Source organism: Bufo bufo, chromosome 2, assembly GCF_905171765.1.
Source record: "Bufo bufo chromosome 2, aBufBuf1.1, whole genome shotgun sequence".
In the NCBI taxonomy this organism is placed as follows: Eukaryota; Metazoa; Chordata; class Amphibia; order Anura; family Bufonidae; genus Bufo; species Bufo bufo.
Genome location: NC_053390.1, coordinates 329,467,998 through 330,044,713, shown reverse-complemented (window position 1 = coordinate 330,044,713; position 576,716 = coordinate 329,467,998). Strand labels below are relative to the sequence as shown.

Here is a 576,716-nt window from a genome sequence, read left to right as displayed (position 1 = left end):
CACCACTCATATCGGGTGGCACAGTACTTTGCAGATAAAAAAGTAATTTAATTTTTTTCTCTGTAATATAATTGCAGTTGCCTGCCAGTGAGTGTCAGGCCTACAGACTGTATTCTGCCCACTGCCCACCACTCATATCGGGTGGCATAGTAACTTGCAGATAAAGTCATTTAATTTTTACCCTTTAATATAATTGCAGTTGCCTGCCAGTGTGTGTCAGGCCCACAGACTGTACTGTGCCCACTGCCAGTGCCCACCACTTATATCGGGTGGCACAGTACCTTGCAGATAAAAAAGTAATTTCATTTTTTCTCTGTAATATAATTGCAGTTGCCTGCCAGTGAGTGTCAGGCCCACAGACTGTACTGTGCCCACTGCCCACCACTCATATTGGGTGGCACAGTACCTTGCAGATAAAAAAGTAATTTCATTTTTTTCTCTGTAATATAATTGCAGTTGCCTGCCAGTGAGTGTCAGACCCACTGACTGTACTGTGCCCACTGCCCACCACTCATATCGGGTGTCACAGTACCTTGCAGATAAAAAAGTAATTAAATTTTTTCTCTGTAATATAATTTCAGTTGCCTGCCAGTGAGTGTCAGGCCCACAGACTGTACTGTGCCCACTGCCCACCACTCATATTGGGTGGCACAGTACTTTGCAGATAGAAAATCATTAAATTTTTACCCTTTAATATAATTGCAGTTACCTGCCAGTGTGTGTCAGGCCCACAGACTGTACTGTGCCCACTGCCAGTGCCCACCACTCATATCGGGTGGTACAGAACCTTGCAGATAAAAAAGTAATTAAATTTTTTCTCTGTAATATAATTGCAGTTGCCTGCCAGTGTGTGTCAGGCCCACTGACTGTACTGTGCCCACTGCCCACCACTTATATTGGGTGGCACAGTACCTTGCAGATAAAAAAGTAATTCAAATTTTACCCTTTAATATAATTGCAGTTGCCTGCCAGTGTGTGTCAGGCCCACAGACTGTACTGTGCCCACTGCCAGTGCCCACCACTCATATCGGGTGTCACAGTACCTTGCAGATAAAAAAGTAATTAAATTTTTTCTCTGTAATATAATTGCAGTTGTTTGCCAGTGAGTGTCAGGCCCACAGACTGTACTGTGCCCACTGACCACCACTTATATCGGGTGGCACAGTACCTTGCAGATAAAAAAGTCATTTCATTTTTCCTCTGTAATATAATTGCAGTTGCCTGCCATTGAGTGTCAGGCCCACTGACTGTACTGTGCCCACTGCCCACCACTTATATTGGGTGGCACAGTACCTTGCAGATAAAAAAGTAATTCAATTTTTACCCTTTAATATAATTGCAGTTGCCTGCCAGTGTGTGTCAGGCCCACAGACTGTACTGTGCCCACTGCCAGTGCCCACCACTCATATCGGGTGTCACAGTACCTTGCAGATAAAAAAGTAATTTAATTTTTCCTCTGTAATATAATTGCAGTTGCCTGCCAGTGAGTGTCAGGCCCACAGACTGTACTGTGCCCACTGGCCACCACTCATATCGGGTGGCACAGAACCTTGCAGATAAAAAAGTAATTTAATTTTTCCTCTGTAATATAATTGCAGTTGCCTGCCAGTGAGTGTCAGGCCCACAGACTGTACTGTGCCCACTGACCACCACTCATATCGGGTGGCACAGTACCTTGCAGATAAAAAAGTAATTAAATTGTTTCTCTGTAATATAATTGCAGTTGCCTGCTAGTGAGTGTCAGGCCCACAGACTGTACTGTGCCCACTGCCCACCACTCATATCGGGTGGCACAGTACCTTGCAGATAAAAAAGACATTACATTTTTACCCTTTAATATAATTGCAGTTGCCTGCCAGTTTGTGTCAGGTCCACAGACTGTACTGTGCCCACTGCCAGTGCCCACCACTCATATCGGGTGGCACAGTACCTTGCAGATAAAAAAGTAATACATTTTTTTCTCTGTAATATAATTGCAGTTGCCTGCCAGTGAGTGTCAGGCCCACAGACTGTACTGTGCCCACTGCCCACCACTCATATCGGGTGGCACAGTACCTTGCAGATAAAAAAAATTATTTAATTTTTTCTCTGTAATATAATTGCAGTTGCCTGCCAGTGAGTGTCAGGCCCACAGACTGTACTGTGCCCACTGCCCACCACTCATATCGGGTGGCACACTACTTTGCAGATAAAAAAGTAATTAATTTTTTCTCTGTAATATAATTGCAGTTGCCTGCCAGTGAGTGTCAGGCCTACAGACTGTATTCTGCCCACTGCCCACCACTCATATCGGGTGGCACAGTAACTTGCAGATAAAGTCATTTAATTTTTACCCTTTAATATAATTGAAGTTGCCTGCCAGTGTGTGTCAGGCCCACAGACTGTACTGTGCCCACTGCCAGTGCCCACCATTTATATCGGGTGGCACAGTACCTTGCAGATAAAAAAGTAATTTCATTTTTTCTCTGTAATATAATTGCAGTTGCCTGTTAGTGAGTGTCAGGCCCACAGACTGTACTGTGCCCACTGCCCACCACTCATATTGGGTGGCACAGTACCTTGAAGATAAAAAAGTAATTTCATTTTTTCTCTGTAAAATAATTGCAGTTGCCTGCCAGTGAGTGTCAGGCCCACAGACTGTACTGTGCCCACTGCCCACCACTCATATCGGGTGGCACAGTACCTTGCAGATAAAAAAGTAATTTCATTTTTTCTCTGTAAAATAATTGCAGTTGCCTGCCAGTGAGTGTCAGACCCACTGACTGTACTGTGCCCACTGCCCACCACTCATATCGGGTGGCACAGTACCTTGCAGATAAAAAAGTAATTACATTTTTTTCTCTGTAATATAATTTCAGTTGCCTGCGAGTGAGTGTCAGGCCCACAGACTGTACTGTGCCCACTGCCCACCACTCATATCGAGTGGCACAGTACCTTGCAGATAAAAAAGTAATTCAATTGTTTCTCTGTAATATAATTGCAGTTGCCTGCCAGTGTGTGTCAGGCCCACTGACTGTACTGTGCCCACTGCCCACCACTTATATTGGGTGGCACAGTACCTTGCAGATAAAAAAATCATTAAATTTTTACCCTTTAATATAATTGCAGTTGCCTGCCAGTGTGTGTGTCCACTGCCCACCACTCATATCGGGTGGCACAGTACCATCCAGAAAAAAAAGTTATTCAATTTTTCCTCTGTAATATAATTGCAGTTGCCTGCCAGTGAGTGTCAGGCCCACTGACTGTACTGTGCCCACTGCCCACCACTCATATCGGGTGGCACAGTACCTTGCAGATAAAAAAGTAATTTAATTTTTTCTCTGTAATATAATTTCAGTTGCCTGCCAGTGAGTGTCAGGCCCACAGACTGTACTGTGCCCACTGCCCACCACTCATATCGGGTGGCACAGTACTTTGCAGATAAAAAAATCATTTAATTTTTACCCTTTAATATAATTGCAGTTTCCTGCCAGTGTGTGTCAGGCCCACAGACTGTACTGTGCCCACTGCCAGTGCCCACCACTCATATCGGGTGGTACAGAACCTTGCAGATAAAAAAGTAATACATTTTTTCTCTGTAATATAATTGCAGTTACCTGCCAGTGTGTGTTAGGCCCACTGACTGTACTGTGCCCACTGCCCACCACTTATATCGGGTGGCACAGTACCTTGCAGATAAAAAAGTAATTCAATTTTTACCCTTTAATATAATTGCAGTTGACTGCCAGTGTGTGTCAGGCCCACAGACTGTACTGTGCCCACTGCCAGTGCCCACCACTCATATCGGGTGTCGCAGTACCTTGCAGATAAAAAAGTAATTACATTTTTTCTCTGTAATATAATTGCAGTTGCTTGCCAGTGAGTGTCAGGCCCACAGACTGTACTGTGCCCACTGCCCACCACTCATATCGGGTGGCACAGTACCTTGCAGATAAAAAAGTAATTTAATTGTTTCTCTGTAATATAATTCCAGTTGCCTGCCAGTGAGTGTCAGGCCCACAGACTGTACTGTGCCCACTGCCCACCTCTCATATTGGGTGGCACAGTACCTTGCACGCATATTACCACTAATCTAAAAAAAAATGACAGGCAGAGGCAGGCCACCCCGCAGGGGCCGTCGTGGTTATGGTGCTGTGATTTGGCCCTAGAATAATACCCAGTGTTCAGAGGCCACGTACCCTGAACTCGAAAGGTTCTGAGGACATAGTTGACTGGCTTACACAGGACACCCAATCTTCTTCAGCTTCCGCTCGGAACCTTGACGCACCATCCTCCTCCAGCTCAGCTTCGGGCGCTTCTCAAGTTACCACTCGCCCGCCCGCCGCCACCACCAACATTAGCACCACAGCCGCTTCACTTGATCTGTCAGAGGAGTTATTTACACATCAGATGGAAGAAATGAGTGATGTGCAACCATTATTGCCAGAGGATGTAGATAACAGGGATATGTCTCAGTCAGGCAGCATTACACACATGGACGTACGGTGTGATGATGATGATGTTGTACCCGCTGCTGCTTCCTTTGTTGAGTTGTCAGATACAAGTGAAGCAGTTGATGATGACGATGTGTCCGTGGCTGTCACGTGGGTGCCCGCTCGAAGAGAAGAAGAACAGGGGGAAAGTTTAGATGGGGAGACAGAGAGGAGGTGGAGACGAATTGGAAGCAGGGGAGGTCGTCGCAAGGAGCTAGTGGCACAGTCAGACAGCATGTATCAGCACCCAGGGTCACCCAGACAGCACGCCAATCAACGCATGCGGTTGCCACCACCAGAATGCCATCATTGCAAAGCTCAGCAGTGTGGCATTTTTTTTGTGTGTCTGCCTCTGATAACAGCGATGCCATTTGCAACCTGTGCCAAAAGAAACGGAGTCGTAGGAAGTCCAACACCCACCTAGGTACAACTGCTTTGCGAAGGCACATGATCTCACATCACAAGCGCCTATGGGATCAACACATGATGAGTACAAGCAGCACACAAACTCAAAGCCACGATCCTCCTCCTGGTCCAGCATCTTCAGCCATGTCAACCACTGCTGTCCTCCTTACCCCCTCTCAACCACCCGCCACTCCGCCTCTCACCTTCAGCAGTTCCTGCTCATCTGCCCACAGTCAGGTGTCTGTCAAGGAAATGTTTGAGCGTAAGAAGCCAATGTCACAGAGTCACCCCCTTGCCCGGGGTCTGACAGCTGGCTTGTCGGAACTCTTAGCCCGCCAGCTTTTAATATACAAGCTGGTTGAGTCTGAGGCCTTAAAATAATTTGTAGCTATTGGGACACCGCAGTGGAAGGTACCCGGCCGAATTTTTTTTTCACAAAAGGCAATCCCCAACCTTGTACTCTATTGTGGAAAAGGAAGTCATGGCATGTCTGGCACCCAGTGTTGGGGCAAGGGTCCATCTGATCACTGATACCTGGTCTGCAAAGCACGGTCAGGGCAGGTATATCACGTACACTGCGCATTGGGTAAACCTGCTGATGGCTGCCAAGCATGGAATGCGTGGCTCTGCAGAGGAGTTGGTGACACCGGCAACGCAGACAGAGGAGTCTGAAGAAGAGGAGTCAGAGGAGGAAGGTGGCTTTGAGGAGGTGGATGACCAACCACAGCAGGCGTCCCAGGGGGCTTGTTGTCACCTTTCGGGGACCCTTGGTGTTGTACGTGGCTGGGTGGAGGAAGAGACCTTCAATGACGTCAGTGAGGACAAGGAACGGGACATGGCTAGCTTGGTATCCAACCTTGTGCAAATAGGGAGTTTGTGGTTGTGCAAATGGACTGTTTGCGGTTGTTTGCGGTGCGTTAAACGGGGAGTTTGGTCTGTCACTGTGAAGCGGGCGCAACCCTTACACTACCTGATCGATACAACATCATACCTGATGTTTTTAAAGCACGTTATTCCAAACAATTTAGGAATGTTAGGTGATTTATGCCCTTTATGGATTAAAACTCGACTCTGCGTCAACTACGTAATTTTCCATTGGAGTTTTGCCATGGATCCCCCTCCGGCATGCCACAGTCCAGGTGTTAGTCCCCTTGAAACAACTTTTCCATCACTATTGATTGCCAGAAAGAGTCCCTGTGAGTTTTAAAATTCGCCTGCCTATTGAAGTCTATGGCGGTTCACCCGTTTTGCCCGTTCGCGAACATTTGCGGAAAATTCGCGTTCTCCGTTCGCGAACGGAAATGATTATGTTCGCGACATCTCGAGCTGTGACATCACAGGGCTGGCTGGCTGCTGATTGGCTGCATGCAGACATGTCAATCTGGGTGATCCCGCCTTCCCAGAGTTCCTTGCCCCATGTCCTTAGTCCTCACACGTGTAGCCTCCATTTTATGAAAAATTGCGTTTTGTTACCACGAAGTGTGAGGAAATTCGCATTCGTTGCGAATCAAATTTTTTCCTGAAATTTGGATCGAATTCCACTTCATCTAATTTGATTTGCTCATCTCTAATTATTATGCGTTTTTGTTTTAATGTCTCTATGACATTGAAAAGGTGCAGACTCAGAATATTAGCTAAAAGGACTTGCACCTAGATGTGTCGAAAAGGGCTTGACTGCATATTACTAATGCTGATCAGCCACTTCCAAGACTGCAATCAGAGAAGACCCCAAGAGACCCAACCAAGAAATAATCATCACTTGCATCAGCTTTTTTTATGTTATTGTCCCACAAATGGCAAGAGCTGCTGTTAAGTAGTTAAACAACATGAATGGAGTAAGGTAACAGGAGGAAGGAGAAAGCTACCACAGCTGCGATTTCTCTACCTCCATTCTTTATTCTATGTTAGTTCATGCAAATCACATAAGATCCACTGTCATTCTTGTAAAAAGGGGAAATTACACTTTTTAGACCAATAGGTATGTGGATATTAGAAATGAGACCCTGCAATTATTGTTGCTTGTCAGTCATTGTACTGATAAGAATGAGTAAATCAATTTATTCCTTCCCTCTCGAAAGATGAGTGGGTGGGCATATCCATTCCTTTCTATCTATCTATCTATCTATCTATCTATCTATCTATCTATCTATCTATCTATCTATCTATCTATCTATTTGTCTATCTATCTTTCTATTTTTCCACCTACCTATTGGTCTCTCTCACCTCTATTTATCTCTTAGATCTATCTCTCTCAAATCTGTCAAGTAAAGATGCATGTTGTTGCATCAAAATCTGGTAACCATGCTGCATATGGTTAGGAGCTGGATATTCGGGTACCTTTAACCCTTGATATTTGTGTCTCCTTTCTTCTTTTACTATCAGCAACTAAAGCAGTGTTCACTGCACAGATAAATATTAACAAAACATAGAACAGTGTAAAACATAAAGCAGTGTAAAACATAAAGCAGTGTAAAACATAAAGCAGTGTAAAACATAAAGCAGTCTTAAGTGCAAAGTCAGCTGCACCCCAAATGCCTAGTAACTATTTAAGGCCCATTTCCTGCCCACCAAGGTCACTTCTGAGATGCTTTTAGGCTTATTGTAGACTCATTTCCAAATGGTTTGCATCTTTCATCTATCAGAGTTATTTCTACTGTACGTCTCCTTGAAACGCCATAATAAATTAAAAATTTATGCTGAACAAAGTAAGTCTCCGAGGAATGAGGGAGTGGTGAACTGATGCAGCCTGCTGTGCGTGCTGAATTTACCCAACTCATTCTATTAATATAACAAACAACACATAGCAGTGGGGTGATTTGTCTCCGTTCCATCGAAAGAATGACCATAATAGAAACAATCTCAATGATTTTCCGTAAGTTAGTCAGAAACTTTTAGGGGATATTTACTGAATATCTAAGTTTTATTGATGTCAAATATTTTGCTCAAGTTACCAGAATTTGCATAAATTTAAACAAATGGTTGTTGTAGGAACCTAGAAAATCTTTGGGAAATGCTTAAAGGGGTATTCTGATTGTAGCTATGTATCATTTTCAAATATACTTTCCGTATCAATCTTCCTATGGTGCTCAAGATCATAGGAAGTTTCACTGTACAGTATACTTGAAACAGATAGAAATCCGCCCTGATCATGTCATGATAACAGGGCGCGCGGTACTTTACATTTACAGTTTATTTGTTAAACCTGAAATACGATTTTACAAACATAGCCATAATCTGATATACAGTTTTTTTTTTTTTAAATGTACTCCCTATTGAGAACGTGTCCTCTTCTACTTCCCTCAGAGTTGAATTCCAGCTATTCCATAACACTTTATGCACACAATCACTGACTTTAATCTACTAAATAATTGAATTGCCAATGACTGGGATTTGGAAATTATTTATAGCATGGTATTATCAAATCTGTTCCATTGTAAAAGTTTAGTATCAGCTCAAAATCCAAGACAGATTTATCAAAGGCAAATCCAATCCTTGTTATCCTTACAGTGCAGCCATTCATATGAATGGCTATGAATGTACATGAATGGACTGGCCCGCCAGATTGGGAGGTGGTCTTACATAGTGGATGTCTGTTCTGGCTTATAGACCCTACGTTATGGCATCTAATAGTGTTTTACCTTGGACCTGTGTATCTGTTTTAATTGAAAAATCTAGGCACTTCTGAAAATAATACAGTATTTTTCTAAATAGAAGTCATTATAAAAAAATAAAAATTTCTGTGCACACATACCAGGTACACAAATGACCTGAATGCCCACAGGAGCTGAGTCTGATCTTCAACGTGGGATTATATATTGCCCCACCACCACCATAACCACCGCTGCCTATTGGGAGTTCTTGAGGCCCTGACTAAAAGAGTGTTTTCCATAGTTTGATAAGTGTTTAGCAATCATGAGCATTTTTGAGCTGTCAGGAGTTCAAAGATAAGAGCTGGAGGTCCAGCCATCAGAACAGCTCCCTGACGAATCCAGTGTAAATATACAAAAACTAAATGCGCTCATGGCTAGTAAATCTATTGGTTGATAGTAAAAACAGTAGAAGAGTACGAATACTCTAAAATATTAAATTAAAATTAGATTAAAATGAGGAGATGTAGAGAATGGAATAAAGTGATAAAATAAAAATTAATTTAGCCTTTTACTCAATTTACCTGAGTGGGAGATAAACAGGATAAACTCAAGACACCTGGTACTTTACCCCCTTGCGCCGAGTCCTCTGTGAATATAATCTCTCTCCGGTTGGACTTTCGTTCAGGAGGATAAGATGCTTTGTTAACACTCAACGCGATTCAGGGTTATGTCATTACCGAATATATCTTCTTATCCGTGTGAACGAGAGTCCTGATTCCAACTGGGGATCGGGGAAAGATTATATTCACAGGGGACTCGGCGCGAGGTACCAGGTGTCTTGAGTTTATCCTGTTTAACTCTCCCTCGGGTGTATTTTACCATATACCATATATTTTATTTCACTTTATTCCATTCTTTCCATCTCCTAATTTTAATCTAATTTTGAAGGGGTTCTCTCATCTCTCCGTTACTAAGGCAAGATGAGACACAGATCACCTCCTGGTTGGGAAACAGTAGAGTGCTCTGGCGCTCTGCTGTTTCAGTAGCTCTCATTGCGGTGCATGAGAGCTACGGAAACAGTGCAGCACAGCAAGTTATGCTGTCTCCCTAACTCACAAACAGCATAGCTTGCTGTACTGTGCTATTTCAGTAGCTCTCGTGCACGGTGTTTCCCAGCCGGGAGGTAGTCGGGACTGTGTATAATCTCACCTTAGTAATGGTGAGATGAGACAACCCCTTTAATGTATTATAGAGGTATGGGTCAGTGTGTCACCCGTGGGTGGCACTGGACATCAGCGCTGGAAATACACTCTAAACGGCTAAAGCCGTTTAGAGTGTATTTCCAGCGCTGATGTCCAGTGCCACCCACGGGTGACACACTGACCCATACCTCTACTTTACCTTAAGGAGAACAACAGTGTCACGGCCATGGCTATGACCGTGACTCCTGAACCGCATGCGGTTGTCAGCGGTTTACTTTGGTTGTCAATCACAGGTGAGGGCTGTGGTATTTGCCTCACCTGTGGTTGCCGCTGGCAACAGTATGTATGTGGCAGCGTAGCAGTCTGAGCTGTGCCATTGCAGCTTGCTATGTTGTGCATGCGGTTTCGTGTGATGTGTGTATGTGTGCACTTGGTTTTATGTTATTGTGTGCACGTCCCCTTTAAGTGGTGTTTTCCCTTCCCTGGTGTTGGAAGGGTTAACCTCCTTCCTAGTGTGTGTGTGCACTGGGTGTGTCTGACTGTGGGTGTGGCTACTTGGCCCTATAAAGCCTCAGTGGAAGGCAGTAGTCAGAGGGTGCTTCAGCCATGCTGCTGGAGACATCCTCCTGCTGGTTACCATCCTTCCAGTAAGGGCCACCCTTCCGGTCATAAAATCCTTATCCCTGATGTTTAGTTTATGTCCTATGCTTTTGGTTGTTATTGCAGCTATGAATGTCCTGGTTCCTCTGTGTGCTTATGTGTGTGCTGTTTGTCTATGTTTGTGTGGACAGCGTTCCTGAGCACAAGTTCCAGTCAGCAAGGCTGTGGCAGGTTAGTGTGGAACAGTTAGGTTCACCTGTCATATTCATAGGCTGTTCTTGTTCCCCTTCTCCCTGCTGCTTGGCCAGTGAGACCCCTGTTCCTCCGTGCCTAGGAGGAATAGGTAGTCTTACCCTCCTCCTAGTTCAGGGCCGTCCTGAGGGCTTCCAGGGACTATTAGGTTCCAGTGTATGAGTCCGCCCACCATCAGGGTCGGCTCATGCGGACAGGAGACAGGGTCAGTGCTAGGGACGCAATAGGAGGTGACCTGCTCCCTAATGCTGTTGCCCTGGCCGAGTAGCGACCGGACATTTCTGAGCATCGCACGGCTGAGGGTTTTCCCCATCCTCAGCCGTGACAAACAGCTCCTTCCTAGGACATTTCAGCTGCGGTGTCATCCCATCTGGGCTGATTTCCACTCATCTAAACTAAGGGAGCGCAGGGAGGTCCACTTCCTTTAATGAATTATGTTTTGAGTATTTACATTCTGCTACTGTTATTACCAACAATCCCCAGGTTTACTAGCGATGGCTGCATTTATTTTTTGCATGTTTACATTATATACAGTTGGCTGAACCCACACCGAACACCCTCTTTTTTACAAATAGCGCAGCCGTGGTGTAACAACTGAAAAAAAATATATTTTTAACCCCAAATGAGTAAAATGCAATAGTAAAAATACTGTTTAATGACCTTGTATTGAGTGGCAGGCACGTACACAAATCTCTCAGGGTCCCATAATAAAATTTTGTATGGGCCCTCAGTAAATCCCAGGCAATGCAGAACACAAAGCACAACACGCCAGATTTTCTTTCAAGCTGAATTTTTTTAAATAAAAAATGTAATAAAAAGTCACCATTGGCTTCACCCACATTATCTGTCACATCAAACTAATTTAATCAGTTTCTATGAGGAGGTAAGTCTTGACCGCGGCGAATCAATGGATGTGGTATATCTATACTTCTCCAAAGCATTGATTCTGTACTACCTAAAAGGTTAGTATATAAAATGAGAATGTTCGGACTGGGAGAAAATGTCTGTATGTGGGTAAGTAACTGGCTCAGTGATAGAAAACAGAGGGTTGTTATTAACGGTCCACACTCAGATTGTGTCGCTGTCACTAGTGAGGTACCACCAGTTTGTAACTCGTCTTGTTTATGATTAGTGCAATTGTCTGCATTATGTATGTGCACCGCTTATCATATGTACAGCGCTATGGAATGAATGGCGCTTTAATAATAAATAATAATAATATATTACAAAGCTGGAAGCATGAAGCCACCACTAGGGGTGCTCAGTGCATAAGAATTTATACTGTTACTGTAATAATCTCATAGTGGCAGCTGCATAAAAATGCAGTGCTTTCATGTCTGGAAGCGCTGAGCCCCTCCTTTCCCCAGGCTCTGTAGAAGTCGAGGGATGTGCCTCAATTGAAAGTAGTGGGATGCAGCAATCTTTAACTTAGGCTACTTTCACACTCGCGTTTTGTGCGGATCCGTTCAGATAATACAACCGTCTGCATCCGTTCAGAATGGATCCGTTTGTATTATCTTTAACATAGCCAAGACGGATCCGTCTTGAACACCATTGAAAGTCAATGGAGGACGGATCCGTTTTCTATTGTGCCAGATTGTGTTTGGCTCAGTTTCATGAGACGGACCCTAAAACGCTAAAAGCAGCGTTTTGGTGTCCGTCTCCAAAGTGGAATGGAAACTGAACTGATGCAAACTGATGCATTCTGAGCGGATACTTTTCCATTCAGAAAGCCAAAACGCGAGTGTGAAAGTAGACTTAATGCGCTGAATACAGTTGCATCTATTATCAGTAAAGTTAACGTTTGCTATAACTGTGCATTTACTGCACTAAAAGTGTCATATTAAAGACTGCGACATTTGTATGTTCAGCCTAACATTAAATGCTCTCTATAGACCAAAATGTATATATTTTCTAATCAAATAAACAGCCTGAGCTTTACTTAACGCGTTGATATGTTTCTTTGGACAACAAACTACATAGAGCATGTTTTTTCTGTCAAGTTGAAAATCAATGTGTGAGTGATAGGTTACAGAGGCTAAAAGTTGTTTGCCAGTGTATTATATTGCATTGCTATGAATTCCAGGAGGAGAAGATTCTCTCCTGATATTTAAATCATTTGCAAAAATATTATGTAGTAATTGGTAAATCCGTTTTTACACTACTACTGCCAAAAGAGTTCAGAAACCATTGCGTTTAAATTCCAGCATTCCTTCAAGGCCTCAGTAATGCGTCCAAATTTCATCTTCCTTTTAAGTTGATATTCAACATTCTTCTCAATAAACATTGTGTTTGCCTTGATTCTGTAGTTTTAATCACCGCTCCGATGTCTAATCACTTTACTAAATTCTATTTCTCGCGATCCAAGATTTCATTCTAGGTCCAGATGTCTCTTTTTAGTATGCCAATAATTGGCAATAATTTCTAGAAAAAAACAAAAAACGTATATGTGTCCAGTTCATATAGAGGACATCAACCCCTGTAGGCCAGAAGTCAGAAAGTATGGTGCATGCCGTGCATGCAAAAAGTTTGCAGCTTTTGTGATGTTTAGAGCCCTGTCTGTGACTTTTACAAAAAGTGGGTGGAGCGGTTACGGGAGGATGCTTCATAGCTGGGCCGGCATATTTATTATACTCTATCAGAACACTAGCTCCCCTGCTGGCGTAGACTTCCATTTTGGTGTACGGACCTGCACAGATTTAATACAATTTATTAGGAGGCATAATAATTGTGGCAGTGATGGATAGATTAAACAGTTTGTCAGTTTTTTTCCTTCAACTGCCTCTCGAGCTGTCAGCAGAAAGGACACGCTCTTTGAGCTACCAGCTTGATATAAATTTAGCAGAGCAATTGGAGCAATTAATATGGATATCTCTGGATGGTTCTACCTTTATACTATAGCCATGTATGATATAATGTCTGATTTACATTAATCATGGGATAACCCAGATATGTAAAACGCCAGTCATATTAAATGTCCTCAAGGATAAAAAAAATTTGGGCTAACAGTACTCTAGAATTTGAGGTCAAATAAGTAAACTGAAAAAATATATGATTTAGGACAATAGTAGCATGACACCAACTGTGAGAATGAGCAAAGGACAGAACTACAGTATATTTACTGCATTTTATTTCTTCTTTTTCTCCTCATTATATTATGCTTTAAAGGGATTTCCAACACTTTTTTTTTTTTACTGATGAACTATCCTCTGGATAGGCCATCAGTATCTAATCAGTAGGGGTCTGACACCTGGGACCCCTGTCGATCAGATATTTGAGAAGGCAGTGGTGCTCACAGTAGTGCTGCAGCCTTCTGCAGTTTTCTTAGGCCATGTGACATCACTTTCATCAGTCAGATGACCTCGGAGCAGCTCAGCCTCATAGAAGTGAATGAGGTTAAGCTGTGATACCAAGATGATTGGTGGGGGTCCCGGGTGTTGGATCCCAACCGATCAGATACTGATACAGAGGATAGGTCATCAGTTAAAAAAAACAGTCAGAAAACCCCTTTAACTGCTACTACTACCAGAGCATATCCAGAAAATACAGTCCTGATGAAAAGTTTAAGACCACTTGAAAAATGGCAAAAAAATCATATTTAGCATGGCTGGATCTTAACAAGGTTCCAAGTAGAGCTTCAACATGCAACAAGAAGAAATGGGAGTGAGACAAAACATTTTTTGAGCATTCAATTTATTGAAAACAACGAATAAACTGAAACAGGCTGTTTTTCAGCTGATCAAAAGTTTAGGACCACACCTCCAAAAAAAACTAAACCCCCCCCCAAAACAGAAATCCAACTTCCAAACATGAACTCAGTAATGAGTAGCTCCGCCGTTATTGTTTATCACTTCAAAAATTTGTTTCGGTATGCTTGATGCAAGCGTTTCCATGAGGTGAGTGGGAACATTTCTCCAAGTGGTGAAGAGGGCCGCACGAAGGCCATCTACTGTCTGGAACTGCTGTCTATTTTTGTAAACTTCCCTTGCCATCCATCCCCAAAGGTTCTCAATTGGATTTAGATCAGGGCAACACGCAGGATGGGCCAAAAGAGTGATGTTATTCTCCTGGAAGAAGTCCCTTGTCCTGCGGGCATTGTTTACTGTAGCGTTGTCCTGTTGAAAAACCCAGTCGTTACCACACAGACGAGGGCCCTCAGTCATGAGGAATGCTCTCTGCAACATCTGGACATAGCCAGCGGCCGTTTGACGCCCCTGCACTTCCTGAACCTCCATTGTTCCACTGAAGAAAAAAGCACCCCAGACCATTATGGCGCCTCCTCCACTGTGGCGTGTAGAAAACATCTCAGGTGGGATCTGCTTGTCATGCCAGTAACGTTGGAAACCATCAGGACCATCAAGGTTACATTTTTTCTCATCAGAGAATAAAACTTTCTTTCACCTTTGAATATCCCATGTTTGGTGCTCTCTTGCAAAGTCCAAACGAGCAATTCTGTTGCGTTCAAGGAGATGAGGTCTTTGAAGAGGTTTTTTGTTTTTGAAGCCCTTCAGTCTCAGATGCTGTCTGATGGTTATGGGGCTGCAGTCAGCACCAGTAAGGGGCCTTAATTTGGGTCGAGGATCGTCCAGTGTCTTGACGGACAGCCAATTGGATCCTCCGGCTCAGTGCTGGTGAAATTTTTTTGGGTCTTCCACTTGACTTTTTTTGTTCCATAACCCTCAGGATCATTTAAGAAATTCCAAATGACTGTCTTACTGCGTCCCACCTCAGCAGCGATGGCGCACTGTGAGAGACCCTGCTTATGCATTTCAACAACCCGACCACGTTCAAAAAGGGAGAGTTTTTTTGCCTTTGCCATCACAACGTGTGACTACCTGACATAAAATGACAATGAATCCACATCTTTGCACAGATTTGGCCTTTTAACCACCTCTGGACCGCCTAACGCAGGATCGCGTTCCGGAGGTGGCAGCCCTGCGCACAGTCACGCATATACGCGTCATCTCGCGAGACGCGAGACTTCTGTGAACGCGCGCACACAGGCGCGCGCGCTCACAGGAACGGAAGGTAAGAGAGTTGATCTCCAGCCTGCCAGCGGCGATCGTTCGCTGGCAGGCTGGAGATGTGTTTTTTTTAACCCCTAACAGGTATATTAGACGCTGTTTTGATAACAGCGTCTAATATACCTGCTACCTGGTCCTCTGGTGGTCCCCTTTGTTTGGATCGACCACCAGAGGACACAGGTAGCTCAGTAAAGTAGCACCAAGCACCACTACACTACACTACACCCCCCCCCCCGTCACTTATTAACCCCTTATTAGCCCCTGATCACCCCTAATCACCCCTGATCACCCCATATAGACTCCCTGATCACCCCCCTGTCATTGATTACCCCCCTGTCATTGATCAACCCCCTGTAAAGCTCCATTCAGACGTCCGCATGATTTTTACGGATCCACTGATAGATGGATCGGATCCGCAAAACGCATCCGGACGTCTGAATGAAGCCTTACAGGGGCGTGATCAATGACTGTGGTGATCACCCCATATAGACTCCCTGATCACCCCCCTGTCATTGATTACCCCCCTGTCATTGATTACCCCCCTGTAAAGCTCCATTCAGACGTCCGCATGATTTTTACGGATCCACTGATAGATGGATCGGATCCGCAAAACGCATCCGGACGTCTGAATGAAGCCTTACAGGGGCGTGATCAATGACTGTGGTGATCACCCCATATAGACTCCCTGATCACCCCCCTGTAAAGCTCCATTCAGATGTCCGCATGATTTTTACGGATGCACTGATACATGGATCGGATCCGCAAAACGCATCCGGTCGTCTGAATGAAGCCTTACAGGGGCATGATCAATGACTGTGGTGATCACCCCATATAGACTCCCTGATCAGCCCCCTGTCATTGATTACCCCCCTGTAAAGCTCCATTCAGACGTCCGCATGATTTTTACGGATGCACTGATAGATGGATCGGATCCGCAAAACGCATCCGGACGTCTGAATGAAGCCTTACAGGGGCGTGATCAATGACTGTGGTGATCACCCCATATAGACTCCCTGATCACCCCCCTGTCATTGATTACCCCCCTGTAAAGCTCCATTCAGACGTCCGCATGATTTTTACGGATGCACTGATAGATGGATCAGATCCGCAAAACGCATCCGGACGTCTGAATGAAGCCTTACAGGGGCATGATCAATGACTGTGGTGATCACCCCATATAGACTCCCTGATCACCCCCCTGTCATTGATTACCCCCCTGTCATTGATTACCCCCCTGTCATTGATTACCCCCCTGTAAAGCTCCATTCAGATGTCCGCATGATTTTTACGGATGCACTGATAGATGGATCGGATCCGCAAAACGCATCCGGACGTCTGAATGAAGCCTTACACGGGCGTGATCAATGACTGTGGTTATCACCCCATATAGACTCCCTGATCACCCCCCTGTCATTGATCACCCCCCTGTCATTGATCAACCCCCCTGTCATTGATCAACCCCCCTGTCATTGATCAACCCCCCTGTCATTGATCACCCCTCTGTAAGGCTCCATTCAGATATTTTTTTGGCCCAAGTTAGCGGAATTTTTTTTTTTTTTTCTTACAAAGTCTCATATTCCACTAACTTGTGTCAAAAAATAAAATCTCACATGAACTCACCATACCCCTCACGGAATCCAAATGCGTAAAATTTTTTAGACATTTATATTCCAGACTTCTTCTCACGCTTTAGGGCCCCTAGAATGCCAGGGCAGTATAAATACCCCACATGTGACCCCATTTCGGAAAGAAGACACCCCCAGGTATTCCGTGAGGGGCATATTGAGTCCATGAAAGATTGAAATTTTTGTCCCAAGTTAGCGGAACGGGAGACTTTGTGAGAAAAAAATTAAAAATATCAATTTCCGCTAACTTGTGCCAAAAAAAAAAAATTTCTATGAACTCGCCATGCCCCTCATTGAATACCTTGGGGTGTCTTCTTTCCAAAATGGGGTCACATGTGGGGTATTTATACTGCCCTGGCATTCTAGGGGCCCCAAAGCGTGAGAAGAAGTCTGGTATCCAAATGTCTAAAAATGCCCTCCTAAAAGGAATTTGGGCACCTTTGCGCATCTAGGCTGCAAAAAAGTGTCACACATCTGGTATCGCCGTACTCAGGAGAAGTTGGGGAATGTGTTTTGGGGTGTCATTTTACATATACCCATGCTGGGTGAGAGAAATATCTTGGTCAAATGCCAACTTTGTATAAAAAAATGGGAAAAGTTGTCTTTTGCCAAGATATTTCTCTCACCCAGCATGGGTATATGTAAAATGACACCCCAAAACACATTCCCCAACTTCTCCTGAATACGGCGATACCACATGTGTGACACTTTTTTGCAGCCTAGGTGGGCAAAGGGGCCCATATTCCAAAGAGCACCTTTAGGATTTCACAGGTCATTTACCTACTTACCACACATTAGGGCCCCTGGAAAATGCCAGGGCAGTATAACTACCCCACAAGTGACCCCATTTTGGAAAGAAGACACCCCAAGGTATTCCGTGAGGGGCATGGCGAGTTCCTAGAATTTTTTATTTTTTGTCACAAGTTAGTGGAAAATGCTTATTTTTTTTTTTTTTTTTTTTTTCATACAAAGTCTCATATTCCACTAACTTGTGACAAAAAATAAAAAGTTCCATGAACTCACTATGCCCATCAGCGAATACCTTGGGGTCTCTTCTTTCCAAAATGGGGTCACTTGTGGGGTAGTTATACTGCCCTGGCATTCTAGGGGCCCAAATGTGTGGTAAGGAGTTTGAAATCAAATTCAGGAAAAAATGAGGAGTGAAATCCGAAAGGTGCTCTTTGGAATATGGGCCCCTTTGCCCACCTAGGCTGCAAAAAAGTGTCACACATCTGGTATCCCCGTACTCAGGAGAAGTTGAGGAATGTGTTTTGGGGTGTCTTTTTACATATACCCATGCTGGGTGAGATAAATATCTTGGTCAAATGACAACTTTGTATAAAAAAATGGGAAAAGTTGTCTTTTGCCAAGATATTTCTCTCACCCAGCATGGGTATATATAAAATGACACCCCAAAACACATTCCCCACCTTCTCCTGAGTACGGAGATACCAGATGTGTGACACTTTTTTGCAGCCTAGGTGGGCAAAGGGGCCCATATTCCAAAGAGCACCTTTCGGATTTCACAGGTCATTTTTTACAGAATTTTATTTCAAACTCCTTACCACACATTTGGGCCCCTAGAATGCCAGGGCAGTATAACTACCCCACAAGTGACCACATTTTGGAAAGAAGTGACCCCAAGGTATTCGCTGATGGGCATAGTGAGTTCATAGAACTTTTTATTTTTTGTCACAAGTTAGTGGAATATGAGACTTTGTAAGAAAAAAAAAAATAAAAAATCATCATTTTCCGCTAACTTGTGACAAAAAATAAAAAGTTCTATGAACTCACTATGCCCATCAGCGAATACCTTAGGGTGTGTTCTTTCAGAAATGGGGTCATTTGTGGGGTGTTTGTACTGTCTGGGCATTGTAGAACCTCAGGAAACATGACAGGTGCTCAGAAAGTCAGAGCTGCTTCAAAAAGCGGAAATTCACATTTTTGTACCATAGTTTGTAAACGCTATAACTTTTACCCAAACCATTTTTTTTTTACCCAAACATTTTTTTTTTATCAAAGACATGTAGAACTATAAATTTAGAGCAAAATTTCTATATGGATGTCGTTTTTTTTGCAAAATTTTACAACTGAAAGTGAAAAATGTCATTTTTTTGCAAAAAAATCGTTAAATTTCGATTAATAACAAAAAAAGTAAAAATGTCAGCAGCAATGAAATACCACCAAATGAAAGCTCTATTAGTGAGAAGAAAAGGAGGTAAAATTCATTTGGGTGGTAAGTTGCATGACCGAGCAATAAACGGTGAAAGTAGTGTAGGTCAGAAGTGTAAAAAGTGGCCTGGTCTTTCAGGGTGTTTAAGCACTGGGGGCTGAGGTGGTTAAAGGCATGTGGTCCTAAAATTTGGATCAGCTGAAAAACAGCCTGTTTCAGTTTAATCGTTATTTTCAATTAATTGAATGCTCAAAAAATGTTTTGTCTCATTTCTTCTTGTTGCATGTTGAAGCTCTACTTGGAACCTTGTTAAGATCCAACAATGTAAAATATGTTTTTTTTTTGCCATTTTTCAAGTGGTCTTAAACTTTTGTTCAGGACTGTATGTACTGTTATTAAATCATATTAGACCGTTAAGTTTAATAGCTGCTGTGTTTTCCGGTTATATTTAGCATTGCAATCGCCTGTGTGTAAAGCAGTCTAGTGGCTTGGCTGCAGAATACCTGAATGCAGTGGAGTGGGTGGCAATATTTCAATCATAGGTAGGAGTCCCAGCAGGTAAGGGTGGGATCTCATAGAATAGAGTAGTGGATATGGCTTAAGCAATATTTAAAAAAAACACCATGTTTCAGTTTAATCGTTATTTTCAATTAATTGAATGCTCAAAAAATGTTTTGTCTCACTCTCATTTCTTCTTGTTGCATGTTGAAGCTCTACTTGGAACCTTGTTAAGATCAATGTAAAATAAGATTTTTTTGGCCATTTTTCAAGTGGTCTTAAACTTTTGATCAGGACTGTACCAATCTCCCCTGTGTGAATGATATCATATTTTATATATAGTTATTAATAATAGTGATGGGCAAGTCTGGAATTTTAGAGTAGCATTTGCACACTGTATGTACAAGAATGTAACTACTATAATACTGCCTCCTACAGTAGCTGTGAGGACGTGTGTTGGTGGTTCTCCTCATGTCTGGAGCAAGCCCAGGGAGGGGATGTTCCCCAAGCAAGGCCCAGGCTTCCAGGACTCCACTGGGAGGAAACTCTCAAGCTCCTTCCAGTATGGATACAGGTCCAAAAGTGAATCCTGTGACAAGAAATGACCAGAATGGAAGAAACACCAGTGCATTAAGTGCAAGTAAGAAAGATGGAGTAACGGTTGTGGTTCCAGCAGAAAAGAAGGATTCACCAGCAGTGAGTACACCTAAGAAAGGTGCAGAGAAGCAGACTTCTAGCCCAGGCATGCAGCGTCCAGTACAGCATAGTGACTCCCAAAACGTATCTTCTATGAAAAGTGGCAATCCAAACCTGCAGGGTGCACAGGAGGTGAGACAGGGTGCAGCACATGCATCAGGTGTGCAGATCACCCCTCCAGCACACAGGCAGCGGAAGACATCTCTAGAGAGCCTGACATTACATCAGAACCTGCAGCAGTGTGAGGTGAGCAGCGTGGCACGCTTAGGCCACACCAGGTCTCAGTCCGGAAGTGGCAGCAGCAAAAATGCTGAAAGATCTGTGGCTATGGCACAAGAGAGATCTGCAGGTCTGCTGAGTTCAAACAGCCTGAGAAGCTGCCTAAGACTGGACAACAAACGAGAGAGACCCGTGCATCTGAGCTTCAGCTAGCAGAGGAGATCCCTGCCCTGGTGAGGAAAATGGAGGAGCTGAAGGAACACAAACAAATGCTGCAAATGGAGATTGACTCTGTATACAAGCTGAAGATTGCAAACCCAAACTATGCAGCCATATACGACCGTAAGCTACACTCACTCAGCTTGGAACTTGGTGACCTGGTAAAACAGATGGACACTGTCCTGGACAGGATGGGACCACTTGCTGAATCTTACAGAAAGCAGGAGCGTTTTGCCAGCCATGGATTGAGCTTTGAATCTGGATTTTCCAGCGTTAGAATCTGCAGTTGTTCCTGAGGAGACGCATGGACCTCAGACACCAGCACTACAAGTCCCAGGAGGCACAGTGCAGCAGCAGCAAGACAATGGACATTTATCCATCAATCCAGGTGATGGGGTGGCAGAGCAGATCTCTACTGCTGGGGAAGAGACTGGGGGTGATGGTGGACATTTACCTGAGGAGTCAGTGTCTGGGGGGAATGTACAGTCTGTATGGGAGATATCTGAGGATGGCATAGAGGTGGACGGGCTGGAGGAATCTCCGCAGAGTAATGAGGGTGATTTTCCACCTTTACCCTCAAGCACAGAAGGTGTGAGTGGCCCCTATAGTGCAGACACCCCCCCCCCCCCCCCCGCAATAAGCCAGGGCCCTGAACCCTGCCAGGTTCCCTCCAGTAATGCCTGGAGCCGTAGTGCTCCATCTTTTTCCTCCGGCACTCACTATACAGGTCAGGTCTTTAAAAGGAGGAATGTAGTAAGATTTAAACATCGAGGCACCAAGGAAGACCTCCCAGATCGGAGGCTTGTGGCCTGGGAACTCCTGTGTCTCCAGATGGGGTTTGTGCCAGCTGACATCTTGGCAGTCATTAATCTACCAGATAGACAAGGCTATGATGTCAGCTTCAAGCTCATGTCTAATATGGATAGATTTTGGGCTAATTTCCATAGTCCAAGTGACATTGAAATCTCCAGCCAACACCACTGGGACAGAGGTAAAAAGATACTGCTTAACCTGATTAAATAACTGGATCCTTTCCGCCACTGACTGTGGGCAATAGATATTAATGAGCCGGAGTCTTCTACCATGGATTGTGACCTCCAGTACCAGACACCGATAATAATCACTTCTGTCAGTCTATGCACAGTCACATCAGTTTGGCACAGTAAAAGGCAGAACATCTCTGGAACAGTCATCTCGATAAGGGAGATGTTTGAGAGATGTAAAGCTCTGAGGTGTGGGAGATATGTTGTTGGTCTTGACCAGGCTAAAGCATTTGACAGAGTAGACCATGAGTATCTATGGGCCACTTTGTCAAAGTACGGTATTCCGGGACAATTTATTGATTGGCTGAAAACCTTGTATAGAGAGGCAGAGAGCTTTCCTCTGGTCAATGGTTGGCAGGGTGACATGTTCAGGGTTGTGGCAGGGGTGAGACAGGGTTGCCCTTTGAGTACACTGCTATATGTGTTTGCCTTAGACCCGTTCCTGAGGTCGCTGCAGGAGTGTGATTTTCAGGGGGTGCCGGTCCCCCATTGCTTGCCTCTGAGTGTTGTTGCCTATGTGGATGATGTGACGGTGGTAATATCTGAACCTCGTGATGTGCAAATGTTGTCTGCAGCCATCAGAAGCTACTCAGAGGCCTCAGGGTCTCTGATCAACCTTGAGAAGAGTCAACCTTTCTGGACACTGAATTCCGTTCCAGAATTTGATCTGCCACAATTCGCGAAAGCCTCCACCTATATTAAGATCTTAGGGGTTAAATTTGGGAGGGATGATAATGCCAGGATAAATTGGGAGGAGAAGTTGGAAGCCGGAAATGCAAAGGTTCAGCGATGGAAGAACTGGAGGCTGACCTATAGAGAAAGGGTTACTATGTTAAAGACTTAGGCTACTTTCACACTTGCGTTAGGAGCGGATCCGTCTGGTGTCTGCACAGACGGATCCGCTCCTACAATGCAAACGCTTGCATCCGTTCAGAACGGATCCGTTTGCATAACCATGAACAAAAAAAAAAAAAAAAAAATGTTTTTTTTTTTTTTTTTCATGATAATGCAAACGGATCCGTTCAGACTTTACATTGAAAGTCAATGGGGGACGGATCCGTTTGAAAATTGAGCCATACTGTGTCATCTTCAAACGGATCCGTCCCCGTTGACTTCCATTATAAGTCTGGACGGATCCGCTCGCCTCCGCACGTTCAGGTGTCCGCTCACTGAGCGGAGCGGAGGCTGAGCGCTGGCAGGCGGATGCATTCTCAGTGGATCCGCCTCCATTGAGAATGCATCAGGGCTGGACGGCTGCGTTCGGGACCGCTCGTGAGCTCCTTCAAACGGAGCTCACGAGCGGACACCTGAACGCAGGTGTGAAAGTAGCCTTACCTGGTTCCTGTCTTCTTATATGGGTCTGTCATTTTTCCTTTGCCAGAATCTTTCTTGGCTAGGCTCTTTAGCCTGTTCTTCCAGCTTCTTTGGGGGAACAGGTTGAACCCAGTAAAAAGAGGGATCACCTACCTACAGAGGAGAGAGGGTGGGCTGGATATGATAAATCCAATGGTGTTCTTTGACTCCTTTTTCCTAAAAGTTTATTCTGGTTGCCTGAACTCGGAGAACAGCTCCCTATGGGGTGAACAGTGTCAGGGACTGGATATTGCCTTTTGCAGAGTCTTGGGTGCGAGGCGGCAGTCTCAAGAAGGGTCGGTTGACTCGTGGCTTCCTCCCCCAGTACCTGGAATATGGTCTTAGGTGCTTGAGGAACTGGATGATTGATAAAGTGTGTATTGAGAGTAAGACCAGGAAAGACCTGTACCTGATCATATGTAGGACTGTCTTTTATATACAGCCAGCATTAAAAGACTGTACAACAGTAACCTTAAAAGAAAGTCTGAGGTTTCTTAATGGAGTGAGGCTCCCCGCTAAATTTTTTCATATAGCCTGGCTGTCCTTGCATGGAAAGCTTTATGTTAAGGGGAATCTAAAACATCTGAGTGTGTCAGAACGTAAGTGTCCCTTAGGATGTCAACAGGAGGAGACAATGGCACATTTTGTATCTGAGTGCGAGGAAGGTCAGAAAAGATGGCAGGAAGTATCCTCCAGGTTAAAGATCCCCAGACTAGAGAGTCTTACATACCCATATATCATCTATGGGGTACCAGCTAGTATACCTGACATTGACAGGGGGACAATGTACCTGATTTTAACATTCATTAAATACTACCAGTGTCATACCAGAACAAAAGTGTCCATACATAACGAGCCGTTCCATCACAGGCAAGCGGTGAACCTGATCCTGTCAGAGCTGAGGTGGATAAAGAATGTAGAGTGTAGGAAAAAGGAGAGAAACAGGATGTTATGGAGGAATGTACATATGGTGGATGTGGACTTATCTTCATAATGCAATTGTGTTTATTGCTGATTTATTTACTTTTTTTCCCTTTAACAGCGATGGACTATTGTTAAGTTAAAGTTATTATCATTATTATTTATACTGTTGGATTTGTATTATTTCTGGTAAATGACCATTGTTTCTGTTCATTCCGATTGAATGTATTGTTATGTTTGTTTATACTAATAAAAATTGCCTCCTATATAAAAGATTATAACTACTATAATACTGCTCCCTATATACTAATACCGAGAGAGAGAGAGAGAGAGAGAGAGAGAGAGAGAGAGAGAGAGACTATAATACTGCTCCTATGTATAAGAATATGACTACTATGATCCTGCCTTCTACAGTATGTACAAGAAGATGACACCATATAATACTGCCTCCTATGTACTGTAAAATAATATGACTACTATAAAATTGCAATCTATGTACAAGAATATAGCTACTATTATATTTATGCCTACTAAGGGAGAGTAACTCAATAATATTGCCTGTTTTTAATAACTATATCAATGCTATACTATTGCCTTCTACATGCAAGAAGATAACTGCTATAATACTCCTCAAAATGTGGTAAAAGCCAACAAGGGAGAGAGAGATAATACTACCACCTCCTTTGTAAAACAATATGACTACCGTAGTATTGCCTTCTATATACAGTATAAGAAAATAACTACTATAATAGTACTGCCCCCAATGTACTTATACTCACCAATGAAGAGACTATTATACTGCTCCTATGTGTAAGAATATTATATTATTAATATAGAGTACTATGATACTGCCTCCTATGTACAAAAATATATCTACTATAATACTGCTCCCAATATACTAATATCCATCAAGGGAGGAAGGAAGGGAGACATGGGGAGAGAGCAATATAAATACTGGGGGCCACCATTACTAATGAGGGCACTTTGTGAGAAGATTAGATACACAGTTCAGCAGACAGTACCACATATGATAGGATTAGATACAGCAGCTCAGCAGACAGTATCACACATGATGGGATTAGATACACAGCACACCTGCTTGGCAATTTTTGGAAGTTTCAAACCAGTGAATAGAGAGGACATGGTGCATGTGCAGGGTGCTCTCCGTTCACTTCAGGACCTGTCCCACCTAGATGACATTTATGGCATATCTTAGGCTACTTTCACACTAGCGTTAATATTTGTCATAGGGTCTCAATACCGGAAAAAAAAACACTTCCGTTTTGTCACCGTTCATTGTCAATGGGGACAAAACGTAACTGAACAGAACGGAGTGCTAGAAAATGCATTCCGTTCCGTTTGGTTGCGTTCCCATACCGGAGAGCAAACCGCAGCATGCTGTAGTTTGCTTTCCATCCTGGGATGCGGAGCAAGACGGATCCGTCATGATCCACAATGCAAATCAATCGGGACGGATCCGTTTTCTCTGCCACAATCTGGCACAATAGAAAACAGATCCGTCCCCCATTGACTTTCAATGGAGTTCATGACAGATCCGTCTTGGCTACGTTAAAGATAATACAACCAGATCCGTTCATAATGGATGCAGGCGGTGTATTATCATTAACGGAAGCGTTTTTGCTGGACCCTGCCGGATCCAGCAAAATTGCTAGTGTGAAAGTAGCCTTAGCGGTATACTATAAATGTCCCAGATGGGAATATTCCTTTAATAAATTTCCTCTTGAGTTCATTGGTTACATATCCTTCAAGGGTTCCACCCTGTACCCTTTCAATACACCCCTAAGATACGATGATAGAAAACAGGGGGTTAAAGGGGGTTGTCTCATCTCAGACAATGGGGGCATATCGCTAAGATATGCCCCCATTGTCTGATAGGTGCTGGTCCCACCACTGGGACCCGCACCTATATCGAGAACAGAGTCCGAAAGTGGTGGTTTGGGGGCGCATTGCGCATGCGGGAGCTGCCCTCTATTAATTTTCTATGGGGCAGCCGAAAATAGCTGAGCGCTGGCTCGGCTATTTCCGTCAGGCCCATAGAAGTGAATGTGAGCGGTGGCCGGTCATGCGCTGTGCAGTCCCATTCATTTCTATGGAGAGAGAGTGCTTGGTGGTGGCCGGATTGGAGTCCTCCAGACACCACTTTGTGGGGCTCCATTCCTGATATAGGTGCAGTCTCCAGTGGCGATATGCCCCTATTGTCTGAAATGAGAGAACCCCTTTAATATTAGAAAAAAATACACACCAATGTTTTTCTTTAAAGAAACACACACAAAAAAACTTTATTTATTATAATATGGTCTTGGATTTCTGTGGCTCTGGCCCTTTAAGGGAGATGGCGACTCCTTCTTCACTTTCTCCAGGGATTCTTCCATTGAAGGAGGTTGAGTGTTGCACCTCAGGCAGATGTTCGGAGGCCGCAGAGGATCACACACAGCTCTCACATTGTATGAAAAAGAAAGAAAATAAAGATCAGCAAACCAATTCCCAAACAGAATCGAAAAGCTGCCAAACCTACCCGATCTGGTCCTGTGCTGCTCGTCAGAGGCCCCTAATGGTGAGAGCCAGCCCTGAAGTCTGAGGCTGGGGTCAGTGCGTCACCTCCATTTATACTCGCTACTGATTGTGACGTCATATGTAAATGAGCCATGGCCCACATTATAATGCCACAAATAAGTGAGTCATCTGCCAGGATTCTAACTATGACATCACAAGCAGGGTCGCAACATGGCAGCGGCCATTATGAATGTAATGAAGTACAGACTACAGATAATGGGTTAACACTTTGTCCTTGCAATACCCCAGAGCAAGGGGCATCTGCTAATGGTTTGTTCTTTAATCTAATATTTTTTAATGTTATGGTAAGTATTATTTTGCCATGTAGTGGACCCAGCATAGCCATGTATGGATGGCACAGCCAAGGGTTAAAAATCCTGGCTCAGTCCATTGCAGGAGGTTGGGTAACCAGGATCTGCTCCCTGCTCAGTAAGGGGGTGATTAGTGAGAGTTCAGAGAGGAAGACATTTTTGCCTTATGCTCCCTCCTCTTAGGCCCAAGAAAGCTACTGAGACTTATAGATTTCTGCAAGATCCAAAGAAAAGAAAGAAATCTAGAGAGAAGGAGAGAAAAGGAGAACGTAGAGTCTGCATGGCCAAGCATAGGAGTCAGCAAGGTAATGTGTGACTAAAGCCATTCAGACTTTGCTGCACTGAGGGACACTGTTAAGACGCCCTTCACACCTGGACACACACTGGCCAGATGTGCCTTCAAAACCCCGGTTTCCTGCAATGGACATTACAGCCATTACTGCCAAGGTACTGTTGCCAACCATAAATTCCACTGAGGGAGACTTTAGCAAGAAAGTGTACGAAGAGGACCATAACTCCTATCCTTGCCTAAATGCATACACTGCTATCTGGGAAAGAATTGCACTGTGTACAGTTGGAACTGTGTTTTACTATAGTTAGATGTACTACAATTCCCATTTTGCTGTACAATAAAGAGAGATGTTTATTTTCCTACCTCTAGGCTATTTTTCTGACACCTACACCATACACTGACCATTTCACTCTACACACCCTGTCTTTAACCATACAGACACCTGACATCACAGACATAGGTTTGCCAGATACTTATACAGTGTCTTTTAGAGCCCCTCAGTATTTATAATGCCCCCTTTAGTGCACCCAGTATAAATACTGGGAGCACTACAAGAGACAGTAAAACTTTTGGTGCACTAAGAGGGCATTATAAAAATTGGGGGTTATAACAAAAGACAGTGTAACTATTGGGGGCACTACAGGGAGTATTATAAATATTTGGGGCATTACAGGGAACATTATAAATACTGAGGGTACCATTACTAATGACTGAGTGCACTCTGGGAGAAGATTAAATACACAGTTCAGCAGACAGTATTACATATGATAAGATTAGATACAGCAGCTCAGCAGACAGTATCACATATGATGGGATTAGATACACAGCACACCTGCTTGTCAAATTTTGGAAGTCTCATACCAATGAACGGAGAGGACATTGTGCTTGTGCAGGGTGCTTTCCATTCATTTCAGGACCTGCCCCACAGGTGGTACCCACACCTATATGACATTTATGGTATATTCTAGCGGTATGCCATAAATGTCCCAGATGGGAATATCCCTTTAATTCATTTCCTCTATGGAGTTCATTGGTTAACCATCCTTTAGGGACTCAGCCCTGTACCCATTCAATACACCCCTAGGATACTTATAGAAAACAGGGGTGCAAGAGAAATGGTACAATTTAATATTTAAGAAAAAAAAACATAATCTTTTTTTAAAGAAACACACACAAAAAAAACCTTTATTTATTATAAAATGGTCTTGGATTTCTGAGGCTCTGGCCCTTCAAGGTAGACAGAGGCTTCATCTTCACTTTCTCCTGGGATTCTTTATTGGAGCAGGTTGGGTGTCGCACCTGAAGCAGATTTTTGGGGGCCGCAGAGGGTCACACGCAGCCCTCATATTGTATAGAAAAGAAAGAAAATAAAGATCAGCAAACTAATTCCCAAAGATAAGAGAAAAGTGGCCAAACTTACCCAAACTGGTCCTGTGCTGCTTGTCAGAGGCCCCTAATGGTGAGAGCCAGCCCTGGAGAATGACGCTTGGGTGAGTGCGTCACCTCCATTTATACCCGCAGCTGATTATGATGTCATATGTAAATGAGCCATGACCCCCATTATGATGCCACAAGTAATTGATTTATCTACCAGGATTCTAATGATGACATCACAAGCAGGTTCTCAACATGACAGCGGCCATTTTGAATATAATGAGGTACAGACTACAGATAATGGATTAGCACTTTGTCCTTGCAGTACCCCAGACCAAGGGATATCTGCTAATTGTTTGTTCTTTAATTTAATGTTATTTATTGTTATGGTAAGTATTGTTTTGCCATGTAGTGGACCCAGCATAGCCATGTATGGATGGCACAGCCAAGGGTTAATAATCCTGGCTCAGTCCTTTGCAGGAGGTTGGGTAACCAGGATCGGCCCTCAGCTCAATTAGGGGGGTGATTAGTGAGAGTTCAGAGAGGAAGAAATTTGTGCCTGATGCTCTTTCCTCTCAGGCCAAAGAAACCTTCTGAGTATAACAGATTTCTTTAGGATATATGGAAAAAGAGAAAGACCGAGAGAGAAAAGGAGAGAAAAGGAGAACGTAGAGTCTGCATGGCCAAGCATAGGAGTCAGCAAGGTAATCTGTGACTACAGCCATTCAGACTTTGCTGCACTGAGGGACACTGTTAAGACACCCTTCACACCTGGACACACCCTGGCCAGACGTGCCTTCAAAACCCCTGTTTCCTGCAATGGACATTACAGCCATTACTGCCAAGGTACTGTTGCCAACCATAGATTCCACTGAGGGAGAATTTAGCAAGAAAGTTTACGAAGAGGACCATAACTCCTATCCTTGCCTAAATGCATACACTGCTATCTGGGAAAGAATTGCACTGTGTACAGTTGGAACTGTGTTTTACTATAGTTAAATGTACTACAATTCCCATTTTGCTGTACAATAAAGAGAGATGTTTATTTTCCTACCTCTAGGCTATTTTTCTGACACCTACACCATACACTGACCATTTCACTCTACACACCCTGTCTTTAACCATACAGACACCTGACATCACAGACATAGGTTTGCCAGATACTTATACAGTGTCTTTTAGAGCCCCTCAGTATTTATAATGCCCCCTTTAGTGCACCCAGTATAAATACTGGGAGCACTACAAGAGACAGTAAAACTATTGGTGCACTAAGAGGGCATTATAAAAATTGGGGGTAAAAATAACAAGAGACAGTGTAACTATTGGGGGCACTACAGGGAGTATTATAAATATTTGGGGCATTACAGGGAACATTATAAATACTTAGGGTACCATTACTAATGACTGAGTGCACTCTGGGAGAAGATTAAATACACAGTTCAGCAGACAGTATTACATATGATAAGATTAGATACAGCAGCTCAGCAGACAGTATCACATATGATGGGATTAGATACACAGCACACCTGCTTGGCAAATTTTGGAAGTCTCATACCAATGAACGGAGAGGACATTGTGCTTGTGCAGGGTGCTTTCCATTCATTTCAGGACCTGCCCCACAGGTGGTACCCACACCTATATGACATTTATGGTATATTCTAGCGGTATGCCATAAATGTCCCAGATGGGAATATCCCTTTAATTCATTTCCTCTATGGAGTTCATTGGTTAACCATCCTTTAGGGACTCAGCCCTGTACCCATTCAATACACCCCTAGGATACTTATAGAAAACAGGGGTGCAAGAAAAATGGTACAATTTAACCACTTACCGTCACGCTAACGCCGAAAGGCGTCATTTCTGCGGCGCTCCCAGGTCACACTAACACCAATAGGCGTCATCTCGCGTGAGCCGAGATTTCCTGTGAACGCGCGCACACAGGCGCGCGCGCTCACAGGAACGGAAGGTAAGAGAGTTGATCTCCAGCCTGCCAGCGGCGATCGTTCGCTGGCAGGCTGGAGATGTGTTTTTTTAACCCCTAACAGGTATATTAGACGCTGTTTTGATAGCAGCGTCTAATATACCTGCTACCTGGTCCTCTGGTGGTCCCCTTTGTTTGGATCGACCACCAGAGGATACAGGTAGCTCAGTAAAGTAGCACCAAGCACCACTACACTACACTACACCCCCCCCCCCCCCCCCGTCACTTATTAACCACCTCAGCCCCCAGTGCTTAAACACCCTGAAAGACCAGGCCACTTTTTACACTTCTGACCTACACTACTTTCACCGTTTATTGCTCGGTCATGCAACTTACCACCCAAATGAATTTTACCTCCTTTTCTTCTCACTAATAGAGCTTTCATTTGGTGGTATTTCATTGCTGCTGACATTTTTACTTTTTTTGTTATTAATCGAAATTTAACGATTTTTTTGCAAAAAAATGACATTTTTCACTTTCAGTTGTAAAATTTTGCAAAAAAAACGAGATCCATATAGAAATTTTGCTCTAAATTTATAGTTCTACATGTCTTTGATAAAAAAAAAATGTTTGGGTAAAAAAAAAATGGTTTGGGTAAAAGTTATAGCGTTATGTGAATTTCCGCTTTTTGAAGCAGCTCTGACTTTCTGAGCACCTGTCATGTTTCCTGAGGTTCTACAATGCCCAGACAGTACAAACACCCCACAAATGACCCCATTTCTGAAAGAACACACCCTAAGGTATTCGCTGATGGGCATAGTGAGTTCATAGAACTTTTTATTTTTTGTCACAAGTTAGCGGAAAATGATGATTTTTTTTATTTTATTTTTTTTTCTTACAAAGTCTCATATTCCACTAACTTGTGACAAAAAATAAAAAGTTCTATGAACTCACTATGCCCATCAGCGAATACCTTGGGGTCTCTTCTTTCCAAAATGGGGTCACTTGTGGGGTAGTTATACTGCCCTGGCATTCTAGGGGCCCAAATGTGTGGTAAGGAGTTTGAAATCAAATTCTGTAAAAAATGACCTGTGAAATCCGAAAGGTGCTCTTTGGAATGTGGGCCCCTTTGCCCACCTAGGCTGCAAAAAAGTGTCACACATCTGGTATCTCTGTATTCAGGAGAAGTTGAGGAATGTGTTTTGGGGTGTCTTTTTACATATACCCATGCTGGGTGAGATAAATATCTTGGTCAAATGCCAACTTTGTATAAAAAAATGGGAAAAGTTGTCTTTTGCCAAGATATTTCTCTCACCCAGCATGGGTATATGTAAAATGACACCCCAAAACACATTCCCCAACTTCTCCCGATTACGGAGATACCAGATGTGTGACACTTTTTTGCAGCCGAGGTGGGCAAAGGGGCCCATATTCAAAAGAGCACCTTTCGGATTTCACAGGTCATTTTTTACAGAATTTGATTTCAAACTCCTTACCACACATTTGGGCCCCTAGAATGCCAGGGCAGTATAACTACCCCACAAGTGACCCCATTTTCGAAAGAAGAGACCCCAAGGTATTCGCTGATGGGCATAGTGAGTTCATGGAAGTTTTTATTTTTTGTCACAAGTTAGTGGAATATGAGACTTTGTATGAAAAAAAAATAAAAAAAAAAATAAAGCATTTTCCACTAACTTGTGACAAAAAAAAAAAATTCTAGGAACTCGCCATGCCCCTCACGGAATACCTTGGGGTGTCTTCTTTCCAAAATGGGGTCACTTGTGGGGTAGTTATACTGCCCTGGCATTTTCCAGGGGCCCTAATGTGTGGTAAGTAGGTAAATGACCTGTGAAATCCTAAAGGTGCTCTTTGGAATATGGGCCCCTTTGCCCACCTAGGCTGCAAAAAAGTGTCACACATGTGGTATCGCCGTATTCAGGAGAAGTTGGGGAATGTGTTTTGGGGTGTCATTTTACATATACCCATGCTGGGTGAGAGAAATATCTTGGCAAAAGACAACTTTTCCCATTTTTTTATACAAAGTTGGCATTTGACCAAGATATTTCTCTCACCCAGCATGGGTATATGTAAAATGACACCCCAAAACACATTCCCCAACTTCTCCTGAGTACGGCGATACCAGATGTGTGACACTTTTTTGCAGCCTAGATGCGCAAAGGTGCCCAAATTCCTTTTAGGAGGGCATTTTTAGACATTTGGATACCAGACTTCTTCTCACGCTTTGGGGCCCCTAGAATGCCAGGGCAGTATAAATACCCCACATGTGACCCCATTTTGGAAAGAAGACACCCCAAGGTATTCAATGAGGGGCATGGCGAGTTCATAGAAATTTTTTTTTTTTGGCACAAGTTAGCGGAAATTGATATTTTTAATTTTTTTCTCACAAAGTCTCCCGTTCCGCTAACTTGGGACAAAAATTTCAATCTTTCATGGACTCAATATGCCCCTCACGGAATACCTGGGGGTGTCTTCTTTCCGAAATGGGGTCACATGTGGGGTATTTATACTGCCCTGGCATTCTAGGGGCCCTAAAGCGTGAGAAGAAGTCTGGAATATAAATGTCTAAAAAATTTTACGCATTTGGATTCCGTGAGGGGTATGGTGAGTTCATGTGAGATTTTATTTTTTGACACAAGTTAGTGGAATATGAGACTTTGTAAGAAAAAAAAAAAAAAATTCCGCTAACTTGGGCCAAAAAAATATCTGAATGGAGCCTTACAGAGGGTGATCAATGACAGGGGGGGTGATCAATGACAGGGGGGTTGATCAATGACAGGGGGGTTGATCAATGACAGGGGGGTGATCAATGACAGGGGGGTGATCAATGACAGGGGGGGTGATCAATGACAGGGGGGGTGATCAATGACAGGGGGGTGATCAATGACAGGGGGGTGATCAGGGAGTCTATATGGGGTGATAACCACAGTCATTGATCACGCCCGTGTAAGGCTTTATTCAGACGTCCGGATGCGTTTTGCGGATCCGATCCATCTATCAGTGCATCCGTAAAAATCATGCGGACGTCTGAATGGAGCTTTACAGGGGGGTAATCAATGACAGGGGGGTGATCAGGGAGTCTATATGGGGTGATCACCACAGTCATTGATCATGCCCCTGTAAGGCTTCATTCAGACGTCCGGATGCGTTTTGCGGATCCGATCCATCTATCAGTGCATCCGTAAAAATCATGCGGACATCTGAATGGAGCTTTACAGGGGGGTAATCAATGACAGGGGGGTGATCACCACAGTCATTGATCATGCCCCTGTAAGGCTTCATTCAGACGACCGGATGCGTTTTGCGGATCCGATCCATGTATCAGTGCATCCGTAAAAATCATGCGGACATCTGAATGGAGCTTTACAGGGGGGTAATCAATGACAGGGGGGTAATCAATGACAGGGGGGTGATCAGGGAGTCTATATGGGGTGATCACCACAGTCATTGATCACGCCCCTGTAAGGCTTCATTCAGACGTCCGGATGCGTTTTGCGGATCCGATCCATCTATCAGTGGATCCGTAAAAATCATGCGGACGTCTGAATGGAGCTTTACAGGGGGTTGATCAATGACAGGGGGGTAATCAATGACAGGGGGGTGATCAGGGAGTCTATATGGGGTGATCAGGGGTGATCAGGGGTGATTAGGGGTGATCAGGGGCTAATAAGGGGTTAATAAGTGACGGGGGGGGGGGGGGTAGTGTAGTGTAGTGGTGCTTGGTGCTACTTTACTGAGCTACCTGTGTCCTCTGGTGGTCGATCCAAGCAAAGGGGACCACCAGAGGACCAGGTAGCAGGTATATTAGACGCTGTTATCAAAACAGCGTCTAATATACCTGTTAGGGGTTAAAAAAAACACATCTCCAGCCTGCCAGCGAACGATCGCCGCTGGCAGGCTGGAGATCAACTCTCTTACCTTCCGTTCCTGTGAGCGCGCGCGCCTGTGTGCGCGCGTTCACAGGAAGTCTCGCGTCTCGCGAGATGACGCGTATATGCGTGACTGTGCGCAGCGCTGCCACCTCCGGAACGCGATCCTGCGTTAGGCGGTCCGGAGGTGGTTAACCCCTTATTAGCCCCTGATCACCCCTGATCACCCCATATAGACTCCCTGATCACTCCCCTGTCATTGAATACCCCCCTGTCATTGATCACACCCCTGTAAAGCTCCATTCAGATGTCCGCATGAGTTTTACGGATCCACTGATAGATGGATCGGATCCGCAAAACGCATACGGACGTCTGAATGGAGCCTTACAGGGGCGTGATCAATGACTGTGGTGATCACCCCATATAGACTCCTTGATCACCCCCCTGTCATTGATTACCCCCCTGTCATTGATCAACCCCCTGTAAAGCTCCATTCAGATGTCCGCATGATTTTTACGGATCCACTGATAGATGGATCGGATCCGCAAAACACATACAGGCGTCTCCCTGGAGCCTTCCGGGGGGGTGATCACCCCATATAGACTCCCTGATCACCCCCCTGTCATTGATCACCCCCCCTGTCAGGCTGCATTCAGATGTCCGTATGATTTTTACGGATCCACTGATAGATGGATCGGATCCGCAAAACGCACACGGACGTCTGAATGGAGCCTTACAGGGGCGTGATCAATGACTGTGGTGATCACCCCATATAGACTCCCTGATCACCCCCTGTCATTGATTACACCCCTGTCATTGATCACACCCCTGTAAAGCTCCATTCAGACGTCCGCATGATTTTTACGGATCCACTGATAGATGGATCGGATCCGCAAAACACATACAGGCGTCTCCCTGGAGCCTTTCAGGGGGGGTGATCACCCCATATAGACTCCCTGATCACCCCCCTGTCATTGATCACCCCCCCTGTCAGGCTGCATTCAGATGTCCGTATGATTTTTACAGATCCACGGATACATGGATCAGATCCGCAAAACACATACGGACATCTGAATGGAGCCTTACAGGGGCATGATCAATGACTGTGGTGATCACCCCATATAGACTCCCTGATCACCCCCCTGTCATTGATTACCCCCCTGTCATTGATCACCCCCCTGTAAAGCTCCATTCAGACGTCCGCATGATTTTTACGGATCCACTGATAGATGGATCGGATCCGCAAAACACATACAGGCGTCTCCCTGGAGCCTTCCAGGGGGGGGGTGATCACCCCATATAGACTCCCTGATCACCCCCCTGTCATTGATCACCCCCCCTGTCAGGCTGCATTCAGATGTCTGTATGATTTTTACGGATCCACGGATACTTGGATCGGATCCGCAAAACACATACGGACATCTGAATGGAGCCTTATAGGGGGGTGATCAATGACAGGGGGGTGATCACCCTATATAGACTCCCTGATCACCCCCCTGTCATTGATCACCCCCCTGTCATTGATCACCCCTCTGTAAGGCTCCATTCAGACATTTTTTTGGCCCAAGTTAGCGGAATATTTTTTTTTTTTTTCTTACAAAGTCTCATATTCCACTAACTTGTGTCAAAAAATAAAATCTCACATGAACTCACCATACCCCTCACGGAATCCAAATGCGTAAAATTTTTTAGACATTTATATTCCAGACTTCTTCTCACGCTTTAGGGCCCCTAGAATGCCAGGGCAGTATAAATACCCCACATGTGACCCCATTTCGGAAAGAAGACACCCCCAGGTATTCCGTGAGGGGCATATTGAGTCCATGAAAGATTGAAATTTTTGTCCCAAGTTAGCGGAAAGGGAGACTTTGTGAGAAAAAAATAAAAAATATCAATTTCCGCTAACTTGTGCCAAAAAACAAAATTTCTATGAACTCGCCATGCCCCTCATTGAATACCTTGGGGTGTCTTCTTTCCAAAATGGGGTCACATGTGGGGTATTTATACTGCCCTGGCATTCTAGGGGCCCCAAAGCATGAGAAGAAGTCTAGTATCCAAATGTCTAAAAATGCCCTCCTAAAAGGAATTTGGGCACCTTTGCGCATCTAGGCTGCAAAAAAGTGTCACACATCTGGTATCGCCGTACTCAGGAGAAGTTGGGGAATGTGTTTTGGGGTGTCATTTTACATATACCCATGCTGGGTGAGAGAAATATCTTGGTCAAATGCCAACTTTGTATAAAAAAATGGGAAAAGTTGTCTTTTGCCAAGATATTTCTCTCACCCAGCATGGGTATATGTAAAATGACACCCCAAAACACATTCCCCAACTTCTCCCGAGTACGGAGATACCACATGTGTGACACTTTTTTGCAGCCTAGGTGGGCAAAGGGGCCCATATTCCAAAGAGCACCTTTCGGATTTCACAGGTCATTTACCTACTTACCACACATTAGGGCCCCTGGAAAATGCCAGGGCAGTATAACTACCCCACAAGTGACCCCATTTTGGAAAGAAGACACCCCAAGGTATTCCGTGAGGGGCATGGCAAGTTCCTAGAATTTTTTATTTTTTGTCACAAGTTAGTGGAAAATGATGATTTTTTTTATTTATTTTTTTTCATACAAAGTCTCATATTCCACTAACTTGTGACAAAAAATAAAAACTTCCATGAACTCACTATGCCCATCAGCGAATACCTTGGGGTCTCTTCTTTCCAAAATGGGGTCACTTGTGGGGTAGTTCTACTGCCCTGGCATTCTAGGGGCCCAAATGTGTGGTAAGGAGTTTGAAATCAAATTCTGTAAAAAATAACCAGTGAAAACCGAAAGGTGCTCTTTGGAATGTGGGCCCCTTTGCCCACCTAGGCTGCAAAAAAGTGTCACACATCTGGTATCTCCGTACTCAGGAGAAGTTGGGGAATGTGTTTTGGGGTGTCTTTTTACATATACCCATGCTGGGTGAGAGAAATATCTTGGCAAATGACAACTTTTCCCATTTTTTTTATACAAAGTTGGCATTTGACCAAGATATTTATCTCACCCAGCATGGGTATATGTAAAAAGACACCCCAAAACACATTCCTCAACTTCTCCTGAATACAGAGATACCAGATGTGTGACACTTTTTTGCAGCCTAGGTGGGCAAAGGGGCCCATATTCCAAAGAGCACCTTTCGGATTTCACTGGTCATTTTTTACAGAATTTGATTTCAAACTCCTTACCACACATTTGGGCCCCTAGAATGCCAGGGCAGTAGAACTACCCCACAAGTGACCCCATTTTGGAAAGAAGAGACCCCAAGGTATTTCGTGATGGGCATAGTGAGTTCATAGAACTTTAAATTTTTTGTCACAAGTTAGTGGAATATGAGACTTTGTAAGAAAAAAAAAAAAAAAATCATCATTTTCCGCTAACTTGTGACAAAAAATAAAAAGTTCTATGAACTCACTATGCCCATCAGCGAATACCTTAGGGTGTCTACTTTCCGAAATGGGGTCATTTGTGGGGTGTTTGTACTGTCTGGGCATTGTAGAACCTCAGGAAACATGACAGGTGCTCAGAAAGTCAGAGCTGCTTCAAAAAGCGGAAATTCACATTTTTGTACCATAGTTTGTAAACGCTATAACTTTTACCCAAACCATTTTTTTTTACCCAAACATTTTTTTTTTATCAAAGACATGTAGAACAATAAATTTAGAGCAAAATTTATATATGGATCTCGTTTTTTTTGCAAAATTTTACAACTGAAAGTGAAAAATTTCATTTTTTTGCAAAAAAATCGTTAAATTTCGATTAATAACAAAAAAAGTAAAAATGTCAGCAGCAATGAAATACCACCAAATGAAAGCTCTATTAGTGAGAAGAAAATGAGGTAAAATTCATTTGGGTGGTAAGTTGCATGACCGAGCAATAAACCGCTAAATTTGTGGAGTGCCGATTTGTAAAAAAGGGCCTGGTCTTTAGGGGGGTATAAACCTGTGGTCCTTAAGTGGTTAATATTTAAGAAAAAAAAACATAATCTTTTTTTAAAGAAACACACACAAAAAAAACTTTATTTATTATAAAATGGTCTTGGATTTCTGAGGCTCTGGCCCTTCAAGGTAGACGGAGGCTCCATCTTCACTTTCTCCTGGGATTCTTTATTGGAGCAGGTTGAGTGTCGCACCTGAAGCAGATTTTTGGGGGCCGCAGAGGGTCACACGCAGCCCTCATATTGTATAGAAAATAAAGAAAATAAAGATCAGCAAACTAATTCCCAAAGATGAGAGAAAAGTGGCCAAACTTACCCAAACTGGTCCTGTGCTGCTTGTCAGAGACCCCTAATGGTGAGAGCCAGCCCTGGAGAATGAGGCTTGGGTGAGTGCGTCACCTCCATTTATAGCTGATTATGATGTCATATGTAAATGAGCCATGACCCCCATTATGATGCCACAAGTAATTGATTTATCTACCAGGATTCTAATGATGACATCACAAGCAGGTTCTCAACATGACAGCGGCCATTTTCCTCTCAGGCCGAAGAAACCTTCTGAGAATAACAGATTTCTTTAGGATATATGGAAAAAGAGAAAGACCGAGAGAGAGAAGGAGAGAAAAGGAGAACGTAGAGTCTGCATGGCCAAGCATAGGAGTCAGCAAGGTAATCTGTGACTACAGCCATTCAGACTTTGCTGCACTGAGGGACACTGTTAAGACACCCTTCACACCTGGACACACCCTGGCCAGACGTGCTATCAACCCCTGTTTCCTGCAATGGACATTACAGCCATTACTGCCAAGGTACTGTTGCCAACCATAGATTCCACTGAGGGAGAATTTAGCAAGAAAGTGTACGAAGAGGACCATAACTCCTATCCTTGCCTAAATGCATACACTGCTATCTGGGAAAGAATTGCACTGTGTACAGTTGGAACTGTGTTTTACTATAGTTAGATGTACTACAATTCCCATTTTGCTGTACAATAAAGAGAGATGTTTATTTTCCTACCTCTAGGCTATTTTTCTGACACCTACACCATACACTGACCATTTCACTCTACACACCCTGTCTACACCACCCTGACATAGGTTTGCCAGATACTTATACAGTGTCTTTTAGAGCCCCTCAGTATTTATAATGCCCCCTTTAGTGCACCCAGTATAAATACTGGGAGCACTACAAGAGACAGTAAAACTATTGGTGCACTAAGAGGGCATTATAAAAATTGGGGGTAAAAATAACAAGAGACAGTGTAACTATTGGGGGCACTACAGGGAGTATTATAAATATTTGGGGCATTACAGGGAACATTATAAATACTTAGGGTACCATTACTAATGACTGAGTGCACTCTGGGAGAAGATTAAATACACAGTTCAGCAGACAGTATTACATATGATAAGATTAGATACAGCAGCTCAGCAGACAGTATCACATATGATGGGATTAGATACACAGCACACCTGCTTGGCAAATTTTGGAAGTCTCATACCAATGAACGGAGAGGACATTGTGCTTGTGCAGGGTGCTTTCCATTCATTTCAGGACCTGCCCCACAGGTGGTACCCACACCTATATGACATTTATGGTATATTCTAGCGGTATGCCATAAATGTCCCAGATGGGAACATCCCTTTAATTCATTTCCTCTATGGAGTTCATTGGTTAACCATCTTTTAAGGACTCAGCCCTGTACCCATTCAATACACCCCTAGGATACTTATAGAAAACAGGGGTGCAAGAGAAATGGTACAATTTAATATTTAAGAAAAAAAAACATAATCTTTTTTGTAAAGAAACACACACAAAAAAACCTTTATTTATTATAAAATGGTCTTGGATTTCTGAGGCTCTGGCCCTTCAAGGTAGATGGAGGCTCCTTCTTCACTTTCTCCTGGGATTCTTCATTGGAGCAGGTTGAGTGTCGCACCTGAAGCAGATTTTTGGGGGCCGCAGAGGGTCACACGCAGCCCTCATATTGTATAGAAAAGAAAGAAAAGAAAGATCAGCAAACTAATTCCCAAAGATGAGAGAAAAGTGGCCAAACTTACCCAAACTGGTCCTGTGCTGCTTGTCAGAGGCCCCTAATGGTGAGAGCCAGCCCTGGAGAATGAGGCTTGGGTGAGTGCGTCACCTCCATTTATACCCGCAGCTGATTATGATGTCATATGTAAATGAGCCATGACCCCCATTATGATGCCACAAGTAATTGATTTATCTACCAGGATTCTAATGATGACATCACAAGCAGGTTCTCAACATGACAGCGGCCATTTTGAATATAATGAGGTACAGACTACAGATAATGGGTTTGCACTTTGTCCTTGCAGTACCCCAGACCAAGGGATATCTGCTAATTGTTTGTTCTTTAATTTAATGTTATTTATTGTTATGGTAAGTATTGTTTTGCCATGTAGTGGACCCAGCATAGCCATGTATGGATGGCACAGCCAAGGGTTAATAATCCTGGCTCAGTCCTTTGCAGGAGGTTGGGTAACCAGGATCTGCCCTCAGCTCAATTAGGGGGGTGATTAGTGAGAGTTCAGAGAGGAAGAAATTTGTGCCTGATGCTCTTTCCTCTCAGGCCGAAGAAACCTTCTGAGTATAACAGATTTCTTTAGGATATATGGAAAAAGAGAAAGACCGAGAGAGAAAAGGAGAGAAAAGGAGAACGTAGAGTCTGCATGGCCAAGCATAGGAGTCAGCAAGGTAATCTGTGACTACAGCCATTCAGACTTTGCTGCACTGAGGGACACTGTTAAGACGCCCTTCACACCTGGACACACACTGGCCAGATGTGCCTTCAAAACCATGTTTCCTGCAATGGACATTACAGCCATTACTGCCAAGGTACTGTTGCCAACCATAGATTCCACTGAGGGAGAATTTAGCAAGAAAGTGTACGAAGAGGACCATAACTCCTATCCTTGCCTAAATGCATACACTGCTATCTGGGAAAGAATTGCACTGTGTACAGTTGGAACTGTGTTTTACTATAGTTAAATGTACTACAATTCCCCTTTTGCTGTACAATAAAGAGAGATGTTTATTTTCCTACCTCTAGGCTATTTTTCTAACTCCTACACCATACACTGACCATTTTACTCTACACACCCTGTCTACACCACCCTGACATAGGTTTGCCAGATACTTATACAGTGTCTTTTAGAGCCCCTCAGTATTTATAATGCCCCCTTTAGTGCACCCAGTATAAATACTGGGAGCACTACAAGAGACAGTAAAACTATTGGTGCACTAAGAGGGCATTATAAAAATTGGGGGTAATAACAAAAGACAGTGTAACTATTGGGGGTACTACAGGGAGTATTATAAATATTTGGGGCTTTACAGGGAACATTTTAAATACTGAGGGTACTATTACTAATGACTGAGTGCACTCTGGGAGAAGATTAAATACACAGTTCAGCAGACAGTATTACATATGATAAGATTAGATACAGCAGCTCAGCAGACAGTATCACATATGATGGGATTAGATACACAGCACACCTGCTTGGCAAATTTTGGAAGTCTCATACCAATGAACGGAGAGGACATTGTGCTTGTGCAGGGTGCTTTCCATTCATTTCAGGACCTGCCCCACAGGTGGTACCCACACCTATATGACATTTATGGTATATTCTAGCGGTATGCCATAAATGTCCCAGATGGGAATATCCCTTTAATTAATTTCCTCTATGGAGTTCATTGGTTAACCATCCTTTAGGGACTCAGCCCTGTACCCATTCAATACACCCCTAGGATTCTTATAGAAAACAGGGGTGCAAGAGAAATGGTACAATTTAATATTTAAGAAAAAAAAAACATAATCTTTTTTTAAAGAAACACACACAAGAAAACCTTTATTTATTATAAAATGGTCTTGGATTTCTGAGGCTCTGGCCCTTCAAGGTAGATGGAGGCTCCTTTTTCACTTTCTCCTGGGATTCTTCATTGGAGCAGGTTGAGTGTCGCACCTGAAGCAGATTTTTGGGGGCCGCAGAGGGTCACACGCAGCCCTCATATTGTATAGAAAAGAAAGAAAATAAAGATCAGCAAACTAATTCCCAAAGATGAGAGAAAAGTGGCCAAACTTACCCAAACTGGTCCTGTGCTGCTTGTCAGAGACCCCTAATGGTGAGAGCCAGCCTTGGAGAATGAGGCTTGGGTGAGTGCGTCACCTCCATTTATACCCGCAGCTGATTATGATGTCATATGTAAATGAGCCATGACCCCCATTATGATGCCACAAGTAATTGATTTATCTACCAGGATTCTAATAATGACATCACAAGCAGGTTCTCAACATGATAGCGTCCATTTTGAATATAATGAGGTACAGACTACAGATAATGGCTTAGCACTTTGTCCTTGCAGTACCCCAGACCAAGGGGTATCTGCTAATGGTTTGTTCTTTAATTTAATGTTATTTATTGTTATGGTAAGTATTGTTTTGCCATGTAGTGGACCCAGCATAGCCTTGTATGGATGGCACAGCCAAGGGTTAATAATCCTGGCTCAGTCCTTTGCAGGAGGTTGGGTAACCAGGATCTGCCCTCAGCTCAATTAGGGGGGTGATTAGTGAGAGTTCAGAGAGGAAAAAATTTGTGCCTGATGGTCTTTCCTCTAAGGCCGAAGAAACCTTCTGAGAATAACAGATTTCTTTAGGATATATGGAAAAAGAGAAAGACCGAGAGAGAGAAGGAGAGAAAAGGAGAACGTAGAGTCTGCATGGCCAAGCATAGGAGTCAGCAAGGTAATCTGTGACTACAGCCATTCAGACTTTGCTACACTGAGGGACACTGTTAAGACGCCCTTCACACCTGGACACACCCTGGCCAGATGTGCCTTCAAAACCCCTGTTTCCTGCAATGGACATTACATCCATTACAGCCAAGGTACTGTTGCCAACCATAGATTCCACTGAGGGAGACTTTAGCAAGAAAGTTTACGAAGAGGACCATAACTCCTATCCTTGCCTAAATGCATACACTGCTATCTGGGAAAGAATTGCACTGTGTACAGTTGGAACTGTGTTTTACTATAGTTAGATGTACTACAATTCCCATTTTGCTGTACAATAAAGAGAGATGTTTATTTTCCTACCTCTAGGCTATTTTTCTGACACCTACACCATACACTGACCATTTCACTCTACACACCCTGTCTTTAACCATACAGACACCTGACATCACAGACATAGGTTTGCCAGATACTTATACAGTGTCTTTTAGAGCCCCTCAGTATTTATAATGCCCCCTTTAGTGCACCCAGTATAAATACTGGGAGCACTACAAGAGACAGTAAAACTTTTGGTGCACTAAGAGGGCATTATAAAAATTGGGGGTAAAAATAACAAGAGACAGTGTAACTATTGGGGGCACTACAGGGAGTATTATAAATATTTGGGGCATTACAGGGAACATTATAAATACTTAGGGTACCATTACTAATGACTGAGTGCACTCTGGGAGAAGATTAAATACACAGTTCAGCAGACAGTATTACATATGATAAGATTAGATACAGCAGCTCAGCAGACAGTATCACATATGATGGGATTAGATACACAGCACACCTGCTTGGCAAATTTTGGAAGTCTCATACCAATGAACGGAGAGGACATCTTGCTTGTGCAGGGTGCTTTCCATTCATTTCAGGACCTGCCCCACAGGTGGTACCCACACCTATATGACATTTATGGTATATTCTAGCGGTATGCCATAAATGTCCCAGATGGGAACATCCCTTTAATTCATTTCCTCTATGGAGTTCATTGGTTAACCATCTTTTAAGGACTCAGCCCTGTACCCATTCAATACACCCCTAGGATACTTATAGAAAACAGGGGTGCAAGAGAAATGGTACAATTTAATATTTAAGAAAAAAAAACATAATCTTTTTTGTAAAGAAACACACACAAAAAAACCTTTATTTATTATAAAATGGTCTTGGATTTCTGAGGCTCTGGCCCTTCAAGGTAGACGGAGGCTCCTTTTTCACTTTCTCCTGGGATTCTTCATTGGAGCAGGTTGAGTGTCGCACCTGAAGCAGATTTTTGGGGGCCGCAGAGGGTCACACGCAGCCCTCATATTGTATAGAAATGAAAGAAAAGAAAGATCAGCAAACTAATTCCCAAAGATGAGAGAAAAGTGGCCAAACTTACCCAAACTGGTCCTGTGCTGCTTGTCAGAGGCCCCTAATGGTGAGAGCCAGCCCTGGAGAATGAGGCTTGGGTGAGTGCGTCACCTCCATTTATACCCGCAGCTGATTATGATGTCATATGTAAATGAGCGATGACCCCCATTATGATGCCACAAGTAATTGATTTATCTACCAGGATTCTAATGATGACATCACAAGCAGGTTCTCAACATGACAGCGGCCATTTTAAATATAATGAGGTACAGACTACAGATAATGGGTTAGCACTTTGTCCTTGCAGTACCCCAGACCAAGGGATATCTGCTAATTGTTTGTTCTTTAATTTAATGTTATTTATTGTTATGGTAAGTATTGTTTTGCCATGTAGTGGACCCAGCATAGCCATGTATGGATGGCACAGCCAAGGGTTAATAATCCTGGCTCAGTCCTTTGCAGGAGGTTGGGTAACCAGGATCTGCCCTCAGCTCAATTAGGGGGGTGATTAGTGAGAGTTCAGAGAGGAAGAAATTTGTGCCTGATGCTCTTTCCTCTCAGGCCGAAGAAACCTTCTGAGTATAACAGATTTCTTTAGGATATATGGAAAAAGAGAAAGACCGAGAGAGAAAAGGAGAGAAAAGGAGAACGTAGAGTCTGCATGGCCAAGCATAGGAGTCAGCAAGGTAATCTGTGACTACAGCCATTCAGACTTTGCTGCACTGAGGGACACTGTTAAGACACCCTTCACACCTGGACACACACTGGCCAGATGTGCCTTCAAAACCCTGTTTCCTGCAATGGACATTACAGCCATTACTGCCAAGGTACTGTTGCCAACCATAGATTCCACTGAGGGAGAATTTAGCAAGAAAGTGTACGAAGAGGACCATAACTCCTATCCTTGCCTAAATGCATACACTGCTATCTGGAAAGAATTGCACTGTGTACAGTTGGAACTGTGTTTTACTATAGTTAGATGTACTACAATTCCCCTTTTGCTGTACAATAAAGAGAGATGTTTATTTTCCTACCTCTAGGCTATTTTTCTAACTCCTACACCATACACTGACCATTTTACTCTACACACCCTGTCTACACCACCCTGACATAGGTTTGCCAGATACTTATACAGTGTCTTTTAGAGCCCCTCAGTATTTATAATGCCCCCTTTAGTGCACCCAGTATAAATACTGGGAGCACTACAAGAGACAGTAAAACTATTGGTGCACTAAGAGGGCATTATAAAAATTAGGGGTAATAATAACAAGAGACTGTGTAACTATTGGGGGCACTACAGGGAGTATTATAAATATTTGGGGCATTACAGGGAACATTATATATACTGAGGGTACCATTACTAATGACTGATTGCACTCTGGGAGAAGATTAAATACACAGTTCAGCAGACAGTATTACATATGATAAGATTAGATACAGCAGCTCAGCAGACAGTATCACATATGATGGGATTAGATACACAGCACACCTGCTTGGCAAATTTTGGAAGTCTCATACCAATGAACGGAGAGGACATTGTGCTTGTGCAGGGTGCTTTCCATTCATTTCAGGACCTGTCCCACAGGTGGTACCCACACCTATATGACATTTATGGTATATTCTAGCGGTATGCCATAAATGTCCCAGATGGGAATATCCCTTTAATTCATTTCCTCTATGGAGTTCATTGGTTAACCATCCTTTAACCCCTTAAGGACACAGCCTTTTTACACCTTAGAACCAGGCCATTTTTTGCAAATCTGACCAGAGTCCCTTTAAGTGCTGATAACTTTAAAACGCTTTGACTTATCCAGGCCATTCTGAGATTGTTTTTTCGTCACATATTGTACTATATGACACTGGTAAAATGAAGTCAAAAAATAAATTTTTTTTGCACCAAAAAATACCTAATTTAACAAAAATTTGGAAAAATTTAGCAAATTTCAAAGTTTTAGTTTCTCTACTTCTGTAATACATAGTAATACCCCCAAAAATTGTGATGACTTTACATTCCCCATATGTCTACTTCATGTTTGAATTGTTTTGGGAATGATATTTTATTTTTTGGGGATGTTATAAGGCTTAGAAGTTTAGAAGCAAATCTTGAAATTTTTCAGAAATTTACAAAAACTAAATTTTTAGGGACCAGTTCAGGTCTGAAGTCACTTTGCGAGGCTTACATAATAGAAACCACCCAAAAATGACCCCATCTAAGAAACTACACCCCTCAAGGTATTCAAAACTGATTTTACATACATCGTTAACCCTTTAGGTGTTGCACAAGAGTTATTGGCAAATGGGGATGAAATTTGAGAATTTCATTTTTTTGTCAAATTTTCCATTTTAACCCATTTTTTCCACTAACAAAGCAAGGGTTAACAGCCAAACAAGACTGTATCTTTATTGCCCTGACTCTGCCGTTTACAGAAACACCCAATATGTGGCCGTAAACTACTGTATGGCCACACAGCGGGGCGTAGAGGGAAAGGTGCGCCGTTTGGTTTTTGGAGGGCTGATTTTTATGGACTGGTTTATTTACACCATGTCCCATTTGAAGCCCCCTGATGCACCCCTAGAGTAGAAACTCCCTAAAAGTGACCCCATCTAAGAAACTACACCCCTCAAGGTATTCAAAACTGATTTTACATACGTCGTTAACCCTTTAGGTGTTGCACAAGAGTTATTGGCAAATGGGGATGAAATTTGAGAATTTCATTTTTTTGTCAAATTTTCCATTTTAACCCATTTTTTCCACTAACAAAGCAAGGGTTAACAGCCAAACAAGACTGTATCTTTATTGTCCTGACTCTGCCGTTTACAGAAACACCCAATATGTGGCCGTAAACTACTGTACGGCCACACAGCGGGGCGTAGAGGGAAAGGTGTGCCGTTTGGTTTTTGGAGGGCTGATTTTTATGGACTGGTTTATTTACACCATGTCCCATTTGAAGCCCCCTGATGCACCCCTAGAGTAGAAACTCCCTAAAAGTGACCCCATCTAAGAAACTACACCCCTCAAGGTATTCAAAACTGATTTTACATATGTCGTTAACCCTTTAGGTGTTGCACAAGAGTTATTGGCAAATGGGGATGAAATTTGAAAATTTCATTTTTTTGCCTTATTTTCCATTTTAACCCATTTTTTCCACTAACAAAGCAAGGGTTAACAGCCAAACAAGACTGTATCTTTATTGCCCTGACTCTGCCGTTTACAGAAACACCCAATATGTGGCCGTAAACTAATGTACGGCCACACAGCGGGGCGTAGAGTGAAAGGTGCGCCGTTTGGTTTTTGGAGGGCTGATTTTTATGGACCGGTTTATTTACACCGTGTCCTGTTTCAACCCCTCTGATGCACCCCTGGAGTAGAAACTCCCTAAAAGTGACCCCATTTTGGAAACTACGGGATAAGGTGGCATTTTTTTGGGGACTATTTTTAGGGTAAATATGATTTTTGGTTGCTCTATATTACATTTTTGTGAGGCAAGGGTACCAAAAATTTTAATTCTGAAATTTCATCTCCATTTGCCATTAACTGTTGAGGAACACCTAAAGGGTTAATAAAGTTTGTATAATCAGTTTTGAATACCTTGAGGGGTGTAGTTTCTTAGATGGGGTCAGTTTTGGGGAGTTTTTACTCTAGAGTGCATCAGGGGGGCTTCAAAAGGGACATGGTGTCAATAAAAAAGGCCATCAAAATCGGCCTTCCAGAAACCATATCAGTCCTTTCCTTTTGCGGCCTCCCTTTTACTGATACAGCAGTTTACGACCACAAATGTGGTGTTTCTGTAAACTGCAGTATCAGGGTAATAAATATTAAGTTTTGTTTGGTTGTTAACCCTTGTTTTGTTACCGGAAAAAACGGATTGAAATGGAAAAGTGCCAAAAATAGCGGTTTTGGCACCGTTTTTTTTTTTTTTTTAACTGTGTTAATCTGGGGGGTTAGGTAATGGGATATTTTTATAGAGGAGATTCTTACGGACGCGGCAATACCTAATAAGTCTACTTTTTTTTTAGAATTATTTAGGTTTTTGACTATATTATCTTTTTTGATACAAATCTTTTTTTTGGGTATCTCTAAAGTCTAAGGGTCATTTTTTAATTTTTTTTTTATCCAATTATCTCATGTGGGGGCTCATTTTTTGCGGGATGGGCGGACGGTTTTATTGGCACTATTTTGGGGGCTATATGACTTTTTTTTCGCTTGCTATTAAACTTTTTGTTATGTAAGGTGACAAAAAAAATCTTTTTTTGCACCTATTTAATTTTTATTTTTTGACCATGTTAATCTGGGGGGTTGGGTAATGGGGTATTTTTATAGAGGAGATTCTTACGGACGCGGCAATACCTATTAAGTCTACTTTTTTTACAATTATTTCGGTTTTAGACTATATTATCTTTTTTGATACAAATTATTTTTTGGGTATCTCTAAGGCTACTTTCACACTAGCGTTCGGAGCGGATCCGTCTGATGTTTCATCAGACGGATCCGCTCTGATAATGCAGACGTTCGCATCCGTTCAGAACGGATGCGTCTGCATTAAAACTTAGCAAATTTTCTAAGTGTGAAAGTTGTCTGAGCGGATCCGTTCAGACTTTACATTGTAAGTCAATGGGGAACGGATCCGCTTGAAGATTGAGCCATATGGTGTCATCTTCAAGCGGATCCGCCCCCATTGACTTACATTGTAAGTCTGGACGGATCCGCTCGCCTCCGCACGGCCAGGCGGACACCCGAACGCTGCAAGCAGCGTTCAGGTGTCCGCTCACTGAGCGGAGCAGAGGCTGAACGCTGGCAGGCGGATGCATTCTCAGTGGATCCGTCTCCACTGAGAATGCATTGGGGCCAGACGGATGCGTTCGGGACTGCTCGTGAGCCCCTTCAAACGGAGCGCACGAGCGGACACCCGAACGCTAGTGTGAAAGTAGCCTTAAGTCTAAGGGTCATTTTTTGAAAAAATTTTTTATCCAATTATCTCATGTGGGGGCTCATTTTTTGCGGGATGAGCGGACGGTTTTATTGGCACTATTTTGGGGGCTATATGACTTTTTGATCGCTTGCTATTAAACTTTTTATTATGTAAGGTGACAAAAAAAAACTTTTTTTGCACCTTTTTATTTTTTTTTTTCTTGACCGTGTTAATCTGGGGGGGTTGGTCATGGGGTAGTTTTATAGAGGAGATTATTACCGACGCGGCGATACCTAATATGTCTACTTTTAATAAATTATTTTTTTGGTGTCTCTGTCTGAGAACCATTTTTTTTTATCCGATGTCAGTGCTAAATTGGGATATAAATTTAGTACTCCATGGAAGTGTGATACTCCCTGAAGCAACCGTCAATGCAGAGGCCCGGATGATCGGGGCACGTGTCGCACTGAGTAGTCGTGTCCTTCCGTATCCCCCTCCTGCGACACACTCTGCACTTTTTTTGGGTTCGTCCCTTCTTTCCAGTATAGGGGACCACACCTGGAAAGTGTTGGCCAGGGACGATCCGGGCACCTATAGTTCCCGAGGTACTCCGGCCTGCTCTTTCCCGGTCCGAAAAGATCAGGGCCTTGAGGACTGCCTCATAGAACTGGAGGAATGTCCCTGTGCTGCCAGCGCTTCGGGATAGTACAAAAGAGTTGTACATGGCAACCTGCACCAAGTAGACCGCAACTTTTTTGTACCATGCCCGGGTTTTGCGCATGGCATTATATGGCTTGAGGACTTGATCAGAGAGATCAACTCCTCCCATATACCGATTGTAGGCGATGATACAATCGGGCTTGAGGACCGACCTTCCAGGTACATAGGCCTCCATGAATTTGGCCCCAAAGTGATCGATGACCGGCCGTATCTTATACAGACGGTCATGGGCAGGATCACCTCGGGGGGGGACATGCTGCATTATCGGAATAATGCAGACATTTCCGGATGGCCTCAAACCGGGAGCGTGTCATGGCTGTACTGTAAAGTGGGGCCTGGTATAGGACGTCCCCACTCCAGTACAGCCTGACACTGGGTTTTTTGACCAGGCCCATTTGCAGCACGAGGCCCCAAAATGTCCTCATTTCGGCTTCACTGACCGGCGTCCAGCCACCGGGCCTGGCCAAAAAGGAGCCCGGGTGTTGAGCGACGAACTGTTGGGCGTACAGATTCGTCTGCTCCACCATCAGATTTACCAGTGGGTCACTGAAAAAATGACAAAAAAAGTCATATTCCTGACAAAATCAGGAATAACGGGCTCGTATCGCTCTGGGCTACACCAGACAAGTTCACCGGCAAGGGGCTCCGGTGGATTTAACTGGTGGGCCGGGAAACCAGTACGAGCCCCAGAGCTGCTCGTACTAGTGTGGGCCACAGGGTCCCTAACATGGCGGTCCCCTTGCTTGTCTCCGCCGCCTTGGGGGCTCATCATCATCGCTAGATGATGAGGAGGATGCGGATGACAACAGGAATGTGGGGTCATCCTCATCCTCACTGGGACTCTCGGAGTCGGAGGCAAGCTGGGCGTATGCCTCCTCGGCTGAGAACGTCCGGCGGGCCATAGGGGAGTGTGTGTCTGCGTGTATATGTGCGTGTGTGTAACTCTTTATTTTGTGTGCGTGTGTGTGGGGGCACGGGTGTTCACGAACTCACCCTAAAACGAACAGAAAAAAAATTAAATAAACTAACAAAAAAAAATGCTAAAAATGTGGGGAAAAAAAATCAAAACCGCTGATCAACCGTCCGAAGTTGATCAGCGGTGGGGTGTGCGATGCGCTAACAGTGGTCGGACACTAAGTGCCGGCCACAATCAGCGTACACAAAAAAATAAATAAAAAATGCACCCCAAAAAAGGTGGGGGGGGGGGCAGGGGGTGGGGGGGTTTAAGTGGCAGCACCCCTGGGGGGTCTAGGGTCACACAGCTGTGCTGTGGACCCCAGACACCCTAACTTAGGGTGATGCAATCAAAGTTAGAAAAGTTCAGAAACTAACTTTCCCTTTTTTTTCCCTGCCTAAACCAAACTTTCCCTATGCTGTCCCTATGTACCTGATGGGGGGTGCTGGGGCACAGATCGGGTCCTGGGTGCACAGATCGGGTCCTGGGGGTGCTGGCAGACACACGTGCAGGCAGCTCCTCTCTCCTCCGGCTCCGGAACACAAAAGGAGGAGGAGAGGAGCGCCTGCCTCTTTTGAATTTGCCGCCGGACCGCCCACAGACCAATCAGAAAGCGATCCTGAGTGGTGATGTCACCATCATCACTCAGGATCGCTGGATGGTGATTGGTGGGGTGAAATCACACCACCATCACCATCCTGTTCCGGGTTATCGGGTCTTCAGAGACCCGAACAACCCGGAAATGCAGAAAACCGCAGGTCTGAATTGACCTGCGGTTTTCTGCGATCGCATACATGGGGGGGTCACCGGACCCCCCGGCGCATTTGCCCCAAGTGCCTGCTCAATGATTTGAGCAGGCACGGGGTTCCGATCACCGCCCGCCGCGCGGCGGTGATCGAAAATACACAGGGCGTACATGTACGCCCTGTGTCCTTAAGTACCAGGGCACAAGGGCGTACCTGTACGCCCTATGTCCCTAAGAGGTTAAGGACTCAGCCCTGTACCCATTCAATACACCCCTAGGATACTTATAGAAAACAGGGGTGCAAGAGAAATGGTACAATTTAATATTTAAGAAAAAAAAACATAATCTTTTTTTAAAGAAACACACACAAAAAAAACTTTATTTATTATAAAATGGTCTTGGATTTCTGAGGCTCTGGCCCTTGAAGGTAGATGGAGGCTCCTTCTTCACTTTCTCCTGGGATTCTTCATTGGAGCAGGTTGAGTGTCGCACCTGAAGCAGATTTTTGGGGGCCGCAGAGGGTCACACGCAGCCCTCATATTGTATAGAAAAGAAAGAAAAGAAAGATCAGCAAACTAATTCCCAAAGATGAGAGAAAAGTGGCCAAACTTACCCAAACTGGTCCTGTGCTGCTTGTCAGAGGCCCCTAATGGTGAGAGCCAGCCCTGGAGAATGAGGCTTGGGTGAGTGCGTCACCTCCATTTATACCCGCAGCTGATTATGATGTCATATGTAAATGAGCGATGACCCCCATTATGATGCCACAAGTAATTGATTTATCTACCAGGATTCTAATGATGACATCACAAGCAGGTTCTCAACATGACAGCGGCCATTTTGAATATAATGAGGTACAGACTACAGATAATGGCTTAGCACTTTGTCCTTGCAGTACCCCAGACCAAGGGGTATCTGCTAATGGTTTGTTCTTTAATTTAATGTTATTTATTGTTATGGTAAGTATTGTTTTGCCATGTAGTGGACCCAGCATAGCCATGTATGGATGGTACAGCCAAGGGTTAATAATCCTGGCTCAGTCCTTTGCAGGAGGTTGGGTAACCAGGATCTGCCCTCAGCTCAATTAGGGGGGTGATTAGTGAAAGTTCAGAGAGGAAGAAATTTGTGCCTGATGCTCTTTCCTCTAAGGCCGAAGAAACCTTCTGAGTATAACAGATTTCTTTAGGATATATGGAAAAAGAGAAAGACCGAGAGAGAGAAGGAGAGAAAAGGAGAATTTAGAGTTTGCATGGCCAAGCATAGGAGTCAGCAAGGTAATCTGTGACTACAGCCATTCAGACTTTGCGGCACTGAGGGACACTGTTAAGACACCCTTCACACCTGGCCACACCCTAGCCAGACGTGCTATCAAACCCCTGTTTCCTGCAATGGACATTACAGCCATTACTGCCAAGGTACTGTTGCCAACCATAGATTCCGCTTAGAGAGTCTTTAGAAAGCAAGTGTACGAAGAGGACCATAACTCCTATCCTTGAATAAATATATACACTGCTATCTGGGAGAGATTTCCACTGTGTACAGTTGTGTTTTGCTATGGTTAGATGTAGTACTATTCCTATTCTTCTGTACAATAAAGAGAGATTTTTATTTTCTACCTCTGACCTATTTTTCTTACTCCTACACCATTCACTGGCCATTTCACTCTAAACGCCCTGCCTTTAACCATACAGACACCTGACATCATAGGCATTGGTTCACTAGATAGTTATACTGTGTCTTGTAGTGCCCCTCAGTATTTATGATGTCCCCTGTAGTGTCCCCAGCAGTGTCGGACTGGGTTGCCTAGGGCCCACCAGTAAAATTTATTTTGGGGGCCCTACATTGGGATAAATTTAGCCCAAGCCTTCTCCTATGTACAAGAATATGACTACTATAAAAAGTGCCTTCTATATACAAGAATATAATTACTATAATATTGCTTTCAATGTACTAATACCCACAAAGGGAGAGAGAGATGGAGAGAGAGAGACATGGTTATATGGATAGAGAGAGCGAGAGAGATGGAGGGAGAGAGAGAGAGAGAGAGAGAGACTATAACATTGCTGGTATATATAGGAATATAACTACTATGATACATCAGTAAAAAAAAAACTCTCAGAAAACTCCTTTAACTGCTACTATTACCAAAGTATGTTCTGAAAATACCTCTCTCCCCTGTGTGAGTGATGTTTCCATATTTTATATACACTTATGTATAGTTATTAATAATAGTGGTGTGCCAGTCTGGATTTTTAGAGTAACGTTTGCACACCGTATGTACAAAAATATAACCACTATAATACTGCCTCCTATATATATATATATTGTAACTACTATAATACTGCTTCAAATATACTAATACCAACCAAGAGATAGAGAGAGAGAGAGAGAGAGAGAGAGAGAGAGAAGGAGGCTATAATACTGCTCCTATGTATAAGAATATGACTTCTTTGATACTGCCACTTATGTATAAGAATATGACTACAATAATACTGCCTTCTATGTACAGGAATATGACTACTATAATACTGCCTCCTATGTAAAAGAATATGACTACTATGAAACCTCTCCCTAAAATACTAACACCCACCAACGGAGAGAAAGAGATAGATGGATATATACAGTATATATATATAGACAGAGAGAGAGAGAGACTATAATACTGCTCCTACGTATAAGAATATGACTTCTATGATACTGTAGTCACTAAGGCTAGTTTCACACTAGTGTTAAGATCTCCAGCAGGATGTTCAGACAAAGCACAGTCTACTGGAACTCTCTGGATCTGGCATAGTCAGATGTTACTGCAATGCCCGCTGGCCGCATTGACTACATTGGGTTCTGGCCCGAGATAGACTGGGACCTTAAAGTGGCCCTAGAAAATAACCTAAAAGAGGCTCCATGCTGTAGGTGGGCCCAAAATGACAGACAGTGGGACAGCAGCAGGCAGGGCCTGCAATTCCGTAGCAGACCTCCCAAGTGCCCCTCTTTTAGAGGGACAGTCCCTCTTTTTGACCCTCTGTCCCTTTTTGCTCCTTAAATGTCCCTCTTTTTGATCTGAAGTATAGATTTACATTATTACATTCACAATATTGACCCAGAAAGTGTTTGCCTGGTTCCTCTCTGTATATGTTATCCGATCTTGTAGATTATTTCATTATTTGACGCAGTTGTTTTTTTTAGAAATTTCTATATTCAGATTATTTTTGCACTATATCGTAAGAGAAAACTGTTGAAGTGAACAGACATGCAGGAAAAATGGATCTTTCATACAATGAACTATAAGTGACCCTCTTTGACTGTCCAAAAAGTTGGGAGGTATACTGTAGTGCAGAACAAAATAACCCCTCGGCAAAACCAGACACCACCGTTCAGCACAACATACTGCTACCGGCACCACAGTTTAATTCAGGAGGGCACCTGTGGCCGCTGGTTTAGGCCAGACAAAAACCTCTGTACGCAACAGTGAATCCCGGTATATTTGCCGTTTAGCGCCCAGATCCCATTTAAGTCAATTTGGCCGGCGAGCGTAGCAGTATGCCGGATCCAGAGAGGTTCGGCAAGCTATTCTATCCCAGCTGCTTACTTACGGAACATTATACGTGAATTTGCACTGTAATGCTATAGTCCTAGGACTAGTATTGGCTGATTTCTGTTACCATTGAGGTTTAGCCGGAAGCACACGCTTACAGATTAGGAGATGGTTAATGTACTATGCTAAGTCTGTCTGAATTAGTGTAACATCATTATACTGCTTATTAAATATTTAGCTGATGGGTTATATTTGCTGCCAAATGATTCCATGGGCCTAATAAATGCGCTAACAATCTTAAGCTGGCCAGCTTTAAAAACTTCCTATCATTTCTGTCCTGTATAACATTAATTAACCCTGCTTATGCCTTAGAGTTTGCCAGGACACTGCAATTTTACAGCCCTCCCCTGGACTACTGAGATTAATGTACTCGACAGAAGTTGCAAGCAAGACATTTTTTATTGGACTGTGCATGCAAATACCTACATATTTCACATTTATGGACCCTTTTTGAATACATGACTTAATAGTTGCCTAACTCCTTGCAATTCAATTGCTTTAATGTGTTACATTTGTTTCTGTTTCACCCAAATGTATATTTGCATCTGACAACTGATATTTCTGCCTTAGCACAGTCTAAATCAATATGCTATTTCCTTCATGTCTTAATTCTGTGTAAGGTGCTGAAATAAGAAGATGCATTATATCTATATGAGGAAACAAAACGTGCTGGAAGCTTTATGTAGACACCTTGTTATTGGCATACTGGTAAACTGAGACTGTAAATTAAATAAGATGAGGTAAGGTGTAATGCGGAGAGTATGAGGTCCTCGTATCAAATTATTACTCTCTGACTTAAAGGGAACCTGTCACCGGGATTTTACTTACTGAGCTAAAAACATCACCACATTAGTCTCCACGATTTACATTAAAATATACTAGTATTACTGCACTGTGTATTTTATTTGGTCTATAAAATCGGTTTGATTAATATGTAAACACCTCAACAAGGAGCCCAAAGGGCTGTCCCTCCGGCAGTTGGAGCCCAGCCGCCCCATTATTTCGGAGCCCAGCACCCCCCTACTGCTAATTTATTCACTGCTCACTCAGCGCCGACGTAATCTTTGTGGAGCGCCCGTTTGTGCAGCTGGCGCATGCGCAATGAGTTCTGTGAAGCCATAGCATACATTACATGGCAGCTATGCTTGATAGGGCAGCTTAATCCCACCGATAAGATATTGATAACCTATCCAGACAATAGTTAATACATTTCTAAGGAAAATCCCTTTTAAGCTCCAAAATTTGTTGTAGCTTTGGAAGTGCTTTGTCTTACAGTGCAGTCGGAAAGTCTTCATTCAGACTCTTTCACTTTTTTCACATGTTGTTATGTTGCGGCCTTGTGCTAAAATAAAATAAAAAATCTAAATTGTCCCTGTTAGGCTACTTTCACACTGGCGTTTTGGCTTTCCGTTTGTGAGATCCGTTTCAGGGCTCTCACAAGCGGTCCAAAACAGATCAGTTTTGCTCTAATGCATTCTGAATGGAAAAGGATCCGCTCAGAATGCATCCGTTTGCCTCCGATCAGTCACCATTCCGCTCTGGAGGCGGACACCAAACGCTGCCTGCAGCGTTTTGCTGTCCGCCTGACGAAGCGGAGACAAACGGATCCGTCCTGGCACACAATGTAAGTCAATGGGGACGGATCAGTTTTCTCTGACACAATAGAAAACAGATCCGTCCCCCATTGACTTTCAGTGGTGTTTAAGACGGATCCGTCATGGCTATAGAAGACATAATACAACCGGATTCGTTCGTGACGGATGCATGGGTTTGTATTATTGTAACGTAAGCGTTTTTGCAGATTCATGACGGATCTGAAAAAAACGCTAATGTGAAATTCGCCTTATTCTGCACTCAATACCCCATAATGAGAAATTGAAAACAGAATGTTAAAAATCTTTGATACTTTATTCAAAAGAAAAAGCTAAAATATTGCACTGACATACAGTAAGTATTCAGACCTTTTACTCAGAGTCAGTACTTAGTTGGAGCTGCTTTGGCAACGAGTACAGTCTCCAGTATACTTGGGTATGATGCCACAAGGTTTGCACACATGGATTTGGGATTTTCTGCCATTCTTCCCTGCAGATCCTCTCAGGCTATGTCAGGTTGGAGTGAGACCAGTAGTGGACAGTCATTTTCAGGTCTCTCCAGAGATATTTGATTAGGGATCTGGCTGGGCCACTCCTGTGTTGTCTTGACTTTGTGCTTAGGGTCATTGGGTTGTTGGAAAGTGAACCTTAGGCCCAGTCTGAGTTCCAGCACATTCTGGATCAGGTTGTCATTAAGAATATCCCTGTACTTTGCTTTATTCAGCTTTCCCTCAACTCTGACCAGTTTACCTGTCCCAGCTGTTGAAAACACCCCCACAGCATGATGCTGCCACCACCATGCTTCTTTGTAGGGATGGTGTTGGGCAGTGTTTTGTTTCCTCTAAACATGTTAGGCTACTTTCACACATGCGTTCGGTGCGGATCCGTCTGGTATCTGCACAGACGGATCCGCACCTATAATGCAAACGCTTGCATCCGTTCAGAACGGATCCGTCTGCATAACAGCTTTTTCAGTGATGTGAAAACTCAGATCCGACAGTATATTCTAACACAGAGGCGTTCCCATAGTGATGGGGACGCTTCAAGTTAGAATATACTAAGAACTGTGTACATAACTGCCCCTTGCTGCCTGGCAGCACCCGATCTCTTACAGGGGTCTGTGATCCACACAATTAACCCCTCAGGTGCCGTATCATAGCCCCCTGTAAGAGATCAGGTGCTGCCAGGCAGCAGGGGCCAGACGCCCCTCCCTCCCCAGTTTTAAATTCATTGGTGGCCAGTGAGGCCCCCCTCCCTCCCCAGTATTGTATTCATTGGTGGCTAGTGCGGCCCCCCCTCCCTCCCTCCCCAGTATTAAATTCATTGGTGGCCAGTGCGGCCCCCTTCCCTCCCCAGTATTAAATTCATTGGTTGCCAGTGCGGCCCCCCCTCCCTCCCTCCCCAGTATTAAATTCATTGGTGGCCAGTGCGGCCCCCCTCCCTCCCCAGTATTAAATTCATTGGTGGCCAGTGCGGCCCCCCTCCCTCCCCAGTATTAAATTCATTGGTGGCCAGTGCGGCCCCCCTCCCTCCCTCCCCAGTATTAAATTCATTGGTGGCCAGTACAGCATCCCCTCTCCCCCCCTAATTAAAATCCCCCCCTATCATTGGTGGCAGCGGAGAGTTCCGATCGGAGTCCCAGTTTAATCGCTGGGGCTCCGATTGGTTACCATGGCAGCCAGGACGCTACTGCAGTCCTGGCTGCCATGGTTACTTAGCTGCGTTTTGGTGTCCGCCTCCAGAGCGGAATGGAGGCGGAACGGAGCCAAACTGATGCATTCTGAATGGATCCTTATCCATTCAGAATGCATTGGGGGGTGAACGGATCAGTTCGGGCCGCTTGTGAGAGCCCTCAAACGGATCTCACAAGCGGAACCCCAAACGCAAGTGTGAAAGTAGCCTTACTTAGATATGAGGCCAAAAAGTTCAATCTTGGTTTCATTATACCAGAGAATCTTGTTTGTCACAGTCTGTAAATCCTTTAGGTGCTTTATTTTGGCAAATTTTCCAGAGTCTTTTTTATTAAGGAGACACTTTTTGCTGGCCACTCTGCCTTAAAGCCCAGATTGGAGGAATGCTACAATTAAGGTGAAAGGGTCTGAAGTCTTTCCAAACACACTGCACTGGACGTTGAAGTGATCTTACATTGCAGCATATGTTATGGTGCAGAGCTCAGTTCACTGTTCTGCGGATCTTAGAAGTGAAATCTGAAATTTATGATGGAAACTGTACAGAAATTTGAGATAGGGCCAATATAAGATACTGTACATAAAATATATTCTAAGTTTCCTAGCATTTCTTTTGTATTGCTCCTATACAGACCTAATTGTCTTCATGGTACAAGACTACTATGAAACCCTGTGTGTAGTCTGAACATGTAGTTTTTAACAACCCCCTCTCTACCTCCATCAAGCTTATCCATAGAAGAGTATCTCCAGAAGGGTAGAACAAGTGTTCCCATTTATTATTTCCCCTATATGCATGCATACTTAGCTTGGGAATAAGAGGGGAGGGGGATAAGCAGCTGCAAGACACCACTGACAGCAGCTTATCTCTTGCGAGTACAACGGATTTGGCATTTTAAAATCCAGCACGACCAATCATTCCTTCTCCACAACATCTGCCATCGGCAGAGAGTCAGGAAACCATCATATACATGAACCAGTCCCACAGAAATTGGCGGGTTACTTTGACTTTCATCTTTTATATGGGCACCTTTAAGAAACTGATTTTCTGATTTAAACACAGTATTTTTATGCCGTCATTAAACCATCATAAAATCACTCGCATGACTTTTCAAGGAAGAATGCATCTTTAGTTCCAGAACCCACAAAGCATTTACTCAAGCCATGTTCTTGCTTGGTACTGTGGTGAGGTAAACACAAGCAAGCATTAGGTTACATGATCTAAATCTTTTTAAAAAGCATAGAGGCCTTTTCCTCTCTTCTTTTACTTGTGTATCATATTATTCACATATTAGATTACACTAAAAAATTCCAATTCCAATAACCCCCCTCGATTATAAAGTTTAGTAACTACGACAGGCAAACAGAACTACAGTTTTTAAAAGAAGCCATGAAAGTGAAGATGTTCAACTGTCAAAAACTATAGTTTTATGATCACACTTGTGGGAAAGAGGCATGCACAAGAAGATATTACCATAAATAATGTAAAATAGAGAAAAACCTGAAGGCATGTGGACTGTGTCAGAATGGGTCGACCTCTGAAGGTAAACTAGAATGGTACAATTCACTGATTGAAAAAATACATCGAAAGTTGCACAATATCTCATCCCTAAGGCTCTATTCACAGGTCTGCAACGTGTTTTGCGGATCCACGGATCCGCAAAACACGTACAGCGGCAATGTGCGTTCTGCATTTTGCGGACCGCACATTGCCGGCACTAATATAATATGCCTGTTCTTGTCCACAAGAATAGGACATGTTCTATTTTTTTGCGGAACGGAAGTGCAGACCCGGAAGTGCGGATGCGCAATTCCGTGTCCAGGCAGCATATCGTGCTGCCCCATAGGAATGAATGGGTCCGCAATTCCGAAATTGCGAACATGTGAATGGACCCTAAGACAGGTCATCAATATCAGATTGAGTCCCGACACCCTGCACCCCAACCGTTTGGGAGTAGCTCAGGTACAAGAACTATAAAGCTTTCACTTCAATGGGAGCAGCATTGCAGTAACCAGCTCCATCCACTACACTAAGGATGGAGATGAGTAGTTCCAAAAATGGATTTAGTCTCACACAGATGATCAGCGGCAGTGACCTGACATTGATGATCTATCCTGGGGATAGGTCATTAATTGTTAAATCCTGGAGAACTCTTTTATTATACTTAAGACTAAATATCCCCCTTTGAATTCCGACTGAATGTACTGGTTGGGAGCTTCTTAAAATTTTTACAAATATAAGAGACCCTTTTGCACTTTAATATCTTTGCTGTTGACATCGCCGGCCAGGATGTCCTGTTGCCATAAAAACAGGATGATATTTAATTCAGGCAACATATAGATGTAACACTCTTCAACTTCACTCTCATACCCTAAATAAACAGCTGCAGCAAACTTTAACTTGACTTTCAATGTTTTTCGCTATCTTTGACCATAACTCACTGAAAAAAGTGGCCTAAACGGGTGAAAATGCTCCAAACCCATACACTGTGGGGTGTCTATAACCGAGGGAGCAATTCCTCCGCATGCGGTCCGCAGACAACGGCAATCCCCAGCAAAAAATGCGTACAATGGAGGATGCCGGCGCGGACCGCATGCACCACAAGGACATCTTACACAAAATGATGCATTGTGCAGATGAAAAAATATACATACACAATTCACTGCAAAAAATGCACCAAAATGATAAGCAACTGACAATACTAGCTAATTCCTCAGGCCGATGTTAAAAGCTGAGAACTTTGCCAATATCTTCCAGTCAGGAACATATCGGAGGCCCTCATGCACTACGTCACGGTGTCTCAGCACGTATCATTTTGGTGCATTTTTTGCAGTGAATTCTATCTTTGACCATGCAGCAAGACAACAGTCCTAAACACACAAGTCGTTCTGACAAAGAATGGTGAAACAAAAATAAAGCTAAAGTTTTGAAATGGCCAAGTCAAAGTCCTGAACCTAATCCAATGGAGATGTTGTGGAAGGACCTGAAATGAGCAGTTCATGGGAGAAAAACACCTCAACATAATATTGCTGAAGCTGTTTTGTACGGAGGAAAGGACTTAAAGGGGTTTTCTCATCTCAGACAATGGGGGCATATCGCTAGGATATGTCCCCATTGTCTTATAGGTGCAGGTCCCACCGCTGGGACTCGCACCTATATCGAGAACGGAGCCCCGAAAGTGAAGGAGAGCGCAGCCGCCCTCCATTCATTTCTATGGGGCTGCCAAAAATAGCCCGCTATGGCCGTCTGCCCCATAGAAATTAATAGGAGCATGGGCCACGCATGCACGGCATGCTCCCATTCACTTCTATGGGAGAGGCGGGGATTAGCGCTTGGTAGTGGACGGACCCTGGGAAATCTGGGGTCCTCCAGCCTCAGCGCTCCCCGCTCCGTTCTCGATATAGGTGCGGTTCCCAGCGGTGGGACCCGCACCTATAAGACAATGGGGGCATATCCTAGCAATATGCCTCCATTGTCTAAGATGGGAATACCCCTTTAAATTCTTCAAAGCCGATGTGCAGGATTAATCAACAGTTACCAGAAATGTTTGGTTGCAGTTATTACTGCACAAGAGGGTCACACCAGATACTGGAAGGAAAGGATCACAATATACTATTTCCACTCACATGTGTAATATTTTTGATTTGGTTATCTTTATCTATGTATAGATCAAATTTATGCAGAAAAATAGAACACTTTGAAAGGTTCACAAACTTTGAAGCACCACTGTAGGTACAATCAAGGACACTGAAAGAGACACCTGGATTATATGATAACCACAGCACATTTCATTGGAGTGTGAAACTACTCCATTACTGTTCCCCTAACCAGACTAATAATGGGTTGACTGCTGAGCGGCACTTACAGTGTGTGGCTTTAGGCCTTGTTCACATTTCTGTGTCCGTTTGAGATACATGGAAAATCTGTCCATGTTTCATCTGTGAAGTTGTCTGTGAAGGATCTGTGTTTGGTCTGTTTTTGGTCCTCCGTGTGTCATGCATATTCCATTGACACTGCTCAGCTGAAAACTAATTTCCAGAACATCTCCTACCAGTGGACAGTGAAAAATGTACCAAACTTGGATGTCATCTGTATTCTGCCAGTGGGCATGTTTGGTCCACATCGTGGAGCAAAGTAATGCATGCTCCCGTGATTTTTCACTGATCCACAGTCAAACTCATTAAAAGTCAAGGTATGTGTGCTGAATGATAGTGATGAGCGGCAGGGGCAACATTCGAATTTGCGATATTTTGCAAATATTTGGGCGAATATTCGTCATATATTCGTGAATTGGAGAATTCGTAACCTCTAGTCATTATTTTTTTATTTGCGAAAATCGGCAATAGGAGAATTTGCGACACAAATTTTTTTGATCAACACTACTCCTACAGTCAAAAATATTGCAGCCTTCTCATTGGCCCACAAGCAAGAATCAGTGAGGGATCATGGGTACTGATGAAAAAAAAATCAAGAATATTCGCGTTTACAAAGATATAGCACTATATTCTAGAAATTTGCAAATTCTCGAAGTGCCAATATTAAAATAATAAAAATTAGCGTTTAGAATATTCGCAATCAACACTATTGAATGATTAAGTCTAATATTTTTGGCTCATTTGTTTGATTAGGGTATCTGTGTCTGCTTTTAGGACTTGTAGTTTTAGGTGAAATGTATGCAGAAATATAGAAAGTTCTGAAGGGTTGACAAACTTTCAAGCACCACTGTACTTATCACTCATTCTTGGAGATAGTGTCAGTGATCACACCAGTAAATTTAACACATCAATAATGCAGGTTCTGTAAGATCTGTAACTCCTGTGCCCCAATGCAAAATCAGTAAAATAGCCCCCTACTTACCATGTATTATTCTTGTGTCTTCTAATGCGTCAAAGGGACCTTTGGAGGCGTTCGGGCTCCAAGTCCCAGGTGCAACTGCCACCACTGCATCCCCTGTAGCAACCCAGAATCTTGGCCTGTCACCTTTCCTGATGTCTGTTTAAGTAGTTACTTGCATTCCCAATGTAATAGCAATTCTGAAGCATCTTTTCAAATAACTCTGTATTGTGTCATTTGTCTATTATTCTTACTAGAATTTTATGAATTAATTGCCAGCAGTTTGCAATAAAGGGCCAGATGGGTGTTACCAGTTGGGGATGTGTCCCTGCTAGGGTTGCCACCTTTCCCAACAAAAAATAATGGACAATTTAAGCCACATAAAAAGAAAAGAGGCTCCAGCACCAGTGGCAATCGCTTTAGTAGTCCCGATCTTTATTCACCAAAATTATTCAAAGTAAATACAGCATACAGTGGCACTGATTCCCACTTGCTCCCAGTAGTTTTACGCGTTTCGAACAGTAGCGTTCTTAGTCATAATCCAAGATGTTTGACCTGCTCTGATCTAAAGTAGAGTCCATCCCGGTCTCCCCAACCCACAAAGGGAGGGGTTTGGGAGAGACAGGGTGGACACCAAGTCGATCAGTAGCATGTGAGACACCTGTTTGAGCAAACACACTCGTAACATATATCATCCATTATATACAGTACAGACCAAAAGTTTGGACACACCTTCTCATTCAAAGAGTTTTCTTTATTTTCATGACTATGAAGGCATCAAAACTATGAATTAACACATGTGGAATTATATACATAACAAACAAGTGTGAAACAACTGAAAATATGTCATATTCTAGGTTCTTCAAAGTAGCCACCTTTTGCTTTGATTACTGCTTTGCACACTCTTGGCATTCTCTTGATGAGCTTCAAGAGGTAGTCCCCTGAAATGGTCTTCCAACAGTCTTGAAGTCTAGAGATTCTTAGCACTTGTTGGCCCTTTTGCCTTCACTCTGCGGTCCAGCTCACCCCAAACCATCTCGATTGGGTTCAGGTCCGGTGACTGTGGTGGCCAGGTCATCTGGCGCAGCACCCCATCACTCTCCTTCATGGTCAAATAGCCCTTACTTTCAAAGTTTTCCCAATTTTTTGGCTGACTGACTGACCTTCATTTCTTAAAGTAATGATAGCCACTCGTTTTTCTTTACTTAGCTGCTTTTTCTTTCCATAATACAAATTTTAACAGTCTATTCAGTAGGACTATCAGCTGTGTATCCACCTGACTTCTCCTCAATGCAACTGATGGTCCCAACCTCATTTATAAGGCAAGAAATCCCACTTATTAAACCTGACAGGGCACACCTGTGAAGTGAAAACCATTTCAGGGGACTACCTCTTGAAGCTCATCAAGAGAATGCCAAGAGTGTGCAAAGCAGTAATCAAAGCAAAAGGTGGCTACTTTGAAGAACCTAGAATATGACATATTTTCAGTTGTTTCACACTTGTTTGTTATGAATATAATTTCACATGTGTTAATTCATAGTTTTGATGCCTTCAGTGTGAATCTACAATTTTCATAGTCATGAAAATAAAGAAAACTTTTTTAATGAGAAGGTGTGTCCAAACCTTTGGTCTGTACTGTATGTCACGGGTGTGTTTGCTCAAACAGGTGTCTCACGTGCTACTGATCGACTTGGTGTCCACCCTGTCTCTCCCAAACCCCTCCCTTTGTGGGTTGGGGAGACCGGGATGGACTCTACTTTAGATCAGAGCAGGTCAAACATCTTGGATTATGACTAAGAACGCTACTGTTCGAAACACGTAAATCTACTGGGAGCAAGTGGGAATCAGTGCCACTGTATGCTGTATTTACTTTGAACAATTTTGGTGAATAAAGATCGGGACTACTAAAGCGATTGCCACTGGTGCTGGAGCCTCTTCTTTTTATGTGGACTTACATCGGGACTGGCTTGGGTCCGCTCCGTGCACTGCAACACAGGATTGTCACGGAACCATGAACCAGACGTACAACAAGAGATAAGTGAAAATAAGGCTTTATTGAAAATAAAGCTGTAAAGCAAAAGTCCAAACGGATGGTGAAACCGAGCAGAGTCTTTGCGAAGCCAGAGGTCAGGAACCAGAAGGGTAGTCAGACGAAGCCAGGATCAGGAACCAGCAGGGTAGTCAGACGAAGCCAGGATCAGGAACCAGCAGGGTAGTCAGACGAAGCCAGGATCAGGAACCAGCAGGGTAGTCAGACGAAGCCAGGATCAGGAACCAGAAGCAGCAGCAGTCTTAGAAGCATGTGAACACAAGAGGACCAAGCAAGGAACTGAAGCCACAGACCTCCTATATATATGAGCTAGGCATCCAGCTCCTCCCAGGGGAAGGAGGAGCCGCAGGGTGGAAGGCTACAAGAAACCCAGAAACCAAGATGGCCGCCAGCACATGTCAAACGAAGGAGAGCAGCAAGCAGGTAAGACCATGACAGTACCTCCCCCTCAAGGGCCCCTCCTCCGCGGAGCACAAAACGGTTTCTGAGGGAAGCGTGCGTGGAAGGCTCGGAGCAAGGCAGGAGCATGGACATCTGCGGAGGGAACCCAGGAACGCTCCTCTGGACCATAACCACGCCAATGGACCAAAAACTGCAACCGACCGCGGACCAGGCGTGAGTCCAGGATATTGCTCACCTCATATTCCTCACGATTGCCCACTTGGACCGGACGAGGCCGAGGAACCGAGGAAGTGAAACGATTACACACCAGTGGCTTCAACAGGGAGACATGAAACACGTTGGAGATCCGCATGCCAGGAGGAAGCGCAAGGGCATAGGCTACCGGGTTTACCCTGCGAAGCACTCGGAAGGGACCAACAAAGCGAGGCGCCAGCTTGGGAGTGGGCACTCGAAGGTTGAGGTTGCGGGTGGACAACCATACACGGTCTCCGACCTGGTAGGAAGGAGCAGGCGCTCGTCTGCGATCAGCCTGGAGTCTCTGGCGCTGCGCAGAGACCTCAAGGGACTTCTGGATCTGTACCCAAGAAGCACGTAGGACGGAAAGGTGATCCTCCACAGCCGGAATATCCTGGGGAGAGAATACCTCCGGTAACACGGCAGGTTGGAACCCATAATTGGCCATGAAGGGAGACGTCCCAGAGGAAGAGTTCACCGCTGTGTTCCTGGCAAACTCAGCCCAAGGCAGGAGGTCAACCCAATTGTCTTGGTGATCGGAGACATAGCAACGAAGGAATTGCTCCAAGGCCTGATTGGATCGTTCTGCGGCCCCATTGGACTGAGGGTGGTAGGCCGAGGAGAAGGAGAGATGAATCCCCAACTGGGAGCAAAAGGCGCGCCAGAACCTGGACACAAACTGACTCCCCCGATCCGACACAATCTCCTTAGGCAAACCGTGCAACCGGAAGACCTCCCTGGCAAAAATCGTGGCCAACTCTTGTGCAGAGGGTAACTTCTTGAGAGGAACACAGTGGCACATTTTGGAAAACCGATCCACAATCATGAGAATGACCGTATGGCCTCGGGATGCAGGGAGGTCCACAATGAAATCCATCCCCAGGTGTGACCATGGGCGCTCCCCGGTGGCTATGGGTTGCAGAAGGCCCAACGGAAGGTGCCGAGGGGACTTACTCTGGGCACAAACGGAGCATGCCGCTACATATGCGGCGATGTCGGAACGTAGGGAAGGCCACCAGAACAGACGTGAAACAGCCCAGGACAGCTGATTCTTTCCAGGATGCCCCGCGGTCTTGGAGTTATGGTAGGTTCGCAACAACCGAGTGCGCAACTCCTCAGGCACAAAACATCTGCCGTTGGGTCTCCCAGAGGGAGCACCAGATTGAGCCGCCAAAATCTGCTCACCCAGGGGAGAGGTCAGGCTGGTGCGAATGGCGGCCAGGATCTGATTCGGAGGTATGACCGAAGTCGGAATCGACTCCTCCCTGGACAGCTCGGAGTACTGCCGTGATAAGGCATCCGCCCTGATGTTCTTAGAACCGGGTAGGTAGGAGACCACGTAATTAAAACGTGACAAGAACAGAGCCCATCTGGCCTGACGTGGTGTCAATCTCTTGGCCTCAGAAAGGTAGGTCAGATTCTTGTGGTCCGTCAGGATGAGAACCGGAACCACCGAACCCTCGAGCAAGTGCCTCCATTCTTTAAGGGCCTGCACGATGGCCAATAACTCCCTGTCACCAATCTGATAGTTGCACTCCGCGGAAGACAGTTTCCGGGAGTAAAACCCACAAGGAAGCAGAGGACCCTCTGGTGTTCTACGCTGAGACAGAAGGGCGCCTACTCCCGTCTCAGACGCGTCCACCTCGAGGACAAAGGGCAACCCAGGGTTGGGATGCGACAGAATCGGAGCCGACACAAAGGCGGACTTTAGGGCCTCAAAAGCTCGGATGGCCTCGAGCGGCCAGACCTGGGAATTACTGCCCTTCCTGGTCAGATCCGTGAGAGGCTTGGCCAGCATGGAAAAGTCCCTGATGAACTTCCGATAATAATTGGCGAAGCCCAAAAGCGCTGCAGGGAACGAAGACCACTGGGCTGGGGCCACTGTAAGACAGCCGAAACCTTCTCAGGATCCATGGAGAACCCCTCAGCGGAAATGATGTAACCTAAGAAGGTTACCTGGGATCGGTGAAATTCGCATTTCTCAAGCTTACCGAACAGCTTGTTCTCTCGTAACCGTTGCAACACTCGTCTGACATCCAGAATGTGGGCCTCCATGGATTCAGAATATACCAAGATGTCATCCAAATAGACTACCACACACTGCTGCAACAGGTCACGGAAAACATCGTTGATGAATTCCTGAAAGACTGCGGGCGCATTGCACAACCCAAAGGGCATAACCAAGGATTCGTAATGACCGGTCCTGGTGTTAAACGCGGTCTTCCACTCATCGCCCGCCTTGATCCTTACCAGGTTATATGCCGCCCTCAGGTCGAGTTTGGTAAAGACCGTGGCCCCTTTAAGGCGATCGAACAGCTCGGAAATCAAGGGTATCGGGTAAGCATTCTTGATCGTGATGCGATTGAGACCCCTGTAATCGATGCAAGGCCTCAACTCACCGCCCTTCTTTTTCACAAAGAAAAATCCAGCCCCTGCCGGGGACGAAGATTTGCGAATGTGTCCGCGTGAAAGCGCCTCCCTCACGTACTCCTCCATGGCCTCATTCTCCGCTACCGACAGTGGATAGACTTTGCCACGAGGAGGAACGGCACCAGATTGTAACTCTATGGCACAATCGTATGGGCGGTGCGGAGGTAGGGCAACCGCGCGCACCTTATCGAATACATCCCGGTACTCCTCGTATTCAGGAGGCAACAGAGAGTCCGAGGAAGTACACAGCAACTTGACAGACCCATGGATGCAACTAGCCCCACACTGCGGTGACCACGAGAGGATCTCGACCGATCTCCAATCGAAAGTCGGATTATGCTTCTGGAGCCAGGGGTACCCCAAGACCACCGAGTAGTGTGGAGACGAAATAACCTGGAGGCAGACCGACTCTCTGTGAACGGCACCAATGGCTATCCCCACTGGAAGGGTCTCATGAGTCACGTGTGGCGGCAGAAGGGGTCTGCCGTCTATCTCCTCAAGAGCCAGTGGGGAACCTCGAGCCTGCAGAGGAATGGAATTGGCGGCAGCGAACACACTATCAATGAACAAACCACCAGCACCAGAGTCCACCAACGCCTGGGTCGTCACCGAGCCCCCGACCCAGGAGAGGACAACAGTGATCAGTGGTTTGTCAACATGGGAAACCGGGGACGAGGAGACTCCACCCAAGATCTGCCCCCGACAGGATCTCAGGGTACGAGCGTTTCCCGGACGGTTCGGACATGCCAACCGAAAATGCCCACCGAGACCACAGTACATGCATCGGCCCTCGCGTCTCCGGAGTGCCCTCTCCCCCTCGGACAGGCGAGCAAACCCCAGCTGCATGGGTTCACCCCCAGACAAGTCATCCCCAGGAGGCGTGGGAGGAGAGGGAGGCACGGGTGGGACAGCAAACGTAGGCACCAATCTGTTAGAAGACCTCCGCAGGTTCTCCTTAAAGGAAGGTCTCTCCCTGAGTCTGGTGTCAATCAAAATCAGGAAAGAAATAAGAGACTCGAGCTCAACTGGTAGGTCCTTAGCTGCAACCTCATCCTTCAAGGCATCCGAGAGACCATGAGAGAAAGCAGCGACCAGAGCCTCATTATTCCAGCCCACCTCTGCTGCCAGGGTACGAAACTCAATGGCGTATTCAGCTACGGATCGTGAACCCTGTCTGATGGACATAAGGAGCTTCGCAGCAGAGGCAGCACGAGCCGGCACATCGAATACCTTCCGAAGAGAAGCAACAAAACCGGAAAACTCGGCAACCACCGGATTGTTGTTCTCCCATAAAGGGCTGGCCCAGGCCAAGGCCTTGTCCGAGAGCAGCGAGATCAAGAAGCCCACCTTTGATCTCTCAGTAGGAAAGGCATGTGGCAGCAACTCGAAATAAATGCCCACCTGGTTAAGGAAACCTCGGCACTGAGTTGGCTCTCCCCCAAAGCGCTGTGGAAGAGGGGCAGAACCGGTCATACCCCGAAACACCGCAGGCGCAACAACAGGTGTCGGGGTAGACTCTGGCGCAACAACCGGAGCGGCAGTAGGAGCGAGCCCAGGAGCGACAACTGACCCATCGGCAACGGGAGCGAAATGAGCCGTGCGTTCAAGCAGGGTTTGCAACGCCACAGCGAACCGACCCAACAGGTGATCCTGCTGATCAAGTCTGGCAACCAGCGTGGGTAGCGAGGATGGCCCTGTACCGTCAGAATTCATGGCTTGGTCCTAATGTCACGGAACCATGAACCAGACGTACAACAAGAGATAAGTGAAAATAAGAAGGCTTTATTGAAAATAAAGCTGTAAAGCAAAAGTCCAAACGGATGGTGAAACCGAGCAGAGTCTTTGCGAAGCCAGAGGTCAGGAACCAGAAGGGTAGTCAGACGAAGCCAGGATCAGGAACCAGCAGGGTAGTCAGACGAAGCCAGGATCAGGAACCAGCAGGGTAGTCAGACGAAGCCAGGATCAGGAACCAGAAGCAGCGGCTGTCTTAGAAGCATGTGAACACAAGAGGACCAAGCAAGGAACTGAAGCCACAGACCTCCTATATATATGATCTAGGCATCCAGCTCCTCCCAGGGGAAGGAGGAGCCGCAGGGTGGAAGGCTACAAGAAACCCAGAAACCAAGATGGCCGCCAGCACATGTCAAACGAAGGAGAGCAGCAAGCAGGTAAGACCATGACAAGGATAATATAGGTGAGCTGACTGCAACCCTCTCTTCCATTTACAATTTAAGCCACACCCCAAAGGGGGTGTGGTTGTGGGGGCATGACTTAAAACGGGGTGTTAAATCGCTCTTATACTGTGGCTTCCAGTAATATTAATGCCTCCATTAGTGCCCCCCAGTAATATTAATGCCCCCATTAGCACCCCAAGAATTAATAGTTGCCCCATTAGTACCCCCAGTAATAGTAATCCCCCCATAAGTGCTCCCCTCAGAATTAATAATGCCCCAATAGTGCCCATCAATAATATTATTGCCCCCATTAGCGCCCCCAGAATTAATACTGCCCACATTAGTGCCCCCAGTAATAGTAGTGCCCCCATTAATGCACCCCAGAGTTGTTACCCCCATTAGTGTGCTTCAGTAAGAGTAATGGCCCCATTAGTGCCCCTGAGAATGAATAATACCACCCATCAGTGCCCCCCAGAATTAATAATGCCCCCCATTAGTGCCCCCCAGTCAGAATGCCCCCATTAGTGCCTCCAGTAAGAATAATAATGCCCTTATTAGTGCCCCCCAGTCAGAATAATGCCCCCATTAGTGCCCCCAGTAAGATGAAATGCCCCATTAGTGCCCCCAGTAAAAATAATACCCCTATTGGTGCCCCCATTAATAGTAATGCCCCCATTAGTGCCCCCCAGTAAGAATAATGTCCCTATTAGTGCCCCTAGTAAGAATAATTCTCACATTAGTGCCCCCCAGAATTAATAATGCCCCCATTAGTGCCCACAGTAAGAGTAATGCCCCCATTAGTGCCACCTTCTCTAAAAAAATAAATAAACACTCACTGCTGACTGGAATCTCAGGACAGGACCTGCGCTCCAGCTTGATGTCGTCTATCAGGTCCTGAAAAAGATTACCGGCACCAGCAGTGCCTCTAAAATACTGGTGAGATACTGGCAGGATGGCAGCCCTAGTCCCTAAACAGTTTTGCATTATCCAATCTGTGCTGAAAATTGCAGGCTGTGCAGGGGAACAACCAGGCACGTCGCTAACCGACAGGCAAAAAAAGCAATTGCTTGGGGTCCCGAGCTGGCCCGGGGCCCAGTGGCGGATTACAATAGGGACGTTCGGGTCGGCAGCGGCCGCTGGGGGGCCCAACGCTGACCCGAACGCCCACATACTGCGGCGGGGCACGGGAGCGCATAGCTTCCTGTCCCGTTGCCGATCATCACCATAGGCTTCAAGCCTTGTAGGCCTGAGGCCTATGCGGTAGTGAAATCCCGGCGCAGGCGTGCGTGATGACGTCATCGCGCGCCTGTGCCGGGACGCAGCACTGTGACGCGCCTGACTCATCCCGCCTTCCTCTGCGAGCAAGCGCCTGGCCCTGGACATAGGTGAGTATTTATCTTTTCATTTTTTGTTCATTTTTTATTTTTTTATTTCATGTGCCTACTTTGGGGGGGGGGGGGGACACACAGGAGGACATATTAGGGAAGATAAATCAAGTACATGGGGGGGAGAATGTGGGGGCTGTATGGGGCCAAATTATTATGGGAGGGAATACTATGTGGGGGAAAATTACTAGATGTGGCAGTGTGGGGGCAAATTGCTGTGTGGGGGCAAATTATTATGAGAGGGACTACACTATGTGGGGGCAAATTGCTATGTGGGGGCAAATTATTATGAGAGGGACTACTATGTGGGGGCAAATTACTAGATGGGGCAGTGTGGGGGCAAATTTCTATGTGGGGGCAGTGTGGGGGCAAATTATTATGAGAGGGACTACTATGTGGGGGCAAATTACTAGATGGGGCAGTGTGGGGGCAAATTGCAATTTGGGGCAGTGTGGGGGCAAATTATTATGAGAGGGACTACTATGTGGGGCCAAATTACTAGATGGGGCAGTGTGGGGGCAAATTGCTATGTGGGGGCAGTGTGGGGGAAAATTATTATGAGAGGGACTACTATGTGGGGGCAAATTACTAGATGGGGCAGTGTGGGGGCAAATTGCTATGTGGGGGCAAATTGCTATGTGGGGGCAGTGTGGGGAAAACTATTGTGTGGGGAAATTGCTATGTGGGAACAGTGTGGGGAAATTGCTATGTGGGGGCAAATTACTATGTGGGGGAAAATTACTATGTAGGGGCAGTGTGGTGGAAATTACTATGTGGGGGCAGTGTGGGGCAAATTACTGTGTGGGGGCAAGCTACTATATGGGGGCAGTTTGGGGGAAATTACTGTGTGGGGGCAAATTACTATGGGGGGATTACTATGTGGGGGCAGTGTGGTGGAAATTACTATATGGGGTGTTGCTATTGGGGAGGCACTGTAGGGGCAATTCTATTATTTCTGGGGACACTATACAGGATGACACTGTGGGGACACCAGGATGAGGAGGTTGATGGAAAAATTGAGAAATCTAACGTGTCTGTGTTACAAACTGTAGAGACGAGATGCGGCTGAAAGAATTTGCCATGGTGGTCTGGGTCAAATGGAGGAGAAGAGGAAAGAGAAGGTCTACATGACAGGATATGTCACTGGATGTAAGAGGTATGTGGTGCTGTATTCTCCTCCATGTCTTTTTTATAAAAAAATAAAAATAAAACAGGGAGGGGGAGCGTAAGTAGGACACAGGGAGGGGGAGGGGGAAGTAAGAAGGACAGGGGGAGGGGGGACTAATGTATATTGGATTGTATGGTACAGTGGTGTTTTTTGCAAATGTTCATTTGTTGAAAATGTTCAAATTTCATGCACATTAAATGCAACAGCAGTATTTGCACTGTAAACCTCCTTTTTTATTTATATAAAGTGTGGGTGAACTTAAACTGTATGGCTATACTGTGGTTCCTGTAGGCTTTGCGTGCGTAAGGTGGGGAGGGCGTGGAGGGGGGGGCTCCATGTCTATTTTGCTTGGGGCCCCCAAATTCCTTCAAACGGCCCTGGGAACACCCCCAACTGTAACACCCAGTTGGATCTTTATTGCAGACTGCTGGCAATTCAGTCATAAACATATAGTAGGAATAACATAATTATAGAGGAATAACAGAGTCATAAAGATAGATGTTTAAGAATCATTACATGGGAAATGTAAGTAACTGCTAAATAGACAAGTTAGGAGAGGTAAAAGGTCCTCTTTGGAATGTAGACAGGAGATCAAATTCTTGCATTCTGTCTATGGCACAGCAGGCAAATACTGCCCTATTATATCATCATTTTGATGCTACTTAATTTAGTGCATGGTCACAAAGGGTCAAAGTCAGTTTCCATTCAGCAAAATCTTGGGCTTAGAGGGCACATAATATGTTTCCACAATCATGGAGTCTCAACATGTGTTATTTGACTTTGAGAACTGGTAGTCTAGACACAGCAGCGTTTTCCCTGGTTCCGCTTTCATGCTTGAAAGTGGTTTTACAACCACAATCTTTAATTTAGGCCTTGTGGTTCTAAATGAAAAGAATAGATTTTCTCAATGGATGCATGAAATGGAATCATTAACTATTTAAGTGACGCTCAGGACATTTCCTGTGGTTAGGGTCATGAACAATTCATTATAATAACAACAGTAGAAACCACTGCTGGAATTAAGGTTTATCTCAACTATTTAACTAGCATAAAAAAAAAAGTGAAAAAAACTTAGCTCAGAAAATAGTGAACTGCTTGGGTGTTTCTGTCACAGAGGGGGTGCTGAAGGAAATTAATTTACAGATACTGGATTTATGGAGTGACAAGAAAAGTGCCTGGTCATATAGAGGGCAGCTAAAAACCTCAAAGTGTGAGAAGGAAAAATACTCCTGCCAGGAGTGTTCATTAGTCCTGTGAGAAAATGTTAAGTACAGGATGGAAAAATAGTCTTCGACAAAAATAACATTGGATGGGTCTCATAATGTTCCTAGCACAGTTGTGATTGGCATAAACCACCAGTATTACGTTGCTTGGTGAAGCTATAAATAGGATAAAATATGCAAGTATTTAAACTAAATGAACAATTATAACTAAATCCAGTGTCCATGAATAAATACATTGGGGGGTATTTGGCGTTTTGGTAATATCCCCAAAAATATAGACCATGGTACCTTGTGGCAGTAATCTCAACTATAGTTGAGTGGACACCTGGATGTTCGGGTTAGACGGGTTCGGCCAAACTTTACAAAAAAGTTTGAGTTCGGGACCCAAACTTGTGCCGAACTTGACCACGAACCCAAACCCCATTGAAGTCAATGCGGACCTGAACTTTGGAGCTCTAAAATGGCTCTAAAAAAGTCATGGAAAGGCCTAGAGGGCTGCAAATGGCAGCAAAATGTGATTAAGAGCATGGCAAGTGCTCTGCAAACAAATGTTGATAGGGAAATGACTTCAAATAACATAAAATACATAAAATTAAAAAATAATATTACGAGGTTGAGGAGGCGGTGGATGTGGCGGTGGAGGTGGAGGCGGCGGTGGAGGAGGTAGCCAACACTGGTTTTTTGTTTTGTTTATTTTTATTTTTTGTTTAAATTTGGGTAGACCCCAAAACATTGGGAAATATAAAATCTAAAACAAAGAGAAAGTGTGCTGGAGTATAACAATGGCTGGGTGAGGCCAGTATACATGTCTATTCTGCGCAAGGTACGAACAAGTCCTGTAGGATCCCTGCCTGGCTCATTTTAATGAACGTGAGCTTGTCCACATTGGCTGTGGACAGACGGCTGCGCTTCTCTTTGATAACCCCCTCCTGCCATGCTAAACAAACGTTAAGACAATACACTGGCTGCAGGGCAGGCCAGCACCTCCAAGGCGTAAAGGGCAAGCTCAGGCCATGTGCCCAATTTGGAGACCCAGAAGTTGAAGGGGGCAGACCCATCAGTCAGTACATGTAGGCGTGTGCACATATACTGCTCCACCATGTCGCAAGTCCCTGTGATGTCCGCGATCCAATTGGATATTTTCTCTATCAACTTTCGATGTTCTTTTCTGCGCCTACCATGGTGATCACGGTTAACGGGGAATCAGGGTTCAATGCCAGAGAGGGAGCGTGAGAAAGGGATACCACATCCAAGGGAGGTCAATGGATGAAATTAAATGTGATCGAGCGGAAATGTGGGACAAGTTATTAAAGCGGAAGGATCGAATGAAAGAAGGAGGCGCACGTCAATTAAAGAAGAATTTTAGAAATTTAAGTCCCTGTCATCCAATGCAGAGCAGGGTTTTTTCATCTGCAAAAAAGGGGTTAATGTCACCCACCAATGGAACAGATGATTTTTGAAAATTTCGGGCCCTGTCAACTATGCAGAGCAGGGGTTTATTCACGGCAAAACTGGTAAAATGTTACCCACCAAATGAACAGACGATTTTACAAAAATTAGGTCCCTGTCACCTATGCAGAGCAGGGGTTTGTATACGGCAAAAAATGGTAAAATGTCACCTGAGAATGTAACAGATGATTTTTTTTAATTTAGGTCCCTGTCACCTATGCAGAGCAGGGGTTTATTCACTGCAAAAATTGTAAAATGTCACCCAAGTAGGTAACAGACGCTTTTGCACCCTGCTCCCTCTTTTGCTGTGCTGGTGCCTCTGTGCGACCACCGCCTCTTCCTCCAAACTAGACAATTCACTCGCATGACCTTGATTCCATGTGGGGTCTAGTACCCCATCATCCTCCACATCATCTTCCACCCACTCTTTACCACTGCCCTCCTTGTCGGTCTGCAGACTGCAGAAAGCCGCAGCAGTTGGCACCTGTGTTTTGTCATCATCAGAGACGTGCTGCAGTGGTCTTCCCATGTCCTCATCCTGAAACATAAGTGGTTGGGCATCAGTGCACTCAATCTCTTCCACTTCTGGTGCAGGGCTATGTGGATGGCCCACGGAAACCCTGCTAGCAGAGTCATTAAAGAGCAGAGGAGACTGCTGCATGACTTGGGGCTAAAACTGCTTGCCTGATTTGCAAGGGGTGAGTTGAAAGACTAATGGCCATGGGCTGTAGGTGCCAACTCTGATCTTTCAGCAGGGGACTGGGTGGTAGACAATGTGAAGGAATAGCAGGTAATATCACAGCCAAAAATTGGTGAATTTCACCCGGCAATGTAACAGACAAATTAGTGAAATGTATTTCTCTGTCCATTAGGTAGAGCAGCGGTATATCACAGCCAAAAATTGATAAATGTCACCCGACAATGTAACAGACAAATTAGTGAAATGTATTTCCCTGTCCACTAGGTAGAGCAGGGGTATATCACAGCCAAAAATTGGTGAATGTCACCCGACAATGTAACAGACAAATTAGTGAAATGTATTTCCCTGTCCACTAGGTAGAGCAGGGGTATATCACAGCCAAAAATTGGTGAATGTCACCCGACAATGTAACGGACAAATTAGTGAAATGTATTTCCCTGTCCACTAGGTAGAGCAGGGGTATGTCACAGACAAAAATTGGTGAATGTCACCCAACAATGGTACAGACAAATTAGTGAAATTTATTTCCCTGTCCACTAGGTAGAGCAGGGGTATATCACAGCTAGGGATGAGCGAACCCGAACTGTATAGTTCGGGTTCGTACCGAATTTTGGGGTGTCCGTGACACGGACCCGAACCCGAACATTTTCGTAAAAGTCTGTGTTCGGGTTCGGTGTTCGGTGCTTTCTTGGCGCTTTTTGAAAGGCTGCAAAGCAGCCAATCAACAAGCGTCATACTACTTGCCCCAAGAGGCCATCACAGCCTTGCCTACTATTGGCATGGCTGTGATTGGCCAGTGCAGCATGTGGCCCAGCCTCTATATAAGCTTGGGTCACGTTGCGCTGCACGTCACTCTGCTGATTCAAGCATAGGGAGAGGATGCAGCTGCGACGTTAGGGCGAAATTAGGCAGTGATTAACTCCTCCAAAAGACTTCATTCTGTGATCGATCTGCAGCTGTGGATCATTGAAGTGCTAATATTGACTTGCTCACTTTTTTGAGGCTGCCCAGAGCGTTTTTAGATCACTTTTTTTCTGGGGTGATCGGCGGCCATTTTGTGACTAGTGGTGCTCCAGCACAAGCTATCACCAAGTGTATTTAACCATCAATAGTGTGGTTATTTTGTGCTATATCCTACATCAGCTGCAGGCTGAGCCTGTGTCACCGAAGTGCATTTAACCATCAACAGTCTGGTTATTTTTTGGCCATATACTACATCAGCTGCAGGCTGAGCCTGTGTCACCCAAGTGCATTTAACCATCAACAGTGTGGTTATTTTTTGGCCATATACTACATCAGGGGCAAGTTGAGCCTGTCACCCAGCGCCGAAAAAATAGACCTGACATTTCTATTCAAGCAAATCTGTACTGTTTTAGCTGGTCAAGTTATTTGTAGTGACCGTAAAAGCACACTTTTTTTTTCTGGGTTGAAAAACTATTCCCAAATTTGACATTCTCAAAATAACTAGTTTCTGGTATCTGAGGCCTACTTGAAATCTATCCCAAAAAGGATATCTTACATTGAAGGTATTGATAGTGTCATTCAGAAAAACCTAAGACACACGCTACCGTGCAGATAGAAGTCTGATTCTGAGATTAAACCTTAACCTGTCACACAGTGCAAAAAAAAACAGGTCTCACATTTCTATTCAAGCAAATCTGTACTGTTTTAGCTGGTCAAGTTATTTGTAGCGACCGTAAAAGCCCTTTTTTTTTTCTGGGTTGAAAAACTAATCCCAAATTTGCCATTCTCCAAATAACTAGTTTCTGGTATTTGAGGCCTACTTGAAATCTATCCCAAAAAGGATATCTTACATTGAAGGTATTGATAGTGTCATTTAGAAAAACCTAAGACACACGCTACCGTGCAGATAGAAGTCTGATTCTGAGATTAAACCTTAACCTGTCACACAGTGCAAAAAAAAACAGGTCTCACATTTCTATTCAAGCAAATCTGTACTGTTTTAGCTGCTCAAGTTATTTGTAGTGACCGTAAAAGCACACTTTTTTTTCTGGGTTGAAAAACTATTCCCAAATTTGCCATTCTCAAAATAACTAGTTTCTGGTATTTGAGGCCTACTTGAAATCTATCCCAAAAAGGATATCTTACATTGAAGGTATTGATAGTGTCATTCAGAAAAACCTAAGACACACGCTACCGTGCAGATAGAAGTCTGATTCTGAGATTAAACCTTAACCTGTCACACAGTGCAAAAAAAAACAGGTCTCACATTTCTATTCAATGGTCTGCCGGGTTTTCACTCCAAGGTCATGGAAGTCACGCCTGCGGCCAGGGGCGGATTAAGTGCATGATAGGCCCGGGGCTGTCTAACCAACTTGGCCCCCCCCCCCATTTTAGTTTAGTGTTTTTTTTTGTATGAAGAGGCTGCGGTGCTTCATGAGCGCCACAGTCTCTTCTTAGGCCATATGACATCTTCAGACAAAAAAAAAATACCCCAAATTGGGTCCTAAACTGAAAAATTTGGTCGCCAAATTTAAAATACATATAATTATAATAAAAAAGACATGGAGGAGAATACAGCACCACATACCTCTTACATCCAGTGACATCTCCTGTCATGTAGACCTTCTCTTTCCTCTTCTCCTCCATTTGACCCAGACCGCCATGGCAAATTCTTTCAGCCGCATCTCGTCTCTACAGTTTGTAACACAGACACGTTAGATTTCTCAATTCCTCCTCATCCTGGTGTCCCCACAGTGTCATCCTGCTGCCACTCCCAATACTGTGCCCGTTGTGCCCCCCAATGTCCAAGGTACTATACTGCTGAAAAAATAGTGACCCTAATAGACATAATTGGAGTCATTTATCAAACTGGTGTAAAGTAGAACTGGATTTCCAAAAGAGCTGTCAAATATGAAAGGTGGAATCTGATTGGTTGCTATGGGCAACTAAGCCAGTTCTGCTTTACACCAGTTTGATAGATTACCCCAAATGTTCCTATAGTGTCCACAGCAATTATAATGTCCCCTAGAGACCCCCAGTAATAATAACACCCTATATTGTGCTCCAGGTAATAATCCCTGTATAGTGTCCCCAGAAATAATAGAATTGTCCCTACAGTGCCTCCCCAATAGCAACACCCCCATATAGTAATTTCCACCACACTGCCCCCACATAGTAATTACCCCATTGTAATTTGCCCCCACACAGTAATTTCCCCCAAACTGCCCCCACACAGTAATTTGCCCCACACTGCCCCTACATAGTAATTTCCCCCACATAGTAATTTGCCCCCACATAGTAATTTGCACCCACACTGCCCCCACATAGTAATTTCCACCACACTGCCCCCACATAGAAATTACCCCCACACAATAGTTTCCCCCCACACTGCCCCCACATAGTAATTTGCACCTACATAGTAATTTGCCCCCACATAGTAATTTCCACTACACTGCCCCCACAAAGAAATTACCCCACACTGCCCCCACACAATAGTTTCCCCTACATAGTAATTTGTCCCCACATAGCAATTTCCCCACACTGCCCCCCACATAGCAATTTCCCCCACACTGTCCCCACACAATAGTTTCCCCCACATAGTAGTCCCTCCCATAATAATTTGGCCCCACACTGCCCCCACATAGTAATTACCCCACACAATAGTTTCCACCACACTGCCCCATATAGTAATTTGCCCCCACATAGTAGTCCCTCCCATAATAATTTGCCCCCACACTGCCCCCACATAGTAATTTGCCCCCACACTGCCCCCACATAGTAATTTGCCCCCACACTGCCCCATATAGTAATTTGCCCCCACATAGTAGTCCGGCTCCCATAATAATTTGCCCCCACATAGTAGTCCCTCCCATAAAAATGTAGCCCCACACAGCCCCACATTCCCCCTCCCATGTACTTGAGGTCCCTTCCCTAATATGTTCTCCTCTGTGTCTCGTCCCCCACATGTCTCCCAAAGTAGGCACATGAAATAAAAAAATTAAAATTGGAAAACAAAATGAAAAGCTAAATACTTACCGTCCAGGGCCAGGCACTTGATCGCAGACGAAGGCGGGATGAGGCAGGCACATGTCAATGTGCTGTGTCCCGGCACAGGCGCGTGATGATGCCATCACGCACGCCTGCGCCGGGATTTCACTACCGCATAGGCCTCAGGCCTACTAGGCCTGAAGCCTATGGCGGTGATAGGCGACGGGACAGGGAGCTATGCGCAGGGCCGGACTGGGGATAAAAACCAGCCCTGGAAAAAGTTGCATACCAGCTCCACAGCATTGCGTCGTTATTTACTTGTTTATAAAAGGCGAAAGCATTCATTTTAAAACACGTGTGTAAACACGAATATGAATTTTGCCCCACAATAGCTCTTTTGTAGAACCCCCATTGTTTATATTATCACAGCAGACCAGCTTTTCCCAAACAGGATGCGATAACGATATGCGATGCGATATTTTAAGGGAATTGTGGTAGAGGTCTATTTGCAGTGTTATGGGGGATCTGTGGATGGCGCTGTTATGGGGAATCTGTGGATGACACTGTTATCGAGGGGATCTGTGGATGACACTGTTATGGAGGGGATCTGTGGATGACACTGTTATGGAGGGGATCTGTGGATGGCACTGTTATTGGGGATCTGTGGGTGGCACTGTTATGGAGGGGATCTGTGGATGGCACTGTTATGGAGGGGATCTGTGGATGACACTGTTATGGGGGATCTGTGGATGGCACTGTTATGGGGGATCTGTGGATGGCACTGTTATGGGGGATCTGTGGATGGCACTGTTATGGGGGACCTATGGATGATGCACTGTTATAGAGGATGTGTGCTATGACACATAGGGCCATGAGGGGGGCCTGCATAAGATGCTATATGTGTGAATGACACACATATAGCATGTTTTGCTGGCCCCTCTCATGGCCCTATGTGTCACAGACTCACAGCATTACTTTATTAATGTCCCCTCATGTGTCCTAAACCACGAACATAACTGTCTTTGTATGCAAAGTCTTTCTTTACTGCTGAAACAATCCCTCTCCTATTGATATTGAAAATCACCAGCCTCTCTGTATTCAGCCTCCTACCTGACACACAGCCCTGGCCCCTGAACAGCCGGATGACAGCTCTGCACAAGCAGGCTTAAGGACCTTCCGTGATGTCATGATCATGTGATCAGTCACATGTGTGGGAGGAGTCAGGCTCCGGGCAATGTCTGTGCTGGAGCCTGCTGTTGGGGGCGGGGCCGGGCTCCTCTCTCTGTCAGTCACTCTGTGTAAAATACTACACCAGCCAAGGAGCCTCCTCGCTGTCGGCACGGCCGGCAGTATGTGGGCGTTCGGGTCGGCGCTGGGCCCCCCAGCGGTGCTGGGCCCGGGGCTGCCGACCCGAACGTCCCTATTGTAATCCGCCACTGCCTGCGGCCACCCCGTTCTCCGAGGGATATGTCCTGAAATCCAGCTGAAAGCTGCAGAACATCAGTCGGAGGTCTCTCCACTACTGGCGGGCCTCTCTGGCGCCCTCTTCCCACAAGCAAAGGCTCGGCTGGTGGCTGCTGGGGTCTTTCAATGCGTCTAGGTTCTTGAGCCTCTTGCTCCTGTCCAGGCTGTCCTTGGCTGGGCTGCCCCCTGGCACGTGCTCTTCCGCAGGCTCTGGCTCGTCCACTCATCTTCTATTCCTGAGAGGATATAAACCGCTAATAAGGTCAATCTGCCGCCTAGCAGCTCCGCCGTGGCACAATCACCTCAGAACTCGCACACTGGTGACTTTAGGTATCTTCATTGGTCACTTTGAGCAGAATGATGACATCCGAGTCACGGCACCAAATGTAACCCTCTTTTCCTTGCACCATCTGTGACACCTCCAGCTTTCACACTCACTCGGTCACCAGCTCCTCCAGGCAAAAACTCTAAGTGGACTCTAAGGGACTACACTCAGGTCTTCTGTGGTTTAAAGCTTTATTGAGGTGGAGTGCACTTGGCTGGAGCCTGTAATACAACAGGGAAACACTGCCACTATGTGGTATACAGCCAGGTCACCAGCCCACCTATATCATAACAGGCAGTCATTACAGGGAGTGCAGAATTATTAGGCAAATGAGTATTTTGACCACATCATCCTCTTTATGCATGTTGTCTTACTCCAAGCTGTATAGGCTCGAAAGCCTACTACCAATTAAGCATATTAGGTGATGTGCATCTCTGTAATGAGAAGGGGTGTGGTCTAATGACATCAACACCCTATATTAGGTGTGCATAATTATTATTTTTCCTTTGGCAAAATGGGTCAAAAGAAGGACTTGACAGGCTCAGAAAAGTCAAAAATAGTGAGATATCTTGCAGAGGGATGCAGCACTCTTAAAATTGCAAAGCTTCTGAAGCGTGATCATCGAACAATCAAGCGTTTCATTCAAAATAGTCAACAGGGTCGCAAGAAGCGTGTGGAAAAACCAAGGCGCAAAATAACTGCCCATGAACTGAGAAAAGTCAAGCGTGCAGCTGCCAAGATGCCACTTGCCACCAGTTTGGCCATATTTCAGAGCTGCAACATCACTGGAGTGCCCAAAAGCACAAGGTGTGCAATACTCAGAGACATGGCCAAGGTAAGAAAGGCTGAAAGACGACCACCACTGAACAAGACACACAAGCTGAAACGTCAAGACTGGGCCAAGAAATATCTCAAGACTGATTTTTCTAAGGTTTTATGGACTGATGAAATGAGAGTGAGTCTTGATGGGCCAGATGGATGGGCCCGTGGCTGGATTGGTAAAGGGCAGAGAGCTCCAGTCCGACTCAGACGCCAGCAAGGTGGAGGTGGAGTACTGGTTTGGGCTGGTATCATCAAAGATGAGCTTGTGGGGCCTTTTCGGGTTGAGGATGGAGTCAAGCTCAACTCCCAGTCCTACTGCCAGTTTCTGGAAGACACCTTCTTCAAGCAGTGGTACAGGAAGAAGTCTGCATCCTTCAAGAAAAACATGATTTTCATGCAGGACAATGCTCCATCACACGCGTCCAAGTACTCCACAGCGTGGCTGGCGAGAAAGGGTATAAAAGAAGAAAATCTAATGACATGGCCTCCTTGTTCACCTGATCTGAACCCCATTGAGAACCTGTGGTCCATCATCAAATGTGAGATTTACAAGGAGGGAAAACAGTACACTTCTCTGAACAGTGTCTGGGAGGCTGTGGTTGCTGCTGCACGCAATGTTGATGGTGAACAGATCAAAACACTGACAGAATCCATGGATGGCAGGCTTTTGAGTGTCCTTGCAAAGAAAGGTGGCTATATTGGTCACTGATTTGTTTTTGTTTTGTTTTTGAATGTCAGAAATGTATATTTGTGAATGTTGAGATGTTATATTGGTTTCACTGGTAAAAATAAATAATTGAAATGGGTATATATTTGTTTTTTGTTAAGTTGCCTAATAATTATGCACAGTAATAGTCACCTGCACACACAGATTTCCCCCTAAAATAGCTAAAATTAAAAACAAACTAAAAACTACTTCCAAAAATATTCAGCTTTGATATTAATGAGTTTTTTGTGTTCATTGAGAACATGGTTGTTGTTCAATAATAAAATTAATCCTCAAAAATACAACTTGCCTAATAATTCTGCACTCCCTGTATATTACATTCCCACATACATGTTACAGGCTATAACAAAGCATACAGAAAAATGAACAAGAGAAAATCATTTACAAAGATATTGCAGCAGGGTGACCTGGAATACAGCATGTCTTGCAGCCATTTTAGGAAGAACACATGGCTCTCTAACTGTACATCATCTACTCAGCCTAGCATGTGCTGCAGGGTTTAAAGCAGGGGTGCACAACGTTTCCTGGTTGGGGGCCACATTGCCAGACTGAACCAATGACGAGGGCCGAAATTAAAATTTAAAGGTGTATTAACAACTGAAATATTGTACTTATGGCATATTGAACACACATTATATACCATTAATGTCTAGTTACACTTCCAGGACTCCCATCTAATGGGAGAAATACATGAAAAATATATGTGAGCAGCCACAAGACATAGGCATACATGTCTGTTACCAGATGGTTGGGGGCCGCACAGAATGGTATCAAGGGCCGCATGTGGCCCCCGGGCCGCAGGTTGTGCACCCCTGGTTTAAAGGCTGCTAAAAAACATACAGTCACCTCTTTACATTCTACAGAACTATTATGGGTATATATTATAACTTTTTACAATAGATAAATTAACTTTAGCTTTAGAGAACTTAGACAGAGATCCTACCTCCTTCACAGTAAATGTCTGCACTGAGGAGACCAAACCAAGTAGCAGAATACACAGGGGGCTTTCTGGAAGAGTCCACTGTAAAGACTCTGTTAAAACTTTCCTCAGTTATCTAATAGCACATTTGAAGAGGTTTATTTAGCATGTCCTGACTCTCTGCTAACAGCTTATGAATATATGGAACTATATTTAACAAGTGATCATTGCTGCAGCTCCTGTATATTGGTATGACCCTATTGCAAACCTGCAGACTGGATATTTGGTGAAACTTCATGTGGTTCATATCGACTGTACTACACCACTGACTTGGTGCCTGGGCCTAAATATGTGACAGTGGCCTGTTCCAGTGGTGGGTGACGTGATGCCTGATTCTCTGCTATGACATGAAGACAGATTCTGTGCTGACATAAGGCCAGATTCTCTGTTACGGGACCTCTCTCCTCTGCCTGGGTGCCTGGGCCTAAATGTGTGACAGTGGCCTGTTCCAGTGGTGGGTGACGTGAAGCCTGATTCTCTGCTATGACATGAAGACTGATTCTGCGCTGACATAAGGCCAGATTCTCTGTTACGGGACCTCTCTCCTATGCCTGGGCCTAAATGTGTGACAGTGGCCTGTTCCAGTGGTGGGTGACGTGAAGCCTGATTCTCTGCTATGACATGAAGACTGATTCTGCGCTGACATAAGGCCAGATTCTCTGTTACGGGACCTCTCTCCTCTGCCTGGGTGCCTGGGCCTAAATGTGTGACAGTGGCCTGTTCCAGTGGTGGGTGACGTGATGCATGATTCTGTGCTATGACATGAAGACAGATTCTGTGCTGACATAAGGCCAGATTCTCTGTTACGGGACCTCTCTCCTCTGCCTGGGTGCCTGGGCCTAAATGTGTGACAGTGGCCTGTTCCAGTGGTGGGTGACGTAAAGCCTGATTCTCTGCTATGACATGAAGACAGATTCTGTGCTGACATAAGGCCAGATTCTCTGTTACGGGACCTCTCTCCTCTGCCTGGGCCTAAATGTGTGACAGTGGCCTGTTCGAGTGGTGGGTGACGTGAAGCCTGATTCTCTGCTATGACATGAAGACTGATTCTGCGCTGACATAAGGCCAGATTCTCTGTTATGGGAACTCTCTCCTCTGCCTGGGTGCCTGGGCCTAAATGTGTGACAGTGGCCTGTTCCAGTGGTGGGTGACGTGAAGCCTGATTCTCTGCTATGACATGAAGACAGATTCTGTGCTGACATAAGGCCAGATTCTCTGTTACGGGACCTCTCTCCTCTGCCTGGGTGCCTGGGCCTAAATGTGTGACAGTGGCCTGTTCCAGTGGTGGGTGACGTGAAGCCTGATTCTCTGCTATGACATGAAGACTGATTCTGCGCTGACATAAGGCCAGATTCTCTGTTACGGGACCTCTCTCCTCTGCCTGGGTCTAAATGTGTGACAGTGGCCTGTTCCAGTGGTGGGTGACGTGATGCCTGATTCTCTGCTATGACATGAAGACAGATTCTGTGCTGACATAAGGCCAGATTCTCTGTTACGGGACCTCTCTCCTCTGCCTGGGCCTAAATGTGTGACAGTGGCCTGTTCCAGTGGTGGGTGACGTGAAGCCTGATTCTCTGCTATGACATGAAGACTGATTCTGCGCTGACATAAGGCCAGATTCTCTGTTACGGGACCTCTCTCCTCTGCCTGGGTGCCTGGGCCTAAATGTGTGACAGTGGCCTGTTCCAGTGGTGGGTGACGTGAAGCCTGATTCTCTGCTATGACATGAAGACAGATTCTGTGCTGACATAAGGCCAGATTCTCTGTTACGGGACCTCTCTCCTCTGCCTGGGCCTAAATGTGTGACAGTGGCCTGTTCCAGTGGTGGGTGACGTGAAGCCTGATTCTCTGCTATGACATGAAGACTGATTCTGCGCTGACATAAGGCCAGATTCTCTGTTACGGGACCTCTCTCCTCTGCCTGGGTGCCTGGGCCTAAATGTGTGACAGTGGCCTGTTCCAGTGGTGGGTGACGTGAAGCCTGATTCTCTGCTATGACATGAAGACTGATTCTGTGCTGACATGAAGCCAGATTCTCTGCTATGGCATGAAGAGACTGATTCTCTGCTGACATGAAGCCAGATTCTTTGCTATGGCATGAAGAGACTGATTCTCTGCTGACGTGAAGCCAGATTCTCTGCTATGGGACCTCTGTCCAATTGATATTGGGTCATTTTTTTTTTAATTTTTTTTTTATTCATTTCCCTATCCACATTTGTTTGCAGGGGATTTGCCTACATGTTGCTGCCTTTTGCAGCCCTCTAGCTCTTTCCTGGGCTGTTTTACAGCCTTTTTAGTGCCCAAAAGTTCGGGTCCCCATTGACTTCAATGGGGTTCGGGTTCGGGACGAAGTTCGGATCCCGAACCCGAACATTTCCGGGAAGTTCGGCCGAACTTCTCGAACCCGAACATCCAGGTGTTCGCTCAACTCTAATCACAGCCAAAAATTGCTGAATGTCACCCAACAATGTAACAGATGAATTTGTGAAAGGTATTTCCCTGTCCACAATGTAGAGCAGGGGCATATCACAGCCAAAAATGTGGGATATGTCACCCAATAATGTATCAGACAAATTAGTGAAATGACTTAAAATAAAATACGTAAAAATTAAAAATAATAATTTTTATCTAGGAGGTGGAGGTCCATATGGAGTAGTAGGTTGAGGAGGCAGTGGACGTAGCGGTATAGGTGGAAGCGGTGGTGGAGGAGGAGGAGGTAGCCAACACTGGTTTTTGTTTTTAATTTAATTGCATTTTTTTGTTTTGTTTTTTGCTTAAATTAGGCACTGGCCATGTTGGTGGAGTACTCGAAACAGCGCAACAAGGCACACAGGTCTCGCATGGAAGCCCAGTCATTGGTGGTGAAGTGGTGCTGTTCCGCAGAGCGACTCACCCATGCGTGCTGCAGCTGAAACTCCACTATCGCCTGCTGCTGCTCGCACAGTCTGGCCAGCATATGCAAGGGGGAGTTCCACCTTGTGGGCACGTCGCATATGAGGTGGTGAGCGGGAAGGCGCTAACAGGCGAGCAGTAGCAGGGTGAGAAAACGCGCACAGACAGCCTGCACTTTCTGCAGCAGCTCTGACATATTGGGGTAATTTTTCAGGAACCTCTGCACCACCAAATTCAGCATATGCACCAGGCAAGGGATGTGCGTAAACCGGCTAGTCCCAGAGCTGCTACGAGATTTTGCCCATTATAGCACACCACCAGGCCGGGCTTGAGGCTCACTGGCACCAACCACTCATCGGTCTGTTGTTCTATGCCCGTCCACAGCTCCTGCACGATGTGGGGTTTGTCCCCCAAATAGATAAGTTTTAAAACTGCCTGCTGTCGTTTACCCCTGGCTGTGCTGAAGTTGGTGGTGAAGGTGTTACGCTGACCGGATGAGGAGGCGGTAGAGGACGAGAAAATGGAGTAGGAGGAAGAAGCAACAGGAGGCAAAGAGAAGTGCCCTGCAATCCTCGCTGGTGGAAGGACATGCGCCAAATTGCTATCCGCCTCAGGCCTAGCCGCCACTGCATTAACCCAGTGTGCTGTTCTGGAGATATAACGGCCCTGACCGTGCTTACTGGTCCACGTATCCGTAGTTAGGTGGACCTTGCCACAGATGGCGTTGCGCAGTGCACACCTGATTTTGTCCCCCACTTGGTTGTGCAGGGAAGAGATGTCTCACCTGGAAAACTAGTGGCGGCTGGGCACGACGTACTGTGGGACAGCCACCACCATAAGGCTTTTATAACTCTCCGTCTCCACCAGATGGAATGACAGCATTTCAAAGGCCAGTAATTTTTAAATGCTGGCATTCAGGGCCAGGGATCGTGGGTGGGTAGGGGGGTACTCCCTCTTTCTCTCCAGTGTTTGGGAGATAGACAGCTGAACGCTTCCATGGGACATTGTGGAGATGCTTGTTGACCCAGGTGGTGGCGTTGCTGGCACATCCTCTGTTTGCGGGGTGGCAGGTGCCACTGTCACTCCTGAGGGGGATGAAGAGGCCAAGACTGCAGCAGAAGAGGAAGCAGGTGGAGCCAGAGACCTTTCTTGGTTTTTTAGAGGTGTCTACTCAACTGCAGCTTGTGCTTTGCACTTAGATGCCTGGTCATGCAGGTTGTGCTCAAGTTGAGAACATTTATGCCTCGCTTCAGGCTTTGATTGCACAGCATTCAAACCACTCCTGTCTTGTCGTCAGCACATTGTCTGAAGAACTGTCACGCCAGGGAACTCCTTGGAGCTGGCTTTGGTGTGCTCGGTCCCTTGGTGCGGTGAGCAGTAGCAGGCGTACTGTCTAGGGGACGGCCGCTCTGCTTTTGCACTCTGCTCCCTCTTCTGCTGTGCTGGTGGGTCTGTGCGACCACCGCCTCTTCCTCTGAACTACATAGGTCACTCGCATGGCCTTGATTCCATGTGGGGTCGAGGACCTCATCGTCCTCCACATCATCTTCCACCCAGTCTTCACCCCTGCCCTGCTTGTCGGTCTGCACACTTTCGAAAGCCCTAGCAGTTGGCACCTGTGTTTCTTCATCATCCGAGACGTGCAGCCGTGGCCCTCCCATGTACTCATCCTGAAACATAAGTGGTTGGGCATCGGTGCACTCAATCTCTTCCACTTCTGGGGCAGGGCTATGTGGATGGCCCTGGGAAACCCTGCTAGCAGAGTCATCAAAAAGCAGAAGAGACTGCTGCATGACTTGGGGCTCAGACTGCTTGGCTGATTTGTAAGGGGGTGAAGTGAAAGACTGATGGACATCGGCTGCAGGTGCCAACTCTGATCTTTCAGCAGGAGACTGGGTGGGAGACAATGTGAAGGAACTGGAGGCACTGTCAGCCACCCAATCTACTATTGCCTGTACTTGTTCTGGCCTCACCATTCGTAGAGCCACATTCGGCCCTACCAAATTATGCTGAAGGTTCCGACCGGGGCCACGTCCCTTATTTGACACTCTCCTCATTCTTTGCGTTCACCCACCAAACTAACAGATGGTTTATGTCAGTCGACAATGTAACCGCCAATAGTCAACAATTAAGTAGAGATGTCGCGAACATAAAATTTTCAGTTTGCGAACGGCGAATGCGAATCTCCTCAAATGTTCGCAAACGGGCGAACCGGGCGAACCGCCATAGACTTCAATAGGCAGGCGAATTTTAAAACCCACAGGGACTCTTTCTAGCCACAGTAGTGATGGAAAAGTTGTTTCAAGGGGACTAACACCTGGACTGTGGCATGCCGGAGGGGGGTCCCATGGAAAATTACATAGTTGACGCAGAGTTGGGTTTTAATCCATAAAGGGCATAAATCACCTAACAATCCAAAAATTTTTTGAACAACGTGGTTTAAAACATCCAGTGTGTGTATACGATCAGGTATGATGTTGTATCGATCAGGTAGTGTAAGGGTTACGCCCGCTTCACAGACATTGACAGACCAAACTCCCCTTTTAATGCACCGCAAACAACCGCAAACAGTCCATTTGCCCAACCGCAAACGCCCCATTTGCACACGGTTGGATACCAGGCTAGCCCTGTCCCGTTGATGTCATTGAAGGTTTCTTCCTCCACCCAGCCACGTACAACACCAAGGGTCCCCAAAAGGTGAATTGCATTGATTTTTCGAACGGGGAGATGGTTAAAAAAACGCTGGCTCCCTCCCTTTTGTTTGAATCCACGGTCACTGCGTCTGCGCCATGCAATTTACTCTCACACCCGATATGAGTGTTATTTTCTGTTGTTCTCTTCTCATCAGTTTAATCCCTGTTACGTCCCCAATCTGGGGTCCATTTATTGAATTGATTTTTCGAACGGGGAGATGGTTAAAAAAACGCTGGCTCCCTCCCCTTTGTTTGAATCCACGGTCACTGCGTCTGCGCAGTGCAATTTACTCTCAACCCGATATGAGTGTTATTTTCTGTAGTTCTCTTCTCATCAGTTTAATCCCTGTTACGTCCCCAATCTGGGGTCCATTTATTGAATTGATTTTTCAAACGGGGAGATGGTTAAAAAAACGCTGGCTCCCTCCCCTTTGTTTGAATCCACGTCACTGCGTCTGCGCCGTGCAATTTACTCTCACACCCGATATGAGTGTTATTTTCTGTAGTTCTCTTCTCATCTGTTTAATCCCTGTTACGTCCCCAATCTGGGGTCCACATTTATTGAATAGATTTTTCGAACGGGGAGATGGTTAAAAAAACGCTGGCTCCCTCCCTTTTGTTTTAATCCACGGTCACTGCGTCTGCACCGTGCAATTTACTGTCACACCCGATATGAGTGGTATTTTCTGTAGTACTATTCTCATCAGTTTAATCCCTGTTACGTCCCCTATCAGGACGTGTATTGAATGGATTTTAGACAACCGCAAACAGTTGTCAAAAGTTGACAAACTCCTTGCAGAAATGTGATTTATCTGTGTGCGTCCTTCTTGTTACTTCCAATTTGGGGCACTGCGCGTGTGCCATGCAATGTACTCTGCCACACGGTATAAGTCGTACTAGTACTATTCTTATCAGTTTAATCCCTGTTACGTCCCCTATCTGGGGACTTGTGTTGAATTGATTTTAGGAACCGGGAGATGGAAAAAGCAGCTTGGTCGGACCTCTTACTACCAAGTTGGGGCACTGCGCATGCACAGAGCAATGTGCTGTGACACCCTATATGAGTGGTGTCTTAACTAATACTATTCCTATCAGTTTAATCCCTGTTACGTCCCATATCAGGGATTGCCTTTTGTGAAAAAAAATGTAGGCCGGGTACCTTCGACTGCCTTCACAGTGACAGACCAAACTCTGATACACCAGAGTGTGTCGAATTGATTAACCATTGTCAAATTAACAAACCATTACGACATCCTGAAATAATTTAGTTCTGAGCTCTGTACTTGCTTTGTATTGGAATTGATGGGGATTTTTTTAATTGTCTGCATTATTTCTAATAAACTTAAATTAAAAATGCAAAATACAAATGCAATAGCACTCTGCAACCAGCATTCTGCCCTGCCTCTATGCTGGATGAGGCATTGGTGTACATTTTGGCCAAAGCGTAATAAGCAGCTCACCACGTCAAGGTCGCCTCTATGGAGTGGTCCCTAACACTAGTTCCTACCTGTCCATGGGCCATGACAGCCACACAAAGTCCAGGGAATGCAGGTGCAGCATGCACTTTAAAACCAGCCTCCAGCATGCACTTTAAAACCAGCCTCCAGGACATATTGACTGGTCAGGTGTGCATAACTGCATGGAGATCGCCACGCCTCCAATATATACTACAAAGAGAAAATGTGGGTGATTTCTTTGTAGTATATATTGGAGGCGTGGCGATCTCCATGCAGTCATGCACACCTGACCAGTCAATCTGTCCTGGAGGCTGGTTTTAAAGTCAGTATAAAACTGAGTCTGCTTATATAGCACCTACCAGTAGCCATTTGGCTCCAGGAGAAATATATAGTGGGCTCAGCATGCATGTTGGTACTTGCATCCCTGGATCCGATGAAAGCTGTAATGGCACCGGACGGGGTTAAAAGCAGAGTGTGCTTGGCGTGCATGCTGCATCTGCATTCCCTGGACTTTGTGTGGCTGTCATGGCCCATAAACAGGTAGGAACTAGTGTTAGGGACCACTCCTGTAGCACGCCAGACCTGCAGGGTACAGCGACAGTGAGGTCACGGTATGGGCAATCGAGGGTTACTCACTTTTCTGAGGAGAACCCTAGGCAGGCATGCAACAGTGAAAGGAGAGGCAGACACTAGTTCCTCTGGGGCACACTCTGTAGATAGGGACCAGGCCTGATGGTGTGTGAGGTGCCCTGGATGTTGTAGGTGTTTTGTGTGCCTTAGGTAAGGTTCCTTTAAGAATCGTGACGCCAGTGCCTGTAACGGTGGCACACCGATTTGTAGGAGGATTAATAGAGTACGCAGTTGGTAAACCAAACGTTGCTTTACTTCAGGAAACAGTCCAACTTTATACATACAGTTGCAGTAGATGATAATGCAGTCCTTTACAATAATAAATGCACAGCAGATTTACTTCACAGCAGGTTTCAATCTTGCAAGATACTTGGAGGGCAAACAGTTAATGCTTTGCAGTGCAATGCTGCTCTATCCCCACAGCTATTCTAGCTGGCTGGATCCCAAGGCCCGGATGCCTAATTGCTGGCTTAAATCCTTGGTATAAAATCCTTCCTCCAGTATTGGCACTTGCTTAAGGTTACAATACCTTATTTTCCTAGCTGTCTTTATTGCTGCATTTGAAAGGTGGCTGCAGGTTTCTCCCAGGAGGTGCTGTCCTACTACTGGGGTATCTCATCTGTGTTGGCTGGATGACTGGTCTCCAGGCAGGCTGTACTCTTTCTAGCCTCCTAGTGCAACTAGAAACCAGGACTATCTAGCTGCATGTCAGGTGGAGGCTCTCAGCATATCTCGGGCTGGTGCCTTCTCACTTCTGTCTCCACAGACTCCTGACTATGACCTAACTCCTCCCTGTGTGGGCCTGGACATTTATACTAGGGGCTCCCTATCTCCCTCTAGTGTCTAGGATGCCTAACTACACCCTAATAGGCCTGCTATGCATAACACAGGGGAAACATTGCATGTAAAATCACATAGAAAAATACATTAAAGTACACAGTTAAATGTAATATTACTGTCCCTTGGGAGCAGGAGTAACACGTCACCCAATTGACCCTTGTGTAGTGCCCATGCCTACCTAGTGGGACACTACATACCCCCACGCTATGACGTTGCCCGTCCTCGGCGCAACATGGAGGGGCCCTGCCCAGCTGGATACTGCACCTGAAAAAGAGAAATAAGGCAAAGCAGGAAAATACATCTACATTTGCAAAATACATTATATGTATACATCAGGCAGTTCCACCGGCTTAGGAGCAAGTACGGTGAAAAGGGGCGTCGTTCTCTTCTCTCCTCTCAGGATAATGTAAGGGAACAGGGGCGCTGACCTGGTGCAGCGTATCAATAATACCAGGATAGTCCATATAATATTTTAAGTACAAATTGTCCATAATAGAACAGTAGTAGTCCATAGAAAAATATAAAACAATTAGATAACAATTCTTGGAGGCTCAAAGAACAAACATGAGTCCATACCCAGGTTCCTTTCTTATTCATAGCAAGTGTTTCAATCCAGCAGTGGCGAAGGTATATGATCACAGAGGCTCGCATACAGTGGAGTCCATCTCTGGGCACATTTCTTTAAAGTAGCAATATCTCAGAGGCTCGTGTGCATTTGAGTCTATCCCTGGGCGCATTTCCTTGGAACTAAAGTTGCATAATAAAAGTTATAGCACAATAAAAATAATCCACATTATTCACAATGGCGTATAAAATAAGTGCTGCAAGATCCCTCTAATCAACCTGAAAAGGGGGTTAAAAAGGGTTAAAGGTGCAAACAAAAATAGGCACAACTTGGCTTGCAGAATACTTGAAGCAGGCAGGAGGTCCTGTAAACAATATGGCCTTGATGCAATTTGTATTTCAGCGGACGACCATTACCACTGAGCCGTGGGTAACTGGCAGCAGCAACAGAGGACCAAAACAAAGGACTCCTGTCCTGGAAGGGTTAAATTCTCAGCAATAAGGTCCCTTGGCAAAAGAAAACAAATCAATGGCCTAGCAGGCCAATTCACAGGGGCATGTCACTTGGCATCACAGTGGTGCTCCCTGACTCATTTGTAGATTGGGCCTGTAGTGAGAGTCAACAGGCGGATGTGCCCACAACACAGTATTGGGGGGCAACTGCAGCATGGAAGGACCCCAAATTGGTATTGGCCCCATAGGCCTAGGGGTGATCACAGTTGCTGACCGCACCGGTGCAGGCATGACAATTGTGGGCTGCTGCACTGGCCTAGATACCGCTGCTGCAAGCGGTCCGGTGGGTTTCGGGACAACTGGCTCTGCACAGCGGGATACAGTGTAAGAGGGCCTCACCGCAGGTGCTGATACTAAAGGTGGCCGGCTGGCAGGGACAGGTACTCTCACCTCAGACCCGGAGACGTCCGAGTCCTTAAGTCCACTTTCCTTCTGGTTAGGTGGAGTCTGGATCCTGGCGGAGGCAATCTGGCGCAGCTCACGTAACTGCTTCTCCAGCCGCACAATCTGGTCGTCCAGGCTTTCGGATTCGGGATCGCTGTCCTCCGATGTCGCCGCCGGCACTTGTGAAGTAGAGGGCACATCCTGCACAGCCGCTGCAGGTTCAGGTGAGGCGTCCGCTCTCTATCCTTTTCGGATGTTGTCCAGGGCAGCATGGAATCTTTCCACATCTTCTAATTCTCGGATGGTCTTTTCTCTGCGAGGCAGCTCAGGTGAGGGCCACGGACTCGCCCATTTTTCCAACACGCTCGATCCTTCTCTGGAGAGCGACAGGGCGGCACACATTAATTCAGTCAAGACCTGCCACTGCTCCGGGAGGCCGCCCCCCGGGTACTCCAACATGGGGGAGGCGGAGTCTATTTCAGCAGACATGTAAATTTCCAGACAGGGCGGTGGCGTGGATATATAGCCTTTCCCGCACTTTTCAGCAGAAGGCGCCAATTTTTACCGCCAAACAAAGTATGAAGATGACGCAGCAATAAATCCAAGCAAGCTAAGCGGCCATCTTGAGCAAAACGCTGTCTATTCACTGACAGCAAGCGGTGGCTTACGCAAACGGCAAACAGTCCATACAATATAATCTTCACACCGCAAATTATTACAGTTCTCTTTGGCCCAGCAATTTTTAATAAAGCAATTAGGGCTTGGTCACTTTAAGGTAAATAACGGCACACAGTTTTTGTATCCGCAATGGCGCAGGATTGATCGTATCCTGTTTGTGACGCCAATTTATGCAGCACGCCAGACCTGCAGGGTACAGCGACAGTGAGGTCACGGTATGGGCAATCGAGGGTTACTCACTTTTCTGAGGAGAACCCTGGGCAGGCATGCAACAGTGAAAGGAGAGGCAGACACTAGTTCCTCTGGGGCACACTCTGTAGATAGGGACCAGGCCTGATGGTGTGTGAGGTGCCCTGGATGTTGTAGGTGTTTTGAGTGCCTTAGGTAAGGTCCCTTTAAGAATCGTGACGCCAGTGCCTGTAACGGTGGTACACCGATTTGTAGGAGAATTAATAGAGTACGCAGTTGGTAAACCAAACGTTGCTTTACTTCAGGAAACAGTCCAACTTTATACATACAGTTGCAGTAGATGATAATGCAGTCCTTTACAATACTAAATGCACAGCAGATTTACTTCACAGCAGGTTTCAATCTTGCAAGATACTTGGAGGGCAAACAGTTAATGCTTTGCAGTGCAATGCTGCTCTATCCCCACAGCTATTCTAGCTGGCTGGATCCCAAGGCCCGGATGCCTAATTGCTGGCTTAAATCCTTGGTATAAAATCCTTCCTCCAGTATTGGCACTTGCTTAAGGTTACAATACCTTCTTTTCCTAGCTGTCTTTATTGCTGCATTTGAAAGGTGGCTGCAGGTTTCTCCCAGGAGGTGCTGTCCTACTACTGGGGTATCTCATCTGTGTTGGCTGGATGACTGGTCTCCAGGCAGGCTGTACTCTTCCTAGCCTCCTAGTGCAACTAGAAACCAGGACTATCTAGCTGCATGTCAGGTGGAGGCTCTCAGCATATCTTGGGCTGGTGCCTTCTCACTTCTGTCTCCACAGACTCCTGACTATGACCTAACTCCTCCCTGTGTGGGCCTGGACATTTATACTAGGGGCTCCCTATCTCCCTCTAGTGTCTAGGATGCCTAACTACACCCTAATAGGCCTGCTATGCATAACACAGGGGAAACATTGCATGTAAAAACACTTAGAAAAATACATTAAAGTACACAGTTAAATGTAATATTACTGTCCCTTGGGAGCAGGAGTAACACGTCACCCAATTGACCCTTGTGTAGTGCCCACGCCTACCTAGTGGGACACTACACTCCATAGAGGCGACCTTGACATGGTGAGTGGCTTATTACGCTTTGGCCAAAATGTACACCAATGCCTCATCCAGCATAGAGGCAGGGCAGATTGCTGGTTGCAGAGTGCTATTGCATTTGTATTTTGCGTTTGTATATGTATTTCGTCATAGCGATGTGCACCTGCATACAGGGTTGTGCTGACTGAATCACCCACATATTAAGAGACTTTATTATGATTTTTTTATTTTATGTATTAAAAACCCATACAATTAAAAAAATAAAATAAAATGATGATCGCTTTATTGTGATACGCAAGCCCTTTCACCATAACAAGTTAACAATCACGAAGGGGAATTGACACTTGTATGTGCCTTTTTTTGTTTTGTTTTTGCAGCCACAGTGCAGCACCAGAGGACAGAAAAATTAGGCATGTACAAATGCCTGAAAAATAATGGTATTGTTGCAGCCGCTGTTGTAGCAGGGGCCGGAAAAATTGATGTTTTCCAGGCAGAAAGGTGACTAAAACATTGCGGCTTGAACCCTAGTTGGTGGCGGAGAATTCACGAAAGTCATCCGGTATGCAGACATTAAATACAGCAGTGTGGGGACCATTTTGAGGCCAAGGCATGTCATCAGGCCTTTTGTTAGTCAAACGTATCCCCCACTGTCAGTCCCTTCGGGATCCATGCCTCATTCATCTTAATGAAGGTGAGGTAATCAACACTTTTTTGACCGAGGCGACTTCTCTTGTCAGTGACAATGCCTCCTGCTGCACTGAAGGTCCTTTCTGACAGGACACTTGAAGCGGGGCAGGCCAGAAGTTCTATCGCAAACTGGGATAGCTCAGGCCACAGGTCAAGCCTGCACACCCAGTAGTCAAGGGGTTCATCGCTCCTCAGAGTGTCGATATCTGCAGTTAAGGCGAGGTAGTCTGCTACCAGTCGGTCCAGTCGTTCTCTAAGGCTGGATCCCAAAGGGCTGTGGCGATGTGTAGGACTCCATCAACAACACATCTGTAAAGCGTCCTGTCCTTGACGCCGTGGTCGTGTTAGGAGGAGGATTACTTTCACCTTTTCCCCAGTTAGATTCCCGTTGTGCTGTGACATAAGCTGTGTAAAGCATATTTTTTAGTTTGGTTTTGAACTACTGCATCCTTTCCGACTTTCGGTAATTTGGTAACATTTCTGCCACTTTCTGCTTATACCGGGAGTCTAGTACAGTGGCGTCTCTAGCTTTCAAATTTTGGGGGGGCACACTGGGGGCCAGGACAAAAGTAGGGGGGGGCAGCTATAACAACGATACATTTACACAAGTATGCTTAGAAATGCTGAAATACTTTACCCAATACCTAAAACCGCAACAGGGAAGAAAAGTCCAGCTGTCTGTGGATGACACTTTTATAGAGAGGGGGATCTGTGGATGATATTGCTATGGGGGGGATCTGTGGATGCCACATACCGTATATAGCATCTTATGCTATATGTGTCATCCACAGATCCACCCCATGACAGTGTCATCCCCATTTCCCCCTCCATAACAGCGTCATCCACAGATCTCCCTCCCAATAACAGTGTCATCCACAGATCTCCCTCCCCGCCTCTCACAGGAGTGTACATATATAAAATAAACATATTTCACATGAACACTTACAGTTACTTGGCTTGGCCCTTGGGGATCTCGGACGCCACTTCCACACTTTGGCCGGGGGCTCGGCAAAGCTGATGTTGTGTTTTATCCTAATGAGAAAGATTTCATAATAAGGATTTGGAGAAGGGGCAGAGGGATAGCAGAGCAGGGAGAGGCTGGTGCTGCTACTAGGGGGTCATAAATATCTGATTGAGACTATTGGTGACAACAGTCCCACTGATATTTCAAGATTTCAAAGCTGTGAGTGGCCCACAGTGAGAGAGTGTGGGGAAATATCCTTATAAAATATAACCTTTATATAATATACATTAAAATATACACCTGAAGATGCATCACAATACAAAACATATAGTCAAGGGGTTTCTAGGGTGGATACCCCACTGCTGGTAGTGAAAAAAGACAAAACTTAGCACTGATGCGCCTGTGTGAACGCTAACAGTGTTACCCAGCCAACACAAATATACAACAATATGTGCACAATGGTAAAGCCTCCTTGAAGTTCCTGGGTTTTGATTTGGTCAAACCGCCTGTGAGAGGGGGTAATTGGGACAAATGTCTGCTTCAACAAGAATCCCGATGGATTTTCCATCTCAAAACATCTGCACCCCTGGGCCTTAATGAAAGGCTGGACTATGGGTGCTTTATATAGTTTGTGGTGAAGCTCTCTCTTCAACAGGAGTAATGCTCATATTAACGGTGGCATCCTATTCTTCTGGAAGGGACGCACATATATGAGACATATTACTAATTCAAAATATTTTCAATTTTACTTGGTACTATGTCCAGTTCTCCCTGATTAGTTCCTGTCGCTGCGAACCTGCAAGAAATGTCAGTTCTATTCTGCTACGATTTTGTTTTGTAGCGTTGTCACGGACGCCTCTACTATGGGACGCACTGTGAGGTTACCTTCTGTTGACATATTCTCCTAGGTAACCGCTATCTCCCTCCGCCTCCTGATCCGATTGGTCGCCGCAATCATGTGGCATCGGCGGTGTCTGGTGCGTCGCGGCGCATGCGCGTGACTTCACACGCCGACGCTGATGCTGACAGGGCGGTCTCCCTGGAAGAGGCGCGCTGGGGCTTTATTTAAACTCCATGAAGGTATGTGTCAGTGTGGCTGGTATAGGTTGAGGAACCCCCTTAACATTAGGGATATTACCTTTTGCGAGGACCACCAGATCCTCACACACCAAGGAGCAGAGAAGCATCTATTCCTCTGTAGCATGGCAATCCTGCACCATGGATGCCTGCCCCTAGACTTTGACTTTGATTTTTGGGTCTAGTCTTTAATGCAACCGTCCAACTGCAGCATATGTTTAACTGCTACCTGCGGTCATACACTGTATTTTTTGTGTTTTGTTTCTACATGTACTGAATCCCCCTGAGGAGTCGACACGACAGAAACGTGCCACGTCGGGAGGCCTGTAGTCACTTTATTTTTTGTTTATTACACTAGGGTTCAGGTCCATAACTAGGGACAGGTATCCGGACGGGGTCGCTCTTTTCAGGGCGAGTGCTCTGTGTAGACAGGCAGCATGGGAGTAGGCCCCAATCCTACCAAGTATATAGGGTGATATAGGGCACAGCATCTATACTCTCATGACTGGATTCCTTGTCTACACTCCCTTCCATCAGGCCTGATTCCCCTGCCACGCTGATCCTAGTCACCTGGTCGGTCAGGTAAGACTGCTCGCGTCCACACAGGCGCAGCAGTTACATTACTTATCCTTGCTCCACCAGAAGTGGGGTATCCGTCATAGAACCCCAATACATGTTGTATATTTGTGTTGGCTGGGTAACACTGTTAGTGTTCACACAGGCGCATCAGTGCTAAGTTTTGTCTTTTTTCTCTACCAGCAGTGGGGTATCCACCCTAGAAACCCCTTGACTATATGTTTTGTATTGTGATGCATCTTCAGGTGTATATTTTAATGTATATTATATAAAGGTTATATTTTATAAGGATATTTCCCCACACTCTCTCACTGTGGGCCACTCACAGCTTTGAAATCTTGAAATATCAGTGGGACTGTTGTCACCAATAGTCTCAATCAGATATTAATCATTCCTACTGATATGGCAGGATTCCTGGCGACGGGATTTGATGCAGAGAACTGGTTACATGAGGCCAAGGATATATTCTCTGATAAACAGTTTAATCAGAAAAAGTATTTACCATCTTTCCAAACCGCCTTTGTAGATCTTACCCAGGTCTATAAAGAACAGATTACGTCCTGGTGGGAGGTGCAAAGTCTGGACAACTACATTAAAAACAATATTGTCCCAAGGGGGCTGCGTATCTCTCTCCTCCCAGCGGCTCGTCTACGACAACATCCCGGCTTTCTAACTAAGTGGGAGCAGGAAGCCACCAGTAGTTCCCTCAGGCTTATGAGGCTTCTGCTGGATGAGGAGAGAGCTAATCTTGCCACCCTTAGTCAGAAATTGACAGAGTACACGGAGGTTGTGCAGACTTTTTCACAGGAAGCGGAATTCCAGAACAAAGAAAAGCAGCTCCAACTTACCTTAGAAAAATATCAATACCACCTCAAAGAAAGGAAACACCGGCAGTTTATTAGAGATCTCTCAGATTTTAAAGAAAACCGTATATACTCCTCTCTTGGTAACACAAGAAGAGATACCGTACCAAGCAACTCTGAGAGATCTTCTACTGAAACTGACCTATCCGACTCGGAGAGAGAAACTGTCCCTAAAGTGAGTCAACACCCCAACAGGGGCAGGTACAGGAAGGGTAAAGGTCGGGGCTCATACAGAGGCCAGGATAACCGTTTTTTAGGCCAGTTCAATCAAACTATGGAATATCCGCTACGCAGTCGCACACAGAAACCTCCGAACTAGTTTTAGGACCACAAGTCATAAATCTTTCTTCACGTGTCCTCAGCATTGATGAGACTAAAGCCCTAGAACTAGGCCTGACTTTTGTACCCACCCCAAAATTTGACAGATTTTTATCTGTCAAAGACATCAATCTATTTATTCGCAAATTAAGGTGGCATAAGCACTTTAGACTTATGGACCGTCGCCAATGCCTCGAACTGGGGATTCCAACTGATTTATTAAAGGATGTACAACTCCTACAGTCCTTAAACTCTAATGAGGACAGTACTCAGGGTAACGGTCCTTTTACCAATCTAAAAGTGAAAAGTACCAAGATGCCACCCACTGCGAATGAAGTATCATGTATAGATGTATTCCTAAATATGGTCACCAGGGATCTGGAGGACCTTAGAGTATCCACGCATCATTCCAACTGCGCCGAGTCCGTGACCACTGCTATTTCATCATTAGCTGATGACCACCAAATAGTCATCAAACCCGCTGACAAGGGGGGGAACATCGTGGTCATGGACTCGGCGCAATATGAGAATATGTGTAGGAATATACTATCAGACACAGGGACGTATGAAATATTGTACAATGACCCCACTGAGGGGTATAGGCGGGAACTTAAAAATATTTTGGATGAAGCGAAAGCTACCAATATCATCAACGCTGAGGAATTTGCTTTTCTCTTTCCCTTGCATCCCCGCAAATCTACATTCTATAGTCTCCCCAAGGTGCATAAGGGGGTCAGTCCTCTGAAGGGGAGACCTATTGTTTCGGGGGTGGACAATCTCAACCAGAATTTGGGTATTTACATTGACCGGATATTGGCACCGTTTGTTACGGCTCTCCCCTCCCATGTCAGAGACACCACTGACCTCCTTAAGCGTTTGGAGGGTCTGACATTGGAGGAGACATGTCTCCTTTCCAGTATTGACGTGGAGGCTCTATATTCATCGATACCACACAATTTGGGCCTCACTGCAGTAGAACATTTCCTTCGATCACGGGGATGTCAGTATCGCGCCCACAGCCAATTTGTCCTGCGTCTTTTAGAGTTTACGCTAACACGTAATTTCTTCACCTTTGACGGGAGGACCTACCACCAGCTCAGGGGTACTGCGATGGGGAGTCCCTGCGCCCCATCGTACGCTAATCTATTCCTGGGCTGGTGGGAGGAGACCATCGTTTTTAAGGAAGACGAAGCTCTGGACACTTATGAAATTGGCTTGTGGGCGCGATACATCGACGACATCTTCATACTCTGGAATGGAGATCAGGGGACCTTTGAAGCCTTCGTCCAGCATCTCAACCAGAACAAAATTGGTATGCGCTTCACTTGTGAGTCGCACCCTACGACCTTGCCATTCCTGGATATTAAAATCTCCAGGAACGCGAAGGGGGAACTGGACACGTCAATTTACAGGAAGGCTACCTCTACGAATTCCCTCCTGAGGTGGGAGAGTAACCACCCTCTCCCACTTAGGAGAGGAATTCCTAGAGGCCAATATTTGCGACTCAGACGCAATTGCTAAGACAAGCATGATTTTATCCACCAAGCAGCTGATCTGAGGATGAGATTTTTGTCCAGGGGATACCCCGACTTTGTTTTGAGATCAGCGTATCAGACAGCCCTGTCCCGACCAAGATGTTCATTGCTCACTTCTAATCAACCATCCACTCCGCAAACTAAGGTCATGAGAATCATCACCAATTTCGATAGGGGTCCAAACAAGTCAGGCAGATTATAGGGCGCCATTGGCAAGTCCTTAAAATGGACCCTGACTTAAAAGACGTTTTGGGTGACCAACCACAAATAACCTATCGTAGGGGGCCGAACATACGCGATAAGTTAGTGCATAGTCACTATGCACCCGATCGCACCAAGACCACCTGGTTGCGATGCAGGACTGTGGGATGTTATAGATGTGGTAATTGTATAGCGTGTAAACGCATACAGGTTGCCAAGTCATTTGTGAGCAATGTAACAGGCAAAGCATATTCAATCCCACATTTCATTAATTGTAAATCCAGAGGGGTCATTTATCGGATCCAATGTGAATGTGGGATTGAATATGTTGGCAAAACGATACGGGAATTCAGGAGGCGGATAGGGGAGCACATGGGGGACATCTCACACAAACGAGATACCCCAATCTCAAAACATGTCCACACTGTGCACAATGGTAAAGCCTCCTTGAAGTTCCTGGGTTTTGATTTGGTCAAACCGCCTGTGAGAGGGGGTAATTGGGACAAATGTCTGCTTCAACAAGAATCCCGATGGATTTTCCATCTCAAAACATCTGCACCCCTGGGCCTTAATGAAAGGCTGGACTATGGGTGCTTTATATAGTTTGTGGTGAAGCTCTCTCTTCAACAGGAGTAATGCTCATATTAACGGTGGCATCCTATTCTTCTGGAAGGGACGCACATATATGAGACATATTACTAATTCAAAATATTTTAAATTTTACTTGGTACTATGTCCAGTTCTCCCTGATTAGTTCCTGTCGCTGCGAACCTGCAAGAAATGTCAGTTCTATTCTGCTACGATTTTGTTTTGTAGCGTTGTCACGGACGCCTCTACTATGGGACGCACTGTGAGGTTACCTTCTGTTGACATATTCTCCTAGGTAACCGCTATCTCCCTCCGCCTCCTGATCCGATTGGTCGCCGCAATCATGTGGCATCGGCGGCGGCGTCTGGTGCGTCGCGGCGCATGCGGTGGCGTCACACGCCGACGCTGATGCTGACAGGGCGGTCTCCCTGGAAGAGGCGCGCTGGGGCTTTATTTAAACTCCATGAAGGTATGTGTCAGTGTGGCTGGTATAGGTTGAGGAACTACCTTAACAATAGGGATATTACCTTTAGCGAGGACCACCAGATCCTCACACACCAAGGAGCAGAGAAGCATCTATTCCTCTGTAGCATGGCAATCCTGCACCATGGATGCCTGCCCCTAGACTTTGACTTTGATTTTTGGGTCTAGTCTTTAATGCAACCGTCCAACTGCAGCATATGTTTAACTGCTACCTGCGGTCATACACGGTATTTTTTGTGTTTTGTTTCTACATGTACTGAATCCCCCTGAGGAGTCGACACGACAGAAACGTGCCACGTCGGGAGGCCTGTAGTCACTTTATTTTTTGTTTAATACACTAGGGTTCAGGTCCATAACTAGGGACAGGTATCCGGACGGGGTCGCTCTTTTCAGGGCGAGTGCTCTGTGTAGACAGGCAGCATGGGAGTAGGCCCCAATCCTACCAAGTATATAGGGTGATATAGGGCACAGCATCTATACTCTCATGACTGGATTCCTTGTCTACACTCCCTTCCATCAGGCCTGATTCCCCTGCCACGCTGATCCTAGTCACCTGGTCGGTCAGGTAAGACTGCTCGCGTCCACACAGGCGCAGCAGTTACATTACTTATCCTTGCTCCACCAGAAGTGGGGTATCCGTCATAGAACCCCAATACATGTTGTATATTTGTGTTGGCTGGGTAACACTGTTAGCGTTCACACAGGCGCATCAGTGCTAAGTTTTGTCTTTTTTCTCTACCAGCAGTGGGGTATCCACCTTAGAAACCCCTTGACTATATGTTTTGTATTGTGATGCATCTTCAGGTGTATATTTTAATGTATATTATATAAAGGTTATATTTTATAAGGATATTTCCCCACACTCTCTCACTGTGGGCCACTCACAGCTACTAGGGGGTCATACCATGGGGGAGTAATAAAACCCACCATAATGCCCCCCAGTAGAAATAATTCTCCTTATAATGTGCAAAACATACCCCCTTATGCCCCCAGTTGAGCTAATGTCCCCCATAATGTGCCAGTATAAAAAAAAAACTATATAGTGCCCCAGTAAATGCTTCCATAGTGCTCCTCTCCCCCCTTCCTGCTAGTGCCCCCCATAATGTACCAGTATAAAATGCCCCATATATCGTGCCCCAGTAGATGCCCTCAGTGTCCCCCATAATTTGCAAGTATAAAATACCCTTTCTTACTGCCCCCCGTAGATGACTCCAGAGTACTCCTGTCTCCCCTTCTCCATAGTACCCACCATAATGTGTCCCAGTATAAAATGCTACTGTACAGAGCCCCCCATATAAAACACCCCTTCTTTGTGGCCTCAATAGATGCCGCTATAGTGCCCACCAATAATGTGCCAGTAATAAGTGCCCTCAATAATGTGCCACTGCCAGTAACAGGAGCCCCCCAATGTGCCAATAATAAGCCCCCATCACGTGCCAGTAATAAGCCCCCCATCACGTGCCAGTAATAAGCCCCCCCATCACGTGCCAGTAATAAGCCCCCCAATGTGCCAGTAATAAGCCCCCATTACGTGCTAGTAATAAGCCCCCCATTACGTGCCAGTATTAAGCCCCCCATCATGTGCCAGTATTAAGTCCCCCCATCATCATGTGCCAGTATTAAGTCCCCCCCATCATCGTGTGCCAGTATTAAGTCCCCCCCATCATCATGTGCCAGTATTAAGTCCCCCCCATCATCATGTGCCAGTATTAAGTCCCCCCCATCATCATGTGCCAGTATTAAGTCCCCCCCATCATCATGTGCCAGTATTAAGTCCCCCCCATCATGTGCCAGTATTAAGTCCCCCCATCATCATGTGCCAGTATTAAGTCCCCCCCATCATGTGCCAGTATTAAGTCCCCCCCATCATGTGCCAGTATTAAGTCCCCCCATCATCATGTGCCAGTATTAAGTCCCCCCCATCATCATGTGCTGTGCCAGTATTAAGTCCCCCCATCATGTGCCAGTATTAAGTCCCCCCCATTGTAATAAGCCCCCATAATGTGCCAGTAACACTATTGTAAAAAAAAACAACAAAAAAAAAACACTTATACTTACCTCAGTGTCAGCGATGCGATGCAGACTCTTTCTGTGTCCCGCGCTGTAAGGCTCAGGCGGCACGATGACGTCATCGCGCCGCCTGCGCCGGCCTCTGATAGGCTGCAGGCACTAGGCCGGCAGCCTATCAGAGGAAGGGGAAGGGACACGCCTCTCCCTCCCCCAGTGGCGTAGCATGGGTTGCCAGCACCCGGGGCAAGCCAAAAATTGCACCCCCCCCCCTACCCCAGGCACGCCCCTTTTAACAGATACTGTAGTAGATCACCTGCAGTCCTATGTAACACCACAGATATAGTGATAACTCTGAGTACAGATAATGTAGTAGATGGGTGTAAGCCCCCAGAATTCAGAACACACACAGTGTGACCTGAAGTCTGGGGCCGAATGCGGCAGGATGGGCCATATTCTCAATCTCCTCCCCCAACCCTACTGTGAAACAGATATGTGGATGGACATTATTATTACAGTATAATACCGCCCCATACCTGTTACATCCAGTGACGTCTCCTGTGATGTAGACTCTCCTTGACGTCTTCATTCAGAGATAAGACCGCCATGATACTTTCTTTCAGCCGCTTCTCGTCTCTGCAGAGTTTCACAGAATTTTTTTTAGGTTCCTCACTTTACTCTCATCCTCTCCTTCCTGGTGTCTCAACACTGTCATCCTGCTGCCCCCCAATACTGTGCTAGAGCCAGACAGATAGTCCCCCATTCCCCATAATATTATTCCCCCTGTATATTATAATGTCCCCCTCTTTGTTAATAATACAATAGCCCCCTCTTTGTTATTAATATAATGTCCCCCTCTTTATTATTAATATAATGTCCCCCTCTTTGTTATTAATATAATGTCCCCCACTTTGTTATTAATATAATGGCCCCTCTTTGTTATTAATATAATGGCCCCCTCTTTGTTATTAATATAATGTCCCCCACTTTGTTATTAATATAATGGCCCCTCTTTGTTATTAATATAATGGCCCCTCTTTATTATTAATATAATGGCCCCTCTTTATTATTAATATAATGGCCCCCTCTTTATTATTAATATAATAGCCCCCTCTTTATTATTAATATAATGGCCCCCTCGTTGTTATTAAAAAGGGGGCCATTACATTAATAATAAATAGGGGGTCATTACATTAATAATAAAGAGGGGGCCATTATATTAATAATAAATAGGGGGCCATTACATTAATAATAAAGAGGGGGCCATTACATTAATAATAAAAAGGGGGCCATTATATTAATAATAATGAGGGGGCCATTATATTAATAATAAAGAGGGGGCCATTACATTAATAATAAAGAGGGGGCCATTATATTAATAATAAAGAGGGGGTCATTACATTAATACTAATGCATTGGCCCCCTATTTATTATTAATATAATGTCCCCCTCTTTGTTATTAATATAATGGCCGCCTCTCCCCTCCTCTCACCTAATTACACAGGGTGGGACTCTGCACTCAGGGACAGTCACTGACTCAGACTGTCACTCACTCTGGGTCGCTTGAATCACTCTCTGCCTGGAGTCTGGACTTCAGTTCTGCATCTTCAGTTCATTCTTGCTCCGGCTACTGGTTCTGCACTGCCTTTCCAGCCTGGGAGGTGGGCGGACCCTATGGGGAACTGCCGTGCATGCCCCGCCCCCTCTCCCCTCCTCACTCTGCTCTGCAGCCGGACGCTGTGTGAAGACGCTGGCGGCTCACTTAGGGGGGCATTTTAGTTGGGGGGGCACATGGGGGGGGCACAGCATGATGTAGGGGGGGGCCGTGGCCCCCTCTGGCCCCCCCCCTGGCGACGCCACTGGTCTAGTAGCGTGGCCACCCAGTACAGGTCGTTCTCCTTCATCCTTTTTATACGAGGGTCCCTCAACAGACATGACAGCATGAAAGACCCCATTTGCACAAGGTTGGATGCCGAGCTACTCATGTCCCGTTCCTCGTCCTCACTGATGTCTTTGACGGTCTGTTCTTCCCCCCAGCCACGTACAACACCACGGGTCCCAGATAGGTGACAACAACGAGCACCCTGGGATGCCTGCTGTCGTTGGTCTTCCTCCTCCTCAAAGCCACATTCCTCCTCTGACTCCTCTTCCTCATACTCCTCTTCCAGCGTTGCCGCAGGTCCGGCAAGCGATGATGACAAGGCTGTTTCTGGTGGTGATGGTGACCACAACTCTTCCTCTTCACACTCATCTACAGCCTGATCCAGCACTCTTCGCAGGGCACGCTCCAGGAAGAAAACAAATGGGATGAGGTCGCTGATGGTGCCTTCGGTGCGACTGACTGACTGACTCAAAAGGACGCATGAGCCTACAGGCATTGCGCATGAGCGTCCAGTAACGTGGCAAAAAAATTCCCAGCTCCGCAGAGGCTGTCCTAGCACCCCGGTCATACAAATACTCGTTGACGGCTTTTTCTTGTTGGAGCAGGCGGCCGAACATTAGGAGTGTTGATTTCCAACGTGTCGGGCTGTCGCAAATCAAGCGCCTCACTGGCATGTTGTTTCGCCGCTGAATATCGGAAAAGTGCGCCATGGCCGTGTAGGAACGCCTTAAATGGCCACGCACCTTCCTGGCCTGCTTGAGGATGTCCTGTAAGCCTGGGTACTTAGACACAAAGCGTTGTACGATGAGATTCAACACATGTGCCATGTCGGCACATGTGACAACTTGCCCAAATTCAATGCCGCCAACAAATTGCTTCCATTGTCACACACCACTTTGCCGATCTCCAGTTGGTGCGGGTCAGCCACTGATCCACCTGTGCGTTCAGGGCGGACAGGAGTGCTGGTCCGGTGTGGCTCTCTGCTTTCAGGCAAGTCAACCCCAAGACAGCGTGACACTGTCGTATCTGGGATGTGGAATAGCCCCTGGGGAGCTGGGGGGATTCAGTTGATGTGCAGCCAGACGCCGCAGCAGAAGAGGACTCAGCCGAGGAGGTTATCAAAGAGGATGGAGTAGGAGGAGTAGAGGAGGTGGCAGTAGGCCTGCCTGCAAGTCGTGGCGGTGTCACCAACTCCGCTGCAGAGCCACGCATTCCATGCTTGTCAGCCGTCAGCAGGTTGACCCAATGCGCAGTGTAGGTGATATACCTGCCCTGACCATGCTTTGCAGACCAGGTATCAGTGGTCAGATGGACCCTTGCCCCAACACTGTATCCCAGAGATGCCATGACTTCCTTTTCAATAATAAGAGTAGAGGTTTGGGATTGCCTTTTTTGAAAAAAAAAATCGTCCGGGTACCTTCCACTGTGGTGTCCCAATAGTGACAAATTTTTTGAAGGCCTCAGACTCCACCAGCTGGTATGGTAAAAGCTGGCGGGCTAAGAGTTCCGTCAAGCCAGCTGTCAGACGCCGGGCAACGGGGTGACTCTGTGACATTGGATTCTTACACTCAAACATTTCCTTGACAGACACCTGACTGTGGGCAGATGAGATGGAACTGCTGAAGGTGAGAGGCGGAGTGGCGGGTGGTTGAGAGGGGGCAAGGAGGACAGCAGTGGTTGACGTGGCTGAAGATGCTGGACCAGGAGGAGGATGGTGGCTTTGAGTTTGTGTGCTGCTTGTACTTATGTGTTGATCCCATTGGCGTTTGTGATGTGAGATCATGTGCCTTCGCAAAGCAGTTGTACCTAGGTGGGTGTTGGACTTCCCACGACTCAGTTTCTTTTGGCACAGGTTGCAAATGGCATTGCTGTTATCAGAGGCAGACACACACAAAAAATATGCCACACTGTTGAGCTTGAAATGACGGCAACAGCATGCATTGATTGGCGTGCTGTCTGGCTAATCCTGGGTGCCGATACATGCTGTCTGACTGCGCCACTAGCTCCTTGCGACGACGTTCCCCTGCTTCCAACTCGTCTCCTCCTTCTCTCTGTCTCCCCTATTGAACTTTCCCCCTCTTCTTCTTCTCTTCGAGCAGGCACCAACGTGGCATCCACGGACACATCATCATCATCAACCACTTCACTTGTATCTGACACCTCAGCAAAGGAAGCAGCAGCGGGTACAACATCATCATCATCATCATCATCACACTGTACGTCCATGTGTGTAATCTGCCTGACTGAGACATATCCCTGTTATCTACATCCTCTGGCAATAATGGTTGCGCATCACTAATTTCATCCAACTGATGTGTAAATAACTCCTCTGAAGGATCAAGTGAAGCGGCTGTGGTGGTAGTGGTGGTGGTGACGGCGGGCGGAAGAGTGGTAACTTGAGAGCAGGTGATCGAAGCTGAGCTGGAGGATGATGGTGCATCAAGGTTCTTAGCGGAAGCTGTTGAAGATTGGGTGTCCTGTGTAAGCCAGTCAACTATGTCCTTAGAATTTTTTGGGTTCAGGGTACGTGGCCTCTGAACACTGGGCATTATTCCAGGGCCAGTGGAAATCACAGCACCACGACCACGATGGCCCCTGCGGGGTGGCTTGCCTCTGCCTGTCTTTTTTTAGATAAGTAGTAATATGCGTGCAAGGTACTGTGCCACCCTATATAAGTGGTGGGCAGTGGGCACAGTACAGTCTGCGTGGGCCTGACACACACTGGCTTGCAACTGCGATTATATAACAGAGAAAAAATAAATTGACTTTAGTTTTATCTGAAAGGTATTGTGACACCCTGTAACGGTATGAGTGGTGGCCTGGCCAGTGGCCACAGTACAGTCTGTGGGCCAGACACTCACTGGCTTGCAACTGCGATTATATTTATTACAGAGAAAAAAATAAATTGACTTTAGTTTTATCTGTAAGGTATTGTGACACCCTGTAACGGTATGAGTGGTGGCCTGGCCAGTGGCCACAGTACAGTCTGTGGGCCAGACACTCACTGGCTTGCAACTGCGATTATATCACAGAGAAAAAAAAAATTACTTTCGTTTTATCTGCAAGGTATTGTGACACCCTGTAACGGTATGAGTGGTGGCCTGGCCAGTGGCCACAGTACAGTCTGTGTGGGCCAGACACTCACTTGCTTGCAACTGCGATTATATTTATTACAGAGAAAAAAATTAATTGACTTTAGTTTTATCTGCAAGGTATTGTTACACCCTGTAACGGTATGAGTGGTGTCCTGGCCAGTGGCCACAGTACAGTCTGTGGGCCAGACACTCACTGGCTTGCAACTGCGATTATATTTATTACAGAGAAATAATAAATTGACTTTAGTTTTATCTGCAAGGTATTGTGACACCCTGTAACGGTATGAGTGGTGGCCTGGCCAGTGGCCACAGTACAGTCTGTGGGCCAGACACTCACTGGCTTGCAACTGCGATTATATTTATTACAGAGAAAAAAATAAATTGACTTTAGTCTTATCTGCAAGGTACTGTGACACCCTATATGAGTGGTGTGCACACAGTACAGTCTGTGGGCCTGCAGCCTCTCACACACGGGCAGGCAACTGCAATATATATATATATATATATATATATATATAATAAAAATCAAAAGCAGACTGATGTACCAGCCCTAATAAGGGCTTTTTGGGGTGCTGTCAGGACGCTGTCCTTACAGCAGATGAGTCTGTGGACACAGAACACTGCCCTAGCTAACGCTTTCCCTATTAAATCAGCAGCAGCAGCACTGTCCCTCCTCTCACTAAGACTGCAGCTTCCGAATGAATCTAAAATGGATGCTGTCCAGGAGGTGGGAGGGTCTGGGAGGGAGGGTCTGCTGCTGATTGGCTGCAATATGTCTGCTGACTGTGAGGTAAAGGGTCAAAGTTTGCTCAATGATGATGTATAGGGGGCGGACCGAACATCGCAAATGTTCGCCCGCCACGGCGAACGCGAACAAGCCATGTTCGCCGTGAACTGTTCGCCGGCGAATAGTTCGGGACATCACTACAATTAAGTTTACTGACAGTAAGGCAGTGCCGGTGTCATAAAGAGGAAACATTTCTTGAGGTCACACAACAGTGTGACAGGCAAATTTTATACAATTACTTCACGGTCACAACATTTTTTAATTTGTCAACCAACAATGTAACAGCAGTATTAACTGATTGTTTTGGATTGTCAGAAATGCAGCAAAGGCCGCAAATGTATTGTCTTGCCCAAAATGGGTATTTAATACCAGAATATAACAGCAGTGTCTAACGCTTGCATTTTACTGTCAGAAATGCAGCAAAGGCCGCAAATGTATTGTCTTGCCCAAAATGGGTGTTTTTTTTTATACCAGAATATAACAGCAGTATCTAACGCTTGAATTGGACTGTCAGAAATGCAGCAAAGGCCCCAAATGTAGTGTCTTGCACAAAATGGGTGTTTTTTTTTAAACTCAGAATATAACTGCAGTATTTAAAGCTTGTACAGTATTTGACTGTGACAAATGCAGCAAAGGCCCCAGATGTAGGGTTTTGCACAAAATGGGTGTTTTTTTAAACCCAGAATAAAAACTGCAGTATCTAACGCTTGTATTGGACTGTCAGAAATGCAGCAAAGGCCCCAAATGTAGTGTCTTGCACAAAATGGGTGTTTTTTTAAACTCAGAATATAACTGCAGTATTTAAAGTTTTTACTTGACTGTGACAAATGCAGCAAAGGCCCCAGATGTAGGGTCTTGCACAAAATGGGTGTTTTTTTAAACCCAGAATATAACTGCAGTATCTAACGCTTGTATTGGACTGTCAGAAATGCAGCAAAGGCCCCAAATGTAGTGTCTTGCACAAAATGGGTGTTTTTTTAAACTCAGAATATAACTGCAGTATTTAAAGTTTGTACTTGACTGTGACAAATGCAGCAAAGGCCCCAGATGTAGGGTCTTGCACAAAATGGGTGTTTTTTTAAACCCAGAATATAACTGCAGTATTTAAAGCTTGTATTTGACTGTGACAAATGCAGCAAAGGCCCCAAATGTAGGGTCTTGCACAAAATGGGTATTTTTTTAAACCCAGAATATAATTGCAGAATTTAAAGCTTGTATTTGACTGTGACAAATTCAGCAAAGTCCCCAAATGTAGATTCTTGACCAGAATGGGTGTTTTTTTTAACCCAAAATATAACTCCAGTATTTAAAGCTTATATTTGACTGTGCCAAAAGCACTAAAGGCCCCAAATGTAGTGTCTTGCACAAAATGGGTGTTTTTTTAAAACCAGAATATAACAGCAGTATCTAACGCTTGTATTTGACTGTCAGAAGTGCAGCAAAGGCCCCAGATGTAGGGTCTTGCACAAAATGGGTGTTTTTTTTAAACCCAGAATATAACAGCAGTATCTAACGCTTGTATTTGACTGTGCCAAATGCAGCAAAGGCCCTAGATGTAGGGTCTTGCACAAAATGGGTGTTTTTTTAAACCCAAAATATAACTCCAGTATTTAAAGCTTGTATTTGACAGTGACAAATGTAGCAAAGACCCCAAATAGTGTCTTGCACAAAATGGGTGTTTTTTTAAAACCAGAATATAACAGCAGTATCTAACTCTTGTATTTGACTGTGACAAATGCAGCAAAGGCCCCAGATGTAGGGTCTTGCACAAAATGGGTGTTTTTTTAAACCCAGAATATAATTGCAGTATTTAAAGCTTATATTTGACTGTGCCAAAAGCAGTAAAGGCCTCAAATGTAGTTTCTTGCACAAAATGGGTGTTTTTTTAAAACCAGAATATAACAGCAGTATCTAACGCTTTTATTTGACTGTGACAAATGCAGCAAAGGCCCCAGATGTAGGGTCTTGCACAAAATGGGTGTTTTTTTTAAACCCAGAATATAACAGCAGTATCTAACGCTTGTATTTGACTGTGACAAATGCAGCAAAGGCCCCAGATGTAGGGTCCTGCACAAAATGGGTGTTTTTTTAAACCCAAAATATAACTCCAGTATTTAAAGCTGGTATTTGACTGTGACAAATGTAGCAAAGACCCCAAATAGTGTCTTGCACAAAATGGGTGTTTTTTTAAAACCAGAATATAACAGCAGTATCTAACTCTTGTATTTGACTGTGACAAATGCAGCAAAGGTCCTAAATGTAGGGTCTTGCACAAAATGGGTGTTTTTTTAAACCCAGAATATAATTGCAGTATTTAAAGCTTATATTTGACTGTGCCAAAAGCAGCAAAGGCCGCAAATGTATTGTCTTGCCCAAAATGGGTGTTTTTTTTTATACCAGAATATAACAGCAGTATCTAACGCTTGAATTGGACTGTCAGAAATGCAGCAAAGGCCCCAGATGTAGGGTCTTGCACAAAATGGGTGTTTTTTTTTAAACCCAGAATATAACAGCAGTATCTAACGCTTGTATTTGACTGTGACAAATGCAGCCAAGGCCCCAGATGTAGGGTCTTGAACAAAATGGGTGTTTTTTTAAACCCAAAATATAACTCCAGTATTTAAAGCTTGTATTTGACTGTGACAAATGTAGCAAAGACCCCAAATAGTGTCTTGCACAAAATGGGTGTTTTTTTAAAACCAGAATATAACAGCAGTATCTAACGCTTTTATTTGACTGTGACAAATGCAGCAAAGGCCCCAGATGTAGGGTCTTGCACAAAATGGGTGTTTTTTTTAAACCCAGAATATAACAGCAGTATCTAACGCTTGTATTTGACTGTGACAAATGCAGCAAAGGCCCCAGATGTAGGGTCTTGCACAAAATGGGTGTTTTTTTAAACCTAAAATATAACTCCAGTATTTAAAGCTTGTATTTGACTGTGACAAATGGAGCAAAGACCCCAAATAGTGTCTTGCACAAAATGGGTGTTTTTTTAAAACCAGAATATAACAGCAGTATCTAACTCTTGTATTTGACTGTGACAAATGCAGCAAAGGTCCCAAATGTAGGGTCTTGCACAAAATGGGTGTTTTTTTAAACCCAGAATATAATTGCAGTATTTAAATCTTGTATTTGACTGTCACAAATGCAGCAAAGGCCCCAAATGTAGGGTCTTGTACAAAATTGGTGTTTTTTTAAAACCAGAATATAACAGCGGTATTTAACACTTGTATTGGAAGTCACAAATGCAGTACAAGGCGCAAATGTACTTTTTAGCAAAACAATAAAAATTTGTCCCCACAGAATCTAACAGATGGATTTACTTGCATTGTACTTTACAGAAAAAAATGTGAATATGTAACCCCCTGGGTCCCTGAATTCACAGAACGATTCCCTATATTATTTTGCCTTCCCCTGGAACATATGCAGTGCAGGTGCACTTAAAAAATGGGTATATGTTGCCCACTGAACTAAAAGAACAGGGTTAAATTATTGTCCCTGGCACATACAGTATGCTGTGCTGGTGCACTGAACTTGCACAAAATGGTCGCCGACCCCCACAAAACTAACAGACGGATCAAAGTTCTTTTTCTGTGTCACTGGGCTCAGGGCAGGGTAAAAAAATGTTGCACTGCACCCACAAAACAAAATCGCTGTAGATTGCAGAGTTAACAAGTTCTGATAACAGATAGATTCTTCTTTCCTATTCTCTCCCTCAAAGCAGCAGCATCCTATCCCTACACTAGTAAGAGCAGAGTGACGTACAGCGCTACTTGACTCCAGCTTATATAGAGGCTGGGTCACATGCTGCACTGGCAAATCACAGCCATGCCATTAGTAGGCATGGCTGTGATGGATTCTAAGGGCACAAGAGTTAAACGCTTGTTGATTGGCTGCTCTGGAGCCTTTCAAAAAGCGCCATTAAATCGCCGAACACGAACTCGAACCCAAACGTTTACTGAAAAGTTTGGGTTCGGGTCCGGGGTCCAAAAATTCTAAAGTTCGGTACGAACCCGAACTTTACAGTTCGGGTTCGCTCAACCCTAATCTCGACATGATTATTGCAATGTAAATTTAGTCCAGATGAAGATGTGATTCATAAAAAATTGTCTTCTACAGTTATGGTATTGCCCTGAACATCTTTCTGTGATGTTTATTGTTTAAGGGCTCTTTCACACTTGCGTTATTGTCTTCCGGCCTAGAGTTCCGTCGTCGGGGCTCTATGCCGGAAGAATCCTGATCAGGATTATCCTAATGCATTCTGAATGGAGAGTAATCCGTTCAGGATGCATCAGGATGTCTTCAGTTCCGGTACGGAACGTTTGTTGGCCGGAGAAAATACCGCAGCATGTTGCGCTTTTTGCTCCGGCCAAAAATCCGGAACACTTGCCGCAAGGCCGGATCCGGAATTAATGCCCATTGGAAGGCATTGATCCGGATCCGGCCTTAAGCTAAACGTCGTTTCGGCGCATTGCCGGAGCCGACATTTAGCTTTTTCTGAATGGTTACCATGGCTGCCGGGACGCTAAAGTCCTGGCAGCCATGGTAAAGTGTAGCGGGGAGCGGGGGAGCAGCATACTTACCGTCCGTGCGACTCCCCGGGCGCTCCAGAGTGACGTCAGGGCGCCCCAAGCGCATGGATCACGTGATCGCATGGATCACGTCATACATGCGCATGGGGCGCTCTGACGTCATTCTGGAGCGCCCGGGGAGCCGCACGGACTGTAAGTATACCGCTCCCCCGCTCCCCGCTCCTACTATGGCAACCAGGACTTTAATAGCGTCCTGGGTGCCATAGTAACACTTTCAGTACACTTGCGTTTTTCCGGATCCGGCAGGCACCTCCGGCAAGTGCATGCCGGATCCCAACAACGCAAGTGTGAAAGAGGCCTAACTCCTTTTACTTCCAACTATAGGTTTTGATATTATGGCAATAAGTGTGCACTAAAAATGACATGACATCCTTATTCAGCAGATCAATACGAATACTGCAATACCAAATTTGTATATTTTTTTTATTTTGCTAGATTTAAAAAATTTAAAATTACAATTTTTTTTGCTTTGCCATTTTCTGACAGCCATAACTTTTTTTTTATATTTCTGTCCACACTGCTGTATTAGGGCTTTTTTTTTGCAGGACGAACTGTAGTTTTTATTGGTACCATTTATGTGGTATATATGACTTTTTGATCATTGTATTTTTGGGGGGGACAAGGTGACAAAAAAATGGCGAATTGTGTGTTTTCAATTTTTTTTCCATTATGGCTAGAGATGAGCGTATCGAATCAGACGAAGAGGAATTCGATCCGAATTTCAGGAAAAATTTGATTTGCAACTAATACGAATTTCCTCGCGCTTTGTGGTAACAAATCACAATTTTTCCTAAAATGGCGGCTACACGTGTCAGGACTGAGGACATGGGGCAAGGAACTCTGGGAAGGCGGGATCACCCAGATTGACATGCATGCATGCAGCCAATCAGCAGCCAGCCAGCCCTGTGATGTCACAGCCCTATAAATACGGTGACTATCTTAGAGTCAGCCATTTTCCAGCATTCTGAGTGCAGGGACAGACTTGAAAAGGCACAGCAATAGGTAAAACTTTATTGTGAAAAAAAAATAAATGAAAAAATGATTTATAAGTGCAGGGAAAGGATAGGGAGGAATCATTTCACAGCATCTTATTGCAGGGAGAGACATCAAAAGGCGCTTGGGACAGTGCTAGAAAAACATCATTGTGAAAAAAAAAAGCGATTTACAAGCGGGAAACTTTTTGGGGGGATCCAAATAGCCATTATACAGCTCTGGCATTCCAGCAATTTGTTCTTGTTATTGGAGTGCAAGTGCTACAGTTGCAAGAAAAAGTATACTTTTTCTTGCAACTGTATGTTGAAAAGCCTTTAGTGGCTTATATCTGTGGAAAAATAAAAATATATACACATTTCACTTCTGCAGTTATTTGTGTAGAAAGAGTTTAGTGGCGTATTTCAGTACAAAAAGGAAAAAGTTATACGCATTTCACTTCTGCAGTTATATATGGTGAAAACGTTCAGTGTCCTATTTCAGTACAAAGAGGAAAAAAATATACACACTTTACTGTTGCATTTATTTGTGAAACTGTTTAATGGCCTATTTCAGTACAAAAAAGAAAAAAATATACGCACTTCACTGTTGCATTTATTTGTGGTGAAAGTTTAGTGGCCTATTTTGAGTATAAAAAGGAAAAAATATATACGCATTTCACTTCTGCAGTTATATGTGGTGAAAGCGTTCAGTGTCCTATTTCAGTACAAAAAGGAAAAAATATAGGCACTTCACTGTTGCATTTATTTGTGAAAGAGTTTAGTGGCCTATTTCAGTACAAAAAGGAAAAATATATGCGCATTTCACTTCTGCAGTTATATGTGGTGAAAGCGTTCAGTGTCCTATTTCAGTACAATAAGGAAAAAAATATACGCACTTCACTGTTGCATTTATTTGTTGTGAAAGACTATAGTGGCCTATTTCAGTACAAAAAGAAAAATATATTCTCTGTTCACTTCTGCAGTTATATGTGTTGAAAGCATTTATTGACCTATTTCAGTACAGAAAGTAAAATATATACGCAGTTCACTGGTGCACTTATTTCTGCTAAAAGCGTTTACTGGCCGATTTCAGAACAAAAATAAAAATATATTCTCAGTTCACTTCTGCAGTTATATGTGTTGAAATTGTACAGAAAGAAAAACACATACACACTTCACATGTGCACTTATTTGTGGCAAAAGCGTTTAGTGGCCTATTTCAGTACAGAAAGAAAACTATATACGCACTTTACTGGCGCATTTATTTGTGGTGAAATCGTTTTGTGGCCTACTTTAGTACAAAAAAATATATATTTTTGTCGTTTTTAGGGGTGTTTTAATTTGCTTTTAATTTATTTAGTTCAGCTAAAAGTATGTCAGACAGAGATGTGCCAGGCCATACACAGAGTAGTGGCAGAGGCATAAATGTTTTCTGGTGCAGGCACAGGTCACAGCCGAGTAAGGGGGCGTGGCAGCAGGAGTCGCAGCGAGAGGCCTGTGCTCCCGGAATCATCTAGTGGTTGTGTCTTGACCAGCAACCAAGAAGTTCTTGATTGGTTAACTTGGTCATCCACTTTATTGCAAGTGACATCAGACACCCCCAGCCAACAGTCGGTGGGTTCGTGAGACACAACCCTTAGTTGGCATGGCCTGGGAGCATGCCCTGTGCCCTCACCTGTCCTCAACCTGCCTCTGTCCTTTTCTGTTCCCTCACCGCTAGGCGGGCAAGTAGTGGGAGGTCGCGTGGAAGTGTCCGGAAGTCAGCAGGGGGGCAGCAGTGGGAGGTCGGGAGACAAACGTGCCCTGGGTAGACCACCTGCTTCGCAGCAGCCTACCTGCCAGGGAAGTAGTGGTGCAGGGGTTCACGGAGGCAGCAGTGGTAGCAGTCAGTCAGTGCGGATTGTTGGGGGGAAAATCACCTACTCGGCGGTGTGGAAGTTTTTTGTTAAGCCGCCGGAAGAGGTTAACGTGGCCATATGTAGAATATGTGAGCAGAAGGTAAAGCGTGGCCAGGGTGCCAATGTTGAATGTGTTCCTGTCCAAGTTGCTGGTGCTGCAGTCCCTCCCTTTCCAAGTGGTGGACTCTACATCTTTCACAAAACTGATGGCTTGTGCCGAGCCGAGGTAGAGAGTCCCAAGCCGTCATTTCTTTGCGAAAAATGCAGTACCAGCACTGCACAAATCTGTAGAACAGAAGGTGGGCCAGTCCTTGAGCTTGTCAGTGTCTGCCAAAGTGCATGTGCAGGGCACGGCGGTGTCACGCTGTTCTGCACCTCGTTTGCCTGGGCGAACAGAGTCACACAGGGGAGGAACTGCTCCACGTCCGTTGTCAAGAAATCGAATCCTGGCTTTCTCCCCGACAAGTCAAAATCGGAACTATGGTGACCGACAATGGGAAGAACATTGTGTCGGCGCTGCATCAAGGAAGGCTGAGCCATGTGCCCTGCATGGCACACGTGTACAATCTGGTTGTTCCTGAAATCTTTCATCCATGTGCAAGACATCCTTAAAATGGCCAGGAAACTTTGCATGCACTTCAGCCACTCGTACACCGCAAAGCACACCCTCCTTGAGCTGCAGCGGAAGAACAGCATCCCTCAACATAGGCTAATATGCAAAGTTTCCACCTGTTGGAATTTCACCCTGCATATGTTGGACTGACTATACAAACAGAGAAAGGCCATCAACGATTTCTTGATAATGCAAGCGGATAGGAGTGCTCCCCTGTGCAACTTCGATGTCAGCCAGTGGCAGCTCATGCGTGACACCTGCCGTTTGCTCAGGCCCTTTGAGGACGCCACGTTATTTGTCAGTCGCCAGGACTACGGGATGAACAACGTCATTCCACTGCTTCATGTCCTGGAACAGATGGTGGTAACAATAGCTGGTCAGGGGACTGGAGACATGGCGCCTAGATCTCAAGGGCACATGAGCCCTGTGGGAGCTGAACTGGAAGAGGAGGAGGAGGAGGGGGAGGAGGACATTGGCGCACAGGCAATGTGTAGCAAAAAGGTTGGTTTTTCTACTCAGGTGACAGGAGAGGAGGAGCAGGAGCAGCCAGAGAAGCTACAAGGCGATGAGGAAGATGAGACAGAGGACCCAGACACACCGTGGCAGTATGCAGTGGAGCTGGAGGCAGGGAGTCCCTTCGAGTCACTTGCACAAATGGCCCGATGCATGCTCACTTTCTTGCGTAGTGACAGCCGAATTGTCACCATTCGGCAGAGGGATGACTTCTAGCTCTCCACCTTGTTAGACCCTCGCTACCGGTCAAGAATGGGGGCCTTTTTTACACCCACTGAGAGGGAGGATAAACTTAACTACTACAGAGACATCCTATTTAGTCAGTTGGCCGCTGCCTATCTGCGCCATCGTCCATCCTCTCGCAGGTCTGACCCTCTGCGCTCACGTTCCATTGCCAAGGCTTCTGAGGAAGGGTGGGTTGGCAGGAGCAGTACCAGCTCCATCAGCAGCAACCTGAGTCTACAGTCGCTGATGAGTAGCTTTCTTCCCCCCCATAGTGAAGAAACTACTCACCAGCAGCAGCAGGACCTGAACCAGCAGGTGGTGGCATACTTGGACAGCACCCTGCCAACCCACATTGAAGATCCACTGGACTACTGGGCAGCCAAACTGGATTTGTGGCCGCAACTAGAAGAGTTTGCCCTGGAAAAGCTGTCCTGCCCGGCCAGTAGTGTGGCATCAGAGCGGGTGTTTAGTGTGGTGGGGGCCATAGTTACCCCAAGGAGAACTCGCCTTTCCACCCAAAATGTGGAGAGACTGACCTTTGTCAAAATGAATCAAGCGTGGATCAGTGAGGATTTCCAACCACCAATTCCTGATGCATCAGACTAGATCATCCATGATGCCACACTAACACTTTGATAAAAGAGACCGGTTTCTTCTGACTACCTGCCTCAGCTACTACTCTGATGCTGCAACCCGCCTGATGCCACACATCTGATGCTAAGAGCTCCTTGTTTCACCCAACTTCGTCAGTGTGTACTGGTATTAGCACCCACCACCCCACTCTGTCACCGGGTCACTGTGTGGTCTCCAGATGCAGCTGCTTCTGCCATCTCCACACTATGTCACCTTGCCACTCTGTGGTATCCTGATGCTGCTGCTACTGCCATCTCCACACTATGTCACCTTGCCACTCTGTGGTATCCTGATGCTGCTGCTGCTACTGCCATCTCCTGCCCGGCCAGTAGTGTGGCATCAGAGCGGGTGTTTAGTGCAGTGGGGGCCATAGTTACCCCAAGGAGAACTCGCCTATCCACCCAAAATGTGGAGAGACTGACCTTTGTCAAAATGAATCAGGTGTGGATCAGCGAGGATTTCCAACCACCAATTCCTGATGCATCAGACTAGATCATCCATGATGCCACACTAACACTTTGATAAAAGAGACCGGTTTCTTCTGACTACCTGCCTCAGCTACTACTCTGATGCTACAACCCACCTGATGCCACACATCTGATGCCAAGAGCTCCATCTTTCACCCAACTTCGTCAGCGGGTACTGGTATTGCCACCCACCGCCCCACTCTGTCACTTTGTGGTCTCCAGATGCTGCTGCTACTGCCATCGCCACACTTTGATGCTTCAATAATCCGCAGCACTCGCCAGTAGTTAGTGTAAAATGGTGATTTCTTCACTCAGACAGCTAGATTACAGCGACGTTTCGACCTTGGTTGGTCTTTATCAAGGTCATTGCTTGATAAAGACCCACCAAGGTCGAAACGTCGCTGTAATCTAGCTGTCTGAGTGAAGAAATCCCCATTTTACACCAACTACTGGCGAGTGCTGCGGATTATTGAAGCATCTGGATGAGTCGGGACCCCCAGCCAGGATCCCTATCTGCGTGCACCACCCGTGCACCATCCGGCTTGAAGTCTGTCTACTGGTCCGTACCCAAGTATGTGGGATAAGTAGTGCTGCTAATCCCTGAGGTTTTCTGCATCTCCACACATCACCTTGCCACTCTGTGGTATCCTCCTTCTGCTGCCATCTCCACACTATGTCACCTTGCCACTCTGTGGTATACTGATGCTGCTACTGCCATTTCCAGACTGTCACCTTGCCTCTCTGTGGTCTCCTGATGCTGCTGCTGCTGCCATCTCCACACTATGTCACCTTGCCACTCTGTGTTCTCCTGATGCTGCTGCTGCTATCTCCGCACTATGTCACCTTGCCACTCTGTAGTCTCCTGTTGCTGCTGCTATCTCCACACTATGTCACCTTGCCACTCTGTGGTATCCTGATGCTGCTGCTACTGCCATCTCCACACTATGTTACCTTGCCACTCTGTGGTCTCCTGATGCTGCTGCTGCTGCTACTGCCATCTCCACACTATGTCACCTTGCCACTCTGTGGTATCCTGCTGGTGCTGCCATCTTCACACTATGTCACCTTGCCACTCTGTGGTATCCTGATGCTGCTGCTGCTACTGCCATCTCCACACTATGTCACCTTGCCACTCTTTGGTCTTCTGATGCTGCTGATGGTTCTAAGGGTTTTGGTTTCCCCCCTGAGCAAGGCCATTCTATTGGGGCTACTCCTGCCCCATGGGTATCGGTGACTCTCGCCTCAGGCCATAGTGACGGGAAATCGGAGAAGTCTCTCCGAATTATTAGTTCATAATTTAACTTTGTGGCGACGGCCACCTTATGAGTCCACCTGCCGGCCACCGTGGATAGAGACATCAGATCGGTGGGATAGTCCTTTAAGTCTCCATAGTTGCACACGATGCCTACTTTTCGGCCAGTATACTCAGTGGGCCGCACCAGGGTAGCTCTTACCTGGGACACCAGGCTCCCTGAGTCCAGCAGTGCCACAGCCAGGGTATCTCCCACTTGCACCTGGCACAGGTGACTACTGTCTATTGTCTCTGGAGTACCGGTTGCACACAGCCTCCTGGCATACATTGAGGGGCGATAGCCATAGTTAGTGTCCATGGGTTCCCCCCGATGGGGACAGTCGGCCCTTATGTGACCAGGCTCTTGACACCGCCAACAGACCATCGGAGCTGGGTCTGTAGGGAGTATATCCCGATTGGGTTTTGCTGGCACTGGCCGCCTGGTTGAGGGTGGAGATTTCCAGGGTTTAACTGGCCCCCTCCCAAAAGAACCTGCCTGTAGATTTCTGCTGGCCTCATAGCGCTCTACCAGGTCGACAATCTCTAGGGCATTACCAGGGGACACCTGGACAATCCAGAAAAGCAAAGCCCTCCAGAACACATCAGCCAACAGATGGCCCAGCATAGCAATGGGACTCAGTACGTCAGGCTGCAGACATTTTTGCAACCGGTGTAGCAGATCATAATACTGCGGTCTGGCGAGTTCAACCAGGTTAAATTCCCACTTATGCACCCGCTGGGCCCGGACCAATACATTCACGCCCAGTCTTGCCAGAATCTCACCCTTTATGGACGGGTAGTTGGCTGCTTGATCATCTGGTAGGTCGAAAAACACCTGCTGGGGTCCAGATGCCAGGAACGGAGCGACGACCTCAGCCCATTGGTCTTGGGGTAACTTCTCCCTCACGGCAACCTTTTCGAATACCGCCAGATAGGTCTCGACGTCGTCCGAGGTGGTCAACTTAGGGATCACCGCATGGACAGTTCTCCGGGCATCGTGGACGTTCTAAGATGCTACTGCTGCTTGTAATACCATCACATGCTGTAATAGCAGCTGGTTGGTTTCCTGCTGCTGCTTGTTAGCCTCCCGCTGCTGCAAGTTAGCCTTCATGAGGGCTTTCACGACCGCCTCCATTTTGTCAGGAGACACAGGTCGTAATATTGCCGGCTTGATATAGGACATACACCCGTGCCCGGGGAAAAAACCCAAAACTTTTCTGCCTTCAGGCCAGCCTCACTCCGTAGACCCGCATCCTCCACCAAATGTGGGGATTCACTCTGGTAGGCAGGTTAGCGGACGCAGTATAGAGGCAACGGACCAGGTTTTAAATCAATCTTTAGTGTTTATTCACACTCATAACATAACACAACAGTCCCTTTTCAGGCTTGGTGCTTGTTCACACACAGAAAAAACAAAATAACGTTCACCTGGTATCCTGGCTGTCAGTTCACACCCGGGTGAATGCTCAGTCTCAGAAAGTCCACTTGCAGGCTGTAAGGCAGCCTGCTCGCCTGACACACTGTCTTCAGACCTCAGCGCAGAGATCTCCAAAGCTTCACTGTCAGAGGGAGATAATCCACACCACCTAACAGTGCTGACTGCTTTTAACCTCTTACGGACACAGGGCGTCCTTCTATGCCACAGTCCGCGCTGATCGCGACATAGAAGTTGTTTGTGCTTGAGTGAGCATATCGAGTCCCCACGCTGCTGTGGCGGGGACCCGATGCGTGACAAGGCAGCCAGATGCGGTGCAGAGGCTGCCCAATGCCTTGCACAGCATCGGGACCTGCCTTCTACGGGAGCCGAGGAGATCCAGCCTCAGGCTGGGTCTCCTAGGCAACCTGTTAGTGTATGGCTCAGTGTCGTACACTAACAGGCAATGCATTACAATACAGATGTACTGTAATGCATTGCAGAGGGGATCAGGCCCCCAAAAGTTGAATTCCGAGAGTGGGACAGAAATAAAGTAAAAAAAAAAAAAAGTGTTTTCAATAAATAAAAGAAAGTTTCAAGTTAAAAAAAAGAAAAAACGCCCCTTCCCCCTAATCTTATAATAAAAGATAGAATAAAATTGAAAAAACACACATATTAGATATTGCCTCGTCCGTAACGACCGGCTCTATAAATATATCACATGATCCACCCCGTCCGATAGACACCATAAAAAAAATAAAAATAAAAACCTGTGTAGAAAAAGCAATTTTTGTCACCTTACATCACTAAAAGTGCAACACTAAGCGATCAAAAAGGCATATGCCCCCCAAAATAGTACCAATCTAATCATCACCTCATCACGCAAAAAATGAGCCCCTACATAGGACAAAAAAAGTATCATTAATGGAAATAGAGGAATTGATCGGCAATAGTAGTCTAATCAATATAATGTATGAAGGCCGATATCTAAATAAGTTAATCATACACTCTATTAATATATCAAAACTGTGAGTGTAGTATTGTTGAATCGCCACCAGTATGTGATCGTAGAATGGCGTCAATGGTTGCCAACCTATAATGACAAATAAAATAAGAACAAACAATAAGTGCCAACTGTCTAACAGAAAGTGTGAAACATTAATGATAAATTACAACAAAAATAAAAATTAAAAATCTGTATGAATATCATCTACATGGCCAAAAGTAAAACAAGTCAATGATTGGCCCATGAGGCTTTTCAGAAGCAATATTATCATTTGGTTAGTGCATAATGAAGAAGCATATGAATGATGAAGCAATCAAAATGATACTAGTTATATAAAGTATCCAATATATGGGATAGTTCGTGAGTGAGGCAGATTAAGTCCCAAGACATGCGGAACAGCACGGGCAGCAGTGCAGTAGACTAAGTTTGCAGATGACACGCACGAACTGTAACCAATAGAAGAAGATGGGACAGGTAAGTGATGACAGTGGAGGGGAAGGACCCCACCGCCACCAATTTGAATTGAAATCCACTGACGAAACACATCTTCATTGGATAGGTAGTGAACATGCTTCCGTGATGACACGTTGACAGAGATTACAAATTGCCGAACAAGGAGTGCGCACACACACTGCCCTAACCCCTGAAGACGCCGATACTCGGCGAAACATGTCGGGGGGCAGCGTTGATCATATGTTTTAATTCAGCAAAGCACTCAGTAAAGCGCCAGTACTATCACATAGAATAGCAAGTTAAAGATACATTGTACCCATATGTGTAACTGGCAGCGCGCAGCCAGTAGGGAAACAATGTTATTAATCCTAGCTAAGAAGGAATAGCAGGAAATTACAAGAAATATATAGGAGCGTTAGCTGAGAGGTCAGCTGGAAATTTTAGCAATCACCTATTTTTTTTTTAAATAATATATTAAGTTAGATATCATTAAAAGTTAAGTCTTAGTGAGAAAGTAGGTGTAGGAACAAGAGGTGTAATTTAGTCCTAAGGACACTAGTGGTATTAGTATATTAAGTATAATACACCGTATCCTTACACTGTAGGGGACAAAGTAGTGAGTTGTTGATATACATATGACAATCGCCCCAAAAAATAAATAAACTATGGCTCTCAGACTATTGAGACACTAAAACATGATTTATTTTTGTTTCAATGATTTATTTTTGTTTCAAAAATGATATTAGTGTAAATAAAAAAAAGTTGACATATTAGATATCGCCGCGTCCATAAAAACCTTCTCTATAAAAATATTACATGACCTAACCCCTCAGGTGAACACCGTAAAAAAATAATAATAAAACGGTGTTGAAAAAGCTTTTTTTTGTCACCTTACATCACAAAAAGTGTAATAGCAAGCAATCAAAAAGTCATATGCACCCTAAAATAGTACCAATCAAACCATCATCTCATACCGAAAAAAATAAGCCCCTACATAAGACAGTCACCCAAAAAATTAAAAAAAATTGGCTTTCAGAATATGGAGACACTAAAAATTTTTTTTTTTCATAAATGCTTTATTATATAAAACTGAAACAAACAACAACAAAAAAGTAGTCATATTTGGTATTGTCGCGTCCATAACAACCTGCTCTATAAAAATACAACACAATCTAACCTGTCAAATGAATGTTGTAAATAACAAAAAATAAAAACAGTGCCAAAACAGCTATTTTTTTGTTACCTTGCCTCACAAAAAGTTTAATATAGAGCAACCAAAAATCATCTGTACCCTAATATAGTACCAACAGAACTGCAACCTTATCCCATAGTTTCCAAAATGGGGTCACTTTTTTGGAGTTTCTACTCTAGGGGTGCATCAGGGGGTCTTTAAATGTGACATGGCAAGTTAAAATTATCCCAGTGAAATCTGCCCTCCAAAAACCATATGGTGTTCCTTTCCTTTTGCGCCGTGCCATGTGTCCGTACAGCAGTTTATGACCAGATATGGGGTGTTTCCGTAAACTACAGAATCAGGGCAATAAATATTGAGTTTAGTTTGGCTGTTAATCCTTGATTTGTTAGTGGAAAAAAATGCTTAAAATGGAAAATCTGCCCAAAAAGTAAAATTCGGAAATTTCTTTGACCAAAAAAAACACTTAAAGGGTTAACAACGTTTGTAAAATCAGTACCGACCATCAATGATAGACTCTTGTTCCTTCCTACAATGGCCACTAGTGACAAACAAGCAGACAACTAGTGCAGATAAAGTCAGAACTAGCTACTGGAAGCAGTAAATCGCTCTCTAAGAAAAGGACAGGAGCCTCTTAAGGGTCCTTTACAGTTCAAACAGTGTACCAGAAAAATGAAAGTCACCCTCACATGGTCTTCTAATGAGCAGCTGATAATAATACCTGTAAAGAGCAGTACAGTACACATAGCACAGGTAGAAAGCAGTACAGTATACATAGAACAGGTATACAGCAGTACAGCAAACATAGCACAGGTAGAAAGCAGTACAGTACACATAGCACAGGTAGAAAGCAGTACAGCAAACATAGCACAGGTAGAAAGCAGTACAGTACACATAGCACAGATAGAAACAGTACAGTACACATAGCACAGATAGAAAACAGTACAGTACACATAGCACAGATAGAAAGCAGTACAGTACACATAGCACAGGTATACAGCAGTACAGCAAACATAGCACAGGTAGAAAGCAGTACAGTACACATAGCACAGGTAGAAAGCAGTACAGTACACATAGCACAGGTAGAAAGCAGTACAGTACACATAGCACAGATAGAAAACAGTACAGTACACATAGCACAGATAGAAAACAGTACAGTACACATAGCACAGATAGAAAGCAGTACAGTACACATAGCACAGGTATACAGCAGTACAGCAAACATAGCACAGGTAGAAAGCAGTACAGTACACATAGCATAGGTAGAAAGCAGTTCAGTACACATAGCACAGGTAGAAAGCAGTACAGTACACATAGCACAGGTAGAAAGCAGTACAGTACACATAGCACAGATAGAAAACAGTACAGTACACATAGCACAGATAGAAAGCAGTACAGTACACATAGCACAGGTAGAATGCAGTACAGTACTTATACTACAGAGGAGCACTCCATTACAGTAATCAGCACATGCACTTCAGTAATGCATTTCTCACTGATTCGCTCAGATTTTCTCCAGTGTGAACTAATCATGGGCATCATCGCATCCAAAAATGCCCATACTATTAAAATATAAAAATATTTTTCCAATAAGGTGAATGGCGTAACAGAAAAAAGTATCAAAATGGCCAATTCAGCATTTTTTCATCGCTGCTCTTACCCCAAAGTTTTTTATAAAATGTGATCAAAAAGTCACACACACTCCAAAATGGTATCGCTAAAAACTGTGTGTCCTAGCACAGCTCTGTAGACATAACTATAAAAAAGTTATGGGGGTCAGAATATGGTGATTTAAAAAATATAAAACCTATACATATGTGATATCGTTGTATTCGTAGTGAAGGGCACAGGTCAGTTTTGCCGCAAAGAGAATGCCGTAGGGACAAAACCTGTAAAACTGTGGAGGAAATGGAATTTCTTTCCCGCTCCCCACTACATTGTATGCCATATTAAATGGTGGCATTAGAAAGTAAAACTTGTCCTCGAAAAAACAAGCCCTTATTTTGATATGTGAATGGAAAAATATAAAAATTATGGTTTTAGGAAGACTGGCAAGAAAAATGAAAAGGCAAAAGTGAAAAAAAAAAATCCTCCAGTATCCTAAGGGTTAATCATGTTTTGACATGTCACCGAAACTGAGTGAATGGGGAAACTATAACTACAGAGTCAAAGATCCAAAGTCAGAAAATGATGGGTATGGGGCTTGAAAGAGTGTTACGGCCCCTTTGTTCTAAGTTGATGGTCTTTTCCTGTTGCTTAGCCTTTGAGTTGAAGTGTACAATATATCCAACATCAGTATTGTAAAATCCTTTGGATCATTTGTTAGATACTGAATGACTTATATAGCCTTCACTCAAAAGAATGTCAAAAACAGAAGGGTAGTACTCATTAAGTTGATGAGTCTGCTGGTAATAGAGAACTGGGTCATATTCCTACCAACCTCAGAATGACTCATATTTCTTTCCCTACTAAACAAGATATTCCCATAGCAAATATTAGCACATTACTAAGCACGTTTTCCTTCCCTGAAATCAATGCAGTCAGTTTCTGGACTTCTACGAGTCTTCTCTTAACACGCTGCTGTCAGCAGTGCTTTGCTTTGTGACTGGATGGGGAACTCAATGCTTAGTTTTGTGATGTGGTCTAAAACATGGTTTATATTATTGTGATATTTTTAATGTAGTCCTGTGTCTTTTTCCGTAAAATATTCCAATTACTGTATTATTAAAGGATAGATTTACTAATTAAGGTAAAGGGGTTGTCTCACCTTGTACATTGCTATATAGGTTAACGCTATATATATATATATATATATATATATATATATATTGTGAGACGGGACCACTCAGTCTCTTTTCAGGGTTTATTAGGCACACAGTACCGTATAGGCTTGCTTTCTTCAAATAACAGAACAGTCCAAATGAAATAACAAAACACAGTGATACAGGCTTCTCACCAGCTGCAGTTTTCTCCCAGCAAATCCTCACTGCCAAGAGGTTTGGTTCAGTAGTCTTCCTCTCAGACCACCATCCACACACACTGCTCTCTGGCAGAGTGTCTTTTTAAAAATCACCCTCGCACCTGTGTGTGTGGCGGTAACACCCGAGATGGAGTATGGGAGTGACCTTTCCACCCAAGCTCTTCAGTCACTCCTAAATCCCGGACCCAAATTCCAGCTACCCAGGGGTCAAGTCCTGGGGAAAAAAGTGTGGGAACTCACCCAAGATCCACTGCAACCCCTTTCCCCCACCCCCCAAAAATTTTTTTTTTTTTATTTCGCTGAAAATTCAGTGCAAAATTTATTGTAGTGCCAGTTTACACAAACAACTGCAAAATTAACATGAAATAAACATGGAGATCCCAGTGCCAGCTGCCTTGCTGGTGGACGATTGGCATATACTTCTGCTGTGGCCCACAGCATAAGTATTTGCCAATCGTCCACCAGCAAGGCAGCTGGCACTGGGATCTCCATGTTATTAGTCAGTTAATACATCAGGGACCCCCTGGCATGGGGCCTGGGCATAGCTAAGTGCAAACTGGGTGATCCATAGGCAGGACCGGGTGGCTGCCCTCATCCACCAGCCCGTCCCTAATGCCAGTCAATACCCCCTTAGGAAATCTCTCATCAGATGTGAGAGCAGCAGCGATCGATCAGCCAGGATTAATGTGCACAGTGGGAGGCCTCGCTTAGGCAAGTGACAAACTGCAAGTGACAAACTCAGCTATGCTACATCTACAATGAGCAACTACAACAAATGTAATGCCAAACTGCAGTTCCTCTATGTGATGCCTTGGATAGCTTCCACTGGACCCACAGGCTGTGGGTCCAGTGGAAGCTATCTGAGGCATCACAATTGCATAGAGGAACTGCAGTTTGGCATTACATTTGTTGTAGTTGCTCGTTGTAGATGTAGCAGAGCTGGGTTTGTCACTTGCCTAAGATTGAGGAGGGGGGGCAGTTTGTCACTTGCCTAAGGCCAGGGTAAGGGGGGCCTCCCACCCAGGCTGTGCACATTAATCCTGGCTGATCGATCTCTTCTGGCCTGCTGCTGTGCTGCCTGCAGTCACATCTGATGAGAGTACTGACTGAGATAAAAGAGGGGGTATTTACTGGTCTGGTCTGGGGCTGCTGGCCACCGGCACTCCCACCAGACCACTCAGGGACAGTCACAGACACTTAGACTGGCCTGGACCGGACCACCAGGACCCCGGTCCGGTTGGATGGTCCAGCCACGCTCACCTCAGCAGACAGTCAGGCAGGGGCGTACACAGAAATCATTGGGCCCCATAGCTTTTATGCCTTGCAGGATAGCAGGAAATCTGAGTGACATTACATGATGTAATAGCACCCAGCTTTTCTGCTCTCCTGCATGGCACATGTGGAGAGACATGAGAAAGCTGAGTAACACAACCCTCATATCTTCTCATGCCTCTGCACTTGTGCCATGCAGGACATCAGGAAAGCTGAGTCACATTACATAATGTAGTGACACCCAGCTTCCCTCCTGTTCTGAATGGCATATGTGCAGAGGAATAGCCTGGGAAAGCTAAGTGACCTTGCCCCCTTCCACACACATACACCTCTGCACTGTCCTCACCTACAAGTCATCACTTACTTCATTACTGGTTGTGGCAATCCAGAGGAATCAGTCAGGGGCGGAGCTAACAGGCAGGAGGCGGGGCTAGGAGGCGGGGCTAGCAGACGGGAGACAGTTAGGAAGATAGACAGGGGCGGGGACTCTCCTCCACTGCAGGGCCCCCCCTTCCTCACGGGCCCCATAGCAGCTACGTGGTCTGCCTATATGGTAGGTCGCAGGCTCAAGATAGGAGGAGGGGAGCTCTCAGCCAGGAGGAGGGGGGGAGTCAGTCAGTGAGTCTTCCGTCCTCAACTGAAGCCGCTCCCCTTCCCTCCTCACTTAGCCTCAGCCTGCCCTGCAAGGTGCGAGTCACGCAGGGCCTCGCCTACGCTCCGCCCCCTGTGAATCTGATTTCACCGCTTCCCCTCCTGGTCCTTTTGCCCTGAAAGGGAACGGCGTTCCTGCCATGAAAAAAGTGCAGGAACGCCGTTCCCACGCGTTCCCCCTCGACTCGACCCCTGCAGCTACCACCAACTCAGTGATCTACCACCACTGGTCACTACTTACCTCCGGGATTTACATCACTGAGTGTAGCAGCCTCAGTGACACATACCTACCATCTATGATGTCACCCACTGCATGCTTACATATCCCCCCCCTCTCTGCCTAAAGCGGGGGGCTTGGCACCTTCCATAACCAAACAATGGACTCTTGACAGGGCATCTGCATTGATGTGCAATTTACCTGGCCTGTGTTCCACCACATAGTCAAAATCCTGTAATGCCAGGAACCACCTTGTTACCCTAGCATTATTTCCCTTGTTTTGACTCATCCACTTCAGTGGGGCATGGTCTGAGACGAGTCTGAACTTTCTGCCTAGCAGGTAATACCTTAGGGACTCTAGGGCCCATTTTATTGCCAGACATTCCCGTTCCACAATCGAGTAATTCCTCTCACAGGGGTTCCGTTTCCTACTTAGATACATGACAGGATGCTCTTCTCTGTTAACCTCCTGGGACATAACAGCCCCTAGTCCCACCTCTGATGCATCTGTCTGTACTATAAATTCCTTGGAGAAATCTGGCGCTATTAGCACTGGTTGCCTACAAAGAACGGACTTTACCTGGGGTCTGTGTACCCCGCTAACTGATTATGAACACGAATATATCTATTATGTTACATGTTTGTAATATGTGGGGCGTATTGCCCAATGTTATGTTGTCCTTTATACTAAGAAAAATGAATAAAGAAATTTATATAAAAAAGAACGGACTTTAGTTCTACAAATGCCTTTTCTGCCTCCGGGGACCACTGAACCATAACTGACTTTTTCCCTTTCGTGAGGTCAGACAAAGGAGCAGCAATACTGGCAAAGTTGGGGACAAACCGCCGGTAATACCGACTATCCCTAAGCAAGCCTGAACTTGTTTTTTTTTAAGAGGCCGGGGCCAACTCTGTATGGCTTCTACCTTGTTGGCCTGGGGTTTAATCATGCCTCTTCCCACAACATAACCCAAGTATTTGGCCTGCTCCATACCTATGGCACACTTCTCTGGGTTGGCTGTAAACCCTGCTTCTCTGAGTGAGTCTAGAACGGCCTGGACTTTACTTAAATGGCGTTTCCAATCCAGGCTGTAGATAACAATGTCATCTAAGTAGGCTGCTGCATATTCCCTGTGGGGAAGCAAAATGTCATCCATTGCCCTTTGAAATGTAGCAGGGGCCCCTTTCAACCCAAATGGCATCCTCACATAGTGGAAACATCCCTTTGACGTAGAAAAGGCTGTTTTCTCTCGGGCCTCTTTTGCTAATGGTATTTGCCAATACCCTTTGGTGAGGTCTAATGTGGTTATATACCTGGCGGGACCCAACCTTTCAACCAGTTCATCCACCCTAGGCATAGGGTAAGCATCCATCTTGGAAACCTCATTAAGTTTCCGAAAGTCATTACAAAAGCGCCAGCTTCCATTTGGTTTTGGGACCAACACAATTGGGCTGGACCATTCACTTTTGGACCTTTCAATTACCCCTAATTGTAACATCCTCTGAACCTCTTCTGAGACTGCTTGTCTACGGGCTTCTGGGATGCGATATGGTTTTACTTTAACCCTTATGTGGGGTTCAGTGATGACATCATGTTCCACCACATTAATGCAACCTGGTAAGCTAGAGAATATGTCCGTATTACGTTGCAACAACTCTTTAGTTTCCTGTCTTTGGGGACGTGATAAGGAACTAGCAATTGTCACCTTTCCAAACTCAGGACCGGAAACAGTGGGAGATAAGAGCGTAGCTGACAAGGACTCCCGTTCTCTCCAAGGTTTCATTAAGTTTACATGATAGACCTGCACTGGTTTCCTTTTCCCTGGCTGATGGACTCTATAATTTACTTCCCCAACTTTTTCCATCACCTCAAAAGGTCCCTGCCATTTAGCCAATAACTTGCTCTCAACCGTAGGTACCAGAATTAATACCCGATCCCCTGGCTTGAACTCTCTGATTCTGGCAGAACGGTTGTACACACTTCTCTGAGCTTCTTGGGCCCTCTGGAGATGTTCCTTCACTATGGGCATCACCTTGGCAATTCTCTCTTGCATTTGTACCACATGATCAATGACACTTCTGTATGGAGTAACTTCAGTCTCCCATGTCTCCTTAGCTATATCAAGCAAACCCAGAGGGTGTCTACCATAAAGCAACTCAAAAGGCGAGAACCCTGTAGAAACTTGAGGAACTTCCCGGATTGAAAACAACAGATATGGCAACAAACAATCCCAATCCTTGCCATATTTCTCAATGGCCTTTTTCAACATGGCTTTCAAGGTTTTATTGAACCTTTCTACAAGGCCATCAGTTTGGGGATGGTACACTGAAGTTTTTAACTATTTAATTTTCAGTGGTTTACACAGCTCGACCATGACCCTGGACATAAATGGGGTCCCTTGGTCAGTCAAGATTTCTTTGGGGAGTCCCACTCTCGTGCATATATGAAACAACTCCCGAGCAATAGTTTTAGCGGAGGAGTTTCGTAACGGCACGGCCTCTGGATACCGGGTAGCATAATCCAGCACTACTAGAATATACTGGTGTCCCCTAGCTGATTTGTCTAATGGTCCCACTAAGTCCATGGCGATCCTTTCAAATGGTATCTCAATAATAGGAAGTGGCACCAACGGACTTTTAAAATGAGACAGTGGGGCCTTTAATTGGCATGTAGGGCAGGATTTGCAGTATTCGTCTATTTCTTTATAACACCCCGGCCAATAGAACCTCTGAAATATTCGTTCGCGGGTTTTATCTGTACCTAGGTGACCCCCTAACACATGAGTATGGGCCATTTCTAGGACCATTTTTCTATAGGGCCCGGGAACCACTAACTGTTCTATCACCTCATTGTGAGCTTTGGTAACCCGATATAAGAGGTCATTGTGCATTTCAAAATACGGATACCTGTGGTCAGCACCCGGCTCTTGGGGAACACCATTTAGAACAGTCACATTTGCTAAAGCCCCTTTTAGAGTAGGGTCTTGCGCCTGGGCCGTCCCAAAATTCCCTTGCGGGATATCCAGAACGGGTATGGTCTGCTCAGATTCTACGGACTCACTCTCGTCTCCCACCAAGACAGATAGCGGAAATCCCTCAACTATCTCAGCTGGTTCACTAGGCATAGCCTGGTTTGTGATTTCCTCAAAATTTTACTTGTTTGGGTGACATTTTACCCCACAGTTCCCAAAACAACGGAAGATCCCGCCCTATTATCATGGCATGCAATAAGTTCTTCACCATGCCCACCGTATGCAATACAGTCCCACATTCAGTGGCTATGGTGACCTGAGCAACTGGATAGTTCTTAACATCCCCATGCACACACATCACCCCCATGCCCTGACCAGGTGCCGGCAATACGGGAACAAGATTTTCTCTAACAAGTGTAACCAGGCTTCCTGAGTCTAGTAGTGCAGTCACAGGGCTAGCATTGACAGTCACCTGGCACATATGAGGCCCGGTTGCCTGGTACTGGATGGCACTGCAGGCGGGATGGGCAAACAGGGAGCACCGTCGTGCCATATCACAATCCATATGTTCATTTGTCATGGGACAGTGAGCTGCAATGTGCCCCAGGTTATGACACCTCCAACAAACAAGACGGCGGGGTGGAGGTCTAGAACCAGTTTCTGGTGATTTTTTTTTCGTTTCCACGGGCACTTGTCCCCGCTCTCCCCTGGGTTTAAACCCCCTCTTACTGGGTTCCGCATAAACCTTGGGATTACCGGGAGTTTTTTTTATTTTCTCAGCTCCTGCAAGGAGGTTCTCCGCTGCAGTGTACCTCTCAACCAGGTTTATCAGCTGGTCAGCATTCTGGGGATCTCCCTGGGCAACCCAGCGTTGTACTGGCCCGGGAAGAGAGTGCAGGTAACGATCCATTACCACTTTTTCTACCATCTGCTCTGGGGACGACGACTCTGGTTGCAACCACTTCCGTACCAAGTGGAACAGATCAAACATCTGTGACCTCGGTGGTTTGTCTTGGCAAAAGATCCACTGTTGTACCCGCTGGGCCTGGAGTGCAGGACTGACTCCCATGCGAGCCAGTATTTCCAGTTTTAATTTGCGGTAGTCTCTCGAATCCTGCAAGGTCAGGTCATAGTATGCTTTCTGCGGCTCCTCAGTCAAATATGGAGCCAGCACCTCAGCCCACTGCTCTACAGGCAGTTTCTCTCTGTCTGCAATACGTTCAAAGACAGTTAAATAAGCCTCCAAGTCGTCCTCATTTGTCATTCTCTGTAAAGCAGACTGCACAGCAGTGGCGTACCTACCATATAGGCAGACCACGCAGCTGCTATGGGGCCCGTGAGGAAGGGGGGGCCCTGCAGTGGAGGAGAGTCCCCGCCCCTGTCTATCTTCCTAACTGTCTCCCGTCTGCTAGCCCCGCCTCCTAGCTCCGCCTCCTGCCTGTTAGCTCCACCCCCGCCTGATTCCGCTGGATTGCCACAACCAGTAATGAAGTAAGTGATGACTTGTAGGTGAGGACAGTGCAGAGGTGTATGTGTGTGGAAGGGGGCAAGGTCACTCAGCTTTCCCAGGCTATTCCTCTGCACATATGCCATTCAGAACAGGAGGGAAGCTGGGTGTCACTACATTATGTAATGTGACTCAGCTTTCCTGATGTCCTGCATGGCACAAGTGCAGAGGCATGAGAAGATATGAGGGTTGTGTTACTCAGCTTTCTCATGTCTCTCCACATGTGCCATGCAGGAGAGCAGAAAAGCTGGGTGCTATTACATCATGTAATGTCACTCAGATTTTCTGCTATCCTGCAAGGCATAAAAGCAGATAAGAACATGGAAAGGCAGAGGGGAGGGGTCACTCAGCTTTCCCAAAGACTCATGTCTCTGCACATGTGTTATGCAGGATAGCAAGTAATGTCACTGTATGCCAGCTGTCCTGCAAGACACAGAGGATGGGGAAAGGGGGACACTCACTTCATCAAACTTTTCTCATGTCTTTTCTCATGTGCATGTGCCATGCTGGACAGCAGGAAAGTTGGGTGGTATTACATCATGTAATGCCCCAGATTTTTGTCAATATATGCTGAACACTGCTGGAACCTACCGGATCCCATTCACTATAATGGGTCTGTTGGGTTCCAACGTGAGTACTGCTGCACGAGATGGGGCAGGGGAGAAGTTAGGGAGGGTAGTGAGAGGAGCCAGGGCGCATAGTGGGAGGGACTAGGAACAGGCATGGGGGCCCAATCTAAATTCTTGCTATGGGGCCCAATGATTTCTGTGTACGCCCCTGCTGTACAGTTTTCCAAACACCACCTGAAGCTTGCCCAGCCATATGCACCACTTGTGGTGCTGTCACAGCATCTCTGAGGGCCGCAATTTGCTCAGTCAATAGACGGTTAGTCTCGTGTTGCTGCGCATTAGCCTGCCGTTGAGCCTGTAAAGCCTCTGTATGGGCTCTTTGCTGCTGCTCCAGTGCCTGCCGCTGCTGCAGATTGCTCTGCACCATCTGCTTGAGGAGCTCCTCCATTTCAACAGATTCTTGTTGCAATCCTGCTGCTGCCTTAACCCACGACATTCACCACTGACAGGTTTTCATGTCGTTGCTCCTAGCAATCAATTGCCCGCATCCTCCACCATATGTGAGACGGGACCACTCAAACAGTCTCTTTTCAGGGTTTATTAGGCACACAGTACCCTACAGGCTTGCTTTCTTCAAATAACAGAACAGTTCAAATGAAATAACAAAACACAGTGATACAGGCTTCTCACCAGCTGCAGTTTTCTCCCAGCAAATCCTCACTGCCAAGAGGTTTGGTTCAGTAGTCTTCCTCTCAGACCACCATCCACACACACTGCTCTCTGGCAGAGTGTCTTTTTAAAAATCACCCTCGCACCTGTGTGTGTGGCGGTAACACCCGAGATGGAGTATGGGAGTGACCTTCCCACCCAAGCTCTTCAGTCACTCCTAAATCCCGGACCCAAATTCCAGCTACCACCAACTCAGTGATCTACCACCACTGGTCACTACTTACCTCCGGGATTTACATCACTGAGCGTAGCAGCCTCAGTGACACATACCTACCATCTATGATGTCACCCACTGCATGCTTACAATATATATATATATAGTTCCATATTGTGTGTCATTTTCTATTCCTTTATAGACTGCTCGTTTTCAGGGGTTAAGGCCACCACTGCAATTCAGCAGAGGTGGCCGCGTCTGCTCACTACACACAAAGAGCAAGACCTTTGGTGGCCAGGATCAGGGAGCGCACCTAGCAGTACATGTGCAGTAGCTCCCCTCCCGGCCACCTTGTAGATGCTGTGGTGAGCAGCTCCCGGCAATGACAGAAGCCTCAGAGCTGTTCAACATAGGAAAAAACAGGTCAAAGCATGTAGGGGGGAAGATGTCCAGGGCGAAAGGCTGTCATCTAGTAATATATGACAGCCTGGGTTAGTCGTAGCTGTCATCTGCTGACAGGGGCATAGCTAAAGGCTCATAGGCGCTGGTGCAAGAGTTCAGCTTGGTCCCTCCATGCCTCAGTGCTTTGAGGCCAGGGGCAGGGGAGCACATAGCCTTACTGCTGCCTGAGGCAAAATTTGAAAAGGCACCCCCCCATGCCAAATTCTTGACCTAACCCCTTCCCTCCAGCCAGAGGTATAACTTCACCAGTATGCATATTCTATAATTCTGGTGTCTACTTATGCAGCACAAGGGTCTTTGGGCCCCCTCAGTCTCCTGGGCCTGGTAGCGACTGCCTGCTGATACATGACAGCTCTTCAGGTATGTTGGTCTTTCTTTATTTTTTGTAGTAGGAGTGTTGCGCTCTACACTGTGCTGCTATGTTCCAACACACTGTTATCTATATATTCAAATATATAGATAACACTGTGGTATTTGGAGAGGACACACTCCTGAAACTTGAGCCAGCCCCAGGAGTGTGCACTGCAGAGGCAAGGGGAGGGATTACATTATCCCAGCACCACTTGCCTCTGCCATCAATAAAGGCAGGAGTAAACGCCCCCCGCAACTCTGCTTAGTGGGCCTTGGGAACAGCATGAGAGAGCAGAAACAAGGAGGTGAGACAACCCCTTTAATGCAGAATTCTGGTGCACATGCCTCATGCCACATTTATAAACCCCTTTTAGCTCACTGCCATTCTGCTATTACATTGCTGTAAGTAGCGGGTTAACGCTTAGAGCCATTTGTGGCGAAACCGACCTCGCCACTGGGTTTTGGAGAGGACTGGCTGCTGGCCTCTTGCCCCAGGATTATGGGCCATATACTAACTTTTAAACCCCTGAACCGATTCAAGTGAATTTTGGATAGGTTTGTCCCCAAGTTATACTGTTTAAATTGATGTAAGTTATATGTATGGCCAATGTAAACTCACAAAGTTGTAACAATTTATAATAAGTGTAACTTGTCAGCTTGGGAGGAAAATGCTGGGTGTGTTTCTATTGTGCCATTGTCCCATTGTCTGTTTAAATGGTGATGTCTGTTCTGTTGTCCTCACATGTGTATTGGCGATCTCCCTTTGTCCTCGGAGATAATTGGATTGCTCCTCAGGTTGTCTCCGGGACAGAGAGGAGGGGACCATGATGCATTGTGGGGATATGTTGTATTTGTCCTATGTCACAGTCTTCATTCTGGTCCTCTGGGGGTGTGAACGATTGGTTGCTGTAAGTACATTGTATGTGTTGTAAATTACTGATTGGTTGTATTTCAAACCCCTGTGGGCAGTACTATGTTTGTGGTTTATGAATAAAAGAGGCTGTACGTGAAGTACAGTCAGACCACTGCTTGACCCTCAACACGGAGCCTTGTCTCGTTATTGGGGGGATTCACTGTATGCTATTAGAAGACCGATTGCCAAAAGTGTAAGCTGATTCCTGTTCGTCTGCTAGCAGCTATTCGTGAGGTTCCAGTTTGGAGTGCTATTTTGTATCCAGTTCGGTCGTTTGGTGTTCTGCAAGTAGCTGTGCCTGTCTCTCAGAAAGGGGCTTATCGACTAAACGGATTTTAACCCCCTTGTCTGCTGAAACGGTCCGTTACATTGGTGGCAAGCAGCGGGATCGTTCCCACAGTCCAGAAGGACAGCTACAAAGAAACATCATTCCCTGGAATTACAATTTGAGGGCAACGCATGTCCCAGTACAGCGACCCTGACAGCACCAGAATGGAAACAGCAGTGGAGTACGATGAGGGTGTCATGGATGACCGAGATGCAGTCCGCAAAGGCATCTGGTACCAGGTACTGGGTATTGTGGAGTATATGCAGGACGAGAGACTCCCCACGGAAGACCAGCGGTTGCAGAAGCGAGTAGCCCTGCGGATGCCCTTCCTGGGAGAGCAGCCCCGGGAGGAATGGGTAAAGGAATTGGAACTCCTAGCATGGCGGGAGCTGTGGCTGGAAGATGCCTACCAGGCGCTCTGGTGGTATGGGGTACAGTACCTACCCAGGACAGCTGAGCATGACAAGCCGGAGGGAGAGGAGTTTGATGGTCCTGGCTTGTTATGGGAGACTTTTTCAGAGCTGGAGTTTGGGAGCCCTACACAAGCCCGGTTCCATGATCTCTTGGAATGGAGGGAGAGCAGGTATGACTGGGACGACACTCTTGAGATTGAGCAGGACCTGGTCCACCTGGTGACCCGGGAGATGGAGCTGGAACAGGGCTACCAGAAGCTGTTCCATGCCAGTGAGAAGGCTCAGCAGGACAGTAAGGTGACAAACCCAGTCTCCATTCCCCAGCGGCAGTGTGAAGTGCAGGGAGAGGAGAGCAGCGTCCTCCCTCCCCAGCGGCAGGCTGAGTTACAGGGGGCAGAGGTAGTTGTTCCTGCCCCCCAGCAGCAGAGTGATATGCCGGGAAGGCAGTGTGAAATGCAGGGAGAGGAGAGCAGCGTCCTCCCTCCTCAGCGGCAGGCTGAGTTACACTGGGCAGAGGTAGTTGTTCCTGCCCGCCAGCAGCAGCATGATTTTTTGGGAATTGGGAGCCCAGTCTCCATTCCCCAGCGGCCGTATGAATTATTGGGGATTGGGAGCCCAGTCTCCTTTCCCCAGCGGCAGGCGGAGTTACAGGGGGCAGAGACAGTCGGTCCTGTTCCCAGCGGCAGAGTGTCCAGCAGGGAATAGAGAGCCCAGTCTCCTTTCCCCAGCAACAGGACACTGTATTGGGAGCGGAGACGGTCGGTCGCCCTCCCCAGCGGCTGGAAGTATGTATGGGAGAGGAGCTTGTTACCCCCTCTCCCCAGCGGCAACTTAACGCACCAGGGGGAGACAGTAAGCCCCACAACAGTGCAGATGGGACCGTGGTCTCTGCACTTACAGCACAGGGGGTAGAGACAGTCAGTCTCCCCCTCCAACAACCAGGCTCCAACCAGGCTTCTTCTGTGGTAGCGCTGGCACCAGGGCAGAGTACCGCTGATCCCTGTCCACAAAGCAACCTCCACTCCAAGCCAGGGAGCAACACAGAGACCGAGAGTACCAGATTCCAACATAACCTTGGTGGACTCACTGGACAGAGACAGGCTACTAAAGTCAACAGGTCCAGTATTTGGTTGTGGGTGGGCTGCCAGACTAACTCAGGTACCGACCGGCGTGAGGTCAGGTATCTGGTTAGTCTTCCCTGGGGGGGGGGAGATGTGTGGCGAAACCGACCTCGCCACTGGGTTTTGGAGAGGACTGGCTGCTGGCCTCTTGCCCCAGGATTATGGGCCATATACTAACTTTTAAACCCCTGAACCGATTCAAGTGAATTTTGGATAGGTTTGTCCCCAAGTTATACTGTTTAAATTGATGTAAGTTATATGTATGGCCAATGTAAACTCACAAAGTTGTAACAATTTATCATAAGTGTAAATTGTCAGCTTGGGAGGAAAATGCTGGGTGTGTTTCTATTGTGCCATTGTCCCATTGTCTGTTTAAATGGTGATGTCTGTTCTGTTGTCCTCACATGTGTATTGGCGATCTCCCTTTGTCCTCGGAGATAATTGGATTGCTCCTCAGGTTGTCTCCGGGACAGAGAGGAGGGGACCATGATGCATTGTGGGGATATGTTGTATTTGTCCTATGTCACAGTCTTCATTCTGGTCCTCTGGGGGTGTGAACGATTGGTTGCTGTAAGTACATTGTATGTGTTGTAAATTACTGATTGGTTGTATTTCAAACATATTGCTATTCAAAGAAAGTGACTTTTAAAAATACCTTTAATAGTGATACAGTGGGTATAGGTATGTATATACCAACAGTGAATACTACAGTTTCAAAAGGGTTATATATAAATTTCTTTTGACAGGGGAGTAGTAACCCCTAACTAAAATCATATGCTAGTGATACAGAAACTATCAATAGACTTTCGGTGGTTCGAGGATCGAATCAAAATATATATATATATATATATATATATACATACACGATAGGGTCTGAGGGAAAGAGGGCAGGGCAGACCGAGTGCTTACCCTAAATGCCCTAAATGCTGCTCAGCCCAGGGTAACCCCCTGATGGTGGAGGTTCCCTGTCCCCGAACCTAAACCTGTCAACTCCCTAGTTTGACCCTAGCCAGGGAATAGTGATAGATACACAATAATAATATCAAGATATTACGGGGGGAACAGGTGGCTCAGGTGATTAGGGTCACCACCCGTCCTCTCCGAAATTCAAATCAACATATAAGAGATACTGAAAAAAAAAAAAAAAAAAGGGGGGGGGGAGTGGGGATGGGTCCAGATACTCAGGAAATCACCAATCCTTACAGATAAATAATACGCACGTTTTAAAATATGCACATCTTATTTACACAGACCACCGAGGGAGCCACTGGCCAGTCTCTACACCAGAGCGTCTATCTTCCGGCGCCGGCATCGGGCCCTATGCGGCTCACGATGCGTTCCACGGTGCCGGAAGTGACGTAGGCCGGAAGCCCTGTGCGTTCCACCCTGCGCTCCACAGGACCGGAAGTGTTTTCCGGCGTCCGGATGTATTCCTTAGACCGTATAAATAGGTCTTATTTCTACTGGTACTCCACCTGGGCCCTAAGCAGGCTACTGGGGGAGTAAATGGCCAGCATCAACACCATGTAAGTTTTTATTACACTACTCGAATCCGTGAGAGTCAATTATAGAGCTGTGAGTAACGTTATTATTATATACTGAAATGTCCCTCTGTATATACACTCTTTTCAGGTATCACGTATTGATGTAGCTATCCTGCCATCTGGTAACATTATATCTACGCCTCCTCTTGTTGAACATCTATAGCTAAGTATCGTTCCATCTATATTAACGCCATCATTGGTCACATCTGTATCTTTACTGGATTTTGTCCATTTTTCTACCTACCTCCTGATGAGCCTGATTTTATACAGGTGAAACGCGTTGAGGTCTGTGTAAATAAGATGTGCATATTTTAAAACGTGCGTATTATTTATCTGTAAGGATTGGTGATTTCCTGAGTATCTGGACCCATCCCCACTCCCCCCCCCCCCCCCCTTTTTTTTTTTTTTTTTTTTTTTTTTTTTTTCAGTATCTCTTATATGTTGATTTGAATTTCGGAGAGGATGGGTGGTGACCCTAATCACCTGAGCCACCTGTTCCCCCCGTAATATCTTGATATTATTATTGTGTATCTATCACTATTCCCTGGCTAGGGTCAAACTAGGGAGTTGACAGGTTTTGGTTCGGGGACAGGGAACCTCCACCATCAGGGGGTTACCCTGGGCTGAGCAGCATTTAGGGCATTTAGGGTAAGCACTCGGTCTGCCCTGCCCTCTTTCCCTCAGACCCTATCGTGTATGTATATATATATATATATATATTTTGATTCGATCCTCGAACCACCGAAAGTCTATTGATAGTTTCTGTATCACTAGCATATGATTTTAGTTAGGGGTTACTACTCCCCTGTCAAAAGAAATTTATATATAACCCTTTTGAAACTGTAGTATTCACTGTTGGTATATACATACCTATACCCACTGTATCACTATTAAAGGTATTTTTAAAAGTCACTTTCTTTGAATAGCAATATACTTAAAAACCCACGTGATAATACAATCTAAAGAATAATTAAACACTAGGCCAATATATTGTTTGAAATTAAGTATGGCCAGTTTCCTGACGGGTACCATTTTTACTGAGGATCTTATTAATGAAGTCAAAGATATTTTCTCAGACAGGGAGGTTGCTGGACTGACGTCTGCAGCTAGTTGCAAAATTGTTTTCAAGGATCTCTATCAGGGATACAAGGATAATATAAAATCGTGGTGGGAAATCAAATCGTTAGAAAATTATTTGGAAAATAAAATTGTGCCGAGAGGACTACGTATTCCCCTTAGACCAGCGGAACGCGTTCAGTCTCCAGAATTTGTGTCCAAGTGGGAAGAAGAGATCACAAGTAGTTCCCTAAGACTGATGTCACTTCTCCTTGGTGAGGAAAAATTAATTTTTGAGAATACATCATCCAAACTGAAGGGACTCATTGAGTCAGCGTTAAAACTTAAATCGGATCCCGATTTTGATAAACGGGAATCCTCATTACAATCAGCTGTTGAAAGGTTCCAGAACCTCATCAAGGAGAGGAAACATCGACAGTTTATCAAAGATTTGGGCGAATTTAGAGACAATAGAGCATACACCTCTCTAAGCACTAAAAACTCGGTGACTGAGTCAGAGATATCATCCTCTGATCAGGAATTTTCAGACTCAGAGATTACCGGTGTGTCCTATACACGAGGAACCATTAGAGGAGGTCGCTATTCTAAAGGGAGAGGGTCAGGACAAAGATGGAGAGGTGCAAGGGGGCAGAGGGGCAACTTTTGGGGGGGACGGGGATCCGGAAACAAAGGATCTGGACCACCAGGACAACAATACCGTACACAAACGGACAACCCCTCCCAGTATATCCCCTATCAAGGCCTGCCCGTAAACAACATCGCTGCTGCCACCTCGTCAGTAGATCCCAACCCTCCACCTTCCTCCTCATCTTCCTCTTCTTCTTCTTTTTTAGCCAAGGGCCAGGCCGCTTACCAATTAAGGGACCGCAGTCGCAACAATTGACTGACCAACTGCAGGTAATTAACCTGTCAGAATACAATCTGACCCCCGCTGAGACTATCTTACTCCAGAAGGGCCTGTCCTTTGTGCCGACAACCAAACATGATACCTTTACCTGGGTAAAGGATTTGAATTTATTTACCAGAAAATTAAAATGGCATAAATTCTTTAAAAATCATAATATAAAAACATGTTTGGACCTGGGAATCAACCCTGATGATTTCCAAGACCTCCAAAATCTAATAGAACTTTGTGATGAGGGAACCAGGGTCCCAGGAAAAGGCCCTTTTACTGAATTGCGGCCACGAAGCTCCAGATTGCCACCACCGGTCAGTACTGAGCACATCGATATCTTTTTACGTCTTGTTATTTCCGACATTGAGAGGATACAGGGTATGCCCTTCCACTCAAATTTGTCCACATTAGAGTTCCAGGCCCTTAGGAACTTAGAAAATAACAAGGACCTGATCATCAAACAATCTGACAAAGGTGGCAACCTGGTGCTCTTGGACCATCACAAGTATCAATCAATGTGTCTGTCCTTACTTAATGACAAAAATAACTACAAAAAAATCCCTGCAGACCCGACCGAGGTATTCCGTACTGATCTCACTGGAATTCTCAGTCAGGGCCTTCAACAGGGTGTCATAAGTAAAACTGAATTTGATTTTCTTTTTCCAAAAACCCCCCAAACGGCCACCTTTTATTGTCTTCCAAAAATCCACAAGGGGTTACACCCCTTGAAAGGACGCCCCATTGTCTCGGGTATTAATTCTTTGACGCATCACGGTGGAATCTACCTTGACAAGGTACTCCGTGATTTTGTCTTTAGTCTACCATCCTTTACCCGGGATACTATGGATTTTCTCCGTAAAATTGAAACCCTCACGATAAATCCAAAAAGCATTTTGGCGAGCATCGATGTGGAATCGTTGTATACCTCGATTCCACACGACAAAGGAATCTCAGCTGTGAACTACTTTTTAAATATGAGAGGAACCCAGTTTATTGCACATAATGGTTTTATTTTGCAATTACTGGAATACATTCTTACTCATAATTTTTTTCTGTTTAACGGCTCCTTTTACCACCAGCTCAGGGGGACCGCTATGGGGAATTCCTGTGCCCCCACCTATGCGAATCTCCTCCTGGGCTGGTGGGAGGATACCGTTGTCTTCCCAGATCAGTATTCATGGTGGAGTGAGAACATCTCCTTTTGGACACGTTATATCGACGATGTCTTCCTGATCTGGGAGGGCAGTATTCCAGCTTTCCACAGATTTATCGATACCCTTAACCATAATGATCTCAGCCTGAGTTTTACCTACGAAACCCAACTAGAGCAGATCACCTTTTTGGATGTGGTGGTGACTAAAGTAGAGGGTACCTTAAATACCTCAGTCTTTCGGAAACCCACGGCAACCAACAGTATCCTCCATTGGGAGAGCCACCACCCTACCGCAGTCAAAAGAGGGATCCCAAGGGGACAATACCTGCGAGTCCGTAGGAATTGTTCCTCGGGAGTCAACTTTTATCAAGAGTCAGGAAAACTCAGGAAGAGACTGAGAGAAAGGGGCTATCCCTCTAGGATTCTTAGGGAGTCCTTTCAGTTCGCAGAGTCTAAGAAAAGAGATGAACTTTTAATACCAAGAGTGAGAGACACTGGTGACCACCTGATACGTCTGGTCTCCACCTTCGACTCTGGGAACAGCGAAGTGGTATCTATACTCAAAAGGCACTGGGCAATTCTGACTATGGACCCTGACCTCACACAGGCAATTGGGAATTACCCGCAAATAACCTACCGTAAAGGGAGAAGCCTATGAGATCGGCTAGTCCATAGTCATTATGAGGGCCCAAAAAGAGAAGGCACATGGCTAGATCGTAGGCCCCTCGGTGTCTTTAAATGTGGTTCCTGCAAAGCGTGCAATTTTATTAATTCATCTAAAACAATAATTTGCTCGGTGACCCAACGACCGTTTGTGATTCGTGACTTCGCCAATTGCAAAACCAAAGGCGTAGTTTATATTTGCCAATGTAGCTGCCCACTTGACTACATTGGCAAAACAAAGAGGGAATTACGGAGAAGAATCTGCGAACACCTGAACGACATTAAAAAATTAAAAGACACCCCAGTGGCCCACCATTTTAATAATTGCCATAAAGGGGATGTAAGCTCGGCCCGTTTCTCGGTGTTGGAGGTGGTCCCCTTCCCTGAGAGGAGAGGTGACTGGGACAGAAGGATTCTTCAAAAAGAGTCCTCCTGGATTTATCGCTTTCAATCCCAGTCCCCCCTCGGTCTTAATGAAAGATTAAACTTTGCATGCTTTATCTAAATATTTTCCCTGTCATGGTGTTAACTTTGACATCTCTCATTAATTTTTCCATACATCACCGGTATGCGACCCAGGGTCTCTGGGCTTATCAGTGCGAAAAGCACCACCATAATTAGGGGTATCTAAGACTGAATCCCTATATCTACAAATAACAATACCTGGTACCTCCCAATTTTATTAATACCAATGTAGAGGCAGGTTTGTGGATGTATCATGACTAATATCCTTTATTAATATCACACTTTGTTTCTGCTATGTGATTCGTTTCTGTCCAAGGGGGCTGTCCCTGAGGGTTCCCCAAAATGATTGCGCCCCCAGGATATATGTGTGTATATATATTTATTCATCTATCTGTTGGCACATTGATACTTCGGGCATATCATTCACAGCCGTTCGTTTTCCGCTCTTACTTACTGGCCTTTTTACCAAACCCTCTGCGATCCCTTCTGTTTTGATAGCAAGGCCTGTGTTATCTTCCGGCGCCGGCATCGGGCCCTATGCAGCTCACGATGCGTTCCACGGTACCGGAAGTGACGCAGGCCGGAAGCCTTATGCGTTCCACCATGCGCTCCTTGGGACCGGAAGTGGCCTTCGGCAACCGGACGCATTCTGGACAGGTTTTATTATTTTTTGGCATTCCACCTGGGCCCTAAGCAGGCCACCGAGGGAGCCACTGGCCAGTCTCTACACCAGAGCGTCTATCTTCCGGCGCCGGCATCGGGCCCTATGCGGCTCACGATGCGTTCCACGGTGCCGGAAGTGACGTAGGCCGGAAGCCCTGTGCGTTCCACCCTGCGCTCCACAGGACCGGAAGTGTTTTCCGGCGTCCGGATGTATTCCTTAGACCGTATAAATAGGTCTTATTTCTACTGGTACTCCACCTGGGCCCTAAGCAGGCTACTGGGGGAGTAAATGGCCAGCATCAACACCATGTAAGTTTTTATTACACTACTCGAATCCGTGAGAGTCAATTATAGAGCTGTGAGTAACGTTATTATTATATACTGAAATGTCCCTCTGTATATACACTCTTTTCAGGTATCACGTATTGATGTAGCTATCCTGCCATCTGGTAACATTATATCTACGCCTCCTCTTGTTGAACATCTATAGCTAAGTATCGTTCCATCTATATTAACGCCATCATTGGTCACATCTGTATCTTTACTGGATTTTGTCCATTTTTCTACCTACCTCCTGATGAGCCTGATTTTATACAGGTGAAACGCGTTGAGGTCTGTGTAAATAAGATGTGCATATTTTAAAACGTGCGTATTATTTATCTGTAAGGATTGGTGATTTCCTAAGTATCTGGACCCATCCCCACTCCCCCCCCTTTTTTTTTTTTTTCAGTATCTCTTATATGTTGATTTGAATTTCGGAGAGGACGGGTGGTGACCCTAATCACCTGAGCCACCTGTTCCCCCCGTAATATCTTGATATTATTATTGTGTATCTATCACTATTCCCTGGCTAGGGTCAAACTAGGGAGTTGACAGGTTTAGGTTCAGGGACAGGGATCCTCCACCATCAGGGGGTTACCCTGGGCTGAGCAGCATTTAGGGCATTTAGGGTAAGCACTCGGTCTGCCCTGCCCTCTTTCCCTCAGACCCTATCGTGTATGTATATATATATATATATATATATATTGATTCGATCCTCGAACCGCCGAAAGTCTATTGATAGTTTCTGTATCACTAGCATATGATTTTAGTTAGGGGTTACTACTCCCCTGTCAAAATAAATTTATATATAACCCTTTTGAAACTGTAGTATTCACTGTTGGTATATACATACCTATACCCACTGTATCACTATTAAAGGTATTTTTAAAAGTCACTTTCTTTGAATAGCAATATACTTAAAAACCCACGTGATAATACAATCTAAAGAATAATTAAACACTAGGCCAATATGTTGTATTTCAAACCCCTGTGGGCAGTACTATGTTTGTGGTTTATGAATAAAAGAGGCTGTACGTGAAGTACAGTCAGACCACTGCTTGACCCTCAACACGGAGCCTTGTCTCGTTATTGGGGGGATTCACTGTATGCTGTTAGAAGACCGATTGCCAGAAGTGTAAGCTGATTCCTGTTCGTCTGCTAGCAGCGATTCGTGAGGTTCCAGTTTGGAGTGCTATCTTGTATCCAGTTCGGTCGTTTGGTGTTCTGCAAGTAGCTGTGCCTGTCTCTCAGAAAGGGGCTTATCGCCTAAACGGATTTTAACCCCCTTGTCTGCTGAAACGGTCCGTTACACCATTGCAGTACAACACTGTGATAGCATGGGCTTAGGAGCTGAGCAAACACCATTGCTTTTGAACGCCAACTGTATTATACGGCTGACACCCGGTGTTGACTGCAGGAAACGAAGATAACTGATCCTAGCAGTTTAACCCCTCAGACGCCGTGGTCAATAGCGACCGCGGCATCTGAGCTATTAGACTAGGAAGCTCCATCTGTTCTACTGTCCCTGCAAATGCAATAATCAGTTGCACAGTAGTTTTCACGGCCTTCCAAGGGTCCCCAGGCCTGTCGTGTTATGGCACCTCTTATACCATGCCTCTGGCAGGATGAATTAGAATGTTGGTAAATATCCCTATATACTGTAATACAGAAGTATTACAGTGCATAGTACAAGTGATTGAACTATTGCAGGTTAAGGTCCCCAAGAGGGACTAAAATATGTTTGACAAACATGAAATTTTTGTGTTTTCTTATATTCATGCTCAGTATTAGAGATAATGGCTGAATTGCAGTGTGCTGGCCAGTTAATGACGTCCTGCAGGTTTATGGTCTCACATTTTTTCTCTGACTCTGGGCAAGGTCAGTGGATGTTTATGGGATTGTTGGGCTCCATATTGCCTTTGTTTTAGGCTCCTTTTATTCCCTATCGCCAAATTGATTGACTAGAGGGCAGAACACATTTGATAACATTATCTGTTAACCATATGATCAGGCAAAGGAAATATAGGGTGTGCTTGCCTAGGAAAAGTTAAAACACCCCATCTGGATATGTGTGGGGGAGAGTCTGTGTATGTGGCGCTATTCTATAACAACAATCCACAGCATCCTGGGTAAAGGACGTCTTTTAGGTTACTTTCACATCAGCATTTTTACTGGATCCGTCAGGGATCAGCAAAAACGCTTCATTATGATAATACAACCGTTTGCATCCTTTATGAACGGATCCAGTTGTATTATCTCTAAAATGACCAAGACCTTTTCTTTTGTATCTGAGAAAATGGATCCGGCACCAATGTCTTGCATTGTGTTCCATGCAAGACGCTTGCAGCGTTTTTGTGTGCGACATGGGAACGCAACGAAATGGAACGATGCATCCCATTCTGTTCAGTTCAGTTTTGTCCCCATTGACAATGAATGGGGACAAAACTGAAGCGCTTTCCTCCGGTTTTGAGATCCTATGATAGATCTCAATACCGGAAAGTAAAAACACAGATGGGACATAACTTTAGTTTTTATGTAATCCCCCTTTTTTTTTTACCCCTTTGTATTGTTTCTTTCAGTAATCGTAACTTGTACAAGTCCTGATCAAAAGTTTAAGACCACTTGAAAAATGGCAAAAAAATCTGATTTAGCATGGCTGGATCTTAACAAGGTTCCAAGTAGAGTTTTAACATGCAACAAGAAGAAATGGGAGTGAGACAAAACATTTTTTGAGCATTCAATTTAATGAAAACAACGAATAAACTGAAACAGGCTGTTTTTCAGCTGATCAAAAGTTTAGGACCACACCTCCAAAAAAAAACTAAACCCCCCCCAAAACAGAAATCCAACTTCCAAACATGAACTCAGTAATGAGTAGCTCCGCCATTATTGTTGATCACTTCAAAAATTTGTTTCGGCATGCTTGATGCAAGCGTTTCCATGAGGTGAGTGGGAACATTTCTCCAAGTGGTGAAGACGGCCACACGAAGGCCATCTACTGTCTGGAACTGTTGTCCATTTTTGTAAACTTCCCTTGCCATCCATCCCCAAAGGTTCTCAATTGGATTTAGATCAGGGGAACACGCAGGATGGGCCAAAAGAGTGATGTTATTCTCCTGGAAGAAGTCCCTTATCCTGCGGGCATTGTGTACTGTAGCGTTGTCCTGTTGAAAAACCCAGTCGTTACCACACAGACGAGGGCCCTCAGTCATGAGGAATGCTCTCTGCAACATCTGGACATAGCCAGTGTCCATTTGACGCCCCTGCACTTCCTGAAGCTCCATTGTTCCACTGGAGGAAAAAGCACCCCAGACCATTATGGCGCCCCCTCCACTGTGGCGTGTAAAAAACATCTCAGGTGGGATCTGCTTGTCATGCCAGTAACGTTGGAAACCATCAGGACCATCAAGGTTAAATTTTTTCTCATCAGAGAAAAAAACTTTCTTCCACCTTAGAATGTCCCATGTTTGGTGCTCTCTTGCAAAGTCCAAACGAGCAGTTCTGTGGCGTTCAAGGAGACAAGGTCTTTGAAGAGGTTTTTTGTTTTTGAAGCCCTTCAGTCTCAGATGCCGTCTTATGGTTATGGGGCTGCAGTCAGCACCAGTAAGGGCCTTAATTTGGGTCGAGGATCGTCCAGTGTCTTGACGGACAGCCAATTGGATCCTCCGGCTCAGTGCTGGTGAATTTTTTTTGTTCCATAACCCTCAGGATCATTTAAGAAATTCCAAATGACTGTCTTACTGCGTCCCACCTCAGCAGCGATGGTGCGCTGTGAGAGACCCTGCTTATGCAGCTCAACAACCCGACCATGTTCAAAAAGGGAGAGTTTTTTTTGCCTTTGCCATCACAACGTGTGACTACCTGACAGAAAATGACAATAAATCCACATCTTTGCACATATTTTGCCTTTTAAAGGCATGTGGTCTTAAACTTTTGATCAGCTAAAAAACAGCCTGTTTCAGTTTATTCGTTGTTTTCATTAAATTGAATGCCCAAAAAATGTTTAGTCTCATTCCCATTTCTTCTTGTTGCGTGTTGAAGCTCTACTTGGAACCTTGTTAAGATCCAACAATGTAAAATATGATTTTTTGCCATTTTTCAAGTGGTCTTAAACTTTTGATCAGGACTGTATGTACTGTTATTAAATCATATTAGACCGTTAAGTTTAATAGCTGCTGTGTTTTCCGGTTATATTTAGCATTGCAATCGACTGTGTGTAAAGCAGTCTAGTGGCTTGGCTGCAGAATACCTGAATGCAGTGGAGTGGGTGGCAATATTTTAATCATAGGTAGGAGTCCCAGCAGGTAAGGGTGGGATCTCATAGAATAGAGTACTGAATATGGCTTTGTACAAAGCAATATTTTAAAAAAATGTGTACATGCACATCACTGTTGCCAACCAATCAATGGCCTCAGTGGTGACATGTGCAGGAAAGGCACATGACTACTGAGAATTAATGGTAACATGCTGTTACCGACACATCATTGCTGAAGTCATTGACCAGTAGCAGTGATGTGAATGTAGATGGCAAGCATCACTTCCAGTCTGGTGGGAATTGGAAGCGGCAGGGACAGGAGGCACAGCACTAACGCCTTTAAGGAGATGTCCTATTCCCACTTAGTTTCTCAAGGGAAATAGTTACTGATCATTCACAAGATTTCACTCCTAAAAGCTGCTATCAGGGATCAGACACCCATCACTGGACCACCACTAAGTGGCCAATCATAATGAACTGGACCGAAATGAATCAATATGGAGGAAGCTCCTACCATACTTCTTGGTATCCTAATGAACACTGGCGTAACTATAGGGGTCGCAGCGGTAGTGGTTGCGACTAGGCCCCTAAGCCAGGGGGGCCCTTGCCAGTCGTACTGTACTTTCCATAATGGAAGCGCTCACTAGTTTGCAGGAGGAGGGGGAGAGAAGCGCTGTGAGCACTGTCCAGTACTTACCCCTCCTCCTGCTTGCTCTTCTCAGGGCTGGCGCTGCTGTGTCCTGGCTGCCTGCAGCGTCAAGACGTACAGAGCGCACTCTGACCTGAAGGTGCAGGAGGTCAAGTGACTGCAGAGCGGGCCCTGAGAAGAGAAGACAGCCAGGACGAGGAGAGTGGTGGCAGGAGAGGTAAGTTACTTTATTTTTTTACAGTCTGATTTGAGGTCTGATATGGAGGTCTAATGGGGGGTCTGGAGAGGTCTCACTGGGGGTCTGGAGAGGTCTAATGGGGGTCTGGAGTGGTCTATGGGGAGTCTGAAGGTCTGACTGGGGGGGTCTGGAGGTCTGACTGGGGGTCTGGAGGTCTGACTGGGGGTCTGAAGTGGTCTAATGGGGGGTCTGGAGGTCTGACTGGGGGTCTGGAGGTCTGACAGGGGGATCTGGAGGTCTGACTGGGGGGTCTGGAGAGGTCTGACTGGGGGTTCTGGAGAGGTCTGACTGAGGGGTCTCGAGAGGTCTGACTAGGGATCTGGAGGTCTAATGGGGATCTGATTGGGGGTCTATAGGTCTAATGGGGGTCAGATATGGGAGTCTGGAGGTCTAGTGGGAGTCTGGAGATCTAATGGTTGTCTAGAGATCTAATGGGGGTCTTATATGGGGGTCTGGAGGTCTGATATAGGGGTCTGGAGGTCTAATAAGGGTCTGGAGGTCTAATAGGGGTCTTGTATGGGGGTCTGGAGGTCTAATGGGGGTCTTATCTGAGGCCTGATATTGGGTCGGGGTCTTACATGGAGCTCTAATGGGGGTCTGATCTGAGATCTAAAACTGGGGTCTTATATGGGGTCTGACATAGAGGTCTAAAGGGGGTTTGGTCTGAGATGGGGGGGATCTCATTTAGGGTTTTATATGGGGGTTTGATCTGAAAGGAAGGGGGGATTTTTTTGTACTAGCGCACAATATGAAGGGGTGTGTGTACCAGTATTTTCAGGGGGACTGTTTCCGCAGGAAAGTATTGGGGAGCACAGTGGACACAGTATTGGGGGTGGCAGGATGGGGTGTTGAGAAGGTGAGGAGAAGTATGGAAAAGTAGGAAAGTAAGATGTCTGTTTGTTAAACTCTGCAGAGACGAGGCGCGGCTGAAAGAAGTCACAATGGCGGTCTGGTCTGACAGGAGAAAAAGAGGAAAGAGAATATCTACATCAGAGAAGAGAAGTCACTGGATGTAAGAGGTACATATATGGCGCTGTATTATCCTGTATGTTCTGTAGCGTTGTATGTAATGTTTTCCAAGTATGTCTTTAAAGGGGTTGTCCGTTTTTTTATTTGTATGAGCGCTGCCTTCTCTGCTCTGTTTACCTGCTCATCACTGCAAATGCTACGGCGAGCAGGTGAACAGAACAGAGAAAGCAGCTCTCATATAAGCGCTGCCCTCTCTTTAAATAGCTGATCGTCGGGGGTGCCAGAGGACTGATCTGATATTGATGACCTAGGTCATCAGTAGTAAAAAGAGGACAACCCCTTTAACAGTAGGACTGGAGGGAAGGGGGGATTTCAATATTTGCCTTGGGCAGCAGAAAAGCTAGGTGTACCAGTGCTGAGTGAATGGGGGGGGGGGCCAAGCTGAAGTTTTGCACCAGGGCCCATGAGCCTTTAGCTACACCCCTGCTAATGAACATTCAATAGCAGGAAGCAGGAGACAGATAGAATAGAGTAGAGGTCCCCATACACATTGCCTGCCATTTTGGCAGGACGGGCCAACAATCTAACGTGTATAGGGAGCTCCTAACTCTCTAACTCTCTACCAAGATATGAATTGTAGTAGCCAATCCTTTTGTTCTCCTGTGAGATACATTGCCAGCAGATGTTTCTGGCAGCAGCCTTCTCCTCTTTACTCACTGAAAACAAGTTGAGCATGTATATGTATGGGAGAATAGGAAGAGATAGCTGTCAGCCAAACGAGCCAACAAGTATATGGGTACCTTAAAACTGCAGTATCAATTCCATGGAGAGCTGTAGATTTTAAGACCAGCAGGGAAAGAGATAAGACATAAAAGCCTTTTTGTAGACTGTAGCACTGCTATATTTGATCATTAAACTATTTAACCGACTTGCACTTTAAAATAGAAATGTCAAAAAACTATGATGACAGTAATGTAATCCATATCATGAAACTGCATCTGAGCAGGACAAAGGGGATGGGGGGGAAAGCATAATAAAACTGATAGATATGACAGGGCCTCAATGATACATTAATACGTAACATTTCTTTAATATTGATGCAAGTTAATTTATGATTCACTTTCGTTGTTCTCCAGTAATTCTCACATTCAAGCAGAGTTGATCTGGTGCCCATTTTATATCATAGTCAGATGTTTCAGACCCTGTCTAGTGTTTCTTTATTGAACATATTTTCTAAAGTACAAGCTACAAAGACACTTTATAATCGAATTATCCTGTATCTCCTAAATGCAATGTCTGCCATTGTTCTCAAGTGTAGTGTCACAGCTGTAACTGATCATTTTTGCCCTAACGTGTTTGTGCCTGTGAAGCCATCCATGACAAAATGGCCAGTGTTTCATCTGTGACAGTGTCCGTGAAGGATCCATTGCTGGTCCGTGTCTATTTTTGCCCTCTGAGTGTCATCCGTTTTCAACATGAACTGATAGGTTGAAAAAGGGCTTTCCAGAGCATCTGCTACCAATGGTTAGTGAAAGCCACTGATAGAACACAGGTGCCATGCATGTTCTATCAGTGTTTTCATGGACCCATAGACTTCAGTGGCCATGTTTGGTCCTCCACATGAATCAAAGTATTGCAATAGCTTTGCCATTGAAGAGCAAAGTGTGAATATACAAATAAGACATTATTTTATTGGATATTTCAACAATAAAACAGATTAGAAAATGAAAATTTCATCACATCTGGAAACAATACAAAGTAAGGCCAAATGCACACGGCTGTGGAACACGGACGTGAGTGGTCTGTGGTATCCCGGCCTGGCATCCTGCTGACAGCAGGAGCGCACGGCGTCATTGGTTGCTATGACGCCGTGCGCTTCATGCTGCCACTGCACTACAGTAATACACTCGTATAGATCATGCCAGTGTATTACTGTAGTGCAGCGGCGGCATGAAGCGCACGGCGTCATAGTAACCAATGACGCCGTGCGCTCATGCTGTCAGCAGGATGCCAGGCCGGGATACCACGGACGTGTGCATTCGGCCTAATGTGCACAATAATAGATCAAATTGACATAAAAAGATGTGTCTCAGGATATAGCCATTAATGTATTAACAAAGTGCACTACAAATATCATATAACATGAACATCAAAAAGTAAATGTAATAAACCCCCCCACACACACACACACACACACACACACCAGTACAAACCCATCTCTCATTTTCAAAACCTCATCCATATCCAAAGTTTTTCACATCACCCAGATGGCATCTTTAGTTGTGATCAAGCATGCTCGGCACATGGCGGTACTTGGCCGAGTACCGCATGTGCTCGAGTGCCTTGCTCGAGTCTCCTCCCCGTACCAGACAATAAACGTGCAGGTAAGTACTGCCCTCACTGTAATGCCAGTAGCCATGTTGGCTACTGGCATCACAGTGATTGGCTGGCCGGAACGCGTCATCGGGTGCTATATAGCACCCGATGACGCATGTTCGGCTAATTCGTAGTCAGGGAGAGCTGAGCATAGGAAGGGACAAAGAGTGTAGGGAGTTTAATTAAATATTTTTTTTGTACAAAAACGTTTCATAGACCCAAAAGTCCTTGTAAGGACTATTGTGTGTGACAGCAGCAATATATGTTTGTAGCGCAACCTGCACTAAATTACTCAGTGTTAGGGAGAGCTGTGCATAGGAAGGGACAGACAGTGTAGGGAGTGTAATAGGAAGATTTTTATGCAAAAAACTTTTCAGGGACCCAAAAGTCCTTTTAAGGACTATTTTAAGGACTATTGTGTGTGACAGCAGCAATATATATTTTTATCCTGCTCTAAATACCGTGTAATAGGCTGCTGGGGGCAGTTAAATAATTCGCGCCACATCTCCTGTGTAAAGTGTGCGCATCACTAAAATTTCAGTGACATCCAGTGTACTTTTTCCGTAGACGGTGACCGCTGCGGACAGTTAAATTATCCGTGCCACATCTCCTGTGTAAGGTGTGTGCAAAAAATATCTGTGACATCCAGTGTACTATTTCAATAGACGGTGTCCGCTGCGGACAGGGAGATTAGCTGCGCCACATCTCCAGTGTAAAGTGTGAGCATCCAAAAAATATCTGTGAAATCCAGAGTAGTTTTTCAATAGATGGTGTCCGCTGCAGACAGTGAGATTAGCTGAGCCCCGTCTCCTGTGTAAAGTGTGCGCATCCCTAAAATATCAGTGACATCCAGTGTACTTTTTCGGTAGACGGTGTCTGCTTCTGACAGTGACCTTACCAGGGCCACATCTGCAGTGTAACGTGTGCGCTTCAAAAATGTATCTGTCACATACAATGTAATTTTTCCATAGACGGTGTCCGCTTCTGACAGATTCTAACAACGCTAGTGTGAAAGTACCCTTACACCATCGGCAGCTGATTCCATATATATTTCTACAAAACCTGTTCTATTAAATGATTATACAAGTAGAGCCCCCCGACAAAGTGGAGTGTTTGTCAGCAGTAAGTTTGCGTTGATGTCACTCATTATTTTGCCCTTCCTCTGATCCGTCAGAACAATAACCCCAAAAAAACGGATCCTGTGTGTGGAGCAACCGCCCTCACTCGGTCAGCATTTGGTCAGTAATCCATCAGTATTGCTAAAGCCCAAAAAAACAGGAGTGGATCCAAAACAGAGATTACATGTGAATGGAATATTTGCATGTCTTTTGTGTTTCGTACCCACTCCTGCTTTTGGCTACCAAATCATAAGCCAATTCTGATGCAAAATGGGACCATGTCATGCAGGCCTTACAGCTGTTACATAGATAGGATCCGTTGTGCGTCTCATTTTTCCTTCCTTCTGACAGATCAGAAGAAGGGACAAATAAATTATGATGTCAGTCAGGCTGAAAGGCAAAATAGTGGCCCAGTCATGAAGTAGGGAGGGTGGGAACAGCATGAGAAGTCCACAGAGTGGCCCTATGACATACTAGTTAGGTGGAAGCAGCATGAGGAGACCACAGTGTGGCCCAATAACAGTGTGGAGGTGGCAGCAACAGCATCAGGAGGCCACAGAGTGGCACAATGACAGAGAGTGGAGGTGCTGACAGCAGCAGCATCACAAGCAGGCTACAGAGAGGTACAATGACAGTGTGGAGGTGGCAGCAGCAGCATCAGGAGATCTGAGTGGTGAAGTAGCAGCAGCATCAGAAGACCACAGAGTGACCAGTTGACTGAGTGGGTAGGTGGGTGGCAATACCAGTACCAGCTGAAGATGGTGGGTGAAAGAAAGAGTGTTCTGTCCCCACATGAAGGCGATTGAAGGTGTAACTGATAATGACTTTGTGACTGTCCTACCTTCGTATCCAAGCAGTGGAGCAGACCGGACCGGCAGATGCTCAGGTTAGATGGATCCAGACGTAGACATGAGGATGCAATCAAACGTGGGTTTATTTGATCCAGAGCAGTGTCATACAGTGATACAATACAGGAATGCAGTAGATGCTGTGATGTGGATGTCTTTTCTGAGGCTAACTGCTGAGGCAACTGCTGGTCAAAAACTGATGCCTTCACAAGCCGAGGTGTGTGTCTCCAGTCACAAAGGAATGCAGCACTGAAAAAGGCTACAGGAAGTGACCAGGCCCAAGGCTGCTAAAACCACGCCCAGACATAAAACTTTATAGACAACGAACGAAGCGTGCAGCATACAAATTCCGGCCAGCAGATGGCAGCAGAGAACAATAGATTTAAACAACATAGGTAAAAACAAGAAATAATACAGTGCAGAAATTCAATATGAAAGGAACAGCACACTCCCCGTCTGAAATTCACTTAGGGGATTTCACTATGACGAATGTCCATAAAATATAAACAACCTGTAAAAGAAAAACATGTTAGAATGCAAACACAGATTAGTCCTGTTCACCCTGCAGGGACGTTCTCGACGGGTAATATTAAAATGAGTTCGTTGATTGGTCTTGAGAACGTTTTAAGCTCGCCTTTCCTGAAGATCTTCAACTCCACCTTCCGGACCTTGCCATCCTTGCTAGGGAAAACCTTTGAAATTAGTCCGATAGGCCAGTCAATCCTTTCGGTTTGTTGCTCTTTCATCAATACAAGGTCCCCTTCCTTCAAGTTTGGTTTGTTGTGTTGCCATTTTCTTCTTCCTTGAAGAATACTGAGGTACTCCTTTCGCCACCTGTTCCAGAAGTAATCTGCTAGATATTGTACACGTTTCCAGTGTTTTTGGTAGATGTTAGCATGAGTAAATTCTCCACTAGGTGTTAGCGTACTCTCAGTCTTTTGGGTAAGTAGAATAGCCGGAGTCAGTATGGCAGGTGTTTCAGGATCCATAGACACTGGCACAAGGGGTCTTGAGTTGATAATAGCCGAAACTTCGGCAAGAAGGGTGACTAGAGTCTCATGTGTGAGTCTTGACGAGTTTACATCCATCAGCATAGAATTTAAGATGTTGCGCGAGACGCCGATCATTCTCTCCCAGGAGCCCCCCATGTGGGAACTATGAGGAGGATTGAAAATCCAGGTGCAACCTTTTTCCGCCAACTGATCTTGAATGGACTTGGTGTCGATGTTAAGTTCTCTACAAGCTCCGATGAAGTTGCTTCCCTGGTCAGACCTCAATTGTTTTACTGGTCCTCTGATTGCGAAGAACCGTCTTAAGGCATTGATAAGGCTGGATGTGTCCATAGATTCTATCACCTCTATGTGAACTGCTCGCACACTCATGCAAGTAAATAGTACAGCCCAACGCTTACTGTTTGCGTGACCGCCGCGAGTCCTGCGTGCGGATACCATCCATGGCCCAAAGACATCTAGGCCAACATAGGTGAAAGGCGGCTCTGTACATAGTCTGTCCGCAGGCAAGTCGGCCATTTGTTGATGTAGTTGTTTTCCTCTTGCTTTACGACAGTGCACACATTCATGCAATACTTGGGCCACGCGTTTTTTCATACCTATAATCCAAAGGCCAGCAGACCGTATTTTGCCCTCAGTAATTTGCCTGCCTTGGTGTTCGGCCCTTTCGTGGTAGTGTCGGATTAGCAAGACGGTGATATGATGTTTGCTGGGAATGATGAGAGGATTTTGTGCTGCAATTCCCAGGTGGGCTTGATTCAAACGACCACCAACTCTTAGCAAGCCAAAACTGTCGATAACTGGATTTAAGTTGGCAAGAGGGCTTTTTAAAGGAATCTGCTGTTTGTTGTACAAGCACTTCCATTCTATGTTGAAATTTTCCTGCTGGACGTGACGTAATATGAGGTACTCACTATGAGAGATGTCCTCAGCAGAGAAGGGTTTATGACAGGCATGCCAACCATGACAATCTTTATCTTGGTGAGTATTATGATAACATCTTGCAATGTGCACTAACCTTGCAATAGTTCTGACGAGTCTCATCCAGCTGGAGAAACGTTCAAAGCGCTGACAACCGAAGCTGGCGGTTTGCTTTGTTCCAGTGACTAATGCACTAACTTCAGCGCGGATTTCTGGATCATTATCCGGATCCTGGATGCTGAAAACTTCCTGTACACATTCGTCCGCCTCTTCAAGCAGAAACTCTGGACCTGTAAGCCAAGTAGAGTTAATAAAGGAACCTATAGACATAGGCCTAGTGGCGTGATCTGCTGGATTAAGTTCGGATGGTACGTAGTGCCATTGTTCAGGTTTGGAGGACCTCCTGATTCTCTCTATGCGGTTACTAACGTACACATAGAATCGCTTGGTCCGATTGTGGATGTAACCTAAAACGACCTTACTGTCGGTGTAATACTGGACTTCAGCTATGTCGACAGCCAGTTCTTGTTGTATGAAATCCGCAATCTCAACTGCCAACACAGTCCCACAAAGTTCCAGTCTGGGAATGGTATGATCGGGCTTGGGGGCTAACTTAGCCTTACCAAAGACGAATCCAACGTGGTTTTGGTTGTTAGGTTCTGTCACTTTCAGATAGGCAACCGCTGCGATGGCCTCCGTGGAGGCGTCCGAGAACACGTGGAGTTCTTTCTTTATGCTAGAGGAAAGTGAAGTTTTAATATAGCATCTCGGGATGTGGATCTCATCCAAGGCACACAAGGATCGCTTCCAGGCTTCCCATTTTTGCTCTTTCTCGGAGGGAAGTGGGGTATCCCAATCCTTGACTGTTTCAGAAAACTGTCTCAGTAGAGATTTACCTTGTATGGTGATGGGCGCTACAAATCCCAGCGGATCAAATAGGCTGTTTACCACTGATAGGACGCCTCGTTTTGTGAATGGCTTGTCTGCACAACTTATCTGAAAACCGAAGGAGTCAGCCGAGAGATCCCATCTGAGGCCCAAGCTCCTCTGCACAGGTGGACTGTCCAGTCCCAAGTTAATGTCCTTGAATCCTGGTGCATGATCGCCTGATTCGAAGGCCCTCATAACGGCCAGGCTGTTTGAAGCAATTTTGTGTAGTCTAAGTTTAGCTTGGTACAACATACTTTGAGTCCTTTTGAGCAGATCGATAGCCGCTTCTTCAGTGGGTAGTGATTTGAGTCCATCGTCTACGTAGAAGTCCTTTTCTACAAAGTCTCTGGCGTCTTTACCGTACTCGAATTCTCCCTCTAATGCAGTGCGCCGAAGGCCGTAAGTTGCCACGGCAGGTGAAGGGCTGTTTCCAAATACGTGTACCCTCATACGATATTCTGCCATCTCTGCGTTGGTGTCATTATTCTTGTACCACAGAAACCTGAGGAAATTCCGGTGGTCCTCTCTGACTACGAAACAGTGGAACATCTGTTCAATGTCGGCGGTGATGGCAACGAGCTCTTTTCTGAACCTCATCAGCACTCCAACTAGGTTATTCGTCAGATTAGGACCTGTGAGAAGGACATCATTAAGAGATACACCTTGATGTTTGGCACTTGAGTCGAAAACAACCCTAATTTGATTAGGTTTCCGTGGGTGATACACTCCAAATGAAGGCAAGTACCAGCACTCGTCGTTCTTCCCTAAGGATGGAGCTGGTTCTGCATGGTTGTTGCGGAATATTTTGTCGATAAAGGCAACGATGTGTTCTCTCATCTCAGGCTTACTGTTCATGGTACGCTGAAGAGAGTTAAATCTAGACAGAGCTTGTTCCCTATTGTTCGGGAGTCTCACCCTGGTAGCTCGGAAGGGTAATGGAGAAACCCAGTGATTGGTTTCGTCTTTAAGGAACTCATTGTCCATTATCTTGATAAATTCTCTGTCCTCTACTGACAAAGCTACTTTATCATCGTCCTTGCTGGTATGAAAGACTAATCTTCCCAAGTTGTCAGCAAAGTAGGGAATGTCGTCAGGTGGTTGTATGAGGTCTGGAGGCTTCTCTTTCACCTCATAGTGATGAGGGCAAGGCTTAATGCAAGTTGTGCGTCCATCTCCACGCACGTACGTTTTGAATGAGCGGATTTTTGGTTGATCCAAGCATACATTTCCTATGACTACCCATCCCAAGTCCAGTCTCTGGGCGTATGGTGCATAGTCGGGACCATTACACTGTTGACGCACCTTGTGTACCCTTAGATTGTCTCTGCCAAGCAGGAGTAGAATCTCGGCGTTGTTGTCCATAGGTGGGATAACGTTGGCTAGGTGCCTTAGGTGTGGATGGTGAAATGCAGCTTCCGGGGTAGGAATTTCATCCCTATGGTTGGGTATTTGATCGCATTCGATCAGCGTCGGTAGAGGTATTTCCGTATTTCCACTGACGGAACAAGCGATGAATCCTTGTGCCCTCCTGCCGCTAGTCTCTATGCGACCCGAGCAGGTGTTTAAGATGTAGGGTTCTGACGGTCCCTTTATTCCAAAGGCTTCAAAGAATTTAGGTCCTGCTAGGGAGCGGTTGCTTTGGTCGTCAATGATGGCATACATTTTTACTGCCTTTTCTGGTAGCCCCTCCGGGTAGACCTTGATTAGGCATATGCGGGCACAACATTTCTCACTCTGGCCCTCCCCACATACGTCCAAGCATGAGCAGGAAACAGCAGTGGCTGTGTTAGCGTGGTTCTGGGGCTCCCCGCCATGACTTGGAGCAGGACTGGTGGTGACGGCAGCAGGTGAATCCCTTGTGAGTGGAGTTGGGTGCATAGCTGAGGCATGTCTTTCACTATGACACTCCTCACACTTAATAATGGATTTACAGTCCTTAGCCATGTGCTCCAATGAAGCGCAGCACCTAAAGCATACCCCAAGCTCGGTGAGGACTTTCTTGCGCTCCTGTATGGTTTTGGATCTAAATCCTCTGCATTTGTTCAGTGAGTGTGGTTTTTTATGAATGGGACATTCACGATTGAAGGCCTTGTCTCCTGATGAGGTAGTGTACTGTTTACCAGTGGGTACTGCAGATGATGGTAGGTTAGTCTTTCTAACATTCACGCTGCTCTTAAAGTCTCTGTGTTTATGTACAATACTTTCATACCTTGATGATGGTGTCACTGAGGCTGTAGTATTGAACTCCAGGAAGTCGAGGCTGGGGTCATTCCTCATCTGGGACTGTTCATCGATGAACCTACAGAAATGAATAAATGGGGGAAAAGTGACGTCATGCACTCTTTTGTACCTTGAGACTGATGCCGCCCACTTCTCTTGCAGGCTGTATGGTAACTTCACGACAATTGGGTTCACCCCATGGGCTGTATCGAGGTAGCACAGCCCGGACAGACGAGGGTCTCTTTTGGCAAGCTCCAGTTCCATGAGCAAATCACTTAAATCCTGAAGCTTATGGACATCCTTGAGACTGATCTTGGGGACGTTCTGCAGTCTCCTGAATAGTGCCTTCTCTATTGCTTCTGCACTGCCAAAGGTGCGTTCGAGTCTCTGCCAGGCTGCAGCGAGACCTGCTTCTGCTTGTCCTACATAGACAGTTCTAAGGCTCTTGATGCGATTTGTGGAGCCTGGGCCCAGCCAGTTGATCAAGAGGTCGAGCTCCTGCTCTGCAGTTAGGTTGAGGTTGGCGATGGCGGCTTTGAAGGTTGCCTTCCAGGCTCTGTAGCTCTCCGCATGGTCATCAAATTTTGAGAGACTGGTGTTAATTAGCTCTCTGCTCACCATAAACCTGGCAAACTCAGACATATCTGATTTCTCACTGCTTGTTGCCATGACAACTTGTGATGCCCCTGGGGCGTATAGGCTGCGTGGCGTGAAAGGGTGAGATGCTTCCGGGTAGAATGATGTTGCTGCAGGGTTGAGCTGTGGTCTAGCCTCTGTCGATTCTGATGACTGCTGCTTGAGCTGTGGACGTAGGCCAGGAAACACCTGGTAGCCATCTTGCTGTAATAACTGCCCTTGAGAGAGCGCGTCTGGGCGACTGTTATTGGATTGCTCGGGTGCTGTGGGTGTCACTGGCACTGCAGGTAGAGCTGACTTGGAGGTTTCAGTGTTGTTGGCTTGGACAGTGCTGCACACTGGGGGTGTTGCAGATAACTGTTTCAGTACGTAGTCGCTGGTGCGATCAACTGGATCGTCTATCTCCTCTGGTGGTAAGCAGACTGAATCAAGGCCTTGGCTCAATGCTTGCTCAAGTAGTCTTACTTTTGCTAATGCGATTTCCTCTTCCCTCTCTGATTCAAGGATCTTTATTCGAGCCTCTGCTTCTGCCCTCTTGGCTTCTGCCTCTGCTTCAGCCCTCTTGGCTTCTGCCTCTGCTTCAGCCCTCTTGGCTTCTGCCTCTGCTTCAGCCCTCTTGGCCGCCGCCTCAGCCCTCTTGGCCGCCGCCTCCGCTTCTGCCCTCTTGGCTTCTGCTTCAGCCCTCTTGGCTTCTGCCTCCGCTTCAGCCCTCTTGGCCGCCGCCTCTGCTTCTGTCCTCTTGGCTTCTACCTCCGCTTCAGCCCTCTTGGCCGCCGTCTGTGCCTCTGCCCTCGCAAGGACTTCTTTTTCGGTGAAGGAACGCCTCACTTTGGATTGCTCTGCATTTATGCGGGCCTCTAGTAATCTGTCGCTCAGGGCGGAGCTTCTAGAGCATGATGATCTGTAGGACCGCGAGGAATGTTTGGATGAATGCGATCTGTGTGATCTAGTTTCTTGCAAATGAGAGATACGGAGTTCCACTTTATCTTTAGCATCCAGCACCATGGCGTCTCTTTGTCTGTCTATTGATTCTGCCTTGCACAATTCTGATGGGGCTTCTTCAATATTAGAGTCTTTTAGAAAGGTTATATACCTTGTGGACAGTCTCTTGTATCTTTCATGGGCTGCGTTCAGCCGCACGACGGTAACTTGTAAGCTGGTGGCATCGCCTGAGGAGGACTTGAGTCCTGATATGAGGGAGGAAACTCGCTCCCATAGATCTTCCAGGTCGTCACATAGCTCATCTTTCCTGGTGTGATAGTTTTCTGTGATCTTTATAGTTGGTTTGAGAGAGCGCCTTGGTCGCGTGACTTGGTCTGCTGGAAGTGTGGTTTCTACCTCCAGCTCTTCATAATGATCAGTATCAGGTTGCATTTGCTTTGTTTCATCGCTGGGGAACTGTACAAGGTCCTTTTCGGACATTTTGATTTAAGGTGCGCTGTCTCTTTAAGAAATCGAACTTTTGAATTGGGGGCTGAAAATTGCAGTGCGGCTCGGATGAGGCACCCCGATGAGTTTCCTAAAGTCCTTTTAGTGAATTGCGGGGTTTTGGTTCAAGGGAGGCCCCGCGTGCATGAACAGTTCTTATATCATGCAAGCAAGGGTTAATATAGGATGTAGAAAGTGGCTTGGCGAGTAGTGGAGGACTTCCAGGCGAGAGTATATCTACTGCGGACACGCCGTGCTTCCCCTTAGGCTTATGGGACATGCACTGTTGCCGGGCAGATTTGCTGGGAGTGGGCCTGTTGCAGGGGAGGTTCCTGAGTGTGGCGCTGGGCTCTGAGGGAACCTGTAGCCGGGCATTGGACATTCAGACGGGTATTTACTGGGGTATAAGGCTTTAAGGCAGTTTTTGACTGTTCTGTCCCCACATGAAGGCGATTGAAGGTGTAACTGATAATGACTTTGTGACTGTCCTACCTTCGTATCCAAGCAGTGGAGCAGACCGGACCGGCAGATGCTCAGGTTAGATGGATCCAGACGTAGACATGAGGATGCAATCAAACGTGGGTTTATTTGATCCAGAGCAGTGTCATACAGTGATACAATACAGGAATGCAGTAGATGCTGTGATGTGGATGTCTTTTCTGAGGCTAACTGCTGAGGCAACTGCTGGTCAAAAACTGATGCCTTCACAAGCCGAGGTGTGTGTCTCCAGTCACAAAGAATGCAGCACTGAAAAAGGCTACAGGAAGTGACCAGGCCCAAGGCTGCTAAAACCACGCCCAGACATAAAACTTTATAGACAACGAACGAAGCGTGCAGCATACAAATTCCGGCCAGCAGATGGCAGCAGAGAACAATAGATTTAAACAACATAGGTAAAAACAAGAAATAATACAGTGCAGAAATTCAATATGAAAGGAACAGCACAAAGAGCACTTAGAATCAGATGTGTGGCATCAGGCGGGTGGCAGCATCAGAATAGTAGCTGAGGCAGGTAGCCAGAAGAAACCAGTCTCTTTTGTCAAAGTGTTGGTGTGGCACCATGGATGATCTAGTCTAATGCATCAGGCATTGGTGGGTGGAAATCCTAGCTGATCCACGCCTGATTCATCTTGACAAAGGTCAGTTTCTCCACATTTTGGGTGGACAGGTGAGTTCTTCTTAGGGTAACTATGCCCCCCGCTGCACTAAACACCCGCTCTGATGCCACACTACTGGCCGGGCAGGACAGCTTTTCCAGGGCAAACTCTGCCAGTTGCCGCCACAAATCCAGTTTGGCTGCCCAGTAGTCCAGCGGATCTTCAATGTGAGGTGGCAGGGTGCTGTCCAAGTATGCCACCACCTGCTGGTTCAGGTTCTGCTCCAGGTCTAGCTGCTGCTTCTGCTGGTGAGTAGTTTCTTCACTAGGCGGGTGAAGAAAGCTGCTCATCAGTGACTCTAGACTCAAGTTGATGCTGATGGAGCTGAAACTGATTCTACCCCCCACCCTGCCACAGCAGCCATGGCAGATGAACGTTAGCGCAGAGGGCCCTTTCCCCCCGGTCAGACCTGCAAGAGGATGGACGATGGCGCAGATAGGCAGCAGCCAACTGACTACATAGGATGTCTCTATAGTAGGTTAGTTTGTCCTCCCTCTCAACGGGTGTAAAAAAGGCCCCCCTTTTGGACTGGTAGTGAGGATCCAACAAGGTAGAGATCCAGAAGTCATCCCTCTGCCGAATGGTGATAATTCGGCTGTCACTACGCAAGTAAGTGAGCATGCATCGGGCCATTTGTGCAAGTGACTCGGAGGGACTCCCTGCCTCCATCTCCACTGCATACTGCCACGGTGTGTTTGGGTCCTCTGCCTCCTCTTCCTCATCGCCCTGTAGCTCCTTTGGCTGCTCCTGCTCCTCCTCTCTTGTCACCTATGTAGAAAAACCACCCATTTTGTTACACATTGCTTGTGCTCCAATGTCCTCTTCCTCCTCCAGTTCAGCCCCCATAGGACTCATGTGGCCGTGAGATCTAGGTCGCCACGTCTCCAGTCCCCTGACCAGACAGATTTATCAGCATCTGTTCCAGGACATGAAGCAGTGGAATTACATTGTTCATCCCGTAGTCCTGGCGACTGACAAATAACGTGGCCTCCTCAAAAGGCCTGAGCAAACGGCAGGTGTCACGCATGAGCTGCCACTGGCTGACATCGAAGTTACACAGGGGAGTACTCCGGTCCGCTTGGATCATCAAGAAATCGTTGATGGCCTTTCTCTGTTCATATAGTCGGTCCAACATATGGAGGGTGGAATTACAACCGGTGGAAACGTCACATATCAGCCTATGTTGGGGGATGCCATTCTGCCACTGCAGCTCAAGGAGGGTGTGCTTGGCGGTGTACGAGTGGCTAAAGTGCATGCTAAGTTTCCTGGCCATTTTAAGGATGTCTTGCAGATGGGTGAAAGACTTCAGGAACCGCTTGGCAACCAGATTGAACACGTGTGCCATGCAGGGCGCATGGTTCAGCCCTCCTTGACGCAGCGCTGACACCATGTTCTTCCCGTTGTCGGTCACCATGGTTCCAATTTTGATTTTCACGGAGAAAGCCAAGATTCAATTTCTTGATGAAGGACACGGAGCAGTTCCTCCACTGCGTGACACCGCTGTGCCCTGCACATGTGGTATGCTGGAGGGGCACTGTGAATTGTCCCTGCAGTGAAGGCTGAGGACACGGTAGAGTATGAGGAGGCAGAGGCAGATATTGTCGCAGGACCAATGGCGTGAGAACGTGGAGGCAGAAGTGGCGTCACCTTGTCAAGTTGCTGGTGTGGCTGTGCAGAACCACATTCAGCCAGTGGGCCATAAAGGACATGTATTGTCCCTCACCGTAGTTACAGCTCCACAGGCTCAAGGACTGGCCCACCTTCTGTTCTACATATGTGTGCAGGGCTGGTACTGCCTTTTTGGCAAAGAAATGCGTGGCTTGGGACTCTCCGCACAAGCCATCTGTTCTCTGAAAGGTGCAGAGTCCACCACTTGGAAAGGGAGGGACTGCAGCACCAGCAACTTGGCCAGAAGCACATTCAGCTTCTGCACCGTTGGATGGGTGCACACATACTGTTGTCTCTTGGCAATCGCGTCGGTGATCTATTGCTGACGGAATGACTGATGAGGAGTAGGAGCAGGAGCATCAGGACTAGCAAATGATGGTAATGACAGACAGCTCCCTTCGGCTGAGATGGTGAAGCCTTGACTGCCTGAAAACGGGTGCGTGCCACTGGATGATGCAGCGGTTGCTGTCGCAGGCTGGACCACCACATCGGAGCCACGGTTCTCCGAGGCCACTTTATGGTGATACTGCTTATGTTAATGCAGGGCCATGGCACCCTGGCCACGCTTCACCTTTTGCACACAGATTCTACAAATGGCCATGTTCACCTCCTCCGGCAGCTTAACAAAAACTGCCACACCGTCGAGTAGGTAATTTTATCCCCAACACTCCGCATTGACTGACTGCTACAGCCGCTGCTTCTGTGAACCCTTGCACCATTACTTTCAGGGCAGGTAGGCTCCTGCGAAGCGGGTGGTCTACCCTGGGCACGTTTGGCTCCCGACCTCACACTGCTGCCACCCTGCTGACTCCCGGCCACGCTTGCGACTTGCTGGCTCCGCCGCTGCCTCACGGGCAAGCTGCCACCCTCTTCTCCCGATTATGATGAAACCCCTTCATCACCCGGCTCCCAAGTGCGATCAGCTACATCATCATCATCAAGTAGTGTCTGCATGTCACTGATGTCCTCCTCAACGGTCTCTGGGTCAGGAGGCTGACCGCTTGCAACACCAGCTCCCAACTCTCCTCCTCACTACTTGCCCGCCTACCGGAGGAAGCGGCGGATGTCTCCTCCACATCTTGGCTGGCCAGAAGCTGCTGACTGTCCTCTAGTAGCTTGTTTTTGCTGTATAGTAGAGCTGAGCCCACAGCATATAATATTTGCTGGCTGAGGGAACAGAAAAGGATAGAGGACAGGTGAGGGCACAGGGCCTGCTCCCAGGCCATGCCAACTAGGGGTTGTGTCTGACGAACCCACCGACTTTTGTCTGGGTGTGTCTGATGTCACTTGGGACAAAGTGGATTACCGAGTCAACCATTCAAGAACCGCTGGGTTGCAGGACAAGACACGACTGCTAGATGACACTGGGAGCTCAGGCCTCTCACTGCGACTCCTGCTGCCACGCTCCCTTACTTTGCTGTGACCTGTGCCTGCGCCAGAAACATTTAGGCCTCTGCCACTCTTAAAACACCCTAAAAAATTCAGTAATTTTCTCACTTCACCACACATTGGCTAATAAGCCCTTTTTCCCCTCTAATACAGGCTAAAAAAGGCTTTAGAACATATAATTGCACCACTGAACAGCAAACAGGCCCTTACCTTTTATCTACTTATACACGCCACAATAGGCTTTAAAACATATAGCTGCACCGCTGAATGGCAAATCATATATATTTTTTGCCACTAATAAGTGCCAAAAAGGGCTTTAGAACATATAACTGCACCGCTGAACGGCAAATATATTTTATTTGCCACTAATAGACGCCAAAAAATGGCTTTAGAACATATAACTGCACAGCTGAACAGCAAATATATACAGTACAGACCAAAAGTTTGGACACACCTTCTCATTCAAAGAGTTTTCTTTATTTTCATGACTATGAAAATTGTAGATTCACACTGAAGGCATCAAAACTATGAATTAACACATGTGGAATTATATACATAACAAACAAGTGTGAAACAACTGAAAATATGTCATATTCTAGGTTCTTCAACGTAGCCACCTTTTGCTTTGATTACTGCTTTGCACACTCTTGGCATTCTCTTGATGAGCTTCAAGAGATAGTCCCATGAAATGGTTTTCACTTCACAGGTGTGCCCTGTCAGGTTTAATAAGTGGGATTTCTTGCCTTATAAATGTAGTTGGGACCATCAGTTGCGTTGAGGAGAAGTCAGGTGGATACACAGCTGATAGTCCTACTGAATAGACTGTTAGAATTTGTATTATGGCAAGAAAAAAGCAGCTAAGTAAAGAAAAACGAGTGGCCATCATTACTTTAAGAAATGAAGGTCAGTCAGTCAGTCGAAAAATTGGGAAAAGTTTGAAAGTAAGGGCTATTTGACCATGAAGGAGAGTGATGGGGTGCTGCGCCAGATGACCTGGCCTCCACAGTCACCAGACCTGAACCCAATCGAGATGGTTTGGGGTGAGCTGGACCGCAGAGTGAAGGCAAAAGGGCCAACAAGTGCTAAGCATCTCTGGGAACTCCTTCAAGACTGTTGGAAGACCATTTCAGGGGACTACCTCTTGAAGCTCATCAAGAGAATGTGTGCAAAGCAGTAATCAAAGCAAAAGGTGGCTACTTTGAAGAACCTAGAATATGACATATTTTCAGTTGTTTCACACTTGTTTGTTATGTATATAATTCCACATGTGTTAATTCATAGTTTTGATGCCTTCATAGTCATGAAAATAAAGAAAACTCTTTGAATGAGAAGGTGTGTCCAAACTTTTGGTCTGTACTGTATATATTTCTTTGCCACTAATACACAATAAAAAGGGCTGTAATTTTCTCACTTCACCACAAAACGGCAAATACTTTTTTTTGTGCCACTAATACACGCCAAAAAGGGCTTTAGAACATATAACTGCACTGCTGAATGACAAATAATATATTCTTTTTGCCAATAATAAACGCCAAAAAGGGCTTTAGAACATATAACTGCACCGCTGAACGGAAAATAGGCCCTGATTTTTTTCCACTTATACACACCACAAAAGGCTTTAGAACATATAACTGCACCGCTAAACGACAAATAATATATATTTTTTGCCACTAATACACGCCAAAAAGGGCTTTAGAACATATAACTGCACAGCTGAACGGAAAATAATATATATTTTTTTCCACTAATACACGCCAAAAAGGGATTTAAACAATATAACTGCACCGCTGAACAGCAAATAATATATATTTTTTTGCCACTAATACACGCCAAAAAGGGCTTTAGAACATACAACTGCACAGCTAAACGGCAAATATATATATATTTTTGCCACTAATACATGCCAAAAAGGGCTGTAATTTTCTCTCTTCACCACACAATGGCAAATTACTTTTTTAGTGCCACTAATACATGCCAAAAAGGGCTCTAGAACATATAACTGCACAGCTGAACGGCAAATATATATATTTTTTTGCCACTAATACACGCCAAAAAGGGCTGTAATTTTCTCACTTCACCACACAATGGCAAATACTTTTTTTGTGCCACTAATACACGCCAAAAAGGGCTTTAGAACATATAACTGCACCACTGAATGGCAAATAATAAATATTTTTTTGCCACTAATACACACTAAAAAGGGCTTTAGAACATATAACTGCACCGCTGAATGGCAAATAGGCCCTTATTTTTTTCCACTATACATGCCACAAAAGGCTTTAACCACCTCCGGACCGCCTAACGCAGGATCGCGTTCCGGAGGTGGCAGCGCTGCGCAGAGTCCCGCATATACGCGTCATCTCGCGAGATTTCCTGTGAACGCGCGCACACAGGCGCGCGCGTTCACAGGATCGGAAGGTAAGCGAGTGGATCTCCAGCCTGCCAGCGGCGATCGTTCGCTGACAAGCTGGAGATGTGATTTTTTTAACCCCTAACAGGTATATTAGACGCTGTTTTGATAACAGCGTCTAATATACCTGCTACCTGGTCCTCTGGTGGTCCCTTTTGTTTGGATCGACCACCAGAGGACACAGGCAGCTCTGTAATAAGTAGCACCAAGCACCACACTACACTACACCCCCCCGTCACTTATTAACCCCTTATTCACCCCTGATCACCCCATATAGACTCCCTAATCACCCCCCTGTCATTGATCACCCCCCTGTCATTGATCACCCCTCTGTAAGGCTCCATTCAGATGTCTGTATGATTTTTACGGATCCACTGATACATGGATCGGATCCGCAAAACGCATACGGACGTCTGAATGGAGCCTTACAGGGGGGTGATCAATGACGGGGGTGATCACCCCATATAGACTCCCTGATCACCCCCCTGTCATTGATCACCCCCCTGTCATTGATTACCCCCCTGTAAGGCTGCATTCAGATGTCCGTATGTTTTTTTACGGATCCACGGATACATGGATCGGATCCGCAAAACACATACAGGCGTCTGAATGGAGCCTTACAGGGGGGTGATCACCCCATATAGACTCCCTGATCACCCCCCTGTCATTGACCACCCCCTTGTAAGGCTCCATTCAGACCTCCGTATGATTTTTACGGATCCACTGATACATGGATCGGATCCGCAAAACACATACGGACGTCTGAATGGAGCCTTACAGGGGGGTGATCAATGACAGGGGGGTGATCACCCCATATAGACTCCCTGATCACCCCCCTGTCATTGATCACCCCCCTGTAAGGCTGCATTCAGATGTCCGTATGATTTTTACGGATCCACTGATACATGGATCGGATCCGCAAAACACATACGGACATCTTAATGGAGCCTTATAGGGGGGTGATCAATGACAGGGGGGTGATCACCCCATATAGACTCCATGATCACCCCCCTGTCATTGATCACCCCCCTGTCATTGATCACCCCCCTGTAAGGCTGCATTCAGATGTCCGTATGATTTTTACGGATCCACTGATACATGGATCGGATCCGCAAAACACATACGGACATCTGAATGGAGCCTTATAGGGGGGTGATCAATGACAGGGGGGTGATCACCCCATATAGATTCCATGATCACCCCCCTGTCATTGATTACCCCCCTGTCATTGATCACCCCCCTGTAAGGCTGCATTCAGATGTCCGTATGATTTTTACGGATCCACTGATACATGGATCGGATCCGCAAAACACATACGGACATCTGAATGGAGCCTTATAGGGGGGTGATCAATGACAGAGGGGTGATCACCCCATATAGACTCCCTGATCACCCCCCTGTCATTGATCACCCCCCTGTCATTGATCACCCCCCTGTCATTGATCACCCCCCTGTAAGGCTGCATTCAGATGTCCGTATGATTTTTATGGATCCACTGATACATGGATCGGATCCGCAAAACACATACGGACATCTGAATGGAGCCTTATAGGGGGGTGATCAATGACAGAGGGGTGATCACCCCATATAGACTCCCTGATCACCCCCCTGTCATTGATCACCCCCCTGTCATTGATCACCCCCCTGTCATTGATCACCCCCTTGTAAGGCTCCATTCAGACGTCTGTATGATTTTTACGGATCCACTGATACATGGATCGGATCCGCAAAACACATACGGACGTCTGAATGGAGCCTTATAGGGGGGTGATCAATGACAGGGGGGTGATCACCCCATATAGACTCCCTGATCACCCCCTTGTCATTGATCACCCCCCTGTCATTGATCACCCCCCTGTAAGGCTGCATTCAGATGTCCGTATGATTTTTACGGATCCACTGATACATGGATCGGATCCGCAAAAAAACACATACGGACATCTGAATGGAGCCTTATAGGGGGGTGATCAATGACAGGGGGGTGATCACCCCATATAGACTCCCTGATCACCCCCCTGTCATTGATCACCCCCCTGTCATTGATCATCCCCCTGTCATTGATCACCCCCTTGTAAGGCTCCATTCAGACGTCCGTATGATTTTTACAGATCCACTGATACATGGATCGGATCCGCAAAACACATACGGACGTCTGAATGGAGCCTTATAGGGGGGTGATCAATGACAGGGGGGTGATCACCCCATATAGACTCCCTGATCACCCCCCTGTCATTGATCACCCCCCTGTCATTGATCACCCCCCTGTAAGGCTCCATTCAGACATTTTTTTGGCCCAAGTTAGCGGAAATTTTTTTTTTTTCTTACAAAGTCTCATATTCCACTAACTTGTGTCAAAAAATAAAATCTCACATGAACTCACCATACCCCTCATGGAATCCAAATGCGTAAAAAATTTATGACATTTATATTCCAGACTTCTTCTCACACTTTAGGGCCCATAGAATGCCAGGGCAGTATAAATACCCCACATGTGACCCCATTTCGGAATGGGGCATATTGAGTCCATGAAAGATTGAAATTTTTGTCCCAAGTTAGCGGAAAGGGAGATTTTGTGAGAAAAAAAAATATATCAATTTCCGCTAACTTGTGCCAAAAAAAAAAAAAATTCTATGAACTCGCCATGCCCCTAATTGAATACCTTAGGGTGTCTTCTTTCCTAAATGGGGTCACATGTGGGGTATTTATACTGCCCTGGCTTTTTAGGGGGAAAAGTTGTCTTTTGCCGAGATATTTCTCTCACCCAGCATGGGTATATGTAAAATGACACCCCAAAACACATTGCCCAACTTCTCCTGAGTACGGAGATACCACATGTGTGACACTTTTTTGCAGCCTAGGTGGGCAAAGGGGCCCATATTCCAAAGAGCACCTTTCGGATTTCACCGGCCATTTTTTACACATTTTGATTTCAAACTACTTACCACACATTAGGGCCCCTAGAATGCCAGGGCAGTATAACTACCCCACAAGTGACCCCATTTTGTAAAGAAGACACCCCAAGATATTCGCTGATGGGCATAGTGAGTTCATAGAAGTTTTTATTTTTTGTCACAAGTTAGTGGAATATGAGACTTTGTAAGAAAAAAACAAAAAAAACATTTTCCGCTAACTTGTGACAAAAAATAAAAAGTTCTATGAACTCACTATGCCCATCAGCAAATACCTTAGGGTGTCTACTTTCCGAAATGGGGTCATTTGTGGGGTGTTTGTACTGTCTGGCCATTGTAGAACCTCAGGAAACATGACAGGTGCTCAGAAAGTCAGAGCTGCTTCAAAAAGCGGAAATTCACATTTTTGGACCATAGTTTGTAAACGCTATAACTTTTACCCAAACCATTTTTTTTTTACCCAAACATTTTTTTTTATCAAAGACATGTAGAACAATAAATTTAGAGAAAAATGTATATATGGATCTCGTTTTTTTTGCAAAATTTTACAACTGAAAGTGAAAAATGACATTTTTTTGCAAAAAAATCGTTAAATTTCGATTAATAACAAAAAAATTAAAAATGTCAGCAGCAATGAAATACCACCAAATGAAATCTCTATTAGTGAGAAGAAAAGGAGGTAAAATTCATTTGGGTGGTAAGTTGCATGACCGAGCAATAATCGGTGAAAGTAGGGTAGGTCAGAAGTGTAAAAAGTGGCCTGGTCATTAAGGGTGTTTAAGCTAGGGGGGCTGAAGTGGTTAAAACAGATAACTGCACCGCTGAATGGCAAATCATATATTTTTTTTGCCACTAATACGTGCCAAAAAGGGCTTTAGAACATATAACTGCACCGCTGAACAGCAAATATATTTTATTTGTCACTAATAGATGCCAAAAAGGGCATTAGAACATATAACTGCACCGCTGAACGGCAAATATATTTTATTTGCCACTAATAGACGCCAAAAAGGGCATTAGAACATATAACTGCACAGCTGAACGGCAAATATATATATTTTTTTGCCACTAATACACGCCAAAAAGGGCTGTAATTTTCTCACTTCACCACACAATGGCAAATACTTTTTTTGTGCCACTAATACACGCCAAAAAGGGCTTTAGAACATATAACTGCACCACTGAATGGCAAATAATAAATATTTTTTTGCCACTAATACACGCTAAAAAGGGCCATAGAACATATAACTGCACCGCTGAACGGCAAATAGGCCCTTATTTTTTCCACTATACATGCCACAAAAGGCTTTAAAACATATAACTGCACCGCTGAATGGCAAATCATATATTTTTTTTGCCACTAATACGTGCCAAAAAGGGCTTTAGAACATATAACTGCACCGCTGAACAGCAAATATATTTTATTTGTCACTAATAGACACCAAAAAGGGCTTTAGAACATATAACTGCACCGCTGAACGGCAAATATATTTTATTTGCCACTAATAGACGCCAAAAAGGGCTTTAGAACATATAACTGCACAGCTGAACGGCAAATATATATATATTTCTTTGCCACTAATACACACCAAAAAGGGCTGTAATTTTCTCACTTCACCACAAAATGGCAAATACTTTTTTTTGCCACTAATACGTGCCAAAAAGGGCTTTAGAACATATAACTGCACTGCTGAATGACAAATAATATATTCTTTTTGCCAATAATAAACGCCAAAAAGGGCTTTAGAACATATAACTGCACCGCTGAACGGCAAATATATATATTTTTTTGCCACTAATACACGCCAAAAAGGGCTGTAATTTTCTCACTTCACCACACAATGGCAAATACTTTTTTTTGTGCCACTAATACACGCCAAAAAATGCTTTAGAACATATAACTGCAACACTGAACGGCAAATAATATATATTTTTGTGCCACTAATACACGCCAAAAAGGGCTTTGGAACATATAACTGCATAGCTGAACGGCAAATAATATATATTTTTTGCCACTAATACACACCTAGAAGGGCTGTAATTTTCTCACTTCACCACACAATGGCTAATAAGCCCCTTTTTTCTACTAATCCAAGCCGAAAAATGCTTTAGAACATATAACTGCACCGCAGAATGGCAAATAAGACATAGAAATATTTCCTTTTAATAAACCCTGTTAATGGCTGTATCAAACAGCACTTTCACACCAATAACAGGAATGGTTTTCTGGAATTACAGAGCTGTATAATGGCAATTTGGATCCCCAGTCAGTGCAGCAAGGTGTAATAGGATTGTTCCTATTACCCAGGCTGTAACCTCCCTTCCTGAACCCTGTTCTGTTTCAATACTGTGGAATGATTCCTCCCTATCCTTTCCCTGAACTTCTATACAGCAAAATAAAAGTTTTAAAGTCTTTTCTACTACTGTCCCTAGCGCCTGCTAACGTCTCTCTCCCTGCACTAAGTACACTGGAAAATGGCTGAATCCAAGATGGCTGAGGCTATTTATTGGGCTGTGACATCACAGGGCTGGCTGGCTGCTGATTGGCTGCATGCATGGCATTGGGGGTGATCCCTCGTTCCCAGAGTTCCGTGCTCCATGTCCTAACACGTGCAGCAGCCATTTTAGGGAAAAAAATTTACATTTGGATTCGGTGCAAATCGAATTTTTACTGAAATTCAAATCGAATTCGACTTCATCAACTTCGATTCGCTTATTTCTAGAAATTAGGGAACAAAAATGAAAATGCAAAAATGAAAAAACCTCTGGTATCCTAAGGGTTAATTAAGGCTCTGCAAATAATGTTAAAACATAATATAAATCATTTGTTCTCAATCTGCTGCCTATAGTCCGTTCGTGGCCCATGGATCAGTTGCCATTATAATGATCAACAGGCACCATTAGAATATATGTCATCTGCTACAACCTCCACTTTCCTCCTAGGCGACTGCCCTGCTGTTACATGGCTTTAATAGTAATATTAATGCATCTTTGTATGTAGAGTTTCTCATTTTCTCCCCCTCACTTCCTCTGAAGACTTTCATCAATGACCGGTGTTCATCGCTTCTAATGATGTCCATTTCCTATACCTTGTCTTTATTAAAAACAGCTCTCCTTCTGACTCCTGTATCCCTATTACATTTTGGTGTAACTGCCTTATCTTGTTTGTACTATAAATGACACAAGTTTCCTTCATATACAGTAGATTAATGAGGTCACAAATGAGAATCAATTCAAGATGAAAAGCATTTCATACTTTCTTTCTGCATCTGTAACGGGCTTTCCAACTAGTTTGCAACTGGTTTGTAAATGCAGTGTACATAGACTGCAATGTTTTTGACCGCAAAAACTTGCAAAATAAAAAACACAGAAAACTTGTAAGTCTGGAATCAGCCTATTAATGTGGCCCTCAGATTTTGCAGTCAAAGCCAGGACTGGGTACAAAAGGCAGAGAGCATAAAGGAAAGACATGTTTCCATGTTGGAAGCTCTTCTGGCTTTGGCTCATCAATCAGCACCAGAAACGACGGGGGTCATTTATTATACTGAAATAAGCCTATATTAGGCACATTTTACATGCTATCTGTGACTTCTCCACGCTCACACCAGGTCTAAAATTGTGGGAGTGGCGTGGGGGGGGGGGGGGGGGAGGGGATGGGCAGGCAAGCCTGTCTTATTCATCATTTTCTACATGTGTTTTAGGTGTAGAAAATGGTCTAAATGTAAGAGAGCAAGGAAATACGCGCCAAAGTTATGGAGAGGCCTGCATCTCTTCATAACTTTAAAGTATACTCCGTCAGCTATGGGCCTTTATTAATAAATAAATGTGCCCCTACGTGTGTAATTCTAGCCATATGACTGCAGGTTGGCTGAAGTGGACTTTTTTCAAAGCCCATGGTACTCCTATGGGTACATTCAAAGCAAGTTCACCATTGCATTTTGCTACATACCTTTGCAAAAATGGCAGAACAGTGTTTTTCTGTACATTTTACACAAAATTGCAAAAAATAGTAAAAATGTTACATTTACTGATTGCAACTTGTTTACTTCCTTTACTAGTAATGGGATCCATCTGTGCCAATGTGTCTAGACCATATTCTTCACAATGCATAAAGAAATATATCAGGATTACCCCTGATCGCACAATCTCTAATGTAAAGGAGCTAAAATTAAACTAAAAAACATATGATGTGTCAAGACGGATGAATCCAATGTGACATAGTTTTGCACGGTTTGATTTGCTAAATCCAGGCATGAATCTTTGACTCGGAGTTCACTGGGTCACACAGATGCAGTGGTATAAATCTATGTCGATTTGCAGTGCAGTCATTATGTGTCCTATTCAAGGTCTAGCATGTGAATCTATGCTCAATGTAATTATAAAACACTCATTAAACTGATAGCTAGTGTCAACAGTGGATAGCAGATGACCGGGTTTTTGACCTTACCCAACCAAATTGAACTGTCATATGTGGAACTACTGTCAGAAACACAAAACAGAAATGTAATGAGGAGTGAAACTAGTCTGATCTCAAAGACAGTTATACATTCTAATAGCCTCTATAGGTCTATAGCAAACTCTTCTTCAAGCTTATGGGATATCCCATCCTATTCTTTAAGAACTATGCTAGTGAAGACTTTTATTACCATTCCAGTTTTCCCTGGACAGACATACAATAGATGGATAGCACTGACTCCATCTATTCAGTGACCACTTTTGACCACTGAAGAAGGACCATCTCCGCTCTGAAAAGCGTCTGGTGAACAAACAGTGATACAAGCAGATCTGCACACATCATCCTGCTTTTTGGGTACTACAGAAAATTTAGCAACGCATACCAGCCCACAATAACTAAGTAGCCATCTTCCTTAATTTTTCAAATAGCTCGCTTCCGAGGAACCAATAGCGGTCTACTCCCGGCATCACGTGGGACACCACGTAAGACGCCAGGAACACTTGGGACGCCACGTGGAACATACAAACTCCGCAGTCAACTATCTAGCATAGTGGACGGGCTACAGGAGCGGTAAAGTACCCGACAATCAAAGTTGTTATTTGATGAAACATGTGGTGTAATGGTACAATAGCTAACCTCTGAGTTACCACAGGATAAGTGAAACTAACTGCTGAATACGATTGCCTTTTTCATTTTTCATTTGTATACTATTGCTCTACAATTGCTTTCATACTATATGTTTCGTGGACTCTAGATCATTTGGCAGGGGAGGATTAAGCGCATGATATGCCCGGAGCTGTCTACTACATTATCTGTACAAAGAAAGTTATAACTGTTATCTGGGCTGTTACATAGGACCGCAGGTGACAAATTATAATTTTAGTTGCCAAATTTAAAATACATACGATTATGATAAAAAAAAGACTTGGAGGAGATGAGACGCAGTTCACAGTAGTGAACCAGCTCTACATATAGGGGTATACAGCACCAGTTACATCCAGTGACATCTCCTGTCATGTAGTTATTCTCTTTTCTCTTCTCCTCCATTTGACCCAGACCGCCATCACTAATTCTTTCAGCCGCATCTCCTCTCTACAGAGTTTGTTACACAGACGCTCATAATTGGGGTCATTTATCAAACTGCTGTAAAGTACAACTGACTTAGGTGCCCATAGCAACCAATCAGATTCCACCTTTTATTTTCCAAAGGAGCTGTCAAAAATGAAAGGTGGAATCTGTTGCTATGGGTAATTAGCCCAGTTTTACTTTACACCAGCTTGATAAATTACCCCAAAGGTCCATATAGTGTCTACAGCAATTATAATGTCCCCTAGAGTGCCCCCAGTAATAATAACACCCTATATTGTACTCCAGGTAATAATGCCTGTATAGTGTCCTCAAAAATAATGTCCCCTAATAGAAACGCCCCCACACTGCTCCCATATAGTAATTTCCCCCACACTGCTCACATATAGTAATTTCTCCCACACTGCCCCATATAGTAATTTCCCCACACTGCCCCAATATAGTAATTTCCCCACACTGCCCCAATATAGTAATTTCCCCACACTGCCCCATATAGTAATTTCCCCACAGTGCTCCATATAGTAATTTCCCCCACACTGCCCCATATAGTAATTTCCCCACACTGCCCCATATAGTAATTTCCCCCACACTGCCCCCATATAGTAATTTCCCCCACACTGCCCCATATAGTAATTTCCCCCACACTGCCCCATATAGTAATTTCCCCACACTGCCCCATACAGTAATTTCCCCACACTGCTCCATATAGTAATTTCCCCCACACTGCCCCATACAGTAATTTCTTCCACACTGCCCCATATAGTAATTTCCCCCACACTGCCCCATATAGTAATTTCCCCCACACTGCCCCATATAGTAATTTCCCCCACACAGCCCCATATAGTAATTTCCCCACACTGCTCCATATAGTAATTTCTTCCACACTGCCTCCCATGTAGTAATTCCCCCCACAAAGTAATTTGCCCCCACACTGCCCCCATCAAGTAATAACCCCCCACACTGCCTCCCATTAGATAATTTGCCCTGACACTGCCATTCATTAAGTAATTTGCCCTGACACTGCCATTCATTAAGTAATTTGCCCCAACACTGCCATCCATATAGTAATTTGCCCCCACACTGCCAACCATTAAGTAATTTTCCCCCACACTGCCCTTCATTAAGTAATTTGCCCCCACACTGCCCTTCATTAAGTAATTTGCCACCCACACTGCCCCATTATGTAATTTGCCCCCACACTGCCCCATCAAGTAATAACCCCCCACACTGCCCCCATTAGATAATTTGCCCCGACTACTGCCATCATTAAGTAATTTGCCCCTCACACTGCCCCCACAGTATTAATTTCTCCACACTGCCCCCACAGTATTAATTTCTCCACACTGCCCTCACAGTATTATTTCCCCCACACTAGTAATTTGCCCCCAAGTTGTAGTTTGCCCCCCACTGTCCCTTCAGTCATGTCCCCCAAAGTTGGCACACACAAAAAAAAAAAGCTTATACTTACCTGTGTCCCAGTCGGCGCTCACTCGTAGATGGTGCAGGCGCACTGCGCACACACGTCAGTGTGCTGCATCCGGGCACAGGCACGGCGCAATTACATCATCACACCCGCCTGTGCCGGGATTTTACTACCGCATAGGCTTCAGGCCTACTAGGACTGAAGCCTATGGCGGTGATTGGCGGACAGCGGCGGGGCAGGGAACTATGCGCTCCTGTGCCCCGCCATAGTTTGTGGGCATTTGGGTCGGTGTTGGACACCCCAGCGATGCCGGGCCCGGGGCTACAGACCCAAACGCCCTAATTATAATCCGCCACTGTCAGTTGGTACCATATCAAACGACTATTAAACAAAAGTGCCATTCCTTTTGATAAATATATAAGTATTTAAGCAGCCACTATATTGAACTCTGTGTTGAACTCAATAAGTCCTATATAGACTACTAATAATCGACATTTATTTTTAGTGATGATCGAGCACCAAAGTATTCGGGTGTTCGGCCTGAACACATTGCTATATTCGTGTGCTCAGCCGAGCACCCAAATATAATGGAAGTCAATGGGAAACATCCAGGCACCCCCTGCTCTGAAGAGGGTGGGTGCCTGGTCCATTGGAAAAGGGCAGAAAGTGACAGAAACACCTCCAAAATGGATTGGGAACACCATGGGGACGATGTCTGGATGCATCTGGATGCATCTTGGACTCCCAGGTTGCTGCTGGGAACCATGTTGTCTGAGTTTTACGCCACTTTTACAGACTGACAAAAATACACACAAAACCCCCCAAAAATCAATTTTACATGAAAAATTGTTCGGAAACATTCTTTCCTGTATATTCAATTGTATATAAAGTGCAAATGCTGCAAAGAATTACAAGCAAGAGGCACTCCGAAACAGCCTGTATATCACATAAAGGAGGGCCTCATTCACATTGTGGTACAATTGTTCAGGTAGTTGGACTCCTACACTCATAAGTGAAAGGGCTACCAAAAATTACAAGGAACCAGCACTCCAAAACACCCTTTGTTACACATAAAGGAGAAAAATTATGATTGATGGCTTGCTGGTGACCCCTCAAAAACATTTAGAGCAAGGGCCTGCTGATCTGACCATCTAAAACCTTAGGGGCGAGGGTCTGCTGCCCCATTGGTGACTTTAGATAACTTCTGGGCGATTGCACGTCGATCCATTTGGATGTCTGCCCTATCAACTTTCAATGTTCTTTTCTGTACCTACCATGGAGATCATGGGTAAAGGGAAATCGGGGTTCGATGCCGGAGAGGGAGCCAGAGAAACGGCTAATACACCCAAGGAAGGCAAGCGGGTGTCGCTCAAATCACACACTCCTGACTCGTGGAGGTAGTGATGATGAATACCAATACAGGACTCTTAAGATGCCCTGTTATTGGAATGAGTAATACTAAATTACAGAGAATGTCACTGCGGTATTATGGATGAGGAAACGTTATACAGGAGAGGCACTGCTGCCGCTTTGTTGACTGTAGATAACTTCTGCCTGATCACACGTCCCTGTGATGTCCACGATCCATTTGGATATTTTCCCTATCAACTTTCAATGTTCTTTTATGCGCCTAACATGGTGACCACCGGTAACGGGGAATCATTGTTCCATTTCGGAGAGGGAGCCTGATAACGGCTACAGCTACTACTTCAAAGCAAGGTAGCATGAGTTGCGGGCCTGCTGGTGAGCTGACCCTGTAAAAGATTCGAGTTGCGGGCCTGCTGATGAGCTGACCCTTTAAAAGATTTGAGTTGCGGGCCTGCAGGTGAGCTGACCCTGTAAAAGATTTTAGGTTCGGGCCTGCTGGTGAGCTGATCCTGTAAAACATTATATGCTAGTGCCTGCGGGTGAGCTGACCCTGTAAAACATTATATGCGAGGGCCTGCAGCTGAGCTGACCCTCTAAAAAGTTCTATGCGAGGGCCTGCTCATGAGCTGACGCTGTAAAAGATTTGAGTTGCGGGCCTGCATGTGAGCTGACCCAGTAAAAGATTCGAGTTGCAGGCCTTCAGGTGATCTGACCCAGTAAAAGATTTTAGGTGCGGGCCTGCTGGTGAGCTGAGGTGGAACCGACAAACCCAACTTGATTTTGATGGTTGCATTATTCTGCAGGTGACCGTCATACAGTTCTACAGATCTGTTTCCACCTGCATCTTTCTCAACAATCTGTGGCCTTAGTCTTTTATCCAGACTGTCATTGTGCCACTATGTGGCCTCCTCATGCCACCATCTCCACACCATGTCACCTTGCCACTCATTTTTATCACCATGCTGCTGCTGATGCAGCTTAAAAGGGCTTAAAGTGATCACCAGGCCCACAATTTAATTATGGTTTTGTAATTGATAAACCCAACTTGCTTTTGTGGGCTGCATCAGTGGCGTAGCTAGAAATGACTGGGCCCCACAGCAAATTTTTGAATGGGGCTCCATCCCACAGTAATTTTTTAGCAACCCCTTCCTTTCATGCCGCCTCCATTCCTGTGGCTAGTAAATATCGCTCAGACCAGGACCGGCAGCTGTTCCATCCGTTTTATGCACTGTCTATACTGTCACTGTATATAATTTCATTGTGTAATATTGTTGAGAGAGCCCTGACCAAATCCTTTAGTCCTCATCCTCCTGGATGGGCCCCTTCTAGGTCAGGGCCCCAAAGCTGCAGCTTCCCCTGCTTCCACTATAGCTATGGCCCTGGTCTGCATTAGTCTGCAGGTGACCGTGATACAGCTCCACAGATTGTTTAGAAAGATGCAGATGGAAACAATCTGTGGCCTTAGTCTTTTATCCAGACTCAGTCATTGCGCCACTATGTGGCCTCCTCATGCTGCCATCTGCACACCATGTCACTTTGCCACTCATTTTTATCACCATGCTGCTGCAGCTTAAAAGGGCTTAAAGTGATCACCAGGCCCACAATCTAGTTAAAGGGACACTGACAGGCCAAATCAGCATATATAGTTAGATATATGACATTGCAGGTCTTATACAGTCTTTTAAAAGCATATAAGTATCCCCCCTGTCCACCTTATAAAGAGCGAAATATAAAGTTTTATAACCTGCTTGTCCGGTCACTAATCTGCCCAAGGGGCGGCGTTTCATGTGAAAATGCGCCCAGCCAGCCTTCCCAACTGCCGTTCTGAAGCCCCGCCCAGCTCATCAATATTCACTTCGCTGGGCGGCGGCTAGAACTCTCCCCAGTCCCGATCCTGCGCATGGGCAATTCAATTGTCCGGGCATCATTCATGCCCAATCTTCTGCGCCTGCGCCCCGCCGTGGTTAGATCGCGCCTGCGTACACACACAGCCTGCCTGCGTCTTCGAGGCAGCTGCAGCCTCAGCCTCAGCCATGCACTGTTCAGAGCAGCGCTTCAGAGCGCTGCTCACTCACATCGTCAAAGGGGTTAATTATAGACAATTGAATTGCCCATGCGCAGGATCGGGACTGGGGAGATTTCTAGCCGCCGCCCAGCGAAGTGAATATTGATGAGCTGGGCGGGGCTTCAGAACGGCAGTTGGGAAGGCTGGCTGGGCGCATTTTCACATGAAACGCCGCCCCTTGGGCAGATTGGTGACCGGACAAGCAGGTTATAAAACTTTATATTTCGCTCTTTATAAGGTGGACAGGGGGGATACTTATATGCTTTTAAAAGACTGTATAAGACCTGCAATGTCATATATCTAACTATATATGCTGATTTGGCCTGTCAGTGTCCCTTTAAGGTTTTACGCACAAAACCAAAGTAAAAAATCGATTTTATAGGAAAAAACTGATTGGAAACAATCTTTCCTGTATATTTAGTGTGACTGTATAAGTGCAAGTGTTGCCAAAAATTGCAAGGAAGAGGCACTCCGATACAACCTGTATATCACATAAAGGAGGGCCTCATTCACATTGAGTTGCGGGCCTGCAGGTGAGCTGACCCTGTAAAAGATTTTAGGTTTGGGCCTGCAGGTGAGCTGACCCTGTAAAAGATTTGAGTTGCGGGCCTGCAGGTGAGCTGACCCTGTAAAAAATTTGATGTTAGGACCTGCTAGTGAGCGGACCCTCTAAAAATTTGATGTGAGGGCCTGCAGGTGAACGGACCCTTTAAAAAATTAGATGTGAGGGCCTGCTGGTGAGTGTACCCTCTAAAAAATTATATTCAAAGGCCATATATGCGAGGGCATTATATGTAACGAATAAGCAATGCATGTTGATATGACGGAAGAGGAGGAGGAGGATGAGAAAAGGAAGATTCAACCATATAACCTTGTTTGTGGTGGAAGGGGTGCAGGAGAATACAGTCTATTAACTAAAATAAAAACAACACATGTGTGACGGACTGAACCGTCACTGGGGCTGCTGGAGAAGCCTGAGAGCCAGCCTCCTTCCTACAGACTATGGACCGAGAACTATGGAGACCCCCTCAGACCTTTTGAAGGTTACAAGGAACTATGAACCCTGATTTATGTGTGTAATTTATATGCCACATATTTCCTATTGCCCATTAGAAAGGCATGGTGTGGATTCAGCAACACAAAAAGGGTTAACTCTGCACTGAGACTCCCACTGAATGTGTTAGTGATGGGATTAAGATAGTTGATTATAATAGCAGCCGACTCCTATGATACACTCAGGAGATAATCCCATCACATGTGTCTCCTCTTCCCATTCATTCATTATGGAGGGGGGGAAGATATCTGTTTGCATGTTCATTGTTGATTGCGTCAAAGACAATGCCAGTGTGTTTGTTAATTGCTTCACAGACAATGCCATTGTGTTTGTTGAATAGGGTTAGTTTTGTGTTTAAACTGTACAGGATTGGCTGCTATGTCATGTCCTCAGTATGTCATGTGTATATAAGTCAATGCTGTGTGTTCAATAAAGAGTTCCTGTTTTACCCTTCATCATGTTGAGGCTGGTGTTTTGGGTAACTGATCGACACTGGGGATTGCTATACGCTGAAGATTTGCTATACTCCCCTGGCTATACTATTAGCTCTTGTAAGAGCTGTTCCTGTTCCTGGTTCCTGTGGTGGTTTTGGTGTAGAGCGGAGTGCTTGGAGTCCTCGGGAAGCACTAGGAGCATCCATCAACGGAGGTACCCGGTCGGGGTGCTAGGAGATCCGTTACAACATGTACAGTGCCTTTATGTTCATCAGCATTCCTCTGGTGGAGTCGAGAAGTCATGGTCAATCCAGGCCTTGTTCATTTTTATATGAGTCAACCTGTCAGCATTTTCAGTTGACAGGCGGATACGCTTATCTGATATAATGCCACCAGCAGCACTAAATACATGCTCAGACAAAACACTGGCGGCAGGGCAGGCCAGCACCTCCAAAGCGTAGAGCGCCAGTTCGTGCCACGTGTCCAGCTTAGACACCCAGTAGTTGTAAGGCACTGAGGGATCATTGAGGACGCTGACACGGTCTGCTATGTACTCCTTCACCATCTTCCAAAATGTTTCTCTCCTTGTGGCAGTAGGCCGCACATCAGGGTGAGGGTGCTGGCGGGGTGTCATGAAACTGTCCCAGGCTTTGGAGAGTGTTGCCCTGCATCTGTTGGAACTGCTGTGTTTTCCCTTTGTCTCCCTTCCTTGGTTGGCCAATGAAGTACGGACTCTGCCGCCAGCGTTGTCAGATGGAAAATCTTGGAGCAATTTTCCAACAAGGATCTTCTGGTATTGCACCATTTTGCTCATCCTCTCCACCAGAGGAATGAGAGATGAGAAGTTCTCTTTGTAGCAGGGGTCGAGAAGGGTGAACACCCAGTAATCCGTGTTATCTAAAATGCGTATAACGCAAGGGTCGCTGGAAAGTCAGCCTAACATGAAGTCACCCATGTGTGCCAGAGTACCAACAGGCAAGACGTCGATGTCGACATCAGGATAACTCTCCATCTCCTCATCCTCCTCCTCCTCTTCTGCTCATCTACGCTGAATTAAAGTTCCATGGGTACTACCCTCTGTACAAGAGGCAACTGTCTCCAGCTCCTCCTCCTCCTCCACTTCATGGTCCAATTCGCACTGAGAAAAATTGAGGGTGGGCTGGCTATCACCCTGTGTAATCTCCTCCCTTATTTTTTTGTCTGCCACATTCAGAGCGTCGTCCTTAATTGTGAGCAGCAATCGTTTGAGTAGACACAGCAGTGGGATGGTTACGCTGATAATAGCGTTATCGCCACTAACCATCTGTGTGGATTCATCAAAGTTTTTTAAAACCTCACAGAGGTCTGACATCAATGCCCACTCTTCGCTTGTGAATGGTGGCAGTTGACTTGAAAAGTGACAACCATGTTGCAGCTGGTATTCCACAACTGCCCTCTGCTGCTCACAAAGCCTGGCCAACATGTGGAACGTAGAGTTCCAGCGCGTGCTCACGTCGCACAACAGTCTGTGAGCTGGAAGCCACAAGCGCTGCTGCAGTGTTGACAGACCGGCTGAAGCTGTGGACGACTTGTGGAAATGGGCACACATGTGGCGCGCCTTCACTAGTAGTTCTGGCAAATTGGGGTAGGTTTTGATAAACCGCTGAACCACTAAGTTTAAGACGTGGGCTAGGCATGGGATGTGTGTCAGGTTGCCGAGCTCCAAAGCCGCCACCAAGTTACAGCCATTGTCAAACACCACCATGCCTGGTTGTAGGTTGAGTGGCAAGAGCCACAGCTTGGTCTGGTCCCTTTTACCCTGCCACAGCTCTGCAGCGGTGTGCTGTTTGTCCCCTAAACAGATCAACTTCAGCACGGCCTGTTGACGCTTACCCACAGCAGTGCTACACTGCTTCCAGCTAGCGACTGAAGGCTGACTACTGCTGGAGGTGGAAGTGGAGTTGGAGGCGGCTGAGGAGGAGAAGTGGGGGTTGGAGCCAGTAACATAGCTTCTGGCGGAGACCCTGATGGACGTAGGGCCCGCAATCCTGGACGTGGGTAGCACCTGTGGCATCCCAGGGTACGACTCACTCCCGACCTCCACAACATTCACCCAGTGTGCCGTCAGGGAAATGTAGCGTCCCTGGCCACCAGCACTTGTCCATGTGTCCGTGATTAAGTGGACCTTCCCAGTAACTGCGTTGGTCAGGGCACGGGTGATGTTCTGGAACACATGCTGGTATATGGCGGGCACACCATGAAAAATAGTGGCAGCTGGGCACTGCGTACCAAGGGACGGCCGCCGACATCAGGATGCAGAAAGGCCTCAGTGTCCACAAGCCTAAATGGCAACATTTCAAGGGCCAGTAATTTCAAAAATTGCGCATTTAGTGCTATGGCCTGTGGGTGAATGGTTAGGTATTTGCGCTTGCTTTGAAATGACTGTGTTATGGACATTTGGACGCTGCGATGGGACAAGGAAGTGGATGTTTTTGCTGATTGTTCATGCAAAGGTCCAGGTGCAGGGCGAGGGGCATCCGACTTGCGCCTTTGACAGGGGATTGGCCAGCAGTGCGTAACACAGGGGAAGAGGAGGCAGTGGTGTGACCCGCAGACCCAGATTGTGGACCCAGGCGTTCAGCCCACTTGTTAGGGTGCTTGGATGCCATGTGGCGCGGATCATGCTGGTGGTGGTGAGGTTGCTAGCGTTCATGCCACGGCTGATTTTAGTACGGCACAGGTTGCAAACTACCACTCTTTTTTCGTCTGCACTTTCATAAAAAAAGCGCCATACTGCGGAACAATTACCCCTTGGCAAGGTAGATTTATGCATAGGGATGCTCGGTGTAACGGTTGCAGGCCTGTTTGGTGTGGGCCGACTTCTCCCTTTTGCAACCCCACTGCCTCTTACAGCCTGTCGTGGTGCTGCGGATCCCTCCCCCTCTGTACTGATGTACTGAAGGCTTTTCACCTTCCCATGTTGGGTCAGTGACCTCATCGTCAACCACCTCCTCTTCCACTTCCTCACTCTGCTCATCCTCCTGACTTGACCTTACCACAACCTCAGTGATTGACAACTGTGTCTTATCATCATCCACCTCGTGAACGAATGATTGACGTTCACCACCGTCATCTTCTTCAGACTGTAAAGGCTCAAGACGTTGGGAATAAGGGCACAATATCTCAGGTCCCTCTTCAGGCGTGCTGGGCGCGAGGGCCAAATGTAATAGTGGTGCTGGAATAAGGTCCTCGGAATATCCGAGTGTGGGATCACTCGTTTCTCAAGCCTCGCTGTGGTGGGAGGAAGGATGATCAGAGTAAGGATTCTTTTGACCAGTATCTTGGCTACAGAGACTGGACTTGGCGGAAGAGAAGGTGGTGCTTAACCGACTGGAAGCATTATCTTCAGCAATCCAACAGACCAACTGTTCGAACTGGTTCGACTTGGACAGTGTTGTCCTGCGCCGCCCAGCTAAGTTGGACATGAAGCTGGGTACGGTGGATGTTTTTTTTTTCTGGTGCACTGGCAGCAGGCACAGTTTCATTGCGCCCAGGGCCACGGCCTCTGTGTGCACCATCAGCATGACGCCCACTTCCCCGTCCCTTAGTGCTCGCCTTCTTCATATTAATGGTTTTGTCACTAGATGTGGCGCAGATTGTTTTGCAGTCCGCTAAAGACACAGTTTTCTGATGCAGGACAGTATATGTCACAGAAACACACAGAATATGGACACTATATTAGGCCCAGATTATTGGAATTTGCAATACAAACTCAGTTTTCGGATGCAGGACAGTATATGTCACAGAAACACACAGTATATGGACACTATATAAGGCCCAGATTATTGGAATTTGCCCTAAAGAAACTGTTTTTGTATGGCGTACTGTATATGTCACAGAAAGCCACACACTGTGGACACTATATTAGGCCCAGATTATTTAAATTTACGCTAAAGAAACTGTTTTTGGATGGAGTACTGTATATGTCACGGATGTGTATTACACGCACACAATACAGAGACAGTAGATGAGGACTGGCACCTGATTATTTAAATTTACACTAAAGAAACAGTTTTAGGATGGCGTACTGTATATGTCACAGAACACCACAGAATATGGACACTATTTGCGGCCCAGATTATTGGAATCTGCGGTACAGACAATGTTTTCTGATGTAGTTTATATTTATATTTATATTTTTAACTATATCTGGGCCTGACAACCACAAAATTTTCCTATATATGGGCCGGACGACCACACAAGGTGTTGAAGCGCAGATCACACAATTCAGGAATCACACCGCTGACAGCAAAAATGTGGACAGATTATATTTCTTTTTATGTTTTTTAACCTTTTCCCTATATCTGGGCCTGACAACCACACAAAGTATTGAAGCGCAGATCACACAATTCACGGATTACACCATTGACAGCAAAAATGTGGATAGATTATGGGAAAAAAAAAATTGTGTTTTCTGTATTATAATTTTTTCCCTATATCTGGGCCTGACAACCACACAAGGTATTGAAGCGCAGATCACACAATTCACGGTTACATACATACACCGTTGACAGCAAAAATGTGGATTATGGGAAAAAATATTATTGTTTTCACTAATATTCTTCCTATCTCTGCCCCTGACACACAGAAGGTATTGCCGCACAGATGTCACAAGTCAATGCAGACACCTTCTATATAGCAAAAGAATCAGTATTTCGCAAAGTATAAAAAAAAATCAAGTACTACTTTGCACAATTAAATTGCTGCCACCACACACAATAGTCCTTAAAAGAACTTTTGGGTCTTTGAAACGTTATTCACTGGAATATATTGCGATCACAATCTCCCTACATTATCTGTTCCTTCCTAAGCGCAGCTCTCCCTGACTCGCAATGAGCCGAACCCGCATCATCGGGTGCTATATAGCACCCAATGACGTATTCCGGCCAGCCAATAACTGTAATGCCAGTAGCCATCGTGGCTACTGGCATTACAGTGATGGCAGTAATTACCTGCACATTTATTGGCTGCTTAGCAGCCGCAAAACGTGAGAGGAGGAGACTCGAGCATAGGGCTCGAGCACATGTGGTACACTGCCATGTGCCGAGCATAGCTATGCTCAAGCCAAACAGGTATTCGGCCGAGCATGGTCGCTCATCACTATTTATTTTATGTTCTCATCTATATGGTTGCATTTTTATTCCTATCGACATTGTTAATTATATTATTATTTATTTCACTTACTCATATCGTATGAATCTATCTATAACCAGATAATTGAGTGCCCCTCTCTCCTACTTTCGTTTCTTTGAAATTTTTACATATACGACAAAGGGTGTGTCGTGGGGAGTGCACCATCCCATCCTCGGTTATAATAGTCTGAGCCACTAATATCTTTTCATTTGAACTACATAGCAAATATATTTAATCAAAATGTTTTGTGCCCATCATCCACGGCAAGGTGACCTCTTTTAATGCCAACAGGCCTCCAATGAATTTAGAGAAAGAAGACTCCACATATATATGGAACCCACTCTGCATGCTCTATATATATATATATATATATATATATATATATATATATATAGTATATACAGTGCTGTGAAACAGTATTTGTCCCTTTACAGATTTCCTTTGTTTTTGTACATTTGTCACACTTTAATGTTTGAGATTATCAAAGAAATTTAAATATCAGAAAAAGATAGCCTATGTAAATACAAAATGCAGCTTTTAAGTGATGATACCATTTAGTATGGGGGGAAAAAAACTATCCACACAATCTAGTCTTATGTGAAAAAATAATTCCCCCCTATGAATAAACTGTGATTAACTACGATTTTTGGACAGCTAAGTTCAACTTCCCTAGCCACACCCAGGCCTGATAACTGCCAGACCTGTAGAATCAAGAAATCACTTAAATAGAACCTATCTGACAACATAAAGTAGGGAAAAGGATCTCAAAAAGCAACACATCATGCCCTGATCTGAAGAAATTCAAGAACAGATGAGAAAGAAAATCATTGACATCAGTCTGGAAAAGGTCCCAAAGCCATTTCTAAGGCTTTGGGACTCCAATGAACCCCTGTGAGAGCTGTTATTCACAAATAGAGAAAATATGGAACAGTGGTGAACCTTCCCAGGAGTGGCTCGCCTACCAAAATTACTCAGAAAGCACATTGATGATTCATCCAGGGGATCAAAAAAGAATCCAGAATAACATATAAAGCACTTCAGGCATCACTTGTCTCAATTAAGGTCAGTGTTCATGATTTAACAATAAGAAAAAGACTGTGCAAAAATGGTATCCATGGAAGAGTTCCAAGGCGTAAACCACTGCTGACCAAAAAGAACACAAAGGCCTGTTTCACATTTGCCAAAAAACAGCTTGATAATCCCCAAGCCTTTTGAGAAAATATTCTGTGGACTGACAAGACAAAAGTTTAATATTTTGGAAGATGTGTGTTCCATTACATCTGGTGTAAAACTAACACGACATTTCAAAAAAAGAACATCACACCGACAGTCAAACATGGTGGTGGTAGTGTGATGGTCTGGGGCTGCTTTGCTGCTTCAGGACCTTGAAAACTTGCTGCAATTGATATAAACATGAATTCTGCTCTCTACCAGAAAATCCTGAAGGAAAATGTCCGGCCATCAGTTTGTGACCTTAAGCTAAAGCGTACTTGAGTTCTGCAGCAGAACAATGATCTGAAGCACACCAGCAAGTTCACCTCTCAATGGCTGAAAAAAAATAAAAAAAATAAAAAAAATAAAGGTTTTGGAGTGGCCTAGTCAAAGCCATTTATGCTCAAAAAGCCTACAATGTGGCTGAATTAAAATTCTGCAAAGAAGAGTGGGCCAAAAGTCCTACACTGAGATGTGAAAGACTCATTGCCAGTTATTGCAAACTCTGGATTGCAGTTGTTGCCAAGGGTGCACAACCATTTATTAGGTTTATGGGGCAATTACATTTTCACATAGGGCCAGGTTGGTTTGGATGCTGTTTTCCACTTAACAAATGAAATTATCATTTAAAAGCTGCATTTTGTATTTACTCAGGTTATCTTTTTCTAATATTCCAGTGTTCTGAAGTAATATGTTGACTGTGCAGCTTGAAGACCAGGATCCCCAAAGGAAGGAATGTATTTTTTATACTTTAATTTGAATTTATGTAAAACTGGAGAGCTCATTAGAATAGCAGAAACTACACATCAATGAATAACCTGTTTGAGGACCTCTCATATTTTTTTTAACCCCTTAAGGACACATGACGTATCGGTACGGCATGTTTCCCGAGTCCTTAAGGACACATGACGTACCGGTACATCATGTGTTGTTCCGATCACTGCCGCCCGGCCGGCGGTGATCGGAACAAGGTGCCTGCTCAAATCATTGAGCAGGCACCTAGGCTAAATGCACGGGGGGGGGTCCCGTGACCCCCCCATGTCGGCGATCGCAAAAAAACGCAGGTCAATTCAGACCTGCGGTTTTATGCGCTTTTTGAAGTTTCTGATCCCCGCGGTCCCTGACCGCGTGGATCAGAAACTTTATAATGCCCAAAATATATATATTTCACCTCCCCCTGCACCCCTGAATGATTTTATCCCGGTGGGAGGTGCAGGGGGAGGGGTGCGGGCGGTGCGGGAGGTGGGCGGTGCGGCAGGCGGGATCGCGATCCCCCGGCCCGCCTCCCCTTGAATAATCGTTGGTGGCTAGTGGGTATACCAGGGTGCCAGCACATTGCTGGCACACTGGTATAAACGGCTGACATCTGTGCTGCGATGTCAGCCGTTTAACCCTTTCCATACCGCGGTCCGTACGGACCGCTGTATGGAAAAAGGTTATCAGCGCAGGGAGCTCCCTCCCTCTCCCATCGGGGGGCTGCTGTGCCTTTGCAGCCCCCCGATGGAGAGGGAGAGAGCCCCCAGAAAGCCCCCCGACAGACCCGTCCTTACCCTTCCCCGTCTGCGAAGTTGTGGCAGACGGGGAAGGTTCCCATGGCAACAGGATGCTTTCTCAGGCATCCTGCTGTCCATGGTGCTGAACAGATCTGTGCTAAAGGCATAGATCTGTTCAGACAAAGTGTAAGTAAAATACAGTGCAGTACCCTATAAAGTGTACTGTACTGTATTATACAGACATCAGACCCACTGGATCTTCAAGAACCAAGTGGGTCTAGGTCAAAAAAAAAGGAAAAAAAAGTGAAAAAAAAGGAAAAAATCAAAAAACACATTTATCACTGATTAAAAATGAAAAAAATAAAATTTTCTACACATGTTTGGTATCGCCGCCTCCGTAACACCCTGATCTATAAAACGGTCATGTTACTTTACCCGAACGGTGAACGCCATAAAAATGAAAAATAAAAAACTATGATAAAATTAAAATTTTGCCCACCTTACTTCCCAAAAAAGGTAATAAAAGTGATCAAAAAAGTCGCATGCACGCCAAAATTGTAACAATCAAACCGTCATCTCATCCCGCAAAAATCTCACCCTACCCAAGATAATCACCCAAAAACTGAAAAAACTATGGCTCTTAGACTATGGAAACACTAAAACATGATTTTTTTTGTTTCAAAAATGAAATCATTGTGTAAAACTTACATAAATAAAAAAATGTATACATATTAGGTATCGCCGCGTCCGTATCGACCGGCTCTATAAAAATATCACATGACCTAACCCCTCAGATGACCACCGTAAAAAAATAAAAATAAAAAGCCATTTTTTGTCATCTTACGTCACAAAAAGTGTAATAGCAAGCGATCAAAAAGTCATATGCACCCCAAAATAGTGCCAATCAAACCGTCATCTCATCCCGCAAAAAATGAGACCCAAAAACGGAAAAAACTATGGCTCTTAGACTATAGAGACACTAAAACTTTTTTTTGTTTTAAAAATAAAATCATTGTGTAAAACTTACATAAATAAAAAAAATTGTATACATATTAGGTATCGCCACGTCCGTGACAACCTGCTCTATAAAATTACCACATGATCTAACCTGTCAGATGAATGTTGTAAATAACAAAAAAAAAAACTGTGCCAAAAAAGCTATTTCTTTTTACCTTGCCGCACAAAAAGTGTAATATAGAGCAACCAAAAATCATATGTACCCTAAACTAGTACCAAAACTATAAAACTGCCACCCTATCCCGTAGTTTCTAAAATGGGGTCACTTTTTTGGCGTTTCTACTCTAGGGGTGCATCAGGGGGGCTTCAAATGGGACATGGTGTCAAAAAAACCAGTCCAGCAAAATCTGCCTTCCAAAAACCGTATGGCATTCCTTTCCTTCTGCGCCCTGCCGTGTGCCCGTACAGTAGTTTACGACCACATATGGGGTGTTTCTGTAAACTACAGAATTAGGGCCATAAATAATGAGTTTTGTTTGGCTGTTAACCCTTGCTTTGTAATTGGAAAAAAATATTAAAATGGAAAATCTGCCAAAAAAGTGAAATTTGGAAATTGTATCTCTATTTTCCATTAAATCTTGTGCAACACCTAAAGGGTTAACAAAGTTTGTAAAATCAGTTTTGAATACCTTGAGGGGTGTAGTTTCTTAGATGGGGTCACTTTTATGGAGTTTCTACTCTAGGGGTGCATCAGGGGGGCTTCAAATGGGACATGGTGTAAATAAACCAGTCCAGCAAAATCTGGCTTCCAAAAACCAAACGGCGCACCTTTCACTCTACGCCCCGCTGTGTGGCTTTACAGTAGTTTACGGCCACATATGGGGTGTTTCTGTAAATTGCAGAGTCAGGGCAATAAAGATACAGTCTTGTTTGGCTGTTAACCCTTGCTTTGTTAGTGGAAAAAATGGGTTAAAATGGAAAATTAAGCAAAAAAATGAAATTCACTAATTTCATCCCCATTTGCCAATAACTCTTGTGCAACACCTAAAGAGTTAACGAAGTTTGTAAAATCAGTTTTGAATACCTTGAGGGGTGTGATTTATAGAATGGGGTCATTTTTGGGTGGTTTCTATTATGTAAGCCTTGCAAAGTGACTTCAGACCTGTAGTAGTCCCTAAAAATTGGATTTCTGAAAAATTTCAAGATTTGCTTCTAAACTTCTAAGCCTTGTAACATCCCCAAAAAATAAAATATCATTCCCAAAATAATTCAAACATGAAGTAGACATATGGGGAATGTAAAGTCATCACAATTTTGGGGGGTATTACTATGTATTACAGAAGTAGAGAAACTGAAACTTTGAAAAATGCAAATTTTTGGTAAATTAGGTATTTTTTTATGCAAAAAAAAATTATTTTTTTTTACTTCGTTTTACCTGTGTCATGAAGTACAATATGTGACGAAAAACAATCTCAGAATGGCATGGATAAGTCAAAGTGTTTTAAAGTTATCAGCACTTAAAGTGACTCTGGTCAGATTTGCAAAAAATGGCCTGGTCCTTAAGGTGAAATAAGGCTGTGTCCTTAAGGGGTTAATATAGTGTAGTGATTGGGTTGTTAAACATTTTGTAATATACCTTTTAGGGAAATATTGTTCTTGTTACTAGAAAAGAAAGTATTGATAGTTCAACTTCAGCGTTCTACTGATCACTGAAGACAACTATGTAGAACATTAGAAGATACAGAAACATCCAGCCTGCTTCTTAGTTCACTAACCCAGTACTTGCCTCACTAAAAGTGCCCCCTCTACATGCGTCCCTGTTTATCTGACTTGCTGCCAACACTAACAGCTGGCAGCTCTGCTGGTTTATATCTGTTCCCTGTGTTTTCAGGACTGGAGGTGCTGCTTGCTTTCTACCAGCACTGAGGCAGATGGCTCAGTCTGGGAATGGAGATCTTTGGCCTGAGCCGAGGCTGGCTCCAGGGTTGGGATCCCTGTAACTGGGAGCTCCTACCAACACAGCCTTCCCCAAGCAGGGGTGGCTGGTACACTAACTAGAACTTCCTTTCCTCCCCATGAGACAGGACATGGGCCAGCCCACTTCTGCTCAAAGAGGGGGGAGCTAGACTGGAATGAACTATTCCAGGCTAGAAACACTAAACTGAACTAAGATCCTGCTACATACTGCTGCCACCTGCTGGTGCACATGGAAATTACAGCATAATATATAAAACAGGCCTAGAAAATACATATAATTAAGAATGCAATGTTAGATTACACCAGATGACAATATACATACACCTAATATGTTGTAGCGGGGAGAAAGAGTTTAGTGACATACTCCGGGATGTTACACAATTACTGTGAAACACAGGGAACAGAGGTAAGCACTGGCAGCACTGCCGTTAGCACTGGCAGCAAGTCAGACACCGAGACAGGCAGAGAGGTAGGGGCTGGTGTGGGGAGCTAAGAGGCGGGCTGGAAACCTATGTATGTTCCACATGGTGATCTTCAATGCTCAGTAAAATGCTGAAGACAGACTCTTTTTAGCAATATTGTTGCTAAGGGGACTCTGTACAGCCTCTTTTCTAGTAAAAAGAAACATTTTTTCCTAATAAAGTATATTACAATATTTTTAACAACCCTGTCCCTATACAAAGTAAAAAAAAAGCAGAAATGACCATTACACTTTAACATGAGTCTATTTAGTGTTAACAACAGGTAACCTAGTTCCTGTATGGCTAGATTAATATGTATTTAAAAGCATTTTTACTAATTTTAATACTGATGATAGGTCATCAGTATTTGATCGGTGGGGTTCCAACCCCCGGGACCCCTGTGATCAGCTGTTTGAGAACACAGCAGCACTCCTGTGATTGCCGCAGCCTTCCCTGTGCTTACCAAGGAAAGCACAGAGGCAAACACTTGTTTTTCTGCTGCAGATGTGTTGAGGGACTAATTATCAGCTTTTTCCACGTGGAGTAAGTATGCTATTATTTCTATGGCTGTTCTTTTTCTTCAGACTAAAATCCATGCAGTGATTTTCCTGGGAAGAAAAGGGATGTAAATGGGCTCTTAACAAGCTCTGCCTCTGATGCCACCAGATGTAAGGCAGCTATCCTATAAGTCAATGTTCCACCCTTTAGATAGGCCTTGAGACATGACTCAGATATTAAATAAGCCAGCACCTCATCTGCAGACAGCTATTTCAGGGTGATTGCCCCTTATCATGCAGTGTCCCACTCACGTGACTGTGGGCACCGGAAGCTCATTTTAATTATGTATTAATGTCATGTGATATGCCTGTATTTTTTATTTTATCTCCTGTCATATTCTCCATGTCACAATGTGATTTTATATGCAAAGATCCTTTACACGGGCCTAGTCAGGGTGCACTACACTTGTTTCTCCACAAGATGGAGCAGTGTTAGTGTGTATAAATAGCTTAGCTCAGACCTAAGTTAGGCAGTTCAATCCAGTTAAGTTGTTGGCTGGTTGAGGTCAATCCAAACCAGTGCAGATGAGCTCAGGTCAATCCAAGTGAGAGTTCAGTTGAATGCAGTTCTCTCATAAGCCTACAAGAAAGCAACAGCGATGTAGCTGAATATCTGGAGGGAGGCCCCTTCCTAGCCTCTCTGCTCTGTCCCTGTTGGTTCCATAACCCAGGGTTAAGGCCTACAAGTATTCTACCCAGAGGGGAGCAATCCACTCCTATAGATCTCTCTTCCAGGGTGACCAATGTCTAAACTGCATGCAGCTGAGTATTTAAGGAATTATCACGTTTTTATGCAAGACAAAGGATTAGCAAGATAGTCATAACCTGAGGACTTATTAGGCACCTTTGTAATAGGTGTAGGAGATACCATGAAGCATCCACAACTCCAGTTCAAATCCTGAGGACAGTCAGGCCAACTGTCAAAACAACATTGGAATAGAAGTTTCAGGATTCAGAAAAGCACCTTTTAATCAAGGATTAGGGTCAGGCCGGAGTTGTTACCAGTGTAAGACTTTCATTATTACCAGCCTAGTCTGAGCAGTAGTCTTCTTATGTATTACAAGAGCCTGTACTTCATTGAGGATTTGCATTTCCCTTTCCCCATATAGAGTACTGGCTTAACTGGGTGAGAGGCCTAAGTCAGGATTTGGGGGAAACTATCTCTCCTTGGGAGAGAGAACCTTAGTCGGTGTGAGGAGTCTTATAGGGCATACATGCTCCTCTGGAATCCTGGAAAGAAAGGAATGCAAATGAGCTCTTAACAAGCTCTGCCTCTAATGCCACCAGATGTAAGGCAGCTATCCTATAAGTCAATGTTCTGCACTTTAAATAAGCCTTGAGACATGACTTAGATAATTTTCCTGTAAATGGTGTTGCAGAAACCCAATTTACATGCATTGGCTTTTTATAACCTACAACGTTTATTAACTATAAACCATTTGGTAGTAGCTCAATACTTTCACATTCCCTTTCTTACACGTCCCATTGTTTTGATGTCAGAAATATCCATGTAATAACCACTTTTCAAGTGTTGTACTGGTCATACTGATCACGAATATTCGAATTGCAAATTTTTATCGCGAATATAGGTACTTCGAAAATTCGCTAATATTTAGAATATAGGGATATATATTCGTAATTTCAAATATTCAAGATTTTTTTATTGGGAATTTTCGTATTTCAAATTTTTATCGCAAATTTTTCAATTGCCGAGTAAAAACATGATTCCTCCCTGCTTCTTGCTTATGGGCCAATGACTTATTGGCCCACAAGCAAGAAGCAGGGAGGAATCATGACTTTAAATGGGATAAATGATGAATATTCAAAAAAACTAATATATAGCACTATATCGAATATATTATTTTTTTCAAATATTCGTAATATTCTAAAGCAAGAATATATAGCAATACAGCGAATATTCGAAAAAAACGAATACAGAGCAATTTAGCTAATATAGTGCAATAATCTTCTTTGTCTAATAGTTGTAATTTTTTTCATCTGAAGTTCAGATTTGAAAAAAATTACAACTATTAAAAAAAAAGATTATAGCAATATATTATCTAAATTGCTCTACATTAGTTTTTTTTCGAATATTCGCTGTATTGCTATATATTCTTGTTTTAGAATATTATGAATATTTGAAAAAACTAATATATTCGATATAGTGCTATGACTCATTGGCCCACAAGCAAGAAGCAGGGAGGAATCATGTTTTTGCTCGGCAATTGAAAAATTTGCGATAAAAATTAGCATTATGAAAATTCAACAAAATATTCGCGAAATATCGCGAATTCTAATATGACCCCTGCCGCTCATCACTAGTCATAAACTGGCCACTCAGTGTTTATTGAAAATATGCAGGGATGATAGAGTTTGTTAAAGGGGTTTTCGGAAAAATTTCTCCCAAGCCAGAGATTCTCTTAAAATGATAAAAGAATGCATACTTAACTGTTTATTCCCTTGCCGCTTCCACCTCCACCACTTGTCCTTGTACTGAACACAGGAAACCCCTGCTGCCAACGGATCACTGGTCCACTGAGGCCAGAACAACTCCAAATGAATGCCAATGGATTTAGAATGGGAGGTCATAAAAGCTCCTGTAGATGTAATATATCGGTGTCCCAATACTTGGTAGAGTGCACCTGAAGTGCTTTTTTCATATTGATTTGAGGTGCTGGTCTAACTTAATTTTTTGCATTGAGCTTTTGGGGAGTGGCTGCCCCCTTTTCAATTGTGCTCTCCAGCCCATCTCTCCAAGGCTTCTAATCAGAGTGTGAAATAGCTGGATTCTACATAGCCCTGACATTTTGTAAGCAAAAAGCCCAGGAACAGCAAGTCTTTTAGCATAGGTCTCATCTGTCAGAGGCCACTTTGTTACTGGTAGATGGGCCTGACACATTTTTCATCAAAAATGTGCGCAAATAGCTTCTTTTTACATATGGTATGTATGGCAGTGATGCAGTTTACATTTATTTATTCATGGTTCTGGTGTTTGCATGTGTCTTTGTGCATGGCAGTGTGCTGCTATATGTAGTCCTTATTTTTCAATTTCATTTTGATATTTGCAAACGTTAAGTTACAAATGACATTTGAAGCTATCTGATACAGGTAAGAAAGTAGCCATCCTTCTGGTCATTAATATTACAGGACAAATCTGGCAACAGACCATGCTTTAAAAGGGCCATTTCCTGTAACAGAAGGATCATTACACTGGAGAGAAGGTTCATTTTAATATAAGCGAGCCAAATGCAATATATCTGCTTCCTCTAATATTATGTGAAAAGGAATTCCTTTCTCCTTGGACAATTTAAGTTAGCAGCAAGTTTGCAAACTGTGTTCAATGGGGAATTATAAAAGCACATAAATAACACATCTTCGTGGACAAAATAACTTCAAAAAGACAAATGTGCACAAAATACTGGTGTAGTTTACTCCGGTTATCTCACACATGTATTGTTACATTTTAGGGGTTGTGTAGGCTCTGTCCCCTCTACTTTTTAAAACAGAGTCTTGTATGGTGCAAAAGGGGGAAACATCACACATTTTTGTGTAAAACAGGCCTTACATCAAAATGTATTTTACGCCAGAAAACAGACGTAAAGCAATAAGCTTCAGCCTTTCAGAGAAAACATAGGTCAAAGGGAATCTATCACCTATTTTACCATCTGTAACCAATATTAATGCACTGTAGTTCCTTCAAACTGCATTTAAACCATACCATTGTTAGCTATTTTGCCATTTAACACCTCCAGAAAATGAACTTTGAACAATATGCAAATGAGGCTCAATGTGCTAAGCAGGGTGTTATCAATATTTAAAAGAACCCAAGACGGCCACTTCCAAGAGGTCAAGCCCACCTCATCCAAGAATTTAAAAGAGTTTGCCGAGAGTTTAATACTGATGACCTATCTTCTGGATAGGTCATCAGTATCTGATCTGTAGGGGTCCAACACCTGGGACCCCTGACGATCAGCTGTTTGAGAAGGCAGTGGCACTCACGCGGCCTTCTTCCTGCTTAACAAGCACAGAGCTGTACATTGTACAGCTGTTGTGCTTGTTATCATGCTCACCCCTATTCACTTGAATGGGGCTGAGCTGCGCCTAGGCCACATGATCGATGAATGTGTTGTCATTGGCATGAGAAATGGCCATGGCACTACTTCGAGCGTCACCACCTTCCCAAACAGCTGATCAGCAGGGGATCTGGGTGTCAGACACCCACCAATTAGAGGATAGGTCATCAGTATTAAAATCTCTGAAAACCCCTTTAAGCCCATCTCTTCCCAAGCCGACCTTATCCAAGTGGCAAAGCCCGCCTCTTAAGTTGCTGCCAGAACCTTCTCCTTGTGCTCACACTTAAGGATGTTCCCTCGGCCTGCAATGTCACTCGGTCCCTTTCCTTTTCAACTGTGACATCAGCTTCTCTCTGTACTGAAATCTCGCACAGGTGCAGACCAAGAATGTTCCTGCACAAGCGCACTGCCTTACATACTTTGAGTATTGGGCTAACTGTATATAATGCGCATGAGCCGCTGACATCGTCACTGCCCACTGTATGTAACACAGTGTGCAGACAGATTCTCGGTCTATGCCTGCACAAGATTTCAATACAGAGAAGCTGACATCACAGGTGGAGGGGTAGTGAACTAGTGATGTCATAGGCCAAGGGGATAAAATTGAGAGCTAAAGTGGGAGGTACTGACAGCAAGTGAAGAGGTGGGTTTGGGCTCTTGGAAGAGGTGGGCTTTGACTCTATGAAATACTGATAACACCCTGTTGGGCACTTTGGATACTGTTCAAAATGTATTTTCTGGAAGTGAGAACTAGCCATAAAGCTCACAATCTCATGGTTTTAATGCTGTGACAGATTCCCTTTAAAAATACACCAGGAATGTTGTCTCCCCTCCCACTCTTGTCCGCCCACCCACCTTCCCCTGTCTTTAGGTCCTCTCTTCGCTTTATTCCAGTTGTTGTTATTTTTTGTATTTATTCTGGTTGTGTTTTTTATAGATGTCACAGCTGGCGGTGTGAGGACCTTGTCATGGAGGAACCCTGATGAAGAAGAGGTCACTTGAATGATCATTGAGGACATGCTCACCACAGGCATTCAAGGTGACCCCTTGGTCGATGTTTTATTTGTAGGACATGTTTAGACAAAGTCCTCTATCAGTTAATAAAGATGTGGCTTCCCCCTTTATACCACAATACTTGTGTTGTGTCTTAATTTGAGTGGGTTAATTTCGGGAGCCCATTGGTTCAGGGATTGGTGGTTAGTCACAGTAGGCTTAGTATGACCACCATACTAATATCCAGAGTAACTGGACGTGTTCAGCACCGGCAGCTGCTAGATGGGATGGGAGTGTCTCAGTAAGGTTCTGGTAGGTTGTCTCAGGTATATGCTGACTGCAGTGCATCTCATGGGTCCTGGAGGGTGCATGAGGGAGGATCTAAAGATTGACAATTGAGGTGGTTTCACAGATCTACAAGCCAGGTGATTTTGATCTACAAGCCAGAGGGGATCATTCCTTCATTTTCATAAGCTGATGATCAAGGTCCAAATTTTTTAAAACCAAGAAGGGTAGGGCCCCAGTACCTCTAGAAGTGATTGTGCATGTATTGTACTAGGGCAAAATTTCCCTGGTGAAGTCCACCAAACAGCAAGAAAGAAAAAGGACCGCAAAAAGATGCAGAGTATGTTCCAAAGGTGGTATACAAAGGGAAACAATTAATCACTGCGAAACCTATCCTGAAAAACCTGGACTGTGCATAAAGGACTGCATCAAAGTGTACCACTCATCCATGGATTATTAATTTTATCCTTCAGACGCCCTCTAATTTTACCACCTTATTACACTGATGTATGTCATACAGCTTACTTATTTACTTTTCGCCATCCATTACACATTCATTTCTGGAAAGCATCTGTGGGGTCAAAATGCTCACTACTCACTATAACCCCAATTTCATAATAGGGTTACTTCTTGGGGGGTTTTCACTGTAGAGGTACCTCAAAGTCTCTCTAGATGCAACCATTTCAACATAATCTGCTCTCCAAAATCCATATAGCACTCTTTCACCTCTGTGCCTATACAGCTGTTTATGACTACATAAGGGGTGTTGACATATTCAGGAAAAAATGGGTAACTCATTTTAGCTTGATTTTTCTCCTGTTACGCCTTGCAAAAATGAAAAAAATTGGGGCTACAGCAACATTTTATTGGAAAAAAAATGTAACTTTCAATTTTTACAGCCAAGTGTTTCTAAATTCTATCAAATGCCTATTGGGTCAAAGTGCTCACTAAACCTAAAACTTGAAAAAATTCCTTGAGGTGTGTAGTTTCCAAAATAGGGTCACGTTCTTGGGAGATTCCACCACAGGGGTACCGTAGGGTCCAGGGGCAGACACAGACAGCAGTGCCTGGGGCCCCCTCTGCTTCCCTCTGCTTTGTGGCAAGGGGCAGGGGTGCACCTAGCCTTTCTGTTGCCAGAGGCAAAAATTGAAATGGCACACCCCATGCCAAATTCTCAACCTAACCCCTTCCCTCTAGCCCTACTGTTAAAGACATACTTGGCAACCATTGCATACAGTGCTACAAAACATGCAGGAGAATACAGCGCACATACCTCTTACATCCAGTGATGTACATGTTTTCTTTCCTCATCTTCTCCATTCAGACCAAACCGCCATGATGACTTCTTTCATCCATCTCTTGTCTCTGCAGAGTTTAACAAAAAGATGACAAATAAATAAAATAACAAACAAACAAATTAAAAATAACTGCACTGAGGAAATAGTATTTCTGACACTAATAGTGTATCCATAATGTCCCCCAAAAATAATTGCGCTAAGCTGATACTGTGCCAGGGTGCCCCCCACAGTAATAACGCTCCCCAAAGTACCACCAGCAGAAATAACTTTCTGCCAGAGTGCACTCAGTTTTAACAGTGCCCCCAATAGTAATAATATCCCTATTGTGAACCAAATGTAATAATGCCCCCATAGAACCCATACTAGTAATCATGTTTCACTTAGCCCCCAGTAGTAAAAATTCTCTTTACAATGAGTAGAAAAATGCCAGTAGAAAAATGCCCCTTTATAACGTGCACCAGTACATAAATATCCCCTATAATGTGTGACAATACAAAAAATACCTCCCTTCTTTTCAGATCAGACCCCCATATTGCAGCGAACCCGACAGCGCACGGTGGGCTGATGAGGGTAGTAATTGCTTGTACTAAAAGGTTAGCAGAGCCTCCCTGGCCAGCATGCAGTGATGGGAAAGACAGCACTAAATCCTCCGGGGCACTCTCTAGTACAGGGATTGCCAGCCAGATGGTAGTTGAGGTGCCCTTGATGGTACAGGTGTTTAGGGTGCTTTTGAGGCTGGGACCCAGGTTGTTTGTGACGCCAGCACCGTTAGGTGTAAAGAAAAGATGAGGAGTCGTTTGTAGTAAAAAAGTTGAACTTTTACTTAAATCACTTGTCTCCAGGTAGCCAGTACAGTTCATTTATATGGCATAAAGATATGACTCAGATATTCGTTTAGCTGTAATCCTTGTAACAGGCTGGACAGTTGTCAGTTAAGTAGTTTTCCTAAGACTTTTACTTTAACAGGCAAGAAAAAGGCTCTTTCTTATATAAGTCTGCGCTAAGTCCATTCTCTAACACTCAGGTACTGAATATAATAACTCTTACTGGTCAGTAGCAATCCACAGGACGGTCTCCCTAATGGTATGCATCAGTCTTATGCTCCATTCTTTGGAATGGATGCTCACTGAAGAATTACTGTCCACTTTGTCCATAGAGACATGTGGTAAAGGATAATTTTGCACATTAATCATCCGGCTGTGTCCAGGTACTTTTAGGTTCCTCCTGGTCACTGTTGCTTGTGAAGTCCATTGGCTAATTTAGCTCTAACCTCCACTAGACTTTCTCTATATCCAGACGTAGACTCACTGGCCTGTGCTGTGCTGCTGTAATACTGTTCTCTATACTCCCTTAGCCTGGCCAGAGCCAAGGGGCTAAAATAGCAGCTACATTGTGGACTAGGCCTGTTCTGCTCCTAGATTAACTTCCTACCTTCTCCTCTGTTCTTCTCTCAACAACCAATTAAATCCAACTAACTTTATTAGTAAACCCCAGGCTATATATATATATATAAGTGGTGCCAGCACCACCTAGGGTCAAATAAATGTAATGCAACCTAACAGCCTTTTAATAGGAATTACAGCTTACACAGAAATACATTAGATAGGCATATACAAAAGTTTGAGTGGGACACTGCAATATTAGACCTCAAATCAGATCCTCAAATCAAACCGCCATATCAGATCCTCAGACCCACGTATCAGACCCTCAGACTCCATATCAGATCCTCAGACCCTTATATCAGATCCTCAGACCCCAATATCTGATGCTCAGACCCCCATATCAGATGTTTAGGCCTCCACATTGATTCTCAGACCCCCATATCAGATGCTATTTGCCCCCCACATTATAATTCCGCCCCACACTGCCCCCACATAGTAATTTTCCCCTCACACTGCCCCCACATAGTAATTCCCCCCATATAGTCATTTTTTCCCCACACTGCCCCCACATAGTCATTTTCCCCTCACACTGCCCCCACATGGTAATTTCCCTCCACACTGTCCCCACATAGTGCAATGAGCCGGACCGTGGGTGCAGTTACACGGACACCAATTATGCAGTGGGTCAGGATATGAGTATAATAGTCTATGGTTTTTGTTCGTGACGCCAATTGCAGCGTGCGCAGGGTACAGTCTCAGGGCGCTTTAAGGTGTTGCAACTCACGTACCAGGTTAGGAATGCCAGAGTGGTGTAATGTCTCTGTTTGGTAATAGTAATAGTATCAACGGTGTCTCCTACCTTGGTACGGCTGGACTCCTGGATCCTGGCTCACTTGCAATAAAATGAGTGTTGCTAGTAGGAGTAATTGAGGGATTTAGTAGCAATAAATGAGATCCAGACTTGTCATAAAGTTCCAAACTAGTCTTTACTTTATGCAGCAGTAATCCATGTGAGATACAGCAATAGTCTTGGGTCCCAGCAGGTATTGGCAATATGTGGCAGGAATTACTATCTTCTGCTCTGTCTATCTTCTGCTGTGTTGAGAACTGACTAGGTGAGGAGGAATTTGGCTTCTCCTGGTCTCTGGATGGTACTCACAGTAATGCTCACAGGGTATGGTTCTTCCTGGAGTTCTTGAGGTGGCTGCTTGCTTTCCACCAGCTGAGGCTGAAAGGCTCAGACTGGGAATGGTGATCTTTTGTCTCAGCCGAGACAAGATGCTGGCTTGGATCCCTAGAACTGGGGGCTCCTTCTACACGCAGCCTTCCCATGCAGGGAGAGCTGGAACACACTGGATCTAACTGGTTTTTTCCTCCCTTGCTGCAGGGTGTGGGAAACTCCACTTCCCTTAAGCAGGGGGGCAGAACAGAACTGGAATGTTTCATTCTGAATGGCCATAACATTAACTATTCCTACCAACGATGCCGCCACCTGCTGGTAGACCTGAAACATTACAAAGAAAATATCACATTTAAAATGGTTTCATCTGCACAGTTGTGAATGACATGAGGGAAATCACATCAAATGACCGTGTTGATGCCCTTAGCAGATAGTAGTGGGGTAAAAGCGTTAGTAACCCCACTCTGGGGTGTTACAATAATACTTGTCCCCTCACACTGTCCCCACATAGTAATTTACCCCCACACTGCCCCCACCTAGTCATTTTCCCCTTACACTGCCCCCACATAGTCATTTCCCCCTTACACTGCCCCAAATAGTAATTTTCCCCTCACACTGCCTCACATAGTAATTTGAACTAACTGTCCCTTCATTAATTTGTCCTCCAGTTCCCCCCTTCCAACCAGTAATGTCCCCCAAATTTGGCACACAAAAAATAAATAAATAAAAATAAAATGAAATCTAATACTCACCTGTGTCCCGGCGCTAACTTGCTGCTGGTACTTCCTGGATTTTACTACCACATAGGCCTCAGGCCGACTAGACCTGAAGCTTATGACAGTGATCAGTGGCGGGGCAGGGAACTATAGGCTCCCTTGCCACTCTGCAGTATTCAGCTGCAGAATGGCGGAGGTGGTCCAATGTCACAGATGGTGTTGCAGAAAGCTGGAACTTATAAATAAACATCCGACTGGTTTGATCCCAAACTAAGGAGCATATGGGTGAGCCCTATAAAACCCCTATAGCTCTCCCTGACTGCTATGCCCATGCAAAAGTCTTTATGGTAGACAATTGCATGCCCGCGTACCTCATACTGTGTGACACCTGAAAACCCTATAATAGTGAGGGGACACGACCACCTGCTCCCTGCACTTAATACGGACGGAGTCAGGGTCACCTAGAATCAAGCCAGCAAGGAAACACAAATAAAGGAAAAACACTTATCTGAGGAATCAGTAGTAGCAGTCTCCAGCAGTGAACAACTCATCCAGGAAGAAGTATAAACCACAAAGTGAGGCAGTATGGGAGGGAATATAAAAGGAGGCAGCTGGGAGAAGGAAAGGAGATGACAAAGTGAAACCAAAACAAAGAACGTCATGTAAGAGGTACAGAAGAACGTCTACCAGACCTTCTCAGAGAGCTGGCGGTGACATCCAGTCACAGATGGTGACAAGACTAAAAATACTTATTGCCATCTGCCAGTTTGAGTGTAGGGCTCCTCTCACGCTGGGCCCCTGTGCAGTTGAACCGGCTGCATAGGCGATATGGCCGCCGCTGTTAGGGTCTCTTCAAATGCGACGTAGCACTTGAAAACCATTCCAGCAAAATTTGCTCTGCAAAAACCATATGATGTTCTTCCCCTTCTGAGCCCTGTTGTGTGCCCTTAGAGCAGTCTACAACCACATGTGGCATGTTTTTGTAACCTGCAGAATCAGGGTAATCAATATAACATTTTGTTTTGGTGATAACACTTGCTGTTTTAGGAAAAATTGCTTAAAATGGAAATTCTGCAAAAAAAAAAAAAAAAAGACAATTTTATATTTCACCTTCATTTTGCTTTAATTTCTGTGGGACACCGAAAGCAGAGTTCCTCAACTCCAGGCCCCAGTGCCCACCTGCTGGTCATGAATTGAGAATATCTCACAGAATAAATACTTGTGGTAAGACCTGATGCATGGACACTAATTATACCACCTGCTCAATACTAAGGAAATCCTGAAAACGTGACCAATAGGTGGTTCCTGAGGACTGGACTTGAGGAACACTGACCTAAAGGGTTCCATAGGAACACCTAAGAGGGGTGTAGTTTCTAAAAAGGGGTCAATCATGGGTGGTTTCTATCATGTAAGCTCCTCACAGTCACTTTAAAACTGAACTGGTTCTTAAAAAACTAGTTTTTGGAAATCTTGAAAATTTAAAAAATTGCTTCTAAAATTCTAAGCCTTCTAACATCCTAAAAAAATGAAGTAACATTTTCAAAATCATGTCAACATAAAGTAGACATATGGCAAATGTTAATTGATAGCTTGTGATACCTAATAAAATAGTTATCTTAAAAGCAGAGAAATTCAAATTTAGAGAATAGAAAATTTTTCAGATTGTCTGTTAATTTTGGATTCTTTTATAAATAAAGGTAAAACATATCAACCCAAATTTACAACAAACATGAAGTATAATGTGTTGAAAAACACTTTCAGAATGGCTTGGAAAAGTAAAAGCATTCCAAAGTTATTGCCACATAAAGTGACACATGTAAGATTTGCAATATTAGGCTCAGTCCTGAAGGTGAAAACTGGTTGTGTACGTAAGGGCTATTAAAATAAATCATATCAAATAATACAGATGTGTCCAGCCTTAAGCCTTATTCACATGCCAGTGTTTTGGTCAGTTATTTCCATCAGTGCTTGTGAGCCAAAACCAAGGATGAAGCCTACACAGGTATAAGGGAAAGATACGAACCTGTTCTGTTTATGCCCTCACTTGGTTTTTTGGCTCACAATCATTGATGGAAATCACTGACCGAACACTGACTGTGTGAATAAGGCTTTACCTTAGCTCAAATGTTTGAGGACTTTAATAAAACAAGTTCAACACAATATAATGACATGCTAGCCAAACATTGACAGACTGCGACTTAAAATACATCCACTCGATGGCTTCATATAGACACATATAGGATAGACATCTTGTGACAGAGTATCGCAAAATCTTCTTTTCTGTTATTTTTTTTCAAATAGTCATCTTGTTCCACACATGTCCAGATGGTTTGAGCCAAGGAGAGGTGAAGCATAGGAGAGAATTTGATTGTAACCTGCCCTTCATTAAATGTAAAGTGTCTAGGAGTCAATTTGTTCCCGGCCTCATTGACAAGCCTCTCCTGACTACATATTGGAATATGGTCAGCATGCACCTGCTCTATTTTATGTAAGTGATGAATACAATGACAAAAGGAAGGAAGAATTCAACAGAAGGCTCTCTAGTTTATCTTCAGAATGTATAAATCTTTCATTTTTTAACATCATATACAGGCAGGTGGCTGTCTAGAACTGAGCATGTCTTTACTAGGCAGTCATATTGCATCAGCTTCATGTTCCTGTTAAATTATTTGGGCCTGTATTAGCTTAAACTCAATCCTGGGAGATTGTGACCTGTATTTCTTGGCAATGGGAAAAGCTGGAACACAGGAATATGCGGCTCCCTCCTTCTGAATCTACAATTCTTGCCCTCTTGGACCCCCTGACAGGCATGTAAGACAACACTGCATCTTTCAACTCTATCTCAGTCCAAAAGACGCAGATACAGGTGTGGAAACAATGGAACGGCTGCCAGTATTGCCGGTGGTGCCTTTAAACATCAATAGTGCCTGAACGCACCGCACATGATGTCACTGCGCAAAACATCCAGGCATTGTCCCTTTACAGAAGGCAGGAGCGGGAGCGGGGTAACACAGGAGTGGAGGTAGGGAGCTTGACAGCACATCAGCCCAGGCCTCAGACAGTAGTGGTTAGGTGCTCAACTCTGCAGCAGAGGTTTTAGTAGAACTGTCCATTCTCCACCGACTATTCAGTTGCAAGTACTGGTCTGCTGCACACTGCCTCTGCAAATATTACAGCTGCTGGACTGCTGGTACTAGTCTGCTGCAGTATGCCCCTGTGCCCCAAATATTAATATCATACTGATATTTTTGGGGGCTAAGGAGCAGGCTGCAGAATACTGCTACTAGCATTCATAATGCTATTTATTGGGGCACAGGGGCAGGGTGCAGCATACTACTACCACCAGCATTGATATCATCACTATGAATGCTTGTAGTAGTATGCTGCAGCATGCCCCTGTGCCCCAATAAATAGCAATTAATGCTGGTAGTTCTATGCTTCTGCAATCTGCCCCAGTGGCCCAATATCAATATGAATGGTGCCTGGTACTAGTCTGCTTCCCCTGAGTGCCCCAATATTAATATGGATGGTGCCTGGTACTAGTCTGCTGCCCCTGAGTGCCCCAATACCAGTATGAATGGTGCCTGGTACTAGTCTGCTGCCCCTGAGTGCCCCAATATCAATATGAATGGTGCCTGGTACTAGTCTGCTGCCCCTGAGTGCCCCAATACCAGTATGAATGGTGCCTGGAACTAGTCTGCTGCCCCTGAGTGCCCCAATACCAGTATGAATGGTGCCTAGTACTACTCTGCTGCCCCTGAGTGCCCCAGTATCAATATGAATGATGCCTGGTACTAGTCTGCTGCCCCTGAGTGCCCCAATATCAGTATGAATGGTGCCTAGTACTACTCTGCTGCCCCTGAGTGCCCCAATATCAATATGAATGGTGCCTGGTACTAGTCTGCTGCCCCTGAGTGCCCAAACATCAATATTAGTGATGCCTGGTATTAGTCTGATGCTCTTGTGTGTGGCACATGGGCAGCAGGCTATTACCAGACTGTACATAACTATTCATATTGATATTGGAGCACCCAGACTCACAATATACCTTAATATCAATAAGAACGGTTCAGCCTGCTACTAGTCTGATGAGTAAATATTGTATTTTTCTAAACAAAAATGTCTTTGATAAGGGCCCCCAGACACAACTTTGCTTGGGAACCCAGAAATGCCCATCACGCCCCTGCATACACTTACACATTCAGCTTAGCAGAATATGTTTGTAGTGGAGAGAGGAGAGAGAGCTGCTGCCAGAAGTGTTGCGGCAGCAGCTTATCTCCCAAGATACCACTGAAGAACAAGTCACGGTCGACTTCGAAACGCATTTGGAGACTGTTGGAAAGAGCATACTGTCATGTAAGGTATGATTGTTACACCTAAGTAATATACCGTATTTGCAAAAACAAAGTTTAAATCGGGACTAGTAACGGAGACTGCAGCAGTATGTTTGAATGAGAACCTATGAATGACTGCTATAAGGCCTCCAGGCATTGGATGCGATATATTTGATACATTGTATACATGAAAATAAGCAATAAGTATTATTACAGACAGTGTCGGACTGGGGTACCTAGGGACCACCAGTAAAATTTATTTTGGGGGCCCACCGTACGGATACATTTAAATATAATAAATTATCTAACAAGTTTTTTATATGAACATAAGCTGGTTGAGGTGCTGTACATTGAATATATGTATGTAGTGTACAAACCGGATTCCCAAAAAGTTGGGACACTATACAAATCGTGAATAAAAACTGAATGCAATGATGTGGAGGTGCCAACTTCTAATATTTTATTCAGAATAGAACATAAATCACGGAACAAAAGTTTAAACAGAGAAAATGTACCATTTTAAGGGAAAAATATGTTGAATCAGAATTTCATGGTGTCAATAAATCCCAAAAAAGTTGGGACAAGGCCATTTTCACCACTGTGTGGCATCTCCCCTTCTTCTTACAACACTCAACAGACGTCTGGGGACCGAGGAGACCAGTTTCTCAAGTTTAGAAATAGGAATGCTCTCCCATTCTTGTCTAATACAGGCCTCTAACTGTTCAATCGTCTTGGGCCTTCTTTGTTCTCTATAGGTGAAAGATCTGGACTGCAGACTGGCCATTTCAGTACCCGGATCCTTCTCCTACGCAGCCATGATGTTGTGATTGATGCAGAATGTGGTCTGGCATTATCTTGTTGAAAAATTCAGGGTCTTCCCTGAAAGAGATGACGTCTGGATGGGAGCATATGTTGTTCTAGAACCTGAATCTATTTTTCTGCATTGATGGTGACTTTCCAGACATGCAAGCTGCCCATGCCACACACACTCATGCAACCCCATACCATCAGAGATGCAGGCTTCTGAACTGAGCGTTGATAACAACTTGGGTTGTCCTTGTCCTCTTTGGTTCGGATGACATGGCGTCCCAGATTTCCAAGAAGAACTTCGAATCGTGACTCGTCTGACCACAGAACAGTCTTCCATTTTGCCACACTCCATTTTAAATGATCCCTGGCCCAGTGAAAACGCCTGAGCTTGTGGATCTTGCTTAGAAATGGCTTCTTCTTTGCACTGTAGAGTTTCAGCTGGCAACGGCGGATGGCACGGTGGATTGTGTTCACTGACAATGCTTTCTGGAAGTATTCCTGAGCCTATTCTGTGATTTCCTTTACAGTAGCATTCCTGTTTGTGGTGCAGTGTCGTTTAAGGGCCCGGAGATCACGGGCATCCAGTATGGTTTTACGGCCTTGACCCTTACGCACAGAGATTGTTCCAGATTCTCTGAATCTTCGGATGATGTGATGCACAGTTGATGATGATAGATGCAAAGTCTTTGCAATTTTTCGCTGGGTAACACCTTTCTGATATTGCTTCACTATCTTTCTGCGCAACATTGTGGGAATTGGTGATCCTCTACCCATCTTGGCTTCTGAGAGACACTGCCACTCTGAGAAGCTCTTTTTATACCCAATCATGTTGCCAATTGACCTAATTAGTGTTAATTGGTCTTCCAGCTCTTCGTTATGCTCAATTTTACTTTTTCCAGCCTCTTATTGCTACTTGTCCCAACTTTTTGGGGATTTGTTGACACCGTGAAAATTGGAATCAATGTATTTTTCCTTTAAAATGATACATTTACTCGGATTAAACGTTTGATCTGTCATCTACGTTCTATTACAAATAAAATATTGACATTTGCCATCTCCACATCATTGCATTCAGTTTTTATTCACAATTTGTTTAGTGTCCCAACTTTTTTGGAATCCGGTTTGTACTAAATCTAATTTGTTATGTGCCACTTGTGCAAGGGGTGGGAGACTTGGGGCCCACCTTGCTTAGGGGCCCACCGGGGGATTCCCCTGTACCCCTGTGGGCCAGTCCGAGCCTGATTACAGACATTACAGGAGATTTGTGCTCAGCAGTAAAACGCAAGGTCCCTGCTGCATCAACCTCCTGATCATCAACCTCCTGGACCTCAGTATCCTAGTGACTTCATTACATTGTTTTTATAGTTATGTATCACTCAAATCATTCACTTTTTTGGATTGATTCACATAGATGGAACTTTTTGCACTAAGGGTACTTTCACACTAGCGTTATTCTTTTCCGGTATTGAGTTCCGTCCTAGGGGCTCAATACCGGAAAAGAACTGATCAGTTTTATCCTAATGCATTCTGAATGGAAAGCAATCTGTCCATCAGGATGTCTTCAGTTCAGTCTTTTTGCCTTTTCAGGACGGAGATAATACCGCAGCATTCTGCAGTTTTATCTCCGTCCAAAATTCCGTAGCACTTGCCGGAATTCCGGATCCGGCATTTTTTCCCATTGACATGCATTAATCCGTCCCCGAGTGTTCCAGCAAAACGGATCTGGCATAGCGGTCTGAGCATGCTCAGACCACAAAAATGGTGAAAAAAATAAATGCCGGATCCGTTTTTCCAGATGACACCGGAGAGATGGATCCGGCATTTCAATGCATTTGTCATACGGATCATACGGATCAGGATCCTGATCCGTCTGACAAATGCCGGCAGTTTGCATACGTTTTGACGGATCCGGGAGGCAGTTCTGTTGCTGGAACTGCCTGCCGGAATCCTCTGCTGCAAGTGTGAAAGTACCCTAAGACAATAAAGGGGTTCTCCTGGCTTTTTTTTTTAAATCCATTCTATGTTCAGCCCTGTGGAAGGAAGCTCATTTGATCTCCACTGTCTCTGCTGCACTAACACTAGCTGTGCGCTCTTCCGCCCAGATCACGAATGGATGTGTGCATTTCTTATCCAGTTTAGCTGCATAATAGTGAATGCAGCTGAACAGGAAAAGACGTGCACAGATCCGGTCAGGACCCGGGCAGAAAAGCTTGCAACTTGTGTGAATGCAGTCGAGACAGCAGAAGAACAAGGAAGGGGTAAGTAACTATTATAGGCTATGGCACAAAGAAAAGTAGTAGAGCAGCACAACCGAACCTCTAGACCAAATCCAGAATGCAACAGCTGCGATGGAACCGCAGATCCACAGCAGTCCAAGGAACAGTAATAAATGGCAGAAGTCATAGCAGCATGTCCGGTGCGTCTTTTATTGGAAGCCTTGAGTGTACACACAAGCAAAGTACGACGTTTCGGCTACTGCATAGCCGAAACGTCGTACTTTGCTTGTGTGTGCACTCAAGGCTTCCAATAAAAGACGCACCGGACATGCTGCTGTGACTTCTGCCATTTATTACTATTAAAGGCTATGGACACTTTCGTGGTACTTTTTTTATGATTGCATTTTACTCATTTTGGGCTAAAAATCATTCTTTTCAGTTTGTCTTTATTAAAAATGGTCAGCTATTTTCGCAATACAAGGGTTAAAAATCAATCTATTTGCTGATTGACTTCCATCATCTGGGGGCTCATGTGAAGCCTTATCTCTGACCTCCTGATCTCCTAAACACTCATTATAGCTAAACTCTTATCAAAATGATAAGGATGTGACTGAAATGAGTGTTTAGGAGATCAGGAGGTCAGAGATAAGGCTTCACATGAGCCCCCAGCTGACAGAAGTCAATCAGCAAATAGATAGTTTTTTTTTAACCCTTGTATCTAAAAAATAGCTGAACATTTTTTAATAAAGACAAACAAAAAATATTTTTTTTTACCAAAATGAGTAAAATGCAATCATAAAATAAATGCCACGAAAGTGTCCATAGCCTTTAAATGATCTTCCTTTCACAGGCTTAAAGACAGAAGGAATTTTGTAAAAAGCCCGGAGAATCCCTTTAAGAAAATATCCATTATCATCAAATATATTGTGCAGTATTTGACTTGCTGTATTTGACAGCATTTTCCTTTGTAGTAAAGTGATTCAGATAAAACAATGATCACTTCTACCCAAAAGACTCTAGCTGTACCCGCTGTCTAGACCGTGTAATCCTCTTTATCTATGTTGTCAAACCTGTATGCTGGAGACATTTAGTGTAACACGTTTTAAGAACATGTGATCTAGCACAAGGTGACAAAGTAAAAAAGGCAGGACTGAAGATCTGACTCATCTGTATGTCAGTGTCTGTGCAGGTTCCAGCGACAGGCTTACGCTTCAGGTCCCATCTCATACTGAGATGTGGGAAATACAAGACAAGAAGTAGTAAATCAGCTCAGTGGCTTTATTATTGCATCCTATGTAATCAATTATGATGTCGCATGGGTAACTTCATTTTCCATCAAGCTGTAGTTTATACCAGATCATGTCATATATACAAGAAACATTTAAAAGGCAAATTTGATGGTACAAACATATATTCTATTTAAAAGACACATCAGAAAGTGGTGTTTTTTTAAACTCAATATTCATAGACAGCAACCTTTTTTTTTTAGAATGTTTGCCTCTCTTTAAAATTTTGCCAGTACTATGCCATTGGAAATGAAATACAAAATATTGTCCTTCTGTAGCAGTCAGCACAAATGATAAGGCCTCCCATATAGATAGGTAGTCTGTGGGGAGTTTACTGCTACTGTGAGGGAATGTGTTATAAGGTAAGCCTCATTATAATAGTAGGTGGGAAATTGAAATGACTGTGTCACAGATTTTTGCTCTCTTGACAGGCTTCGATACAGATGCCCAGAGAAGAGCATTGCCCTGATTAGTGCAAAGTGTGATGCTGTAATTGAGTCATACTCCTCTTCTAGCTGTACTGATGGTCTGACTGAAAGAGTTAGGCCGAATGCACACGGCCATGAGCGGTCCGTGGTATCCCGGCCTGGAATCTTGCTGAGAGCACGGCGTCATTGGTTTCTATGACGCCGTGCGCTTCATGCCGCCTCTCCACTACAGTAATACACTAGTATAGATCATATGAGGGTACTATTGTAGTGCAGCGGCGGCATGAGGCGCACGGTGTCATAGCAACCAATGACGCCGTGCGCTCCTGCTGTCAGCATGATTCCAGGCCGGGATACCACGGACCACTCACGGCCGTGGAACACGACCGTGTGCATTTGGCCTTAAAGAGGACCTGTCACCACTCCGGACATGCCTGTTTTTATAGTTACATGCATTCCCCATGTAATAACAAGGGTACAGAGGGGTGGTAACCAGTTGGGGGTGTGTCTCTGCACAGTCTCACTCTATCCAATCAGTGCTGCCATTGTCAGACTGTGCAGGTACACCCCCCCAACTGGTTACCTCCCCTCTGTACCCTTACTGCAGACTGCTAGCAATTCAGTCATAACTTCTAGTAGAAATAATACAGGAATGGCACAACACAGAGCCATAAGTATAGATGCTCCAGAATTGTTATTACATGGGGAATGCATGAAACAGGCATGTCAGGAGCGGTGACAGGTCCTCTTTTAGCTGGATTTACACTGGATGATTGCCTGCTGTAGATCACCCGATGAACAAGTAAAATGCTCATTCATCGGGTAGAACAATCTTTCATGCAGCCACCTCAATCATCATTTCTGGGCAGCAGGTCGTGCATTCTAAACAGAACTCTGCCACCCAGAAACAATGCATCTGTATGCAGTAGCCATCGCTCAGCCCCATACAGTGGAGGAGATTGCTACTTGTAAATGCAGCTCGTCACCTCCATTGAGGAGCAGGCAGTTATCAGTAAGGAATGTTTTCTTCCTGATAATCGCCTGCTCCATCGGGCTATTTAAATCATCTCTAATTCTAAGGGGCATTTCAGTTTTGGCAAATAAGTTATTCACCGTAAAATGTAAAGTTATGATATTTTCCAATATATCTAAGGTATCAGTTCCTTGTAGATTTCAAGATTTCTGCATGCTGTCAATCATGAAATGTTACTGCCTTTCACCCAGGGGATAGAATCCATACTGTTCATATGATGACAGACCATTATAAGACAGACCTCTGATACATATACTGAAACCAGTTTTGCACTTGTACCCCTAGCAGTTAAAGGGATTATGCAGGGTTTTTTAACCCCTTTCCGATTTGCGCTATATATGAATGATGGAAGTTGGAATTTTAAAGATGGTGCCTGCTCAGGAGCTGAGGGGGCGCCGTATCCTTTCAGATGCATGCTGATTTATACCAATCATGTACAGTTAACCCCTCAGATGCCATGGTCAATTGTGACGTTGTCATATGAGCAGTCTTTCCCCCAGGAGAGCTGCACTCCCAGGGACCGACTTGCTCTCCTGTGCCAAGATTGTCGGTGCTGATTGGTTGCTATGACAACCTCTGCCCTTATGACGGTTTGGGGTCCATATAGCAAAGCTCCTATTAGGCCTTGCCTGTGGCAAGGCTTGATAGGAAGGTAGCGATTCTCCAAAAGACTGCAATGGTAAATCATTGCAGTGTATGGGGGATTCAATCAGATGATCACATGTTGAGGTCCCCTAGGGGAAGAATAAAAAATTAAAAAGATTTTTAATAATATGAAAAGCTATAAAAATGAAATCACCCCCTTTTTCCATTTTCAAAACAAAAATTAATTAAAAAAATTAAAATCATTAACATTGCCAAATCCCAAAAATGCAAAACCTAAAACCATTAAAATATTGAAACTGTAAAAATATAAAAATATTTATCCTGTATGGTGAATGGAGTAATGGTAAAAAAAAAATCAAAATGGACGATTTACCAGTTTTTGGTCACTTCACATCCCCTAAACAATTAAATAAAAAGTGATCAAAAAGTCATGCACACTTTAAAATGCTATTAATGAAAACTACACATCACCCCGTAAAAAATGAGCCCCCACACACGTCCATATAAAAAATGTGGTATCACTGTAATCATACTGCCCCAGAGAATGAAGTTAATAGGTCAGTTTTACCGCATAGGGAATGCCATAAAAACAAAACCTATAAAATTATGGCAGGATTTTTTACAGCTTCCTGCTATTTGATATGCAATATTAACTCCTTGAGGACATGGCATTTTACAATTTTTGCATTTCTGTTTTTTAGTCCCGGCTTTCCCGGAGTCATAACTTTTTTATTTTTGCTTTCACATAGCTGTATGGGGGCTTGTATTTTGTACTTTCTAATGTCACCATTCACGGTTGCATACAATGTAGTGGAAGCTGGAAAAAAATACCAAATGTGGTGGAAAAAACGCAATTCCATCACAGTTTTATAGGTCTTGTTTTCATGGTGTTCCCTTTGCAGTACAACTGACCTGTTCCCTTCACTCTCTAGGTCAGTACAATTACAGCGGTACCACATTTATGTTGTTTTTCTTGCGTTTTAATACTTGAAAAGAATAACTTTGCAAAAATGTAATTATTTTCTTTTCATCGCCATATTCTGACCACGATAAGTTTTATATTTTTATGTCCACCGAGCTGTATGAGGGCTCGTTTTTTGGGGGATGATCTGCACTTTTTATTGATACCATTTTGGGGGGTATGACTTCTTGATCACTTTTTATTCCATTTTTGTGGGAGGTGAAGCAACAAAAAAAACTGCTAATTCAATATTTAGATTTTTTTTTTTCCTGTTACACTGTACAGGAGTAGAATGGGCATTTTGGAAGAAAGTCATGCCTATAATTATATTTCTATTCATTTTTTTATTACATATTTATTTTTATTGTACCTTTGGAGAAAGGGGATGATTACTTTTTTTTATACATTTTTTAAATATATTTTTTTTAATGTTTTTTTCTTTTATTTTTCCTCTAGGGAACTTGAACAAGTGATCTTCAGATCGCTTCTCCCATAGACTCCAATGTATTAGCATTGAATTCTTTTGTAAATTTGCTATGTTCCTAAGGAGCCCTGCCACAGGCAGGGTCTCCATTGGAACATACCTGTGGCAGCCTTGGATCCTTCAGGGGACCGAGGCTGCCACAGGGAATGAACAGCTCTACCGATTGCCACTAGGAAAGGCCATTCCAGTCCTGAAAGCGCAGTGCTTCTGGGATTTCAGCTCTCAGATTCTGTGATCACATTTGACTATGGAACCTGAGGGGTTAAATGTCTGTGATTGATGTTATTGCCGATTGCAGACATTAGCCCAGGGTGTCTGTGTATGAAAAAGCAGGCACCTGGCGACTATGGCTCTCATCCTGGAAAGGGCATCATTTATAAAGAGATGACATCTGCTGTACATGTATGGCGGATGTTGTCAAGGTGTTAAATAGTGCCCTTAAAAAATACAACTTAAGCCACAAAAACAAGTTCCCATAGGGTGCATTCAGTGAAACTCGCACCATTTTGCAAGCAAGTTCAGTCAGTTTTGTCTGCGATTGCGTTCAGTTGTTCAGTTTTTTTCACGCAGGTGCAATGCGTTTTGATGCGTTTTTCACGCGCTTGATAAAAAACTGAAGGTTTACAAACAACATCTCTTAGCAACCATCAGTGAAAAACGCATTGTATCCGCACTTGCTTGCGGATGCGAAGCGTTTTTCACGCAGCCCCATTCATTTCTATGGGGCAAGGACTGTGTAAAAAACCCAGAATATAGAACATGCTGCGATTTTCACGCAACACACAAGTGATGCGTGAAAAACAACGCTCATGTACACAGACCCATTGAAATGAATGGGTCCGGATTCAGTGCGGGCGCAATGCGTTCGCATCATGCATTGCACCTGTGCCGAAAACTAGCTCGTCTGAAAGGGGCCTGACAGTTATGTGAACAGAAAAAAATAAAAATAAATTACAGCTCCAGGAAGGCAGAGAGTAAACACAAAAATGGAAAATTCTTGTGTGAGGAAAGGGTTCAGTGATGGCTTATGATCAGTGGAGGAGCAGAACCATTGTTGCAGCGGAAGCTCGCTAGTATAGCACTGCTCCTGTTCAAGTCAATGGGAGCAGCGCTGTAGTACAACGCTTCCGCTGCTACAATGTTGCTGGTGCTGTGTAGCTCCAGTGCTGACTTCCGTTGACGGAGCTACACAGACCAACTGATCGGCGGGGAGATAATCCTGAGGATTGGCTAGCACTTAAAAATCCCTGAGCAACCCCATTAGGCCTCATGCACATGACCGTATTTTCGGTCCACGCCTAATCTGCATTTTTCATAGATTACATGTGGACCCATTTATTTCTAAGGGGCCGGAGCATGAAGATGCAGAAGATGGCTGCCGCACTGTCACTGATCCGCTGAATCAGTACTAGTAGACAGACTCACTGTAGACAGTCCAGACTCAAGGCCAGGCAGAGAGACAGTGATTCAAGCGATGCAGAGTGAGTGACAGTCTGAGTCAGTGACTGTCCCGGAGTGCAGAGTCCCACCCTGTGTAATTTGGTGACATAGTAATAAGAGTGGAGAGGCAGCCATTATATTAATAACAAAGAGGGGGCCATTATATTAATAACAAAGAGGGGGCCATTATATTAATAACAAAGAGGGGGCCATTATATTAATAACAAAGAGGGGGCCATTATATTAATAATAAATAGGGGGCCATACATTAGTATTAATATAATGGCCCCCTCTTTGTTATTAATGTAATGGCCCCCTCTTTATTATTAATATAATGTCCCCCTCTTTAGTATTAATGTAAAGTCCCCCTCTTTATTATTAATATAATGGCCCCTCTTTATTATTAATATAATGGCCCCCTCTTTATTATGAATATAATGGCCCCTCTTTATTATTAATATGATGGCCCCTCTTTAATAACAAAGAGGGGTCCATTATATTAACAAAGAGGGGGCCATTATATTAATAATAAAGAGGGGGACATTATATTATTAATAAAGAGGGGGCCATTACATTAATAACAAAGAGGGGGACATTATGTTAATAACAAAGAGGGGTCATTACATTAATAATAAAGAGGGGGCCATTACATTAATAATAAAGAGGGGCCATTACATTAATAACAAAGAGGGGGCCATTATATTAACAAAGAGGGGGCCATTATATTAATAATAAAGAGGGGGACATTATATTATTAATAAAGAGGAGGCCATTACATTAATAATAAAGAGGGGGACATTATGTTAATAACAAAGAGGGGTCATTACATTAATAATAAAGAGGGGGCCATTACATTAATAATAAAGAGGGGCCATTACATTAATAATAAAGAGGGGGCCATTACATTATTAACAAAGATGGGGACATTATATTAATAATAAAGAGGGGGCCATTATATTATTAACAAAGAGGGGGACATTATATTAATAATAAAGAGGGGGCCATTATGTTAATAACAAAGAGGGGCTATTATATTATTAACAAAGAGGGGGCCATTATATTAATAATAATAAAGAGGGGTCCATTATATTATTAACAAAGATGGGGACATTATATTAATAATAAAGAGGGGGCCATTATAATATACAGGGGGAAATAATATTATGGGGAATGGAGGACTATCTGTCTGGCTCTAGCACAGTATTGGGGGGCAGCAGGATGAGTTGTTGAGACACCAGGAAGGAGAGGATGAGAGTAAAGTGAGGAACCTAAATTTTTTCTGTGAAACTCTGCAGAGACGAGAAGCGGCTGAAAGAAAGTATCATGGCGGTCTTATCTCTGAATGAAGACGTCGAGGAGAGTCTACATCACAGGAGACGTCACTGGATGTAACAGGTATGGGGCGGTATTATACTGTAATAATAATGTCCATCCACATATCTGTTTCACAGTAGGGTTGGGGGAGGAGATTGAGAATATGGCCCACCCTGCCGCATTCGGCCCCAGACTTCAGGTCACACTGTGCGTGTTCTGAATTCTGGGGGCTCACACCCATTTACTACATTATCTGTACTCAGAGCTATCACTGTGTTATCTGTGGTGTTACATAGGACTGCAGGTGATCTACTACAGTATCTGTTAAAAGGGGCGTGCCTGGGGTAGGGGTGGGGGGCGCAATTTTTGGCTTGCCCCGGGTGCTGGCAACCCACGCTACGCCACTGCATTCTAGTACTGCCGATAAACAGGTAGATTTGCTGATGAAGAGTCTAGGAAAGCGGCGTGACAACACTGTGTGGCCCCATTAGTCATCCAGTCTTCCCAGAAACAGAGACAGCCTAAAAAGTACTGAATGTTTCATCACTTGGCAGAAATGGACATCTCCAGGCCCTTCATTCACTGCTTGTTTACTGTATGGAAAACACACTTTAAATTTTGTAATACAATATAAAAAATACTGTCAAATATGTCAAATAAACAGCCCACGCTCGTTTCCTACATCCTTTAGTGTAGTACCTATATCCTCCACAAGAGGTCAGCAGAGTCCTCCTAACAAACGCCTGAGCATCTTTCCTGTCAATGCGGTAGATTTCTCTGTCCCTTTTAAATTACTGCGGAGAAAAAAAAAATATCTGAAACCACAAATGAAAAGTCTTAAGCCCAAGAACACGTTCTTCTAATGCTATAAACCAGCAATGTGCCATAGGCTGTGCATGGGATCCATCCATGGTGCATGCTACCTAAGTGAGCCTTGATGCCTTCACATCTGACAGGTCATGGACATTCCTTTAAATCCTCAATGACATTACAAAAGATTCAGGATTGAGTATCTGGATCCCACCAAGGGGTCTATGTGGGATCAGTGCAGGGCAGCTCCTTAGCAGCAGGTCATTGTCATGGTAAACAGCTTTGTGCATTCCAATCACGTCCCCTGCAATGTCTTGTGTAGGTGTAGCTGGACTCCTTGCAGCACAGGAGCAGAGCATGGACCCCCATCTACCAGGATTCTGGGTGGTAAGTGCACACTGCACTGCTGTGTCTACATGTAGGTGTGCAAGGCATCATTGTGTCTTGATGAAGACATCCCCCCCCACTAGTCTCCCCTCTTGTTGCTTTGTCTTGCTCCTTTGGGCTCTAGGAGAATTAGCCTGAGTCACTGCTCACGTCACTTGTTCTTCCCCAGCTATTGGCATGGGGATGGGAGGGAGAAGCTCTCCTTATTATTAGCACTGGAGAGACAGTGTGTAAAAAGCTGAGGCTGGATCCCTAGCACAGTCAGTGCATCTCTGCATCCATCAGCTGAAATCACTGCAGCCTGACAGGTAGGAGCTTCCCCCAGGCTCTGCTCTCCTCACCACTGCTGGTGCTGATCATCTGCTCTGGGTGGACAGGAATGCCGTGCTCCTGCTTGGAGGGGTGCAGGTGCTGCTGCTGCTGCTGCTGCTATAAGGGATGCTGTGGAGTAGCTGGGAAATATGGTGAGTCCATCACCGCAGCAGAGACTGGACAGAGGTGTGAATGATGCTCTATGTATAAAGATGAGTCAGGCTTTAATCTGATGAGATGCTTGCTATCTTCATTCTGATGCATATGTATAGGGGGTCGGTAGCTGCTTGCTTACCTGATTAATATGTGTAGGAGCTATAGGAATAGATGCTGGTTGAGTATGTATTCGATGATGGGGCATGTATTAGATTGCTGGCTGGTAGCTTCTACTGGTGGATATGGATGATATTTGTGACTGTATAGATTAGATTGCTGGATGGTTGCTTCTACTGGTGGATGAAGGTGAGATTTGTGATTGTATAGATTAGATTGCTGGATGGTTGCTTCTACTGGTGGATATGGATGATATTTGTGATTGTATAGATTAGATTGCTGGATGGTTGCTTCTACTGGTGGATGAAGGTGAGATTTGTGATTGTATAGATTAGATTGCTGGATGGTTGCTTCTACTGGTGGATATGGATGATATTTGTGATTGTATAGATTAGATTGCTAGCTGGTAGCTTCTACTGGTGGATGTGGATGATATTTGTGATTGTATAGATTAGATTGCTGGATGGTAGCCTCTACTGGTGGATATGGATGATATTTGTGATTGCATAGATTAGATTGCTGGATGGTTGCTTCTACTGGTGGATATGGATGATATTTGTGATTGTATAGATTAGATTGCTGGATGGTTGCTTCTACTGGTGGATATGGATGATATTTGTGATTGTATAGATTAGATTGCTGGATGGTTGCTTCTACTGGTGGATATGGATGATATTTGTGATTGTATAGATTAGATTGCTAGCTGGTAGCTTCTACTGGTGGATGTGGATGATATTTGTGATTGTATAGATTAGATTGCTGGATGGTAGCCTCTACTGGTGGATATGGATGATATTTGTGATTGCATAGATTAGATTGCTGGATGGTTGCTTCTACTGGTGGATATGGATGATATTTGTGATTGTATAGATTAGATTGCTGGATGGTTGCTTCTACTGGTGGATATGGATGATATTTGTGATTGTATAGATTAGATTGCTGGATGGTAGCCTCTACTGGTGGATATGGATGATATTTGTGATTGCATAGATTAGATTGCTGGATGGTTGCTTCTACTGGTGGATGAAGGTGAGATTTGTGATTGTATAGATTAGATTGCTGGATGGTTGCTTCTACTGGTGGATATGGATGATATTTGTGATTGTATAGATTAGATTGCTGGATGGTTGCTTCTACTGGTAGATGAAGGTGAGATTTGTGATTGTATAGATTAGATTGCTGGATGGTTGCTTCTACTGGTGGATATGGATGATATTTGTGATTGTATAGATTAGATTGCTGGATGGTTGCTTCTACTGGTAGATGAAGGTGAGATTTGTGATTGTATAGATTAGATTGCTGGATGGTTGTTTCTACTGGTGGATGTGGATGATTTTTGTGATTGTATAGATTAGATTGCTGGATGGTTGCCTCTACTGGTAGATGAAGGTGAGATTTGTGATTGCATAGATTAGATTGCTAGGTGGTTGCCTCTAATGGTGGATGTGGATGATATTTGTGATTGCATAGATTAGATTGCTGGATGGTTGCTTCTAATGGTGGATATGGATGATATTTGTGATTGTATAGATTAGATTGCTGGATGGTTGCTTCTACTGGTGGATGAAGGTGAGATTTGTGATTGTATATATTAGATTGCTGGATGGTTGCTTCTACTGGTGGATGTGGATGATGTTTGTCATTGTATAGATTAGATTGCTGGATGGTTGTTTCTAATGGTGGATGTGGATGATATTTGTGATTGCATAGATTAGATTGCTAGCTCTTTGCTTCTACTGGTGAATGACGGTGAGATCTGGTAATGTATAGATTAGATGTATGTTTATGGTGTATGGGATTGCTGATGGATAAAGATTGCTTATTCCTCCAGATGTATATAGTTTAGCTATGGCTGCTGGTAGATTGTCAGAAGTGTCCTTCTTTATCTGTGTCTTTTCCTTACAGAGGGAGCTATAGAAAGCTTGTGAAGAGCGTCAGCAGCAGCATCAGTCTGTAGCGTGCCATCTGGTAGAAGAAGCAGCGGTCCGGGAGACCGTCCGGGCTCTACTCACTGTATACACCTGCCCAGCGGGCTCTAATGATGCTTCACATCACCTAACACCAAGTCTTCTGCTGAGGATTATGACCCCCACTATCCTGTGAAGAAGACAGCCTGCTACCAGGAGGAGGCTCTGCACCCAGCACTGGGGTTAGAGGGGATTTGCCTGCTCTTCTGTAGGGTCGGTGGGAGCTGGCAGCGATTATGGGCCTTTGGAAAGGAGGGCATGGACCCACTATAACGCCATTGTGGTGCTTTACCACCTGCTGGATCTTCCTTGGCTTATTTTGGAGGGCACTGGCCTGCCCTGATTCCTGCACTTGTAATGCCACAAGGATCTCATGTGATAATTCCCTGAGTATCGGAGCTTTCCCGGTGCTGAAGGACATCTCCCATGCTGCCAACATCACTGAAATGTAAGTACACCCAGAGATAAGAGATATGATAATATATATATATATATATATATATATATATATATATATATATATATCCTGTTTTATGATATCCTTCTACAGATCATCCAGGAGTGGGGGATGGGTGCTGGTAGGAAGCTTTAAAAGCCTAACTGTGATTTCCCTTAACTTGACTCCTGCTGATATGACTTTAAGACCATTTAGATAATAAATCTCAATTGCTCCATAGCTCTATTCCCTAGACAGAGATCTGATGACAAGACTCAGAGACTGGAGCATCTAAAGCTGCTCCTGCATAGACCACAGTGCTTTCAGTCTTAGACTTTTAGTTCCATGGCACAGGCCACCCTTGTCTGAAATCTTAGGCACAGTGTTGGTGCCTGCTGCACCCAATGCTGCTGCTACTGCCTAGAAGACGCCATTCTCAGGTCTAAGACACAGTGCTAGAGGCTGGTTCACTTGATGCTGCTACTCTACAGACCACCTACATTGTTAGCACCTACTCTCTTTAATGGATGCACATTAGAACCTGGCTAAACATTCTAATTATACCACCAATGGCACCATATCAGTGGAGAAATGTTTTTACATTGTCTATAGGATATCCTAGATGTCTATAGGAAAGCTTGTTTTGTCCAGAAGGATATGATTATGGTTAGGACCAACATTATTCTGCATTGTTGGAGATGGACATAGAAGTGAGAAAACCATCAGCTATGTCCTTCCAGGAGCCAGTCAGTGTATGCTCATTATTTTCACACCATGCCTGTAATCCTATCCACACATTTACTAAGGAATCCATTGGAAAGCATCTAGCCTAACTTATAGTCTTATCTCATTACTACAAGTATATATTCCACTGATAGATCAATTTTTACCTCTACTTCAGAGCATATCCTCCTGATCTGTAATAATGTTAATAGTCTTTTTATCCAGAACATCAGTGCTTCAAGTGAAGCAGGAAATCAATAGGGTCCAGACAGAAAGAAATAGTCAAATCCACTGAAGAAAGGCTGGTCTGGTTAGCAGTTTATATCATGTTTCTGAAGAACTGCACCTACTGTGCAGGTTACCTGCTGTCTAATGCATGGGAGTCACAACCCCTGTGCATTCCCTATGGCTTCTGCATGTGTGGGTCTGTGAGTGGTAGGAGATGGTTCCCTTTTACTCCTCTACCTACTAAGCCCATATTAGGAATCTCCTTCCTGTCTTGATCCTTCACTGGTTCCTTGGCACTTAGTAGGTGACACTTCAGCATAGGAGGTATTAAAACGGACAAACTGGAGAAACATTGAACACTGCTTTTACATAATAATCTGGTTGGCATCTAGGGTGGCCTTGTGTGAATGCATGTTATGTGTGAAGAAGATGCTGCTCTCTGCACAGTTTGATCTACAGATCTGGTTGGACATGGGTGTTAAGGTGTTATGATATTGATGGAATTTGTGTTGGTGGGGTGTTTTATATGCTGACTAATTCAAGCATAGTGATTTTGTGATGCACCATATTTATCTCACAGAATAATATATCACCTTCTCTGCATTTTGTTTGACATAAGGGCTATCATGGCAGTTCCACCAGGGGTGTAGCTTAAGGGCGTCTAGAGGTTGCAGTTGGAGTTAGAAGGGGCCTAAAAGCCCCTAATGTATCATATAGGTGGGGTTTGAACCCTGTTCCACCTGTAATAGGATGAGCCCGTTACACATTTTGCACTAGGATCCAGGAGCTTCAAGTTACCTCTTGATATTAGTAAAATAAATAATTAATACATCATTTTTGCCTATTATGGACATTATTACTACTGCTCAAGCTGATGGAGTAAAGATGAATACTGGCAGTTCTGATCTGAATAGAAGGTGGGGTACACTTGTCCTGAGAGCTCCTAACCAAGGTGTGTTCAGCTAGTACACCCAGACGGCTATTGTCTGGCATGTCATTCATGCATGAAACCAGAAGTTGCTGAAGTTTAGCAAGTTTTTTGTATGTTCAGTCCATTCAGGATATATCTAAATTTCTACATATCATTTCTGCTTTAATAAAACTCCTAAATAAAAACCATCACTATAAGCTGGTTAGGAAGACTGGTCATTATCTACCAGACACTTGCTTGGATTACATTATATTGGACGGCTAGTCTGCTGGTTTTATTACAGTACAATACAAGCCATTTATTAATGTGTTTGATTTTACAACTACAATTATGGTTCAGATCAGTGAAGCTAATTGGCTAAGTGGTTAAAATAATTGCACTTATGCTTTTTTTTTTTATTCAGTGTTCTTAATGATATTATACTGGAAATCATAAAATCCACCCTGTGCATGTAGTTATCATAATCAGTGTACTGGGTATTTCACTGTATGACTGTGTAATCCCTGCTTCTGTATATTTGTCTTTGAAACAATGAATTATTATTTGAACCTCTTAGTATTTCTTTGACACTAGTTCTTTGATACAATCCACACCTCACTGACTAGCAAGTGTCATTCACAAAGGGGACATGTTGGGCATTTTTGAAGCTTGCAGGGTTACTGTATGGTTTCATGATCTAGGAGTGGTATTTTTGTGGACATTTCCCTTCATTGACTTCAGTGGGGAAAAATGCAACTTGAAAAGGTACATGTTGGATTTAATAATAATTGCTACATATACTGAGCCCTCTAAAATCACACTGTCAAACCTGTTTAATAGTAAATGAACTTTGCAAATTAAATGATTTAACTCTGGACAGTTTGTTTTTAACCATCTGCTATTTATTTGTATCTCTTTGACTAGGATATCTAGTATGGGTGGTCCTATCACAGAAATGCTTACGTATGTACAGTGAGATATATCTCATTGAATCAGTCACAATAAGGATTGTTTTTCTATGGAAAGTCCTCAATAATTGGAAATGGATTTTTCAGCATAATACATAGAATAAGTTTTTAATGATTAGAGAGATTTGTTTCTCACATTCCTAACCTAGTTCTTTACCTCATCATCACACTGAGGCAACATTATCTGCTTCGAACTTAAATGCACTATAACCAGAAAAATCATCTAGATTTATCCACAATACCAACAATTGCTTTTCTGTATATGAAAGTTGTTAATAACACACAACACATTTATCACATAGATCTTTTCATGTTTCTCATGGATGTGTCTTACAGACTTACCTCTCTAGGTCTATAAGCCACTAGAGGTCTAGTATTTTTGTAGCTCTTGCATTATCCTGAGAATTTCCTTCTTAGCAGAATCTAAAGGCCTCTTGACCTCCAAAACAAATGTCTTCAATCTACAATGAGGCTTCATTCATGTGATCATACCTAGAAAGGAATACACTTGAAAAAGTCTAAAAATGGAAAAAGGAAACTTAAACATTTTGCAGTATTTTGTGACACTGTGCCTTTAACTAAAGTACTTTTTCAGTTTAATATATATTACATATCAATCTAAATCAGCTGCTTATAGTATATACATGTGTGTCTAGATTAGTAACTGACAGAATTTATATAAACATTTCAATTTGCATTTAATATTAGAATTCTATGAACAACCAGAAGATATACATAAACCAGCAGGCGTTGCATTGTGAGCCCCATTGGGGACAAGGTGACACTAATGTCTGTAAAGCGCTGCGGAATATGTCAGTGCTATATAAGTGCATCAAATAAATAAATATTGCATGTTCTTCAACATGAACCATAAAAGCAAGAACAAAATGTATTACTATCATGGCTATACTTTCCTTCAAGTGAGGTAAAAGATTAATTTTACTGCTCTGGCTCTGTATTTAAATACCCTGACAAGGACAGCTTGGGTTGTTGGCACTTCCCTGGCATCTAGTACTCAGGGCACATGTTCTTTCAGCCCCTGAAAAGCAAGTTAAAGTTAAAAAGCTAGGGTTGCCAACATCTTATATAAATGAGCTTTCTGTTTTACAATCACTAGTATAGATTTTGTGTATTACATGTTTATTTGCTGTTTAGACATTTGGACCATTGGATTGCATTTATATTTTATTTTTTATTTTACAACGTAAAAAGATATACACACTTGTATTATTATTTTTACCTATTGCCGGTGGTTGATTGGACTTTCAGGACACCTAATAGGTGATATTTACTATACATAGATACATTTGATTATTATTATTTAATAATAATAATAAAATAAATGAATAAAATTACATAGTACCATTAGGCTGCGCAAAGTCCACATTTGTGTGCAAGCAATCTTCATGAAATCTGCACCAAAACTGCACAGAAAAGCTCCAGTTAAATCTGCACAATTTATTGCATCTTTGTTGTGTTTTCTATGCGTTTTTTTTGTGCCGAGTGGATTTTCCGCAGAGCTCACCTTTCCTCCGAAAAGGGTGAAATCCGCACAAGAAAAATTCAGCAACAATTGGCATGCTGCAAATTTCAAAATCCGCACAGCAGGTCAATTTCCGCATCTAAGAAAAAAAGCAAAGTGTACATGAGATTTGTTTCATCCATACACTTTGCTGGTACTGTACTATGCTGCGGGTTTTCCACACAAAATCCACACAGAAAAAAATGCACGTAATTTGCAGCCATCCATTGAGAGCTTTCTGGAAATATGCTGTGGAACTAGCCAAAAGTCTGCACAGGCTAATATCCACCATGAAATCTGCATGTGTAGAAGCTGTATAGTATAGAAGCTGATTTCTAAAACTATACTAACTTAAGTGTGCAGGAATTAAATTCCTTGATTGTTTTACTTAGGAGAATGTATTTTTACCATGATGACAATTAGCGTCCGTAACCGCATGGACCACTAAATAGGCCCAGAATATGCTCAGAATAGGCATCGGAATGTTCTTAGAAATGGCTGTGTGAACTTTTTTCTGGCTTTTTTTCACCTATAATGAAAGAGATGTAACAACGCCTGAAAAGAAAACGCCAGAGCTACAGCATGCTATGTTTTTGAAAAGAAGGCAGAAAGACAAAAAACGCCAGTAGTAAAAAATAAAATAAAAAAAAGTTTGTGTGTCCTGCGTTTCATATTAACCATAGAACTGACATGCTGATGCTACTTGAAGCAAAAAAATTGCAGTTGAAAAAAGGGCACAAAAAATGCAGAAAAACGTGAAAAGTAAAGTAACCTATTTTTATGCAGCATGTCCCTATAATCAGCTTGTCCTCATGAACCTATTGATATTGTAGGAAGATATCATTTGCAGGGTTAGGGCTGTAGATGCCACTAAGGTATATTACTACATTAATCTGTGTGAATATTAAAAATTCTAGATTTTTTCAATTTTGTCCTTTCACTGCACTTTGCAATAAGGGATACCAAATGTCACTAGTTTTTCCACCACTCCAACATTCAGGGTCAGAATTTTAGACAGTGAAGGAACTACAATGAGGAAACCTGTCATACATATAGCTTTGGGTAGTGGCTGGTTGTAGCCATTTCAGTTAGGCCTTATGCACATGAACGTACTTTCTTTCCGTGTCCATTCTTTTTTTTGCAGACCGTATACGGAAACATTCATTTCAATGGGTCCTCAAAGAAAACGGAAGGTACTCTGTGTGCATTCTGTTTCCATATGTCCATATTTTCGTTCCGCAAAAAATAGAATATGTCCTATTATTGTCCGCATTACGGACAAGGATAGTACTGTTCTATTAGGGGCCAGCTGTTCCGTTCCGCAAAATACGGAATTCACACAGACGTCATCGTTATTTTTTGACATACGGTCGTGTGCATGAGGCCTTAGCTTTAGGCTTTGTTCACATTCCTTTCAGGACAATTAATAATGAACCCTAACTGATCAGAAACCAGCACCTGTGTGAACAGAGCCCTATTTACTGAAATTTACTTACATTATTACGTTATATTACGTTCCGTTATATTTTGATGGCAATACATGTGGGGAGAAGGCTCCATCTGGTACACAGCTTGTTTAGTCACTCCCTGCTATCTCAATGAGCTTCTATTTCTCTTTAGTGTTATTGTTGCTATTCTTTATTATAATATGCTTTTGTCCATTATCAGACTGAATATTTCTATATTATAGTGTTACTTAGTGTTAATATGGTCTGACATATCTTCTACTGCATATCTGAGAGTTAGGCCCCTTTCATACGGGCGTGTTTTCCACGCGGGTGCAATGCATGACGTGAACGCATTGCGCCCGCACTGAATCCTAACCCATCCATTTCTATGGGGCTGTGTACATGAGCGATGTTTTTCATGCATCACTTGTGCGTTGCGTGAAAGTCGCAGCATGTTCTATATTCTGCGTTTTTCACGCAATGCAGGCCTCATAGAAGTGAATGGGGCTGCGTGAAAATCGCATTGCATCCGCAAGCAAGTGCGGATGCAATGCGATTTTCACGGATGGTTGCTAAGGAGATGATGTTAATAAATATGAATGAGCCCCGGGACCCCATTAAAGTCCATTTACTTTATTATTTTCCATTATAACATAAACTACCACACCTTCTTTTAGACATTTAGCTCCACTGCATTTTGCCTGGTATATAACCTTAGACTACCCACTGCGTTCACTATATGATAATCTTAATAAACTTCTTATCCTCATAAAACATTTTTTAGGTTTGAAAGTTTATATAGTTGAATTAAAGCCATCCTTAAATAATCCAACTTGCAATAAAATGGAAAAAAAAATCCTTCCCAATGTCTACTGGCAGTTGGGCAGATCCTAAGATCAAGAACTGGTCCATGAACAAGGATATGTAAAAATGTATGATTGCTGGGACTTGACACTAGTCACAATAACAGGGGTTCCAAGTCCCCCGTTTGTGGTCACCCATGCACAATAATGTTCCATTCACTGTCTATGGCCCAAACATTGTACTTAGCTATCTCCATGAGTCCCATGGACTTTGAATACAGTGGCAGTGTGCATGTGTGATCACCATTCTATTTAAACATTGATTTCAGGAACCCCATTTTCATGATCTGTGGGAGTCCTAGTCGGACCTCCAGGATAAATAGGGTAATATGTGTATGAGGTAATATATTTTGTCTTTTGATGGTGAGATTGCTCAGATGTTCAAAGATTTGTATTATATGGTCAGTCTCAGTTAAGCAATAAGGAACAGTTCTAATCATAGGCATTGCTCAATAACTCATGGCTCAGTTATTTACCCAAAAGACTTAGGTCTGCGGGAAACAAATCCAGGAACAGTCTGCCGGATCCATGAATACTGAGTGCTGCTGTGTGCTGCCGAGATACCGTCCAGCCACATTCCCTATAATGGGCACCAGCGGAGATTCGGCCGCTACCCAGCAAATATACCAAGAAGCGGGCGGACGAAAACTGCACCGTGCCAGGATTTGTCCGGCCACTGATCGTCAAATTTGCCGGGTTGTGGCCGGATCTCCGTTGTTGCCCATTATGGTGAATGGGGCTGGGCGGTATCTCAGCAGCGCACTGTAGCGCGTGGTATTCATAGATCCGGCACACTGTTCCCAGCTGAAACAGCCTGCTCCATCTATTTACACCAAATGTGAAACAGACCTTATGCCAAATGGTGTGGTTCTGTTACAGTTGCAACGCGACCATGCTGTGGTTGAGTACCACTGCAGTCATATAGGCCGCAGCTGCCTCTCATTAACTGCTTCATGACCGCCCATTGACTATAAACGTCCTTGGGCTGGTCGTTTATCTCTGAATGGACGTTCTGGAAAGTCCATTCAGAGATGGCAGCTGCACGCTAATCGTGCAGCTGCCGAGTGGGGCCCGCTGTCAGTGACAGCAGGGCACCCCAGAGAGAAGGCAGGGACAGTTCCCAGGTTTTCCTGCCTTCTAGATTGCTGTATACACAGCTATGCGCTTCCTGTCCCAGCCCGGTGGTCATGTGACCGCCGGGGCCGGGAGAGTGCAGGAGCTGTCCGGTCTTCCACAGACCTCGATCAGCCCTGCACTGAGGCTGTACAGTGCTGTATAGGGCTGTACAGCCTCGCTGGAGGGTTTATTTCCCCTGTAACTGGGGCTATTATGTCAACCCCAGTTACAGGAGAAATCAATAGTGAAAAAAAAAAGTGAAGTTAAATGTCCCCCAGAGGTCTTGTATGACCTTATGGGGGACGCAAAGTGTAAAATAAAAAATAAAAAAAGAAAGTGTTTTATAAAAAAAAATTAAAAAAGGTTTCGCATGTAAAAAAATTAATTAATTAAGTATTTACAGGGTTTTTTTTAAATAGAAAAAAAAAAATAATATAAATATATTTGGTATTGACGCATCCGCGACGGCCGGCTCTTTAAATATATCACATGATCCACCCTGTCCGATAAACATCATAAAAAATAAAAACTGTGTCACCTTACATCATAAAAAGTGCAACACCAAGTAATCAAAAAGGCGTATGTCCCACAAAATGGTACCAATAAAACAGTCAACTCATCCCGCAAAAAATGAGCCCCTACATAAGAAAATCGCTCAAAAAGTTATAAAAACTATGACTCTCAGACAATGGAGACACTAAAATATGATTTTTTTTTTGCTTCAAAACTGCTATTATTGTGTTAAAGTTAAATAATAGTAAAAACCTGCTCTATAAAAATATCACATGACTTAACCCCTCAGGTGAACACCGTAAAAAAAAAAAAAAAAACTGTGACAAAAAAGCAATTTTTTTGTCACCTAACATCACATAAATTGCAACACCAAGCGATCAAAAAGGTGAATGCCCCCCAAAATAGTACCAATCAAACTTTAACCTCATCCCGCAAAAAATGAGAACCTAACTAAGACAATTGGTCAAAAAATAAAAAAGCTATGGCTCTCAGACTGTGGAGACACTAAAACATTTTTTTGTTTGTTTCAAAAATGCTTATATTGTGTAAAACTTGAATAAATAAGAAAAAGTATACATATTGTCACATCCATAACTATCTGTTCTATAAAAATATCACATGACCTAACCCCTCAGGTGAACGCTTTAAAAATAAATAAATAAAAAACTGCTAAAACAACCAATTTTTTGGTCACCTTGCCCTATAAAGTGTAATAATGAATGATCAAAAAATCATTAGCACCCAAAATGGTACCAATAAAAACATCAACTCTTCCTGCAGAAAAATTAGCCCCTGTACAAGACGATCGGCAGAAAAATAAAAAAAATATGGCGTTCAGAAAATGGAGACAAAAAACATAATTTTTTTCAAAAATGCTTTATTATGTAAAACTGAAACAAACAAACAAAGAAAGTAGACATATTTGATATCATTGCATCTGTAACAACCTGCTCTATAAAAATAGCACATGATCTAACCTGTCAAATGAATGTTGTGAAAAATAAAAAAATTAAAACAGTGCCAAAACAACCATTTTTTTGGTTACCCTGCCTCACAAAAAACGTTTCTTCTGTGCCATGCTGTGTGCCCTTACATGAGTTTACCACCACATGTGGGGTGTTTCTGTAAACCGCAGAATCATGGTAATTAATATTGAGTTTTGTTTGGCTGTTAACCCTCGATGTGTTAAAGAAAAAAATAGATTAAAATGGAAAATCTGCCCAAAAAGTGAAATTTAGAAATTTAATCTCTATTTTCCTTTAATTCTTGTGGAACACCTAAAGGTTAACAAAGTTTGTAAAATCAGTTTTGAGTAACTTGAGGGGTGTAGTTTCTACAATGGGGTCATTTATGGGGGGTTTCCACTATGTAAGCCCCACAAAGTAACTTCAGAGGGGTCCTTAAAAAGTGGGTTTTGAAAATTTTCTTAAAAATTTTAAAAAATTGCTTCTAAAATTCTAAGCCTTCTAACGTCCTAAAAAAATAAAATTACATTTACAAAATGATGCCAACATAAGGTAGACATATGGGGAATGTTAAGTAATAAATATTTTATGAAGTATCACTTTCTGTTTAAAAAAGCTGAGAAATTGAAATTTTGAAAATTGTGAATTTTTTAAAATTTTTGGTAAATTTGGGATTTTTTCATCCCAAAAAAAAGTCGCCACCAAAAATATTTAGTTGGACAGCCTTTAGCTCTGATTACGGCACACATTCGCTGTGGCATTGTTTCGATAAGCTTCTGCAATGCCACAAGATTTATTTCCATCCAGTGTTGCATACATTTTTCACCAAGATCTTGCATTGATGATGGTAGAGTCTGACTGCTGCGCAAAGCCTTCTCCAGCACATCCCAAAGATTCTCAATGGGGTTGAAGTCTGGACTCTGTGGTGGCCAATCCATGTGTGAAAATGATATCTCATGCTCCCTGAACCACTCTTTCACAATCTGAGCCCGATGAATCCTGGCATTGTCATCTTGGAATATGCCCATGCCATCAGGGAAGAACAAATCCATTGATGGAATAACCTGGTCATTCAGTATGTTCAGGTAGTCAGGTGACCTCATTCTTGGAGCACATACTGTTGCTGAACCTAGACCTGACCAACTGCAGCAACCCCAGATCATAGCACTGGCCCCACAGGCTTGTACAGTAGGCACTAGGCATGATGGGTGCATCACTTCATCTGCCTCTCTTCTTACCCTGATGCGCCCATCACTCTGGAACAGGGTAAATCTGGACTCATCAGACCACATGACCTTCTTCCATTGCTCCAGAGTCCAAGCTTTATGCTCCCTAGCAAATTGAAGCCTTTTTTTCTGGTTTGCCTCACTGATTAGTGGTTTTCTTACAGCTACACAGCTGTTCAGTCCCAATCCCTTGAGTTCCCTTCGCATTGTGCATGTGGAAATGCTCTTACTTTCACTATTAAACATAGCCCTGAGTTCTACTGTTGTTTTTCTTTGATTTGATTTCACCAAACCACGATCAGTCAGGATTTTTTTTCGGCCACATTTCTTCCTCGAATACGATGGGTCCCCACTATCCTTCCAGTTTTTAATAATGCGTTGGACAGTTCATAACCCAATTTTATGTTTCTGCAATCTCCTTAGATGTTTTCTCTGCTTGATGCATGCCAATGATTTGACCCTTCTCAAAGAGACTAACATCTTTTCCACGACCACGAGATGTGTCTTTCGACATGATTGTTTAAAAAATGAGAAGCAACTCATTGTACCAGTTGGGGTTAAATAACTTGTTGCCAGCTGAAAAATAATCGCCCATGCAGTAATTATCCAATAGGAGGCTCATAACTATTTGCTTAGTTAAATCCAGGTGGCGACTTTTTTTTTGGACAGGCAGTGTATATTGACTCATGAAGTACAATGTGTGATGAGAAAACAATCTCAGAATGGCTTGAATAAATAAGTGTTCCAAAGTTATTACCACATAAAGTGGCACATGTCAGATTTGCAAAATTAGGCCTGGTCAGGAAGGGGGTAAATGGCCCGGTCTGGAAGTGATTAAAGGGTTTCTGTCACCCCATTAAACCTTTTTTTTTTTTTTTAATAATAATCCCTATAGTGTGATCTCATGATACATAATCAAATTAATAATTTTGGTTCAGTAGATTTTGCTAAAAAACGATTTTTAAAATATGCTAATTACCTTGCTACCAGCAAGTAGGGCGTCTACTTGCTGGTAGCAGCCGCATCCTCCTCTGGTAATGACGCCCCCTCGGCAACATGATTGCCAGGGCCAGGGAAGGGAATCTTTCTGTGCTGGCGCTGTTAGAAATCTCGCGCCTGCGCCGTACCTGGCTTCAATCGGCGCAGGCGCACTGAGAGGCGGCCGCTCGCTCGACCGCTCTATCCTCAATGCGCCTGCGTCGATGACGTCATCGCATACACCCGGAAGAGAAGACGCCGGCATCGCTGGAAGGAGGCGGAGAGTCTGGATGACGTTGCTGGATGCTCGAATCAGGTAAGTATGTACATAATAAGCATGCTGCCACAAAAACCACCAACGAAATGGGACTAAAAAACAATAAATAATTGTTATCAAAATTACAATTATTAACACTATACCACCAACGATTGAAGCCAGGTACGGCGCAGGCGCGAGATTTCAAATTCAAACAGCGCCAGCACAGAAGGATTCCCTTCCCTGGCCCTGTCAATCATGTTGCCGAGGGGGCGTCATTACCAGAGGAGGATGCGGCTGCTACCAGCAAGTAGACACCCTACTTGCTGGTAGCAAGGTAATTAGCATATTTTAAAAATCGTTTTTTAGCAAAATCTACTGAACCAAAATTATTAATTTGATTATGTATCATGAGATCGCACTATAGGGATTATTATTAAAGAAAAAAAAAAAAAAAACGGTTTAATGGGGTGACAGAAACCCTTTAAACTAATTAGACCGTAGTGTTCAGTGGGTCTGTATTGTTAATGGCCGCGCAAAACCTTCAATACCAACCACGTGGACAATAACAATATAGACTCACTGAAGAGTGCAGTCTCATTAGTCTAATTTGAGACAGCTGTGGCCCATATAACCGCGACACAACCATTGGCCAGCTAGTGAGCAATTTGTGGCCAGCTCTTAAGTAATCTGTGACCAACCTTTTGAGGAATATGTGGCCAGCTTTTGAGAAGCAATGTTAACGGGACACTTCCGTCGGAAAAATATATATTTTAAAACTCCTTATTTTGGCAGTTTTTTTTTATCATTTCCGCAGCACTATGCCATTGAATGCTTAATACAAAATAGCGCCCTTCTATCAGCACTGAGATAAAACCTATAAACAGTGTAAATAGCTAATCAATGAGTAATCAATGTGTGAGGAAAAGATAGAAAATCTGCTAGTAAAATAGTAAATTAGTATAGAATAACAGTATGTCAGCTCTCTTGATAGGCCTAGATAAAGATCAGACCACCATATCAGGCCTCAAATCCAACCCCCATATCACACCTCAGATCACACCCCATATCAGATTCTCAAACCCCCATATCAGATCCTCAGATGAGCCCCCCCATCAGACTCCTTCCCATTTCAGACCTCAGATCAGATCCCCATTAGACCTCCATGTGAGTCCCCCCCCATATCAGACCTCAGATCAGAACCCTTTAGACCTCCATGTCAGACCTCCGCATCAGACCTCAGATCAGGACTTCATGTCAAACTCCCTATATCAGATGAAATGTGTCTTATAAAGTGAAAAATACAGTGCCACTGGCAAGGGTCCATTCGCAACTGTACCACTGTGACCCTTATAGCTACGCCAGTGTTTACTATATTCAGTTTGGATGGGGTTACATTTGCTAGATCTTAAAGATGCTGGCAAGGTCCACTGACAAATAATTATGTCTCAGGGCTGCCAGACTCGCTCTGCATCTCCACATAAGAGAATTAGCACTACAAGATACTGACAGATTTCCTGCTGTTTGTAGTGGTCAGTTCAAAGGGATTGTCCAGGAATTGTTTAATGTCCCCCACCCAGCAGTACCTGGAAAAAGATCTATACTTTCCTGCTCCTCGCGGTTCAATTCCAGCTTTGTGGCTCCCCAAATGTCTTCAGTAGACGTCAGGTCCTCACCTGTCAACTTCCACACAGATAGGATCACATTCACCATTGCAGCTAATAACTGGCCTCAGCAAAGATCAAAGATGTGTGCCCAATAATCCTGGACAGCCCCTGTAAGCAGAGCAGGACACTTATGTATTAGTGTTGAGCGCGAATATTCGAATTGCGAATTTTAATTGCGAATATCGCCTTTTTGAGAATTTGCGAATATTCAGAATAAAGTGCTATATATTCGTATTTGCGAATAGTGTTGATCGCGAATATTCTAATCACGCAAATTTATCGCGAATATCGGCACTTAGCAACATCACTAGCAACCAATAAGGAAATTGCCTACCCCTTAGTGTTGATCACAAATATACCAATCGCTAATTTTTATCGTGAATATATTACATTGCCGATTTTCGCAATCAATGAAATAATGACTGGAGATCACGAATTTTCAAATTTTCGAATTTATGGCGAATATTAGGCCAAAAATTTGTGAAATATCGCAAATTCGAATATTGCCTATGCCGCTCATCAATATTATGTATAACACTTACAATACATAGAAGTGATCTAAAATGGAAAGATAATACATTTATATGGTTAGTCCTGGACAGGCCATTTGAGGGTTTATCTGAACTCCTTGAATAATGACCCCCCCAATGCCCGTACACCTCATATAGATTATACAGTACTTACCACTCCCAGGCACCTGCATCGCTCCTGATCCCTGCATCCTAAGAAGACAGGTTGGCATTAGCAGGAGGTGCTTCAAACCCACATGCAGTTGTGCATATATATAGGGGAGCAAATCCTGCACTTGTGGCCCGTTGCTAATGGCAATCCCCAGCAAAATGCATACAATGGAGGATGCCCGCGGCGAACCACAAGTACCACAATAGACATCCTACACAAGGTAACAAGTGCGGATGTAATAATTAATATAACAATATAACAAAACAATAACAAACACAGGTGCACTCTGCAGTATTACTAAATCCTCAAACTGATTTTAAAATTGAGAGATTAGTCAACATGTCCTACGGTGTAGAACATGTCTAAGCCCGGACACCGCGACAAGGTTTCTCAAGTAGCCCGGGACCCTACACTCTCCTACCTGAGCCGTATGGGCGATACCAGGAGCCAGTGGGCAAATTACAGGAGCATAAGGCCGACTCACAAACAACTCACCAGTTACCTCCAGCATGTGGCCATGCCTGCAATGGGAGGAGGGAGGAGTCTGTGAGTCCCACTCAAGACTTGCTGATATGTCCCAGGCCTCACAGGTCCACCTAAATGTGACCTGTAGATGGAAAACAGGCACATTTAAATAGGAGTTTATACACCTCCAGGAATCTATATATACAAACTAAGAAGACAGGTTGGCATTAGCAGGAGGTGCTGTAAGCCCACATGCAGTTGTGCATATATATAGGGGAGCAAATCCTGCACTTGTGGCCCGTTGCTAATGGCAATCCCCAGCAAAATGCATACAATGGAGGATGCCCGCGGCGAACCACAAGTACCACAATAGACATCCTACACAAGGTAACAAGTGCGGATGTAATAATTAATATAACAATATAACAAAACAATAACAAACACAGGTGCACTCTGCAGTATTACTAAATCCTCAAACTGATTTTAAAATTGAGAGATTAGTCAACATGTCCTACGGTGTAGAACATGTCTAAGCCCGGACACCGCGACAAGGTTTCTCAAGTAGCCCGGGACCCTACACTCTCCTACCTGAGCCGTATGGGCGATACCAGGAGCCAGTGGGCAAATTACAGGAGCATAAGGCCGACTCACAAACAACTCACCAGTTACCTCCAGCATGTGGCTATGCCTGCAATGGGAGGAGGGAGGAGTCTGTGAGTCCCACTCAAGACTTGCTGATATGTCCCAGGCCTCACAGGTGCACCTAAATGTGACCTGTAGATGGAAAACAGGCACATTTAAATAGGAGTTTATACACCTCCAGGAATCTATATATACAAACTAAGAAGACAGGTTGGCATTAGCAGGAGGTGCTTCAAACCCACATGCAGTTGTGCATATATATAGGGGAGCAAATCCTGCATCCAGCGCGAGGACGGGGGGTTAAGCGGGGAGTGGGGTAAGTATAATCTATATGAGGTGCCCGGCATTGGGGAAGGGGGGTCATTAATAGGGGTTGCATAATCCCTTTAAGCATGGCAGGATGTTTACCTGTATAACACTTAAAATGCATAGAAGTGATCTTACATAGAAGATACACTTATATGGTTCTTAAGAAATCTGAGGCATACTTGTACATCTATTTTGGTGCTTTTCAGAACAAAATTTTTTCATTTAAATGGGTTTTCCAGGATTTTTATTATTGATGTTGTAGGATAAGCTATCAATGTCTGATCATCAGGGGTCTAACATACTGCACCCCTGACATCAGCTACTTGGTGGTATCACCGCTAGAGACGAGCAAATTATTTAAAAAATTCAATTCGGACGGTTCGCTGAATTTTCCGAAACAATTTGATCCGAATTTATTTACGGTGAATCACGTTAAAAAACAGCTATTTCCTAGCTGCAGAGAGCCTTTATAGGGGTGTAGAACACTGTGCCTTGCAGTAACACGCATGGGGAGTCTGCTGTGGTAGTGAAACAATACTGTGAGTCAGTATGACACGCAGATGACAGGCGTCGCACTTAGAATCACTGCACACTTCACATATTAGGGCAGGTACAGGGCCAAAACTGACCAAATAACTCAAGTATGAACTCAGCCTTACAGGTTGATGTTAGCATCAAGAAGAAGCACACTCCTTTTACACTGTCGTCAGCTGATTCCACATAGATGTCTACAGAACCTGTTCTATTAAACGCTTATACAAGTAGAGCCCCCCAACAGAGTGGAGAGGGTGTCAGCAGTAAGTTTGTGTTGATGTCACTGATTATTTTGCCCTTCCTCTGATCCGTCAGAACAATAACCCGCAAAAAAACTGATCCTGTCTGTTGAGCATCCGCCTTTACTTGGTCAGCATTTGGTCAGTAATCCATCAGTATTGCTAATGGCAAAAAATAAACAGGAGTGGATCCAAAACAGAGATGACATGTGAATGGAATATTTGCATGTCTTCTGTGTTTTGAACCCACTCCTGCTTTTGGCTACCAAATCATAAGCCAATTCTGATGGGACCATACAGGCCTTACAGCTGCTACACAGAAAGGATCTGTTGTGCGTATCATTTTTCCTTCCTTCTGACAGATCAGAAGAAGGGTCAAATTAATGGTGATGTCATTCAGGCCAAAAAGGAAAAATAGTGGCCCAGTCATGGAGTGGGAAGGGTGGGAGAACAACTTGAGAAGTCCACAGAGTGGCCCAATGAAATAGTGGTGAGGTGGAAGCAGCATGAGGAGACCACAGAGTGGCCCAGTGACATAGTGGTGAGGTAGCAGCAGCAGCAGCAGCATGAGGAGGCCACAGAGTGGCACAATGACAGAGTGGGAAGGTGGAAGCAGCAGCATGAGGAGGCCACAGAGTGGCAAGGTGACATAGTGTTGAGGTAGAAGCAGCAGCATGAGGAGGCCACAGAGTGGCAAGGTGACATAGTGTGGAGGTGGCAGCAGCATGAGGAGACCACAGAGGGGCAAGGTGACATAGTGTGAAGGTGGCAGCTACAGCAGCAAGAGGAGACCACAGAGTGACCCGGTGACAGAGTGGAGAGGTGGGTGGCAATAAAAGTACCCACTGACGATGGTGGGTGTAAGAAGGAGCACTTGGCATCAGATATGTGGCATCAGGTGGGTGGCAGCATCAGAATAGTAGCTGAGGCAGGTAGCCAGAATAAAACCGGTCTCTTTTGTCAAGGTTTGAGTAAGGCAGCATGGATGATCTAATCTGATGCATCAGGCATTGGTTGGTGGAAATCCTGGCTGATCCACGCCTGATTCATCTTGACAAAGGTCAGTCTCTCCACATTTTGGGTGGACAGACGAGTTCTCCTTGGCGTAACTATGGCCCCCGCCGCACTAAACACCCGCTCTGATGCCACACCATTGGCCGGGCAGGACAGCTTTTCCAGGGCAAACTCTGCCAGTTGCAGCCACAAATCCAGTTTGGCTGCCCATTAGTCCAGCGGATCTTCAATGTGGGGTGGCAGGGTACTGTCCAAGTATGCCACCACCTGCTGGTTCAGGTTCTGCTCCAGGTCTAGCTGCTGCTGGTGAGTAGTTTCTTTACTAGGCGGGTTAAGAAAACTGCTCATCGATGACTCTAGACTCAAGCTGCTGCTGATGGAGCTGGTACTGTTCCTACCCCCTCACCCTGCCACAGCAGCCATGGCAGTGGAACGAGAGCGCAGAGGGCCCCTCCGGTCAGACCTGCGAGAGGATGGACGATGGCGTAGATAGGCAGCGGCCAAATAACTACATAGGATGTCTCTATAGTAGTTCAGTTTGTCCTCCCTCTCAGCAGGTGGACTGGTAGCGAGGGTCCAACAAGGTTGAGAGCCAAAAGTCAGCCCTCTGCCAAATGGTGACAATTCGGCTGTCACTACCCAAGTAAGTGAGCATGCAGCGGGCCATTTGTGCAAGTGACTTGGAGGGACTCCCTACCTCCCTCTCCACTGCATACTGCCACGGTGTGTCTGGGTCATCTGCCTCATCCTTCTCATCTCCCTCTTGCTCCTCCGACTGCTCCTCCTCTCCTGTCACCTGTATAGAAAAACCACCCATTTCGCTACACATTGCTTGTGCTCCAATGTCCTCCTCCTCCTCCAGTTCAGCTCCCACAGGGCTCATGTGGCCGTGAGATGTTGGCGCCACATTTCCAGTCCCCTGACCAGCCAGATTTACCAGCATTTCTTTCAGGATATGAAGCAGTGGAATGACGTTGTTCATCCCATAGTCCTGGCGATTGACAAATAATGTGGCATCCTCAAAGGGCTTGAGCAAACGCATGAGCTGCCACTGGCTTACATTGAATTTACACAGGGGAGTACTCCTGTCCGCTTGGATCATCAAGAAATTGTTTATAGCCTTTCTCTGTTCGTATAGTCGGTCCAACATATGGAGGGTGGAATTCCAATGGGTGGAAACATTGCATATCAGCCTATGTTGGGGGATGCCGTTCTGCCCCTGCAGCTCAAGGAGGGTGTGCTTGGTGGTGTACGAGTGGCTGAAGTGAATGCAAAGTTTCCTGGCCATTTTTAGGATGCCTTGCAGATGGGGGGAAGACTTCAGGAACCGCTTGACAACCAGATTGAACGCGTGCACCATGCAGGGCGCATGGCTCAGCCCTCCTTGATGCAGCGCCGACACCATGTTCTTCCCGTTGTCAGTCACCATGGTTCCGATTTTGAGTTGTTGCGGAGAAAGACAGGATTTGATTTCTTGATGAAGGACACAGAGCAGTTTCTCCCCTGTGTGACTCCATTCACCCAGGCAAATGAGGTACTTATTTTTGCTATTAATACAGCGCAACAATGTCTGTATGACAATGTAAATTCACAGCAGAACGGCTAATAAGATGTATTCTTTTTCCTATTAATACACCCCCTAAAAATGTATATAACAATCACAATTCACTGCAGAACGACTAATGGGACGTACGTATTTATTCTATTAATACACTGCGTAAATGGTGTAGTAAAATGGAACTTCACCGCTGAACGGCAAATAATATATATTTTTTGCCCATAATATACCCCAAAAAGGGCTTTCATTTTCTCCCTTCACCACACAATGGCTAATAAGCCCTTTTTCTTTTTCCCCACTAAGACACGCCAAAAAAAGGCTTTAGAACATATAACTGCTGCCGTGAACGGCAAAAAATTTTTTTTTTTGCCACTAATACACGCCAAAAAGGGCTTTAATTTTCTCACTTCACCACACAACGGCTAATAAGCCCATTTTCTTTTTCCCCACTAATACAAGCCAAAAAGAGGCTTTAGACAGATAACTGCGGCCGTGAACGGCAAATAATATTTTTTTTGCCACTAGTACACGCCAAACAGGGCTGTAGTTTTATCACTTCACCACACAACGGCTAATGAGCCCCGATTTTCCCCCCAACTAATACACGGCAAAAAAAGGCTTTAGAACATATAACTGCGACCGTGAATGGCAAATAATACATTTTTTGGCCACTAATATACATCAAAAAGGGCTGTAATTTTCTCACTTCACCACACAACAGCTAATAAGCCCTTTTTCTTTTTCCCCACTAATACACAACAACAAAAAGGGAAATGATGAAAATGGAGATTTGATCAAATCCCTAAGATGAAAATGGAGATTTGATCAAATCCCTAAGGGAGATGATCAATTCACGGAAGATGATGTTCCATAAAGAAAGTAAGTGATTTGATCATCAAACCACTTAACTGTTTTAGTGAAAAGTTTAATATTTTTGATAATATAATAATAATATGAAATAATATTGTTTAGATATTTGGATCGGAGTCAGACTTTCTCTTCAAAATCAATATTGTTTAGATATTTGGATCAGAGTCAGACTTTCTCTTCAAAATCAAAGATTTTTTAGTACCTACTTCCATAACATCGTATTTTTTTCCATAATAGTACTGTTTATGTGTCCGTTGTAGTTTAAGTAGTGGTGCTAATTTAAATTGCTCAATGACTGTGGTAGCTTCTTCTATCCTTTTGCGAGTCCACAAAGATTTTTCTTTATCATGCCGCTTGTTTTTGTTCAAAACCGTCCTGATTAGAGTTGAGCGGACACCTGGATGTTCGGGTTCAACGGGTTCGGCCGTTCTTCAGAAAAAAGTTAGAGTTCGGGACCCGAACTTGACCCAAACTTGACCTCGAACCTGAACCCCATTGAAGTCAATGGGGACCCGAAGTTTTGAGCACTAAAATGGCTGTAAAAATGTCATGGAAAGGGCTAGAGGGCTGCAAATGTCATCAAAATGTGGTTAAGAGCATAGCAAGTGCTCTGCAAACAAATGTGGATAGGGAAATGACTTAAAATAACATAAAATACATAAAAATAAAAAATAATAATCTTGCTCTAGGAGGACCAGGTCCATATGGAGTAGGAGGTTGAGGAGGCGGTGGATGTGGTGGTGTAGGTGGAAGCAGCGGTGGAGGAGGAGGTAGCCTACACTTCTTTTTGGTTTTAAATGTATTTGTATTTTTTTAAATTAGGGTACACCCCAAAACATTGGGAAATATAACCTGTGATAACCCCCTCCAGTCATGCTAAACACACGTTCAGACAATACACTGGCTGCAGGGCAGGCCAGCACCTCCAAGGGGTAAATGGCAAGCTCAGGTCATGTGCCCAATTTGGAGACCCAGAAGTTGATGAGGCTGACCCCTGTCAGTCAGTTCGTGTAGGCGTGTGCACACTTACTGCCCCACCATGTCGCATGTCCCCGTGATGTTCACGATCCAATTTGATATCTGCTCTATCAACTTTCGATATTCTTTTATGCGCCTACCATGGTGATCACGGGTGGCGGGGAATCAGGGTTCCAGGCCAGAGAGGGAGCGTGAGAAAGAGAGACCACATCCAAGGGAGGATTCATTTTTTCTAATTTAAAATTATAGAGCTGAAATATGGGAGAAATTATTAAAGCTTATAAGTGTGACAACTTTTCAAAGTTTAAGCATTGAATGAAAGGATGTGGCGCGCATTAATTACTGAATAATATATTAAATTGTATTCCCTGTCACCAATGCATAGCAAATGTTTATTCACGTCTAAAATTGTATAATGTCAACCCAAGAATGTAACAGAAAAATTATTGAAATTTATTAAGCTGTTAACTAGGTAGAGGAGGGGTATATTACACCCAAAAATTGGTGAATTTCACCAAAAAATGTAACTGACAATTTTTTTTTTAAACCTGTCTACTAGGTATAGCAGTGGTACATCACACCCAAAAATTGGTGAATTTCACCGGAAAATGTAACTGACTATTTTTTTTTTTTTTTAACCTGTCTACTAGGTATAGCAGTGGTACTATACACCCAAAAATTGGTGAATTTCACCCGAAAATGTTAATGACAATTATTATTTTTTAAACGGCCTACTAGGTATAGCAGTGGTACTATACACCCCAAAATTTGTGAATTTCACCCGAAAATGTTAATGACAATTTATTTTATTTTTTTAACCGGCCTACTAGGTATAGCAGTGGTACTATACACCCAAAAATTTGTGAATTTCACCCGAAAATGTAAATGACAAAGTAGTGAAATGATATAAAATAAAACACGTACAAATAAAAAAATAAAATTTGATTTATGAGGTGGAATTCCATATGGAGTAGGAGTTTGAGGAGGCGGTGGACGTACTGTAGCGGTGTAGGTGGAAGCGGCGGTGGAGGAGGACGAGGTAGCCAACACAGGTTTTTGGTTTTAATTTAATTTTTTTAAATTAGGGTACACTCCAAAAGAGTGTGAAATATCCGAAATACAAGAATGAGCAATTGCGCTGCAGTATAACAATGACTGGTTAGTGCCGGTATACATGTCTATTCTGGACAAGGTACGGATAAGTCCTGAGGGATCCATGCCTGGTTGATTTTAATGAATGTGAGCTTGTCCACATTGGCTGTGGACAGGCGGCTGCGCTTGTCTGTGATGACGCCCCCTGCCGTGCTAAACAACGTTCAGATAATACACTGGCTGCAGGGCAGGTCAGCACCTCCAAGGCGTAAAGGGCAAGCTCAGGCCATGTGCCCAATTTGGAGACCCAGAAGTTGAAGGGGTCAGACCCGTCATTCAGTACGAGTAGGCACACATACTGCTCCACCATGTTGGTGAAATGCTGCCTCCCGCTAAGATGTTCCATATCAGCTGGTGGTGCTGGTTGTTGTGGCGTGCTGACAAGGTTTTTCCACATTTCGGCCATGCTAACCCTGCCTTCTGAGGTGCTGGCGGTGCCCCAGCTGCTTCGGCGACCTCTTCCTCTGCCTTCGCCTTGTGCTTCCACTGTGCCCCCGCTGTCAGGTGGGAATGCCACCAGCAGCGTGTCTACCAGCGTGCGCTTGTACTCGCACATCTTACGATCACGCTCCAGTGAGGGAATTAAGGACGGTACGTTGTCCTTGTAACGGGGATCCAGCAGCGTGGCCACCCAGTAATCAGCACAAGTTAGAATGTGGGCAACTCGGCGGAGACACTGCAGTATGTAATCGCTCATGTGTGCCAGGCTGCCCAGAGGCAATGAAAAGCTGTCCTCTGTGGGAGGTGTATCGTCTGTGTCCTCTGTATCCCCCCAACCACGCACCAGTGATGGCCATGAGCTGGTCTGGGTGCCACCCTGCTGTGAACATGGTTCCTCCTCCTCCATCTCCTCCTCCTCACCCTCCACCTCCTCATCCTCCATAACTGTGCCCTGGCTGGACAATTGTGTACCTTGGGTTTGTGGGTACAGGAACCCACCCTCGGAGCCACTTGGGAATGACTGGCCGGAAACCCTACGAAATGATCCCTCTTCCTCCTCCTCCTCCTGTGCCACATCCTCTTCCATCATCGCCAGGAGCGTTTTTTCAAGGAGGCATAGAAGTGGGATAGTAACGCTGAGAACGGCGTTATCGGCACTGGCCATGTTGGTGGAGTACTCGAAACAGCGCAACAAGGAACACAGGTCTCGCATGGAGGCCCAGTCATTGATGGTGAAGTGGTGAAGTGGTGCTGTTCCGCCGAGCGACTCACCCGTTCGTGCTGCAGCTGAAACTCCACTATCGCCTGCTGCTGCTCGCACAGTCTGGCCAGCATGTACAAGGTGGAGTTTCACCTTGTGGGCACGTCGCATATTAGGCGGTGAGCGGGAAGACCGAAGTTACGCTGCAGCGCTGACAGGCGTTCAGCAGCAGGGTGAGAACGCTGCTCACGCAGCAGCTCTGACATATCGGGGTACGTTTTAAGGAATCTCTGCACCACCAAATTCAGCACATGCGCCAGACAAGGGATGTGCGTTAAACCGGCTAGTCCCAGAGCTGCTACGAGATTTCGCCCATTATCGCACACTACCAGGCCGGGCTTGAGGCTGACTGGCACAAACCACTCATCGGTCTGTTGTTCAAGGCCCGTCAACAGCTCCTGCGTGGTGTGAGGTTTGTCCCCAAAACAGATAAGTTTTAAAACTGCCTGCTGTCATTTACCCCTGGCTGTGCTGAAGTTGGTTGTAAAGGTGTTACGCTGACCGGATGAGGAGCTGGTAGAGGATGAGGAAGTGGAGTAGGAGGAGGAAGCAACAGGAGGCAAACGCCCTGCAATCCTCGGTGGTGGAAGGACATGCGCCAAACTGCTATCCGCCTCAGGCCCAGCCGCCACTGCATTTACCCAGTGTGCTGTTATGGAGATATAATGTCCCTGACCGTGCTTACTGGTCCACGTATCCGTAGTCAGGTGCACCTTGCCACAGATGGCGTTGCGCAGTGCACACCTGATTTTGTCCCCCACTTGGTTGTGCAGGGAAGGGATGGCTAGCCTGGAAAAGTAGTGGCGGCTGGGCATGACGTACTGTGGGACAGCCACCGCCATAAGGCCTTTAAAACTATCCGTCTCCACCAGACGGAATGACAGCATTTCAAAGGCCAGTAATTTAGAAATGCTGGCATTCAGGGCTAGGGATCGCGGGTGGGTAGGGGGGTACTTCCTCTTCCTCTCCAGCGTTTGGGAGATGGAGAGCTGAACGCTTCCATGGGACATTATGGAGATGCTTGGTGACCCAGGTGTTGGTGTTGCTGGCAGATCCTCTGTTTGAGGGGTGGCACTGTCACTCCAGAGGTTGATGAAGAGGCCGAGACTGCAGCAGAAGAGGAAGCAGGAGGAGCCAGAGACCTTTCTTGGTTTTTGAGGTGTCTACTCCACTGCAGCTCGTGCTTTACACTTAAATGCCTGGTCATGCATATTGTGCTCAGGTTGAGAACATTTATGCCTCGCTTCAGGCTCTGATTGCGTGCAAACCACTCATGTCTTGTCGTCAGCACATTGTCTAAAGAACTGCCACGCCAGGGAACTCCTTGGAGCTGGCTTTGGTGTGCTCGGTCCCTTGCTGCGGTGGGCAGTAGCAGGCATACCGTCTAGAGGACGGCCGCTCCGCTTTTGCACCCTGCTCCCTCTTCTGCTGTGCTGGTGGCTCTGTGCGACCACCGCCTCTTCCTCCGAACTACATAGGTCACTCGCATGACCTTGATTCCATGTGGGGTCAAGGACCTCATCGTCCTCCACATCATCTTCCACTCAGTCTTCACCCCTGACTTCCTTGTCGGTCTGCACACTTTCGAAAGCCCCAGCAGTTGGCACCTGTGTTTCGTCATCATCCGAGACGTGCTGCGATGGTCCTCCCATGTACTCATCTTGAAAGATAAGTGGTTTGGCATCGGTGCACTCAATCTCTTCCACTTCTGGGGCAGGGCTAGGTGGATGGCCCTGGGAAACCCTGCTAACAGAGTCATCATAAAGCAGAAGAGACTGCTGCATGACTTGGGGCTCAGACTGCTTGGCTGATTTGCAAGGGGGTGAGGTGAAAGACCGATGGACATCGGCTGCAGGTACCAACTGTGGTCTTTCAGCAGGAGACTGGGTGGGAGACAATGTAAAGGAACTGGATCCACTGTCAGCAAACCAATCTACTATCGCCTGTACTTGTTCAGGCCTCACCATTCGTAGAGCAGCATTAGGCCCGACCAAATACTGCTGCAGGTTTTGTCGCCTACTTGCACCTGAGGAAGGGGTTTCACTTGTGCGTGTAGCTGGATCAGATCGACCACGTCCTCTCCCTGCAACAGGAGCTCCACCAGCAGCACCACGACCTGGGGCACGTCCCTTATTTGACGCTCTCCTCATATTTTTCTAATTTAGGATCTTGCCCTAAATGGGTGTTTAATTAATAGTAGAATAGAACGACAGTATGTAAAGGGTGTATCTCACACGGCCTGAACCAGTGTAGGCCTGAATTAAAGATTTCTTTGCACAAAATGGCTGTATTTCAAATGCCTGAATCAAACCCCTGTATGTAGACGGTGTATCTCACACGGTCTGAACCAGTGTAGGCCTGAATTAAATATTTCTTTGGCCAAAATGGCTGTATTTCAAATGCCTGAATCAAACCCCTGTATGTAGAGGGTGTATCTCACACGGCCTGCGCCAGTGTAGGCCTGAATTCAATATTGTTGCACCAAATGGCGGTATTTAAAATCTCTGAATCTAACCCAAATGCATTAAGGGTGTATCTCACAATGACATCGGCATCAAAGGCTGCCAACAAAATTTTTTGTGCCCAAACGAGTGTTTGTTTAACAACTGAATTTGACAGCAGTATATAAGCCTGTAATTTCACACGTGCTGATGCTGCAAGGCCTGAAAATAGTGTTTTTTGTAAAAAAAAAGTGTGTTTTTAAAACCCCAGAAAATGATGGGTGTATTTCTAGCTTAAATTGCACACTGACTAATCCAGATGTTGTATATTGCCCAAAAAGTTTTTTTTTTGGTAACAGAATATGAAAGCTGTATATATTAAACTTGAATTTAACACTTGCAGATCAGGAAAATACTGTTTTTTGACAAAAAAAGTGTGCTTTTCAAACCCCAGAAAATAATGGGTGTATTTCTAGCTTAAATTGCACACTGACTAATCCAGATGTTGTAGATTGCCAAAAATGTGTTTTTTTGGTAACAGAATATGAAAGCTGTATATATTAAACTTGAATTTAACACTTGCAGATCAGGAAAATACAGTTTTTTGACAAAAAAGTGTGTTTTTAAAACCCCAGAAAATGATGGGTGTATTTCTAGCTTAAATTGCACACTGACTAAGGCTACTTTCACACTAGCGTTCGGGTGTCCGCTTGTGAGCTCCGTACTGCCCTAATGCATTCTGAGTGGACGCGGATCCGCTCAGAATGCATCAGTCTGGCAGCGTTCAGCCTCCGCTCCGCTCAGCAAGCGGACACCTGAACGCTGCTTGCAGCGTTCGGGTGTCCGCCTGGCCGTGCGGAGGCAAGCGGATCCGTCCAGACTTACAATGTCAGTCAATGGGGACGGATCCGTTTGAAGATGACACAATATGGCTCAATCTTCAAACGGATCCGTCCCCTATTGACTTTCAATGTAAAGTCTGGACGGATCCGTTCAGGCTACTTTCACACTTAGAATTTTTTTTAAACTATAATGCAGACGGATCCGTTCTGAACGGATCCAAACGTCTGCATTATAGGAGCGGATCCGTCTGAGCAGACATCAGACGGACCCGCTCTGAACGGTAGTGTGAAAGTAGCCTAATCCAGATGTTGTAGATTTCCCCCAAAAAGTTTTTTTGGTAACAGAAGATGAAAGCTGTATATATATTAAACTTGAATTTAACACTTGCAGATCAGGAAAATACAGTTTTTTGACATAAAAGTGTGTTTTTCAAAACCCAGAAAATGATGGGTCTATTTCTAGCTTAAATTGCACATTGACTAATCCAGATGTTGTAGATTGCCCAAAAAAAGTTTTTTTGGTAACAGAATATGAAAGCTGTATATACCGTAATTTTCACTTTATAAGACGCACCTGATGATAATACGCACCTAGGTTTTTGAGGAGGAAATTAAAAAAAAAATATTTTGTAAGTGTCATCTACAGATCCCCCATCAGATGCATCAGTGTGGAGGGAGGAGGCGGAGACACTCATGGTGGGTCCTGGTGCAGTGATTCTACTCTAATACACCGGGCCCCGCAGCTGTTAAGTACATTCAATCCGAATGGGTTCGCAATTACTGTACTGTACTTACTGTAGTACCTTATGTATAGCATTAAGACGGCGCAGACCGGCAGCTCCCTCGGTCATGCGCCGCCTGCCCCGCCTGCCGAAGCTTCCTCCTCATGCGCCACCTGTCCGCCTGCCTGCTTATCTCACTTTATGAATGAACAGGCAGGCGGGGCAGGCGGCGCATGAGGAGGGAGCTGCGGCAGGCGGGGCAGGCGGCGCATGAGCGAGGGAGCTGCCAGTCTGCGCCGTCATAATGCTATACATAAGGTACAGTTAGGTACAGTAAGTACAGTACAGTAATTGCGGACCCATTCGGATTGAATGTACTTAGCTGCGGGGACCGGTGTATTAGAGTAGAGTCACTGCACCGGGCCCCGCCATGAGTGTCCCCACCTCCTCCCTCCACACTGATACTTCACTGGCCGCGCTGTGCAGCAAAGCGGCCAGCGAAGTATCCGCTTTATAAGACACATGGCCATTTCCCCCCCACTTTTGGGGGGGGGAAGTGCATCTTATAAAGCGAAAATTACGGTATATTAAACTTGAATTTAACACTTGCAGATCAGGAAAATACTGTTTTTTGAAAAAAAAAGTGTGTTTTTCAAACCCCAGAAAATGATTGGTGTATTTCTAGCTTAAATTGCACACTGACTAATCCAGAAAAAAATGGTGATTTGCAATGTCCCAAAAGCTCAGACTGAGCTTGCATAAAATAGCCGTCGCCGCCGCCCACCTAACTAACAGAATTAGAAAAGTTTTTTTTTTTTGGTCAATGGGCTTAGGGCAGGGTAAACGATTGTACCCTGCACCCACACAACTATTTCTAGGTAGATCGCTGAGTTAGATTCTCTCCTATTCTCTACCTGAAATCCCTGAAATCACAAGTCCAGCAGCATCCTCTCTCTACACTTGTAACAGCAGAGTGACGTGCAGCGCTATGTGACTCCAGCTTATATAGAGGCTGGGTCACATGCTGCTCTGGCCAATCACAGCCATGTCATTAGTAGGCATGGCTGTGATGGCTTCTAAGGTCAGACAGTTAACCGCTTGTTGATTGGCTGCTCTGCAGCCTTTCAAAAAGCGCCAAGAAAGTGCTGAACACCGAACCGAACCCAAACTTTTACTGAAATGTTCAGGTTCTGGTCCGGGGTCCAAAAATCCTAAAGTTCGGTACGAACCCGAACTTTGCAGTTTGGGTTCGCTCAACCCTAGTCCTGATAGTTTCATTAAACTGTTCTTCAGAAACAACTTTGGTCAGAGTTAGATTTTTTTCTATATCTGAACCCATGGCCAGGAGTGTGCCCCCACAGAAATATGCCTGGCTGTGTTCCCCCTGCCAGAATAGTATATACCTAGAATCAGGCAGGGCCGTCTTTAATATTGATTGGACCCTGGGCAAAAATTTACTTGGGCCCCCTGGATTCCGCCTTCCCACACCTTAGCAGGCAATAACGCCCTCCACCACAACACACACACAAAAAATCCACACATCTGGTAGAGTACAGTGAATGACTGTAAATACTTCCAGTTCTGAAGACTCCAGCGGCTCAGGATCAGTGCTCTGGACAGCTGGGCTCAGGCTGGAAGTGGGCACCGCTCTGCAGGAAGGAGACCAGGGCTCGGCTCACCCTAGTGTTACAGTGCACCCTAGCACCGCACAGTATGCAGTATAGCACCCTATAGTATACAGCAACCCACAGTATGCAGTATAGCACCCTATAGTATACAGTACCACACAGTATGCAGTATAGCACCCCACACTATACAGTACCCCACAGTATATAGTAGAGCAGTATAGCAGCCCACAGTATAAAGCACCCCACAGTATACAACACCTCACAGTATACAGTAGAGCAGTATAGCACCTCACCGTATACAGCACCCCAAACTATACACAATACAGAACCCCACACTATACAGCCCCCCACACTCTACAGCACAGCAGTATAGCACTCCACAATATACAGCACCCACAGTATACAGTATACAGCCCCCCACAGTATACAGACCCCCACAGTATACAGGCCCCCACAGTTTACAGTACAGCAGTATAGCACTCCACAATATACAACACCCACAGTATACAGTATACAGCCCCCCACAGTATACAGACCCCTACAGTATACAATACAGCAGTATAGCACTCCACAATATACAGCACTTACAGTATACAGCACTTACAGTATACAGCCCCCCACAGTATACAGTACAGCAGTATAGCACTCCACAATATACAGCACCCACAGTATACAGTATACAGCTCCCCACACTATACAGTACAGCAGTATAGCACTCCACAATATACAGCACCCACAGTATACAGTATACAGCCCCCCACAGTATACAGCCCCTCACAGTATACAGACCCCCACAGTATACAGCCCCCCACAGTATACAGGCCCCACACTATACAGCACCCCACTATACAGTAGTTTACAGTATATTAGCATAACAGCCCCTGTCACCTTTTTCTGATGTAATCTTCACAAAAAAAGCTCCACAGTTAAGGCAAACTTCTACAGCAACACTCCTGGTAGAAAGGACCTTGATGATCTCATAGCCATGTGACCAGTAATATTGCTAGGTTACTGGTCACATGGTGATGATGTCATCTAAGGTCCTAGAGAATCACAGCTCTCACAGTACGCTGCCTGGAGTGCCGACAGGCATGGCATGGCAGCACCCCCTGTGTAGCTGACAGCCTGACACCCGGGGCAGTGGCTAGCAGGGCTCAAGAGGCAGCTGCCTTGGACCCCCCAGGAGCAACTGGGCCCGGGGCAGCTGCCCCTTTTGTCCCTTGTTAAAGATGGCCCTGGAATCAGGGGCGTCGCTAGGGCCTTTTATCGCTAGGGCCTTTTATCAGCGAACTGTGAAAGCTATGGGATAAAGGACCTTTGATGACATCATCACCATGTGACCAGTAACATAGCAATATTACTGGTCACATGTCTATGAGGTAATCAAAGGTCCTTCGACTGCTTTCTTTTTTCTCCAGGACTCCTTACTTGTTTATTTCATCTTTTCACTAAAACAGTTAAGGGATTTGAACACAATCACTTACTTTCTTTAGGGAAATCACCCCACAGAGATGTTGTTTTACACATCTTACGTGAATTGATCATCTCCTTTAGGGATTTGATCAAATCTCTATTTTCATCATTTCCCTAAGGGATTTGATCAAATCTCCATTTTCATCATTTCCCTTAGGGATTTGATCAAATCTCCATTTTCAGAATTTCCCTGCGACATATACTGTATAATTGCACCACACAAGGGCTAATAGGACCCCAATAACAAGAACGGTTTGCTGAAATTACAGAGGTATTGCAAACTTGAAATTAGCAGCAGTATAATGGCAATTTGGATCCGCAGTCAGTGCAGCAAGGTGTAATAAGATTGTTCCTATTACCCAGGCTGTAAACACCCCTATTGAACCCCGTTCTGCTTCAATACTCTTGAATAATTCCTCCCTATCCTTTCCCTACGCTTCTAATGCTCTTTCCCTGAACTTCCATTGAACAAAATATAAGTTTTCAAGTCTTTTCTAGCACTGTCTCTAGCACCTGCTGACGTCTCTCCCTGCACTAAGTACACTGGAAAATGGCAGAATCCAATATGGCTGAGTCTATTTCTAGGGCTGTGACATCACAGGGCTGGCTGGCTGCTGATTGGCTGCATGCATGGCATTGTGGGTGATCCCTCATTCCCAGAGTTCTTTGCTCCATGTCCTAACATGTGCAGCAGCCATTTTGGGGGAAGAATACGATTCGTTACAACGAAGTGTGAGGAAATCTGGATTCGGTGCGAATAGAATAATTCCTGAAATACGAATCGAATTCCACTTCATCAGCTTCGATTCGCTCATCACTAATCACCAGCATTGCAAGATGACTCTGGAAATGCACAGATCCGTCCATTGTGTAGTGGATGGAGCTGTTAACTGCAGTGCTGCGCCTATTGCAGTGTATGGAAACTGCGTGACAATAACCAGCTCCATCCAATGGACGGAGCTGTGTAGTTTTGGTGCCAAAGCTACTTCCAAACAGCTGAACGTGTGTCCTCCACCAGTACACTTTTTTCCGCTCCCTGTAGTTAATTAGTGATGAGCGGCAGGGGCAATATTAGAATTCGCGATATTTTGCGAATATTTGGTAGAATATTCATCATATATTCGCAAATTCGAGATTATTTTCTTGATCGCGAAAAATCGGCAATGTAATATTTGTGTATTGCGCTCGAAATACAGGCGTGGGTCACTATAAAACATTTTTTCAAGCTGCTACAAGTTTCCCGAGACTGGAGAAAATGGTTGGCATGGCAGAACATTACAATAGCTTTATATGCAGATAGAGTGCTCCAATATATTCGCAATTGTGAAATCAGCACTAATGATGCAAATATTTTGCCGCAATACGTGCAACTTCACATTTTAACAGGTCTGACTACTTATTAGTGATTGGTGCACTAAGTATTGTTGTGAACTTGTGACATCACAGCACTATGTCTGTAGCATGTATGTATGTATGGACAGCAGAACCTATCAGCTACACTATATCACTATCTAACCTACACTGACTATCTCCCACTAACTATCTGTATTATATATATAAGCTAACTAACTATCTAATGTAATGACACAGGAAAGCAGAGAGCACAGCAATAACACTGCTGTCTCTCTCAGATCTGCAAAATACTGCATACAAGGGCTGCTGGGGAGGTTCTTATATAGTAAGGGGTAGGCAACTTTCCTATTGGTTGCTAGGGGTGTTGCTAAGCTCAAACAAAGACATTGCAGCCTTCTCATTGGCCCACAAGCAAGAAGGGAGGTTACTGATGAAAAAAAAATCTAGAATATTCGAAATTACGAATATATATCACTATATTCTAAATATTCGCGAATTCTCGCAGTGCCGATATTGGCGAATAATATTTGCTATTCTAATATTCACGCCCAACACTATAGTTAAAGCAGTTCTCATGATTAATGTAAAAAATTAACATCAGACAGAATATAGTACATGACAATCTCTTTCTAACAAAGCTAGAACCAGCCCTGTACCTCACATGGATCCAGAGATCTCCCCATACATTGCTCTCAATGCTCTGCTAGATTTATTTCAAGCTGTTGGCTCAGGGACGTGTCCTTTCTCAGTTGATGTGTTGTTTCTGCTGCAGCCCTGTAAATGTCACAGCTTCTAACAGTAGACACATCTGGTGGCAGTTGATGGATGGAACTGAGCATGTGCGTCCACCTTGTCAATGTTACTGAGGTGAACCGAGAATCAAGGAAAAGACCAAACTGACACATTTTATTGAATAACTCAGGGGTTATAGTACATTTTTTTTATCAATTGCAATTACAAATATTCAGATGTTGATGCTAGTTGGAAAAGTGTAGAATATATTTTATGGGAAAACTCATTTAATGGTTCCAGCAATCATAATAGATACTGTATTTTTCCAGTGTGTCTTTTGATCACTGAAAATGAGGCATTTTGATAGCACTTTGTTCCATAGAAATGAATCATATGATTAGTTGCAGAAGAAGACAATTAAACAGGATGCTCTAACTGACCAAAATGTCCTAATGCCCTAATAGTCCATCTCTGAATGGGTGTTTTCACTATCTACTATCCAGTAATAATGAAATGATGTCATAGCATGGAAATAATGCAAAAGGTAATGCTGCAAAGAAGGGAAGATGCACACAGTGACATCACAGTAGTGGGATAATGCACACAGTGACATCACAGTAGTGGGATTATGCACACAGTAACATCACAGTAGTGGGATAATGCACACAGTAACATCACAGTAGTGGGATAATGCACACAGTGACATCACAGTAGTGGGATAATGCACACAGTAACATCACAGTAGTGGGATAATGCACACAGTGAAATCACATTAGTGGGATAATGCACACAGTGACATCACAGTAGTGGGATAATGCACACAGTAACATCACAGTAGTGGGATAATGCACACAGTAACATCACAGTAATGGGATAATGCCCACAGTAACATCACAGTAGTGGGATAATGCACACAGTGACATCACAGCAGTGGGATAATGGACACAGTAAAGCTACAGCTCAATTATAAAGCGCACAGTGATGTCACAGTACTGCGATAATGCCCACAGTAACATCACAGTAGTGGGATAATGCACACAGTGACATCACAGCAGTGGGATAATGGACACAGTAAAGCTACAGCTCAATTATAAAGCACACAGTGATGTCACAGTACTGCGATAATGCATGCTATGATTTCACTGTACAGGAATAATGATGTCATAGCACAGAAATAATGCAAAATGTAATGCTGCACACAGCAGTCAGAACCTCCCCAGGAAAATCTAGAACGGGGCAGATTTTATTTTCCACACCCCTTTCATTGTCCACAGTCATCACTAACTGAGATGCATACAAGGGCGGACTGGGAACTTAAAGTGGCCCTGGAAAAAATTAAAAGTGGCCCCATATTGTAGGTGGGTCCAAATTGACACAAGTAGGCAGGGCCAAAATAAGTAGGTGTGGTCAATACACATAGATGCAGTCAGCAAAATCACATTGCAGCTCAAAATACCATCCCAACAGAACCAAATACCAATATGCTGCACAATATCCTACTCCATAAGCTGTTCCTCTGGTGGCCTTCAATAGCTGCCATGTTCTGTCCTCCTCCAATTGTCTCTCATTAAGATATGGAGCAAGGGACTTAGGAGGTGGGATGTTGGTCAGCCCTACCTTCAGCATGCTGCCTGGACTTCCTATAGTAATGACCCCTATAGTGGCCCCAGTCAGTGTCGGACTGGGGTGCCTAGGGCCCACCAGTAAAATTTAGTTTGCGGGCCCATTGTACAGATACATTCAAATATTACCTGCTCACACAGCGGCAAGATGCTACCAGATGATTGACTATGGGGGTCCCTGCAGCAACTTCGAGTGCGGAAAAGAAATAGGGAAATTGAAAATTCAGCCATCTTACATCTGTACTAGTGTTGATGGGATTCAAACTTACAACCTTCTACATTACAGCCCAGAATGTTAACCACTACACTATAGAGCTGCATGGCCAGTTTCTTAAAAAAATAAATATAAAAATAAAATATGAGACTTCTGCTGTATAGGAATACTTACAGGTAGTAGTGTAGTGGTTAAGATTCTTGGCTGTAATGTAGTAGATTATGAGTTCGAATCCCGCCAGAAACTTTTCAGAAATAGAGGCTTAAATTAGATTTTAAATACACTGGGTGTCCCCAAGCACTGACTACATACACTCACCTAAAGAATTATTAGGAACACCATACTAATACGGTGTTGGACCCCCTTTTGCCTTCAGAACTGCCTTAATTCTACGTGGCATTGATTCAACAAGGTACTGATAGCATTCTTTAGAAATGTTGGCCCATATTGATAGGATAGCATCTTGCAGTTGATGGAGACTTGAGGGATGCACATCCAGGGCACGAAGCTCCCGTTCCACCACATCCCAAAGATGCTCTATTGGGTTGAGATCTGGTGACTGTGGGGGCCATTTTAGTACAGTGAACTCATTGTCATGTTCAAGAAACCAATTTGAAATGATTCGAGCTTTGTGACATGGTGCATTATCCTGATGGAAGTAGCCATCAGAGGATGGATACATGTTCTCATTCTGTTTACCCCAAATTTGGACTCTACCATTTGAATGTCTCAACAGAAATCGAGACTCATCAGACCAGGCAACATTTTTCCAGTCTTCAACAGTCCAATTTTGGAGAGCTCGTGCAAATTGTAGCCTCTTTTTCCTATTTGTAGTGGAGATGAGTGGTACCCGGTGGGGTCTTCTGCTGTTGTAGCCCATCCGCCTCAAGGTTGTGCGTGTTGTGGCTTCACAAATGCTTTGCTGCATACCTCGGTTGTAACGTGTGGTTATTTCAGTCAACATTGCTCTTCTATCAGCTTGAATCAGTCGGCCCATTCTCCTCTGACCTCTAGCATCCACAAGGCATTTTTGCCCACAGGACTGCCGCATACTGGATGTCTTTCCCTTTTCACACCATTCTTTGTAAACCCTAGAAATGGTTGTGCGTGAAAATCCCAGTAACTAAGCAGATTGTGAAATACTCAGACCGGCCCGTCTGGCACCAACAACCATGCCACGCTCAAAATTGCTTAAATCACCTTTCTTTCCCATTCTGACATTCAGTTTGGAGTTCAGGAGATTGTCTTGACCAGGACCACCCCCCTAAATGCATTGAAGCAACTGCCATGTGATTGGTTGACTAGATAATTGCATTAATGAGAAATAGAACAGGTGTTCCTAATAATTCTTTAGGTGAGTGTATATGGACATAGCTATATATGGAGTCAGAGCAGGGACTCATAAGCCGAACTAGAGTCCTGATACCCTCCCCTCTTCAGAGCAGGGGGTGCCTGGGGTTCTCCCATTGACTTCCATTGTGCTCGGGTGCTCTGTAGAGCACCCGAGCATCGGGAAGCATTCTACTTGAGCACCAGAGCACACAAGCACTTTTCAAAGTAATATTACATTCCAGATTGTGGATATATCCCTTCCCCTGTATCATGCTGCCTGTGATTGGTTCTGCTCTAGTTATTACTTTGATACTGTTAATAATTGGTAATGAGTATGTTTATATAGAAACAGTCCATTGACTTGTGTCTCTTCTTTGTTCTTAGTTACATTGCGGCTCAGCGTTTATTTGCCTCAATCAACGCGGACGATGTGAAGATTTATACCGGGCTCAGAAAATTGTAAGTATTGGTTTTATCCTCTAAACATGTAGCTAGCCGAGCCTGTGGGGCATAGAAAGGACCTTTGTTCACAGCTTCCTGCTGAACTTTGGGACTATGATTTGTCATCACTGGACATTTTGGAGAAATTAGACTGTTTTATGTTGGATCGTTTTCATTAATTATGGTTGACAGTGTATTAATGATCTTCTCCAACATGTAGCCTGTAAATGTGTTCATAAAACACCTCAGTATTTCCTTCTCCCTTATGCAGATCCATTTTTTTTGTTCCAATTAAGTGAAATTTGATAATTTGATTAATTCACACTATTGTTCTGATCTTCATGTATGTAAAGGAACAGATTGATCAACAGATCCCATTCACCCATTCAGTTCTATTTGATTTATATGATTAAAGGGGCAGTAAAGGGTCACTTTGTTTCAGGAATTGTGCCACTCTTGTCCGTGGGCTTTATCTGGTTATGCAGCTCAGTTCTGAACAACACAATATCCTATATGTTGATTATAGTAGTGGTAATAGTGCTTTGTTTTCCATAAATGTGTGCTTCCTTCTATAAAAGCCCCCATACACATTTAAACAACATTGGCCAAACCCATTTTACTGAGAATGGTCAGCTATCTTGTGTGTATGCGGGGCCTTGTGTGTGGACAACCTTCTGCCACACCTTCATTATTTCTCTAATAAGCACTCATTAGTTAATTCCAGTTACGTTACTCATTTACTCACACATAGTAATAATGCTTATGAGCAAAGAAAAGCAATACATGAGGCTTTCCAGGTAATTGGATCAATGTATTAGTGAAGTGAAACGTAAGCTACAGAAATAGTCATTCTAAATCATGATTGGACAGTAGTGTAGACTGTAACTGCTATAGCATTAGGTAGATTGACAAATAGATGATAGAGAATAGATAGATAATATATAAGATAGATAGATAGATAAAAATATAGGGGTGCAGAGGTAGCATTTGCTACTGGGTCCTGGAGATTGAGGAGGCTCAAAGACCCTTGTGCTGCATAAGAAGACACCGGTATTATAGAAGGTGCATGATGGTCAAGTTATATGTCTGGCTGGAGGAAAGGGGTTAGGTCAAGAATTTGGCATGGGGGAGGGGTGCTTTAGGAAGCACGAAGGCTATGTGCCTCCCCTTCCCTGGCCGCAAAGCACTGAGGGAGGGGGGGGGGGGGGGGGCAAACTGAACTCTTGCACCAAGGCCCATGAGCCTTTAGCTATGCCCCTGGATAGATAGATAGATAGATAGATAGATAGATAGATAGACAGATATAGATGGATGGATAGATAGACAGACATACAGATACATAGATAGATAGATAATAGATGTCTAGATAGATAGATAGATAGATAGATAGATAGATAGATAGATAGATAGATAGATAGATAGAGATGGATGGATGGATAGACAGACATATAGATAGATAGATAGATAGATAGATACATAAATAGATAGATAATATATGTCTAGATGGATAGAAACATTAATAGATAGATACTATAGATAGAACCAACTTAAAAATCAGAATGACCTTCCTATTGCATTCTACATTCAGTGTCTTGTCTATCTAGAACTTTGCATTTATACTTTTCATTTTGCAGAGTGTACATATATATGCATATTCAAGCAAATTTGTGGGTAACAAAAGAAAAATGTATTTTGTCTGCGTGCCCAGTTGAGCTAATATCCTTATCTAGTCTCAGGCTATCTAATCTTGGCAGCACACAGTGTTATTTGTGGACCTCTGATTTGAATGCTTTATTTCAGAACTGTGGTGAACTCGGGACTGACGCTTGTGTCACACCAGGCATTCCGCAAGAACCTCAAACTTACTTACATGTAAGTAACATAGTAACATAGTACATAAGGCCGAAAAAAGACATTTGTCCATCCAGTTCGGCCTGTCATCCTACAAGTTGATCCAGAGGAAGGCAAAAAAACCCTGTGAGGTAGAAGCCAATTTTCCTCACTTTAGGGGAATAAAAAATTCCTTCCCGACTCCAATCAGGCAATCAGAATAACTCCCTGGATCAACGACCCCTCTCTAGTAGCTATAACCTGTAATATTATTACACTCCAGAAATACATCCAGGCCCCTCTTGAATTCCTTTATTGTACTCACCATCACCACCTCCTCAGGCAGAGAGTTCCATAGTCTCACTGCTCTTACCGTAAAGAACCCTTTTCTATGTTTGTGTACAAACCTTCTTTCCTCCAAACGCAGAGGATGTCCCCTCGTCACAGTCACAGTCCTGGGGATAAATAGATGATGGGATAGATCTCTATACTGACCCCTGATATATTTATACATAGTAATTAGATCTCCCCTCAGTCGTCTTTTTTCTAACGTGAATAACCCTAATTTTGATAATCTTTCAGGGTACTGTAGTTGCCCCATTCCAGTTATTACTTTAGTTGCCCTCCTCTGGACCCTCTCCAGCTCTGCTATGTCTGCCTTGTTTACAGGAGCCCAGAACTGTACACAGTACTCTATGTGTGGTCTGACTAGCGATTTGTAAAGTAGTAGGAATATGTTCTCATCACGGGCATCTATGCCCCTTTTGATACAACCCATTATCTTATTGGCCTTGGCAGCAGCTGCCTGACACTGGTTTTTGCAGCTTAGTTTGCTGTTTATTAAAATTCCTAGATCCTTTTCCATGTCAGTGTTACCGAGTGTTTTACCATTTAGTATGTACGGGTGACTTGCATTATTCCTTCCCATGTGCATAAGTAATTGATTTCTTACTTACACAAAAGCTTCTATACAAGTAAAGCAGGTACAGGGGCCAGGCTGGTACTGTATGTACACATGTAGCAAGTATTGTTGATCGAGAATATTCTAATCGCGAATATCGGCACTTTGTGAATTCGCGAAGATTTAGACTATAGTGCTATATCTTCGTAATCGCAAATATTCTAGATTTTTTTTCATCAGTAACCTCCCTTCTCGTCTGTGGGCCAATGAGAAAGCTGCAATGTCATTGTCTGAGCTTAGCAACCTCCCTAGCAACCAATAGGAATGTTGCCTACCCCACTGTTTAATTACATTAGATAGTTAGTTAGTTAGCTTATATATAATACAGATAGTTAGTGGGAGATAGTCAGTGTAGGTTAGATAGTGATAGTGTAGCTGATTCCAGTGCAGGGTGTTAGGAATTACTGTACTGTGCGTTTTCTCCAGTCTCAGGAAACTTCTAGCAGCTTGAAAAATGTAGCAAAAGTGACCCACACCTGTATTGCGCGTGCAATACCTGCATATTACATTGCCGATTTTCGCAATCAAGAAAATAATGACTGGAGATCACAAATTCTATAATTTGCAAATTTATTGTTTGCTTTCAATATTATCTGTGCTATAAATGCCGTATATAACTGTGATAAGTATTTCTCTAAATTCTGTGTACATATAAATGGTCTTATCAGAATCTGTTCTGTGTTTCTGTAGCATAATTGTCAACTATCTTTTATTTCAGAGACCTCTCCAGAAATAAGCTGACTACGTTAAATAGAAAAGTATTTCGTCACCTCTCCTTGACTCACCTGTAAGATATAATTATTACATTATAAAATTATTTTATATATCTCTCTACCACCATTGCTTTATTTCACATCTCTAGTAACATTTCTGTATATATATATATATATATATATATATATATATATATATTACTGAATATTACGGAATATAGATTTAACATCATGTTGATATAATGGAGACATCAGGGTAGATTTAATAGTAGTATCTTAAAGTTAGACAGCTTCAAACCAGACTAGGTAAACCAAATTATTTCAGTGGTTCTGATAAATTTGGTTCATTTTTAGACAATGTAGTTTAACTTGACATAATGCTTGTACTCCTGTAAGTTTTTTTTCTTGCTGATATTTGAGCCAGTGTATTGCTTAGCAAATTATGTATAGAAAGTGCTTGTCTGTGGCAAACAATTACATTGCAACTAGTGTTGAGCAAATCGAACTCCATAAAGTGGACTTCAATCCTAATTTCAGGGAAAATTCGATTTGCCGCGAAGCTGAATTTTCTCATGCTTCGTGGTAGTGAATCAATTTTCCCTGAATGGCGGTAAAAAATAAGGAAAATCCCACTTACCTCCTCCATTTGTGCATGAAGTGACGGTCGCCGCCATCTTGATTGAAGATCGAAATCCTTTGCCACGTCATCACGGACTGTGCGCAATTTCACACTAGAACTTCAATCAAGATGGCGGCAGCCAGCTCTTCGCAACGTAAGTATGATTTTAGATTTGAAAAAAAAAACTTTTTTTTTACTGTATAATTGCTGTATGATGCCGCGATCAGCTATGAACGCGGCATCCTAAGGATACAATGATGGGGGGCAACTTCGGCCCTTTTTGAGCGACATCGTTTTTTATACATGGAATCCTGACCATCTTTGACAAAGGCAGAAAACTGGACTATAGGCCGTGCATATCAAACATGTGGGAATCATCTTCCATTGTGATCTCTAAACAATCGCAGCATGCTACATTTCCTGAGAAGCGTCATGCTAGGATGGGCCGTATGTGTCCGTAGAGCAGCTGCATTTTAATGTTACCCTTGCACAGCCAAAGTCTTCTAGACTCTTAGATATCATTGTGAAATAATCTATTGCTTTATCCTAATGCAGTGGGTATTCTGTGTCCCATAACACACAGGGCTGTTAGATATGCTGATTTTCATTCTGTATTATATTTCCTCTGCTTTCTGAACTGTTGGGACAAATTAGGTCATAGTGTTTCGACATTCGTATTTCTTTTGGCCTGTAACAAGTTATTGTGCAGTGCCAGAACTGGGCAGTGTTGCCCTTCAGCTCGACTTGTTAACCCTATTTCAATGGTGCTGCTGGTGAATCCGTTATTGAGTACTGATACTAAATATATAATAGTTTTTAGATATTCATAAAATATATAGATTCTATAAAATATTATGATAATAATCTTTATTTATATAGCGCCAACATATGCCGCAACGCTTTACAATCAGAGGGTTCATGTACAAACAATATCATACATTACATAGCCACAAACAAGTCAACAATTAAAACATGAGGAATTAGGGCCCTGCTCGCAGGAGCTTACAATCTATGAGGAGATAGTGGTGACATGGTCCAGCCATCTTAACATAATAGGAGAATACATATAAAGCTGCATGAGACACTCACCTGCCAGTATCCATAGGGCTTCTGAGAGCATGCGGAGTGGTGGATACTGTTAGATGATGGATCAGGTTCTGAAGAATGCGGTTGGGGATGGGGGAGGGGTGAATTGAGAAGACTTAGATTAGGGAATGTGATAGGCCACCCTCTAAAGATGTGTTTTTTTGTGAGTGCCTAGAACTGTGGGTGTTGGGAATTAACCTAATTGCTTGGGGTAGGCTATGCCAGAGAACTGGTGCAGCTCTGGAGAAGACTCAAGGCTGTATTACACCTCCCGATTTTTCGGCAGATGATCGCTAGCAAACGTTCATATGAACACTCATTAGCGATAATTGCCCAGTTGGCCAATGAACAATTCTTCATTGGCCAATTGTGATTTTTAAGCATGCTTAAAAATCATCGCTTGCTGGCGGCAAATCGTGCTGTCTAATTATGATCTGCTGCCGGCAAACCAGTAGACAGCAAGCGATGACATAACGATACCTCCTCCCATGCGGTAGAGGAGATTGCTGCATCTAATAGCAGTAGTCTTCTCCGCTAGCTAGCAGGGGATTGCCAGGAGGGAACGCTTCCCTTCCGACAATCACTTGCTCAAACGGCCTGTGTAATACAGGCTCTAGAGATGGGAGTGAGAGGTTCGGATCAGGATGTAAATCATTGGCAGAGCAAAGAGCATGGGAAGTGTGGCAGACAGAGATGAGGAGGATATATAGTGGAGTCCAGCACTGTGGAACGCTTTTTGGGTGAGAGTAATACGTTTAAATTGAATCCTATACATTATGTGCAACCAGTGCAGTGGCTGGCACAGGGTGGAGGCATCGGATAGACAAAGAGATGAGCTTACTTCTATGATACATCTAAAAGCTAAGCTTATGAATCTTTACTTATACAGTGCCTTGCAAAAGTATTCACCCCCTTGACTTTTTTCGTATTTTGGTACATTACAGCCTGAAAGGGAACCTGTCATGTGGATATTTGATTATAATCTAACTAATTATATACAATCATTAACTACTAAAAAGTGCCTTAGATGTATTCACTTACTGGTGTGACAGATGGTTATCTCATAATATACACACAAAGATGCCGCATGCCGCATGCTAATGAGCTGATTGGAGTCCGGCGTGATGTCATTGAGTCCAGCGTATATTTAATTCAGAGCTCAAGCCACTCCCCTGCCCACCTGCTGCTGGTTCATATGGAAACAAACTGTCATTCAGCAGCAGGTGGGCGGGGAGAGTCAGGAGCTCATGAATATTCATGACTCATCATTATCAGCTGGAGCTTTTCAATACAAGATGTTGGCAGATTGACTGGGTCAATTAAAGAAAGTGACCCAGCATTGTGCTAAGAGAATCAATCACTTATTTATGTTGCCCTTAGTTAGGACACCATAAAACTGGTGACAGGTTCCCTTTAAGTTCAATGTTTTGTTAATCTGAATTTTTTTTGATGGATCAGAACACAATAGTCTAAGTTGGTGAAGTGAAATGAGAAAAATATATAAATAAAACAATTTTTTGGAAATAGAAAACAGAAAATTGGCATGTGCGTATGTATTCACCCCCTTTGTTAGGAAGCCCATAAAAAGCTCTGGTCCAACCAATTACCTTCAGAAGTCACAATTAGTGAAATGATGTCCACCTGTATGCAATCTAAGTGTCACATGATCTGTCATTACATATACACACCTTTTTTGTAAGACCCCAGAGGCTGTAACACCTAAGCAAGAGGCATCACTAACCAAACACTGCCATGAAGACCAAGGAACTCTCCAAACAAGTAAGAGACAATATTGTTGAGAAGTACAAGTCAGGGTTAGGTTATAAAAAAATATCCAAATCTTTGATGATACCCAGGAGCACCATCAAATCTATCATAACCAAATGGAAAGAACATGGCACAACAGCAAACCTGCCAAGAGACGGCCGCCCACCAAAACTCACGGACCGGGCAAGCAGGGCATTAATCAGAGAGGCAGCACAGAGATCTAAGGTAACCCTGGAGGAACTGCAGAGTACCACAGCAGAGACTGGAGTATTTGTACATAGGACGACAATAAGCCGTACGCTCCATAGAGTTGGACTTTATGGCAGAGTGGCCAGAAGAAAGCCATTACTTTCATCAAAAAACAAAAAGGCACGTTGTGAGTTTGCAACTAGTGTTGAGCAAATCGAACTCCATGTGGGAGACTCCCAAAATATATGGAGGAAGGTGCTCTGGTCTGAGGAGACTAAAATTTACCTTTACGGCCATCAAAGAAACCGCTTTGTCTGGTGCAAACCCAACACATCACATCACCCAAAGAACACCATCCCCACAGTGAAACATGGTGGTGGCAGCATCATGCTGTGTGGATGCTTTTCAGCAGCCAGGACTGGGAAACTGGTCAGAGTTGAGAGAAAGATGGATGGTGGTAAATACAGGGCAAAACCTGTACCACTCTGTGCGTGATTTGAGGCTAGGACGGAGGTTCACCTTCCAGCAGGACAATGACCCCAAACACACTGCTAAAGAAACACTTGAGTAGTTTAAGTGGAAACATGTAAATCTGTTGGAATGGACTAGTCAAAGCCCAGATCTCAATCCAATAGAAAATCTGTGGTCAGACTTAGAGATTGCTGTTCACAAGCGCAAACCATCCAACTTGAAGGAGCTGGACCAGTTTTGCAAGGAGGAATTGGCAAAAATCCCAGTGGTAAGATGTGGCAAGCTCATAGAGACTTATCCAAAGCAACTTGGAGCTGTGATTGCCGCAAAAGGTGGCTCTACAAAGTATTGACTTTAGGGGGGTGAATAGTTATGCACATTGACTTTTTCTGTCATTTTGTCCTATTTGTTGTTTGCTTCACAATAAATTAAAAGAAATAGCATCTTCAAAGTTGTGGGGATGTTCTGTAAATTAAATGATACAAATCCTCAAACAATGCATGTTAATTGCAGGTTGTGCACACCGCCTATCCTTAATCCCTTACTGACCACCAGGCTTAGGCTAGGAACCTTATGATGGCCTAGTCTAAGACCTCTTTCACATGGGCGTCCCGGATTTGCTCCGGATGCGTCGCGTGCGCACACAATTGCAGTCAGTTTTGACTCTGATTGCGTTCCGTTGCTCAGTTTTTATCGTGCGGGTGCAATGCATTTTGCACGCGCGTGATAAAAAACGGAATGTGGTACCCAGACCCGAACCCGGACTTCTTCATTAAAGTTTGGGTTAGGTGTTCTGTAGATTTTATTATTTTCCTATATAACATGGTTATAAGGGAAAATAATAGCATTCTTAATACAGAATGCTTACTAAAATGTGGCTTGAGGGATTAAAAAAAAAGATAATTAACTCACCTCATCCTCTTGTTCGCGCAGTTGGCATCGTCTTCTTTCTTCTTGTTTAAGGACCTGCCAAAGGACCTTTGATGATGTAATCCTTCTATCTTCATTCAGTAGGACCTGAGCTGATGTCACTGCGCTCACCACGTGGTGAGCGCGATTATGTCATCAAAGGTCCTTTTGAAGTTCCTGAAAGAAAGAAGACGATGCCTGCTGCGCGAACAACCATGTTATAACGGAAAATAATACAGTGCATTTACTTTAATGGGGTTGCTCATCCCTATCATCTCCTAGCAACCATGCGTGAAAATCGCACCGCATCTGCACTTGCTTGTGGATGCTTGCGATTTTCATGCAGACCCATTCACTTCTATGGGGCCTGCGTTGTGTGAAAAACGCATGATATAGAACATGCTGCGATTTTCACGCAATGCCCAAGTGATGCGTGAAAATCACCGCTCATCTGCACAGCCCCATTGAAATGAATGGGTCCGGATTCAGTGCGGATGCAATGTGTTCACCTCACGCATGGCACCCGCGCGGAAAACTCACCCGTGTGAAAGGGGCCTAAGTGTTGCATGGGAGACCTGTGCTGGCCAGGGTGGGAGCTCAGCTGTTGATTGACTCACAGACTCCTGTTCTAATGAACAGGAGGGGTGGAACCCAAATCCAGCCATTTAACCCTTTAGACGCTGTGGTCAATAGTAGCTGAGGTATCTAAGTGGTTTCAGAAGGATGGGACTGCCTCTTTCATCTCTAATCTCCCGTTACACAATTGCGGAGTGCTGATGGCTGCCATGGCAACGAAATCCTAACAGTGGTCACTGGGTCTGCTATCTGCGGAAGCCTGTGGCATGGTCTGATAGGCTGGCTGTCAGTGTGAAATGACTGGCATATAACCCTATACTATGTAAGTAGTGCAGTGTATTATTTGAGCAATCCTATAATAACAAGTCCCTTACTGGGTATAAATATGTTGTAGAAAAATTCAATAAAGGGTTATTGATAAAAAAGTAAATCCAATAAAAAAAAATCCAGGTTTTTCTATACAAAATTATTTTTTAATTAAAATAAAGTTTAAATGTAAAATAAACTACGAATAATCAGTATTGCCACATCCATACCAGCTCAAAATTTACAATTATCTTATTTTTATCTCTCATGGTGAACAGCTAAAAATTAATGCAAAAAAGTTTTTTTGTTCATCCACCTCCGAAAAGATTGATTGATTTCAAAGTGATAAAAAAATGTACCCCAAAATAACACCACTCATTCTGCATAAAACAAGCTTTACTCACAGAAAATTATAACGTTATGGATCACCTGAAATATGGTGAAACAGAAATAAAGGAAAACATGTTATTATTCGGCAAAAGGTATAAAATTTAAATCAACAAATACAAATCTGCTATTGCTGGGATCACACTGAGGCCTCATGCACACGACCGTTGTGTGCATTCGCGTCCGTTCCGTCATTTTTCACAGTTTAGCGGAGGTCCCATTAATTTCTATGGAGCTGTGAAAAAAAAACTGATAGTCCTCCGTTTTTTCTCCGCGTCCGTGATCCGTGATTCCAGTCCGTCAAAAAAATATAACCTGTCCTATTCTTGTCAGTGGAAAACGGAGGACAGACCCATTTAAGTCAATGGGTCCGTCAAAAAAAACGGATGCACAACTGGTATATCATCCGTGTCCGCGTCCGTGTCCGTTTTTTTTCTACAAGACCTTGGTGCAATAAAATTACACTTTTCATTAACCTTCCTTTTTTTCCCCCTGTCAGACAAAAATAAAGGAAGACACAAGGAAACACAACTGAAGCAAAATCGGACACGGACCACTGAAGCCAAATCACTGACAGTGAAAAAACACTGTCGTGTGCCTGAGGCCTAAGTCAGAGAATAAATATCATGCTATTTATCCCACATAGTGATAAAAAAAAAAAATAGAAAAAAAAATATAGAAAAAAAAATATAGAAAAAAAAATTATTGTTTATTCGCCCTCTCAAAAAATTTAATAAAAAGCCATCAAGATGTTATATGTACCCCAGAATGCAAAAAACAAGCCCTCATACAGCTCTGTCAATGAAAAAATAAAAAAGTTAGAGCTCTTTAAAATGTTACAATGAAAAACCAAAAAAAATGGTTGGTCAATAGGGCCCAAATTTGACTGGTCATTAAAGGGGTTGGCCCATCTCACACATTAGTGGCATAGCACTATGATATGCCACAAATGTCGTGATAGGTGATGGTCCCACCTCTGGGACCTGCGCTTATCTCTAGAATGGAGCTCACAAAGTTAGGCCTCTTGCACACGAACGTATTTTATTTCAGTTTCCGTTCCGTCTTTGTAGTTTTCTTTTGCGGTCCATATGCGGAACCATTCATTTCAATGGTTCCACAAAAAAAAAAAAGGTACTCCGTGTGCATTACGTTGCTGTATTTCCGTATATCCGTTCCGCTAAAAGATAGAACTTGTCCTATTATTGTCCGCATAACGGACGAGAATAGTACTGTTCTCTTAGGGGCCAGCTGTTACGTTCCGCAAAATACGGAAAACACACAGACGTTATCCGTATTTTTTGCGGATCCGTTTTTTGCGGACCGCAAAATACATACAGTTGTGTGCAAGAGGCCTTAAGGTGAGCAGATCACGCATGCGCGGCTGATTCCATTTATTACTATAGGACTGCCAAAAATAGCTAACCACTGGCACAACTATTTCTGTCAGGCCCATAAAAGTGAATGGAGCAGTGGCAGAGCTTATACAGTGCGCTTCCCGTTCATTTCTTTGGAACTTCCGAAATAGACCACGCTGGGCTATTTTCAGCACTTCCATAAAATTAATGGAGGGTGGCATCCATTCTCCTTCACTTTAGTGCTCTGTTGTAGAGATAGGTGCGGGTCCCGTAGGTGAAACACTCACATACCAGACATTGGTGGCATATCCTAGTGATATGCCACCAATGTGTGAGATAGGCCAACCCCTTTAAGGGGTTAAACGTATATTGACTCTTGCATTTGGATATATCATAGAAGTAGACTATATTAACCCTTTATGCTTTAAGTAGGCTTTATTGTGATTTATAAATATACAAATCATAATTCATAATTATCTATTACAACTAGTGTTTTTTGTACAGGAATTATTGTATGCTACTGTCTGCAAAGTTCAGCTAGAAATAATGTAAAAATATAAAATAATTGATCTTGAAAAAAACATTTATCTTTTTGTCATTAACAACCCCCCCCCCCCCACCCAATCATTGTCATCAGTGGTCTGTGATTATGTTGCAGCCTTGAGTTGTTATTCTCACTGATAAGATTGAATTACATTGTCTGAAGGAATGTTAATGTGATTCATTTGGGAATAATAAACAGTTTTTAAGGGTCCTTTAAAAATGTCTCTGCAAAATTGTACAGCCAAGCAAGATGGTAACTAATCTTTAAAGTACTACTGTACAAAGTAGATTAAATGGAGGGCAAGTTGCGGGGTCATCACAGGATGAGAAATGAATAAGAGTAAACCAAATATAGATTACTCATTACTTGTCAGGACTCCACCACGTTATCCATTCTAGTGAATGAAGCCGCTCAATAACTACGCTTTATGTTTCCATCCACGTCACCTCCTTTTACTGATTGACAGTCTGCTCGCTACTTTACCGGTAACAATGTTTGCCATAAATTACATTCATATCTATCAAAGTGCTTGTTTAGCTAACAGAGAAGTAACCAGGGCAGCAAATCTACGGAAATACGGTATCCTGCCTATGTGCTATACCGACTGTACGGTATACTGATTATGTGCTATACCGACTGTACGGTATCCTGCCTATGTGCTATACCGACTGTACGGTATACTGATTATGTGCTATACCAACTGTACGGTATCCTGCCTATGTGCTATACCGACTATACAGTATCCTGATTATGTGATACACTGAATTTATGGTATCCTGCTTATGTGCTATACCGACTGTACGGTATACTAATTATGTGCTATACCGACTGTACGGTATACTAATTATGTGCTATACCAACTGTACGGTATCCTGCCTATGTGCTATACCGACTATACAGTATCCTGATTATGTGATACACTGAATTTATGGTATCCTGCCTATGTGCTGTACCGACTGTACGGTATACTGATTATGTGCTATACCGACTGTACGGTATCCTGCCTATGTGCTATGCCGACTGTACAGTATCCTGATTATGTGATATACTGACTGTACAGTATCCTGCTTATGTGATATACCGACTGTACGTTATCCTGATTATGTGCTATACCGACTGTACAGTATCCTGATTATGTGATATACTGACTGTACAGTATCCTGCTTATGTGATATACCGACTGTACAGTATCCTGATTATGTGATATACTGACTGTACAGTATCCTGCTTATGTGATATACCGACTGTACAGTATCCTGATTATGTGATATACTGACTGTACAGTATCCTGCTTATGTGATATACTGACTGTACGTTATCCTGATTATGTGCTATACCGACTGTACAGTATCCTGATTATGTGATATACCGACTGTACGTTATCCTGATTATGTGCTATACTGACTGTACGTTATCCTGATTATGTGCTATACTGACTGTACAGTATCCTGATTATGTGATATACTGACTGTATGGTATCCTGATTATGTGCTATACTGACTGTACAGTATCCTGATTATGTGCTATACTGACTGTACAGTATCCTGATTATGTGATATACTGACTGTATGGTATCCTGATTATGTGCTATACTGACTGTACGTTATCCTGATTATGTGCTATACTGACTGTACAGTATCCTGATTATGTGATATACTGACTGTATGGTATCCTGATTATGTGATATACTGACTGTACAGTATCCTGATTATGTGCTATACCAACTGTACGGTATCCTGCCTATGTGCTATACCGACTATACAGTATCCTGATTATGTGATACACTGAATTTATGGTATCCTGCCTATGTGCTATACCGACTGTACGGTATACTGATTATGTGCTATACCGACTGTACGGTATCCTGCCTATGTGCTATGCCGACTGTACAGTATCCTGATTATGTGATATACTGACTGTACAGTATCCTGCTTATGTGATATACCGACTGTACGTTATCCTGATTATGTGCTATACCGACTGTACAGTATCCTGATTATGTGATATACCGACTGTACGTTATCCTGATTATGTGATATACTGACTGTACAGTATCCTGCTTATGTGATATACCGACTGTACAGTATCCTGATTATGTGATATACTGACTGTACAGTATCCTGCTTATGTGATATACTGACTGTACGTTATCCTGATTATGTGCTATACCGACTGTACAGTATCCTGATTATGTGATATACCGACTGTACGTTATCCTGATTATGTGCTATACTGACTGTACGTTATCCTGATTATGTGCTATACTGACTGTACAGTATCCTGATTATATGATATACTGACTGTACGGTATCCTGATTATGTGCTATACCGACTGTACGGTATCCTGCCTATGTGCTATGCCGACTGTACAGTATCCTGATTATGTGATATACTGACTGTACAGTATCCTGCTTATGTGATATACCGACTGTACGTTATCCTGATTATGTGCTATACCGACTGTACAGTATCCTGATTATGTGATATACTGACTGTACAGTATCCTGCTTATGTGATATACCGACTGTACGTTATCCTGATTATGTGATATACTGACTGTACAGTATCCTGCTTATGTGATATACCGACTGTACAGTATCCTGATTATGTGATATACTGACTGTACAGTATCCTGCTTATGTGATATACTGACTGTACGTTATCCTGATTATGTGCTATACCGACTGTACAGTATCCTGATTATGTGATATACCGACTGTACGTTATCCTGATTATGTGCTATACTGACTGTACGTTATCCTGATTATGTGCTATACTGACTGTACAGTATCCTGATTATGTGATATACTGACTGTATGGTATCCTGGTTATGTGATACACTGACTGTACAGTATCCTGATTATGTGCTATACTGACTGTACAGTATCCTGATTATGTGATATACTGACTGTACGGTATCCTGATTATGTGCTATACTGACTGTACAGTATCCTGATTATGTGCTATACTGACTGTACGGTATCCTGATTATGTGCTATACTGACTGTACGGTATCCTGATTATGTGATATACTGACTGTACAGTATCCTGATTATGTGATATACTGACTGTACGGTATCCTGATTATATGATATACTGACTGTACAGTATCCTGATTATGTGATACACTGACTGTACGGTATCCTGATTATGTGCTATACTGACTGTACAGTATCCTGCTTATGTGCTATACTGACTGTACGGTATCCTGATTATGTGCTATACTGACTGTACAGTATCCTGATTATGTGATATACTGATGTACGGTATTCTGATTATGTGATACACTGACTGTACGGTATCCTGCTTATGTGCTATACTGACTGTACAGTATCCTGATTATGTGCTATACTGACTGTACAGTATCCTGATTATGTGATATACTGACTGTACGATATACTGATTATATGATATACTGACTGTACAGTATCCTGATTATGTGATACACTGACTGTACGGTATCCTGATTATGTGCTATACTGACTGAATCAGTATCCTGATTATGTGATACACTGACTGTACAGTATCCTGATTATGTGATATACTGACTGTACTGTATCCTGATTATGTGCTATACCGACTGTACAGTATCCTGATTATGTGATATACTGACTGTACGGTATCCTGCCTATGTGCTATACCAACTGTACAGTATTTTGATTATGTGATATACTGACTGTACAGTATCCTGATTAAGCAATATACTGACTGTACGGTATCCTGCTTATGTGATACACTGACTGTACGGTATCCTGATTATGTGATACACTGACTGTATAGTATCCTGATTATGTGATACACTGACTGTACAGTGTCCTGATTATGTGCTATACCAACTGTGCAGTATTTTGATTATGTGATATACTGACTGTACAGTATCCTGCTTATGTGATATACTGACTGTACGGTATCCTAATTATGTGCTATACCGACTGTACATTATCCTGATTAGAGATGTCGCGAACATAAAATTTTCCGTAAACGAATTTCCGCAAACGTTCGCGAATTTTAAAACCCACAGGGACTCTTTCTGGCAACAATAGTGATGGAAAAGTTGTTTCAAGGGGACTAACACCTGGACTGTGGCATACCGGGGGGGGGGGGGATCCATGGCAAAACTCCCATGGAAAATTACGTTGTTGACGCAGAGTCGGGTTTTAATCCGTAAAGGGCATAAATCACCTAACATTCCTAAATTGTTTGGAATAACGTGCTTTAAAACATCCAGTGTGTGTATACGATCAGGTATGATGTTGTATCGATCAGGTAGTGTAAGGGTTACGCCCACTTCACAGTGACAGACCAAACTCTGACAGACCAAACTATGACAGACCAAACTCCCCGCTTAACGCACTGCAAACAACCGCAAACAGTCCATTTGCACAACCGCAAACTCCCCATTTGCACAAGGTTGGATACCAAGCTAGCCATGTCCTGTTCCTTGTCCTCACTGACGTCATTGAAGGTCTCTTCCTTCACCCAGCCACGTACAACACCAAGGGTCCCCAAAAGGTGACAACAAGCCCCCTGGGACGCCTGCTGTGGTTGGTCTTCCACCTCCTCAAAGCCACCTTCCTCCTCTGACTCCTCTTCTTCAGACTCCTCTCTCTGCGTTGCCGCAGGTCCAGCAATCGACGACGACAAGGCTGCTTCTGGTGGTGATGGTGACCACAACTCTTCCTCTTCATGCTCATCTACGGCCTGATCCAGCACTCTTCGCAGGGCACGCTCCAGAAAAAATGCATATAGGATGAGGTCAATGATGTTGCCTTGGGTTTGACTGACCAGGTTTGTCACCTCCGCAAAAGGACGCATGAGCCTACAGCCATTGTGCATGAGCGTTCAGTAACGCGGCCAAAAAATACCCAGCTCTGCAGAGGCTGTCCTCTTTTTTTTTAATTAAAAAAATCTGTTCTTACCAGTTTAATCTCTGTTACGTCCCCTATCAGGGGCCGGTGTATGGAATAGATTTTAGGAACCGGGAGATGGAAAAAGATGGTTGTTCGGTCCTCTTACTTACTCACCAATTTGGGGCACGGCGTGTGCGCCGTGCAATGTAATCCTGATTATGTGCTATACTGACTGTACAGTATCCTGATTATGTGCTATACTGACTGTATAGTATCCTGATTATGTGCAATACTGACTGTACAGTATCCTGATTATGTGATACACTGACTGCACGGTATCCTGCTTATGTGCTATACTGACTGTACAGTATCCTGATTATGTGATATACCGACTGTACAGTATCCTGATTATGTGATATACTGACTGTACAGTATCCTGCTTATGTGATATACTGACTGTACGATATCCTGATTATGTGCTATACCGACTGTACAGTATCCTGATTATGTGATATACCGACTGTACGTTATCCTGATTATGTGATATACTGACTGTACGTTATCCTGATTATGTGCTATACTGACTGTACAGTATCCTGATTATGTGATACACTGACTGTACGGTATCCTGATTATTTGCAATACTGACTGTACAGTATCCTGATTATGTGATATACTGACTGTACAGTATCCTGATTATGTGATATACTGACTGTACGGTATCCTGATTATGTGCTATACTAACTGTAAATGCCACCCTATGTGAGTGGTGTGTTAAGTAGTACTATCCCTATCAGTTTAATCCCTGTTACGTCCCCTATCAGGGGCCGGTGTATGAAATAGATTTTAGGAACCGGGAGATGGAAAAAGATGGTTGGTCGGTCCTCTTACTTACTTACCAATTTGGGGCACGGCGCGTGCGCCGTGCAATGTAATCCTGATTATGTGCTATACTGACTGTACAGTATCCTGATTATGTGCAATACTGACTGTACAGTATCCTGATTATGTGATACACTGACTGTACAGTATCCTGATTATGTGATATACTGACTGTACAGTATCCTGATTATGTGATACACTGACTGTACGGTATCCTGATTATTTGCAATACTGACTGTACAGTATCCTGATTATGTGATATACTGACTGTACAGTATCCTGATTATGTGATATACTGACTGTATGGTATCCTGATTATGTGCTATACTAACTGTACAGTATTTTGATTATGTGCTATACTGACTGTATGGTATCCTGATTATGTTCTACTGTATGTGGACTGTATGGTATCCTGATTATGTGATATACCGACTGTATGGTGTCTTGATTATGTGATATACTGACTGTATGGTGTCTTGATTATGTGATATACTGACTATACGGTATCCTGCTTTTGTGCTATACTGACTGTACAGCATCCTAATTATGTGCTATTCTGACTATACGGTATCCCTATTATTTAATAAACTGACTGTACAGAATACTCATTGCATGATGTTGCCTGTTTGGTACGCTGACTAAATGTTATTCTGAATATGTGTTACACTGACTGAACGGCATCCTGATTATACAAAAATTGTACTGCATAATACACTTTTTGTATAATATACTGATTGGATCATTCATTGATAGGATATTTTTTTCTGATTGTATTACATTCTGATTCAATGACTATATATTATACAGATTATATTGTATATCATACAGATTGCACCGTTTAGTAATTGCTATACACACTAAGTCATTTGTACATATAGCATCTAAAAAAATGAAAAAATTTAAATACGAAATCTAAAAAATATTAAATAAATGTAACCATTTGTTGAGAAATTGAAATAGGTTTATTATCAGTAGTAATTATTGTCTACTTGTCAACTAAAAAAGAATTTTATTACGGTACATACTATACATACATCATTTAGTTGTATTTTACTTTTACAGTATATTGGCTTTCATAAAAAGCTGGATTGCGAATAATATGGTTGCCATTATGGCTTCCAGATGGATTGTCTAAAGACACGTTTAAACTGGGCTATTATCGGGCCTAAACATCAAATGTTTGTAGGAACACTATGGCCTCTTTCACACGGGTGTGTCCGGATTAGGTCCGGATGCGTCCCGGTGCATTGCGGCAAACCCGCGCGAGTAGGAATGCAATTGCAGTCAGTTTTGACTTCGATTGCGTTCCGATGTTCAGTTTTTATCGCGCAGGTGCAATGTGTTTTGCACGCGTGTGATAAAAAACCGACTGTGGTACCCAGACCCGAACTTCTTTACAGAAGTTCAGGTTTGGGTTAAATGTAGTGTAGAGTGTATTATTTCCCCTTATAACATGGTTATAAGGGAAAATAATAGCATTCTGAATACAGAATGCATAGTACAATAGGGCTGGAGGGGTTAAAAAAAAAATAATAATAATTTAACTCACCTTAATCCACTTGTTCGCGCAGCCGACATCTCTTCTGTCTTTATCTGTGAGGAAAAGGACCTTTGATGACGCCACTGCGTTCATCACATGGTCCATCACATGGTCCATCACATGATCCATCACCATGGTGATGGATCATGTGATGAGCGTAGTGACGCCATCAAAGGTCCTATTGCTCACAGATAAAGACAGAAGAGATGCCGGCTGCGCGAACAAGTGGATTAAGGTGAGTTAAATACATTTTTTATTTTTTTTTAACCCCTCCAGCCCTATTGTACTATGCATTATGTATTCAGAATGCTATTATTTTCCCTTATAACCATGTTATAAGGGGAAATAATAATGATCGGTCCCCATCCCAATCGTCACCTAGCAACCGTGCGTGAAAATTGCACCGCATCCGCACTTGCTTGCAGATGCTTGCAATTTTCACGCAACCCCATTCATTTCTATGGGGCCTGCGTTACGTGAAAAACGCACAAAGAGGAGCATGCTGCGATTTTCACGCAATGCACAAGTGATGCGTGAAAATCACCACTCGTGTGCACAGCCCCATAGAAATGAATGGGTCAGGATTCAGTGCTGGTGCAATGCGTTCAACTCACGCATTGCATCCGCGTGGAATACTCGCCCGTGTGAAAGGGGCCTAATTCTATATAAGCCCCTGTAAAGGTGCCGCCAATCACCAAGTGAACGAGCAAATGCTTGCTCATCGAGTGAAATGGTCGTTTATGCAGCAAATTAAATCATGGTTGTGAAGTGTGAACAGGGGTCTGCTGCCCAGAAAAAAATGAATCTGTATGAGGATGAGCAATGGCAATAGAGATCCCTCATCCTCCGTATAGTGGAGGTGATTGCTGCATTTAAATTTGTTTCTTACCACCACTGATGAGCAGGCAATCATCGGGAAGTAAGGGTTCCTTGCCAATAATTTCCTTCTCAGTCAGCGCAGTGTAAATGCTCCTTTACTGTCTTTCTAGATTAATCAATGTAAGATCTGCCCATTTGTAACTAGGAATATTAATCTAGGTTGTATATACTGTACTTGATAATTGCAGCAAAATGAATTTTCAAGAAGTGCTGATGTAAAGCTGTCTTTTCTCCCAGAATTCTAGGTAACAATCCATTCCAGTGTTCATGTCAAATCATGTGGATTAAAGTATTTCCGGAGACGAGCATCATAGACAAGCACAACTTATTTTGCTATACTGAATATAATGAATTTATCAAGAGGATTCCTCTAAGTACCATGCAGATCCCCAACTGTGGTAAGATGGTGTTAGCGATTCTATATTTACCTGTTGGCAAAATGAGCAATTGGTCCAGTTTGACTACATCATTTGGGCCACACGGTCAGATTTCCTGAAGCAGTTTTAGAAGCCAAAATCAGGAGGTGATCATAAAAGGAGAGACATTTTAAAGGATAGATAAGATGTCTGCTGTTTTTTTAATTCACTCCTGGTTTTGGCTTCCAGTACTGCTTCAGGAAACCTGACCGCGTGGACATACCCTAAGTCTGGGTTCACATTGTGTTTTAGTTCTCTGGACAGCTTTCCCTTGGGGTCAAACAAGCAGTGTCGGACTGGGGTGCCTAGGGCCCAGCAGTAAAATTTATTTTGGAGGCCCACCGTACGGATACATTCAAGTATTACCTGCTCACACAGACACAAGATGCCACCAGATGATTGAATATAGGGGGTCCCTGCAGCAACTCTGAGAAGGTAGGTCTGGGGAGAAGAGGACACTGGTGAAGTCATTTCAGCTCTAATCGTGTCTATAATTATAAACTGGGGAGTTTATTTAATAATCTATCAAGTTTTTTATATGACCACAGGCTGGTGGAGGTGCTGTACATTGAACATATACATGTAGTGCAGTAAGTCTACTGTGTTATGTGCCACTTGTGCAGGAGGTAGGAGACTAGGGGCCCACCTTACTCAGGGGCCCACCGGGGGGATCACCTATACCCCTTTGGGCCAGTCCGAGCCTGGTCACAAGTCTGAACACCCGAAAACAGATCTACCAGTCTACCACACTATTCTGTCCAGCAAGAAAGCCAGAAACAAACAGAAAGCCTCTAGATGAATCCTTTGAACCATTAAAGTAAATGTACTCGTTATAATGTACGTTTGAATAGCACTTTCGGGTATTCAGACACCCAACGAAAAGCCTTGCAGAGAGCTAAAACCTAGCCTAATCTTGTTAAGGTATGTATGGTCACAGTTGGCAGACTGTTCCATTCATCTCAACGGGGTTTGCATAAATCTAAGGACAACTGAGGTCATTTATCAAACTGGTGTAAGGTAGAACTGGTTTAGTTGCCCATAGCAACCAATCAGATTCCACCTTTCATTTTTCACAGCTCATTTAGAAAAAAAAGGTGGACTCTGGTTGCTATGGGCAACTAAGCCAGTTCTACTTTACACCAGTTTGATAAATGACCCCAATACTGCAGAAACATCACCATTCAGAATGATGGAATAGATTGTTGTGTGTGAACATCTCTTATTCTACCTGTTTTTATAATGCTTTATGGTTATGGGTTATATATTTTATATTTATATTGCAGTTAGTATTGAGTCACTTTTTTGTGACCAAGTTTTGCCTATATTGTATTTCTACAATAATGTTTTAGGCTGCTAATCATTTTTTGCAAGGAACAATGTGCTATTTTACATAGGAAGAAAGCAAAATGAAATTGACATTCAGCTTAGTTGGACTTTCTTAAAAGGAATCTGGTGATTTCTGCTGCCCTATATGAGAGCCTATTAGGGTAGAGGGAGAAAAGCTGAGCTCTGTAATATATAGCTTTATATGATTTAGAGCCTGATTTCAGAGAGAGTCCTGAATATTCCGCCCACATAGGATGATTGACAACCTTCTGTGTACATATAGGGAAAGCTGTCAGTCATCCTGTGTGTGTCTGTGTGTGTGGGAGGGGGTACGCAGGACTCTCGCTCTCTCTCCTAGGAGTCTTAGCAGTTATTTCTCTGCTATGTACTCCGAAATCCTGCTCTAGATCATAAAAGCCTACTTTCACACTGGAGTTTTGGATTTCCGTTTCCGAGATCCGTTCAGGGCTCTCACAAGCGGTCCAAAACGGATCAGTTTTGCCCTAATACATTCTGAATGGAAAAGGATCCGCTCAGAATGCCTCAGTTTGGCTCCATTCTGCCTCTAGAGGCGGACACTAAAACGCTGCTTGCATCGTTTTGGTGTCCGCCTGACGATGCGGAGGCAAACGGATTCGTCCTGACACACAATGTAAGTCAATAGCGACGGATCTGTTTTCACTGACACAATATGGCACAATAGAAAACGGATCCGTTCCCCATTGACTTTCAATGGTGTTCAAGACGGATCCGTTTTGGCTATGTTAAAGATAATACAAACGGATCCGTTCTGAACGGATGAGCTCAGCATCGCTACTTTATGCCCTGCTCTCAGATAGGACTGCACAAATCATTTGGCAGGTTCACTTTAAATATACTTATGGGGTCATTTATCAGACTGGTGTAAAGTAGAACTGGCTTAGTGTTGCCCATGGCAACCAATCAGATTCCACCTTTTATTTTTGACAGCTCCTTTGGAAAATGAAAGGTGGAATCTGATTGGTTGCTATGGGCAACTAAGTCAGTTCTACTTTACACCAGTCTGATAAATGACCCCATTAGTTTGTAGTGATTAGTGTTGAGCGAATTGAAATATCCAAAGTGGTGACGTCACTGCGCACGCCCAGCATGGTCACGTGGTAACATCATCACGCTCGCCGCAGGTCCTTTGGTGGGTTTTCTTCAATCAAGACTGGAGCGGACGGCCTCTCCACGTGCAAGTGGATGAAGTGAATATAATTTTTTAAAATCTTCGATTAACCCCTGAACGGCTTAATGTGAGTCACAGATGCCTCGATCAGTGGTAATTGAGGGCTTAAATGGTGGCAGGCGGTGCGATAGCCATTCCCAGTCATTGCACCCACTCCATACAATGGAAACTGAATCATGACAAAGTAACTCGTAATGAATCGAATTTCTTGTTAAAGGACCAGATCAAATTTTTCAAAACTTCCCTCATCTCTAGTAGTGATACTTAACCCACTCCTGCCTTCAAACCATCAGTCCTTTTCCCCTAAATTACATCCTCTGGTGAAGTTGTCTGGTCACGTGCAACATGTGGAACTACTTTCCAATGTGACATTACATCAGGGTAAACACATGATGCAATGATATATCACTACGTTAGAAGATTCTAATGGAGGTGGCGAGATTGTCTCAATGTGCAGATGGAAAGCTCTGTAAACACGATTAATGTAGAGGAAAGGTACGTCTTAGGAATGTCTGAAGTTACCTCAGTATATAACCACCCCTGTAATGTAACACGGTACTGCTAGTCCAAGTCTGAATTAGGTTATCTATTATAGGACTTACATTGCTAAAGTGAAACCGGTATATGTACAGTATCATTTATTTTCAGTGTTAGCTCCAGATATGATTGTTTTAGCAAATACTTGTATTTCTTATGAAATAACTGTTTTGGAGCATCTTTCCTCCGATTGTGTCTCTATACACAGTCTGAGATTGGATAGGCTCAAATTGTGTAGGGACACACACCTAGCTGGTAGCTCCAAGTGTTAATTTAGTCATACATTTCTAGAATGCAGATTTCCAATAAAAGATGGTCCAGACTTGTTATATCACGGGGAATACAAGTGCACACATACATGCTAAAGACAAATCCTTTATCACTTTGCTGCAAAACTAACCTGAGCATCAATGTTTGGAAAATAGGGTGTGGGCTGTTAACCTAAAGATAGAAAAATGTATGCCCAAACATGTGGTTAGCATTGGAGTAGGGTAAAGAGGGACCTGTCACCCTTCCTGACATGTCTGTTAGACTTGCATTCCCCATGAGATAACAATTCTAGAGTATATTTTCGTATACCTCTATATTGTGCAACTGCTCTGTTATTACAATTAGTAATTTATGAGTGAATTGCCAACAGTCTGCAATAGAGTCCAACTGGGTGTTACCATTTGGAGATGTTCCTATCCACAGTCTGGCACTGGCAGCACTGATTTACCAGTGTCAGACTGTGCAGGGACACCACCCCAGTTGGTTATTCCCAGCTGGACTCTATTGCAGGCTGTTGGCAGTTCATTCAGAAACTTTTAGTAGGAATAATAGAGGAATGGCACGGCATAGAGGTATATGAAAAGATGCTCCTGGATTGCAAGTGGTTACTAAAACAGACATGCAAGGAGAGGTGACAGGTCGTCTTTAACCAGCAGCAAAGGGAGGCTTTATTTTAGTCTATGATATAGGGGTCCATCAACTCTTTTATGTCCCTGGTTAGAACCACCTTTACAATGTCTATGTTTGCTACAAATAGAGTAATATGTAGACTGATAGAAAGGATCTAAGAGCCTAAGTGCCCAAACCTCGGAGAAATATGATCACCCAGCACAATATGGATTTTCTAAGTGCTGATAACACAAACCATCTTAAGCATATTTTATTTTTAGTGTTTAATGCAGATTGATAATTGTGTGTGCTATGGTTACTTGATTTTTTGTTAATTAGTGTAACTCTCATTTCATTTTGTAATCTGTAGGGGCAGTGAATACACTTTTGTAATGTACTCTAATAGGGAAATGTGTCCATTTCTATTAGAAAACTGTATGTAAAGTCTCCCTTTAGCAAACCTCTAACTAAGCATTACTAAGGAAAATCCGTCTTTGGCGTTCTACTGAACGTTGAAGATGCAGTATGACTGTATGATGCAGAGGCTTCTCAGCCTGTCTCTGGTCTGCCTGTCCCAGCCCCTGCCTCCCTATATGTGTAATAGACTTAAAGAGGACCTGTCTCCTCCCCTGACATGCCTGTTTTAATAGCTTCATGCATTCCCCATGTAATAACAATTCTGGAGCTTGTATACTTATGGCTCTATGATTGTCACGGCCATGGTCATGACCGTGACTCCTTAACCGCATGCGGTTGCCTGTGGTTTGTTTTTGGTTGTTCAACCACAGGTGAGGGCTGCTTGTGTGTTGCCTCACTTGTGGTTGCCGCGGGCAAAAAGTGGTTGGAGATTGTCGCAGATAGCAGCCTGAGCTGGTGCTAGGCAGCTTGCGGCATCTTCATGCGGTTACACCTAGCTACCGCTTTGTTAGGTGTGTGTGTATGTATGTATGGTGTGCACTGTGTTTATGTTACGTGTGCACTGAGACCTTTCCCTTCACTGTGGCTGCTCGCAGCAACGTTTTGTATAGTGTGTACATGTGGTGGCAGTGTCCCGGCCTTCGGGCTGACTCCCAGGACATGGTAGCCACCCATGTCGTTGCCTGCGGCAACAGCCACAGCGTGACTTTTGTTTTGACACTTCCCCTTTTAGTTGGTGTTTTCCCTTCCCTTTGGTTTTGGAAGGGTTAACTCCCTTTCTGTGTGTATGAGTCACTGAGTCACGGGGTGTGTCTGATTGTGTGGTGTGGCCACTTAGGCCTATATAGCCTTGGTGTTTGACATGGCTCAGGAGGTTGCTTCAGCCATGCTTAGCTGGAGCAACCTCCTGTGTTTACCAACTGCCAGTGAGAGCCACCCTTGTGGTTCATAAATATAATGTCACATTAAGTTTATGTTCATCTTTATGTGTGATGTCTATGTGATGGTCTGTTGGGATTTTCTTGTGTTGTTTAGTGCAGCTTATGGATCTGGATTCCTGTTTGCACAGGGATCCAGTCAGCAAGGCTGTGGCAGGTAGGTGGAACTCGGATAGTTCACCTGCCATATCCGTAAGTCTGTTTGTGTTCCCCTTTTCCCTGCAGCTTGGCCAGTGAGACCCCTGTTCCTCCGTGTCCAGTAGGAACAGGCCGTCTTACCTTGACTCCTAGTCCAGGGACCGGTCGGAGGGTGAGTTAGGGATCCGAGGTTCCGGAGCATGGGTCCTCCTACCTTAAAGGTCGGCCCATGCAGCTAGGAGTTAGGGTCAGGTTAGGGACGCTTTAGGAGGTGACTTGCTCCCTAATCCTGTTGTCCTGGCCGAGCAGCCATAACATCATCTGGCATCGCACGGCTGAGGATTTCCCCCATCCTCAGCCGTGACAATGATGTGCCATTCCTTCATTATTTCTACTAGAAGTTATGAATGTAACAGAGGGTACAGAGGGGTGGTAACCAGTTGGGGGTGTGTACCTGCACAGATGACTATCCAATCAGTGCTGCCATTTTCTGTGCAGGTACCCCCCCAACTGGTTACCTCCCCTCTGTACCCTTACTGAAGGCTAATAGCAATTAATTCATAACTTCTAGTAGAAATAATACAGGAATGGCACAACACAGAGCCATAAGTATAAATGCTCCAGAATTGTTATTACATGGGGAAAACAGGCATGTCAGGAGTGGGAACAGATCCTCTTTAACTAAGACTAATGGGACTGCAGTTTATCTGCTGCCAGTGCTGATCGCTGGCAGAGCGCTCCCCTCTATCTTCCCAGCGCACCTCTGGTCAGATGTGGGAAGTTAGGTAGTGGGGCTGCAATAAAGCTGGTTTCTTTTCATATCATTATATACACATAATTTGTTCTTTTTTAGAATTATTAGTCTTATAATTTGAAAAATATTGTAATTTTTTTATTATTTTTTTTACATTTTAGCTATTTTGTTCTGGTAATAATATAGTGTTTCCCTAAAGTAGACTTTTATTAGTATTTGAATAAGACCAAGTAGGATTATGTCACCATGTCCTTATCTTCCAGATTTATTATATTCCCATCAGGTATACAAAAAAAGCAACGTTTTAGCTTATTACAAACCTTTTTCAAACTTGAGGGACCACTGGTGCTGTCTTTAATTGCTTTTTATGGTGCTACATTTTTATTAGTGTTCGTCATGGACTTCCATAAATTTTGATTTATTAAATGTCCAATTTTGGTTCATCAGGACTTGGCTGGCAGTACAACAGTGATGAGGGGTGTATGGGAGTTTTTGGGGTAGGTTGTTTTGTTTTGTATTTTTTTGATTAATGTATTTCTCACTTTTAGTCCCTCCTAAGCCAGAAATTTTTTTACACTAAACTTTTTCACTGTAACTGGGGCTGCAAATTAGTACCAGTTACAGGATAAGCCTGTCCAGTCACAGCAATAATCGGACCTCCTAGTACCATCATCTTGGTGATCATGTGACTAATCCAGGCAGCTACAGTGGTGCAAAAAAGTATTTAGTCAGCCACCAATTGTGCAAGTTCTCCCACTTAAAAAGATGAGAGAGGCCTGTAATTTTCATCATAGGTATACCTCAACTATGAGAGACAGAATGAGAAAAAGAAAAATCCAGAAAATCACATTGTCTGATTTTTAAAGAATTTATTTGCAAATTATCATGGAAAATAAGTATTTGGTCAATAACAAAAGTTCACCTCAATACTTTGTTATATACCCTTTGTTGGCAATGACAGGGGTCAAACGTTTTCTGTTACTCATTACATGGTTTTCACACACTGTTGCTGGTATTTTGGCTCATTCCTCCATGCAGATCTCCCCTAGAGCAGTGATGTTTTGGGGCTGTCGCTGGGCAACACAGACTTTCAATTCCCTCCAAAGGTTTTCTATGGGGTTGAGATCTGGAGACTGGCTAGGCTACTCCAGGACCTTGAAATGCTTCCTACGAAGCCACTCCTTCATTGCCTGGGCGGTGTGTTTGGGATCATTGTCATGCTGAAAGACCCAGCCACGTTTCATCTTGAATGCCCTTGCTGATGGAAGGAGGTTTTCACTCAAAATCTCACGATACATGGCCCCATTCATTCTTTCCTTTACACGGATCAGTCGTCCTGGTCCCTTTGCAGAAAAACAGCCCCAAAGCATGATGTTTCCAGCCCCATGCTTTACAATAGGTATGGTGTTCTTTGGATGCAACTCAGCATTCTTTCTCCTCCAAACACGACGAGTTGAGTTTTTACCAAAAAGTTCTACTTTGGTTTCATCTGACCATATGACATTCTCCCAATCCTCTTCTGGATCATCCAAATGCTCTCTGGCAAACTTCAGATGGGCCCGGACATGTACTGCTTAAGCAGGGGGACACGTCTGGCACTGCAGGTTTTGAGTCCCTGGTGGCATAGTATGTTAGTGATGGTAACCTTTGGTACTTTGGTCCCAGCTCTCTGCAGGTCATTCACTAGGTCCCCCCGTGTGGTTCTGGGATTTTTGCTCACTGTTCTTGTGATCATTTTGACCCCACGGGGTGAGATCTTGCGTGGAGCCCCAGATCAAGGGAGATTATCAGTGGTCTTGTATGTCTTCCATTTTCTAATAATTGCTCCCACAGTGTCACGGATGGTGTACAGGAAACAAGACAATGCAATACAATTAATGACTCACTGGATCCACAACTAAGGAACAAAAGGGAGACCCCTACATGAGACCTGCCACTCTCCCTAATTGCTTAGCCTATGCGAACACCCCAAAGGTGGATGGGCGCATATCCACGTACCTCGGCTATCTAATACCTGAAAACCCTACAATAGTGAGGGGACACGACCACCGGCTCCCTACACAAGACACGGAGGGAGTCAGGGTCACCTGAAAATCCAGCAGACAGAAAATCACAAATAAAGGAACAGCACTTATCTTGCAGAGGACTGGGGAATAGAAACAGCATGCACACACACTCCAGGAAGTTGTATAAGCCGCAACCTAATGCATCATGGGGAGGAACTTAAAGGGAAGCAATCAGTCCAACTGCATGACAGCTGAGATAGACTAACGAGATGAGGAACTTAACCAAAACAAAGAAACTCAAGGAGGAGGATCTGGAAAGCTCCTGTCAGAGCTTCTCAGCTGTCTAGTTGTGACAGTACCCCTCCCTCTACGAGTGGACTCCGGACACTCAGGGCCCACCTTCTCAGGATGGGACCTATGGAAAGCCCTGATGAGACAAGTGGCCTTAATGTCCGTCACTGGGACCCACATCCTCTCCTCAGGACCATAACCCTCCCAATGAACGAGGTACTGGAGGGAACCGCGGACAAGACGAGAATCCACAATCCTAGAGACCTGAAATTCAAGATTTCCATCAACCATAATCGGAGGAGGAGGCAAAGGCGAGGGTACAATAGGTTGAACATAAGGTTTCAATAAGGACTTATGAAAAACATTATGGATCTTCCAAGTCTGAGGAAGATCAAGACGGTAGGCAACAGGATTGATGACAGACAGGATCTTGTAAGGCCCAGTAAACCTAGGACCCAACTTCCAGGAGGGAACCTTCAATTTGATATTCTTGGTAGACAACCACACCAGATCACCAACATTCAGGTCCGGACCAGGCACACGTCTCTTATCTGCCACACGCTTATATCTCTCACTCATGCTCTTTAGATTATCCTGAATCTTTTGCCAAATAGATGACAAAGACGAGAAGAATCTGTCCTCATCAGGTAAACCAGAAGACCCCTCTCCCGAGAAAGTCCCAAACTGCGGATGAAACCCATATGCACCAAAAAATGGTGACTTATCAGAGGACTCCTGACGACGGTTATTTAAAGCAAACTCAGCAAGGGGCAAAAAAGAACACCAATCCTCCTGATTCTCCGCCACAAAACAGCGCAGATATGTCTCCAGATTCTGATTGACGCGCTCTGTCTGGCCATTCGACTGCGGGTGGAAAGCAGAAGAGAATGACAACCGAACCCCCAAGCGAGAACAGAAAGCCTTCCAGAATCTGGAAACAAACTGCGTGCCCCTATCAGAGACTATGTCTGAAGGAATACCATGCAATTTGACAATGTGGTCAATAAATGCCTGCGCCAGCGTCTTAGCATTGGGCAAACCAGGAAAAGGGATGAAATGCACCATTTTGCTAAAACGGTCCACCACCACCAGAATCACAGTCCTCCCCGAGGAACGAGGCAAGTCCGTTATGAAGTCCATGGACAGATGTGTCCAAGGACGGGAAGGAATGGGTAAGGGAAGGAGAGGACCTGATGGCCGTGAATGAGGGACTTTGGCACGAGCGCAAGTCTCGCAAGCTGCCACAAAACCCTCAACCGACTTACGAAGCGCAGGCCACCAGAATCTCCGAGCGATGAGATCCAGTGTGGCTCTTGCCCCCGGGTGCCCAGCAAGGACCGTATCGTGGTGTTCCTTAAAAATCTTGTGTCTCAAAGAGAGAGGCACAAACAACCTCCCAGGAGGACAAAGATCAGGAGCCTCTGACTGGGCTGCCTGCACCTCTGCCTCCAATTCAGGAAAAAGAGCAGAGACCACCACACCTTCAGCCAAAATGGGACCCGGGTCTTCAAAATTCCCACCTCCCGGAAAACAACGTGACAGGGCATCTGCCTTCACATTCTTAACCCCAGGGCGAAACGTGACAACAAAATTAAACCTTGAAAAGAACAAAGACCATCTGGCCTGTCTCGGGTTCAGACGCTTGGCTGACTCCAAGTAGGCCAGATTTTTATGGTCAGTAAACACGGTAATAGGGTGTCTGGCTCCCTCTAGACAATGGCGCCATTGCTCAAAAGCCAACTTGATGGCCAACAATTCCCTATCTCCCACATCATAATTTCTCTCTGCGGAGGAGAGTTTCTTCGAGAAAAAGGCACATGGTTGCCATTTGGCAGGAGAGGAACCCTGAGACAAGACCGCACCCACCCCTACCTCAGAAGCATCAACCTCAACTATGAAGGGTAACGAAATATCAGGTTGTACCAGGATAGGAGCGGAAGCAAAACTCTCCTTGATATTAGAAAAGGCCTTACGCGCCTCTACCGACCAGGAAGAAAAATCTACCCCCTTTCTGGTCATATCAGTGAGTGGTTTAACAACAGAGGAATAATTCAAAATAAATTTCCTGTAATAATTGGCAAAGCCCAAAAAACGCATCAGCGCCTTCTGATTCTCAGGAAGCTCCCACTCAAGCACAGCGCGGACCTTCTCGGGGTCCATGCGAAAACCAGAAGCGGAGAGAAGAAACCCCAGAAATTGAATTTCTGGAACCGCAAACACACATTTTTCCAGTTTCGCGTATAATTTATTCTCCCGCAGGATGAGCAAGACCTGACGTAAGTGTTCCTTATGAGTCTTGAAATAAGGAGAAAAAATCTAAATGTCATCCAAATACACTAATACAAATTTTCCCATTAAATGATAAAAAATGCTGTTCACGAAATGCTGAAAAACGGCTGGGGCATTCATCAAACCAAAAGGCATAACCAAATTCTCAAAATGGCCCTCAGGGGTATTAAAAGCCGTCTTCCATTCGTCTCCTTCTCTGACCCTGACCAGGTTGTATGCCCCTCTTAGGTCTAATTTGGAAAAGACTTTAGCCCCAACAACCTGGTTAAACAGGTCCGGGATCAGAGGAAGCGGATAAGGGTCACGAATAGTGATACTGTTCAGCTCCCTGAAATCCAGACAAGGTCTTAAAGAACCATCTTTTTTCTTAACAAAGAAAAAACCAGCGGCAACAGGTGACTTCGAGGGTCGTATGTGTCCTTTTCTCAGACTCTCATAGATATAAACACGCATAGCGACCCTCTCAGGTTGGGAAAGATTGTATAAACGAGATTTAGGCAGTTTGGCGCCTGGGATGAGATTAATAGGGCAATCGTACTCCCTGTGCGGGGGCAAATCCTGAACTCCACTCTCAGAGAAGACATCCGAAAATTCAGAGAGGAAAGGTGGTACAGTCTTAGTAGAAACCTCAGAAACAGATGTCATGAGGCAATTCTCTCTGCAAAAGTCACTCCAACCATTTATTTGCCTCGCTTGCCAATCAATGGTGGGGTTATGTTTAGTGAGCCAGGGTAGCCCTAACACTAGAGGAGTAGGCAAACCGCTAAGGACGAAACATGACACATCCTCAACATGAGCATCACTCACAATTAAACGAATATTGTGAACTATGCCCTTTAATGATTTCTGAGAAAGTGGAGCGGAATCAATAGCAAAAACAGGAATATCCTTTCCCAAAGTGCATACCTGGAAACCATGAGTTATTGCAAATTGATTATCAATGAGATTGACAGCTGCTCCACTATCCACAAAAATCTCTCAAAAAATGCTCTTGCTCTCTAGCGCCACCCTAGCAGGCAGGATAAAACGGGAACTACAAGCAAACGGAAAACCTTCAATTTCCGCCTCAACCCTGCCAATAGTAACAGACGGAACATTTTTAAAAGATTTTTTCCTTTTTGTTTCTTTATTACTCCCAGAAGACTGCCTGAATCTCCTAGAGGGACAAACATTTGCCAAATGATTTATACCTCCACAACAAAAACAAACCCTCCCATGCGGGCTGAATCTTCTATTGTCAGAGGCAATCAACCCCAGCTGCATGGGCTCCTGCTCAGAAGGGGCTGACAGCGACTGAGACCCCTGCGCACAGAAAGAGACCGCTGCACTGTCCCGGGACTGAGTATGACAGGAAGGAGAGATCTCTCCTCTCTCTCTAAGACGCCTGTCAATACGAACGGCCTGAGACATAGCAGAATCCAAGGAGGTAGGTCTCTCATGAAAGGCAAATGCATCTTTCAATCCCTCTGAAAGACCATGGCAAAATTGACTTCGGAGTGCAGCATCATTCCAACCAGTATCAGCTGCCCATCTCCGAAATTCTGAGCAGTATATCTCTGCGGATTGTTTACCCTGGCATAACAGACGTACTCTAGACTCAGCCAGAGCAATACGATCCGGATCATCATATATCTGACCCAGGGCTAAAAATAATTCATCCACTGAACGGAGGGGCCCCCTCCGGCAGCGAAAAGGCCCAGGATTGAGCTTTACCCCTGAGCAGCGATATAATGATCCCCACCCTCCGTTCTTCATCAACAGAGGAATGGGGAAGAAGGCGAAAATGGAGTTTGCAAGCCTCTATAAAACGCACAAAATACTCACTACCCCCGGAGAACGTATCTGGGAGCGAGATCTTAGGCTCAGAACAAACTCCATGAACGCAAGCTGAACCGGTCACTTGAAACTGAGAAAAAGTCTTACGGAGATCAGCTACCTCCAATGAAAGACCCTGGAAGCGCTCAGTTAAAAGTGAAACCAGATCCATGCTTGAGACGGTTTTGGCGGCTTATAATGTCACGGATGGTGTACAGGAAACAAGACAATGCAATACAATTAATGACTCACTGGATCCACAACTAAGGAACAAAAGGGAGACCCCTACATGAGACCTGCCACTCTCCCTAATTGCTCAGCCTATGCGAACACCCCAAAGGTGGATGGGCGCATATCCACGTACCTCGGCTATCTAATACCTGAAGACCCTACAATAGTGAGGGGACACGACCACCGGCTCCCTACACAAGACACGGAGGGAGTCAGGGTCACCTGAAAATCCAGCAGACAGAAAATCACAAATAAAGGAACAACACTTGCAGAGGACTGGGGAATAGAAACAGCATGCACACACACTCCAGGAAGTTGTATAAGCCGCAACCTAATGCATCATGGGGAGGAACTTAAAGGGAAGCAATCAGTCCAACTGCATGACAGCTGAGATAGACTAACGAGATGAGGAACTTAACCAAAACAAAGAAACTCAAGGAGGAGGATCTGGAAAGCTCCTGTCAGAGCTTCTCAGCTGTCTAGTTGTGACACACAGTTTATTTCTTCACACCAAGCTGCTTGCCCATTGCAGTTTCAGTCTTCCCAGCCTGGTGCAGGTCTACCATTTTGTTTCTGTTGTCCTTCGACAGCTCTTTGGTCTTGGCCATAGTGGAGTTTGGAGTGTGACTGTTTGAGGTTGTGGACAGTGTCTTTTATACTGATAACAAGTTCAAACAGGTGCCATTAATACAGGAAACGAGTGTAAAAAAGAAGTTACAGGTCTGTGAGAGCCAGAAATCTTGCTTGTTTGTAGGTGACCAAATACTTATTTTACCGAGGAATTTACCAATTAATTCATTAGAAATCCTACAATGTGATTTCCTGTATTATTTCCCCCCATTCTGTATTATTTCCCCCCCAGTGTACCTATGATGAAAATTACAGGCCTCTCTCATCTTTTTAAGTGGGAGAACTTGCACAATTGGTGGCTGACTAAATACTTTTTTGCCCCACTGTAGGTATACCTAGTTGTGCCAATAATATACTATGGTATGGGCTTAACCACTAAAGCCTCATTCACACGTCCATGTCCATGCTCTAATCCGTGAGAAGGTGGTCAGTGATGCATTCATGAAGCTGTCTGTGAAGGATCTGTTTTGGGACCGTGTGTCCGTTTTTTGCTGTCCGTATGCCATCCGTGTTTCACTGACACTGAACAGCTGAAAAATAATTTTCAAAGCATCTCTTCCTAATGATCCGTGAAGCACGAATGCAACATGTGCAAATATACAAATTAAAATGAATGAGGACGCGTGCTGTCCATGGAGAATATGTACAGCACACATCCGTGAAACACTGAGGTGTGAATGAGGCTTTAAGCTATTTTGGTGAGACATTTTTATTGTATAAGAACTGTTGAATACTGAAATTTGTAGTGCACTTTGCCAGAAGGCTCCAAAGCACCACAATGCAATTTCAGAAAACAAAGCCTATTCCTTGTATTACGATAGTTCTACAATTTTCTAATATATTTAGTGTACACAATTTTCAAGGTTTTGAACACCTCTGCTTACAAGCCTTTCAATAAGAGTCTTAACTGTGTAATTCCAGAGGCTATACATCTGTCCTGAGAATCACACAGGGGTATAGCCTGTCACAAAACAGGCCTGTGATACCTATACTGCACTTAGGTAATCAGTATAGATTTTTATCCCTTGAAAGTATATAATGAAGTGTCCTCCTGGATGGCTGCAAGCAGAGAACTTGAAAAACATGAGGAATGGATATAGAAAGGATATTTGAAAACTTACATCTTGTTGAACAATAAATGATTTTTCTCAATCAGTGTTTAAACCGGTTGTCCAGCCATTTAGTATATTTTTTTACAAATCTATTTAGAATCCCCTAAAATGAAGAAAATTGGATTCTACCTCTTGTTTTTTTTTTTTTTTTTGCCTACCTCTGGATCAACGTAGCTTAACAGACTGAACTGGGTGGACTGATATCTTTTTTCAGCCTTACAAACTAAGTTACTAAATGTTTTAGAAAAGTAATACTCCCCTCACTGCTACTCCTGTGCCAACACTTTCCAGGTCCTCTGCTTGGCTCTACCTCCTGCTGTCTCTTGACATGTGACTGTTGCAGATAATTATTGTCCATAGCAGGTCACTGCTGTAGCCAGTGATTGACTGCAGCATCATATGCATATGCCAAAAGGGACCACAAAGTAGAAGCTAGAAGGGGACCTGGGAAGTGTTGGGACAGGAGCAGCAGTGAGGTGAGCATTACTTCCTATTAGTTTCAAAGCAATCTTGATGGGTTTTTTTTAATGTAAATACCTGTACAACCCTTTTAATCATTGGGCTTTTGAATCTAGCCATCTTCATCAAATATTATGGCACACAATCTGTGAAAACAAATGCTAACACTGGTTTATAATCTGCAGTAGGGACTACTGTACTCCATGGAAGGTACTTTATGTGTGTGTTTCTTCGAATATATGTATGACTGTCCAGTGCTATATCATATTGTTTATCATCTGCAACCACATTTTAATCATTCCCCTAAACATGCAATCTATTCCATTTCATCTTGACAAATATTTTACTTATGGTGAATTCATTTATTTTATGAGTCCACATCTGATATGGACTGACTTAATCCTGCACACTTGGAGAGTAATTCCTTCCGCCAAGAGCTGACATCCCATATTGTTAGGAGTTGAGAATCTGGCCGCAGTCCAGTCACTGGAAGAGGATATGATAGATTTTATCTCGCAGGTGAACAAATAAAAATGAAGACAGTGTGAAATTCTCTACGCAGGGAGTTGTAAGGATTTTATGAGAATCACATGATAAAATGAAAACTAAACCTTTGCAAAGTAACTGAGGCTTATGGTTTATGTGTAAAATCAGCCTTAATTTATGAGGCAAAGATTTGGATTTTGATATATGATGAACATGTAAAAGTTATCACAGAACACTGTGCAATAAAGAGATTTGGAAAACAGTCAGTTTTCTTTTGCTGTTGAATCCCAAAACTAAAAGAATGCTGTAAATTACATTTTTTTTGCATTAAAAAAATGCTGCAAAAATGGCAGTTAAAAAGGTAGCAAAAAACACAAAAACCTCTAAATAGCCTAAGGGTGTGGCAACACACAGTTTTGAGTTGTAATTTTTGTTTGCACGACAACACCTAAGGGCTCATGCACACGACTGTATGTATTTTGCAAAATACGAATCCGCAAAAAAACGGATTACATCCGTGTTGCGTCTGTTTTTTTGGGGGCGGATCCTTTTTCACAAAATGGATAAGAATAGGACAAGTTCTATTTTTTTTTTGCGGAACGGACATGCGGACATACGGAGACGTAATCCACACAGAGTCATTTAGGTTTTTTTCTAGCCCCATTGAAATTAATGGTTCCGTATACTTATAGATAAACGGAATGGAAACGGAAGAAAAATACGTTTGTGTGCATGAGCCCTAAGAAAGTGTGGTAAAATCCGCAGCAGAATCCAAATGTAAATGAAATGTTCCTAGTTTTAAAGAGGTATCCCAGGCTCCTGATATTGATGACCTATCCTCAGGATAGGTTGTCAATATCTGATGAGTGAGTGTCTAAACATCAGCTTTTCCTTGCAGCTTCCAGAGCTGGAACTGGCACTTTAAATAGAACAGGAAGCACAGCTCCATTTCAAAATGTAGCAGCCATCACTTCAGTGGTAGCTGAGCTGCAGTAACCCAGCACGGCCACTACACTTTGAACGGCGCTGTCCTTCCTGTTCCATTCAAGAGCTAGTTCCAGCGCCGGAGTCTACATAACACAGCTGATTGGTGGGGATGCGGAGTGTCGGACCCTCACTGATTGGATATTAGGGATGAGCGGCAGGGGTCATATTCGAATTCGTGATATTTTGCGAATATTTTGTAGAATATTCGTCAAATATTAGCAAATTCGAATATTCGTTATATTCTACATTCTTTTTTTTTTTACTCGAAAATCAGCAAGGTAATGATCGCGTAATATGCGAATATTACGCGATCAATACAGGCGTGGGTCAAAAACGAATATATAGCACTATAGAATATAGTGCTATATATTTGTTTTTAGAATATTCGTAATTTTTTCCATCTGAACACATGATTCCTCCCTGAGTCATTGGCCCACAAGCAACTTAAGCAGGGAGGAATCATGACTTCAGATGGAAAAAAATGACGAATATTCTAAAAAAACTAATATATAGCACTATATTCTAAATATTCGCGAGTTCTCGAAAGTGGCGATATTCGAGATAAAAATTAGCTTTTCGAATATTCGTGCTCAACACTATTGGATATTAATGAGTATAGGTTATCAATATCATGAGCCTAAAAATGCCTTTTTAACTAATGATTCCTACTTATTGCTTTCTATTGTTCTTCTGCAATGCAGAACAAGGCATTTACCATCTTTTTCATAAGCGACAAATGCGTAAAATGATGATGAAACAGTGTTAGCAGCTTGACCTGAGATTGTAAATATCATCTTTTCCCTGTCTTTGGTTCCTCCTCGAGATTCTCACCATTTCTTCTCCCCACCCCTGCCACTGCAGACATGAAGAGGCACTGCGCTAGTGAAAATGTAATTCTAGTTCTCACTTGTTTCCATAGCAACAGAACACAGAAATGAATAAACTAGTCATGTGGTGAAATGTTCCTGATCATTTCCTTCTCTTCCCTGCACACCCTACAATTCTGTCAGATGTTCTCCTGCAGGGTAGCTTCAAATATGGAGATAAAACAGCTTTTAGACGGACCTGAGCAGCGTCCCTGCATTACTGCAGCTTGTCGGCATTGTCAGAAGCGTGCTGCCAGCCATTTACTGCAATGTTTTCTTCTTTCTCTCATCCATTTTCTGCAGTCTCAGTTTTATCAGTTTAAGATGGCTGCTCAAAGTATTATTGCAAAGCCTGACATCATCATATGGCAATGTGTAGTGCCTGGCTGACAAAATAAGCACTGTGAGGGTGCGCAATAATACATGCTATGTTATCTTATGGGTAAGGAAGGCGAAAAAAAACCTAGATGATTATTCCTCGTATGGAAAAAGAATTCCTTCTGGACCACACAAAGGCAGTTGGATAAGTTCTCTGGAACATCAGGTTAACTCCATGTGTTCCTCATAATAATTAGAAACTCTCTACGATTATAGGAGTTGTCTAGTCTAGGAGCCTATAACCCCTGGTGTCCTCTCCTGCCAAACACCAAGCACCTGTCCTGGATCCCGCCACTGCTCCATTGCCAGCTGCTTCTGGTTCCCGTGAGACCAGGTAGTGGTTGGATCAAGTGACCGCTGTGGACTATCACAGAAGTTTGAATGGTACGTCAATGCAGTATTATTGCAAAGCCTGTGGGCCCGGCGAGTGGGCCCGGCATGCATGTTGGTATTTGCATTTCTTGGATATAATGGAGGCCATTTTGGCACCAGAAATGACAGAAATTAAAGCAGGCCCAGCATGCATATGGAACCTACACTCCCTGAATTGTATGGTAGCCGTCATGGCACATAACAGGTAGAATTTAGTGTTAGGAACCCGTCTTACAGAGATCGCCTTGACGTGCGGCAGACGGGCTCAAATAATTTTGTACAAAATGATTTGCCAAGCATCTCTAATTTATAAGTATAGCATTTGCAATTATTATGCAATTTTGTACTTTATTTGGTTTGCAGAGAGCTGTTGCATTGCATGTTTTGTTTTACAGTGTTGTTCTCAGCCATAGCAACGTGTCCCTGCGCTTTGGGATGTGCTGACTGACCCCCTTTTTCTCTACGTCAATGCAGTGATGCACTGTTCAAACCTCCACTATTCAAATCTCTGTGATAGCTGAGGCCTGTTATTGGCTGCAGTGGTCATATGACCTAGCTGTATCTTGGTCCCAGTGACCAGGAATGGAGCAGGGATGGGACATGTGAGTGGCATTTGTGGGGCTGAGAAAGACCTCAAGGTTTTGTCGCCTCCGAGACCAGACAACCTCTTTAACCCTCCATATTATTACACATTAGATTCTGCCATTGCTATGTCGCTTAGTAGGCCTTTCCAAATGTTTTCAAAGTTTGACTGCTCTTACATTAAACACTCCTATTTAGATGGTGGAATGTAAAATTTACTGGGGTGCCTTAGTTATAGAAGAAAATTCATACATTTGACCCCTTCCATGCAACATTTTATAATTTTTATTTAAGTCACAGAACCACAACCACATAAAACTTAGCTTTTATTTCATATTCAGTAAGATAACCACCCAAAAATGTAATCCAACTGGTTACTTGGCAAGTAACTTGTGTGATTACATGTTTTATGGAGTTATCTTACTGAATAAGAAATAAAGGTCACATTTTATTTGGTTTTGGTTATGTGGCTTTGATCTCGATAGCACTACTACTATTATCAGACTCTTTGGCGATTGACTGGTTGGATATGTCATATACTTTTATAACTTGATAGTTTTATAGCTCTCCTCCACATACAGCACCGATCTTGTTGTTATTGCATTTCGTCTCCATTGGAACACCATACATAATGCTGACAGAATCCCACCAGTGTATCTCTGTGTCTTCATAAAAGCTTATTCACATGACGTATTTTCCATCTGTATGCTATCCAGGTGAGCAATGAGCTGCACTCGGACAGCACACAGACCCATAGAAATAAGTGGTGGTGCTATTCCCTTCACTGTTTTTAAGCTTGGACCAATAGTCCATACCAAGAAACTCAGTGTGCATTATTCTGTCTCATGGAACACAGACCTGGAGGTCATCGAAGACAATGGTCTCCAGTGGTCAGTAGTTCTATGTCCTATGCAAACATATTGACCTAACTGACATTTTAAAAATTGCCCTTATGTTGCTGCACATTGATGATTTTTAATGTGGAAGAGTGAATAAGCTCTAATCCGAAACTTCCTAGAATATATATTTAAAGATTCTGAAGATCCAGCACTTTCATAAAAGTACACCCTTATTCAGTGATCAATAAAACATATTGCATCCAAATTTAAAGAACTTGGTCTTGCTACCTTTATGTTTCCAACCCAAGGGTTCTTAGTCATGGCATTAGTTCAAAGCACGTATGAAAGCAAAACGGAGCTGTCTTAACTTTTATATGTGCAGTACCCCAGAGCAAGGGGTATTTGCAAATGGTTTGTTTTTTAATGCATTGTAATGTAATTTACTGTTATGTATTGGTATGGATGTATGGATGGCACAGCCAGGGTTAACAATCCTGGCTCTGATCTTGTAGGAGGTTACGAGTGGGCTGGTTCAACCCCTAACTTTGGATATATTCTAGACTGGAGTTTGGAAGAGAGAGGAAGCTGTGCCGAATCTTGCGACTTTCTCCATTTAGTTGAACTGAATTGAGTTAACCTAGAATACCAAACATTCGACAGAAGGACTCTCACAATCCTTATATAACCAGCCATAAATCATATAATCAGTCATATAGATAAATGGAAAGATAATATGAAAGATAGATAATAGCTTGCTATCTAGCTAATACATAGATAAGATAGATAGGTAGATGATAGTTAGTTAGTTAGATAGATAGATAGATAGATAGATAATAGCTAGCTAATACATAGATAAGATAGATAGGTAGATGATAGTTAGATAGATAGATAGATAGATAGATAGATAATAGCTAGCTAATACATCGATAAGATAGATATGATAGCTAGCTAATACATAGATAAGATAGATATTATAGCTAGCTAGCTAATACATAGATAAGATAGATAGATAGATAGATAGATAGATAGATAGATAGCTAATACATAGATAAGATAGATAGATAGATAGATAGATAGATAGATAGATAGATAGCTAATACATAGATAAGATAGATAGATAGATAGCTAATACATAGATAAGATAGATATGATAGATAGATAGATAGATAGATAGATAGATAGATAGATAGATAGATAGATAATTGATAGATAGATAGATAGATAGATAGGTAGATAATAGATATATAGATAATAGATAGAAAGATAATAGCTAGCTAATACATAGATAAGCTGAAGAAATTCCACAGCACATTCAAGGCGTAAATAGTAGAAAACTTTATTCACCAGACCCGCACTGTTTCGATCCGCTTCCTGGGATCTTTCTCAAGCAGTGGAAGCGGATCGAAACGTCGCGGGTCTGGTGAATAAAGTTTTCTACTATTTTACGCCTTGGATGCGCCGTGGAATTTCTTCAGCCTATTATTTGGAGGGGGATCGCCTCCACAGCCGCTGGCACTCCGCTTGTACCTGTTATACACCTGTGCTGCCCGACCTTCCTCTTTTGTCTAATACATAGATAAAATAGATAGATAGATATAGGATAGGTAGATAGATAGATAGATAGATAGATAGATAGATAGATAGAATAGATTTGGTAGATTGCTAGATAAGATTGATAATCAGATATTTACATAGACCGATAGATAGATAGCATTGGGTGTATTAAAGGATCCACATATTTTTTCACCAAGACCGGAGTGCTGCCTTGCTTATATCTTGTATCGCATTCGGTGGATTTTCATCCAGAATCCGTTTAAGGACTCTTGCACCTGGCTAACTTTAGGAATGTTGCTATTTTCTCTTATTATTGTAGATAGCTAAATAGATATAGATTTGATGATTGATAGATAAGATAGATTATTAGATAGATAGATAGATAGATAGATAGATAGATAGGTAGATAGATAAATAGATAGATAGATAGATAGATAGATAGATAGATAGATAGATGATAGATAGATAGATAGATAGATAGATAGATAGATAGATAGATAGATATGAAAGAACGGACAGACAGACAGATATGAGATAGATAGATACAATAGATAGATAGATAGATAGTGGATAGATAGATAGATAGATAGATACAATAGATAGATAGATAGATAGATAGATAGACAGATAGATAGATAGATAGATAGATAGATAGATAGATAGATAGGTAGATAGATAGATAGATAGATAGATAGATAGATAGATAGATAGATGATAGATAGATAGATAGATAGATAGATAGATAGATAGATATGAAAGAACGGACAGACAGACAGATATGAGATAGATAGATACAATAGATAGATAGATAGATAGATACAATAGATAGATAGATAGATAGATAGATAGATAGATACAATAGATAGATAGATAGATAGATAGATAGATTATAGATAGATAGATATGAAAGAACGGACAGACAGATATGAGATAGATAGATAGATAGATAGATAGATAGGTAAAGCACTTATGCCATCAACAAAATATGTACCCCCATAACACAAACTAATGATTTGAATATATGATGTATGACTTGTAGCTTGCCTAGCCTAGAAATATAGTTATCTTCTGTTTTACGTGCTGGAAAAGAAAAAACAAATTATGGGAAATGATTTGTTCCTCTCTGCTGTTAATGTTTCCCAATTCATTTTATGGGCCCAATTAAGCAGAGAGTGATAATTCAGGAAGAAATTGCTGTCTGCATTATTGAGTCTAAGTGTAATGTAATAATGGAGTTAGGAAGACACATGATTTAAAGATATTGTAGAATTCAATGCTGACAATTAATTGATACCTTCTTACTCAGCTGAATAGACCTGGGTTTCCAATAAAGCAGATACACTCTCCCATAGGATATTTCCTACCTTCAGCTACACTAAACATATAGGGGGTCATTTATTATCTTTTTATTTCACTTTTTGGCATATTTATGTTGCAGATTTTGTCACAAAGGTGTTTTGTTGCAAAATCGGAGACTTTTACCCGCTGATGCCATTTTTGCAAAGTGGCGGTAAAAGGGGACATGGCGTGGGCGGTTAAGGGGGCGGTGCCGGCAAGCCTTTCCCATTCATCATTTTCCACGCCAGTTTTTGGCATGAAAAATTATCTTAATCTACGCCAGCAAGGGAGCTGGCATAGATTAAAGCATGTCACACGGCCGATTGCAGCAAGCACCACAGTTATGTAAAAGTCGCACCTCAACACAACTTTGGCACATCCACCGGCAGCACAAGAGATTAAGACTGGCGTAGCAATCACCGGTTGTAATACATGTCCCCCATAGTTTTTAGTTTTTTAAACAAGCACTGTTTTGTTTTTTTACTCTGTAAGTCATACATACTCGCAAAGCAAGTGTAATAGTAGAAAGTTCAGTGAGGAGTCCTACAGTCTGGTGCCTGACAGTATGAAAATCCCCTGAAGAGGTGCGCATCCAAAGCTCCTCCAATAGGTAAAATCCGGGGATTTGTTACAGGGAATGTACTACCATTTAAAAAAAAAAACTAATTAAGGGTGTAGCAAATTAATTTTACCCAGTTTATGCTTATTTTATGACTGTATAGTCTTCACTTTTGATTTTATATTTCCATGATTATGGGGGCAGACATCCTGATTGAGATTCTGCTCAAAGCTGCGAATAGCAAAGATTCACTCTACATTAGCCACATGAATATTAAAAACCTCAGTAGAAAAACAACGTATTGGCCTCTATAGGAGAATGTTGTGGGCATGCTTTGTGAATTGTACATAGGTCACTGTGCAGACAGGGAGTGAGAGCAGTCTGCTTTCAAACAACTTTAAAGGGAGCCTGTCATTTGCTTTATGCAGCCCTCACTGAAGGTAACATAATTTAATTGCAGCCTCGCGGAGTACAGTGGTCAGTCACCTATCTGCTCTTGTGAAGTAGTTTCAGAGGTGCTAACGGGTATACTAGACTGGTCGATTCTCGCAGTCTAAAACGGCCACCGATTGCCCTATGAACGAACAAATGTTTTGTGCCGGGAACGAACTCTGTCTAATACAGCCTTTACCTTACTGCTGGTAGCGCACATTGAAGAGTCAGACTCTGTGAGAGAAGAGTCCTGCTTATTCATGAACTCCAGCTCCTCCTGTTTTCTTCTATGATAAGGCAGTGGCAGGAGAGCAGGAACTCGTAAAGGAGCTGGACTCTTCAGATTTTTCTCCGGTACAGGCTGCCGACATTATAAAGTTCCTGGAAATGACTTTACAATAGCAGATAAGTGACAGACTGCTGAAATCAGGGTCTGTCACTACTTTATGCTGTCTTCAGTGATTCCCACATAACGTGGATGATAACTTCCATATAAAACTCCTGTAGATGAGGAGATGACCTGCAGATGTCTTTCGAGGAGGTCAAAGCTGAAAAAGAAGAACTATTGTTTTCTAATGTAGTGTAATATTCTCACCTTCCACTGGAGAAGAGGTCTGGTTGCAAATTCTCTTTAAAGTAAAGCAACATATTCAACTAACAATTTTTGAGTGGTGAATCGGTGATGCGTCTATAGAAATATAACATGTCATCTTACTACTGTATGGATTGGATTAATTGGATTGTTGATTACTGTCATTTATTATTCCTAGCCTTGGTGTTGAACATAGTCCTGTTTTGTCATCCACAGTGTTGCCCATAGTTAATACAAGCACTCAAGAACTTACAGTCCTGGAAGGGAACAGTACCACTGTGTACTGTGAAGCCTCTGGACTACCTAACCCCAATGTCTCCTGGGATATGTCACAGATTAAGTCCAACACTTTGGTAAGCACCAGCAAAAAGAAACAAGGGTTGTAATTAGGGATGCGCAAACTTCATATTTTGAAGTTCGGGTTGGGGTATATGCTGAATTGCGTCATGGATTCCGTTACCACGGATCATAACGCAATTCCATGATGGAAAGCATAACGGAATGCCTTTGGAGGCATTCCGTTATTCATTACGTCATAATAAAATTCTATGGCCAGCATAACGTATCCGTCCAGTTTTCGTTATGCTGGAGTTCTCTCCTGCATAATGTAAACCGGACGGATCCACTATGCAGGCCATAGACTTCTATTATGCCTCTAAAGGCATTCCGTTATGCTTTCCATCATGGAATTGCGTTATGGTTCGTGGTAACGGAATCCATGACGCAATTCAGCATACACCCCAACCCGAACTCTATCTTCAAAATATGAAGTTCGCGCATCCCTAGTTGTAATATCAGATTGAGGAAAATAATGACATTATTTTTATCTCTCCTTCAGATAAAAAATGTAACGCATGGCGCTTACCTCACATTGAAGAATGTGACATCACTGGACAACACAAGAATTCTTGTTTGTACAGCTGAAAATGTCGTGGGAGAAGAGCAAGTCTTTGTGGAGGTCAATGTACATTGTAAGTAAGGACTGTATGGAGATCTACTATGTAAAATGTAGAGACAATATTCCTTCCTGCATGAACATTACACAATGTACCAATATTAGAAGTTTTCTAGGGCTTCTATCTGCTCTATCCTGTGCATCGTTCCTCTAAGCCAAAGGTCCCCCAACTTTTCTGGAACATGAGCCATTGTCAAATACTGTATAATCTGGAACCATATACAGTCAGGTCCATAAATATTGGGACATCGACACAATTCTAACATTTTTGGCTCTATACACCACCACAATGGATTTGAAATGAAACGAACAAGATGTGGTTTAACTTCAGACTGTCAGCTTTAATTTGAGGGTATTTACATCCAAATCAGGTGAACGGTGTAGGAATTACAAAAGTTTGCATATGTGCCTCCCACTTGTTAAGGAACCAAAAGTAATAGGACAATTGGCTTCTCAGCTGTTCCATGGCCTGGTGTGTGTTATTCCATCATTATCCCAATTACAATGAGCAGATAAAAGGTCCAGAGTTCATTTCAAGTGTGCTATTTGCATTTGGAATCTGTTGCTGTCAACTCTCAAGATGAGATCCAAAGAGCTGTCACTATCAGTGAAGCAAGTCATCACTAGGCTGAAAAAACGAAACAAACCCTTCAGAGAGATAGCAAAAACATTAGGCGTGGCCAAAACAACAGTTTGGAACATTCTTAAAAAGAAGGAACGCACCGGTGACCTCAGCAACACCAAAAGACCCGGAAGACCACGGAAAACAACTGTGGTGGATGACCGAAGAATTCTTTCCCTGGTGAAGAAAACACCCTTCACAACAGTTGGCCAGATCAAGAACACTCTCCAGGAGGTAAGTGTATGTGTGTCAAAGTCAACAATCAAGAGAAGACTTCACCAGAGTGAATACAGAGGGTTCACCACAAGATGTAAACCATTGGTGAGCCTCAAAAACAGGAAGACCAGATTAGAGTTTGCCAAACGACATCTAAAAAAGCCTTCACAGTTCTGGAACAACATCCTATGGACAGATGAGACCAAGATCAACTTGTACCAGACTGATGGGAAGAGAAGCATGGTGGTGGTAATGTCATGACGTGGGCATGTTTGGCTGCCAATGGAACTGGTTCTCTTGAATTTATTGATGATGTGACTGCTGGCAAAAGTAGCAGGATGAATTCTTAAGTGTTTCGGCCAATATTATCTGCTCATATTCAGCCAAATGCTTTAGAACTCATTGGACGGCGTTTCACAGTGCAGATGGACAATGACCCAAAGCATACTGCATAAGCAACCAAAGAGTTTTTTAAGGGAAAGAAGTGGAATGTTATGCAATGGCCAAATCAATCACCTGACCTGAATCCGATTGAGCATGCATTTCACTTGCTGAAGACAAAACTGAAGGGAAAATGCACCAAGAACAAGCAGGAAGTGAAGACAGTTACAGTAGAGGCCTGGCAGAGCATCACCAGGGATGAAACCTAGTGTCTGGTGATGTCTATGCGTTCCAGACTTCAGGCTGTAATTGACTGCAAAGGATTTGTAACCAAGTATTAAAAAGTGAAAGTTTGATTTATGATTATTATTATTGTCCCATTACTTTTGGTCCCTTAACAAGTGGGAGGCACATATGCAAACTGTTGTTATTCCTACACCGTTCACCTGATTTGGATGTAAATACCCTCAAATTAAAGCTGACAGTCTGCAGTTAAAGCACATCTAGTTTGTTTCATTTCAAATCCATTGTGGTGGTGTATAGAGCCAAAAATTCTAGAATTGTGTCGATGTCCCAATATTTATGGACCTGACTGTAAGAAAGCATTAAATTAGTGATTTGGCTGCTTACCCTAGTATTAAAGGGAGTGGCCACTTTCTGGCTACTCTTGACCAATGTGTATGTAAGATGACTACTATGGCACTTCTAATATAGTCTTTGTTGATATTCTGTGCCGTTTGCTATATTTCCTAAACCATGTCCCTTGTTGGGCATATGTTCTGTGCTGTCTGCATAGAGGTCCTGTCCATAAGATGGCCGCTGATGGAGGGTAATGTGACCAGAAATATCACTTAGACTGCTATATTACAATACACTGCACTTGCACTAAGCTCCCAACAGTGCAGATGGCAGGTGTAGTGGATTGGATTGGAGGAGACTGAGTGATTTGCCTGGTCACTGGACCATAATCAGCAGCAGCCATTTTATGGACAGGACCTCCATGCAGACAGCACAAAAGACTTGGCCAAAAAGGGGTATACTTTATGAAATATAAACAACGGTACAAAAAAATCAGCGAAGGCTATATTAGTTAGTGCTATAAAGTCATCTTACAAACACATTAATCAACAGTAAGCAGAAAGTGGCCAACCCATTTAACTGTCTGTTACAGGATCTACTCAGTCTCAGCCATTTGCAGTCCCTTGTGGGATCGGTGGGGGTTCAACTTCTGGCACCTCTGGTGATCAGCTGATTATAGAGGCTGCAGTGCTTCAGTGAGTGCTGCAGTCTCCACGCAGCATACCAAGCACAGCGCTGTACATTGAATAGTGGCTGTGTTTGGTATTGCAGCCCAGGCTTAATCACTTGAATGGGACTAAGCAGCAAATAGGTGATGGGACCAGTGAATGCCAAAGCCTCTTCAAACAGTTGATTGTTGAGGGTGCCGGTAGTCAGACCCCACCGATCAGATATTGATGATCTATCCTGAGGATAGGCCATCAATTTTGAAATGCCAGAAAACACCTTTAAAATGTTTTTGTTTTACCCATTACTTATACTATATTTGATGTTAACTCTTGCATTTGCTTTTTATAGTTCCACCAAACATCACGCTAATAGACTACCCAACTTTGGACCATCACTGGTGTATTCCTTTCAGTGTGAGGGGTAATCCCATTCCTAAACTCCAGTGGTTTCATGATGGAAAGGAGCTAAGTGAAACAGATTTTATTTGGAGTAAAATTCACGAGTCAAGCAACAACATGAGTGAACATCACGGCTGTCTTCAACTAGACAGTCCAACACATCTGAACAATGGGATTTATACTTTAAGCGCAGAGAATGAATACGGAAAGGATGAGCGTACAGTCACGGCACACTTCATGAAAAATCCTGGGGATGGTAAGTACACTTGACTTTTCTTCTTTTTGGAATCCATAATTTTTAGATAATTGCCTTTACACCTTGCCTTTACACCTTGCTCTACACATAGGCTATAGTAGGTTAGAGGAAAGTGATCAAGCGGTTTAAATCCAATCAGTGGGGAAACCCTGATGCACATTTCCAAATGTCATCAATAAAACTAAATATTCAATATAAAAAAGTCATATTTTTAGGAATATCTGAAAATATTGTTTGTGTCCAAGATGTAATACACTACTTATATTTGTGGCGCCGATGCTGCAGTGTACATTTTCTACTGACACCATTTCATGGTCATGCTATATATTTTATTATTATTAGAATTAATATTATCACAGTCCATTTTGTATTTACATACAGCATTAAAATTATAATAGGTTATCAAGCAGAGGTACCGTAGGTCACAATATGGACATATATTTAAAGGTATTGTCCAGGCCCGGAAAAAATTGGGGATAGACAGGTATGGTGTGCGAGTGAAAAAACAAACAAAAAAAACCACTCTTTCCTCTGGTCATCCTGGTTCCTATGACATGTCTCTGCCACTTCTGGTTGGCGGGTACGCCATCAATATTAAAATCCCGGAAAACTCCTTTAACCTTCTAGTTCATGGGATTATATAAACCTTGAAGGGGTGATCAAAAATTTCAAGAATTCGTTTTAAATCAGTACAGATGAGTAGCTTGCTTAGTGCTGAATGTTTAAAGGGGTTGTCCAGGTTCAGCTCTGAACCCGGACATAGCCTCATCTTCACTCATTTAGCATATATGAGTGGAGCATCGAAGCATTTCCCCCTTGTCCTGCGCTTTTTCTTTACTACTGGTGACGTATCGGGCTTCACATGAGTATGTTATGTGGAGACTTCCACCTAGCGGTGAATCCGGTGACATCACTGGCAGAAATGGGCGGTCTTATTGCACTGCCCTAGGCTGTTTTAGAGCCTAGGGCAGCGCTATAGACTGTCCATTTGTGCCGGTGACATCGCCAAGATCACTGCTAGGCGGAAATAATAGAATAGTGAGGATGTAAACAAAACAGACCTTGTCATGAGAGATACAGGGCAAGGGGGAACATCGGAGTAAGAAATGCTTAGATGCTCCACTCAGACATGCTAAATGAGTGAAGATGAGGTTATGTCTGGGTTCAACTCTGAACCTGGACAACCCCTTTAATTATTTTTGCATCAGTTGGGAAAAGACACCATGTTTACAGGCAGGATTATATGTATAATAGAATAATAAAGTATTACTAATTGTATAACTCATGTAACCTCTGTATGACACGTCATGATAGTAAAATGTGTCGCTCTGACAGCTTTGACACTCCTAAAATTCACAAACACTCCTGGTGACCATTTTCAGTAGAGTGATAAAGTGTAGTATCTTGATTAAAAAGGGGGGAAAATCTGTCTCATAGGGTAAGATGTGCTTTTACCAGGTTGGGTAGAACTCCAGTGATCTCTAGGTAATGGACCTGCAATCACACGTGCATGTTTCCAAAGCATCAAGCTGTCCCCTCAACCAGAGACACCTTCCTGATGGTTCCAAACTAACCCAAGGTATTAATGAGGAAAGGATCCAAATTTCATTAATACCTCTTCTAGATTCTCGCCAAATTATCATTTCTTAAGTGTCTAATTGACATTTTATCTGTCAGATATTGCAGGAAAGCTCATTTCATTGTTGGGTTGGTTTTTAAAGCTATTGGTTGCCTTACCGTTCATTATTTCCATATCTGTTTTGATGGAGTTTCTTGTGTATTTGATGTTTAGTCCAGTCCTTGTCCTCACGTTCATCATACAGCAATAGTATTGCATGGAACACATTAGAGTCCTATACAAACCTATGTTTATGGGGGTTATGCCATGATTAATGTGAGAAATAACTAAAAACAGCAGGTGGCGCTATACAGACCCATTTCATTGAATAGTTCAGTGACTATACTACATTTTTAATTACATTCAGTTACAAATGTATTTAGATCCAGGTGCAAATTTGAAAAATGTAGAATATTTTTCATGGCATAACCCCTGTAAGAGATAGATGTGGCTGGGTGTACGGGCTTCATTGTAATCTATGTCAGGACAAATTCTCGACATTGGGAGTAAAGGGATCCAGCTGCTCTGACTCTTAATGATATCAGAATACTTCATACCTTGGCTTCTCTTTTCATGTTGTCTGTTATTTTAGTTCCTAGTACTATGCAACTATCTTGTCGACATTCCATGTGACCCATACTCAGTGTGTATGGTACATAACCCCTTCCATCCTACAAGAACTTGGGAAGATGTATCAAACTCTCTACAAGAAAATTGTCTCTGTTGCCCATAGCAACCAATTTACAACACAACTTTTATTTTTTATATTCGGCTCTTGGAAATGAAAGCTGTGCAGTGATTGGTGGATATGGGCAACAGAGACAGTTTCCTTTTAGACTGTTTTCATAAATCTACCCCATACTGTTCAACCATAGTGATGAGTGGCAGGGGCAATATTTGAATTTGCGATACTTCGCGAATAAGTGGTAGAATACTCTTCATATATTCACGAATAATCGTATTCGAGATTAAATCTGCAATGTAAAAATCACGTAAGATTATTTTCGTGATTCTGAAATCTGCAATGTAAAAATCGCAAAGTGGGTCAAAAACGAATATAGCACTATAGAATATAGTGTTATATATTCCTTTTTAGAATATTTGTCATTTTTTTCCATCTAAAGTGAGCAGTCATTGGCCCACAAGCAACTTAAGCCGGGAGGAATCATCACTTCAGATGGAAAAAAATGACAAATATTCAAAAAAAAAGAATATATAGCACTATAGAATATAGTGCTATATATTCATTTTTAGAATATTGGTCATTTTTTTCCATCTGAAAACATGATTCCTCCCTGCTTCTTGTTTGTGGGCCAATGATTCATTGGAATCCTGACTTCAGATGGAAAAAAATTACGAATATTCTAAAAAACGATTATATAGCATTATATTTGAAATATTCGCGAATTCTCGAAGTTGCAATATTCGCGATAAATATTCTTAATTCGAATATTCGCGCTCAACACTATTCAACCATGAATTATGTCTTTGCCTCTATACTGAACCATTTGTTTGTCTTGCTCCAAGGTCATGTTCACACCACAGAATTTTGTAACATGTCACGTATTGAAGTAGATTCTAAGCAGTAAGTGATTCATGAGCAGTCATGGGGCGGAGATGCTCCTTGGAAGAGTTATGCTGACCGGTCTTTCTCCTGGCTTGATTGACGTTCTGCAGGCTGAGTCACATCTTCATGCAGACACTTTTGGGGGGTGCATGCTCAATGGAGCAGGTGCACTAGTTTCAACATCATCTGCACACTGCGCATGTGCCAGATGTTGCTGGAGGTGGCTTGTGAACGTCAATCAATCCAGGAGGGGGACTGGACTCTTCCAAGAAGTGGAAGCACCCTTATGACTTAGCATTGGAATACAGCATTCAAACCTTTTTTTCCTGACATTTGCCAAATTGCTCAGAATATACAAGATCATCACTGTGAAGCTGTCACTGGTTGGTTACGGTTGCAGGCCTTAATTCTGATTAAATTCGGATTCCCTTTAGCCCATGAAAAGTGACTTATAATAAAATATACAGTAATGATAATATATTTGAAAGTGGTGGGGAAGTCTTCACTAATAACACTAATGTAAAAAAACACAAATTCATAATGGTAGATTAAAATTCTCAGCTCTCAGTCTGACCACATGTGTCTATTTTAGAAGCAGTACTAGGCTGCTGTCAAACTGCATGTAGCATTCTCCACTTGCCATGTTCATAGGGAAAGCGTCCAGCACACACAGCAAACTAAGGCTACTTTCACACTAGCGGCAGGACGGATCCAACAGGCTGTTCACCCTGTCGGATCCGTCCTGCCGCTATTTTGCCATGCCGCCGGACTGCCGCTCCGTCCCCATTGACTATAATGGGGACGGGGCGGTGCTCTGGCGCAGCACGGCGGTGCACGGTGAGAGGCCGCCGGACTAAAAAGTCGGACATGCAGTACTTTTAGTCCCGCGGCCTTTCGCCGTGCACCGCCGTGCTGCGTCAGAGCACCGCCCCGTCCCCATTATAGTCAGTGGGGACGGAGTGGCAGTCCGGCGGCACGGTGAAATAGAGGCAGGACTGATCCGACAGGGTGAACAGCTTGTCAGATCCGTCCTGCCGCTAGTGTGAAAGTAGCCTTACCCACAGGCTCCCATTCACCCAACGGAAGCCAAAGGAGTCTTCTTTTGCCCTCCATTAGGCTGGTATATGTTAGGACACCATCTTTTTTTCTGTATGAAATAGTACTGCAGACTGCTCTACTCCATACAGAGGCATCCAGTAAAAAAATGCTTACCATACATTTGAGCTTATGTATCACGGATGCAACTATCGGATGCTACTGCAATTCTAAGTACTGTATATATAGTGGTGCTTCAAAGTTTGTGAATTGTTCAGAATTTTGGTATATTTCTGCTTAAATGTGAATTAAAAGTACATCAGATTTTCACACAAGTCCTAAAAGTAGATAAAGATAACCAAATCAAACCAATGAGTCAAAAACATATATTTATTGAGAGGAAAAAAATCCAATATCACGTTTTGTGCATGGCAGAAGTATGTGAACCTTTCCTTTCAGTATCTAGTGTGACCCCCTTGCACAGTAATAACTGCAACGAAACGTTTCAAGTAATTGTTGATTAGTTCTGTACATTGTCTTGGAGAAATTTTAGCCCATTCCTCTGTAAAAAAAACAAAACAACGTCAACTCTGTTATGTTGGGTATCCTCTGATGAACTGTCTGATTCAGGTCCTTACACAACATTTCTATTGGATTAAAATCAGGACTTTGACTTGCCGATTCCAAAACTTTAAATTTATTTTTCTTTAAACAGGTTCTCCGAGAATATAATAAAATGACTGCAAATAACTAAATAGTACTTTAATATTAACACATTCCTACATAGCATATATTATTTATAATGGCTCATTTTCTCTAGGGGGTTCATTTTCAGGGGAAATAAAATATCCGCGACCCGTTTAACAAATACAAAACCCATCCTAATCTTAGAGCAGGACAGGTTACTTCAGGGAAGTGAGCTAATGAGCCGTCACAGGTCTCCTTACTGTTCTGTCATGAATTACGATCTTACACATAGCTGATAGCATCTTTAGCTCTCTGCCTAGGAAGGAACGAAGTGAAAGTGCAGAGAAGAGACTGGTAGGGGTCTGGTAATGTAGAAGAGTGCATACAAGCGATACTGCTCATTAGCCACATCTCCCACCAGTCTGCCCTCTTTGCACTTTGACTTTGTTCCTTCCTGCACACAGAGCTGAAGATGTCAGCAGCTATGTTACCAACAGGGGTGTAACTACCACTGTTGCAGCCATATCACCTGCTACAGGGCCCGCACCACTTGGGGTCCTGGGCCACCGTGGCCTTTCATACCCCACAGTTTTAATCCTGTGCCCAGGGCTGTGCTACTTTCTACTGGCCCCGTCCCCTTGCCTGCGTCTGGATCTTCGGCAAGCCAAAGAAGTCAGTAGCTGCCAAAGAAGAACCTTGGCTCTTCTGTTGCAGAAGGGGGGAAGGAGAAGATTGCAGGACGAAAAGGAAGTGGAGGACAAGACTGCAGGGAAGTGAACTGGAGAAAGGCTGCAGCTGGATTGAAAAGAGGGGGGGGGGTGGAGGGAAAGAGGGGGAAGGGGAGACCTAGTGACACTGAATAGGGGAACATAGTGAGCTGTAACTGGAAGCGTAATACAATAATAGCGTCACATAGTAGTCCGCCTACTCATCCCCCCCCCACACACACACACACGCACAATTGTATGCCCATCACAGATCTGCAGTGCAGGTGACATCTACAATATCTGTACTCAGAGAGCTAACACTGTGGTAACATCTGTGGTGTTACATAAAACTGCAGGAGACATCTACAATATCTGTACTCAGAGAGTTATCATTGTGTTATCTGTGGTGTTACAAAGAACTGCAGGTAACGTCTCCTCCTGCCCCCCCCCCTTCCTCTACATTGCTGTGTCCCTCAGCTTATCACCTTGCTGCCTCCATAACATATCAATTTCCGCTGGAATTTAGGCGGTAATTGTTTGATTTGTGGGGGTTTAGTACCCCTGCCGATCATTACACTGATGTCAAGGTAGGTAAGATAAGGGAAGGAAACAGAACACGGCAAAGCAAACAAAACAACTGACTAGGCCCCAAATGCTAGGGGTCACCTCCTAGCAATCCTTAAAACACTTTACCTAAGCTGCTATGCCCATGTGCATATCTCAATGGTAGATATGCACATGCCCACGTACCTAAGACTATAACACACTGAACCAAACCCTCAGCTGTAAGGAGAGGGAAAGAGGCACCCAGCTCTTTCAACAACCGAAGGAGCTAGCGTCACTCTAGAGGCCTAGTCAAAACAGACACAGAAAGAACAAGGGAAAAGGACTTATCTAGAGATGTTTTGGAGCGGACGATCCACCAAACTTCCAGAGCTCACACAAGGCAGAAGTATAACCCGCAAAGGCTATAAGGAGATGGAGGAATAAATAGCCTCACCAATTATCTAAAGAGCAACACCTGGGAGGAGGTAGGATTCTGCTCAAACCCACAACAAAACAAACTGTCCGATCGAGTCACGTTCAGCAACTCTGACAGATCTCCTCAGAACACCCACAGGGCAGGGCGTGACAGTACCCCCCCCCCCCTCTACGGGTGACCTCCTGACATCCAGGCCCAACTTTATCCGGGTGTGCCCTGTGAAAGGCATTCACAAGGCGGCTAGCATTAACATCGGTAGCCGGAACCCACATTCTCTCCTCGGGACCATATCCCCTCAAATGCACTAGGTACTGAAGGGAACCCTGAAGAACACGTGAGTTGAGAATTCTAGAGATCTGAAACTCCAGATTACCATCAACAAAAACAGGAGGAGGAGGCAAAGAAGATGGTTCCGCAGGTTCCACATATTTCTTCAACAAGGACCTGTGAAACACATTATGGATCTTCCAGGCCTGCAGAAGTTCCAGATGAAACGCCACCGGATTGACAATGGCCAAGATTTTGTAAGGGACAATAAATCTTGGACCCAATTTCCAAGAGGATACCTTCAGCTTAATGTTTTTAGTGGACAACCACACCAAATCACCCACACACAGGTCCAGACCAGTCATACGTCTCTTGTCAGCCATCCGTTTATATCTTTTACCCATTTTTTTTCAAATTAACTTGAATCTTCCGCCAGATAGATGACAAAGAGGAAGAGAATATCTCCTCTTCCGGTATCCCAGAAGATTCGGTCCCAGAAAAAAGTACCAAACTGAGGGTGAAAACCATATGCGCCAAAAAATGGTGACTTATCAGTTGACTCCTGCCTACGGTTATTCAAGGCAAACTCAGCTAAAGACAAGAACGAGGACCACTCACCCTGATTCTCAGTGACAAAACACCTCTAATAGGTCTCCAGGTTTCGGTTAGTGTCCTCAGTTTGACCATTCGACTGAGGATGAAAAGCTGAAGAGAAAGACAACTAAATACCCAGACGAGAACAAAACGCCCTCCAAAACCTGGAAACAAATTGTGTCCCCCTATGAGACACCACGTAAGAGGGAATGCCATGTAATTTCACAATGTTATCAATAAAAACCTAAGCGACAGTTTTTGCATAGTGAGCCATCTTGCTGAAGCGGTCCACTACCACTAAAAACACACTTTTCCTAAAGGAACTCTGCAAATCAGTAATGAAGTCCATGGACAAATGCGTCCAAGGACGAGATGGGATGGACAAAGGAAGAAGATATCCTGATGGCCGAGTGTGAGCCACCTTCGCATGTGCACAGGTCTCACAAGCTGCTACATAACCCTCAACACCTTTACGCAACCCTGGCCACCAGAATTTCTGGGAAATAAGATCTATAGTGGATCTACTTCCAGGATGTCCCGCAAGGACAGTATCATGATGTTCCTTGAACTACAAACCGGATTCCAAAAAAGTTGGGACACTATACAAATCGTGAATAAAAACTGAATGCAATGATGTGGAGGTGCCAACTTCTAATATTTTATTCAGAATAGAACATAAATCACGGAACAAAAGTTTAAACTGAGAAAATGTACCATTTTAAGGGAAAAATATGTTGAATCAGAATTTCATGGTGTCAACAAATCCCCAAAAAGTTGGGACAAGGCCATTTTCACCACTGTGTGGCATCTCCCCTTCTTCTTACAACACTCAACAGACGTCTGGGGACCGAGGAGACCAGTTTCTCAAGTTTAGAAATAGGAATGCTCTCCCATTCTTGTCTAATACAGGCCTCTAACTGTTCAATCGTCTTGGGCCTTCTTTGTTGCACCTTCCTCTTTATGATGCGCCAAATGTTCTCTATAGGTGAAAGATCTGGACTGCAGACTGGCCATTTCAGTACCCGGATCCTTCTCCTACGCAGCCATGATGTTGTGATTGATGCAGAATGTGGTCTGGCATTATCTTGTTGAAAAATGCAGGGTCGTCCCTGAAAGAGATGACATCTGGTAGGGAGCATATGTTGTTCTAGAACCTGAATATATTTTTCTGCATTGATGGTGCCTTTCCAGACATGCAAGCTGCCCATGCCACACGCACTCATGCAACCCCATACCATCAGAGATGCAGGCTTCTGAACTGAGCGTTGATAACAACTTGGCTTGTCCTTGTCCTCTTTGGTTCGGATGACATGTCGTCCCAGATTTCTGAAAAGAACTTCGAATCGTGACTCGTCTGACCACAGAACAGTCTTCCATTTTGCCACACTCCATTTTAAATGATCCCTGGCCCAGTGAAAACGCCTGAGCTTGTGGATCTTGCTTAGAAATGGCTTCTTATTTGCACTGTAGAGTTTCAGCTGGCAACGGCGGATGGCACGGTGGATTGTGTTCACTGACAATGGTTTCTGGAAGTATTCCTGAGCCCATTCTGTGATTTCCTTTACAGTAGCATTCCCGTTTGTGGTGCAGTGTCGTTTAAGTGCCCGGAGATCACGGGCATCCAGTATGGTTTTACGGCCTTGACCCTTACGCACAGAGATTGTTCCAGATTCTCGGAATCTTCGGATGATGTTATGCACAGTTGATGATGATAGATGCAAAGTCTTTGCAATTTTTCGCTGGGTAACACCTTTCTGATATTGCTCCACTATCTTTCTGCGCAACATTGTGGGAATTGGTGATCCTCTACCCATCTTGGCTTCTGAGAGACACTGCCACTCTGAGAAGCTCTTTTTATACCCAATCATGTTGCCAATTGACCTAATTAGTGTTAATTGGTCTTCCAGCTCTTTGTTATGCTCAAATTTACTTTTTCCAGCCTCTTATTGATACTTGTCCCAACTTTTTGGGGATTTGTTGACACCGTGAAAATTGGAATCAACGTATTTTTCCTTTAAAATGATACATTTACTCAGATTAAATGTTTGATCTGTCATCTACGTTCTATTACAAATAAAATATTGACATTTGCCATCTCCACATCATTGCATTCAGTTTTTATTCACAATTTGTTTAGTGTCCCAACTTTTTTGGAATCCGGTTTGTACTTGTATCAAAGTTCAGAAGGAACAAACAACTTGCCTGGATGACAAGAATCAGGTGCCCCCTCTTGAGCCCCCAACACTTCCATCTCCAGCTTGGGGTAAAGAGCGGAAACCACCACCCCATCAGCCAAAATCGGAGCGGGATCCTCCAAATCTCCCCCCCCAGGAAAGCTACGTGGCAACGCATCCGCTTTGACGTTTTTAATCCCAGGGCGGTAGGTGACCACAAAATTGAACCTGGTAAAAAACAATGACCATCTAGCCTGCCTAGGATTTAAACGCTTTGCAGATTGCAGGTAAGACAGATTCTTATGGTCAGTAAATACTGTCATAGGATGAGTAGCCCCTTCTAGCCAATGATGCCACTCTTCAAAGGCCAATTTGATGGCCAACAATTCTCTATTCCCAACATCATAATTTCTTTTGGTGGCCGAAAGTTTCTTGGAGAAAAAAGCACACGGGTGCCATTTGCTAGCGGGAGGGACCCTGCAACAAGACTGCTCCGACTTCCACTTCTGATGCGTCAACCTCCACAATGAAGGGTTGAGACACATCAGGTTGCATCAGAAGCAAAACATTTCTTAATAGCAGAAAAAGCCTGTAATGCCTCATCCGACCAGACAGAGAAGACAGCACCCTTCCTAGTCATATCTGTCAAAGGTTTGACAATGGTGGAATAATTCAGGATGAATTTTCTGTAGTAATTAGTAAATCCTAAAAACCGCATCAGGACTTTCTGATTCTCCAGCCGGTCCCATACTAGTACCGCGCAGACTTTTTCGGGATCCATATGCAAAACGGAGGCAGAAAGCAAGTACCCCAAAAACGGCAGCTCCTGAACAGCAAACACACATTTTTCTAACTTGGCATACAATTTATTCTCCCGAAGGATTAATAACACTTGTCTCAAATGATCCTGATGAGTCTTCATATCGGGTGAGTAAATTAGTATGTCATCGAGGTAAATAACAACGAACCTCCCCACCAAATGATGAAAAATGTCATTGATAAAGAGCTGAAAGACTGCTGGAGCATTAGTTAAACCAAAGGGTATGACTAAGTTCTCGAAATGACCCTTGGGGGTATTGAAGGCCGTTTTCCATTCATCTCCTTCCCTTATTCTGATCAGATTATAAGCTCCTCTTAAATCCAATTTAGAAAACACCTTGTCACCAACAATCTGATCAAAAAGATCCAGAATCAAGGGAAAGGGGATAAGTATCACAGACAGTAATGAGATTCAGTTCCCGGAAATCTAGGCACGGTCTAAGGGATCCGTCCTTCTTCTTTACGAAAAATAAGCCAGCGGCCATAGGAGACTTAGATGGTCTAATATGTCCCTTTGCCAAACTCTCGGCAATATACTCCCGCATAGCTACTCTTTTGGGTTGAGAAAGATCATATAACCGAGATTTTGGCAATTTTGCTCAGGGATAAGATTGACCGGACAATCATACTCTCGGTGAGGGGGCAACTCCTGAGCTCCACCCTCCGAGAATACGGCTGAAAAATCGGAAAAGAAACTGAGGCAACACTTTAGTGGACACCCCCGAAATAGAGGCACTAAGACAGTTGTTTATACAAAATTCACTCCAATTACTGATTTGTCTTGTTTGCCAGTCAATGGTAGGGTTATGCTTTATCAACCATGGTAAACCCAGAACCATCGGAGCAGGGAAACCTTTCATAACAAAACAAGAAATTAACTCAACATGAGAATCACCCACCCTCAAATGAATATCCTGAACAATATGAGTTAGACATCTTTGCGAGAGGGGGGCGGAATCTATAGCAAACACTGGTATCTCTTTGCTTAATGCGCTAGTTGGTATCTCTTTGCTTAATGCGCTAGTTTTAAAACCATGACTCTGAAGAAATTGAAAATCAATAAGATTAACTCCTCCACCACTGTCAACAAATACCTTTAACTCAAAATTTCCAGAGTCTAACGCCACAATGGCAGGCAGGAGGAATCAGGTACTGCAGGTAGGATACGAATATGCCTGCTCTGACTCCCCATTCACACTACCAAGAGTAAGGGAGTTTTTTTTTTCATTACCACTTCGAGGTTTAATAAAAGGGCTCAACGATGGTTTAACGAAATAACCTTCTTTACCACAGAAGTAACAGTCTATTCAGCTTCCTAAAATTCCTATTATCAGATCAAGAAGTAACCTGACCCAATTGCATAGGCTCCTCTCCAGCCCCTAATTCAAGTGTCATGGTACCCTGAGGGACAGAATGGACTGATTCTCCACCAGACAGCACACCCTGCCTGAGGGGAACCTTGCACCTCTCCCTAAGACTTCTATCAATCCGTACAGCCAAAGACATGGCCGCCTCCAAAGAATCAGGTTTTTCATGAAATGCAAGGGCATCTTTTAATCTCTCAGATAGCCCCTGACAGAACTGACTACCGAGTGCAGGACCATTCCACTCCGAGTCAGTCGCCCATCTTCTAAATTCAGCACAATACGACTCAGCAGTACGTTCTCCCTGGCACAAGCTGCGCAACTTAGATTCAACTATAGAGACCCGGTCTGGGTCATCATAAATTAAGCCCAGGGCTCCGAAAAATTCATCCACCGACCGGAGGGACTGTGAACCGGTCAGCAGAGAAAAAGCCCAAGAAAGAGCGTCACCCTTTAGCAGAGAAATAATAATCCCTACTCTTTGGTTTTCGTCTCCAGATGAAATCTGACGCAGACGAAAATACAATTTACAGGACTCCCTGAACCGAACAAAGTTATCACTTCCCCTGGAAAACCTATCAGGGAGAGCGACCTTAGGTTCCAGGCAGCCCTGGTTTCCCCACCGTGCAACCAAATTGCGGAGGTCAGCTACCTCCAAAGACAATCCCTGCATGTGATCAACCAAAGCATCAATAGTTTCCATTTTGCAAACAGCAAGGAAAAAAAAATTATAATAGGGCGGGTTATAATGTCACGGTAGGTAAGATAAGGGAAGGAAACAGAACACGGCAAAGCAAACAAAACAAATGACTAGGCCCCAAATGCTAGAGAACAAAAGGGTCACTTCCTAGCAATCCCTAAAACACTTTTCCTAAGCTGATATGCCCATGTGCATATCTCGATGGTAGATATGCACATGCACACGTACCTAAGACTATACACACTGAACCAAACCCTCAGCTGTAGGGAGAGGGAAAGAGGCACCCAGCTCCTTCAACAACCGAAGGCGCTAGCGTTACCCTAGAGGCCTAGTCAAAATAGACACAGAAGGAACAAGGGAAAAGGACTTATCTAGAGATGTGTTGGAGCAGACAATTCACCAAACTTCCAGAGCTCACACAAGGCAGAACTATAACCCGCAAAGGCTATAGGGAGAGGGAGGAATAAATAGCCTCACCAATTACCTAAAGAGCAACACCTGGGAGGAGGTGGAATTCTGCTCAAACCCACAACAAAACAAACTGTCAGATCGAGTCACGTGCAGCAACTCTGACAGATCTCCTCAGAACACCCACAGGGCAGGGCGTGACAACTGAAGGGGCCATGGCGCTCCTGGGAGTTCTGCATTCCCTTTATCTATGTACACATAGTTGAATCTGTTCCTTTTCACTTAGAACAAGATGCAGTGTTTGGCACAACCATCATATGGAGGACCCATTGTGTCTGTGCAAACAAAAAAATTAGGTGCATGACTTGCAGAAACATTTCGCTTCTCTCACTGTGATAATTGGTAGGGTTCCTGGAGTTCAGACCCCCATGATCAGTATTGATGGCCTACAACAGGGATCAGCATCCTCTGCCACTCCAGCTGTTCTGAAACTACAACTTCAAAATCCTCCTTTCAATTTTATTGGAGTTAAAAGAACAGCCGAATAAGTGTGCATGCTGGGAGCTTTAGTTTCACAGCAGCTGGAGTGCTGAATATTGCTGATCCCTGGCCTACAATATTGATTTATAGCAGTGCACAATACAGTTCTGTTTGGAGCAATATTAATGTGTGTTAAGCTGGGCCTACATGTTGATCTTGGGTGTTACAGGTATCACAAGACTAACGCCTGTATTACACCATCGCTGGCAAGCGTTTGTAGGAACACTCATTAGCGATGATCTGGCAGTGTAATACTGCTGTCAATTACCCTATGAACAAGCATCAGACAATCCAGATTTTTAGGAAGCTTAAGAATCATTGTTGGCCGGTGGCAGATGGTGCCGTCTAATCTCGATCTGCTGCCGGAACACAGCTAATCAGTATGGGGATGAGCGATGGCATTAGTGATCTCTCCTTCCCATACTGTGGATGAGATTGCTGCATGTAACACTTCCTTCCTGAGAATAGCATGCAAAATCTTGTAATGTAATACAGCCTTAAGGATCGCAGTGAAGCCATAGAAATAAATGGGGTTGCAGCACGACTTGCAGGTTGCCATGAATGCCATCCAGGGCTGGTGCAAGGATTTTTGCCACCCTAGGCAAAAGCTAATTTTGCCACCCCCTTGACTCCGCCCATTGACCACACCCCTTTACCCGCCCCTTTTTCAGCCACCTATTGCATGCAACATTTAACTATGGTCATGTACCCTGTGCCAGTCTGACTATGGTCGCGTACTCTGTGCCAGTCTGACTATGGTCACGTACCCTGTGCCAGTCTGACTATGGTCATGTATATATAATATCCAGCCATTGTCTGCCACCTAGTACCATCCCAGTGATGCCAATCACTCTGCGCTGTTCAGCAGGTTGGCACACCAAACACGAGCAGTGCCACCTATTCACTGCCAGGCGCCATTCAGCCACTGTCTGAAATCCTGTGTCACCAGGGCAACATAAAACAGTATGCTGCCTTGTGCCCTCTGCCAGTCTGGCACTGTTCTGCACCCTGTACCATTCATAGCCCTTTAGACAGTCTGTGCCACCTATTATGCTCCATGTGCCACTGCTGGGCACCCTGTGCCAGTCAGAATCTATGACCCCTAGTCAAACAGCAGGTGTGCCCTGACCCCTGTACACAAGTGTGTGCCACCCTGCTGCCAGTCACTGTCCCGCAGCCTCTGACACCCTAGTGCAGGTTGTCAGAGTGCGGTTGCCAGGGGTGCTCACCAGGTTCTGCTCCTCGCTGTTCTCCAGGTCCACATTGCCTTGGCTCTTGCCAAGATCATGTGTCTTCGGCACATGAACCCGCGAGACCCACCTCTGGAGGTCACTGGTCAGGGCCGGTGCAAGGATTTTTGTCAACACAAGCGAATCTACATTTTGCCCCCCCCCCCCCCCCCCCCCATCATTTCACATTTCTGCCCCTCATGATTCATGTCCATTTCTTGCCCCCCCATGTGCTAATATCATAGTGCCATCCTATCCCCCTGCCCCCTAATGTGCCAGTATCAAGTGCCTCTCCCCTCCCCCCTCCATGTGCCAGTATCATGGCGCCAGTAGCCCCCCCTCCCCGTGGCAGTAAAGTAATAGTCCGGTATTTAAAAAAAAAAAAAAAAAAACTTTTATACTTACCTCCATGTCAGCCTGTGTTCCCTCTAGCCTCTTGTTTTGAAGATTTGGTGCTCGTGTTCTTATTTAGCATGTCTTTCTGAAAAGTTTCTCCTGGGATTCAAACCCATGACCTTCTGTATCAGAGGCAAGGCATTAACCCACACAGCTATGAGAGCTGTATAGCCAGTTACTTAAAAAAAATATATATAAGGCTACTTTCACACTTGCGTTCGGGGTTCCGCTTGTGAGTTCCGTTTGAAGGCTCTCACAAGCGGCCCCGAACGGATCCGTACAGCCCCAATGCATTCTGAGTGGATGCGGATCCGCTCAGAATGCACCAGTTTGGCACCGTTTGGCCTCTGTTCCGCTCAGCAGGTGGACACCCGAATGCAGCTTGCAGTGTTTTGGTGTCCGCCTGGCCGTGCGGAGCCAAACGGATCCGTCCAGACTTACAATGCAAGTCAATGGGGACGGATCCGTTTGACGTTGACACAATATGGTGCAATTGCAAACGGATCCATCCCCCATTGACTTTCTATGTAAAGTCAGGAGTCCCTATTAATATACCATCAGATCAGAGTTTTCTCAAATCCGATGGTATATTTTAACTTGAAGCTCCCCCTCCCTCCCTTGTATTTAACTCATTGGTGGCCAGTGCGGCCCGCTCCCCTCCCTCCCTTGTATTTAACTCATTGGTGGCCAGTGCGGCGGGCCCCCCCTCCCCCCCTAATTAAAATGACCGACCCCCATCATTGGTGGCAGCGGATAGTTCCGATCGGAGTCCCAGTTTAATCGCTGGGGCTCCGATCGGTTACCATGGCAGCCAAGACGCTACTGCAGTCCTGGCTGCCATTGTTACTTAGCAATTTTAGAAGCATTATACTTACCTGCGATGTCTGTGACCGGTCGGGCGCTCCTCCTACTGGTAAGTGAAAGGTCTGTGCGGCGCATTGCTTATAGCACAGACCTTTCACTTACCAGTAGCAGGAGCGCCCAGCCGGTCACAGACATCGCAGGTAAGTATAATGCTTCTAAAATTGCTAAGTAACCATGGCAGCCAGGACTGCAGTAGAGTCCTGGTTGCCATGGTAACCGATCGGAGTCCCAGCCATTAAACTGGGACTCCGATCGGAACTCTCCGCTGCCACCAATGGGGGGTCGGTCATTTCAATTAGGGGGGAAGGAGGGGGGGGGCGGCCGCACTGGCCACCAATGAGTTAAATACAAGGGAGGGAGGGGGGGGGCCGGCCGCACTGGCCACCAATGAGTTAAATACAGGGGAGGGAGGGAGGGGGGGTCTGCCCCCTGCTGCCTGGAAGCACCTACCAGGCAGCAGGGGGCAGTCATGTACACAGTTCTTTTAGTATATTCTAACTTGAAGCGTCCCCATCACCATGGGAATGCCTCTGTGTTAGAATATACTGTCGGATCTGAGTTTTCACGAAGTGAAAAATCAGATCTGAAAAAAACTGTTATGCAGACGGATCCGTTCTGAACGGATGCAAGCGTTTGCATTATAGGAGCGGATCCGTCTGTACAGACACCAGACGGATCCGCTCCAAACGCAAGTGTGAAAGTAGCCTTAGACTTCTACTGTAGATAACTTTGATACTTAGTGTACATCCATACACATGACAGCTGCCCCAGTACACTGTGTATGGATGTAGCAGAGCTGGGTGTGTTGGGGCAGCTGTGATGTGTATGAATGTACACTAGGTATCAAAGTTACCTACAGTAGAAGTCTTATATATATATATATATATATATTTTTTTTTTTTTTTTAAGTAACTGGCAATACAGCTCTCATAGCTGTGTGGGTAAATGCTTTGCCTCTGATGTGAAAGGTCGTGAGTTTGAATCCCAGGAGAAACTTTTCTGAAAGACAGGCTAAATGAGATTTAAATACACCAGGGTCTCGTAGCTGTATGTAAGCTGTGTGCCGCTCGCTCTGCCCGAAGTGACTAAACAAACTCATGCTCGCACTCGCAGCGCATCCGGCCGGCAAGTACAGGAAACAGAAGGGAGTCAAGGAGATGATGTCAGATGGATCACAAGTAGGGGGCGGGCGCAATGCTACTGTTTGGGATTCTGACTCCAGAGTGTCGGCGCCCCCGGGCAGAGTGTGCTCTACGCGGTGGCCTACTCTGCTTATGGGTGGTGCCGGCCCTGACGCCATCCCACAATTGCACACAATCCAACCCTGCTGGTTATTTTATTTTCATATTTGTTATATGACCAAGTACAGGAAAGCGCTGGTGATATTGACTAGCTGCAGGAGTGGGGGTTGCACAGGAGGAAGGGGTTGCGGGGAAGTGGCTGGGGAGGCCTGTTTGAAGATTTACTATGGGGCCCAGTCATTTCTAGTTATGCTCCTGGTTATCAGCTGTGTGAAGGATCATAATTCATGACAGGCAGAAGAGTGGGGAGACCTGAGACAACTCCTTAGCTCCCTGCTCTGAAGTAACCTGTCCTACTGTGAGATTAGGATGGGTTTTGTATGTAGGGCAGAGGCCATTTTATTTTCCCTGATGATTACCCCCCCCCCCCCTAGAGAAAAAGAGCCATTATAAATAATAAATGCTTTTTGTGAATGTGTTTATAATAAAGTAATATTTCAATATTTTCAGTAATTTTATTTTATTAATTCCCAGAGAACCCATTTAACCATCCTTTGGTAGAATGAGTTGTGTGCTTAAGGTCATTGTCTTGTTCATGGATTCAGCTCATGGACAGATGTTCTGACAGTTTCCTTTAGAATTTGCTGGTATAATTCAGAATTCATTGTCCCATCAATGAAGGCAAGCCACCCTGGCCCAGATGTAGGAAAACAGGCTCAAGCTATGATACTATCACCACCGTGTTTCACAGATGGGATGAAGTTTTTATGCTGGAGTGCAGTATTTCCTTTTCTTCAAATGTAAGGCTTCTTGTTTAAACCTAAAAGTTTTATTTTGGTCTCATCTGTCCACAAAATATTGTTCTAATAGCCGTCTGGCTTGTCCTGGTGATCTTTAGTAAACTGTTCTTTTGTAGTGCAGAAGTTTTCTCCTTGCAATCCTGTCATGCACACTATTTTTGTTCAGTGTTCTCCTGATGGACTCATGAACATTACCATTAGCTATTGTGAGAAAGGCCTTTAGATGCTTAAGGGTTACTTTGGGTTCCTTTGTGACCTTGCATCTATTACAAGCCTTGCTCTTGGCACAATCTTTGTTGATCAACCACTCCTTGGGATGGTAATAGTGGTATTGAATTTCCTCTATTTGTACTCAATCTGTCTGTGGATTGGTAATGTCAAATGTTTTTAGAGATGGTTTTGTAGCTTTTTCCAGTCTTATGAGCATTAACAACTCTTCTTCTGAGGTCCTTAGAAATCCTTTGTTCGTGCCATAAAACACTTCCACAAAAGTGTTGTAACTTTTGTAAAAATCTGACTTTTATAGATCCATGTTCTTTAAATAAAACAGGTCACCCACTCACACCTGATTGTCATCTCTAATTTCCCCTTCAAATTATCTGCTAATCCTAAAGATCATTTAACTCAATAAACAAACGGCCAAGTCTGGTATTTTTGACTCATTTTGTTTGGTTATCGTTATCTACTTTTAGGACTTATGTGAAAAGCTGATATAGTATCCGGATAAAATATATAGAGAAATATAAAAAATTCTGAAAGTTTCACAAACTTTCAAGCATCACTGTTAATCCAACAGACAGTGCAAAATGCAGTTGCTATGAAGTAACCTGTCCTGCTGTAAGATCATGATGCATTTTGTATGTACTAATAAGGCAGTGGCCATTTTATTTCCCCTGATGATTAAACCCTAGAGAAAATGAGCCATTGTAAATCTAACAGACACTGCAAAATGCAGTGAGCAAAGAGCCGTATATAGACTCATTGCTTATTACTGCATGTCTGTTTAATGATGCTTGTAAAATGTTCCTTATTATACTTTCTATGTGCAATATTAATATATTACTCTAGTTCTAGTTTGTACTTATGTTCCTTGTGTTATCTGTGTTTATCTTTTTGAGATGATGAATGGACCCAGTTGCAGATCCTGCAATATATCGTAGTATCGTAGCTAATGGATAAAAAAAAAATTAAGATGACACTACCACCTAACCAATATATTACATGGAATCCTAAGGAGTCTATCACTATGAAATTAGGCTAGGACTATCTCAGCTGATGTCTTTTACTTACTGATCTGTTGCTTCATTGTGGAGGGAAAGTGCTATTAATTCAAATGCACATGAGCAGTTAAGTATACCAAAGGTGGGTCCATGCCACTCTGTGTACCCTTGCTCCTCCTGCTTCCTCTGCCAGCTCCTCCCTCTCTTGATTGACAGAGACAGGCAAGAAGACTATGGAGGAACTATGGCAGAGAAAGAGTGCAATGGCATGCTTGGATCCGCCCTCAGTGCACTTAACTGCTTATTTGCATAGGGATTAAAAATACTTTTTCTCCAAAATGAAACAATTATCAAATTTACATTTGAAGTTTACCTGAATTCATCTTCCTACATGTCAGTAGGCATGCCAGAAGAGGACACGGCTTGGTCTGTGGGCTGGATACATGTTGATTTCCCATCTATAGATTGTCAAGATATATAGATGGTGCCAATAGCCACTTCAATTTGGGGATCTCATTTATATCTTCTGTCATATATGGCATGTCAAAAAAATTATTTAGGTGGCATCCCCCTTTGTCATGAACCTCAATAAAGATTGGACTCAGAAACCCCACTTACTTAATACAATGAGAATTGCAATTCAGATTTCCCAATAATGAAGGCTGCTGATAGACATCATGACACCCCCTGTAATAAATCTACAGGTTGCTGTGAACAACACCTATTATCTAATAGAGAATTTTAATTCCTAACCTCTCTGAATGAATACTATGACACTGCTCCTGCTTGCAAAGGGAATGGATTCAATGATGGTGTTGTAGTAATGGGGTTTCTGGGACTACCTGAGAGTGGAGGTCTGACTTCCAGGACTACTGTTCCCTGTAAACTGTGCTCTCTGCAATTTATAGAGTTAAAAAGTCTATACCCTACAGACAAACAAAGACTTGTTGACCTCATAAGTATGCTGTTTTAGATCGTTCCTTTCCAGAGCACACAGCTCAGAGGGAACACTGGCCAGGTCCACCATTGATTAACAGAATAAAGGTGGCCCTACACCTTCAACAGCTATCGCTTCTGAAACTCCCATACATATGCAATCCTGGTTCTGCCAAGCATGTGTGTTTTCAGTGTGGAGGACAGAGAGAACTGCTGTCAGACATCTGTGACAGTGGTTTATCTTCCAAGAAAAAAAATTGGGTTTTTAAATTCAACGCATACAATCCTTCTCCTGCTCCAACATTATCTGTTGGGGTAGATTCGGTAGCTCCCCACACACATTAGGTTATCAGTCGGTCCCACCAAAAACAGTAGGTTGGGCCAACAATAGACTAATGTGTTATGGACAATGCCTTTTTTGTGTAGGGCAGTGCTTCTGCAAACAGTGAAGGAGACACATAGGTCACTGTGGCCCCTTCATTCTGCTGATTGTCCTGGGTTCCAGGAATCTTAGCCCACTGATCTAAGGATAGGCTTTAAAATTTACAGTGTTATAAAACTCCTTTAATGAACTTCTAATTATACAATTTCCTAATTTATTCTTTAAAGTGGCCCCAGCCTTATGCTTCACTTTGCAATGTCATGATTAAAAAATAAAGTCTACTCCAGTATAGGAACTTATTTTTGTTTGGCCTATCAGTCAAGAAGGGTTTGTCCATCTTTATGAAGCATCTCACGTAAAGTCAAGTCACATTGACATATGCACACACACAATGACTCAGTCGTTGCTAAACTTCATTGTGACATAATTTTGGGTCTTGTTTCTAGGCTGACTAATATTTTTTTCCACTTTATTTTTTATTTTTTTTTGGGGGGGGAATGTATGTAAAAATTTATAATCTGCTAAAATATGAATCAGTGATTCATTTTTGTGCAGTGCTTATATAAATTGCCAGAAATACAAGTTCCCATGTGGGTCTACACATGGCATAATTCATGCAGTATATATAAAAAAGAAAAAAAAATAGTTAGAACTAAGTGTAATGGAACCTGTGAAACATGTGATATTATTCACACATTTTCTCATACTTCCTTTTCTGTTTTTCTGTTTTAGGTGAATTAAGTGATCCAATTACTGACCCTGGATTTTATGGTACATATAAAGAATTTATTTTTTTCTTAGTTGGGTGGGTGAGTGGGATTGAACACATATATCATATTATCAGCAGGTGGGCCCTCCTTGTCCACCTTTTCCCTTTTACCCTGGTAGTTACACCTTTGCAGAGCTGTGTTCACAGTGATTGGAGCTGAAATCTCCAAAAAATAAAACTTCAAGTACAGATAGTGATTGTATTATGAAAAGTGTCTTCTACACTAATCATGGTACAGTAGTTAAATTTTTGGGGAAAAACTGTCTCACTGCATTATAGAACCTCAGATAAGTCATGACAGATATTGTCTATCAAGAAGCTTGTGAAAATTTTCAAAAAGTAACCAGCAGAATTGCGAATGCAGCTCTGGGCGTTAATACAGGTTGAGGACTGCCAATCATCAACAAGTGGGTGGGGAGGTTGAGAACTGCCAATCATCAACAGGTGGGTGAGGAGAGCAGGAGCTCATGAATAACTATTACTCTTGTCAGGCTGCCATGACTCTTTTCCAGGCCTGCGCAAAGATGGTTATGATGCTGGTTCTTGGCAACCACTTACTTTTAGCTCATAAATGACACGCCCCTGATAGCAGCATGTCGGTCACTATATTATACTCAGTGAGGTCAGAATAAAGTTGATGAAAGGTTCCCTTTAAATCCATATATGTTGTAACATAAGGTTTGATCAGGGCTATAGCTATTGAGCATGCAGTGATGGCAGTCACAGCAAGCCCTGGTAGTTGGGGAGCTCTGTTACAGATTTTGCATTGGGGCCCAGGAGCTTCAAGTTATGCCACAAGAGAGACTGAAACTTTCCCAGCGGGAAATTAAACTGAGCGTAATATAAGATTTTTCTGCTAGTTGCCAGTAACAAGAAGTCTTGTTGCTGTGTCAAATGCAGCACAATTATCCTTCCAAGAGGCTTGAAACTTTTATGCCTGAAATTGATAATGATAGCAACATATTCATTTAACACTTGTATAATATGACAAATGTTATTTAATATACTGTATACTGAATAGATATAACTTTAAGGCTGGGTTTCAACGTGGGTTCAACCGAGCCCACTCATAGCAGCCAATGGAGGCACCAACTTGCGTTACCTGTGTTAGCCTGGAAATTTGTGCAGCCAATGGCCACTGCAGGTGGGTGGGGGATACAGGGTAAACCGAGCTTGAAACCACCAACCAGTGACATGTATAACATTGATTATCTCATGACAATGGCACCTGTCAAGGGGTGGGATACCTTAGGCAGCAAGTCAACCATCAATTCTTCAAGCTGCCATGTTATGAGCAAAAATAAATTTGTCAAGGATAACCATCTGAGTGACTTTGTCAAGGGTCCAATTGTGATGGCTAGATGAATTGGTCAGAGCATTTCGAAAACAGTAGGTCTTATGGGATGTTTCCAGTATACAGTGGTTATTATTTACCAAAATTGGCCCAAGGAAGGACAATGATGAACCAGGGACAATGTTTCATGCGGATCCCTGTCACCTATTGAACCTGCTTACAATGGGCATGTGAGTATCAGAACTGGACCATAGAGCAATGGAAGGATGTGACCTGGTCTGGGGAATCCCTTTTTCTATAACATCTTATGGATGGCTGGATGTCTGTGCGTGACTGACCAGGGAAAAGTTTGCACCTGGATTTACCATGAGAAGAAAGCAAGGCGGTGGAGGCACTGTGATACTATCGGTAATTTTTTACTTTGGCACCTTGTGTCCTGACATTCATGTGGATGTTACTTGACATGTATCACCTACCTAAACATTGCTGCAGTCCAAGTCTACTCATTCACGGCAATGGTTTTCCCTAATGGCAGTGACATAATGTGCCCTGCCATGTTGAAAAATAGTCAGAAATGCTTTAAGGAACACATTAGTGTGTTCAGGGTGTTGACTTGACCTTCACATTCCCCAGATCTTAATCCAAAACATTTGTTGAATGTGATGGAAAATAAGTCTGATCCATGGGAGCCACGCCCTTCGCAACATGCAGGACTTAAAAAGTCTGCTGACATCTTAGGGCACCTTCAGACCTTTTGTGGAGTCCATGTTTCAAAAGATCAGAGCTGATTTGGTGATACGAACCTACAGAATATTAGAAAAGTGTGATGGCTGATGAATGTATATCTATAAGTAGTATGCAAAGAGATACTGTATCTCCCAGGGAAAGAGAGCCATCTCTCTAGTGTCAATGTTCAACTTTTCTTATCAGTATGGAGTAGAATTCTGGTTGGCTGAGTAAGATGCATGCATTGAACTCAGGTTAAGGAAGGTACTGTACTGCACTGGAGAGTTAGTGGCAAAGCTCCATTGGAAAATAATATGGAAAGAGGTATCTCCGAGAGAAAGAGAACCATCCTGCTAGTGCCATCTATTGAAAGCCGGTTTTCCGTGGAACATGACAAGGGAAAATAGCCAAGCCATATAGGAATCCACAGACAGCTGTTTCGGGGCAGTTCTTTCTCCATTTCACCAACAAAAAATGAGCAACCTGCAGATTTTTGTGCATTAGCAAAATTAACTCTTTCTCATTAGTCCAAATGGATCATACAGGAGGGGCATCCCCTGCTAAGAAAAAATCACTCGCCCTACAGGATGAGGCCACTCCCCTATCACATAGTTTATAGAAACCTTTGCTATTTTCATGAAACCTTTCCTTCTTGTTCCCTTAAATTGTATAACTTTAATAATAGGGTACTTTCACACTTGCGGCAGAGGATTCCGGCAGGCAACCGCCGGAACTGCCTGCCGGATCCGGCAATCCGGACGCAAACTAATGGCATTTGTCAGACGGATCTGGATGCGGATCCGTCTGACAAATACATTAAAATAATGGATCCGCCTCTCCGGTGTCATCCGGAAAAAACGAATCCAGTATAAAAAAAAATTCAATGGAAATTAATGCCGGATTTGGCATTCCTGCATGCTGCAGTATTTTTGGCTGGAGTGAAAACTGCAGCATGCTGCGGTATTTTCTCAGTCCAAAAAATGTAAGAGGGACTGAACTGATGCATCCTGAAAGGAATGCTCTTAATTCAGAATGCATTAGGATAAAACTGATCAGTTTTTTTCCGGTATTGAGCTCCTGTGACGGAACTCAATACCGGAAAACAAAAACACTAGTGTGAAAGTACCCTTAAAAGATATTTACTGTACTAAACGTGTATTATCAGTATTAAACACAAATATACAATTTTTAAATATTTTATTAAATCTATATTAAAAAAATTGTGACATTATAAATGGTGATTTACATAGGTAAACAGCCTGAATTATACCCAAGAGGTGCAGTTGTGTAACATACAATCATGGGGCCCCATATGAAACTGGCCCCTCTTTGCCTCATCATGAGCAAGTGAAATTATTGTATGGAATTTTAGAGACTCGTGGTCCCTTGTATATTTTGCTACTTCCTGTAATCTCTCCACATAACCTCTGCAAAGACCTATATCAGTGGTGGCGAACCTATGGCACGGGTGCCAGAGGTGGCACTCAGAGCCCTCTCTGTGTGCACCCACACCCTGGAAAAAGTCTATGGTGTACCAATATGCCTTAGACTTTTCCTGCCATTCATCAGCGCAGGGTGCACTATGAACGGCACAGGCAGTGGACTGAATGTAGGGAGGCTATTATAGCTAAATGATAAAGTAAATGGAAGATATACTGTATTGGACTGTAGTATTCAGGTTAAATTGCCGTGTTGGCACTTTGTGATAAATAAGTGGGTTTTGGGTTGCAGTTTGGGCACTTGGTCTCTAAAAGGTTTGCCATCACTGACCTATATAAAATAACCTAGTATCTTAACAAGGTACTTTAAAAGATGGGATAGGTTAATTGGATTTACATTAAATTGGTGATTTACGTTTTTTGATTAAAGATGTGATTGAGTCCTATTTCATACTTCTCTTTTTATGTTGTTTAGACTTGTGTTTAGTATGTTTCAGCAAGTTACATGTTGTGTTGTGTCACGCTTTGCTATATGATGTATATTCTCTCATAAACACAGTAAAACCTAAGGGTGCTTTCAGCCATCTAGGCATACATCAAGATTTATATCACCCAATATTTTTCTTTAATTACATATATAGTTATATAATAAGAATAATAATAACCGTATTATGTGAAATATACCTGCCTTACCAAATATTATTACAAATTTACCTGCTACCCCATTCAGATGAAACAAGAACAAATGTGAATGTCCAATAAGGGGTTCTGCACTTTCATTTAACTGATGATCTATCCTCTGGATAGATCATCAGCTTCTGATCAGCGGGGGTCTGACTCAGCTGTTTGAGAAGCCAGCGGCGCTCCAGTAGCGCCGCGGCCTTCTCACTGTTTACCGCCGGCGCACTGATGTCACGACTAGTATCAACTAGGTTGCGGAGCGGCTATGCTCCATTCAAGTGAACAGAGCTTAGCCCCGCCCACGCTAGTTGATACTAGTCGTGACGTCAGTGGGCCGGCGGTAAACAGTGAGAAAGCTGCGGTGCTGCTGGAGCGCCACTACATTCTCAAACAGCTGAATGGCAGGGGTCCCGGGTGTCGGACCCCCGCCAATCAGAAGCTGATGAATGATCTATCCAGAGGATAGATCATCAGTTAAATGAAAGTGCAGAACCCCTTTAAGGGGTTGTCTGGTTTCAAGAGGAACCTGGACAACATAAGGGAGCCATCTGCATTAAAGAAGCGTTCATTACTTTCCTGGTAGATTCCGCCCCTCTGCTCTGGTTCTCCTGGGTCTGTGGCAGCTGCAGTCAATAACTGGCCTTGTCGGTACACCACTGAGGTCAGTGATTGGCTACAGTGGTCGTTTTGTAGATGTGACGTCACCAATGCAAACAGTTAAACAGATCCTGGCCATTAAAACTAGGGACTAGTGAGGGATCTGTAAGGTAAGTAAGGATCACTTCTTCGTGGCAGATGGATCTCCTTTGTTGTCCAGGTTTCTCCTGAAACTGGACAATTCCTTTAAGCTAGCCTGTTATTTTAATCATCCTAGACATTTTCCTGACCCTCTCACATTTCTCTAAAAACGCTAAAAGCAGTACAGACATTAAATAGGTGGCATAAACAAACCCTATACAAATGTCATAGTGTTCAGGTGATTTATGCAGCATGGACATTCGGATGTGGATGGCACACAGTGTGCTGTCTGCTGGATGACACACTGTTATGGGGTGTTTGCGGATGACACTGTTATGGGGGATCCGTGGATGACACTGTTATGGGGGATCTGTGGGTGACACACTGTTATGGGGTGTCTGTGGATGACACACTGTTATGGGGTGTTTGTGGATGACACACTGTTATGGGGTGTCTGTGGATGACACACTGTTATGGGGTGTCTGTGGATGACACACTGTTATGGGGTGTCTGTGGATGACACACTGTTATGGGGTGTCTGTGGATGACACACTGTTATGGGGTGTCTGTGAATGACACACTGTTATGGGGTGTTTGTGGATGACACTGTTAATGGGAGATCTGTGGATGACACTGTTATGGGGGGATCTGTGGATGACACTGTTATGGGGGATCCGTGGATGACACTGTTATGGGGGATCCGTGGATGACATTGTTATGGGGGATCCGTGGATGAAACTGTTATGGAGGATCCGCGGATGACACTGTTATGGGGGATCCGTGGATGACACTGTTATGGGGGATCTGTGGGTGACACACTGTTATGGGGTGTTTGTGGATGACACACTGTTATGGGGTGTCTGTGGATGACACTGTTATGGGGTGTCTGTGGATGACACACTGTTAGGGGGTGTCTGTGGATAACACACTGTTATGGGGTGTCTGTGGATGACACACTGTTATGGGGTGTCTGTGGATGACACACTGTTATGGGGTGTCTGTGGATGACACACTGTTATGGGGTGTCTGTGGATGACACACTGTTATGGGGTGTTTGTGGATGACACTGTTAATGGGAGATCTATGGATGACACTGTTATGGGGGGATCTGTGGATGACACTGTTATGGGGGGATCTGTGGATGACACTGTTATGGGGGATCTGTGGATGACACTGTTATGGAGGATCCGTGGATGACACTGTTATGGGGGATCCGTGGATGACACTGTTATGGAGGATCCGTGGAAGACACACTGTTATGGGGTGTCTGTGGATGACACACTGTTATGGGGTGTTTGTGGATGACAAACTGTTATGGGGTGTCTGTGGATGACACACTGTTATGGGGTGTCTGTGGATGACACACTGTTATGGGGTGTCTGTGGATGACACACTGTTATGGGGTGTCTGTGGATGACACACTGTTATGGGGTGTCTGTGAATGACACACTGTTATGGGGTGTCTGTGGATGACACACTGTTATGGGGTGTCTGTGGATGACACACTGTTATGGGGTGTCTGTGGATGACACACTGTTATGGGGTGTCTGTGGATGACACACTGTTATGGGGTGTTTGTGGATGACACTGTTATGGGGGTCCGTTAATGACACTGTTAATGGGGGATCTGTGGATGACACTGTTATGGGGGATCTGTGGATGACATTGTTATGGGGGATCTGTGGATGACACTGTTATGGGGGATCTGTGGATGACACTGTTATGGGGGATCTGTGGATGACACTGTTATGGGGGATCTGTGGATGACACTGTTATGGGGGATCTGTGGATGACACTGTTATGGGGGATCTGTGGATGACACTGTTATGGGGGTATCTATGGATGACACTGTTATGGGGGACCTGTGGATAACACACTGTTATGTGAGATCTGTGGATGACACACTGTTATGGAGGATCTGTGGATGACACACTGATTATGGGGATCTGTGGATGACACTGTTATGGAGGATCTGTGGATGACACTGTTATGAGGGATTTGTGGATGACACTGTTATGAGGGATTTGTGGATGACACACTGTTATGGGGAATCTGTGGATGACACACTGTTATGGGGATCTGTGGATGACACATTGTTATGGGGAATCTGTGGATGACACACTGTTATGGGGGATCTGTGGATGACACACTGTTATGGGGATCTGTGGATGACACACTGTTATGGGGATCTGTGGATGACACTGTTATGGGGGGATCTTTGGATGACACTATGCAGGACCTGTAGATGATACACTGTTATAGGGATCTGTGGATGAGACACTGTTATAGGGATCTGTGGATGAGACAATGTGATGGGTGATCTGGCTGTAATACTGCCGCAATGTGTGACTTGGCTCTATAGATGCCTTTATTAGCAGCCCTGTTCTGTTCTGGCCCACGTACTGAAAAAAAGACACTGCTAATTTGGATTCAGATGTGGACCTCAGATTCTTAATCTATACGCCAACGCCCCGCCCCCATTAACAATGCAGACCACCTAAACAATGCCATCTTCATAAGTTTCAAGGGGTTGTCTGGGTTCAGAGCTGAACCCGGACATATCCCCATCTTCACCCTTCCGGCCCCTATTTCATGCTCCGATGCGCTTCCTTGCCCTGTGCTAAATCATGCAGGGCAAGGGCTTGTTTGTTTACCTCCGCACACTGCTAGGCAGAGGCTTCCGCCCAGCAGTGTGTTCAGTGACATTACAGACTCTGATGGGCTGGCTTCAGCGCTGCCCTAGCCACTTTACAGGCTAAGGAAGCACTAAATAATAATATTTATTTATATAGTGCCACCATATTCCGCAGCGCTTTACAAATAAAGCCCACCCATCAGTGCCGGTGACATCACTAGGCTCACTGCAAGCACCACACGAGCACGCCGTTTGGTTGTGCTGGACCCCCTGCAGCATGTTAGAGAGGCACCTGCGGAGCATGTGGAGGAGAAAAGTAACACAGTTGAATGCAAAAAAAGGCTCCCACCGTCAGCACAACTAAGTATAAAAACTGCAGGGGGCCCCTTTCAGAAAGGGGGCCCTAGGCAATTGCCCTGTTTCCCCCCCCCCCCCCAACGCCGACCCTGGTTGTATGCATGCGGCCTTAGATCCATGTGACCACCAAGTAAAATACTAAGTAATACCTATCCCACTTAATATAAAAGATTAAAGGGGTTGTCTCTCATTTCAACATTTCATTTCTACTATCATGTAGAGAAAGTTAATACAAAGCACTTCCTAATGTATTGTGATTGTCCATATTGCTTCCTTTGCTGCATTCATTTTTCCATCACATATTACACTGCTTGTTTCCATGATTACAACCACCCTACAATCCATCAGTGGTGGTCATGCTTGCATACTATAGGAGAATGTATCAGCTTATGTGTGTTCCCATGGTCCTGGCCACCAGAGAGGCCAGTGCTTTTTCCTATAATGTGCAAGCATGACCACCACTGATGGATTTTAGGGTGGTCATAACCATGGAAATGAGCAATCCAGCCAGCAAAGGAAGCAATATGGACAATCACAATACATTAGTAAGTGCCTTGTATTTACTTTTTCTACATGATCAATGCTATTTGCGGAAGTGAGACATCCCCTTTAAGATGAGAACTTGCATTATGTTTCTAAAAATGTTATAGTCCACAAAACACGTGGAACCATTGACTTGAATGGGTCCGCGATCCACAAGATACAGCAAAAGATAGGACATATCCTATCTTTTGCAGTCTAGAGGCACGCATCGGAAGCCCATAGAAACACTCTGCAAGCCTTCTGCGGGCTTTTGGGTCTGTGCCTTCACACCGCAAAAGATAGGACATGTCCTATCTTTAGCCATATCTTGCGGACCCATTCTAGTCAATGGGTCAGCATCCGCGAAGCAGAGTTCACACGGACCTCTATTTGCAGTCCGTCACACGGGCATGGCGGCCATACGGTCATGTGAATGGGCTCTTAATTTAAGTCTTTGCACTATTTCGGAAAATAAATATATGTTAGTCAGCTAAATTGTTGCACTATAGTGGGAGTTGGGTCAGAGAATAATGTTTAAAGCAGTTTAACGGTTAGAAATTTTGAATATGTCTTTATATTTTTTGTTGGTAATCTAGTAATTCTCTCTGTTTTAAGATTATGAGACTACTTCTAATGACATTGGTGGAACCAGCACAGACAATGGAGTTACTTCAACAGATGTTTCCAATGGAGGAAATGAAGACAGTATTACAGTAAGTGTGATATCGGCATCTATAATCCAGATATATAGCATCAGGTTATAAAACCTCAGTCATAGGTTAAAGGGGTTGTGCTTAGTTTTTATGTTATGTAGATAGGGGCTTACTTAAAAACCTGGCAGAGCCCCTTTAAGAGCACAGTGGTAAGTCAGGCATCTGTGTTGGTCCTATGTTCATATGTGCCTGCATTGCTGAGAAAAATTAAGTTTTAATATATGCAAATGAGACTCTAGGAGCAACGGGGGCGTTGCCGTTACACCTAGAGGCTCTGCTCTCTCTCCAACTGCTGTGTTCTCTGCACTTTGATCGACAGGGCCAAAGGTGATGACATTTTTACTGCCTTGAACTGTCAATGAAAGAGGCTCATTTGCATGTATAAAAACAGAATTTTTCTCAGCAATGTGGGCACATATGAACATGGCACCAACACAGATATCTTCAGCTGCCAAGTGCACGTGTAACAGGTCACCCAGTTTCATAGGTACAAATCTGCTGACAGATGCTTTTTAACCAATGTAATTTTATTATCTTTGAATGAAGTAAAAAATCTAGAAGTAGTAGCTGTGAAGTGATTTGGTAACAAAATACAGTAAATTGAAGCCAGTAAAGAGATTGATAAAGGGGGCAGTGAAAAAAAGGGGTACAGCAGAATTGACTATGGTTGTGCCTTGTTGCTAGGAGACAAAAGTTGCAGTAATCAAGGTGGAAATTACAGTTGTAGGAATTAGGCTGTTTTGGAAGTTAAAATGGTGTACATTTTGGAAATGTCCACGTGAAAATGGAAGAATTTAAAGAGGAGCTGTAACCTCTCCTGACAAGTCTGTTGTAGTAACTACTCGCATCCACTACTCGCATCCACAATTCTGGAACATCTATCCTTATGACTCTATATTGTGCCATTCCTTTATTATTCCTTCAAGAGGTTGTGAATGATTTGTTAGCAGTTTGCAATGAAGGTCTATTGGTGTAACCAGTTGGGAGTCTGATTCTATCCAATCATTGCTGCCACGGACAGGCTGTAGGGGGACACCCCCTCCAACTGGTAACACCAATGGACCTTCATTGAACATGTCTACCAATTCATTTATAACTTCTAGTTGAAATAATAAAGGTATGGCACAATATAGAGTCATAAGACTAGATGCTGCAGAATTGTTATTACATGGGGAGTGCACGTAGTTACTAAAACAGACATGTCAGGAGTGGTAAAAGGTCCTCTTTAAAAATGTGAAATGTGAAGGAGAGTCCGTGGATTTAGAGTGCCTTAGGTTCCCCCATATCAACAGATGTTGATGCCCATGAGGATATTGCTGAAAGGCTGAGAGATATATAGATATCCAAACTGTTGGAATACAGGTTAGAAGTAGACAAATGGATCCGGTCATTTACATACCAATGTTGTATATACCATCCACAGGCAAGTATATATTTGCAAAATGTGGTAGTGTAGATACAGGTAGTGTAGAAAGCAGTATTGGGCAAAAGACAGAACCTTGATTTACATGAGCAGAGCGAGGTATGGCTGTGAAAATTGTACCATTACCTAAAACCATTAAATATCAGTCCCAAGTTCCACTGGCTGCTGAGGGTGGTTGGTGTCAAATCACAAACAAGGATCGCTCAGGAGAATCGGGAAGGACATTGGTCATTTTAATGTGGAATCAAGAAGGACATTGGTCATTTTAATGTGGAATCAAGAAGGACATTGGTCATTTTGTTAGCAGAATGAATAGGGAAAGTATTGAAGTAAAGATAGTTGAATGATTGCGCTCTAATAATGTCCAACCTGTTTAAATAATGATATTTGTAGCATCTCATGTATCTTCAGAGGTCTACAAACCCTCTAATAATTCTCAGAGTATGTGTTGTAGTTGCACTCAGTATAAGCTTGTAATATATTATCGCAGAAATACTTCTATGAGGTCTCATTTTATTGTCCCATACTAATGTTTCAGGACGTTTCAGGTAGCTGTAAATGAGTCTCAAGGGTTTGCCTGTCTCTGAATGAGTCTGTGAGGCAAAGCTTGTAGATTTCAGTTCAGTGAGGGCTTTGACCAAGCTAATTCTGTGTTGCTAAGCAATGGATGTGAAGCCACATGCAGTGCAATCACTTGTCCCTATGTAGAGGAAGCTACTAAATTATGTATTCTAAGAGGACTCCCAACGAATGCTCACAAGCACCATTTGTATTGCAAATCTCAGATAAATAATATAAGCTAAAAATATGTAAAAGCCCACACATTCTAATATGACTGATTGAACACAGAGAGCCATTATTTTAAATGTGCACCCAAATTTTTGAAATCATACACTTTTAAGCTGAAATCACACACTTTTCCTTATACCAGCTATAGGCTTGTTATTTCTTTTACACCATTATTTTACACCCAAAACCTGGCCCATTTTATGAATTCCTGTAGGCAAGCCCCCTTTCTGTCTAGAGAGATTCAGCTACAGTGTTTTAGAGACTATGGATACATTTAACCTGTTGTTGTTTTTTTTTGCAGGTTTATGTTGTTGTTGGTATTGCAGCCTTGGTCTGTACAGGGTTGGTGATAATGCTAATCATCTTAAAGTTTGGAAGACATTCCAAGTTTGGACTAAAAGGTAAAAAAGCTGATATTTTATGACTTATTAATATCATGTTTTTGAAAAAGTAATTTCTATGTTGAAAACTCTATCATTTCCTGATATCTGTTCTGCTCTTGTTTCACAATTTGTTTGCTTTTTTTTAAAATTAATTGTTAATATATATTTTGTACATAATTGCATTTATCAAAGTACATGATCGAACGGTTCCTTCGGATTGAACTCGTAGCTTTTAAGCGTATGATGTGTTGAACTTTGATTGAACAACTCAAATATTTTTATACGGTTTATTCTAAGTATGCCCCTGAAGCAATAATGCAAGCCCCAGCTGTCAGTGGTCAATTAAAGGGAGCATTGTATGTGTAAAGTGGAATGTACACACACTGTGTCCTGAGTGACAGCAACTTACAGCATAGCCATCACTTGCTTGCTACAGCACAGATGTCAAGCATTGCCTGCCGAGAGGAGCCTTCGGGTGCATCAGAGGTTCCTGTTTACCTTGTCTGGATTAGTATGACTTCATAGGAGTAGATTTGTTATATAGACCACTCTTGTCTTTCAACAGTTAACAATACTATCCATTCACTTTGCTGCTGGACTTTGTGTAGTTCTTTGTGAAGTAAGAAGGTTTGATATAAGTGTAAGGAGGATTCCATTTATTGTACTGTATCCATGTATTTGCTGCTTCATTTTAAACATGCATAATATGTCTTGACTCTTGAGTTCTGTTCATTTTTGCATTGAGTTCGGTCAGGGGTTCTAGTATTTTTGACTGCAAAAATAAGTGGTAACCCCATAGAAACCAGGCAGATCCCATTATATGTTAGTGGGTCCATCAGATGCATCATGGCTCCTTTATGAATTGAAGTCATGACACTACTGTGAGCATAGTCTATTTTGCTACTAAAAGTTTACTGATCGTTCTCTGGAGATCCATTAAGGATGTCTTATGCCGATATGAAGAATTTATGTTCCAAGAGGACAAAAACATCAAAACATAAATGTTTGTATATGTCCGTTACACTGGACCTACATATTGATGAAATAAAACAAATCCATGATTCGATGTACCTTTTAGTTGGCTAGTTTTAGATGTAATGGATCTGGCAGTTAAATAGCCCACCTACAAGCTGCGAAATAATGCACTGGGGGATTTCCAGTGAGAATTTGGGGATTTCAGGTTTTTGAATTTGTGTGCAAATCAGGAATTCATGCAGACTGGCTGTATGGGAAATATGTGTCTGGCGGAATTGGTCAGCAGTTTTTCCAATGCTATGTCGATGGTAAACACCAAATAATAGAATTTTGTGGAGTTTAGAATGAAAAGTTGTTGACATTGAATTATATGTAACTGTGATTGTAATTGTTCATATAGCCATTACTAAGCTGGAAACTACTAATGGAAGTGTTTAAATGGACAGGTTTCTAAAGCCATGTGATTGATAAATGATTGATCCCTTATTATATATGCTGTCTTATACAGAAGGTCTATCCACATGCAACACAGATAGATAAATAGATAGACAGACAGATAAATAGATAGATATTAGATAGATAGATACAATATGAGATAGATAGACAGATACAATATGAGATAAATAGATGGATATTAGATAGATAGATAGAATATGAGATAGATAGATAGAATATGAGATAGATAGATAGATAGATAGATAGATAGATAGATAGATAGATAGATAGAATATGAGATAGCAAGACCATGTTTTCTACTGTTCAATCTTTCTCCTGTGAGCCTCTGTAACACTTTATTTATGTGATAGCCCGTGAATTTATGGAGTTAGTAAAGATGGGAAGTATTTTGTATCTATCTATTTATCTATCTAACTATCTATCTATCTATCTATCTATCTATCCGTCTATCTATATATCTAATATCTATTATTTATCTCATATCTATCTATCTATCTATTTAATCTATCTTCTATCTATTTAATCTATCTATCTATATTCTATCTATCTATCTATCTATCTATCTAATATCTATTTATCTATCTATCCGTCCGTCTATCTATTATCTATCTATCTATCTATCTATCTACCGTATCTCATATCTATTTATCTATCTATTATCTATCTCATATCTATCTATCTATCTATCTATCTATCTACCGTATCTCATATCTATTTATCTATCTATTATCTATCTCATATCTATCTATCTATCTATCTATCTATCTATCTATTATCTATCTCATATCTATCTATCTATCTATCTATCTTATCTCTGCCAAAAGTCCTTCTTTGCCATCCATCCGTTATAATCTTACATTTAGAGCTACCATGTCAGAAATGAAATATTCATACAAATGTGTTAAGATGGATGTAGTTCTAAAACTGGCATGTTAGGAGCTAGAACAATGGATACGCAGTAATGTGGGAATGCGTCCCTCTCTATTTTTTGCATACACATGTTTAGGATCCACATCCATTCTATGGGCTGTGACACTGAGCTATCAATGTGATAATGTGTTTTGACAGAGAACAGTGCATCACTTTTGTGGTATTCATCTCAAATTGACCTGTTTATTCTCCAGGGACATCATGGACTATTCTCCATTATTATGTAGTCTATTGATCACATGCTGAGCAGTATACAGTAGTCAGCACTAGTTTACAGCAGGCCACTGGTCTTACTTATGGCGTCAGCTGCAGAACGTTACGGTCTGGAAAATGCAGTCCATAAACTCAGTACCAAAGGTGATTTAATGATTAGTCTATAACTCTTTACAAAATCATCTTAATCGTCGTGTCTGCTTGTCCTCAGGATATAATATATAGAATCGGTATGATATATTATTGCATATCGTAAGTCTCGGGTGTGTAACCAGAGAACATGCTATAGCAGTAACTATTGGGGAGGAAGAGAAAACCACTAGTGGCCCAGCTATGCACAAGATGAACAGGTACTGCCATTTTGTTTGGAAGCTCTCCAGGCTTCTGTGGTGATGATGTAAAGCACATGTGAGGACATAGAGTTCATGGACTATAAAGAATAGAAGTAACAACGCAGTTTTACAGTCTGTCTATATACACAATGATTGTTTTAAACAATTCTCCTGTGAATTGGATGTAATTACACCAATAGTACATGCACTGCGGGAGAGCAATATTAGACTTTACATTAGTATTAGGTATTTTGTCCTAATGTTTGTGTCTAGGAAATATGTAAAGCAGACCACTAGGATCACTTCTTGATGGGGTTCATTTGGCTCCATATACTGTATGTGTTGCTGTTACCGGATAATCTCATTGAGGGTTTAGTTGCTTGTAGTTTATAATCCTCTTGTCCTTGCTGCACTAGAAATCTTCTCTGTATACATTGAATTATTGGTGGGTTTGTGGTGGGCAAAGTAGAGCAAAGTATGGACAGTTTGTGGCAGACATAAAGGAGGGTACCACCATCTTGGGGTGATACAATTCTCATCCTCAGTGCCCAGACACGTTCTGTCTATCTATATAGATATTTATCTTCTGTGTGAGCAGGTAATATTTGCATGTAGCTGTATAGATGGTCCCCAGAAATAATTTTACTGGTGGGCCCTAGACACCCTAGTCCGACACTGGGTCAGGTGTGATCTGAGTTGAAGACCTGGAGGCAAAGAAAATTATAGCTCCAGCAATTATTGTAACCCTTAAAATTAATTTTAAGGGTTATTACAATAATTGCTGGAGCTGGATTTTTGTCTGCTAACCCTGATTTAGATTGCATCTCTACTTGCTGGGCTACAAAGAAAATTGTAGCCTGAAGCTTAAAGGAAATGTGTCATCAAAAGTTTTTTCCTGCCAGTTAAAACCAGATAGTAACACATCTCCTTTTTTCGAATCTGTTTTTATTTTCTGATTGTAGATTTTTTTTTTTGTCTGTTTCCTGAACATGATTATAGAGGCGGCCATCTTGTCTGAGCTGTTCTTAGCAACATTTAGAGATATGCTTTACAGCAGCCACATGGAGCATAGACACATTGAACAGCAGGGGACCTCTTTGACTTCTGTGGGACTTCTAGGCATGCTATGTGTCCTGTGCAGAGGTCAAGAGGGAGTAGATAAGCTGTGATAGCACCTATTATGAATGGTTTATCCCGTGTTATCTATATGTGGGTGATATCTGTCATTCTAATCCTGCCTATAATGTTAAGCATAGAACTGCAGTAAAGTGATCTAAACAGACCAAGAAGCAGCGTCTATTATTAAGCTTAATGGCCAGTGGGAAAACTGCAGGATTTTAGGATTTTTTTAAAATAGATATTAACATGGAAAATTTAAAATGACCACCATACTGTTTAAAAATATTTCTAACATAAAAACATGATTTAAACAATAGGTCATTTTGCGATGACATATTCCCTTTAATAAGCCAAATACTGGATTTTAGAATACCAGTGCAAGTAAACTTACTATAAACAGCTTTTGTTTATTGCTCATTTTCTCCCCTAAAGCAAAACTAAGCAGCTTATAAATAGTCTTCATTAAAAATGTCCAACCATTGTGGTGCGGTAGAGTCTATGGAACTCCTGCACATAGTTGGCTATGCTGCTGCTACTGACAAAGATTCAACAACACACTCCTGCTGGCTGCTGTTAGCTCTCTCTGCTCTCTCCCTCCCTTCTCTCTGAGTAGCCCAATGTAAAACAATCAAGCAGGGAGCAAGGAGGAAGTTGTACACAGCCATTGATTGTATTTTTGTAAAAGTAAAACAGTATTTCTACCAAATGAGTCTAGTGTGGAGAGGGAGAAATGCACCAACTCCTCAGAGAGGGGAGAGCTAGCACAAACTGTGCTGTACAGAGTATAAGTAGGGAGGGGAGCATACATCAGAGTCTGCAGGGGAAGGGGATCAATCACATAAGTAGTGTATCAGTGTAGAGAGAGAGAAGAGTGCCCAGTGCAGAATCTGCAGGGGACAGGGAGAATCACACACGCACAGAATCAGTGTTTTTCATCGCCAAAGGAGTAATCAGTCCAGAAACGAAGCTGTGCTTGTGCAGGCAATCTAGGGAAGGCAGCAGTTCACATCTAGCATGTTTAACTTGAAGAAAAGTGCCCTCAGGCAACTAAAAGCAGGTAGCAAACTACATATCAGGGGGTCTGAAAATGAACAAAGAAGTAGATTATGCAGTCTGAACCTTTTTATACTCCAACTTTTTTAACTCATGATGATCTATAAAGGCGGGTTTAGACTGCACGATGTAGTTGTCACGTACGGGAGGAGTGTGTGACGCCCTGAGCTCCACCCTCACCTCTGTTCCTGCCTACTTGCGCGGAACGCCCTAGGCGACGTTGTACAACTTGACGGCGGTCCTTAATCTGAGTACATGCAGGGCCTTAAAGGTAAGAATACAATAAAGGAGAAAACAACAAACAAAGTGACAGGCAGGCACTGAGGGGTTAATCAAATATCAAAGTCAATACGAGCCGAGGTCAGGAGCCTGGAGGAACAACAATACAAAAGGGAAAAGCAAGATCAAGTCAAACTCACGCCGGGGTAAAAGCCAAGAGGTCGCGTCAAATGCAGGAGGTAGCAAGAGTGAGGTCAAAATACGGAGCCGAGGTCAAAACACAACAAACACTAACAGACAAAATGCTGGTGAATTAAATAAGACCAATCACAGGCAACCTGTGGCCAGCAGGCTGCCTGTTTAAAAATAGCCCTGGCTGGTGAGTCACATGACGTGGCCAGCGTCATGTGACTCACAGTGCACAGCCCAACTCAGCTGAGCACCGATCATCATTATCGGCGCTCAGCTCCTCTGCTGCTCGCCTGCTGCCATGTAGACGAGGACATAGGCTGCGTTCTTGACCCTCTCAGCGGCGCAGCAAAGGAAGCACACGTTGCTTGCCCCTCGTAACAGTAGTGTAGTGTAGTGTTCCTTCCCGACAGTCGGCTTCTCATTCAGTCAAGCAGACTGCTCCATTTACAAGCAACGATCTTCACAGTATGAGGACAAGGGGTCGCTATTGCGATCGCTCATCCTCATACATCTGCATGGTTTCTGGGCAGCAGATCACTGTTTAGACAGCGCAATCTGCTGCCCACAAACGATAAGGTGTTCCTGCATGAACGACAGGATCACCCAATTACAGTCGTTCCCGATAATCTGCCCGATAATTGGCTCGTGTAAATCCACCTTAATATATGTAAAGATTATCTTTTCCTTGTCAAAGGTGTATATAGCCTTTAAATGATTGATAGCAGAACTAAAAAGCTGTTAACTCTGAATAAATATATGTACTATGTTAACTATTGTCTTTAGGTTGTAGCTCATGTAGCATTTTTAAAACCATAAATGGACATTCCCTTTAATAGTTACAGTATGTTGCAGTTCTGGACTATGTTTCTTCAGTTTTGACCATCATTTTTATAGCTGCATCAAATCTAGTGCCTGACTAAAGCTGTCCATGCAGAAAAGGCTACATGCGGTCCGCAAAAAAAACGGATGACGTTCCGTATGGCGGATCCGTTTTTTTTGCTGATCCATTGTAATAATGCCTATCCTTGTCCGCAAACTAGAAAAAAATAGGGCATGCGCTATTTTTTTTGCGGAGCAACGGAACGGACATACTGATGCGGACACACGGTGTGCTGTCCGCGTTTTTTGAGGACCCATTGAAATGAATAGGTCCGCATCCTATCCGCAAAAAAAACGGAACGGACTCGGAAACAAAATACGGTCGTGTGCATGATACCAAAGACAGAACCTTCCCCAGCAGGTTATCCTAACATTCACAAACCAGCATCTTCTCCAGCACCTTCGGTCCCAGGCTTTGGCTTTTACAGACCGTTATGTTATTATGTTGGTCACTAAGTAATTGAAGGTTCTCTTCTTTTCTACAATTATGAATATTAAAGTACCTCAATAATTTTTAGTTGTGCTAGGCAAGCAGGGTTGCAATGCCAACTGTCCGGAAATTCCTGGACACTCTGCGAAAATAGGTGACTATTTTTACTGTGTCCGTTAAGATGTATCTGTGATTTTTTTTTAGGCTGGTGGTGCTTGACTAGATTATTTTGGTGGTAATTAATTATCACCATTTTAGAGCTCACAGTAAATGCTGGTAATGAGTTCTTATCCCTATATGGAGCTATAGACATGGATTACGTATATTCTTCATCATTCATAATCGTTTTCCAATTTGTCCGTAAAAAATGTTGGATGTCCGTGATTTGGGCATAAGTTGTCCAGAAAGAAGAAAAATTCTGGTTGCCAACTCTGTGGGCTAGTTTTACACTGGCGTTCGGGAGATCCAGCAGCCTGTCCTGGCAGGGAGCAGCCGGCATTGCCGGAAGCTACACGAATGCCGTCCTGGGGACGGGCAGAGATCTGGCCACAACCCAACAAGTTTGTTAGATTGTTTTTTTATATTATAGTTCTATTTGTTCCAAGAAATAGTTACTACATAGTAAGCATGACAACTTCAACATGAGTAAGGAGCTGTAAAGGTACAGCCATTATTAACTGTTTGATTGCTGGCAATAATATAAGCCAGCTCTTTTCCGTAGGACTATTCTTCTCTTTACATTAGGTTGTTCTACACATCTGGTATTGTGAATACAATATTTTAATATGGACTTGTGTCTGGGCCGTGACTCTCCAGAGAACACCGTCCATTTCCTCTCCTCTCTTATATTTCAGGTAGACTAGCCAAACTGTTCAACTGATAATAAAGATGAGAAAATTGGGAAATCAGATGATTAAAACATGATGTCACATAGCTGCTATTGTATTACCTCCAGTGACCTGGACAGACAGATAAGCCTAGTGAAAATGAGATGATAATAGGCATCAAGCTATCAAATGCTTTCTTTCATGTTCTTGAACTGCGTGATAAATTTCCTTGATTGGTTGATATGGGTAATTATGCTGTTCTTAATTGTATGCATTTTTGTACAATATGCAGTATGCTTTTAGCAGTTAAAGCGGTTTTTCCAGAAGTAGAATATTGATGACCTGTCCTCAGGATAGGTCATCAATATCTAATCATTGGGGGTTCATCTGACATCACCACTGATCAGCTCATTGAAGAGGATGTGAATTCCGGTAAGTTTTGCAGCATCCTCCCAGCATACCAAGCACAGCGCCATACGTTGCATAGTGGCTGTGCTTGGTATTGCATCCCAGGCCTATTCACTTGAATGGGACTGAGATGCAAATAGACCATGTGAGCGATGAACATGGCGTCACATGGCTTAGGAAAAGGTCACAGTGCTTTGAGGTATTAAAAATGGGCCTGGGCTGCAGTACCAAGCACAGCTTCTATACCATGTATGACACTGTACTCGGTTTGAAGTAAGTAGGCCACAGCGCTTAGGCTACTTTCACACTAGCGGCACGGACCTCCGCCGTAACAGCCTGCCGAATGCGTCCTGCCGCTAGTGAACATGTGCCCCCAGACTGCCACTCCGTCCCCATTGACTATAATAGGAGCGGGGGCGGAGTTCTGGCGGAGGCATGGCAGAGCACGGCGAGAGGCTAAACTACGACATGTCCGACATTTATTCTGGCAGCCTCTCGCCGTGCCTCCGCTGGAACTCCGCCCCACCCCCATTATAGTCAATGGGGACGGAGCAGCAGTCCAGGGGCACACGTTCACTAGCGGCAGGACGGATCTGACAGGCTGTTCACCCGACTGAACAGCCTGCTGGAGGTCCGTGCCGCTAGTGTGAAAGTAGCCTTACCGTAGTGCAGCGACCTCTTCAAACAGCTGATTGGCAGCGGTGCCTGGTGTCAGACCCCCACTGATTAGATCAATAATGAAGTCTCGGATTACTCCTTGGTAATAGGATTGACAGATGGATGCTAAATCCGTTACCCTGCATGTGTCATTTTAAAATGATCAACATTTTTTGAGCAGGTCTGCTTGCAATGTAATTTGCACTTCTATTTTCACTTGATTGTCAGAGAATATAGGAGCTTCTAAAAAATAAAACACAAACAGTTTTTGTTTATGGTCTTAAATAGGACCTGTCACTACCACAACTCCTTGAATTCCCCATGCAATAACACTTCTGCAGCATCTATTCTCATAAACCTATATTGTGCCATTCTTCTGTGCAAAAAATGTCCAACTGGGTGTTACCATTTAGGGATGTGTCCTTTACAGTCTGACACTGGCAGTACTATGCAAGAATAAATTTATTTTGAACTATAAACAACCATTGTGAGAAATATCTGGCACTGCTATAAGACATGCAAGCCATATAATCAGGGGTGACAACATTTTCTTTTTATTGTAGACTCTTTAGGGTGAAGTTGTTGATTGATTTCTGCCAGTTTTGCAGCATAAAAAAGGTCACAAATTATGGCACAAATCGGTGCAAATCACAGTGCAAATCTTCACCTGATAGCAGGCATTGATTTCAATATCTGTCACTAGAACAATGGTGCCTTGCAGCACTGGGGCCTTAGGTTCGAAACCAACCAAGGACAACATCTGCATGGAGTTTGTATGTTCTCCCCGCGTTTATGTGGGTGTCCTCTGGGTACTCCGGTTTCCTCCCACACTCCAAAGACATACTGATAGGGAACTTAGATTGTGAGCCCCATTAGAGACAGCTTGATGCCAGTGGCGTACCTACCATATAGGCAGACCACGCAGCTGCTATGGGGCCCGTGAGGAAGAGTGGAGGAGAGGCCCCGCCCCTAATTGCTCCTGTCTATCTTTCTAAAGCTAAAGGACCTTTGATGATGTCATCACAGGTCCTGTAAGGGAACTGCACAGTTTAAAGTGTAGTTCCCAGGTTAGAACAGTGCATCTGCCAGGATCTGTGATGACATCATCTTCAACATCACAGGTCCTGCAGGATCTAGCAAAGGAACTGCACCAAAAATTATGTAGTTCCTAGGTTTGAAAGGTACATCTGCCAGGACCTGTGATGACATCATCACAGGTCCTTCAACCACTAACAGCAAGTATTAAAAATTCACAATCAGCTCTGCATTGATCTATACAGACTGGAATGGAGTGGTAAGAGGAGGTCCTCCACTTCTCATCATTTACCCCCCCCCATGCCCTGTTTTTACTCATTGCACACTCATGTATAATACTTCAGACAGTTACAGTGACCACTACCTCATGTACTTCACACAGTGACCATAATGTAAAACTGACCACATATTTCTGTAAACACTGCATCTACAGTATTATACCTTGTATGTCTCACATCAATACACTGTTCTGTATATATATATATATATACATACACACACTGCATATATTACACAGTATTATACCGTAGATGCAATATGTACAGATATATAGTATATCCAGCAGGGTACTGATATGTGAGGTACGAGGTATAATAGATGCAGTGTGTACAGATATATAGTATTTACAGCAGTGGACTGATATGTGAGGTACGAGCTATAATTTATACCTCATACCTCACGTCCATACACTGCTGTATTTACTATATACCTGTACACACTGCATCTATTATATCTCGTACCTCACATATCAGTACCTGCTGTATGTACTATAAATCTATACACACTGCATCTATTATACCTCGTATCTCACATATCAGTACACTGCTGTATATACTATATACCTGTACACGCTGCATATATTATACCTCATATATCCGTACACTGCTATATATACTATATATCTGTACACACTGCATCTATTATACCTCATACCTCACATAACAGTACACTGCTGTGTACACTATACATCTGTACACACTGCATCTATTATACCTCTTTTGTGTGCCAGGGCTGTTTTGTAATCCCAATCCGGCCCTGATGCATAAATTATAAAATGCAGCAGCAAGCATAGTTCATGGAACAAAGAGAGAGGCCTGGAATGGGTAGTGGGAGGGGCTATAAACGGGGAATGGGGGCCCAATTTAGATTCTTGCTATGGGGCCCAGTGATTTCTATGTACGCCCCTGCTTGATGCTAATGTCTGTAAAGTCCTGCGGAATAAAGTAGCGCTATATAAGTGCATAAAATAAATAAAATAAAAATATTAGAATAGCCAAATGTATTAAGAGGCATGCGTCTCTAATTTAATTTGTCACATTTAACTCCAATGCACTTCTTAGACCTGCTACAAACAAGTGGATGTGAGTCACATGTGGTTCAGGGGCCCCGTGTATTATCTGGCTCTCTGGCCATTGGCAACTGGTTTACTTGATTCACACATTCTGTAATGAGAGAAGATGCAGTTTGAGGAGTTGGCTTCATGCACCATACAAGATGACGGCTTATGTTGGCCCATTGTAGGAATGTAGAGTGCAAGTGCTCAGTCTGCCATAAGGACAGCTGGTTACATTAAGGAATGGAGTGTGAATGTACGTCAGGGTATTGTAAGGGCTTACAGCACATCTGGTCCCATTAATAAGTGTAAAGGGAAATTGCCTTAATTTACATTAATCTGTTATGGAGTATGAGCTCTTAGCTCTCTATAGCCATAAAGATGTATACTGTACTAACACCTTACTCCATACTGTCCTGCCCGCACTATATACAAGTATATCTTCCACATAGTGTAAACTGCTCACCTAATGTCAAGATCTCTGTAAGTAAAAAAATAAAACAAACCTGTAAATATATTGTCATATAAATATACTGTGTTATTATATCTACTTTATACATGAAGACAATGTCTTTCCATATGCCCTTTTAGGATGTATGGACACATCATAGAGGGCATTCCACACTCTTCTATGTGCTACATGGTCGGCCATTTATTTGAATAACTGCCCGTGGTACTACATTGACCATGCAGAGTGAAAACAGTAGCTGGATCCATTTTGACACAGCCCCTGGATGATATATTATGTATATAAAGGAATATAGAGTATATTGGAAGCGGTGAAGAGAGGAGAGAAGAAAGTAGACAAAAAACAAATGAGGAGGAACAAAAACCCAAGAGACGCTTGTAATCCTAAACCCTGTATTAAAGGGTTTTTCCGATGGTAGTTCTCTTCTCAGGAAGTCTGAGCAGTGAGAAGAGCTGGAACTCCAGCCAGCAGAACCATATTTTGTGGAACTAAGCTGGACTGCTAGAGCTGGTATGATTCATATCTACAATTACTGAATCAATTGGACAAGTGCGATAGGTTAAAAGGCTCAGTCAGCTTCCATGTAAAGCTGAATGGATGCTCTCTCTGGCAGGTATGGGTGTTGCTCTGCTCACCTGCTCCCCCTGCTCCTATTCTCCAGCTATTTAGACCCACCAGCCTTCCTCTCCAACCACTAGAGCAGCCCTCTAGCTCTTGAAGGGCCAGCACTTGCACTCTAAACTTCCCCAGCCTAAGGCAGGCCACACTGGGGTTCTTAAGGCACTTTTCCCTGTGCCTGAGCAATAGGTACTAGTCTGCTAGTGTCTTGCAAAAGTGTTCTGTTCTAGGTTTGTCTGCCCATTTACCAACTTTTGCCTGTTTCCCAGATTTGACCTTCACTGCCTGACCTGACCTCTGCCTGATCTCTGTTCTGACTCTGAGCTGTCCACTCTGACCTTGGACTTTTTATCAGATTGCATGAACTTATCTTGCCCTGACCTTGGCCGTTCCCTGACCACGTTTTATTTGTATTCTGATCCCTCGGTGCTCCAATCGATTTGAAGAGAGACTAATCCAACAGATCGCAGCCTAGTGCTTTTCCTGCAGCAAAGTCCAGATCCCTGTATAGGGAGCCATGTAGATAATGTCCTTAGGAGTATCCTCAAGCTAAATCTGTTAAAGTGGCACAGCTGATCCATATCCGCATTGTAACAGTTACAGCATTTCATGCTACCATTTGGCAGGGAGTCCAGAAGGCAATGAGTGGCCACCATTCTAAATGCCAGCATGCTTCAGCTGAGTCTAATTGTTTTGAGTTTTCTTGCATCCTGCCTAAATAATAGGGAACATCTTCACTCATAATTTGCCTTTGGATAGTAAAAATGGTGTGACATCTGCACATCCATATGCATAGAGAGTGAAATACATGGTTTTGGATATGTTTAGGAAAAGATTTCTATGTTTGAGGATAAATCTATAGGAGAGCACCATAGGTTCTGCTACATGCAGAACATAATAGCTGCAGCAGAGGAGGTGATTACTGGGTTCTTGACGATGCAGAGAGTGAACTGTACGGTGAATTCAGTGGGCAGCGAGCAGGGGAAGGAGTTGCTATAGCAACCGCTCTTAGTCGCAGACACAAATGCATCCTGATTTCAAATAAGGGAATAGACACTTTTAAAAATGCATGAAGGTTCATACATGCTTCATACATATGTTACTACTCCAAACCGTCAAGGGAAAAATCCCATCTACCATCTTCTCCAAGCTGTTTACTATTTAAATACTGCTTTACTATTATAAAGCATCCGAGACCGAGCACAGACCGAGTCTCTCTTATTTATAGATGTAGAAACTGCAAATAAGGATCAATGCAATTTCAGATGCCAAGGTAAATACTTCAGAAAAATATACTTGTATTCGGGTCGGCTCAAGATAAGTACACCAACCTACCTACCTACCTACTATGCTAAGCAGTAGGGGTATGCCGAGACTTCTGTACGGAGGGTAGACTAAAGGGGCCCACCCCATTGAGTAGTTAGAATAAAAGGAGACTAGGGAGGGTGGGGCAGAAACGAGCCGCCGGTAAGGTGAGGAGGAGGCTGCGGCTTATAAGCAGTATAGCCCCGCCTCCCCTCACACAAATGCGACAAATAACCATTTGCCTATAACTTGTATTCTGGTCGGCTCAAGATAAGTACGCCAACCTACCTACTATGCTAAGCAGTAGGGGTATGCCGAGACTGCTGTACGGAGGGTAGGCTAAAGGGGCCAAAAATAACAAACATAGCTCAGGGCAATAGTGTTAACAAAATTACAATACCAGATTCCTGAAAGCATTAAACATTTCACGCTGTGGATTTGGTATATGTCGGGCATGACAAGCTGACTGCCATCTGCCCAACTTCTTAATAACATGCACGAGACGTTGTGCTTGGAGGCGGCGAAGCTGCACTAGTGTAAAAGGAATGCCCTGTGATGGAACTGGGACTGACCCCAACATTCCTCAATAATATTCGGATGAATTTGAGAAAGTTCTGACAACTCAAAGGCGCAGAGCCCAGCCTTAGCAGAAGAGCATCCCCTGGGGTTGCTTCGGTAAAGCGCGTCCAATCCTGCACTGCCATAACTGGGCACCACTTATTACCAGTGGGGAAGTATCTAACCTTTGTGAGCTGACCCGCTCGGGCCGTCTTTGTGGACATTAAAGTAAGAATTTAGCATGACCCATCCCATGACAGCGATCCTTCCTCAGATAGCTCTTGCATGTTGTGGCTCAGGTGAACTCGCCTGGTCTGAGGAAGCCGTAGAAGGCTAGGTACATGGTGTCTTGATCAATAAACTAGTGTGCTTACTGAAGGGGTTTAGCGTAGTTTATCTGAAAGCAATCTAAACATTGACCCTGTAAATGTCTGTTGTGTAGGGCGGGCCACAGCGGACCCCTTCTGGATACCCTTCAGTAACATTCTAATTGGATGGGCTGAAAAGAAGGAGGGTTAATTAGGATGCCATAGATACAAATAATGTTGAATCCCAGCCAGGTATAACTTAATAGTGCTAAATGACAGCTTGTGGTGAGAGTGGCCAAAAATGCGGCAAAGGCCAGTAGGTGAGAGATGTTGCCCACTCCTGCCGAAGAATGGGTTCTCTTACAATTACAGAACAAGGTCCATGCCTTCTTATATATCCTCGGGTTGTTACAGGACAGGGCTTTAGTCATAAGGGACCTGGCAGTGGCAAGATGAATCGGTACGCAGTCTGCTTGTGGAGAGACCTGCAAAAAGAGAAGAGCCAATAGCCCTGTATGGAAACCTGTGGAAAGACCATTGACAACATACTGTACCCAATCTGCATGTGGATGGGACCCTAACAGGATAAGACAACAACCCTGTACAGACTAAAGGCTAAGACAAACTCTGGTATGCTGAGTTTCTATTCAACCTCAAGTCCTTAGATTTGAGGACCACGAGACCTCCCCTCAGACTATGGCCTTGTTAACTGGCGCCTCATGAGCTGTTATGAGTAAGGACGCTAAGTTCTCGTCCTTGCCGTCAATTATTTCCTATCGAATGTTGGCTGGAACGAAGTGGAACGGTGCGATAGGGGGTACAGAACCTGACCCACCAGCAACACTAGCCTGGAGGCTAGAAGAACCTGCTGGACTTTGGCACACCAAACGGGCAGCTGTATCGCCTGCCTCGACTGACTCTAGCCTGGCCTGAAAGTTCAACATTGATGACGCCATGGAGTTGATGGCCGCATGCAGTTGCGTAAGCGAGGTCTGAATAGTGTCCATGGAGACCACCTGCAGATTTTGAACCTCCGGAACTGAAGACAGAAGACGGAACAGTTCCGCCTTCCTTGCAGAAGCTGGAAATGGAATGCCTCTTTTGGATAACTCTGCCATCAACTTAGGCACAGTCCATGACCTAATGATGGTGTGGAGTCTCTTGGGAATGTGACACCACGCTCCCACGGGATGATGATGTATCATCCATCAATGATTCTTGAGATATCCTACTAAAACACTACATGATTAATGCAGAAGATGAATAGTCCCCACCAGTTTGTGCCATTCACTAGTATCACGGACCACCGATGTGCCAAGAACCGCCGTACCAGCACGCGAGGTGCCGCCCAGCATGCGGAGCACCCCTTCACCGAAGTGACTGAATATGGGAAGATGTGTACATAGCGGAATAGAATGTGACCTAAGTAGCCTTGCAAGCCCCGAACGAGTGTAGACTGAGACATGAGAGTGGACGAGGCATACAGTGTAGGACCGTATCCTGTGGTCGTGACAGGACTTAACATGTCTGTAGACGTGACAGACGTATCGAATTGATGCCTGTAGTCGTGACAGGACTTAAGGTTTTATTTTGTTTTATTTTAAATTTTTTATTTTTTTTGGACGCATATATGAAAGAACTACCTGGAGACAATTAACCCAATAATTGATAAGTAACGCACTGCTCGAGATGACCCCACTAGAGAAGATGATAGGCAATCAACTTGCGACACACGCTGCGGAACCTTGGATTTTATTTTTTTATATTCTTTTTTATATCCCCTGGGAGGCAGAACTGCAGTAGGAAACAGAAAAAAGGCCGCTGGAAGGATTTCCTGGAAAGGTGGTCCTGTGAAAGCAGAGACGGCAAGAGGAAAAGGTGACCCTGAGGAGCTAGAGAGACAAACTAGAGAGTGAGTTGGAAAAGCAGAGCGAACCTGAGAAAAAAGTCTGAACGGTAGGCTCTGAATGCTTGACTTGTAATGACAAGAAAAAAAGAAGACCCAACAATCTGGAAAAAGAAAAACAGAGAGAAATGATAACTAAAGTAGACTCTAGTGGCCCAAACCACGCGTTCGAGTCTCCCAAAAACATTGTATTGGTGGAGCACAGATGACCGAGCCAAGCGGGCGGAATGTGGAAGCAAGCAACCTGCTGGACCCCACGGAAGACCACGGATGGCTGAGGCATGTGTAGTACGAGGAGGGAGAAGCCAAGCGTGCGAGGTTGGAACGGAAGAACTTCGCCCAACCCCAAAAGGCGGAGCCATGGTTGCTAGACTCAGGATGGCGGAGCCATGTGTGTAGGATCAAGCATGCAATACTTCTGAAAGCGAGGCCACGCGCGAGAGACTCTAATGGCGGAGGCCACGCGTGAGAGACTCTAATGGCGGAGGCCACGCGTGAGAGACTCTAATGGCGGAGGCCACGTGTGAGAGACTCTAATGGCGGAGGCCACGCGTGAGAGACTCTAATGGCGGAGGCCACGCGTGAGAGATATTCTAATGGCGGAGGCCACGCTTGAGAGACTCCATAGGCGGAGGCCACGCGTGAGAGACTCCAAAGGCGGAGGCCATGCGTGAGAGACTCCAATGGCGGAGGCCATGCGAGCGAAACTCTAATGGCGGAATCGTGCGGAAATATGTGTGCGAGATCCCGTGGTGGCAGCCTGGACCACGAGGCGAGGGACAGAAATCCCCCCCTTTTTTTTTTAACCCAAACTCCCACTTTTTTTTTAACCACTATCATCTGCTGTCTGGAGCATGCAGCAGACCAGATGAATCAAGAGCCTACCAGAAGCAAAACAGCCTTGCATGCACCCCTGCCTCACTACGAGCACAGCGGCCCGTGCTATACATTACAATGTGTCGAGAGCGGAGTCGCGCTGACTCCTGCAACCTGACAGTCTGCCGCGGGGGGAGCCGATTTTTATTATTATTATTTTTATTTTAATTTTTTTCATTAAACTGCCATTTCTCAACCCAAACTCCCATTTATTTATTTTTTTTGTACCACTATCACCTGCTTCCTGGAGGCTCCAGCAGACCAGATGAATCAAGAGCCTACCAGAAGCAAACAGCCTTGTATGCACCCCTGCCTCACTACGAGCACGGCGGCCCGTGTTATACATTACAATGTGTCGCGAGCGGAGTCGCGCTGACTCCTGCAACCCAAGAGACTGCCGCATGGGGGGCCGATGCTGCCAGGCAGAAAACGTTCCGGTGCGGTGGTGCTTGCTTACCTAAAGGAGCCAACATACCACCGGCCAGACGGAGAGTCACTTACATTCATGAATCAGGAAAAGCAATGTAACCAAGGTCCCTTTGCAGCCAGACATAAGCCCGATGGGACTGAATATAGCCTATGTACTGCCTCGTCCTATGATGTAACAATACCGGGTATACGTAAAAACACTCCTCAACATTTTTAGCCCCTTTAATTTATTATTATTTTCTTTTCTTTTTTTATCACTGTAATACTACACAACCATATCCCGAATGTATCAAGACATGACAGGCAAATGTAAGCTGTAATAACACCGCCGACCAGCAGATGGCATGCTGGGACAATCTAAGGCAGCAGAGCACGGCTCTGAACACATGGAAGTCAGCTCTGCCGCCCGCCGAGACATGCAGGTAACAACGTGCGGCGTGTCGGTGCCGATCCCTCTCCCCCTTCCCAGGAATGAAGCCGCAAGGCCCCGATCTTACCGCTGGAAGACGTGAATGCTGGGATGTAGACGCCGATGAGAGGCAGAGACCGTATAATCACGTGCATACAGGCACCCCGAAGTGATGCAGAAACGAGCCGCCGGTAAGGTGAGGAGGAGGCTGTGGCTTATAAGCAGTATAGCCCCGCCTCCCCTCACACAAATGCGGCAAATAGCCATTTGCCTATAACAAATCTGTTTTAACCTACATGGGTGGTGACCTTAGATTTGCCAGCCTCCTCTATGGAAAAAAGTAGTGTGGCTGCTCTATGCAAGTACAGTGACTGAACTAGGCTCAACTTACGTAAATCAACTGCTTACGTGTGACATACTTGCATGCATATATACCATTTAATATGCTCAAGGCGAGTAGTAAGGGACAGGGAAGTGGCCGTGCTGCTGATGGTGCACGCAGAGGACGTGGCCCTGGGTGCGGTGAAACTGTGCCTGCTGCCAGAGCACAAGAAACACACTCATCCACGATACCTAGCTTCATGTCCCAGTTTGCAGTGCGGCGCAGGACACGACTCTCAACGTCACAACAGTGCGAACAGGTGGTCGGTTGAATTGCAGCAGATAATGCTTCCAGTCGGTTAAACACCACCCTGTCTTCGACAAAGTCCAATCTCAGTAGCCAAGAGTCTGGTCAACAGAATACTCACCCTCATCCTCCCTCATCCTCCTTTCTCCCACCATGGACATTCTTGGCAAACAAAGCGATCCCACACTCGAATATTCCAAAGGAGCTCTTTTCAGCGCCATTCCTTCATTTGTGCCTCTCGCCAAGCCCGCTTGAAGAGGGACATGAGGAGATCTTGTGCACTGATTCACAAACTCTTGAACATCCACAGTCAGAAGAAGATGACAGTGGGGAATGGCAATTAGTGTTTCACAAGGTGGATGATGATGATAAGACACAGTTGCCAATAAGTCAACAGCAATTAGTGTCTCAAGAGGTTGATGATGAGGATGAGACACAGTTGTCAAAAAGTGAGGTTTTTGTTAGGTCAACAAGTCAGGAGGATGACCAGAGTGAGGAAGTGGAAGAGGAGGTTGTGGACGATGAAATCACTGACCCAACCTGGGAAGGTGGCAAGCCAAGCGAGGACAGCAGTACAGAGTGGGAGGGATCCGCAGCACCGCAACAGGCTTGAAGAGGCAGTGGGGTGGCAAAAGGGAGAAGGCGGGCCACACCAAACAGGCCCGCAACTGTTCCCTGGAGCACCCCCTTGCGGCAATCTCCCTTGCCAAGGGGTATGTGTACAAAACCGACAGGGGCGTGAACACTAGCAACCTCACCACCACCACTATGTTCCGCCACATGGCATCAAAGCACCCTAATAGGGGGGCCGAATGCCTGGGTCCACAACTAGTGTCTGCGAGTCATACCTTGGGATGGCACATTTGCTACCAACGCCAAAGATTGTGGGCCCTACTTCCATCAGGATTTCTGCCACCACCTACATTAGTGGCTGCCCCTTCTCCTCCTCCACCTCCTCCACTTCCACCTCTGAATTCTCATCTTGCAGCACCAGTCAGCCATCAGTCTGTAACTGGAAGCAATTTAACATTGCAGTGGGGAAGCGGTAACAGGCCGTTCTGAAACTAATTTGCTTAGGTGACAAACAGCACACCGCCGCAGAGCTGTGGCAGGGTATAAGGGACCAGATTGCCAAAGCCTGGGACAGTTTCATGACACTCTTGCCACTCAACCTAGAACCAGGCATGGTTGTGTCTTATAATGGCCGTAACTTGGTGGGGGCTTTGGAGCTCTGCAAGCTCACACACATACCATGCCTAGCCCACGTGTTCAACTTAGTGGCTCAGCTGTTTCTCAAAACCTACCCCAATTTGCCTGAGCTACTGGTGAAGGTGCGCCACTTGTGTGCCCATTTCCAAAAGTCATCTACAGCTGCCGCCGGTCTGGCAATGCTGCAGCAGCACTTGCAATTGTCCGCTCACCGAATGTTGTGCGACGTGGGCATGCGCTGGAACTCGATGTTCCACATGTTGGCCAGGCTTTGTGAGCAGCAGAGGGCAGTAGTGGAATACCAGCTGCAACATGGTCGTCGCCTTTCCAGCCAGCTTCCGCTCTTCACAAGCGACGAGTGGGCATGGATGTGTGAGGTTTTATACAACTATGAGGAATCAACACAGATGGTGAGCGGCGATGCCGCAATTATCAGCGTGACCATCCCACTTCTGTGTCTACTGAAACACTCGCTGCTCACAATGAAGGCGGACGCTTTGCATGTGGAAGAGGTGTAAATGGGGGAAGACATTACACAGGGTGATAGCCAGACCACCCTGACTTCGTCTTCTCAGCGCGAATTGGATGATGATGAGGAGGAGCAGGAGACGGTTGCCTCCGCTACAGAGGGTAGTACCCATAGCAGGTTTATTTCATCTGTTCAGCGTGGATGGGCCGAAGAGGAGGAAGAAGATGAGGAGATTGAGAGTCATTCTCCTGATCCAGCGAAGTCTTGTCTGTTGGGACTCTGGCACACATGGCTGACTTTATGTTATGCTCCCTTTCCTGTGACTCTCACGTTATACGCATTTTGGCCAACACCAATTACTGGTTGTTCACCCTTCTTGACCCCCGCTACAAAGAGAACTTCTTATCTTTCATTCCTGTGGTGGATAGGACTAGCAAAATGGTGCAGTACCAGAAGGTCCTTGTGGAAAAATTGCTCCAAAAATTTCCAGCTGACAACGCTCGCGGCAGAGTACGTAGTTCATTGGGCAACCGAGGACGGGAGACGAGGGGAACACACAGCAGTTCCAACAGAGGCAGGGAAAAACTCTCCAAAGCCTGGGACAGTTTCATGACACTCACCCTGATGCACGGCCTAGTGTCACAAGGAGGGAAAAGTTTTGGAACATGGTGAAGGAGTACATAGCAGACTATGTCAGCGTCCTCAGTGATCCCTCTGAACCTTTCAACTATTGGGTGTCCAAGCTGGACAAGTGGCACGAACTGGCGCTCTGCACCTTGGAGGTGCTGGCCTGCCCTGCCTCCAGCGTTTTGTCAGAGTGGGTATTTAGTGCTGCTGGGGGCATAATAACCGATAAGTGCATCCACCTGTCAACTGAAAATGCTGAAAAGTTGCCCCTGACTTCTCTACTCCACCAGAGGGAAGCGGCTGAACATAAAAGCACTTTAAATGTGGCTTTTAAGGTGTATTAAATACACTGTATTCCCATTCACCCCTTCCTGCACAAAAAAGGTTACATGGTTCAATCTTCCTTTTCTCGTCCTCCTCCTCCATCATATCAACATGCTTTTTAGGCTGCCCTCGCTCCTAATGTTTTAGAGGGTCAGCTCAGCAGCAGACCCTCACCCCTAATGTTTTAGAGGGTCACCAGCAGGCCCTCGCCCATAATGTTTTAGAGGGTCAGCTCAGCAGCAGACCCTCACTCCTAATGTTTTAGATGGTCAGATCAGCAACAGGCCCTCGTCCCTAATATTTTAGAGGGTCACCTGCAGGTCCTTGCTCCTAATATTTTTGAGGGTCACCAGCAGGCCATCAATCATAATTTTTCAAGGGTATGTATGATGCCCTCTTTTATGTGTAATAAAGGGTGCATTGGAGTGTTGGTTCCTTGTAATTTTTGGCAGCCCTTTCACTTAGCGCATAGGCTTTATGAGTGTAGGAGTCCCACTACATGAACAATTGTACCACAATGTGAATGAAGCCCTCCTTTATGTGATATACAGGTTGTATTAGAGTGCCTCTTCCTTGTAATTTTTTGCAGCACTTGTACTTTATATACAAGTAAATATACAGGAAAGAATTTTTCCTCTAAAATCGATTTTATCTTCGGTTTGGTGCATATCATTGTCAGTCTGTAAAAGTGGTGTACTAGGACAACATCGTTCCCACCAGCGACCTGGGAGTCCAAGATGCATCCAGACATCTTCCACATGCTGTTCCCGAACCATTATAGTGGTGTTTCCATCAATTTCTGACCTTTTCCTGTGAACCAGACACCCTCCCCTCTGCAGAGCAGGGGGTGCCTGGTTTAATGTTTGGGTTCTCCCATTTACTTCCATTGTGCTCTGGTGCTCTGTAGAGCACCCGAGCATCCCAATATGTTCTACTCGAGCACCTGAGCACCTTGGTGCTCGGTCAACACTAGTAATGCCCACTGTGCTAGTAATGCCCTCTTTGCCCCCTCCATAGTAGAAATCCCCATTGTGCCCCCTTCACAGTAATAATGCCCACTTGACCAATTTCACACTAATAATGCCCATTGTGCCCCCTTCACAGTAATAATGCCCATTGTGCCACTTCACAGTAATAATGCCCATTCTGCCCCTTCACAGTAATAATGCCCATTCTGCCCCTTCACAGTAATAATGCCCACTATGCTAGACTAGTAATGCCCTCTGTTCCCCCTCCATAGTAGAAATCCCCATTGTTCCCCATTTACAGTAATAATGCCCACTGTACCCCCTCCACAGTAATAATGCCCACTGTGCCCCCTTCACAGTAATAATGCCCATTGTGCCCCCTTCACAGTAATAATGTCCATTGTGCCCCCATAATAGCAGTAATGCCCACTGAGCTACCGGTATTAATGCCCTCTGTGCCCCCTCCATAGTAGAAATCCCCATTGTTCCCCCTTTACAGTAATAATGCCCACTGTGCTCCCTCCACAGTAATAATGCCCACTGTGCCCTCTCCACAGTAATAATGCCCACTGTGCCCCCTCCACAGTAATAATGCCCACTGTGCCCCTCCACAGTAATAATGCCAACTGTTTCCCCTTCATTGTACTAATGCCCTTTGGCTCTGCGCCCCCTCCATACTAATAAACTCCTCTGTGTCCCCTCCATAGTAATAAAATCCTCTGTGCCCCCTCCATAGTAATAAAGACCTCTGTGCCCCCTCTATAGTAATAAAGACCTCTGTGCCCCCTCTATAGTAATAAAGACCTCTATGCCCCCTCCATAGTAATAAAGACCTCTGTGCCCCCTCCATAGTAATAGTCCTCTGTGCCCCCTCCATAGTAATAAACTCCTCTATGTCCCCTCCATAGTAAATAAAGGGTTAGTACACAACTGCTAGTATCTATCTGCGAGAAACAGGACTCCTGTGAACTGGAACATAGCCATAAAGGGTTAACTAAAAGCTAAGAAAGCCCACTTGACAGTTTAAAAGGGATGTAACATTCATGCTTTTAGTGCCACCAGACACCCATAGGCGTCATTTACAGAATAAATCCTGCAGTTTTTGCCCTGGCCACTAAGCCTAATAACATACCAACACATCCTGTTCAGTAGAGACATTATCATAACAGACAGGATTACAATGACATATAACAACTATATATATAGATAACATCATTCGCAATAGATGATGCCACAGCCTATGTACTCCCCACCCTGTACAATGAACCCTGCACAGGTCACAGAGCATGCCTAGAAAACTCTCCCATAGTCAGGATCACACTGGGAACCTAAAGAGGCCCTGGGGGGGGGGGGGTAAAAGTGGCCCCAAATTGTGAGAGAATCCAAAGTGAGACAAGCCATAAGTAGGCAGGACAACTAAAGTAGGCAGGGCCAGCGATGCCATAGTAAATCACAGAATGCCTCCCCAGCAAGATCAAATACCACAGTGCAGCATAAAATACTGCCCTATCACTATACTGAGGATGATGATACAGTTAAATTCAGGAGGACATATGTGGCTGCTGGTCAGGTGCATAAGTACCTGATGCTCCTACATTATTTACTACTGGAAGCATTAGATCATTATGTATCTGGCCGGCGGATGTGAGGAGGGCTCGGGCGGCCCCCTGGAGGGTCTATGGCCAGTCCACCCCTGACCATAGTCAATGATCTCCTGTCTGTTGTGCCTGTAGTCCATGTGGCTGCTGTAAAGAGCAACTCAGGCAATATTGATACCCCAAAATAATGTTCAGAAAATAGAATTGTGATAAATCCGCAATGAGAAAATAAAAGCAGATAAGAAAAAGGAATATTGTTTGTAGTATCTGGAGTAAAAAATAAAGGTGACCCATTCCCTTTAAGGATACAGAGTTCTCAAATACATCGAAGCTCCATTTTTAACGCCAGCTTTCTTCTCAGTGCAAGGAGCAAGGCTTGTGTGCCTGTACCCTGCACTACCTATCTGACTGATCATTTGCAGGTTTTACCCCTCCCCCCCCCCCACACACTTCCCGACTTTGGAGACAGCGCAGAACCTTTCATATTTGTGCTGTCTGATGTCAAAAGTGCTTTAAAATCAACACGCCAACATAAAACTACATAATAACCAGTGAGATCCACAAAGGCATAATTGTAAAGAGATCACTGTCCTGTCCATAGCTCGGAGACTAAACCCGTGCTACATACAGCCTGAAATGAAAAGTCCTATTAACTGTAAGTGCAGCGGAGGAGATAGCACATTTATTAGTCTAAGCCCAGACACATTCATATTGTTAAAAGCCAGTCTTGCTGCGCAGTCTGAAAGCCTCTGTTAAAATATTTTAGCTGAAAGAGTGGGATTTATTTTCTATTTTCTGGTAACCGTACTGCTCTATCATTACAGCGGGGCAGCGACAATGGAGCCTCAGTAATGTTTATAGGCTTGATAGCATTAACCCTTTATATTGAAGGTGTGTTGTTGAATTCTTCATATAACATTCATACCTGTATGGCTTCACACTTATTACATGTCCTTGAGTACTGTATATGTAATCTCAAATCGAGATAGGCATTTACTATGTAAAGCAGACAACTCTACAGCAACTGCTTTAACCAAAGTCTCAGGAGTAAAAATAGTAATTGTGTTCAGGAAAAGTTTAATTAAAAATGTATCATGCCTCCTTATTAAAATATATTTCCTAGCCTGCGCGTTGCCAACATTGGAATGCTGCATTTGAAGCCTTCTAACCACTTAAGCTGCACTGCAGCCACCGAAATTGAATTTGTTATGCACCCAGACACAATTGATGGTTAATGTTCAATTAACAGCAGACTCTGAAAATGAGATGCTGCGAGAAGAGCACTTTCAAGCCATCCTCTCTGATCATTTGCACAATATGCAGTAGACAAACACACGATACTTGCTAAGAGGGGCTTGCATGCTTTCAGAAACCTTTCTTCAAATATGATGCCTCCTTGTTCTGAGATGATTGTGTTCCAACATTGAATTGCAACTGTTGAGCGTCTCAGGCAATTTTTTTTTTTATAAATTTACCTACATAAATGGTCCATGCTATTGAGCCTTATGTTATGTATAATGTATGTTTACGTGTTTTGACAGCATCAGTGTGGCAGTTTTTGGTTTGTGGTGGTGGTGGTGGTGGTGGTGGTGGTGGGGGGGTGTCTACAAGAGCTGTTCGTTTGAGCAGTATGTGAAAAGCCTCATAAAAGATGTTAGCCTAGACATTATGACTATGGTTGCCCGAACTTGAACACATATATGTAATGTGCTTTAAAGTTGTCATAATTATTGTTGAGCGAACTTGTGTTTCAATTTCGGCATACAAGGTTCGGGTTATCTAAGAATTCCGTTATGGATTCCGCTACCACGGACAATAACTTATGGTCCGTGGTAGCAGAATCCATAATAGAATTCTTAGATAACCCGAACCTTGTACGCCGAAATTGAAACACAAGTTCGCTCAACAATAATTATGACAACTTTAAAGCACATTACATATATGTGTTCAATGTGTAGTGAGACCTGCGCTCTAGTTCCAGTACTGGGTGCCTTCAGAGGACTTGGCAATCATCAAATTCAAAGAAAGGATCCAAGTCACTCCACAATTGTGCTTGCACAATTAGCCACAAATGTTAAATCACATGAACACATATCCAAGTCAGATAGATCCAGGTTACAGCATAACATATTCATTAATGGCTTCATGCTAATATGTTTTGGTCCAGCCAGGACCTTTTTCAGTGGTGATTCTCTGGTGTAAAGGAAAGTTGCCTTTTCTGTCTAGATGTCTATTTCTGGCCATTATATGATGTGTATCTGGCACTTTTTAGCATTTTTTTTTAATTGTCACTTCTCTCTGAGTAAGTGGCCAGAGACTAGCTGCAATGATGTCTCCCATAGAATGCACAGGGAGAAAACAGGAGATTCTGCTCCGTAACACTTCAATCAGAATCACTCAGAAACCCCATATAGGATATTATTATTAGCATTTTTCTCTGCTGAAAAGTTTTTTTATTATTCAAATGTAGTATTAATTGATGCAAAGTGGTGTGAAAAGTTAGCGACCATTTAAAGTTAGTGCTACACTACAACTTTAGTTAGTTGTGCAACTGAAACTAGATGATGTAACTATTGTCCATCTAGAGGTGTAGCTCTAGGAATTTTCTTGACAATGCAATACTAAGGCATAGTGAGAACTACTGACTAGAAATACTCTAATATTACAATGTATTGGCACACATATTAGGAACCTTAACCTTTTTATCCATTAACAACCATCATTATTACTCAAATGCCATATTTACAGAACATAAAGAACCATGGGCCTCAATTATTTAAAAAAGTTTGGACAAAAAGCAACTAATCAGAGTCAAGTTTACTTTTGCAGGTCATAAAGCATTGTGCCTGTTGGTTGTTAGGGATAATATTGCCACTTGATTCATGTAGTAAGGCCCCTAGTGCCTGTCTATAATTAATTAATGATTAAAACCAGCCTGTTCTATTAGATGTGGCTGCTGGTACTCAGATTAATTCTTTATGGCCTTTCCCATCTATAGGTCATAAAACATTATGGTGAAAAAAATAAAAAAAAGCTGCACTCATATACAGCAGATGTCTATGGTCAGTAGCTCCATATTATCACTGACTAGTATCTGTCCTGCAATGTTTAGAGAATAAAGGTCTGTAAACTGGTGGTTAGTAACTAAGAAAGTGATATTAGCATAGAATTACCCAGCCATGGATTGCTTTTTATGAAGGTTCACCTTGCACTTGGGACGTGCCATAAATCATGCATGCAAGAGTAGTAGCAGCTTGACTTTTGGCACCATGTGTGGAATTAAGTCGCAGCAGTTAGCCACTATAAAACGGCTTACAGATTCACATAAAAGGTTAATGTCAGATCTATTAAGCAGGAATATGCCATAAACCCCTTCACGTCCGACATTCTGTGGGTCATATAGACGTTTTATGCTAAAAGTAGGGACAATACGTAACTCCACAGTGTCACGGCACGCCATATGGCATTGTGGCAGAAATAAATATATATCGAAACACCTGATTTTACTTGACGTCATGTAAAAGGCTGCACTGATCATTTGTATTAAACCTCCCTTCCCCCCAGTCCCTTTCTTGTAAGATTAGCCGTTTATTTTTTCCAACCTTCTCCTGTCTTCTTTCCTGACAGATTTTATGTTCTGCTCTTGGTTTTTGTTTAAGAAACATGTAAAATACTGATGAAAAACTAAATAGAGAATGAGACCTAAAAGTATTTTTTTTTTTAATAAGTCAAAAAACAAGCAATGCTGTGATACTTCATAAGTAGGATTATGCGACTAGTTCACCTTTCTACTAGAGTTTTTAGCAAAATCAGAAGAGCTGGCAGCCTGGGATATACAGTAGATGTATACCCAATGACTTTATTATAAATCAGCTTAGACGATCGTTTAAGAGAGGAAAGAGAGGGTCTGGAGACTAAGCCATTGGGCCAGCTCTCTGGCAGATTTCACTGTTAACATACATTCTGCGGCCTGCCATGTATTGTGACATAGAGCAGCTACACAAGTTACTGCCCCACTATCCTGGGTTGGGGGGTTGGAGGGGTCTCTCCACTCACTATGTTTGCATTGGGGCTAGTATTCAGTGTACTGCGTTCTATTCTGCTGCCTAAGGTGCTGATCACCCCTCCTATTTTTTCTGGGCCCAAGTTTAGGTTCCTATTCTCTAGTTAACCAGTGAAGGTGAGATAATCCAGCGGACTACACATGTTCCAGTCTTCTGCCTGACAACTGACTCTGCCATGACCTCAGCTTGCATCTAACTATGAGTATTTCCTGACTCCTCAGTGCTTCGCACCAGTGACCCTGACATCTGTGGGTCATCTGCCAATGACACCGTGACTATCTAAAGAGGTAGAGAACTGGTAGCCCCCCCTTCAGCGCAGAGCAGATCCCTGCATAGGGGTTAAACCAGAAAATCAGAGGACTGCCAGTATAATGCCCTTAGAGATAGCCCAAAGTCAACCTGGTGAGTTAGTACAATGGGTCTACATCCACTGCCCATTGCAAGGACCTTTCAAACTGCAGCCAGATCTCTGCTTTTTTTTTTTTTGTTCTTTAATGATAAGATTTCAAAATGTTACCTTGTGGTTTCTAAACAGCACACAGAGGAATTATTTGCTTTTGTATTGTGATGTATCTGTATCATATAGTTTCATAGAGAGCAACCCTGGAAACTCTGCTGTAGGCAGTAACAGTTTAAGTGGGTTTATCCCTGATTAGGAATATCATGTTGAATGAATTGTTATATATAACAATTTCATTGCCTTTGTTTTCTAAGCCCTTCTAATACCACCCTTTGTGGCAGCAGCCGGATTTTGTCTCTGCTGAGGCCAGAATAATATTCAAATGTATCGGGTTACTTCAGCTCCGAGCCATTGCCAGTTGGAGAAAATGCTATATCAGATATCTCTCAACCACTTCGCCACTAGTTGATGTAAGTGTGTGTTAATATAGGAGACCTGGGTCTTAGATGCTCTAATATAATGGTAAGGGGGAAATGTAAGACCTTTACTTACACTTTAAAAGGGACATTTTCTTATCGTGAGTAAAGGATATCCCTGGACTTGGTATGACAGCTGAAGATACGTATTGACATTAATGTCATTTCTGAGCAAAGGTCTTTAATGACTGATCATCAGACTAGTGAGAATATGGCTCATAAAAGGGGGTCATTGCATTAGGATTTACGTACTATATGACAGATACATAGAGAGATAAATAGGTGGAGAAAGACAGGGAAATGGATAGACAGAAATATATGTGATAGATAGATAGATAGATAGATAGATACAGTAGATAGATACAGTAGATGGATAGATACAGTAAATGGATAGATAGATAGATACAGTAGATGGATAGATACAATAGATAGATAGATATGAGATAGATAGATAGATGTGAAATAGATAGATATGAAATAGATAGATAGATAGATAGATAGATAGATAGATAGATAGATAGATAGATAGATACAGTAGATAGATACAGTAGATGGATAGATACAGTAAATGGATAGATAGATAGATAGATAGATAGATACAGTAGATAGATACAGTAGATGGATAGATACAGTAAATGGATAGATAGATAGATACAGTAGATGGATAGATACAATAGATAGATAGATATGAGATAGATAGATAGATAGATAGATAGATAGATGTGAAATAGATAGATAGATAGATAGATAGATAGATAGATAGATAGATACAGTAGATAGATACAGTAGATGGATAGATACAGTAAATGGATAGATAGATAGATAGATAGATACAGTAGATAGATACAGTAGATAGATACAGTAGATAGATACAGTAGATGGATAGATAGATACAGTAGATAGATACAGTAGATGGATAGATATATACAGTAGATAGATACAGTAGATAGATAGATAGATACAGTAGATAGATAGATAGATAGATACAGTAGATAGATAGATAGATAGATACAGTAGATAGATAGATAGATAGATAGATAGATAGATAGATAGATAGATAGATAGATAAATAGATATGAAATAGATAGATAAGATAGATAGATAGATAGATAGATAGATAGATAGATAGATAGATAGATAGATAGATAGATATAGAATGGTCCATGTGAGACCTTGTGCCAGCTTGTGCGGTGCAGCCAGGTAGCAGCGTTGGAGCTGCAGTCAAACACCTCTGCATGCCATTCTTCTGTATCTCTGTGGTAATCGCAGAAATGAAACATTTAATGTTAACTTCAGACTTATTTACAGACTCCAGTTGTTAATGAATTATATATTTCATTATAAGTGTGGTGCATCATTTAGGAAATTGTTTATCTTTTCCCACAAGAAATTAACTAAATTGCAAAAAGAGGCTCTGGGACTATAAATTAGATGCAATTAACCTGTTACTTGTTTTTCGGTTGGCATTTTGTTGAGAACAATGCATCGAGTGCTCCCAGCGCCGTTTGGCTAACAACACATTGCTGTTTACATGCTGTTAATGATCATGCTAATCTAATTTCTGTATGAGCAACTCTCTAGGGTTAATCTGCCAATACCTCTGAGATTTGACCCCAGGAGATGGCGTTGTTTTGGATATATGTCTGCAGGACAATCTTTATGATAACTGTTATTATTACTATTTAGGATCTAGATACATTATAATAATCACCGTAACACTTGCCAGTAAAATTGCTTTAGTTGTAAAACCAGAAGTCCAGACTTTTATCCTGAATGCTGGATAATCTGGAAATATACAATACTGAAAGTAATAAAATGAGCAGAAATAATGAAAGGTTTTGGCACAGCACTACATGTAATCAGCGTCTTCATCAGCGGAGAAGAAATTTGCTTTCTCGTCCACAAACACTTCAGCTCTCAGTTTATTGATCCATATAATGTACAGCCATTCATATTTAGCAATGTATAACAGGCTCCAGGCTTTTTAAAAGCAGTGTTGTTCTTTGTGGTAGAACTCAAGGAAGTTCGGTGTTGGGATTGTATCTAACAATAGATTGCATTGAATTAGCTATTACATTTTTAAAAATAATTGTGGAGAAACCTTTGAAGAAGCAGATTTTGACTATGATACCTACCAGGGTAAGCCTTCCATTAAATTGCTGTGAATGAGACCTATAGCCTGACATAACTGAAAGGGCTAAAAAAAAGTTACATGACATAAAAAAACTAAAATAATAATAATAATGGTATAGAGCAGGAGAAGCTGAGCAGATTATTATATAGTTTTTTGGTAAAAGATTCAGAAAAATTTGTAATTTATTCATTTAAAGTTTATAGCTGTTACTGAGATTTTATCGTTTAATACTGAGCGTGCACCCGAGAAGAGTCATGGACTACCAGCTGATTTCCCCCTCTCCTCACCCACTCTCTGATGACTGTCAGTTCTGTCCTTAGTTTTCTCGCTAGGAGACAATTGTCAATCATCACTGGGTGGAGAGAGGGTGAACTCATTAATAACTGTGACTCTTCTCTGGTATCCTCAAGACCTTTCAGTGTGCAGGGGCAGACTGGCCTTAGACCCTCCAGGTAAATTGCCTGGTGGGCCACCTGAGCCCTCCTCATGGCCACTGTCCAGGTACATAACGATCTGATGCTCTCAGCAGTAATTAATGCTAGAAGTATCAGGTACTTATGCACCCGGCCAGCAGCCAAATGTGCCCTCCTGAATTCAACTGTATCATCATCCTCAGTATGGTGATAGACCAGTATTTTATGCTGCTTTGCGGTGTTTGGTTTGCTAGGGCACTTTTTTGTGCTGCACTTTGGTATTGCTGTCCCTTCTGTTGTTCCTGCCCACTTGTGGCTTGTGTTGGCCCAGCCTTATTGTGTTGCTCTTCCTTCTGTCAATTGGGACTCGCCTACAACATAGGGCCACTTTAAGTTCCACCCCTGTTCTGCCAACATTAGACTGTAAATTCTCAGCAACCGCTAAACATTAGCAGTTTAGTGACAGACTGCTGAAATTGGCAGTCTGATTGAAGATGTACCTGCTATTGATGTACTTGTCACCAACTGCTGCCTTCTTGGTCCATGGGCATCCTTGTTTTATGCTTCTAAAAACTCAAAATATTTTTGTTACAAATAATAAATAGGTTTATAAAAATGTATTTCTTATGTATGTGTCCATTCCAACCACTTTCACATACTGTATCCTAATTATTTTTGAATCACAGACATTGGGAAAAATGACTAATGGCTTGACTGTTGTAATTATTATTTAAACTTTCTTGGAGAACAGTTAATGATCACAATATGCCCACAGCACATAAAACAATAATAGCATAAATTTGGTATTGTCATGAACGTTTCATGAGTTGTTAGTACATGTCGTAAAGTGGGAAGTTCAATAGAGTGATTACTGTGTTAAAATAGTAATCATTTCACCGGCACAAAAGGAAAACATGAACTTTACCATATGTCACTCATATGGACAGTAAACCGCTTATATTGAAGCCAATCTCAGAAAAATCCCCATCGCTAAAGGGTCTGTATACTGACAGACTTTCAAGTTTTTTGCTAAAACGTACAGCACTTTATTTATTACAAGTCGGAGTAAGCTTAGATTGTAAGGAGATATGTTCTGGCAGGGTCCAGATTAATATGAATATTAATAATATGTTCTGGCAGATATACCATTCAGAAGTCTGGGAAAGTTGGTTGACAATATCTGTGCGTAGAGATGAGTGAATTGATGGTAAAGAAATTTTGTTCAACCCAATTTTTTAAACAATTTCAGTTGCATCTGATTTTCTAGGTGATTTGATTCAGGCAAGTTTTTAGGGGGAGAGAGAAAAGAGAAAAAATATTATTAAAAAGTGAGAGTCTAGAAAAAACTTATATAAATCTTAGGAGACCTCAGAGTGTCATACACAAATTTTCAGGCCCATTGGAGATCTGCTGACTTGGGTAGGATCATTTGGATCCAAATAGAATTGATCAACCTATTCAGACGAATCAAACCCAAATCGAATTTTGAGCGATTAGTTCGTCTCTACCTGTGGGAGCTAGACCAGTTACAAGACAAGTTTGTCTCTTGGAATCCTTGTCTACTTATTCAAGCTTTGGTATAATTATATCATACGGACATAATACTTTTCCACTGATGTCCTTTTATTTCCAACTTCTATTCTTGCTGCCATTTGTGCTATACCGTGGTATGCAATGACGTGCTTTACTGTAAGAAGACACAGCTCTCATGCATCCTGTATACTGTAGCTCTAGTTGGTCCTGTGTGTCCATCATATGACCAGGACAGGTTTTTATCCATTGGAAGTAAACAATGAAAGTTCCAATTGGATGTCTGGAAGTAGAGATATTGTTACAAGAAGTATATTGCTAAATTATATATATTTTCATTACACAAAGAATGGTATTAATTAGCTAAAACTGGAATACCCCTTTAAATGCAAAATCCAGTTTTAACTTACACTGACGGGCAAAAGGGTAACAATATTTTGAACATTGGAGCCTGAAAGTCAAAAGTTCAAAACATTGTTACCCTTTTGCTCGTCAGTGTAGTACGACACTGTGGATGGCCTACTAGGACACCAGAGATGATAAGATTCCACATTTTGGATGCTATCAATTCTATTATTTTATATTTTAGTTAGTTTTATTTTTGTAATTACTTTTATTTTAACTCACTTTAGCTAAGTGACACCTGTGTAGGTAAAATTAACATATGGATCAAGAATAATGGCACATTTACACACTCAGATGGAGCAGGAAATGATAGGGAAGGAAATATTCCTTCCTGATAATTGCCTGTTCATCAGAGAAAGTGAGAGCTGCATTATATGAGGATCTAGGGATTGTTACTGCCATCGCTTGTCCTCATACAGATTAAATGTTTCTGTGCAGCAAATTGCTGTGTACACAGCAGGATCTGCTGCCCAGAAACAATGATTTTGGGTCTGCATAAATAATTATTTCACCCCGATGAACAAGTGTTTGTTCATCGGCAGCACCTTTACATTGGCCAATTATCGGGAACAAGAGTTCGTACAAACATTTGTTCCCAATAATCTGCCCTATAACAGTCCTATGTAAAGCGATCTCAAAAGTTGCTCGCATAGCTCCCCATGGGTGCATGACATTGTAGACTTGTGATCCCTTTATTCTCAAGGGCGATAAACCACCACCAAAGATGTCTGGTGGTGGCTTTTTACCCGTCTCTCTCCATCAAAAGCACATGTGCGCTTCATATCTGTATGGTGGAATGATGAGAGCATTCACCCAAGAGTTATTGATGGTGTATGGGCACCTTTAGAGCAATCAACACCCAAGCTGGAAATTATCATGTCAGAGCCAGACTGAAAAAAAATGTTTCAGGGGCCTTGTAAATAGTACATGTAAGTAATTTTGCCGTTCCTTAAACATACTCTTACCCTTTGTATCTAAACAATCGATGTTACATTTACTGGATATGAAATACTATTTGCAGTATCAATAGATTACTCCCTATTTTCCAGGTAACCATTTCCTATTCTGTGTATAGCTGTTACAGAATTTGGGGGCACTGCGGCATTTGCACTGGCTCAGTTTGTCCTCCTGTAATATGCCACCTCTTTTCCTCTGCATTATGAATTTTTCAGACCTGCCCACAGCTCACAGATCTCAGAGTAAGCCGCCTTTTCAGCTGCAGTTTTTTTTTAATGTCCTTGGATTGTACTAATCAATAGAGAGCAGCACAAGTACATCAGCCGCAGCACAGGCCTCTGCAGCAGCGATGTCCTCTAAATATGTCTGGATGTAGGCATCTACACATTGTGCAGGACATGCACAGTCCATGTTTCTTCTTGTGCTGTCCTATGTGCAAGCCTTGATCTGCTTTCTGTCAGGGAAATATACACTGCTTGTTCTGGGCAACAGACGTCAAATTTTCAAAGAATCTCTCTGCAGGGAGAGTTAAGGTCAATTGAGTCTAGGTGACAGTTCTAGTCATTTCTTCATATAAAATGCTGACTTGATGGCTTTGACTTGAATACCTGATTCTGATTAATTTGGTGTCATTATGCTTATTGGACATTGGAACAAAAGGATAAGTAACCTTCCTCTGATCCTTCTTTTTTCATCATCTAGATCAGTGATGGCTTACTCCAGCTGTGATAAAACTACAACTCCCAGCATGCTCCATTCATTTTTATGGAGTTCTGAGAACCGCCAAGCAAGTGTGCATCTTGCTGGAGTGCCAGAGGTTAACCATCACAGATCTAGATCAATTAGTATGTGAGCAGTTAATGACTGAATCCACAGTACTCATCCAGATCTAGTCTATACAGAACTGATATTATTACAGTAAAACTATTATATACAGTATAACTATTTCTGGCAGTCATATAGAAAATGAATAGAGAGGCAGGGTGCATCAGGACAGGGACATAGGACTTCTGTTCTCGGGATCAGAGGGATCCCAGCAGTTGGACCAACACAATCAGTTAGTTTTCCCTATTCTGTGTTTAGGAAATAACTTTAATACTTGGCCCAGCCCCTTTAAAGGCCTCTATAGACAGTTCAGCAGACAAGGTAATTATCCTGAAAATGGATAGTGGAAGTGAGAGCTGTATTTACATGCAGCAATCACCTTTACTGTATGGGGACAAGAGATTCCCAGAGACAATCATTGTTCCTGAGCAGCAGATCACTGTCTATCCAGCATGATCTACTGCCTGGTGATTGTCGTCAGCTTTACACAGGCCAAATATCAGGAATGAGTGTTTCTACAAATGCTCTTCTCTAATAATTGATCCAGTGATCAGTCCATGTAAAAGGACCTGTTTCTGTCATCGCATGGTTCCTATTCATGGTCTTGAAATAAATTGGTAATACCTAAATCTCCAACTGCCCTCACTCATATGTTTACACAATGTCAATTTGTTTTGGGGTAGAGTGAACATTCTTTGACAGACAGTTCTTAAGACCAGGAAAAGTATTGAGTTGTCATCTTCACCGTCAACTTCTTGGATTGGATTGGATTTATCAATGGAGCTTTCATATCTCAAAGCTAATGTTTCCGTAAGGATCAACCACGTATCACGTCTGATACATGGCCTTTGCGGTCACCAGATGGGCCGTGATGTTTAGAGTCAACCATCGTTGAATAAATAGATATAATTAACTTTGTTTCAACTCACTGTGAATTGAAAGCAGCAGCCGAGCTCAGGCTGTGTTATGCAATGTATCATTACCAAATCAATCTGATGCCATTCAGGAGCATGTTGAGGTCAGTGACTAATGCATTGACTCAGATGACCATAGACTAAGACTCTTTGGCCACCATTACGCTTGACACCACTATGGTGATTACATTTCTATTATTAATTAAGCTAACAGTGATGTCATGCATAAGGCTGCTTAGCAGTCACTATGTGGACTGAAAACAAGAATATAGTGCTGTAAAATCTATAAGGGAACCTGTCACATTGAAAATGCTGTCTAATCTGCAGCGTGTTACAGATCAGGAGGAGATGAGAAGATTGGTATATTTAGTTTTATGGGAAAACCTGCAGTATAACTTGTAACTTATTGATCTACCACCCCAATTGCAAAAAGTTGGTACTCTGTAAAATGTGAAGGGATGTAAAGAAAAAGGAATGAATGCAATGATTTGCAAATGATATAGACCCATATTTTATTCACAATGTGTAGCACAGTACCGTCTTAGCCAGAAAAAAAAACGATGTGATATTGAATACATTTGTGTTAATAAATACAAAAGTATTATCAGTCTGATCTTACACAATAAGTCACAAGGTTGATACAACTGTGAAAAAACATTTCTCAGGACCAGGACACTCTATGGATGACTTGAAGGTTTAAATTCTTGAAGGGAATTTCAAGAATGAGAAGGACAGAAAAATGTGGGAATTTAGCCGGATGAGAACAGTCCAATCATTGACCCAAGGACTAAGGCTTGTTTCACGTATGCGTGAAACAGATCCAGCAGGTTGTTCCAATCTGGAACAGCCTGTTGGATCTGTCCCTGCCAGGTGCAAACGCGCGTTGCCAGAATTCCGTTCCAGTGGGCATCCGTCCGCAACCTGGCAAATATGCCGTGGAGCGGCCGGACAAGTACCGTTGCCTAAATCTAACACCTGGGTTTTATTAGCAATTTCACACCTCCCTAAATGCAGCTCCAAATCCTTTATCTACATACTCATTGCCTCTGTTGCGCTTGTCCATTTGCTCTTAAAGGGTTTCTATCACTTTGTTTCACCTATTTAGCTTTCAGACACTAGCGATCCGCTAGTGTTTGCTTTATCTAACCATCCTAATATAAGAGCTTATTGTCCTGCCGTTTAGCTAAAAAAAGAACTTATATAGATATGCAAATGAGCCTCTAGGTGCTATGGGGGCGTGATTAGCACCTAGAGGCTCCGTCTACCTTAACAAACTGCCGCCGCCCAGCACGTCCCTCCAGCCCGCCCATCTCCTCCGGAATGCGATGCTCCTTGTGCGCGTCTGTATTCGGCGCATGCGCAGTGAATGTCTGACCACTTCCCTGCTCAGACATCTCCACTGCGCCTGTTCCTCGGAGCACTATGACGTCATCGGCGCAGGCGCAGTGGAGATGTCTGAGCAGGGAAGCGATCAGACATTCACTGCGCATGCGCCGAATACGAGGAGCATCGCATTCCGGAGGAGATGGGCGGGCTGGAGGGACGTGCTGGGCGGCGGCAGTTTGTTAAGGTAGACGGAGCCTCTAGGTGCTAATCACGCCCCCATAGCACCTAGAAGCTCATTTGCATATCTATATAAGTTCTTTTTTTAGCTAAACGGCAGGACAATAAGCTCTTATATTAGGATGGTTAGATAAAGCAGACACTAGCGGATCGCTAGTGTCTGAAAGCTAAATAGGTGAAACGAAGTGATAGAAACCCTTTAATTATGCTTTTCCCCGTGTACATGTCTTGTTTTAACATCCTCTAAATGTTGTGCCTATTAGTCATTCATTTGTGATCTTGCCTGAAATAGGAGCCCTGAAAGCTTGCAATATGATTTTTACTGTTTAGCCAAAAAAGGTATCACTTCCATAAAACTTATGTATTTATTAGTGTTGATCGAGCGCCATGGTGTTTGGGTGCTCGGGGGCTGACCCTGTAAAATATTTGAGGTGCGGGCCTGCTGGTGAGCTGACCCTCTAAAAGGTTGTAGGTGAGGGCCTGCAGGTGAGCTGACCCCCTAAAACATTATATGCGAGGGCCTTCAGGTGAGCTGACCCTGTAAAAGATTTGAGGTGCGGGCCTGCTGGTAAGCTGACCCTGTAAAAGATTTGAGGTGCGCGGCTTGCAGGTGAGCTGACCCTCTAAAAGGTTGTAGGTGAGGGCCTGCTGGTGAGCTGACCCTCTAAAACATTATATGCGAGGGGCTGCTGGTGAGCTGACCCTCTAAAAAATTATATGCAAAGGCCTGCTGGTGAGCTGACCCTGTAAAACATTATAGGCGAGGGCCTGCTGGTGAGCTGACCATCTAAAAATTTATATGCGAGGGCCTGCTGGTGAGCTGACCCTGTAAAACATTATATGCGAGGGCCTGCTGGTGAGCTGACCATCTAAAAAATTATATGCGAGGGCCTGCTGGTGAGCTGACCCTGTAAAACATTATATGCGAGGGCCTGCTGGTGAGCTGACCCTCTAAAAATTTATATGCGAGGGCCTGCTGGTGAGCTGACCCTGTAAAACATTATATGCGAGGGCCTGCTGGTAAGCTGACCTTTTAAAAAATTATATGCGAGGGCCTGCAGCTGAGCTGACCTTGTAAAAAATGATATGTGAAGGGCATATATACGAGGGCATTATATGCGACGAATAAGCATGTGTTGATATTATGGAAGAGGAGAAGGAGGATGATTTAACCATATACCCTTGTTTGTGGTGGAAGGGGTGCATGGGAATACAGTGTATTCAGTACATTATAAACAACACATTTAAAGTGCCTTTATGTTTATCAGCTTTCCTCTGGTGGAGTCGAGAAGTCATGGTCAATCCAAGCCTTGTTCATTTTTATAAGAGTCAACCTGTCAGTATTTTCAGTTGACAGGCCAGCACCTCCAAGGTGTAGAGTGTCAGTTCATGCCACGAGTCCAGCTTGGACACTTAGTAGTTGTAAGGCACTGAGGGATCATTGAGGATGCTGACACGGTCTGCTATGTACTCCTTCACCATTTTCCAAAATTCTTCACTCCTTGTGACACTAGGCAGTGAATCAGGGTGAGGGTGCTGGAGGGGTGTCATGAAACTGTCCCAGGCTTTGGAGAGTGTTGCCCTGCCTCTGTTGGAACTGCTCTGTGCTCCCCTTGTCTCCCCTCTTTGGTTGGCCAAGGAACTACGGACTCTGCCGCCAGCGTTGTCAGATGGAAAATTTTGGAGCAATTTTTTAACAAGGATCTTCTGGTATTGAACCGTTTTGCTTGTCCTCTCCACCAGAGGAATGAGAGATGAGAAGTTCTCTTTGTAGCGGGGGTCGAGAAGGGTGAACACCCAGTAATCCGTGTTGTCTAAAATGCGTATAACGCGAGGGTTGCGGGAAAGGCAGCCTAACATGAAGTCAGCCATGTGTGCTAGAGTACCAACAGGCAAGACATCGCTGTCCTCATCAGGAGGATCACTCTCAATCTCCTCATCCTCTTCCTCCTCTTCTGCCCACCCACGCTGAACAGATGAATTAAACTTCCATGGGTACTGCCCTCTGTAGCGGAGGCAACAGTCTCCTGCTCCTCCTCTTCATCGTCCAATTTGCGCTTAGAAGATGAACTGAGGGTGGTCTGGCTATCACCTTGTGTAATGTTCTTCACCATTTCCACCTCTTCCACATGCAAAGTGTCGTCCTTAATTGTGAGCAGTGAGCGTTTGAATAGACACAGTGGGATGGTTACGCTGATAATAGTGTTATCGCCGCTCACCATCTGTGTTGATTCCTCAAAGTTTCTTAAAACTCACAGAGGTCAGACATCCATGGCTGGAAAGGCGACGTCCATGTTGTAGCTGGTATTCCACAACTGCCCTCTGCTGCTCACAAAGCCTGGCCAACATGTGGAACGTCGAGTTCCAGCGCGTCCTCACGTCGCACAACAGCCGGCAATTTTAAGCGCTGCTGCAGCGTTGACAGACCGGCTGAAGCTGTCGATGATTTGCGGAAATGTGCACACACGCAGCGCAACTTCACCAGTAGCTCAGGCAAATTGGGGTAGGTTTTGAGAAACCGCTGAACCACAAGGTTGAACACGTGGGATGGGCATGGGATGGGCATGGGATGTGTCTGAGCTCGCCAAGCTCCAAAGCCGCCACCAAGTTACGGCCATTATCAGACACAACCATGCCTGGTTCTAGGTTGAGTGGCAAGAGCCACAGCTCAGTCTGGTCTCTTATCCCCTGCCACAGCTCTGCAACGGTGTGCTGTTTGTCCCCTAAGCATATCAGCTTCAGCACGTTGCCGTTTCCCCACTACAGTGCTACACTGCTTCCAGCTACCGACTGATGACTGACTGGTGCTGCACGCGGATAAATCGGAGGTGGAAGTGGAGGAGGAGAAGTGGGGTTTGGAGCCAACAACATAGGTGCTGGCGGAATCGACGTACGGCCCGCAATCCTTGGCTTTGCTAGCACCTGTGCCATCTCAGGGTATGACTCGTTCCGGCCTCCACAACATTCACCCAGTGTGCCGTCAGGGAAATTTAGCGTCCCTGGCCAAATGCAGTTGTCCATGTGTCCGTGGTTAAGTGGACCTTCCCAGTAATTGCGTGTGAGGGCACGTGTGATGTTACGGGACACATGTTGGTGTAAGGCGGGCACGGCACACCTTGAAAAATAGTGGCGGCTGGGGACTGCGTAACGTGGGACAGCCGCCTACATCAGGCTGCGGAAGGCCTTAGTGTCCACAAGCATAAATGGCAACATTTCCAGGGCCAGTAATTTGAAAGCTGCGCATTTAGTGCTATGGCCTGTGGGTGGGTGGCTGGCTATTTTCGCTTGCGTTCAAAGGCCTGGGGTAAGGACATTTGGATGCTGCGCTCTGAAACGCAAGTGGGTGTGGTTGCTGATGGTGCTTGCGAAGGTCCAGGTGCAGGGCGGGAGGCATCCGGGCCTGCGCCTTCGACGGGATTGGCCAGCACGAAGAAGAGGAGGCAGGGGTGTGATCCGCAGACACAGACTGGACCCAGGCGTTCGTCCCACTTATTACGGTGCTTGGATGCCATGTGGCGGATCATGCTGGTGGTGGTGAGGTTGCTAGTGTTCATGCCCGGGCTCATTTTCGTATGGCACAGGTTGCAAAAAAGCGCCATACTGCGGAACATCTACCCCTTGGCAAGGGAGATCTCCGCAAGGGGGTGCTCCGAGTAACAGTTGCGGGCCTTTTTGGTGTGGCCCGCCTTCTCCTTTTTGCCACCCCACTGCCTCTTCCAGCCAGCGGTGCTGCAGATCCCTCCCCCTCTGTACTGCTGTCCTTGCTCTGATTTCCACCTTCTTAGGCTGGGTCAGTGACCTCATCGTCCATCACCTCCTCTTCCACTTCCTCACTCATGATCATCCTCCTAATTTGTTGACATAACCACAACCTCAGTGATTGACAACTGTGTCTTATCCTCTTTATCAACCTATTGAGACAGTAATTGCGGTTGACTTATTGGCAACTGTGTCTCATCATCATCCACCTCATTAAATTCTAATTGCCGTTCCCCACCATCATGTTCTTGTGACTGTTGATGCTCAAGAGGTTGGGAATCAGGGCACAAGATCTCATGTCCCTCTTCAAGCATGCTTGATGAGAGGGCCAAATGTAATGGCGATGAAAAGAGGTCCTCGGAATATCCGAGTGTGGGATCACTTGTTTGGCCAGACTGTACATGGTGGGAGGAAGGAGGATCAGGGTAAGGATTGTGCTGACCAGACTCCTGGCTACTGAGACTGGACTTGGTGGAAGACAGGGTGGTGCTTAACCGATTGGAAGCATTATCTTCTGCAATCCAACCGACCACTTGGTCGCACTGGTGTGACTTCGAGGGTGGTGTCCTGCGCCGCCCTGCAAACTGGGACATGAAGCTAGGTATTGTGGGTGATTGTTTTTCTTGTGCTCTGGCAGCAGGCACAGTTTCTCCGCGCCCAGGGCCACGGCCTCTGCGTGCACCATCAGCATCACAGCCACTTCCCCATCCCTTACTGCTTGCCTTCTTCATTTTAAATGTGATATATGCTTGGAAATATGTCACACGTACAGTAGCATAGGGAAGGAACGCTTCCACACTTTACACAGGAGATGTGGCGCAAATAATGTAACTGTCCGCAGCAGCCTATTACACGCTATTTAGCGCAGGATGCGCTAAAAATATATATTGCTGCTGTCACACACAATAGTCCTTAAAAGGACTTTTTGGTCTCTTAAAAGTTTTTTGTATAAAAATCTTCCTATTGCACTCCCTACACTGCCTATCCCTTCCTATGCACAGCTCTCCCTAACACTGAGCAATTTAGTGCAGGTTGCGCTACAAACATATATTGCTGCTGTCACACACAATAGTCCTTACAATGACTTTTTGCTCTCTGAAATGTTTTGGTACCAAAAAAATATTCAATTACACTCCCTACACTCTCTGTCCCTTCCTATGCTCAGCTCTCCCTGACTACAAATGAGCCGAACATGCGTCATCGGGTGCTATATAGCACCCGATGACTCGTTCCGGCAAGCCAATCACTGTAATGCCAGTAGCCAACATGGCTACTGGCATTACAGTGAAGTCAGTACTGCGGGGAGGAGACTCGAGCATCGCGCTCGTGCACATGCGGTACTCGGCCGAGTACCGTCATGTGCCGAGCATCGAGATTCTCGAGCCGAGCATCGAGATTCTCGAGCCGGGCATGCTCGATCATCACTAGCATTTATTAACACAAAAGTCATCGCACAATACATCATAGAACACATATCAGATGTTCAAAGTGAGACATTTTGCCAGTTCATTAAAAAAATAACTCATTTAGAACTTGATGGTAGCAACACATCTCAAAAAAGTTGGGACAGGGCCATGTCTACCATTGTGTAGCATCTCTTCTTCTTTTAACAACATTCTGTAAACGACTGGGAAGTGAAGAGACCAATTGCTGGAGTATTTGGAGAGAAATGTTCTCCCATTCTTGTATGATGTAGTATATGAGTTGCTCAACAGTCCTGGGTCTTCTTTGCCATATTTTTTATTTCATGATGTACTGAATGTTTTCTACTGGTGAAAGTTCTGGACTGCAGGCAGGCCAGTTCTGCACCCAGACACATGCTTTTGTGATGGATGCAGTATGTGTTTTAGTATTTTCTTGCTGAAACATGCAAGGCCTTCCCTGAAAGTGATTCCTGCAAGGAAGCATATGTTGTTTTAAAACTGTTCAGCATTTATAGTGCCTTTCCAGATGTGTAAACTGTCCACGCCATAGTAACTAATGCAATGCCAAGCCATGAGATGCAGGCTTTTGTATTGTGTGAACTGGATGGTCCCTTTCCTCTTGAGTCTGCAGCCTATGGCATCATTGATTTAGAAAAATAATTAAAAATTTTGATTCATCTGACTGAATAGTTTTGAATTTTATCACAGCCCATTTTAAATGAGCTTTGGCCTAGAGAAAATGGTGGTGTTTCTGGATTGTGTTGACATATGGCTTGTTCTTTGCATGATACAGCCTTTATTTGCATTTGTGGAGTTCACTGTGGGCTGTGTTCACAGATAATGATTTCTGGAAGTTGTCCTGAACCTATGCAGTGATTCCCTGTACAGAATCATACCTGTTTTTAATGGGTGCCACCTGAGGATCTGTAGATCACAAGCATTTGGTTTTGACTGTCGGCCTTGTCCCTTGTGCATATGGATTTCTCTAGATTCTCTGACTCTTTTGTTGAAAATATGTACTGATGATACTGAGATACTCAAAGTCTTTGCAATTTTGTGTTGAGGAACAGCTTTCTGAAAATTTTCCACAATTTTTAGACACAGTTTTTCCACAGATCAGTGAATCCCTGAGCACATCTTTTCTTTGAGAGACTCTGCCTCTCTAACATGCTTTTTTATAGTCGGTCATGTGTTGCAAATTGCTCCTCCAGCTGATTTTATTAGTAAAATGTAGCAGGCAATTGTAGCAGGCAATTAGTAAAATGTAGCAGGCAATTGTCGGGAAGGAATTGTTCCTTCCTGACAATCGCCTGCTCATCAGTGAAGGAGTGCTCTGCATTTAATGCAGTAATCTCCTCCACAGTATGCGAAGGAGTGATTGCTATTGCCATCAATCTTCCCCATACAGACTCGTTTGCTAGCAGCAGAGCATGTTCAGCAGGTAATCTGTAGCACTTTTACACTGCCAGATAATTACTAATGAGCGTTCCTATGAGAAATTATTAGCGATTATCTGTCCGATTCTCAACCCAGTAAAGGGTACTTTTTTGAGCCTTTCTTTACCCCTGTCCCAACTTTTTTGAGATGCTGCCATCAAGTTTTTGTATGTGTTCTGTGTTCTATTATGAATAAAATATGGGTCTATGAGATTTGTAAATAATTTAATTATTTTTTATGTACATTTTACACAGCGTCTCAAGTTTATTGTAATTGGGGTTATAATTCTCTGTTCCTTTTGGGCTTAGGAGTCCAGTGGGCGGTGTTACTTGGTGATTGGCAGCTGTTTCTCCATGAACATTCATACAGGAAAGGTCGTCAGTTACTGATGAGGGCAGACAGACTCCAAGCCCACAATGAGCAGAAGTATAGCTAAATAGTTCTACTTAACGTAACATCATGCTCTATGTGGCAGGTTTCCTTTAAAGTGCATCTGCCAGATTAATATACTGCCCTATGTAAAGACAGCATGTGACATCTATGAGGCCATACTACTAGTATTCAAAATAGCACAAAACACTATCAGAGAATACCAGATATAGGAGAGGGGAAAATGCGAATTAAACAATTATACACATATACCAAAAAGATACAAAAGGGAAGTGTGAGCGAACAACAATAATTGTGCAGTAGTGCACACCAGGTTGATAAATTTAGCAGAATTTGTGCCAAATAAAATGTTTCATATTTACTCATTAATATATTATTAATGGTTCATACATCATTATTTCTTATTTTTAGGCCTGTTTCTTTCCTCTCAACCATCAACTATTTTCAAATTAGATATGTATTTTGATTTTAAATTCTACTGAATGCATGAAAATAATAGAAAAAAATTGTGTCTTTCTTTGAAATACCCACTAGAAGTTGACCTGTTTTACTGATTCATTTTGGATGCGAACAGTATCAGTAATTTAAACCATTCGCAGTGCAGAATCTTGGATGGCAATCAAGAAAAGAAGAAATAAAATGAAAGTGCAATGCGCATGATACATTAATTAACTTGTGGTTTTGCTCTTGCTGTAGAGTGATGTCAGACAAGTTGGCAGTGGCAAGGCTTGGTTTGTACTCTACAACTTAAACATGTGATAACAGGCTCCATGCTGTTTCTTTTTTTACCAGATTAGAGATTTTAATCAATACATGTGTTCTTTATTGTGTTCTTATAGGATATAATATCATTTTATGACTCCGTTCACGCTAACTTTATGGCTTCTAACAGAGCCATGACAGGTATAACGGGTCCTGACAGATTCTAGTGATTTATAATGGAGTTTGTTGAGTTTCTGACCAATAGTAGTACTGAAGCGTACTACAGATAAAGTAAAACAGAAACCTACTTGTTGATCTAATAATATGATTGATACCTATGTCGTCATGCCAAACACAAAGGGAGAGATTTATCAAACTGGTGTAAAGTAGAACTGGCCTCGTTGCCCATAGCAAACAATCAGATTCCACCTTTTATTTTCCAAAGGAGCTGTGAAAAATGAAAGGTGGCATCTGATTGGTTGCTATAGGCAACTAAGCCAGTTCTACTTTACACCAGTTTGATAAATCTCCCCAAAAGTATGTTACATATTAGTAGGGATGAGCGAACTTCAAGTTTTGAAGTTTAAGTTCAGGTTCATGCTGAATTGCATTATGGAGTCGTCTCCTGCATAACAGAAAACGGACAGATCTGTTATGCTGGCCATAGACTTCAATTATGACAGAATGCATAATGGAATGCCTCTAAAGGCATTCTGTTACACATTCCATCATGGAATTGTGGTATGGTCCGTCGTAACGGAATCCATAATGCATTTCAGCATATCCCTGAACTCAAACTTCAAAACGTAAAGTTCGCTCACCCCTATTTATTAGCTAAACTACCTAGGAGTCTTATTTAGGAACTGCTTAGGAACACAGGGGCATATTTACTAATGAAAATGCATCAAAATTCAGGAGGACATGCATGCCTCACATTTTAGACACTTTTTATGCCTCACTTGGAAAGTGGGTGTGGTTTATCTGGAAATGGTTGTGGCTTCATGGGAAAGGGGGCCACTGTGAGCCAAAACTGTGCCAGAATTTTGGCACTAAATTCTGACATAAAGTAAGCCAACTAATAGGTGCTGTAAACTTAGAGACTAATATATAAAGTGCGCATCTCCAGAGAAGTGGAACAATTTTGCCTGTTTTCTTGGTGGAGTAGGTATTTACATTAAGTTTATGACCCATGTGGACCATTTTGTAGTGGTTTGCACCATGTGTGCAAGTTTACATCTACTATGGGATGGCCAGATGTTTTTAACCAGATTTATAATTTTATCTCCAGTCCCCTTGTGGCATACAAACTACTAGAGCCTTTATAATAAATATGACTAGACTTTATACTGAAAAATCCATAGATAATGTGTGCAACATTTTGTCAATTTGTCACTAAAATAACTTCAAACCAAGCAGACACTCCAAAAAAAAGGCCAAAAAGTTGCATATTAATACAGTACTACACTACCTTAAAGGAAACCTGTCATCAACTTTATGCTGACTTCGCTGAGGGCAGCATAAAATAGTGACAGAAATGCTGATTTCAGCGGTGTGTCACTCATGAGCTAAAAGTAAGTGGTTACTGAAAACCAGCTTCATAATCATTGCAGCCCATGCCTTGAAAAGAGTCAAATCTACTTAAAAAGAGTCATGGTTATCCATAATCTCCTGCTTTCCCCATCTATCTACTGATGATTGGCAGTTCTCTCCTAGAGAGAAAGGGAGAAAACTAGGTAGAAGACGGTCAGTCATCAGCAGATGAGCAGGAATTCAATAACCATGACTCCTCTCAGGTGGTCGTGACTCTTTTCCAGACCCAGTCTGCAATGATTGTGATGTTAGTTCTCGGCAACCACTTACTTTTAACTTATAAATGACAGAGCGCTGAAATCAACTCCCCTGTCTCTACTTTATACTACCAGTAGTATGGGCAGCATAAGGTTGTTGACAGGTTCCCTTTAAGGTGAGTATAGACATTTCATAGAAGTTGGTTGAACAACAATTGAGCCACCAGATATCTGGTGAATGCTCCTTTCGCAGACATAGCCATACACACTGTCTATACAAGTTCAATGAAATGGGGAAAGGGACAAAAGATCTTTCTGGGGATGTTCTTTCAAAAAAAGATCTTTCGTTTGACTATCAGACAAAAATATTAAACACAGCCGACTTCTTTTCAGATGATAATGGTTTGTCAGTGGTCGGCTAAAACGATTGCTTGTTTGAAATCGTCCACTTTGATCAACTTTAGAATAATGTGTCTGACTATCTTTGACTAGACAGTCTGCATATGCACCAAACTTACCATCAGCCACTGTGATAAATCTGGTCCATGTTTACTTGGAGTAGTCTAAATTTACACTGTCTAAATCTTACTCAGGATTAGTAAATCTGTCCAACCTATGTTTGTCTATACCAATTTATCACCAAGCAAAAGTACCAACACAATAAATAAAGTAATCGTGGCATCAAATCACATCTTTAGTGTGTAATTAATCTGTATGAAATGTATGATACAAAAATTAAATAAAAGCAAATGCATACCTTGAACTCCCAGAGGAAGCATTGAAGTCAATGTGATTTGGAGCTTCTGCGCGCCGGGTTTGGTTGGTACACCACTACTATCATATAAACCTATACCTCCTGTGTAGTTACTTATTACTATACTGTTAGTTTGTGGCTGAGGATTTGGTTAGATTCATGTCACACATGCTTTGCGTTATTGCCCACTGCTAGAATTTGCTGACATTTTTATATTTAAGGTGGTCTTACCTTACTAGACCCTAGTGTCTTAGGTATGCATCTACTTTATCTATTTTTATATTTTTATATTTTATGCCTTATTCAGATTTACTACATAATAAATATGTTATTTGATATTAGGATTCCTTCCTCCATTGTACTGGTATTTTTCTAGGTTATATATATATTTATTTACAATACTGGCCTATGTGTGTATGTCCAAATTACTTCAGTGGACTGATCTATACCAAATTAAAATAGCATTCAAGAACTCCTCCCTTTACTGATGTTCTGCATGAATAATTCCTGGTCCCAAATTGTGATTGAACCCACTCCCTTGGATGAGAAGCAACCCCAAACATGAATGGTCTCTGGACGCTTTACCGTTGGCAAGCACAGTGAGGCAAAGGCTGTTGGAGGATGGCCTGGTGTCAAGAAGGTCAGCAAAGAAGCCGTTCCTTTCCAAGAAAATCAAGGACAGACTGACATTCTGCAGGAAGTACAGGGATTGGTCCTCAGAAGACTGGGGTGAATTTATTTTCCTTGATGATGCCCCCTTCAGACCGTTTGAGTCATCTGGGAAAATTATTGTCCGGAGAAGAAAATTTAAATGCTACCAGGAGTCCTGTGTAATGGCAACAATAAAGTTATGCAGTTGCTTCAAATTGTCATGAATAATGAATGGTATCAAAACATCCTCCAAAATTAACTTCTCCCAATGATCCAGGAGCAATTTGGTGATGAACAGTGCTTTTTCCAGCATGATGAAGCACCGTGTCACAAGGCAAAAATTATCACTAAGTGGCTCAGTGAGCAACACATTTAGATTTTGGGTCCGTAGCCACAAAATTCCTAAAATCTCGACCCCATTAAGAACCGGTGGACAATCCTCAAGAAGTGGGTGGACAAAGAGAAACACAGAAATTGTGATAAACATCAAGCACTGAGTAGGCAATAATGGGATGCCATCAGGATTTGGCCCAGAAACGGATATCCAGCTTACACGGGTGTTCCCTTGGATGAGAAGCAACCCCAAACATGAATGGTCTCTGGACGCTTTACCGTTGGCAAGCACAGTGAGGCGAAGGCTGTTGGAGGATGGCCTGGTGTCAAGAAGGTCAGCAAAGAAGCCGTTCCTTTCCAAGAAAATCAAGGACAGACTGACATTCTGCAGGAAGTACAGGGATTGGTCCTCAGAAGACTGGGGTGAATTTATTTTCCTTGATGATGCCCCCTTCAGACCGTTTGAGTCATCTGGGAAAATTATTGTCCGGAGAAGAAAATTTAAATGCTACCAGGAGTCCTGTGTAATGGCAACAATAAAGTTATGTAGTTGCTTCAAATTGTCATGAATAATGAATGGTATCAAAACATCCTCCAAAATTAACTTCTCCCAATGATCCAGGAGCAATTTGGTGATGAACAGTGCTTTTTCCAGCATGATGAAGCACCGTGTCACAAGGCAAAAATTATCACTAAGTGGCTCAGTGAGCAACACATTTAGATTTTGGGTCCGTAGCCACAAAATTCCTAAAATCTCGACCCCATTAAGAACCGGTGGTCAATCCTCAAGAAGTGGGTGGACAAAGAGAAACACAGAAATTGTGATAAACATCAAGCACTGAGTAGGCAATAATGGGATGCCATCAGGATTTGGCCCAGAAACGGATATCCAGCTTACACGGGTGAATTGCAGAAGTCTTGAAAAAGAACGGTCAACTGTGGATATATTGATGTACTGGTCAATAAAAGTAAAAAAAAAAAACGTGAAATGCTTATAATTGTACTTCATTATACCCTAGAAACATATGAAAAAAAGATCTAAAACACTGAAGCAGCAAACTTTGTGAAAACCTAAATTTGTATCAGTCTCAAAACTTTTGGTCATGACTGTACTGTTTGATCACAAAGCTAATAATCAACTGTAGAGGTTGGTCTAAACAAAAGAAGATGAAAGTCTAATGCTGCATTATAAAGGATAGTTACATAATTAAAGCAAAGAGTTTTCATACAACATTTTCACTTCATGTGTTCCTTGTCAGATGTAATTTTATCATCAGAAATATTGCATCTTCTGTTTCCCAGGAAGCATAGACTCTTGACAGATCTGAACTTGCACCTTAAACAGCGTGTCTGGAATGTTATTCCTTCCTACATTGATTAGTTATGACTTTTTGTTTTTGTTGGCTGATCATTATAAGCTACAGTCATTGTCTAAGAGTGAAGGAATTCTGTATCCGCCCTTTAAACAGCTTACACCTGAAGTGTGCATATGGTTTAAGATTCATAGGTGCAACAATGTATTGAGGTAGTAACAGCAAGCAAGCTTCACATTTATGGCATATTGCTTGGAAGTCCCACAGTAGAGAATGGAGAAGCGGACATTTATGTGTCATGTGCTTTCCATTCATTTTGGGGGCCCATTGTAGAGATAGGAGCGGGTGCCATAGGAAGGACTATAATGCAGATTTTTCCAGAGGAAAACAAGCATTCTTTCCAGAAACCTGCTGGATCTAGTGGGCCCCAGCGCTGTCCATCTATACTGGGTATAGTCATTCTGGTAGTCTGCTTCTCTACCAGAACAGACTACTGGATACAGGTGTACAGTGTCAGACTGGGGTGCCAAGGGACTACCAGTAAAATTCAATCTGGGGGCCCACTGTAGAGTTATATGTATATATTACCTGTCCACACTACCCAGTTTTTTATATGAACATAGTAAATATACTGTATAGCATCTTTGCCAACCTATCTATTTGTCAGTCTACTGTGCCATGTGCCACCTGTGCAGGGGGTGGGGGACTAGGAGCCCACCTTGCTCAGGGGCCCACCAGGGGATTCACTTGTTGCCCTGTGGGCCAGTCCGAGCCTCCAGGTGTAGAGGTAGCCTTAGAATGTTACACACAAAAAAAATCCTGAAATCTATGGGGGGGGTCACTAAGACTTTGAGCATGTGACAGTTTTTAATAGTAAGGGTGCTGATAAAGGTACAGTTATGCCATTTTCTTCTTTCTACCTTCCTGATATTTTGTCTCATTAAGTTACATAAAATTAACTCTGCTCTGTGTGTTCCTATTCAAGACAGCCGTCCTCTAGGAGTACTTGTATTGGAAAAACGTATCACTATTACTGGCCATTGGGACTGGTTCACAGCACATGCTTGGAGTTTGTGTGTTCCTATGGACTGTAACTAATAGACTACTAATAGACTACTGTGATCTTGCATAGCCCAAGATCACAATGATGAGAAATGTACTGTGTTTTCACTACAACTCCTCCAGAGCCTGTTCTATTAAGTCTGAGGAGCAGCAAGTGGAATAATCTCACATTGAGCTGCCTTGGCTGCTGGAGCACTTTTGTGAAGTCAGTGAGGTCTTCCCTTGCAGCTATAGCTTGGCAAATGGCAGAGACATAAACAAATGCTACACATCAGAATCATTTATAGGAATTTATCTGATTGCTTCAGCTTCTTCATGTGCAGGAACATGTAAGATATTTTATTTGTTCATAGGAAAAACATATTTAATTAAAGGAGTTGGCCACTTTCTGGTTACCGTTGATCAATGTGTTTGTAAGATGATTACATGCACTTACTAATATATCCTTTATAAATATCTTGTGCCATTTTCAATATTTTAAAAGGTGCGCCCCCTTGTTTGCCAAGACTTTTGTGCTTTCCACACATAGGTCTTGTCCATAAAATGGCTGCTGATGGAGTCACCTCCATGTGATGTCTCCTCCAATCAAATGCACTGCAGCTGCCATCTGTATTTGCACCGTTGGGAGTCTAGTGGCTGGAGGAGGCCAAGAGATGTGTCTAATCACATGACCCTCCATCATCGGCCATCATATGGACAGGACCTCTGTGTGAACAGCACAGAAGATTTTCCCAACAAGGGGACATTGCTTATGAAATTTGTCAAATGGCACAGAATATCATCAAAGGCTATATTAGTAAATACCATATAGTCATCTTACATACACATTGGTCATATGTAGCTGAGAGTAGCCAACCCCATTAGATTATGGTGAATAAATTGGTACACTCATCATAGACAGGCATGACTTTCATCAATTTTACGTATAGAGTTGGTTGTCACCTATTCATATTACTTATTTTTTTGTGTTTCCTTGTTAAGGGAAATTCACTACTGTATATATGATTTACAGTGGATATAAAAAGTCTACACACCCCTGTTAAAATGTCAGGTTTCTGTGATGTAAAAAAATGAGACAAAGATAAATCATTTCAGAACTTTTTCCACCTTTAATGTGACCTATAAACTGTACAACTCAATTGAAAAACAAACTGAAATATTTTAGGTAGAGGGAAGAAAAAATATAAAAATAAAATAATATGGTTGCATAAGTGTGCACACCCTTAAACTAATACTTTGTTAAAGCACCTTTTGATTTTATTACAGCACTCAGTCTTTTTGGGTATGAGTCTATCAGAATGGCACATTTTGACGTGGCAAGATCTGCCCACTCTTCTTTGCAAAAACACTCAAAATCTGTCAGATTGCGAGGGCATCTCCTGTGCACAGCCCTCTTCAGATCACCCCACAGATTTTCAACCGGATTCAGGTCTGAGCTCTGGCTGGGCCATTCCAAAACTTTAATCTTCTTCTGGTGAAGCCATTCCTTTGTTGATTTGGATGTATACTTTGGGTTGTTTTCATGCTGAAAGATGAAGTTCTTCTTCATGTTCAGCTTTCTATTGTGCCAATATTGACTGGTATTTGGAACTGTTCATAATTCCCTCTAGCTTAACTATGGCCCCAGTTCTAGCTGAAGAAAAACAGCCCCAAAGCATAATGCTGCCACCACCATGCTTCACTGTGGGTATGGTGTTCTTTTGGTAATGTGCAGTGTTGTTTTTGCGCCAAACATATCTTTTAAAATTATGCCCAAAAAGTTCAACCTTGGTTTCATCAGACCAGAACACCTTTTCCCACATGCTTTTGGGAGACTTCAGATGTGTTTTTGCAAAATGTAGGCTGGCTTGGATGTTTTTCTTCGTAAGAAAAGGCTTTCGTCTTGCCCCTCTACCCCATAGCCCAGACATATGAAGAATACAGGAGATTGTTGTCACATGTACCACACAGCCAGTACTTGCCAGATATTCCTGCAGCTCCTTTAATGCTTCTGTAGGCCTCTTGGTAGCCTCCCAGACCAGTTTTCTTCTCGTCTTTTCATAAATTTTGGAGGGACGTCCAGTTCTTGGTAATGTCACTGTTGTGCCATATTTTCTCCACTTGATGATGAGTGTCTTCACTGTGTTCCATGGTATATCTAATGCCTTGGAAACTCTTTTGTACCCTTCTCCTGATGATACCTTTTAGCAATGAGATCTCTATGATGCTTTGGAAGCTCTCTGTGGACCATGGCCTTTGCTGTGGGATGCAACTAAGAAGATTTCAGGAAAGACCAACTAGAGCAGCTGAACTTTATTTGGGGTTAATCAGAGGCACTTTAAATGATGGCAGGTGTATGCTGACTCCTATTTAATCTAATTTTTAATGTGATTGCTTAATTCTGAGCACAGCTACATCACCAGCTATAAGAGGGTGTGCACACTTATGCAAACACATTATTTTAGGTTTTTTTTCTTCCCTCCACCTAAAAGATTTGTTTGTTTTTCAAGTGAGTTGTACAGTTGATAGGTCACATTAAAGGTGGAAAAAGTTCTGAAATGATTTATCTTTGTCTCATTTTTTTTGCATCACAGAAACCTCACATTTTAACAGGGGTAGACTTTTCATATCCACTGTAGATAAAGACAGTATTGTCAAAGCTGTATTGTCTAATAAAGTTTCTTTTTTTAAAGGGGTCTTATGGTTTGGGTGGGCTCATTTGGGATTTCCATCATGTAGCTGAAGAAGATAGGAGCTACAAAATGGGAGTCTCCTATCAGGTGGATCCATCACATCTTTGCATTACACAGATGATTCATTTATTTCACTAGGTACCCACCATGTAATTATTTCATTAGCACATAAGTATGGCTAAACAATTTAATGGGATCAATGAGCATATGGTGAAATATGGGGCATACATAATTTTAGGTGGTCCTATAAGATATATTCAATTAGTAAGTGTTATATAGTTAAAGGCTATGTACACTTTCAGAGGCAATTTTTTTCATAACTACATTTTACTTATTTTGGGCTAAAAATCTTTTTTTCAACTGGTCTTTATTAAAAAATATTGAGTCTGTCTGTCACAAAGGGTTAACTGTTTTTTCTAGCTATGTGACTGGTACTTTCACTTTGTGCCAGTCATCTAACCTTATCTCTAAATTACTGAGAGGTCACATTCTTATCAGTAAGATGAGAACTAAGCTATAATGAGTGTTTATAATGTCAGAGAGATGAGATAAGGAGCCCATCAGATTAGCTGGCTGATGGAAAGTGAGAAAATTCAGGGGCTGCTACTACAGCATGTCAGCTCTATACAGAAAAAAAAAGAGATCCATATTTTTAATACATTTTCAGTTCAAAATTAGTACAATGAAATAATTTAAAAAAATGCCCCCAAAGGTGTACATAGCCTTTAGGCCCTTCCAGGATGCAAATGATCAGGGGATAATAAAAAATTACATTGTGTCCCTTTTTCATCCATCCATTGTTTTCTAGCCTATCAATATGCAATTCTTTATGATGACTTCTGCTAAATGTCATGGGAAATCTTACAACAGTGATAATATCTAGAAATTGAGCTGATGACTTCATAATTCAATTATATCTTTTACCAAAATAATGAAATATTTGTTTTATGTTTCACACATTTCATCAAAAAGGACCCGCTTACCCAGAATTTTTTTCATCTTTATTTTAGTGTAACTTTGTTATAAGTTGAAATGTTTCCATTTCCTTTACATTGTGTCTTTTCACTTTACTTTTTAGTTGTTTTCTTGTATAATTTGATTTTGTTTTGGTTTTGTTTTTATCATGTCTTCTCAACTGTTTATTTTGTTTCTTTTAGGTTTTGTTTTGTTTCATTCGGTCCCCTTGGATGGGTAGGTGACATAAACAAGAGACAGAGAGGGACTTCAGTAGTTCACTGACCTAGTACAGCATGGGAATGAACTACCCTATGTGCTTTTAATTGTGAAACATAAGCTGCCTCTAACCAGTCATTCTTGACCTGAGGTAGTATTTGGTGAACTTTTGTTGTACAGGTCATGTACATAAACTAAAACTAAATTAAGACTAACCCCACTTGTGCCTTGATGGATTACAACAGTTTCATGTAACAAAATAACCCTGAGGTAGACTAACATTTCAGATAATATTAGGATGCTTCCCACACTGAATAATTCATTATTACTCTCTCTCTTTTGTAAGCAAATATGAATCTAAGCCTTGAAATAAATTATTTGTTTTATGTCCTCTAATAAATGGAATTTTAAAAGTGCATCTTGTGTCAGATGGACACAGAAACTAAGATGTGTGTTTTATTTTTTATTTTTAATATATAGTTTTATGTTCTTTCTATTATGTTTTTGTTTTGTGCATTTTGCTATGTTTGGCTCTGTTAACCATTCTACTACTGTGCTGAGGCTGTTTCCACCTTTCATCCATAGACAGATACTGAATTGGCATCATGATCTGCAGCCGCAGTAAGTGTTTTGTAAAAGCATAAAAAGAAAGTGCAACTAGTAGGAACTTTCTTCTCTTAAAACAAAACCATAAGTGATTAAAAATTCTAAGAGATTTATAAAAACACATGCAATAAAAAGTGCTGCAGTTCTTCCAGAATGCACGTGTAATACAGCTTGCATTGGAGCTTGCCATGTACCAGGTACATCAATCCTGTAACTTACATCTGTAGAAAGCAGTTTAAAAAGTCAGCAGCTATTTTCTGTTTGGAAGTAAACTTAAAGGATTAGCAAGTAACATTGTACAAACTATTGTACTCACTAATCAATGGTTTCAAGTGCTCATTAAGCAAGGGGAAAATTAAGGAATTTTCATATGCTTATGTGCCCCTCTGTCCATTAGTGAGCACTGCAAAATAGTCAAGTCACAAAATGTCAGAAATGCCCCCAACAGAGGTATTTCAAGACAGTGGAAAGCACAAATGAAGTATTATTGGTGCTTCAGACTAGGTTACTGCAGAAAAGTGTTTTATGCCTAATCTCACCCCAAACAGCACTATGTGGGTCCATGTAACAGTTACAATTGCACTAATAAATAATTATATTACTTTTGTTAGTATATGTAACAGACTCCTTAAATTAAAGGGGCTCATTCATAACACACATTTGCCTCTACATCTATTCTTCCTGACCTCCCCATACACATGTGTGCATGTGTTTTTAATGCCATTGCCAGGCACTTCTCACAACATCATATGTCCTGCAGGAGCAATGTATTGGGCAAGTTTGACAACTGCGTGTGGGCAACCTTTAGGATGTGTGTCATGGCTGCAGCCAGGCTGCTTCTTCACCTTCTCTGCAATCAGCACAGTGCCAATGTGGTTTTGAGCATTCCCTACCATCTAGAAGTGCCAACCTCAGTCTTTGTGATAGGTTACCTAGAACCACATTCCATGAAACCAGTCTGACCCCAATTCCTCATGTAGGCAAATAACCACATAAGAGTCAAAAAGGTTTGGCAGGACTTAACTTTTACAATGTATTACTGCTGAGTTAAACATATTTAGTAAAAATATATTAGGTGCAGAATCCTTTAAAAATTTCTATTACATTCATTTCAACTGACACATAGTATTATTCATAGCCTAGTGCCAAATCTTTCCATGTTGTCTGTGTGTGAAATATTTTAGTTTGACATTTAAAAGTTAAAATAAAGTTCTATAATAATATATCATGCTGTGACAACATAATAAGTTCATTAGAGAGGTTGTGGCAAGTTTTCAAGTTATCCCCTATTCCTAGAATAGGGGATAACTAACTCATTGCTGAGGGTTCGACTGCTGGGATCCCTACCAATCAGGAGAGGGTCCAATTCCCCGTCCTGCTGGAGCAGCAGGCTTCACATGCTCCCTGCTGCTATATTCATTCTCTATGGAAATGCTGGAGACAGTCAAGTACAGTGCTTAGCTATTTCTGGAGCTCCCATAGAGAAGAAATGGAATGATAGGCCATATGTGTGGCCTCCTGCTCCATCAGGACAATGGGATGGAAACCCAAGTTCTCGGGATTGTGGGGGTCCTAGCAGTTAGACCCCAATCAATCAGTTAGGGGAGTAGAGGATAACTTGTAACTTTATGCAGATGCAGACAAATTGCAGCAATGGCTAGATAAGTGTTTTTTGTTAATGCTCTCTTTCTTTGAAGAGTATTATTTTTGTAAGGATAAGGAATATCAGAATAACTTTAGAAAGAGAAAACAATATGACAGAGGTCCCGTGCCTATCAATACATAGAGAGATTTCAATCTTTACAGAGGTTAGATAACGGGTAAAAAGAAATGTAATTACAGAGTCCTTGTTATTTTCACTCAGCAGTCCAAGATACTTATCAGTGTCCATCAATAGGTTAGTCTCGTCTTCACTATGCTATGTTTATTTTCTCATGATGACGGCAAAGACTTCTTGCATAGTCACTTTTTATGATTGCACACTGATGTGGCAGGCCCTTAATATTAAATTTTAGGATTGCTTCTAATTCATTTAATACAGTGCCTCCATTGTAGGTACTTTAAAGGGAAACTAAAGTTAAAATGAACTTCAGAAACGTATGATCACATTGGTGAAGCTTGTGATCAGTGGTTTACATAGAACTGATTTTGGCACCCAGGTTAGAAGGTATTGATGTTCATCCTTCCTAGATGCTCCTTCCATGATTGAGACATTCCCACCCAACTGATTTTGTAACAATGCAGTTTCTCTGGAATAAGGAGTCCTGCACAAGCCATGTAGTAGCAAGAGGAATATGGCAAACCGATGCTAGGTCTCATCTTTCCAAAGGCCCCAACACAGTCACTTAGACTGCCTTATCTGAGATCTCAGTTCATCACTTATATCCAGAATGAATAGGCTTTACAAAATGAATGAAAAGTTTGATACAACACTTTAAGGCTAGTGTCACATCTGAGGTGTGAATTCCCTAGATCTGGCACTTTTGTATGCAAACAGAGCGTCCCCTGGCCCCATTAAGTATAATAAGGTCTGGTGGAGAACCGGCTGCATTTCGGCAAAAATGCGGAGAATCGACCAAACACAAACCGCTGCATGCTGTGGATTGTGTCCAGTCGATTCCCAGCATTCTCTATCAGATCAGGCAGCCGGATCTCAGTGCTGCAGATATGAAACTAGCCTTAGCAAAGACTATTTAAATGAGGTTCAGTTTTATTAGAAAGTTGTGTCTGATTTCCATTAACTGAAACCCCTTATCAGTACCAACGGCTTATAAGTTCTCTTGTAGAGCCCATTTATTCTGAAAATAACTTATGGTTCAGAATCACACAGTGATCTTTTTGGTTTTATCTATGAAATATTAGAAGACCACTCTCACTGGATTTTCCTCTTTGAATGAGAATTATACATTTGCATGGTCAGCAGTTCTCAAATGTTCTGTTGTTAAAAGAATCCCAACATGCAGCAGGGCAGCAGAGCAACTTGTGCGGAATGTAAGTTGCCCTCGCTGTTTCTTCTGAATAGTATTGTCTTTGCTGATTTTCTGAACTATAAAGCATGACTTTATGAGATAGGAATACCCCATTAGGATGTGCGGCTAGGTGCTCTTAGTAGGTATAGGTATTTTGAGTACAGGTTTTACAAGCCCACTGGGCATACGCATTTCTGCTCATATCTATGTTGTAAACTCTTTGCACCACAGTATATTAAATTAAGACATATTTTTATTATATTAAATATCTTTGCTTTTAACATTATAGGATATCTTGTTTGGACATTTTTAAAGATAATTTCTGGGATGGGTAGCCCATAGGATTCCATGTACATGGACTACATGCCCTGAAATGCTCACTAAATCCCAAAGGATAAAAATCTAGCAGAGATGCAGGGTACAGGGTCACCATGTCCTGGTATAGATAAATAATAGTAGTACGACCTAGATCTAGATTTGGTAAATCAATCCTTTGTCATGTGTCAAGGTCAAAGAAATCTATTCTAGGGCAGTGTACTACCAATATGTTCCCTATATCAGATTTCCTGCTCAAGTAAATGTATTCCTTCAGGTTGAAACAGCCCAAATATTCCCAAAAAGGAACAAATCTTTATTTTTTTTTATTAAAACATATTATGCATTTCATAAGCAGCAATTACTTTATGCCCTCGACTACAAATTCTTTATTGAGAGGTCCACTCATGTGTGAACATAGCTTATAAATTCTATAAGAAAAAGTTACAGAATTTTCCATTATACTTTATATTTTAATTTCCATAATTGTTTACATCCAGAAGCTAAAAATCTGTGTCAACCTGATCCTTAGATCTCGCAGATGAGGATTTTCTACCAATGTATTCAGTCTAAGAAATTCATTATGAGCTAAAAGAAACTCAACGTTGTTGTAAACCCTTGTTGAGTAAAATACTAGGTGTCATAAATGTATAATCGTATTTGTGCCTATTTTGCCACATTTTAACTAGTGTCTTGTTTGCTGATCGACATATTCATTAACAATTTGCACCAAAACTTAGAGCCATTTGCACCATGCAAGTTCGGCTGAGTTCACATCACCATTTTGCTTTCCATTCTTCTGATCCGTCAGAAGACTGGAAAAAAAACTAACGGATTCATTATTTTGCGTAGTGATGAGCAAAGTGAAGCATTGGAAGTGGAATACGGTCCGAAGTTTAGGAAAACTTTGATTCGCAACGAATGAGAATTTCCTTACACTTCAAGGTAACAAATCAGTTTTTCGTAAAATGGCTGCTACATGTGTTACCAAGTTGTGTTGAGCGCGAATATTCGAATCGCAAATTTTAATCGTGAATATCTCCACTTCGAGAATTTGCGAATATTTAGAATATAGTGCTATATATTCGTATTCGCAAATAGTGTTGATCGCGAATATTCTAATCGCGAATTTATCGCGAATATCGGCACTTAGCAACATCCTTAGCAACCAATAGGAAAGTTGCCTACCCTTTAGTGTTGATTGCGAATATTCTAATCATGAATTTTTATCGTGAATATATTACATTGCCGATTTTCGCAATCAAGTAAATAATGATTGGAGATCTCGAATTCTCGAATTTGCGAATTGATGGAAAATATTTGGCCTAAAACTTGCAAAATATTGCGAATTCGAATATTGCCTATGCCGCTCATCACTATTACTAAGTGAAAGTAAGCCCGGTAACGCGAGATCACTCATAATGCCGTGCAGCCAGCCAATTCACAGATAGCCATCCCCTGTGATGTCACAGCCCTATAAAACCCTCATTCCACGCAGTCTCCCCTGTGAGCTGAGCATAGGGAGAGATGTGGCAAGCGCTCATGCGCTAGGGACAGTGTTGCTGAAAATGATTTATAGAAGAACATTGGAGAGGGAGAGAGCAGGGAGAGAGCAGGGAGAGAGCAGGAAGACTTTTGCTGTGTCAGTTATTTATTCCTACATTTACTTATTCCGACATCAGCCGTAAACTAAGATATGCAATTCAATACTAATAAGATGGACGCCTTTATTAGTCCACTGCCAGTGTGCTAAACAATACCATCCAGTCTGCACTCCTTAGGGGGGCCACATCTTAATAATGACCATCCTCATCTTTTGCTGGCTTTACTTCTTCCAAATCATCCTCCAAAGTCTCCATGTCCTAGAAAAGTCAGCAAGATGCAGAGAGAGAAGATGCTGGATGTTCTTGATGACATATTCTCAGGGCAGAGCAGGGGAGCGCTGGTGATGGAGCAGTGGGTATGCCAGAACTGTTTACTGTCAAATAACCTGCAGGAGATTGCAGGCAAGAACAGCAATAAATTGTATATTGTCCCCCACCACCTAACCAGCCAAACCTCCTAACAGCAACAGCCCCTGTGGTGTCGCACGGCCATTAACAATGAAGAAAGACTATATAGTGCAGCCGTGGGCTAATTGGCCACGGCTGCATGGCAGCAAAGCACAGCCTCTCCGTGTGGCCGAACCTTAAGGCAGAGGGTAGTTGCCAAATCTAATTTTTAGAAACTTTGCCCATCTCTAATTTTAAGCATCAATTATGCTCAGTTTGCATCACTTTGCACTAAAACTAACTGACCCGTCTTTTTTGAGCATCAGTTATGATCAACTTGCATCAGTCTGTGTCACTTCCATCAGAGATCAGCTATTTTGGATGGTAGAAAAAGTACTGTATCTAAAATATCTGATCTCTGATGGAAGTGACACAAACTGATCATATCGTTTTTCTGTTCTTTTGATGGGTCAGAAGAATGGAAAGCTAAACAGTGGCGTGAATTCAGTCTAATTCTGTTAACATGAAGCACAAAATTGGGCATAGCTTGCTACTCGGCCACATTATTTATTAATTGTGAAGTCGCAAATGAGAGAAAAGTCCTATCTGGAACCTGGAGTAGAAAAAGTGTTAAAATTTTAGCCAGTGTGAAAGTCATCAATCATGTATGTTGTGATGCAACATATGTCCAAAACTTACACTACTTATAAATGATAGGATGGCTACAATAAGGCCACTTTTGATAAATGTGAGCATGTGTCTTAAGTTTTCAGTCTTCAGATGTAAATAAGAATCCTTTTATTCATTGTTAGGAAGCAGAGGTCTTGAAAATGGTTAGGAACTAAAACATAAAAAGTGCCTTAGAAAATTGCGCCACTTTTCTTTACACAATGCTTACGCTTTATTTACACCCATTTATGCCTTCCTTCTCGTAAATTTTGAAACTTTTTTTTTTATTATCTTCTTTCCAGTTTTATAACAATATGAAATATCAAAATTTATTCAGTCAAATTGTCAACATTGTTACTACTGTGAATAAAGATATGTATGTGATTCTTGTGTTTGGCCCTTTTTATGTATATAGCAAACATTGTATACGTTAAAGGGGTTGTCCGACCTTGGCGTGAAAATCCCTATGAATTTGGACCTGTGTCCCTGAAGATAAAAAAGTAGACTCATTTGCCCGCGGTCTCGCCACTGTCTTTGCGAGATCATGAAACGGCTGGGTCAGGTAATTGGCTGAAGCAGTCATGGAACCCAGGGACTTTGGAACCGAGCATCAGCAGGACTGCAGAAAGGCGAGTCTGCTTTTTTATGTTCAGGGACATACGTCCAGACCATATGGGTGGTGGGCTCCAAGGCCAGGTGACCACTTTAAGAGGCAGGAAGTTTTATACAAGTTCACCATTTTTTTATTTCTACTGTCACTTTATTGAAAATGTAAGGCATGAGAACAAAATGTTTTCCTCCCGTTTTTCCATCCTTTACTTCCACCTAAACCACCTTTAAACTGAACTGAAAGGAAGAAAGAAAAAAAGGCATTTTAATGAAACACAGTATTTTGCCAAAAACGGTAGAAAAATACCTAAACAAAAACTACACAAAAGCTGCACAAGTCAGGAATATTTGGGTGCCTTTTTTGAACAAAAAAATATGTCATGACAATAACTATGTGTGGTGGCACATGACTGCAGGTTACTGATTAACCCCTTCTCGGCTACATGTATAATAGCCATAATTAGGGAGCTAGCATTTTACCATCCTCTTCAGTGTCACATAGGGCCATTCAGGTGTCACAGCTTCATTAGCTTTATGAGTCTCAATAATCTACTGGGGCCCTTCATACTGAACAGAAGAGGGGCTATCACCTATTCACCTTTAGCCCTAAAGGTCACACATCACTCAATGCAGCATGTTTCACACTGGATCAGTTTCCCTTTAACATCCATTATGTAGGTTTTCCATCCAGTAATGATTATAAAATGACGGACAGATGTATAATTAGTGGACAGAATCTCTGAACTTGTATATAGAGGATATCCTTAAACAACTGTGGGTAATTTTGTACTCTCCAGAGTATGTCCATGAGTTAACCCAACCCAGGAAGATCAGACATCTTCATTAATCATTAGTCTTATGCCCTGGACATTACACTTACTGCAGCATCATCTATAGCATATTAATCTCAAGTCTTTAGTCTTTACATAAGGAGGCAAGTATCCAATAAATTAGCAATTAATAATAAGTAAATGCTAAATTGCCGTTCTGTGTCTTATCTGAAACAAGAGTCAGCAGCAATTATCTTTTTGGCAGCCGTGAAGAAAGTGAGCTTCCATCCACTTACTCTTTTAGTTTTATTACACTGTGGCGTGAACAGCATTAGTTTTATATTCTATGAATACTATTACAATTATATACTTTGTTACTCCGTTGTTTAATACAAAAACCAGACAGGAGACGAGTCACAATGTACTGTGGTGATGAAGAGGCTGAAGAAATAGTGGGAACTTGCAGTTGCACAGTACCGAATAATATCATATAGTAAAATGGCATAATAAATTCCTACAATTTTTTTTCTCAAAGTTTGTCATCATCAGAAAGGTCCCACCAAAATGCACTGTAGAGGATTTTAGATTACGTTACGTGCACATGTAGCAGTAGAAATATCTGTGCATTCCAAAAATCAATGCACATGCTCCAGAAATAACCCAGATGCGTGGAACAAATTTTTAGTAACGGCAGCTTCTCCAACCAATCTGCCATGTGTGAACATAGGGTAAGAAGCTATGCTGTGCAGGCAGCAATCAATCAACTAGTAAGAACTACCCGTATACAAACGGAAAGCATTTTTTTCTGGATCCGTTAGACGGATCCGGTGAAATACCGGATTCCTCTCATCCAGTATCATCTGGAATAACGGATCTGGTATTAAAAAAAAATTCAAAGATCAAAAGAGAAACCCGCTCCTCCTATATCCGGGCGCATGCGCAGACTGGAAAGCCGGATCCAGCAATGCAGCAATTTCCAGAACACTTGCTACCGGATCCGGCATTAATACATCTCTAGGTATTTTGTCCAGTCAAATACTGTACAAGGGACGGAATGGAAGACATCCTGATGCATACTGAATGGATTTCTTTTCATTCAGAATGCATTAGTACAAAACTGATGTGTTTTTTTCCAGTATTGAGACCCTTTACCCGATTTCAATACCGCAAAAGAATAACGCTAGTGTGAAAGTACCCTTAGCCATGTGCCCTTTCCTACCATTTCACAACTGTGTAGTAAAAAAAAGTATCTAAAACACAAAATAAATCTGGCATGTACAAAAGTTTTTTTGCACAAATTGAACCAGAATTTTTGTGCATTTAATGTGCACTAAATGTTCATCAGTTTTGACTAGAGTGTTTCTTTTATTTTGCACATTGGAGCAGGGGGGCACCTAGCCTTTCTGCTGTCTGATGCGAAAACTGAATCAGCCCCCCCCCTTCCCAATGCTAATTTCTTAACCTAACTCCTTCCCTTCAACCCATGGCCCTTCGGCTGCCCCCCTCTTGCCCCTACCTGGTGCTGCCTGAGGCGATCGCCTCATTGGTGGTGCATCCCTGCATTGGAGTTATGAAATGTAGAGCAATGTTCCTCATCTCCAGCTATCCAGCAGCCCCACACATCATGTGTTCAGGCTTTCGTTTGTATTGCACCAGTGATACAATTATTGCCAGCATCAAGCATTGCCACAGGTGTTCACAGTATGGAATACCATGACAGGGTTTTACTTGAGCTCCTTATTAATCAGACAGGTAGACCAGGAGAAGTGTAAGGCAAATAACAGCTATAGCTCAGTTGGTGACTATATGATGATATGGACAACCCTCATATCACCAAGGTTAAATCAACTTTCCTTATATTGCATATTTATCCAACTTCAATTGTTAATTGGATTTAGCTAAAGCTAATTATTAAAAGGATTTTTATATTGATGACCTGTCCTTAAAACAGGTCATCAACATCTGGTGGGGTCCAACTGCAAATCTTCAGAACGGGAGCTTTTATGCAAAGAGAGACATAACTGTCGCACTAGCCTTATAGGAAAGAGTATGACATCACTGATATCTCTACCTCAGCTGATCTTGCATCAGTTTATTATTCTGCTCATTTTCCCAGTCTATTTTTCTATGGTACAAAATAAGTTGGCATTCGTTTAAGCCAGAGAAAAATCATCCTCTCAATCAATGCCACCATTAGGTTATTGGCTTTCTGTGCCTAATACTAAATCCATTCCTGTAGAAAGCATTTATTTTCAAACATATCATATGTCTAGTCTGAAGATGTGGCCAATTTACTCACTTCCCTATAGTTAGTATTTCATATACCACATATTAAACCTACATCCTCACATTTGGAGGAATAGACTGCCATGCAGTAATAGACTGATTTTATGGATGATCGAGAGTTAAATTTTTCATTGCCCTTATAATAATTAATCATCATGTTTCTGTCCATTAACATGATCAAATTCTCAATGAAACTCACTAGTAGTAAAACTTGCCCTCTAAATACTTCTCATTTTAAGGCGCTCCATCACCAGCTATGGTTTTAACAGATATTGAACAAGAAGAATAAATTCTACAAAGAACCCACAGTATTATGCATTGAAGAGATATAAGTTGACATCTGGTTGATCATCTTTAGTTAAAACTTACCTTTGTTGAGCTTTTCTACAGATCCTACAATGTGGCTGGACCAGCAGTGGTAATCATACTTATCTGATCCTCCCTGCTGGGTTTCGGCTCCATCGCTGCCAAGCCAGCTCTGCATGTCCTGGGTCTCCCTGTGTCAATATCCGTTTTTTTACACTGGATCACGTGACCCCTGTAGACAATGACTGAACTATAATCTGCTATAATACAAAAGATTAGTTCGAAAGACAGCCAAATGTTTTTTCTCTTGGATCTTTGGGGCCAATTATAGTATCAGAGCCTGGGCCCAAAGGAGAATCCTCTGGTACTCTGGTTGGCCAGTCCGACCCTGCATACAAGTACACTGGCAAAAATTCTGACACGGTTTAAAGCTGTCTGGAGGTCATAGACTTGATCATAGAGCTCCATACAGCTCAAACACATCAGAATTTGTGCCCATGTAGCTGTACTGTATGTCTGTTTTAATGCAACTGAAATAAAAGACATAGTTTTACTGCAAATGATGAGGTGCTAGATAATGTCTTCAGTTTATTAAATCAATGTGTGTAAAAAAAAGTATTGAATAGGCTGCTACATGGGGACGTGTAAACCCGCCTTTTTCTCTGAGGACCAAGTGTCTTTCCCAGAGGACTACCCAACAGAAATAAGCCTCTTGACCTAATGGAAAATACAGACATGACAATATGGGACAACAAAATGAGAACAATGTAAGTCTGAGCATTATGTTTTCAAATTCATTTACATATTACATAGCTTACAGCTAAATCTTTGGACATCGCAATATATAAGTAACTTTTATGATAAACATTTTGTCCTTCCTAATTGGATTCCAATAATTGGAACCATTGTGTGGTGTTTATTTGGATGGCACCACACTCTCCATCAGGTAGGTGGACAGCTCTTTTCTGCTTTTTGTAACAGAGATAGACAAAATGAAAACACAACATCTCTGCTTTGGGAATTGTTTTAGTGAAATTCCTTCCCTTAGCCTGTAAACTTAAAAAGAAAGTTAACATCTGGGACATGTAATGCTGTGTGACATTCACACGTTCCAGAAATGTGGAGCAAGATTTCACAGAAAACTCATTCATCCCAGAAAATGTTCTGCTCTCCCTTTGAATCTAATGTGGAGAGTAGACATAGAGGAGGAACGCTTCAATGGCTCTCTCATCTTTCATCCACCTGAGGGTGCTTCTACTTACCGAGTGTTGACAGAAGGCGTTTATCCTGGATACCAAAATTCCATTGCTTGATTGATCTCCTACAATCTCATGTTGTGAATGCTGTACAGGTCTAAGATTGATGAGTCCTTAATCTGTCTATAAAAGTGGCAGCTGTCAACATTCAATTGTTTTTTCAACACTTAGGAGAGTCTTAGGAGGTATTAAAATCAAATCCTAAAAGAATCAAGAAGTGGTTAAAATAATTTCAAGTCAAATTAAATATTAAAACTGTTGACATATACCCATGCAGAGCACGCTAGTTTAGTAAGCTAATATGGATTGGAAACTGGCTAAAAAAAGGAAATATATTTTGTTCTAGATATACTGAACCAATAAATATGTACCTCCTATTTAAATATTAGTAAATGTTTAATGTTCACTACAGAACTGATATGCGTTCTTAGTGAAAAGTTACTTTATTTTGTATATAGGATATATTTCCATTACTCATACTGTAGATATTCTTATTTGCATTTTACTTAAATGGTCACTAACTCTCCACACAACTTTACGTAAAGCTATAGCTTTATAATTTGTCTTATTTATACTTATCAGCTCTCTCCCCTTCCTAAACTAACATGCTCTGTCTTAAGATGGAATGTCAGAGCACTCCTTGTCCCCTTTTTCTCTCCATAGACTTCTTTGAGCAGCATGTAATATGATACTTTATTGAAATGAGTTTAGACGAGTGAATAAAAGAGCTGATAAGTTGAAAAAGAGTCATTTCTTTTTGATAACTTATTTTCCCTTATATTCTTTTCTCCCCTCATATTCCCTTTGAGATCTAATAATCTGGGACTTACTTACGACTACAGATTCACATATTCACATATACTAGAAGGACTTTCACACAGTGCCCAGTTCTTGTCCAGTGACTGACATCTACTGCTATCTTCACACTCACAATGATAACACTATCAATCATATAGTCACTCTGCTCACCTGACTCCTATGTATAGAAAGATCTTCAGTAAAATATAACCTATACTGAATCTTTTCCCATAAAACTATATATCAATCTCCTCAGTTTCTCCTGTTCTATGACATGATGCATGGACTTTCATGGTGACAGGTTCCCTTTAAAGGGAAAATATACATATACAGTAGGTGTTCTGCAAACATTTTTTGCAGTGTGGCAGGGCACATTATCTTGCTGAAAGAGGACACTACCATTAAGGAATATCATTACAAGCACAGATAAGTGGGAGCAAGAGTTGAATTGCCCCCCACTACAGTGGTCTACTATCTATAGGAATGTGAGAAAGGCGACAGTTTCCAGTGCGCATAGGTTAATTCAATTCAAGATCCTCCATAGACTGTATTATACGCCTAAAACCCAAGGAAAATTCCCCCAAAATAAAGACAGGGATTGCTGCTGCCCTAAATGTGGTTATGTTAATGCAAATTATGTCCATTTGCTTTGGAGCTGCAGCAAAATAAGAAAATATTGGGATGATGTTTTCTCTATCCTACAAAAGGAGTGTTCAATGAATTATAACCCGGGGATTTTGATAGTGATCTTTGGAGATTATGGGTCAGAAGTGGGAATCCCGCCCCAGGTCAGACGGATTTGGATGCGGGGATTGATGGTCGCTAAAGCTATATTAAAAAAGTATTGGGGCTCTGTCTCCCCGCCCTCAGCAAGGGAATGGAGCTCATATCTTCAACGAATTAGAGTATATGAGGGCATTGAAAGGAAACGGAGAGGCACACGCAGAACTATATAGTTATATGAAGATTGATACTATTCTTTACATCAATGAATGGAGTGGACGGCAGCCAATGGGGGGGGGGGTTTGTTATAGCTATTATTACATATTATTGCGGGGATGTTCTTAGGATGATGTGTAAGAACTTTTCATAATGATGTATATGATTGCCACGCTAGGCATATCGTCGTGATTAATATTGTTTTATGTATTAATATTATAATCTGGAAAATAAAAATATTTATTAAAAAAAAAAAAAAAAAAAAAAAGGAATATCATTACCATGAGTATACCTGGTCTGCAACAATGTTTAGATGGTATGTGTCAAAGTAACATCAATATGAAAGCCAGGATCCAAAGCTTTCAATTAGAGCATTGCCTAGGGCAGTGTTGGCGAACCTATGGCATGGGTGCCAGAGGCGGCACTCGGTGCGCTCTCTGTGGGCACCCGCACCCTGGAAAAAGTCTATGGCACACTAATATGACTTAGATTTTTCCTACCCTTCATTAGCGCAGGGCTCGCTATGAACAGCACAGGCAGCGCACTGAGTGTAGCAGGCTATCATAGCTAAATGATAGAGTACATGGAAGATATACTATGTTTGACTGTAGTATTCAGGTTAAATTACCGGGTTGGCACTTTGCGATAAATAAGTGGGCATTGGGTTGAAGTTTGGGCACTCCATCACTGGCCTAGGGCTTCATGTTGCCTATTCCCCAGGGAAGCAATGCAGCTGTCTTAATGATATAAAGAATGCACAATTCATCACACCAGGCCACCTTGCTCTATAGTCCAGTTCTGGTGCTCATATGCTCATTTTGGGCCTTTTGACGAAAGTGTACAGGTGTAGGCATGAGAACTCTGACTTATTTGAGGTCATCTGGCCCACGCAGCAGGTTGCAATACATTGTGTACCCGTACATCTTTGTATCATAGTCAGCCAGGGGCGGGCTGGGATCTTAAAGTGGCCTTGAAAAAACCTAAAAGTTGCCCCAGATACCACAGTGCAGTGCGAAATATGACCACATCAGCACAAAATACTGCCTAAATTAATTAATGCTGGGAGTATCAGATCTTTATGTACCTGGCTTTTGGCCAACAGGAGGGCTTAGGTGGCCCTCTGAGCATCGGCCCACCAGGAAATTTCCCTGTAGGGTCTACGGCCAGTCCACCCCTGTAGCCAACATTACGTGTTTCATTAATTTGCACTACAGTAGCTATTCTGGGGGTATTAGACCCCATTGATTAGCCTTCAGATTTATCCTTCCTTGTGCCAGTTTTGAAGGGGGGGCAAAAGAGTGAAAATAAAAGAGTCCATTTGCCCCCCGAAACAATGCCAGAACAGGTCAGAAGCACAGAGGTTAAGAAATGATAAGCTCAGAGTCCTGTTTACAAATGCTCGCAGTTTAAGTAAAAAAATCAATGAACTTGATTCAATAATGGCATCTGAGAATGTAGATTTAGTGGCTGTTACGGAGACATGGTTTAATGAAAGAAATGACTGGGACATAACCATACCAGGGTACTCTTTATACAGAAGAGACAGAGAAGGCAAGAAAGGAGGAGGAGTGGCCCTGTATGTGAAAGATAGCATTAAATCTAACCTAATACAAGTTGGTGAGGCCAACATAGAGTCAGTTTGGGTGACGTTGCAGTTTGCTAACCATGCAGTAACTCGTGTAGGTGTGATATATAGACCACCTGGTCAAGTTAAATAACTAGATGATCTACTAGTTGAAGAAATAGCTAAAATGACAATGAAAGGAGAAGTTATCATTATGGGAGATTTCAATCTCCCAGATATAAACTGGAAAACCAAAATAGAAAGTTCTACCAGGAGTACAGATATTCTAAATTCCCTACTGGGGTTATCTCTACAACAAGTGGTTGAGGAGCCAACCCGGAGGGAGGCCATTTTGGATTTGGTATTCACAAACGGGGATTCGGTATATGATGTCATTGTAGGCGAAACCTTGGGAACTAGTGATCACTAGTCAGTGTGGTTTAATATAAGAACTGTGAAAGAGTCCCACCACACAAAAACAAAAGTTTTAGATTTTAGAAAAACAGACTTTTCAAAAATGAAATTAGTCATAAATGAGTCCTTATCAGACTGGAACGGATTACATGGAGTCCAGGAGAAATGGGACTACTTAAAAGGTGCATTATTGAAGGCAACAGAAAATTGCATTAGACTTGTCAGTAAAAGCAAAAAAAAGGAGGAGACCACTGTGGTACTCAGCAGAAGTGGCCTAAATCATTAAAAATAAAAAGCTAGCATTTTGTAATTATAAAAAAACCCAGAGCAATGAAGATAAGGAAATCTACAAGATTAGGCAGAGAGAGGCCAAGCAAGTTATAAGAACTTCTAAAGCGCAGGCAGAAGAAAAACTAGCTCAGTCTATGAAAAAAGGGGATAAGACATTCTTCAGATATATAAATGAAAAAAGGAAATTAAAACAAGGAATAACTAAATTAAAAACAAAGGACGGAAGGTATGTAGAAGAGAATAAAGGGCTAGCCGACTGCCTTAATGAATACTTCTGTTCAGTTTTTACAAAAGAAAAAGGAGAAGGACCTCCACTAGAAAGAATGACTAATAAATCGTTTGATGCATGTATCTTTACAGAGGAAGATGTTCTAAGTTTGCTGTCTAAGGTGAAGACAAATAAGTCACAGGGGCCTGATGAGATACACCCAAAATTATTAAAAGAGCTTAGTGGTGAGCTGGCAAAACCGTTAACAGATTTATTTAACTAATCATTAGTAACAGGAGTCGTCCCGGAAAATTGGAAATTGGCTAATGTCGTGCCCATTCACAAGAAAGGTAGTAGGGAGGAATCGAGCAACTATAGACCAGTGAGTCTGACATCAATAGTAGGCAAATTAATGGAAACCCTATTAAAGGATAGGATTGTGGAACATCTAAAATCCCATGGATTGCAAGATGAAAAACAACATGGGTTTACTTCAGGGAGATCATGTCAAACAAATCTTATAGATTTTTTTGACTGGGTGAATAAAATAATAGACGGTGGAGGTGCAGTAGACATCGCATATCTAGATTTTAGTAAGGCTTTTGACACTGTCCCACATAGAAGACTTATCAATAAACTGCAGTCATTGAGCATGGACTCCCATATTGTTGAGTGGATTAGGCAGTGGCTGAGTGACAGACAACAGAGGGTGGTAGTCAATGGAGAACATTCAAAACAAGGTCATGTTACCAGTGGGGTTCCACAGGGATCTGTACTGGGACCGATTTTGTTTAATATCTTCATAAGTGATATTGAAAAAGGCCTCGCTGGTAAGGTTTGTCTTTTTGCTGATGACACAAAGATAGGTAACAGGGTTGATGTTCCTGGAGGGAAACGCCAAATGGAAAAGGATTTAGGAAAACTAGAAGAATGGTCAGAACTCTGGAAACTTAAATTTAATGTGGATAAGTGCAAGATAATGCACCTGGGGCGTAAAAACCCAAGGGCAGAATATAGAATATTTGACACAGTCCTGACCTCAGTATCTGAGGAAAGGGATTTAGGAGTAATTATTTCAGAAGACTTAAAGGTGGGAAGACAATGTAATAGAGCAGCACGAAATGCCAGCAGAATGCTTGGATGTATAGGGAGAGGTATAAGCAGTAGAAAGAGTGAAGTGCTTATGCCGCTGTACAGAACACTGGTGAGACCTCACTTGGAGTATTGTGCGCAGTACTGGAGGCCATATCTCCAGAAGGATATAGATACTCTAGAGAGAGTTCAGAGAAGAGCTACTAAACTAGTACATGGATTTCAGGATAAAACTTACCAGGAAAGGTTAAAGGACCTTAATATGTATAGCTTGGAAGAAAGAAGAGACAGAGGGGATATGATAGAAACTTTTAAATACATAAAGGGAATCAACTCGGTAAAGGAAGAGAGCATATTTAAAAGAAGAAAAACTACCACAAGAGGACACAGTTTTAAATTAGAGGGGCAAAGGTTTAAAAGTAATATAAGGAAGTATAACTTTACTGAGAGAGTAGTGGATGCATGGAATAGCCTTCCTGCAGAAGTGGTAGCTGCAAATACAGTGAAGGGGTTTAAGCATGCATGGGATAGGCACAAGGCCATCCTTCATATAAGATAGGGCCGGGGGCTATCCATAGTATTCAGTATATTAGGCAGACTAGATGGGCCAAATGGTTCTTATCTGCCGACACATTCTATGTTTCTATGTTTCTATGTTGATAGGTGCTAACCATAGCATACTTCCAACATTCCAATAGACCTGCTATTTTGGTGATATTTTCACCTAGTCGTCTAAACATCACAATTTGGCCCTTGTTAAAGTCACTCAGATGACCCTTAGGCTTAACCATTTTTCCTGCTTCCAACAATCAACTTCAAGAACTGATTGCCCACTTCCTGCCTCATATATCCTACCACATGACTGGTGCCATTATAAAGAGATAATCAATGTTACTCACCTCACCTGTTAGTGGTTTTAATGTCAATGCTGATAGGTGTGTACTTCCTTCATATATGATTAATTCAGATTAGAGATAGATTATTTTCCCAAGATCATCATAAGCTTCCCAACTGGGATAGGTTTTTCCAAAACAATGAGACTATGTAGCCATCTCTAAAAACACAGCACCAATTTTGTAGCCAACTTAGAAGCTATTCTGATTAAGATAGGGTCTCAGATGGGCATAACTATAGCCATAGTAGACAAATCACTTGCTTTCTCACCCAGAGGCTGAGGGGGCCCAATCAGGTGCAAGAACATTGAATATTTTTGGAATAATGCTATAATGTGGGTTTTCTGACATTGTGCTATTATACATACCTTTAATTATTGCTACTTATACTGCTGTTTTATTTTTCTTACACAAGGTGGGGGCCCCATCTCACTTTGCTATGGGGCCCTATGTATTATAGTTACAAGACTTGTAGGGTAAACCAGCTCACCTGCCACATGTTTTGCAGTCCTTGGGTGCACAGGAAACCATGGTGAGACCTCTTGAGACAAGGATAAAGGAGAAAAGCAATCCAGCACTCCAATAATTTTTAAGCCGTCGGTTCCTTTATTACAGTGATAAAAATTTGTACAGTGGTACAACCTCCATTAGTGTCATTCGCAGTCTAACCGTTTCGAACTAAACAGTTCTTATTCATGACTCCAATTTGGAGTCATGAATAAGAACTGTTTAGTTCGAAACGCGTAGACTGCGAATGACACTAATGGAGGTTGTACCACTGTACGAATTTTTATCACCACAATAAAGGAACCGACGGCTCAAAAATTATTGGAGTGCTGAATTGCTTTTCTCCTTTATCCTATTATAGTTACACCCTTGGTCCCAGGAGTATGGATAACTTTAGAAACTAAGCCAAGACGTTGCCCATCAGAAAGACATTTTTTATTAAATAAATATAGCAAATCTCCTGAATTCCTCCCATAAAAGATATTTCATATACCTCTGTTGTTAAAAAGAGTCAATAATTTGTTAGTACTCCCATGGCTACTTTTGCATATAAACCATGAATCTCTGAGGAATTCTTATTCCTATGCTGAAGCTCTCTGATTCACAATCAAGTAGCTGCCAATACTGAGGAGTCATAAATTCATCATTGATCAGAAGGGGCAATATCATTTGTTCTACTAGTGATATAAATGGTCCTTCAGAAACTAAACTACTTTATGACTGTAATTAATTTTTTTACCTGGCAGTCTGCTCTAGCCTGTTCTGTAATACATATGAATTATACACATAACCCTTGCATGAGTTTGGCAGCTCGATTTATTCAATGTTTAACTGCCATTAGCCGTACATTAACCTGGATAGAAGAGCTAGGTATTTGAGAATCCAGACAGGGTTGAACATATTGCTTTGTAATGCATATCTGGTCCACCCAGAGAAATGAATCACAGATTCAGTCAAGCAGAGAAGCTGGCATTACAACAGGAGTTGTACATTCTTACTGGCCATGGTTGGCAGTCTTTCTAGTATTAATTTCCCTAGAGGGCCCTCCATAGCAACCTTAACCATACATGTTTTCCTTTAATAATGAATTACAAGGCAAGAATAATTTCCACTACTTAAATATGACCTGTTTGCTTGCTTTAACTCTTACCTTCTTCAACCGAAGTGTGATGGAAAATATGGAGAACTGATTGTGTTACTAATGTAGCACATACTATGTGAAATGTTTTCTGTAAATACAATAATTATGGATCAAATCTATGAAGGAGTCACTGAATCCTAAAAATCACATCCCAGTATTAGTGAAGTATCTAGTATACCTGCTTTGAAGTTCAGCACTGCTCCCATACTACTGGCCACCAAGGTCCCCCACTGCTTCCTGACCTCCAGAAATGTAATGGGACTTCCACTGCCACGTGACTGTGTAGCCAATCAGTGACAGCTATAGGGACATCCCAACTGTTTCCAGTGATTGACTTCTGCAGTGACATGGAATGGGGTAACACACAGAGACATAACTTGCACCTTCTGGGTCCCAATAAAAAATCTTTAACAGGGCCTCCCACAGAAAAAAAACATAAGGAACAGTTCACCAACTGTAATCCACTTTCTGGGCTAATAAACAAGGTGCATGGAAACGCCTAAGCCGGCAACAGGTCCACCGGAACATGAACAGAAGGAACGACAATCTCCAGAGCTCCCATAAAACTAGCAGTTTATTAGTCACAATAAAAACATCAAAGGCATCAACAGGAGACTTTGATTTGTTTTTCGGGCAGCAAAAACCACTTGGGTGTCCTAAATGATGGCACTGTTCCCCACAGGGCCCACATACTATGTGCCATTTATAATACTGTTGTCTTATATGTTAGTGGGGTCTTTTGGGAGAAGAAGAACCTAGATGCAACTGCCATAGCAATGATTGTAAATAAACCTGAATTACAATTATTCTTGTGGCCTTTATATTCTACAACATATAAGTCCAAACTTAAATATTAAATAACTACTGTAGGGACCGTATAAAGAATATTGCTTTGATTTATTTAAATGGGTATTTCCATGAAGTATACTTATCCCCTATGGACAGGAAAATGTGTAAATGTCTGATCAGTGGGGGTCCTAGTGCCATACTTGGCTATATCCAGAAGTCCAATAGAGTAGGAAGGAGTGGCAACAGTTGTGCAACGACCCCCTTTGTGGAAAGACAAGACCCCTGGTCTAATGATTGGTGAGGACCCCATTGATCAGACACTTTTCTCTATCCTGTGGAAAAGGGATACTCATTGTTCATGGAAAACTCCTTTAAGGTGCATCTATTACCACTGTGAACCCAATGCATTTTATGAAAGTTTAATGATAACAAGTAACAAAGTACAGGAAATGTAATAGTCTGTGAGCATTAAAGGGCATCTGTCAGAAGATTTGTAGCTATGACACTGGCTGACCTGTTACATGTGCACTTGGCAGCTGAAGATATCTGTGTTGGTCCCATGTTCATATGTGCCCGCATTACTGAGAAAAGTAATGTTTTAATATATGTAAATGAGCCTCTAGGAGCAACGGGGGCGTTACCATTACACCTAGAGACTCTTTCTGCAACTTCCACATCCTCTTCACTTTGATTGACAGGACTAGGCAAGTGTGTTCACGTTTACACTGCCTGGCCCAGTCAAAGTGCAGAGGACGCAGCAGTTGCAGAGAGAGCAGAGCCTCTTGATATAATGGCAACGCCCCTGTGACTCTTACAAGCTAATTTGCATGTATTAAAACATTATTTTTCTCAGCAATTCGGGCACATATGAACATAGGACCGACACAGATGTCTTCAGCTGCCAAGTGCACATGTAACAGGTCAGCCAGTGTCATAGGTACAAATCTGCTGACAGATGCCCTTTAATGCTCACAGACTGTTACATTTCCCGTACTTTGTTACTTGTTATCATTAAACTTTCATAAAATGCATTGGGTTCACAGTGGTAATATCAGATATCTAGTCGACCCTGTTGACCCATGTGATCTCCATGCCCCAGCATTCAGCAAGTAATACATCTAGCATCTGCTTTACCATTGATTTTACTCCATGTACTATACATGTTAATGAAGTACCAGGTTGCTGTATCTGCTTAGTCAGTGCAACAATATCCATTGTACGGTTAATGCCTGATGAATGTGACTTCTTGAATCTTTTTACTGTTAAATGTCCGTGTGCGTCAGCCCTTTCTATGACCTTCTCCATGGCTACAGTGGAATACAGTGCAATAATATTTCACAAAGCATGACTGTTCAGTGCAATATTAAATGGTTATTCCACGTCTGCCCGACAATAAATCCATATAAAGATTAGGATAAAGATAAGATATTCCCAAATAAACTTACAATAAAGCTTCAACACTGTTTAAAAAGTGAAGGGGTATTGTATTTTATAACATTTTAAACCAATGATATACAGAAGATCTACACATCCATATGTAGCTATCATGCATAATATAAAAACTGTATATGAATTCAGTCACATAACATAATAGGCTACACTCAAAATGAATAAATCACCACCTACAGAAAAGAGCGCTAACTAGCCAATCTAAAAACCTGATTTCAAAGATATGCTTAGTTAAAATGAGTACTACAACTCAGGACAACAAGCTACTTCTTAAATGTGACTTAAAAGTGATCTACTGGCACGACCACCTATGATGGATTGCAGGGTGGACGTAACCATGGAAACGAGTAGTGTATAATGTGATGGAAAAATAAATCTAGCCAGCAAAGGAAGCAATTTAGATAATATCAATACGTTAGTAAGTGGCTTGTGTTAACTTTCTCTACATGATACATGCAACTTACTGAAGTGAGACAACCCCTTTAAGCTGCACATCCATGCAGAGTCATATAAGGACCCGCCAGACATTTTAAGTTGTCTGGTGGTTCACAAGTAGATAATGCACTTCTGTTTCCAAATACAAAACAAGGGGTATTTAAGGTGCAAAGTGGGACAGAGGGACTTGGTGGAAAAAAGGGTACCCCCCTGTCTAAAGAAGGGCACTGTTGAGATATGTCTATATAGTAGGTACTGACTTACATATCACTTTTAGGCTGACAACAGGACATCCAAGTTACTTCTCTACCCAATCTGAATTTGATGCAGTGCATTATTTAGATTAGGGTTGAATGAATCAATTCTAATGAATTGATGTGTCTTATTCGATGAGGAACAATCCTCACAGATGAAGAGGTGCCCACTTTCCTGTTGATTGACAGGGGATGGACATTCTGACGTCTGCACCGCTGCTCCCAGTAGCGGCACAGGCACTGAAGATCAAATTCGGGAGCAGCAACTTCACTTGCGCTAGAAGAGTAGCGGAACATGAGCAGTCGCTGCTTCCAAAGCCGAATTTGAGCTTTGGCGCCTGTTCCGCTACTGGGAGCAGCGGTGCAGACGTCAGAATGTTAAGGCTGGGCGAGATGTCCGTTCCTCTCAATCAACAGGCAGATGGGTTCTTCTTCACCCGTGAGGACAGACCCTCACAGGTGAGGAGCTCCTACTATTGAGATGAATCCCTAATCTAGATGTATCCATAGGAAATCATAAAAAGACATTTTGCACAACTCAAGAAATAACTGTATGGTCAGTGGTTATTTATTCAGCCACAATGAAGTGAAATACTTTTGGGGTTTCAGACAAATCAGCTCATATACTGTATAAAACCCATGGAAACAGTTAATCACGCAATGATAAATGTCATTTTGGAATGGTGCAGGAGTATATAAAATGAAGAGATGCCACACACACTGCCAGCAACAGGAACAAAATGCTTGACAAGTCAGAGTCAATAATATGGCTACTTAGATCACTGTGACAAGTAATTAGGTGACCCCATTTAATCTGGATAAGCAGAGTTTAGGCACTTTACCGTGTCTACATGATTCATGAGGGGGACACATGGCGACTCCTTGTCAGCAGAAATCAGCTTTTTTTGAAATTACATTTTAGAAGATTGTTTTCTCATTTGTGATTCCTGGGTATTCTGCTTTACAGCATGTGTCAGCTACGTGGCCATCACTGCGACGCGATTCAGGCAGTGTAGCATTAAGGGAATGGAACGTAGGCAACTTCATGTAAAACAGCTAATTTGTCAAACAAGCAAGCATTTAACAGCATGTGTCATGATTGAGTCCATTTATCAAAGGTTCCTGAAAGCTGATGTAGCCATCGCTTGCAAAGTGTATGAAGATGACAGACCAAGCCTGATGCAGTATGTTGCTACAGCAACCATCTGTGATCTATGGCTGAATTTAATTCATCCATATTTTACTGTATCTTCTCCATCAATCATCTACAAAATGGTGTTACAGCCATTCCTCTGATATGTAAAAGGGAACGTAAATGGATACTAAACAGAAAATGCACAAAAATCCCAGAAGGTCCACCCTTAATATCTTGTTTCCTTTGACCGTTCTTTGTCTTATATTAAACTTAACCCTGAAAAATATATAACAAAATCTTCTCCCTGTGTCCCAGGAGATCAACCATGCCCCCCTTCTTCTCCTCACTTTCCTGTGGCTGACTGTAAGACAAGGGATTGGAGCAGGAGCCTCCCTCTTCTGTACTGTCTATAGTAGGGTAGCCAGATTAACCCCTGATTTCTACAAGTCTCTTTATGTCAACAACATGCAGAAAATTCTGCAGGCTGACAAATTATATTTCGTGCTTTCTTCCTTCATTCATTTCTAGGTTTAGTGTTTCTGCATTTATTTTCTTTCAATCCATAACATCGCATTTGTGCTGCCTGTTGAGCTGAGTCTTCTGCACAATGTCATTCTATAGCACGGACCGGCAACCTCCAGCTGTGAGAAACTACAATTCTCAGCATGCACACTTACTCAGCTGTTCTTATAACTCTCATAGAAGTCACAGGAGGATTCTGGGAGTTGTAGTTTCAGAACTGCTGGAGTGCTGGAGGTTGCTGATCCCTGTTCTATAGGTTAATAGAATTTTACTTTTTTTATACAATATACAGTACTAGCAAAATGACCCGGCTTCGCATAGGTATATTTAGACTAATTCATTTAATGTTTATATTTTGCCACAGATGTTCGTTAGAGAAGTCTCTGACTGGTTGTGAGTGGTAATCTCTGTACAAGCAATGGTAGATAGCTGAACTAACTAATATACCGTGGAATCAGTTGCATGTGATAATCCAGTGAGGAGAATACAATGGAGATGCTTTGGTAATTTATTGAGTTTACCTTGAGCAAAGACATATAGGGGACATTAGAGGATATTAGAGGTCAAAACGAAAAATGGTCTCACCAGCTCTGAGTCTGCTGCAGGAAAGAAACACACAGGACCAGAACAAACAGTATATGATGTCACCAAAGGGGAGGGGTAGACAGAGAGCAAAGGCAATGGGATTTACATAATACATTCAGAAACCTATAATAAGAATGACCACAGGGTGGCAGCATTACATAACATGTTATTGATATGATAACACAAATACAGCAATTAATCTTAAATGGCAGAAATAAAGGCTGGGACAGCACAGTTTATGTCCCCATCAACAGTGACCTCTACAGCGGCTCATCCCCTTAACAGTGTCCTCCACAGAGGTCGCCCCCTTAACAGTGACCTCCACAGCGCCCGCACCCTTAAAATGTGCCCTCTACAGCACCATGCCCCCTTAACTGTAACCCATAACAGTGAAGAAAAATGGCTGAGTTGTTATGGAAACATAGTGTAAAACTGTGTGTATGTCAAGACTGAAGGACCTGCAAGCTTATATTGGCCAATAAGGGTCATGTGATCATATGTATGGCAGTTGGGATGTGAGTGAAGCTGTGAGTACCTATTGGCTAATAAATATTTTGGGAATATCTCAGAAACCATATGTTCTAGAGACCTTACGAAAACCTTTCCGGACATCTGATGTACCTATATACCAAATTTGGTGCAGATTGGTCCAGTCGTTTTGCCTTGCATAAAGAACAGACAGATAGAAATATATATATATATAAAGAGATAACAACAGATTTAGAAAGATTATACAAAAAAAAAACAATTTTAGATTTAGACTGACAGAATTGATATAAATATGTAAAGTAAGCAGAAAGCTTAAGATTTCAGTACTATGCTCAATACATCACGGAACTAAGGCAGATTTCAGACTTTCCATTTAGAGCAGAAGGTATAAGTGTATAAGTATGGCTATAGCACAGTATTAATAAGTACCAGTCATTAACTATGCTTACAGTACAGTATTGCATCATAGATCTTTCAAGTTCACATTTATTAGCATGATAATAAACTATATCCAGTTTATTGGTTTTGATGTGTTTTACATTAGTTCACAGTAGGCGTATACTTTCAGATATTCAGATTCAATATGTATAGCTTGTGCATATTACATAGTGCTGCACCTCTTTACATTGTCATTCCTTTTTAATTACAGTATACATTCTTTGGTATATGTAAACCAAAAGGTGAAACTAACTTCACTGCAAAATTTTCGATGTCATTTTTATGTTGCAGTCCAGGTGGCATCTGGAAGGATTGGCCCATGTACAAAGTTGCCAGATCATAAGGAAGTATGCATAACAACATTTCTTTTCCTTTTCTAGGTCCCTCCTCTGTGATCAGCAATGACGATGATTCCGCCAGCCCTCTTCATCATATCTCCAATGGCAGCAATACCCCATCTTCCTCAGAAGGTGGTCCTGATGCCGTTATTATTGGAATGACAAAGATCCCTGTCATTGAAAACCCACAATACTTTGGAATCACCAACAGTCATCTAAAGCCAGATACATGTAAGTTCAATGATTGGGCCTGAATACTATCTTGTTTTTTCATCTAAATTGGTCCATCATTCAGTGCTGATTAATTTTATAATAAATCTTAATCGCAGATTTCCATTTTTAAAAACTGAGCTCCATATCTCCTGCATAGACATTTAAGTGATCATTTCCTGACACGACCATGAGAGCTTACTGCAAGCCGTTTGAACTCAATGATAAAGCCTCATGCACATGGCCATATCTATTTTCAGTCTGCACAACATGGATAGCTTCCCTGTGCATTCTGCCATTTTCTCTCTCCCATTGATATAGATGGCGATTTTATTCAAAAAAGTGGATAAAAATTGTACCTGCAGTGAAATCTCACATGGGGCACATGTATAGGTGAAAAAAAAAAGCATGTTTTATATCCAATGGCGAAGATTTATAAAACTGGTGTAAAGTAGAACTGGCGTAGTTGCCCATACCAACCAATCAGATTCCACCTTTCATTTTCAAAAGGAGCTGTGAAAAATAAATGGTGGAATCTGATTGGTTGCTATGGGCAACTAAGGGAGTTCTACTTTACACCTGTTTGATAAATCTCCCCCCTTGACTTTTATCAGTGTACTGTCTCTTTTAGAAAAACTGAGATAAAATACTGCCATGTCCATGAGGCCTTAGTGTCAGTTCACACAGCTGATTTTCAAAACACATGTAAAAAAAAAATCAGCGCTAAATCCAAGCAGATTGTTACACCTCAAAATTACATGTGGTTTTTGTAAAGCATTTTTCAGGCAGATATGTGGTGCTTTTTTCTTTAGACCACAGCTTGGTTTTTATGCCAACTAGAGATGAGCGAATCGAATCCCATGAAGTGGAATTCGATCCAAATTTCAGGATAAAGTCGATTCGCCTTGAAGCCGAATTTCCTCGTGTTAGCGAACCTGAAATAGTGAACAGGGCTAGCACAAATAATGATGAATGTAAACTTTATTATAGTCTCAACACAAGACAAAATGTATTAAAATACACATAAAAACACAACAATACAATGGTAAGTGGGGAGCACTCAGAATAATGGTACACCACTGGATAACAGAACGTATCAAAGCTAGAGGAATGATATAAATATCCTAAAATGTATACGTATGGCACTAGCAGAGGCTACCAGAACTAGATCAGGGTAAGGTACAATACATGCCAAGATATAAAGTGCATAGTGCAGAAAATGACAAAGTGCATAAGTATATCACATTGAAATAGCCATAAGAGAGCCATAAGGTAAATACCTGAGTGGTGAACCAACGGGGCTCTGTTGGTTCACCACTCAGGTATTTACTTTATGGCTCTCTTATGGCTATTTCAATGTGATATACTTATGCACTTTGTCATTTTCTGCACTATGCACTTTATATCTTGGCATGTATTGTACCTTACCCTGATCTAGTTCTGGTAGCCTCTGCTAGTTTTATCTATTTGATATTTGGCTTTGTGCCATACGTATACATTTTAGGATATTTATATCATTCCTCTAGCTTTGATACGTTCTGTTATCCAGTGGTGTACCATTGTTCTGAGTGCTCCCCACTTACCATTGGATTGTTGTGTTTTTATGTGTATTTTAATACATTTTGTCTTGTGTTGAGACTATAATAAAGTTTACATTCATCATTATTTGTGCTAGCCCTGTTCTCTTTTTTGGTGTCACACTGTACGTGCAGGCTCAGCACGTGTACTCACATTCCTTGTGAGTCATCCTCTATTGGTGATATCTGGAACCTGAAATAGTGTAAAAACAAAAAAAATCCTACTTACCTCCTCCATTTGCTAGCGACGGGCCTCCAGCCTCCATCTTGATTGAATATCTTGACCAAAATCCCGTGCGTGGTGAGGTATGATGTCACCACTCTGGCCGGCGTGATGACGTAATCTCTCGCCGCGTAAGATTTCGCTCCAGATCTTCAAGCAAGATGGCGACAGCCAGCCTGTCGAGAGCAAATGGAGGAGGTAAGTAGGACTTTTTTTGTTTTTACACTAGATGTATGAACGCGGCATCTAAGGGGTACAATGACAGGAGGCAGTGCTATTGCTGCTCCCTGTCATTGCACCCGCTACTTACAAAAAAATGTGCTTTGTGAGAAAGTTATTCGTCACGAAGCAAATCTTTTTGTAAAGTTCTGCGAATCAGCCGAATTGAACTTTTCATAAATTCACTGATCTCTAATGCCAACCACAGAAACTTCACCCTTCTTCTTCACCCCAGAAGCCATTTTAGATAACATATAATAGCACATCTGTATGTTCACTATGAGCTCCAATAATTGCATTAAAGTACACAGAAATGAAATGCAACTTTTCATGAAAATTTTAGTAAACATATCCAGAACAGGTTATAGTTCCCAGCTTTTTAGGAGAAGGTTGTTGATCCAGGGAGTTTTTTTTTTTCCCTAGGAAGGAATTTAGGCTGAACTGGATGGACATATGTCTTTTTTTTCAGCCTTTTAAACTATGCCATCCCAATTTTTTTAAGTCACAAGAGGGTATGTTTGCATTTAACAGCTTCCCAGACAGAAGATTAATATATTTCCTAAATATATGATGACAAGGTTAATGAGTTTTGGCATCGCTTAATAGGATCATTTTGTATTCTTTTTTATTTTTCATAAAACCTTTTAGAGTGTCCCAATACATAGCCAAAAGATTTATTTATGCATAAAGCAAAAGAAGCAGACAGATTTACTGCCGAGGAGAGGCTCCATGTTAAAGATATAGTCACAAAGTAAAATGTCTTAGTGCCATAATGGAACACCAATTACATTTTCCAGATTCCAGCTTCTATTGTTCTTAAATTCATGGCTTTCAAAGTGAGAACCATTCTAAAAATCAACTATGGATGAAATGTTAAGAGCAGCTTTGCAATACATACACTTACACACCAATACTCAAACACAAGCACCCATGCCAATAAACACATACACTAGTTATGTATAGTTGAAAATTCATGAGGTGAGCACTTTCTATATTTTTGACAAATCCTGTGATACTCTGCCATCATATTAATGACCCCCACACACATTAGACTTAGCGGCATATGCCAACAATCTTATGTGTATGGGTAGATGCCAGCTTTCTCCAACAGATGATATCAGGTAAGAGAAGGATCGGGTGAACAAAATTTTTTCATTTGATCTTTTTATTCTCTCAGGATATAAACTGCTGCCTGACTTCCCATTGACAACATAAACATTCTCACCCAAATCAATAACTTGTATGGGGGCGTCAAGAGAGATACAGTAGCTGTCAGCCAACAGTTATACAATGTGTATAGCACCTTAACATGTTTGGGCACAATCTTCTCATGGAATGAATGTGGACAGCACTGACCACCTTTCGTGCCTGGTAGCCCTTGTTTTTACTTTTTATCATAACACGGGTAGTTAATAGGATCATATTGCTTCCATATGGTAATTCTATATCATTTATGTGTACATTAAGAAGAATGTCACCACATATCTGCATATAAATCCAAATGACTTTGTAGATTTGTACTTGGCAGCTGAATCCAACGCACTTTGCCCCATCTTGCTTAGTGACCCCATTGTCGCATTTTTATTTTACGCAGATGAATCCTTTCATATAACAAGGGCGTCGCCATTGTTCCTCGTTCCACCTTAAGCTCCGATCAGTTTACCTGCCGCCCGCTAAGTGATTGAGTCAGGCAGTGTAGATGTAATTACATCTGGCCCTGAACTTCCATGCCTGCTTCATCACCTCTCGGATCGGCACATGAGGAGTACAGGCCAGAAACGTGTTCACTTCTTCAGGGTGCGGAATGACATCATCAATCCCAGAGACAAACGTGCAGGTTTGAGAGTTCAGGGCTAGGTATGATTATATCGACACTACTTGGCCCTGTCACTCAAAGAGCGCGGGGGGCATAGCCTGCAAGGAAAGTGCTCTGAGCTTTAGGTGCAATGGTGATGTCCTCATTGCACCAAGGGTCTCAGTTAGATTATATAGATAGCAAATATCTTGGCAATTGGACCACTGATCAACATAAGGCAAAGGTTGTTGGATTTATATGCAGGTCTGTGGTGACAGATTCTTTTTAAGCTATGCAGCAGTTCGTTCATATCACTGAGAAATATAGGAGTGGCATAAAAATACTGCAGTGGCATTTCAAGACAAAAGTGTTAGGTTTATAGATTTTATAAATTTGCTATATGATAAAAGTACGCCAACGCAAACTCAAGCAAAACTGGATTCAGTTATTGCCCTCATGATAAATTTCCCCTACTGTCTCCAAAATTGGCCTGGTCTTGAAGAGGTTAAAATGCCCTGTATACCTCTGTAAGTTTAGTTGAAATGCTAAGCAGTTTTAATTATTACAGCTATCTATCTATCTATCTATCTATCTATCTATCTATCTATCTATCTACCTATCTATCTAATCTCCTAGAAGTAGGACTTGTAGGCTTTTTTTTTTACTTGTTTTAGTATGTGTTGGTTAGCTTGGGCCTCTTTATTGACTAGACTGAACATCCAGTTTAGATGGTCTTTCTGATTGAGCACATTAGTTTGCCATACACACTGTAAATCACTGCAAAAGGTGCACCACAATAGTATGTTACTGACAATACTGGCCAAACCCTCACGCTGATGTTTAAAATGGAGACTTTGGCCAATATATTCCAGTCAGGAACATATCGGATCCCAAGGCACCCCGTCAAGGTATCTCAGTGTGGCATAGGTCCTACTGCTAAGCTACCTACAGTCTGTGAACACAGTCCGATAGGTGCTGAGGTCAAACTACCACATACCTCCATAGTAAGATCACTAATACAATGGGAGGGTAGGAGGAGGCTGCGAGCCCCACCTATAACAGGCCATGTGACACAGGCTACCAGGTGCACAGAATGTTACCAACGATAAACTATGGCACATTCCATATATATCAAGGAAAAAAATCACAGAATGAAGTGGCCTAAATGGGAGGAAGTGCTCAAAACCCCAAACACTGTAGCGTGTTAATCCCTCCGCATGTGATTCGCTGCTAACGTGTCACGACGGACAGGATATAGAAACACAGATAAATAAACAAACACGTTTCTAGGCGAGAAGCTGGGGATCAAGGTCACCTCCTGATAAATCCCTACCAGCTCTCCCTATACTGCTAAGCCCACGTTCAGACCCTTAAGGTGGGAATAACGTGTCCTCGTGCCTGGGCTGAGAATACCCTAAAAATCCCTAAGATGATGAAAGGGGAAATAGAGGCAGCCTGCTCCCTCTGAACCCGGAGGGGCAGGGGTCTCTCTAACAGCCTAGACAGCAAACCACAAGAGAACAAAAAACCAACTTATCTTTTGAGCAGGAACAGCCAATCCTTCCTTCCTTGCAAACACAGAGCCAGACAGAAGCTATAACCCGCAGGGAACACTGGGAGTGGGTGTGATTTAAACTGAAACCAACGACCCCACCCAGTGCACCTGAAGGGAGGCGGATCTAGCTTGACTCCAAAACAAAACAAAACAAAAGGCTAGACACGTGCTGCTAATCTGGCAGACCTCTGCACATAGCCTGAGCAGAGCATGACAGTACCCCCCCTTCTACGGGTGACCTCCGGACACCTTGGCCCAACCTTATCCGGGTGGGATCTTTGAAAAGCCTTCACCAGACGGCTGGCACTAACATCCCGAGCCGGAACCCACATCCTTTCCTCAGGGCCGTATCCCCTCCAGTGTACCAGGTACTGAAGGGAACCCCGAAGAACTCTTGAGTCAAGAACCCTGGAGATCTCGAACTCTAAATTTCCATCAACCAGAACAGGAGGAGGAGGCAAAGGCGATGGTTCCACCGGTTTCACGTATTTTTTCAGTAAAGACCAGTGGAACACATCATGGATCCTCCAAGTCTGCGGAAGATCCAGTCGAAACGCCACTGGATTGACCCCCGCAGATATTTTGTACAGTCCAATAAATCTTGGACCCAGTTTCCAGGATGGCACTCTCAGCTTAATATTTTTAGTAGACAACCACACCAGATCACCCACACACAGGTCCGGACCAGTCATACGTCTCTTGTCAGCCATTCGCTTATACCTCTCACCCATCTTCTCCAAATTCACTTGGATCCTCCGCCAGATAGAAGACAAGGCAGAAGAAAATCTCTCCTCCTCTGGCATCCCAGAGGAACTAGTCCCAGAAAGGGTACCAAACTGAGGATGAAAACCGTATGCGCCAAAAAATGGCGACTTACCCGTGGACTCCTGCCTATGGTTATTCAAAGCAAACTCTGCTAGGGACAAGAATGAGGACCAGTCCTCCTGATTCTCAGCCACAAAGCACCTCAAGTAGGTCTCCAGGTTTTGATTAGTACGCTCTGCCCATTGGACTGCGGATGAAAAGCGAAGAGAACGAAAGTTGAATGCCAAGCCGAGAGCAGAACGCCCTCCAAAACCTGGAAACAAACTGTGTGCCCCTATCAGAAACCACATCTGAAGGAATGCCATGCAATTTCACGATATTATCCACTAAAATCTGAGCAAGAGTCTTGCCATTGGGCAGACTAGCTAACGATATAAAGTGAGCCATTTTACTAAAACGGTCAACAACCACCAAAATTACTGTCCTCCCGGAGGAACTCGGCAGTCCAACGACAAGTGCGTCCAAGGATGAGATGGAATAGACAAAGGAAGAAGTGAACCAGCAGGTCGAATATGAGCAACCTTTGACCGTGCACAGGTTTCACAGGCTGCCACGTAATCCTCAACGCTCTTACGTAACCCGGGCCACCAGAACCTCCGGGACACAAGATCAAAGGTGGACTTACCACCAGGATGTCCAGCAAGGACAGTATCGTGATGTTCCTTGAACACCTTATATCTCAATCCGTCAGGAACAAACAACTCCTCCTGGGCTCCCAACACCTCCATCTCCAATTCGGGATACAGAGCGGAGACCACCACCCCATCAGCCAAAATCAGAGCAGGATCCTCTGAATCACATCCCCCAGGAAAACTGCGAGACAACGCATCTGACTTAATGTTTTTAACCCCCGGGCAAAACGTAACTACAAAATTGAACCTGGTAAAAAACAGTGACCATCTGGCCTGTCTAGGGTTCAGACGCTTGGTAGATTGCAGGTAAGCCAAATTCTTATGATCCGTATATATACAGTAATGGGGTGAGATGCCCCCTCCAACCAGTGACACCATTCCTCAAAGGTCAGTTTGCACTCTTTCTAAAGTGCAAGTGCACCTGAAGGGAGGCGGATCTAGCTTGACTCCAAAACAAAACAAAAGGCTAGACACGTGCTGCTAATCTGGCAGACCTCCGCACATAGCCTGAGCAGGGCATGACATAACGGCAATCCCCAGCAAAAATGCATACAATGGAGGATGTCGGCAGCGGACCACATGTACCACAGAAACATCCTACATTGACTTTCAATGGTGTTCATGATGGATCCGTCATTGCTATGTTAAAGCTAATAAAACTGGATCCGTTCATAACGGATGCAGATGGTTGTATTATCAGTAACGCTGAACCCTGCTGGATCCATCAAAAACGCTAGTGTGAAAGTAGCCTTAGGTGGTTAAAGGGTAAATACCAGGGGACTGTCAGGATAACACCCTTAGGATTAGACCAATGTCAAACTCATTAGTTTACGCAGATGTCCCACATCCTTTGCCAATAACAGTCATGAAAGGTTTTGAGTGCTGGGGGTCTGAGTGTGAGACAAAGAGAGAGAAGAGCTCACATAGTGCATTGTGTCTCCTAGCTGCAAAAGATGGGCTTAATAGAAAGTCTATGAGTCCATCTTGATTCTGTTTCCTGTAGCAAGGAGAGATAGCACTCTATTGGAGCACTTCTCTCTCCTCATTTTAGTGACCGTAGGGGTCTAAGCTGCAGGTACACTTTAAAGGGGTTATCCTGGAATAATATGTTTTTAGCTAATGTCCACAGCCTGCCTCCTTCTGTATTTCAGCCAATGACTGGCTTCAGCAGTGACGTGGTCACAAGTGACACATCACCGCTGAAGCCAGTCATTCGCTGCAGTGGAGGAGGTGACCATGTCCATGCTGCACCAGAAGTAAAGAAAGCCAGGGACGGGAACATGGACACACTAGAGCCAACAAAGAGGACCAGAGTGGTGCGGAGCAGGTAAGTATGAATCTTCTGCTTACTGAAGAAAGCTGCAGGCATTAGCTTAAAGCAAATTATTCCAAGACAACTTCTTTAAGAACTAAAGATCAGTTTTCAATTCAGTCTTATTCTCAGTAGTAGAAAAAGATTTTAGAATATTAAAGAGGAGACACTTGGAAGATTTTTGGATAAAAAGAAACACTAGTGATAGCTGACCTCTTGATTAAAGAGGTGTTACAGTTCTATTAACCACTTCACGACCGCTCATAGATTATAAACGGCCTATGGGCCATCGTTTATCTCTGAATGGATGTTTTAATACGTCCATTCAGAGATGGCAGCTGCACGCTAATCGTGCAGCTGCCAAGTGGTGGGCCCGCTGTCAGTGACAGCAGGGCAACCCAGAGAGAAGGCAGGGACAGTTCCCAGGTGTCCCTGCCTTCTAGATTGCTGTATACATAGCGCTTAAGGAGCGTGCAGGAGCTGTTCGGTCTTCCACAGACCTCGATCAGCCCTGCACTGAGGCTGTGCAGTGCTGTTTAGTGCTGTACAGATTCTCTGGGGGGTGTATTTCCCCTGTAACTGGTGATACTATGTCAGCGCCAGTTATAGGAGAAATCAATAGTGAAAAAAAAAATGAAGTTAACCCCTTAACGACCCAGGACGAGAATGCTCGTCCTAAATCGCCGGCACTTAGCGCTATAAATATTGAGTTTTGTTTGGCTGTTAACCCTTGCTTTTGTTAGGTTTTGCTGGACTGTTTTTTTTTACACCATGTCCCATTTGAAGCCCCCCTGATGCAACCCTAGAGTAGAAACTCCATTAAAGTGACCCCATCTAAGAAACTACACCCCTCAAGGTATTCAAAACAGATTTTACAAACGTCGTTAACCCTTTAGGTGTTCCACAAGAGTTATTGGCAAATGGAGATGAAATTTCAGAATTGCAATTTTTTGGCAAATTTTCCATTTTAATCCATTTTTCCCAGTAACAAAGCAAGGGTTAACAGCCAAACAAAACTCAATATTTATGGCCCTGATTTTGTAGTTTACAGAAACACCCCATATGTAGTCGTAAACAGCTGTACGGGCACACAGCAGGGCGCAGAAGGAAAGGAATGCCATACGGTTTTTGGAAGGCAGATTTTGATAGACTGTTTTTTTTGACACCATGTCCCTTTTGAAGCCCCCCTGATGCACCCCTAGAGTAGAAACTCCAAAAAAGTGGCCCCATTTTAGAAACTACGGGATAGGGTGGCAGTATTGTTGGTACTAGTTTAGGGTACATATGATTTTTGGTTGCTCTATATTACACTTTTTGTGAGGCAAGATAACAAGAAATAGCTGTTTTGGCACCGTTTTTATTTTTTGTTATTTACAACATTCATCTGACAGGTTAGATCATGTGATATTTTTATAGACCAGGTTGTCTCGGATGCGGCGATACCTAATATGTATACTTTTTTTTTATTTATGTAAGTTTTACACAATGATTTCATTTTTGAAGCAAAAAAAATCATGTTTTAGTGTCTCAATAGTCTGAGAGCCATAATTTTTTCAGTTTTTGGGCGATTACCTTGGGTAGGGTATGATTTTTGCGGGATGAGATGACGGTTTTATTGGCACTATTTTAGGGTGCATATGACTTTTTGATCGCTTGCTATTACACTTTTTGTGATGTAAGGTGACAAAAATTTATTTTATTTTTTTACGGTGGTTATCTGAGAGGTTAGGTCATGCTTTATTTTTATAGAGCCGGTCGATACGAACGCGGCGATACCAAATATGTATACTTTTTTTTTATTTCTGTAAGTTTTACACAATAACAGCTTTTTTCAAACCAAAAAAATGATGTTTTAGTGTCTCCATATTCTGAGCCATAGTTTTTTTTTTTTTGGCCGATTGTCTCAGGTAGGGGCTCATTTTTTGCGGGATGAGGTGACGGTTAGATTGGTACTATTTTAGTGGGCAAACGCCTTTTTGATCGCTTGCTGTTGTACTTTTTGTGATGTAAGGTGACAAAAAAATGGTTTATTTAGCACAGTTTTTATTTTTTATTTTTTACGGTGTTCATCTGAGGGGTTAGGTCATGTGATATGTTTATAGAGCCGGTCGATACGGACGCGGCGATACCTAATATGTATACTTTTCCCCCCCCCTAGTTTTTACCAATTTTTATTTTACTTTATTTGGGGAAAATTACATTTTTGTTTATTTTTACTTGAAACTTTAATTTTTTTGGGGTGAAAACTTTCTTTTTTCAACTTTTTCTTTCACTTTCTTTTTTGTCCCACTTTGGGACTTGAACTTTGAGGGGTATATTCCTTTACAATGCATTCTAATACTTCTGTATTGGAATGCATTGGCTGTATGAGTAATACTGTGTGTATTACTCATACAGCTTCCGGCCTGTGTGATCCAGGGGGCTGGATCTCACAGGCTCTTCATCGGAAGGCAGCGCAATGCCTTCCTTAGACATCGCGCTGCCTTCCATGCCATCGGGTCCCCCCCACAGCCGCATGGGGACCCGATGGCACTGCCGCACAGCCACCGCAACCGCAGGTAAAGTCGCAAACCGCAGGTCTAAATTGACCCCCCCCCCCCCGGTGTTGTGACAGGATGCCCGCTGAATGATTTCAGCGGGCATCCTGTTCCGATTAACCCCCGCCGCGCCGCAATCGCGGTTTAAAACCAATGTTAAAAATGTATAAAATATACACAATAATTATATCACAAGATCCGATAAACACCATAAAAAAAGAATAAAAACTGTGTCAAAAAAAGCCATTTTTGTCACCTTACATCACACAAAGTGCAACACCAAGTGATAAAAAAGGCATATGTCCCACAAAATGGTACCAATCAAACTTTCACCTCATCCCGCAAAAAATGAGACTCTACCTAAGACAATCGGTCAAAAAATAAAAAAAGCTTATGGCTCTCAGACTATGGAGACATTTATCATTTTTTTTGTTTAAAAAATGCTATTTTTGTGTAAAACTTAAATAAATAAGAAAAAGTACACATATTAGGTATTGCCATGTCAGTAATGATCTTCTCTATAAAAATGTCACAAATAAAAACTGTGCTAAAACAACCAATTTTTGGTCACCTTGCCCTATAAAGTATAATTTATTAAAAAAAATCATAGAGTCAGGTCCATAAATATTGTGACATCGGCGCAATTCTAAAATTTTTGGCTCTATACACCACCACAATGGATTTGAAATGAAACGAACAAGATGTGCTTTAACTGCAGACTCTCAGCTTTAATTTGAGAATATTTACATCCAAATCAGGTGAACGGTGTAGAAATTACAATAGTTTGTATATGTGCCTCCCACTTCTTAAGGGACTAAAAGTAATGGGACAATCGGCTTCTCAGCTGTTCCATGGCCAGGTGTGTGTTATTCCCTCATTATCCAAATTACAATGAGCAGATAAAAGGTCCAGAGTTCATTTCAAGTGTGCTATTTGCATTTGGAATCTGTTGCTGTCAACTCTCAAGATGAGATCCAAAGAGCTGTCACTATCAGTGAAGCAAGCCATCATTAGGCGGAAAAAAACAAAACAAACCCATCAAAGAGATAGCAAAAACATTAGGCGTGGCCAAAACAACTGTTTGGAACATTCTTAAAAAGAAGGAATGCACTGGTGAGCTCAGAATCACCAAAAGACCTGGAAGACCATGGAAAACAACTGTGGTGGATGACCGAATAATTCTTTCCCTGGTGAAGAAAACACCCTTCACAACAGTTGGCCAGATCAAGAACACTCTCGAGAAGGTAGGTGTATGTGTGTCAAAGTCAACAATCAACAGAAGACTTCACCAGAGGGGATACAGAGGGTTCACCACAAGATGTAAACCATTGGTGAGCCTCAAAAACAGGAAGGCCAGATTAGAGTTTACCAAACGACATCTAAAAAAGCCTTCACAGTTATGGAACAACATCCTATGGACAGATGAGACCAAGATCAACTTGTACCAGAGTGATGGGAAGAGAAGAGTATGGAGAAGGAAAGGAACTGCTCATGATCCTAAGCATAACACCTCATCAGTGAAGCATGGTGGTGGTAGTATGGTGTTTGCATCTATGGCTGCCAATGGAACTGGTTCTCTTGTATTTATTGATGATGTGACTGCTGACAAAAGCAGCAGGATGAATTCTGAAGTGTTACAGGCAATATTATCTGCTCATATTCAGCCAAATGCTTCAGAACCCATTGGACGGCACTTCACAGTGCAGATGAACAATGACCCAAAGCATACTGCAAAAGCAACCAAAGAGTTTTTTTAAGGGAAGGAAGTGGAATGTTATGCAATGGCCAAGTCAATCACCTGACCTGAATCCGATTGAGCATGCATTTCACAAGTAGAGGCCTGGTAGAGCATCACCAGGGATGAAACCCAGTGTCTGGTGATGTCTATGCATTCCAGACTTCAGACTGTAATTGACTGCAAAGGATTTGCAACCAAGTATTAAAAAGTGAAAGTTTGATTTATGAATATTATGTCCCATTACTTTTAGTCACTTAACAAGTGGGAGGCACATATGCAAAATGTTGTAATTCCTACACCGTTCACCTGATTTGGATGTAAATACTCTCAAATTAAAGCTGGACTTGACTGTATGTACCCAAAAATGGTACCAATAAAAACGTCAACTCTTCCTGCAAAAAACGAGCCGTTGCACAAGATGAAAAATATATGGCGTTTAGAAAATGGAGACAAAAAACATAATTTTTTTTCAGACATGCTTTATTATTTAAAACTGAAGCAAAGAAACAAAGAAAGTAGACATATTTGATATCATTGCGTCCATAACAACCTGCTCTATAAAGATAGCACATGATCTACCCTGTCAGATGAATGTTGTAAAAAATAAAAACTGTATCAAAACAGCCATTTTTTGGTTACCTTGCCTCATAAAAAACGTAATATAGAGCAATTAAAAATCATATGTACCCCAAAATAGTACCAATAAAACTGTCACCTTATCCCCTAGTTTCCAAAATGGGGTCACTTTTTGGGAGTTTCTACTCTAGGGGTGCATCAGGGGGGCTTCCAATGGGACATGGCATCTAAAAATCAGTCCAGCAAAATCTGCCTTTCAAAAACCATATGGCACTCCTTTTCTTCTGCGCCCTGCCGTGTGCCCTTACATCAGTTTACTACCACATGTGGGGTGTTTATGTAAACCGCAGAATCTGGGTAATAAATATATTATTTTGTTTGGCTGTTAACTCTCGATGTGTTAAAGAAAAAAATGGATTAAAATGGAAAATCTGCCAAAAATTTGAAATTTAGAAATTTCATCTCCATTTTCCTTTAATTCTTGTGGAACACCTAAAGGGTTAACAAAGATTGTAAAATCAGTTTTGAGTAACTTGAGGGTGTAGTTTCTACAATGGGGTCATTTATAATATACTATATAAGCCACACAAAGTGACTTCAGATCTGAACTGGTCCTTAAAAAGTAGGTTTTGGAAATGTTCTTAAAAATTTTAAAAATTGCTTCTAATATTCTAAGCCTTTTAACATCCTAAAAAAATAAAATGACATTTACAAAATGATGTCAACATAAAGTAGACATATGGGGAATGTTAAGTAATAAATATTTTATGAGGTATCACTTTCTGTTTTAAAAGCAGAGAAATTGAAATGTTGAAAATTGCAAATTTTTCAACATTTTTGGTAAATTTGTGATTTTTTCATAAATAAAGGTAAAATATATTGACTCAAATTTACCATTAACATGAAGTACAATGTGTCACGAGAAAACATTCTCTGAATGACTGAATGCTTATAAAGTGACACGTGTCAGATTTGCAAAATTAGGCCTGGTCAGGAAGGGTGTAAATGGCCCATCTGGAAGTGGTTAATAAGGCCCATATGGTTTTGGTCCTCAATTAAAATTGCCAGAACATTGAAACCGAATGCACATATACTAAACCTTACTAACTTTATGGCATTTTAAGAGAGCCCTTTCATGTGTATACACTTATTGAAATGAAGTCTTAAAATAGCTGTAGAAAATATCTTGTAAAAATGACCAGTCAGAAAGAACGGAAAATTCTAGTTTTGTATAACATTCATTTTTTAATCCTCATCAGTGAGATCAATTTAGATTACAAAGATTTGTAGTTCATTGCAGCATTCTTTAGACAGACATTCAAGATACTTTTAGGAGTAGAACACAGAAACACTTCAAGATGTGGTCCACTTTTAACTCTTTACCACAAACCATGAAGATAGAGATTAGATTAGTTTCTTCTCTATGACCAGCAACACTGAACTCTCAGGCACATGGAATTTGAGAGTCATTTTAGATTAGCCACTTGGTCATTGTTGGTAATCGTCATTGAACTTCTAATAGTTATCTCATATGTAAATGTTAAATTTAGGGAAGCTATCAATTCTAAAGTGCATTACCAAATCATCTTCCTACTTATAGTGTTAGGACACAATTAAAGATCCTTTAAAATTCACCCAGACAATTTGTTCATTGCGATCAGCTCTGGGATTTAGACTTAACAACAGCGTAATTAGGTGTGCTGCTGTGGACTTCAATAGGAATCTAACCACTGTGAACTACAGTGAAACCACCATGGTGACAATTAAGTGAATTGCAGGTCAAAATCCCAAGGTATTGTTTGCAATGACTGATTATTTCTGCCTTAAGAAGTTGTATAGCTTTAAGAATAATGTTGATTCTACCAAATTTAAAGCAAGCCGTCCTCTTCAACTTTAGAAGACATACAATTATAGCTATGACTAAAGAGAACTCTGTCTTGCAAAATCAGTTAAATAATAGGCACAATAAGTATGAAACACAAAGACTTTTTACGACTCCAAATGAGTGAGAGGGGTGATACATTCATTTATTTAAGTAAAGACAGGCCCACATTGGCATCTAAATAAAAGTACATTTCAGGAAACCTCCCACTTTTAGGTAATGACCTACATATCAATAGGACTTCTATCCATTAACACTTGAATGACCAAATAAATCTGAAGGAAATAAAGTTTGTTCACAAATATGCACTTGTTAAAGCTAGTGGAACTAGTGACTACTTAAAATATAAGCCATTCCAAATACAACCTATGACCTAGGACTTTAGAGAATGTGCTTTCAAGCCCATATATGCATGCAGCCTGAAATAAAAAATCTTATTCCATCCCAATAGTATAGATAAGAAAAAAAAAAAGGCAACAAGGATTGAGAAGGCCACTACTGGATGACATGGGAAATAGTGGGCACAAGCCAAGTTTTGTAAGATGGTGTTAAGTATTTATTGTGAACACTGCAATGTATTTTAGCGTTGATTTAACCAGAATTAGGCAATATGTATTCCAAAATGTGGCTTCCAATCATTATGAAATACTTGGATTATCCAAAAAAGTGCACTCAGAGTTGCTGCTCTATGTCTACGGCAAGCAGAAAGACAGGAGATGGCACGCGCACTCGGAGTGTGCTTTCTCTTCATACAGCTGATCGGCGGTGGTGCCGAGTGTCGGACCTGTACCGATTTGATATTGATGACCTATCCTGAGGATAGGTCATCAATATTAACTGTCTGGAAAAACCCTTTAAACACAGCAGAGGACATGCCAGAAACACATTTATTCATTTCCAATCCACTACATGGCTGAACATGATTATTCTATGATGAAGAACCAAGGAGTTAGTTCAAAATTCATCTGGGATGTCCTGTGCTGTATTCAACTTAGTTTAAAAGGGGTCTGTTAGAACTTATGACCACACTAAACTGCTGACTGCACTGGGTAAGGGCTGGGGAGAGCAGTACAAATATAGTTGACATTTTGTAGAGCTTTTCTCTTCAGAAGTGACCACCCAGTGGTTGTGATGCAAGTTGCTGCCTGTTGGGGGTTTTACTGGTATATTGCAGAATTGAGTGCTTGACAAAAATTTTAGAAACTAAAGAGTGGACAGTTCTCTACTCTGTCATACATACTCAAACATTAAAGAACTCATATTTTGGTATTTAGCGATAATCACTTTTCTTTCACTATTATTAACTGATTACTTTAAAGTAGTTTGTTTTATTTTGAAGAACATATTTCTATGATAGGATGCATTAGATCAGGGATGCTCAACCTGCGACCCTCCAGGTGTTGTAAAATTACAACTCCCACCCTGCTGCAGGCTGATAGCAGTAGGCTGTCCAGGAATGCTGGGAGTTGTAGTTTTGCAACAGCTGGAGGGCCGCAGGTTGGGCATCCCTGCATTAGATAATACAGGGTGGGCCATTTATAAGGATACACCTTAATAAAATGGGAATGGTTGGTGATATTAACTTCCTGCTTGTGGCACATTAGTATATGTGAGGGGGGAAACTTTTCAAGATGGGTGGTGACCATGGCGGCCATTTTGAATCCAACTTTTGTTTTTTCTATAGGAAGAGGGTCATGTGACACATGAAACTTATTGGGAATTTCACAAGAAAAACAATGGTGTGCTTGGTTTTAACGTAACTTTATTCTTTCATGAGTTATTTACAAGTTTCTGACCACTTATAAAATGTGTTCAATGTGCTGCCCATTGTGTTGGATTGTCAATGCAACCCTTTTCTCCCACTCTTCACACACTGATAGCAACACCGCAGGAGAAATGCTAGCACAGGCTTCCAGTATCCGTAGTTTCAGGTGCTGCACATCTCGTATCTTCACAGCATAGACGATTGCCTTCAGATGAGATGTGCAGCACCTGCAATTTGTGGGGTTCGATTCGCTTATCTCTAATAATAACCTTTCATTATATCATCATAATTATAATTATTTTAGGTTTACTCTTCTTATAGAAATAGAAACAAAATGGGTTATGTACTTAACTACCATTTCATTCATGAAAATAAGGGGACAATGAAATATGCCATTCTCACTTCCATTTATTTTTATGCCATTTGTGATTTTTTTTTTCTTTCTTGCTTCCCAGAATCCCAGCCACAAGTTTCCTAATCTAAATAAGCATTTGTTTTTCTAAGTTTGATAGAGAGAATTAAGATCACAGCATCTGATGTGAGTGCTATTCTGAGAAGCACGATGAGTGATGAGGACATTTGGTAGATTGGCTTGTCATACTTGTTATCAAGCATTTAAATAATCATTAACAATGATCCTTAAATACATTAAGAATAATTCATTTAAATATTTCTAAATCTGTCTCGCCTGTCAAATGAACAACTTTTCTCTGAGCTCAGATTTTCATTTTCTATTTATACTGCCGCTTGGCTACATTCTGAACATTGCTGAAAGAGCTTGGCTTAGTTTTCTATATGGGGCAGGTCACATTTGCATGTCTATCCATATTAAGCCTCATTCACCCGTCCGTGCTCAAATCCGTGAGCAGGTGGTCAATGATGCATCTGTGAAGCTGTCCGTGAAGGATCCGTGTTGGGTCTGTGTGTCCGTTTTTTGCTGTCCGTGTGCCATCCGTGTTTCACTGACACTGCACAGCTGAAAAATAATTTTCAAAGCATCTCGTCTTAATGATCCGTGAAACACGGATGCAACACGGATGGTATCCGTGGTTTTCGCGGACCCATAGACTGTAATGGACGTGATGGATCCGTGGACACAGACAAAATAGAGCATGCATCAGTGCTAAAAACACAGACCCACAGACCGTGCTAAAACACTGATGTGTGAATACACACATTAAAATGAATGGGAACATGTGCTATCCTCTGGATAGATCATCAGCATCTGATCGGCGCGGGTCCGACACCCAGGACCTCTGTCGATCAGCTGTTTGAGAAGGCAGCGGCGCTGGCAGTAGTGCCGCGGCCTTCTCGCTGTTTACTGCTGGCCCAGTGACGTCATGACTAGTATCAACTAGCCTGGGTGCGGCTAAGCTCCATTCAAGTGAACAGAGCTTAGCTGTGCCCAGGCCATTGATACTAGTCGTGACGTCACTGGGCCTGCGGTAAACAGCGAGAAGGCCGCAGCACTACTGCCTTCTCAGACAGCTGATCGGCAGGGGTCCCGGGTGTCGGACCCCCGCCGATCAGATGCTGATGATCTATCCAGAGGATAGATCATCAGTTTAAAAAAACTGCAGAACCCCTTTAAATGGTACTGTTGATTATTTTCTTAAGACTTTTTTGGTCACTGAAATGCTTTATTTCTATGTGTTAGGATAAATGTGTGGAAAATATATCATATACTATGTGAGAATTAATGTGAATTAATACCACTGAATAGAATCAATGTATCTTAGGCTGGGTATACATCACGTTTCTTCCATCCTTTCAACATATACAAAAAACATATACATTAAATGGATGCCTCAGACTGATACCATACAGTGGCATCCATTCACCATAAAGTCCCATTGTGGCCGCGGCCACGGTCAGTAAGGTGACAGGAGGGGGCTAGACAGTGGCTGGGGTGTGCCTGGAGCCACGGGACGTGGGCCTGCCTAAAAGAGGGCCAGCCCTAGGGAGAGTAGGAAGAAAGGGGGGGGAAAGGGTGGGTGAAGTGCTGGTCGGCGGGCGCGGTGACGGTGAGTTGTGCGAGGGGGTTTAAGTAAGGGGACCTGGCCCCTCCCACAATAACAGGCTGCATGCAGCCTTAACTATTTGTGGCCGCGGCCACGGTCAGTAAGGTGACAGGAGGGGGCTAGACAGTGGCTGGGGTGTGCCTGGAGCCACGGGACGTGGGCCTGCCTAAAAGAGGGCCAAGAAGACACCGGGTAGGAGAAGTGCTGCTGTTTAATGCATGTGGAACAGGGTTACAAAACCAAGGAACGGAATACCTGCCGGGTTTCAGTCAGCGGATCCGGGATGTACCGGGAAAAACAGGCAGATCTCCACCTACCCATGTGACGGATGACGTGCGGAGGCGTCCCGTGCTTGGAAGCCGCTGAAGCCGCTCCGATGCGGAATGAATGTCCTGATATGGTTTTGGGGTCCACCCCCAACCCTGCGACCAGGGATCTGATGTGGGAGACAAACTGTGGCGTGGATAGGGGTTTCCCTTGGAATGGCAGCAACGGAGACTCTGGATCTGGAGATGGTGTGGAACCCAGGAGATGTTGGAGTACCACCACTGGACACCAGGCGTTCCCGGACTTGAAGAAACGGATCAGTATGGGAGGACCGGTTTGGGACGTCTTGGTGGAAGGCAGGCTTAATACCAGATGATCCTGGCTCCAGGATAGCTGCTTCTTTTTCAGGAAGATCGTCTTCAGGGAAGAAACTGAAAATTCTCCTGGACGAAGGAAGCCGTAGAATCTGAGGTACATGGCGGCCTTGATGACCAGACTAGTGGAATGGCCAAAAGGATTGCCATCTAGGGATGCAGACAGCTGCCTAAACAGCTCACCGGAGACCGGCCGACGGGACGGGTTATAGTCTTTACTGTTTTTCTCAATGCCCCTGAGCGTGGCCTTGACGGCTTGGGATGTGAATGCCGCACGTACTTCTGGGTTCTGAAGGGCTAAGAAATGCTGTGCCCCGGCCAGGTACAAACGGATGGTGCTGGGTGCCAGCTTGAGGTTGACATGGCAATGGGCCATGAAAGCCATGATGTACGCAATGAAGGACATATCCTGTTGGGGATGGTCCCTGGAAAACTTTTGGAAGTGGTTCCAACCTGTGCCGTAGTTGCGAGCCGTGTTGACCGAGAGGGATCGGTGCCTGAGGTCCTCGGCGGTTGCCAGCAGAGACCTCAGTCCAACATCAGGTCGCTGAAACCGGGAATCCGGGCCCTGGTCCGGTCTGCTTCTGGACATACCTGAAAGAAGGTGTGAAAATTGAACCTCGATAAGGCATCGGCCGCCGTGTTGCTGGCACCTGGAATATGGGAACATGAAAAATGAAAGTTATGGGTCATGGCCAGCCAGACCAGTTTGCGCAACAGGGACATGACCCTGGCCGACTTAGCTCGGCCTTTGGAGATGATGTCCACCAGGTCCTGACTGTCAGATATAAACAGGACGCTGGAATTCGCCCAGAGGTGACCCCAGACGGATGCGGCCGCCACGATGGGGTAACATTCCAGGAACGGTGATGAGCTGAGGGACTGAGGGTCGGAACTGACCTGAGGAGGCCATGGGCCAGCCAGCCACTGGGACCCGAAGATGGCCGCGAAACCCCGGGATGCTGCGGCATCAGCAAACACCCTGGTAGATGACTGGGACCATGAGGGGACGAACAGGCTGACCCCGTTCCAAGATAACAGAAAGCTGTCCCACATGCGCAAGTCTGCCATGGCAGCCCTGTCCAAGTGGACAATGCTGCTGGGTTCGGAGGCTGAGGGAAGGAGCGAGAGCAGCCGGGAAATGAAGGCCCTGCCCTGGGGCATGACCCTTAAGGCAAAGTTCAGCCGACCCAGGATGGACTGTAGCTCGACCTTGGTCACCTGGGAAAAGGTGATGGCTCTGGCCACGACTTCCCGTATCTGGGACAGCTTTGCCTCTGGAAGCCTGGCTTCCATTCTGTCTGAGTCCAGGACAATACCCAGGAAGGTGATGGAAGTGACCGGCCCCGCGGTCTTTCCCTGCGAGATTGGGATGGAAAGGGCGGCAAAAATCTCCAGGAGGGAGAGCAGCCCGGATGGCCGACATAGCGGAGGTTCTATGAGGAGGAAGTCGTCTAGGTAATGGATGACCGCTGGGGCACTGCCGTGGTGGATCAGGATCCAGTGCAGGGCCTGCGCCAACTGGTCGAATAACCACGGGCTGCTTTTAGAGCTGAAAGTCAACCTGTTGGCAAAATAGAACCTGCCCTCCCACCTGATACCATAGAACTGCCAAAGGTGAGGGGCGATGGGCAGCAGTTTGAAGGCGTCCGCTATGTCAGTTTTAGACAGCCAGGCGCCTTTCCCGGCGCTAAGAATGAGGGAAATGGCTTCGTCTATGGACGCATAGGTCATGGAAAATTCTTCGGAAGGAATGAGCGAATTGATGCTGGGGATGATGGAATCATGGGGGGCGGAGAGATCGTAAATCAAACGTTTTTTATTCGAATCTTTTTTGGACACGATGCCTATGGGGCTGATCCGCCAGCGAGAGAAAGGAACCTGGTTGAAGGGGCCCAGGAGGAACCCTTTCTCAACCTCCGAATTCAGGAGTTCCTGCACAGCGGTGGGATCTGACCTGGCTGACTGCAGATTGTCGCACTCCCAGTTGGAATGGGGTAGTGCCACCAACCCTGTGTCAAACCCGGAGCAGAGGCCAGTGATCAGGAAGTCCACGAACCCTGGCACCGGATGGTCCCGTAACAGGAGAGCCAGGAGGTCGATGTCGCAGTCGGCTAGTCATAGGCGCTTGTAAGCCTTCTTGGGACATGTGGACCTGGGGTGAGCCCTGAAGCAGATGGAGCAGATGTGCAGAGCCCTGCACCCGCTGAAGAGACAGGAACCAAAGTTGAAGTTATTGCAAACTTGGCTGTTGCCAAGGTAAACAATGGGTCTACCCAACTTATCGGTGGTGGAGGGACTGCGGGGGACCCCGGAGGGGCCTGGAATAGCCTTGTCTGGTTGGGCCGTGGCCGTTTGAGGACACCACTCAGTAGAGTGAAAAATCGACTGGCAGGTCGAACAAGCGGGGGCCCGGAGACCGGCGAAATGCTGGCAGAACAACTCCATGTCCAGCATGGCCCAGTTGACGGAGAACTGAAACTGGGCAAGCGCGGCGGCGGCCTTGGCTGAAAAGGAGCGGTGGTAGTCATAGAAAGCCGTGCCGCCGTACTTGTGCCCCAGTCCAGTGACCCTGTGTAGATACGTGTCCAGCTCCTCCCGGCGGGCCGGAAAAGCGGAGCAGAGCACGTCTCTAAACAGGCCAAAGGCCAAAACAAACTCGACGACAGAGAGCTTGCGGTTGAGACGTCCATCCTTGGCCCGAAGGACCACCGAGACCTCCCCGCAGTCAAAAGTCTTATTGTCTGCGGCATCGTGGGACGCAATCAGGATGGACGCGAGATTCACGTCCTTGCCCGCCAAGATGTCCCTCCTGATGTGGTCCGGCACCAAGTGCGCAGGAGCCACCACCGGAGCAGCCAGGGACGTACCTGGAGCCTGGGAAGACGCCGGTGTTCTGGACTCCAAGTCCACCACCCTGGTCCTGATGTCGGCAACGGACGAGATGAGCGAATCCAAGGAGGCCTGCAACAGCACCAGGGACTGCTGGATGGCTGGGGGTGGATCTCCCCTTTCAGGAGCGCTGGGCTCGGTCATCAATAGACGGTATAACTCGGCCTTCCTGGCTGACGCTGGGTGTCTGATGCCTCTCTTGGCCAGTTCCGCCACGAGCCTCGGCACAGTCCATCTTCGGAGGGCAACTGAGCCGCCTTGGCTGGAGACCGACGTACCCGGGAGGGACAATGTGTCGTCGACGTCAGAGACCTGTGACATGTTTTCAACAATAGCAGAGACCTTGCAACACCTGGAATTAGAGACAACAATATGGCCGCTGGAGAGGTCATGGGGACGTGCACCCCGACTATGAAGGTCGCGGATGAACGTGTAAGAGGACGTACCTGAGAGCGTGGAATCAAGACCCTTGTCTTACCGTCAGAGGATGGACGGGAACGAACCGGCTGGCCCTGAGGACTGGAAAAGTTAGGAGTGACGTGAGAAAATTGCCGCGCGGGACTGGAAACCATCGCGGGTGCGCGCGGACACAGCGTAGTGTCGTCTAGTGTGGAGACAGGGAGACGTGGATAAAACATGGACCAGGAAGAAGGGCACCAGGAGGCGGAGACTAGGGACTGCGGTAAGAAGGGGCCTGGGAGAACCGAGACGCGTAGCGATGCGTGGTCCGAATGCACCGGCTGCCTACCGGGAAGGTGGCTGCACCTGAGGCTGACGAGCCCAGGACCGACCCCGACGCTACCAGCCACCGTGGATGGAGAAGACACCTGAGCGCCTCAGGGCCCCAGGCAGGGAAGACACCTGAACGTCTGGCCTGAGACGGACAGAGGAGACACCTGCGCTCTTCAGGGTGCTGGGACAGAGAAGACACCTGAACGCCTCAGGCAAGGATGGACAGAGAAGACACCTGACCGCCTCAGGCAAGGATGGACAGAGAAGACACCTGAACGCTTCAGGGTACCTGGACAGAGAAGACACCTGAACGCCTTAGGCAAAGATGGACAGAGAAGACCCATGAACGCTTCAGGGTACCTGGACAGAGAAGACACCTGAACGCCTCAGGCAAAGATGGACAGAGAGGACCCCTGAACGCTTCAGGGAACCTGGAAAGAGAAGACACCTGAACACCTCAGGCCGAGATGGACAGAGAAAACCCTGAACGCTTCAGGGTACCTGGAAAGAGAAGACACCTGAACGCCTCAGGCCATGATGGACAGAGAAAATACCTGAACGCTTCAGGGTACCTGGGCAGAGAAGACACCAGAACGCCTCAGGCTAAGCGGACAGAGGAGATACCTGACCGTCTCGGTTGAGAGCGAGAAAAACATCCCAGCGTGCCTCCTGGGAGGCAACCCGGGATGTCGGGAAGAGGAACTGCCAGCAGCAGCCCAAGATTACCTACCTGAACCCTCAAGTATGAGTTTTCCCGCGAACGGCCGACAGCGATTTTCTGCAGGACCTAACCTGACGTCAGGAAAGTCGAGATAAGGTACGACGGGGACCACGAACGCTACTGGCACCTGGGAAAGGAACACACATGTGAACATAGGGAGCAACAAGGCCGGAGCCCCCCAAGGGCCCCGCTGGAAGGCCGTGGGTGCTTACCGGAAGTGACGTGCGTCACAGGAAGTGCTGGTCGGCGGGCGCGGTGACGGTGAGTTGTGCGAGGGGGTTTAAGTAAGGGGACCTGGCCCCTCCCACAATAACAGGCTGCATGCAGCCTTAACTATTTGTAAAAAAAAAAGTATACTGTGCAGGATACAAGAATGTGGTCTGCTTCATTTTTGTATACTTATTTTTGTAACGCATACGTCAAATGGAGGCATAACACATTATGAGAACCCACCCTAAATCATACTTATCAACTTTTGATGCTTGACTTTTGGAAGATGGGACGGTGCATTACACAAAGCTTGCTGCCAACATTTTTTCAGACATTGGCACACTCCTTTATCATATTACTCCCCTGATTCTATAAACCATGTCCCCTTTCATATAGAGTGCACCTCCTTCCCTACCTAATGTAATTTGAGTTTTGGAGCTGCATTTCATGACACAGAATACCAGCACCCCATACAGGGAAAATACATGAGGGGAGTGGCGTACATAGAGAAGTAAGGGCCCCATAGCAAGGATCAAACCAGGTCTCCCACACAGGACAGAAGGGTTTCCGCCTAAACCCCTTTCAATGACCCTTAGGCCATTTTTTCCACTGCCTCATTTGCCAAAAGTTGTTTCTTTAGAGGGTAGAGTCCTTACCAAGTTTTCACACCCATTAGAAGAGGGGATGACCTCTTTTATCCTGGCCCCCATAGCAGTCGCATGGTAGTTACGCCCTTGCATGAGGGGCTCCTTTGAAGGAGAAAGCAGCTCTACAATCATCGCCCAGGAGATTGGCCAGCTATTACAGAACTCCGGGAGGCCTCTCCATTTTTTGGAAGCCTCCTGGATGTTCTTGGAGAGTTGGCAAGTATGATCTTAATCACAATGGTTACTCATGAATATTAAGAATATATTTAGAATATAAAAGGGTATGTTTACACAACAGAATTTTCACATGGATTTTGATATGTACTTCTAAAGAAATCTGCCTGCCACTGGTTTCAATGAGAAGCCAAATGTGCCTCAGTAATCAAAGTCAGCCTTGTATTGTACTGCAAATACATGTCCACTGTGTGAACATAGCCTAATTTAACAGTACTTTCTACAAACTGAAGGCGGATTGGCCTAAAATGGCCTGAAATTATTGGTCGAAGCAGCCTTTAGACTTTAGATTCAGCAACAGGCAACCCTCTCAGAGTCCTCCCTTCAGAATGTTAGAACTAAAGGTTGATGAAGATCTATGGGGGCGATTAATGAAACTGTGTTAAAGAAACATGGTCTTTTATGTCTTATAGTGCTCTTGAAAAATAAAAGCTGTGCTGTGATTGGCTGTCGTAGTCAATAGACAGTTTTTTTTTTAGATAGTATCAAACACACTGATAATTATAAAATTTCATCCTATATGTTAATACTAGAACCGTGGTGTCCACCAAATATGTACTCAAAATGAGGCCCATTCCCAATGAAACTGAGGAAGCCATTACCCAATGCCTGCATGCACATTCGTGTAAAGTCTAGTCGTAACTGGAGGATATTTTTTCTGCATGAGTTATACAGTGGAAAATGTTAAAACTTGAACGGACAAAGAAGGTAATGTATTTGAGTTAGATCCAAGAGGCTGCCAAAGTTGTACCTACTCATAGATATCTATATATATGTATCTTTTTTATATATATATATATATATATATATATATATATATATATATATATATAGGGATAGTAGCCTCTGAGTCGCAACCAAATAAAACATTTTCCATCCATTTTTCTTTGGTCAGTCGCCATTAACCCCTTAAGGACCCTGCCACATTTCACCTTAAGGACCAGGCCATTTTTTTTGCAAATCTGACATGTGTCACTTTATGATGCTTTAAAATGCTTTTACTTACCCACGCCATTCTTAAATTCTTTTCTCGTCACATATTGTACTTCATGACAGTGGTAAAATTGAGTTAAAAAATTTCATTTTTATTTATAAACAAATACCAAATTTACCAAAAATGTAGACAAAAATTAGCAAATTTAAAAATTTCAAAAAAATAGTAATACCTCCAAAAATAGTTATTACTTTACATTCCCCATATGTCTACTTCATGTTTGGATCATTTTGCGAATGACATTTTAATTTTTGGCTTAGAAGTTTAGAAGCAAATCTAAGCAAAAAACCCACTTTTTAAGGACCAGTTCAGGTCTGAAGTTACTTTGTGAGGCTTACATATTAGAAACTACCAAAAAAAATTACCCCGTTTTAGAAACTTTACCCCTCAAGGTATTAAAAACTTATTTTACAAACATTGTTAAGGTGTTCCACAAGAATTAATGGAAAATGGAGATGTAATTTCAGAATTTCACTTTTTTGCCAGATTTTCCATTTTAATAATTTTTTCCCGCTAACAAATCAAGGATTAACAACCAAACTAAACTCAATATTTATTGCCCGGATTCTGTAGTTTACAGAAACACCTCATATGTGGTCGTAAACTGCTGTACGGGCACACGGCAGGGCGCAGAAGGGAAGGAACGCCATATGGTTTTTGAAAAGCAGATTTTGCTAGACTGGCTTTTTGACACCATGTCCCATTTAAAGCCCCCCTGATGCACGCCTAGAGTAGAAACTCCAAAAGAGTGACCCATTTTGGAAACTACAGGATAAGGTGGCAGTTTTGTTGGTACTATTTTAGGGTACATATGAGGCAAGGAAACAAAAAATAGCTGTTTTGGCACCGTTTTTATTTTTTGTTATTTACAACCTTCATCTGACAGGTTAGATCATGTGCTATTTTTATAGAGCAGGTTGTTACGGACGCAACAATACCAAATATGGCTACTTTTTTTGTTTGTTTGTTTCAGTTTTACATAATAAAGCATTTAAAAAAAAAAAAGTTTTTCTGTCTCCAAATTCTGAAAGCCATATTTTTGGTATTTTTTGGGAGACTTTCTTATGTAGGGGCTCATTTTTTTCGGTATAAGATGATGGTTTGATTGGTACTATTTAGGGTGCATATGGCTTTTTTGACACACTTTTTTTTTTTTTTTACGGTATTCACCTGAGGGGTTAGGTCATGTGATATTTTTATACAGCAGGTTCTTACAGATGCGCCGATACCTAATATGTCTCCTTTTTTTATTTATTTAAGTCTTACACAATAATATCATTTTTGAAACAAAAAAAATCATTTTAGTGTCTTCATAGTCTGAGAGTCATAGTTTTTTTTATTTTCTAGGCGATTGTCTTAGGTAGGGTATCATTTTTGCGGGATGAGATGACAGTTAGATTTGTACTATTTTGGGGTGCATATGACTTTTTGATCGCTTGCTATTACGCTTTTTGTGATATAAGGTGAAAAAAAATGGCTTTTTTGACACCATTTAAAAAAAAAAAATTACAGTATTCTGAAAGCCGTATTTTTTGGGCGACTTTCTTATGTTTTACACAATAACAGCATTTTTGAAAAAAAATATGATGTTTTAGTGTCTCCATATTTTGAGAGCCATATTATTTTTTTTTGGGCGATTGTCTTAAGTATGGTTTTATTTTTTGCGGGATTGGGTGATGGTTAGATTGGTACTATTTTGGGGGGCATACGCCTTTTTGATCGCTTGGTGTTTCACTTTTAGTGATGTAAGGTGACAATTTTTTTTTTTTTTAACACAGTTTTTATTTACATTTTTTGACGGTACTCACATGAGTGGTTAGGTCATGTGATATTTTTATAGAGCCGGTTGTTACGGACGTGGCAATACCTAATATGTCTACTTTTTTATTTATTTAAGTTTTACACAATAATATCATTTTTGAAACAAAAAAAAAATCATGTTTTAGTGTCTCCATATTCTGAGAGCCATATATTTTTTTTAATGTTTTGGGTGATTGTCTTAGGTGGGGTATAAATTTTGCGGGATGAGATGACGATTTGATTGGCACTATTTTGGGTTGCATATGACTTTTTGATCGTTTGCTATTACACTTTTTGTGATGTAAGGTGCCAAAAAATGGCTTTTGACACGTTTTTTTTTTATTTTTTTAACGGTGTTTACCTGAGGGGTTAGGTCATGTAATGTTTTCATAGATCAGGTCGTTACGGACGTGGCAATACCTAATATGTATACTTTTTTTATTTATTTAAGTTTTACACAATAATATTTTTTAAACAAAAAGAAAATCATGTTTTAGTGTCTCCATAGTCTGAGAGCCATAGTTTTTTTCTTTTTTGGGTGATTGTCTTAGGTAGTATCTAATTTTTTGTGGGATGACGTGACGGTTAGATTTGTGCTATTTTGGGTTCATATGACTTTTTGATCGCTTGCTATTACACTTTTTGTGATGTAAGGTGACAAAAAAATGGCTTTTTTGACACCGTTTTTATTTTTATTTTTTTACGGTGTTCACCTAAGGGGTTAGGTCATGTGATATTTTTATATAGCATGTTGTTACGGACGCGGCGATACCTAATATGTATCCTTTTTATTATTTACTTAAGTTTTACACAATAAGCATTTTTTAAACAAAAAAAAATATGTTTTAGTGTCTCCATATTCTGAGAGCCATAGTTTTTTTTTATTTTTGGGGCGATTGTCTTAGGTAGGGGCTCATGTGTTGCGGAATGAGGTGACAGTTAGATTGGTACTATTTTGGGGGGCATATGCCTTTTTGATCACTTGGTGTTGCACTTTTAGTGATGTAAGGTGACAAAATGTTTTTTTTTAAGCACAGTTTTTATTTCATTTTTTTGACAGGGTTCATCTGAGGGATTAGGTGATGTGATATTTTTATAGAGCCGGTCGATACGGACGTGGCAATACCTAATAGGAGATACCTAAAGGATGCTATTTTCTTTACTTGAAACTTTAATTTTTTTGTAAAACTTTTTTTTTTTACTATTTTTTTCACTTTATTTTTTGTCCCACTCTGGGACTTCAACTTTTGGGGGTCTGATCCCCTTTACAATGAATCACAATACTTGTGTATTGTAAAGCATTGGCTGTAAGTGTTTTACTGAATGTAATACACTTTAGCCTGCTTGCCTGTGAGATCCAGGGGCATGGATCTCACAGGCTCTCCCGGAAGGCAGCCACGATGCCATAGGAAGGCATAGGGCTGCCTTCCCTGCCATCGGGTCCCCGTCACAGCAGCACGGCGACCCCATGACCACTACGCACATGTCTGAAGCCTGCACGTGCCGCGGTCAGCGCTGACCGCAGCTATGCAGGGGTTAATATGACGACATCTGTGATTTCACCGATGCCGGCGCATGCAGCAGGCATCCAGCTATCAGTGACTGCCAGACCCCTGCTGCTGATCAGGTGGGCGCATCTCCTTCCCCCGCTCGATCACCGTGGCGTACATGTACGGCGATGGTAAGTCACGGACATCTGCGCCGTACATGTACGGTGTGGGTCCTAAAGGGGTTCAGATATACGTTCATGTGCAAGATGTAACCCAATCAAAATACCTTTTCTCAAAGATACGGTTGGACATTAACCTCCCATCGTTTAGTTTCTGCAATAAAACAACTATTAAAGTGATATAGTCTATATCAGGGATGTCCAACCTGAGGCTCTCCAGCTGTTACAAAACTACAAATCCCAGCATGAACACACTGCCTACAGCTTTCAGCCTACAGCAGGGCATGGTCGGAGTTGCAGTTGGAGAGCCACCGGTTGGCCATCCCTGGTCTATATCTTGTCCGGTTTGGTCTCTACATGGAATGTTAACTATGTCCTTTATGTCTTGAATTAACAAGGAAGATATGGACATATGGAATGTGACCTATAACAATTAAATCTTTACAGAACATGGCAGATAACGCCCACAGTATACCGGCCCCGCGATCCTTTTTAAAGAGCGGGAAAGGAACCGCTCTTTTACACCAACCACTCTTGGCGGTCTTTTGACCCCCTCTTTACCACAATTGGTGTTACTTCATCTGTACCTCTACCCTCCAGCGGCACAGTGCCTGACGAAGGCTGAATTATCGGCCGAAAACGTTCGCAATAAGAAAAAGAAAGCCGCTTTTCACGTTTTCTGAAAATAAAAATATTGCTTACCTTCACAAATACCTTTGCTGTGATTTTACTACACAAGATAACGCCAATAATAGCCACTTGGAGTCCAGTATATAAAATATATGAGCATTATCCTCTATACATATGTAAATAATAATGTCTAAAATGTTCTCATAGTGTCTAAGAGCAGTGTAGTTATGTCTATATACTAACTGTACTGTTTTTATCATTACAGTTGTCCAACATATAAAGAGACATAACATCGTCTTGAAGAGAGAACTGGGAGAAGGTGCATTTGGCAAAGTGTTTCTTGCAGAATGCTATAACTTGTACCCTGAACAGGATAAGATACTTGTTGCAGTAAAGGTAATATATTACCAGTTAATATCTTGCTCCCATTTGTATGTATGCATTAAGTACTGGAACAAAGAAGTAGTATTGATCGCAAATATTCTAATCGCGAATATCAACACCTCCCTTCTTGCTTGTGGGCCAATGAGAAGGCTGCAATATCGTTGTCTGAGCTTAGCAACATCCTTAGCAACCAATAGGAAAGTTGCCTACCCCTTACTATATAAGAACCTCCCCAGCAGCCATTTTCTGCTAAGAGAGAGCAGTGTCATTGCTGTGCTCTGTGCTTTCAACTGGATCCTATTCCATATCCCAGTGGTGCCCTACCATTTTTCGTCTGAGGGCCGCACTAGACATGGTATAATTTTCACGGGCCGGACCCAGGTAGCTTTGCCAGGAATAAATGCAAACACTGTGAGGGGGCACGTGCGAGCATTACTATTGTGAAGGGGCAACTATCTGGGTATTTTTTCTGTGATGGGGCACATCTGGGCATTTTTACTGTAAAGCGGGTTCATCTGGGCATTTTTACTGTGAAGGGGCACATGTGAGCATTACCCCTGTGAAGGGGGCACATCTGGGCATTACCCCTGTGAAGGGGGCATATCTGGGCATTACCACTGTGAAGGGGGCACGTCTGGGCATTACCCCTGTGAAGGGGGCACATCTGGGCATTACCACTGTGAAGTCGCACATCTGGGCATTACCCCTGTGAAGGTGGCACATCTGGGCATTACCCCTGTGAAGGGGGCACATCTGGGCATTACCACTGTGAATGGGGCACATCTGGGCATTACCTCTGTGAAGGGGGTACATCTGGGCATTACCACTGTGAAGGGGGCACATCTGGGCATTACCCCTGTGACGGCAGCACATCTGGGCATTACCCCTGTGAAGGGGCACATCTGAGCATTACCCCTGTGAAGGGGCACATCTTGGCATAACCCCTGTGAAGGGGGCACATCTGGGCATTACCCCTGTGAAGAGGGCACATCTTGGCATTACCCCTATGAAGGGGGCACATCTGGGCACTACCACTGTGAAGGGAGCACATCTGGGCATTACCACTGTGAAGGGGGCATATCTGGCATTACCCCTGTGAAGGGGCACTTCTGGCCATTACCCCTGTGAAGGGGGCACATCTGGGCATTACCCCTGTGAAGGGGGCACATCTGGGCATTACCACTGTGAAGGGGGCACATCTGGGCATTACCACTGTGAAGGGGCACATCTGGGCATTACCCCTGTGAAGAGGGCACATCTGGGCATTACCTCTGTGAAGGGGGCACATCTGGGCATTACCCCTGTGAAGAGGGCACATCTGGACATCACCACTGTGAAGGGGCACATCCAGTACTTCCGCTATTTTTGTTTTTCTGCTCAGGTAACTGAGCAGAACAACATAAATAAATAGCGGTAGTATGAACGGGGCCAAAGAAGGGAGTATTTATGTGGGGGACCATTACTGATCTGAATAACAGCAGACAATTATAGCCAAGTGATAATGTCCAGTGCAATATGGCGGATCTTCCCTGTACTTTATCACGTGGCACTCCACACTGCACCACACGCATCACACACTGCACCACATGCATCACACACTGCACCACATGCATCACACACACTGCACTATACACATCAGTGCGATGTTTGTGGCGCAGTGTGTGTGATTAAGGTCATGATCAGGAGAATGGAGTGGCATGAGTAAAATGTAAGGTTTATGGATGCTGTTAGATTTTATGAAGCCATAACACAGAATGTTGTTGGAGAGGGAATGTGTTACTTAGGTCTATTATAGGGTTATTAATATAATATAAAAGGAGCCAGGATTAAATCAAACCTTTAACCATTATTGAGATGGGGCTGATCTTTTCTGGACCAGTGCTGCTATTGCTTCTCTTCCAACTAATTTGAATTGCACAAACTGTTTCTGAACAAACTTGGATGCTGCGGTGGATGGAAGGAGACACGGTTTCCTGGTAACTTGGACGTCAACAGCTACTCTGCTTGCTTCCAGGATCTTATTTCAGCCTGGGGTGGCATTATCTTCCTTTTTCAGGTCACAGCTTGTTTTGTTGAGCACCAACTTGGGCCACAGTTGCCAGGGTCCTTGCGCATCGCGCCCGTCACTCCTTGCTGCAGTCATCCCCGGGAGCCGGCCCCTCCTCCCTCCAGCTCCCGCCGGCTTCCCCTCCTATAGGACATGTATCTCTCTAGCACCCGCCCAAAATAACCAATAACAAAGCTTCTTGCTGTGAGGAGCTTTGCTATTGGTTATTTCAAGCACAGGCAGCATTGCTGCGCTGCCCGTGCCATTCACAGCGCTCACTGCGCCTTAGACTTTTTACAGGGAGTAAAATTGCTACCTCTGCTGCACGGGCCACATGACACAGCTTCGTGGGCCGGATGTGGCCCGCTGGCAGTAGGATGGGCATCACTGCCTTATCAAATTACATTAGATAGTTAGTTAGCTCATATATATATAATACAGATAGTTAGTGGGAGATAGTCAGTGTATCCAAATAACTAAGGCTACTTTCACATCTGCGCTTTCCCTTTCCGCCATTGAGATCCGTCATAGGATCTCAATAGTGGGGAAAACGCTTCAGTTTTGTCTCTATTCATTGTCAATAGGGACAAAACTGAACTGAAGGGAACGGATTGCACCAGAATGCATTCTGTTCCATTTCAATCATTCCCATGACGGACACAAAAGTGCTGCAAGCAGCGTTTTAGAGTGCGTCCTGGGATGCAGAGCAAGACAGATCCGTCATGACTCACCATGTAAGTCAAAGGAGATGGATCCGTTTTCTCTGACACAAAAGAAAACGTATCCCTTCCCCATTGACTTGCAATGATTTTAGAGAAAGATCCGTCATGGCAAGTGATGAGCGGCAGGGGCAATATTCGAATTTGCGATATTTCGCGAATATTTTGTAGAATATTCGTCATATATTTTCTTGATTGCGAAAATCGGCAATGTAATATTCGTGTAATGCGCGCGCAATACAGGTGTGGGTCACTTTTGCTACATTTTCCAAGCTGCTAGAAGCTTCTTGAGACTGGTGAAAATGTTTGGCATGGCTTTATATGCAGATAGAGTGCTCCAATATATTCGCGATTGCACTAATCGGCACTAATGATAAAAATATTTTGGCGCATATGTGAAACTTCATATTACTGATTGGTGCACTAAGTATTATTGTGAACTTGTGACATCACAGCACTATGTCTGTAGCATGTATGTATGGACAGCAGAATTTATTACCAGGGCGTTGGGGGGGCAAACTAGGCAATTGCTCCGGGCCCTCATCGTCTAAGGGGCCCCCTGCTTCAGTGCTGCTGTTCAGCTGAACGTCCGTGGAAGAAAACGGGCGGACAGCTGAACAGCTGCACTTTACAATTCAGTGTAAGGCCCCCTTCCTGTACACAAGTCATTACCATAGTGCTGCTCTGCAAACTGACAGCTCCGGACACCAGCAACACTCTTCTACTGGAGCTGTAGGACCTGCCATGATGTCACGTGCATGAGGCGGAGCTCAGCGTAGAAGAGGGGGGTGAAGGCCCTGCGATGACCTCACCATCATGTGACCAGAACAGGAGGAGGAGCTAATCAGTGCAGTAAAGTAATGAAGAAGAAGACCAGTGATGCATGGGAAGAAGTGAAGGATTCAATGTAAGTGCTGGGAGTTGTAGTCCTCTTCTCTTATACCTCCTGTTATATAATATCAGAGTACATTACAAGATGAGGTATGAGGAGAGGACAAAAACTCCCAGCATGTCCAGCTTGTTATGTAATATCAGAGTCCATTACAAGAGGAGGCATAACAGGAGAGGACTACAACTCTGAGCATGTCCAGGCCATTATTATGTAATATCAGGGTACATTACAACACCCTGGATATGCTGGGAGTTGTAGTCCTCTCCTCTTATATCTCCTTTTATAATGTATTCTGATATTACATAATAACGGCTTGGACATGCTCAGAGTTGTAATCCCATGCTCTTATACAGTATGTCCCCTTGTAATGTGCTCTGATATTAAATAATAATGGCTTAGACATGTTGGGAGTCATGGTCCTCTCCTGTTATACCTCCTGTGGAAATGTGCTCTGCATTAAGGCCGGGACGATGGATAGGGAAGGGTAGTCATCTGCCTAGGGCACCACTTCGCTACCCATAAAGGGGGCGCAGATAACACTGTGGTCTGCATCGCAAACAGAGGCGGGGAAAACGGGAGTGAGGTGAGTTTTTTTATTTTTTACTAAATATCCGCACTGCTGAGGGCACCAGGAAAGGGGTGAAGGAGATCATTATATATACCTGGCACTACTATGGAGCAATGGAGGAGCATTATATGCAGCTTATGGAGAAGTATGAGTCGGTACTGCTGGTGTACAACACTATCAGGTGCGGGACGTAGGATTGTGTGACCCAGTCAAATATTGCGATGAATAGTGGTGCTCTGCTATCTAACAAGTCCACAGTATACCATAAGACGATCCAAGTGAAGAAAGAATAATGATAGCGGCACTCACCAAATTGCAGCAAGATTCTTCTTTATTACAAAAGCGGAATAGGAGTTACAGCGGGCTGGGGCGGACAAATGCGTACAAACACTGAGTGATCAGCTGGCGACTGCCGTTTCGCACACCTGCGCTTCTTCTGGCCTCTGACCTAGTCGCGCTACCCATGCGCTCATTTAAATGCGTCCACGTTGCCTCGGCAACCACCGACGCTAAAAACATATACCTCGTTTATTTCAAAAACGAGGTAGGGTAATAGACATAACTTTCCCTGACACTAACTATATCTATATCTATATTCACATGCTCAATACTCTATCTGCGTAAACACACACTTAGATCATTTCGATCATTTAGTCCCAAAGGACCCATGGTGGCAGTGCGGATAATCCACTCCGCCTCCTTCTGCAAAAGGAGGCGGTCTCTATCTCCACCTAGTACTGGGGCGGGGACGTGTTCAAGGGCTGCAAATTTTAGGCATTTCGTGTTGTAATCATGTTTATTACGGACATGCTCAATAAGCCTGGTGCAACCTTTACCTGACCTAACTGAGTTGATATGCTCCCTGAATCTCTCATACATAGGGCGGATGGTCTTCCCTATGTAGAAGGATCCACAGGAGCATAGTACCAGGTATACCACATATTTAGTCCTGCATGTGGTGAATTGTTTTACCCCATGCCTAATACCTGCAAAGAAAAAATATTTGCCCTGTAAAGCATATTGACAAAAAGAACAGTCCCTACATTTGTAGATTCCTATTGGTATACGTTCAGTGAGCCAATTTCTAGTTCTATTCTCCTTAAGCCTACTCCTCACCAGTTTATCTTTAATCGTGTGACACCTTTTGAAAGTGATAAGAGGTTTGTTATAGGTTAAATCCTGGAGCCCCTCTTCATTTTGGAGGATGTCCCAGTTTTTAAGTATAACCTGTTTAATAGTATCTGCTAGAGGACTGTATTTAAAGGCAAATGCAAACCTATCTGCAGTGTTTTTTCTAGAATTGCTTTTCTTCTTTAATTACTCACTCTTTCTAAAGCTACGTTTAGTTCTGATTCCGGGTATCCTCTGTGTAGGAGTCTCTCCTTCAATTCCTGAGCCTGCAATGTGTACCCTGCTTCTGTGCTATTGATACGTTTCAAGCGTATAAATTGTCCATATGGGACTGCCTGTTTTACGCTACGTGGATGATAGCTGTCATAGTGGAGTAAAGAATTTGTGGCAGTTGGTTTGCGAAAACCGGTGGTGACTATGGTGCCCTCGTCAATTGTCACCCGTACGTCGAGGAAATCCAATGTGGTGCCTCCGAAGTTTACTGTGAATTTCATGTTCATCTCATTATGATGATTTAGGAACTGGACAAATTCCTCACACACCTGTTGCGAACCTTGCCATACCATAAAGACATCATCCACTTTATATGCTGCAAATATGGATTTGAGGTAGAACAAACATAGCGGTCCTCAAAGACTGCCAAATATAAATTGGCGAACGTGCAAGACACGGGTGTGCCCATGGCCGTACCATAGATCTGCCTGGGTTTTTTGGAGAATGGTGGCACAAGCCAATCCATGATACGGGCCGTAAAAAAATCAACCTCAATATAACGTGTTAGCAACTCACAGAGTTGTACTTGGATAGCAGGGGTAGGATCGTTTTCAAGCTTGGAGTAGACAGAGGTATCTCCCAGCTGTCTATGTGCCTCTTGTAGGTAGTATTCCTTAGTAAGAAGTACAATATTGCTCCCCTTGTCTGCTGGTTTCACTACGACATCATCCCTATTGGCTAACCAATTAATTGCAGACAATTCTTCCTTGGTGGTATTATTCTCCACTCTGGGGTACACCAGGGTTTTTACATCTCTTAATATTTGTTTGTGGAAGATGTCGATGCTAATTCTGTGTCAGCTAGAAATTCTAAACAGGCAATTTCCATTTCATACATAGGTTTCATCTATTTTGAAGCACTGCACATTCGTGTGGGCCGGGATTTCACCCTCTCTCTTAGACCCTGATGTAGACGGGGAGTTACTATACATTTTATGCAGTTGTAATTTGCGTATAGCTTTGAATAGATCTATTTCGAATGTTACTGGATTGAAGTTTTCTACTAGGCTGAAGCCAAGCCCTTTGTTAAGGGCACTTATACAGGAAGGTGTTAATTGAAGTGCAGTCAGGTTGATTACAAGATTATCTTCAGATACAACGGTGGAAAAGGATGTCATTGACGCCATGACACCTGTTTCCTGTTGCGTGCTTATTTCCTTGCTGGTCTCCTTTCTCCTTTTCCTTCCTCTTCTTGTACTGCGTCTAAAGGGGGCATATTCTCTGTTGTACTTCGAGTGTTGTTAGTATCGTCAGACATACTGGAATCACTGTCAGTTGTCCAGTAATCACTTCTAATTTTCCTTTGTGGGCGTCTTCTTCTTTGCCTTCTTTTGTACCAGTCCACTATCATAGTCGCATTTGTCTGTCAAAAAATTTTCTTTCTTCCTTTCCTTAATATCAGACTGTGTACTGACTAGTTTTTTGTTAAGTCTTTTTTCAAAGGTAGTCAGTTGATTTTCAGTCAATCTTAATGCTAGTTCACTTTTTGCATTCTTGATTCAGAGCAAGTATTTGGGAGGAGAAATTCATATGTTTTTCCACTCTGCTGCGAATGTTTCATCCTCCTTATATTGGAGGAGTTCCTTATAAATTCTGAGTCCTCTGGGAACTCTGACACTCATATTGTATGATTTGAGTGAGTTTACTGTCCAGAATATACAAACCTCTTTATCGGCAAGGTTAGTGACACGCATTTCCAGAGCCTTAGTGCTCAATGATTGTAGTGTGTCTCGGGAATTACATTCAGTGAAAAACGCGTCCGCCCGTTCTCTGCCCATGTTCAGACTGGGTGACTCTTCTTCAGTTGCCATCCCGTCTTTTACAACCAGTGCATTATATGCTGACACTACGGGGGAACATTATATATACTGGCACTATGGGAGGGAGCATTATATGAAACTAGTGGGAGGCACTACAGGGGGACATTAGAGCCACTGGGAGCATTAGGCCCCTTTCACATGAGGTCTGGATGCGTTCAGTAAAACTCGCACCATTTTGCAAGCAAGTTCAGTCAGTTTTGTCTGCAATTGCGTTCAGTTGTTCAGTTTTTTCCGCGCAAGTGCAATGCATTTTGATGCGTTTTTCACTCGCGTGATAAAAAAACTGAAGGTTTACAAACAACATCTCCTAGCAACCATCAGTGAAAAATGCATTGCATCCGCACTTGCTTCCGGATGCAATGCGTTTTTCCCTGAAGCCCCATTAACTTCTATGGGGCCAGGGCTGCGAGAAAAAAGAAGATAATAGAACATGCTGCGTTTTTCACGCAAAGCAGAACTGATGCGTGAAAAAAAACGCTCATGTACACAGACTGGGTGAGGATTCAGTGCGGGTGCTATGCGTTCATATCACACATTGCACCGGTGCGGAAAACTCGCTCGTGTTAAAGTGGCCATATGGTTATATTATTACTACTAGGGTACTGTAGGGACACCCGGCACCCCTACCGATCAGCTGTTTGAGGAGACGGCGTGCGCTGTGCGCACGTGTCCTCTCCCTTCTCTCTTCCTGCTTACCCCTGTATGTCTATGGGACAGCAGCAGTAAACAGCACGTGCCATCTGCTCAAACAGCTAATTGGCGGGGGTGTCAGGTGTCGGACTGTGTTTTTAGCACATTATTACAAGATTTGGGGCCCCACTTTTGATTTTGCCCAGGACCAAATTTTTTCTAAAACCGGCGCTGCCTATCACACTAACTAACACACTGCACTGCAACAGCTACACTATATCAGGATATAACCTACACTGACTATCTACCACTAACTATCTGTATTATATATATGAGCTAATTAACTAATGTAATGACACAGCAAAGCAGAGAGCACAGCAATAACACTGCTGTCTCTCTCAGATCTGCAAAATACTGCATACAAGGGCTGCTGGGGAGGTTCTTATATAGTAAGGGGTAGGCAACTTTCCTATTGGTTGCTAGGGATGTTGCTAAGCTCAGACATAGACATTGCAGCCTTCTCATTGGCCCACAAGCAAGAAGCAGGCAGGGATCATGGGTTCAGATAAATATTCGAAAATACGAATATATAGCACTATACTCTAAATCTTCGCGAATTCTCGAAGTGGCGATATTTGCGATTAATATTCACGATTCTAATATTCTCGCCCAACAAAGGTCATGGCTATTTTAAAGATAATACAACCAGATCCATTCATAACGGATGCAGACAGTTGTATTATCAGTAACGGAATCGTTTTTGCAGATCCATGATGGATACAGCAAAAACGCTGGTGTGAAAGTAGCCTAAAGAAGACTATTGTTTTGGATTGTTGTGGAGGCTTTCTTCCCAACCAGGCATAGTACATATTAACAGGCTGGAAATTACACTCGTAGAAGAAGAGGGGGTTACAGAGGCTCTACTGTCAGCAAGACACGGGTTGGTGCTCTCTCTAAATGGCAGCACCTATTGCCAATATATTGAGTACACTATAGAAAATTCAAAAGGTGGAGGGCACTCAAATGGCTGGGTATATAGATAGTCAGACTGCAGGTATAATATATAAACGGTTATTTATTAATTGCATATAAAATGCACCACTAAATCTTTCAATTATAGTGGTGTATTAGCCACAAGTTATAAGGTGGGTAATCAGATGTACTGTATGTATACCCTGCTAAAAGATAATTAGCCTACTTATGCAGGTGATCAGTCTGCAAAGAGGTCTTTGTTAAAACTTGTAAATGTGCACAATATATAAATATAGAGACCAAGTGAAGTGGTCTGCTTGAGAATAAAATAAAATGAAGTAAAATTACACCGATGTATGTCCGCTTATAACTGAAAGCAAAATCAGGGCGAGCACTCAACACTTGGACCAAGGAAGTAATGAGTTAAATATTTATTAAATCACAATACATAACACGTGTATATTTCAATCATAAAATCTAAAATCTAGAAATAAAATACATAGTATCAAAAAAACACATGAAAGGATAAGTGAATAGTACGGTCACTGGTAGTCAGAACAACTGGTATAATTGTGGTCAACCTGAGGGTTGTTGGCAACCTTGCGCTTCACTGTCCCGTGCGCACTTGAAATAATCAATGGGTTTCGCTGGCTAGTGTGCGCTATTCCAGCGCTAGTGTAGCAATTGGGCAGGTGAATCAAACAGTACCTGCTATTATACAGACACGTGCCTCAGTGTCCTTAGATGCCGGTAATTTCAATCAAGTTGCTGTACACTTTCAAATTGTATGCCTCGTCGCATACAGTATACACATATAGTGTTCCTACCTTCCTCTTGATAAGTCCCGAGGACGTCTCTATGGACGTGTGCGGTGGGTAAGCGGCAAGGAATAGTTCCGGCGTCTGGATGGTAGCTGCTGTGATGCGCTGTTCCCGGATCTCGCGGGATTTCGGAGGTGATGTGTATCCTGGACGGCACAAAGCGCTACTTTACAGATTATGCACTCGGCGTCCTAGGAATCCAAATTCTTCCACTTATAGTAGTCTTTGCATGGCCATGCATAGGGTGCGGAGATACTTCTGTCACAGGTGTGCGGCCCAGACGCGTTTCGGGAACTCTTTCCCTTCGTCAGTGGTTCCCTTTTGTCGGTGCCAAGAACCCGCCTCAAGACAAGGGGGGACAGACGTTTCTCAGTATTAGCCCCCAAGATCTGGAACTCCCTCCCAGAACATATTAGAACTATACCTGATTACCTGGAATTCAGGAAGCTGGTTAAGACCTGGCTATTTGTGTAGGATGACGTAGGGGCCCACCAATGCAGCCGTCCACAAGCGCTTCGATCGGATTGAGTTCCTCTAGAGCGCTATATAAGGACTTAGTAACATAACATAACACTAGCCAGCGAAACCCATTGATTATTTCAAGTGCGCACGGGACAGTGAAGCGCAAGGTTGCCAACAACCCTCAGGTTGACCACATTCATACCAGTTGTTCTGACTACCAGTGACCGTACTATTCACTTATCCTTTCATGTGTTTTTTTGATACTATGTATTTTATTTCTAGATTTTAGATTTTATGATTGAAATATACACGTGTTATGTATTGTGATTTAATAAATATTTAACTCATTACTTCCTTGGTCCAAGTGTTGAGTGCTCGCCCTGATTTTGCTTTCAGTTATATTCAATACTAGAGGAGGGGTGTTCCTCTATATTGGGCTAGAAGCACCTTATCCAGAACCCCGCCTGAGGTGAGCCACCATTTTTGAGTCTCTATGTCCGCTTATATCTGGGAAAAATAGTCGCTTTTGATAAAAGAACAGTCTTACCCCATAAAGTCTGGGTCTTAGGGAGCTACTGTGGAGCGATGTCTATGTTCACAATACCGTGCTGTGTATAGGCGGTGATCCGGTCCTGGATGGCGTTGGTGCGCACGTGGTCCTCGGCGTCTCTCTCCGCTGTGGCGTCCTGAGTCTCTGCATGTATTTTCTGCGTTCCACGTGATACCGGAAGTGACGTCTTATGCGGCCAGGAGGAACGGCCTGTTGCTCCGGTCAGCTGGGTAGTTACGTCAGGAGTTTTCAGCCTGCTGAATAGATGTTAGCCTCCGTTCTTTCTTTGTAAAGAAGTTCTTTGAGCTTATCCGGATATTTATCAATATTTTTCCATGTACTGTCTCTCAAACCAATTACACTCATCAATCACTGTATGCTGATGACATAAAGAAACATTGATGGTTTAAATGGGGTTATCCCATCTTAGACAATGGGGGCATATCACTAGGATATACCCCCATTATCTGATAGGTGCTGGTCCCACCTCTGGGACCCGCACCTACAAGGAGAACGGAGCGGAGAAAGTTGAGAAGGGCGCACTGCACATGTGCAGCCGCCCTCCATTAATTTCAATGGAGCCGCCGAAAATAGCGAGCGCTGGCTATTTCCGTTGGCCCCATAGAAATGAATGAGAGCGGTGGCTCCTATTCACTTCAATGGGCGAGGCGGGGAGCTGCGCCTGGTGGTGGATGGACCCCAGGAAACCCGGGGTCCTCCAGCCACAACTCTCCCAGGCTCCGTTCTCCTTGTAGGTGCGGATCCCAGAGGTGGGACCTGCACCTATCAGACAATGGGGACATATCCTAGCGATATGCCCCCATTGTCTAAGATGGGATAACCCCTTTAAGGTTGGATTGTATGGCCATAGAAGTAATGATTCTACCGTATTTATCGGCGTATAACACGCACTTTTTCCCCCTGAAAATAGGGGGCAAATGATGTATGCGTGTTATACGCCGATATTCATTGCGGCCCGGCAAAGATGCAGCATCACAGACTGTGCTGTATGAGCCGGGAGAGAGGAGGGGCTGGAGTCCGTAACTAGGGGCGGGGCCCGGTGCAGTCACTGTACTCTTACACCGGGCCCCGCCGCTCACCAAAGTATTTATAAACGTGAATCCTTATCCTGTTATTAAGCTGCCCTCTCCCATGTTCCCATGTCCCCCCTGTATCCCCATAGCACTTACTTAAGCTTCCATAGCAGGCAGAGTGGGTGGCAGCAGTAACGTCACTCACTGACGTTGAGCGCCTGCTCCGCCCCCTTTATGAATGAAGCAGGCGGAGCAGACGCGCGACGTCAGTGAGTGACGTTACTGGTGCCGTCCGCTCTGCCTGCTATGGAAGCTTAGCTGCTTAAGTAAGTGCTGTGGGGATACAGGGGGGACATGGGAACATGGGAGAGGGCAGCTTAATAACAGGATAAGGATTCACGTTTATAAATACTTCGGTGAGCGGCGGGGCCCGGTGTATTGGGGGACACTGTTATGAGGGGGATCTGTGGATGACATATAGCAGTGTCATCCACAGATCCCCCCCATAACAGTTCCATCCACAGATCCCCCCACCCCATAGCAGTACAATTTGAAATGGACACTGTTATGAGGGGGATCTGTGGATGACATAGCAGTGTCATCCACAGATCCCCCCCATAACAGTTCCATCCACAGATCCCCCCACCCCATAGCAGTACAATTTGAAATTTAATTTTTTTCCCTGAAATTTCCCTTAAAATGAAGGTGCGTGTTATACGCCAGTGCGTGTTATACGCCGATAAATACGGTAATTAACTATCCAAATGATGTTACAAACATTGGCTATAATGTTTTCATCTATAGTACTGAATATGATTGTATCCAAGTAAAGATAAGCACATTTGTGTAAATTTTATTTAGGTTTGATTCAACCATCCGATTTGATTCGGACTCTAATTAATTCAAAATTGCTTCAGTTGGGAACGAACATTCACATGAACACTAATTCGCGATAACTGGCCAGTATAAATGTGCTGACAATCACGCCCATCTGCAACATCTGTGGGCAGATATTGTGTGGGATCCTATGCGGAATCTGTATGCCTCCATGCCCAACCATATCTCATCTTGTATCCAGGCTAGAGAAGGCCCAACATGGTACTAGAACCTCCTTTCGGTTGTATAGTTTCCACTGTACTATTTAATCATTTACATATATTACATTCACACATGTAAAGTTCATTTGATTCCAACAACTCCTTGGTGTGTTATTTTTTTTGTCAATCAGTGTATGTGCTAATGATCAGTATATTTATTTTCCAGACACTGAAAGATGCAAGTGACAATGCCCGAAAAGACTTCCACCGGGAGGCAGAGTTACTAACAAACCTACAACATGAACACATTGTAAAGTTTTATGGAGTGTGTGTGGAGGGAGATCCGCTCATCATGGTGTTTGAGTACATGCTGCATGGAGACCTGAACAAATTCCTAAGGTAATATAATATATGCCAAGATGTTTCTGTTCAGTTAGCCAAAAAGAATATATGGAATACTTGAGCAGCTTGTTTTGTTCCACCTAGGACGTTTTGGCCACATGAAAAGACAACTGAATGATGGTTATCTAAGTATACTGCGGGAATCATGTATAAAAGCTAGTACCAATAAGAACAGAGGTGTTGCTCTTGAGCAGACGTACCATATTTGTAACCTATGTTGCTGCACTGGGACCCTTTAAAAATGGGGCCCATTGCCATCCTAAAAGGGTTTTCCACTCTTTAGAGTGGAATATCAGGTTGGTGGGAGTCTGACATCTTGCACCCCCACCGATCAGCTGTTTGTGGCAGCTGTCGGTGCCAGAAACAAAACTGTGGATGGAACCAGAAGCAGAAGGCTCCATCCACAGTGTTTTGACCATGCTGGACAATTCTAGTGAATGAGAGATGAGCTGCAGTATGCTGGCACAGCCACTACACTGTGGATGGAGCCTTTTGCTGTCTGTGCCCACTACTGCTACAACTTATGGAAACTAGACACATGGAAATGTAGGTTGGAAAATGAAATCATAGCGCTGGCAGTTTGCTGTGGGTGAGATCACTGTTTCATTTTCTGTACTAGTTTCTACATGTTATTCAATAATCTAAAAAAATCTAAATGTGCACAAACAGAAAAAATACCTAAGCATGACCAGCACAAACATTAGACCTATTAAAAGGTGCCGACAGATGTTTTAGAAACAGTTACCAAGGTTCAAGGTTGTTTTCCAAAATGTAAATGTATACTACGTATCGCATGTTCAATTTTGAAATCAATCAATGTATAACGTGGACATGTGGTCTATCTGTTTTTCTGAAATTTCGCTATTTCCTGCCAAATCCTGCCTTTGCCATTTTCCTAACAATAATATCCAACTGCCCACACCCAAGTGCAACTTACTGATTGAAATAAGAAATGGCTTGTAACAGGATACACAGGTTCAGATAATATAGTGGAGGCCATTTTATGTGTCCTGCAGAAGTATGGATGTGAGGGTAGCGGGCAGAGCAATGACTATGGTTGTCCATCGGCCAATAGGGGTCCACCTGCATTAAAAGGTAGGTTAGTTAGCAATAAGTGCAGATAATTTCATAATCAGGCCAGCATGATTAGAGCACATGGAGAGGCAATGACAAAAAACTACTGCAGATTCCAACCACGGCAGCCCTTAAATTCATTGTTGGCTTTTTTGTAATTGTAATGGCTGAGCAGTTTCTGCCCTACCCTTAATGAGCTGCTACATTTTTTTTACTTATTCCTTTTTGCTAGAAATGAGCGGATTTCCTGAAATTTGTTTTGGGTCCAATTCAGTCAAATTGGCTGTCATTCAGTTTGGTCCAAATAAATTTGGTTGGTCCAATTGTCTTGTTTATGACACTCTGAAGTCTCCTAGGACTGCATCCAAACTCGTTCAAGCTCTTTAACGCTAAGACTTATTTTGAGGTCTACAAAGACTCCATCCAACCTCTTTCATGCTCTTTAACACCAAGACTTTACTAATGTCAAAGTGATAGTCACATATATTGGGTAAATGGATGGTAACTGGTGGTAACAAACAGCCTATTTAATAAAACATTGCACTGTCAAAATTTTTTCCCAATTTAAAAACTATCCCAAAGCAGAGGCCTCCATTTTATGCGATTTGGGTGGGACGAATCCCAAACAATTCAGATTAGTTGGAAACCAAAATTTATGGGAAAATTGTAATAAATTTGATTTGTTTGAATGGATTTGCTCATCTATACTCTATATAGCATTTTTTGGTGCTGTTTCAGAGACGCCAAGGAAAGGAGGAAGAAACCCTAGGTATTAGGTCGACATAAAAAAAAAAAAATATGTATGCCCCTAAATTCTGTGCTGTTAAAAACTGTAGTGATGGAATAGTGGCATCTTTCTAAAATGTTGTATTGCCTCCATGGTTGCTTCCTTGTTACTCCTGTGCATTGTTAAATTGAGAAATATTTCAAGATCTGTCACATATTGGAACATTTTTATTCCCATTCACCTATAACATTTTACCTACAATTGTATTGACCGTGAAAGTTAATAGTAACTTCTGTAAGTACATTTCCAATTTGCCATATTATGTGAGTTCCTATTAGTTGCAGATTTTACAGTAAAGCCTGATCCATATCAATGCACCAATGACATCCATATGATACTACATTAAATATTTGATCTTAAGGAGAACCTGTCACATTGAACATGGTGTCTGAGCTGCAGGCAGCATGTTATAAAGCAGGAGGAGCTGAGCAGATTGATATATAGATTTATAGGAAAAGATTCAGAAATCTTGTATTTTATACATTTATATCCCTACTCATTTTTGGCTTTGAAGTTCAGGAGGCGGTCCTATCAGTGACTGACAGCTATCTGTGTATACACAGTCATAGAGGGAAGGCTGTCAGTCACTGATAGGACCGTCTCCTTGTCTTCAGTCAGTGACTGACAGCTATCTGTGTATACACAGTCATAGAGGGCAGGCTGTCAGTCACTGATAGGACCGCCTCCTGGACTTCAGTCAGTGACTGACAGATTTCTCTGTATACACAGTCATAGAGGGCAGGCTGTCAGTCACTGATAGGACCGCCTCCTGGACTTCAGTCAGTGACTGACAGCTATCTCTGTATACACAGTCATAGAGAGAAGGCTGTCAGTCACTGATAGAACCGCCTCCTGGACTTCAATGCCCAGAATGATCAGGGATTTAAATGAGTAAATTACAAGTTTTGCTGAATGATTTATTATAAAACTATTTATCAATGTGCTCAGCTTCTCCTGCCTTATAAAATGCTGCCTGCACATAAATTAGCATTTTCATGGTCACAGAGTCCCTTTAAAAAAAGTTTTATGGCCAGTATTATCTCAGTATTTGTTATAAATGCTCTTGAAATATATTTGTCTAGCACAGATATGTGGTTAGGCAAGGTTTAGCTTAAAATATCTGCACTTTGCTAAATTAAATTACACGCTATTGGTATACAAACTGCATACCAGTAGCTCATCATGAGCGCTGTATCCATTCCATATGAAGACAAAATTATCCTGAATACTGCCTGATATAAACCATGTAGTCATAGAAGAACAGCAGGCATAGCATCTAGGGGCCCAGAATAGGATGTAATGCTGTTAGACACTGCTAAAATAACCAGTGTCACACATAACTTTCTAAACAGCCTTCACTGTTACTTATTCTAACATACTACTTTTCATTTTATTCAAAATAGAATTTAATTTACCATAAACTGCACTCATTGCATAGATTTCACTGTATAGCCATCGATATCAGATAAATTCAGGTATTTTCATATATTACTTTTGGGGAATGTCCACACGGGTTGGCAAACTTAGATTGTGAAGCCCACTGAGGACAGCAAGCAGTAATAATGTATGTACTGTAAAACGCTGCAGAATATGTTAGTGCAAGTGAGTACAGTAAATAAGTATGTAAATTAAGTAAATTCGGGGAGGAAAAACCCCACAGCAGAACACAATAGCAGCAGTAGTGGGTGAGAGTTAAAGGGGTTCTCCGGGAATTAACAAAATGTAAATACTTAAATATTACTTTGTTATAAATATATTCCCAAATACATTTCATTAGTTATAATGCCTTGTTTTGTCTATGAAGCAATCATCAGGAGAAATAAAATGGCCGCCACCCTATTAATGCACACAAAACCTGTCCTAATTACACAGCAGGACAAGTTACTTCACAACACTGAGGAAAAGAGATGCCTCATCCTCCCCTCTGCTCGTCAAGGGTTATGATCTTTATGATTGCTCCCCAGACAAAACAGGACATTTTAACTAATGTGAGGTATTTGTGAATATACTGTATTTTCCTGCGTATAAGACTACTTTTTAACACATGAAAATCTTCTCAAAAGTCGGGGGTCGTCTTATACGCCAGGTGTCATCTTATATGCCGGTATACGGCGTGCTGAAACTTCCTTCCTAGCCGGACTGGAGGCTAGCTGAGCCACCGTGCGCTGGATCCCGGCCAGCCGCTCCTGAAGCAGCCCCCTCTCCCTGCTCTCAGTGGTTCTCTCATGCCGGCAGTATCACATTGCGTACTACCTCTCAAATCGTCTTGAATACTGGAGGGCTGGCCAGGCAGGGAGAGCTGACCCACCCAATCCAAGCAGGCTTTGTATGCAGTGTGCACAGAAAATACCGGTACATCGCTTGCCGTGATTGGCTGGTTGTTGAATACTGGGTTGGATAGGTGATTCAGAGGGAAGGCAGGGGGAAGCAGGAGCATCTGCACTTCAGCCAATTCTAATGTTGGAACGGTGGATCTCTAATGAAGTTTGGTGTGCATCTTATCTGTGGTGAAAAAACAGAGTCTATCTGGGGAGCAGATACATGTGGGGGTGAATGCAGTACAGCACCAGTATCTGTACATACAGTACAGCACCAGTATCTCTACTGGTTCATAAAGTACAGCACCAGTACATACAGTACAGTATACAAATGGCTAACAGTCAAGACCCCATCATGGCTCTACCAGCAAGAAGAAAGAAATATGAAGCCAGTTTCAAACTTAAAGTTGTAAACTTTGCCATGGAACATAATAACTGCGCTGCTGCAAGACAATATGGAGTAACAGACAAGATGGTTCGGGACTGGAAAGCAAATGAAAAAGCATCAAAGAGTATGCCAAGGGGTAAGTGTGCATTAAGAAGAGGCACCCCACATTGGCCAGAACTCGAAAAAACATGTAGCAGACATGGTGAATGAGCATCACCAAAACGGTTATGTAGTGACACGAAATAAAATACGTTTGTTTGCACTTCAGTCGGCCAAATGTAACCCAGATCACAGCAACAGATTTAAGGCCACTGTATCCTGGTGCACTAGATTCTTCGAAAGGCATAATATGGTACTGAGGCAAAAGACGAAAATTGCACAATTACCTGCCAAAGTAAATAGCGTTGGAGGGGTAGTCTTATACTGCGAGTATAGCCCAAACCCTATATTTTAACTGGAAAAGTTGAGGGTCATCTTATACGCCCAGTTGTCTTATATGCCGGAAAATACGGGATTTATAATACAGTAATATTTATGTGTTTTCTGGAGAACCCCTTTAAGTACATCTCATTCATCTATCTATCTGTTATCTATCTATCTATCTATCTATCTATCTATCTATCTCATATTTATCTATCTCATATCTATCTATCTATCTATCTATCATCTATCTCATATTTATCTATTAGCTATCTATCGTTTATCTATCTATTTATTGATCTATCTCATATCTATCTGTCTGTCTATCTAATATATTTCTATGTATCTATCTATTTATCTATCTATCATCTCTCTATCTCATATCTATCTATTAGCTATCTATCTTTTATCTATCTGTCTCATATCTACTGTATATGTCTGTCTATCTATCTCATATATATCTATGTATCCATCTATCTATCTAGCTATCATCTATCTCATATCTATCTATTAGCTATCTATCTTTTATCTATCTATCTATGTATCTATCTATCTTAATTCTATCTCATATCTATCTATCTATCTATCTATCTATCTACCTATCTGTCTGTCTATTTGTCTGTCTGTCTATCTATCTACACTGAACAAAAATATAAACGCAACACTTTCGGTTTTGCTCCCATTTTGAATGACCTGAACTGAAAGATCTGAAACATTTTCTACATACACAAAAGACCCATTACTCTCAAATATTGTTCCCAAATCTGTCTAAATGTGTGTTAGTGAGCACTTCTCCTTTGTCGAGATAATCCATCCCACCTCACAGGTGTGGCATATCAAGGTGCTGATTAGACAGCATGAATATTGCACAGGTGTGCCTTAGACTGCCCACAATAAAAGGCCAGTCTGAAATGTGCTGATTGATCACACAGCACAATGCCACAGATGTCACAACGTTTGAGGGAGTGTGCAATTGGCATGCTGACTGCAGGAATGTCTACCAGAGCTGTTGCCCGTGCAATGAATGTTCATTTCTCTACCATAAGCCGTCTCCAAAGGCGTTTCAGAGAATTTGGCAGTACATCAAACCGGCCTCACAACCGTAGACCACGTGTAACCACACCAGCCCAAGACCTCCAGATCCAGCTTGTTCAACTCCATGATCGTCTGAGAGCAGCCACCCGGACAGCTGCAGCAACAATCAGTTTGCATAACCAAAGAATTTCTGCACAAACTGTCAGAACCCGTCTCAGGGAAGCTCATCTGCATGCCCGTCGTCCTCATCGCGGTCTGGACCTGACTGCAGTTCGTCGTTGTAACCGACTTGAGTGGGCAAATGCTCACATTCGATGGCGTCTGGCACGTTGGAGAGGAGTTCTGTTCACGGATGAGTCCTGGTTTTCACTGTTCAGGGCAGATGGCAGACAGCGTGTGTGGCGTTGTGTGGGTGAGCGGTTTGCTGACGTCAATGTTGTGGATCGAGTGGCCCATGGTGGCAGTTGGGTTATGGTATGGGCAGGCGTATGTTATGGACAACAAACACAGGTGCATTTTATTGATGGCATTTTGAATTCACAGAGATACCGTGATGAGATCCTGAAGCCCATTGTTGTGCCATTCATCCACGACCATCACCTCATATTGCAGCATGATAATGCAGGGCCCTATATTGCAAGGATCTGTACACAATTCCTGGAAGCTGAAAACATCCCAGTTCTTGTATGGCCAGCATACTCATCGGACATCTCACCCATTGAGCATGTTTGGGATGCTCTGGATCGGTGTATACGACAGCGTGTTCCAGATCCTGCCAATATTCTGCAATTTCGCACAGCTATTGAAGAGGAGTGGACCAACATTCCACAGGCCACAATCAACAACCTGATCAACTCTATGCGACGGAGATGTGTTGCACTGCGTCTGGCAAATGGTAGCCACACCAGATACTGACTGGTTTTCTGACACCCTTTCCCCCAGTAAGGCAAAACTGTGCACATTTCAGAGTGGACTTTTATTGTGGGCAGTCTAAGGCACACCTGTGCAATATTCATGCTGTCTAATCGGCCCCTTGATATGCCACACCTGTGAGGTGGGATGGATTATCTCGGCAAAGGAGAAGTGCTCACTAACACAGATGTAGACCAATTTGTGAACAATATTGAGAGTAATGGGTCTTTTGTGTATGTAGAAAATGTTTCAGATCTTTGAGTTCAGCTCATGCAAAATGGGAGCAAAACCAAAAGTGTTGCGTTTATATTTTTGGTCAGTGTATCTATCTATCTATCTATTTATCTATCTATCCCCTGTGTGTCTGCAGTTGAGCCCTGATACAAGGTATAGTTGTCCTTCCCAGAATGAAGATAAGGCAGGAATGCATTAGCAAAAAAGAGCTTTTGCCAGGCCTAGAGAAACCCTTTACCCCTTTCCTTTCTTCCTTTGTGTCATGATACCAGATTCTGATGGCAAAGATACGGAATCCAGAGGGAAGCATACCATGCAAGGTCACCATTAGCATTCCTGTTGCAAGGGCTGAACTACACACTTAACATGTCTGGATATGAAGCAAAATGTTTTATTGATACCAATGAAACCATACATTAGAAGGCTTATTTCATTTTTTAACACTGTACTGTATACAGATTTACTTCTGAAATCTAACACTCAGCCCAAATCATTCAATTTATACATGTAAACTGAATCTTCTCACCCATCATGCCCTTCGGCTAAAAAATGCCTCTGCAAGAATAATTTTAAAAAATGAAGAAAAATAAATTCTCAATTTCTGTAAACAAGGTGAAAAGAATAAGCCAAACATAGATCTGATGCTTTCTTTTCACTGTCTGTTAATTGCTGAATGCAGAACTGCTGCTGAAAATAACTTGCAGGCAGACAAACTGCTGACCTCTAGTGCCCCTAGAGGTTGTCTTAGGGAAATGTATTCGGGACCTCAATGAATTTTAACATCAGCATTTCCTGCAGCATAGCTTCATGTTTCAGACACCAGACCACATGTTGAAGGTCAGACAGTGTATGAGCAAAGAGTTCACTGTAGGGAGAATGATTCGGGGGAGTATAGGAAGTACAGTTGAAATTATTGTGGCTTTTACATCTGCACTCTGTGGGAGATCTTGATTTTATGTCCAAAGGAAGGATGCTGCGAAAAGAAATGGAGACTGAATAAACTAAACAGGATTTTATTTTTTATATGAATATTCAGCAGTAAGCAGTTGACCCAAACCATGTTTTAGGTGTATGCCAAGAGAGTTATTTCTATGCCCCTGGATTTGGAAAATGTAATCCCACAATTGGGACTTTGATCTGGAATTGTTCCTTCTTTTTTATATGAGATCTGGTTTGCACCATCCACATGAACACTACCCAACCTATTATTTACTTCCAATGCCCTGAATGACCTTGCATTTTCTCTTAAATTCTTAAGCACTTGGAGGGAGATTTATGAATGTACTACACCAGGCATAGAAAAGTCACCAATGTAAGCTATGACATTCTAGCCTTATCTGATCTGTCCATATATACAGTAGGTGCAGGCCCCATTTTTTCTACGAGAGTTCCTCTGCCTTTTGTAGGCCACTGTGGTTGCCCCCACAGCAGTTTTCTTGGCATACAAAATGTTAAATGGCGGGCATCAGAAGAATCTGTGATCTCTGTTACTGCAGTGTTGCGGCTATAGAGGTTGGCCTGCTTCTGATCAGGTGGGCATAGTCTCAGTACCCATGTATGCTCTCCATGGTTAGTGATGAGCAGCATAGGCATTATTCGAATTTGCGATATTTTGTGAATTTGTGGCCGAATATTTGCCATAAATTAGCGAATTCGTAATCTCAAGTGATTGTTTACTTGATTGTGAAAATCGGCAATGTAATATTTTCGCGATAAATTTGCGATTAGAATATTCAACACTATTCACGAATACTAATATACTGCACTATATTCTAAATATTTGCGAATTCTCGAAGTGGCGATATTCATGATTAAAACTCGCAATTCGAATATTCGCGCTCAACACTATCCATGATGCAGCTACTGCCTGCCACTCAAGACAAGTAGAGTCTTCCTTTGTCAGCAAGCAGTTCATTTGTAAGCGTTTAAGGGCAGGGTCATTGCTTTTATTTCCACTGTTTGTCATTTTAAATGCATGCTGCCTACTTTGATTGCAAATCACAGCACAATCTGTTAGCACTTTATTCATAAAGGTGGTTATTAATTTTGACTTGAATGAAGCCATGTACATGTATATCAGGTCAAGCCAGTTATACACATAAACCATTATTTAGGAGAAAATGTGCTAGTATTAGATATACACAATAGTAAATTTATATAAGATACTTTTTTTGCCAAATGTGTGTTTTTTTGGGGCCAACAAAAATTTATATTTGGTTGTGATTTGATTTAAAGTTGTATCCATTATGAGTTATTACACATTACGGCTAGGCTAGCTACCATTAATCTTATAGTTGTCACATCTCTACTTTATGACCTGTTTAGCTTTGACTATGTGATATGATTTATGTTTGATGCACCTACCTATCTGTTTTCTGTATCTTGGAGACAATGTTTATTTAAGACAGTGAGAAATAATTTTCATCGTATTCACATGAAAGATATTACTACAGAATAAATATTGTAAAAAGACAAATGATTTATTTTTGGGCAACAAGGTCATAGATACACAAATCAAATTGGTTATGAATTTCCCCAAAATATTGCAATGTAAGCAAATCTGAAACTTTTTTGATTCACCCCACACAAATTGCTCAAAAGGGTGGTCACCATTTTACAGATCAAAAGAAAGAGATGGCCTCTGCTACCAAAAAGGGATAATTTCTTCATTAAAAAAAAATCTAACAGTGCAGTCTGTTTTTCAACAGGCTGTATATAGCCATATATGTCACTTTGACATTATTAATACTGTCTTGGCGCTAAAGAGCTTGAAAGGCATTGGATACAGTCCTAGGAGTCCCAGAGTGTCATACACAACCTTTCAGGGCAATTGTGGCACTTTCAATTAAGGTTAAATTTATTCAGACTGAATAGAATCTGACGGACAATTCGACCAAGTTGACTGAAATGAATTTTGCTCATCTCTATAAGATAAAATTCTGGCTGCACATAGCTATCACTAGGAGGCATTAAACAAGTTTGAATCCAGTAACAAAAACAGTATGCACTAACCCCTAAACACCTCCTAGTGAATGATATGCTGTAATAAGAAAAGAATCAGCAAATATTATACCTCCAGTGCATTTAAAGGGCATATGACATCAGTAAATGACCTATTGTTCAAATTGTATTTTTATGAATTTTTAGTGATTTTTAAAAAATGTTTCTTTTCATTACCTTTATCTAAAAAGTACCTACAATCATGCAGAAAATGAGTAAAAAACTCACCAAAAATTCTTAAAGATGTATGTTTGTTCCCATTTTCCGAGCTCCTACCTACTCCTGTCAGCAGTTCAGCATGGTAAAAACTGCTGACAGATTCACATTAAGTTAGCATTCCTGAAATATTTAGTATTTAGAATTATCTTCCTATATGCGGTGTTGCAAAGCTATACAAGGGTCTAGAAACGTGTTGTATTTTGTATGAACTCATTGTTTCTCTACTTTCAGGGCCCATGGACCAGATGCTGTTCTTATGGCAGAAGGAAACCGTCTTGCAGAGCTCACTCAATCCCAGATGCTTTATATAGCTCAGCAGATTGCAGCAGGTATGGTTTACCTGGCCTCTCAGCACTTTGTCCACCGAGATCTGGCCACAAGGAACTGTTTGGTGGGAGAAAACCTCTTAGTGAAGATTGGAGATTTTGGAATGTCTAGAGATGTCTATAGCACTGATTACTACAGGGTAAGATGATTGTCACAGTCATTTCAATAATAATGGGATTAAGCAACATCTTTCATGTCCACATTAATTACTTCATGGGGATGATTGTAATGAGATGCATGCATGGAAAGGGAACACGGATGAGATCATAACATACTTTGAGAACTGGCAGCATTTTAAAAACAGCATTACATCATTTGTGATAGTCTTACATTTACATAACAATAGCGCTAACATAAAAACTATTACAAAGACATTATTTCAAGACACTATCAAACTGGTGTAAAGTAGAACTGGCTTAGTTGCCCATAACAGCCAATCAGATTCCACCTTTCATTTTGAACAGCTCCTTTGGAAAATTAAAGGAGGAATCTGATTGGTTGCTATGGGCAACTAAGCCAGTTCTACTTTAAACCAGTTTTGATAAATGACCCTCGATATTACTAAAAGGTGAGATGTACAACACATATAGAGAAATAATTATGGCTATAACTTAGTCTTTAATACATGGATATGTGCTGAATTACATCTGTAATACAGCACCCGTAGAAGTCTGTCAGCTCATACTATACCTTTGTGCACCTCAGAGTTAAAAAAAAACTGGTGACATGTTTGATTGGATGCTGTATTATGTAGTTATTTCCCCCTAAAAGCATTGCTTCTAGGGAGGAGAACCATACATCTGCATTTTCTGTTCCATTATAGGAAAACTGAAAATGGCAGAGGGCTGAGTTCTTTACATGACGGACACCAATGGCACCCAACGGAGTCTACTGACTTATAATGTCATCCGTCGAGCCCCATCTTGCGCTGTTACAAATATGACAGGATCTGCAATGAAGGCTCCAAACTGAGCCTCCACAGAAGTTAGCTTAAGTACTTTTCAATCGGCCCTACAACACAAAGCTGCAATACATGTACTGTACATAAGCAGTTAGTGGAAACCACTGCACCCTGAAAACTGTAGCCCTTTCTTACAGGGCCATCCTTAGGCTTGGGCCTAATGGAAAACCTGTCGCTCAGTGTTTTATAACACTAGGACCGATCTCATCCAAGCTGCACACAGTGTAACTCCCTGAGGCTTGAACTGGAACTTGTTCACACGTGTGTCCTGTACCAACCATGGGTTTATTTCAGTGAATTTGAGTCATTTAACCCATGGTCAGTCCAGGACACACACAGACTCTGGAATATGGACTTGTGAATTCAGTCTAGCACTGTGGGAGAGATTTATCAAAACTGGTGGAAAGGAAAACTGGCTTAATTGCCCATAGCAACCAATCAGATTCCACTTTTCATTTCTCAAAGCTCCCTTGGAAAATGATAGGTGGAATCTGATTGGTTGCTATGGGCAACTAAGCCAGTTTTCCTTTCCACCAGCTTTGATAAATCTTGCCCTGTGTGTTTTCTCAGATATCATCAAACAAATACACTATTAGCGTTGACTGTCATCCTTACAATATTACTGTATGAGCATCTGGTTTAATACAGGTGCTCCTTAAATACATGATTTTAAGGAAATGATAATAAAAGAAGAAATTCACTGCACTTTTATGTTTAGTCTTCAGGAATAAGATAAGGATATATCATTATATACTGTACATACAGATCATCATTAGTATGCATTAATAACATGTTGTGTTCTGATGAGCGCTAATTAGGTAAAATCTTGTAGCTAGAGATGAGAGAATTTCTAAAAAATTTGATTTGGCCGTTTTGCCGAATTTTTGGAAAAAATTTGGTTCGATCCGAACTTATTCGTGGCGAACCGCGTTAAGAAACGGCTATTTCCTGGCTGCAGAGAGCCTTTATAGTGGTGTAGAACACTGTGCCTTGCAGTAACACGCATAGGGAGTCTGCTGTGGTAGTGAAATAATACTGTGAGTCAGTATGACATGCAGATGACAGGCGTCGCTCTTAGAGTCACTGCACACCTCACTTATTTGGGCAGTCACGGGCCAAAACTGACCAAATAACTCACTTATGAACTCAGCCTTACAAGTCAATGTTAGTGTGAAGAAGAAGCGCACTCCTTTTACACAGCTGATTCCACATAGATGTCTACAGAACCTATTCTATTAAACGCCTATACAAGTATAGTTCCCCAACAGAGTGGGGAGGGTGTCAGCAGTAAGTTTGTGTTGACGTCACTGATTATTTTGCCCTCCCTCTGATCCGTCAGAACAATAACCCCCAAAATATGGATCCTGTCTTTTAAGCATCTGCCTTTACTTGGTCAGCATTTGGTCAGTAATCTATCATTAATGCTAAAGGCAAAAAAAAACAGGCATGGATCCAAAACAGAGATGACAGGTGAATAGAATATTTGCATGTCTTCTGTGTTTTGTACCCACTACTGCTTTTGGCTACCAAATAATAAGCAAATTCTGATGCAAAATAGGGACCATGTCATGCAGGCCTTACAGCTGTTACATAGACAAGATCCGTTGTGCGTCAAATTTTTCCTTCCTTCTGACAGATCAGAAGAATGGTCAAATAAATGATGATGTCAGCAAGGCCGAAAGGTAAATTAATGGCCCAGTCATGAAGTGGGGAGGGTGGGAACAGAATGAGAAGTCCACAGAGTGGCCCTATGACATAGTAGTGAGGTGGAAGCAGCATGAAGAGACCATAGAGTGGCACAATGACAGTGTGGAGGTGACAGCAGCATGAGGAGGCCACAGAGTGGCACAATGACAGAGTGTGGAGGTGGCGGCAGCAGCAGCATCAGGAGGAGGCCATAGGGTGGCACAATGGCAGTGTGGAGGTGGCAGCAGCATGAGGAGGCCACAGAGTGGCACAATGACAGAGTGTGGAGGTGGCGGCAGCAGTAGCATCAGGAGGAGGCCACAGGGCGGCACAATGACAGCGTGGAGGTGGCATCAGCAGCAGCATGAGGAGACCACAGAGTAGCACAATGGCAGAGTGTGGAGGTGGCAGCAGCAGGATCAGGAGGAGGCCACAGGGTGGCACAATGACAGTGCTGAGGTGGCAGCAGCATCATCAGGATGCCATAGAGTGGCACAATGACAGAGTGTGGAGGTGGCGGCAGCAGCATCAGGAGGAGGCCACAGGGTGGTACAATGACAATGTGGATGTGGCAGCAGCAGGATCAGGAGGAGGCCACAGGGTGGCACAATGACAGTGTTGTGGTGGCAGCAGCATCATCAGGATGCCATAGAGTGGCACAATGACAAAGTGTGGAGGTTGCAGCATCAGCATCAGGAGGAGGCCACAGGGTGGCACAATGACAGTGTGGAGGTGGCAGCAGCATCAGGAGGCTACAGAGTGGCACAATGGCAGAGTGTGGAGGTGGTGGCAGCAGCATCAGGAGGAGGTCACAGGGTGACACAATGACAGTGTGGCAAGGTGACATAGTGTTGAGGGAGCAGCAGCATCAGGAGACCACAGAGTGGCAAGGTGACTTAGTGTAGAGGTGGTGGCAGCATCAGGAGACCGCAGAGTGGCAAGGTGACATAGTGTGGAGGTGGCAGCAGCATCAGGAGACCACAGAGTGGCAAGATGACATAGTGTGGAGAAAGCTGCTCATCAGCGACTCTAGACTCAAGTTGCTGCTCATGGAGATGGAACTGCTCCTACGCCCCCACCCTGCCACAGCAGCCATGGCAGAGGAACATGAGTGCAGAGGGCCCCCCGGTCAGACCTGCGAGAGGATAAATGATGGCGCAGATAGGCAGCGGACTACATAGGATGTCTCTATAGTAGTTCAGTTTGTCCTCCCTTTTAGCGGGTGTAAAAAAGGCCCCCATTTTGGACAGGTAGCGAGGCTCCAACAAGGTGGAGAGCCAGAAGTCATCCCTCTGTCAAATGGTGACAATTCAGCTGTCACTACGCAAGCAGGTGAGCATGCATCGGGCCATTTGTGCAAGTGACTTGGAGGGACTCCCTGGCTCCATCTCCACTGCATACTGCCATGGTGTGTCTGGGCCCTCTGCCTTGTCTTCCTCATCGCCCTATAGCTCCTCTGGCTGCTCCTGCTCCTCCTCTTCTGTCATCTGTGTAGAAAAACCACCATTTTTCTACACATTGCTTGTGCTCCAATATCCTCCTCCTCCGGTTCAGCCCCCACAGGGCTCATGTGGCCGTGAGATTTAGGCACCATGTCTCCAGTCACATGACCAGCTAGATTTACCAGCATCTGTTCCAGGACATAAAGCAGTGGAATGACATTGTTCATCCCGTAGTCCTGGCGACTGACAAACAACATGGCCTCCTCAAAGGGCCTGAGTAAACGGCAGGTGCCAAGCATGAGTTGCCACTGGCTGACATCGAAGTTACACAGGGGAGTACTCCTATCTGCTTGGATCATCAAGAAATTGTTTATGGCCTTTCTCTGTTCGTATAGTGGGTCCAACATATGGAGGGTGGAATTCCAACGGGTGGAAACGTTGCATATCTGCCTATTGTTGGGGGATGCCGTTCTGCCGCTGAAGCTCAAGGAGGGTGTGCTTTGCGGTGTACGAGTGGCTAAAGTGCATGCAAAGTTTCCTGGCCATTTTAAGGATGTCTTGCAGATGGGTGGAAGACTTCAGGAACCGCTTGACAACCAGATTGAACATGTGAGCCACAGTGCATGGCTCAGCCCTCCTTGAGCATTTCCTCCCCTTAGTGACTCTGTTTGCCCAGGCGAACGAGGTGCAGAACAGCATGACACCGCCGTGCCCTGCACATGTGGTATGATGGAGGGGCACTGTGAATTGTCCCTGCAGTGGAGGCTGAGGACACGGTGGAGGATGAGGAGGCAGAGGCGGACATTGTCGCAGGACCAACTGCGTGAGAGTGTGGAGGCGAGAGCAGTGTGACCTGGCCAAGGTGTAGCTGTGCAGGAACCACATTCACCCAGTGGGCCATAAAGGACATGTATTTTCCTTGACCGTAGTTACAGCTCCACAAGTCGACGCTGCCGTGCACTTTGGCAGACACCGACAGGCTCAAGGACTGGCACACCTTCTGTTCTACATACGTGTGCAGGGCTGGTACTGCCTTTTTGGCACAAAAATGATGGCTTAGCACTCTTCACCTCGGCTCGGCACAAGCCATCAGTTCTCTGAAAGGTGCAGAGTCCACCACTTGGAAAGGGAGGGACTGCAGCACCAGCAACTTGGCCAGGAGAACATTCAGCTTCTGCACCGTTGGATGAGTGCACGCATACTGTTGTCTCTTGGCAATCGCTTCGGTGATCGATTGCTGATGGAATGAGTGACGAGGAGTAGGAGGAGGAGCAGGAGCATCAGGACCAGCAGATGATGGGAAGGACAGACATCTCTCTTCGGCTGAGGTGGTGGAGCCTTGACTGCCTGAAATAGGGTGTGTGCTATTGGGTGATGCAGTGGTTGCTGCGGCAGGCTGGACCACCACATCGGAGCCACTGTTCTCCTAGGCCACTTTGTGGTGACGCTGCATATGTTGACGCAGATCTGTGGTGCCAACATTGGCACCCTGGTCACGCTTCACCTTCTGCCCACAGATTCTAAAAATGGCCATGTTCACCTCCGAGTAGGTGATTTTACCCTCAACACTCCGCACTGACTGACTGCTACCGCCGCTGCTTTTGTGAACCCCTGCACCACTACTTTCCAGACAGGTAGGCTCCTGCGAAGCGGGTGGTCTACCCCGGGTACGTTTGGCTCCCAACCTCCCACTGCTGCCCCCCTGCTGACCCCTGGCCACACGAGCAACTTGCTGGCTCTGCCGCTGCCTCACGAGCAAGCTGCCACCCTCTTCTCCCGATGATGATGAAGCCCCTAATTCACCCGGCTCCCAAGTGCGATCAGCTACATCATCATCATCAAGTACTGTCTGCACGTCACTGATGTCCTTAGAGGTCTCTGGGTCAAGAGCCTGACCGCTCACAACACCAGCTCCCATGCCACTCTCCTTATCACTACTTGCCCGCCTACAGGAGGAAGCGGCAGATGTCCTCATCTGGCCAGTCAAGATGTCCTCCACATCTTGACTGGCCAGTAGCTGCTGACTGTCCTCTAGTAGCTCGTCCTCTCTGTATAGTGGAGCTGAGCCCACAGCATATAATACTTCTCTGGCTGAGGGAACAGAAAAAGACAGAGGCAGGTTGAGGACAGGTGAGGGCACAGGGCCTGCTCTCGGGCCATGCCAACTAAGGGTTGTCTCTGACGAACCCACCGACTCTTGGCTGAAGGTGTCTGATGTCACTTGGGACGAAGTGGATGACCGAGTCAACTATTCAAGAACCGCTGGGTTGCTGGTCAAGACATGACCGCTAGATGACACTGGGAGCTCAGGCCTCTCGCTGCGACTCCTGCAGCCACACCACCTTACTCTGCTACGACCTGTGCTTCTCCAGAAACATTTATGCCTCTGCCACTCCACTGTGCAGGGCTGGCACTTCTCTGCCTTACATACTGTTAGATCAAATAAATAAATAAAAAGGAAATTAAAACACCCCAAAAAAGTCTTTAATTTTCTCACTTCACCACACAACGGCTAATAAGCCCTTTTTTTCCCCACTAATACATGCCAAAAAGGGCTTTAGAACATATAACTGCACTGCTGAACGGCAAATAGGCCCTTATTATTTTCCACTTGTACACGCCACGAAAGGCTTTAGAACATATAACTGCACCACTGAACGGCAAATATATATTTTTTTGCCACTAATACACACCAGAAAGGACTTTAGAACATATAACTGCACCGCTGAACGGCAAGTATATATATTTTTCCACTAATACACTTCAAAAAGGGCTGTAATTTTCTCACTTCACCACACAACGGCAAATACTTTTTTTTGTGCCAGTAATTCACGCAAGAAAGTGCTTTAGAACATATAACTGCACCACTGAACGGCAAATATATATATTTTTGCCACTAATACATGCCAAAAAGGGCTGTAATTTTCTCACTTTACCACACAACGGCAAATATTTTTTTGTGGCACTAATACACGCAAAAAAGTGCTTTAGAACATATAACTGCGCCGCTGAACGGCCAATATATATTTTTTTTGCCACCAATACACGCCAAAAAGGGCTTTAGAACATATAACTTTACAGCTGAACGGCAAATAGGCCCTTACTTTTTTCCACTTATACACGCCACAAAAGGCTTTAGAACATATAGCTACACCGCTGAACGGTAAATAATATATTTTATTGCCACTAATACACTCCAAAAAGGCTGTAATTATCTCACTTCACCACACAATGACAAATACTTTTTTTGTGCCACTAATTCACGCAAGAAAGTGCTTGAGAACATATAACTGCACCACTGAATGGCAAATATATATATTTTTGCCACTAATACACGCGAAAAAGGGCTCAAGATTTCTCACTTCACCACACAACGGCAAATTTTTTTTGTGCCACTAATACATGCAAAAAAGTGCTTTAGAACATAGAACTGCACCGCAGAACGGCAAATATATATTTTTTTGCCACTAAAACACGCCAAAAAGAGTTGTAATTTTCTCTTTTCACCACACAACGGCAAATACTTTTCTTGTGCCACTAATACACGCCAAAAAGGGTTTTAGAACATATAACTTCACCGCTGAACGGCAAATAGGCCCTTACTTTTTTCCACTTATACATGCCACAAAAGGCTTTAGAACATATAACTGCATTGCTGAACTGCAAATAGGCCCTTATTTTCTTCCATTTATACATGCCACAAAAGGCTTTAGAACATATAACTGCACCGCTGAATGGCAAATAATATATTTTTTTTTGCCACTAATACACGCCAAAAAGGGCTGTAATTTTTTCACTTCACCACACAACGGCAAATACTTTTTTTGTGCCACTAATACACACAAAAAAGAGCTTTAGAACATATAACTGCACTGCCGAACGGCAAATATATATTTTTTTGCCACTAATACACGCCAAAAAGGGCTGTAATTTTCTCACTTCCCCAAACAACAGCAAATACTTGTTTTTTGTGCCACTAATACAGGCCAAAAAGGGCTTTAGAACATATAACTGCACCGCTGAACGGCAAATGGGCCTTTATTTTTTTCCACTTATAAACTCCACAAAAGGCTTTAGAACATATAACTGCACCGCTGAACGGCAAATAATATATATTTTTTGCCACTAATACACGCCAAAAAGGGCTGTAATTTTCTCACTTCCCACACAACAGCAAATACTTGTTTTTTGTGCCACTAATACATGCCAAAAAGGGCTTTAGAACATATAACTGCACCGCTGAACGGCAAATATAGATTTGTTTGCCACTAATACACGCCAAAAAGGGCTGTAATTTTCGCACTTCACCACACAACAGCTAATAAGCCCTTTTTTTCCCCACTAATACAAGCCAAATGCTTTAGAACATATAACTGCACCGTACAAGGGCAAATAAGATGTAGAAATATTTCCTTGTAATAAACCCTGTTAATGGCTGTATCAAACAGCACTTGCATCCCAATAACAAGAACGGTTTGCTGGAATTACAGCGCTGTATAATGGCAATTTGGATCCCCAGTCAGTGCAGAAAGGTGTAATAGGATTGTTCCTATTACCCAGGCTATAACCTACCCTACTGAACCCTGTTCTGCTTCAATACTGTGGAATGTTTCCTCCCTATCCTTTCCCTGAACTTCTATACAGCAAAATAAAAGTTTTAAAGTATTTTTAGCACTGTCCCTAGCGCCTGCTGACTTCTCTCCCTACACTAAGTACACTGGAAAATGGCTGAATCCAAGATGGCTGAGGCTATTTATAGGGCTGTGACATCACAGGGCTGGCTGTTGATTGGCTTCATGCATGGCATTGTGGGCGATCCCTCGTTCCCAGAGTTCCTTGCTCCATGTCCAAACACGTGCAGCAGCAATTTTTTTTTTAAATGCGATTCGTTACCACTAAGCATGAGAAAATTTGGATTCAGTGCAAATTGAATTTTTCTTGAAATTCGAATCAAATTCCACTTCATCAACTTTGATTCGCTCATCTCTACTTGTAGCTATATATATATTGTATGTAGTGATTATTGGCTTCTCAGCAATTTTTCTCAGAGTTCACGTTCAAGTTTCCTAGGTTACAAATCCAACAAATGAGCAGGAGACGAGCAGGCGACATCTATTGGAGTACAGAAATCAGGACTTTCAGTTTTCCATCTGTTGCAGAGATCTTAAAATATAATGACGCCATTTTGACTTAAGTTAATTTGTGCATTTTCTAGTTCACCAAATGTTTACTAGGAAAAACAGTATACCATGCCATATTTTTCATCCATGTGCCCTACATATTTCTGCCCATAGTGCACTGAATAATTCTTTTTTAAGGGGTCATGCACACATCCATATTTTTTTGCTGATCCGTGTGGCTGTTCCACAAGTTATACAACGTGTCCTAGTCTGGTCCCTATAGCAGACAAGAATGGCCCTTTCCATTGATGGGAGTGAGAAAAATGCTGTACGTGCACGGACAGTATCCGTAGTTTGTCAATCTGTTGTTTGCAGACTGACATATGCAACGACAGCCCAGGAGGAGCGAGTGGAGGATGGGATGGGAGTGGTAAAAGCTTCTGACACACAGATTACAGTGGCAATCCTAATGCTGACATCCCCCTCCATTGAATGTCAATGCTTTTTCTCCCTTGAGGCACACTAGGATATTGAGGCTCCTGCCTGATGGTAATTTTCGATGCCCTTCTGACAGTCTTCTGACAGTGTGCTAGGTAGTGATGAGCGGCAGGAGCAATATTCGAATTCGCGATATTTTGCGAATATTTGGGCGAATATTCGCCATATATTCTAGAATTCGCGAATTCATGATCTCCAGGCATTATTTTCTTGATTGCGATATTCTAAATATTCGCGAATTCTCGAAGTGCCGATATTCGCGATTAAAATTCGCAATTCGAATATTCGTGATTAACACTAGTGCTAGGCAGGAGTGTAGATGCATCGAATGGTGTTGGAGTCAGTGACCAGGCCAGTTGGGGAAAATAAATAGATCTGTCCTTACTAAAGTTCAGAATAGGAGTAGTAGTTCATCTAACGGTATTAAGGCACCATCCCAACAGCAGTTCACAGGGCAGTTCTTTCCCAAGAGCAATGTAAGGATAGAGAGCAGTAATGATGGGGGTTGAGGTACTTCTCTCTGTCTTTCTAAAGTCTCTCTCTCAGCAGAACCTAAGGCATACAATTGAGGTTTTTGGTACAGGTTCTGTAACTCCCAGGATTAGAGGCACAAAAGTAAGATACAGCTGGTCAAACCGTCTCAAAGTGTGAAAGGGTGCATTGGCAATATTCCCTTTCACAACAGCAATATCTCATCAGACTTCAGTGATAACTCATTTCAACTTGCCGGAGCTCATACATTTGAATACTGTACGGGGACAAACCTCCGTGCAGGATTCAAACAAAGTTTTGAGCGAAGTGACTACAGATCTAGGATGCAAAGCTCGCTTTGCTCATCACTACTGAGGAGCAAGCAGACATGTCCTCTCAGTAGAACAGCTAGGCTGGAAACTCAGTACTGCCTAGGGGGCAGTCCTAGGTCCATCTCCTAGTATCCTAAGGCCCCCTTCACAACAGCAAGTTTTCTGCACGGGTGCACTGAATCCTGACCCATTAATTTCAATGGGTCTGTGTATATAAACTTTTTTTCACACATCAGTTGTGCGTTGCATAAAAAATGCAGCATGTTCTATATTCTGCGTTTTTCACGCAACCCTGGCCCCATAGAAGTCAATGGGGCTTCAGTGAAAAACGTTATTGCATCCGAAAGCAAGTGCGGATGCAATGCGTTTTTCACTGATGGTTGCTAAGAGATGTTGTTTGTAAACCTTCAGTTTTTTATCACGCGCGTGAAAAACGCATCAAAACGCATTGCACCCGCGTGGAAAAAACTGAACTGAACGCAATCGCAGACAAAACTGACTGAACTTGATTGCAAAATGGATGCAAGTTTCACTGAACTCACCCTGAACGCATCCTGACCTAATCCTTCACGCTCGTGTGAAAGAGGCCTAAAGTGATTGAGTCAGGGTTGTTACTGGGGCGGGCGGGGGGTAACGACGTTGGCCAGGGGTCCCCAATAAACCAACCTTTTGCAAGTACCCTATTCTAGGGTACTGCACATACGTACACGGTCATGTGCATGAGGCCATATAGGAGGAGTGAGTACATGGTGAGGCGGCAAAATCTTCATTATTTATTGCAAAAGGCTTTTATTTATTTTCATGTTTATAGAAAAGACTTGCATCATCATGGTCTCAGGTATGATCAGGCCTTTGTGTTCCATCCTGAGAATATACAGGCCAAGAAATTCAGCTGAATTCCTTGCCTCTTACGTATTAACCCATGAATTGTGCACATATTTGAGGATCATGTCTGTTGTACTACCGAGCTGTTGCCTAGGAGCCAATTAATTCAGATCTCAAGCACTTCATCTGCGAACAACACAAGAGATACTATTCAGAGGTTGCTAGGAAACCTCCTCTGCAGTACAAAAGTAAAACTGATTTAAAGGGGTTAATGCACGTAAGCTACCAACATAGCCTATGCTTTAATTTCATTTTATTCCAACATTTATTTGGATTCTTTTAAATTTGCAGATATTTCTTTCAAAGGTACAAATGTACTCAGAGCCATCATTTGAAGTTCCAGTAACGCAGTGTAAAATCTGTTACAAGTCCCCACCTACCATTTGCCTAAAGTTCACATCACCATTTTGCTTTCTGTTCTTCTGATCCGTCAGAAGAAGAGAGAGAGAAAAAAAACAGGATCCAGTAAAAAAAAAAGGATCCTGTTGCATCAGTTATGCATAGAATTGCATAGTATCCGTTTTTTTACGGAATCCTGTAAAAAAAAAAAAGAGAGATCCTATGCGATCCTATGCATAACTGCATAACTGCATTGCATATGATCCTGTTTTTTTTTTTTTGATGGATCAGAAGAACGGAAAGATAAACGGTGATGTGCGCTTGGGTATACGGTTTATTACACATTTTTTCTACCTCCTTAAAAAGGTTTACTATAACCGATGGCACTAAACAGAGAAACAGGAAACCACCTTTTAGGGGTTAATCAGATGTCAGTGAATGATGGACGTCTCCTGTCTGTGTGCTCCATGGACTAGACACATATCAGTTGAGTTTAATGCGTTTATTCACAAATCCTTGGTTTTCCACTGACTATGGAATGAAAACATGAACTACTTTGGTCCATGTGGTTGCTTAGACACTCCCAGTGAAGTCTATGGGACCATGAAAACCACTGACCTTGGTAGGACACAGTGTTCCAGCCTGTAATAATGCCTCCCCAGTAATGCCAAGATATAAAAAAAAAATATAGATACTCATCTGACTCCCTGCGCCATCTAAGATTGAGGCCACAGGCCTCTTCCAGCCTGAGATGCGCTATCCTGGCACTGGCAGTCACGATGACATCACTGCGACCTCTTGCACCAGGTCTCAGGCAGTGCAATGACACAATCATGTTAGCCTTCATCCAGACGTAGGCATGCATGACCACGTCATTGCACTGCCTGAGATCCGGCACAAGTGGTCATGATGATGTCATCGTGATCTCCTTCGCTGTTCTACTGCCTCATAGGATTCATGCCTAGTGGTCTGCGGTCAGTCATGCTGGGTGGGGACTAGAGCCATAGACTCCCGTGGCTCACCCTACATTGACGCCCCTTCAGAGGCAGCCTCAGGAGCCACATGCAGTCCGCGGGCCTTGTGCTTGAGTCCCCTGGTCTATGCCAAGCTAGCAAAATAACAGATTAAGTGTGGATTGACCAGTGGTTATGTGATGTTTCTTTAAAAAACAAAAGGTTTTGGCATTCTGGTGATTCCTTTAGTAGTCTCACACAAGAGACCTTCTGGCTTATGCTAGGACTGCTAAACTTACAGTTCATACCTGGTATGGAGGCAAATAATTATAGACTTGTAATTGCACTTGTAAGAAATAGCAGGCATTCTGGTCTCTGAAAAGCTATTTGAATCAGTACCATGAAGCTAATTTTAAATTAAAGTGGACGCAGGGGTGCTTCTAGCCTTTCTGCTGCCTAAAGCGAAAACTGAAACGCCTGGCTCAGGCAGCGCGATAATGATGACAACGACCTCTGACTGGCCACAGGAACTAGGGCCAAAGCCTATTAGAGGAAACGGTGGACCAGGGAGACATCACTGCTGTAGCAGCATTCAACTGTATTGCTGTCCTGAGTACAGCAATGCAGTTGAATATGCAGAGGCTCTTCTGGTGCCCCCCTCTTGCCCCTACCTGGTGCTGCCTGAGGCAATCGCCTCACCTGGCCTCATTGGTGGTGCACCCCTGCCTGCAGGGAGGAACAAAAATACCACACTTCAAAAAAGCTAAATTTTGCCAACTAAGAGAGGCCATAGGCCTAACTAACTCGGCCAAAGTCCTCAAAAATAAAAATACAGCCACAAAATGGGATATTTTTAAAAGCATCCTAAAATCTAATTGTGAGAGGTACATACCTTATAGGAATAAAAGGTTAAGGAGCAAGAAAAAAAAACTATGTGTATAAATAGAATGGTAAAGAAAGCAATAAATGAAAAACTAGAAGGAAAAAAATTGAATATGTAAAAAACTAATAAAAGCAGTCAAACTAGAGACCAAGAGATTAATTGCCAAAGAAAGCAAAACTACAGATGCGTTGTCTTGAAACAAAAGCCATTGAACAGCAATTGAAGGTGCTTGCTTAACACATTTAGTTTAGATAACACGACTCATAAAGCATGTGTGTTAATGTTAAATCTACTACATTTGTAACCCTAAAATATTCTTCAATTATATAAATGGTAAAAAGTATAAATCTGAAGGTTTTGGCCCTGTACATAGTAATAAGGGCAGAGTTGCAGAGAGCAATGAGGAGAAAGTAAAGCTATTAAATATTTTTTTTCTCCACTGTATTCACTGAGTTAAATAAACTGTCAGATGAAATGCAGAATGTTAAAGTAAATTCCCCATTAAAAGTGCCCTGTCTGACCCAGGAAGAAGTACAGCGGCGTCTTAAAAAGATAAAAATAGACAAATCGCCAGGACCAGATGGCATACACCCCCGTATCCTAAGAGAATTAAGTAAAGTCATAGCCAGACCCTTATTTCTGATCTTTAAGGACTTTATACTGACAGGGAGTGTTCCACAGGATTGGCGCTTAGAAAATGTGGTACCAATATTCAAAAAGGGTCCAAAAACAGAGCCCGGAAACGATAGGCCGGTAAGTTTAACATCTGTCATGGGTAAACTGTTTGAAGGTTTTCTAAGAGATGCTATCTCAGGGGTCAGTATTGGGCCCTATTCTCTTCAATATATTTATTAATGATCTTGTAGAAGGCTTGCACAGTAAAATATAAATTTGTGCAGATGACACTAACCTGTGTAAAGTAATTAACACGGAAGAGGACAGTATACTGCCACAGAGGGATCTGGATTGGAGGCTTGGGCATATAACTGGAAGATGAGGTTTAACACTGACAAATGTAAGGTTAGGCACATGGGAAAGAATAATGCAAGTCACCCATACATACTAAATGGTAAAACACTGGGTAACACTGGCATGGAAAAGGACCTAGGAATTTTAGTAAACAGCAAACTAAGCTGTAGAAACCAGTGTCAGGAAGCTGCTGCCAAGGCCAATAAGATAATGGGTTGCACCAAAAGGGGCATAGATGCCTGTGATGAGAACATAGTCCTACCACTTTACAAATCACTAGTCAGACATAGCAGAGCTGGAGAGGGTTCAGAGGAGGGCAACTAAAGTAATAACTGGAATGGGGGGACTACAGTACCCTGAAAGATTATCAAAATTAGAGTTATTCAATTTAGAAAAAAGAGGAACTGAGGGGAGATCTAATAACTATGTATAAATATATCAGGGGTCAGTACAGAGATCTCTCCCATCATCTATTTATACCGAGGACTGTGACGGTGACAAGGGGACATCCTCTGCGTCTGGAGGAAAAAAGATTTGTACACAAACACAGAAGAGGATTCTTTACGGTAAAAGCAGTGAGACTATGGAACTCTGCCTGAGGAGGCGGTGATAGTGAGTTCACTAAAAGAGTTCAAGAGGGGCCTGGATGTATTTCTGGAGTGTAATAATATTACAGGCTATAGCTACTAGAGAGGGGTCGTTGATCCAGGGAGTTATTCTGATTGCCAGATTGGAGTCGGGAAGGAATTTTTTTACCCTTAAGTGGGGAAAATTGGCTTCTACCTCACAGTTTTTTTTTGCCTTCCTCTGGATCAACTTGCAGGATAACAGGCCGAACTGGATGGACAGATGTCTTTTTTGGCCTTATAAACTATGTTACTATGTACCTACATTTGTGAGTGATGTCCATCTAAATTTATGGCACTTGATATGCAAATTTGAAGTGGTCAACCACAGCAGTGACAACCACTTTGGTTCTCTGACAGGGGAGGTTCTTCCCTGTTCTGACTCTGTCCAGTCATCGTTGACAGCATCACAGCAGCCTGCAGCAGCATGATCTTGCGAGATATAGCAAATCTTATGAGACCATGTTGTATACTAACTTCAGCCAGGACATCTTCTTGCACAGACGAGAGAGAGACTTGCCACAGCCACCACCACAGAGACGAGCCTGAAGCTCAGCCAGAAGTAGTTTGCAGCGTGGTCTTGTGAGATTTGCTATTTTGCAAGATCATGCTGCAGCAGGCCGCTCTGTTGCTTTCTGCAATGTTTGGACAGCGTCATATCAGCAAGGAAACCTCCTCAGTGGTTGCCAGCTCCATGGCTAACCACTTTAAATTTTCATATCAGGTTCTGTAAGTTTAGGTGATCATATCTCAAGAACTTGGGGTTGCATGCAGATAAACAATTTCACTTTTTTAATATGGTGATTGGCCTAAAGGCTAAAATTTTATTTAAGTTAGACCAGGACCATGGTAGTCTTCCATCACTGTTGAGCTAGTAAAATCTTTAAGGTGTTGGCCACTTTCTGGTTACTGTTGACCAATGTATTTGTCAGATGTTTACATGGCACTTACTAATAGAGTCTTTGTTGAAATTCTGCACCATTTTCTGTATTCCATAAGGCATGCCCCCTTGCTTGCCAAGTCATTTGTGCTCTCCACACAGAGGTCCTGTCCATAAAATTGCTGCTGATGGATGGTCATGTGACCAGGCAAATCACCTCCATGTGATGTCTCTTCCATTAAAATACACTGCACCTGCCATCTGCACTTTTTCTACAGGGAGTTGAGTGTATGTGCAGTGCGTTTGAATGGAGGGGGTATCGTAGAGAGATAATTTGTCTGGTCACATGACCATCCATCAGCAGCCATTTTATTGACAGGACCTGTGTGTGGACAGCACAAAAGACTTTGTAAATAAGGGAGCATACCTTATGAAATGTAGAAAATGGTGCAGATTTTCCACAAAGACTATATTGGTATAATCATCTCACAAATGCATTGTTCTACAATAACCAGAAAGTGGCCAACTCCTTTAATCAACTGTCATCACTATTACAGTCAGTTTTCACCTGCAAGATGCAGTCCAATGTAGACTTCATATGATTGTGGTGTCTAGGAGATGCGCTATATTTGAGGAGTGAAATACAGATACCGCCATGAGTACTAGCCAATTTAAGTGCATCATAACCTTAACAGGAAAACTAGATCTCGCACCCAACTGTAATGTACAATAAATTGCTGATTGAATAATTGAATAAGTGTTGTGGTGCTTACGTTGCAGAAGCTACCTTAGTGAGGGTTACTTACCGTTACTGCTAGTGCATTATTTAATCTGTTGTTGGCATAGTCACCTAGTTGTAGCATTAACTGCAATGCAGCAATATCCTCAGTCTGGTAGTTAACATAATAATGTTAGGATAATACTTCATCTTGTTGCATTTTAGTTTAGCCCGTTTTCCATTTTCTGCATTCTTAAGCAAAGAGTTAAACTGTGAGCTTCCGAGCTGTAGAGCGCTTGTTGATTGCATGGGTCCTGCGCATTCCCGGACTCAGTTTCCATGGCAGCCGACCTGCTCTGCTTGAAATAGGCAATTCAGAACAAGGAAGGTAGAGATGGGAAGAAGTCATTAGTTTTTCAATTAGTATGCAGCACCATTACTACAGTTTGCTTTCATGCCACATGTGTATTATTTGTACATATTTTAACAGGTAAAGGTTGTTTTTTAGAGCTATGTGTGTCAGTGCCTATTGGGAGTGGTGGTGTGCTGAGGATGAAGGGAGTTATGGCAGTCAAATTACAAGCCCCCCCCCCAAGAATAATTTTTGCAGGAAGCTTTACTGGCCTCTGATTTGAATGTGACGGCAGAGAAATGCTTATTACATCATCAAAGTAGATTGATACAGTAATATATACGTCTTTATGTGGGTTTCCTCCAGGTACTCCGGTTTCCTCCCACACTCCAAAGACATACTGATAGGGAACTTAGATTGTGAGCCTCGTTGGGAATGTTTGTGCACCAAAAGGTAATATAAATGAAGGGGTAAAATAACCAATGTTATCACCTTTATTCTTGTCATTGATGCCTAAGGCATAAAATGAAGCTCCTGGGTTCCTGTGTAAAATTAAGACCCCCAGCTACTCTGTACCATTTATAATACTGCCACCTTCTTATGTGACAGAAGTCCTCTAGCCTCTTAGGCCCAGGGTCCAGGTGTGACTGTTATCTCTGCACCCCCTATGGTAGTTCCTGTAATGCACAGACTGTGGAGAATTCTCCCGGGGGGCTTTCTGTGTATTAGGATAACACAGAGGCCTATACAGCAGCCTAATGCAACATAAAAATAACATAATCTTCTGGACCATGGCAACCTAGGGACATGTAGTCCATAAATACATAATTCAAACCTATAACCATGACAGCTCCGTGCAGATGCCAGAGTACTCACTGTAGGCCAGGAGAACCCCAAAATATCTCCATTGTAGATCAGTCTAACTCCAAAATATCTCCATTGTGAAAGTAAAATGACTGTGATGAGGTGTTAAATCATACCTATTTTTTGTATGTCACTTGAAGCTCCACAAACAATACAAGGAAATCCTGAAAAATGCTTTAAAGAGGACATTTCAGCTTCCTGAATAATTCAGTTTTAGTAAATACTTGTATTTTCCAGGAAATAAAAATTCAGGAACTGTCACGAAATCAACTCGTGACTGACAAATATAGGCACTGAGCAACAGGAGTTGTCACCCGTGAGTAGTTTATTGGAGTTCATACATGAATTTACAGGTAAAGCTACAGATACAAGTTCCCATATTGAGGCAAAAGAAGGAGAACTGACTTAGAGACATCCAGAAAACACATCCGCCCCTCCCCTGTCTGTACTATCATTAGCAGGAGTCATGTTTCACTTCAAACCCCCCCCCCCTCCGCTCATGAGGTCATCAGCATATCTTATCTCTGGTACCAGGGAGATGTGAAGACCATCACTGCAACCCCCACTATGTAATATAACACACACTTACTAATAAGTGCATCTTGTCTTTCCTCAGGGGTGTGGCACTTCACAATTAGACACTGTCAGCACTGATTGGACAGTGTCACAGTGCTTAGGTTCCCACCCAAATTGACACAGTTTACTGACAGATCCTGTCTGTTTGAAAATCTGAATATTTGTTAGATGTAAGGAAACGCTAGGTGCAGTAGGTGTATACTACATACAATATCTATGTTTGCAAAGCAAGCAGATTTGTACAACTATTGTGTAAATGGTAGTTATACTATAGAGCCTTCATTTGCTTTCCATATGTATCAATATGTGTATCCAAAAATAATCAAAAAAAATGTGGTTGATGATCTTCACTAGAGATGATCGAAGGTTTGAAAAATTTAATTTGGCTGCTTCACTGGACAACAAGAAATTAGATTTGTTGCAAATTACTTCCATTACATTCCATTGTATGAAACGGGAGCAATTACAGGGAACGGTGACTGCGCTGCCCCTGTCATTTGACCCCTCAAATGCCGCATTCAGCGCTGATCATGGCATCTGTGACTCACATTTACTTGTTCAGGGATTAGGCTACTTTCACATTAGCGACAGCCTTCTCCAGCGGGCTGTTCCAGCGGGTGAACATCCTACAGGATCTGTGCTGCCGCTAGTGCACCCGCCGGAACAGCCTGCTGGAGAAGGCAGCTGCTAATGTTAAAGTAGCCTTAATCAGGGATTATGTCATCGCGCGCCCAGGACGATCACGTGGTGACGTCATCACGCTCCTCACAGGTCCTTTGGCGAGTTTTCTCCAGCCTCTCTGTGAGCAAGGAGATGAGGTGAGTATAATTTATTTTTGATTTTTAGCCACCATCTTAGGAAAAAACGTTTTGTTACCACAAAGCGAGAGGAAATTCGGCTTCATGGCGATTCAAATTTTTCCTGCAATTCAGATCGAAGTCCTCTTTGGATATTTCGCTCAACACTAAACTGCACTAATAGAAAATCCCTTGCCACAGTGCTCCTGCTTTTTATGGCACGGTATTGAACCACATTGCTAATGTTGCTGCAGCGTTGGTGCCTGGTAGCTTCTGGTCATACCCATTGGGATTAGAAGTCAACACGAGATTTCACATTTGACATACAATAAATTGTGGGCAAAATCAGTGGTTTGGCGTAGGTGAAAGCTAAATATGCATTAACTTTCACACTGAAATAATCTAAAGGCAGAGTTACATTTGCAGGAAAATAAGCTGATAAAAAAATTCTAGAGCAGTTTCATCTTTAACACAGTCATAAACTAAGATTAAGTTCGCATCATGCTTGGCTTCAGTTAGACAAATGTGTGTCATTGTGGCATATATTTGGCCAATATACCTGTCTCAACCATATTAAAGAGAACACAGTATTCCTTTTTTAGCAGTGAGAGTGATTAGCAATTGTATGCTACTTTGTAGGCATAAATTTACGTAGGACAAATATGTTCATGACACTCTTCAATTGCTTCTACTGTAATGTCTGAACATGGTGTGAAGTGTAAAGGGGGAATATTAATCACCAATATTTATGCAAATATCAATAATTAATATTCATAAATGGGAGGAGCTGTCTGGTGATAACTCCACCCACTTATGCCTTTATATAATAACAATACCTTTGCTATGCTTAACACTAATCACTACGCTAGCTGCAAGCGCCTTACTATCACTATACTACGGCGGCGACTACTAAAAACACCATACACTGCATTATGAACAATAAGGAATATTTATTACACAATACAATTATATCAGTCTAGCAATACGTTATATCTATATATATTCATGGATCAATGGATATGAATATATATACATATAGACGTACACACCGCAATACAGAAACAGTACTACAATAAACACAATACAAGCCTAACTACACTACACAATCCCAAATTCCACCCCACATACTATCTATACATTACAATAATACATCATACACACAAATATCAGTAACCCACCCCACCTGACTATTCACTGTCCCTACGGGGTACGACGATGGTTAATGGTGGCCTCACAGGGGTGTAAACCGACCACAAACACAAAGGGTTAACAATGGGGATAATATCAGAACTGTACAGCAATGCAAGGGTAAATACCCTGCAAGTGTACAGTGGGGGGGGGGGGGGTGTGGCAGGGTTAGAGCAGGGGTTACCACCAGGGGTTAATCAGGGTAGGGAAAGGGTTACACGGTGGAGCAAGGGTTTGGGGGATCAGGGTGTCCAGTAACATGGCAAGGGTAAGGGGTTACAGGACCAGGGGTGATATGTGAGGGGTAGGTAGGGGCTACACAGGTATACTTAGGCCTTATCCAGGTGGTCATCATGAAGCTGCTCTCTCCCCTGCATCTCTGAATCTAGTCTGGTTGCAAGAGAGCGCACCTCTGGCCGGTTCGGGGTTTTATAGCCCAAAAGCAACCCCCTCCTCCTTCCTCAGGCATGTGACATCATAGTGTCACTGTGACGTATGCCTGCCTACAATCCCCAGAGTCCTCCCCCCCCCCCTAGTCCCAAAAATGCTGGGAGTAGGGGCATGGAGTTTTAGCCATGGGCAGAGGTGTGGAAAAACAGGTTCTCAGGTTCTTGATGTCTCTGGTTAGAAGGTCCCCTCACAAACGGTGCCAAAGCGTCTGATTGCTTTGGGCCTGAACAAAAGGGGACTAGATGCTAATCAGCTGTTATCCTACAGGCTATAACAACTCTGTTGATAACAGTTGGAATTGCATATATGCATATATATATCCACAGATGCTTGAACCGGGGGTATGAATGGGCAGCAATAAGCCCACATACATACTGTCATGCTGACATAAGTGTATATACATAGACACGTGTGCAAATACATACACACATATCTATATATACACACACCCTCGCATATATCTGGGGCATCACATACAGGGGACATATATAAGGGGGCACATATATATACTAATATAAGGGGGATTATAAGGGGGCACAGCTTCCAGGGACCACATATTTCCCACAGGGGCCACCATGAGCCCCTGGGGATCACCATGGGCATCACCCCATGATGCAGTGGTTAATGTATGCATATATATACCATACATGCCCGCACGTGTTTGCAGGCATGCATGGATATATATGCACACGTCTCAACCGTTCCTCAACATGAAGCTAGATTAATACTGTAATATACTGTGTAACATTCAAAGGGAGTCTGTCAGTAGGAAATTCACTGTTATAGACGGGGTCTGAATCTCTCGCTAACGCTGTGGCGAAAGACTCACGCATTCACTGTAAGTTCTAAGGCCAGACTAGGATGTACGACACGTGATCCAGGAAGTGGCCGCCGTGTCCACACGGGATTGCGGTGCAACTTAGATAACCCCTTTAACTGTACATTTGCATATGGGTTAAAAGTACAAGGGCTACAAAAATTTCCTGATGACAGGTTCTCTTTAAAGAAACACCCCTGTGAGTTGTTTTTTTTTTTAACCCCCATCAAGCCTCGATTAGTGATTAATTAAAACAAGAGCATTTAACTGGATTGAGCTTTCATAATGATACCACTGCCTTAGCAACCATGTTGGGACATTCTTCTCCCTCATCTTCTGCATAACGGACATGCTCCCCGCGCCTATGTTTGTAGGTTTTAGGAAGTGAGTCCCGCAGGCTGATGGTGACCGGACAGAATGTATAAAATGGAACTAGTTTTCAACTGGAAAAGAGCATTCAAAAAAGTAATATCTACACAGATATATCAATGGTATTCATACTGGTGTGTGCAAACAATCAAATTTTTCTTAGTTGTTTTCTTTAATATATTCCCTAATGCATGCCTAGAACTGAGTCATGATATAGGAGCTCTTCAAATATTAGTGAGTTATGAATTTAATAGACAGGTTCAGTGGTAGACAATGTGATCATTCTCTGTTTTCAAGGAGAGAATCAGACCAATTTGCTGCAAATTTTGCTACTAAATCTAGCTACAATATTTTCCTATGATTTGTTGAACAAGGGGACCCGTTAGTCAATATTTGATGATGAGTGATTAAACCAGTCTCCTTACATAGCATATATATGTAATATGTATTGCCTGATGCCTAGAAAACAAGCAATCTTTTCACTATAGTGCCCTCATGTGGATACTTTGCTGCGTGTTGACATTGCAAAAATGAACTGTAGAGAGTCAAATCCCAATTCTCTGCAAAAAAAAAAGCTGGCAAATCTCTGTACTCTGCCTTATCTAGATATTATTGAATGATATGGTGAATGGTTTTTTTTTGTTGTTTTTTTTTTTTACAACAGTTATATCAAATTTTAATTTGGAAATATAGGAACATCAGTGATATGAAGTTGGTGAATTGCACTATTGCATTAGAACATGTTAAGCTGGACGGTATAGGGTTACTTAAAATGATGTTATGATAGTGAATTAACTATAATATTGCTTTGTATGTGCTCCCTGGATATGGGGCCTTGTGGCTGTATTTACTATTACAGTATGGTTTTTACATTTTAGCAGCTTATTATTGTTATTTCCATCATATAATTTTCCAATGTAGGGTAGTTTGTCAGGCATATGCTAATTATTAGTGTGAGAGCAGTCATGTGACAGCTAATTTTCTAAGGTGAGAATAATAAAAAAATAAAAAAAAATAGCAGAAGGACCCGGCTTCGCACAGGTATATTTCATCTATTTCATTTAATGTTTGTGTGTGTTGTTAAAAGATATCGACAGTATCCCCCATAACAGTGACCTCTACAGTACCCTGACCCTTTAACAGTGAACTCCACAGTCCCCCACCCCTTAACACTGACCCCCCACAGTGCCCGTTCCTTAAAATGCTCCCTTAACAGTCACCTCACGGTAACCTGCCCCCTTAACAGTGACCTCTACATTGTGCGCCCCTTTAACAGTAACCTCCACAGCGGCCTGCTCCTTAACAGTAACATCCACAGTGAACGCCCCCTTTAACAGTGACCTCCACAGTGCCCGCTCCTTTAACAGTGACCTCGACAGCAGCTTCCCCTTTAATAGTGGCCCCTGCCCCCTTAACAGTGACCTCCACAGCGCCGTGCCCCTTTAATGCTAGGGCTACACGACGACATGTGTCGCACAATATTTTGTCTCAACAATTTTTATAATGATAGGCTATGGTGTCGCACTGTGACATGTGACATGCTGCGACTGCAACATGATAGTTGCAAAACATCCAAGATTTTTCTATTGCAGCATGTTGCATGTCACGATGCAACACCATAGACTATCATTATAAAAAGTGTCACGCGACAATGGTGCGACATCAATGTCGCTCGACACATGTAGCAGTGTAGTTGTGCCCTATGTGTCGTGCGACTTATTGTCGTGCGATACATGTCGTCGTGTAGCCCTAGCCTAAAGCTGACCTACAGCAGTGAAGAAAAATGTCTGTGTGTATGTGTGTATGTGACCGTGTGTATGGCAGTTGGGATATGAGTGAAAGACTTGCAGGCTTCTATTGGCTAATGAAGGTCATTTTTTGAGAATATCTCAGGAACGGTACGTCCTAGAGAGCTGAGACCCGGTCTATAACCTTCCCGGACACCTGATGTACCTGTGTGCCAAATTTGGTGAAGCTCGGTCCAGTCGTTTGGTCGTGCATAAAGAACAGACAGACAGACAAACTCATTTTTATATATATATATAAGAGATTATGAAGGTAATGAAATTATAGCAATAAGTACAGTAGGTTCCATCCTAAAATGTGACTTCTTGTCACCTTGGGTTTCCAAAATCTTTATAAAATTACTGTATCTTATGGCCTTATGCAGGGGGGGATTGGCAACTTTAAGTGGCCCTGGAAAAAAAAACTAAAAGTGGCTCAATGTAGTAGGCAGGTCTAAATTGACAGAAGGCAGGCCAACACAAGTAGATAGGGTTAACACAAGTAGGCAGGGACAAAAGAAGGAGGCAAGGCTAACAAAATACCTCCCTACCAGAACCAAATAACACAGTGGATCCAAACATACTGTCACCCACTCTACAATATTCAACTGTATCACTGTCCCAAGGAGTTGAGGAGGGCACCTGTGGTCGCTGGCCAGGTGCGTAAGTAGCATTAATTGATGCTGAGAACAACAGCTTGAGCAGCCCCCTGTGCATCAGCCCACCTGGAAATTTTCCTGTGAGGTCTTGGGCCAGTCCACCCATGGCCTTATGTCATTACCAATAGAAATTGGTGTACTGTACATCCTTATAACCAACAGTGCAATATACTACCCTATATGTTAACATGGAATTTCACAAAAAAAAAATCATGAGTGACTGCAGTTTAACTAAATATCTCAACCCAAGTTAGCTAAGATATGTGGTGTTCAGTAATGGAAAAGTGGTCACTACAGTGATATGAAAAAAAAAGACTTGATGACACCCCCCACACCCCACCCCACATGCACACACATTATTGTTAATCCATAACTAGACAAAGTACTAGATGTTTAAAGAAGGCCACCTGTCATGATCTCATTTTTTTCATAATGAATTAATGTAATAAATTCCCATGTGGCCATTGCTCATTTTTATAGTAAATGGGAGTTAGTCATGTTCACTTGGGATATCTATAGTATATAATCCTATTTTTATGTGAGCAAGTTGACATAATTTCATTAGCCATTCCTCCATGAAAAAGAGTAGTATTGTAGTGAGGAGCTATTGTCATCCTATGTGTCAAATTTACTTATGTGAACCTAAAGGGCAATACAAAATCACATAAATTGTCATAGCTGCCCTGTAGAAAACAATGATATACTAAGGGGAGAATTTATCATCAGTGGAATATTTAAAGTTAGTTTTGCATTGTCTGCGCTGGCGTACTTTATTTCTCATGTCTTTTGCTAGTTTTTTTTTAGCCTTAGACCTAACACTTTTGCCTAACATTCTCCACCCTCCTACTGGAGTGAGATTAAAACGCATTAACATAGCTAACCATGCCCACTGTCACACCCATATTTCAAAACTGGAGTGAATGGTGTAAAAATGCAAAAATTATTTGCAAAAACTGCAAAACGCAACAACTTTTTGAAGCCAGAATTCTGGGATGAGGGCATGATACTTCAGGGCTTAAATGTTTGGGTTAGTATTGCAAATACAGTATACAGAATAATTTCTGCACTGACTGGGGATCCAAATTGCCATTATACAGCTCTGTAACTCCAGCAAACCGTTCTCATTAGGGTGCAAGTGCTGTTTGATACAGGCATTAACAGGATTCATTACAAGGAAATATTTCTACATCTTATTTGTCCTTGTGCGGTGCAGTTATATGTTCTAAAGCATTTTTTGGCTTGTATTAGTGGGAAAAAAAGGGCTTATTAGCCGTTGTGTTGTGAAGTGCTAAAATTAGAGCCCTTTTTGGGGTGTATTAGTGACAAAAGTAAAATATATTTGCCCTTCAGCAGTGCAGTTATCTGTTGTAAAGCCTTTTGTGGCGTGTATTAGTGGAAAAAGAAAAAATATATTTGCTGCTCAGCGGTGCAGTTATCTGTTGTAAAGCCTTTTGTGGTGTGTATTAGTGGCAAAAGAAAAAATATATTTGCCGTTCAGCGGTGCAGTTATCTGTTGTGAAGCCTTTTGTGGCGTGTATTAGTGGAAAAAGAAAAAATATATCTGCCGTTCAGCGGTGCAGTTATCTGTTGTAAAGCCTTTTGTGGCGTGTATTAGTGGAAAAAGAAAAAATATGTTTGCCGCTTAGCGGTGCAGTTATCTGTTGTAAAGCCTTTTGTGGCGTGTATTAGTGGAAAAGGAAAAAATATATTTGCCGCTCAGCGGTGCAGTTATATATTCTAAAGGCGGATGCTCAACAGACAGGATCCGTATTTTTGGGGGTTATTGTTCTGATGGATGGGAGGAAGGGCAAAAAAATCAGTGACGTCAACACAAACTTACTGCTGACACCCTCTCCACTCTGTCGGAGGAGGCTCTACTTGTATAAGCGTTTAATAGAACAGGTTCTGTAGACATCTATGTGGAATCAGCTGACGACAGTGTAAAAGGAGTGCGCTTCTTCTTGGCTCTAACATCGACCTGTAAGGCTGAGTTCATACTTGAGTTATTTGGTCAGTTTTGACCCCGTGACTGAAGTTTGCAGTGATTCTAAGAGCGATGCCTGTTATCTGCATGTCATATGGACTCAGTGTTATTTCACTACCAGAGAAGGAAGTTCTGATCAGGCGCAAATCACTGGTAAGGCAGGTCTTGTGGATAAATTTTCTTTATTTCATAAATAGATACATAGAACAACGCGTTTCGGGGCCCAAAACGTCCCCTTCATCAGGTTATTAGGTAACCCTTACCTCAGACACAGTCTCCTTACCGGGTGTCAGCAGTTACAAAGTTGCTGGGAGTCGTACCCCTATTGATCACATATCCTGAAAATAGGCCATTAATATGAAAATTTTATGTTTATTTCTTTTAATTATATAGGGCCACCACATTTTGCAGCGCTTTACAGACATCATCATCACTAGCTGTCCTCAATGAGTCTTAATTCCCTGTCAGTATATCTTTGGAGTGTGGGAGGAATCCAGAGTTCCTGGAGAAAACCCACGCAGACGGAGAACATATAAACTCCATAATAACTGCAGACATCATTTATAATTAATATCATTCAGATTAAGTGTTGCATCCTTCATCAAATAACAATGGATAGATACATCCTGAGTAAAGATACAGTATGTGTTTAAGCTTTGTTGTCATTTAGAACCCAATTACAGATGAGCAAATTTCTTGAAATGTGTTTTGAGTCCAATTCGCGAAATCTTTGAAAAAGTTTGATTTGATCTGAATAAACTATGCTCTCTGGTCTTCTCTTTTTTTTAGTAGAGAGAGTTTTTGGTGGGAGTCAGTTCAATCTGTGTTTTTTCATAATAAGATTTTTTTTTTCCTATCGCTGTGCTTTCGTCCCCACGTAATGTGTCTCTGGAAAAGACAGATGCAAGTCAGTATCTTTTCCAAAAGGAAAGGAAAACTATCTCATACTAGGAACCCAGCTCTTTCTGGGTAACTACCCTTCAATAGAGCTGAGCAAAGAAATATGTTTGGCTGCCTGAGAGGCCTTGATTGGGGTACTAGTTATTCTTATGGAGGGTGCCTAGTATGCATGAGGAGTATCGTAAGTCAGTTAATGTTTCTCTGGGTTTCTGGGAAAATACATGAAAATTAACACATGAATATCTTGAATCCCAGGAACCCAGAAGCGTGTTGCTTGGACTACACTACTCCACACACATACTATGCATACCAGATCTCTCTATCTCTCAACTGAAATTAATCATAAAAAGGTTTATGAGAATTAGGGACAACTTCCAAACTGGTAGAATCAATTCATTTATCCTTAAATTCAGTGATTAAAATAACTGTGAATTCAATTCCCATTGGGTCAATGAGGATAGTATGCACAATGCTGGTGCTTGTAATACATATTCCTTTTGATTTATTCATTAATTTTTGTGGTCAGGCAATATCCCCTCTGCTGCTCTGAACTGGTTGCTATGAATATCATAATGGCTCTGAAAACCACAAAATCAAGATGATAATGAAGCTGTAATTGCTGAGGTGCTGGCCATTCTTTAAAGGGGCTTTTATTTATATATTGAGCATTAAAGATAGGGTTTTATGTCTAGATGAAGATGTTATGATGTGGTTTTTATGTAAAATTGTCTGTCACAGTAATGTATTGAAGTGAGTTAAGTTTTATTGAACAGATGATGGAGACATAACCGGAAACCGTGTCAATAAATAAAGCTGCAATGGATAGGCAAGGTGATGCGTATTGAGTGTCCTGGGCTTTTAGACACATTAACTCACTTTCAATGTCTTCCTACTGTCATTTTAAATGCTTGAAGTTACAACATTATTTTTTTTTTTTAAGTCAACCTCTATTATGTGGTGAACCACAAGATTATAATTCATTATACTGTGTGTGGTTTACCACATTATCCATACCACTAAAGAGTCTATTATTTTTCTTAGTTTTTCTTAAAGGGATCTACACATATTTCTATAAAGAAAATGTGCAAGGACTTTAAAGAGGGCCTGTAAGCTCTCCTGATATGTCTGTTTTAGCAACTATTTGCATCCCTCCTGCAATAACAATTCTGGAGAATCTAGTCTTAGGATTCTGTGTTGTTCTATTCCTTTATTATTCCTGCTAAAAGTTATGGATGAATTACTAGCAGTTTGCAATGAAGGTCTAAATTTGTGTTACCAGTTGGGGTGTGTCCCTGCACTGTTTTGCACTATCCAATAAGTGTTGCCAGTGTCACACTATGCAGGGACACGGCCCCAACTGGTAACACCCATCTGGACCTTCACTGCAAACTGTTAGCAATTCATAACTTCTAGCAGGAATGATAAAGGAATAGCATAACATAGTCATAAGAATATATGTTCCAAAATTATTCCATGGGGAATGCAAATAGTCACTAAAACAGACATCTCAGGGGAGGTGACAGGCCCTTTTTAAGATATTGCAGAAACAACTAATTTGTCTTTAATGAGACCTGATTGTTAAATTATTATTAATTGGTTGGCAATAGAAATATATAAACCTTAGTTATTTCTAAAACTTCGAAAAGTGGAATAAAATAAAAAGCTGAAATACAATTTACAATTATAAGAGTGCCGCAACGTGGAACATCATCCTAAGAGCTTACTCACAATGAAAAAACAGATCAGTGAAAAACAGATCGTTTCTATGTGCATTCTGTTTTTTTCTTAATCTCATTAATAGAAATTTACCCATGTCAAATGGGTTTGTGAATAGCCCCATTTACTTGGGTCACTGTTCTTTCCTTTTTAAAAGCAGATCGCACATAGAATAAAAACACTGACAGTTGGTTATTTCTGCACAAACCTTTGCTCCTGGTTTCGTGAGTTTCCAGATAACGGCTTAAATAGCACCAACATATGTCACCATTCACATCAACCCCTGTCATCAGTGAGGTTTACAATGTAATTTCCCTATCTCAAACACACACTAGGGCAAATTTAACCAAAATAATCAACCTAGTTGTATGCTTTGGGGAGGTGGAAAACAATGTTTGGTTACATTCAAACACTGGACCCCACAGAGTAAATTTAATGCCATATAATTATAAAAAAAGAAAAAAAAAACTGTGTATACATAAATAGATTAAAATGCTTAAAAGTAACATAACATGGAAAGTAAAGTTGAGAACAGTTAGGGTCCATTCACACGTCCGCAATTTCGTTCCGCATTTTGCGGAACGAAATTGCGGACCCATTCACTTTTGGAATTGCGGACCCACACTTCCGGGTCCGCAATTCCGTTCCCGAAAAAAATAGAAAATGTCCTATTCTATAGTGCCGGCAATGTGCGGTCCGCAAAATGCGGAACGCACATTGCCGCTGTCCTTGTTTTGCAGATCCACGTTGCGGAAGTGTGAATGGACCCTCATATTGTTAATGTTAAATCATTACCTATGGGACATTGTTGGTACAGTACGTCTCTTTGGGCTCAAAGAGGTTAAATGGGCGTAAAAAAAAGACTGCCTTTATATAATCAGCTCTGGTCTCAAGCTAAGAAAAATAAAATCTTGTTTATGTCAGCTAGTTATTGCACAATGGAGCCAGTATTATAATAATTTACAAGATACACAGAATACACCAGACTCGAGAAGGTCTAGCGCTTGTACGTGTATCAGATGTCCAGTCTGTGCTTGGTTCCCAGCTCCTACACTGTCTATGACGAAAGTCTGAGTCTGAGCTAATGCACTGTTAAGTGATGGTCTTTATGGTCATGTAAATGGGTGCATGTTTATAAAGTGATTGTGCTTACAGTCCATAAAGCACTTTATTGGGGGGATTTCTGATTTAGCCCCACAAGGACACAGCCTATTTTGAGCTTCATTATGCAGCATTTTATTTTCTCTTTTTTTTTTTTTGCATTTCAATAGTTTTTTTTTATTGGCACCATCTTGGTACATTGTAAAACTTTTATAATTTTTATTTTGTGGTGATGGCATGAAAAAACCGCAATTCCACCATTGTACTGGATTTAGATTTTTAAGGCGTTCACCGTACAGTATAACTGACATGATAACTTTAATTTGCAGGTCAGCATGATTTAAGACTGCTTATCTAAGTTTACACCGTCATATATTAGACAGGATTAGTAAATCTGTCCCTCTCTTTACATTTAGATGCTTAAAACATATTCATCAATCAAATGATGCCATTTTGTTTTCATGCGACTGCACTCACTATATGGATACATCTACATTAGTGTTATGATTAGATACATAAAGCTCTTGGTATAGCTTAGGGTAGATCTTAACCCTCTGATTTCTAAGTAATTACATAAATGAATAAACACAAATAAGAAGAATACATATACTGTAGATGTATAGGCATCTGTAACAGAACATTTCTATAGATATTAGATACTTTCATCGCTCCTGCTCTTCATGCTGAGTCTGTCATTGTGGTTGAATCTTTCATGCATCTTCAGAAATACTAGAACATGCATGACTAGCTTAAGTTAAAATGATAAGCTTTCCCTAAAACTATGGACATTTGTATACAAAATCAATTACTGATGAAGTCATTTTTTCCCTTTAAGTATATATTTGCACATTCTGTCATCATATTAGATATTTTAGTGTAACATACCCTTTTTTGTCTTTAGGTTGGAGGGCATACTATGCTACCTATCCGTTGGATGCCTCCTGAGAGTATCATGTATAGGAAATTCACAACAGAAAGTGACGTCTGGAGTCTCGGAGTGGTGCTATGGGAAATTTTCACTTATGGAAAGCAACCATGGTACCAGCTATCGAATAATGAGGTTTGTACATATCCTATGCAACACTGCAAGGGAAATACCGTATGAAATGAAATAGGCGCCCCTGTAAAAATGAATAGGTGACCCTGAAATAAGTGACAGACTGCTTTTTCTAGTGTCTTTCTGCTGGAGTATCTAGAAGGGGTGTTTTCTTTGTTGTCCAAATGGAGGAGGTTTAACTTATAAACTGTCTGAAATGTACAACTAGGAACTATAATATATTGTGTATTTGAAAACAGTTTGTATTTCCTCTAAGAAATTATTTTTTTACTTGCATAATGCTCATATATTAGATTTAGGATTTGGTATCCTATCAGTTATATTAAAGGTTGTAAGCTAATTAGTTTCAAAGCATACTCTATATGTACAGTATATTGTGCATTGTAGTAGTCCTCTCAGCTGCTTCATTTTGATATTTTTTCCACTCAGAAAAATTGTACAATTTGTACATGACCAGTTGCAAAAATGTTGGGCATATGTGAATTTAGCAAAAGTGCTATCCGGTACATGCAGAACCGCAAATCCCCAATAAAATCTGCATTAAAAATTGTGTACCATACTTTAATGCAAGTTTGACTAAGGCTGAAACTTGCAGCACACTCTAAAACCCATGCAGAAAGTCTACCCCACGTGCACATGCCCTTAGAAAATCCTTCTATAATGTACAGGGGTGGACTGTGAACTTAAAGTGGCCCTGGAAAGAAAAACTAAAAGTTGCTCAAGTTGTAGGTGAGTCCAAATTGACAGTAGGTAGGGATAATAGAAGTAGGCAGGGTCATCAATACCATAGTCCAGCCCAAAATACCGCCCCAGCAAAACCAAATACCACAGTGCAGCATAAAATACTGGCCTATCACCATACAGGACAATGATACAGTTGAATTCTGGAGTGCACCTATGGCTGTTGGTCACGTGCATAAGTACCTGATGCTCTTACATTAATTAATGCTGACAGAATCAGAGGAGGGCTTGGGCGGCCCCCTGGGCATTAACCCACCGGGTAATTTCCCTTGTCGTCTATGGCCAGTCTGCCCCTGATAATGTATATAAATGCTTTGATGTGGCAGAGACTGGTGCAGAAAATCTGCATACACTTTATAACTTAGATCATAGGCCTCATGCACACGACCGTTGTGTGCATCCGTGGCCGTTGTGCCGTTTTCCGTTTTTTTTCACGGACCCATTGACTTTCAATGGGTCCGTGGAAAAAACGGAAAATGCACCGTTTGGCAGCCGCATCCGTGAGCCGTGTTTCCTGGCCGTGAAAAAAATATGACCTGTCCTATTTTTTTCACGGCCAACGGTTCACGGACCCATTCAAGTCAATGGGTCCGTGAAAGAACACGGATGCACACAAGATTGGCATCCGTGTCCGTGATCCGTGGCCGTAGGTTAGTTTTTATACAGACGGATCCGAAGATCCGTCTGCATATAAGCTTTTTCAAAGCTGAGTTTTCACTTCGTGAAAACTCAGAACCGACAGTATATTCTAACACAGAAGCGTTCCCATGGTGATGGGGACGCTTCTAGTTAGAATACACTACAAACTGTGTACAAGACTGCCCCCTGCTGCCTGGCAGCACCCGATCTCTTACAGGGGGCCGTGATCAGCACAATTAACCCCTTCAGGTGCGGCACCTGAAGGGGTTAATTGTGCAGATCACAGCCCCCTGTAAGAGATCAGGGCTGCCAGGCAGCAGGGGGCAGACCCTCCCCCCCCCTCCCCAGTTTGAATATCATTGGTGGCCAGTGCGGCCCCCCCCTCCCTCTATTGTAATAATTCGTTGGTGGCACAGTGTGCGCCCCCCCCCTCCCTCCCGCTATTGTAATAATTCGTTGGTGGCACAGTGTGCGCCCCCCATCGGCCCCCCCTCCCTCTATAGCATTAACAACATTGGTGGCCAGTGTGCGGCCTCCCATCTCTCCCCCCCCCCCCCCATCATTGGTGGCAGCGGAGTTCCGATCGGAGTCCCAGTTTAATCGCTGGGGCTCCGATCGGTAACCATGGCAACCGGGACGCTACTACAGTCCTGGTTGCCATGGTTACTTAGCAATAGTACAATAGTAGTAGATTCATACTTACCTGCTCCAGGCTGCTGCTGCGATGTTCGTGTCCGGCCGGGAGCTCCACCTACTGGTAAGTGACAGGTCGGTGCGGCGCATTGCTAAATGAACTGTCACTTACTAGTAGGAGGAGCTCCCGGCCGGACACGAACCTCGCAGCTCCCAAGCTCCCAGGTAAAGTATGAATCTTTTACTATTGTACTATTGCTAGTAACCCGCTGCCACCAATGATCGGGGGGGGGGGGGGGAGATGGGAGGCCGCACACTGGCCACCAATGTTGTTAATGCTATAGAGGGAGGGGGGGCCGATGGGGGGCGCACACTGTGCCACCAACGATTTATTACAATAGAGGGAGGAAGGGGAGGGGGGCACACTGTGCCACCAACGAATTATTACAATAGAGGGAGGAGGGGGGGGGGGCCGCACTGGCCACCAATGATATTCAAACTGGGGAGGGGGGGGTCTGCCCCCTGCTGCCTGGCAGCCCTGATCTCTTACAGGGGGATATGATAGTACAATTAACCCCTTCAGGTGCGGCACCTAAGGGGTTAATTGTGCTGATCACGGCCCCCTGTAAGAGATCGGATGCTGCTAGGCAGCAGGGGGCAGTCTTGTACACAGTTTGTAGTATATTCTAACTAGAAGCGTCCCCATCACCATGGGAACGCCTCTGTGTTAGAATATACTGTCGGAAATGAGGTTTCACGATCTCACTCATATCCGACAGTATATTCTAACATAGAGGCGTTCCCATGGTGATGGGGACGCTTCAAGTTAAAATATACCATCGGATTGGAGAAAACTCCGATCTGATGGTATAAAAGGGACTCCAGACTTTACATTGAAAGTCAATGGGGACGGATCCGTTTGAAATGGCACCATATTGTGTCAACGTCAAACGGATCCGTCCCCATTGACTTGCATTGTAATTCAGGATGGATCCGTTTGGCTCCGCACGGCCAGGCGGACACCAAAACGACTTTTTTTTCATGTCCGTGGATCCTCCAAAAATCAAGGAAGACCCACGGACGAAAAAACGGTCACGGATCACGGGAAAACGGAACCCCGTTTTGCGGACCGCAAAAAAATACGGTCGTGTGCATGAGGCCATAGTCTGAATCCCAAAACTTCAACATGAAGAAAATGTGCAAAATGAAGCTGTGTATATAGTGTATCTATTTTAGCTCCATTTCTACTCAAACATAACTAATTGCAATATGTATGCCCTATGGTTTTGTAGTTTTACCTTTACTATTTCGTGCACATTAAGGATACATTCACACGTAAACACTGAGGGGGAGATTTATCAAGACCGGTGCTTTCTGCGCTGTTCTTGATATCTCTTGCGCTGTCAGAGGATGCGCCAAATTTATGATGAGGTGCATGCCACATATTAGGCACATTCTCTGGCAGTCCATGTGCCTAAGCAGATCTTCCACAGCTCTGAGCTGCATAGATTTCTGGCTCATTTCCAGGTGATTTTCCTTTTCTGCTGCTGATTTTCTGCTGTGGCCAGATGTCAACCCATCCATACATTTTCTTTTGGGACTAGAAAAGAAACATTTCCCACTGAAAAATGCATCACTGAATGAATCTGTAAAAAACAAAAACTGATGGTAACAGTAACCTGAAATATCCTTCTCTCATGTAGGTGATTGAGTGTATAACTCAAGGCCGAGTTTTGCAACGACCTCGCACTTGTCCGAAGGAAGTCTATGACCTAATGTTAGGCTGCTGGCAAAGGGAGCCTCACATGAGGCTGAACATCAAAGAAATCCACAGCCTCCTTCAGAACTTGTCCAAGGCATCCCCTGTTTACCTTGACATTCTTGGCTAGATGATGAAGGTGTTACCTATATGGGCTTGATGAATGAATGTGGTGAACAGCCGCTGGACTCCATGAAATTTGTTATAACCTCTGACAGTATTATTAACAAAGATGCTGAGAAGCTATCAAAGGGCAAGCAACACAAAGTTCTCCATCTGTACAATACATAATATAATTGACAATACATTAACAAGTTGTATCTTTTTATCCTGAGCCTATCTCTTCTTTTACTTCTTCCTTTTCTCTTCTGTCTATGTTTGATTGTCTCTCACTGTCTTTCCTACTCCGTGCTTATGCCTTTATGTAACTCAGCATACATAGACAAAGGCCTTAAAACCGTATCTGTTAATCAGCAGGCTCGCATGTCTGTCCACCACATCTAACAATGCCTTCTTGTATTCCTGCCTTTGATGTGGATGAAAAAAAGGGAAAATATTGTATGACACAAACTTGTCAACTTCTGCTATACATTCATGTAGACGTTCTATTGACTGTTGCTCACCTCTACGTTTCTGGCTACGTGCACTAATGACAGACAGTTTCTGGACATCAGGAGGAAGTATTTGCAGACGTGCGTTGGTGGTAGTAAGGAGACATGCCAATGGGAAGACGTTAAACCATCTACCTAAAATAAAAAACCTGAAGAAACACAATCAATGCATACTATTCTGAAGAGAATAAATCCACCCTGCTTTGTTTGTGGCTAGTCCTTTGTCACCATATACTCCATGGTAGAAAGAAACACATTGTTTGCTTCTAGCAAAATGCCATACCTCTCGTCATCATTTTCTTTTCTAACTGCAGTAAACCATTGTTAGAGGCTGAATCGTCCGTTTTAAAAGACTGGAATCATCACAATGTGATGCAGAATTTATCTGATACAACGTCCAACAGACAATCTCTGTCACTGACCAGTTTACAAAGCTGTTCTGTACAACTCAAAGAATACACATGAAGAGTGGAGGCTAAGAAGCTCGGAAAAAGCTTGTTTTTTTTGTATGGCGATGGACAGATGTGATATGGGAAGCTTAACAAGTGTATGTTATTGTGGAGGAATAATAGCCTCAGATGAGGGCTGCTGCTGCTATTCTGTTCTGGTAACAGGGTCAGTAGGCAATGTCACAACCAAAAGGTGTTTGATGCACATTCAATGGTTGGTGGCTACCTTGGTTTTTCTTTTTTATTAATAGTTTTTCATCCATGGGCTCTGGATTAAAGTTTATATTTCTCTATATTACCTTGTAAAAACAAAAATGTGGCAGCCTTTCAACAAATGTATGTGATGTTAATCTTGGAGGCAGCGCATGCGTATATATGTTACCGGCATGATGTGTCCAATGCAAAGATATTGAAAGTTGTTCCCCAGTACACATACAGTAATGGGATCGACCCTGTATCACAGTCAAATTTACCATAGTGTAGAGAATTATCTTTCGAGACAACAGGTAAGGCCCTATTGTAACGCCATGCATTCCTCTGTGTGGGGGTTCGTTTTTGAAGAATGTAGTAGCACAGTAACGGAATCTACCATTTGTATAGGTACATGTAAATAAATACAGTATGTTGACTTAAAACTGGTAATTGTAAAATATATTTGAGAGTTAAGAAAAATTATATGAGTATTAGCCTCTGTAATCGAGGCATTAGTAAATAAATTAATCTCATCTCTTGGCGTCTACTAATGATTGTAACACATCTCTATCAAGGTTTTAAAGCAAATTCTAAAAGTGAATCAATGATACTTGTACAGACGTGATTTGTGCTATTGCTTTGGTACATTGTTTGAACTTCTACTCTTGAGTTACTATGTATACTTTTTCACACCCGTTTGCAGTAAAAAAAAATATATACAAAAGTGTTGCCTATTTGCTAAGTTAAGATGGAACAGGCAATATGTACTGCTTGTGAAGAAAATGAAAAACTATGGAGCGGGCATGAATGTTCGATTTTCTCAAACACCTACCTATAGAATAGTTCAACTGCTACAGTTCCATTTTCTCTAAACCTACCGTAAATCTCAAGTTAGACGCTGAGATGTACAGGATACATACATTGGGATTATAAAAAATAAATGCCTTTTAATGCTAAAAATCAGTTTTCCTGAATTTTTCTGACAAATGGTTATTTATTATTATGATGTAATGAACAATTATGTTGTACAACCCATGGGAACTACAGACTAATGTGATGAGTGAATTTCTTAAAATTTGATGAAGATTCGGTTTGGCCAAATCAGTCAGGAGATTCAATTCAAGTCTGAATAAATTCAATCAAAAAGGGATCCAATTGCCTTGAAAAGTTGTGGATGACACTCTCTTAGGACTGTATGCCACTCATTTCAAGCTCTTTAATGCCAAGTCAGCATTCGTAATCTTAAAGTGACAGCGACATGTATGGCTATGGGTAAACACATAGCTGCTATAGGTAACAAAATTAATTGTAGGATTTTTTAGTTTTAGTTTAACCTGTACAGTACCAGCGCTGTACATGTACAGCGCTGGCTACTGTGTCCAAAATCCCTACAGTGCGCTGATCGGGCTGGTGCAGGGGCACCACTTGGAACTGAACCCGAGTTCGGGAAAAGTTTTTTTACAGTATAAATCAATTTCGGAAGTTATTATGCGAAGTCTCGCGAGACTTTGCGAAGTAATAACTTTGGCTCATCGGAGCCAATACATTGTAATACTGTATGGAGCGCTCGCTCGGTACAGTATTAAAATAAAGTTTTATGCAAATCGACTTTGGATGTTTCATCCGAAGTCGATTCACTCATCCCTAAAAAATTATAATCTAAATAAATTCAGTCCCCAATGAGGTCCTCTATAAAAATACAGACTTGTAAAAAACCTTTCAGACAAAAATACCTAAATACAGAACCCAGACCATACCCACTAAAGACATTCAGACAAAAGACCAGAATCCCTAATTGCAAACACCATACACTAGCTAATACAAACCCCAAACACGTACATACAGATACTCTGACTTTCTCACTTCAGCAAATGGCATTTATCATGTAGGGAAAGTTAAAAGTTAGGAACTTACTAATGTATTGTGATTGTCCATATTGCCTACTTTGCTGGCCTGATTAATTTTTTTCATCACATTATACACTGCTCATTTCTAGAGTTTACAACCACCCTGCAATCCGGTGGCCGTGCTTGCACACTACAGGAAAAAACTCCAGCCTTTCTGGGTGCTGGGACCGGGGTAATGCATATAGGCTGGCGCTTTTTACTATAGTGTGCAAGCACGTCCACCACTGCTGGATTGCAGGATGGTCATCATAACCCCTAGCGTATAATGTGATGGAAAAATGAATCAAGCCAGCAAAGGAAGTAATATGGATAATCAGAATACATTATTAAAGGTGTTGTCTAAGTTATTTGTTTTTGTTCTTTGCATGTTTATAACTAAGAAAATGTGAGAAGTTTTTAATTCACTTACTTAGCTGAGGGTCACATGACCTGCTATGTAAGCTTCTTTCCCTGCTCTGATGAAATTCTGTGAAGGCTGTGCTTGTTGGAGTGATAAGTCTTTCCCCCTGCACTGGCTGATCTGCTGCCCAAGCACTGAATATTCTGCTATAATAGTGTCTGCCCTCTGTCTCCCCTCCCACTGGATACTTCAGGAAAGTTTAACCCCTTCTACCATCAGCAGCACAGACTCAGGGTTCGAGGCTCTGCCCCAGGTAGTGGGCAACTGCAGAGTTTCCTCTTCTGCAGGCACTGAAGAAATAAATGCTGTGCACAGGATCCTCCCTCCCTCCTCACCCTGCAAACTCAGAGCTGACAAAGACCGGAGGAGTTCTCTCCTCTGTACTGTTCTGCTGGCTGTGAGGAAGTGTCTACAGAGCAGTGCACAAGAACAGGTATGGGGAAGATCCTGTGTGTATCAGCAATGTCATTGTACTGTACAACTGGGACTTTTAGTACCACACATATAACATGAGTGTCCCAGCAGTCAGACTGCAGGCAGGGCACAATTTTATTCCCTCCCTTTGCAGAGCAGGGGAGAGGGGAAAGGCAGTCTTTGTTGACACCCAAAAATACTCATGAGGAAAACCTTGTTGTTACACGCCCCCACAGCTCTGCAACTGCATGTCAACAAAGGGCCAGAACAAAACTAGGTAAATCAGTAAATATAATTTATTTTTACTGAAAACGTGCTTAGCTTATGTATATATTGCAGACCATCAGATACAGTGTTTTTTTTTTTTTTACATAACTCATATAACCCCTTAAAGTGCTTTGTATTAACGCTATTTACATGATAAATTCCATTTGCATGATACAACAAAGTGAGACAACCCCTTTAAAGTATAAATGACCCCTTCAGTTTAACATTTTCAGAAAGTTTAGAACACAGAACGGTCTGCATGGATTAAAGTGGTTTTCTCGAACCCAGTGACCCACAACACCATATTAATTACACAAAACACACCTGTAGGAGAAAGTGTGTTACACAGTGGCGGATTACAATAGGGACGTTCAGGTCGGCAGCCCCGGGCCCAGCACCGCTGGGGGGCCCAACGCCGACCCGAACACCCACATACTGCGGCGGGGCACGGGAGCGCATAGTTCCCTGTCCCGTCGCCGATCACTTCCATAGGCTTCAGTCCTAGTAGGCCTGAGACCTATGTGGTAGTGAAATCCTTGCGCAGGTGGGCGTGATGATGTCATCGCGTGCCTGTGCCGGGACGCAGCACTGTGACGTGTGCATGCCTGCCTCATCCCGCCTTCCTCTGCGAGCAAGCGCCTGGCCCTGGACATAGGTGAGTATTTAGCTTTTATTTTTTTTATTTTTTTATTTTTTATTTCATGTGCCTTCTTTGGGGGACATGTGGGGGGGACACACAGGAGGACATATTAGTGAAGAGACATCGAGTACATCGGGGGGGAAATGTGGGGGCTGTGTGGGGCTAAATTACTATGGGAGGGACTACTATGTGGGGGCAAATTACTATATGGGGCAGTGTGGGGGCAAATTACTATGTGGAGGCAGTGTGGGGGAAAATTACTATGTGGGGGCAATATGGGGGAAATTACTATGTGGGGGCAGTGTGGGGGAAATTACTATGTGTGGGTAGTGTGCGGGAAACTATTGTGTGGGGGAAGTGTGGGGGAAATTGCTATGTGTGGGCAAATTTCTATATGGGGCAGTGTGGGAGAAATTACTATGAGGGGACAGTGTGGGGAAATTGCTATGTGGGGGCAAATTACTATATTGGGCAGTGTGGGGTAAATTACTATGTAGGGGCAGTGTGGGGCAAATAACTATGTAGGGGAAATTACTGTGTGGGGGCAAACAACTATATAGGGGCAGTTTGGGGGAAATTACTCTCTGGGGGAAATTACTATGGGGGATTACTATGTGGTGGCAGTGTGGTGGAAATTACTATATGGGGGTGTTGCTATTGGGGAGGCACTGTAGGGGCAATTCTATTAATTTTGGGGACACTATACAGGGATTATTGCCTGGAGCACAATAGAGGGTGTTATTATTACTCGGGGTACTCTAGGGGACATTATAGCTGCTGTGGACACTATAGGGACATTTGGGGTAATTTATCAAACTGGTGTAAAGCAGAACTGGCTTAGTTGCCCATAGCAGCCAATCAGGTTCCACCATTCATTTTTGACAGCTCTTTTGGAAATCCAGTTCTACTTTACACCAGTTTGATAAATGACTCCAATTATGTATATTAGGGTCACTATTTTTTCAGCAGTATAGTACCTGGGGCATTGGGGAGCACAACGGTATTGGGAGTGGCAGCAGGATGACACTGTGGGGACACCAGGATGGGGAGGTTAATGGAAAAATTGAGAAATCTAACGTGTCTGTGTTACAAACTGTAGAGACGAGATGTGGCTGAAAGAATTTGCCATGGTGGTCTGGGTCAAATGGAGGAGAAGAGGAAAGAGAAGGTCTGCATGACAGGAGATGTCACTGGATGTAAGAGGTATGTGGTGCTGTATTCTCCTCCATGTCTTTTTTATTATAATTATATGTATTTTAAATTTGGCAACAACATTTTTCAGTTTAGGACCCAATTTGGGGTAATTTGGGGTATTTTTTTTGGTCTGAAGATATGGCCTAGGAAGAGACTGTGGCGCTCAGGAAGCACTGCACCTCTTTATACAAAAAAAAAACTAAACTAAAATGGAGGGAGGGGCCCAAGTTAGGTAGACAGCCCCAGGCCTATCGTGCACGTAATCCGCCCCTGGTGTTACATACTTACTGTTCTGAAGTTGCATGGATCCAGTCAATGACAAATATTTGCAATACATTTTTCTCAAGTGCAGGGATAGTTGTTTGGCTGGGGTGACTCCCTTGGAAGTCAGTGGCTGCTATATAGGCTCTCAATCCCACACACACTAGGGCCAATTTCATAGGAAGCCAATTAACCTATTTTTAAGTGTGGGAGGAAACCGAAGTACCCAGAGGGAATCCACACAAACACAGGTCTGAATCATACCATGTTGTCCCTGGATAGATGCAAACCCAGGGCCCCAGCATTGCAAGGCACCAGTGCTAACTACTGAGCCACCATTCTGCTCCTGTTCTGAAAATCAAGCTTCCACCAATGTCACTTCCTTTTACCAGGTTTCTGTCCAGGGCTACAGACCTGATATCATTTCCCCTGTGGACAGCACCAGAACTATTGCTCTCACTGGTACATGTGCAGATGAGGTGGATTCAGTAGCCTGCACATGCAGCAGGTACTATCCACACAGAAGTGATGTCCTATCCATAGCCCAGGTCAGAAACCTGCTAATGGATGTTATGTCACGTTGCCAGGTTTCCAGAAGACCAGTCCATACAACTTCAGAATGGTATGTATATTACAAACTTTCTCCTAAAGGTATGTTCTGTTTAATTAAGGTGGTTTTGCAGGAGTTGCTGGGTTCCAGAAAACGGCTTTAATCCATGAAGACCTTTCTGTTGCCGATCCACACATCCATTACAAATTTTCTCCTACAGGTGTTCTATGTAGGCTTTGTCCTAAAAAGCCTTTAGCTCCAAAATAAACATATTGAAAGCTTTGCATACTAGCCTAATTATGCATAATGTGAACAGAAGAGATCATTAGATGTTACAGAGAACATCCAGATTAGTCAAAGTTATCAACTGTCTCTATGACAATTCATCCATATAGTGCATACAGAATGGCTATAATCTGTGCTTAAAATGCACGGCACCTGCCAGAAGGTAAGGATTGTCTCAGGTGGTACCTGCCAGTAAAGATTATTACAGCAGTACCATAATTATCCCAAAGTCTGATTACACATAAAGTTCAGTGTCCCTTATTAATCCCTTCATTTTCTCAGACACTAAACTGCTGGTGTAAAATTGTTATAAACACAGCCTGAGAGGGTTAAAATGTATTTTTAAAATCTTTTTCTAATGCTTAACTCAATATATATGCTTGTATTTATGTATGGAAGCAGTTCTAGTTAGGTGATAGGGTTTTCAAGTCATAATTCATCATTTCCTAAAGCAAACAAAGAAGACAGCAATGTATTCACCTGTGTATCACAATCCTTTAGAGATCAGGAGCTAGGGGATTACTTATAGCTAATGATCATCCAAAGAGGAGCCACAAAGAATCAATTCCATTTCTATATTTTTACCTTGCATAAAACAGTTCAACTCAGAGACATAAAATAATGCTAGTCTACAATACATATTGGCATAGAGATGTCAAAGAGCATAATAAAAAGCAAAGACTGACAGGTATTGTGGCAGTGTGACTTCCAGAGTAACAGACAGGAGGCATCAGAGTTGCCAGAATGCAGAGGTTGCAAGAACCACTGAGTTTACTGAGCTCCACAGTTTTTATTGTGTTGCATGACTATATATTTGAAGAAAAGCCAGCTGTGGAGTGATGGAGACTGAACCCAGTTGCTGAGAACTCTTACCTACAATAGATGGTAATGATGTAATCCTATGTGTGAGATATGCTGTTATGGCTGAGCAGCCTGACAGGAACCAGGAGGAGGGATGCAATCCTGCTCACCATTCCTGTCAGGCTGGCCAGCCATGACAGCATATTGCACAGAGGGTTGTGTTATTACCATCTCTTGTAGAGCAGAGTTATGCTTACCAACTTTATAAATTTGGGACAAAGAGGCCCCATCTGGGAACGACCCAAATCAGGTGGGAATGCTCCTTTTTTGGGCAAGATTTACATAATTCAAACCCATTTTCTGCATGGGACAGCCAGTATTTGAAGGGATTGTCTCTGAAACAAATTTGGGACTGTGCGCAACTATGAAGAGTTCCTCCTCTACAATATATAATAATGGAGCAATCTACATGAGAATTGTTGTCAGGCTGAGAATTTAAGAGTGTGGGGATACACGTATCTTATTGGGGTTAATTTATTTTGTTTTAAGTGTGGATGACAAAATTGGAAGAAATTAATCCAGCTTTTGTTTAAAAATCCTCATTGCGCTTTATTGATTACTTATATAAGCGCTAGATTTTCTTCTTCCTATGTTCTCTGGGTCTGACCTGACTCTTTCCGCACCCTGGATCTAAACTGGCAGGTGAGCTGGAGTATATACACATGTGGATAACAATATTTGCTGATGTGGATATGACCTATTGTGTACACAAGTGTACATATGTAGAGTAGGGAAGATATAGACCCAGTTATTAATTAGAGAATGGACCTGGTCTTGCCCCAGCAGCCACATTGGGTGCAGTGGCATAGTTGAGAAAGTGGGGGAGTAACCATGTGGAGGAAGGAGGTGAGACAATGAGGCGATAGGCTAATGGTAAATGACAAAAGATGGCAGTCAGGTGAGAAGGATGGAGTATCTAATATACTGTAGAAGAGAAACTTGAGAACGGCAAGATGAATACAGAATATTCCCTGAGTGGCGGAACTGACTAGAGAGAAGTGTGTGTGTACATTAGAGATATGGATGGGGTCAATATAGTCAGCATCACACAATTTGTACCATATAAAATTGTTTAGGTTATTTTATATTTTCATGGAGAAGTTAAAATCTAAAAGTTTTGCAGCAGAAAGTTGTTTGTGTATCTTTAAGCAGGGCAATAACTGGTGGAGTGATGCATGTTCAGAGAAACACCACCTCACAGTGTATATCTCAAGCTCTTCCCACTTCAGCCATCTTGCAGGGAGTTTGACAGCAAAGCAATGTGAAGTGAATGCAGTGCTGATGCAGAGTAAAGGGTAACAAGGTTTCTGCAACCCCCATCCCCCAGAAGCAGCTGTTCACGTGGAGACAGCCCCTTTAAACATCCAGGAGTAATCCAGACTACAGATGGACTATGTTTTTCCTTATTTTGTCGACCCTCTTTTTCACCACTTATAGTCATGGATAACTGCAAATGAGTTCCAAGTGAAAGTGTGCCCCCTTATTTGCTGGGTTCCATAGCAGATGCTATTTCTGCTGCCTTGTTAGTATTGCCATTCTTATATTCTATTCTTGCTTTCTTGTATGACAGGGTAGACCATGGGCTTTCAAAATGCTGGGCCTAGTTATGATTGATACCACTGAAACCTCTGGTTTTAATGTATCTAGAAATCCAAGTTCATCAACACATCTCCCATGTACGAACACTTATCAATATTCTTGAATAGACATGTGGCATGTTGACAGAATTTTGTAATTCCATGTGTAGAGTATGTAAATCCTATGGGTGTTGGATCTAGCGCTCTAGGCAGGATGAGAAGGTATTGCTGGTGGTGGGATCTAGCTATAGTGTTATCTGTATATAGCTTCTTAAAAGGACAGCAGACCTTAGGTTTATATGATCTACTGTTGTAAGCAAATGCATTTTATTGATCTGTGTAAGTAGTCATAATAGGCTGAAGAGATGCTCCTTTAAATTTTCTCTAGTTTCCTCCCAGTGGTAAAACATATTTTGGTGGTTCAATATGCTGTAACGTAATTGGTCCTGAACTTCATATGTTTGTTTTGCCTGCTGTATGATAATTACTGTAGGGTGTAAGCTTCACTGATGCCTTTTTAATGGGCTTTGATAGAGCAGTTAAATTCAGAAGACCCCCCTCATCTCCGGTACCGTTGTATTTTGTTTTGTCTTTTTATTTCAGTATTGTCACGAATGTGGGTCTTGTTGTACAGCACTGTGGAAACTATTTGTGCTTTCAAAATAAGCTAAAATAATATTAATAATTATAATGAATTTTCACCGAGCTGCTTGCTATACCTATTCTATTTCTGTCTAGCTCTGACATGGGACCTTTGTCAAGAGACCAGTTACCATGGTGCTGACTCAAAAATAGCATAAATCCAATGCACATCAATATCTGTACAATAAATAGAATAAATTGCTACATATAATACATTATTGTGCATGCACTGGGTAGTAATTTGTGCACAGGGCTGCAACTTATTCTTTCTTATCTAATTATGGGGAAGCAATTCCACAATTCAGAAGTACAGACTGCATGAAAAGCTATGAAAGTTTAGCCTTTTTTGTGATTTTAAAGATAATTTGCTGGTTAGATCTCCTAGGTAACACAAAATATTACTTCTTCCTTTACTAAACCTTTGTCAGCACTTGCATTCAGCAGCTAGTCCATGTAGCAGAAGACAGCAATAAGCTTGAGAATAGCTCCCCAAATCATTTTCTAGTAATATTATGTATCACAATGTGTCATTGGAAAATTGCCTATAGTTCAACTCAAGTTTTGATGTTAAACAGATCATTTTTTTTAGAATTGTCAATGATTCTTGTTTTAATTTTCCATGTCATATTTGTAATTATTTATTCAGTGGTCCTTTAGGTCATTGCGGTTGCGACACTTTTGTAAAGATCTGGATTAGGGATGAGCGAACCCGAACTGTATAGTTCGGGTTCGTACCAAATTTTGGGGTGTCCGTGACACAAACCCGAACCCGAACATTTTCGTAAAAGTCTGGGTTCGGGTTCGGTGTTCGGCGCTTTCTTGGCGCTTTTTGAAAGGCTGCAAAGCAGCCAATCAACAAGCGTCATACTACTTGCCCCAAGAGGCCATCACAGCCTTGCCTACTATTGGCATGGCTGTGATTGGCCAGTGCACCATGTGACCCAGCCTCTATTTAAGCTGGAGTCACGTAGCGCCGCACGTCACTCTGCTATGATCAGTATAGGGAGAGGTTGCAGCTGCGACGTTAGCGCGAGATTAGGCAGATTAACTCCTCCAAAAGACTTCATTCTGTGATCGATCTGCAGCTGTGGATCATTGAAGTGCTATTATTGACTTGCTCACTTTTTTTAGGCTGCCCAGAGCGTTTTTAGATCACTTTTTTTCTGGGGTGATCGGCGGCCATTTTGTGACTTGTGGTGCGCCAGCACGAGCTATCACCAAGTGTATTTAACCATCGATAGTGTGGTTATTTTGTGCTATATCCTACATCAGCTGCAGGCTGAGCCTGTGTCACCGAAGTGCATTTAACCATCAACAGTCTGATTATTTTTTGGCCATATACTACATCTGGTGCAGGCTGAGCCTGTGTCACCCAAGTGCATTTAACCATCAACAGTCTGATTATTTTTTGGCCATATACTACATCTGGTGCAGGCTGAGCCTGTGTCACCCAAGTGCATTTAACCATCAACAGTGTGGTTATTTTTTGGCCATATATTACATCAGGGGCAAGTTGAGCCTGTCACCCAGTGCCTAAAAAATAGACCTGACATTTCTATTCAACCAAATCTGTACTGTTTTAGCTGGTCAAGTTATTTGTATTGACCGTAAAAGCACACTTTTTTTTCTGGGTTGAAAAAGCATTCCCAAATTTCCCATTCTCAAAATAACTAGTTTCTGGTATTTGAGGCCTACTTGAAATCTATCCCAAAAAGAAAATCTTACATTGAAGGTATTGATTAGAGTTGAGCGAACACCTGGATGTTCGGGTTCGACGAGTTCGGCCGAACTTTCGAAAAATGTTCGGGTTCGGGATCCGAACTCGACCCGAACTTCATCCCGAACCCCATAGAAGTCAATGGGGACCCGAACTTTTGGGCACTAAAAAGGCTGTAAAACACACCCGTAAAGGGCTAGAGGGCTGCAAAAGGCAGCAAAATGTAGTTAAATCCCCTGCAAACAAATGTAGATAGGGAAATGATGAGTTAACATAAAATAAATAAAAATTAAACAATATTAATTGGAGTGAGGTCCCATAGCACAGAATCAGGCTTCAAGTCACCCACCAATGGAGAAGGTCACTTACTATTATTTTGACCACAGCACCCAGACAAAGGAGAGAGGTCCCACAGCAGAGAACCAGGCATCATATCACCCACCACAGGAGTAGGCCACCATTTAGTTACTTTGACCCCTACACCCAGACGGAGGAGAGAGGTTACACAGCAGAGAATCAGGCATTTAGATCACCCACCACAGGAGTAGGCCACCATTGAATCAGACCCCGGCAACCATGTCAGATGGCACAAGCATAAGCTTTATATCAATCAGCACAGGAGAAGGCGACTTTGACAGACTTTGACCCCTACACCCGGACGGAGGAGAGAGGTTTCAAAGCAGAGAATCAGGCATTTAGATCACCCACCACAGGAGTAGGCCCCAATTTAATGGGACCCCGGCAACCATGTCAGATGGCACAACCATCAGCTTCATATCAATCAGCACAGGAGAAGGCGACTTTGAAAGACTTTGACCCCTACACCCAGACGGAGGAGAGAGGTTTCACAGCAGAGAATCAGGCATTTAGATCACCCACCACAGGAGTAGGCCCCCATTGAATCAGACCCTGGCAACCATGTCAGATGGCACAACCATCAGCTTTATATCAATCAGCACAGGAAAAGCCACCATTGAGTTACTTTGACCCCTGCACCCAGGAAGAGGAGAGAGGCCCCACAGCACATATTCTGGCATCATATCAGCCACCACAGGAGAAGCCACCATTGAGTTACTTTGACCCCCGCACCCAGGAAGAGGAGAGAGGCACCACAGCACATATTCTGGCATCATATCAGCCACCACAGGAGAAGCCACCATTGAGTTACTTTGACCCCTGCACCCAGGAAGAGGAGAGAGGCCCCACAGCACATATTCTGGCATCATACTAACCACCACAGGAGAAGCCACCATTGAGTTACTTTGACCCCTGCACCCACGAAGAGGAGAGAGGCCCCACAGCACATATTCTGGCATCATATCAGCCACCACAGGAGAAGCCACCATTGAGTTACTTTGACCCCCGCACCCAGGAAGAGGAGAGAGGCACCACAGCACATATTCTGGCATCATATCAGCCACCACAGGAGAAGCCAATATTGAGTTACTTTGACACCTGCACCCAGGAAGAGGAGAGAGGCCCCACAGCACATATTCTGGCATCATACTAACCACCACAGGAGAAGCCACCATTGAGTTACTTTGACCCCTGCACCCAGGAAGAGGAGAGAGGCCCCACAGCACATATTCTGGCATCATATCAGCCACCACAGGAGAAGCCACCATTGAGTTACTTTGACCCCCGCACCCAGGAAGAGGAGAGAGGCACCACAGCACATATTCTGGCATCATATCAGCCACCACAGGAGAAGCCACCATTGAGTTACTTTGACCCCCGCACCCAGGAAGAGGAGAGAGGCACCACAGCACATATTCAGGCATCATATCACACACCACAGGAGAAGGCCTCTTTCAGTGATTTAGGCCTTTGGACCCAGACAGAGGAGAGAGGCACCACAGCACATATTCTGGCATCATATCAGCCACCACAGGAGAAGCCACCATTGAGTTACTTTGACCCCTGCACCCAGGAAGAGGAGAGAGGCCCCACAGCACATATTCTGGCATCATATCAGCCACCACAGGAGAAGCCACCATTTAGTTACTTTGACCCCTGCACCCAGGAAGAGGAGAGAGGCACCACAGCACATATTCTGGCATCATATCAGCCACCACAGGAGAAGCCACCATTTAGTTACTTTGACCCCTTCACCCAAACAGAGGAGAGAGGTTCCACATCAGAGAATCAGGCATCATATCAACCACCACAGGAGTAGGCCACAATTTAGTTTATTTGACCCCTGCACCCAGGAAGAGGAGAGAGGCCCCACAGCACATATTCTGGCATCATATCACACACCACAGGAGAAGGCCTCTTTCAGTGATTTAGGCCTTTGGACCCAGACAGAGGAGAGAGGTCAGAGATTAGCTTCATATCCCCCAGCACAGCAGAAGACCGCTTTATTTGACTTAGGCCTCAGCACCCAGACAGAAGACAGAGGTAGCATGGCAGAGGTTATGGCTTCATGTCACCCGTTAGTTTAACCGGCCACTTTCATCTGGTTAGGCCCCGGCGCCCAGACAGAGAAGAGTTTCATTCAACTGTGGGTTTCATAAAATTTGTATCAAATAAAGAAGTGGCCCGTAGCACAACAAGACATGTTTTAGGCAGTTAATAAGGACTACTCTGCACAAGGGAGGGACAGGTCCTGTGGGATCCATGCCTGGTTCATCTTTATGAAGGTCAGCTTGTCCACGTTGGCTGTGGACAGGCGGCTGCGCTTGTCAGTAATGACGCCCCCTGCCGTGCTGAATACGCGTTCAGATAAAACGCTGGCCGCCGGGCAGGAAAGCACCTCCAAGGCATAACATGCTAACTCTGGCCACGTGGACAATTTCGAAACCCAGTAGTTGAATGGGGCCGAACCATCCGTCAGGATGTGGAGGGGTGTGCAGACATACTGTTCAACCATGTTAGTGAAATGCTGCCTCCTGCTAACACGTTCCGTATCAGGTGTCGGTGCAGATAGCTGTGGCGTGGAGACAAAACTTTTCCACATTTCTGCCATGCTAACCCTGCCCTCAGATGAGCTGGCCGTGACACAGCTGCGTTGGCGACCTCTTGCCACTCCTCTGCCTTCACCTTCCACCTGTTCCCCTGTGACATGTGGGAATGCTCTCAAGAGCGCCTCTATCAGCGTGCGCTTGTACTCGCGCATCTTACGGTCGCGCTCCAGTTCAGGAATTAAAGTGGGCACATTGTCTTTATACCGGGGATCCAGCAGGGTGGCCACCCAGTAGTCTGCACACGTTAAAACGTGGGCAACTCTGCTGTCGTTGCGCAGGCATTGGAGCATATATTCGCTCATGTGGGCCAGGCTACCCATGGGTAAGGACAAGCTGTCCTCTGTGTCAGGCGTATCGTCATCGTCCACCGTATCCCCCCAGCCACGCACCAGTGATGGGCCTGGGCTGCCACCCCGCTGTGAACTTGCGTCATCCTCGTCCCCCTCCACCTCCTCCTCCTCATCCTCCTCGTCCTCCAGTACAGTGCCTTGGCTGGCGACTTGTGAACCTGTCCTCTGCTGCTTAAACAAACCTCCCTCTGAGCCACTTCGAACAGACTGGCCCGAAAGTGTTAGAAACGAGCCCTCATCCTCCTCCTCCTCCTCCACCTGGGCCACCTCCTCTAACATCATTGCCCTAAGTGTTTTCTCAAGGAGACATAGAAGTGGTATTGTAACGCTGATAACAGTGTCATCGCCACTGGCCATGTTGGTGGAGTACTCGAAACAGCGCAGCAGGGCACACAGGTCTCGCATGGAGGCCCAATCATTGGTGGTGAAGTGGTGCTGTTCGGCAGTACGACTGACGCGAGCGTGCTGCAGCTGAAACTCCACTATGGCCTGCTGCTGCTCGCACAGTCTCTCCAGCATGTGCAAGGTGGAGTTCCACCGGGTGGGCACGTCGCATATGAGGCGGTGAGCGGGAAGGCCGAAGTTCCGCTGTAGCGCAGACAGGCGAGCAGCGGCAGGATGTGAACGGCGGAAGCGCGCACAGACGGCCCGCACTTTATGCAGCAGCTCTGACATGTTGGGGTAGTGGTGAATGAACCTCTGCACCACCAAGTTCAGCACATGCGCCAGGCAAGGGATGTGCGTCAAACCGGCTAGTCCCAGAGCTGCCACGAGATTTCGCCCATTATCGCATACCACCAGGCCTGGCTTGAGGCCCACCGGCAGAAACCACTCGTCGGTCTGTTGTTCAATACCCCGCCACAACTCCTTTGCGCTGTGGGGCCTGTCCCCCAAACATATGAGTTTCAGAATGGCCTGCTGACGTTTACCCCGGGCTGTGCTGAAGTTGGTGGTGAAGGTGTGTGGCTGACCGGATGAGCTGGTGGAAGCAGTGGAGGAGGAAGCCGAGTAGGAGGAGGAGGCTACAGGAGGCAGAGAATGATGCCCTGCGATCCTAGGGGGCGGAAGGACGTGCGCCAAGGAACTGTCCGCCGGGGGCCCAGCCGCCACTACATTCATCCAGTGTGCAGTTAGTGAGATATAGCGTCCCTGGCCGTGCTTACTGGTCCACGTATCTGTGGTTAGGTGGACCTTGCCACAAATGGCGTTGCGCAGTGCACACTTGATTTTATCGGACACTTGCATGTGCAGGGAAGGCACGGCTGTCTTGGAGAAGTAGTGGCGGCTGGGAACCACATACTGCGGGACAGCCATGGCCATCAGCTGTTTGAAGCTGTCTGTGTCCACCAGCCGGAATGACAGCATTTCAAAGGCCAGCAGTTTAGAAATGCTGGCGTTCAGGCCAAGGGCTCGAGGGTGACTCGGGGGGAATTTGCGCTTCCTCTCTAAGGTTTGAGATATTGAGAGCTGAACGCTGCTGTGTGATATAGTGGAGACGCTAGTTGACGGTGGCGGTGGTGGTGGTGTCGGTGGCACATCCTCTGTTTGCTGCTCGGCAGGTGGCAACATTCCTCTCGAGGCGGAAGCCGAGGCAGCAGCGGTAGAGGGAGCAGGGGGAGCCTCAGCGAGTGCCTGGTTTTTAAGGTGTGTACCCCACTGCAGTTCATGCTTTGCATGTAGATGCCTGGTCATGCAGGTTGTGCTGAGGTTCAGAACGTTAATGCCTCGCCTCAGGCTCTGATGGCAGAGCGTGCAAGTCACTCGGGTCTTGTCGGTAGGACATTGTTTAAAGAAGTGCCATGCCAGGGAACTCTTTGAAGCTGCCTTTGTGGGGCTGGGTCCCTGTTGGCGATGTCCAGTAGCAGACGAACTCTGGGGGCGGCGGCTCGTCTGCTTTGGCCCCCTGCTCCCTCTTTGGCTTCGCTGTTGTCTCGGTCTCACCACTACCTCTTCCTCTGAACTGTGAAAGTCATCGCCACGACCTTCAGTCCATGTGGGGTCTAAGACCTCATCGTCCTCTGCATCGTCTTCCACCCAGTCTCCCTCCCTGACCTCCTCCTGTTCAGTCTGCACACTGCAAAAAGACGCGGCAGTGGGCACCTGTGTTTCGTCATCATCAGAGAGTCGGTGACTCTGCTGTGGTGGTATTCCCATGTCCTCTTCATCTGGAGACATAAGTGGTTGTGCGTCAGTGCATGGTATGTCTTCCTCCACTGGGGAAGGGCTAGGTGGACGCCCCTGGGAAACCCTGGAAGCAGAGTCTTCAAACAGAAGAAGAGACTGCTGCATAACTTGTGGCTCAGACCGTTTCCCTGATATGCTTGGGGGTGATGTGACAGACTGATGGGCTTGGTTTTCAGGTGCCACCTGTGCGCTTTCCGCAGAAGACTGGGTGGAAGACCATGTGGTGAACGTGCTGGAAGCACTGTCGGCCACCCAATCGATTAATGCCTGTACCTGCTCAGGCCTTACCATCCTAAGAGCGGCATTGGGCCCCACGAGATATTGCGGTACATTCTGCCGGCTAGTTGAGGGAGTTCGTTCCCTACTATGTGCGCCTGGGGCCGAACGGCCACGTCCTCTACCAGCAACAGAGGCTCCACGGACACCACCACGACCGCGTCCTCGTCCCTTAATAGTATTTTTCTTCATTGTTGCGATTCAACTCGCACCACAATGAAATATATTATTTTTTATAAGCAAAATCCCCTCACTGGAATACTTTCAGTCTTTTGACTGTATGGATTACAGATGGAATGACTGTTATATGTGAGTACCGCTTTCTTTGACAGATTCTAGTATGGGTACATATATGTTTTCCCAACCCCAGCACATTAGTTTGCTAATTCCAGATGTATGAAACGCAGGCCTAACTGTATCTAGTATATTGAACGCCAGATAAACTAACTTGGCCTTTTTTAAATAAAAAAAATTCCCTCACTGGAATACTTTCAGTCTTTTGACTGTATGGATTACAGATGGAATGACTGTTATATGTGAGTACAGCTTTCTTTGACAGATTCTAGTATGGGTACATATATGTTTTCCCAACCCCAGCACATTAGTTTGCTAATTCCAGATGTATGAAACGCAGGCCTAACTGTATCTAGTATATTGAACGCCAGATAAACTAACTTGGCCTTTTTTAAATTAAAAAAAAATTCCCTCACTGGAATACTTTCAGTCTTTTGACTGTATGGATTACAGATGGAATGACTGTTATATGTGAGTACCGCTTTCTTTGACAGATTCTAGTATGGGTACATATATGTTTTCCCAACCCCAGCACATTAGTTTGCTAATTCCAGATGTATGAAACGCAGGCCTAACTGTATCTAGTATATTGAACGCCAGATAAACTAACTTGGCCTTTTTTAAATAAAAAAAATTCCCTCACTGGAATACTTTCAGTCTTTTGACTGTATGGATTACAGATGGAATGACTGTTATATGTGAGTACCGCTTTCTTTGACAGATTCTAGTATGGGTACATATATGTTTTCCCAACCCCAGCACATTAGTTTGCTAATTCCAGATGTATGAAACGCAGGCCTAACTGTATCTAGTATATTGAACGCCAGATAAACTAACTTGGCCTTTTTTAAATAAAAAAAAAATTCCCTCACTGGAATACTTTATGGCTTTTCACTGTATGGATTACAGGTGGACTGGTATTAGTAGGGGTGACACAAGCACACCCAAGTCCCTGATGTAGGATTTCTATGGCACAGACCACTATTACAAGTGATTAATGGACGTTGGGAGAGATTGTGCTGCAGCACTAGTCCCAAGATGGCCGCCGCCTATCAGCCCAGTAACATGTGCCACAAAATGGTCTGCACAACCTTTAAAAAAAATAGCCTTGGACTGTGCTGCTAAATCGCTATTGGTCTGAATCCCAGGTGTAGATGTCTGACTTGTTTGGAGCTTTGGAATGCACACTGTGGCAGCTTCTGCTGCAGCACTACAAGTCGCAAAATGGCGGCCGGCGGTCAGCCCAGGTACATGTGGATGGAAAAATCACTCTGGCCACTCTAAAAATAGCCAATCCCTATCAAAAAAGCAGCTCAGCTGCAGTTGTTCAGATGAATCACAGGTGGAGGAGAGAAATTTGCTTCCAGTTATTCAATTATCCCTGCCTATTCTCGCCCTAGCATCAGCTGCGTCTATCCCTGTTCTATTCACATCGGGAGTGAGCACGTCCCGACGTGCGCATAAGCTTATAAAGAGGCTGAGTCACATGCTGCACTTGGCCAATCACAGCCTTGTCAATAGTAGGCATGGCTGCGATGGCATCTTAGGGCAAGTAGTATGATGCATGTTGATTGGCTGCTTTGCAGCCTTTCAAAATGCGCCAAAATACATGCCGAACGACGAACCCGAACTTTTACGAAAAAGTTCGGGTTCGGGTCCGTGTCACGAACACCCCAAAATTCGGTACGGACCCAAACTATGCTCGAACTGTTCGCTCAACACTAGTATTGATAGTGTCATTCAGAAAAACCTAAGACACACGCTAGCGTGCTGATAGAAGTGTCATTCTGTGATTAAACCTATACCTGTCACACAGCGCAAAAAAAAACAGGTCTCACATCTCTATTCAACCAAATCTGCACTGTTTTTGCTGGTCAAGTTATTTGTAGTGACCGTATAAGCAGACTTTTTGTTCTGGGTTGAAAAAGCATTCCCAAATTTCCCATTCTCAAAATAACTAGTTTCTGGTATTTGAGGCCTACTTGAAATCTATCCCAAAAAGAAAATCTTACAGTGAAGGTATTGATAGTGTCATTCAGAAAAACCTAAGACACACGCTAGCGTGCTGATAGAAGTGTCATTCTGTGATTAAACCTATACCTGTCACACAGCGCAAAAAAAAACAGGTCTCACATCTCTATTCAACCAAATCTGCACTGTTTTAGCTGGTCAAGTTATTTGTAGTGACCGTAAAAGCAGACTTTTTGTTCTGGGTTGAAAAAGCATTCCCAAATTTGCCATTCTCAAAATTGTGGTGAACGGGAACAATGAGGAAAACATCTAATAAGGGACGCGGACGTGGACATGGTCGTGGTGGTGTTAGTGGACCCTCTGGTGCTGGGTGAGGACGTGGCCGTTCTGCCACAGCCACACGTCCTAGTGAACCAACTACCTCAGGTCCCAGTAGCCAGCAGAATTTACAGCGATATTTGGTGGGGCCCAATGCCGTTCTAAGGATGGTAAGGCCTGAGCAGGTACAGGCATTAGTCAATTGGGTGGCCGACAGTGGATCCAGCACGTTCACATTATCTCCCACCCAGTCTTCTGCAGAAAGCGCACAGATGGCGCATGAAAACCAAGCCCATCGGTCTGTCACATCACCCCCATGCATATCAGGGAAACTGTCTGAGCCTCAAGTTATGCAGCAGTCTCTTATGCTGTTTGAAGACTCTGCTGCCAGGGTTTCCCAAGGGCATCCACCTAGCCCTTCCCCAGGGGTGGAAGAGATAGAATGCACTAACGCACAACCACTTATTTTTCCTGATGATGAGGACATGGGAATACCACCTCAGCACGTCTCTGATGATGACGAAACACAGGTGCCAACTGCTGCGTCTTTCTGCAGTGTGCAGACTGAACAGGAGGTCAGGGATCAAGACTGGGTGGAAGACGATGCAGGGAACGATGAGGTCCTAGACCCCACATGGAATGAAGGTCGTGCCACTGACTTTAACAGTTCGGAGGAAGAGGCAGTGGTGAGACCGAGCCAACAGCGTAGCAAAAGAGGGAGCAGTGGGCAAAATCAGAACACCCGCCGCCAAGAGAGTCCGTCTGCTACTGACCGCCGCCATCTGGGACCGAGCACCCCAAAGGCAGCTTCAAGGAGTTCCCTGCATTGGCACTTCTTCAAACAATGTGCTGACGACAAGACCCGAGTGGTTTTCACGCTGTGCCATCAGAGCCTGAAGCGAGGCATTAACGTTCTGAACCTTAGCAGAACCTGCATGACCAGGCACCTGCATGCAAAGCATGAACTGCAGTGGAGTAAACACCTTAAAAACAAAGAAGTCACTCAGGCTCCCCCTGCTACCTCTTCTGCTGCTGCTGCCTCGGCCTCTTCTGCTGCTGCCGCCGCCTCGGCCTCTTCCTCCGCCTCTGGAGGAACGTTGGCACCTGCCGCCCAGCAAACATGGGATGTACCACCAACACCACCACCTGCGTCACCAAGCATCTCAACCATGTCACACGGCAGCGTTCAGCTCTCCATCTCACAAACATTTGAGAGAAAGCGTAAATTACCACCTAGCCACCCTCGATCCCTGGCCCTGAATGCCAGCATTTCTAAACTACTGGCCTATGAAATGCTGTCATTTAGGCTGGTGGACACACACAGCTTCAAACAGCTCATGTCACTTGCTGTCCCACAGTATGTTGTTCCCAGCCGCCACTACTTCTCCAAGAGAGCCGTGCCTTCCCTGCACAAACAAGTGTCCGATAAAATCAAGTGTGCACTGCGCAACGCCATCTGTGGCAAGGTCCACCTAACCACAGATACGTGGACCAGTAAGCACGGCCTAACTGCACACTGGGTAAATGTAGTGGCGGCTGGGCCCCAGGCGGAGAGCTGTTTGGCGCACGTCCTTCCGCCGCCAAGGATCGCAGGGCAACATTCTTTGCCTCCTGTCTCCTCCTCCTCCTACTCAGCTTCCTCCTCCTCTTCTTCCACCTGCTCATCCAGTCAGCCACACACCTTCACCACCAACTTCAGCACAGCACGGGGTAAACGTCAGCAGGCCATTCTGAAACTCATATGTTTGGGGGACAGGCCCCACACCGCACAGGAGTTGTGGCGGGGTATAGAACAACAGACCGACGAGTGGTTGCTGCCGGTGAGCCTCAAGCCCGGCCTGGTTGTGTGCGATAATGGGCGAAATCTCGTTGCAGCTCTGGGACTAGCCGGTTTGACGCACATCCCTTGCCTGGCGCATGTGCTGAATTTGGTGGTGCAGAAGTTCATTCGCAACTACCCCGACATGTCAGAGCTGCTGCATAAAGTGCGGGCCGTCTGTTCGCGCTTCCGGCGTTCACACCCTGCCGCTGCTCGCCTGTCTGCGCTACAGTGTAACTTCGGCCTTCCCGCTCACCGCCTCATATGCGACGTGCCCACCAGGTGGAACTCCACCTTGCATATGCTGGACAGACTGTGCGAGCAGCAGCAGGCCATAGTGGAGTTTCAGCTGCAGCACGCACGGGTCAGTCGCACTGTGGATCAGACCCACTTCACCACCAATAACTGGGCCTCCATGCGAGACCTGTGTGCCCTGTTGCGCTGTTTCGAGTACTCCACCAACATGGCCAGTGGCGATGACGCCGTTATCAGCGTTACAATACCACTTCTATGTCTCCTTGAGAAAACACTTAGGGCGATGATGGAAGAGGAGGTGGCCCAGGAGGAAGAGGAGGAAGAGGGGTCATTTTTAGCACTTTCAGGCCAGTCTCTTCGAAGTGACTCAGAGGGAGGTTTTTTGCAACACCAGAGGCCAGGTACAAATGTGGCCAGACAGGGCCCACTACTGGAGGACGAGGAGGACGAGGATGAGGAGGAGGTGGAGGAGGATGAGGATGAAGCATGTTCACAGCGGGGTGGCACCCAAAGCAGCTCGGGCCCATCACTGGTGCGTGGCTGGGGGGAAACACAGGACGATGACGATACGCCTCCCACAGAGGACAGCTTGTCCTTACCTCTCGGCAGCCTGGCACACATGAGCGACTACATGCTGCAGTGCCTGCGCAACGACAGCAGAGTTGCCCACATTTTAACGTGTGCGGAATACTGGGTTGCCACCCTGCTGGATCCCCGGTATAAAGACAATGTGCCCACCTTACTTCCTACACTGGAGCGTGATAGGAAGATGCGCGAGTACAAGCGCACGTTGGTAGACGCGCTACTGAGAGCATTCCCAAATGTCACAGGGGAACCAGTGGAAGCCGAAGGCGAAGGCAGAGGAGGAGCAAGAGGTCGCCAACGCAGCTGTGTCACGGCCAGCTCCTCTGAGGGCAGGGTTAGCATGGCAGAGATGTGGAAAAGTTTTGTCACCACGCCACAGCTAACTGCACCACCACCTGATACGGAACGTGTTAGCAGGAGGCAACATTTCACTAACATGGTGGAACAGTACCTGTGCACACCCCTCCACGTACTGACTGATGGTTCGGCCCCATTCAACTTCTGGGTCTCCAAATTGTCCATGTGGCCAGAGCTAGCCTTTTATGCCTTGGAGGTGCTGGACTGCCCGGCAGCCAGCGCTTTGTCTGAACGTGTATTCAGCACGGCAGGGGGCGTCATTACAGACAAACGCAGCCGCCTGTCTACAGCCAATGTGGACAAGCTGACGTTCATAAAAATGAACCAGGCATGGATCCCACAGGACCTGTCCATCCCTTGTGCAGATTAGATATTAACTACCTCCCCTTAACAATATATTATTCTACTCCAGGGCACTTCCTCATTCAATACTATTTTTAATTTCATTTTACCATTATATTGCGGGGCAACCCAAAGTTGAATGAACCTCTCCTCTGTCTGGGTGCCGAGGCCTAAATGTGTGACAGTGGCCTGTTCCAGTGGTGGGTGACGTGAAGCCTGATTCTCTGCTATGACATGAAGACAGATTCTGCGCTGACATAAGGCCAGATTCTCTGTTACGGGACCTCTCTCCTCTGCCTGGGTGCCTGGGTGCCTGGGCCTAAATGTGTGACAGTGGCCTGTTCCAGTGGTGGGTGACGTGAAGCCTGATTCTCTGCTATGACATGAAGACAGATTCTGCGCTGACATAAGGCCAGATTCTCTGTTACGGGACCGCTCTCCTCTGTCTGGGTGCCGGGGCCTAAATGTGTGACAGTGGCCTGTTCCAGTGGTGGGTGACGTGAAGCCTGATTCTCTGCTATGACATGAAGACAGATTCTGCGCTGACATAAGGCCAGATTCTCTGTTACGGGACCGCTCTCCTCTGTCTGGGTGCCGGGGCCTAAATGTGTGACAGTGGCCTGTTCCAGTGGTGGGTGACGTGAAGCCTGATTCTCTGCTATGACATGAAGACTGATTCTGTGCTGACATGAAGCCAGATTCTCTGCTATGGCATTAAGAGACTGATTCTGTGCTGACATGAAGCCAGATTCTTTGCTATGGCATGAAGAGACTGATTCTCTGCTGACGTGAAGCCAGATTCTCTGCTATGGGACCTCTGTCCAATTGATATTGGTTCATTTTTATTTTTTTAATTTTTATTTTAATTCATTTCCCTATCCACATTTGTTTGCAGGGGATTTACCTACATGTTGCTGCCTTTTGCAGCCCTCTAGCTCTTTCCTGGGCTGTTTTACAGCCTTTTTAGTGCCCAAAAGTTCGGGTCCCCATTGACTTCAATGGGGTTCGGGACGAAGTTCTGTTCGGGTTCGGATCCCGAACATTTACGGGAAGTTCGGCCGAACTTCTCGAACCCGAACATCCAGGTGTTCGCTCAACTCTAATCTGGATGACCCACAATCAGAAGGAACTTCAGCGACTCAAGTCATCCGTTTTTCTCCTAAAAAAACTTCCAATGCTCACATGAAAAATAACTGAAACAAACAGAATAGCCATACAGACTAATCTTAACCATGTTGATAAGTAGCGGATGGCCTTAGCCCTGTTTTCTTTAGACCTGCATTTGCAATTACGGTAGCTTTTTCTTGGATATGTTATAGATAGCTGGTAAAAATGATCAAATCAATTCTAAACAAAAAAATAATTCGACCCAAATTTTTCAAAAATCCTGGCAAAATCGGAATCTGAATTTTTAGTGATTCGATTGGAGCAAATTTTCAAGATGGTGTCAGCCATTTTTCAGATCAGAAGACAGGAAAGAAGATGAAGCTGGATACACACCGTTAGGCATTTGCTACAAAAAAGCTAAAAATTTTTGGACCATTTTGTATTTTTAAACATAAAAAATCCTACAGCACAGTGTGTTATTAAACAGGCTGTTTGTTGCTCCCAGAAGCTATATGTTTACCCATAGTCATATATGTCACTGTCACTTTAAGATTACTAATGCTGGCTTAAGGCCTTATGCACATGACCGTATCCGTTTTGCGGTCTGCAAATCCAGGATCCACAAATCATGAATCCTGTACGTGTTCATGATGACATTTTTTTTTTACTCCTGTAGAAATGTTCTATTCTTGTCTGCAAAATGGACTAGAATAGGACATGTTCTATCCTTTGTGTGGGGCCGCTTAACAGATATACAGATGCGGACAGCCCTACTGAAATGAACGGGTCCGCATCCAGATGATAGAATGCGAATGGGGCCTTAGTATCAGAGAGTTTGAAATGGGCTGCATAGAGTCCTAGGAGACCCCAGAATGCCAGCCACAACTTTTCAGGGCAAGTGGAGCACTTTCAGTTCAGGTTGAATTTATTCAGACCAGAATCAAATCGCTCAACCAATTTGGCTGAATTGAATCTGCTCATTCATTAGGCTCATTACTAAATGTACGCCACACTTTACAGATTTTTAATTATAAAAATTTTTGAAAACCATGTATAATTTTCTGTTCACTTCACATATACTTGCTACTTTGGTCTATCACATAAAATCCTAATAAAATACATTTAAAGAGACCCTACCATTTTTTTTATTTAATAAAACTATACATTGTAATGAAATAATGCAACTTCTAATTATGACTAATTTAAAAAAAAGAACAATTAACAGTGTTACACTCCATGTAAACAGCCGTCTCCTCTGAATGAGTCGCCGCCAGGCAGCCTGACAGGAAGCTCCCGCCATGCTTAGTGCTGTGACGTCACATTCCTTAGTCCCTTACACAGTGCTTCAGCAGCTACTGCTCTGTAGGAGGAGATATGCCGGCAGTCAGCAAAGCAAGCTGACCTCACAGATGTCGGGAATGTGTAAGAAGCTCCTCCCCAACCTCATCTGAACATTTGTAGAGAGCTTCGGTCTACTGCTGCTGACACCAGTGCTCACTCCTTCCTCCTCACCAACCACACTGCATCTACTAATGTACACACGTGTAAGTACTACCCAGGATCTGTGCCTCCTGTCTTCTTACATTAATGTATGCACTGCATCTTCCCTGCACATTATATGTATATACTGTATATATATATATATATATATATATATTTAAACACACTACTCACAAAAAGTTAGGGATATTTGGCTTTCGGGTGAAATTTATAGAAAACGTAAAAAGTTCAGGCAACAGTGATATAATATACAATTGAAGTAGGACATTTAAGTAGGAGCATGCAATGGTGATTTCCTCATCTCAAACAAGTTATTGAAGCAAAAGCCAGAAACAGTGTCAGTATCAATAACTTGTCATGTGACCCTGAGCATCAATTACAGCTTGACAACCACATCTCATGCTGTTCACAAGTCGACTTCTTGTCTGCTGAGGCATGGCTGTAATGACCGGCGTCACGCACAGGGAGGGAAAAGGGAAAGCCCTGCCCAAGGGAGAGGACAGACAATACAGACAAACACATACACCCAGGTGGGCGACCACAGCAGTCCACAAAGGTCCAACAGGGATCCGGAGGGTAGCGTTCTGGACCAACAACCAGAGAACGCAGCAACACAGCTCCAGAGGGTCAGAATAGATGTCCAGGCAGGAAGCTCTATATCTGGCAACCAGAGAAGTGTGAGAGGGGAATATAAAGAGGTTGGGAGTGCTGGACAAGGAACAGCTGAGGAGAAAGAGCTACGGATCCCTGAGTGAGCCAAGAGGGTTGCAAAGCAAACCCAGAAAGCTACCATAAGAAAACAGCCCTATCTTACATAGAGCGCGCAGCCAACCGCTGCGACTTCCTGACCCCGGGTATAACGGAGTCAGGCGTGGTTCTTGACACCCTCGTGACAATGGCATCCTACTCTTCTTGAAGGGCGGCCCTCAGGTCATTGAGGTTCTGGGGTACAGAGTTACGTGCCTCTACACATAGACTTAGCTGATCCCATAGGTTTTCAATGGATTCTGGTCTGGAGAAAGTGCAGGCCACTCCATTTGAGGTACCTCAGTCTCCAGCAGCCGTTATCGAATGATGTGACCTTGATGAGCTGACGTATTGTCGTCAATAAAGATGAAATTAGGCCTGTGTTGTTCTTGCAGAGGCACAATGACTGGATTAATGATGTTATTCAAGTAATATGGGCTTGTCACTTTACCTACAGAGTGCTTCCGTGGCATTTTGGTCCGTGCCTCCAGACAGAACATGCTCTATTTTTTTGCGGTGCGGACCGATCATGGACCCATTCAAGTTGAAATGGGTGGTGCCCGTACATTGGGGGCCGCAATTTGCTATCCCCAATGCACGGGAGGCACAAGTTTGTCTACATGAGCCTTTACCCAGAGGTTTTTCCACAGGACAATTTATGCGGAAAAAGCGTGTGTAGTTTGAAACATGTGAGGTAGCCTAAGGATCGCAACATACATGATTTTGGTTATGGTCAGTGAAAAAATGAATGCCAGACTAAATGCATCCATACTACTTTTGTGCAACTTTTTTCTGGCGTTTTTCTGGCGTTGTTTGCACACAGTGAGGAAAAACTGGTGTAAAGGAAAACTGGCTTAGTTGTCCATAGCAACCAATCAGATTCCACCTTTCATTCTCCGAAGGGGCTCTAAAAAAATGAAAGCCAGAATCTGATTGGTTGCTACAGGAAACTAAGCTAGTTTTTCTTTACACCAGTTTTGATAAATGTCCCCCAGTTTGTCTTACCACTGCCATTTTCTTTATGGTGTTTTTCCCCTATAGAAAAAGTGATGTCAAAACGCCTGAAAAAAAAATGCAAAAACTCCAGCACACTGAGGGACATTTATTTAGCTAATTATGCCACTATTATAATTTGCAACTTTTTAGGCTTCTTCCCACTTTTCCGTAGTGGCAAGAAAAAGGAGCGGAGCTTAGAAAGAAGGGGCGGGGCTTCGTGCCACCCGCCGCATGTACTATAACTTTCACCAGAAAGTGGCAGAAGTTATAGCTGAAGACTTGAGTTTCTGGTGCACAGCCGGGCAGAGATGCACCTGATTTGTGAATATCAGTGATCTGAATAAATTAGTCTCATCTCACACCAGCGCAGGGAGATCAAGGCTGGCAGATGGATGTGCCAGTCTTGATATATCTCCCCCACTGAGTTTTTGAAAAGTAACCAGAAAGACAAAAAATGCCACCTAATGAACAAAATCGCAAGAGAAGAAAAACACTTGAGTGTTCTGTGTTTTACATTTACTATAGACCATTTATCTAAGGCGGGGTTCACACCATGGTTTCGTTTTCCATTCTTCTGATCTGTCAGAAGAACAGGAAAAAAACCTGGATCCTGTAAATAAATGGATCCTGTGCATGAGTTATGCATATTATTTAGCCATCTCCCTCTGAGATCCATTATTTTAGCATGCATGCAGGACTTTTTTTTTCATCTAAAAAAACGGATCTCAGGCAGAAATGGCTTAAACAGATGCCAAATGTGCATTACTGATGCACAGGATACATTTCTTACAGGATCCCATTTTTTTTGTCTTTTTTTCTGTTCTTCTGCCGGATCAGAAGAACGGAAAAGTAACGGTGATATGAACTTGCCCTAAAAGCACCAAAAAATACAGGTGTAAAAAAACACCTCTAAAAATGCAAAAGTTCAGAAAAACACCAGCAAAAATCTGAGTGAAAGCAGCCTAGGGGCATTCACATTATGTGTGAAACAGTAGATCCATAAAACACGGATACCAGCCGTGTGCACCTCATTGTGTTGCGAACCCATTGCGGGAGATTTATCAAACTGGTGTAAAAGAAAACTGGCTTAGTTTCCCATACCCACCAATCAGATTCCACCTTTCATTTTGCAAAAGGAGCTCTGAAAGATAGAATCTGATTGGTTGCTATGGGCAACTAAGCCAGTTTCCCTTTACACTAGTTTTGATAAATCTACCCCATTGACTTTAATGTGTCTGTGATCCATATGTTGCTGCCAAAGATAGAACATGTTCTATCTTTTGCAGCATGGCCGCACAGACCCAGAAGCACACAGACAGTATCACACATGATAGGATTAGATAAAGCAGTTTCACACTAGAGGATTAGATACACAGCTCAGCATCACGCATGATAGACTTATGTGCATACTAGCTAAGCCGCAGAGTATCAGTGAGTGGCAACACAGCCTCACAAATACTAGGCTTAAGATACACCAAGCGAAAAAACAAGAAAACAAAGCTCATAGTACCAAAAGTAAAAATATAATTTTATTGTAACATGATTAAAAAAAAATATATATATAAAGCAATAAGTAATGTGCCGTTAAAAAGTGAATGGAAGCAGAAAAAGAGCGCCACCCTGGGATAGCACACGTATCCCAGGGTGGCGCTCTTTTTCTGCTTCCATTCACTTTTTAACGGCACATTACTTATTGCTTTATATATATATTTTTTAATCATGTTACAATAAAATTATATTTTTACTTTTGGTACTATGAGCTCTGTTTTCTTGTTTTTTCGCTTGTTTCACTCAGGAGCTAGTACCGAGTTACAACTACGTGTGTCCTTTTGGTTTTATTGGGTGGACACTGTTTTCCATTTTTTATCAATTGGACACCTTTGGTCTTTATTGTTTTTTCTAATTAAGATACGCCAAGCCTATCACATTGTGCCAGTGTATTAGATCCCATGTGTAATGCTCTGCTACTAAGCCAGTGTATCTAAACCTATCTAGGGTGATACAGTAGAAGACACACTGGCTTTGCAGCATATTATAGGCTTACATATACTGTATAAATAGCACTGACTCAAATACACAAGACTAGCAGCACAATATGGCTACTTATACAACAAATCATAGGGCTATTTATCTAGTATATCTAAGCCTGAATTAGGCTCCATTCACACGTCCGCATTTTTTTTCCGCATCCTTTCCGCAGAATAGATGCGGAATATATGCGGACCCATTCATTTCAATGGGGCCGCAAAAGATGCGGACAGCATTCAGTATGCTGTCCGCATCTGCAATTCCGTACCGTTCCGCAATGTGGATCCGCCAAAAAAGTACCGCATGTCCTACTTTTGTCCGCAAATTGCGGACCGTGGCCCCATTGAAGTGAATGGGTCCGCAAAAATGCGGATGACGTGCGGAAGGATGTCAAATGTCATCGGCATGTCATCCGCAAATGTGGATCGTGAATTGCGGATCTGCAGGTAATAGAAAAAGAATCCTGCCCCATGTGACCTTGATCTCCAGGGAGACAGGTGGCAGGAAGACAGGATTCATCTTCTGAGCCGACCAGCACATAGATTAGCAGACATTATGTGCAATTTTGAGGTAGAAAAATTGATAGTCCTCATACAAGAGAGGCCAGCCCTATGGGACTCCAGGACTGAAATATACCATGAACGGACCATAAAAGATCGTTCCTGGAATGAAGTGTGCCTAGAGTTGCTGTCCACTGCATGGACCTCCGCATCAAAAGAAAAGCAAATTAAAATGCGTGAGTAAATACTTTACTTTAAAGTTATGTGTATTTAATATTGGTTAATACACACATTCATGGTGCGTGGTGTGTGTATACGCAGCCTGCCATGCACACATGTGTATACCCAGCCTGCCAATACACACATTCATGGTGCGTGGTGTGTGTATACGCAGCCTGCCATGCACACATGTGTATACCCAGCCTGCCAATACACACATTCATGTTGCATGGTGTGTGTATACCCAGCCTGCCATGCACTGGCGTGCAGGAGTGCATAGCGTCATTGCTTGCTATGACGCCGTGTGCTCCTGTACTTCAGAGCATGGCAGGCTGGGTATACATGGACCGTGCTCCACGGATGTGTGCGTCACGACTTGTTCCATGAGTGCGCCATATGTCCTGGAACAGCATAGACTGTGTAATTTTGCACATAGTCTATGCTAGTACATGACAGATGTGAAATCACTTTTTTTCTAACATATTACATGTTTTTGTTTTTGTCCAAAAGGCCTATTCAGAAATTGTCATTTTTAACAAGGTCAATATCCTATTTTTTTAGTTTCTAACTAAAACTATCATATATATGAATTTTAAATAGGCCTCTTTGTAAAAAATGGTTATTATTGCTCCTGGAAATGGCCGCAGAGTGGTCACTCCATGCATTGTGGAGTGTCATATGCTGGCCGCAATACGGTCATGTGCATGTGCCATAATACTCTTTTTTTTAAATAATTTTCACTCCTACACATGACCGTATGCGTCTGAGTCACATGGTTTGTGATTCGGCCATATGTCCAAGAAAAACACTGATTGTGTGTACATGAGATAAATGTCCATAAAAAAAAATTTAGCACAATTTTTGAGTATTTTATGATTAAATAGATATTTTTTTTTTTACAGTTGACCAAGTTAACTGAAAAAAAAAAAGGCGGTACACATGCCGGGATCAGTTCCGGAGAGAACTCAATAGTTCCCAAATAAGCGGTGATGGAGCCAAACGCAAGAAACCATATATGTTTACAAGGCAGCTCCAATTTCTAAAGCAAATAATGGAGTTAAGACCGTAAGTAGTTTTTAAGTTATATATTTTTGGGTGCACCTTTCACCAGTTTGTACTCATTAAAATGTGGTACCTTACACAGTAGCACATGTCCCCTACATGTCATGTAGTAAAGAATCTTCATTATATCCTCCGTTGCGGTGCAGTAGTCCCCATTATATGTATGCGCCCTGTATGTAAATACCTAGCATGGGAACAGGGAGGAGGAGACATCCGCTTTTCTCACAGGGTGATTCTTCTATCTGGCATTTAGGGTACATGTGCTACAGTGTGAGGTACCACATTTAAAGAGTTTTAACTGGTGAAAGGTACTATGTTAATAAATGTTTTAATTTTTAATTTTTTTAATTCTTTTTAATTATAGAACGGTAGACAACTTAAGTGACAATTCAGGTTCGCAAAACCCATCGGTAGAAGTGGCTGAGAAGCCACACACTTCAACAATGGTGGAGGACCAACCACTGGTGATGGAACAACAAGAAGGCACAGAAGAAGCCTCATGTTCTCAGCTTCTGAGCACAACAGAACAAACCTCAGAAAATGTTGAAGTTCCACAAATCCCTCCCAGCACCGAAGCAGCAGAGGAACCCGTTTGCCGTTCTTCTGGCAGACGAGCTAGAAGAGTCAATACCGATTCCGGTGTAGATCTCCGCCAACGAGTAGATATGATGGTGATGGAGTATCTAAACCGGAATCGGTCTGACGGGAAGGAAGAAACTACATTAAAAGGTCTGGCTCCTTGCTTCCGCCGTGTGCCCGAAGAACGGCAAACACGTTGCGTTTCGGCTATTGCAATGCTTATGGACCTTTTTTCAGGCCCCCAGGAGCCACATCATCTGATGGACTATGTGATAAACGCCCGAAATGCCATGCTTCAGGTCAATCCTCATTCAAGTCACCGTCCTGATCCCCCTATGGTCCATCCTCCAGGCCCTTTCATGAGGGATTTATATGACCTTTAATTTTTTATATTTTTTTGGTTTGTTATTAATAAAAAATGTTTACCTTTAAAAATTTTAATGTTATTTTTCTCTATAAAGTTTAAGATTTTATCTTTTTTGTTTGAATTTAATATTGATGACCTATTCTAAATTTAGGTCATTTGTATTAAAAATGGTCTCATGCACACGAAAGTTGATGCTTCTGTTCCATGCATTTGGTACCGCAATTTGTGGTCCCCAATACGAATGAGTCCGTGATCCGTCCGTTCTGCATCACTGTGATTGAGGATCCATTCAAGTGAATGGATCCACATCAGTGAAGACCACAGGGACAGGTGTATTGCGAAATTGTATCGTGAGGGCTGCAATACTGCAACGAGTAGGTTACGATCATTTGCTCAAAAAATAATATTTTGATCCATATTTTCATCCATGCTCACCCTGCGTGAGCATCAGAGGTTTTTAATGGTCAAATATTCTCGATTGCTATTTGCTTGTTAGTGCATGGAAATGACTATTTAAAAAATAAAAAAGTTATGCAGATGCTTCTGGCAAGCAATGTTTTTGATGATGTCACTAGCTCTAATGGGCTGACACTCGCACAGCCCTAGCCTTTTAATTGACCAGGTCAGCGCAGAAGCCTGCATATTAGAGCATCTGGCCATCAGTGGCAATGTTTTGGCCAAATAAGGTACCCCTTTCCATGCCCGATCAAGTGATGTGCAAATAAGAGCATTGGAGTATGAAATGCTCCAATTCTCACTTCGCAGTGTCTACATGGATGAAATTATGATGTAATATACTTACCTTTTCTGCGTAGAAGGATTTTCTCTGTGGATTGCGGGCCTGATTACGTCTGTTGTTGTCCTTGTTCAAAGCTGAACGCATACATATACCATTTTATTAATAAAAATGGTACGTGTTCAGCTGTGAGGACATAAACAAATCTTAAATTTGAAAAAAAATATTTAATAGACGTAATTAGAAATGAGGTATTAGAAGGTATTTACACCAAAATTCAAACAATTTTTTGAATTGGCACAATACCTCAGCCCGCAAGCCCACGTCAAGGGTCCTCATTATCTTGCGAGTCCCTAATCTAAACTAACAGGGGATCTAACTAAACTAAGGAATTTCAATTTTTCAAAAATCCAACTGCCACAACAATGCACCCTCAGGACTGCAGAAGTAGTCGGCATAGAGTTCCCGAACAGCTAGTCCAGCTGTTCCAGGGCGTCCAGGCCGGCTCAGGTCTAAACTGACTGAAGATGTCATATTTAGGCCCAAATCTGCATATGTTGAGGCATTGTGGATCCTGGTGAAGTTGTGTAGCAGTACACAAGCCTGTATCACCAGGGTGGCATTGTCCGGATTCATCTGTATGGATGACATGAATACTCTCCACTTAGTGGACAGTATTCCCGAAAGCGCACTCCACATACCGACGGGCGCGAGTCAATCGATAGTTGAAGATGCGCTTCCTGTCATCCAGATCGCGTCTAGGGAAGAGCCGCATCAGGTGGGGTGACAATGCAAATCCTTCGTCTGCCACAATCACAAATGGAGCCGGCGGACCTGCAGATCCGGGAAGTCTACTGGGCTCTGGCAGGGCAAGCTGGTTTGTGTGAAGCCGTTCACCCATTCTGGAAGCACTAAAGATGCGGCTGTCTGAAGTGCTCCCATAGGCCCCGATATCCACAATTACAAACCTGTAGTTACTGTCAACAAGGGCCATCAGAACTACAGAAAAATATTGCTTGTAATTGAAGTACCGGGACCCTGAGTGAGGCGGCTTCTTCACACGGATATGCTTACCGTCCAGTGCCAGTGGCGTCGCCAGGGGGGGACCAGAGGGGGCCACGGCCCCCCCTACATCATGCTGTGCCCCCCCCCATGTGCCCCCCCAACTAAAATGCCCCCCCCCCCCCAAGTGAAGTGAGCCGCCAACGTCTTCACACAGCGTCTGGCTGCAGAGCAGAGTGAGGAGGGGAGAGGGGGTGGGGCATGCACGGCAGTTTCCGATAGGCTCCGCCCACCTTCCAGGCAGGAAAGGCAGTGAGTGCAGAGCCAGTAGCCGGAGCATGAATGAAGGCAGACTCCAGGCAGAGAGTGATTCAAGCGACCCAGAGTGAGTGACAATCCCTGAGTGCAGAGTCCCACCCTGTGTAATTAGGTGAGAGGAGGGGAGAGGCGGCCATTATATTAATAACAAAGAGGGGGACATTATATTAATAATAAAAAGGGGGCCAATACATTAGTATTAATGTAATGTCCCCCTCTTTATTATTAATGTAATGATCCCCTGTTTATTATTAATGTAATGTCCCCCTCTTTATTATTAATGTAATGACCCCCTCTTTATTATTAATGTAATGTCCCCCTCTTTATTATTAATGTAATGGCCCCCTCTTTGTTATTAATGTATTGGCCCCTCTTTATTATTAATGTAATGACCCCCTCTTTATTATTAATATAATGTCCCCCTCTTTATTATTAATGTAATGGCCCCCTCTTTGTTATTAATGTATTGGCCCCTCTTTATTATTAATGTAATGGCCCCCTCTTTGTTATTAATGTAATGACCCCCTTTTTATTATTAATGTAATGGCCCCCTCTTTATTATTAATATAATGGCCCCCTCTTTAATAACAAAGAGGGGGCTATTATATTAATAACAAAGAGGGGGACATTATATTAATTATAAAGCGGGGGCATTATATCAATAATAAAGCGGGGACATTATATTAATAACAAAGAGGGGGACATTATATTAATAACAAAGAGGGGGACATTATATTAATAACAAAGAGGGGGCCATTATAATATACAGGGGAAATAATATTATGAGGAATGGGGGACTATCTGTCTGGCTCTAGCACAGTATTGGGGGGCAGCAGGATGAGTTGTTGAGACACCAGGAAGGAGAGGATGATAGTAAAGTGAGGAACCTAAAAAAAAATCTGTGAAACTCTGCAGAGACGAGAAGCGGCTGAAAGAAAGTATCATGGCGATCTTATCTCTGAATAAAGACGTCGAGGAGAGTCTACATCACAGGAGACGTCACTGGATGTAACAGGTATGGGGCGGTATTATACTGTAATAATAATGTCCATGCACATATCTGTTTCACAGTAGGCTTGGGGGAGGAGATTGAGAATATGGCCCACCCTGCCGCATTCGGCCCCAGACTTCAGGTCACACTGTGCGTGTTCTGAATTCTGGGGGCTCACACCCATCTACTACATTATCTGTACTCAGAGAGTTATCACCGTGTTATCTGTGGTGTTACATAGGACTGCAGGTGATCTACTACAGTATCTGTTAAAAGGGGCGTGCCTGGGGTAGGGGGGGGGGGCGCAATTTTTGGCTTGCCCCGGGTGCTGGCAATCCACGCTACGCCACTGGGGGAGGGAGAGGCGTGTCCCTTCCCCTTCCTCTGATAGGCTGCAGGCACTAGGCCGGCAGCCTATCAGAGGCCGGCGCAGGCGGCGCGATGACGTCATCGCGCCTCCTGAGCCTTACAGCGGGGGACACAGAAAGAGTCTGCATCGCATCGCTGACACTGAGGTAAGTATAAGTGGTTTTTTTTTGTTTGTTTTTTTACAATAGTGTTACTGGCACATTATGGGGGCTTATTACAATGGGGGGGGACTTAATACTGGCACATGATGGGGGGGACTTAAAACTGGCACATGATGATGGGGGGGACTTAATACTGGCACATGATGGGGGGGACTTAAAACTGGCACATGATGATGGGGGGGACTTAATACTGGCACATTATGTTTTGCACATTATAAGGAGAATTATTTCTACTGCGGGGCATTATGGTGGGTTTTATTACTCCCCCATGGTATGACCCCCTAGTAGCAGCACCATCCTCTCTCTGCTATTCCTCTGCCCCTTCTCCAAATCCTTATTATGAAATCTTTCTCATTAGGATAAAACACAACTTCAGCTCCGCCGAGCCCCCGGCCAAAGTGTGGAAGTGGCGTCCGAGATCCCCAAGGGCCAAGCCAAGTAACTGTAAGTGTTCATGTGAAATATGTTTATTTTATATATGTACACTCCTGTGAGAGGCGGGGAGGGAGATCTGTGGATGACACTGTTATAGGGAGGGAGATCTGTGGATGACACTGTTATGGAGGGGGAAATGGGGATGATCTGTGGATGACACATATAGCATAAGATGCTATATACGGTATGTGGCATCCACAGATCCCCCCCATAGCAGTGTCATCCACAGATCCCCCTCTCTATAAAAGTGTCATCCACAGACAGCTGGACTTTTCTTCCCTGTTGCGGTTTTAGGTATTGGGTAAAGTATTGCAGCATTTCTAAGCATACTTGTGTAAATGTATCGTTGTTATAGCTGCCCCCCCTACTTTTGTCCTGGCCCCCAGTGTGCCCCCCCAAAATTTGAAAGCTAGAGACGCCACTGTCCAGTGCCCCAATGCAGTTAGGAAACTGCGCAGATTGGTAAAACCCCTCGGCGATACGTAGCCAATCTTACGCCTTGGGGTGGGCATCACCGCTTCTCTGAGACGCTGCCATATAACTGTTCAGGTATGACACACAATCCCAGAGATTGTAGAGATTCCAAGCAGAAACTCAAAATGCAACGAAGCGAATGAATTTCCAGTAGCAAGCAATCTGAAAAATACAAAAAAGGAAAGAAAAATAAGTTCTAACTTTCATTATAATATATTTATATTGAATATATAGCAGTGGTGGCGAACCTATTGCACGGGTGCCGGAGGCGGCACTCGGAGCCCTCTCTGTGGGCACCCACACCCTGGAAAAAGTCTGAGTGTACCAATATGACCTTTCCTGCCATTCATCAGCGCAGGACGCACCATGAACAGCACAGGCAGCGCACTGAATGTAGGCAGGCTATTATAGCTACTACATGATAAAGTACATGAAAGATATACTATATTGGACTGTAGGATTTAGGTTAACTTGCCACGTTGGCACTTTGCGATAAATAAGGGGGTTTTGGGGTTGCGGTTTTCGGCATTCGATCTCTAAAAGGGTCGCCATCACTGATATATAGTATCTAAAAATGGCACATTCACTTACCTCAGGGTGACAAGCAAGCATTGTTCAGCAGATATGCAGCGCCTCATGCTGGTGTCCAGGAAATTAAGGTCAGGATGTAGAGAGACCAGCAGATGATCGAATGCTTCCATGGACATCCGGCAATAGCTTTTGAACTTTATAGGGTCACGTCACAGATCATTGTATAACTTGGGAATTTGTCCTTTCTGAAGGCGCTGAGCAACAATGGGATGGACCCACTGCCGTTTCCTCTTCCTCCCCGGTTCTTCATCCAGCATAGATGACTGCCGTCTGAATCGCCGAGAGAGAAGCCAGTAAAATAGTACGTTATCCATGTCTTCTGGCAAGATAATCGCTGAGAAATCGGTAGAAAACTATGCCAGCCAAGCAGAGGTTTCTTACACAGCTCTGAACGACACCAAAAGCACAATAAAATGTCACTAGCACATGTCCTCTGTTCTTATAGACTTTTTTTTTTCTATGGTACCCTAGCAACATCTTTTCCGCCTTCTTTTTCTGATTTTTGCGGAAACACAGAAACACGGAAAAGATGCGGATGCACTTTTGAAAAAAAAACGGAACACGGATCCGCAAAAAGAACGGAACACGGATCCGCAAAAAAAAAGGAACGTAAGTCAATGGGTCAGTGAAAAAACACGGATGCACACAAGATTGTCATCCGCGTCCGTCATCCGTGTCCGTAGGCTACTTTCACACAGACGGATCCGCTGATCCGTCTGCATAAAAGCTTTTTAGATCTGAGCTTTCACTTCGTGAAAGCTCAGATCCGACAGTATATTCTTTCACAGAGGCGTTCCCATAGTGATGGGGACGCTTCAAGTTAGAATATACTAAGAACTGTGTACATGACTGCCCCCTGCTGCCTGGCAGCACCCGATCTCTTACAGGGGGCTGTGATCCGCACAATTAACCCCTCAGGTGCCACACCTGAGGGGTTGTGCGTATCATAGCCCCCTGTAAGAGATCAGGTGCTGCCAGGCAGGAGGGGGCAGACCCCCCTCCCTCCCCTGTATTTAATTCATTGGTGGCCAGTGCGGCCCCCCTCCCTCCCTCCCTCCCCTGTATTTAACTCATTGGTGGCCAGTGCGGCCCCCCTCCCTCCCCTGTATTTAACTCATTGGTGGCCAGTGCGGCCCCCTTCGTGTGCATGAGGCCTAAATCTGGAAAGAAAATATACTGACGTGTGAATGAAGCCTTATTGTGTGGTTATATATGATGAGCGAATCGACTTTGAATGAAACATCTGAAGTCGATTCGCATAATACTTTGTTTGAATACTGTGCGGGGCAAGCACTCCATACAGTATTAGAATGTATTGGCTCCTATGAGACGAAGTTATTACTTTGCGAAGTCTCGCGAGACTTCACATAATAACTTAATAAATCAATTTCTACTGTAAAAAAACATTTCCTGAACTCGGTTCCTGTTCCAAGTGGTACCTTGAAACCGAACCCGAGTTCGGGAAATATTTTTTCATAGTAGAAATTGATTTATGAAGTTATTATGCGAAGTCTCGTGAGACTTCGCAAAGTAATAACTTCGGCTCATAGGAGCCAATAGATTCTAATACTGTACGCTTCGTACAGTATTCAAATGAAGTATTATGCGAATCGACTTTGGATGTTTCATCCGAAGTCAATTCGCTCATCCCTAGTCATATACATGGGCGGCCGTGAGCACTAGTGGCACTGATAGGAGGCTCTGACTGCTGTGTCTGCAGAGCACACAGGCCTGGAATGTGGGGGCAGGGCTTATATGCACACAGCACACAAGATGGCCACTCCCATGAGTTGTTTTTGCTCATAAAATAATGACTGAATTTACTGTCATTATGCTTCCAAAGGTAACTTATTGCGTGTTTAATATTTTCTACCTCCTCCCTACAGTAATATAACATGATATACTCCGTGGTGATAGGGTCTCTTTAACCACTTCCAAACCGAGCCATTTACCCCCTTCCTGACCAGGCCTAATTTTGAAAATGTGTCACTTTATGTGGTAATAACTTTAGAAAGCTTTTACTTATCTACAGGGGCGGGATGGGACGGGGGGCAGGGAGGCAATTGTCCCCCAGGCCGCCCTAAGGCATGTTAAAAACGGCCGCGGGGACGTCTTTAACAAATAATTTTGTTATTTTTTTTAATCCCTCAGGGCCGCACCGCCGATCACCACAGGCGGCGCGGCCCTGGTTCTAGTTGCCGGCGGCGGGGGTGGTCAGTAGGAGATGAGCGCTTCCATTGTGGAAGCGCTCATCTCCATATTCATCTGTATCGCAGTCCTCAGGACAGCGATACAGATGGCTGTGCTGCGGCAGGGCAGGGGAGGGAGAGGCGTCTCCCTTCCCTGTTCTTCTGATAGGCTGCACTAATAGGCCATAATGCCTGCGGCCTATTAGAGGCCGGCTCAGGCGGCACGATGACGTCATTATCATCGCACCGCCTGAGCCGGGCAGCACACAGCCGGAAGAGGCTTGCATCTCATCACTGCTGATGGAGGTAAGTATTAGTGTTTTTTCTTTGTGAGGGAAGCTGGCACCATGGGGGCATCTGACATTTCTTACAGCCCCATTTTTTTTGGGGGGGCACTATGGGGGAATTTCTTACTGGCACATTATGGGGGGCACCATGGGGGAGAGGAGCACTATGGAGGCATCTGGGGGCTCTAAAGAGGCTTTTTTTTATTTATGGCACACTATGGGGGGCACTATAGGGGCGAGCGGCACTATGGGGCATTTGTTGGCACTATAGGGGCATTATTTGGGGGCACTATGGGGAAATGGGGGCTCTAAAGGGGCCTTTTTTTATTGGCACATTATGGGGGCACTATGGCATCTGGTGGCACTAAGGGGGCATTTTTTACTGGCACATTATGGGAGGCACTATAGGGGTGAGCGGCACTATGGGGCATTATTTGGGGGTCACTATGGGGGAGTGGAGCACTATTGGGGCAACTGGTGGCACTAAGAAGGGTCATTTTTTACTGGCTCATTATGGGGGAGAGGAGCACTATAGGAGCATCTGCTGGGGGCACTACAAAGGGGCATTTTTTTACTGGTATATTATGGGGGACACTATGGGGAAGGAGGAGAGGAGCACTATGAGGGCATTTACTGGGGCACTATATAGGGGTATTTTATACTGGCATACATTATGGGGACATTAGCTCAACTGCGGGCACTAAGCGGGGGTATTTCATGTACTGTTATATTATAAGAAGAATTATTACTACTAGGGGGTATTATGGGGAGCTTTACTACTACTGGGGAGCTATGAGGAACATGATTACTAGTATGGGCACTATAGGGTCATTATTACTACTAAGTGTGCTCTGGCAGAGAATTATTTCTATTGGTTTGATTTTGGGGAGCACTGTTACTTTGGGGGGCACCCTGGCACAGTATCAGCTTAGCACAATTATTTTTGGGGGACATTATCTTTATACTATTAGTGTCTGGACGCAGTTATTTTTTAGAGCACTGTGTGCCAATAATTGTTTAAGGGGGCACTATCTGTGTGGTAGCAGTATTTCCAGGGGGACTGTTTCTGCAGTATAGTATTGGGGGTGGCAGAAAAGGGTGTTCAGAAGATGTGAAATTGATGGAAATGTGGGAAACTAATGTCTGTTTGTCAATCTCTGCAGAGATGGGAGATGGCTAAAAAATCATCATGGCGGTCTGGTCAGAATGGAGAAGATAAAGAAAGAGAACGTCTAAAACAAAGGTGACATCACTATGTAGGAGAGAAGATGCTCCGACTCCTCCCCCTGCCATTTGCAGGAGGAGGATTCAGAGCTGGATGAGGATGACGAAAGGGGGCAGCAACCACAAGCCTTAAGCAGGATCTGTGGAGGGAGGAGAGCGGAGGAGCTTCCTGGCTGTAGCCTGCTGTTGTCTATTGTATAATGTGAAGCAGGCAGTGCAGCCAGGACAGACCCTCCCCTCTCCGTATGATGTGTAGAGACAGGCCTCAACAATAGAATTTCAGCTGTACAGTGTTTGTTGGGAGTAGCCTATTATATGAAGGAGGGGCTATACGTGCCGCATTTTTAAATATGAAGGGGGCTTTGAAAAATGGGCGGGCAAAAGAATTGGCGCAGCACGCTACATGTGCCACATTGGTGAGGCAGTAAATGCAATGTGTTCCTGTATAAAAGAAAATAATAGTCTGCAAAATAAGAATGGGCAACTTGACTGGATTTGCCCCCCAGGACTAAGGCTGCCAGCCCTCCCCTGCTTATCCAAGCCATTCAGAGATTGTTTTGGTTTTGTCATGACACACTGTACTTCATGTACTTCATGTTTTAAATGTGAAACTTTTAGTTTTTTCAAAAACACTTTATTTTTTTTTATGTTTTCCCTTTTTTATTTTACACTTTGTGTCCCCCATAAGGTCATACAAGACCTCTGGGGGACATTTAACCTATTATTTTTTTTACTATTGATTTCTCCTGTAACTAGGGCTGACATAATACAGCGCTGTACAGCCTCAGTGTAGGGCTGATCAAGGTCTATGGAAGACCTGACAGCCTCTGCACTCACGCGGCCCCCGCGATCACATGACCTCTGGGCCGGGACAGGAAGCGCATAACGTTTGTTGAGCGCTGTGTATACAGCGATCTAGAAGGCAGGGACACCCAGGAACGGTCCCTGCCTTCTCTCTGGGGTGCCCTGCTGTCACTGACAGTGGGCCCCCCGCTTGGCAGCTACACTATTAGCGTGCAGTTGCGAACTCTGAATGGACGTTCCAGAACGTCCATTAAGAGATAAACCGACCGCCCAAGAACATTTATAGTCAATGGGCGGTCGGGAAGTGGTTACGTTTGTGGGTGTAACGTGAAAAAATGTGGAAAGGTTCAAGGGGTATGAATACATTTTCAAGGCACTCTATACTTAGCTGGATATGAATTATCTTCTATATGTATAATACACTGGATTTAATAAAGCATTAAAAAATTATACTTGGAGTGCCAAAGATTCTTCATGTAGTAAAATGAGGAAAAGCCTTGGAGAACTGGCTGGGAGAGTCTCACAAGCCATTAGCGGAGTGAGCTTGCTCTTCTTTTTCCAGAAGTCTCACCAGATAACGGAAAGAAACTGCGCACATGCACATTTTGTGCCCCCAGATTTTCCCCTCCTCTTAACAACAGCAAACCAGAAGAGTTTGGTCTCAGAGTTGGGATGCCCTGTGGATTTGCCTTTGTGGATTTGTATTATTTGAGGTGGTAAATACACCGCATTATTCACTACCTGCAAAGTGGATGAGTTTTTAAGAAATTACATCTATACGAGGCAAAAAAATAAATAAATGACCTGTAGTTATGAATATCCATAATGGAAAGGGTGAAATTACAGTAGTGGCAAACCTCCAGCAAAATCTGCGACAAATCCAAAAGAAACTCCCTGTGCTCCGTAAAGACAGTAGAGTCCTAATGAACCTCTATGGCAGCTAAATTACAACTTTATAGAAATCAGAACTCTAGTATGACTAAATACAGTCCAGGCATGACTAAATACAGAATGTACGGTAACTATGTTACACTACTTTCACACTTGCGATATTGTGTTCCAGCATAGAGATCCGGCAGAGGATCTCAAAACCAGAACAAAAAAAATTCTGTTTAGTCCTTATGCATTCTGAATGGAAAGAGATTAGTTCAGGATGCATCAGGATATCTCCTGTTCCGGCACCATTCCATTTTGTGACCGGACACAAAGCTGCTTCAAGATGCGGTTATGTGTCCGGTCATAAAAACGAAAAAAAAAAGGATCCGGCACTGAAAACAATGTAAGTCAACGGTGACAGATCAGTTTTTTTTAGGAGCCTAAAAAAAACAATCCGTCACCTATTGACGTTAAATGTATTTAGTGACGGATCCTTTTTTTTCCGCTTTGATTTCACACAACCGCATCCTAATGGAACAGATGGATCCTAATGTGAAAAATTAAAACGGATCCGTTTCATTCCGGTATTGAGATCCTCTGCCGGATCTTAATAGCAGAATTAACAATGCAAGTAGCCTAATGCATTGGCTCTATTTTCTTCTACTGTATGCTCTTCATTTTAAAATCTATATATATAAAAAAGGACGTATATATGTGTGTATGTTCGGCGAAAACTCAAAAACGCAACCATCCATTTTAACGAAACTTGGTATACACATCTCTTGCTACCAGGAAAGAAATCTTGTGGGGGTCTCAGCTCTCTAGGACGTACCGTTCCCGAAATATTCCCCAAAAATTACCTGAATTAGCCAATACAAGCCTTTCACTTCATATCCCAACTGCCATACACACGGTCACATGTCCCTTATCAGCCAATAGAAGCTCGCAGGCTCTCACTCTCCACACACACAGCTTTACTCCAGGTTTCCATTACAACCCAGCCCACCCAAGTCGCACGACACATAGGGCACAACTACGCTGCTACATGCATCCATCTTGAATGGATTTTTTTTAGACTGTTGTGTCGCAGTTGCAGCATGTCGCATGTCGCAGTGCGACACCATAGCCTATCATTATAAAAATTGTTGAGACAATATGTCGTTGTGTAGCCCTAGCCTTAAAGGGGCAGGGCCCTCTGGAGGTCACTGTTAAAGGGGTGGGCAGTGTGGAGGTCACTGTTAAAGGGGCGGGCACTGTGGAGGTCACTGTTAAAGTGGCGGGCACTGTAGTGGTCACTGTTAAAGTGGCAGGCACTGTGGAGGTAATTTAAAGGGGCGGGCACTGTGGAGGTCACTGTTAAAGGGACAGACACTGTGGAGGTCACTGTTAAATGAACTGGCACTGGGGAGGACACTGTTAAAGGGGCAGACACTGTGGAGGTCACAGGGGTGTGGTGCTGTATAGGTTACTGTTAAGGGGGCGTGCCCCTGAGAAGGTCAATGTCAAGGGAGTGAGGTGCTGTGAAACGTACTGTTAAAGGGATGGGCTGCTGTGAAGCTAAAAGTTAAGGGGACAGGTTGCTGTAGATGTCCCATTTCAAGGAGGCGGAGCACTGTGGGGGGGGTCAGTCGTAAGGAGTGAGGGGCAGTGGAGTTCATTGTTAAGGGGGCAGGGTGCTGTAGAGGTCACTGTTATGGGGGATACTGTGGATATCTTTTAACGACACATAGAAACATTAAATGAAATAGATGAAATATACCTGTGCGAAGCCGGGTTCTTCTGCTAGTGAAGATATAAAGTTTGAAGATATTAGCACACAGTGCTGGATAGGACTGTAGCTCAAGGGGCACATACCGTACCGTGCACCGTCCCACATGGGGTCTGGACGCAGAAATATGGAGCAGCAAGCTGATGTGGCTTCCTATTTTGTTGGCTTTGTGCATGAGTTCCAACAGCAAGCTCTAATTTAATCAAATCTGCATGAATGTGCTGGAGAGATCTCACTATAAATGACCACAAATAATATTGCCCCCTAATAAATTATCAGAAAGTTACATCTGGATTAGTTTATATCTTCTGTTCCTCTATCATTTTACCATTATTACAGGTTTTGCTGTAAATGGAAGACATCTATACAGTTCAACATGTTTAATTCAGCAATGACGTGATCTGCTTTGTAAATCATAATGCATTAGATAGCCAGCTATGTTGCAACAACCCTTGAAAAAACTCAGGCTCTGAAGATAATCTAAGCCAAAGTATTTTAAATGTCACCAAGGGATCTATTATCTTGTAGACTGATGTTACCCTTCGGCTCCATCCCCAAAATCATTAGATATTTTTCAACTATAAAACCATGTCTAAATGCCTCATCTCTAACAAATGCAAGTTAAACTTCACGGGGTGATTAAATTTGAATGAAAGCAGAGGTCTAATTCCTGACAAAGATGATGAGTGCCTATCGTTACTGCAACACAGAGCGTAACTGAACGCCCCATTGTCAGGGTGAGTGTCTTCTGTGGACGTCTAAGCTGAACAAACAATAGGTTAAACTTTTCACATCCCAGAATAAAACACATTCCTAAAACACAAGCAGCATTTCCAAAAGACGAGAAATAAGTTTAGTCAATATCTGAAAATTTAAGGCTCCATTAGTTAAGGAAACATGGAACAATGGAAAACCTCATAACGTTTTGGTCAAGAATCAGAAGATCAACAGACACAAGTAAATGAATAAACAGGAATGAATTAACTGTGTGGTAACCCTCAGTATGCCCGGCATTCCTATAAAGTAGTAAAAAGGATAAATAACCTTGTTTACTGATCTATCAGCAAGGACAAAGCCAGCAATTAACTCAGGCATCCAAGTGCTTTCTGAGCTTCGTGAAACTGTCCACCACCACCACCATGATATTCCCTTATAGACTGAATAATAATGGCCATTGGGCAGTTTTTCTCATCCCATCTGCTGGTATTGTAATTCTGTTACCAGGAAATTTACTATGTTTTGTAGGGCTAACTCAGCTGACTGTAATGCTATCTTTCACTTAGCGATCTTTTGCATTGAGGGGAGGATTGGCCATAGACCTTACAGGGAAATTTGCCGATGGGCCAATGCCCAAGGGGCCATCTGAGCGCTCCTCACAGCTGGCCAGTGGACGTTTATAGGGATGTATTTTGTGCTGTTGGCGGCAGTATTTTGTGATGGACTGTGGTATTTGGCTCTGCTGGGGTGGTATAATGTGCCCGATATGGTACTGCTGACCTGCCTACTTGTGTTGGCCCTGTCTTCCATTAATTTGGACCCGACTACAAAACGGGGCCACTTTTACTATTTTTTTCCCGGGCCACTTTAAGTTCCCAGTCCGCCCCTGTTTGCATTCTAGGGTAAAAATGCCTTTTTTTTCCCTCAAAAATGTATATAATAATATTTCCATACAAAATAAAACATCAAAATAATAATTTCCATTTCAATTTTTTCTTAAACCTTAACCCCCCACCCATGCAACCCCCCCCCCCCACACACACACACTTTGCGATGCATCTCCCATCCCCAACAACAACAACAACAAAAAAAAGGACAGAACGGGAATAATGAGAAAGTTAAGATTTTTTCATACCTTTTAATCTTATTAACAAGATTTCACCATGTATCTATATTTGGAGCATTAGATGAAAACCAAGCCCATGCAATCAAAAGCCTTGCCAAAAATATTATTTTAAGCAAAATCCTTTTGTATTTATGGCACTCAACCCTATGTGGAATCGCCACATTCAATTTTTGAATAATATAATTATGTATTGCCCCCCCCCAATATTCTTTTAATTCTGTACAAGTTCAAAACATATCTAAATAATCGGCCTCAGGCATATCACACCGTGGACAATTAGAAATGTTTCTCAAACCCCATTTGTTGATCCATAAAGGTGTAATATAAATTCTGTGTAAAATATTAAATTGAACTGATATGTGAATAAAATTGTGAGAAACTAATCCCAAATTCCCCAATATACCGTATTCTCCCAATCATCCAATTGAATCATTGGGCAATCCCTTCTCCAGGCCTTTTGCGCAGGGGAGTGTAAATTAACAAATCGTGCTTTAAGTAGATATTTATAACATTAAGAAATCTTAACCCTCTGTGCTGGCTTTACTATCAAATCATGTAAATATGTAGAAGTATCTATATCAAAAAATGATTTTTCTTTTATACTAGAAAGTGCCGGGGGTAACTGAAAATACCGAAACCAAGATAAATTAGATATTTTTTCTCTTTGTGTTAATTCCAAAAAAGAAAGAATATAACCATTTTCAACCACCTGTGTAAGATAACAAATATTATTATTTTGCCAATACTGATCCCCAACCAATTCATCTAAAAGCTGTAAATAATAATTATGCCAAAGGCGCATACAACATAGGGATCCATTTATCCCCAACCAATCTCTGATATTACTCCAAGACTTGATAAGTAGCTTTGCAGAAGCTCTATAATCCTGTTGGGGGTTAATTAATTGGCCAGATTCCAATAAAGTAAATATATTATCATGTGGAGAAATCTTCACCAAAGTTTTACAAAGCGGACTTTTCTCCCATTCATGATACAGCCATAACTGTGATGCCATAAAATAGCCCTTGAAACAGGGAAGATTTAATACTCCCTGTTCCATCGGCTTGTAAAATTGCTCCAATTTAAGCCTTACTCGCTTTCTCCCCCAAAATAAGTCATTAATGATTCTCTCAATCAGTTTAAAAAACGTATCTTCAATCCATACTGGGGGGTTCCTAAGGATATGCAATAATTGGGGAAAATTGGGGCAAAATCACCATCTTCACCAGGGATATTCTATAGGCTCTAGATAGTGGGAGTCGAAGCCATATCTTTATTTTAGATCTCAATTTAGTTATCAATGGGATCAAATTAAGCTGTAAGAAATCCTCAATCCTAGGAGAAATAGTGATACCCAAATATTCAAATGATCCTCAAATTGCTCGACAGCTCCTCAGTAAGAGGTTCTAATCTATCCAAAGGCATAAGAATAGTTTTAAACCAATTCATATCAAGAACAAAGTATAGTAGATAAATACACGATTTTATTATACCGACAAAATACACATGATTGACATAGCACAATAAATAAAAACATAGTTAAAAACCAAACAGGCTGGTGGTGCGTGGTTGGCAGACCATTACATAAAGTGCAGGTGCAAAAAGGGTTAGATCAGCAAAATGTTTAATACACCATGCTATATTGCCAGCAGGTATAGGCACATTTGATGCAATTTAAAGTACACTGCGGGTGTCCAACAATGTATATGTGGAGACCACATGCAGTGTTCAAGACATGTGCACTTAGAAATGAATATGCATCAACATGAGTTAATACCAATAACAATACAGTAAAGTCCTCGACACGCGTTTCGCGTACTGCTTCACCCCTTGAAAAAGCAGTACGCGAAACGCGCGTCGGGGAGCGGACTGGTGGTGCTTGTGTCTGTTGTGGACTCTTGCATGGTCAGTACTAACACTCATTGTTTCTTTTCCAGCAAAGCTTTACTGTATTGTTATTGGTATTAACTCATATTGATGCATATTAATTTCTAAGGGAGGTTGTTAGGTCAGTGGATAGGGAGATCCACATGTTACAAACAAGCAATAAAAATGAAAGAGCCCATGAAATCTTAAGAATTCATATTCAAGGAACTGAATGTAGAAAATTAAATAGTAACTTAAAATGCATGTTCACAAATGCCAGAAGTCTAGCAAGCAAAATGGGGGATTGGAGTCCATTGTACTGAAGTAACACCATGTAGTTGGTTTAGCTAAAACATGGCTGGACTCTTCGCATGGCTGGGCTTTTAATCTTCAGGGTTTTATACTCTTTACGGTAGACAGGACAAATAGAAAAGACAGTGGCGTGTGCCTCTATGTTAGGTGTAATATGAAGGTGAGTGTGAAAGAAGCATTTGTGGGTGAGGAAGGTGAAGTGGTGTTGAAACTGTATGGGTGGAATTACAATGGGAAACAAACACTGAGAAAATAATACTTGGTGTAATCTATAAGGAGGAGACAGGAGTTTGGCTGTACAACCAAACAGAGCAGGCTGCAAAAGCTGGGACAGTGATCATAATAGTAGATTTTACCTCCCCAGATAATGACTGGGGTCATGATACTGCTTCATCTGTAAAGGGGAATTCCTAAGGACCACTCTATAGGCCAGTTTGTAGAAGATCCCACTAGGGACGATGCTTTGTTGGATCTGGTAATTTCTAACAATGCAACGCTTGTTGGGAATGTCACTGTTCATGAAACACTTGGTAACAGTGACCACAATATCATTATATTCCTTCTGAACTGTGGCGGGGGGCAAAAACTATTTCTAAAAAGTTCTTCTGGGAGTATCTTTTGGGAGTATCTTTTGTCACATAATAGCACAGAGGATAAATGGGAGTTTTTTAAATCTACTTTGGGTAAATATACTGCCAAATGTATCTCTACAAGCAACAGGTAGAATCAGAAAAAGGCAGAGTTAATAAATGTGTTTCTGTCTTTTCTTATCTCAATTGCATGTTGTTACTCATTTGTTGCTGGTCCTAGGATTAGTCCAGAGACCTCATTTTTATATGGCCATGGGAATAGCTGGCAGATTACCATATGTGCTAAATTATTATGTAGTGCCTTAGTATCACTGTGTTATCTTAGGTATGTCTCTGCTTTTTAAGTGTATGTTATCTATTTGTCTAGTAATGTCATGATTTTATTCGTCAGTTGTTGGTCTATTGCATTATTGTGCACAATGTATTGCAGCAATCCAACTGAGAATTACGAGTTAATTTATATAAACAGAGACAAAAAGTCTTTCAAAGGCAGGAACCCAATGACTGTCTTGACATATTTATCTCTGTAAGTGATTTAACTAAGAATGGTTGTGCATTAGTGTAATGGGTACTGCTTTATGTGTTGTGGTTCTTCTCTGTTTGCATAAGTCAACCATTAGCAATACTTTGAGCATTTAATAAATAGGCAGCCCAAAATGATAGGTAGAAAAATGATCACAAACTAAAACACAGCAGCATTCCAAGATAAAGTAACCATCCTATGGTCCTTTAGTCACTCAAATGTTGCAATATGTAGTAACATTTTATACCTATAAGAAGTCTTTATTGGTATTTCTAAATTCTATTTCTATATTTATGAAAATAGCTTTATCGTTACGCGTAAAAGTGTTGTCTCAATTCAGCAAATGGTATTTATCATGTAGACAAAGTTAATACAAGGCACTTACTAATGTATTGCGATTTTCCATATTGCCTCCTTTGCTGGTTGAATAAATTTTTCCATCACATTATACACTTTTCTTTCCATGGTAGCGACCACCCTGCAATCCAGTAGTAGTGGCCATGCTTGCACACACAAGACTGTGGGAGTGCACATAGGCTGGAGCTTTTTCCTATTCGTTCTTTTCATTTCAAGTAAAAAAAAAAAGTCCTTTTCCCAAAATAAAGTTAAAAAAAATTGTAACCAGGTAAACACTGTCAAAAAAATAAAATGTGCTGAACAACATTTTTTTGTCACCTCACATCACTAAAAGTGCAACACCAAGCGATCAAAAAAGCGTATGTCCCCCAAAATAAAAACCAATCTAACTGTCACCTCATCCCGCAAAAATGAGCCCCTACCTAAGACAATCGGCCAAAAAATAAAAAAAACTATGGCTTTCAGACTATGGAGACACTAAAACATGATTTTTTTAAATAAAAAAAATGCTTTTATTGTGTTAAATGTTAGAAAAATAAAAAAGTTGACATATTAGGTATCGCCGTGTCCGTCACAACCTGCTCTATAAAACTTTCACATGATCTAGCCTCTCAGGTGAACACCATAAAAAAGATAAAATAAAAACTGTGTCAAAAAAGCAATTTTTTGGCACCTTACATCACAAAAAGTGTAATAGCAAGCTATCAAAAAGTCATATGCACCCCAAAATAGTGCCAATCAAACCATCATCTCATCCCGCAAAAATTATACTCTACTTAAGACAATCGCCCAAAAAAATAACAAAAACTATGGCTCTCAGGCTATGGAGACACTAAAACATGATTTTTTTTATTTCAAAAATGCTTTTATTGTGTTAAATGTAAGAAAAATAAAAAAGTATACATATTAGGTATTGCCACGTTCGTAACGATCTGCTCTATAAAAATATCACATGACCTAACCCCTCAGGGGAACACCATTAAACTGTCAAAAAAGCTATTTTTTTGTCACCTTACATCACAAAAAGTGTAATACCAATCGATCAAAAAGTCATACGCAGCCCAAAATCATACCAATCAAACCGTCATATCATACCACAAAAAATTAGACCCTACCTAAGACAATTTCCCCCCCCCCCCAAAAAAAACTATGGCTCTCATAATTTGGAGACATTAAAACCTGATTTTTTTTGTTTCAAAAATGCTGTTATTGTGCAAAGCTTAAAAAAATATAAAAAGTGTACATATTAGGTATTGCTGCGTCTGTAAAAACCTGCTGTATAAAAATATCACATTAAATAACCCCTCAGGTGAAAACCGGAAAAAAAATAAAAAAATAAAAATGGTGTAAAAAAAGCAATTTCGTGTCACCTTACATCACAAAAAGTGTAATACCAAGCGATCAAAATTTCATATGCACCCCAAAATCGTGCCAATCAAACCCACATCTCAAAAAAATGACACCCTTACTAGGACAATCGCCCAAAAAAAATAAAAAAAAATATGGCTCTCATAATATGGAGACAATAAAACATCATTTTTTTTGTTTCAAAAATGCTATTATTGTGTAAAACTTAAATAAATAAAGAAAGTATACATTTTAGGTATCTCCGCATTCGTAAGAACCTGCTGTATAAAAATATCACACAAACTAACTCCTCAGGTAAACACCGTAAAAAATTAAAGATAAATAGTTTCAAAATAGCCATTTTTTATCACCTTAAATCACAAAAAGTGCAATACCAAGCGATCAAAATTTCATATACACCCTAAAATAGTACCAATCAAACCATCATCTCATACAAAAAAAAGAGCCCCTACATAAGACAATCAAACAAAAAATAAAAAAAACTATTTTAGTTTCTAGAATGGGGTAATTTTTGGGTGGTTTCTATTATGTAAGCCACACAAAGTGACTTCAGACCTAAACTGGTCCCTAAAAATTGGGTTTTTGAAAATTTCTTGAAAGATTTGCTTCTAAACTTCTAAGCCTTGTAACATCCCCAAAAAATAAAATATCATTCCCAAAATGATCCAAACATGAAATAGACATATGGGGAATGTAAAGTAATAACTATTTTTGGAGGTATTACTATGTATTATAAAAGTAGAGAAATTGAAACTTGGAAATTTGCAATTTTTTACAAATTTTTGTTAAATTTGGTATTCTTTTATAAATAAAAATGATTTTTTTTGACTGCATTTTTCCAGTGTCATGAAGTAAAATATGTGACGAAAAAACAATCTCAGAATGGCCTGGATAAGTCAAAGAGTTTTAAAGTTATCAGCACTTAAAGTGACACTGGTCAGATTTGCAAAAAATGGCCAAGTCCTTAAGGTGTTAAAAGCACTTTTCAATAGGTTGGCTAGGATGGCTCTCTCTCTAGTTGGAGATGGCAAGGTGCTCCAAACAGATGATGCACTCTCTTCACCAAAGTCAAATAATACAAAAGGGATGGATGGGCACTCTTATAAATGGACTCACGTGGACTCAGTATATAGTATATCACTGTAGTATATTTATTAAATCAGTGCAGTTTCTAGCGCTGTATAAAACGTATAAAAATATACACTGCTCAAAAAAATAAAGGGAACACTTAAACAACACAATGTAACTCCAAGTCAATCACACTTCTGTGAAATCAAACTGTCCACTTAGGAAGCAACACTGAGTGACAATCTATTTCACATGCTGTTATGCAAATGGGATAGACAACAGGTGGAAATTATAGGCAATTAGCAAGACACCCCCAATAAAGGAGTGGTTCTGCAGGTGGTGACAACAGACCACTTCTCAGTTCCTATGCTTCCTGGCTGATGTTTTGGTCACTTTTGAATGCTGGCGGTGCTTTCACTCTAGTGGTAGCATGAGACGGAGTCTACAACCCACACAAGTGGCTCAGGTAGTGCAGCTTATCCAGGATGGCACATCAATGCGAGCTGTGGCAAGAAGGTTTGCTGTGTCTGTCAGCGTAGTGTCCAGAGCATGGAGGCGCTACCAGGAGACAGGCCAGTACATCAGGAGACGTGGAGGAGGCCCTATGAGGGCAACAGCCCAGCAGCAGGACCGCTACCTCTGCCTTTGTGCAAGGAGGAACAGGAGGAGCACTGCCAGAGCCCTGCAAAATGACCTCCAGCAGGCCACAAATGTGCATGTGTCTGCTCAAACGGTCAGAAACAGACTCCATGAGGGTGATATGAGGGCCCGACGTCCACAGGTGGGGGTTGTGCTTACAGACTTTTATCTTTGGGGTCATCTGAAGGCAATTGTCTATGCTGTGAAGATACGAGATGTGCAGCACCTGAAACTACGGATACTGGAATCCTGTGCTCGCATTTCTCCTGCGGTGTTGCTATCAGTGTGTGAAGAGTGGGAGAAGAGGGTTGCATTGACAATCCAACACAATGGGCAGCACATTGAACACATTTTATAAGTGGTCAGAAACTTGTAAATAACTCATGAAAGAATAAAGTTACGTTAAAACCAAGCACACCATTGTTTTTCTTGTGAAATTCCCAATAAGTTTGATGTGTCACATGACCCTCTTCCTTTAAAAAAACCAAAAGTTGGATTCAAAATGGCCGACTTCAAAATGGCCGCCATAGTCACCACTTATCTTGAAAAGTTTCCCCCCTCACATATACTAATGTGCCACAAACAGGAAGTTAATATCACCAACCATTCCCATTTTATTAAGGTGTATCCATATAAATTGCCCACCCTGTTGTCACGGCGGACATGCACAGTATAAAAGATAACACACCAACCAGGCTCTGGACGAGAGACAGGGGAAGGGTCACCTCCTAGTTTATCCCTGACCTCTTTCCCTGCACTGCTCAGCCCACAGGCAGACCTTGAAGGTAAGTGTGCTGTGTCCTTCAGCCTGGACTGACAAAAACCCTGAACTCCCTGAGATGGTAAAGTGGGGAGATAGGAGCCGCCTGCTCGCACAGAACCTGGATGGGATAGATGACACCAACAACCAAACAAGAAATGACACTTATCTTCTGAGAGCAGGAACTGACAGCCAACCTTCCCTCCAAACTTTTCAGACCAAAATGATCAGTATAATCCGCTCAGAGCACTTAGCTGGAGACCATTTAAACTAATGACTCCACCCAGTGCACCTGATGAGAGGCGGATCCAGCACGGCACCAAAACAAATACTAAACTCGTGCTGCTATCCTGGCCGACCTCCGCACATCGTCAGAGTGGGGCATGACAGTACCCCCCCTTCTACGGGTGACCTCCGGACACCCTGGACCAACCTTATCCGGATGGGACCTATGAAAGGCCCTCACCAGTCGGCTGGCGTTGACATCTGACGCCGGAACCCACATCCTCTCCTCAGGACCGTATCCCCTCCAGTGCACCAGGTACTGGAGGGAACCCCGCAGAACTCTCGAGTCGAGAATCCTGGAGATCTCGAACTCCAAGTTTCCCTCGACTAGAACAGGAAGAGGAGGCAATGGCGATGGTACCACCGGTTTAACATATTTTTTTAGTAACGACTTGTGGAAGACATCATGGATCCTCCAAGTCTGCGGCAGATCCAGTCGAAACGCCACAGGATTGATCACCGCAGAAACTTTATACGGACCAACAAATCTTGGACCCAGTTTCCAAGATGGCACTCTCAACTTGATATTCTTAGTGGACAACCACACCAGATCACCCACACACAGGTCCGGACCAGTCACACGTCTCTTGTCAGCCATTCGTTTATACCTCTCACCCATCCTCTCCAAATTCCCTTGAATCCTCCGCCAGATAGAAGATAAGGCAGAAGAGAATCTCTCCTCCTCTGGCATCCCGGAGGAACCAGACCCAGAAAAGGTACCAAACTGAGGATGGAAACCGTATGCGCCAAAAAATGGCGACTTACCCGTGGACTCCTGCCTACGGTTATTCAATGCAAATTCTGCTAAGGACAAGAATGAGGACCAGTCCTCCTGATTCTTAGCCACAAAGCACCTCAAGTAGGTCTCCAGGTTTTGATTGGTACGCTCCGTCTGACCATTCGACTGTGGATGAAAAGCCGACGAGAAAGAAAGTTGAATGCCAAGTCGAGAGGAGAATGCCCTCCAAAACCTGGAGACAAACTGCGTGCCCCTATCAGAGACCACATCCGAAGGGATACCGTGCAATTTCACAATATCAATTTGACAATATTATCCACAAAAATCTGCGCAAGAGTCTTAGCGTTAGGCAGACTTGTTAGTGGAATAAAGTGAGCCATTTTACTGAAACGGTCGACTACCACCAAAATCACTGTTCTCCCGTAGGAACTCGGCAGGTCCGTAATAAAGTCCATGGACAAATGCGTCCAAGGACGAGATGGAATAGACAACGGAAGAAGTGAACCAGGCGGTCGAGTATGAGCAACCTTTGACCGAGCGCAGGTCTCACAAGCTGTCATGTAATTCTCAATACTCTTACGCAACCCTGGCCACCAGAACCTCCGGGACACCAGATCACAGGTGGACTTACCACCAGGATGTCCAGCGAGAACAGTATCGTGATGTTCCTTGAACACCTTGTATCGTAGGCCCTCAGGAACAAACAACCTCCCTGGGGGACACGAACCAGGAGCCCCCTCCTGAGCTCCCAATACCTCCATCTCCAATTCAGGGTACAGAGCGGAGACCACCACTCCATCCGCCAAAATCGGCGCTGGATCTTCTGAATCACCTCCCCCAGGGAAGCTGCGAGACAAGGCATCTGCCTTGACGTTCTTGACCCCTGGGCGAAAGGTAACCACGAAATTGAACCTGGTAAAAAACAATGACCATCTGGCCTGTCTAGGGTTCAGACGCTTGGCAGATTGCAGGTAAGCCAAATTCTTATGGTCTGTATACACAGTAACGGGGTGAGAAGCCCCCTCTAACCAGTGACGCCATTCTTCAAAGGCCAACTTGATCGCCAACAACTCCCTATCTCCAACATCATAATTCCTCTCAGCGACCGAGAGCTTCCTGGAGAAGAAGGCACACGGGACCCACTTGCCAGGAGAAGGACCCTGCAAAAGCACCACCCCAACCCCCACCTCTGATGCATCAACCCCGACCACGAATGGCTGAGATACATCCGGCTGCACCAGAATGGGAGCAGACGTAAAACGCTCCTTAATAGCCGAAAAGGCCTACAATGCCTCATCCGACCAGACAGAGACATCAGTGCCCTTCTTGGTCATATCAGTAAGAGGTTTGACTAGCGTGGAATAATTCAAAATAAATTTTCTATAATAATTCAAAAACCGCATCAAAGCTTTCTGATTCTCTGGACGGTCCCACTCCAGAACCGCCCGGACCTTTTCGGGGTCCATACGAAAACCGGAATCAGAAAGCATGTATCCCAAGAATGGAAGCTCTTGCACCGCAAACAAACATTTCTCCAATTTGGCGTATAATTTATTCTCCCGAAGGATAGTCAAAACCTGTCTCACATGATCCTGATGGGTCTTCAGATCAGGAGAATAAATTAAAATGTCATCTAGGTAGACCACTACGAACCTCCCCACCAAGTGATGAAAAATATTATTGACGAATCGATGAAATACCGCTGGCGCATTCGTCAATCCAAAAGGCATTACCAGGTTCTCAAAATGACCCTTGTGCGTATTGAAGGCCGTTTTCCACTCATCCCCCTCCTTGATCCTGATCAGATTGTATGCTCCTCTTAAATCCAACTTGGAGAACACCTTGGCTCCAACAATCTGATCAAAAAGATCAGAGATCAAAGGCAGGGGATATAGATCCCGGACTGTAATACGGTTCAGCTCCCGGAAATCCAAACACGGTCTCAGTGATTCATCTTTCTTCTTCACAAAGAACAAACCTACAGCCACTGGAGACTTAGATGGTCTAATATGACCCTTTGCCAAACTCTCGGCGACATACTTTCGCATGACCTCTCTCTCGGGTTGAGAGAGGTTGTAGAGCCGAGACTTAGGCAACTTAGCCCCCGGAATGAGATTCACTGGACAATCATAGTCACGATGAGGGGGCAATTCCTGAGCCCCACCCTCCGAAAAGACGTCCGAAAAATCAGAGAGATACTGAGGCAAGGCCGTAACGGACACTTCAGAAATAGATGTGACAAGACAATTATCCGAACAAAACTTGCTCCAACCAGTGATTTGTCTCGCTTGCCAGTCTATAATTGGGTTATGTCTAGACAACCATGGCAACCCCAAAACTATTGGAGCTGGCAAATCCTTCATGACGAAACAGGAAATAATCTCAGCATGTGAATCCCCCACCCTTAAATGAATACCATGAACAACGTGAGTAAGGCTCCCTTGAGAAAGAGGGGAAGAATCAATAGCAAAAACACGAATCTCGTTCTCTAACGTGCAAGTACTTAGTCCCAGACCCTCAAGAAACAGAAAGTCAATTAAATTTACCCCAGCACCACAATCAAGAAAAACATCAACAAACACATTTCTAGACTCTAGCACCACCATAGCTGAAAGGAGAAAACGGGAACTGCAGGGAACTTGCATACCAGTCTGCTCCACCACACCATTCATACTACCAAGTGTGAGGGGAGTTTTTTTGTCTCTTTTTTCTTTATCTCTTCCCCCTGTGGTTCAATATACAGACAAGAAAAAACAAAATGACCCCTCTTCCCACAATAGAAACACAGATTGTGCACTTTTCGAAAGTCTCTACTATCCGAATGGCAAGATATCTGACCTAACTGCATGGGTTCCTCCCCTACCCCAGAGTAACAAGCAATATCACCCTGGGCAGCTGGTGAAACAAAACCACACGCGGGAGGAATCCCCTGCACGGAGGGACCCTTACACCTCTCTCTGATACGTCTATCCAAACGTATAGCCAAAGACATTGCGTTCTCCAAAGTATCTGGGTATTCATGAAAAGCCCGAGCATCTTTCAACCTTTCAGATAACCCCTGACAGAACTGACTACGTAACGCGGGGTCGTTCCACCCCGACTCAGTAGCCCACCTCCTAAACTCTGTGCAGTAAACCTCAGCAGTATGTTTACCCTGTAGTAAGTTACGTAATTTTGATTCTGCCATCGAAACTCGATCTGGGTCATCGTAAATGAATCCCAGGGCTTTAAAAAATTCCTCCACCGACCGGAGGGCCAGAGAACCGGGCGGCAGAGAAAAAGCCCAGGATTGCGCGTCCCCTTTAAGCAAAGACCTGATGATACCCACCCTCTGATCCTCATTACCTGATGAAAATGGGCACAATCGAAAGTACAAATTACATGACTCTTTGAAATGGAAAAAATCATCAGTACCCTCTGCAAATTTCTCAGGAAGAGTGACTTTAGGCTCCCCAACAATTTGACCTGTACCTGAAGCCAACACCCTCTGACACTGTGTGACCGTACTACGCAGATCCGCAACCTCCAGGGACAAACCCTGCATGCGGTCAACCAGTGCATCAATTGACGCCATCACATAAACGCTGAGCAATGGCCGTCACAGTATGGCAGATTATAATGTCACGGCGGACGTGCACAGTATAAAAGATAACACACCAACCAGGCTCTGGACGAGAGACAGGGGAAGGGTCACCTCCTAGTTTATCCCTGACCTCTTTCCCTGCACTGCTCAGCCCACAGGCAGACCTTGAAGGTAGGTGTGCTGTGTCCTCCAGCCTGGACTGACAAAAACCCTGAACTCCCTGAGATGGTGAAGTGGGGAGATGGGAGCAGCCTGCTCGCACAGAACCTGGATGGGATAAATGACACCAACAACCAAACAAGAAATGACACTTATCTTCTGAGAGCAGGAACTGACAGTCAACCTTCCCTCCAAACTTCCCAGACCAAAATGATCAGTATAATCCGCTCAGAGCACTTAGCTGGAGACCATTTAAACTAATGACTCCACCCAGTGCACCTGATGAGAGGCGGATCCAGCACGGCACCAAAACAAATACTAAACTCATGCTGCTATCCTGGCCGACCTCCGCACATTGTCAGAGTGGGTCATGACACCTGTATATCAATATCGATATGCATAGAAAAATTTACTCAATATTAAGAATGTCCGGACCAGTACTTCCTAAAAGACAATTAGATAATACAAAAAAAAATTTAACATTTTTTAAAATAAATAAAGTGGATCAGCAACACCACAGTACTAATTTATAAGCATCCACTGTAAGATAGCTGTATGGGATGCAAGCTTGAAATGCAGGATCCAAAATACAAGCACAATTGATGGTCTGGAATAGAAGTGAAATTGATGCCAATCTCAAACAGGTATAGTCTCGAGCTTGATTCTAGTCTCAGACAAAAATAGTCCAATGAATCGTAGGATTGGTAGCATAGGCTATTAATGTGGTAGCGATATGTCCAAGTATCTTTTGTGGCAGTTATATTCGAAGACAGATAATCAATTTATGTGGCAAAAGTTCATCAATAAATATGTGTATATACCAGTGAAAGTATCAAATAAACCCGTTATAGGTTACTCCAAAAATTTTTGCAAATGTATAGCAAAAGAATAGTATTCCTCCAAAAGTGCAGACGTGCTCAAGAAAATTATAAAAAAAACAGATGTATAAAATGAGAATATCAAATCCCCAAAAAATGTAAACGGTGATCGC

At 43.4% G+C, this 576,716-nt stretch overlaps 1 protein-coding gene and 2 long non-coding RNA genes across 3 annotated transcripts; 2 read left to right on the top strand and 1 right to left on the bottom strand.

Moving 5' to 3' along the window:
* The first annotated feature begins 226,153 nt into the window (after positions 1-226,153).
* Positions 226,154-518,831, top strand: NTRK2 (neurotrophic receptor tyrosine kinase 2). The gene is made up of 18 exons (XM_040417023.1): positions 226,154-226,301; positions 228,328-228,837; positions 264,595-264,669; positions 266,452-266,523; positions 268,161-268,229; positions 284,753-284,913; positions 309,165-309,301; positions 309,787-309,919; positions 312,719-313,024; positions 334,287-334,325; positions 343,331-343,428; positions 345,942-346,041; positions 427,021-427,209; positions 457,281-457,411; positions 470,581-470,753; positions 481,375-481,609; positions 512,692-512,850; positions 516,564-518,831. Exons 2-18 carry the CDS (start codon positions 228,626-228,628, stop codon positions 516,747-516,749), a joined length of 2,475 nt encoding a protein of 824 aa, XP_040272957.1. The 5' UTR covers positions 226,154-226,301; positions 228,328-228,625; the 3' UTR covers positions 516,750-518,831.
* Positions 232,204-260,314, top strand: LOC120989117. Its single transcript, XR_005776227.1, has 3 exons — positions 232,204-232,214; positions 236,048-236,052; positions 260,154-260,314. It is a non-coding gene; the product is annotated as an uncharacterized LOC120989117 (long non-coding RNA).
* LOC120989116 lies at positions 343,599-359,135 on the bottom strand. Its single transcript, XR_005776226.1, has 4 exons — positions 359,125-359,135; positions 351,282-351,296; positions 347,048-347,052; positions 343,599-343,780 (listed from the first exon to the last, which is right to left on the bottom strand). It is a non-coding gene; the product is annotated as an uncharacterized LOC120989116 (long non-coding RNA).
* Positions 518,832-576,716: the final 57,885 nt, after the last annotated feature.

Bases quoted from the DNA above. Each gene is read 5' to 3' on its own strand.
- NTRK2 (XM_040417023.1), top strand. From the start codon at position 228,626: ATGGGCCTTTGGAAAGGAGGGCATGGACCCACTATAACGCCATTGTGG. The intron at 266,524-268,160 runs GTAAGTAACATA...CTTTTATTTCAG, and splicing joins AACCTCAAACTTACTTACAT to AGACCTCTCCAGAAATAAGC. The intron at 309,920-312,718 runs GTAAGTAAGGAC...TGCTTTTTATAG, and splicing joins TGTGGAGGTCAATGTACATT to TTCCACCAAACATCACGCTA.